Source organism: Pongo abelii, chromosome 8 (genome assembly GCF_028885655.2).
Source record: "Pongo abelii isolate AG06213 chromosome 8, NHGRI_mPonAbe1-v2.0_pri, whole genome shotgun sequence".
Classification (NCBI taxonomy): Eukaryota; Metazoa; Chordata; class Mammalia; order Primates; family Hominidae; genus Pongo; species Pongo abelii.
The window spans coordinates 103,795,124-104,371,839 of NC_071993.2; the positions used below are offsets into that span (position 1 = coordinate 103,795,124).

At 46.1% G+C, this 576,716-nt stretch overlaps 7 protein-coding genes and 3 long non-coding RNA genes across 37 annotated transcripts; 6 read left to right on the plus strand and 4 right to left on the minus strand.

Moving 5' to 3' along the window:
- The first annotated feature begins 7,412 nt into the window (after positions 1-7,412).
- On the plus strand, positions 7,413-162,605 carry LCOR (ligand dependent nuclear receptor corepressor). 15 transcript variants are annotated; one of them, XM_054521697.2, is made up of 9 exons: positions 7,449-7,561; positions 8,584-8,657; positions 8,955-9,019; positions 81,840-81,905; positions 82,243-82,322; positions 116,341-116,473; positions 121,275-121,562; positions 124,378-124,471; positions 152,392-162,605. In XM_054521697.2, the coding sequence occupies exons 3-9, from the start codon at positions 8,974-8,976 to the stop codon at positions 156,731-156,733; spliced, it is 5,049 nt and encodes a 1,682-aa protein (XP_054377672.1). In that variant the 5' UTR covers positions 7,449-7,561; positions 8,584-8,657; positions 8,955-8,973; the 3' UTR covers positions 156,734-162,605. The 15 variants fall into 15 exon arrangements, with proteins under 15 accessions (XP_024108912.2, XP_054377675.1, XP_024108915.2 ...); XM_054521696.2 differs by having other exon boundaries at positions 7,495-7,565; XM_054521698.2 differs by lacking the exon at positions 7,449-7,561 and adding an exon at positions 8,103-8,291.
- Positions 162,606-170,963: 8,358 nt separating this feature from the next.
- Positions 170,964-357,260, minus strand: SLIT1 (slit guidance ligand 1). Of its 4 annotated transcripts, none has more exons than XM_024253714.3 (37): positions 356,666-357,259; positions 336,081-336,152; positions 334,643-334,714; positions 329,113-329,184; positions 237,150-237,221; positions 235,944-236,015; positions 235,306-235,377; positions 234,593-234,756; positions 231,844-231,991; positions 231,289-231,360; positions 230,662-230,733; positions 228,417-228,488; positions 227,530-227,673; positions 220,227-220,390; positions 219,345-219,368; positions 219,062-219,206; positions 218,362-218,436; positions 218,024-218,167; positions 214,719-214,862; positions 214,248-214,414; positions 211,320-211,452; positions 209,037-209,105; positions 205,822-205,893; positions 202,947-203,018; positions 202,099-202,170; positions 192,595-192,758; positions 190,327-190,451; positions 189,938-190,035; positions 185,332-185,471; positions 185,054-185,147; positions 182,508-182,645; positions 177,999-178,236; positions 176,211-176,341; positions 175,586-175,740; positions 174,222-174,510; positions 173,695-173,906; positions 170,964-172,883 (listed from the first exon to the last, which is right to left on the minus strand). In XM_024253714.3, the coding sequence occupies exons 1-37, from the start codon at positions 357,232-357,234 to the stop codon at positions 172,645-172,647; spliced, it is 4,977 nt and encodes a 1,658-aa protein (XP_024109482.3). In that variant the 5' UTR covers positions 357,235-357,259; the 3' UTR covers positions 170,964-172,644. The 4 variants fall into 4 exon arrangements, with proteins under 4 accessions (XP_024109482.3, XP_054378689.1, XP_054378690.2 ...); XM_054522714.2 differs by lacking the exon at positions 356,666-357,259 and adding an exon at positions 336,238-337,181; XM_054522715.2 differs by lacking the exons at positions 189,938-190,035; positions 190,327-190,451; positions 192,595-192,758 and having other exon boundaries at positions 356,666-357,260.
- LOC100936394 (uncharacterized) lies at positions 273,922-282,133 on the plus strand. Of its 3 annotated transcripts, none has more exons than XR_008510577.2 (6): positions 273,922-274,316; positions 274,530-274,701; positions 274,796-274,965; positions 276,765-277,133; positions 277,260-277,497; positions 278,305-282,133. It is a non-coding gene; the product is annotated as an uncharacterized LOC100936394 (long non-coding RNA). The 3 variants fall into 3 exon arrangements; XR_008510576.2 differs by having other exon boundaries at positions 273,941-274,316; positions 277,260-278,563; positions 278,836-280,150; XR_002916469.3 differs by having other exon boundaries at positions 273,942-274,316; positions 278,308-282,133.
- Positions 357,261-357,845: 585 nt separating the features above from the next.
- ARHGAP19 (Rho GTPase activating protein 19) lies at positions 357,846-463,997 on the minus strand. Of its 8 annotated transcripts, XM_054522720.2 has the most exons (13): positions 463,901-463,997; positions 442,962-443,227; positions 441,923-442,003; positions 440,528-440,737; positions 436,514-436,740; positions 433,450-433,536; positions 423,397-423,462; positions 421,094-421,285; positions 412,411-412,509; positions 403,175-403,285; positions 402,558-402,636; positions 358,979-359,090; positions 357,846-358,709 (listed from the first exon to the last, which is right to left on the minus strand). In XM_054522720.2, the coding sequence occupies exons 1-13, from the start codon at positions 463,954-463,956 to the stop codon at positions 358,700-358,702; spliced, it is 1,596 nt and encodes a 531-aa protein (XP_054378695.1). In that variant the 5' UTR covers positions 463,957-463,997; the 3' UTR covers positions 357,846-358,699. The 8 variants fall into 8 exon arrangements, with proteins under 8 accessions (XP_054378695.1, XP_054378692.1, XP_054378693.1 ...); XM_054522717.2 differs by lacking the exons at positions 357,846-358,709; positions 358,979-359,090 and adding an exon at positions 393,240-394,030; XM_054522718.1 differs by lacking the exons at positions 357,846-358,709; positions 358,979-359,090 and adding an exon at positions 394,987-395,153.
- LOC129048332 (uncharacterized) lies at positions 366,981-379,659 on the plus strand. Its single transcript, XR_008510578.2, has 3 exons — positions 366,981-367,178; positions 370,350-370,535; positions 374,372-379,659. It is a non-coding gene; the product is annotated as an uncharacterized LOC129048332 (long non-coding RNA).
- On the plus strand, positions 450,947-452,378 carry LOC100936439 (large ribosomal subunit protein uL13-like). Its single transcript, XM_054522723.2, has one exon. It carries the CDS (start codon positions 451,040-451,042, stop codon positions 451,706-451,708), a length of 669 nt encoding a protein of 222 aa, XP_054378698.2. The 5' UTR covers positions 450,947-451,039; the 3' UTR covers positions 451,709-452,378.
- Positions 463,998-489,245: 25,248 nt separating the features above from the next.
- Positions 489,246-491,649, plus strand: FRAT1 (FRAT regulator of WNT signaling pathway 1). The gene is made up of 2 exons (XM_024253870.3): positions 489,246-491,058; positions 491,509-491,649. The coding sequence occupies exon 1, from the start codon at positions 489,266-489,268 to the stop codon at positions 490,103-490,105; it is 840 nt and encodes a 279-aa protein (XP_024109638.2). The 5' UTR covers positions 489,246-489,265; the 3' UTR covers positions 490,106-491,058; positions 491,509-491,649.
- Positions 491,650-502,350: 10,701 nt separating this feature from the next.
- Positions 502,351-504,902, minus strand: FRAT2 (FRAT regulator of WNT signaling pathway 2). The gene has a single exon (XM_003780701.5). It carries the CDS (start codon positions 504,425-504,427, stop codon positions 503,747-503,749), a length of 681 nt encoding a protein of 226 aa, XP_003780749.3. The 5' UTR covers positions 504,428-504,902; the 3' UTR covers positions 502,351-503,746.
- Positions 504,903-510,222: 5,320 nt separating this feature from the next.
- On the plus strand, positions 510,223-512,628 carry LOC129048334 (uncharacterized). Its single transcript, XR_008510580.2, has 3 exons — positions 510,223-510,755; positions 511,097-511,298; positions 512,158-512,628. It is a non-coding gene; the product is annotated as an uncharacterized LOC129048334 (long non-coding RNA).
- A 13,527-nt stretch (positions 512,629-526,155) lies between these two features.
- On the minus strand, positions 526,156-570,376 carry RRP12 (ribosomal RNA processing 12 homolog). Of its 2 annotated transcripts, none has more exons than XM_024253428.3 (34): positions 569,923-570,376; positions 569,135-569,364; positions 565,450-565,533; positions 562,901-562,977; positions 559,981-560,086; positions 559,664-559,780; positions 557,716-557,854; positions 557,478-557,605; positions 555,121-555,219; positions 554,386-554,477; positions 551,202-551,313; positions 550,873-550,970; positions 550,287-550,401; positions 549,119-549,261; positions 548,784-548,905; positions 543,356-543,420; positions 543,103-543,265; positions 542,472-542,626; positions 542,159-542,226; positions 541,496-541,589; positions 540,344-540,502; positions 540,137-540,217; positions 539,876-539,981; positions 539,588-539,695; positions 538,847-539,004; positions 536,488-536,579; positions 536,183-536,350; positions 535,886-536,061; positions 535,548-535,673; positions 533,295-533,344; positions 529,991-530,063; positions 528,394-528,461; positions 527,988-528,070; positions 526,156-526,651 (listed from the first exon to the last, which is right to left on the minus strand). In XM_024253428.3, exons 1-34 carry the CDS (start codon positions 570,059-570,061, stop codon positions 526,549-526,551), a joined length of 3,897 nt encoding a protein of 1,298 aa, XP_024109196.3. In that variant the 5' UTR covers positions 570,062-570,376; the 3' UTR covers positions 526,156-526,548. The 2 variants fall into 2 exon arrangements, with proteins under 2 accessions (XP_024109196.3, XP_063583457.1); XM_063727387.1 differs by having other exon boundaries at positions 540,344-540,589.
- Between the last annotated feature and the right edge of the window lie 6,340 nt (positions 570,377-576,716).

Sequence of the window (576,716 nt, forward strand, 5' to 3'; positions counted from 1 at the left end):
AGGTTGCAGTGAGCCAAGATAGTGCCACTGCACTCCAGCCTGGGCGACAGAGTAAAACTTCATCTCAAATAATAAAAATAAAAAGTAAATACAGATACATACTACAACATAGATCAACTTTGCTTAACAGGTTGCTATGAAAAAACTATATAGATGAACCTTAAAAACATGCTAAGTGAAAGCAGTCAGTCACAAAATCCCGCATATTGGCTGGGCACAGTGGCTAATGCCTATAATACCAGCACTTTGGGAGGAGGCTGAGGCGGGCAGAGCACTTGAGCCCAGGAATTCAAGACCAGCCTGGGCAACATGGCGAAACCTGTCTTTGCAAAAAAAAAAAAAAAAAAAAAAAAATCCCCCCAAAATTAGCCGGGCTTGGTGGCACATGCCTGTAGTCCCAGCTACTCTGGAGGCTGAGGTGGGAGGATTACTTAAGCTCAGGAGGCAGAGGCTGCAGTGAGCCGAGATTGCACCACTGCACTCCAGCCTCGGCACCAGAGCGAGACTGTGTCAGAAAAAAAAAAATCACATATTGTATGATTTTATTTATGTGAAATGTCCAGAATAAGAAAACTCACAGAGAAAAAACTAGATTTGGCCGGGCACGGTGGCTCACACCTGTCCCAGCACTTTGGAATGCAGAGGCGGGCGGATCATGAGGTCAGGAGATCGAGACCATCCTGGCTAACACAGTGAAACCCCACCTCTACTAAAAATACAAAAAATTAGCCGAGCGTGGTGGTGGGCGCCTGTAGTCCCAGCTACTCGGGAGGCTGAGGCAGGAGAATGGCGTGAACCCGGGAAGCGGAGCTTGCAGTGAGCCGAGATGGAGCCACTGCACTCCAGCCTGGGCGACAGAGTGAGACTCTGTCTCAGAAAAAAAAAGAAAAGAAAAAACTAGATTTGTTGTTGCCAGTGGGTGAGGAGATGGGGAATGATGAATAACTGCTGATGTTTCAGGGTTTCTTTCTGGGGTGATGAAATGTTCTAAAAGTGATTGTGGTGATGGTTGCACAACTTTGTGAATATACTAAAACCCCCTGAAGTGTACATTTTATTCTTTTATTATTTTGTAATGGTACTAAGTTCACTAAAGATAGTAGAAAAGCTAATATCATCAAGTTCCTTAAATGATAGTAAGAAAACCTTCTGGGCTGGGTGTGGTGGTGGGTGCCTGTAATCCCAGGTACTTGGGAGGCTGAGGCAAGAGAATTGCTTGAACCCGGGAGGTGGAGGTTGCAGAAAGCTGAGATCGTGCCACTGCACTCCAGCCTGTGTGACAGAGCCAGACTCTGTCTCAAAAAAGAGAAAGAAAAGAAAAGAAAAGAAAGAAAGAAAGAAAGAAAAGAAGGAAAGAAGAAAGAAAGAAGAAAAGGAAAGAAGAAAGAAAGAAGAAAAGGAAAGAAGGAAAGAAAGAAAGAAAGAAAAAGAAAGAAGGAAGGAAAGAAAGACTTCCGATGCCAGAAGCCCCCTCCATCAACAATCTGTCGAGCAATGTTCTTCACTCAGAGGCTCCCATCTGACACTACGTAGGGAAGGCGTTGGTGCCCTTTACCCATAACTAGCCCATGACAGAATGCTGCCTTGGACAGAGCCCTCACTCACTCCAAAGAGGCCAGGAATGCTAGGTGGGGAGGAATTTACATGCCTCGGCCAGCTCTGGACCAGCCCCAGTCCTATAGTACAGAGAAGGACAGTGGCAGCTAAAGAGCTTGGAAGAGTCCAAAGGCAGCCTTGTTTTACACCAGTAACAATTTTACCTCTACACTGAGGGCTAACATGCATCCAATTCCAGTTCCTCTTTCTCCACCTAAGTAACTCCAGAGGTGGCACTAAGCCTGGCCCACTCACACAATCTAGGACACAGCAATAGTCAGACATCTCAATGGGCTCAGCTTCCCAGTAATAGGAGTTACTGAGAACAGCACTGAGGGAGCCTCTGTCCACATCAAAAAGGAGCACCTAAGAGGAGTTACTGCCATAACTCCATCCTTCTTGCTGTGCTTTGAGAAACAGAAGCCAAATCCTACCTCCCTTCAAAGAGCTCTAGTTGCTATGAGAACCAATCCCACCCCCAACTTGAGTCCCGAGACTTAAGAGGGTATGGGGCCAGAAGCAGGCTCCAGGGTGTCTCAAGAGCAGCCACACTTCTCTGTCAAGGATGCGTTCACACAGTGAACGCTCATCTTATGTTTGTCATTCTGGACTGTTAGGGAGAAGAGAATGACCTTGGTGGGACTACAGGTCTGAAAGAGCCAGGAACAGGTCAATAGGCACTCCCCTCTTATAGTGCAAACTTTGAGTGCAAAGTTGGATTGATGAAGCTCACTGTTGAGGGTCAGGCAGGTCCCCTGAGAGTAAGGGAAGCTGGAAGTCTTGGGTGCAACAATACACTCACCGCAGGCAGCTCTGTGAAGGTTCACCTTGCAATCCTGCAGATGACAGAGCTGCTCTCCTGCAAATATATCCTGGCCATGTTCTATCTCCGCATGATTCTGGCACGGGATCCCCAGAGTCAGCTGCTCCACACTAGGGATAAAGCACTCTGGACGTAAGGCAGGTAAAACAGAGGTGGCTGTGTCGGGGACAAGGTCATGAACAGCAACACTATGTCTCACTTGCCTTTGATACTAAAACACTGGTTCAGGCTGGTGTCAGATGCATTAGTAGCGGTAATCTTTTCCTCTGCCAAGAGGGTGGGCACCACCTCCATCCAATATATTAGTAAACAGTAGATCTCCAATAATGATCCTCCTTTCTGACTGGCAGGATGAAAAGATAATGGGGAAAGAGCCCAAGAGGAATCTTTTGCAGTTGGTGGTGGTTGGGGGGCAGGGGTTGATGGTTCTTGAACTCTGGAACAAGCTTAGTGGCATGGGGATAGTGGACACCCAGACCCATAGCTGTATCAAGGAAACCTCCAAGAAGGGAACTGCCTCAAAACAGACAAGCCAGTAGCTGTGTAGGAACTAGGAGCTTTTGGATGTGAGGGTAAAACCATGTTGCCAGGCAGAAAAGATCTCATTTATGTGGAAAGGCAGCACCCGGCTGGGACAGTCAAACATTTCTACCACGCTAAAACATGCGCCAAAGACCCAGAGCCAAGAGCCCAGGAAAAAGCCAAGAGATGCCACTCTTCCCACTGCCTGCTTTCAGATGAAGTGCACACTTTAAATGGGCAAATTTTATGGTATGTGAAATATATCTCAATAAAACTACAGAAAAAAAATAAATGTCACACATACAACAAAAAGTAAAATCATAAATGTTTTCTAGGCCAGTGGCATAGAGGTATACAGGTTGAAAAGAGAGAAACTCTGAAAGTTATTTATTTATTGAAACAGGGTCTTGCTTTGTTGCCCAGGTTGGAGTGCAGTGGCATGATATCAGCTCACTGCAACCTCCGCCTCCTGGCTTCAAGTGATTCTCCTGCTTCAGCCTCCACAGAAGCTGGGATTACAGGTACGCCCCATACCCAGCTAATTTTTTGTGTGTTTTTGGTAGAGACAGTGTTTCACCATGTTGTCCAGGCTGGTCTCGAACTCCTGACCTCAAGTGATCCTCCTGGCTTGGTCCCCCAAAGTGCTGAAATTACAGGCGTGAGCCACCGCGCCCGGCCTGAAAGTCTTTTATTAAGCAAAAAACCCCACTACATGAGTAATTTCTCAAAAAGACCAAAAGCCGTGTGACCAAGTGACATGGCTTCCTTTCTGTCTGGCTAGGTCTCGTCTCTGACCTTAGGTCTCATTTCTCCGAAATAGCACTGGAGGCAAAAAATAGTGTGATGGTTAAAGAGCCGGCTTTAAGTAACTTGCCCAAAGTCACACAGGTTATAGATCTGGATTGGAACCCAGGGAGCCAGACTGCCTGGGTTCGAATCCAGATCTATAACCTGTGTGACTTTAGGCAAGTTACTTAACCTCTCTGTGCTCTGTTATAAAATGGGGATACACGATTGGGTTGTTGTGAAGAATAAATAACATAATATTTGAAACGTGCTTCAAAAAGCATCTGTTGCTTGTTGGAATTTATTCGAAGTTGACTATGTTTTTTTAAAAAAGCCTCCCATTAGGACATGCTTTTTTTAGAAGGCCCCAATCATTTCATCTTCCCATTTGTCAATGATCATTTCTATGTTGCAAGCCATCTGTAATCAGACACCAGGTAGTAGTTGATCTAATGCTGACAAGCCAAGTCCTACTCCCCCTTCCCTGACATTCCTTTTCTGCCATTGTGAGAACTACAGAACATGGCTCAGAGAAGGTTGTTTTCAAAGGCTGAGGTCATTGCTATCATTCCTTCATACTCTCATAGATTAACTCCAAACTGCAGAAGCATCTTGGTTTCCCATCATCCTGCAGACTGGGCAAACAGATAGGAGCTTAGGAAGGCCTAATCAGAGAACAGATGCTCATTTCATGCTAAGAATGTGCTAGCACTGTATGTGAATAGTTTCATTTCACTTTCACGCAAACCCCATCTTGTAGACTATTATTATCCTCTTTTTCACATGAGGAAATTAATGACCAGAAAAGTTAATTTGTCAAGGTCACACAGCCACTGAGAAATGGAGCCAGAATTCCAACCCAGCTGTCTTCAGATCCTATTAACTGCCATGTTATATTACCTGCCCCTTCCTAGAATGTAAAAGAGTTTACAGCTAAGGCCCTTTTAACGGTAGCCCAAAGCAACAGAGGTCAGAAATTCTGTCTTATCTATCTATGTCCTCGGTGCCTGGGACGCCGCCTGCCATGTGATAGGAACTCAGAATGTTTGTCCAACTGCTTAACTGTGCACGGAACATGTCATGTAGAATTAAGTGAATCCCCCAGTTGCAGAGTCTATTTTCTACTTGTAAGACTATTTATTTATTTATTTACTTATTATTTACTTATCAAGATGGAGTCTCAGCTCTGTCACCCAGGCTGGAGTGCACTGGCACGATCTCGGCTCACTGCAACCTCCACTTCCTGGGTTCAACGGATTCTCCTGCCTCAGCCTCTCGAGTAGCTGGCATTACAGGTGCCCACCACCACGCCTAGCTAATTTTTGTATTTTTAGTAGAGCCAGGGTTTCACCATGTTGGCCAGGCTGGTCTTGAACTCCTGACCTCAAGTGATCTGCCCACCTCAGCCTCCGAAAGTGCAGAGATTACAGGCGTGAGCCACCGCGCCGAGCCAATTTTCTACTTGTAAGACAATTTAGAGGGGTTTAGAGTCTCAGAGATCTTAGTTAGAATTTGGTAGCTATGTGATCTTGACAAACGTATTTAACTCATCTGAGTCTTGTGTCCCTAACTTGGAAATTGTGGTAAATATATACTCATAGCATTATTATTTGGATGGAATGAAACAATGATAAACATATAGTAGGTGCTCAATGAATATCAGCTGTTACTATTGCCTCCCTATCCTTTCTTCCAAATAGGTCTTTGTGACAGGTCAACCATGAGTTAGTTCCCAACTCAAAATAAGTGAAGCAGAAATTGGAACTCAGAGTAGAGTAGTAAAACTAGCATTAAATTGGAAATTGGGAAACTTGTCTCCTGGCTTTTGTTGCCCTTTCTCTACCCAGCAACTATGTAATCTTGGTCAAGTCACCTTACTTGTCTGGCCTTCCGATTTCATGTCTTAAGTTACAGAATTGATCTCTGAAGCCTCTAGGATTTTCTGAATCCATATGTCTGGGACTAAGAGATTATGTTGAGGAATTATTACCCTTGACTTGATTGTTTTTTAAACAAATTAACTTGGGGTGGTTGGAAAATACATTCATTATTTACTCATCTTAGAGTTACACGTTGTTCATTTATTTGAAACTGAAACGTATTTCCTCCAAACACCGTAGAAACTTGGTTAAAGGCTGCAAAAGACTCACACCCACCACCTAGCGGCGAAAAAAGGAAGTTTCAGGTGCTACAAGATGTCCTGCCATCACACCTGAAGGATGGTTGTCCATAGCCATTTTTTTAAATCTCGTATTAGTCCTCTTCCTTCAACACTTAGGACAGTATTATGTACCCAGAAACTCAATACTTCCTGGCGTCTTCATTTGACAATACTCTTAAGCCAATGAAATACTGTGGACGTTTGAGAATTTTATAAAGATCAATGTTTTAAGGTTTTAAGATTGGCGGGGTGGGGTGGGAGTGGGGGGGGGGAAGGTGCCTTCCTACCCTTGCATTTGCATCTCAAGCCACCCGTACCCGAGGCCCACCCAGTCCATCTGTTTATTGGTAGATACACCATTCCGCCATTCCGCCAGTGGCTGGCGCAGAGAACCAGGACCACCACCTTTGAAAAGACCTAAATCAATACTCCAATGGGACCCTGATGTCAAGTATTTAACGACTTTGCTTTACCTACTACAGTAATTAAAATTAAGTCTTCAAACTTAAATTTAAATTTCTAAAAGCAGGAATGCACTGTCCTTAATCTTAAACACCAAAGGTGGGAGAAAGAGGCCAGAATCCTAGGGTACTAGGCCTACTGGTATAGGGCGATCTCGTCTGCTTTTTTCTTTCCACCCCATTTCTTTTCCCTTTCTCCTTTCGTTTCCCATCTTCTCTTCTCGCTCTCTTTGAAGTAACAGTGACAAAATTAAGGTGATTCAATTATTCCAAGAGGCTTGCTCATATAAAATATTTCTCTTCAAGCCCTTTCCTGAAATCCCAAATTAAAGCATTTCCAATAGTCTCTGCTTTAAGTATTCCTAGTTAAGTCTATTTTTGGAAATATTAAATATTCTTACTTTAGCACAATAGTCCGAAATTCCTTGAGAAGTTCGCGTTATGATCAGTCTTGCTAGTAGAAACCTTTTTTTTTTTTAATTTAAAACGCTCGATTTCCACTTCTTACTAGGTTTCCCAATGTTGGCGAAGTCTCCCAATGACTTAATAACGTGTATCCACTTCACCTTTGAAAATCTTGGAGCTCAGTGCATCCACGGGCATCCGGGCATTTATTCTTATTTCTGCTTCTTAAACAGGCTCTGGGGAGGAGCAGTTTCGACCGAGAAGTTCATAGCAGCAGTTATTACGGAACTTGCAACAGTTGGTGCCGGGCGATAGGCAGGTTGGAAGTGATAAATGGGGCTGGCGTAAAAAACAAAAAGCCCCGGGGAGGGCGGGGGCAGCCGTGGCCTTCGGGGACACTGCGAAGGCGGCGCGGGGCCGGCGGGACTGAGCTCCGGCTGTGGGAAGGCGCCGTCCCGGGCGACCAAAGGCGGCGGCAGCCGCGGAGAAGGACGGCGGGATCGCAGCCCGGCGGGCGGCGCGCGGGGCGGGCGAGCGGGCCCAGGCCGCCCCCGGGCCACGCCGGGGCCACGGTAAGGTGAGGCCGGCCCTGCCCCCGCACCGCCCCCGGCGGGAGGTGCGACGCCCGGGCCGCGGGTGCGTGCGCGGCCCCGGGCGACGCGGCTGGGCGTGCGCGGGGCCGCGGCGGAGGCTGGGCCGGTCGGGCGGCAGAAGATGGCGAGGGTGTGTAGGCGGCAGCAATGCTCCGTTGAGAGACGCGGCTTTCGGCAAGAACTGGATTCGTGGCGCCACAAGCTCATTCACTGTGTAGGTGAGACCCTCCGCCGACCGCCGCCGCCCCTCCGGCAGCCCCGCCGCCAGCCGCCCCGGACCAGGGAGGAAGCTGGGGAAGTGGCAATTGCTGCCCCTGCCCGCCCGCCCTCTTTGGCTCGAGCGTCCCCCCTTCCCCCACCCCCCGGAGTGCGAGCGCGCGCGACCTCCAGGCGGGCTCCCCCGCTCGGCCGAGCGCGCGCCGGCCCCTCCCCTCCGCGCGCCTCCCCGGGGCTGGCTCTCGGCGGGAGCGCGTGTTCCTCCCCCTCCCGCTCTCCATCCCCGCCCGCTCGCTCCCCTCCCTCCCCGCTCCCCACCCGCTCCCGCTCCTGCTCCCGCTCCGGGCCCGGCGCCCCGGCGCCGCCGTCGGCTTATTGTGGCGACTCGCCCCGCGGCGCTGCCGCTGTACTGGGGGTGGCGCGAGGGGCGCGGGCGTGCTCGGCCCCCACCCGCGCTGTGGCCGCCGCCGTCCTCCTCCTGCGCCACCCCTCCCCCACACGCGGGGCGCGCCCCCGGCCCTGCGTTCACGCGCGGCGGGCTGCGAGCGGGCGCCCGGCGCTCGGGCGTGTGCGAAGCGTGAGGTGGAGATGGGGGCGGAGGGAGCCGGAGCTGTCACAGTCCCCGGGTGCGCCTGACCGAGCCAAGTGGGGTGTCATGGCCGCGGGGGGCAGCGGCTGCACTTCCTCAGCGGGCGGCGGCGGCCGGGGAGCTAATCCTCGACGCACGGGTCGGTGTGTGCGTATTTGTGTTCGGTGTCGTGCTGCGGGGAGGAGGGGGTGGGACCGGGTCCGACCGAAGAGCCCCGGCGGGGGTCGCTCTCGTCCCCTCCCGGGGATTGGCCGGAGCCGCAGCCTCGCCCGAATGCCCCGTCCGCCCCCCGCCTCCCGGACCTGGGGCCGCCCTCGGGTGGCTTTTTCCCTGCGGGCCGGAGGGATCGCGGACGGGGGCGCCCCGGGAGGGGCCGGGCGGCCGAGCTGCGCCTCTCACACTGTGTGTTTTGTCTGTTTTTCTCTCCCAAGGTCCCGTTTCCCTCTGTGCGGCGGCCGGCGGGACCATAAGGGCTTAACTCATATATTTAACCCCCCTCCAAAAAGTAAGTGGCCCGTGTGGTGTCTCCGCTCCGCCCGCCGCCCCCTAGCCCCAGTCCATCCTTGTGTCTGACTCTCCTGTCCTCCAGCATTGTTACTTCCCCGTCTTTGCTTCGGTGCTGCTGGTGTGTGGGGAGATGCCCTCTCGTCGTCCGCTATCCCCCACGCCCAGTCCTCGGGGAGGCCCAGAATTCCAGCCCCTTCTCCCCCAGGGGAATATTTTTGGGAACCAGGTCTTCCCCGGCAGAATCTAGGAGAGTCTATGCGTTCGCTTGGGCCCCTCATCCCCTCCTTCCCGACAGGGTTTCATTGGAAGGAATTATGCAAATCCTGCTTTCTGGTGTCCATTCAGCGGCAATTTCATGCGGTGAGAAGTTCTCTTTGTTGTGCGAGGGGGAGAACAGACACTGATTTAATAGACATATCTGTTGGGGGGAAGGGTGGGGGGGTGTGGAGAGGCTCAGTTTGGAAGAATTACAGCACTTGGTTAGCTCGGTGTCTTTGTGTTTGAGCCTTCTGGCTTGACAGGAGGGTCTGCCCTTTACAATGTCCCACAAGGGATGTTTTCGATAATAGATTAAAAAGCAAAACTGAAACTTTAAACAAGTGAAAAATCAGGTAACCTTTACTTAAAGAATATACGCCTTTCCATTTCTACAGGGTTTCATTACGAAAATATATAGCATGAGTTTCGTTAAGGATTTAGACTGTAACACCGAAATTAATATAGGCAACAATGCTTTAAGGTATCTGATACCACTTTGGTTGTCCAAAGGTTAAAAGTGCATTTTCAAACATATGCTTGTGCAAATAATAAAGGCATGAGTCAGTTTTTTGGTATAATTCGTCTCATGAATATATTTTAAAATTCCCCTCCTGCCAATCCAAGACCAGTGCTGCCCTCCAGGAAACAGCCTTTTGCCTATCAGTTATCCTGTACTCTGCTCTGTCTCTGCTTGTTTTATTTCAGATCTATTATGCATGTACTAAAATGTTACGTCGGTTTAAGTACTTTTTGAATTACTTGTTATTTCGGACTGTCATAGAAGAGAGCATATAGCAGGTTTTGAGAAGCATGAAATTAATGCGTTTTCAGAATTGTGGGGTAGTATCAAATGCTGGAATTGTTTTGAAGAATTTTTAGTTCTTGTATGTTTCACATTTGTTAGTGATTGGTTTTTTCAGCAGGGCTTTTTAGTCTTTGGAAGATTTTTAAATTTATAATGTAGTCCTGTCCTGTAGATTTTCTAAGTTCCATGTTGCTTTAATTTAGATGGTTTTAATTAGTCTATCTTATTCTAATTCTCTTTGCATTTAATCCTGGGCTCCTGCCTCAGGACCTCATTTTTTCAGTTATTGCTAGTTAGTGATTAGTTACTGCTGCTTGACAAGGTGTGTTTTTGTTTTTGTTGTTGTTGTTTTTTCTTTTTTTGAGATGGCGTTTCGCTCTATTGCCCGGGCTGGAGTGCAGTGGCGCCATCTCGGCTCACTGCAATCTCCGCCTTCCAGGTTCAAGCGGTTCTTCTGCGTCAGCCTCCCGAGTAGCTGGGACTACAGGCGTGCGCCACCACGCCCAGCTAATTTTTCTATTTTTAGTAGAGACGGGTTTTCACCATATTGGCCAGGCTGGTCTCGAACTCTTGACCTCATGATCCGCCCACCTCGGCTTCCCAAAGTGCTGAGATTTACAGGCGTGAGAGCCACTGCGCCCGGCCGTGTTTTTGGTTTTTAAAATTATGACTGATAAATTATTTCTGTAAGTATCTCAATGGAGTGTCAAAATTTTGATTCACTTTTTGAAGGCAAATTTTAATCTGGTGATCAAATTTCTTAAAGCATACTTTTAACTCCAGATTTCCACTTTAAAGGTAGTAAAGTTCAGAAGATTATAGAGTCCAGAGTGTAGAGCAATATTTTAATCTGAGCAGTAACATATATTCATAGTCTCCCAACGAAAATCAGTGGGGCCTCATATTTTCTCTTATATGTAATTTTGTTTTTTAAGAGGAGAGTTCTAAGTAAATTAATTGTAGTGTTAAGAACTTCCTACATTTAAAAGGACTGGCAGTGATCCTTATACAATTCAAAAGATAACTTGTTTACTTCCAGATGTAATAATTCCTCTTTTAGTGGGATTGGTTCTAAACAGTCAACCTATTTGTTTCTCTTGACTGATTATCTTAATACTTTAGGGTCATTTGGTTTCTGAAAGGTATTTAATTTACAGAAGTTTGGATTATAAATTAATTCTCATTTCTAAAATCGAATTCTCCCTTCTATTAGTACTTTTTTGGAGGGTGTGGGGGCAGGTGGTGGTGGTGATGTTGGTGATTAAATGATTAGGTTCAGTTGAATTGGAGTTAGTCCTGGGTTCAGACAGTGATTATGATCAAGATGGATATTTGGTTACCAGGTGATTATTAAGGACTCCTCTGAGACTAGGATGATCAGTTTAGATTCCAGGAAGATCTAGGCTCTCTCTGCGCCTGATATGATGTAACCTTTTGCTTTCCTGCACCTTGCCCTTGCCATATTTTGAAGAAGCTCTTCCTAATGTGGGGAAAGTTGTGGTGATTTCAGCTTAGCTCTAGCTTGGCTAAAAATAGGACAGCAGATGAGTCTCTTTGACTTTCAGAAAGTTATTTCAGATTGCCCTAATTTCCTCAAATGTTCTTGTAGCTGGAGCAATTCTAGGAAGTATTTGAATAATGCCATTTTTTAGCCTTATGGGGCTACACAGGGGGGCCTGGAATTTCTTACATAGTGAGAATTGGTTATTTGATGCCACTTCTATTTTTATTTAGAATTTTTTTTAGAGACAGGGTTTGGCTATGTTGTCCAGGCTGGTCTCGAACTCCTCCCTTCTCAGCCTCCCAAAGTCACTTGCCTGATAGAACTTGCCACTTTAGAGTACCTGCCTGATCACTTAGCTGTTTGTATTGATGCTGTTTTTAGGATGAAGGGCAGTTAGGTGTTTACTTCATTTAAATAAGCATCTGTCTTTCACCAGGCACTGTGGGCAAACAAAGTCTGGGAAAGCTGCCTCAACCTTCAGGGACTTTTAAACCTTAGAGAAAGTGTAATGTAATCAGTTATTGTACAAGGCATAGTGTGTCATATGATGGTGCAAGCAAATGCCGGGGGTGTTTAGAAGTGAAGTAAATTTCTCCCGAGATGATGAAGGACGATTTCATGAAGAAAGTGGTGGATTTTTGCTTGGTTCTGATGAATATGGAAAAGGCATTCCATTCATGAGAAATGGCATGAGCAGAAGTGGAGAAGGACAGCAATGACTTGTCAATTTAAACTGCAGTTTATGATTAGTGTAAGAGATATACACATGATAGGTTTACAAAGGTAGGTTGTAGGATTTTCTAATGCAGGTTAGAAAGTGGAGACTTTCTGTTAGGCAACTTGCAGTTTGCAACACGTTTCTTTCCTTAGCTCAGGGGAGGAATGTTACCTTTAGTTAAGGATTTCATTGTGGAGCTCTACAAAAATGACACAAATGACACAGATTCTTTTTTTTTTTTTTTTTTTTTTTTTTTGAGACGGAGTCTCGCTCTGTTGCCTAGGCTGGAGTGCAGTGGCGCCATCTCAACTCACTGCAAGTTCCGCCTCCTGAGTTCAAGCCATTCTCCTGCCTCAGCCTCCGAGTAGCTGGGACTACAGGCGCCTGCCACCATGCTCGGCTAATTTTTTGTCTTTTTAGTAGAGACGGGGTTTCACCGTGTTAGCCAGGATGGTCTTGATCTCCTGACCTCGTGATCCTCCCGCCTTGGCCTCCCAAAGTGCTGGGATTACAGGCGTGAGCCACTGCGTCACTCTATGCCCAGGCTGGAGTGCAGTGACGTGATCTCGGCTCACTGCCACCTCCACCTCCACCTCCCAGGTTTAAGAAATTCTGTGCCCCTCAGCCTCCCAAATAGCTGGGATTACAGGTTCGTGCCACCACGCCCAGCTAATTTTTTTGTATTTTTAGTAGAGATGAGGTTTCAGCATCTTGGCCAGGCTGTTCTTGAACTCCTGACCTCGTGATCCACCACCTCGGCCTCCCAAAGTGCTGGGATTACAGGCGTGAGCCACCGCGCTCGGCCGACAGATTGTTTTTTAAACCACCTTTACAGGGACAATATTATCATCCACAAGAGTATTATCTTCTAAGCAAGCTCATTTGGAGGTTATGCCTTCCATTGCTATTACAAACCTATTTTTAGAATACCTTTAGGATTGACAGATTTTCATCCTTGGAAGTTGGAGTTGGTATTTGAAAAGAGTCAAAAAGTATTTGCTGTGAAATGTGGCAGTTAAAGGTATATATTAAATAATGGGATTGGCTTTCTTCCCTGGCTTGCAGTCTAGCTCGGAAAACTCAGCAGAGGGGTTTGATTTCTTTCGATGTGCCTCTCAACCTCTCTCTTGATTCATATTTCCTGTATGTCTGTCCATCTGTTGTGTGGAATCTCAGTTTGTGATATTGGATAGATGCAAATAAGCAAAGCTGTTACTTTTCATAGTTTCAAATGAAAAACTCAACATCACTACTGTATAAATTATTTTCTAGTCTATCTGTGTTTATTTTTAAATTCCTTTTACTATTCTATACACTTGCACATTGCTCTGGGGATAAAAATCCAATATAAACCATTAGCTCATTTTATTGACCATTCTTGTATTTAGCAAGTATCCCAAGTACAGTGGTCCATACCTTGAATTTTTTTTCACTTTTTAAGTGAGATATAATTCACATACTATAACAACTTAGCGGGTTTTAGTTGATTCACATACAAAGTTGTGCATATGCCATCACTGTCTAATTCCAGAACATTTTATTTTTATTTTTTTTCAGCAGTGGGGTCCTGCCATGTTGCCCAGGCTGGTCTTGAACTCCTGGGCTCAAGTGATCCTCCTGCCTCAGTCTCCCAGAGTCCTGGGATTACAGGTGTGTGCCACCACACCCACCATCAGAACATTTTTATTTCCTAAAAAAGAAACCCCACATCCATAGGCAGTTCCACATTCCATTCCTCCTATGATCCAGCTCTTGGCAGCTACTATAATTTGCTTTCTGTTTCTGTGGATTTGTCTATTCTGGACATAGCATGTAATCGGAGTCATACAATATATGGCTTTTTGTGTCTGGCTTCTTTCACTTAGCATAATGTTTTTAAGATTCATTCATGTTGTAGCATTATCAGCACTTTGTTTCTTTTATGGCTAAATAACACTGCATTGTGTGGACGTACCACATTTTGTTTATCCGTTAATCAGTTGATGGACATTTGGGTGGTTTCCACTTCGGGGCTATTATGGATGATGCTTCTCTGAATATTTGTGTACAAGTTTTTGTGCGGACATTGTTTTTAGTTCTCTTGAGTATGTACCTAGGATGGAATTACTGGGTCATGTGGTAACTGTTTTAATTTCGTAGGAACTGCCAAATTGTTTCCTAAAGTGGCTACGGTATTTTACATTCCCATCGGTGCTGTATGAGAGTTCCATTTATCCACATCTACTCCAACACTTGTTATTGTCTGTTGTGATTATATAATAGCTATTTTAGTGGGTATGAAGTCGTATTTCAAAAAAACAAGAAATAAATACAAAAAAATAAAAAAGACAAGTTATATTTAATTGTGGTTTTGATTTGCATTTTCCTAACAATGTGTCAAGCATCTTTTCATGTGCTTGTTGGCCATTTGCATACCTTTGGAGATATATTTATTCAGATCCCTTGCCCATTTTTAAAATTGGGTTATTATTTATTAATTGTAAGAGTTGTGTATATATTCTGGATATACCTACAGTGTATGCTTTGCAAATATTTTTTCTCATTATACTCCCCATTTAAGAACAAATACAGATCAACACATGACCAGATACACTGTAACAAAAGCTAAACTGCAGGATACCTTATGAAGAGAATAAGGAGCATAGTAATAGAATGAAATAGAATTCTCAAGAAAAGTCGGGTGCGGTGTCTCACGCCTCTAATCCCAGCACTTTGGGAGGCTGAGGCGGGTGGATCACCTGAGGTCGGGAGTTCGAGACCAGCCTGACCAACATGGAGAAACCCCATCTCTACTAAAAATACAAAAAAAAATTAGCCAGGCATGGTGGCGCATGCCTGTAATCTCAGCTACTCGGGAGGCTGAGGCAGGAGAATCGCTTGAATCTGGGAGGCAGAGGTTGTGGTGAGCCAAGATTGCGCCATTGCACTCCAGCCTGGGCAACGAGAGCGAAACTCAGTCTCAAAAAACAAACAAAAACACACAAACAAACAAAAAAGAATTCTCAAGAAAAGCTTTCTTTCTTTTTTTTTTTTGAAATGAAGTCTCACTCTGTCGCCCAGGCTGGAGTGCAGTGGTGCAATCTTGGCTCAACTCGCTGCAAACTCCGCTTCCCGGGTTCAAGTGGTTCTCCTGCTTCAGCTTCACAAGTAGCTGAGATTACAGGCACACACCAACATGCCCAGCTAATTTTTGTATTTTTAGTAGAGACGGGGTTTCACCACATTGGCCAGGCTGGTCTCTAATTCCTGACCTCAGGTGATCCGCCTGCCTCGGCCTCCCAAAGGGCTGGGATTACAGGCACGAGCCACCGCTCCCGGAGAAGAAAAGCTTTCTTAAACATCGTTTCTATGAGTTATTAAAATTGTTAGTTATTTGATGGGGTTATGTAATGGCACGGATTTACCTTGCTATCCAGGTTTAAATTTCTGCCTCTTTATGGTGAGGGTTCAAATATCAAGTTCAGATAATGTGGTATACCATATTATTTAAATCTATTTTATGCCTGAATTTTGGGTAGTGAATGGCAAGAGTTTGGATAGAGAAGGACACCTTTGCTCTATATTGCCCTGTCACAAATGTTTTGAATGAATCTGTTCCATTTCTGAGTTTAAATAGTGAGAATTTGGGTAGTGAGAGGAATCTCACTAGCAGTATTTTTGAAATTTAAGATTACATTTTTTGTTTGCATTTTATAAAACCCAGACATCTGACAAGTTATACAATTTATGGCAAATGTTTTATTTTTTTCTTTCTTTCTTTCTTTTTTTTTTGAGACGAAGTCTGGCTCTGTTGCCCAGGCTGGATGCAGTGGCGTGATCACGGCTTATTGCAATGTCTGTCTTCCAGGTTCAAGTGATTCTTCTGCCTCAACCTCCCTAGTAGCTGGTATTACAGGCGGGCACCACCATACCCAGCTAAATTTTTTGTAGTTTTAGGAAAGACAGGGTTTCACTCTTTTGGCTAGGCTGGCCTCAAACTCCTGACCTTCCGCCTGCCTTGGCCTCCCAAAGTGCTGGGATTACAGATGTGAGCCACCACCCCTGGTTTATGTTTTGTTTCCTGGTGCTAAGTTAAATATACTGTTTTTAAAGTGTTTGTTTGAATTTCGTTGACTCTTGGTTTCTCTGATTTTTTAATTGGTTAGGTTTGGTCTATTACAAAGTGTCAGGTATAATGATGTCTGAAGGATGAAACTAAGTATCTTATGGGGTAGATGGCCGAATTTAAGAATCTTTTGCTTAATGTATTGTGAGGAGCAAGTTAGGAAAGCTGTGTAGTAATGATTGGCATCTTGTAATGATTTTTGGTCTTGTTTTTATTCCTTTGTTTCATGTTTTAATCTACTTTTTGTTAAAGAGAGTTGTAGATTCTTTTAGCATATCACTTAATCATTTTTCTGAATTCATTATTGTGCAAGCCAGTGAATTTTACATAGTAAAAACTAGTATTTGTTGTGTCTTTACTATAATGAAATTCTTGTAATTGAGGGTAATAGAAGGATCCTGTCGTGTGTAATGTGCATTTGTTAGTATAAGAGTAGGATAAGTCAGGGTTTGCTAAAAGAAAAAAATGATGGCTGTAGCTAGGGTTTAGACTAACATTTCAAATTTGGTATTGGGAGACTAGAAATTAACATGCTTCAGACATGTCTATTTTAACATTTCCTCTCTATATATTTTTTAAAATTTAGATTAAAGAAAAATAGAGATGGGGTCTGGGATTACAGGCATGAGCCACTGCTCCTGGTCTAGACCTGTCTAAAGGGACTTTTCTTTAGACTTTAAATGTTTTCTAGAGCTTAAAGACAAAAAATAAATTTTACTCAGTTGTGCCTTACAATTGTATTAAAAACTATTATAACAATACCATTTGAAGTAAAGCAGCGTTTGTTATAACTTCTGAATCATTGAAAATTAGTCCATCACAGGCCAGGTGGCTCACGCCTGTAATTCCAGCACACTGGAAGGCTGAGGCAGGCAAATCGCTTGAGCCCAGGAGTTGGAGACAAGCCTGGGCAACATGGTGAAACCTTGTCTCCACACAAAATACAAAAATTAGCTTTAGCTGTGTGTGGTTTTGTGTACCTGTAGTCCCAGCTGCTCGGAAGGCTGAGGTGGGAGGATCGCTTGAGCCCAGGAGGTCGAGGATGCAGTGAGTCATGATTGCATCACTGCACTCTAGCCTGAGGGACAGAGTGAGACCCTGTCTCAGGAAAAAAAAAGAAGTTCATCACAGTTGTTTGCAGAATTTGAAGGGGATTACTTAGAAACATATAGTCGTCTCACAAGAATTTTTTAAATGGGCAATAATCTAGATGAATAATTAACTCTTTAAAATGATGTAGAAAGCAGAAAGTATCAGAAAATCTATTAAAGGTATCACCATCTTATATATCTGCGTGATACATTTAATACTTTCTAGAAAACTTACACTTTTTTTGTGTGTGTGAGACAGTCTTGCTGTGTCGGCCAGGCTGGAGTGCAGTGGCACAATCTCGGCCCACTGCAACCTCCGTCTCCCAGGCTGAAGCAATTATCTTGCCTTAGCCTCCTGAGTAGCTGGGATTAGAGGTATGTGCCACCATGCCCGGCCAATTTTTGTATTTTTAGTAGAGACGGGGTTTCACCATGTTGGCCAGGCTGGTCTTGAACTCCTGACCTCAAGTGATCTGCCCGCCTAGGCCTCCCAAAGTGCTGGGATTACAGGCATGAGCCACTGCGCCTGGCCAAGACTTTCTTTTTGGATTAGAAGATGTTGTGAACACCAGTATTATTTCCCATGATAATTGCTATTATTGGAAAGCCTGTTGTTTTTTAAAAAAATAATAATAATAAATAAAAAATAAAAAAAATATAGAGATGAGGTCTCATTATGCTGCCCAGGCTGGTCTCGAGCTCTTGGACTCAAGTAGTCCTCCCACCTCAACCTCCCAAAGTGCTGGGATTACAGGCATGAGCCACTCCACCCGGCCAGAGCATTATTATTTTTACTCATAATACTAGATAGTCTGTGACTGTTGTTTGATCTCATGATTAGCTTATTTTTCATAAAATCTGAATCATTTTATTTTATCATTATCAAAAAATGATTATTGTGTATAGTTCTCTTAGTAGGTGATTTTTTAGAGCTTTGCAGAAGGTAAAAGCATGCTTTACCTTTCCTAAACTCACTGTATAAAGGGAAAGAGAGGCCGGGCACAGTGACTCATGCCTGTAATCCTAGCACTTTGGGAGGCCGAGGCGGGTGGATCACGAGGTCAAGAGATCGAGACCGTCCTGGCCAACATGGTGAAACCCCCATCTTTACTAAAAATACAAAAATTAGCTGGGTGTGGTGCCATGCACCTGTAGTCCCAGCTGCTTGGGAGGCTGAGGCAGGAGAATCTCTTGAACCCGGGAGGTGGAAGTTGCAGTGAGCCGAGATCGCGCCTCTGCACTCCAGCCTGGTGACAGATCAAGGCTCGATCTCAAAATAAATACATACATACATACATAAATAGGAAAGAGAAACTAAAGGGATCTATAGAATGTATCCTACTTGATAAAAGAAAATTCCACATGTGAAAATGTGAAATTACCACAAAGACATCTGTTTCACTTTACAACGTAATTCATATCTGATTTAATATAGTAACAGGCTTCTCTGGTACATTTAGAATTATCAGTTGATTCAAAAATTTTCTAAACGGCTTTCTTTTTTTTCTTTTTCTTTTTTTTTTTTTGAGACTGAGTCTGGCTCCGTCGCCCAGGCTGGAGTGCAGTGGTGCGATCTCGGCTCACTGCATCCTCTGCCTCCCAGGTTCAAGTGATTCTCCTGCCTCAGCCTTCCGAGTAGCTGGGATTACAGGCACGTGCCACCACAGCCCACTAGTTCTTGTTTTTTTGGTAGAGAGGGGTTTCACCGTGTTGGCCAGGCTGGTCTTGAACTCCTGACTATGAGTGATCCACCCACCTTGGCCCACCAAATTGCTGGGATTACAGGTGTGAGTCATCATAGCCCACCCATAGTTTATACAGATTTTTGAAATAAGTATACATTGTATATAGAGGAAGCAAATGTTGAATTTGTTAAATCGAGTCATGCACAGATTCAGTTTGATGATCTCTTGTTTTTCACGTTTTTTTATTGTTGCCATTGCATGGATATTTGTGAACTTTTACCTGGCTACTCCTCTTTCTTCCAGTCAATGCAAGCATGTTTTCTTTGTTTTTTTGGAGACAAGGTCGGGTTCTGTCTCCCTGGCTGGAATGCAGCGGCATGATCATAGCTCACTGTAAACTCAAACTCCTGGGGTCAAAGTGATCCTCCTGCCTCAGCCCCTGGAGTATCTGGGACTACAGCATGTTTCATCATGCCTGGCTAGTTTTTGTTTTGTTTTGTTTTTGGTAGAGATGAGGTCTTGCTATATAGCCCAGGCTGGTCTTGATCCCCTGGCCTCAAGTGGTCCTCCTGCCTCAGCCTCCCAAAGTGCTGGGATTACAGGCATAAATGTCTTTGGCCCAATGCAAGCGTATTTTCTAGGTTGTTTGTAGGTATTTACCCTTATATCTGCCCACTGGATATTATCCTGTTTTCTTTTACCTTTTTTTCCATTTTTTAGATTCAGTATTTATCAAAGCTATAAAGGATGCTGTAACTTGTTTTCTTGTCCAGCCATATCATTTAAAGGGAAAGGAATTTAAAATAAATCTTTTAGTTTGGAAAACTTCAAACATACAGAAAAGTAGAAAGAATAGTACAGTGAACAAACACCCAGCTACATCAACTAATCGCTATTCTTGTTTCATCCCTAACTGAATTATTTTGGAGCAAATTCCAGACACCATATTTAATATTGAATCTTGGTTGTATCCTTTTGTATGGCACCATCTTCCTTTTCCCACCTCCCATCCCCATCAAGTGGTTCATAAGTTTAAAGAAATAAATAAGACATTTAAATATGGAGAAGTTTTTGCTTCTGTTTTGTTTACTTGTAATGTTTCTTAAAAGCTCCCATATATTGAGCATTTACTGTGTGACAGACAAGAGACCTTTGATGTTAACATCTGTTTTACAGGCGGGGAAACAGATTTAGGGGAGATTACAGATTTCATTCGTAATCACTCAGCTAAAATGTGGTAGACCTGGGATTGGAAATCAAAATTTTACGCTCTTGAACCTACCTACCTTCCCTCCCTCCGTCCCTCCCTCCCTTCCTTCCTTCCTTCCTTCCTTCCCTCCCTCCCCCCCACACACACCCCCCAAGACAGGGTGTCACTGTGTCACCCAGACTTGGAGTGCAGTGGCATGATCCTAACTCACTGCAGCCTCCAACTCCTGGACTCAAGTGATCCTCCTGCCTTAGCCTCCCAAGTAGCTGGGACTACAGGTATACTCCATAGTGCCTGGCTAATATTTTTATTTTTTGTAAAGACGGGGTCTTGCTTTGTTACCCAGTTTTCTTCAATCTTCAGCATTATGCATATGCCCTTCTTTTAGAATTTCCATTAAGTTGCCCGTCTTTGTTTCTAATTACTGATTACTTATGTGCTTTATGTTACATTAAGGTATTTTGGTTTCTCTACCCATAATCTTACCATAAACAGGAGTTTATTCTATTCATTTTCTGTTCTCTGGCCTTGACTAGAATACCTTGCCTCCTTCTCTTCAGCTGTTACAGTCCTATTTGTGTTTCCTTTTTTATTTTGTATTTTTTAGTTTTGTTAGCTAAATGAGTTTCTGAGCTGAATGTTTCCACTGGCTTAATTTTCCTTCTTATCTTTCTCAACTGGCCATTCTTCACCATTAACTGAGATTGGATCGTAGGCTTAGGAGAGGGAAAGGCAGCAGAGGGTATCTGAGTGATACTGATTCTACGCCTGGTGAGTCTTCTGTGTAGACCAGCCTAATTCATAGGAGTTTGTAACAAAGGCCTTTTAACAGTGTAGCTGCTTGGCCTTTTCTTCTATTGATATTCTTCCTGGAGACCTCAAGGAAGTGTGGGATGGTGGTGGAGGGGCAAACAGGTTAAAGCAGATTGAGGTCAGGATTCAGGATTCCTGAATCTAGCCAAATGCCTTTTCTTCGCTTCTAACCTTCTAACTGTGACTTAAATTTAGTTCAGCTGGCAATATTTTAAATTGTGTGACAGAAAAGGAAGTTGCTGAGTAGTGTGTAATTACTGAGAAGGAGAAGAAGAAATTGGGTAAATTTAAAAAATGAATAAAAACTTAAAAATCAACTTAAAAAAGATGATAACTCATACATCATTGGTCTTAGACAAAATGCTTACTAGCAGGCACAGGAAGATGTTGTGACAGAGGTAATAAGGAGAAATTCCCATCAAAATAAAATGTGAAGGTTCTTGCCTTCGTAAGAAAAAATGAGGGGAACGTCGGTGTTTATGAGTATTTTACATTTCAAATGTGGCTCTTTTGTTGCACCATAAATGATATAAACACTAATTTCCTGTGTGTTAGATTATATGAATTTTTATTCAGCTAGTAAAGAAGCTGACAAAGTTTACCTCTTATAAATGGGCTTATCTTTTTTTTTTTTTTTTTTTTTTTTTTTTGGAGACAGAGTCTCGCTGTTGCCCAGGTTGGAGTGCAGTGGCGCGATCTCTGCTCACTGCAGGCTCCGCCCCCCGGGGTTCACACCATTCTCCTTCCTCAGCCTCCTGAGCAGCTGGGACTACAGGCGCCCGCCACCTCGCCCGGCTAATTTTTTGTATTTTTAGTAGAGACGGGGTTTCACCGTGTTAGCCAGAATGGTCTCGATCTCCTGACCTCGTGATCCGCCCGCCTCGGCCTCCCAAAGTGCTGGGATTACAGGCGTGAGCCACCGCACCCGGCTAAAATGGGCTTATCTGATTACAGTAAAATACTGTAATTATGGATAAGCATCAAGAAGTCCATAATCTTTGGTCATTGTTACTGAGAAAAACCTTTACACTGGTCATTTTTCTATGAATGTTTAATAGAGCTAATACGTCTTTTAAAAATGATTCGATTGGCCGGGGATTGTGGCTCATGCCTGTAATAGTAGCACTTTGGGAGACCAAGGCAGGCAGATTATTTGAGGTCAGGAGTTTGAGACCAGCCTGGCCAACATGGTAAAACCCCATCTCTACTGAAAATACAAAAACTAGCTGGGCATGGTGGTGTACAGCTGTAATAATCTTGGCTACTCGGGAGGCTGAGGCAGGAGAATTGCTTGAATGTGGGAGGTGGAGGTTGCAGTGAGCCGAGATTGCACCACTGCACTCCAGCCTGGACTACAGAGTGAGACTCATCTCAAAACAAACAAACAAAAAACTGGAATTTTGTTGTACTGGCTTTACATTTTTTTTTCTTTTTTAAAATTAAGACAGGGTCACTCAGGCTGGAGTACAGTTGTGCATTCTAGGCTCACTGCAGTTTTAGCCTCCCAGGCTCAAGCAATCCTTCCACCTGAGCCTCCTGAGGCTGGGACCACAGATGTGTACCACCATGCCTGGCTAATTTTTTTTTTTTTTTTTTCTAGAGATGGGGTCTCCCTATGTTGCCCAGGCTAGCCTTGAACTCTTGGGCTCAAGTGATCCTCCCATCCCAGCCTTCCCGAAATGCTGTGATTACAGGCATGAGCCACTGTGCCTGTCTGTACTGGCTTCTTAAAACAAATCAAAATAAAAGAAACAGGTATGAGTAAAGTGATAAAGCTATTTCCTTTGTGAGACTTGTGTAATCAGTTTTTATTTGTGGATATATTTACTGTGTATAGCTTTTCACTGTATAGTTTTTATTAAAATAGATTCTGGCATGTTAAAATAAATAGACATATACTGAGAAATCCCCATACATCTACTGAAAACAGTTTCAAAAAGACCCATGGCTTATGGCTACAAATGTACAATCTTATCTAAAAGAGAACCTTCCCTTTGGTCCCCTTCTCCTTAGGAGAAGAACTTCTGCTTAACTTTATGTAACATATCCAAATCAAAGATTAGTACATTTTATTGGTGAAAGGTAAAGGTATGTAAGTGGATAAATGGAGTAAAGATAGAAAAAAGAAATCAGGCTGGGGGCAGTGGCTCCAGCACTTTGGGAGACCGAGGTGGGAGGATTGCTGGAGCCCAGGTGTTCAAGATCAGCCTGGGCTACATGGTGAAACCCCATCTCTACAAAAAATACAAAAATTAGTCATGTGTGGTGTTGCGAGCCTGTTGGTCCCAGCTACCTGGGAGGCTGACATGAGAGGATTGCTGGAGCCTGGGAGGTCAAGCCTGCAGTGAGCCATGATCATGCCGCAGCACTCCAGTCTGGGTGACTGAGCCAGTCCGTCTTAAAAAAATGAAAAGAGAAGCTAGAATTTTCCACATTTGCTGAGAAGACTTTTAGGAAGGAGTTACCAGAAGCTATAATAGAAATTTATGTGCGACTTAATTTTTCAAAAAAAAAAAAAAAAAAAAAAAAACACCCAAAAAGCACACTGGTAACAGTTCTGAATGAGTTGTTTGGTCAAGAGTTTTTTGTTTTTTTTTTTTTTTTGAGACAGAGTTTTGCTCTTGTTGCCCAGGCTGGAGTGCAATGGCACAATCTCGGCTCACTGCAACCTCCGCCTCCCAGGTTCAAGCATTTCTCCTGCCTCAGCCTCCCGAGTAGCTGGGATTACAAGCATGTGCCACCACGCCTGGCTAATTTTTGTATTTTTAGTAGAGACAGGGTTTCTCCATGTTGGTCAGGCTGGTCTCCACTGACCTCAGGTGATCCGCCTGCCTTGGCCTCCCAAAGTGCTGGGATTACAGGCATGAGCCACCCTGCCCAGCCTGGTCAAAAGTACTAAAACTATTAAAAAGATTGAATTACCTACAAACTTTGATCTTTTCAAAGCAAGAGAATGTAAATTAATGGAGAAGAGTGTTCTGTAGTTAACATAAAAAGAAAGAAACTGACATTGTGGCATGGGCAAGATAGCAGAGGATTGAAGACCCAGTTTTTGCCTTTTTTCCCCCTTTTCCTGAGGACTTAAACTTTATTTTGGAAAAAGTGGCAGTTTTGTTTTTGTTAAATGGTTGAAAAGTGTTTGTATGTTACCTCTCAGATATTACTCAGTATAAATTATTTCTTAAAAACATATGAAGTTGTTTGGGTAAGAATGCCCTTAGTAATTACTGTGCCTAAGTGAGCCAGCCCATATTTTGTCAGATATTTTTTAAGAAATGATCCAGATCAAATCAACTATTTTGAGGAATGCGAATATATATCCAGTTACAACTGGAAAAGAATGTTAAGAATATAAGCTGTGTTAAGAAACAGGAAGATTCTCTTGTTATATCATGCTGCTACCAATCTGTAGTTTCTGTGACTCAGGAACAGGAGTATAAGCAATGACATAGTGATAACTGTTACTGTTATATTTTGATTTTTGATTTTAAAATAACCACACTTTAAAAACTGGATGCTGGGCCGGGCATGGTGGCTCATGCCTGTAATCCCAGCACTTTGGGAGGCTGAGGCATGTGGATCACTTGAGGTCAGGAGTTGGAGACCAGCCTGACCAACATGGTGAAACTCTGTCTCTACTAAAAGTACAAAAATTAGCCGGTTGTGGTGGCAGACATCTGTAATCCCAGCTACTCAGGAGGCTGAGGCGGGAGAATCGCTTGAACCTGGGAGGTGGAGGTTGCAGTGAGCTGAGATTGCACCATTGCACTCCAGTCTGGGCAACAAGAGTGAAACTCCATCTCAAAAACAAAACAAAACAACAAAAAAAACTGGATGCTGAAAGGATGTTCTCAGATGGCAGAATCTGAGGATCTTCAGATTATTGGATCTGAAGATTATTATACAGGATCTTCAGTTATTTTGTTCAAAAACACAGGCTAGGATTCTGCCAGGAATATTCTTTCAGGAATGGTTAGCTTTTTTGGATAACAGTTTTTCATTCACATTTCTTCCCCATTTAATATATTTCTATCTTTTCTTTATACTTTTTCCTTGTTTTTGTGCATATAAAATAAATAGATCTATGTTTTTGAAACTATATCAAATTAAGAAACTGAATTAATTTTTAAAAATCTTTTTTTTTTTTTTTTTTTTTTGAGATGGAGTCTCCCTCTGTAGCCCAGGCTGGAGTGCAGTGGCACGATCTCAGTTTACTGCAACCTCCGTTTCCTGGGTTCAAGTGATTCTCCTGCCTCAGCCTCCTTAGCAGCTGGGACTTACAGGCGTGCATCACCATGCCTGGCTAATTTTTGTATTTTTAGTAGAGACAGGTTTTCAGTGTGTTAGCCAGGATGGTCTTGATCTCCTGATCTCGTGATCCACCCACCTTGGCTTCCCAAAATGCTGGGATTACAGGTGTGAGCCACTGCGCCTGGCCTAATTTTTGTATTTTTACTAGAGACACGGTTTTGCCGTGTCGGCCAGGCTGGTCTCGAACTCCTGACCGTAGGTGATTGGCCCGCCTCAGCCTCCTGAAGTGCTGTGATTGCAGCCGCGAGCCACTACACCCAGCCAGGTTGAGCGTCTTTAATCTGAAAATCCCAAATTGGAAACGCTCCAAAATCTGAAACTGTTTGAACACCTAAGTAACACCATAAGTGGATAATTGTACCTGACTTCATGTGATGGGTTGCAGTCAAAACGCAGGTGCACAACATACAGTTTATTCAGTGTCCCCAAAGAGAAAAAACATCCTCCCGGTGCTTTTCAGCTGAGATACATCTTTTCTATATATGCCCAGATTGCCCCATGCAAGTGTGCCCTCAAAGCGTAATAAGATGGTATGTGTGCAGACCAGATGTGTCAGTGGCAGGATCCCCATGATGCCCCCATGATGGGACCAAGACCTCTGTGTATCACTCACTTTTTTTTTTTTTTTTTTTTTTTTTTTGCTTATTCTCTGCTCTCTGACATGAAGATATTGTTGGAATTGTCAGAAAGTCCTACAGATATCCTTGTGGGTAAAACAAATAAGAAAAAGGGAAAGCATTACTAGCAAAGAAAGTCAAGCTGTTGGAAAAACTGAGTGATGTCTGAAATGTCTTACAGAAGAGTATGTTGTTGGAATGACCACTGTATATATGACCTGAAAAATACAGTAGGATAAATTATTAAAGTTCTAGGTTGAAAGTGATGGGCAGAAGTTAATGAAAAATAGAAAAGCACTGCATAAAGCTGAAAATGACCTTGATTAGATCTTGAAAGAGTAGATCATCAGCATCACAGTGAACACATGCCACTTATTGGTATGCTAGTCATGAAGCAGAAAGATCAAGGCTGGGCGCAGTGGCTCACGCCTGTAATCTTCGCACTTTGGGAGGCTGAGGTGGGAGGATCATGTGAGCCCAAGAGTTCAGTACTGGTCTGGACAACATAGTGAGACCCCATATCTAAAAAAAAAGATCAAGCATGATGAACTGAAAATTGAAGAGAACTGTGAATATTCAACAGGCTGGTTGCAGAAATTTAAGAAGAGACATGGCATTAAATTATTATTATTTATTTTTTTTTTTTTTGAGACAGCATCTCACTCTGTCACCCAGGCTGGAGTGCATGGCGTGATGATAGGTCACTGCAGCCTTCATCTCCTGAGCTCAAGTGAGCCTCTCACCTCAGCCTCCTGAGTAAGGGACTACAGGTACATGCCACCATGCCCGGCTGATTTTTTTTTTTTTTTTTAGTTTTTTAGTAGAGACCAGGCCTTGCTATGTTGCCCAGGCTGTTCTCAAACCCTTGAGCTCAAGCAGTCCTCTCACCTGTCTCCCAAAGTGCTGTGATTACAGGCATGAACGACTGTGCTGGGCTTACTAAATTTTAACAGATTTGTGTTGAACCATCTGCTGATCATGAAGCAGCAGAGAAATTTATTGACAAGTTTTCTAGGGTCGTCACTGATGACAATCTGATGCCAGAACAAGCCTGTAATGCTGATGAAACATCACTGTTTTGGCGTTATTGCTCCAGAAGGATACTGACTACAGCTGATGCAAGGGCTCCTGTAGGAAGTAAGGATGCTAAGGACAGAATAACTGTTCTGGAATGTGCTAATAATGCAGCAGGCATGCATAAGAGTAAACTTGATGTAATGGGCAAAAGCTTGTATCTTTGCTGTTTTCAAGGAGTGAATTTCTTACCAGTCCATTATTATGCTAACAGAAAGGCGTGGATCACGAGGGACATCTTTTCTGATTGGTTTCACAAGCATTCTGTACTACTGTTCATGCTCACTGCAGGGAAGCTGGACTGGATGATGACTGCAGGATTCTTTATTCCTTGATAACTGTTGTCATCCTGCAGCTGAAATTCTCATCAGAAATGTTTATGCCATGTACTTTTCCCCAAATGTGACTTAATTCAGCCATGTGACCAGGGTATCCTTAGATGAGTATCCTTAGATGAATGAAGAGTAAATGTAAAAACACCTTCAGCAGCACACTAGCAGCAGTGAACAGAGGTGTGGGTGTGGAAGCTTTTCAAACGAAATTTTAGCATGAAGGATGCCATGAATCAAGATGATTGTGATTATAGTGATGATGAAGATTGTGATGTTAACACTGCCGAAAAAGTGCCTGTGGATGACGTGGTAAAATCGTGTCAGTGTTTAAAATCAGAGAGAGAACATGGTGAAATCATGCCAGTTTATAAAATTGAAGAAAGACTTCTAAGACAGAAAATGTTGTTAATGAGGCAGATAACTCTGGAGCAAACATTTTAAAAAAGCCATCCAGAAGAATGCCTCCACATTCTTAGAGGATCCACTTCTGGGTCTCTCAACTGCTTCTGTTGTTTCTTTTCACCCCCCAAAATAAATACAGTGTTCAGTAATTTTTTAGTGAGAACATAGCATTGTAGATGGAGACTGAAAGCCTGACGTTGTTGTTAACAGTTGATTCAGATATTCTGGTGATGCTCCTGTGCTCTTAGTTACCCCAAACACATTATTTTTTCACTTATTAATGGTATGTCATATTTTTTAATGTTAAGTCCTTATGTGTGAATAAGTGTAAGAATAAGGTTGCTTATTGGTAGCATATAAATTGAGAGTCAGGAATGATGCTAATGCCACACAATCATACATTATCCACATGGGTGGCTGAGAAGGTGACACCTTGGTTTCTGATGCTTCAATGTATACAAACTTTGTTTCATTCACAAAATTTAAAAAATATTGTATAAAATTACCTTTAGGCTAGGCCAGCCACATTGGCTCATGCCTGTAATCCCAACACTTTGGGAGGCTCAGGTGGGAGGATGGCTTGAGCCCAGGAATTTGAGACCAGTGTGGGAAATATAGTGAGACTTCGTCTCTACAGAAAATTTTTAAAAGAAATTAGCCCAGTCTGGTGGCACATGCCTGTAGTCCCAGCTATTTGGGAGACTGAGGTGGGAGGATTGCTTGAGCCCAGGAGGCGGAGGTTGCAGTGAGCTGAGATGCACCACTGCTCTCCAGCCTGGGTGGCAGAGTGAGACCCTATCTCAAAAACAACAACAAAAACCCACAAATTATCTTTAGGCTATGTGTGTAAGGCACATATGAAATGTAAATGAATCTTGTGTTTAGACTTGTGTGCCATCCCCAAGATGTCTCATTATGTATATGCAAATATTACAAAATCTGAACAAAATCCTAAACCTGAAACACTTCTGGTCTGAAGTATTTTGGATAAGGGATACTCAGCCTGTTGAGATGGAGTCTCACTCTGTTGCTCAGGCTGGAGTGTAGTGTCGTGCTCTCAGCTCACTGCAACCTCCGCCTCCTTGTTTCAAGTGATTCTCCTGCCTCGGCCTCCTGAGTAGCTGGGATTATAGGCGCCCGCCACCACACCCAGCTAATTTTTGTATTTTTAGTAGAGATGGGGTTTCACCATGTTGGCCAGGCTGGTCTCGAACTCCTGACCTCAAGTGATCCACTGACCTCGGCCTCCCAAAGTGCTGGGATTACAGGCGTGAGCCACCGTGCCCGGCCCATTTCTTCATTTTCATGACAGTAGGTATTCTTCAAGCACTTAATAGGTGCTAAGCAGATATTTTTCCCATTTAATATGTACAGTCAATTTGAAAAGAGAGTGATATTCTTTTGCATAGAAACAGACTAGAATAATTAAATAATTCACAGATGTACTAGAATTGGTGATGTTAATCTAAGATTTTCTGACTTCAGAGTGTAATTGCATTCATATGATTGTAATCATTTAAATGGTGTCTTTAATTTTCTCCCTAAGTTATTCCCCCATTATTTTGGGGAAAAATTACATGTGTGTTTTATCATATCTTTCCTACTGAGTATCTTGTTTTAGCCCTCCCAGGATCTTTTCTCTCCTCCTCTTAACGGCAGTAACATCTTGATTTTCTTGTAGGGAATCACCTTTTCTGCCATTCTTGAGTTCCATATGATTTGGATGAGGCTGACTTACCCCTGGGACTGATGTCTGGCCATTGGTCACAGTGAGTGAGTGGTTCAGGGATCCCTCTGAGATTTGGTTGGTTGAGTTCTTGGGAAAGAGATTTCTTTTCTCTAGGGTAGCTAAGCTAATAGCCTAAAGTGGGAAGCAGCTACCATATGGGGAGAGCTTGCCTGTGAGTGATCGTATATGCATTTGTGTGAGACATACAGAGTGATGGATGAGAATTATTTGTTTACTTGGATCCAGCTGTGCATGCTCTAAAAAAACCTACTTGAGCCGAAAAGTACCCTTTTTTGCTCAAGCCCATTTAAGTTGGATTTTTATTACCTGGAACCAAAAGCTTTGACTAACGCTGTTTTTTTTGTTTGCTTTTTTATTTGTTTGTTTGTTTTTGAGATGGAGTTTCACTCTTGTTGCCCAGGCTGGAGTGCAATGACGCGATCTTGGCTCACTGCAACCTCCGCCTCCCAGGTTCAAGCAATTCTCCTGCCTCAGCCTCCCTAGTAACTGGGATTACAGGCGCCCGCCACCATACCTGGCTAATGTTTTATATTTTTAGTAGAGACGGGGTTTCACCATGTTGGCCAGGCTGGTCTCCGACTCCTGACCTTAGGTAATCCACCTGCCTCGGCCTCCCAAAGTGCTGGGATTACAGGCATGAGCCACCGTGCCCGGCCTGTCTAACGCTTTTGTATTGTTTTGAGACGGAGTCTCACTCCATTGCCTAGGCTGGAGTGCAATGGTGCGATGTTGCCTCACCGCAACCTCTGCCTCCCAGGTTCAAGCGATTCTCCTGCCTCAGCCTCCCGAGTAGCTGGGATTACAGGCATGCACCACCATGCCCAGCTAATTTTGTATTTGTTTTAGTAGATACGGAGTTTCTCCATGTTGGTTAGGCTGGTCTTGAACTCCCGACTTCAGGTGATCCGCCCGCCTCGGCCTTCCAAAGTGCTGGGATCACAGGCATGAGACATAGCCCCTGGCCATCTAATGCTGTTTTTATTTTATTTTAATTTATTTATTTACTTTTTTTTGAGATAGAGTCTCGCTCTGTTGCCCAGGCTGGAGTGAAGTGGCGCAATCTCAGCTCACTGCAACCTTCGCCTCCCGGGTTCAAGCAGTTCTCCTGCCTCAGCCTCCTGAGTAGCTGGGATTACAGGCATGCGCCACCAAGCCCGGTTAATTTTTTTGTATTTTTAGTAGAGACAGGATTTCACCATATTGGCCAGGCTGATCTCGAAATCTTGACCTTGGGATCCGCCCACCTTGGCCTCCCAAAGTGATGGGATTATAGGCATGAGCCATGCCGCCAGGCCCTAATGCGCATTTTAGTCCTCTTTCCCTCCCTTCTTTTCTTTCCCTTCCTTCCCTTCCTCTCTTCCCTCCCTTCCTTTCTTTCCTTCTACCCTACCTCCCCCCCTCCCCCTTCCTCCCTGCCATCCTTCCTTTATTTCTCTCTCTCTTTCAGTCTCCACTGTCTTACCCTGTCCCTGTACCCCTCCACTCTGACGGGGTCTTGCTCTGTCGCCCATGCTGGAGTGCAGTGGTGTGATCAGTGAGTAGCTGACACCACAGGCATGTGCCATCATGTCCAGCTAATCTTTTATTATTTTTGTGGAGATAGGGTTTTCCTATGTTGCCCTGGCTGGTCTCTAACTCCTGAGATCAGGTGATTCTCCCGCCTTGGCCTCCCAAAGTGCTGGAATTACAGGTGTGAGCCACTGTGCCCAGCTAATACTGTTTTTTCTCTAGAAAGATACCTCTGTAAGGGCAGCAGAAAAGAAATAGCTCACTACAGGTAGAAAATGCAAAAAAAAAAACAAACAAAAAAATTATCTGGCCTTATGGAAATGGAGAAGGTTTGTTTACCTGGGATGATACTGTACTAGAAAGGAATAGTAGGGAACAGTATGGGGGAAGATCTACTTAATTTCAGGAAGTAGAAAAAATAGACTTAACCACTTCAAGCCATTCTCTTATTCTTTTTTAGTGAATTCTTCAGTCACCTGTGAATACTAAGATGTTAGTATAGATATATATATGTGTGTATATATGTGTATATATAGTACATATTTGAATCTTGCAGAGTTAATTGTAGTTATTTCTATCTCACAAGACATTTTAGACAAAGAAATAGTGTTGTAATTGTTGGTTATGATACTACAACCCACAGACATGATTTAAGTAAGTAGAAGAGTTTAATTAGTGTATTATTGAAATAAAAAGAACAGACATCCATTCCCAAAGCCATCCCCTGTACTTTTTTATTACTTGGAAATGTTAAAGTCTTAAATTCCAGTATGCCATTATCCCATGTGTTTTGATAGATGTTAATTTTATATGTGGGTAAACAGTTGTGTGAATTGATGCTGCTATAAATTTATCGTGTCCAGCTTCAGCTGGACTCTCAGTGCTGGGAATTCCTTTGTGTATTCCTGGTTGACCCCTGCAGTTTTACCACAGTGGCTCTTTAGCCTCTATGTACTCCTACTTCTCTCTCAGCTGATGATCTTGTCACCTGCAGAACAGTGAAAATTTAGGCTATTGAAAGTGAATATTCCACAGCATCCTCCCTTTTACCCAGGACTACTTAGAAAATTTTAGAAAAATACTGCCTAAAGCATTGTTTCAAAGTATCGATCGCTTGAACAAAACCACTACCCTAGATGATCTTGGGCAGGGTAGGGGAATCTGTATTTTTAACAAGTGTCTCAAATGATGCTTGGACACACTGAAGTTTGGAAACCACAGGCATGTGAATAAGATTACTTAATCAGCATGCAAGATTCTCCAAGATATCTGATCCCAGGCTATTTCTTCAGTCTCACCTCTCTCTGTATATCCTGCCCAGTCCCTATTCCCTAACCCCTGAAGTCTTCTTACCGTAAAATAGCTCACTCTTTTTCTAGTGTATCAGGCTAAAATTGAGTAAGAGGTAGTGTTCTGTTTGTTGTGATTCAAGTTATTTAAGGAAAAATAAAAACTAAGATGAGAAAGAGGGAGTGTTAATTTTTGGACACAGTTTGGTGTACCCTTAATGACTTTAACACAGTGATTTTTAAAAGAGGTTAGGTGGGAGGAATTGTGCATTTGAGAACCACTCTATGAGAAGTATTAGAGACAGTAAGGACTGTAATTTTTCTATTTGTGTGAATTGTGATGAGACACGTGAAACGTGACCTTTAGCAGGTGAAACATTTTATCTAGTTTTACTTCAAAATGTAGTGCTTTCCTTTTTGTTCAGAACATGTTACTCTGAGGTTTCTGAAGCACCAGCAAATGGATTAAGTAAAGGGCTGGGGATTTTCGACAGACAAATTGGTAAAAGTTGGAGGTGGGGCAGCAGGCAGAAAAAGAAGACCTTTTAGATTGTATGTGAGTATAAAATGTTCATGTTCCTTCCAGAACTACAGGGATACTTACTGACATACTATGTGTGTGACACAGTTTGCTAGAGAAACAAACCAGCCATAAATAATTATAGGCATAATAAAGGGTGAGACTATCATGAATTTCCTCACAGTGGTGCTGCGGTCAGAAAGAGATATTCAATATGATTGTCACCATTCTGGCTAGCATTTAGTAATTAGACTTGTCATTACTTTTGGGGATGATCATAATGTGGAGTATCATTAGGGAGGGGAAAATTTTATGAATGTTTGGATACTTAGCGTTTTTTGGTTTTTTTTTTTTTAATAACTCTGGGAGTTTCTAATATTGTTTATATTTTGCTATCAGGACCTCACAGATTCGTACTTTTAGCAAGCATGAATGAATTTGTAACTTAGATTCCAGAACCCTGCCTGGCAGATGGCCTGGTGGATAGGGCCATCTGTGTCCATTACACAGATACAAATTATTCTTTTTCTACTGGCTCTCCCTGTCCTTTGCTAAATTTGAGAAAATAACCTTAAAAAAGTGTGGTTCTTTTCTCAGCCATACGGCACATTGCAGTATTGTGCTTGTGGCAGCACATTGCAGTATTGTGCTTGTATCAGGACACTTTGTATTGCAAATGATAGAAACCCAACTCAGGTTAGTTTAAGTCAAAAAGGTCATCTTGTGGGTTTATGAACTCGGAAGTTCAGAGCATAAAATGAGGTTCTGACATGACAGGATCCAGGAGTTTTAACTGATATCATCAGGAATGTTTCCTTATTTCCATCGGTAAGCATTTCGTTGTACTTTTGGCTTTGTTCTTTGGCAAGTATGATGGTAAAGATGGTCAGTGGCATCTGTTGCCCGGCTGGAGTGCAATGGCACAATCTTGGCTCACTGCAACCTCAGCGTCCTGGGTTCAAGCAATTCTCCTGCCTCAGCCTCCCAAGTAGCTGGGATTACAGGCGCCTGCCACCACATCTGGCTAATTTTTTTGTATTTTTAGTAGAGATGGAGTTTCACCATGTTGGCCAGGCTGGTCTCGAACTCCTGACCTCAGGTGATCCACTTGCCTCAGCCTCCCAAAGTGCTAGGATTATAGGTGTGAGCCACCGCGCCCAGCCTAGACTTGTATCATTCTTAAAGTCCACAATCCCAGAAGGAGACGTGTCTCTTTCCTTTTTTTGAGACCGAGTCTCGCTCTGTCGCCCAGGCTGGAGTGCAGTGGTGTGATCTTGGCTTACTTCAAATTCTGGCTTCTAGGTTAAAGTGATTCTCATGCCTCAGCCTCTTGAGTAGCTGGCACCACAGGCATGTGCTACCAAACCTGGCTAATTTTTTGTATTTTTAGTAGAGAAGGGGTTTCGCCATATTGCCCAGGCTGATCTCAAACTCCTGAGCTCAAGCAGTCCACTCTTGGCTTCCCAAAGTGGTGGGATTACTGGTGTGAGCCGCCGCACCTGGCCTGATGTGTCTCTTTCTGTATAGTACCAGCCAAACTGAGTGGATGGAAGGACATTGGCCAGGCTTGGGTCATGTGGCCCATCCCCGAGCCAGTCAGTATGGCCAATGGAGTGTGGTTCTCTGACTTGACCAGGGACAAGTGCCTACATTTGGAGAGGGGCTTAAGATCAGCCTTCCCTTAGGGCTTGAAGGAGAAGAGTGGTTCTTCAAATGAAAATTGGATGCTGTTACCTAAGAGAAATGGATATAGGTTAGGCAAAAATTGATAAATATTCTAACCATGAATCTAGATCTAATTTTGAAGAAATTGACTGACTTGGGCCATGTGGTGGGTTGAATTGTGTCCCCCAAAAAGATACATTGAAGTCTTAACCTCCAGTGCCTGTGAATTTTAGCTTATTTATATATAGGGTCTTTGCAGTTAAAATTAAGATTAAGTCATACTATATTAGGGTGGCCCCTAATCCAACAAGTGATAACTCCAGAAGAAGTGGGAAATGAGGATACAGACACGGAAGATGGAGGCAGGGATTAGAGTTACACTGCCACAAGCCAAGGAATGCCAAGGATTGCTGGCAACCACCGGAAGCTAGGAAGAAACAAGGAAGGATTATTTTCTAGAGCCTTTGGCGGGAGCGTGGCCCTGTCAATACCTTGGTTTCTGACTTCTAGCCTCTAGAATCACAATGTTGTTTTCAGCCAGTTACCCAGTTTGTGGTAATATGTTCCAGCAGTCCTAGAAAGTTAGTACAGACTATATTTGGCACATGCTGAAATTTACTTTTGGGTAAGTCCATCGTTTTGAAATAAAATGCTGACTGTAAGTTTTCCTGGTGCATATCTTCAGAAAATGTGATGTTAATTTGTGGTTGGTTATATTTATGGAACTTTACATTTTAGTCTATAGTTACAATTTAGCTGAACCCGTGTTCCTAGTTGATGGACAGCTAAACATTTCTTAGTGTGTCCTACTCAGCAGTTATGTGTGAAAACAAATAGAAGAAATAAAGTGAAACGGCTACAGTAAATACATGCCAATATCCTGAGTATAAAAGAAAGAGTATGTTTGGGGCAATTAGCTGTTGAGGTAGGGGCAGTTAGTATTTTGGTGAGTCTAAACAAAAACTTAATAACTTGAATGATATTTCCGGGTTCTAGTTCATTTTCAGCAAACAGAGTTGGATAACACCTTTAAGGTTGGCTGGACTTTGAAAAAAACATGTTATGAATATTCTTTTGGTTTCTAATTTATAGAAAGTGGGTATCTTCTTGTCTGTAATTCTTGTTCAGAACCTTTGTGGTGTGACAAATTCATTTTTGAGGAACCTCAGACTACTGGAAAAACAGATTTTAGGAGACCTATGCAAGTACTTTTAAATACATATGCTTTCCCTCACAGCCCCACTAAAATTCACTAAAATGAAATAGCAGTAAGTAAAGAAAATGTCACAAGTTCGTAGTGATGAATGCGGTAAGCTTTTAACACTTATAAATATTTTTGACAGTGGTAGTGTGAGTGTGGGAAAACAAAATCTGTTTTTCCTCTGCTCACACCATATTACAATAATCACAGTCTTCAACACAGAACAGTTCTGTGACCAAATGTGGGTTTTTTCCCCCACCAACAAGCAGGCAGTCAGTTCTGCAGTGGACACCAGGTAGGTCTCTTCTCTTCTCTTCTCTTCTCTTTTCTCTTTTCTCTTTTTTCTTTTCTTTGAGACAGGGTGTCTCACTCCGTCACCCACGCTGGAGTTCAGTGGTGCGATCACAGCTCACTGTATCCTCCACCTCCTGGGTTCAAGTGATTCTCCTGCCTCAGCCGCCTGAGTAGCTGGGGTTACAGATGTGTGCCATCACACCCGGCTAATTTTTGTATTTTTAGTACAGATAGGGTTTTGCCATGTTGGCCAGGCTGGTCTTGAGTGATCTGCCCACTTCGGCCTCCCAAAGTGCTGCGATTGCAGGTGTGAGCCACTGCGCCCAACCAAGGTGGGTGTCTTCTAACTCAATTCCAACACTTATCTACCTGGAGATACCATCAGATCCCACATGTAAGGTCTCCATCTCTAAGACTGACCCTCGTCCTTCAGACAGCAGTCTTAAGTCTGGGCCTCTGGAACTTCTTACTGACTGTCTTCAAGTTGGGGTTCCCATAACTCCCTCTTTGCATTTGATTACTTTGCTAGAGTAGCCCACAAAACTCAGGGAAGCACTTATTTACAGTTACTGGTTTATTATAAATGATATTACAAAGATACAGGTGAAGAGATGCATAGGGCAAGGCATGGAGGAAGGGGCACAGAGCTTTCATGCTCTCCCTGGGCACACTACTCTCCAGGAGCCTCCACATGTTCAGGTATTTGGAAGCTCTCCAAACCCAGTCCTTTTACGTTTTTATGGGAGGTTTCATTACACAGACATGATATTTTTTTCTTTTCTTTTTTTTTTGAGATAGCGTCTCACTTTGTTGCCCAGGCTGGAGTGCTGTGGCATTACCTTGGCTCACTGCAGCCTCGACCTGAAGCAGTCCTCCCACCTCAGCCTCCTTTGTAGCTGGGACTGTAGGTATGCACCACCATCCTCAGCTAATTTTTCTATTTTTTGAAGAGATGGGGTTTCACCATATTACCCAGGCTGGTCTCAAACTCCTGACCTCAAGTGATCCGCCCGCCTCTGCCTCCCAAAGTGCTGGGATTACAGGCATGCACCACCAAGTCCGGCCACGTAGGAATGATTGGTAAACTATTGGCCATTGGTGATCAACTTAACCTTCAGCCCTTTTCCCTTCTCCAGAGTTTCGAAGGTGGGTTGCAAGTCTCAACCCTCTAATCCTGTCTTGGTCTTCCTGGTGACCAGCTCCCATCCTGAAGCTACCTAGGAATTGCCAGCCCCTGTCAACTCATTAGTGTACAAAAAGACAACACTTTGTAGTCTCTAAGGATTTTAGGAGTTAAAGAAGGTCCAAGACCAAATATATATTTCAGAATATCACAAGTATCTTTTTTAAAGTTTAGTAATATGTTTTCTTTCTTTTTTTGAAACAGAGTTTTGCTCTTGTGGCCCAGGCTGGAGTGCAATGGCGTGATCTCAGCTCACTGCAACCTCTGCCTCCTGGGTTCAAGCAATTCTCCTGCCTCAGCCTCCCAGGTAGCTGAGATTACAGGCACCCACCACCACATGCCCAGCTAATTTTTGTACTTTTAGGAGAGATGGGGTTTCACCATGTTGGCCAGGCTGGTCTCATACTCCTGACCTCAAGTGATCTGCCCGCCTCAGCCTCCCAGAGTGCTGGGATTAGAGATGTGAGCCACCACACCCAGCCGAAGTAATATGTTTTCTTTCTTTCTTTTTTTTTTTGAGATGGAGTCTCACTCTGTTGCTCAGGCTGGAGTGCAGTGGCGTGCTCTCAGCTCACTGCAACCTCCGCCTCCTTGTTTCAAGTGATTCTCCTGCCTCAGCCTCCTGAGTAGCTGGGATTACAGGCACGCGCCACCACACTTGGCTAATTTTTGTAGTTTTAGTAGAGACGGGGTTTCACCATGTTGGCCAGGCTGGTCTCGAACTCCTGACCTCAAGTGATCTACCCACCTCGGCCTCCCAAAGTGCTGGGATTACAGGTGTGAGCTACCACGCCTGGTCCATCTTATGAATTTTCTGATTTTTTCACATTCAGAATTCATTTTCTGGGAATTGATTCTAAAAGTTTGATTGCATTGTTAGTGCTGTGGAAACGTGAAGTGTGTGGATTGGGATGGCATGATCAGGTTTTTCTGAGGTCGACCTTTTTCAAGAAAGCATAGACTGGTGTTGTGCAGTCTTTAAACTGCTTTAAAGGAGTTTAGAAAAATTGCTCAAATTTTGCCCAAAGGCTTGGTCTTGTATTTACCTTAGGCGTTTGCTAAAATAGTTTTTCTCTAGTAAGTTTAAGTTGAGATTTTTGGTTTGATTTAGTATGTTCTACAGAATGCTAGTTGCCTTCTTTCATGATGCTATCTTTTGTCTCTAACCTGCCTATTTTATCTTTTGTTTTTGGCACTTTATTCTTTCTGTATCAGTTAGCATTATGTTTACTGAATGTTGGAGGAACTGTTTTGAGCTTTTTGGTAGGAATGTCACTTTGTATGTTTACGTTCTGATGTGAAACACCTGTCCCTGAGCAGTTATGTTTCTACAGCTAATGATGCCATTAAATATTAACTTGGCAGTAGTTTATGAACCTTATTGCCTAATTTCTCAAGGTCCAATATCTTAGAAACTCCGGAAGCACATCATAAAATACACAACAGAGATTAAAGGTTATAAGAATAAATGTGCCCAACTAAGAAGGGACCAATAGGTAGAAGAATAAGGATAGGAAATAATGACACAGAGGACAGTCCAATATTCTGAGAGCCAAGTTGAAAAGGAGGTAGATACTTGAGTAATGACTCATAGATGGTAATCCAAAATGTTCTCTGTCAAATAAAGGTGTATTGACTTTCAGTTGATTTTTCAAACAAGGAAAAATCCTTATTTGCTTTGGGGACAGTCTTTGTTTAGATGGTGTGGTTGGATTGTATTTCTATTCACTGAGCCAAATGTTCTGTGAACATCTTTACTAGCTACCAAGCACTATGCGGGGATACGGTGATGTGCAAAGCAGACTGTTCCTGCTCGCATGGCACTTAGAATATAATGGGAAAAATAGGGACATCAGTTACACAAGGAACCAGATAAAAGCTCTGAAAAGAGACATTGTTCTCTGCGTGTATGTATGGTCATGCGCCTCATAACAATGTTTCAGTCAACAACAGACCGCATATATGACAGTAATCTTGTAAGATTATAATACTGTATATTTACCATACCTTTTCTGTGTTTAGGTATGTTTAGATATACACATACTTACCATTGTGTTACCATTGCCGACAGCATTCGGTACAGTGACATGCTGTAGGTTTGTAGCCTGTGAGCAATAGTCTAGGTGTGTAGTAGGCTATACCATCTAGGTTTGTGTAAGTACACCCTATGATGTTCACACAACAACACACTTATTGGCGTATTTCTCAGACCATCTCCCTGTTGTTAAGCAGCTCAAGACTATAATTGTGTGTGAGTTGTGGGGTTGGATTGGAGTAATAGAAACTCAGAAGAATTTCTGAGAAAAGAAAATTTAATTTGAGAGACGAGAGATTAGTAGGTGTTAATTAACTACGGGAAGGAAGTAGGGGAAATGTGGTTGGTAGAAAGGACTGTAGGATATCAACATATATTTTCAGAAGACAGAAAAAGGAAAGTTAGATCTTAATTTCCCTCTTAAGACTCATTCTGGTTTATATAAAAATTTATATTTTCATCTCACCATTTGATGTACTTAAACATGCCTTTATAAGGTTCAGTTTTGACTGTGGACTGTTAGGCTGTTTTAAAAAAAAATAGGGAAACTGAAAATTGGAAGGGGGCACTGGATGAGTATATTGTTAAAATTTTATGGGAAGAAAAGATACAATTATACCTAGGCACTAGATATTTCTGTAAATGCATAGCTGTACAATTGCTCCCATTGGAGAAGCATGAAGGCATTCTTAGGCAGACATTCTGTCAGTTTCTCTCTCTTTCCAAAATCAAATAGGAGTGATTTTTTTATCGCGTTTAATTGAGATACAATTAAAATGTACAGTAGTCATGACAGTTGTATACACCCCTATGGCCATCACCCAAAACAAGAAATAGAACACTTCTGAGCCAGGCGCAGTGGCTCACGCCTGTAATCCCAGCACTTTGGGAGGCTGAGGTGGGCGGATCACCTGAGGTCAGGAGTTTGAGACCAGCCTGGCCAACATGGGGAACCCTGTCTCTATTAAAAATACAAAAATTAGTTGGGCGTGGTGGCGGGCGCCTGTAATCCTAGCTACTTGGGAAGCTGAGGCAGGAGAATTGTTTGAATCTGGGAGGCAGAAGTTGCAGTGAGCCGAGATCGCGCCATTGCACTCCAGCCTGGGTGACAAGAGCGAGACTCCATCTCAAAAAAAAAAAAGGAAAAAGAAATAGAACACTGCCAGCCTCCTTGAAGGTTTGCTAATATCCTTTTCCGGCCAGTCTCTTACTGCCACAGTAACTGATTCCTATCATTATAAATTAGTTTGCCTGCATCTGGAGTTCATATAAAAGGAACTACACAGTATGTTTCTTTCTTTGTCAGGCTTTTGCTTAAACCTAATGTTTGTATGTGTTGCTCTGTTTATTAACAGTGCATTCCTTTTTTAGCGGATTTACTGAAATATAATTCATATAGCATATATTTCACCCATTTAAAGCGTTGTACAATTATATTTTTACTGTATTCACAGAGTTGTACAACCGTTACATGATCAAATTTTAGAATAGCCACTCCTCATTCTGTCTCCTTCCCTTACCCCAGCCATAGGCAATTATTAGTATGCTTTGTCTCTATACATTTGCTTGTTCTGGACATTAGTTCATTTTTTTCTATTTCTGGATAGTATCCTTGTATGGCTATACCACAGTTTGTTTATCCATTCTGTTGCTGATGAGCATTTCGGTTGTTTGGAGGCTATTGTAAATAATGCTGCTATAAACATTTTTGTACAAGTCTTTTTGTGGACCATTATTCATTTCTCTTGGGTACATACCTAGAAGTGGAATTGCTGGGTCTTAGGTTGGAGATAGATGTATGTTTAATTTTATAAGAAATTGCCAAATAACTCTTTTTTTTTTGGAGATGGTGTTTTGCTCTTGTTGCCCAGGCTGGAGTGCAATGGCATGATTTCGGCTCACTGCAACCTCCCAGGTTCAAGCAATTCTCCTGCCTCAGCCTTCCTAGTAGCTGGGATTACAGGCACGCACCACCACACCCAGCTAATTATTTGTATTTTTAGTAGAGACGGGGTTTTACTGTGTTGGCCAGGCTGGTCTCGAACACCTGACCGCAGGTGATCCACCTGCCTCGGCCTCCCAAAGTGTTGTGATTACAGACTTGAGCCACCGCGCCCAGCCCCAAACAATTCTTGAAAGAGGTTATGCCACCAATTTACATTCCCACCAACAATGTATGAGAGATTGTTTTTTCCACGTTCTCCCAGATTTTTCGTATTTGTCAGTCTTTTCTATTACTATTATTATTATTTTTTGAGATGGAGTTTCACTCGTTGCCCAGGCTGGGGTGCAATGGCTCAATCTCGGCTCACCGCAACTTCTGTCTCCCAGGTTCAAGCGATTCATCTGCCTCAGCCTCCGGAGTAGCTGGGATTACAGGTGTGCTCACCTCGGTCTCCCAAAGTGCTGGGATTGTATTTTGAGTAGAAATGGGGTTTCTCCATGTTGGTCAGGCTGATCTCGAACTCCCGACCTCAGGTGATCCGCCCGTCTCCGCATCCCAAAGTGCTGGGATTCTGGGCGTGAGCCACTGCGCCCGGACAGTCTTTTCTGTTTTAAATATTGGCCAGGTGTGATGGGCTTCACCTGTAACCCCAGTACTTTGTCAGGCTGAGGTAGGAGGATCATTTGAGTCCAGGAGTTTGAGACCAGCCTGGGCAACCTATGGAGATCTTGTCTCCCCAAAGCATTTAAAAATTAGTTGGGTGTGGTGGCACGTACCTATAGTCCCAGCTACTCAGAACGCTGAGGTGGGAGGATCACTTGAGCTGAGGAGATGAAGGCTGCAGTGAGCTGTGATCATACCACTACATTCCAGCCTAGTTGACAGAGTGAAATTCTGTCTCAAAAATATATTTATAAGCTGAATGTGGTGGCTCACATCTGTAATCCCTTTGGGAGGCCAAGGCGGGAAGGCAGGAGGATGACTTGAGCCCAGGAGTTCAAGACTAGCCTGGATAACATAGCAAAACCTCATCTCTATTTTATATGTATAGATATATATTTAATCTACTTAATATGTAAAAATAATACAATATGTTTGTGTATAGATATATATAAATTTTAGAATATTTTGTCCGTTTTTTCAAGATAGCCTACTGGAATTTTAACAAGGATGATGTTGAGTATATTAATTTTTTTTTTATTTTTTTGAGAGGGAGTCTCGCTCTTGTTGCTCAGGCTGGAGTACAATGGCACGATCTTGGCTCACTGCAACCTCCGCCTCCCGGGTTCAGGCGGTTCTCCTGCCTCAGCCTCCCGAGTAGCTGGGATTACAGGCATGCACCACTGTGCCTGGCTAATTTTGCATTTTTAGTAGAGACGGAGTTTCTCCATGTTTGTCAGGCTGGTCTCGAACTCCCGACCTCAGGTGATCCACCCACCTCGGCCTGCCAAAGTGCTGGGTGCAGTAGGCGTGAGCCACTGCACCTGGCTGAATATATCAATTTAATGGGGATGGATGTCCTAATAATATTGAGTTTTCCAGTATGCCATAAGGAGTGATTACTTTTTTCTTTTCTTTTGAGATGGAGTCTTGCACTGTTGTTCAGGCTGGAGTGCAGTGGCACGATCTTGGCTCATTGCGACCTCCACCTCCCAGGTTCAAGTGATTCTCCTGCCTCAGCTTCCCGAGTAGCTGGGATTACAGGCGCATGCCACCACCCCCGGCTAATTTTTTGTATTTTTAGTAGAGACAGGGTTTCACTATGTTAGCCAGGCTGGTCTCAAACTCCTGACCTCGTGATCCACCTGCCTCTGCCAAAGTGCTGGGATTACAGGCGTGAGCCACTGTTACCGGTCGGAGTGGTTACTTTTTAAAAAGTCATCAAATTCTTAAAATAAAGGACTGAAATTACAGTGCAGTTTTAGGTAACTGTCAGAAAAAACCCAGTCTAATGTTTCATATCAGATCAGATTCCCCCACCAGTATACTATTCTTTCATAGCACTTTTCATGATTTTTAATTTTGTATTTATAACCATTTCATTATTGTACATCTCCTCCAAGTTTTAAGCCTCTTGATGATAGGGACCGTCATCTGTCTTGTTCAGCATTGTATCCTAGCAAATGGGTTAATCTGACACACAGTGGGTGTCCAGTAAGTTGCTGGATAAATGAATTAATTGTTGGTTTTTGTTGTTGTTGTTGTTTTTTGAGAGAGTCTCACTCTTATCACCCGGGCTGGAGTACAGTGGTACAATCTTGGCTTACTGCATCCTCTGCCTCCCAGGTTCAAATGAGTCTCCCACCTCAGCCTCCAGAGTAGCTGGGATTACAGGCAACCGCCATCATGCCCAGATAATTTTTATATTTTTAGTAGAGACGGGGTTTCACCATGTTGGCTAGGCTGGTCTCAAAGCTCCTGACCTCAAGTGATCCCCCTGCTTCGGCCTCCCAAAGTGCTGGGATTATAGGAGTGAGCTACTGTGCCTGGTCTGTTTGTTTGTTTGGTTTGGCGCGGGGGTCAGAATCGTGCTCTGTCACCCAGGGTGGAGTGCAGTGGCGTGATCTCGGCCCATTGCAGCCTCCACCTTCTGGGTTCAAGTGATTCTTGTGCCTCAGCCTCCTGAGTAGCTGGGATTACAGGCATGTGCTACCACGGCCAGCTAATTTTTTTGTATTTTTAGTAGAGATGGGGTTTCACTGTGTCAGCCAGGCTGGTCTCAAAATCCTAGCCTCAAGTAATCTGCCTACCTTGGCCTCCCAAAGTGTTAGGATTACAGGTATGAGCCATCGTACCTGGCCTAAGTTTTGAATGAACAGAAATTAGTATCTCAGTAGTTCTTTCGTTCGTTCTTTTTTTTTTTTTTTTTCTTTTTTTAGACAGAGTCTTGCTCTGTTGCCCAAGCTGGAGTGCCAGGGGCATGATCTTGGCTCACTTCAACCTCAGCCTCCCTGGTTCAAGCGATTCTCCTGCCTCAGCCTTCCAAGTAGCTGGGATTACAGGTGCACACCACCACGTTCAGCTATTTTTTGTATTTTTAGTAGAGACAGGGTTTCTCCATGTTGGTCAGGTTGGTTTTGAACTCCTGATCTGCCCACCTTGGCCTCCCAGAGTGCTGGGATTACAGGCATAAGCTGCTGTGCCCACCAGGATCTCAGTTCTTCTTAAGGAAATATTTAGGTACGCTGAACTATAAGCTTCATGAGGATGTATAGACTTACCTGTGGTGCTTATCATTAAGCCTAAACTAGTAAATGATGGGGCTCATAGGCAGGATCTGACTTCAAAGCCTAAACTTCTAACCATAAGTTCTTTGGTTTTTTTTTTTATTTGTTTTTGAGATGGAGTCTCACTTGTCGCCCAGGCTGGAGTGCAGTGGTGCGTTCTTGGCTCACTGCAAGCTCTGCCTCCTGAGTTCGGGCCATTCTCGTGCCTCAGCCTCCTGAGTAGCTGGGACTACAGGCGCCCGCCACCACACCTGGCTAATTTTTTGTTTTTAGTAGAGACGGGGTTTCACCAGGATGGTCTCGATCTCCTCACCTCATGATCTGCCCGCCTCGGCCTCCCGAAGTGCTGGGATTACAGGCATGAGCCACCGCACCCGGCCCTAAACCATAAGTTTTGACTTCTACTGTAAGAAGGAAAGATTTAAACAAACGAACAAACAAAAAAACATTAAATTACAACCATAATAAACAAAAAAACACTAAACTAAATTACAACCATAATAAAATCTCCCAAAGTCCGTAGGCACTGACATATTACAGCCTTGCCAAATCAGAACAGATTTCTCATATGTTGTCAATTTACCAGACATAAAGAGTAGCTCAGATCTCATAGACTCTTCAGATCTCATAGACTAATTTCAAGTCTTTTTAAAGTTTTGAAAAATATGTGCTATTTGGAATTATATCATCCTCGAATATTAAACCTGAGCTCAAAAACCTATTGTTTGATATTGGAAATAGTTAACTCCAGTTTTCTTCTATTAAGATAAAATTCTTTCATCATGTCTGTGATGAAATAATACTCCTGTTGCTAAAATAATATACTCCTATTGCTTTGTCTTCCCCTTCTCCCCTCCTAGTCAGTCTTTAGTCATTCTATTTAGAACCAAGTCGCTCATGAGTTTAAGAATTAGAGCAGCAAGAAATTGGGCTAGAGATGTACAAAAGCTTTGGACAATAGTAGTTTTGCTTGTCCTCATTCATATTAGAAGTGCTGTTAATTTACTGATAAATTCTAGGACGGAAGACAAATCTTTGCAACTGGTACCATATCAGTCGGTAATAATTTGTTTTCCTTAGACAATATTGAGCTCCCGAAGTACAGAACAATGAGTAGATGTGAACCAAGATGCTGGGATTTTTTAAGTTTCAAATATGTGTGTGTATATATAAGAGACAGGATCTTGTTCTGTTGTCCAGGCAGGAGTGCAGTGGCATGATCATAGCTCACTGCAGCCTTGAACTCTCAGGCTCAAGAGATCCTCCTGCCTTAGCCTCTCAAGTAGCTAGGCCTATAGGCATGTGCCACACCTGGCTTTTTTTTTTTTTTTTTCCCTCTTATAGAGACAAGGTTTCCCTGTGTTGCCCAGGCTAGTCTCAAACTCCTGGCCACTAGTGATCCTCCTGCGTTGGCCTCCTGAAATGCTGGGATTACAGTGTGAGCCACCACTCCCAGGCTCAATTTTTTTTTTCCTAAAGAATCAGAATAGGAAAAAGTCACTTTATTTAGACCTTTACTTTCTTCTTTTTTTGAATCAGGGTCTCACTCTGTCGCCCAGGCTGGAGTGCAGTGTCACGATCTCGGCTCAGTGCAACCTCTGCTTCCTGGACTCAAGTGATTCTCCAGCCTTAGCCTTGAGAGTAGCTGGGACTACAGGCGTGAGCCACCACACCTGGCTAATTTTTTTTTTTTTTTTTTGGTAGTTTTTGTAGAAACGGAGGTTTCGCCATGTTGCTCAGGCTGGTCTTGAACTCTTGAGCTCAAAGCAAACCGGCATGCCTTGGCCTCCCAAAGTCCTGGGATTACAGGTGTGAGCCACAAGCCTGGCCTATTTAGACCTTTTCTAAGGAGATTAAAAAATTAGTTGATAAAATTATTTTTAAAAAGTAGCTGCAGTAGTTTATCAGTTATTGTTGAACCATGATATTGTAGGCAGAAAGGAGGAGGAGCATTTTGGGAGGTATATCTTACAAAACAACAACAGTAAACAAACTGATTTAATAACCTTCTGAAGTCACAATATCTGCCACTCTATAGAGTCAAGGTAGAATCACGGTCCTCAGTTCATCTTCTCCCCGGGAAGTTTTGTAACTTTTGGTGGAGTCCCAAATAGATTGACATAGTCCATGCCACATAGAAGCAGTTCTTCTAACCAGAAACACCTGAGATGAGTACTGCTCCTAAAATACTAGCCCTGTAGCTTGCCCCACAGCTGTAGCTAACTCACATGCTACTGTCTCTACATAGGTAGCCATGTCTGATAGTCTATATAGCTGGAGTTAGGTGTGAACTCTGTTGTGAGGGCACATGTGGCTTATGCCATTACCGCAGTGTCAGTAAAAAGTATTGCTGAACCTGTGGAAATTTCGGATATACCATCGGTATCAACAGCCACACAGTTTAGACTTTGTTACTATGAGATTTTAAGTGTCCAAAGAATCAGGGTGACCTGAACTGAGTGAGGATTTCAGCAAGATACAGAGGCAGTGCTGTTTACAAATAAAGGAGTAGGCTGGGTGTGGTGGCTCGCACCTGTAGTCCTGGCGCTTTGGGAGGCCGAGGTGGGCGGATCGCTTGAGATCAGAAGTTCGACGCCAGCCTGGGCAACATGGTGGAACCCTCTCTCTACAAAAAATCAGCTGGGCGTGGTGGTACGCACCTGTAGTCCCAGCTACTTGGGGGACTGAGGCAGGAGGATTGCTTAAGCCTGGGAGGTCTAGGCTGCAGTGAGTCGAGATCACACTCCAGCATGAGACTCTGTCTTAAAACAAAACAAAACAAAAACAGGAAAATTACTCTAAGGAGGAAGCTAAATTAACATTAAGACCATAACTGACAAAATTATAATGAAGATAAAGACTACCAGTTAATTCTTCTTATAATAATAATAGCCTTAGTGTTTCAGAATCACAATAGAGGAAGATGTTCGTATTGTATAAGCTGTTTGGGGTTAGGCAGATATTTATGTGATTTCAAATGAGATTTGTATTTAAAAGGTTATTTTTTATTATAATAGTAGCTGTTTTTTTAAAAAACCAAATACTATAGTATTAGATGACAGCAGGGTTACCCCAAATCCCGTATGCAGAAATAACTGCCATTATTAACACTGTAGACAACTTTTATTGCATAGATACAGATAGAAGGGTGAGCAAAGGGCTAAAAGGGGTGAGTGGAAGGATGGGTGAGTGGAAGGATGGATGGTTGGAAGGATAGACATGATTTTAATAAAAATGGGGTTACATTATATATGCTGCTTGTATTTTTAAATACTTTGATTCTATTTGAATTTAGCAGAAAGGGAAATTGAAGCCATTGGTACCATGAAGTAAATGTTAATTCACAGCAGGAAGTACTGTAATTAGTTTCTAAAAGCTGCTTCTAAGTTTTTGGGGAAAAACATTATGAGGGGAAAAAAACTAAGTCATTGGGATTTTTTTAACTTTCCATTTTAGACAGTGGTTGTGCTTTGAAAGGTGAGGAAATTAGTATTCTAACATTTCATCACTTTTTCCCTGAATTGCTGAGTTAGTAAATTATTTTAGTTTTATTCTCTCCAGGTTTATGAAATTTACATTCTTTTCTTTAATCCTAATTCCGGTGGTTGTGTTAAATTGATTCTTTATTTGAATAGATTCAGTGCTAAGTAAGTTGTTTTGTTTTTGGATATGTATATATACACACATACACACACACACACACACACACACACATATATATATATATATATATATTTTTTTTTTTTTTTCTTTTTTTTGAAACAGGGTCTCCCTCTGTGGCCCAGGCTGGAGTGCAGTGGTGCAATCTCGGCTCACTGTAACCTCCGCCTCCCTGGTTCAAGCGATTCTCCTGCCTCAGCCTCTTGAGTAGCTGGGATTACAGGAGCCTACCACCACAGTCCAGATGATTTTTATAGTTTTAGTAGAGATGGGGTTTCACCATATTGGTCAGGCCGTAAATAAGTTGTTTTGATGTTAATTCTGTGGTGAACAATGATTAAAATATTATATTATATTAAATTAAAATATTAAAGGGTGTGGGGGAAGGGATAGCATCATGGAGTTTTTAGAAAACCAGCTGTTGGGTTGACTGAGGGACATTCATGAGCTTACGCCAACCTCTCTTGCTTGTGGAAAAGAGGACAATGGGGCACTTCATGACCCAGAAAGAATTTTCTTGAAAATGATTTGCTTTACTGAATGGAAATTCCATTTTACTAAAATAGAAAACATTAGATATAGTCCAAAAATATTTATTGTTAAGCATATATATCGTGTGCTATAAAACTCTATTAGATATTTTGTAGCTTTAGTAGAGATCAATATGCTTGTAAGATGTCTTGCACAATATTTGCAGGTTTTTGCTATTTTATAAGTTTTTATCACTTCCATGTGCGCCATCATTAAAGATTCTTCTGATTCTTGCGTAACTGTATTCCATCCAATCTTTGACGTATATTGCCAGTGTAGTTTTTCTAAAACATGCCATTATCCTGTCAGTAATACTTCAATGACTCCTCATAATCTTCAGGATAAAATCCAGACTCTAACATGGCTTTCCATGCATATTTTAGTTTACTGCTTACTATTTTACCCAATTTATCTCCATGTCCCAGTAATCAGCATAATAATAGCTAACATTTATGTAGTATTTTTTATGCCAATAACTGACCGAGCAGTCATAATAAACTGCTGGTAATTCTGCAAATCATGAACTCTCAGTACTCTGCAAATAGACCATGTACTCTACGTCTACATGTAGAGTACCCTATGACTAGAGTACTTTTTTTTTTTTTTTTTGAGACAGAGTTTCGCTCTTGTTGCCCAGGCTGGAGTGCAATGGTGTGATCTTGGCTCACTGCAACCTTTGCCTCGCGGGCTCAAGTGATTCTCCTCGCCTCAGCCTCCTGAGTAGCTGGGATTACAGGCATGCACCACCACGCCCAGCTAATTTTTGTATTTTTAGTAGGGACAGGGTTTCACTGTGTTGGCCAGGATGCTATCAATCTCCTGACCTCGTGATCCACCTACCTCAGCCTCTCAAAGTGCTGGGATTACAGATATGAGCCACCACACCCGGCCTGTCAATCTCTTTAATTATGTAATACTTGCTTATTCTTTGAGATTCCATCCAGACATCATTTCTTGGAAGCAGAATTCCCATACTCATTTTCTGCACCCGCACCCCCACCCCTTAAAATTTTTGTGAGCTGTAAGGGCAATACATTATATAATATCTAGTCTAAAATGGCCGGGTGCAGTGGCTCACACCTGTAATCCCAGCACTTTGGGAGGCCGAGGCAGGCGGACCACAAGGTTAGGAGATCGAGACCATCCTGGTTAACATGGTGAAACCCCGTCTCTACTAAAAATACAAAAAATTAGCCGAGCGTGGTGGCGGGCGCCTATAGTCCCAGCTACTCGGGAGGCTGAGGCAGGAGAATGGCGTGAACCCAGGAGGCAGAGCTTGCAGTGAGCCAAGATCGCGCCACTATACTCCAGCCTGGGCGACAGAGCGAGACTCCATCTCAAATAAAAAAAAAAAAAAAATAATAATAATAATAATATCTAGTATAAAACAGAACACAGTTTTTTCTCCCTTACTCTCATCCTGTGTTGCCCGTTTTTCTGCAGTGGTTAAAGTTCAGTAGGATTCAGCTGCCCTAGTTTAAGAGCAGAGGAAATAGGATTTTTGATTGTTCATCATCACCACTTGCCTTCTTCAAACCACGTGTTTGAAAACACATGGGCCAGGTTTGGTGGCCCACGCCTGTAATCCCAGCTCTTGGGAGGCTGAGGTGGGCCAGTCATTTGAGCTCAGGAGTTAGAGGCCAACCTGGGCAACATGGTGAAACCCTGTCTCTACAAAAAATATAAGAGTTAGCTGGATGTGGTGGGGTGCTGTAATAGTCCCAGCTACTTGGGAGGCTGAGGTGGGAGAATTGCTTGAGCACAGGAGGTTCATCAAGGCTGCAGTGAGCTGTGTTTGCACCACTGCACTCCAGCCTGGGCAACAGAGCGAGACCCTGTCTCAGAAAAAAACAACAAAAAACACACATGGTCCACTGGTAGGAGACACAAAATTAGTAAGATCTTGCTTTTGAAGATCCCAGATTCTACTGGTAAAAGACTGACTTATAAATAGCTAATTATATCTAGCTGGGTCAGAGACTTAAACATTAAAAATAAATAAATAAATAAAAGAAGTAGAAGCAACTTAGACAATTTTTAACCCTATCATATTGTCTTAGTTCATTTTCTGTTGCTATGACAGAATACCTGAGACTGGGTAATATATAAAGAAAAGACATTGATTTCTTAATAGCTATGAAGTCTGGGAAGTCCAAGGTTCAGGAGCCATATCTGATGAGGGCCTTCTTGCCTATAATGATGGAGGGTACCTCATGGGAGAGAGCAAGAGTGCCAGCTCAGGTCTCTCTTCCCCTTCTTAAAAGCCACTATTCCCATCATGGGGACCCCAACCTGATGACCTTACTTAATCCTAATTACTTTCCAAAGGCCCTACTTCCAAATACCATAAACATATGAATTTGGGGATTAATTTCTCAACACATGAAATTTGGGGATACATTCAAACTGTAGCACATATTGAAATGGGAAAGGCCTTTAAATTATAAAGGAAATGGTTGTTTATATAAAAATTAAATACTTTATATGACAAAAGCCATATAATCAAAAAGCAAATAGAGAAAAAAGATTGCAGCGTTTGTTAATACATAACTTTCTACCATATATTAGAATGAACTCTTAATATTCAGAAAGTAAAAAAGATTAATGACTCATTAGAAAATATGGACAAGGCAATGAATAAGCAGTTCACAAAGAATTAAAAAGCTCAATAGGCTTTTTTTTTTTTTTCATTTGAGACGGAGTTTTGCTCTTGTTGCCTGGGCTAGAGTGCAGTGGTGCGATCTCAGTTCACTGCAATCTCCACCTCCCGGGTTCAGTGATTCTCCTGCCTCAGGCCTCCCGAGTAGCTGGGATTGATTACAGGTGCCTGTCACCACACCCGGCTAATTTCTTGTATTTTTATTAGAGACAGGGTTTCATTATGTTGGCCAGGTTGGTCTCGAACTCTTGACCTCAGGTGATCCACCTGCCTCGGCCTCCTAAAGTGCAGGGATTACAGGCGTGAGCCACTGCACCTGGCCAACAGACATATAAAAATTGTTCAGTCATTATTATAATCAAGGAATTGCAAATTTAAACATCAAGGTAAAATCTTTTGCCTATTGTGTATTGGCTAAGTTGAGGCATCCAAAGGACCCAGGGGTCATCTTGTGTGCTCTCACTGGCCTAAGATGGAAAATAAACTGTCTTTAAAAAATGGCTACAATGGATTTAACTATATCAAATCAACGAAAATCCAGGAGTTCATAATGATACTTTAAAAATAGGCCAGGTGCAGTGGCTCATGCCTGTAATCTAAGCACTTTGCGAGGCAGAGGTAGACAAATTGCTTGAGCTCAGGAGTTAAAGACCAGACTGGGCAACATGGTGAAAACCCTGTCTCTACAAAACATTCAAAAATTAGCTGAATGTGGTGTTACATATCTGTAGCCCCAGTATTTGGGAGGCTGAGGTGGGAGGATCACTTGAGCCTGGGAGGTTGTGGCTGCAGTGAGCTGTGATCATGACACTGCACTCCAGCCTGGGTGAGTGAGTGAGATCCTGTCTCAAAAAAATAAGTAAAATAAAAATAACTTATTGATCATGTTTGGAGATTGCAAGGGTGTCAACTCATTTTTCTGAATTTTTTTTTTTTTTTTTTGAGACGGAGTCTCGCTCTGTCACCCACACTGGAGTGCAGTAGTACAGTCTCGGCTCACTGCAAGCTCTGCCTGCCGGGTTCACGCCATTCTCCTGCCTCAGCCTCCTGAGTAGCTGGGACTATAGGCGCCCGCCACCAGGCCCAGCTAATTTTTTGTATTTTTAGTAGAGATGGGGTTTCACCGCGTTAGCCAGGATGGTCTTGATCTCCTGACCTGGTGATCCGCCTGCCTCGGCCTCCCAAAGTGCTGGGATTACAGGCATGAGCCACCGCGCCCGACCTGAAAATTTATAATAGGAGAAGAATGAAGCATTTATCATATCACCTACAAAATATATTACAAGGTAATCAAATAGTTAACAGTGGAAAGCTTTTCATTGAATAATTTAGTTAAGAAAAATGAGAGAGAGTACTGTTTTGCATCCATGTACAGTAATTGTTCCAGGCAGATTATCAGTATATGCTAGTATATTGAAAAGTGTAGAAAAGTAACAATGCAGACCACGTAAGGTGTATAGGTCATTGTGACAACTTCCACTTTTACTCTTAGCAAAATCAGCAGCATTGTAGGCGTTTGAGCAGGAGAGTTGACAGGATGAAATATGGCTTAGTTTTAGCAAACTAACTGGTTGCTATGTTGACAATTGGCCAGGAGTGCTGGGAGCAGAATTGACACATACACCAAGCTGGAAGCTATTGCATCAATCCAGGTGAGAGATGAAGGTTGCTCGTACCAGATACTAGTAGAGGACAGAAGTGATTAGGACTGTAAATATATTAGATTGGTAGATCTAACAGACTTTGCTGATAGATTAATGTGGAAAGTGAGAAGAGAGAAAAGGAGGATTAAAGAGAGGAGATTAGGAGGACTCTAAAGTTTTTGGTTTAAGCAACTGAAAGTTTAGAGTTGCCATTAACCAAGGAGGAGACTGGGTGGCACAGGTTTGGAGACAATAAAGAATTCAGTTTTGACTACCTTCCACGTAGTAGGTACTCTGTGTGAGCATAGTATTGCTGAATATTAAGTTCCAAGGGTATAAGAAAGCTGTCATGAGGTGGCCTTTCATTGTCAGCCTCATATTGTTCATTAACCATGATTTCTCATTTCATCAACTTGATGTTTTTGTATTGTGTTTTGTTTTGTTTTTCCTTCTCTCTTCTCCCCTCCCCTCCCCTCCCCTCTTCCAACAGTGTCTGGCTCTGTTGCAAGCTGTAGTGCAGCGATGCAGTCACAGCTCACTGCAATGGTGACCTCCCAGGCTCAAGCGATCTTCCCATTCTCTTCAGCCTCCCAAGTAGCTGGGACTACAGGCTCACACCACCACACCCAGCTAATGTTGTATTTGTTGTAGAGACAAGGTTTTGCCATGTTGCCCAGGCTGGTCTCGAACTCCTGAGCTCAAGCGATTCGCCTGCCTTGACCTCCCAAAGTGCTGGGATTACAGTCTTGAGCCACCACACCTGGCCTTTATTTTGCTTTTCCATTTAAGATGTGTATATAGCACCCATTATATGCTGAATACTATTTAATTTTTCAAATATCAATTTATTTAGTCCTCATAAAAACGGTGAAATATATTGTCATACATGATTCACAGATGAAGCACAAAGAAATTAAGGAACTTGCCCAAGACCACACAACTAGAAAAGGTAGAACTAGGACTTGAACCCACCCCTTGAACCCCAGTGCTTCAAGAGTTCACATTCTAAACCACTGTGCAGTGCTGCTTTCCTTTTTATTATTTCCTGTTATTTTATTGTAGTCATGAATGGAGAGTGAGGATTCAAGCAAAAGCCAGAAGCTTATTCCAAGCCATCTCCACACAGAGTTTATGGCTAATGAGTACTTCTGTAGCTTTAAAAATCATAGTTACTTTCATAATATAAAAAACAATAAGACTGCTAGTGCTGGTAGAAGAGTCGTAGAAATTATATCTCATGGTGCTCTTAGGCAAGATTTTATGAGGCTTTCTGAAATGTAATGGTTATCTAAGTTGGAGACTATATATCAATACTGCATCTTTTTTTTTTTTTTTTTGAGACAGTCTCTCATCTCACTCTGTCGCCGAGGCTGGAGTGCAGTGTGAGATGTTGGCGCACTGCAACCTCTGCTTCCTGGGTTCAGGCTTTTCTCATGCCTCAGCCTCCTGAGTGTGCTAGGATTACAGGCTTGCGCCACCACGCCCAGCTAATTTTTGTGTATTTAGTAGAGGCGGGGTTTCGCTATATTGGCCAGGCTGGTCTTGAACTCCTATCCTAGCCTCAAGTAATCTGCCCACCTTGGCCTCCCAGAGTGCTGGGATTACAGGTGTGAGCCACCGCGCCCGGCCAGTACTGTCTTTATGATTCTGTTTGCATGTCTGGCATGTTACAAGAAGTATTGGTTTGAGATTTGTGGATTAACGGTGTTTCATATATTCCCCTATTTAATGTTGCTTCAATTGCTTCACTGTTAATACTGAAAATCCTTAAGGATCTGGCTGGTCTTTTGCATTCAGGTATTGGTTTTGCTCTATTTGGTTTAAACTGACATTGCCCCAAAAGGCAGTGTAGCTTTTTAGTACACACTCCTCTTTAATAATGTCAGTGACCTTTAGAGCTGTCAGTTTGAAATAATGTAACTTTGCAAAGTGTTTTATATCATTGGTTTTCCCTGGAGGGCATAGTGAGACTACAAACGTGATGATAATGGTAACCTTCTAGCATTGAGAAAATATATTTTAAGGCCATCTTGTTTAGGTTATCTATATTCCTTGTTGTTGTTGTTTTTTTTTTGGAGGAGTCTCACTCTGTCATCCAGGCTGGAGTGCAGTAGTGCAGTCTTGGCTCACTGCAACCTCCACCTTCCGAGTTCAAGCAGTTCTCGTGCCTTACCCTCCTGAGTAGCTGGGATTACAGGCACATGCCACCATGCCTGGCTAATTGTTGTATTTGTAGTAGAGACGGGGTTTTGCCATGTTGGCCAGACTGGTCAGAAACTCCTGACCTCAGGTAATCCTCCTCCTACCTCGGTCTCCCAAATTATTGACAATACAGGCATGAGCCACCGCACCTGGCCGGTTATCTATCTTCTTAATGGAGACCACATAAATATAGAGCAACACTATATGATTTAATTCTGCTTCTCTTTGTTGGCATTAATGAGTCACCAGTACAATTTTAGAAAAAATATACAATCATATTTTTCCAGATAGCCAAGATGTAACAGTTGATATTTGTTTCTTATGTTGAACATAGGTGAATCACTGAACACAGTTTGAGTGACTGTCAAATCTTTCAAGAATCAAATATAACTAATATTTAAGATGCATAAGAAAAATAAATTCATTACATACAGTGGATGTCTTAGTGCATTTGAACTTAATTCTCTCAGACAGCCTGGTCAGGCTCATCTTGACTGGTCTCTTTTTGTAAGTCTCAAGAGCTAAGGGTGGTTTTTCGTGAAGTGGGGACAGAGATTGTATATGGTCTGCAACACCTGAAATATTTATTATCTGGCCTTTTCCAGAAAAGGTTTGTCTAACTCTCCTGGAGAAGAGAGTACGTAGATTTGAATCCCAGCCTCTCTCCTTGGGTAGCTGTTTGGCCTCATTATCTGACTCTAAATGGGAGATAGTAATAGTACCTATCTCAGAATTGTTGTGAAGATTACACAAAGTAATGAATGTCAAGTTTTAGAATACAGTTTAATGATGGTTAACTGGTATTTTAACATACTTAATATGTAATATAAAATGGTAATATATGCTGTTGCTCTGTGACTGTGGCAGATATCAAGTCCCGGCTTTGTGATATAAAGCGATGTTTTTTTTGTTGTTTTTTGTTTTCTTTTGAGATGGAGTTTTGCTCTTGTAGCCCAGGCTGGAGTGCAGTGGCACAATCTCAGCTCACTGCAACCTCCACCTCCTGGGTTCAAGCAATTCTCCTGCCTCAACCTCCCAAGTAACTGGGATTGCAGGTGCCCGCCACCACGCCCAGCTAAATTTTGTATTTTTAGTGGAGACGGGTTTTCACCATGTTGGCCAGGCTGGTCTCAAACTCCTGCCCTCTGGTGATCCACCCATCTCAGCCTACCAAAGTGTTGGTATTACAGGCGTGAGCCACCATGCCCAGCCAAAGCAATGTTATTTTAATTGAGAATATTAGCCAATATTTGTGGTACCATGATATTTTATAGATTGTTGTGGTGGAAATATCCTCTTAAAAGCCATGTAATCTGTCTTCCATTGTTTTACCACTTTTCAGTGTTTGATAATTCACTATTTCTCATAGTCTGTCTCTTCTTTGGATAACATTGATTTATTTATTTTTAGTTGATTTACTGGCTCTGTCTTCTTCTAACTTCCTCTAATTGCTATTCATTTGAGTTTTGTTGTCCTAGATAAGCAGCTCTCAAACTTTTTGGTCTCAGGACCCCTTAAAAATTATTGAGCTCTTTGAAGAGTTATTGTATTAATTATTCGAACTAATAATCTCTTAACATGTTAAACAACATATTAATGAAAAATTGTTGTTTCCCAAAACAAAAAATAAGTGGGAAAAGGGGCATTGCTTTTACCTTTTTTGCACATTTCTTTAATGTATGGGTTAACAGAAGGTAACTGAATTCTTGTATCTGCTTTTTCATTCAACTGTTGCATATGTTATGTTGGTTGAAGTATGTCACGAAAATCCAGCCTGATACAGAAAGGTTGTTGGAAAATGTTAAAATAGCCTTTCAGATAATTGTAGATATTTTTCTTTGATACAACACTAAACCTTGAGTAGTGGTGGGATTTTTTAGTTAATAAACTTTATTTCTAGAGTAATTTTAGTTTCACAGCAAAAGTGAGCAGAAAGTAGTATTCCTATATACCCCTTGCTCCCACACATGTACAGCTCTCCTCCTCTGTTGACTTCTCCATACTACAGTGGTACATTTATTATAGTTGATGAACCTATGATGACACGTCATTATCATCCAAAGTCCATAATTTATATTAGGGTTCACTATTGGTGTTGTATATTCTATGGGTTTTGACACGTGTTGACCATTGTAGTGTTGTACAGAATAGTTTAACTGCTCTAAAAATCCTCTGTGCTCTGCCTGTTTATCCCTCCTCTTGCCTAACTCTGGCAACCACTGGTCTTTCTACTGTCTCCATGGTTTTGTCTTTTCCAGAATTTTCTATAGTTGGAATCCTATAGTATGTAGCCTTTTCAGCTTGGCTTCTTTCACTTAGTAATACACTTCTTTAATGCGTATTACTCCATGTCTCTTTATGGCTTGATAGTTCATTTCTTTTTAGCAGTGTCTAGATGTACCATGTACCATAGTTTATCCGTTCACTTACTACAAGACATCTTAGTTGCTTCAAGTTTTGACAGTTATAAATAAAGCTGCTATAAAATTTGTGTGCAGGTTGGTTTTTCTTTTTTATGTTGTTGAGACAGAGTCTCATGTTGTTGTTCAGGCTGGAGTGCAGTGGCATGGTCTTGGCTCACTGAAACCTCCGCCTTCCAGGTTCAAGCAATTCTGCCTCAGCCTCCCGAGTAGCTGGGATTACAGGCGCGTGCCAGCACCCCCAGCTAATTTTTGTATTTTTAGTAGAGATGGGGTTTCACCATGTTGGTCAGGCTGGTCTTGAACTCCAACCTCAGGTGATCTGCCTGCCTCGGCCTCCCAAAGTGCTGGGATTACAGGCATGAGCCACCGCTCCCAGCCTGTGTGCAGGTTTTTATGTGGACGTGTTTTCATTTTATTTGAGTAATTACCAAGAAGTGCAATTGCTGTATCATATGGTAAGAGTATGTTTAATTTTGTAAGAAACTAACAGTCTTCCAAAGTGGTTGTACAATTTCGCATTTCTGAGAGTTCTGTTGCCCCTTGTCTTCACCAGCATTTGGTGGTGTCTGTGTTCTGGATTTTGGCCATCTGATAGTTGCATGGTTGTATCTCATTGTTGTTTCAACTTGCAGTTCCCTGCTGACATATAATGTTGAACTTTCATATGCTTACTTCCCTTCTGTATGTCTTTGATGAGGTATTTGTAGAGGTCTTTTGCCCATTTTCAGTCAGATTGTTTGTCTTCCTATTGTTGAATTTTAAGAATCTTGTGTATATTTTGAATAACAGGCGTTTATCAGATGTCTTTTACAGATATTTTTTTCCCAGTCTGTGGTTTACCTTCTCATTCTCTTGAATGGTAGTTTCTTTTTAATTAATGAATTATTTTAATTGACAAAAATTGTATATATTTGTGGTGTCCGACATGTTTTGATACGTGTGTACATTGTGTAATGGCTAAATCAAGAGTGGAAGTTTAAGAAATAATGGATTTTTTAAAACAGTGATATAAATAGCTCACAGATACAATAATATATGGTTATTATATATACCATATAACATTTCAAATGTTTATACTGTTAAATATATAATAATTCACCTCATTTGTAATAATTTTGCATAAATTATACAAGTTCAGGGACTTCTGAAGATTCAGGAGGTCAAAACTATTTTCATAATAATTATACTAAGCTGTTATCTGCCTTTCACTCTTCATTCTCTCACTAGTGAAGTTTTCCAGAGGTTATGGTATGTAATTATACCATCACTCTGACAGCTAATGGAATGTGAGTCCATTTTCTGTTTTAATTTCAAATAGAGCAAATAGCAATAGATATAATTTACATAAACAAAAGGTCTTTAGCGGTTTCAGTAATTTTTAAGAGTGTAAAGTGATCCTGGGAGCAACATACTTGAAAACTGCTAAAGTAGTATATTTGGATACTTATGCAGGGCATAAGCAAGGGGTTCACTTTGTCCAGCGAGACTGTCGTCCTTTCTCTGTACCTCGGAAGAGAAGAACTTCCTTTGCCAGTGTTTGGATTTCCCCCCCTCCCCAGTCAATCCTTTCTGCACCTGGGGGTGCAGTGGCTCTGGGACAGCACTTCTCAAACTTCAGTAAACATAAGAATCACCTGGAAAGCTTGTTAAAACTAAGATTCTTGAATACCATTTCCAGATATTCTGATTGATTAGGTCTGGGTTGAGGTACAAGAATTTACATTTCTGTGGAACAAGCTGCCCAATGCTGATATGGCAGGTTAGAGGACCACACTTTTGAGTAAGGTCTAGGGTCTTAGCCTTTATGGGAGAGTCTCAGTTTCATTTCTTAAGGCCCTTCTGCCCCTGCATATGTATTAAAACCCAAGTTGCTGTGTTACCCATATTAATCAGTGCACTCTCAGCTCTGTCCTCCAGATTCTTCATTTCTGGTACGTGAGGCATTTCCTACCTACCTTTTCAGCTTAGCTTGATGTGTGTGTTTGTTGGGGGGAGGGGAGTGGGTATATGTGTGCACTTATCACATATTTTATCCATTATATGTAGTAATAGGACTATTAAGTTGTCTTCACATACTTCTCTGAATAGTTTGGTCCTACCAATAAACCTATCACTGTTCAACTGGAATTTTCCTGTAAATCTATTTATAGACCTTTTGGGAAAATGCCGTTAAATAAATACCACATTATTTTGGCTTTAATATATACTTAATTTACGGAAATGCAGTGCTTTACAGTTGTTTGGAACATCACTTCTCATTTGAAAATAGTAAAGCTTTCAGATTTGTACCCAATGTGTTTTGAGCTTAGAATGTAACAGTGCATGTTTTTAAAAATTGCATTCTTAATAGTTTGTTGACTTGTCATTTGTTTCTCTTTTAGCATTAGAATGTTAATTAGATTTTTTTTGTTTGTTTGTTTGTTTTCTTTTTTTTGAGACAGGGTTTCACTCTGTTTCCCAGGCTAGAGTGCAGTGGCATGATCACGACTCACTGTACCCTCGACCTCCCAGGCCCTAGTGACCCTCCTGCCTCAGCCTCCCAAGTAGTTGGGATCACAGGCCAGTGCTACTGCTCCTGGCTAATTGAATTTTTTTTTTTTTTTTTTTTAAGTAGAGACAAGGTCTCCCTGTGTTGCCCAAGCTGATCTCAAACTCCTGGGCTCAAGTGATCCCTGCCTCTGCCTCCCAAGGTGCTGAGATTACAGGTGTGAGCCACCTCGCATGGCTAAATGTGTTTTTAAAAAGGATTTCAGTTAAGAATGTGGGTTGTTCAGGATGAACCGAAAAGAAAGAAAAAAGATAATTTGGGTTGGTCAGGTTTTACTTAAAGTTCTAATTATGGGATACTTTAGATTTGATTTTATATTTTTGTTAAAAAGGATGCCCTGTTTTAATATTTCTTGATATGTTTCCCTTAATGATTTTAAAGATTGTGTTTGTTTTTTGAGACAGAGTCTGGAGTGCAGTGGTGCAATCTCAGCTCACTGCAACCTCCACCTCCCAGGTTCAAGCGATTCTTGTGCCTCAGCCTCCCGAGTAGCTGAGACTATGGGCATGCGCCACCATGCCCTGCTAATTTTTTTATTTCTAGTAGAGACGAGGTTTCACCATGTTGGCCAGGCTGGTCTTGAGCTCCTCGCTTCAAGTGATCTGCCCCACTTGGCCTCTCAAAGTGCTGGGATTACAGGTATGAGCCACTGTGCCTGGCTAAAGACTTTGTCATACATCATTCTAGTCCTTTATATTTGCTTTGTTGAACTGCACTCAGAACTTTAGTAATCAGTTCATCACCACGTAAGAGGTATACAGGTTGAGTGTCTCTTATCCCAAATGCTTGGAACCAGAATTGTTTTGGATTTTGGAATATTTGAGTTATGCTTACCAGTTTGGCATTTCTAATCCGAAATCCTCCAATGAACATTTCCTTTGAGGATCATGATGATGCTAAAAAAGTTTCAGATTTTGGAATATTTTGGATTTCAGATTTTCCGATTAGGGATTCTTAACTCATACTATTTAGTTTATAATATTATTCCCAAAAACGTTCAACAACTTATAGTATTCTCTTTTAGCTGTAATGACATTCTTTGTAATAATTGTAGATTCAGAGAAGAATATACAACAACACCTAGGACTTACTGATTGCTTAGGGTCCTTTTATAAATCTAATTTGGGTGGTTTTTTCCTTAAATGGCATGACCTTGTACTTACTCAACCTTAAGAGATTTTACTGGATTGTTTGTCTAGTCTTTAATGCCATCTGTAAACTCTACATCTTTTCCTGAGCACTTGCAATAATTAGACTAGATACTGAGGTATCCTTCTGCTTACACATCTCCAGTCAAAAGTACCCATTTATTCCTATCTTTAAACCAGTATTCTAATCATATAACTTTATATTCTTTTACTCAGCAAATTGGGACCTAAGGATATGCTACCGTATTCTGAAAATGTAACTATTAGTTGTAACTTTAATAAATAGAGCAAGAAAACTGTGACAAAATGGATTGATTTGATCCTTCAGAGTCTCCAAGGTGTGGTCCCTGGGCCCCTGGTGGTTCCTGAGACTCTTTTAGGAATCAGAAAGGTCAGAATTCTTTTCATGATGATATTAAGCTGTCATTTCCCCTTTGCACTGTGTTGACAGTTGTACTGATATGGAAGGAGTGATGATGGGTAAAATTGCTCTGGTCCACAAATTAAGACAGTGGCACCAAACTCTTATAGTAGATATTGTAGTCTTTCACTGCCTTGCACTCAGAGCATGTGCCAGTTTTACGTAAGAAATGCCCACAGTGAAACAGTAAAAATATACTACTTTGGCCGGGCGCGGTGGTTCACGCTTGTAATCCCAGCACTTTGGGAGGCTGAGGCGGGTGGATCACGAGGTCAGGAAATCGAGACCATCCTAACACGGTGAAACCCCGTCTCTACTAAAAATACAAAAAATTAGCCGGGCATCGTGGTGGGCGCCTGTAGTCCCAGCTACTTGGGAGGCTGAGGCAGGAGAATGGCGTGAACCCGGGAGGCAGAGGTTGCAGTGAGCCAAGATCGTGCCACTGCACTCCAGCCTGGGCAACCAAGCGAGACTCCGTCTCAAAAAAAAAAAAAAAATACTACTTTTACTAAATCATGAGCCTTGGGTCTCCTTAATATTCTATGCAATGCAATGGAAAATATGCATAAAAGCACTTACGTGATTGAGTTGCAAGCTAAACTAGCTACTTTTTTTTTTTTTAATTGGGACAGAGTTTTACTCTCACCCAGGCTGTAGTGCAATGGCGCCATCTCAGCTCACTGCAACCTCTGCCTCCTGGGTTCAAGCAATTCTTCTGCCTCAGCCTCCCGAGTAGCTGTGATTACAGGCATTCACCACCACACCCAGCTAATTTTTGTATTTTCAGTAGAGACAGCGTTTCACCATATTGGCCAGGCTCGTCTCGAACTCCTGAACCCAGGTGATCCACCCGCCTCAACCTCCCAAAGTGCTGGGATTACAGGCATGAACCGCCACACTTGACCTACTTTTTCATAGAATACCATTTTACTTGGAAGAATATCTGACAAACTGTGATTATTCATATTTCAGTATTTAGCAAACATTGTCTTAAAAATGAATGTAGTGGGCCAGGTGTGGTGGCTCACGCCTATAATCCCAGCACTTTGGGAGGCCGAGGTTGGCCGATCATGAGGTTAGGAGTTCGAGACCAGCCTGGCCAACGAAACCCCGTCTCTATTAAAAATACAAAAATTCGCCAGGCCTGGTGGTGGCCACCTGTAATCCCAGCTACTCAGGAGGCTGAGGCAGGAGAATCGCTTGAACCCGGGAGGTGGAGGTTGCAGTCAGCCAGATCATGCCACTGCACTCTAGCCTGGGTGACAGAGCAAGACTCCATCTCAAAAAAAAAAACAAAACAGTATATGTTGTCAATTTCAGCTTCCAAGAAAAAAATTAGAATGTTGGAAAACTTAAATCCACTACTACGGGCATGAGAACTTCCCTTAAAAAACCTTTCTGATAGGATCAATAGTGATATTAACAAATGTAATTTTTTTTTGGTGTTATATTGTGTGATGAAATATGTCAACATGTGGAAAATGCACATACCTCAGTGAATTAACGCTTTCCAAATGACCAGTAATGATGTTACAAATAAACATTGGTCAAGTGCAAAATAGACTGATGGATTTTTTTTGTAGGAGAAATTTTATTTTTTAAATTAAGTTGTAGTAAAACTGACCATTTTTGTGTACAGTTGTATGAATTTTACCACATGTATAAATTTATATACCCAACACCACAACTAAGAAACAGAATAGTTTCATGACCTCAAAAAGTTCCCTGTGCTGTGTTTTCTAATTGCCCCACCCAAAACCTCTGGCAGCCTCTGATCTATTCATTTGCTATAGTTATCTTTTTTAGAGAATGTCATATAAATGGAATCATACACTATGTAACCATTTGAGACTGGCTTCATTCACTCAACGTGTATTTGAGAGTAATCCAAGTTATATCTTCCGATATTTCACTCCCTTTTAAAAAACTAAAATTCACCATTTGAGCCATTTTAAGGTGTGTATAATTCAGTAGCTTTTAGTATATTCACAGTGTTATACAACCATTACCACTATCTAATTGTATAGCATTTTGATCACCCCCCCAAAAGATAGACCATACCTATTACATAGTCACTTCTATTTCCATATTTCCTCCATAATATCCTTTATGTCTGTGAATTTTCCTGTTCTGGACATTTCATATAGATGGAATCATACAATATACAGCCTATTGTGTCTGGCTTTCATTTAGCATATTTTTGAAGTTCATCCATGTTGTATGTATCAGTATTCATTCATGTTGTCAGCTCAGGTTGCCATAACCAAAATACCACAGGCTTAGTGGCTTAAACTACAGATAGTTATTTCTTACATTTCTGAAGGCCGGAAGTACAGATCAAGGTCCGGCAGTATTGGTTTCTGCTGAGGCCTCTCCTCCTGGCTTGTAGGTAGCTACCTTCTCACTTTAACCTCACACAGCCTTTCCTCTGTGCTCATGCAGGGAGGCAGCACAAGTGATCTTGAGCATGTGTGCACCTTCTCTGGTTTCTGTCCTAACAAGGACACTAATTCTGTCAGATCAGGGACCCACTCTTCTGACCTCATTTCATCTTTGTTGCTTCCTTAGAGACCTCATCTCCAAATATAGCCACACTGGGGTTAGGGCGTTAACATGAATTTTGGGAGTGACATAAACTTTGAGTCCTTAACAGTTCTTTTTTATGGTGGAATAATATTCCATTGGATGGTTATACTCCATTTTGTTTATCCATTCTTTAGTTGGTGGACATTTGAGTGTTTCCACAGTCAGGTTATTATGAATAATGCTACTGTTCAATACTGCTGTGAACATTCATGTATGACTTTTTGTTTGAACACCTGTTTTCATTTCTCTTGAGTATATACTTAGGAGTGGAATGCTGGGTCATTTGGTAATTCTATTTTTAACTTTTTGAGAAACACCTAACTTGTTTTCCAGAGCATCTGCACCATTTTGCATTCCCACCAGCAATGGGTGAGGGTTCCCATTTCTTCACTTCCTTTACCAACACTCATTATTTTCTTTGTATGCGTGTGGTTTTTTTGTTTTGTTTTGTTTGAGATGGAGTCTCGCTGTGTCGCCCAAGCTGGAGTGCAGTGGCGTGATCCTAGTTCAGTGTAACTTTGAACTCCTGGAGTGAAGTGATCCTCTCACCTCAGTCTAGGACTACATACCACATCTGGCTAACCTTTAAGATATTTTGTAGAGAAGGGGTCTGGCTGTGTTGTGCAGGCTGATTTCAAACTCCTGGCCTCAAGCAATCTTCTCACTCTACTTCCCCAAAGCACTAGGACTGTAAGTGTGAGTCACCCCTGCCCAGCCTAAAACTGATTTTTTTATGCTAATCTTGTATTCTACAACCTTGCTGAACCTGTTTATTAGGTTAATGGTGGTGTTTTGAAAGATTCTTTAGAATTATGTATATATAAAATCATGTCATCTATAAAAGTAGTTTTACTTCTTCTTTCCAATTTGGATGCCTTTTATTTCTTTTTCTTTTTTCTAACCACCCTTGCTAGAACTTCTAGACAATCCTTGCCTTATTTTTTGATATTAGGAGACATCCTTGCCTTATTTTTGATATTAGGGGAGCTTTCAGTATTTTGCTATTGAGTATGTTAGCTGTTTCATAACCAGGGTTATGAAAAAGCTCCTTTCTATTCCTAGATGGTTGAGCGTTTTTATCATGAAAAGGTGTTGGACTTTGTCCAGTGCTTTTCCTATGTCAACTGAGATGATCAGGTTTCTCTTTTCCCCGCTTTATTCTGTTAATATGGTGACTTTTTTTCAGCTGATTGATTTTTGTGTGTTGAACCAGCCTTGCATCTCTGGGATAATTCCATGATGGATGGTCATATGCTGCTAAATTTGGTTTGCTAGTATTTTGTTGAGGATTCTTGCATCTCTATTCGTGAGGGAGATTGGTCTGTAGTTTTCTTATGATGTTGTCTGTCTTTGCTATCAGGGTAATACTAGATTTATGGGATGAGTTTGGAAGTATTCATCCCTCTTCTCTTTTTTTGGAAGAGTTGGAGGAAGGATTGGTGTTCTTCTTTAAATGTTTGGTAGGATTCACCAATGAAGCCATATGGTCCTGGGGTTTTTTTTGTTGGAAGGTTTTTTTTTTTTTTTTTGAGACCGAGTCTTGCTCTGTCGCCCAGGCTAGAGTGCAGTGGCGTGATCTCGGCTCACTGCAAGCTCCACCTCCTGCCTCCCGGGTTCACGCCATTCTCCTGTCTCAGCTTCCTGAGTAGCTGGGACTACAGGCACCCGCCACCACGCCCGGCTAATTTTTTGTATTTTTAGTAGAGACAGGGTTTCACCGTGTTAGCCAGGATGGTCTCGATCTCCTGACCTCGTGATCCGCCCGCCTTGGCCTCCCAAAGTGCTGGGATTACAGGTGTGAGCCACTGCGCCCGGCCTTTTGTTGGAAGTTTTATTACAGTTTTCATACTTGTTATAGGTCTTTTCAGTTTTTTAGTTGAGTCAGTTTTGGTAGTTTCTAGAGGTTTATCCATTCATCTAGATTATCTAATTTGTTGGCATACAATAGTTCATAATATTCTCTTGTAATCCTTTTTATTTCTATAAGATTGTAAAGATGTTCCCAGTTTTATTCCTGATTTTAGTAAATTGAATCTTCTCTCTTCTTTTTTCTTGGTCTGTCTAGTTAAAGGTTTGTCAGTATTGATTTTTTTCAAGAAATTTTGGGTTCATTGATACTGATTTTTCTCTTGACTCTTTTTTTTTTTTTTTTTTTTTTTTTGGAGGCAGGGTCTCACTGTGTCGCCCACACTGGAGTGCCGTGGTGTCATTTCTGTTCACTGCAACTTCTGCCTCCCAGGTTCAAGCAATTCTCCTGCCTCAGCCTCCTGAGTAGCTGGGATTACAGGTGCACGCCACCACGTCCAACTAATTTTTGTATTTTTAGTAGAGACAGGTTTTTACCGTGTTGGCCAGGCTAGTTGCGAACGCCTAACCTCAGGTGATCCACCCGCCTCGGCCTCCTACAGTGCTGGGATTACAGGCGTGAGCCACCGCACCCAGCCTGTAGTTACTTTTTTGAATAACTGTTTAAGAATGTATTGTTTAATTTCCACATATTTGTAAATTTTTCAGTTTTCCTGTTACTGATTTCTAACTTCATTGCTTCGTGGTTGGAAAAGATACTTAGTGTGATTTCAGTCTTTTGAAATTTACGGCAAGTTTTTTTGTGGTCTAACATATGTATTGCCTTAGAGGATGTTCCAGTGCACTTGAAAAGAATGTGTATTCTGCTGTTGTTGGTTGGAGTGGTCTGCATATGTCTTTTAGGGCTAGTTGCCTAACAGTGTTGTTTAAGTCTTCTTTTTCCTTACGTATCTTTTGCTTAGTTGTACCACCCATTATTGAAAGTAGGGTGTTGGAGTCTCTAGCTATTATTGTTGAGCCATTTCTTCCTTCAAGTCTGTCAATTTTTGCTTCATAGAATTTGGGCTGTGTTGTTAGGGGCGTATATGTTTTTAATTCTTAAATGTTCTTGATTTACTCTTATCATTATATAATGTCCTTTGTCTTTTTAAGTAGTTTTGTCTTAGTGCCTTTCTTAGTCCACTTGGGCTGCCTAAGTGGCTTATAAAAAAAAATTATTTCTCACAGTTCTGGAGGCTGGGAAGTTCAAGATCAAGACACAAACAGATTTGGTATGGTGAGGTGCCACTTTCTGGTTCATGGATGACTGTCTTTTTGCTATGTTCTCACATGACAAAAGGATGAGGGATCTCTCTTGGTGCGTCTTTTATAAGGGCACTAATCCCGTTTATGAGGGCACTGCCTTTATTTTCCTAATCACCTTCCAAAGGCCCCACTTCTTAATCCTATCACCTTGGAGGTGATAGGATTTCAACATATGAATTTTTGGGGGAACGCCAACATTTAGACCATCACAGTGCCTATTTTGTCTGATACTAGTATAGCCACTCCATTTCTTTTTTGGTTGCTGTTTGCATGGGCTTTTTCTTTTCTTTCACCTTCAGCCTCTTTGTGTCTTCGGATCTAAAGCAAATGTCTTGTGTACAGAATATTGTTGGATAATGCTTTTTAAATTAATCTGCCCATCTCTGCCTACTAATTGGAGGCTTTACTCCATTTACATGTAACATAATTGCTGATAAGGAGGAACATTTGCCATTTTATATTTCTGTCTGTCTTATATCAGTTTTGTTCAAGCCCTCTATGACTGATTTTTGTGTTACATAGATATTTTCTAGTGTACCATTTTGATTCCCTTCTGATTTATTTTACTACATAATAGTTATTTTCTTAGTGTTTGTCCTGGGGATTATAATTAACATCTTCATTTGTAGCAGTCTATTTTGAATTAATAACAACTTGGTTTCAATAGTATATAAAATACTTTGCTGCTACATAGCTCTCCCCCCTCCAATAAATCTTTATGCATTGTTTGTCCATCAACACAGAGTTATAATTATTGTTGTATGTAGTCTTTTAAATCATATAGGGAACAAAAGAGGCATTAACAAACTGAAAACATAACCTCTCTGCCTTCTTTGCTTCCTAACACTTTATAATATAATGCCTCTAATATGCTTTCAGATACTATTTTAAATAATTTACAAATACTTGTCTAATCACGTTACAAATTTATAGCCAAGGAAAGTGAGGTGTGAAGAAGACAAATAAATTGTCCAAGGTCTGACCAGGCGCAGTGGCTCACACCTGTAATCCCAGCACTTTGGGAGGCCGACGCAGGCAGATCACAAGGTCAGGAGTTCTAGACCAGCCTGGCCAATATGGCGAAACCCCATCTCTACTAAAAATACAAAAACTAGCTGGGCATAGTGGTGGGCGTCTTTAGTCCCAGCTACTCGGGAGGCTGAGGCAGGAGAATCACTTGAACCCTGGAGGTGGAGGTCGCAGTAAGCCAAGGTTGCGCCACTACACTCCAGCCTGGGTGACAGAGCAAGACTCCATTTCAAAAAAAAAAAAAAAAACTGTCCAAGGTTATAGTTTTAAAAGACAGAATCAGATATTTGAACCCAGGTGACCTGGCTTCGTAATTTATATTCTTAACCACTACATCTCTTACTTCCTAGAGTTGTAGTACTCCTTCTATTACACTACAACGGTGAATGTAAAATTCAATTGGATACATAAAACGTGTATTCATGTTGAAAATGAAGGAAAAATAAAGTGAAAGATACTGGGAATCATTTGGGAGGAAAGATAACAGTTGGAAGGGACTTTTGAACCATGGCCTTGAAGACCACATAGGATCAAGACTATTAATATTGGAGAGAACTTTTTTTTTTTTATAATGGAGTCTCGCTCTGTCACCCAGGCTGGGGTGCAGTGGCATGATCTCAGCTCACTGCAACCTCCGCCTCCTGGGTCCACGCCATTCTCCTGCATCAGCCTCCCGAGCAGCTGGGACTACAGGCACATGCCACCACGCCCAGCTAATTTTTGCATTTTTAGTAGAGGTGGGGTCTCACCATGTCTCAATTTCTTGACCACGTGATCTGACCACCTTGGCCTCCCAAAGTGCTGCGATTATAGGCATGAGCCACCGCATCCGGCCTGAGAATACATTTTAGAAGGAATAAGGTGAAGAGAGGGATCAAGACAAAGAAAATCAAGGTCTACTTGAGAAGCAGATTGTTATTGAAAGGCATTGAAAAGGAGTGTTGAAAAGGTTCACTTTTGGAAGGATTTGAAAGCCAGACTAAGCAGTTTGACTTTTATTATGCAGGCAGTAGCTAATCATTGAACCTTTTTGAGCAGGGGAGAACTATTAAGAATTTTGTATATAAATCTGAAAGCTGACTCAAACTTTGGTACAGTTGAAAATTTTCTAATATATCCTTCAATTGGGGCCAGACTGAGGGTTTATCTTTTGTACTGCCATATATTATGGTGTGTTATAAGTGTGGTAAAAAGTAGTGATTTTTAAAATATATAAATTAGATATATTTAGATGTGTTTGATCATATTAAAAGGAATCTGTTTCCTTTCAGAATCCTCGGATGACATTTGGGGTGGGGTAAGATATGTCTTTATTTCAATAACAGTGGCATATATAATAGTTCAGATCAGCTAGTATTTTTTGAGTACTTACCATCAAGTTGTTTGCTAGATGGTAAAGATAGAACAGTAAAAAAGACCTGATCTTAATTTTCAGTCTCTTTTTCTTTCTAATCTTTAAACATTGGAATGCTCCAGTATTTGGTCCTGTTCCTTCCTTTCTTTAACTTAATATGATCTTATCTAGTTCTAAAGCTTTAAATTCTATCTGTACTTTACTGATTCCCAATTTTACATTGCCCCATCTCAGTGTCTCCCTTTTAACTTCGAAGTCACCTATCCAATTGCCTTCTTCATAGATCTACTTTGATTTCTAAGTAGCATCTCAGACTTACCCCAAAAGTGAACTAGATCTCTGTCTGCCAAACATTTATCCTCCAGTCTTCTCCATCCTAGAAAGTTACACTACCATTTACTCAGTTCACAGACCAAAAGCCTAAGTGTCATTTTCCCTCACATTCCACATCGGCACATCATCAAGCAAGTTGGTCTTATGTTTGATGTATACCCTCTATGGAGTCACTACCCTCTACCTCCATTGCTACCACTGTCTCTTGCCAAGGCTGTTGTCATAATGGTCTCCTAATGCTTTATCCAGTAATCTGTTCTCTACAGCTACCTGGTAATCTTGAACAATATATATCTAATTATTTTATCTCTACCACTACCCAAATATAAAACTTAAGTGGATTTCTATTAAAATTCAAAATCCAGTCTCCTCACCGTGGACTGTTTGATCATACCTCTAAATCTCTTACCTCATCTTGTACTTCCCATCTTAAATCACCTTGCTGACCATGCCTGCTTTCTTGCTAATTCTCAATATACCATACTTCATACCTTAACTACCTCAGTGCTGTTCACTCTGCCTAGAACATTCATATGTCTCCATATGGCTTGTTCCCTCACTTCATTGAGTGCTCAGAAATGTTACCTCCTTTGCCTGTAATCCCAGTGTTTTGGGAGGCCAAGGCAGAAGGATCGCTTGAGACCAGCCTGGGCAACATAGCAAGACCGTCTCTGAAGAAAAATTTAAAAATTAACTAGCTGTTGTGATGCATGCCTGTAGTCCAAGCTGCTCAGGAGGCTGAGGCAGGAGGATTGCTTGACCCCAGGAGTTTGAGGTTACAGTGAGCTATGATTGTGCCATTACAACCCAGCCTGGGCAACAGAAAGAGACTCTGTCTCTAAAAACTAAAAAGAAAAAACTTGCCTCCTAGATAATTTTTTTCTCAGCTCTCTAAATGCTGTCTTCACTGCTTTGTATAGTAGCACTTATATGGATGTTACTGACATTTCTGGTATTTAGAGGCGTGTGGGATGAGGAGGGATCTCACTATTACCGTATAGTCATACCTTACTTATGTCATTGACTTTTTTTATTCACAAATGTATTAGACTGAAATACTTACCTCAAATAGAGTTGACTGCTTGTGAGGAATGGGGGGAAACATGAGAAATTTTAATTTCTTTTCTTTTCAGTAAATTACTTGCAAAGTAATTTTATTAGTTTTATTTATTATTATTATTACCATTTGTTTTTTTGAGACAGATTATCGCTCTGTTGCCCAGACTAAAGTGCAGTGGCATCATCTTGGCTCAGTGCAACCTCCGCCACCCAGGCTCAAGCGATTCTCCCGCCTCAGCCTCCCGAGTAGCTGGGACTACAGGCACACGCCATGAAGCCTAGCTAATTTTTGTATTTTTAATAGAGACCATGTTGGCCAGGCTGGTCTTGAACTCCTGACCTCAGGTGATCCACCCGCCTTGACCTTCCAAAGTGCTGGGATTATAGACGTGAGCCATGATACTCGGCCCAAAGTAATTTTAAAACAATCTAGAGTTATTGAGATCCACACACTGAAGTTAATAAATGAATCTCCTAATAGTATAAAGCTCCCACAAGCATGCTAGGTCTAGGTTGAGGCTAACTCTGGAAAGAAGAGAGTAAATGGACAAAGGAATAGGGAGAGGATGGGAAGGGATAGAAAAGGAACTCCCACCTTTCCAACCCTAAGAACTTTCAAAGTTTAGTTTTTATCTCTGTTCTTTCAACTATAGAAATTTCCATTTTACCTAAAGTGAACGAAATCATTCAGCTTATAATTTTGTTTTTACTTAGTTAACTCCATTATTCCCAAGGAATATGAGAGAGAGAGAGAGAGAAAGAAAGAAAAGCAAAAAAACCCAAAAGAATGCTTACCTGTAATTTGTAGTTTTGGTATCTTTGAGAAAAAATGTGATGTAAAAAAGATATTACGAATTCAGTAATGCTTTTTAAATGAATACGTATTTTATAGTTTGTAGCAGGATGTGTTAAAAAAGAGTAGTTAGTGGCTGTATATGCAAGCACATTTTTATTTGATTTACAAACAGTGCTCATATGAATTTACTGACCTTGTAATGACAGAGGTCTTCAAAGGGATTGTGGCATATGGATTGTGAACTGATGTAATTGACTCATTCCTGATCAACCTCAGATTTGCATTTAAATGGTTTCTTTCTAAGCATAATTAAGCTAGACAGTTTGATATACTAGAAAAAATGAAACACAACTGCCCCTGGATTTCCAAAGACTTAATCTGACCTAGCTACTCACTACCTCTGTGATTTTGGTAACTTATTTAATACCTTTGAATCTCGTTTATGGCATTATGTATGTAAATACTGTATTCTGATAATGTTCTGACTACTCAGTATATCTTTCTTTTCCCTCCTTAATGTATTAATACCGTTGTTTTTCAGGACTTTATCTTTTTTATTTTATTTCTATGTTCACTATGATTACAGCTTTCCACAAAAAAAGTTTGCTGCCCTCTGTTTGTGGGCCAGCAAAGAGAGCCCTTAATTATGTTCTGGTTTTAGTCCATAGATACAGAGAACTTAGTTGAGCTGGAGCAGAAAGCCATCTTTTTTTTTTTTTTTTTTTTTTTGGTCAGATACCTATTACCCTTCTGTTTTGTTTATTTCTATTTTTTCAAGTCTTTAGTGTGCCTGACACATATAACAGAGTCCTTGTAAAATCTCCAATCTCTCAGTTAATTATAATGATGTAGGAATTAAAAAGAGTGTGTTTGCAGTCATCCAACAAATATTTATTGAGTACTTACTTTAGGATGGTAGTTTAAAGTATAGGATGATGTTAAAAGATGAATAAACTCCAATTCTTTGCTGAAAATCTAGCGGATTAAATACCAAAAAAAGGTATATAAGTAGTACAACTTGAGTACTGATGAGGATGTTCCTAACTTTGCCTGGGGCTTATGGGGTGAGATGGGGGATACCTTAGAATTAGATTGAGGGTTGCAGGAAGAACATTGTAGGCTGAGGACATATTGTGCTCAAGTGGCATGGAAGCATTGACAGTATGTGTTGTGACTGATCAGTATGGCCAGAGCATAGTGTATGTATACAGAATATGGTAGCAGGAGAGACTGAAAAGATAATTTGGGATCAGATCCTGTAATGATCATGTGTGGCATCCAGAAATTGAAATCTTCACTGTTGTCAGTGGAAAGCTATCAAATGTTTTTAAAACCTAGAAAGGATGATGTTTAGCAGCAGCATGAAGGGTGGATTCTGGTGGTAGAGATGGTGGTGTGGGAGAATACTAAGATAAATTAAAAATTAAGAGATGTTATTAACAGGTGGTGTGATGAAATGAAAAGAGCCTGGGCTTTAGAATTCACAGGAATGGTTTTAAATCTAGGTATTGGCTTTTGCAGTTTGGAACGAATTAGCTGCTTTGATTTGCAGGGTTGTTTTGTTTTGTTTTACACATTCTAGGTAGTAATAGTACTTGTTTTACAGTATTCCTTTGAAGATTTTGTTACGGGCATGAAGCACCTGCTATAGTGCTTGCCTGATACCAAATAAGGGTGCAGTTAATGATAACTGTGATTATTATCAACATGAGTGACATTTATTATAATTGTTAAGATAAAAAATAGTGAAAACCTGAATTTAGGGATGGAAAAGAGAGAACAGATTGGGAGGAATCTTTCTGAAGTAAAATGAATAGGACTCAATGACCGGAATACTTGGTGATTTATGGAAAGAATGGAATTGGGACTAACCGAGGTCTCTATTTAACCTGAATAACTTGGGGGGAAGGTGTTCGTGATGCCATTTTCTTAGTAATGAATACAGAATATAGAAGGAATCTGTGATTGAGATGAAGGAAAGGAGTAAAATGATTTTGATTTGGTGGGCATTTTTAGGTATTTAGGAGATTTTGGTGATAATATGAAGTAGGAAATTAGAAATTTGGTCTTAGGGCAAGAAATAAAGGATTGGAGAGTTTTAAGTATCTGCGTAGTAGTGGGAAAGCATGTTAATTTTGACTCCTTGACTAGAATTATAAATGTCTTAATGGCAGGGCATATTTTTAAACATAACCCCTGTATCCCCACACTGCTGAGCTCTATGTAAACACTTGATTAATTCTTATTAAATGTGAGATTTAAAAAATAATATTCTTGATGGCTTTGTGAATAGAAAAGGTAATGCATAGTTACTTTGATTTTTGATTTTTAAATGTTCACTTTATTTAAATTTATAAACTTAAAACCTTGTTCTCTCTAAATACAGATCTTATTCTGTAACTAATTTTAACAAACTTTTGATAAATATCTTAATTTAACTTCTTAAAACATTTAAATCTGTAAGTATAAATTAAATTTATTTTCTCTAAATATTGATTTAATAAAACCTTAGATACTTAAATAAATCTTGTAAATCTAATAATTTAAAATTGTAAATATAAACATTCTTAAGTTTTGTGAGTATTCTTATACAGGATGCAAATTTAGTAAAATTTCAGCTTAAAATCATAAGTCTAAATCAGCTGTTCAATTATACATTTTAAATTGGAATTACAAGGCTGGCTCTAATAGGCCAGATATTCTTAAAACATTACAAATTTTTACCAAACAGGCATAGAGTACCTATTTTGTAAACAGCTTTATTGAGACATAATTTACATACCTTACAATTCACCTATTTTAAGTGTGCAGTTCACCGATTTTTATTATAGTCACAGAATTATGCAACCATCACCACAATCTAATTTTAGAATATTTCCCTTAATACAAAAAGAAACGTGTTGCCCATTTGCAATTATTTTTTCATTTTCACTCAGCCATAGGAAACCACTAATGTACTTTCTTCTATCTATAGATTTGCCTTTTCAGTACATTTATATCAGTGGACTCATAATATGTGGTCTTTTGTTTCTGTCCTTTTTTCACCTAACACGATGTGTTTTGAGGCTTATTCATCCATATTATAATTTTATTCCATTGTATGGATATACCACATTTTGTTTATCACACATTACCTCTTAATATACAATAATTAAAATTTTAGTTCTTTTAAATCATCCTATACTTGATTCTTTTTTTAAAAAAAGAAACCTGAAAATAAGTAAATGAATCTTTTGTAAGTTAAACAAAAATGCAATAGAATAAACGCAAAGAAATGGATAATTGAAAAAAATTAGAGCAAAATTTAATGAAATCATTGATATAATAGAGAAGAACAAAAAAGTCGAAGTAGGTTTTTCAAAGAAAAAAACTAAAAAAAAAAAACTGATAGGATCGATCAAGGAATAAAAGAAACAAAAATAGTATGAAAATGAAGACTGACCACATATTAGAGATCAAAAGACAAGGTATTTATAGCAGCCTGCCATTAGTTTTTATATAAACAGTCTTTTCCCTTTTCAGGAGATCTTTATTCCCAATCATATTTTTCTTAATGGAACTACTTTGAGTAACCCTTACCCCCCAGAGTGAATGGCTGTTCTACTTCCCAAATCAGAGAATATCTATAAATGTCTTTTATCAATATTCATAAGCAACACATTGTCTTCATTTTTCCTCTAGAATTTTGTAAACACTGCTTCGTAGGCTTTTTTTTTTTTTTTTTCTTTTTTCTGTTTTTAGAGATGGGGTCGGCTGGGCGCAGTGGCTCACACCTGTAATCCCAGCACTTTGGGAGGCCAAGGCGGGCAGATCACGAGTTCAGGAGATCGAGACCATCCTGGCTAACACAGTGAAACCCCATCTCCACTAAAAATACAAAAAATTAGTCAGGCATGGTGGTGGGCGCCTGTAGTCCCAGCTACTCGGGAGGCTGAGGTAGCAGAATGACATGAACCCGGGAGGCGGAGCTTGCAGTGAGCCGAGATCACGCCACTGCACTCCAGCCTGGGCGACAGAGCGAGACTCCATCTCAAAAAAATAAAATAAAATAAAAAGAGATGGGGTCTCCCCATGTTGCCCAGGTCGAACCCCTGGACTCAAGCAGTCCTTCACTTAAGCTTCCCAAGTAACTGGGACTACAGGTGTGTGTCACCACATACCACACCCAGCTCTCCATAGATGTTTAGCATTTACATTTACCAGTGAAATGACTGGTAGTCTAAATCTCTTTTCTCTTATTTTAAGTAAAATTAAGTGAAATATTTTCCATATTTGGAGCTTGTAAATTTTTATTGTTGAAATTCAGATATTTTACCAGGAGAGTCTCTACATGTGTAGCTTCCCCTCCAACCCCTAGTGCTGCCCCAGTATTTCATGGAGCCCATTAGATAAGAAGACTCAAGTCAGTAATCAACATTAGGAAGTTTTTGTTTCCTTTTCCTTCTTTAAATTTTCTTTTAATTTAAATTTTTAAAATGTTCATTCTTTGCCTTTTCTTGTTCTAAAAATCCTGTTTTACAGATATTGCACGTCTGGCCACCTCATCTCTAATCTTTTTCTCATTATGTATGTGTCTTTGACACTTCACTATACAATATTAGGCCATTTCTTCCTTCCTTCCTTCCTTCCATCCGTTCCTCCGTCCATCCGTCGGTCCACCTTCTTTCAATGGTCTCGCTCTGTTGCCCTGGCTGGAGTGTGGTGGTGCAATCTCGGCTCACTGCACCTTACACCTCCTGGGTTCAAGTGATCTTACCACGTCAGCTTCCCGGGTAGTTGGGACTACAGGTGTGTGCCACCACCCTGGGCTAATTTTTTGTACTTTTTTGTAGAGACGGAGTTTTACCATGTTGTCCAGACTGTTAGTAGGACATTTCTTAAGTTGGTTTTCTGAATCACTACTTTGCTGTGTATTTCTCTACTTAATTCTATTTGGTAATTTTAGTAGTTTTTCTCCTCCCCTCAAGCATTTGTTCTCTGCTCTTTTATTCAGAGCTCTTTGCTCTTTAAAAAAAAAAATACTATTCCTCCCTGGCCTCAATAAAAATACTATTTATAATTTGTCTTCAAGTGCTACTGTTTTGTCTTCATTAATTCTGTTTCAGTTTGGGCCATTAGTCGTGATTAAAGTATATCAGGCTTTGGTATATCAGGCTAGGTTTTGTCATCAGTTCTTGTGCTGGGTAATTCTGAGAGTGGTAAGTGAGCCAACAAATAGGGTTCATCATAGTGCATCATCTGGGAGAATGTGCTCAGGAGGAGAGGAAGAATTATTAATGAATGTAGTCCTCTAATAATGAAATGAATCACCAGGGATAGGAAGGGGAAGAGAAGCCTGAATGGTCACTGTTCATTATCTATAGAAGTTCATCTGGTCTTTGATTTAATAACATACTGAGATAGTTGGAGTGTCAATTAAAAAGAATTGATTACCTTAATTACCTGGGATAGAATATAAAAGATTGTATAATCTAGTGCTTTAAAATTATTGCCATAATTACTATTGCACCAACCCAATACTTTCACTTTGTGACTGACTTGGTATGAAGCTCAGTGTGGTGGTGGCATCAAGTCACACATCCTGAGTTTTAAGCAAACAACTCCAGATAATATCATTCCCCTCTTTCTTTATTAGGACACTAGTTGATTATTATTGCCAGCAAGCACCTTTGAACTGATACTTTGTAAAATATAATACAGTCATGTGTTGCTTAACAATGGGGATACATTATGAGAAACACATCCTTAGGCAGTTTCATCATTTTTCAAACATCATAAAGTATACTTACACAAACCTAGATAATATAGCCTACTACATATCTAGGCTATTTGGTATAGCCTGTTGCTGCTAGCCTGCAAACCTGTACAACATATTACTATACTGAATACTGTAGGAAATACCACCATTGTCACACAATATCATTGTCACACAGTGGTAAGTATTTGTGTATCTAAACATAGAAAAGGTACAGTAAAAATTGTCACACGTGGATAGGGCACTTACCATAAATGGAGAGTGCAGGACTGGAAGTTGCTCTGAGTGAGTCAGTGCATAAGTGCTAAGTGAACAAGAAGGCCTAGAATGTTGCTGTACACTACTGTAGACTTATACGTACTGTACACTTAGGCTACACTAAATTTATTTAGGAATAATTGCAGTCCAACATTACAATGGCTATAATCACCAAGCAGTAGGAATTTTTCAGCTCCGTTATAATTTTATGGGACTACCGTGGTATATGCAGTCCATGCTTGACTAAAACATCGTTGTGTGGCACATGATTGTACTTTATTGAAGATTGAGCACCAAGCTCAGTACAAGCTTGAATACAAGATCCAGGGGACCTTGATGTAAAAATTGCTCATTTTCTGATATATTCCTACATTTCCTTCAGCACCTCTCTGAAACTACTAGTCTCTATACTGGTTATCTCAGAGGAGAGGTTCCCAAGACCCAAGAACCATTTTTTCATTCTGTTAATTTTTTTCCAAAAGAACAAGCTATATTGCTGACCTTAGTTAGCTTTGTATTTGATATATTCCTATTCTGTTACTTTTTATAAACTGTTTTCCCCCTTTTCGTTGGAAATGGATTGTGATTTAGATTGAAGGGGGAAATTTGTGGGAGATTTTAGTCTTCTGTCTTCTGTTTTTGAGAGCTGTGTGATTAAATCAGAAGCTAATCAGGCATGTGAAGCCTTCCTATGAGAGAAACGTTGTTCCTATAAGAGAAACATTGCTTCCTAGCCTTCCTGGAGCATTAATTCTCCTTGAGGAGATAAGACATAAATGAATAAAAGAAAAATGAGAACATAGTGTTTAGATAGCCTGTGACAAATTTTATTTTATGAAATACTTGAAAAGACAGTGTTTTGTAAATAGCAGAAAGCAGGGAAGACATTAGGCAACTGACTTTTATTTAAAATCAAGCAACAGTCTGAGAATTCTGAGGATGAGAAAACTGGAAACTGAAGATTCATGAGGATAGGTAACATGTCAGCTCAACACTGCCTGTTGAACAGTCCCTGGCAGATGATAGACTCTCAGTTAGTGTATGTCGAATAAATGAATATGTATTTGTTGAACAATTTGAAGAGTTATCTTGAAGGAGAGAGATACTATATTTTAGCAAAGGTGAGATGCAAAGGCTTCAGAAAATATTAGGAGGTAGGAATGATCACTGAACACAGCGGAAGACCATCCTGACCAGAGCTGTAGGAATGAGCAGGAAAGGTCTGGTAAGTAAGCCAGTTAACAGTAGGTAGGGTCAAATTATAAGCAGTTTTGATTGCTGAATTTGGAATTTGGGGTTTGTTCTTTAACCAGTGTGAACTTTGAAGAGGTGGTGGCATCATTGAAGCAGTGTTTTAGGAATAGCCTGAAGACATGGTGCAGGTTGCAGTGAAGAAGAAACTGCAGCTCAACCTTGAGACTAGTTGTGATGTTGGATAGGAATTCTTTCAAAAGTAGTCAACTTCGATAAAATAAATAATTTTTCTTTATGTGATATGTAAAGGTAGTTTTTAAGCCTTAGTGATTGAACTTAACGGCATGGCTGTCTTTTTCAGTATTTAGTTTTCCATGGCATTTTGTTATTGATCTTTCTGGCTTTTCTGTGATATCATGGTATACATTTTGAATATGTTTGTTCTTCCCTTATTTGCCTTTTGTTAATGTCAAGCATAGCACATCAGACATTCCCTGTTGCTATGCAACTGCTAAATTCAATATTTAGTATTAATAAAACTGAGTGGCATTAACATCCAGTGAACAGAGGGTAGCAAAATATGACTTTACAGTATCTAATCAATAATATTTGTCAGGTTTAATGTATTGTTGCAGATATGAGCAAAAGAGGAGTGACTTGTTTACAGTTGCTATTTTGAGCAAAATTAGTTGTGATTAAATCTTTGTGTTTATGACCAGATTTTTTTTGTTTGCTTTTGTTCTTTGTCATTGCTTTTTCATTTATGACTCAAATTCTTGTTAGTATTATTGATCTTCTGCCCAATTTTCTGATGTCAGATTCTGTTCTTTAAAATTTTTATCTCCCAAAGCTTTTATTTGCATTTTTCTTTCCTGGCATTATTTCTTGCTATATTTACTTTTTTCCTTTTCAGGAATTTATGCTCAGCCTGAAAATTTGGAATTTGTTACAATTTTATATAAACCCAGGTGAAAGAATATTAGATTTGCTCTTCAGGATAAGACCTACTTAATAATTTCCTTTAGCTATTTGCGGTGTGTATTTGATGCTTGCAAGGTGTTGAAATACTTTATTATTTGTGAAATCAGATTTTCTTTTGGGAGGGCAGGTAGGGGGGCTTTAAGAATTGGAGATAGGCTGTGGGATTTATTTATTTTTTTAAGTCAGATCGTTCTGAAAATATCTGATCTCCAGGGCCAAAATAGGCAGTATCTAGCAGTTTCTTCTCTTCTCTTACCACTACCTCCCCACCCCCACAGCCCTACTCCAACCTTTTTTCGTCCCTAGTGTGGAAGAGAGGGGACCATAGCAATTTAGTGGAGTATATTTTAATTTTAGTAGGTAAATAATAAGCAGACATAGATACCTCCCATTTGTTTGAGTGGGTAGTTTGATTTTTTTAATGTCCTTGGAATAATTTTGATGAGAATTAAAGAGAGTTGAAAAACAATTGCTCCCTAACAATAAATGAAAAATCTGGAATCTAGGATATATCATATAGTATAGAAAAACCAGCTCTCTAATTACAGTGCAAATAACACAAACTAGAGATTACTGAAAATTATGGCTTAATACCAAGGCAAAGAAATCCCTTACATTACCATCTTCTTCTTATAGCCAGATAAACAAAATTACCATTTTCAGAGGCCATCATTTCTACCCCCTTACCTTCTGAATCCTTTTCTGTGGTTGTATTTGAGGTCAAGAATTGATACATGTGAGAGGGCCTTATGTGTCCAGCAGGATATAGTATTTTAAATTACGGGGTACCTTATCTTTTAAGCATGGGAGTGCTTTTTAACAATTAAATCACAAGCCTCTAGGTGACAGATTATGTTGCAAAATACACAGTGCCCCTAGCTACTAGGAATTCAGTAACACTTTTTATATTTACTTTATTGCAGTAATATTCCTATGCATTTGAAAAGTAGTGTGTATACTGAATGCACAAGACATTAATTTCTTCCCAGAGGCCACACTGAGAGTGCATATGGAGTCATAGACTCCTTGTTTGTAATAACCATTTGAGTTCCCAGTGAGGTCCATGGCAAACATTTTGGGAACTACTGCTTTAATCTATTATTTCTGGTATGTTGTATAAAGATACAGTCTGATTCCTGCTCTTGTCTTCCTTCTTACTCTCTTGACCCATAAAAAATTGCAAGATGGCAAAGATATTTTTAAATTATTCAGTAGATCATCAGTATTTGAGATAATAAGCCAGAAAAAAAGTTTTTGATTTTTTCATTTTCTACTTCTTTCACACTGGTAGAAGGACATAATAATTTAAACATTTGTGTACAAGTATATTTTTTTCTCTTTTTTTTGTATGTACAATCAGTGGGGTTTACGTTTATAAAGGAACCAGTGCATAGTTATTGTGGCGATGTTAAATACTTACAAAAGTCTTTTAAAAGTCTTATATCTTCTTTACAAAAGTCTTGTACCTTGTGTTTGTGTGATGTAGTTTTTCTCGGTAAAGATTTCATAAACTGTTAACTCAAAATCTGTTGTCTCAATTGGTATTTTGAAAAATGCTGTTTAGATTATTTTAGAAAGTTGTGGAAATTTTGAAGCAGTTTTTGACTCATTCATTGAGAAAAGTACCTTTTAAAATGGAGCCTGAGAGTTCGTACAAAGAGGTGTTTGGGATTTTGTAAAATGGTGAGAGAACCTGTGAATTTCCATTCCTTCATTGGTCTTGTTCTTGGATGTGCTCAGAATTTGTGTTGAATGTTAATCATTGACAGAAATGCAAATGCTCCTTTTAGATTTGTCATTGACACTCTTTTTCTAAGCATCCCTTCAATAGTAATCCAGGGTCCTTGAGAACTGGAAAAAAACACCATCTTTTTTTTTTATGCAAAGATTATTCAATACTAGAATGAATATTATTGTGGTAATGGATTTTGTTTTTATCCTTTCAGGGTTTGAAAGTATTCTTGAAGGGCTGTTTGGACCTGCATTATTAAAAGATCTCAGTTTATTTAAAGGTATTCAAAATATTTTTGGTATTTCAAATTCTTCCTGGTGCCATACATGATACCTTGGTGATTTAAGCCTCAGTCTCCTTTTTATTCACAGTTTCATGTGGGTTAAAGCTATATTAATGTAAGCATCTTTTTGTGTTAAGTTGATATTGTTAATATATGTATGAATAATGTATTAACTAGTGAGCAGTTAAGACTTCATAATTTAAGAGTTAAAAATTTTAAGACAAATATGGCCTAACTACTTAGGTTTTTGTTAAACAATATTTTTGAAATTAATTCTAATTTATTTTCCAAAAAAATCTCTTTTATGACTATTAATTTGTTACTATTTTTGCAGACTGTGAACCTGAAAGCATTTCTGATTGGACTTTTGATGAAAACTGTTTATTCTGTTGCTTGAGAAGAGATAAAGTAAAGGTAACTAAGAAGCCTGTGAAACTTTTATTTAGTGTAGTATTTTAAAGTTTTCATTTTTTAAAATATTGTGTTACTTTGTTGGAGGATTTGTAGGAAAAGGAAGGTATGGTTTTATACTTACTTATGAAGAGTTTGATAGTAATCCTGGGTTTTGCAGTTTAAATTATTTCCATCCTGTTGATTAGCCTATTAAGAAACCTATATCCTACCATGCATTTATTGTTGTTGTTGTTGTTTTGTTTTTTTGCTTTGTTTTTTTTATTTTGAGACGAAGTCTCGCTGTGATGCCCAGGCTGGAGTGAAATGGCACGATCTCGGCTCACTGCAGCCGCTGCCTCCTGGGTTCAAGCGATTCTCCTCCCTCAGTCCCGAGCAGCTGGTATTACAGGCGCCTGCCACCACACCAGCTAATTTTTGTATTTGTAGTAGAGATAGGGTTTTATCATATTGGCTAGGCTGGTCTTGAACTCCTAACCTCAAGTGATCTGCCTGCCTCAGCCTCCCAAAGTGCTGAAATTAGAGGCATGAGCCACCGCGCCCAGCCCATGCGTTGTTTTATTTATATAGTTCACTAGGCAGAATAATTAATTAAGTCTCAAACTGTTGTGTTTATTTAAAAAATGAAATGCGTGGTAATTCAAGTAATGGGAGTTATTTTTAGTACAAAAAGAACAGTAATGTAGATCTGGATCAAGCAGTTATTAATTCATGTAGATTTATGATATACTATGGTTTCTACTTTAAGATACTTATTCATAATATCTGGGCATGACTATTTTTAATTGTATAAACTGGCTGAACCTTTGTGTATTTGTTGTTTTATTGCTTTGTTTTAAACATAAACAGAATTTTGTTAGAAAACATTTCACTTGTTGGAAACATTTATTAATAGTGGTTTACTACCATTTTTTTTTTCATGGTACATCCATTCCCTGTTTTAAAGCCTTGGAAATGCTTTCTTCTGCCCTATACACTCTTTTTTTTTTTTTTGAGACAGAATCTCGCTCTGTCACCCAGGCTGGAGTGTGCAGTGGCGCGATCTCTGCTCACTGCAGGCTCCGCCCCCCGGGTTTACGCCATTCTCCTGCCTCAGCTTTCCAAGTAGCTGGGACTACAGGCGCCCGCCACCTTGCCTGGCTAATTTTTTGTATTTTTAGTAGAGACGGGGTTTCACCGTGTTAGCCAGGATGGTCTCGATCTCCTGACCTTGTGATCCACCTGCCTCGGCCTCCCAAAGTGCTGGGATTACAGGCGTGAGCCACTGCGCCCGGCCTTCTTCTGCCCTATACACTCTTAACTTAAATCATTGACCAGATTTTATCAGTTTTTCCCTCATAATGAATTTCATTTTTTTTTTCATTTCCACAATCATTACTATAGTTCTCTCTTAGTTTCTTCAGTCTCTTAAATATTCCTACAAGGTTAAACTCCTCCCAACCCTTACCCCTCAAATGGTGTAGAGGTGTTACCTTATACTTAGCCTTTGATGACTTTCTCATTGTCTTCTGGATTCATTAGCCTAACAGTGCTTCAGTACCCTCCACATTTTAATCCACTTTTCTTTCTAATGATATCCCACTAGTCTTCTATACAGTTTTCTTTCAACTAAGCTATTTCTCTATAGCTAGAAATTCCTTTGCTTTTACTCTTAAGCCCCATCCTTCCTCTGCTTCTATTGCTGTTTCAGCCTTTCACACTGTTGTCAATATTATCTGTGCCAATTACTTGTCAGTTAATATTCTGCCTTATTTTGTTCATCCTTTTTCGTATTTGAATCTTTTGTTCCTGACTACATTGTCAACTGCTAAAAACTAGACAGACCATGCTGTATGCTTCCTTGTACCCCTGCATATAACCATTGTATCACTATTTATCTGTGTTGGCAAGTTGCTTTAAAATTTGAAAGCCAACGTATAGCCAACTTAAGTGCTTCTTAATGTTCTTCTTTTATGGCTTCTTTTTCTTGTTTTCTACATGAAAAAGTTGTTGCTCTATTTGGAATGGTCTGTTTTTGTTGAATTGAGGAAGAAGGTGTTTTAAAATTTAATCTGGCTCCGAAAAGAGAGACTAGAAAAGAAAGCAACATTGTTTTGAGTTAAACTTCCAGTGAAATTGAAGTTCATAATTTTAAACTCTGTGTGTGTGTGTGTATGTGTGTGTGTGTGTGTGTGTCTGGTGGCTCTTTATTGAGCAAGCCATTTAATAGGAATTTTTGAAGAATAAAAAGAAGAAACAGTTACGAATTTTTTTTTTTTCAGGTTAGGATGAGGAAGAGAGCCATTCTATGCTTGGTAGTTGTATATAGTATATTCTTGTAATATGATTGAGAGTTTTCCTTTGCTGTATGAGGGTAAAATATTATATGAATTTTTTTTAAGAGACAGGGTCTCACTGTGTTGCCCAGGCTGGACTTAAGTGATCCTGCTTCTTCAGCCTTCCAAGTAGCTAGGACTCCAGGTACATGCCACCACACCCGGCTTGTGTGAATATTTTTAGAAGAACATACAGATAGAGAAAGTCATGAAATGGTGAAGCACTTAAAACTACTTGTTTTACTGTTTGTAGTTCTACAGTTTTTAGTTGGTTTTCTAAATAGAAATAATTTTTCCATTTGACAGCTCAGCTGGTTCTGGGAAAGCTGTTTTTCTCCGTTAGATACTATATCCTGTCTTTGGCATTTATTATTTTCGGAGACAGTCATACATCTGTAATGGAAAATAGGAAAAGAGAAAGCCTATATCATGTGAATTGTCAGATTTACAGTATTTCTTTAGTTGTGTTAGACTTAAAGTGTTTATATTGGAACTCTTTGCAGTCACTTGGAGCATCTTGTCTGAGAAGGACTAGAGTCTGGAAATTAAATCTTTTTTTGTTTTTGTTTTTTGGAAATGTATTATATCTGTTGGACTGAGGCTTGCATTTTAAGGCTGGCTTAAGATTCTAAAATAGAAAGAACTATCTGGAGAATATGGTAATAGCCAATAGGTGGCAGCATAGAGCATGGTATTGGAATCTTGAGTTTGAGATTGGCGTGGTGAGATAATCTAGGTAGTATTTGGAAAAGCACTTAGAAATATTGACCTGATATTTGGGAAACAGCAGTTACGCATACTTTTAGCTAGTTGGATTTTCAGTAAATACTAAATCTGTAGAATGGATAAAACAAATACATTATTTATATTTACCTTTAAAAATACATAGGTGAAAAATATGAAGTAGCCTCTTTGGGAAGTAGAACAGGGATTCACCTAGAGATTAGTAAAAATTTTTGAACTACACTTCAGGATCGTGCAGAAGTTAGAGAATGTAATTGTAAGGGAAAGGCAACTAACATGTTCTGAGCATCTACTATGTGCCAGTTATTTTTACATGTTCCCTTTTTTTTTTTTTTTTTTGAGACAGGGTCTTGCTCTGTTGCCCAGGCTGGAGTGCAGTGGCATGATCTTGGCTCACTGCAGCCTCTGCCTCCTGGGTTCAAGCGATTCTCATGCCTTAGGCTCCCGAGTAGCTGGAACTACAGGCGTGCACCAACATGCCCAGCTAAGTTTTGTATTTTTAGTAGAGACAGGGTTTCACCATGTTGGCCAGGCTAGTCTTGAACCCCTGACCTCAAGTGATCCACTCGCCTCAGCCTCCCAGAGTGCTGGGATTACAGCGTGAGCCACCACGCCCTGCCGCTCCTGTTTAATCTTCAAAACAATCCTATAAAGTTGATTAAAGGCATCCTAGTTTTATAAAGAAAGAAAAGGAAAGGGTCAGAGATGTTCAGTTATGGGCAAAATTACATAGCTGGGATTTGATCCATGTTTTTAGAATATATGCATTTTGATAACAGGAGCAGGAACATGGAAAGTGGAGAGCAAGAATTAAGTAGGTCTTGGAATTCAGTTGGAAAGAGGGAGGGAATCCTCAGTTGGAAATTTCTCAGTTGGAAAGACGGAAAGTGTATTTGAAATGACCAATTCTAGCTGTGTTAGGAATCTGTGAGTGAATGACTGACTGACTGCCTCAGTTACCTGCTTACTTCTTTTCTTCCTCCCATTTTCTGTTTTATGGGCATAAAGTAGGCACTCTAAAATACTTACTAAATGAGTGACTAAGAAGTCAGGAGGCTTAATAAACTTGGAAAATTATAATAGCTGTTTTGAGTGTTTACATATATACACAATTCTCTGTGTACTGCTTATTCATGAGGCTTTTCTTTTTTTTTTTTTTTTTTTTTTTTTTTTTTTTTTTGAGATAAAGTCTCACTCTGTTGTGCAGACTGCAGTACAGAGGCATGATCTCGGCTCACCGCACCCTCCACCTCCCTGGTTCAAGCAATTCCCCTACCTCAGCCTCCCGAATAGCTGTTATTACAGCACATGCCACCACGCCCGGCTAATTTTTTTGTATTTTTAGTAGAGACGGGGTTTCACCATGTTGGTCAGGATGGTCTCAAACTCCTGACCTCAGGCAGTCCACCTGCTTCGGCCTCCCAAAGTGTGATAACAGGCGTGAGCCACTGCACCGGGCCTTCTTTAACCTTTCTTTAAGCTTCAAATTTTTAAATTAATTTTAGCCTTATAAAGCAACTGCAAAAAGAATTCCTGTATATTCTTTAACCAGATTCTCCAAATGTTAGCATGTTATGTAACCACAGTACAATTATAAATTCAGGAAATTAACAATGATACAATAGTATAATCTGCAAACCTTTGCGAATTTGCCAGTTATCCCTCTAGTGTCCTTTATCTGGTCCAAGATCCAGTCCAGGATTACAGTCTGACTGATGTTGTATCATTCTTTGTGTATCATGTCAGAAAGCACATGGTGATGTTTACTTCGATCACTTAGTTAAGGTGCTGTCTGCCTCTTTTCTCTAAGGTTTCTTTTTCTTTCTTTCTCTTTCTTTCTTTCTTTATTTCTTTCTGTCTGTCTGTCTCCTTTTTGTAGTTAATGGGTACATTGTTGGGGGGAGGTACTTTGAGGTTTTGTAAATATCCTCTTTTTTTTAATTATACTAGTTTTTCATACACTGATTTTAGCATCCATTGATGAACATTGCCTGAAAAAAATATTACTGTGGTGTTGACTAAATGGTTTTCTACTTCCATTATTTCTTCTACATTTATGAGTTGGAATTCTACTGTAAGGAAGAACTTCTCTTTTCTCCCCGTTTATGTTGTTGTTTTAATATATCAGTACGAACTCATGGATTCTTATTTCATTCTGTGGATTATAATTCATTGCAGTCCTTGTAAACTTCGCAGTTCAAATTATCCTAGGCCATTTAGAGCCCTTTGAAGTTGGCTTTTGTGTCCTTTTGACATCTTTCTTTTTTTTAAAGCACTTTTTTTTTTACTTTTTGGCATTAAAAGATGTTCCAGTCTTAACATGTACTTTCCCTGTCCCGGCCCTGGATTTCTCCAAAATACTCTAGTTCCTTTTAATCAGAGAACTGTGTAAGAATTCAAGGTGTGGGTACTAGGTGTATGTACTCTTGGTACTAGAGTGTCATTGCTTTGAAACATGTATGTTTACTAAAATACATGTGTAGCTATGTTATTTTATATATCAATGAAAAACCATCCACTGAGATTTTTTGATTACAGATATGTGTGATAGTATGAAGAGCTAATCCAGTAGTAGTGAGAGGGTGGGGGAGAGATGAGAAATTACTTTTAGTAGTTAATTCTTAAAAACAGACTGCTTCAGTGATCAGTCTGTTCTTGTGTATGGCTGGGATAGAGATAGCTGTTGTAAAGTACAGGTAACATGGGTGATTCACTAAGGATGATGGGAGAGTAGGATGTTATACCAAAATATAAAATTAGTTTATGCACTTAGGTTTAAGACTAAAGTAAGTTTAGTATTTGATTGGCATATTAGGAGAATGTTTTAAGAAGTTAGAACTTGAGGCTGGGTGCAGTGGCTTACGCCTGTAATCCCAGCACTTTGGAAGGCCTCAGGCAGGCAGATCACTTGGGGCCAGGAGTTTGAGACCAGCCTGGCCAACATGGCAAAACCCCATCTCTACTGAAAATACAAAAAATTTAGCTGACTGTGGTGGCCCATGCCTGTAATTCCAGCTACTTGAGAGGCACAAGAATCGTTTGAACCTAGGAGCTGGAGGTTGCAGTGAGCTGAGATCATGCCTGGGCGACACAGAAAGACTGTCTGGAAAAAAAAAAGAAGTTAGAACTTGATCTGTGTTTTTGAAGAATATATAAGTCTGGATGAGCAGAGATGAAAGGGCACATCCTGGTTGGAACAGGGCATTTATTTTTGGAAGTAACCAGTGATATGGTTGGAGCCAGATGATAGATACCTTTCAGTGCCCAGCTAGCTCAGGAGTCATGTAACTAGATCTTTTTCATTGTATCAGCATATTTTGCTGAATGTTTCTTAATTTCTTCCAGTTTGTGAATATGCATTAAGTTTGGTTATATCCCTTTAACATTTTAGTTTTTATTGCTATTTTATTTTATTTTATTTTATTTTGAGACGGAGTCTTGCTCTTGTTGCCCAGGCTAGAGTATAGTGGCGCCATCTTGGCTCACTGCAACCTCCACCTCCCAGATTCAAGCGATTCTCCTGCCTTAGCCCGCCGAGTAGCTGGGATTACAGGTGTCCACCACCATGCCTGGCTAATTTTGTATTTTTAGTAGAGATGGGGTTTCACCATGTTGGTCAGGCTGGTCTCGAACTCCTGACCTCAGGTGATCCACCTGCCTCGGCCTCCCAAAGTGCTGGGATTACAGGCGTGAGCCACCGTGCCTAGCCTTTATTGCTATTTTAATACATTGAAAGTTGTTTTTTTCCCAAGCCAAACTGTATCCATCTTTATTAAAGATACTTTTGATAAACAATTGTAGTATTTCAGGTAGGACATGGGGAGACAGTCGTTAACAGTACAGAAGAACTTTCAAACTCCCTTCTTCAGTGGACTACCAAAAATCAGGAAGCCACTATAAAACCGAATGAAGCCTTCATCTAATGCTCTGAACGGGGAAAGTTTAGAGTGAGGGTTGACAACTTTTCAAGGGCTGACACTGACTTTAAGGAGGTGAAATGAAAATGGCAGTATTTATCTGAAGATCCACAATCTAGAAATGGAACCACTGCTCTTTTGAGGGGTGCCATCTCAGTGGCATCACTGGGAAGTCCAGGTTGCTTGACACACTGGTAACCAATTATTGGGGGTCAGGTCCCAACAGATGTCTGGATTTAAGGGAGTTAAGTCTGTGTTGAAAGGTGGAAAGGGAGAAGACGACATAAAAATGCATTTGTTTTTCTATACCACAAGGCTTTTGTGCCACGGTGCCCACGTGTATCAAAGTCAGGGAATCCCACCTCCTGGGAGCCAAGAGGAAGTCTCTCAAAACTAGAAGGGAAAGGTGTTTTCCCCGCAGCAGCCTGGCTTCGGAGACATTCTGTTAGTGAACTATGCCCCTTCCCCCAAAAACGACAATGAAGTATTCTGTGTGCTCACAGCATAGCTTTAAAAAATATGTAAGTGAATAAGCCGGGCGCGGACGCTCATGCCAGCACTTTGGGAGGCCGAGGCAGACGGATCACAAGGTGAAGAGATCGAGACCATCCTGGCCAACGTGGTGAAACCTTGTCTCTACTAAAAATACAAAAAAATTAGCCGGGTGTGGTGACATGCGCCTGTAGTCCCAGCTACTTGGGAGGCTGAGGCAGGAGAATCACTTGAACCCAGGAGGCGGAGGTTGCAGTGAGCCGAGATTGCGCCACTGCATTCCAGCCTGGGGAGAGAGCAAGACTCCGTCTCCTAAATAAATAAATAAATAAATAATTAAAACAAAACAAATTTCTGCATTTTTATGAAACTTGGTAAAAAATAGAATTTCAAACTATACAGTCACCAGAAGTACACAGTTATCAAAAATGCACACACTTCTCTCGGCATCTGCAGCACCTTCAGCTTTCTGTGCCTGGTCTGATTTGGCATTTCCCGTTTTCTACAGGGTTATTCACCTCTTTGCCAGCTTCAGCTTTTTCCTTTTTCCCTTTGGGTACCTTCTCTTCCTCCTCTGCAGGGCCCTTTTGAAGCTTGGGCTCTGGCTTTGGAGGAGCAAGGTTAGCAGACAACCTTGCATATCTTCTCTGTGGTTCATCCTTTACCTTGGCATTATCTCCTTTAGCATCCCCTTCAGCCTTTCTTTAGGCATATTGGCAGCGACGGCAGCAGGATGTAGGTGCTAGGCGCAGGATGCAGTGGTGCGTGGCCTTTGGTAGTCTAAGGGTCATTCTCACCTCTTCTTCACACTGTTCCCATTGAAAGTTTTTATTTATTTATTTATTTATTTAGAGACGGAGTCTCGTTCTGTTGCACTCAGGCTGGAGTGCAGTGGCGCAGTCTGGGCTCACTGCAAGTTCTGCTTCCCGGGTTCACCCAATTCTCCTGCCTCAGCCTCCTGAGTAGGTGGGACTACAGGTGCCCGCCACCACTCCCGGCTAACTTTTTGTATTTTTAGTGGAGATGGGGTTTCACCTTGTTAGCCAGGATGGTCTCGATCTCCGGACCTCGTGATCCACCTGCCTCAGCCTCCCAAAGTGCTGGGATTACAGGTGTGAGCCACTGCACCCGGCCCCTTGAAAGTTTATATTAAGAGCAAGCAGATGATCAATCTAGTTGTTACTTTTATATTGTATTCTTCAACATGTATTTATGTTGAATATGTTACTTTGGGCATATTCAAACCTGCTCAATGTGACTTGCCTGTCATCTTACACCAGAATGCTACAAATCAATAAGTATTTACCTGTGATATAAAAGGAACTATGGAAGAAAAAATTTCAATATAGTTTCTATCAGGAGTGAGAAAGAAACACATATGAGATATTTAAAGGATATATATATTTATTTTTTTTTTTGAGACGGAGTCTTGCTGTGTCTCCCAAGCTGGAGTACGGTGGCACAATCTTAGCTTGCTGCAACCCTCACCTCCTGGGTTCAAGCAATTCTCGTGCCTCAACCTCCTGAGTAGCTGGGACTACAGGCGCACGCCACCTCACCCAACTAATTTTTGTATTTTTAGTAGAGATGGGGTTTCACCACGTTGGCCAGGCTGGTCTTGAACTCCTGACCTCAAGTGATCTGCCTGCCTTGGCTTCCCAAAGTGCTGGGATTACAGGCGTGAGCCACTGTGCTCAGCCTCTATGTGAGATTTAAATAGAATGCAGAGTTAAATTGATATCACAAATTAATATGTGTTAATTAGGTGCTCAGTTAATTGTATAAATCTAAATTGCTGGGTCTAACCTTGCTAAATTTCCAGAGATGTTTGGTATAGATTATTTAGGATTAAAGAAAACTGCTTGATATGAATCAGTGCTCAGTAAGAGATTCCATGAAATATCAAAGAGTTTATTTTTTCTCTCCCAATTTGTAGAGTTGTTTGCAAAAAACACAGGCAAGGAGAAATCATTAATTGGTGACTGCTCTGTTCAGTTTTATGTGGTCAGAGTCAATGAATAGACTAATCATTTGGCAGGTTTATTAAATATGTGGTTCTGTGTTTGGCCAGAGAGGATAACAGAAAAGTAAAAGACCTGGTCCCCTCTTGGCTTGTGGAATATTGGGGAAACTGTGAGTGGCAAAAGCAATTAGACTTGTAATCTATAAGGAGATTTAAATCATCCATCCTGTGCATCCAGAACCAGAGTTCTCATATATGCAGGGAACATTAAAAGTAAAATCCCATGCTCATTCCCATATGTAATATTTTAGAGATAGTGGCTAATACAAGAAAATATAAGTACTGTAGCAGTTTGAGAGGTGCAGTAGATGACACTGGAGTTGCTTAATCTAAAAGATAGAACTCAAACTGAACTTTAAAAGGATCTGTGTGTGTTTTAGAGTGGTTGGTTTGGTACTTGTTTTTAGGATGTAGTACAGAAGGATTTACGTCGAGAAAATTATGGGAGGGTCTTACAATAATTCAGAAAATGAAACTGTTCTAGAGTCATGGCTGTGAAGATGCATAAGGAAGAGATGTGCATAGAGAATCTGGAATAAAGAGTTGTCGAAGCTTAGTGATTACGTAAATATATAAATAAGGGAGAGGAAAGTGATACTGACGTTAGGCTTCCACCCCAGATGGCTTGGCATGATGAATTAAAAGTCAATTAGAAGTCAAGAAGAGAGAAGGGAAAGTTTTGGTGCAGTGGCCAGTTTTATGAGGAGAGAATGGAGATAGCTCAAAGCATTCTGAGGTGAGAGTGAACATTTAATTGGAAGTGTCCAGTAGACAGGGTTGTGGGAAATGAGTTGAAATAAAAGGTCTGGGGTGAAGATATATTGGAGAGGGTTTCTGAAAACATTATTGGATTATTTGAGCAAACGAAGTTTCTGAGGAGTAAAGCACAAAATACTGAGTTTTATAGAAGACCTTCATTTTAGGAAGTAAGAATCAGATTAAAAATAAGATAGAGTCATAAAATAAATGAGTTACCCATTTTGTATCAGTTGTCTTCCTGGCCCCATATTCTATAATGACTGGGGGGATGGGTTGTCATGTTTGTCAAACTAACGTGGACTCCTGTACCATTTCCCAGAATGGACCTCAGATGGGTTGAGCAAGTACCCTCAAAACATACTACAATGGGCTTTGAGAGAATAGGTTCTCAAGAATTCTGGTTGTGAGGGACAGACTATAAGTCTGACAGCATTGATGAATATGTGGGTGTTGGTGGGAGTTAAGAAATGAGTATACGCTACTAGCTTGAAAAGTTGTCAGTGAAAGGAATGATGAAAACAGCACCATAGAAGAATAGGCAAAGGATTTAAGTAAAGATTTTGGGAGCTAAAGGGAGAAGCTTAAGTACTGTACTCATAGAAGAAGCTGAGATGAAGAAATTGAAACTTAAAAGGAGGGAACAGTTGGAAAAGGCAAGATTGTAAGAGAACCAACAAGATATTAGTTACTGAACATTGGTAGGAGATTCCTACTGGAATTAGAATACAGTCAGTGTAACTTCAGGAGTTACAGTTGGTAGGAATTAAATGAGGCATGAATGCCTGAATATAAGAACCGTGGCCAACTGACTTTGCCCTCACAGTGAGAGCAGTGACTGGTGAGAAACTCTCAGATATGAAGGCATTGTTTAACACAATAGTAAGGTGGAATAGGCTGTAATAACTGTACTTCTCTCATCTGCAGCACTGCTCAAAGTTTTCTAGTTACACCAGCAACAAAAAAGGGTAAAGTTTCAGGAAAAATAATAAGATTTCCTTATCTCTAGCAGTGCGTTAAGTATAAAAAACTACTGAAGTCTAGATATTAAACAAAATCTTATTTTTGTATTTTATATTTTGTCGGTGTAAAAACCATGAGGCAGTTGGAATGTATACACATTGCGGTACCTTTCAACTCTAAAATTATGTGATTCTCTGAAAATCTGTTTTCGATAGCTTGCTTAAGGAGATTCTTAGAATTAATCAGTGATCTGAGTAAGTTTAGAATATGCCTACTTATATAAAAATTAGGGTTAGAGTTACATAGAGCCTTAGTGTTTCATTTGAATGTCTTAATAGAGTCAGTATTTTCTTTCTTTCTGCCCATGAGTGTAGGTCTCACTTTTTTCTTTCCTTTCTTACGAACTGGTATTTGCACATTAGACTTTCTTTGTTCTTTCCCCTCGATTATGAAAGCTTGTATTTATTCTGCTTCTCTTCCCCTCTTCCTCTTTTATTAGGTCTCCATCTTTTTTGAAATTATTTGCATTTTCTTCATGGATTGTACCTTTTTATTTTATTTTTTTAAGTTACAGTAAAATATACATAACATTTACTATCAACCATATTTAGGTGTACAAGATGAGTAGTTAAGTACTTGCATTGTTGTGCAACCAGTCTCCAGAACTCTTCATCTTGTAAAATGGAAACTCTGTCCATTAAACAGTAACTCTCCCATTTCCTCCTCTCTTTAGCCCCTGGCAACCGCTATTCTACTTTTTGTCTCAATGAGTTTGCTTATTCCAGATATATAAGTAGAATCATACAGTATTTGTCATTTTGTGACTGACTTGTTTTGCCTAAGATAGTGTCCTTATATTTTTCTATATTGTTGTATGTGTCAGAATTCCTTCATTTTTAAAGCAGAACAATATTCCACTTACGTATGTATCCCATTTTGTTCATCCATCCATCAGTGGACCGTTGGGTTGCTTTCACCTCTTAGCTGTTATAAATAATTCTGCTATGAACATATGGGTATATAGATACCTCTTTGAGATCCTGCTTTCAGTTCTTTTTTGTGTATACCTAGAAATGGAATTGTTGGATCATATGGTAATCCTGTTTTTAAGTTTTTGAGGAATTACCAGACTTTGCCGCATCAGCTGCACCATTTTACGGTGCTACCAGCAGGGCTAAAGGGTTCCAATTTTTCCGCATTGTTGCCCTCATTTGTTTTCTTCTGTGGGTGTATTTTTTTTTTAATAGTAGCCATGCTAATGAACGTGAAGTAGTATCTCATTGAGGTTTTGGTTTGCAGTTCCCTAGTGATTCCTAGTGTTGAACAGCCTTTCGTGTGATTGTTGGTCATTTGTATATCATGTTTAAAGAAATGTCTTGTTCAAGTTCTTTGCCCATTTTCGAATTGGGTTGTTTCTTGTTAAATTGTAGTTCTTCATTCATATATATATATATATATATATATATATATATATATATATATACACACACACACACACATACGGGGGTGGCGGGCGGGAGACAGGATGTTACTCTGTTGCCCAGGCTGGAGTACAGTGGTGCAAACACTGCTTGCTGCAGCCGTGACCTCCCGGGCACATGTAATCCTCCTGCCTCAGCCTCCCAAGCAGCTGAGACCACAGGCACTTGCCACCACACCTGGCTAATTTTTAATTTTTTGTGGAGATGGGGCCTTGTCATGTTGCCCAGGCTGGTCTTGAACTCCTAGACTCAAGAACTCCTAGAATCCTAGAACTCCTAGGCTCATGCTGTCCTTCCTCCTTGGCCTCCCAAAGTGCTGGGATTACAGGTGTGAGCCACCACCCCAGCCTATATGTTCTTAATATTAACCCCATATCAGATATATAATTTGCAGATTATCTCCCATTTATAATTTATTTTTTCACTCTGTTGTGTCCTTTGATGCACAAAATTTAAAATTTTGATTTAATTCAATTTATCTATTTTTACTTTTGTTGTCTGTTCTTTTGGAGTTGTATACAGAAAATCATTGCCAGATCCAGTGTCGTGAAGCTTTCCGCCTGTTTTCTTCTAAAAGTTTTATAGTTTTAGCTCTTTAAGGTCTTCAATCTATTTTGAGTAAATTTTTATATACGGTGTACGGCAAGGATCCAGCTTCATTCTTTATTTAATTTTAATTTTAATATTAATTTTAATTTTTTGGAGACAGAGTTTCGCTCTATCTCCCAGGCTGGAGTGCAGTGGCACAATCTTGGCTCACCACAACCTCTGCATCCTGGATCCAAGCGATTCTTGTGCCTCAGCCATAAGGGTAGCTGGGATTACAGGTTCACGCCATCACACCTGGCTAATTTTTTTGTATTTTCAGTAGAGATGGGGTTTTACCATGTTGACCAGGCTGGTCTCAAACTCCTGGCCTCAAGTGATCCACCTGCCTTGGCCTCCCAAAGAGTGGGGATTACTGGTGTAAGCCACGGCCCCCAGCCCAGCTTCATTAGCAGCATGTGGATGCCCACATTTCCCAACACCAGTTGTTGAGAAGAATTGTTTCTCCCATTGAATGGTGTTGGTACCCTTGTAGGAAATCATCTGACCACATCTGAGCGTTTATTTCTGGACTATCTATTTCTGCTTCGTTAGTCTATGTGTCTGTCTGAATGTCTACTAGCACTACATTCTGGGAGGGATTACTGTAGCTTTGTAGTAAGTTTTGAAATCAGGAGGCGTCAAACCCAGAATGTTTTTCTTTTTCAATATTGTTTTGGCAATTTGGGATCTCTTGAAACTTCAGGGTGGATTTTTTTTCTGCCAGAAACGCCATTGGGATTTTGATAAGGATTGCATTAAATGTGTAGATCATTTTGGATTGTAGCAGCTAGTAATATTAAGTCTTTGCCTTTTTATTTCTTCTATATTTTTAAAAATAAAATTTCCTAAGTTTTTTTTTTCTAAATTTAAAATCAACAACTATATATTTCATTCTTACTACATCAAAAGCACCAGCCACTGTGGGATCAGTAAAGATGCTATAAGTGAAAGAAAGAAATTTTAGCCACAGATACTATTTTCAAGGAATTTACAGTCTGGTGGAGGAGATTAAAAATAGAAGTAAATACACACGTTAACGACTATTGCTGTCAGAATAGTAGAAAGTCGTATAGGAATTTAGAAAATGGCAAAATTACTCTCAGCCAGGCTTTATAATGCGATTGCCTCAAATATGCAGTTGGATATTCTTGCATTTGTAATAGTCTTAGCCAAAGTCATTATGAAGAGCAGATTGAAATTCAGGGAACCTTCTGACTGAGATTGGGCTGAGCATGAATATTGGGAGTAGTATAAACTTTGAATTTCCAACCAATAGAGGCATAAAGAAATGCTTGCTATTGTCTGTGGGGGTGGTTTGCTTTTTTCGTTTAATGTTGTTAAAAACTATACATATATAATGGATAAAACTATCAACAGCAAATGCTGATTGTAGATACTGGTCAATTAACTAGTGTAATGGTAATAATAGCCATTTGCTGCTTACCCTTTAGGCTTAATTTCTATGAGCAGTAATAATAATTATATATATTGACAAGAGTCATTTGTGGTAGGTTTGTACATTTTGAATGCAATATTTAACTCTTCAAGTGTGTCTAGTGTCAAACTTTTTGGTTGTCTATTCATTAACTTGATAGTCTGCTTAACAGTCAGTGGTAACGTTGACATATGGCAAAGATTATATTAAGCACAATTCATACTTTGTTTATGTAAAAAGCAATAATTTAAGCAAAGTAAGGTTTTCTGTTAGATAATTGACCTTAAAGTGTATGGACATTTAAATGGTGGAGACATTTCCCCTAAGACTTGTTGGCATTTAAAGTAACAAGATGTAGGAAAGTGGCATTTAAATCAATGAGTTGCATCATGTCAGCTCTTTTTAGCTCATGGCTTGAAATGTCAGTAGCAGATGTGGCTGTAGCTATAGGCCCATGGTCTGTCTGTTTGGGGAGTCTTTGCTAACATAATTATTAGAAAACCTGCATGTGTACACATGCTTTTAATTCCCAAATTTTCTATATCCTATAGTATGAATTTAAAACAATATTACCTAAATTTGGAGAATCCAAGCACTGAGTTTAGATAGGGGTGGCATTAAAATGTCATCCTATTGTCACACTTCTGCAGTCTAGGCCATCCTACCCTTTCCTATTGAAACTGCATTCTATCCTCTGTTTCCTTTCTTGAGGTCTTACCTCTCAAATAGAGAATAAGTAACACTATGTAAGTAAGCGTCCTCCTCCTTTAATCTTATCACCCAAAACACATCTAAACTCACAAGGTGACAGATATTAGAGCTACAAAAGAAACTTTCAGAAATATTCATCTTTATTGTTAAAAATTTAACCATATTAACTATTTATTGCCCTAAGGACTAGAGTCCATGCTGACATAATTTTGTAGTTTTGTTTATTCAGTGATATCTTTGCTATTTCAGGGACCATTGGAGCTATTTCTGTTACAGTTCTTGGAGGAATCTAACAGTTCTCTTTATCAGGGGTCAGCAAACTAAGGCTTGTCACTAAATCTAGCCCACAGGCTGTTTTTATAATACCCACAAGCTAAAGAGTTGTAAGCAACTCAGAGTAAGCAACAGAGACTCTATCTGGCCTGTAAAACCTAAAATATTTACTCTCCGGCCCTTGAGATAAAATTGTGTACTCTGTTTTTAATATCTTCACCAGGTTCTCGAGATATTAAGAGAAGCCTGAAAGTCATTAACTTCCATATGCTGCTTTTATTCTCTTTCTCTTCATCCTCAAATCAGGTACCAGTACCTGTACCACAAACAAATATAAGTTAATGGCAGGACAGCTGGGATTATGGAGGAGAAGGTGGAGGAGAAACAAAGGGAACTGGCTTGTGGGAGAAAAGTAGGGCTCAGTCTTTGTCCACCTTACTTTTATTTTGAGACAGTTTCACTTTGTTACCCAGGCTGGAGTGCAATGACGCGATCTTGGCTCTCTGCAGCTTCAACCTCCTGGGCTCAAGTCATCCTCCAGCCTCAGCCCCACAAGTAGCTGGGACTGCAGGCGCATGCCTCTACGCCCAGCTAATTTGTTTTGTTTGTTTGTTTGTTTTTTGTGTTTTTTGTAGAGATGGGGTTTTGCCATGTTGCCCAGGCTGGTCTCAAAGTCCTGAGTTCAAGCGATCCACCCGCCTCAGCCTCCCAAAGTGCTGGGATTATAGGTGTGAGCTACTGCACCCAGCCACTTTAAAAAATTTTTTATTTTGAAGTAATTTCACACTTACAGAAAAGTTGCAGGAATAGTACAAAAATACCTATATACCCTTCACCGAGATTCACCAGTTGTTATTTTGCCATGTTTGCCTTATTATTTAATCATTTTTGTTCTTTGTCGTAATTACTGCTTACAACGCAGGCATTTTCTTGAGCCATATGAAAGTAAGTTGTGGCCATCACACCCCTCAGACCTCTTTACTCTTAAATATTTCAGTGTGTATTTCCCTTTTTCCTAAGAACAAGGATATCTGCTTACTGAACCACACTGTATAGTTTCCAAAGTCAGGAAAGTTAACCCTGATATAATATTTCCTAATATATGAATCTTACTCAAATTTTACCGATTATCCCAGTGACTTTTATATTCTCCCTTCTTAGTTTAAAATCCAATTTAGCATCACTCATTGAATTTGATTTCCACTACTCTTTAGTCTCCTTTAGTCTAGAATGGTTCCTCAACCATTTTATTTATTTATTTATTTTCATTTTTATTTATTTATTTATTTATTTTTTGAGATGGAGCTTCACTGTTGCCCAGGCTGAAGTACGGTGGTGCAATCTCGGCTCACAGCAACCTCCGCATCCCGGGTTCAAGTGGTTCTCCTGCCTCAGCCTCCTGAGTAGCTGGGACTACAGGTGTGCACCACCATGCTCGGCTAATTTTTGTATTTTTAGTAGAGACGGGGTTTCACCATGTTGGCCAGGCTGGTCTTTTTTTTTTTTTTTTTTTTTTGAGACAGAGTTTTACTCCTGTTGCCCAGGCTGGAGTGCAATGGCACAATCTCGGCTCACAGCAACCTCCGCCTCCCGGGTTCAAGCGATTCTCCTGCCTCTGCCTCCCGAGTAGCTGGGATTACAGGCATGCGCCACCACGCCCTGCTAATTTTGTATTTTTAGTAAAGACAGGGTTTCTCCATGTTGGTCAGGCTGGTCTCGAACTCCCGACCTCAGGTGATCCACCCGCCTCGGCCTCCCAAAGTGCTGGGATTACAGGCATGAGCCACTGGGCCCAGCCTTTTTATTTATTTTTAATGACAATGACATTTTTTAATAGGCTAGAACATTTATTTTGTAAAATTTCTCTTAATTTAGATTTTTCTGATGTTTCTTTATGATTAAGTTCATAATATTAAATAAGTGATAAATTATTAATTAAATAAGTGATATATCCTCCTTTATGCATCATATCATGAAGCATACAATGTCAGTTTAATCAGGTGATGTTAGCTTTGTTTTTACTTTATTTTATTTTATTTTTGTGTGTATGTGTGATGTTAACTTTGATCACTTGGTGAGTTGATGTCTGCCAGGTTTCTCCACTGAAATATTACTATTTTCCCCTTTATAATAAATAAGTTATTTGTGGGGAGATACTTTGAGGCTGTGTAAACATCTTATCTCATCAAACTTTGATCCATTTTAGTTTTAGTATCAGTGATAGTTTCTTGCCTAAATCAGTTGCTCTGATAGATGGAAAATGGTAATTTCTTAACCCCTTTTTTCTTGTATATTTTTTAGTTGGCTTTATACTTTGAGGAGGACCCGTCCCTTTCCTGTATCAGTTTGAAGTCAAGATTCTTATTCTGTGCAATAAGTTATCTGTTAATGTTTCGTATTTGGTCAGTGGAAGCCCCTTTCAGGCCACCTCCTGTGTCCTTTTGACATGTCCCAGGCTTTTTATGAGCACCTCTTACATTCTGTTACAAGATGTTCTAAGTTCATCTTGTCCTTTTCCTGCTCTAACAATGGAATCCATTTTTCTAAAGAGATCTGGTTCCTTTGGTGAGGACTTGTTGATACACATACCCCCTTTTTTTGCCCATCTGCATACAGCTTTATTCACAAACATCAGCCATTGGGCAGTAGCCTCCTTATCTTGATTTGTATTTTTTGGTGGTAGCAAAAATACTGAAATGTCATTAACTCATAGCCACTAACAGCATATCCTTTCAGAATACTGTGCAAAGAAATTTATGGAAAGTAAAATACATAGGTTTTCAACTTAAAAGTATGCTTGCTTTTTAGGGGAAAGATAAGTGAAGTTTTGAAAATAATCACATATCTTTGTGACACTAAAATTACAAGCAAAAATCATTTCTTTGATTTCAAGTGATTAGTTCAAGAGTTGAAAGTCAGTGATATATTCAGTATCTTTAACACCCTGAACCTATTTTTAATGATATTTAGGCATTGAGATAGTATTTATGTACAATAAAATTTATCCAAAGAGTACAATTGGATGAATTTTGGTAAATGTATACAGTTGTCTAACCAGCATAGTGAGAGACACAGGACATTTCCCTCACCCTAAGAAGTTTGTATGTGCCCTTTATAGTCAGTCCCCTTCCCAGACTCTCAGACCCGTACAATCATGAGTTTTACCTTTTCTAGAATTTTATATAATAGGAATCATAAAGTATATAGTTTTTTTATGTTTGACTTCTGTTAGCATAATTTTTTGGGATTTATTTTTGTTTTTGTATATAAGCTTTTGTTCCTTTTTATTGCTGAGTAGTTCTCCATAGCATGGATATGCTACAGTTTATCATTTCACTTTTTTAATGGACTTTTGAGTTGTTTCCAGATGTTGATTATTATGACTTAATTGTGTACATCTTTTTGTGAACATATTGTTTCATTTCTTTGGGATCAATACCTAGAGTTGGAATTACTGAGTGGTATTGTAAGTCTGTGTTTAATGTTATATTACGATACAGTTTACCAAAGTGACTGAACCATTTTGTGTTTCCATCGGCAGTGTATGAGAGTTCCAGTGTTCCTCATCTTGCCAACATTTGGTATCATCAGTCTTTTTAACATAAGCCATTCTAGTGGATGTGTGTAGTGGTATCTCATTTTGGTTTTAATTTTTATTTCCCTGATAACTGGTGAGGTTGAGCATCCTGTCCATCTATATATTTTATGTGATGTGTTTGTTTGAATCTTTTACCAATTTTAAAAAACATTATTATAAGTTATAATAATTCTTTATATATTTTGTATAAACCCTTTGGTCAGGTATGTTATACAAATATTTTCTCTGAGGCTTGTCTTTTTCTTTGCGTCATTTGAAAAGCAGTTCTCTTAAAATTTATGTTTTTTAATGTCCTGTTCAAAAAATCTTTGCCTATGTCAAATGCAAAAGAAAATCTCCTGTTTTCTTCTAAAAGTTTAGTAGTAACTGTTATATTTTGATCTCTGATCCATTTGTATTTAATTTTTCTATATGGTGTGAGGTAGGAGTTGAGGTTTTATATTCCAAGAGAAAACCCATTTGTTCTAGCACCATTTGTTGAAGAGACTGTCTTTTGCCACACTGAATTACCTTGACATCTTTGTTTAGTCATTTGACCATATACATGTTGGTATATTTCTGGACCCTACAGACGTACCTTAGAGATAATGTGGATTGGGTTCCAGACCATCATAATAAAGCGAATGTCACAATAAAGCAAGTCACATGATTTTTTTGGTTTCCCAGTGCATATAAAAGTTATGTTTATATTGTAGTCTGTTAAGTGTGCAATAGCATTATATATAAAGAAACAATGTATATAACTTAAGAAATGCTTTATTGTTGAAAATTGCTAACAATTATGTGAGCCTTCAGTGAATTGGAATCTTTTTGCTGGTGAAAGGTCTTGTCTTGATGTTGACTGCTGCCAACTGATCAAGTTGGTGGTTGCTGAAAGTTGGGGTGGCTGTGGCAATTTCTTAAAAGAAGATGACAATGAAGTTTGCTGCATGGATTAACTTCTTTTCAGGAAAGATTTCTCTGTAGCATGTGAGGCTGTTTGCATTTTACCCGCAGTAGAACTTCTTTCAAAATTGGAGCCAGTTCTCTCAAACCCTGTTGCTGCTGTATCAACTAAGTTTGCTTAATATTCTATATCCTTTGTTGTTCTTTCAACAATGTTGACAGCATCTTCACCAGGAGTAGATTCCATAGTAAGAAACCACTTTCTTCAAAACATGATGTAGACTCATTTAAAAAAAAAATAAACCACTTTTTTGTTTTCTCATCCATAACAAGCAACTCTTCACCCTTTCAAGTTTTGTCACGAGATTGCTGCAATTAAGTTACATCTTAAGGCTCCACTTCAAGTTCTCTTGCCGTTTCCACCATATCTGCAGGTCCTTCCTCCACTGACGTCTTGAACTTCTTCAAGTCATCTTGAACTTTTTCAAGTCATCTGTGAGGGTTTGAATCAGCTTCTTCAAAACTCCTGTTAATATTTATATTTTGTTCTCCTCTCTTGAATCACGAATGTTCTTAATGGCATCTAGAATGGCAAATCTTTTCCAGAAAGCTTTTAATTTACTTAGAAAGTTTTTAGTTTACTTTGCCCAGATCTTTCAGAGGAATCACTAGCTATGGCAGCTATAACCTTGCAAAATGTATTTCTTAAGTAACAAGACTTGAAAGTCAGTATTACTCTTGGATACATGGGCTGCAGAATGGGTATTGTGTTAGTAGGCATGAAAACAACATTATAATCTCCTTGTACATCTCCATCAGAGCTCTTGAATGACCAGGTGGATTGTCAGTGAGCAGTAATATTTTTAAAGGAATCTTTTTTTTTTTTTTTTTTCTGAGCAGTAGGTCTTAACTGTGGACTTAAAATATTCAGTAAACCATAATATAAACACATGTGCTGTCATCCAGGCTTTGTTGTTCTGTTTATAGAGTACAGGCAATGTAGAGTTAGCATAATTCTTAAGGGCCCTCGAATTTGGGGAATCATAAATGAGCATTGGCTTCAACTTTGGTCACCACTGCATTAGACTCTAACAGTCTTGTGAACCTGTTCTTGAAGCTTTGAAGCCAGGTATTGACTTGTCCTCTCTAACTATGAAAGTCCTGGCTGGCATCTTCTTCCAGTATGAGGCCTTTTTGTCTACATTGAAAATCTGTTGTTTTGTGTAGCCACCTTCATCAGTGATCTTAAGAGTGATCTTCTGGATAACTTGGTGCAGCTTCTGTATCAGCACCTGCCACTTCACCTTGCACTTTTGTTGTTACAGAGATGACTTCTTTTCCTTAAATTTACCTCATAAGCCAACCTCGGCTAGCTTCCAGCTTTTCTTCTGCAGCTTCCTCACCTCTCAGCCTTCATAGAATTGAAGAGAGTTAGAGCCTTGCTCTGGATTAGGCTTTGGCTTAAGATAATGTTGTGGCTGATTTGATCTATCCAGACCACTCAGACTTTCTCCATATAAGCAATAAAGCTGTTTTACTTTGTCATTTTTGTGTTCACTGGAGTAGCACGTCTAATTTTCCTTAAGAACTTTTTCCTTTACATCCACAAGTTGGCTAACTGACATTAGAGACCTATGTTTTGACCTATCAGCTTTCAGCATGCCTTCCTCACTAAGCTCAATCATTTCTAGCTTCTGATTTAAAGTGAGAGACATGCAACTCTTCCTTTCACTTGAACACCAGAGGTCATTGTAAAGTATATTAACTGGCCTAATTTCTATATTGTTGTGTCTCAGGGAATAGGAGGTCGGAAGAGAGGGAGAAAGACAAGGGAACAGGTGTTCAGTGGATCAGAACACACCTAACATTTATCAATTTAGTTCACTGTCTTATACAGGTGCAGTGTGTGGGACCTCAAAATAATTAACTACAGTAACATAAAAAAATCACTGATTAGGAATCACCACCATGAATAGTAACTATTAAAAAGTTTGAAATATTGCAAATATTACAAAAATGTGACACAAAGTGACCATATGCTCTTGGGAAAATGGCACCACTAGACTTGGTCGACACAGGGTTGCCCCAAACCTTTAATTTGTGAAAGACACAGTATCTGCCAAGTGCAATAAAGTGAGGTGTGCCTGTGTTGTGTGCCATTGATCTATATGTCTATCCTTACACCAATACCACAGCGTCTTTATTATATCTTTATATGTAGAAATCTAGTAGTGAGTCTTCCAATTTTTTAGTTTTTCAAACTTGTTTTGCTAATCTAGGTCTTTGATCTTTCTTTATAAAGTTTATAAAGATTATAATCATCTTACCAATTCTTGAAAAAGCCTTTTAGGATTTTGATTAGGATTGTATTGAAACTTAGATTAATTTGGAAAGAATTGCCACGTCAGTAGTAGTATTTCAGTTTACATAGTTTATCTCACCTGTATTCGTTTTTAATTTCTCTCAGCAGTGTTTTTATACTGTCATTTCCCTTCAACCCGAATAACTTCCTAAAGCATTTCTAGTGGCTTTGAGAGAGAGCTACTTTAAATTGTGGAGAAAAGAATAAACTGTTGTGCTTTGAATGGGTCCTCTCCAAAATTCAGGTGTTGCCAATGTGATAGTATTAAGAGGTGGGGCCTTTTAAGAGGTGATTAGGCCATAAGGACTCCTTCCTTCTTAATGGAATTTAAAAAGGGGCTTGGTGTAGGGTTAGGCTAGCTTACTTGCCCTTCTCTGCCTTCTGCCATGTGAGAGCGCAGCAAGAAGGCCTTCACCAGACACCGAATGCTGTTGCCATGATCGTGGAATTCCAGGTTCCAGGCTGTGAGAAAATAAGCTTCTTATAAATGACTTACTCTCAGGAATTTTATTATAGCAGCCCAAAATGGACTAGACATACTCCATATTTGAAAATGTATTTTAGATATTTTATAGCCCTTCCTAGAAAACATAATAAAGGCTCCTGTTAGATAATAGAAGTGTATATTTGTAAAGCTTTTACTATTATTACAAATTACAACAAATATTATTTATAATATTATTATTAAAGCTTTTCCTGTTGGAAAATATCTCAGCCCATTTAGTATTGTATCTCCTCCCCTGTTTTGGGTGATGGATGGTGATGCCACAAAGCACTGGTAGTTTTTTGTTTTTTTTTTCTTTGAGGTGGAGTCTTGCTCTGTTTCCCAGGCTAGAGTTCAGTGGTGTCATCTTGGTTCACTGCAACTTCCGCCTCCCAGGTTCAAGCGATTCTTCTGCATCAGCTTCCTGAGTAGCTGGGACTACAGGTGCACACCACCATGCCTGGGTAGTTTTTTTGTATTTTTGATAGAGATGGGGTTTCACCATGTCGGCCAGGCTGGTCTCAAACTCCTGACCTCATGTGATCCACCGCCTCGGCCTCCCAGAGTGCTGGGATTAGCAGCATGAGCCACTGCGCCTGGCAGCATTGGTAGTTTCTATAGCTCTTTTTCTCTCTGCTTCTCCCTACCACCTTCCACAACTCCTTTAAAAGAAATTACTTAAAGGATATTGGGAAGTGGACACAAAGTAGTGAGTCTACCAGAGAACATAACAACCTGAAGATAGATGACCTACACTTTACCCTGAAAGCTGTATACAAAATTAAATTTTATATACAAACATATGTAAATACATTCTTCATTTGTTTCAGCAGCAGCAGTTAGGAAGTAAAAGAAAAATCCTTTTCATAGTGACAAGAAAAAAGTAAGATAATAAGTACATGGGAACTATGTGAATAAACTTTGAAATCCATTAAAGTCCACTTGGTTAAATTTAAAGCAGTTCCTCAAAGAGAAGACTGAATATTTTAAGGATATTACTCTTTCTGAATTACTTTCTAGGTATAATGCTATTGTGATCAAAAACACATTGTATGTCTTTGGGGAGCTTTTGCTGGGGGGATAGCAGAATTCACTAATCTAGGTCTTTGATCTTTCTTTATAAGTGATTTTAAATATAATCTGAAGAATAAAGCTAGAATGGCCAGGATATCTTAAAGATATAAATAATGAGAGGGGATTTTCCTTCCTAAATACTAAGACTTACGTAATTTTAAAAATATGCTACTGATGATAGATTTGAAAAATAAATCAATAAAAATGAAATTAATGTTTATAGAACTATTATGATGATTTTATAAAAAGTACCCTCAAACATTGCTTGGAAAATTAAGTGGTGTTCAGTAGATGGTGCTAGAATTATTGGTTAATCATTATATTGCTTCCAGTAAACTCATAGGAAAGGAAAAATACTGTATAAGAACAATAAACTATTAAAACATATTGATCCTTACCAGTAATCAGAGAAGTGCAAGTTGAAACAGGGAACCTATTTTATGTTATGTTATGTTATGTTTTTATTTTTTGAGACAGAGTCTCGCTCTGTTCCCAGGCTGGAGTGCAGTGGTGCGATCTCGGTTCACTGCAACCTCCACCTCCTGGGTTCAAGCAATTCTCCTGCCTCAGCCTCCCGAGTAGCTGGGACTACAGGCGCACGCCACCACGCCTGGCTAATTTTTGTATTTTTAGTAGAGATGGGGTTTCACCATATTGGCCAGGATGGTCTCGATCTCCTGACCTCGTGATCCACCCGTCTCAGCCTCCCAAAGTGCTGGGATTACAGGCATGAGCCACCGTGCCTGGGCCAAAGAATCATTTTATACCAGTGAAATCTGATGTCTACAAGTGTGGCAACATAGTACCGCCAACACTGCAAGTGGGAATACAAATTGGTATAACTTTTTCTTAGAAAAAAGTTTGCGAATATGTTTCAAGAAAGGAAGAAATTGTTTCTTTTGATTCATGGTTTCTCTTATAGTAATCTGTCCCAAGGAAATAATGAGAATCTGGAACAAATTCATTAAAATGCACAGTTACAGTAACAAAACAAAAAACTGGTCTAATTGCAAATTATGGTACATTTATTAAGATAAGTGTTTTTGAAGAATATGTAACGATGTAAGAAAGAAAATCCTAACATTAATTGAGAATAGGTAAAATGATCTTCAGTGTGAATCTCATTTAATTTTTTTAAGTTAATATGTCTGCGTATGTGTTTTTTAGGGGAATATATCAAATGATTGGCAGTTCATAGCTAAGATTGTTGAGAATACTAGTTGTTTTTACTTTTTCTTTATAGCTTTGTGTACAAGGTAGCTTTTTTCAGGATCTTCCAGAGAATGAGAAAAACAAGCATTATTTATAAAAGCATAAGCCTTGTAGGATTTCTGTGCAATATATTTGCTTTAAGAAAAAAGGAAACTATAGATGATTGTGGCTTATAAATTTTTATTGATAAGTGGTGAAACCTTTATTTGTATAGAGGAATAAAAGACAAAAGGATACAAGTCCCTGGTTAAGTTAATATAAAGTTAGTAGCTTAAATGGAATTGGTTTCAATTTACAGATGGAAAGACTCTTTTTGAGATGGAGTCTCGCTCTGTTGCCCAGGCTGGAGTGCAGTGGCACAATCTGGGCTCACTCAACCTCCGTCTCCTGGGTCCAAGCAATTCTCCTGCCTCAGCCTCCTGAGTAGCTGGGATTACAGGTGCATGCCACCACGCCTGGCTAATTTTTGTATTTTTAGTAGAGATGGGATTTCACTGTGTTGATCAGGCTGGTTTCGAACTCCTGACCTCGTGATACACCCGCCTCAGTTTCCCGAAGGGCTGGGATTGCAGGCATGTGTCACCATGCCCGGCTGAAAGACTCTTAATAGATTAAAACACAAATAAAAAGATACACTTGGATTTTTCAATATTGATTTCTCTTATGTAGTTCACGAAATAATTCACTTTGAAAAGACTTTTGACTCAACAATTTACAGCTCTCTAGTTTCTTGAAGTTCCATAGATTGAAGAGTTTTATAGCATTTGTTTAGCATATTTTTCCGCCAAGTGTTTTGTCAGGAAAAAAGTTGTGATATTCACCTTAGCAAATTTCACAGCTTTGGCAAGACTTAATTCTAAATACGACAACTCTTATTTAATGTAGGAAAATAATAAAGTTATCTTTAAAATAATCCAGATTCAGAGGATTAAAATAAGATGGTAATAAGCTTTATAATCTTTAAATTGATTCTCTAGGTAAGATTACCTATATTGTTTTTGTGTAACTGAATTTAAGCCAAAAGTCCATTAAGTAAACAGTATAGGACTATGAGAGATGGAGGAAACCCTTTGGGTTAATGGTGGTGTCACTGTAACAAATGCCTTAATTCTTCTACTCTCATCCCTCCCTCATTTTTTCAGTTGTTTATTAAGGAGAGAGTTTTTAAAAATCTTAAGGACTACTTTCTACCCTAGAGCTATAGAGTCATAAGCTCTGGGGACTTCTAGGCATATATGCTTCTAAGAAGCTCACAGTAGATTATGTAACAGAGCCACTTCTGCCTATGAGCCAGCCAATCTAGGGGGACCAGTCTCTGCATCCTGAAGGAAGCAGCTCGTCCTAGGAGATAGAAATTGCAGTTGAAATCTGCAAATTTATTTTTATATATTTTTTTAAGACAGAGTGTCACTCTGTCACCCAGGCTAGAATGCAGTGGTGCAGTCTTGGCTCACTGCAACCTCCGCCTCCTGGGTTCAGGAGATTCTCTTGCCTCAGCCTCCTAAGTAGCTGGGATTACAGGCATGCGCCACCATGCCTGGCTAATTTTTGTATTTTCAGTAGAGACAGGGTTTTGCCATGTTGGCCAGACTGGTGTGAAACTCCTGCCATCAAATGATCTGCTCGCCTCGGCCTCCAAAAGTGCTGGGTTTACAGGCGTGAGCCACTGCACCTGGTCTGGATCTCCAACTTTACTCCTATTTAGTTTTATGCCAACAATTTGTTCTTTAATAATAAATATTCCTAAATTTATTAGGAATAATAAATGCAAAGAAAATGGTTTTTGAGTTACAGAAGATTTCGCATCTTTTTGTTATTTGCCATACTATACATAATGTATTATTTTAGAATTCAGCTGAGGGGAGATGACATGAATTGGTTTCTTTAACTTTTCCTTATCTCCTGGCTATTTTACTTTTTTTTTTATCTTTTTTGAGACAGAGTGTCACTCTGTCACCCAGTCTGGAGTGCAGTGGTACGATCTTGGTGCATTGCAACCTCCACCTCCCGGGTTCAAGTGTTTCTCCTGCCTCAGCCTCTTGAGTAGCTAGAATTACAGGTATGTGCCACCACCCCCAGCTAATGTTTATATTTTTAGCAGAGATGGGGTTTCACCATGTTAGCCAGGCTGATCTCAAACTCCTGACCTCAGGTGATCTGCCTGCCTTGGCCTCCCAAAGTACTGGAATTACAGGCTTAAGCCACTGCGCCTGGTCATCTCCTGGCTATTTTATTAGCTCTGTTAGTTGTATGTCATACAAACTTTTTTATTCTTATTGGTCCATTTTATTGGAAGGGTTGACATTACAAACAGAATTCCAGCAGGATGTGGTGGCTCACTCCTGTAATCCAGCACTTTGGGAGGCCAAGGCAGGAGTATTGCTTGAGGCCAGTAGTTCTGCAACAACCTGGGCAATAGAGTGAGACTCCTTCTCTACAAAATATTTTAAAAATTGGCGTGATGTGGTGGCACACACCCATAATCCCAGCCACTTGGGAGGCTGAGGCAAGAGGATGGCCTTAGCCCAGGAAGTCAAGGCTTGCAGTGAGCCGTGATTGTGCCACTGCACTCAAGCCTGGGCAGCAGAGCAAGATCCTGTCTTTAAACAAACAAACAACAATGACAAAAAGAAACAGAGAACTCCAGAACTCTCTGGCTTAGAAAATCTCACACCTAAAGGTGTTGAAAATGATGAAGATCTGTGTGAATAGTTAAGAGACACCTGGAAGGGCCATCATATTCGTAGCAACAGGTGAAATGACAGACCTGTTAAATGTTTGTTTATTTGATTCATGAATCGGGCAGCCTCCCGAGCCAGAGTAGGCTCTGAGATTCCCGTGTTAGACGTTTAACAGATAATCAGAATAAGAGACAGCTAAGAGCCCTCCTGGGGTTGGAGCAAACCTCAAACGCTGGCAACAACATGCCCCTGCAAAGGGGCCCAGCTTTTATTGGATCAGGCAGAGGAAATTAGAAACTAGTTTCAGATGAATTTTTAAAACTTACCAAAACGAATGAGATGTAGTTAGCAGTACTTAGAGGATGTGTATTTAAAAAGCAGATCTCAAGTCAATACCCTAATCATCCACATTAGGAAACTAGAAAAAGAAGAGCAAACTAAACCCAAAGCAGGCAGAAAGAAATAATAAAGATGCGAGAGCAGAAAGAAATGAAGTAATGTAAAAAATGATAGAGAAAATCAACAAAACCAAAAACTGTTTTTTTTAAATATCAAATTAGGTAAACTTTAGCACTGATCAAGAAAAATAGAAGACTCAAGTTACTAATCACAAATGAAATACAGGAAGTCAGAAGTAAAAAGAATTGGGGAATACAGTGAACAATGTGTATGCCAGCAGTTTAGAGAATTTGATGAAATAGGCAATTCCTGGAAAGTTACAAACTTACCAATACTGATGTAAGGCGAAACAGAAAATCTGAGTAAACCTATGATGCAGTTTGAATTGTGTCCCCTTAAAACATGAATCCACCCCTGGTACCTGTGAATGTGACCTTATTTGGAAATACAGTAGTCTTCCCCCTTATAACGGGATGCCTGAAACTACAGATCATACCAAACTCTAATATATACTATGTTTTTTCCTGTACCCACATACCTATGATAAAGCTTAATTTGTAAATTAGTCACAATAAGAGATTAACAACTAATAATAAAATTGAACAATTATAACAATATACTATAACAAAAGTTATGTGAATATTCTCTCTCTTTTCTCAAAATATTTTATTGTACTATACCATGGGTAACTGTGGAAAGCAAAACTGCAGATAAGAGGGGACCACCGTAAGGTCTTTGCAGGTGTAATCAATTTATGATGAAGTCGTGTTGGATTAGAGTGGACCCCAAATCCAATGACTGGTTGCCTTATAAGGAGAAAGAGACTTGGAGACACAGACACACACAGAGGGAAGAGGACCATGTAAAGATGGAGACAGAGATTGGAGTTACACTGCCACAAGGCAAGGAATGCCAAGGATTGTCAGCAACCACCAGAAGCTAGGAAGAGGCAAGGAAGAACTCTTCTCTAGAGCTTTCAAAGGGAAAATGACCCTGCTGACACCCTAATTTTGGGTGCCTGGACTCCAGAGCTGTGAGAGAATAAATCTCTGCTGTTTTAAGCCACCCAGTTTGTGATAAAATATAACACCCCTAGGGAACTAATACTTAGAACAAGTATTGAGATTAAATCAGTAATTTATAAACTTCCATCAAAGAAAAGCCCATGGCCGGGTATCTTCACTGGTATATATGTTTTTTCTTTCTTTTTTTAAATAGAGATGGGGTCTCATGATATTGCCCAGGCTGGTCTTGAACTCCTGGGCTCAAGCAATCTGCCCGCCTCGGCCTCCCAAAGTGCGGGGATTACAGGTGTGAGCCACCACGCTCTGCCTTCACTGGCATATTCTATCAGACATTTAAAGACGAATTAATACCATTTCTTCACAAACTTTTTCAAAGTATGGGAGAAGAGAGAAGACGTCCTTATTCTGGGAGGCCAGTATTATTTAACGAAAACCAAAGATATCACAAGAAAACTACAGACAAATACCATTTATGAGTACCAGCACAAAAAAATCCTCAACAAAACATTAGCAAACCAAATTTTGCAACATATAAAAAGTGTTATACACCACAACCAAGTGGAATTTATCCCAGGAGTGCTAAGTTGGTTTAACACTTTATTTATTTATTTATTTATTTATTTATTATTTGAGGGTCTCGCCCTGTTGTCCAGGCTGGAGCACAGTGGCACAATCATGGCTCACTGCAGCCTTGACCTTCCAGGCTCAGGAAATACTCCTGCCTCAGCCCCCAAGTAGGTGGGACCACAGATGTGCACCACCATGCCCAGCTGTTAATAATTTTTTAACTGATTTGTAGAAACGGGGGTCTCCCTATGTTGCCCAGGCTGGTCTCGAACTCCTGGGCTCAAGTGATCCTCCCCAAAGAGCTGGAATTACAAGCATGAGCCACTGTACCTGGCTGGTTTAACACTCTTAAGTCAATTACTGTAATACAATGTGTTAATAGAGTAAGTGACACAGACCACATGATCATCTCTGTAGACACCCTCCAAAATGGCATTTGGCCAAATCCAACACGTTTTCTTGACGTAAAAACAAACCCAACAAACTAGGAATAGAAGGGAACTTTCTCAACCTAAACTACAAAAACACTCAGCTAAAAGATGGAACAGCTTCCCACAAGATCAGGAACAAGGCAGGATGTCCACTCTCACCATGTACATCCACAGTTGTACATGAGGTTCTAGCCAGGGAAATTAGACAATAAAAAGAAACCAAAGTCATTCAGATTGCAAAAGAAGAGGTAAAACTGTCTCGGTTTACAGATGACATGATGATGTATATAGAAAATCCCAAGAAATTTACAAAACACTATTAGAATTTAACAAGTTCAGCAAGGTTCAGAATACCACGTCATTAAAAAAATAATTGTATTGCTATACACTAGCAGTGAACAATATGAACATGAAAGTTTGAAACCAGTTCTGTTTACAGTAGCATCAAAAATAATACAACACTTAGGAATAAATATAAAAGAAATATAAGACTTGTATGTTGTAAATTAAAAAATGTTCCTGAAAGAAATTACATGGAAAGACATGTTCATGGGTCAGAAGACTTAAAATTGTTACTATGGTATTACTTCCCAAATTGATATGCTGACTCAGTGCATTTTCTACCAGAATCCCAACTGACTTATTTGCAGAGATTCACAAGCTGGTCCTAAAATTCATATGAAAATTTAAGAGACTTCAAATAGTCTAAACAATCTTGTAAAAAGAACAAATTGAGAGGATTTACACTTTACCAGTTTCAAAACTCAACTACAAAGCTACGTTGGTCAGCTTAATGTGATGCTGGCTTGAGGATAGATATATAAATAGTGGAATAGAATCGAGTGTCCAGAAGTAAAATGTATGGCCAGTGACTTTTGGCAAGAGTTCCAAAACAGTTCTTTGGGGGAAAGAATTGTTTTTTCACTAAAAGGTGCTGGAACCAACTGAGTATCTACATGCAAGAGAATGAGATTGGACCCCTTCCTTATGCCATACCCAAAATTAACTTGACGTGCATTATAGACCTAAAAGTAAGCCCTAAAAGTATAAAATTCTTAGAAGAAAGCATAGGATTAAATCCTCATGACCAAGTTTTTAAAGTATAACATCAAAAGCACAAGTGACCAAAAATATATAGATTGGAATTCATTAAAATTAAAGCTTTCATGCTGCTAACAATACCATCAATACTATCAAGTAATAAGAAAACTCAAAGAATGGGAGAAAATATTTGCAAATCATATATCTAATAATGGACTTGTTTCAAAATATGTCAAGAATTCTTACAATGCAACAATAAAATGGTAAATGACTCAATGAAAAATGAGCAAGGATCTAGGCCGGGCGCGGGGCTCACGCCTGTAATGCCAACACTTGGGGAGGCAGAGGCGGGCGGATCACAAGGTCAGGAGATCGAGACCATCCTGGCCAACATGGTGAAACCCCGTCTCTACTAAAAATACAAAAAATCAACCGGGCCTGATGTCACGCGCCTGTAGTCTCAGCTACTCAGGAGGCTGAGGCAGGAGAATCATTTGAACCCGGGAGGCGGAGGTTGCAGTGAGCCAAGACCACGCCACTGCGCTCCAGCCTAGGCAATAGAGTGAGACTCTGTCTCAAAAAAAAAAAAGATCAAGGATCTGAATGGACGTTTTTCCAAAGAAGGTATAATGTGCCAATAAGCACATGAAAAGATGCTCAACATCATTAGTCAATTAGAAAAATACAAACCTTAAACCATGCGATGATATCACTTCTCATCTACTAAAATGGGTATAATAAAAAAGATAACAAGTGTTCATGAGTATGTGGAGAAGTCAGAACCCTTATACGTAGTTTTTGCGAATATAAATGGTGTAGCTGCTTTGGAAAATGGTTCAGCTTTCCTTAAAATAGTTAACGTGTGATACAGAAATTTATAAAAGAGAATGTTGGCAAATACAACTATAATAAAGGTGGTCATGATTTATAAGACAAAATATTTCACTTAAATTTTTTAATACATTATATAGCAAACTACTGTGCCTTGTATAGCAGTGTTTAAGGATCATTATTTTAATTTGAATATGCCAGTGAGTTCTTCATATTAAGCTTTTTACAATATGTAATCCATGCTAAATACATATTTTGGTTGTGCTTTTAACATAAATCTTAGAATGGGAAATCATAGAAAGCTGGTTGCAAATATCAGTGGGTATTTTTTAAATATTTGAAGGAATCATTTGTGCATTATAACATGTCTTCAATGTGTTGTTTAATCCCTTTTCATTGTGCCAAGATATGTCCCATTTTCTTATTTAGAGCACTTTTATATGGAAATAAAGACATTAATTCATACATTAAAGTGATTTCAAATAAATGATATGCACTAGAACTTAACACTTAAATATACACTTAGCTTTTTAAAAATACTTTTATTTTCTGTTACTGTAAGATACAAGAGTGGAGGTAGGTGCAAAGTATTGCCAACTTGGTCCAGTGCTCCTGCAGTCTGGGATTAGAGGCTGGGAATGTCGGGGATGATTATAATGCAGCATATTGGAACTTTTTGGTCAGAGAAACTTTCTGACCTACTTTTTTTCTTTTTTTTTTTTTGTTTTTGAGACAAAGTCTTGCTCTGTCACCCAAGCTGGAGTGCAGTGACATAATCTCAAGTGCAACCTCCACCTCCTGGGTTCAAGCGATTCTCATGCCTCAGCCTCCTGAGTAGCTAGGATCACAGGCACGCGCCACCACGCCCAGCTAATTTTTGTATTTTTAGTAGAAACTGGGTTTCACCATGTTGGCCAGGCTGGTCTCGAACTCCTGACCTCAAGTGATCCGCCCACCTTGGCCTCCCTAACTGCTGGGATTACAGGCATGAGCCACCTCGCCTGGTCAGATTCACTGTGTATATTTTAAAGCTGTTCAAACATAGATATATTGTAACAAAAGATAATGCAGTGCTTATGCTTAGAACATGCAGTGCATTCTGTTTTTCAGTTCATTTTGCTAGTGCTACTTTTGACCAGTTAATCAATTTTACAACCCATTAAAGGTTTGAGAACCACAGTTTTTAAAATAGTAATCTAGAGACAGAATTGTGAATTCAGATGTATTCTGAGTTTTTCTTCCTAATGGCCTTTTTAAAGTGTTTGTGTTTTGTGTCTGGTGAAAAACAGATCTCATACTAGGAAAGCAAACATGATCCTCAAATGAGATTTGGAATTCAAAAAAAATTTTTTTGGGGGGTAAATTAAATAAAAAAAAAAAGCATTTTTCTGAATTGAGTTGCCTGTGAAAAATAAGTATAGTATAATAGAACCACTATATTTGAGTGCTTTCAAGGAAATTATCTCTCTGGCAGTTAAAGTTTAGTTAGAGTAAATTTTGAACAAAACTCATAGTCAAAAAAAAAGTAGAAAAAAATCCAGCTGAAGAATATGTTTACATTTATTTTGCTTGTATACTTTTTCATAAAATTTATACTGAAGTTTTAAAATATTTTAATTGCATCAAATTAATTTGTCTTATTTGCTACTAACTTTGTCTTTGATTTTGTCTATGCTTTTGATATTGAATGGGGAAAGACTTGTGTGCAACTATTTCACCGAGTATTTTTGCAGGGACACTTAGTCGGTCTGGATGAACCAGCTTCGGGAGCTGGGCAAGAAGCTCTGCTTAAACAAGAGCAAGCAAAAATCATTCGATTCGAGAGACAAGCAGAAGAATTCCTCAATGCAGTCTTTTATAGAAAAGGTTGGTTTCAGTGAAGATGATATTTAGCATCTGCTTGTCTTGTATTATTGATCTCCTTAATTTCAATGTCATTTTTAAAGTTACTCTTAAAAACATTTTTCTTTATTGATATAATTTATATTGTTCTATATCCCTTGGGTCAAGTTCAAATTGGAATTAAGATTAAGGTAAACCCTGTTCCCCACATTTAGGCTCTGATATGATGGTGAGTTTTAATTAAATATTTTAGAAAATTATTATGAAATTCTAAAAATTTTAAGCTCTCAATAGTACTATATTTTGTTAGACAACTTTTCTTAATGGAGACAGTTACTGTTTTAATCACCGATAACTAAATCCAACTGTGTGATTTTTTTTTTTTTTTTTTTTAGTAATTTCAACCTGAAATTTCATTTGGAGAGAAAATGTAGTTATATCATAAAATTAGATTTGTAAGCATTTTTTTCCTTGATACAGTCTTGTTTCACTAAAATTTTTTATATTAATTAAAATTAGGGAAATTATTATTATGTAGTAAAACTTTTCCCCCTGCATTTGAGGTGGCATTTAATAGCTCAACCTCTTGCATTTTTAAAATTTAGCTTTTTCCTTGAAACTTTTGTAGGCTTGTTTTACATTTCTTTCGAAATACAGAAAAGTTCTTCAGTCATGGAGTCTTGAGGCTTATAAATCCTTCATAGAGGCATTCAGGTTTATTGTTTATTCACAAAGCATAATTGCCATCAGTCAGAACCTTCAGGAAAGTTCCCTTCATGTTCCTTTCTAGTGAGGAGTCTTTACTTTTAAGAAATTCTAAATGGATTTATACTTCTTAGTTACACTTTTCCTCCATTTCCAAGATGGTGGTTACTATGATGGGTTCTAAAAATGTTTCATACAAACTCTTGATAATCTTAAATATTCTTATTTAATCTTCAGCAGACTCAGTGATTCCATTTCTTTAATAATTCTTCATATGTTCTAGTTTACACCTCTCATTTCTCTGGAAATTCCCTCCTTCCCTTTGACATTGGTTAAAAGTGCTGGTTTTAAGTGCTGGTTCTGTTGGGTTTCTTTATAGTTGGACACTATCAGGGCTTCTGCTTAATGTGATCAGTATTTCCAAAAGGTGGTGTGAAGTGTAGTGTCATATAAAATTAAGAAATGCACAGAGATTATTTTCTGTGGCACTTTTTTTTCCCATTTTCTTCCGTTAGATCCCTAGGCAGAATTAAATCGTTTAGTGCATCCTTAATTCTCTGTAAACACCCACTAGCACCTCCTGACTTGAATCTCCCAGCTGAGTCTCCTATGTCTTATTATCCCTGCACATTGCTCAGAATTCTAAAATTATGGTCAAAATGATCGTTTTCTTAGTTTTATGAACATCTGATTGTTAAAAGCAAATTTAATTATAAACAACTTATAGAGCAGTTCTATCAGTTTGCTTACCAAATAGAATATCTTTACAGCTCCTCTCCTGAAGGATGTACACAGAGTCATTGATCTGTTGTGTTGTTATAGCAAACTTCATTATCTGAAAAGAGGACTTCCTCTCCCTAATTTACATGGAGGAACAGAACCACTTTTCATCCACTCTTTGCTTAGGGGACATTAATAAGGTCAATCATAAGACTCCTACAGAAAAATTCTGTCGCACTCTTCTGCTAGTACTATCCCTTTGTCATAGAGGAATAACTTTCAAGTTTTTATAAAGTTTTTCTTTTCTTTTTTTTTTAAGAAATTAAACTTTTGGGTTATAACCTTTAGGGGAGGAATTCTTACCTTGGAATCGGTCTCAGGATAGATTTCAAGAGATGAGAATGCTCTGAAATTGTAAGTTGAGTTTATTTGTTTATGTACAAGCATGTGATGCTCAGAGAAAGAACTCTTGCTTTGGAATTTGGACATTTTCTTCTTCCCCTTTATGTATTAATATTGCTGTGTTTAGATACAATCCTCTTGTAACCATCTCCAAGATAGCCATTAGTACTCTTTAAATTAATACCAAAAATGTTTAGTATCCAGGGATATGATGGACATTTTAGTCTGAAGAGAATCTTTTGTTTTAATAATTCAGATGCTTAGATTTGGTCCCTTGTTTCAAAGTATTGTAAATTATATGTTTTAAATAATTTGTGTAAAGATTATGTATAGTTCAGTAGAATCAGAGATGGAATAAAAGTAGGTTTTTATGGTACGGAATCCATAATAAATTTCAGTTTAAGAACAATATACCTTCTACAAATGTCATAATGACATTTCTTTTTAGCTTGCTTTGTCACTTGTATTAAAAAAGTTAGATTTGCATTTTAAGATATACAGGTGGCTGTGATGTAACATGTTTTTCTGCAGTTTTATTTTTCATCTGATTTGTTGCTTTTATTTGACTCAGTTATGCTGTGTTCACCTGGGTGTGGATATGTTCGTAGATGTGTATTTTAAGTATGTCAAAGAATGAAATCTGTTCAATAAACTTTCACAAGATAGAGAAATTCAAATGGCAGAGATGTAATTCATAAACACTGTCTTGTCTCATGACTGTGTTTTCATTCAGTAAAGAGACAAGATATACTGCAGACATTGAGTGCTCAAAGATAGTGGTCTATGGTCCTTGTCCTAATATGTTTGACTCTTCACAGAGCTCTTTATGTTTATTAATACTACTTAAACACAGAGGCATCGCATAAATTCATAAATTTTATTTTACTTTTTATATGGAAATTTCCTTTATGTATTACATATTCTCCCAACTATATTCAGGGGTGGAAAGGTAACCTAATGTACTAAAACTTGAAATTTATACAATAGTTCATATGGAGATTTATGTAGGGAGAAAAATGGGTCTTAACTGGAAAGTTAAATGACTGTTTGGAAAATTCAATGGATGGAGATATTTAAAAAGCAGTGTATGGATAAAATGTTTATTAAAACAACTGAGGAACCATTTTCAGTAACTGTAGCAACTTCTGAACCTTACCTAGTTCCATACCTTTATTTTTAAACCACTGGAAATACTTACAGTCTCTATTTATAGAGAGGAAAGTTAGAGTTATAAATATTCCTTAGTGTGACAGAGGCATTATTACTAGTAGAGTGAGCCTCATTAAACTCCAGAAGATGAAATAAATAGCACAACTTTGTGACCATCTTCTGGTATTTAATATCATCCTTTGGGGGAAAAAAGTGCCTGTTCTTAGGAGTCCTGTGAGGTTTTGATGATGTATTTGTTTGTTTGTTTGTTTATTATGGAGATTTTAGATTTTAGTAATTAGAGTCAGTTTTTCTTTAACTTTATAAATTAAACTCTTAAGTTCCTTACAGCCCCAAAATACTGTGGGTAAAGTTATTTGCCTTCTATAGCTAATCTTTAAAAGACTAAAGAAACCTTGGTTTTATGAGAACTGTCTTGTAAAACCTCAAAAGTGTGGTGGGAAGCAAAGGTCATGGGTAAAACAGTAAGGTCAGGGGAAGAGTTTTAATCGAGAGTCTATCACTAATCACCTCTATAAATTTGTAGTGGCCACTTACTCTTTTGATCACATTTCCCTTTTTTTTTTTTTTTAAAGGACTATTTCATGTTGATTGACCTATTTAGTATTCAACTAAATTGAATACACACTTTAGACCAGGCAAGATTAGGTATTTAGAGGTACACAGAGGTAAATAAACACATTTCCCTCATTTTATTTTTTTTAAAAGGACTATTTCATGGTGATTGATTTGATTGACCTATTTAGTATTCTGCTAAATCGAATACACTTTAAATCAGGCAAGATTAGGTATTTAGAGGTACAGAGGTAAACAAACACAGTCTCAGCTCTTGAGAAGCTTAGTCTTCCTGATTGACTATTGTAGTGTGGTAATTATAGAGGCATGATGATAATATATTTATACAAGTTATTTTCCCTTTCATCTTAATCTCTTTTGCCTTTCAAAGTCTCTTCCAGTGCTAAAAGTTCTTTGAGTTAATGAGTTCTTATGGTCTAAACTTAACATTGACTAGAAATTGATAATTTAGATGTTTATTTCATTATTTTATTTTTTTTACTAGTTGGCAGAGTTTATTTAAAGTACTCTTGGAAAATATGTGATTTTTCTTAGGCTTTTGAGATTTGACATTTAAACACCTAGCCCAGAGGTTCTACAGTTGTGGTCCCCAGACCAGCAGCATCTAAGAACTTGTTAGAATGCCAGTTCTTGAGACCACCCTAGAACTACTGAATCAGAAACTTTGGGGAGAGAACCCAACAAGCTGTTTTTGCAAAGCTGTCAGGGTGATTCTGATGAACATTAAAGTGTGAGAATGATTGCCCTAGCCTAAAATGGATCTTAAAATTAAGTATCTCCTTTTATAATCTTGGTATGCCTTCTGTCTTTAATATAAAGTAAATTAAGCACTGATGAACTCAGTAATGCATTCTTCAAATATTTAGAAGAAGGTGGCTGAGGAAAAAATCTAGGGAAACTTGATGTGACCTATAGGTGTGTTAACATGAGAATATTTCCTAAGAGAAGGGTTTTGGGATTTCTGTATCAGGTAAGTGATTCTTGCCTATAAGATATTCTAGTTGTTATCCTTTATTTAATTTCATAATATTCAGTTATTATATGGGGGCAGATGTTTAGAATTATTTTAATGAAAATTTTATTTTTAAAAATCGACAACTCAAAAGCTTAGAAAATATAAGTCAAAGGGGAGATACTATTTTTAAGATAACTGCATTTTAAGAATAATAAGATGAAATTTTATGTTTACTTGAAAGCTGTCTTTTTTTAGTACATTGTCCCACTTTAAAAGTAAATAAATCTTTATTTACAGACAGTCCCTGGGTCTCCGACCCCAATATTCCCCTAGTGGCCCGTGAGATCATGCAGCGAATGATCCAACAATTTGCTGCTGAATATACCTCAAAAAATAGCTCTACTCAGGACCCCAGCCAGCCCAATAGCACAAAGAACCAAAGCCTGCCGAAAGCATCTCCAGTCACCACCTCTCCCACGGCTGCAACTGCTCAGAACCCTGTGCTCAGCAAACTTCTCATGGCTGACCAAGACTCACCTCTGGACCTTACTGTCAGAAAGTCTCAGTCAGAACCTAGCGAACAAGGTATGGTTTGATGTCAAGGTCTCCTCTATCTTATCAGAATACTTTACTTTGGGGAGAAAAAAAAAAAAAAAAGCATTGGCAAGTAGAGCATCAGCAGCAATAATAGCATAAAAACTAATGTGATTCTTAAATTATTTCTTACTATGCAGTGATGGAGAAGTACAGCTAAAGTTGTTACAGCCTTATCTGTCAGCAGTTCGTAGTAATGATTGATATACCACTCAGGAAAGTCAGGTGGTTAACAGTTGTCACTAATCTTTCAGTTACTTGATATTTATATAGCATTTTATATTTTCCATAGTATTTTTATGTTTTTTAAAACTCCTATGAAAAAGTAAGTTTTCTTCTTAACTATAAATTTTCTAGGACTAGCACCTGTCTGAAAAATATGCCTCTACTTGTAGGTATAAGTTATATACTCTGCAAATGAGATCATAAGGAAAAACATGTATTCAAATTTTGAAAAAGAAACTACTAGGGTTACAAATAGAGAAAGCAGCAGAACATACTTTAGGTTGTTAAATATATTCAGTGTTTTATAAATACAGAAACACATACATAAACACACACATCCACTGACTAACTTGAAAGTATTTCCAAAAGGGAATTTGTTGATGAGGACACTAATTAAGTGATGAAGTTAAGAGGTTATTAGTTTTGTTTAGCAAATGTTTCTTGAGTCTCTGAAGTTTATTTTCTTCAGTAGATATTCCTGTTGCCTTGTGGTCTCATTTTACCTTTAATTTCACAAAAATTGAAGCAAGCATTTCAACTCAGCCACTGTTTGAACCACTACAAATTGTAAATTGGTGATGTCTGTACTAATGAGATTTTATTGTCATAGAAATTTTGAGTATACAGAAAGGTTACGAGATTATGTGGATTTATTGGTGAGAAATACATGTTTATTTTGGAAAATTTAATTCTTAAAGAACCTCTTTGAAATGAACTTTCTTTTGAGTAGTTTTCCTTTGCTTTTTATCCTTTTCTTGTGTGGTGAACAGCAAACAAAACATCTGAGTTCTGAGAGATTTCTTGACAGGAGACCTCCTACTTGTTCATATTGCTCATGTACCTTTGGTTACCATATTTACGAAGTTGTATCTTTTATTGATGACTGTTTTCCACAAATTGGTAGTTTTCATTAAAGATCTCCTCACTGTAAATATTGCATCAGAAGTTTCAGGTTTATATTAGGAGAATGACAACATAGAATTATATTTAAAGTATTAATGGAGGTTGACATAAAATGATACCACTTAACCTAATTTAACTTGTTATAACTAATGTTACACTTAAGAGATCAATACATTGTATTGACAGCATGCTCTTACAAAGAGGAATTTGAACTACATGATAGCATTATAGTATGTAGACTTGAAATGAAGTAAAAAAATTTTAAATTGTATTTCCTTAATGAATGTGTTTTGAACCAAAAACCACAATATTTTTAGTGGTAGATTTAAAATATGTTGCCTGTTTGATTAGACAAATTGTCTATTTGACTTGTCTTTAAATAATAGTGTCTTTGGTTGGAAAAGTTGTAAGCAGTACATTTGCTTCTTAGATGTATAATTGGGTTTAGATGTCTAATAGGATAATTGGTTCTATAAGCTTATAATTATATTTTTAGAAATACTAGTGACTGTAAAGGACAAAACTCTTTCTTATGAGTGTGGAGGTTGTTTTTTTTATGAGTGTAGGGGTTTTTTATTTACAAACTCAGTTGCCTGTTTATTTCTAATAGCCTGAAATAAAATGTCCTCTGATACAAGTTGTAAGTAGCTTCTACTCTGGGGTGATTTTTAACATAACTAGATAGCAAGACTCCTCTGCTGGCCAACTGAAAATTTAAGACATTGTGTATTACTTTGTTCTGTTAATTTTGGACAGAGTGGTAGCTTTAAAAGACTTCTTTTCCAGGTATTTCAACAAGGAGAAAAATGTCTTTGAGGGAAAAGAACATCTTCTAATTTTATATATTAATAACATGAATTTGTGATTTGGTCTAGTTGCAGTAAAAAATGGTTGTACTTCCAGGCTGTCATCAATATCAAGACGGTTTCATTCTTCTTTCTTTAAACTTCCTTCACCAATTTTTAATGTCTTCTTAATCAAAAAATTCTTGCATTCATAAAATTCAGCAATTGAATTTTGAATCTCTGCAAAGTTTTTTTAAAAGATTGAATATAAGTATACATTTTTTATAGATGATCTAGAAAACTATTAGGACACACCCAAATCATAAATCATTAACTGATTCATCTTACAGACCATCTTGTTTAGTATATACATGTACTTTAATGACATAAACTTACATTTAAAAACAATTTTTATATCTTATTTAAAATTTTCTACATCGAACTTGTATGTAGTTTTGGAGTTTCAGATAGATTTAGCTCTTGAGGGTTTTGGTTCTATAGTTTGTATGCCACTGTGGGACATTAGAAACTTGTATGCTTTGATCAAGGAAAATTTAGAAAATGGAGTCTTAAAAAATCTGATAACAGAGGACCTCATGCTATGTAAACTGCTATTTCTAGTATTTCATTGTATCCTAACATCTTCAGTAACATGTTTTACCTTTTCTTTTGCCCCATTAATAATATATTTAGCCCTTGAGGATATTAAGTATAACATGCCTTGTTAAATTTGTGTTGCTTCAGGATTTAATTGATTTTATAACTCAAATATATGACTAGCGTATCTGCTTAGTTGAATAAGCCTACTTACTGCTTTTTCATTTTCAGCCTATTTAGTTTACATTTGCTCCTAGCTTTTAATATCCTCAAGGTGTTTCTTTGTGTCTCTGCAGACGGTGTACTTGATCTGTCCACTAAGAAAAGTCCATGTGCTGGCAGCACTTCCCTGAGCCACTCTCCAGGCTGCTCCAGTACTCAAGGGAACGGGTAAGGGAGAATATTTGTAGCCTTACACAGTTTCATATAGATAATTCATCAAAGGTTGATGCCAGTCTCCCTTTTACATTTTTAAAAAATAACCCTTCTAAGTAAGTCATTTATAAATATGGACCATAGATCAAATAAAAATATAATTTGTGCAATGTAAAATTGGCTAGTACAGATGAGTTTTTGTCAGTTTAGTACAAGTAGTAAATAACCATGAATATGGCAATTATTTCTTTGGACTTTTTGTTGTGGCATGTTTTGGAGTGTGAAACTCATGTTAAATAATTCTAAAGTTTAGATGTAAAGACAGTATTATGTGTGCCGAAGCTGTTTAATGAAAATTGAACTCCAATACTTGGTATCTCTAGTGGGGTTTGTGTGTATGTGTGTTCATTTTTGTTTCTTTTGGGTTTGGTTTTGGTGGTTGATAACTGTACTTTGGCAGTTCAGAAAATGTAGTTTTCTGAAAGACTGATTGTAGATGTTGATGCATAACCATCTTAGGCTGCCAAGGCATTATTACTTGCTTAGTTTTGGTAACTCTTAGGAGACTAAAGTAAATTCTCTTGACACCCTAATTTTATAGTATAAGAACTGTCTTCTCCCTATGTGTATCTGATAACCAACTAGAAAAGTCAGGTATTAATAAAGACATTTAGATACCATGTTGAAAAAGCATTTCTATAAAACTGTGTGACAAAAAATCAACTTTAGATATGAAAAATAACTTGGTAAGTTTAAATTAGTTAATACTTAGGCTTATTGAACTTTCAGATTATCAATGTGGGGAAGTTACTTAGATATTAAAGGAACAAGTAGATGCTAAGTGGACTAACCTTTTCCAACTTACTGTTAACTACCTTCAAATAGAAGGATTCCTTTACAGACTTCTAAAATCTCCCTTTATTTTCTCTAAAATTCCAAAACTTTTCATTTCCAGAAAGTATTAATTTAATCCATTATGTGTACTAGTCTTTTTCTTAACCCTTTCCTTTTCACTATGGTTTATACTAGATATAAGTCAGCATGTTCCCAAATCTTTGGGTTCTATTTATATATCAAAAAATACTTGAGCCGGGCGTGGTGGCTCATGCCTGTAATCCCAGCACTTTGGGCGGCTGAAACGGGCAGATCACCTGAGGTCAGGAGTTCGAGACAAGCCTGGGCAACATGGCAAAACCCCGTCTCTACTAAAAATACAAAAATTGGCCAGGCGTGGTGCGCACCTGTAGTCCAGCTACTAAGGAGGCTGAGGTGGAAGGATCGCTTGAGCCCAGAAGGTCACAGCTGCAGTGAGCCATGATCACAACACTGCACTCAAGCCTGGGTGACAGAGTGAGACGTTGTCTCCAAAAAAAAAAAAAAAAAAAAACACTTGAGTTGTGTAATTAAGGACACATGTAGAAGTCCATGTGCAGTTTGCATAAACAAATCCTTTGCTTAAGATTCTCTGTAAACTTGGCTACCAGGTTCATGTATTATATGGCTGAAGTTGCTGTGTTTATCCCTCTGAATGGAAAGTGTTTTCTACTGGTTTTGTTTTATGGAAGAAAAATGCACCAATAGGATTGCCCATCTTTTAGTTGAATATTCAGTGTTATCCTTATTGTGTTACTGATGATAGTAGTCCCCATAGAGTTTTGTAGAACATAACTGGTTTATCATTTCTGCAAAGCTCTATTTTGTGCCTAATTAACGTAATCATCCCCTTGGGCATGTTTTGCCACATGTCAGTCTCAATATTGATAATCTTTCTCTATTGTGAAAGTCAAAACCTTACGAATTAACTTTGTCTAAGTAGTTGACTTTTTAAACATTATTTGAAAGCCATCCATTTGAAATTTCAAAATAGGTGTTTGGTATTTCAAGAAGGGAAGTTTTTTTTAAGCCAGAGAAAACTGCTAAAAAATTGTTTATATCTCTCTGACAGTAATTACTTTGAGTAGAACTTAAGGGGTAAATAAAGAGTAATTTCTTTTAAGCTTGGATTATTTCAAATGGAAAATCATGATACTCATGTATCTGCAACTAGTAGTGTTTTAAAATGAAGACGTGTGGTAAGTTATAATGCAATGGGTCTTTTGGTTTGGTTTATTTGGGAATTTTTTTTTTTTTCTCCCTTGGGGCTGTTAGCTATATATACGTATTCCCCCCCACCCAAGCAAAATAAGAAATGTTACTTGGAATTGTTTGATTTTTGATGATGAATATCAACTTGTTTGTGGGATAAATGAGCAATTATCTATGGGTTCCAGTAATGTATATGGTTTCAGTTTTAAAACTAGTTGTCATGAATGTTGAATACATTGAATTAAAATAAATAATTTGGCTTACTCTTTTATTACTGTACTTGTTTAGTGGTAACGTCACATTGGCAACACAATTCTGTGTAGATCTATGGAGACTGATGATTACTTTGTAATTAATAATTAAGATGCTATTTTCAGACAGTTGCGCGAAACTTTTTCTCCGAAAATTTGTGAACCCAACCAGAGACCAGCTGACAGGTTTAATTTTTCTTTGCCCAAAAAGCTCCTGATTTTTTTTCTTTTTCCTTTTTCCTTTTTTTGTGAACAAGTTTTAAAACTAACTGCTGAGACCATTTTTTTTTTAATTTTAGAGAAAAATAAATAAATAACACAAAGTGATGTTACCCAAGCAAGGCCTTCTAATAAAGGAGTGGTCCCCTCACCCATCCCTCCCTACCTGTGCAAGTCCTGCTCACATCAGTTTCCTTCCATCCAATTAGGCGACCTGGGAGACCCAGCCAGTACCGCCCAGACGGACTTCGGAGTGGTGATGGGGTACCTCCAAGAAGCTTACAGGATGGAACCAGGGAAGGTTTTGGACACTCCACATCACTCAAAGTTCCACTGGCTCGATCCCTGCAGATTAGTGAAGAACTACTGAGCAGAAACCAATTGTCCACAGCTGCCAGCCTTGGGCCATCTGGATTACAGAATCATGGACAACACTTAATATTATCCAGGGAAGCCTCTTGGGCAAAACCACATTACGAGTTCAACCTCAGCCGTATGAAGTTCAGGGGAAATGGTGCACTCAGCAACATCAGTGACCTTCCTTTTCTTGCAGAAAACTCTGCCTTTCCAAAAATGGCACTTCAAGCAAAACAAGATGGAAAAAAGGATGTGAGCCATTCATCTCCTGTAGATTTAAAGATACCACAAGTTCGAGGAATGGATCTTTCTTGGGAGTCTCGCACTGGTGATCAGTACAGCTATAGCTCTTTGGTAATGGGTTCACAAACGGAGAGCGCGCTTAGTAAAAAATTAAGGGCTATTCTTCCAAAACAAAATAGAAAAAGCATGTTAGATGCTGGACCCGATTCTTGGGGCTCAGATGCTGAGCAGTCTACCTCTGGACAGCCATATCCCACATCGGATCAAGAAGGAGATCCTGGCTCCAAGCAGCCTCGGAAGAAAAGAGGGCGTTACAGACAGTACAACAGTGAGATACTGGAGGAAGCAATCTCAGTGGTTATGAGTGGAAAAATGAGTGTTTCCAAAGCTCAGAGTATTTATGGGATTCCCCACAGTACACTGGAGTACAAAGTAAAGGAGAGGCTGGGCACTTTGAAAAACCCTCCAAAGAAAAAGATGAAATTAATGAGGTCGGAGGGGCCAGATGTTTCTGTAAAGATTGAATTAGATCCCCAGGGAGAGGCAGCACAAAGTGCAAATGAATCAAAAAACGAGTAGGAATACTGTAGAGTGCCAATTACTGTACAAACTGGGTGAGCACTACTGCATCATTGTTCAGCTATCATTGCTTGCACGTAATTTCATTTACTGTGACACTTGCTTCTTTGCAGATTTTGCATTGACTTGTGTGTACAGAGATGAAATGTGCATTCTGAATGTTGCATATTTTAAATTTTTCATGTGCAGTATGGCTCAGAATATGTTTGGCCTTTTGCATGTTTCTCTACAAAAGAGAATTGAGTTACCTCACAGAGAACAGATACATGGAAGTGGACTCCTTGCCTGTAGAGCCTGCATGCTTTTTTGTTTTGTTTTGTTTTTTTGTTTTTTCTTAAGTTATATTTGTTTTTACTTTTTAAAAAAGAAGAGGAAACAAAGCCCCCTTTTAGAAACTACGTCTTTCATACTGGGAGCTTTATCACTGCAAATTGGAAAGCCATCTTATAATACAAAATTATTCATATTTTTCATCTACGATTCAACTAATTGAAGGATTAAACTAAAGAAAAAACTAAGAAGAACAATGAACCTTTGACTTTGAGAAATTTGGTTATTCACTGACATAATTATTGGGTCATTTATAGTTACATTTTATAATTTTCTTCTCACTATTAAATTTGCTTAAATTAGCAAGCTATTAGTGCTCACCCAGAGGGGAAGGCGGTGGAAAATGTGCACACACTACCTTCAGAAATGCTTCAGTTAATTACTTTGAACACTACCTTTGCTGTAATTTCATTTGAGATTTTCTAAGGGTAGAATTTGGTCTCACCAACAAGTGAGGATATAGCCTTATCTCATGGAGGACGAGCTCCGTATTTACTCAGGAGCAGTCAGGGTACATTGCATAAAACAATGGAGGATGCCTCATTTTAGCAAACTGGGTTTCTTTGTATTCTTTAGTCCTTTTACAGAATTGATGTGCTAACTGAATATCATTGCAGCAACTAGATTAAGATATTCAATATCTCTTTATTGGGGATGGGAGAAATAGGGAAAGAAATGTGTATAAGTAATTATGATATTGCAAAAGTGATACTTAGATTTTACAGCCTCCATAGTCTGCCCAGTGTCCACATTAATGAAGGATCCATGTTTGTAGTGAGAGAAAAAAAACCCAAGGTAACCTGATATGATTTAGGATGCATATCAGTTCTAACAATAATTCAATCAGAAGTCAAGCTCATTGGAATTCCTTTTTTAACTGATCCAAATACTAGTAGAAGGGTGGGAGAGGTGTGTTTTTTGTTTTTGTTTAGTTTTTATTTAATTTTGTTGGTTAGAATTTTTTTCTTTTTTTGGCATCCTACATAATACCCCCTTCTTGACTTTTTCTGATAATTAGTTGATATTCATGGTTGTTTAGCACACAGTTCAGGACCTTTGAGATCATGTTTGTATAAGCACTCCTTGAAGAATAGCTAAGCTTTTTTTGAGATGGGCTTTTAAAATTATAATAAGGAAAGTTTATTTTCTGCAGTTTTTGCAAGAATAAGCAAAGCCCATGGAATTTAATTTTTCATTGTGATCAGATTAAAATTACTATTTGTGCAAAACAAAATCCACACCACATATACTGTATATTCTAATCTGCTGAGAAAGGTGGTCAGGCCCTTCTAAATGCTTAACCAAAAACAAACATTATTGGAGTTTCAGTGTAAAATAAAATTAAAATTGGAGAGTTGGTTAGATTGATTTCAGATGGATACTAACAGTTTGAGGGGAGGTCCAGATATTTCCAAGGCATAAATTCTTGCCTGGAAACTTTGGAGCAATTAATTAAATTAGGTTAAGTTTTCCCTCAGCAACCTGTGTGTTCAAAGGTTAGGCACACCATTGCTGTTACTAAAATATATGCACTGCTCATTCTTGACATAGTTTGGGTGTGGGTTCCTCTTGTTTTGGTTATTTTGTGTAGCAGTTTAATCAGTGGATAACTGAGCCTGTTTACTCTTAGCTTTCTAGACTTCTTAACAGAAAAAACAGTTTGGGTTCAATAGCATTTTATGATTCTACAATATTTTGTCACCTAGCTGGAAGTTGCAATAAAAATTCCTTATGAAATATATGGTTTTCATCTGTAATTGAAGGAAATCATAGAAAGTTTGCTGAAAGCAAAGGGCTAAGCTTATGAAGGAATGCCTCCTTTGTTACTCAAGAATTTGTCAGCACACAATTAATTGCAGCCATAGTACCTTTTTGCGTAATGTTTGGGATATTCAGTAGCCCAGGATTGCTGCAAAAAGGTCCTTTGAGAAAATTAATTTGTGCTTGCTTTTATCCCCTCTCAGAAAGACATCACTAAAGGCCCATTAAAAATCTGGCCCTAAAAGTTCAACTTTTGTAGAGTTTATTGTTCAGAGAGGTTTAATCCTATGTGGTAGTCTATATAAGTGATGTATGAGTTGAGTTATGTAAATTTTGTCATTGTAGTGTACATGGAGTGATCATTTTACTAACATAAATATTTTCTATGTGTGTTTCAGTGGATGACAATCGAGCAGCAGAAGAATGGTGTGCCTACCCTTTAATGCTGCAGTTTAAATAAGAGAACTTGTATTGTGTCATTTCAGATTGTAGGCTGAGAGTTGTAAATAGTGAAAATTTGAGTACTTCTATTATTTGTTTTGGTTAGAAAGTGAATTTAAAAAACAAACCAAACTCTAAACTTTCTCAGATTAAAAGTCCTGAGACCTGAAGATTGTAATATTCATGTCTGTGAAGCTTTTAAACATTACACTTGAGATCAGTCATGACTTGATATTCAGGTAAATTTTCTTTTCCAAGAAGCTTTTGAATAAGCATATTTCCTCCAAAGGTCTCTTTCTCTTTTTTTGAGTGTAGATTATTTTAAAGCACTAATTGCATTACATTGGTAACTGCAATATAAAATAGCCATTATTGTTTTGTGAAGCATGGTTGAAATTAGCTAGTGGTCCCTTTTAAATTTCATGAGCCTCTCAAAAAAGAAAAACTTAAAAAAAAAAAAAAACAAAAAGCTGCTGGAATATTTCAAAAGATATATATTTTACCTTATAGGTTTTGTAAAGTTAGTTTGTAATATTCAGGTGCACTTTTAATGTTAAATTTTGTGTTCAGAGTTCCATTATACCATGTATTTCTCGGAGGTGGCTCATCACACGGCTGGCTGGCAGTCTTGGTGCCGCAGTGATTCCTTAATATTTGATTTCTCTCTTGATTTGCCACTATTCTGTATTGGCACTTTCAGTGTAGATATTCTAGTTTGGGGATGTCCTCACAAATGTGTAATAGAGATTGGTCTATTAGCATGCTTAATTTCTGCTAATCAGAGTTTTGCATGGCCCAAACAACAGTTGACCATTTTTATGGTATGGGAAAGTGTAGTTCACAACTGTCTTTGTCACAAAAGCTGTTTTTCCTCACATTTTCCAGTAGGCAGATAACATTACTTAAATTATTAATATATAACACTGTTGGAACTATTGATAGGAAATAATGTATTTAAAATAATTTTTTGCATTTTCAGAGACCTTGATGTTATAGGGTAGATAAGCTATGGCACTATAAAATCAAAAACACTAATTCTGTGGAAGGATATCTAGTTGGTATTTTTATCTTTAGCTTTCTCATTTCTGAGACAGCATAGTCATTCAGCTTGATGGTAATGTAGTATATTACTTTGTTCGGTGGGCTTATAAGTGACTCTGAATTATGTTTGTGATGAGCTATACACTTTTTTTCTATTCCCCAAATACCATGAAGGACAAGGTCACTCTTTCAGGAAAAATAATTTATATTTGTGTATAATACTTTTTAATATTAAGTTTGTTGTTCTGAAGTTTAGATGTTGCTTGATAAACCTTTGCTGCAGCAGATCATGAATATGAGTAAGGCTTTGTGTGATAATAGGGGTCCTTATGTGAAGTTAATTACTGTTCAGTTCTGGTGAGCAAGCTCAACAAGTGTGAAGTGTGTATTAGCTTTATTTGGTACACTTTTACTTTACAATATTGAAGTGCTTTTAGAACTCTGGTTATCTTATATAAACCATTACCTCAACCAATTGGCATTTCTTTTCCCCAACATTTACCTTAGCTATAATATGAGCTATGTGGGATCAGATGGTAAAACTATAAAAGGCACAATGAGAAGTTTAGTTCCCAAGTTTTGGAGAGAACTCTAAATTAGACTAAAAACAACTACCTGTTAACACCAATATCATAACTACCTTCTGTCATTAGGCAGTACATAGCAACCTTTGAGCTGCTAGTGAGCTATCTGTTCTCCCCCTACCCCCAAGTAAGCACACAGTGCCAGGCCTGGTTCTAAGCCTTTGTGATTCTCTTACATCTCATTGACCCATAATAGTGAAGCATGGATTCATTTATTTTCATAAGACAAATTGAGTCAGCTCGATGTCAGAAGCTGAAAATATTTTGAGTAGTTTTAGCCGTTATATGACAGATAGGCATCATTTTCTTCAACAGCTTTTATCTTTGTAGATTTCCTTTTGAGACCATGTATTTTTGCTTTTATAATTCTTTCATTAAATGCCAGAAGTTGTTTTCATATTAACCACTCTTTTCTGTATATTCAGGTTGCTGTCATTGGTGATAGAATATGGCAATAGACAGAATTGTGCTCCACTTTATGTTTCATAGGAGATATTGAAAGTTATAGGTTAAATTTTGGCCTTCTTGAAGATATCAAAGATTGTTTTCCTTGTTACCTTTACTTAGAATTTGGTCTTCATTAATGCTTTGGTCAGGCTAGCATCACTAAAAACTTGATGGCTTCAGCAGAACAGCCCATTTAGGAGACTATTAAGCTATCTAGGGATTTTTTTTTTTTAATTAATTGCTTTCAAAATCTGAAAAGGAAAAAAGTATAATTGTGGTACAAAGAAGACAGAACTCCAGGCTCTTTCTTCTTAGTTTATTTTGGTTTAATTCTGTACTGGAGACTTGAATAGGATTTGTGAACATGGTGAATGGAAAGAAAAATAGAGGACATTATTTGTGTATCCTCATTCCTGAATAATCTTGCAGTCACCTTTTAAAGAAGCAGACATTAGCCCTGTAACACAACACTGTAGCTATAAACCCTAAGTGTTAGGAAGGAGATTGGGGTGGGGAGGGTGGAGTAGGATGGAAAAAGCATGTAGACTTCTGAGAAGAGGCTAAAAATTCTGCCCTATAATACTAAAAATGAGTCACAAGATAATGTGGTGAAGTTAGGCCATCTTGATTTGATAGAAAAATCTTTTACATTGTTTAAAAATGAGAATCGAGGCTAATTAATGTTGATTTGACAACAGAACATGAGCTAATTCTGCAATCATTTGGGGGGTAATTTTATGGTTTCCAGTTCATTTAGAGCTGTATTAAGAAAAGCTAAAAAGCAAGCACTTTTAGTTAATCATAGATTTATTGGATGTAGCAAATATTATTATAATATTTAATCTCTATTATTTGAATGTGGAAATGAACTCTTTTGCCCCATCTTGAACTGTCATTGAACATGCTCAAGATGATCAACACTGGAAATGACCCTACACACATACCAAAAAAATCTAAAGCAGTAAGACATATTTGAAGATCCATACCTCTTAAACTTTTTAGATTTGTCTTGGGAAAGAATTTATGAACCTGTAACCAGTATTAGTGCAGTCTTGGGTTCCTTGTTCTGCATAATTGCACCCTTTCTCAGGTATGTCCTGACAACATAAATCTTAAAATAATCTCATTAGAGATTAGATTCTCAGTGGATAGTGTGTAAGGGGACTAGGGGTGGGGGGTTGGGGGTAGTTGGACACAGGACACTGACACAGTAGAGCAGGGATTTTTAACAGTCAACAGCCAAATAGAATTTCAATCTAGAATATTTTTACCCCCTCAGAATGAGTGAAACAACTTCTATTATTTGGTATACCCGGTGCTACACTCCTAAAAGTCTTTTTTTTCATCCAGGTGACTTTTTTTTTATTTTCCCTGCTTGGTGGTGGAAGGTTATATAGTAAACTTCACTGTCATTAGGAAAGCACTTGTCCAAAATGTTTAAAGTACTAGAAAAGGGATAATTCAGCACTTTTTCTGTTACAACACTAAAGTCTTAATTTATCTTCAGAGTCTTAGGTACTGTAAGTTTTAGGATGATTATTTAAAAATATAAAACATACTACATAATATGGGGTCAGATCACATTTATATAAATAATTCTTATTTTAAAAAAAGACGATAACATTTTGTACCTTTCTAGCAATTCCAAGTGATTGCCTCATTTTCTCTTATTAAGCATTTCAAGCTTAAGATTTGGAATTTGAGAGAAAGTGAGGGGGAAAATTCCCCAAAATAAAAATTTGTTTCAGACCATTTTAGAAAAATAAATCACTAGGAAAATGGGTAGGGATTCTCTCCCCCTTTAAGTCTTCAGGGAATGAGCAGTATTTAGAATCTTTGGCTGAAATTCAAGCCTTTTTACTTTGTAAATTTTTAATATTAATTCACTGACATGCTTTTTACACCAGAGGACTGAAAATGGATCTTAATGTTTTTAAGTTGTGGAAGGGTATATTTCTAAAATGAGGGGGGGATGATTAACTAGGTTAGTATTACCAGCATTAGTAAGTTTAAGGAATTTTAGTATCTAATAGCAAAGTGTTTGATTAAAAGTCTAATCCTATATTGCTAGTCAAAATTAGTTACATTCTGATCTAGGAAAGATAATAGTCATTGGATATTGATATGCTGTGCTGTCAGAAAACCAGACTAAGATAGAAACCTTTATCTGACTCCCACATGTTGCTTGTTCTGATGGGATGTATACTTTACAGCAGTTTATTGCTGCTTTGAAAAAAAAATGTATAAACTATACATTTGGAGTGTTTGCATATAATTCTTTATAACCTCCACTTAAAGCTGTCAGACATTGGTATTTTATCAGTCCACATTGTTTAATAAAACTAATGTTCTTAGGAATCCAGCTTGTACACACTGTTTAAAAACCCTCAGGGACAGTTTACACACTCTTCTCACTCAATTCAGGTACTTTGATGCTATTCTTAAACCTAACAGTGACTTGTATTTTTCTGTTTTGCTTTTATTTCAACGTGCTGGTAGCACATCTGATGAATGTCAACTTAAAAAACTCAGTTCAGGTATCCAGGTATAACTCAGCCAAACAGATTTTAAAGCTGCATATAACTCTCCAGCACATGGTGCCTCACACTCTTATAGTGGCATTCTATATATTCAGTTATTACTACTGAGCAGATAATATGGGGGTTCCTGTTAACAGTGTATTTTAAAAAAAAAAAAAAGTGCATAAATGTATAGCCAGCACACTACACACATAGACATACACACACAAACATGCACAGTTAAACTATATATTTTTAAATGCCACTAATAGCCAGCACAACTAAAACAAAACACATTCCTAACTGCTCTGTAAGCTGTTAACAGATGCAGTTCCTTCTTGATGTGGCTCTTGCTTCTTCACGATAACTACTACTAAATTCAAGCACTGGTCCTTGGGTGTCTGACCTCTACATTCTAGTTTATGCAATGTCTTTAGAGAATTTTGTGCACTGGCCACTGTGATGGAACCATTGGGCCAGGAGTGCTTTGAGTTTATCAGTAGTGATTCTGCCAAAGTTGGTGTTGTAACATGAGTATGTAAAATATCAAAAAAATTAGCAGAGGTCTAGGTCTGCATATCAGCAGACAGTTTTGTCAGTGTATTTTGTAGCCTTGAAGTTCTCAGTGACAAGTTTTTTCTGATGCGAAGTTCTAATTCCAGTGTTTTAGTCCTTTGCATCTTGAATGTTAAGACTTGTCTCTTTAAAATTGCTTTTGTTTTCTGCAGTACTATCTGTGGTTAACAAAATAGATTATTCCTCTGCTTTAATATTTGATATCTTACATCTAAAATAAATTCTCTCCACATAAAAAACCCATAGCCTTTGGAGATATGGAAAATGGTATCTTTCAGATTTCTAGAAGTTCAAGTGTCATACAACAAAACAGGAACCCCCTTTACTCTTATGGACCTCATTTCAATATACTGTTTACAGTTTGATGGAATTGTATAATTTAATATTTCTCTTGTACTGTAGTTTATATTTATTTACAGATTTTTTTTGTACTGTGTGATTTGAACTTTTTGTTCCCTTGCTATGATCAATGTTTATGTAGTAGAGCACTTATGATCACAAATTAAGTTTTTTGGTTTGATTGCACTACATTAAATTTTTTAATGCAGTTCTGATTTTTGACTGGACTAAAACTGTGTCTTAATGTATGTGATGAGTACTTAAAATTTTAATCCATGTGGTCCCCCCCCCCTTTTTTTTTTTGCATTGTATGTCAAAAGCGCTAGTTCTTTCGTGCATGTGTAAGATTTAATGGTTCCATTGTATTATTTGACCATGACATTTTGGAGAAACATTCCCAGCTGTAATGTTGTGTATGGTAGTTCTCACTGGATGCTAGACTTTTCAAAACCACTATTCTTCTAATAAATTTTGTTGTGAAAAACTGTTTTTAAAGCTTGGTTTCTGCTTCATAAGATTTTAATGCTTTTTGAAAAATTCACAAAATGGGTAAAAGTTGGATTGTACTCCAACTGTAAATACATATGGTAATCAAAGTTAGTGATTTTTTTTATGATAAATTCTTTCTAGATGAAATCTCTTAGATAAAGTTGCTGCTGTGAGATTCTGCTTTCATATTCAGGTGCAGTATTGCCTTGTAACTCAGTGTCTTTACTAATTTGATACCTCGGCGCTCAGATTACCTCAGTTTTCTTCATTGGATTATTCATTTTAAAAAATGTATTCAGCTAAACAAGATACAGTAATGTTTTCATAATACCGTCTTCTGTCTTGACTTAGTTTTGTATAATTTTCTTAAGAATATAAAACTTAATGCCGGGATTCCTTGTCAGAAAATAGTAGTGACTATTTTTTGTTTGCTCTTTTCTTGAGGCATAAGTATAAAAGCAACATTGTCAATCAGTTAAGGTTATGATAGTAGTTCTCATTCTTGGCAGGACACTGATAATTCCTTTTACCAGAACCCATAAAGAACAGAGTATATTTTGCGCAACATTTAAATTTTTTTTTTTTTTTTTTTTTGAGATGGAGTCTCGCTCTGTCGCCCAGGCTGGAATGCAGTGGCACGATCTCGGCTCACTGCAAGCTCTGCTTCCTGGGTTCACGCCATTCTCCTGCCTCAGCCTCCCGAGTAGCTGGGACTACAGTTGCCCGCCACCACGCCTGGCTAATTTTTTTGTATTTTTAGTAGAGAGGGAGTTTCACAATGTTAGCCAGGATGGTCTCGATCGCCTGACCTCGTGATCCACCCACCTCAGCCTCCCAAAGTGAGCTGAGATCGCGCCACTGCACTCCAGCCTGGGCAACAGAGCGAGACTCTGTCTCAAAAAAAAAAAAAAAAAAAGACTGGCTATCTAGCTGCTTCTGCCTTTGGTCTGATGTTTATAAAACAGGAATTTATGTTAGTACTACAGACTTGTTCTGTTGGCTTTATTTGTTCCCCTTAATTATGCCACATACTTAATCAAATTTTTTTTAGAAAGCTAATTATTATTTCGCTGTAAGTTCCAAAGCCATAACTTACTTGTTTATGGTCGTTTCCTGCCGTTACTCATTATAAACTGGCGGCCAGGTCAGTAGTAAGATTACAGTTTAGCATCTCATAAATGAATTTGCTGTATTTTAGTGATCCTATCTTCAAATTGATATTCAGCTCTTCAGTTGTTATAAAGGCCCTATTTAAAGAAAGGACTTTTTCTTTTAAACTGGAATTTTCTCTGATTCTGCTGATATTTTGGAAATTAATTCAGGGGGCCCTATGTCTTAACAGGTGTGGAAATTAGAGAGATTGCATAAGAGAAGTAAAATGGAGAAAATGGAAACTTTTTTTTTTTTTTTTTTGCCATATCCTGAGTTGTGGATCCCCCCCGGCCAAGGACTCTAAACAAACACTATTCGAATATAACACTATTCGCATATGCTCGGGACGTGTGGTATTAGGTTTTGTAGCTGAAATGAATGAATAATTTTTTTAATAGTGTTAAGTAATATAGTAGATAAGCCAGTAGTTCTTGTTACATTGTGTTCACTTTATTTGCTTCTAAAAGGTAAGCATTTTAACACAGAATTTTATTTAACAGATTCTTAACAGATTGTTGAGCTTCCGTTGTTTGACAGGATCTCATTCTTATCTCCCAGGTTGGAGTGCAGTGGCATGATCATGGTTCACTGCAGCCTCGACCTGCTGGGCTTACATGATCCTCCCACCTCAGCCTCCTGAGTAGCTGGAACTGCAGGCACATGCTGCCATGCCTGGCTAATTTTACAATTTTTTGTGGAGACAAGGTTTCAGTATGTTGCCCTGGCTGGTCTCGAACTCCTGAGCACAAGTGATTCTCCCACTTTGGCTTTCCTAAGTGCTAGGATTATAGGCATGAGCCATCATGCCTGGCCGACTGTAGAGGTTTTGTAGGCGTGTAAGAATACTACTGTTTCTTGTCTAGTCATTTTTTAATGTTCGTTGTTCATCAGCAGTAGGGAGTGATAATGGTTTGATATTTTTTTGAAATAGAGTCTGCCTCTGTCTCCTAGGCTGGAATGCAGCGGTGCAATCTCGGCTCACTGTAACCTCCACCTCCCAGGTTCACAAGCGATTCTCGTGCCTCAGCCACTCGAGTAGCTGGGATTATAGGTGTGTGCCACCATGCCCAGCTAATTTTGTATTTTCATTAGCGTCGGGGTTTCACCATGGTTGGCCTGCCTGTTTTGGAACTCCTGGCTTCAAGTGATCCGCCCACCTTGGCCTCCCAAAGTGCTGGGATTACAAGTATGAGCCACCGCACTTTGCCTGAATTGTTATTTTAAAGTTATCTTTCAACTTGGTACACTAGAAAGATCACTTATTTTTCCTTCTGTAAAGTGAGGGTGTTACAGACTGAATGGTTTTTAGACCTTATTTCAACTCTGAGTTGAAATATTTAAAATGATAGAAAATGTCATTTTCTATTAAATGTGAGACAAATACACAAATCGTATCTGTATGAACATTGGGAAATACAGTAGAAACTCTATTGAATAAGGTTTCGTAAACCCAGGTCTCACCTTTGCATTGAAACATTTTCTAAAAAGATCTGGATATAATGTTCAGATGCCTTTTGTTTAAAACAAAGTCTATTTTAAGTTTTTGTTATGAAGTGTGTATGAATGTGGTGATACTTTTGCAAATATTAACTTGAAAAGTCACTTTATGTTATTCATAATTTTTATTTCTGTTGTGTGCAGGGTAGGTTTTCCTTGAATATTAGAGCGCTCAGGGTCTTGGGAATCATCAGATACAATCAGTCATAAGCAGAATCAACCTTTTAAAAATATAGATGCTTGGGTCCTACACTAGGCTAGATCCACTGAATCAGTTTGTAGGAATGAGGCTTAGACATGTTCAGTATTTTCAAAATGTTCCACAGGAAGTTTTTTGGGTTTTTTATTGTTAAAAGAAAGCATTAAAATTTACCATCTTAGTCATTTTCAAGTATACAGCTCAGCATTGTTAAGTACATTCATGTTGTGACCACAGGAAGTTTTTATTAACCCACTGATTAAATACTGTTGATCCCATTCTACTTTTTCATTTTTTTAGGTGAAAAACATGGAACTTGGAACCTTGAGGGACTTGTCCCATCTCACACAATGAGTTGCCCATAATACTCATGATTTCATACCATCTTACTTATCTCCATACCACTTTGGCATTCTTGACTCAAGCTAGAATTAGAATTAGGGATTGTACCTACTAATAATTTTCCATTAGATTCAGTTTTAACTAAATTTTAACTATTAATTGAGTTTGGCTCTTCAGCAAACTTACACTGCTTTTTAGGAAGAGAATGAAATCTCTTTTGTGAAGTTAGCCATAAAAATATTGAAAGCATATAAAACCTCAGTGTTAAAAATCAGCATTAATAGATGACTTTCAGAAAGCCCTCATAAAGGAGGTGAGTTGAAGAATAGGTAGGGCATGGATAGGAGAGGAGAGAATACCCCAAGTTTGAGAGAGAGGATTTGATGGGCCCAGGTTTAAATGCCATGGCTCACTTCTGTAATCCCAGTGTTTTGGGAGGCCGAAATGAGATGATCACTTGAGCCCAGGAGTTTGAGACCAGCCTGGACAAGATGGTGAGACCCCGTCTCTACAAGAAATACAAAAATTAGCTGGCTTGTTGGCTCAATGCCTGTAGTCCCAGCTATTTGGTGGTGAGGTGAGAGGATCACTTGGGCCCGAGAGATAGAGGCTGCAGTCAGCCCTGATCACACCACTGCACTCCAGCCTGGGTGACTAAGTAAGAGATCCTGTCTCCAACAACAACAACAAAAAATTCAGCCTTTTCAGTTGCTTACTACATGATCTTGAACAAGTTATTGAACCTTCCTGAGTTTCAGTTTTCTTATCTGTAAAAGAGGGTCATAGATTTGCTATAAGGTTTAAATGAGATTCTGTTGTGTAAAGTACTTAGCACTGTGGCAGGTTCTTTGCAAGTGTTGTATAAATGAAAGGCATTGACAGCACCTGATGGGCATGAATTTAGTGTGAGGGATAGAAAAGTGAGAAAGTCAGATTGACATCATGCAAGAAACTATTGATTAGAACACTGAGAGTGAGGTTGTTGTGTTCATATTAGACTGAAGCAAAGGGCAGCCAGTCTTGTTCAAGAACATAAAAATATTGGAATTGTGACTGAAACCTGGAATGCTGCTTTCCTGCATTTCATGGTACTGTTTTAGGGGAATGTAATCAAACCATTAATTATTGTTTCTTTTCACAGACTAAAATGGAATGAAAGTTGTTTGGAAGTAGAAGATGCTTAAGATTAGAAATTTAAAAGTCATAGAGTTAACTATGTGCATTTCCATTGTATACAAGATTTTTTGTATAAGGTTGAAGTTTTACATGCTTTGTAGACTTTTCTTTTTGCATGGGTAGTAGAGTTTGAACAACGATCTAAGAGCTGAGGGTGGGAATGTGAATGTTTAATCATCAAAACTTTTCCAGTGGAAGAAGTTGGGGACAATTCTGCCTATTTAATGTGGTTTTATCAATTAGGGGTTCTGTGGATTTCAAACCAACAAATCAGATCACAGCTAACATAGTTTAGAGGTGTTCATTTCAACAATTTTTTTTCTTTTTCTTTTTCTTTTCTTTTTTTTTTTTTTTTTTTTTTTTGAGACAGAGTCTCGCTCTGTCGCCCAGGCTGGAGTGTAGTGATGTGATCTCAGCTCACTGCAAGCTCCGAGTCTCGGGTTCACACCATTCTTCTGCCTCAGCCTCCCGAGAAGCTGGAACTACAGGCACCCACCACCACCACACCTGGCTAATTTTTTTTTTTTTTTTTTTTTTTTAGTAGAGATGGGGTTTCACCATGTTAGCCAGGATGGTCTCGATCTCCTGACCTCATGATCCGCCCGCCTCAGCCTCCCAAAGTGCTGGGATTACAGGTGTGAGCCACCATGCCCAGCCTTCAACAACTATTAAATTGACTTGAAGCTGGGTGCAGTGGGTCATGCCTGTAATCCTAGCACTTTGGGAGGCTGAGGCAGGCGGATCACCTGAGCTCAGGAGTTCGAGACCACCCTGGGCAACATGGTGAAATCCTGTCTCTACTAAAATACAAAAAAATAACTGGGTGTGGTGGCGCTTGCCTGTAGTCCAGCTACTCTGGAGGCTGAGGCACAAGAATCGCTTGAGCCCGGGAGGCGGAGGTTGAAGTGCAACCACTTCACTTCAGCTTGGGCTACAGACTGAGACGCCGTCTCAAAAAATAAATAAATAAGTAAAAAATAAATGGACTTGAGGTATTTTTGCCAGGAAGACCTGGCAGTGTAATTTTGACTAGATAGAGATGGATTAAGAAAAAAAATCCATCTTCTTGGATTTCTTCTCTACCTACCAGGTAGTTTTTCAAATTGGGTTGACCAGTTACAGCCTATTAATGGATCATAAGATCCTAACCAGCATTTCATTTTATGTTATGTTATGTTATGTTATTTTGGAGACAGAGTCTCACTCTGTTGCCTGGGCTGGAGTGAAGTGGCATGATCTCGGCTCACCACAGCCTCTGCCTCCCGAGTTCAAGTGATTCTTGTGTCTCAGCTTCCCGAATAGCTGGGACTAGTAGAGATGGGGTTTTGCCATGTTGCCCAGGCTGGTCTCGAACTCCTGAGCTCAGGCAATCCTCCTGCCTCGGCCTCCCAAAGTATTAGGATTACAGGCGTGAGCCACCACGCGCAGCTCTAGCCAGCATTTTAAAAAAGAAACAGAATCAGAGTATATAGGATTATAGTAAGGATAATGTTTCATCAAAACTTACATCATTATACATATATACATACAAATTGGAATGTGTGTACTGGGTCACTTTGTAAAAAGTATTTCTTGTTCTGGATTGCTGTTGAAAACCTAGTGGCGTTTTAAAGCCATTATGTAAACCATTTCATCCCAGTTTTCCTGGTACCTTAGAGAGCACACTTGGACTGCCTGTATGCTTAGTCAAAACCTGCATACTTACTGTCTGCCCTTCAAAATTCCCTTCTTTCCCTGCCTCGTTGAACTCATTTTTTTGAAAGGTTATTCTTTTCCCTTCTGATTATATGTAAAAATGTTTCCTCTACCCCTTTCAATTCCCTTGAAAAATGCATTTGGGAGAATTATTTTCACTACATAATAATTTATTTGAATAGTCCATTTGTGACTGACTTAATGCCTGCCATGAGTTGAGCCCCAAGCTTTAGGCACTGAGGCTACCAAGTTGAAAAGGACAAAGTCCTTGACCTAGAAGAGGTTCACAGTCCATGAAGAAGACGGTTAGGTCAATAAGTACTAAGTATAAGTACTTAGCAGCATAAGTACTGTTTAACAAAAGATACAAGCAGACTGTGAGAGTAGAGGAAAAACTACCTAATGCAGCACCAGGGACAGGGTGCTGAGGAGGGTTGTGTAAGCAGTGGGGATCTTATAGGGGTTTCATGCAGGAAAGTAACCAGATGAGATTTGGGCTTTAGGAAGATGGCAATTCTGGATAATGTGACGCTGACTCTAAAATGAGTAGAAACTAGGGGCAGAGATATACAATATAGCATTTTCCAAAGAAAGTCAACCCTTGTAGTTAAACTGGATGGTGTATTGGATGCAAGGGAAGTGATGAAACTAATAATAAAAATTGAGGTAGAATAAATATCTAAATTGAGATAGAATATCTAGCATAGAATATCCAAATAACAGGCCTTATAACTCTTACGTCTGCATGTTTGCCTACACGTTCAGTTACATTTTGTCTTCCAAGATTCCTGAGTAAAAACTTGAACATACAGATGATTTTATTAATACTTAGTTCAGTCCTACCCCTAGAACATCTCCAGCTGTAGCCTTGAGTGTGTCTAGAGAAGGGTGGGGTGGGGAATAGTTATAAAGGACTATTAATTCTTATAGCACCCCAGAGAGGATGATAAATATAAAATACCTTGCTTATCCTCACACTTTAAAAATACTTTAAAAAATAAAAATTTAGTGTTATTGCTCACCTTATGAATATCAATGAGGTAAAGGGGTAAAATATTAAAAATATTTTTAAAATATTTTTAAATGTGTGTCATCCAGTCCAAAATCTCACGTCTCTCACTGCCTCTGAACCCTCCCTTTTTTTTTAAATTAACACCATATATACATTAGATTTTGCATAGTCTTACCAAGGATGATGAAGTTAGAAACAAAAATCAATTTGGTAGGGGAAAAAAACCATAGAAGTAGTTTTTCAGAGATGTCTGTTTTCTGAGGCCGTTACATTTCCATAGAGCAAATGGAGGCATTGACCTGTTGTGCTTAATGACCCTTGCTCTGACTTCCTGCTCTTCAGGTAACTTCCTGATCATATTTTGGCATCCTGGGTACATCTGTCTGTAGGGTAAACATATGTTAAAGAATGAACATGAGAATCTTCTTGATAGTTATATTTTTTATTGTAATTTAATAAATTTGACAATCTAGTTAAAATGAAGAAAAATAGGAGATACAATATATAAGCCTTAAAGTGCTTCTGTGACATTTAGGAGATCTACTGTGTCACTTATCTAGGGATATTAAGCCTTAAGATGCAGAAAGCTAGCAAACTGGCTTCATGCCCAGTAAGCTCCCTCTGAAACACCTATTTTTCCCCCAGTTTCGATTATTAGTTCATAATTTTTGAATCTTTATTCTGTTCTTTTAGTGAACGTGGTTAAGAACATGGTAAACTTAGCTATTACAAAGGGATTGCATGCCCTTTGTTTTACATCAGTACCTCCACACACTTGAACAAATACCATGTTGCCATTAGCAATGGTGTCACTGAGGCTGGGACTTTAGAGGGGTGAAGAGATACATCCTGGTTTCAACCCCTCACCATTCTCCATGATTCTGATCTCTGGGAAAGGGGATAACTTAACCCCAATTTTGAAAATTGCTTTTTCTGTATCTAGGTTGTATCTACATCCAAATTGAGATAACTTGGATTTCAACCACCTGGAAATCACATATTTAACAGCCTGTGATTTTTATGAACTTCATTTCTCACTTTCCTGTATTCACTTTTGCCTACCCTTTCACTGCTTCTCCTAAGCCAGTTCTGTGGAAAGAAAAGTTTGTCCAGGGGTTTTAAAGTACACCTATGGCTTTCTAAAGAGTGGAAAAATAAAATTTCCACACTCCATGCCAACCTTCTCCATTATGTCTGCACAACTTTGTCATAACCTTGGAATATCCTTATATTCAGATGTGGAGGATACAACAGATGTGAAATAGCCAAAAGCAGATAAATTTCTCCGTGTAGAGCAAGGACTTGTCAGCAGATTTTTTCAGGCCCTCCTGACTATACTTATACTTTCTTTGCTTAAAGGAGAAGAAGTGAGTAAACTAGGGGACACAATTTCAGATTATTGTCTGGCAAAAAATATAACTTGTTATGCCTTGAAGAGGGGGTGAGGAAGCATTTTTATGTTTTATTTAAAGAGTCAAGCCATAGTAATTTATAACTCTTGACTATAGTCAGCTCTCTCAAGCTTGCTTTCCCCTTCTGTTTTCCTGGGACTCCCTGTTTCTGCTATTAAGATTAACTCCTATCCAAACATCATTCTCTGTGGCTATTGATTTTTTTTCAGTCAAGAAGAATGTATTTTGGTCATCAGTGATATTGCCTTTGCCCATCAAGCAGTTATTGGTAGTTAGAGAGTAAATACCTAAATTCATCACTCCTAAATTCTAGACTCTCAGACTTGTCACTTCACCTCCATGCCAAATCTCTTCTCCACTTGATCTTTTACTCTAAGATAACATGAGTATTGCCCACCCACCAGTATTCACCACAGGAATGCTTTCCATCAGGAATTAAATGTTGTGTTATTGACTTGGTTGGCAAGTTAAGCTGTGTCTAACCTGTGATGTAGATAAATATTGAGTAAATCATTAAAGATGGGGTTATGAAACAACAATCATTCTTAAACTGTAGCTTTTGAAGGGTTTATGAATATTATCTTATCCTTTTACCACACCCTTAACAATTAGGCATGGAACTGAAGATAGGAAGACAGTGGTCAAGGCCATGCACACCATTTCTCACCAAGGAGATAAACTGAAAACTAATTCAAGTATTGGAAATCCAGTTTTTTCTTTTCCTTTATGAGAAGTGGGAGTACTTCCTTCCATTAACCAATCCCTAGGATCTTACTGTGCTTTAGTGGTGGTTTTCAGGTATTTCTGATTAACGAATAATTCACTTGACTATTACAGAGTCCTCTTGGTGAGCAGAAGCAGCATGAACTAGCATGAGCTCAAGTCATTTCAACATCTGTTATGAATTACTGTTCTTATAAAGACCTTATTTAGTCAGATGTGAAGGACATCGTATGATACAGACTATAATCTGCACCAAACTAAAACAGTGCTTCCTGGACCTTAGGCCAAGTTGAGGAAATGGTTTGCAGGACAGAAAATCGCCTCTCTCTGGTTTCCCTACTAGCTGCCCAACAATATTCTAAGTTAATGCAAGTGCTATATTTAGGGTTTGTTACAAATCTAAGGTCTCGGAAAAATTGAATAACTAGAAGTAAAAGCAAAGACAAGCTGTTTAAAACAGGAAAAACTGGCTAACACCTATTTTTTAACATAAAAAGTAGTAATAGAATTAAATATCAGGAAGTTGAGATTCATTTTTAAAATATTCAAATGATAAAGTGAAATTCATCTAAACTTAGGTGCTATTGGCCGGGTGCCGTGGCTCACACCTGTAATCCCAGCACTTTGGGAAGCCGAGGCTGGTGGATCACCTGAGGTCAGGAGGTCAAGACAAGCCTGGCCAACATGGTAAAACCCCATCGCTAGTAAAAATACAAAAATTAGCTGGGTGTGGTGGCACCTGCCTGTAATCCCAGCTACTTCGGGGGCTGAGACCCAAGAATTGCTTGAACCCGGGAGGCGGCGGTTGCCGTGAGCCAAGATTGCGTCACTGCACTCCAGCCTGGGCGACAGAGGGAGACTCTATCTCAAAATAAAATAATAAAATAAATTCTTATGTGCTATTAAGAAAAATTCCAGAAAAAAAACTAGGAAGCTGGATAACTTTGAGGCACAGCCAAAACTGATTTTATTGCTATATTGTAAAGTTAGCTGTTATAACAGGGCCTTTTAATGACACCTGGACAAAGTTTAGTATTAATGTGAAGGCCCCTCAGATCGAAGGGAAGCTGTTGGTGGGCTCATCATGCCTATATGTCTAGTTGCCTACCAGACATCTCAGATTCAGAATCATGTAATTATCTTAATACATATAGTACAGAGCTCTTCAGAAACATACACACCCTAACAACCACCAGCCACTACCTTTGTTACCTTTATTCCTATCTCAGTAAATGGTGCTGCCCAGGAAGAAAACTCAGGAAGCATCCTAGATGTCCCTTTTCCCTCTCCTCTTTTTTGCTAAGAGAAAACAGGAAAACATGAAACATGGTCCCTGCACTCAAGTAGCTTACATCTGCTTGGGAAGCTAAGACAAAAACAAGGCAAAGTCAATACAAGATAAAAATTATAAATATACAAGACCCTGGCCAGGCGCGGTGGCCCACACCTGTAATCCCAGCACTTTGGGAGTCCGAGGCGGGTGGATCACCTGAGGTCAGGAGTTCGAGACCAGCCTGACCAACATGGCAAAAACCTGTCTCAACTAAAAATACAAAAGTTAGCCAGATGTGGTGGTGGGCGCCTGTAATCCCAGCTACTTGGGAGTCTGAGCCAGGAGAGTTGCTTGAACCCTGGAGGTGAAGGTTGCAGTGAGCCAAGATCACGCCATTGCACTCCAACCTAGGCAACAACAGTGAAACTCATAAGTCCCCATGTAATTGAGTTTTACCAAGCACAGTGGCTTAGGATTTTCAGGAAAGAATGCAATCAAACCAGGTCGGGTGTTTTTGAGCTGGTCAGTGACAGGCTGACAAGAATACCCTGGTGCCTGCTCTTACATGTTGTCCTTGATCCTTTTTATGAGGAAAACATACAAATGGTCTTTTTTGTTGATGCCATTTTCTTTGGAGGTTGCCATTTGCAGTTGTGTGGAAAGAAAAGTTTATTTTCATTCTCCTGAGCTTCCACAAACTACTGCTCTAAGTGTCTCTTAAGGTTGGTGTAGCCTGTGTCAGTCTCTCTGATGCTACTGTTTTTTAGTATCCAATGCTATATTACATTGTTCCAGGTTAGAGTTCAGTGGATCCTGAACATATTTCTTTAGCATGCCTTAGTGGTGGCATGGAAGACACCACCGCCTCTTGCCATGAGGTTGTGAAATACATTCCTACCTACCTGTGGCTAATGGGGACTAGCTTGAGCCATATGGCCACAGTTGTTGCTTCAGGGCTGGCTGCATGGCCCTTTGGAAGACCTTACATTAGTTAAGGGTAATGAAGATGTTGGGGTGCTATTAAGTTATTGAAACATGGGACAGCAGCAGATTAGAGTCTCACAATCATAAAGGAAGTTAGATAATACCTGTGAACTAAATTATTACTCATTTATTCTGTGTGAGCATCACTTTAGAGAAAAGTGCTTCTTCAGCTTTCTTCATAGCACTCTGTCTTCTTACTGCATGCATACCTCGATGTCATTCAACCCCAGGCATCTCGTTAATTCCAAGCACTAAAGCTTGCTTCCAGAACCCAGCTATAGGCATGAAGCGGTACCTAGAAAATTTTTGCGAAGAGTTAGGTAATGATTGTGCTTCTTGAATTAGGAAGAACCGTTTATCTCTTCAGTTTTTCTACAGTTAGATGCCATAATATTTCTTCACCCTCTTCACAGACCTTTGTCAACCTTTTTTGTGTATTGCTAAAACGCACTTGGAGTATGTTCTTTGATGCATTGAAAAGGCATCCCACTTATTTATAGTCACCTACCTTGGAAACATCAGGAACATATCCAAGAACCAGGAACTAAGGAATAAAGGCTTTTGAGCAGCAGAAGTTGTGGTTAGAAAATTCATGTACTTACCCCTAAAACTATTCCTCGAGCTTTCATTCAGAGCCTATTTATTTTTACTTAAAGTACCATTTTGGCACTTGGGATATGGCTTCTCAGCTAGTGAGTAAAATTCTCTTCTAAAGGTAGAAGTAGCACTGCTAAGATCAGCCACTGTTTGGAAGCCAGTAAGAAAGAAGATTTAATACAATACAGGCCACCACTGTAGCTTTTCAGGAAGTCAGACTTAGTTAATTGAGTTGTCCCTCAAACTATTAATCTAATTCAGTCTAGTATAATAAAAATAATAGCCAAACTTCAGTAATAGTCCATATGGTAATGATCCTAAGTATCAGGAAGAATAAATTACGTTCCAAGATAATATGATTTTTTAAGACTTCCATCAGAAAAAAATTTGAATCTTTCAATATTTGCTTTAAAATGTTTGGTACTTGAAGGTTAAACTTTATCCAGAAAATGTACCCTTTTTAGGTTATAAGAAAGCATTAATGCATGTTTTTGATCTCCAAGTTTGTTTGTTTGTTTGTTTTTTGATGTGGGGTCTCACTCTGTCACCCAGGCTGTAGTGCAGTGGCATGATCATAGCTCCCTGCAGCCTCAACCCCCTTGGCTCAAACGATCCTCCTACCTTAAGTCTCCCGGGTAGCTGGGACTGCAGGCTTATGTTAGCAAGCACAGCTAGCCCAGTGATTTTTTACTGAAGCACTTTTAATTTGATTCACTGACAGTAGTGGTAGCTGATATTTGTATAAACTTTGTAGGTTTTTCCTTGGAGAATTTCCAAGTGGTAGATGGGGCAGGTACTCTACTAAGACCCAAAGTGGTTGTGTTTTGGACAAGGTCACGTAACTAGTAAGCAGCAGAACTACTTACTGGTTCTCTACCTCCTCACTGGTACTATAGCCTATAACACATATTGTGCTGTGTTGCTTTCATCTGATAGACATAGTGACAAAGTTCTTCCTAAAGGGGTCTGGGGTCCTTCAGCAGGGGCCTCCTCCTGCCTGTTCCATGAGCAGAAAAGTCTGCAGCTGCATGAGGATTCTGTTGAGCTCCTTTGTACATCTCATTGAGTCGGGAAGTTGGAAATGTCCTAACAATCACTCATCCAAAGGTGTCACTGATGTCTTGCCTGTTCCAAAGGAGGAAGATAATATTTGCCATTCTTGCAAAGCAGGAGGAGCTTATTCCATATGTTGCCTTTTTAAAACTTTTACTAAGTCCACTTTACAGATAGAAAAGTACTCAATAGCTTTTTTCTAGCTGCTTTCGTCTTTTCTTTCCTTTGGTACATTTTGTCCCCATTGCCAATATGTACTTCAGAGTTCACCGTACTTGTGTACCTTTTGTAATACTTCTATAATAATCTTTTTTCCTAGAGTATTCGCAATTCAGTTATCATTGGAAAGTTTGAGGTAGGCATTTTCTAAGACATTTCTAGTCTTTCAAATCCATGGTCTAATATAGGCCCTTTCAGAAACCCATGGCACTACCGACTAAAACTGCTTTCTTGCTAGTTGTGAAAACAAAAACAGTGTAACCTTTTCTCTGGTAAAGCAGTTTAGGTTAAGCAACAGATTCGACTAATTTCTTGGTTTTGTATTTAGACATGTTCAGCAACCTTTTCACCACTTGATCTTAAAAATCTCCGTAAGTCCTGAACAGAAACTGAAATTGTCTGAGCACCTGCCCTTTTGTGCTTTGTTCTTTATGTTTTATGTATGTTATCTAATATCTCACAACAATCCTTTGAGATACTGACATTCAGTCCCAACTTACAGATGAGGAAACCGAGGTTCAGAGAGATGAAGTAACTTGCCTAAGATCCTGTAGATAGTAAATGTCAGAGCCAAAGGTGGAATCTCGGGTCTCCATGTTCCACAGCCTGTGCTCTTTTCCACTGTGACCCCACTGCTCAGAAGCCAGTGGAGGGTGGGAAGGTAGGAGGTGACGTGGGTTGTCTAGGGTCAGCCTTCCTGTAAAGGTGCCTCATGACTGAGACAGAAAAATCAAAGACTGAAGAAAAGAATTAGCCAGAAGATATTATCAAACATCTGTTCACACATTTAAGCTGCCTCTGTGCGCTGCTGTATTTCGTGGCAAGTCACATAATAGTCTCCTGAGGAATTATAATCCATACAGAGAGAGAGGGAGTTTAAGAAATTATATAAAACTCCAGGAAATTGGAGCACACCAACTGCATGGGTTCAGTACGACCCAGACATCCAGAAGCACAAAGCAGCTAGTGAAAGGCCTGGCTGAATAAGCAGGTATTGCCTGTGGCATGTCTTGAGTCTAGAATCACCCTTTCACACAGTCCCCACTGTCTGCGCTAAGCTCTAAGGATTTGTCCTGGGTGACTGACTTAGATGGTGGAAAGGGGTTTTTAACATAGAATGATTTCTTGTGGATGATTGTGAAAGGAGTATTGAAGATCTCGGAGAATGTAGCAAGTGGACCTTGAGTAAAGATACATTACTACTACCTTGCACGGAGAGGCCTGTACAGTTTAGTGCAACTTCATAGCTATCTTCTCCTCACTTAAGAGACTGCGAACTGGGACTTGCTTGTCATCTCACCATTTAAAGTATGTGAAGTTATTGATTTCTATTCCTTTATACTCCCAGGAAAGGGTAGAAGGATTCCTGCATTAGCATGACCAGTTGATCATGCTGAGAAACTATCTTAAAACTGTAAGTTCTCAGCCGAGTGCGGCGGCTCACGCCTGTAATCCTAGCACTTTGGGAGGTCAAGGCAGGCGAATTGCCTGAGCTCAGGAGTTGGAGACCAGCCTGGGCGACATGGTGAAACCCTGTCTCTACTAAAATACAAAAAATTAGCCAGGCGTGGCGGCGTACACCTGTAGTCCCAGCTACTTGGGAGGCTGAGGTAGGAGAATTGCTTGAACCCAGGAGGCAGAGGTTGCAGTGAGCCAAGCTCGCACCGCTGCATTCCAGCCTGGGTGCCAGAGCGAGACTCTCTCCATAAAAACAAACAAACAAACAAAACCTGTAAGTACTTCTAAACCAAGATTTGTACTGTAGTGCACCTCAATTCTTGTCAGTGTTGTGGACTTATAAACCAACGATTATTTAACAGGAATACCCAGACCTAAAATAAAGTGTATGTTGATCAACTAGAGTTAATAGTGTGGTCAAAATTTTAGTTTTTTGAAAAAAATGTATTTGCAGTATTTCTTCTCTTTAAGATAAAAATGATTTTTGAATGATTACTTTTAACATATGAAGAATATTGTCACTAAAATTTGAGGCTATAACAGGCTGACCTTATAATTAGGTAAATAATTCATATTTATTGAATCAAAAGTATATGAGCACATTTAGAAGCAGTTTTGGCCAAAGTACCGACCTCTTTATAATACAGATAGCCAGGCAAGGTGGCTTACACCTGTAATCCCAGCACTTTGGGAGGCTGAGGCAGGAGGATGTCTTTAGGCCAGGAGTTCAAGATCAGCCTGGCCAACATAGTGAGACCCTATATCTACAAAAAATAAAATAAATAAATAATAAAATGAATAACATCAGGAGAATTTTATAATGTAAAAATGGTTCTTTGGTAAATGACCATACTAATTCCTTCTTTCTCTTTCTCTGTCTAGTGAGAACTCAACAGAGGCAAAAGCAGTAGATTCTAACAATCAGTCGAAGTCCCCACTGGAGAAATTTATGGTCAAACTGTGTACTCATCATCAAAAGCAATTCATTCGTGTTCTGAACGACCTGTACACTGAATCTCAACCAGGCACTGAGGACCTGCAGCCTTCTGATTCTGGAGCAATGGATGTATCCACTTGCAATGCTGGCTGTGCCCAGCTCAGCACCAAACATAAGGAAAAAGATGCTCTGTGTCTTGATATGAAGTCTTCTGCTTCTGTAGATTTGTTCGTAGACTCGTCAGACTCTCGCAGCCCTCTACACTTGACGGAACAGACCCCGAAGGAGCCTCCTCCTGAGATAAACCCTGTAGATGGAAGAGAGAATGCCTTGACTGTTGTCCAGAAAGATTCCTCTGAACTTCCAACCACTAAACTGAATTCTATTAATAGCAGTTCAGTGGATAGTTTCACTCCGGGATACCTCACTGCATCTAATTGTTCCTCAGTGAACTTCCACCACATCCCTAAAAGCTTGGAGGGGCAAACCACTGGACAAGAGCAAGACATAAATGTGAACATATGTGAGGATGGTAAAGACCATATGCAGAGTTCAGCTTTAGTAGAAAGTCTAATTACAGTAAAAATGGCAGCTGAGAATAGTGAGGAGGGCAATACCTGTATTATTCCTCAAAGAAATTCGTTCAAAGCTTTATCAGAAGAGGCTTGGAACTCAGGGTTTATGGGGAACTCATCTAGAACTGCTGACAAAGAGAATACTTTACAGTGTCCAAAAACACCTTTGCGCCAGGATTTAGAGGCAAATGAACAAGATGCAAGGCCAAAGCAAGAGAACCATCTTCACTCTCTGGGAAGAAATAAGGTGGGTTACCATTTACATCCCAGTGATAAGGGCCAGTTTGATCATTCCAAAGATGGTTGGTTAGGCCCCGGCCCTATGCCAGCTGTACACAAAGCGGCAAATGGACACTCAAGAACCAAGATGATATCAACCTCCATTAAGACAGCTCGGAAAAGTAAAAGGGCATCAGGGCTGAGGATAAATGATTATGATAACCAGTGTGATGTTGTTTATATCAGTCAACCAATAACAGAATGCCACTTTGAGAATCAAAAATCAATATTATCTTCTCGGAAAACAGCCAGAAAGAGTACTCGAGGATACTTTTTCAATGGTGACTGTTGTGAGCTGCCAACTGTTCGTACACTGGCCAGAAATTTACACTCCCAGGAAAAAGCAAGCTGCTCAGCATTGGCATCAGAGGCAGTTTTCACTCCTAAGCAGACCCTTACAGTTCCAGCCCCTAGACATACAGTAGATGTGCAGCTTCCCAGAGAAGACAACCCTGAAGAATCTAGCAAGGAAATAACCTCTCACGAGGAAGGAGGTGGAGATGTTTCACCTGGAAAAGAACCTCAAGAGCCTGAGGTTTGCCCCACAAAGATTAAGCCGAATCTGAGCAGCTCCCCTAGGTCAGAGGAAACGACAGCCTCCAGCCTGGTGTGGCCTCTCCCCGCTCACCTTCCTGAAGAGGACTTGCCAGAAGGTGGCTCCACAGTCTCAGCTCCCACAGCAAGTGGGATGTCTTCTCCTGAACACGACCAACCACCACTTGCACTGTTGGATACGGAGGAGATGAGTGTACCCCAGGACTGTCACCTGCTTCCCTCCACTGAAAGCTTTTCCGGGGGAGGCAGTGAAGATGTCATTTCTAGGCCTCATTCTCCTCCTGAAACAGTCAGTAGAGAAGAAAGTCCTCAGTGCTCAGAAAATCAGAGTTCCCCAATGGGCTTGGAGCCCCCCATGAGTCTGGGAAAGGCTGAGGACAACCAAAGCATCAGTGCTGAGGTTGAGTCTGGAGACACCCAGGAGCTAAATGTCAACCCACTCTTGAAGGAAAGCAGCACTTTTACTGATGAAAACCCCAGTGAAACTGAGGCAAGTGAGGCAGCAGGTGGTACAGGAAAATTAGAGGGAGAGGACGATGATGTAAAATGCCTGTCAGAAAAAGACACGTGTAATACAAGCATTGACTTACTCGAAGAGAATTTGGACAAGAAGAAAAAAGGTAAAAAATTCCCTGAGGCCTCTGATAGGTGCCTAAGAAGTCAACTTTCGGATTCTTCCTCTGCTGACAGATGCCTAAGAAATCAGAGTTCAGATTCTTCCTCAGCTTGTCTTGAAATCAAAGTTCCTAAAAATCCTAGTGCAAAACGTTCAAAAAAAGAAGGGCACCCTGGTGGGACAACACCTAAGGGCCTTCCACCTGACAGTTTCCACACGGAAACTCTGGAGGACACAGAAAAGCCAAGTGTCAGTGAACGCCCCTCTGAGAAAGATGCCGAGCAGGAGGGCGAAGGCAGGGGGATCATCACCAGGCAGACTTTGAAAAACATGCTGGACAAAGAAGTCAAGGAGTTAGGAGGAGAGATTTTCCCCAGCAGGGACCCCATAACCGCAGCTGGACAGCCACTGCCTGGAGAGAGATTGGAAATCTATGTTCAGTCTAAAATGGATGAGAAGAATGCTCATATCCCCTCAGAAAGTATTGCTTGTAAGAGGGACCCAGAACAGGCAAAAGAAGAGCCAGGGCATATTCCCACACAGCATGTGGAGGAGGCTGTGAATGAGGTAGACAACGAAAACACCCAGCAGAAAGATAATGACAGTGATGCCCCATGCAGCTCTCCTGGGTTGTCGAGTAGTGGAAGTGGTGATGCTGCTAGGCCACCAAAATCGGTGCCAAGGCCTAAAAGATTGACCTCTTCAACTTACAACCTAAGACACGCTCATTCTCTGGGTTCCTTGGATGCTTCAAAAGTGACTTCAGAAAAGGAAGCTGCACAAGTAAACCCCATAATGCCAAAGGAAAATGGAGCTTCAGAGAGTGGAGACCCCCTAGATGAGGACGATGTTGACACTGTGGTAGATGAACAGCCAAAGTTTATGGAATGGTGTGCTGAGGAGGAGAACCAAGAGCTCATCGCCAACTTCAATGCCCAGTACATGAAAGTTCAGAAGGGCTGGATCCAGTTGGAGAAAGAAGGACAGCCAACACCAAGAGCAAGGAACAAATCAGATAAACTGAAAGAGATTTGGAAAAGCAAGAAAAGGTCACGGAAATGTAGGAATTCATTGGAGGGTCAGAAGTTTTCTCCTGTTCAGATGCTCTTTATGACAAACTTTAAATTATCTAATGTTTGTAAATGGTTCTTAGAGACAACTGAAACCCGGTCTCTAGTCATTGTGAAGAAGCTCAATACTCGCCTTCCAGGAGACGTTCCCCCTGTCAAGCATCCTCTTCAGAAATACGCTCCTTCCAGCCTATATCCCAGTTCACTACAGGCTGAGCGCTTGAAAAAGCACTTGAAGAAATTTCCTGGAGCTACCCCTGCTAAGAATAATTGGAAAATGCAGAAGCTCTGGGCTAAATTTCGAGAGAATCCTGATCAAGTGGAGCCAGAAGATGGCAGTGATGTCAGCCCCAGTCCTAATTCTGAAGACAGCATAGAGGAAGTCAAGGAAGATAGAAACAGCCATCCTCCAGCAAACCTGCCCACTCCAGCCAGTACCCGGATTCTTAGAAAATATTCCAATATTCGAGGAAAGCTCAGAGCCCAGCAACGTTTAATCAAGAATGAAAAAATGGAATGCCCAGATGCTCTGGCTGTGGAAAGTAAGCCAAGTCGTAAGAGTGTATGCATCAACCCTCTGATGTCCCCCAAGCTTGCCCTGCAAGTGGATGCAGATGGGTTTCCTGTTAAGCCCAAGAGTACTGAAGGAATGAAGGGAAGGAAAGGGAAGCAGGTGTCTGAAATCTTGCCTAAAGCAGAAGTTCAGAGTAAACGCAAGAGAACAGAAGGCAGCAGCCCTCCAGATAGTAAGAACAAGGGGCCTGCGGTGAAAGCCAGCAAAGAAAAGCATGCTGATGGAGCCACCAAAACCCCTGCTGCCAAGAGGCCAGCTGCAAGGGACAGAAGCAGCCAACCCCCCAAAAAGACATCTTTGAAAGAGAATAAAGTGAAGATCCCTAAAAAGTCCACTGGGAAGAGCTGCCCTCCCTCCAGGAAAGAAAAAGAGAATACAAACAAAAGGCCTTCCCAGTCTGTTGTCTCAGAAACACTGACAAAACCTGCAAAACAGAAGGGGGCCAGTGAATCCTCTTCAAGGCCTCAGAAAGCCACGAATAGGAAGCAGAGTAGTGGAAAGACTCGGGCCAGACCCTCAACGAAAACCCCAGAGAGCAGTGTAGCTCAGAGAAAGCGAAAGCTGAAGGCAAAGCTGGACTCTTCCCACAGCAAACGGAGGCGGCTGGATGCAAAGTGATTGGAAAGATGGTAGCCAAGAGTAAAACTGTTCTATAGAAGTAACCTTTTATTTTGCATTAACTAAATCTGCTTTTATAAGCTTATCAAGCCTTTCAAATTTACAGTTAATGGAGAACACCGTAATTTGAGATGTCAGAAAATGCATCTCAGATGGAGAAGGGAACTTGCAGAGTCCTTCTCTGAGGCTAAGGGAAGTTATATATTATATTCTGGTTGTTCCTTGGGTTTTAAACTTGGAACCAAGCAGTTTTCGTTTTTAAAAGTACAGTGCCTTATTTATCCTTTTTGTTTTTAAATTTACAAAAGCTAAAAAGCTGATCTATGTGATTAAAGGCTTGTATTTTATACTTGATGCACAAGCACTTGTACTGTAGCCGAGAAGACCACCATCATGCACATAAAAGGAGCTTTTCAGCAGCCACCCTGCAGCATCTGCCCACGAACAGATGCCCCTCTTTGCAAACCGCAGCAGTGAACTTCCCTCTCTGTCTTGTTTGTTTGTTTAGATGATGTTTGAAAGCTAAACCAAATCATTTTATGGTATGCAGAGGATTTATAATTATAAAAGATTACTATTTCTGTTACCCCCTTTTTAAAAAGATCATGTTCATTGTTGGTCCCTCCTCTCACCTTTGATGTTTTGTCATTTGAGAGCATGTATTCTAAATTATGTGCCCATGGGACAAGAGATATGTCACAAGTGTTAATTTTTGTTTACAACCTCTAAAAAATCATTTGCGTCCCCAAACTGTATTACTAATTCTCACCATCTTCTTCATTTCTGGTCTTGCTAGCACTCCTGCAAGGCTTCCATCCTACTTTGGGAGGAAAAAGCCTAGGATTTTTTTTTTTTCCATCTTGTAGCTGTAATTTGATGATCAGGATGAAAATGACTCATTTTCTTTCTTACCCAGAGTACTTCCATATTCAAAGAAAGCCGAACTATTATTTCCAGTAATAGAAAGGTTTAAGAATGTGTATGTCCATGTGTGTTTGGGTGCGTTTGCATGTGGTTATCAGCCACAAATGTCTCCCAATCCCAATTTTACAGTAAAATTTTTTCTTCCCCATGCAGTGTGCTTGGGTGTCCCTGAGTTGAGTAATTAGCAAAGGACAGGTGGTTTAAAAGTAGCCCAGTGTCTCTGTGAGCATCCCCAATACCACTTTGGTACCAGACTCAGAAAGATCTAAAACAGCACGGAGTTATGTAAAGGTTAGAGCAGCCTTGCAGTTAGAGGAAGCAGCTCCAGCATCTGTGAAGAGCCCACACACCCCCTACACCCAGAGCTGACGTTCAGCTGTATGCTTCAATGTGAATGTACTTGTTGGAGTAGATATTCATTCTGATTGATTAACACCATCCTGGTAGTTAAATGCTTGTAGTATCACTCCTGCCATGTCATGTCAGGCTCTATTCCGTGTCTCAGAAGTGAGAGCCACAATAGTTTAATGACTTTGTTTGCCTTTCCCAGGTGAAGCCTGAGACGGGCGCATTGGCTTCAACCTAGTGCCTGTGACCTTGCTCCATTATTATAGCGCGGCGTGTACTTGACTTTTCCATTGGGCCACTCTACAGAAAAAGGCTTGGTTGTTGAAGCCTCAGTCAGCTTCCTTAACCGGTTCTGTCACCAAAATTGGCTTGTATGAACAGCTGCTGCCCTGTCCTTTTTATTTAAAAATTTTCCATTTAGGTTGTTTCAGATCTCTTTAGATAAGCCCAGATGGACTTTTTTCATGCAAATCATGATAATACAGGCTTTCTACCCATTCTGTTAAAGGTTTGCTGTATATCATGGGAACTTCTGATGATCGGATAAGACTGGAGAAAAGTATTTGATTTGTGAGAAATTTAGAATTGTGTTGAATTTCATAGCTAGAGAAGCTTGCTGTCTTATGAAGCCCTGCTTTTTTTTCATGTCTTCTCTATCTGATGAGTCTTTTTTTTTTTCTTTCTAGTATCTTTGACTTTGGCCATTCAAGAGCTACCTACATTAATAAAACTGCTGAGTGTGTATGTTGGCAACCCTTTCTCAGCATTAAGTTGCACAGAGGCATTAATGTGTTTTGAATAGGTTCATTTAATCTTAAAAAATGGTTTTAAGGTTTTAAAAATATCTTTTCTTATAGTTGTCACTGGATATTGTGTTTGTGGTGACTTAAACAGCTGATGTTTGCCAATGTCAGGCATGCTGATTCCTGTACAGAAGAGGTGCTCCCTTGGCTGCATACAGACTACCTTGTAAGGTGCTTGGATTAGGTTAGGGAGAGGTGTAAGGTAGTAAGTAGGTGGAACTTTTCCAGTTCCAAGTTTGTAATTCATTCCATTCCTTTTCTAAGTTCTTTTTCATTTTTAAAAGCTCACTTAAAGATAATAGCCTTCTTTCCCATTCTAGGCTGTGTGTGAGAAAAGGTGTTAATGTGTATGTATGTATTTTATATACCTAACAATGCAATGGATCATCTTTAAAATCAACTTATACTTTATAATAAGGACATTTAAATAGACCAAGAGTCTACATAATTATGACACTTAAAAGTTTAGAATTTTTTATATTTGTTGAATCTCATTTTTGCTGATTCAGTTAATTTTGTTAATAGAAGAAAAAAAACAGCAAAACTTGAGGGCCAGTCCTGCAAGGCCCTTTGATACCTACAGCAGGTACTGGCAAAGCAGTTTCCCAGACACCTCCAAGCTCAGGTGTGGTATTGACTCATCTGTTATTGTTTTCCCTACCTTGCAAAAACCTTCTTCCCAGAGCCATCTTCAAGAATGGCTTACCACACCAGATGCAAAAGCAGTCCATCCCACATTCCGATTCCAAATCAGAAAGGAATTCTCCTGGGTGTACACTCGGTGAAGTGACTGTCCCAGTCTTGGGGCTGAAGTTGATGACCAAAGGACACTGGTGTTCTCTGAGTTTCTGGAGAAGCTGTAAGATGCCTGGGAAGCAATCACTGAAGCTCTGCCATAGCTCCCCTAGAGGAGGGCCCTCTTCAGGACACCCATCTTCTATCCCACGAGACTCCCTGCTATAGATGGACATGCAGGAGACCACTCCCTCACTTGGAGTCCTGAGCTCACCCCTAGCACTTCCTCAGACAGGTAACAATCTTGCAGCACAGCAGGAAGGTTGCGAACCTTTATTCTGCTCCTGAGGCTTCCTTCATGGGAATGCTATTAGTGTCTGTAAGTCACCAGTCGCTAGCCCCTTGGATTCCTTGTTAAAGACTTCTGTGCAGCCTTATCTAAAATGATAATCTTAGGCTATGAGTCTCCTGCTGTATTGTTCCTAAAATCGTATGGATAGAAGAGGTGCCCTTAGTCATCCCTTTACATATGTGGTGCTTTCTAATGGGATCTCTATGCATCACATACTATGCAGGTGAATTTCTCACTGTTCAGCTAGGTCATCAGTAAAAGGCATCACTTCAAGATAGTTACTTTGAGTTGAGGTTTGGCCTCTTTTCCTGCTTTGTAATGGGTTCCGTCGTGAGGGTGGGAGCTGTCATTCACATTTATGGGCAGCATTCCTGTTGATGAGTGGACCTAAGAGCCAAGTAGGAAAATATAGCATGCTATGTGATACAAGCTGGAGATGCTGTAGTGTTACTATCAGCAAGTTCTGTGCAGACTGCCTTTTGGATTCCAGATGATCTGTCAAGGGTCTGCCAACTGTGGGCTGGTCGCTTGTTTGTGTAAATAAAATGTGTTTGGAATATAGCCACACCCATTTTCTTAAGTACTGTCTGTGGCTGCTTTCGCACTGCAAGAGCAGAGTTGAGTAGCTGCGGCAGAGACCCGTGTGGCCCTTACAGCCTAAGATACTATCTGGACCTTCAGAAAACATCTGCTGATCCCTGCTTGAGAAAGTCATCCTTTTCGGGAACAAATATTCTTGATTTTCCTTCTCTCTTCTGCCCTTTTCTCTCTGTTCTTCTTTGTTTCCCATTTTCCTTGTCTCAATTTTGTTTGCTTTTCAAAGGAGACATGTTATATCGATATGTACTACTATCCCCTTAAACTTGAGCAACCTTAGCATTCCATCTTCTTTAAAAAAAAAAAAATCACAGTAGCCAAAATAAGGCCACCTTACCCTATGGAGCCAGAACCCATGAGCAAATAGGGATTCAGAGTTCTAAAATTATGTGGCCTGGGCCTCTCATTTCACTCACACGAAACTGACTCTGGCTTTATTTCTTGTTTATTAAAGTAAGCCAAGATTTTGTTTCTGGTAAAATTAGTTGAGACTACTTTAGTTGGACTTTTAGTCCTCTGAATGTCACATTTAGATATGGAAAATGTTTTTTCACAGAGTAGAAACAAAGTCTGATCACAGACCTAAAGCATTGTTTATTCTTATATAATATTTTGGCACTGATACCTTTTCAGCCACATACTTTCAAAATAATTTTATTCAAGGTAAGCCAACAAATAAAACATAGAGGCTTATGAAGTGCTTTAATAATGATTTAAAAAATTGGAGTTATAACCAGAGTATGACTGAAAAGCTATTATAGTCTTCCTCCTTTTCCAAAAACTCAAGGATAAGGATATATATATATATATATATATATATTTTTTTTTTTTTTTTTTTTTTTTTTAATAGAGACGAGGTTACGCTATGTTGCCGAGGCTGGTCTGAAACTCCTGGCCTCAAGCAGTGCTCCCACCTCAGCCTCCCAAAGTGCTGGGATTACAAGTGAGCCACCGCACCAACACAAGTATGAGTTTCTATGCTTTTTTTTTTTAAATGTGATTCAATGTCCTGTCAGTGAAAAATTTTTGTCAGTGGCCCCAAATCACTGATCGTTTTAGTTGTTTTGAAACAATTATCATTTTGAATTCTTAGTATTACTTTGATGTCTTATTATGACTTGATATCCACTGAAATACTGGAATTTTTTTAAAGTATAAAATCAGTCTGTGTAAGGCAGTCTTCATATCCTAGCAGTAAGTGCTATTCCCCATGCTTGCTCTCAAATCCTTTTGAGGGGAAAAATAACAAGATTATTGTATTTAAAATGAGCAGAATTGTGGGAGGGCCTTCCCCCGCTCTGCCCCCAGACAGGGTCTCACTCCGTCGCCCCAGGCTGGAGTGCAATGGGCATGTAGTCTTATCTATTAGGGTATGTAGTTTAAAAGTGCAGTTTTTTAAAAGTATAGTCTTCATTTTTATGACGCCCACTGCAGGCTCAAAGAGATTTTCACACCTCAGCCTCCTGAGCAGCTGGGACTACAGGTGCATGCCACCACACCCAGTTAATTTTTTTTTTTTTTTTCCATTTTAGCAGAAATGAGGTCTCGCTGTGTTGCCTAGACTGGGAAGTCTTTTGAGGCAGCCTTCAATATAATTCATCCTTTGAAACATCAGAACAGAGTCCTGTATTCTACAATGGATGGATTGGAAGACTTGAGGGTCCAGTCTCTTTCCTTTTTAGGTAATTAGACTCAGGCAGAAACTCAGAGCTCTCAGGGCTTTGCTGTGCTGTGCTGTGTCATGCCATCCTGGGGCCCGGGGAACCACCCTGAGCACTTTGTGGAGTGTGTCCTTGCTCAGGCTTTTGCCTTAGGATTGAACCGAAGCTGCTCAGTTCCTTCCACTTACCTCCTCTCTGTCTGATCTTCCTTTTCCCAGAGCCTCAGTGCTCAGGAGATGTCCTTTGCTCCATCCTTCAGAGGGGCAGTTGTGTGATTATGCTGCCGGGTGAGCACAGACACATATACTTTCTCCCCTAGCTGGGGCCATCCCACACGGGGTGCTCAGTATGCATGCCTCATGAAAGCATAGACTGTCCATTTAAAAAAAAAAAAAAATCAGGTACTCATGGTATTACAATATGCCAGGGGTTGGACAAATGGATTTTTTTACCCTTTTTTAAAGGGTTATGTAAAAAAAAAAAAAAAAAAAAAGCGACTATATGTGGCCCACATAGCCTGAAATATTTACTTCCTGACCTTTTTGTAGAAAAGCTCTACTGATCCTTATAGTAGTCATTAAAGATCAAATTGTGTAGACAGGCACAACTTTTTTTTTCATATACTCCAACATTTTTTCATATAGTCCAGCAATTCTTTTAGATTTTAGAGTATCTTGCCTGTTCATCTCAGTACACAGCTGCTGTTACAGATTATTCCTGAATAATGCTTTTGCGTTAAGAAAAATTATCCCCCTTTGCCGATTGTCTACTTATTAATAAATTGTGGGCATGTGATCATATCTATTAGGGTATGTAGTAAAAACTAAAAGTGCAGTCTTTACAGTCTTCATTTTATGAATCAGAGTGAACTTGACTGTGGTAGACATTCCATTAACAGCAGTTCAGCGCAAACAAATTACTCATGAACTTAAAGCCAAGAATAGTGCCTCTCCCTGAAAGTATGCGATGTGTTGGTTTTACCCCTAGAACCCTTCATTTCTCTTTTGTATCATATACTTGAAGGTTTCTCACTTTTCAAGCTCTGGTCGTGATATGAGAACATAAATGCCTGGTGTTTGCCTGTTTGACTTTCGAGTGCAGACCACACATTCTCTTAAAAATACCAGCATGTCTGTGGCATCTTGTCAGGACACTGGCAGCTTTAGACAGAACAAGTTCAGGGCTCTCCAGCCCAGCCCGAGTCACCTGCTCGTTCTGAGGAGCCACCCTTGGCACCTTGCCCTTCCTTCTCTTGCCTCTGCTTATGCCGCCAGCACCCTTCCAGGAGGCATATTCTCTGGGACAGTCCCCCACTTCCCCAGTGTGGCCCTGAACACAAATTTGTCACATTAGAAGCATTTTTCTCTCAAAACTCTATTTTCCTCTAGTATTTAGTTGTTGGGTTTAAATGCTATTCAATATATCCACTTTTTTTTTAACCCCAGTTTTCTGTGATCTGCACCTCATAGTTGTCTTGTAGCTAAAGCAGAGGTATTTGGGAGCTAATTTTTGGGAAAGAGAGTATACCAACAAGATTTGCATAATTTTGTATATTTATACCACAGGTAGGGATTATTTTTAGAGTCACTATAGCTTAAGGTTATTGATTTCACTAGTGTGGTTTCTGCATTCTAAATAGTTGTCGGAGACTGTGTTAGTAACTGGTTTCAAATACATATATATAATATTTATACACACCACTGTGGAATTTATTTCACTGTGTAAATAGTGATATTTTCCTGTTCAGATACTTCTATAGAAAGTATTTATTTTAACAAAAAAATTAACTGTCAAAAGGGCTTTCCAAAAATTGTTCTTTCTAGCCACCCATCCTCCCCAGCTACCATGCTCAACCATTGAGCCCCCAAACAACAGTGAGAGCAGAAAGGTGTGGCCTTGAAACCTTCACTGTATTTGGATAGATGCAACAGAAGTGCATCTCCCCCACTGTAACCCCGTCCCACAACAAAGTGGGACTCCCATCGTGGGTATGGCTGTGCCAGGCATGGCATCTGGTGTGCCCCACACAGCCTACTTCTTGCATGCACAGTTGGTACATTCAGCTGTACACTTAACAGCCTGTACAGGAAAATGAGCCTTAGTTGTAGCCCCAAGGAAATCCAAACCCATGCTTGTGAGATATGGAGAAACCACTGGTTGCCTAGAGAAAGCATTAAGGTGTATTTCCAGTTCCCCTTTCATGTTGGTGAAAGACACCTATTCACACTCTAATTAATCATGGGAGATAAGCATGTTACCTTCTGCACCTTGACTTTGCTTGTGAGCACCTGGCTCCTCCTCCTCCTCCTCCCCTCTCTCCCAGTCTCAGTGTGCATCTGTGCAGATGTGGGCCAGTCCCCCTGTAACCGGTGGTTACAGAATGATACCATCTGTTCTAAGATGTGGTCAGCTTTACTTCTCAGGAGTCCTGTCCTACAATTCAGAGCACCCCTAGATGGGATGGAACCAGTGCTTTATGATCATGTTCCTCTTCCCTGTGCCCTGTCCTTGGGCACCCCCGTGTTAGTGATGATCCTCATTGTGCAGGGCTGGCTGGACTGAGAATTGCAACTCCAGGACAGCAGGGAGCTTTGGGACTAGGCACGCAGGGGTTTTGTCATCCATTTGAACCATAATTTGCATATTTTCTTACGGCCTCCCTTTGTCTTTTCTAAACGAATGAGGCAGACACTTGAACAGTAATGCTGGAGAATGTTTTTTCTAGGAGACTTTGTAAGCAAATCTGATTTTAAGATGAAATGTGAATGAGAAACTAGGTGCCAGGGAATTTAGCACTGAACTAGACAGAACTTTTTTAACTTTGCAGGAAGAAATAAATTTTGCTCTCGTCTAAATGTTCACAAGAAGTAATGTTGTAAATAGTTTTCTAAAAATATTTATTACCTGTGCTGTATACAAATTCATGTTCTGAGTGATGTTGGTTTGCATTGTAGTATTATAGAATATATTTTGAGCAGTGGACTTCCTTTCATAACACAGTTCACACATGGAGAAAGAACAAAAACCAGCAGGTTGAGAGCTGTTTGGGGCCTTTGATCTGTAATGTTACATCAAATCTAAGCTTTAACTGCCCCCTCTTCTCATCTGGTTATGTTATATTATATATATATTTTATATATATATAGGTGTATGATAAACTGGTCAGTGGTCAGTACCCAGATCTGCAGAGCAGATTTCCAGGTGTTCTTTCTGATGTGTTGCCCATAAGCAATAAGATCCTAGGTAATAACATTTATTCCAGGGCCCACATTGGCCCTTGTCTCAGAGGATAGGGTGGGGGTAGAACAGCTCTTGCTAAGACCTCTTGCCTTTGCCGGAGAGGTTGCTGTACTTGAATTTTTGCTTCTGTTTGTCTGCACGCTCCTTCATGTCATGGAACTCTAGCAATGGATGAGAAATCTGCCAGCACCAGACACATCAAAATTGGGCACGTAGAGGAAAATTTTGCAATTTTTCATGAATTTGTAGGGTTTCCAGAATCTAGTTGAGGCAAAGCTCATTTGGCTATAGAGTAAATGTAAGACTTGTTACAATAGAAATTTAAGTGGCCAGTTCAATGTCCTTTGACTATATTTGACCTACCTTTAAAACCTAGCCCATTTCATATCAGCCTTTTCTGTGCCTGGGCTTGAAATGTCTAAAGCTGCCTTCGTGTCTGGGATTACACCATGTAGGTCAGTATAAAGAGGGCAGTCACTCCTCCATTTCTCCCAGCGTGTCCAGTTCAGCAGATTTCTAAAGCTGTTAAGCAGCCTCTCTTTTTGACCGTCCTAAACTTTGTGAAAATAAATACCCCACACCCAGATAACCATTAATAGAAGTAATGTAGTTTTTTAGGCTTTTGGAATATGTCTTCTCTTTTGTATTTATGATGGTGTTTGGAATTTTTCACTAGTGTTTTTTTAGACTGAAGTGGGTGCATTAGGATAAAACTTTCCCTTGCTGAGCCTGAAGGCAAGCAAGAGGGAAGAAACTGACCTGTATTGTATCATTGGGGAGGTGACTACTTCTTGTGGTGGTAGGGGGTGGGGGGAATGGGGCATTGTAGATTATGTGGGGGTACAATAGAATTCTGGCCTGAGGCTCCCCAAGTCTTATTACCTTGTATGAAAAATCCCCATATTAGCCTCACTTAATCTTAATAGAAGCCTGCTGTTTACCCTCAGGGAACAAGTAGTTTTCAAAATTGAGCTCCTCCAAGGTCATTGGCCAATGCTGTGTGCAAGCATTGGTCATTTTTGTAAACTCATGGCATTATTTCCTCATATGCATTATGATACTAAGAAATTCAACCCCAACCTGTATGAAAAGCACAGCCCAGGGCCCTAATTGAGGCTAGCATGAATGCCTTTGAGGGGCCAGGGGGCCATAGGAGGCCCATGCAATTTAACTGAAGCTCAGGTGCCACGTTGGATTTTTATTCTTATTAGGCTGCAACCTTTCTGAATGAGTTTAGGGCAGGGGCTGCTGATCCGGCTGTGGATTCAGGGAGCTCTAAAATGAATCTCTACCGTTCCTTTAAAGGTCTTTCTGGTTCCTCCCAGTGTTGTCATTGCTGAGGTCGATCTCGTAGTTGTTCAGTTGTGCTCTTTTTGCTGTCTTGTGAGTCTTAGCCAGTGATCCAGCTGCCCAAGGACAGGGCCTCCAGAGGGCCTAGCACCCTGCTGGTACCAAGCGTGTGCTCCTGGCCTGTGTGACAGTGTCTTTCCAGAAGCAGTGAAATGAGAAATTCTGCAAGTGGCCACCCGGAAGATCAGTCTGTATCTCTTGGGCCTGGATTTCTACTATGTTAGTGAGTGTAGGAATATACTGTGTCTTTAATGGATGAAAATTCAATGTATGCTGTGAATTTGTTGGTTTGAAACATTGAAATTTTTCATTAGACAATGTTTACATACCTCACCTGAAGAACCTTTGAGAGTGTATATATAAAATTTTAAAATATATTAAGTTGCTTTAAAACAATATGTATAGCTATAAAAGTTGGAGTTATTTTAACTTTGAATATGTACCAAGTCTCTTAAATATTGAAATCTTGTAGACTTCTTGTGCTTCTGTGTTTTGCTTTCCTATCAGGCCATGTAGGAAACTGTGTTCTTGTTATTGGTAGAGGGGCCCTCACTGAAATCCAAGCTTGGAAGGATTTCCTGTGTTCTTTCAGATTCTCTTGTTTGGTTTTGAAGGATGGGGTGTGGAGCCAGAGGATGTGTGGGAGGGGTTTCTCTAACATTGACTTCTATTCCATGAGCTTTTTCAAGGCGCTTATTTTATGGCAGCGTATTAAACTTCTTTGATATTCAAGCGTGTCTGTGTAGTCACTGAAGAGGGCACAGAACGCCTTGGAGCCAGGCATTCAACTTGCAGCCTAAGGCAAAATTGATGAGTTGCCAGAAGGAACCACAAAGCAATGCTTCCACCAAGTGTCAGGGCTTAGAGAAACCTTGTTTGCTAATGTAAGTAATAAATCATTTTGTGAGTTCTGCCTAACTTCAGGGAAAAGAAAAGGCAGTGGAGGAATCCTTGAGATTCCCATGGCAGGGTTGGAAAGGTGCCAGCATTTCATCCTGAGGGGCAGGGAGCAATGGAGGGCAAACTCCTGACCTCAGGCTAGCCACTGGGAGTGTGCAGGCCACAGGCCAGGGCTGCCCCAGCTCTCAATGCCCTTGTTGGAGTATGACAGTAAAAGTCCTTCCATTTGCTAGCCTCATGAGTTTTTCATTATATTCTTTCAACTCTGCTTGAAGTGGGTCAGCGTAAGGGCCCACAAGCAGCCCATCTTGACTGTGCCATCACTGTGCAGAACCACATCCAGCAAAAATAACCCCACAGCTGACTGCCAGGCCACCCCTCTGAATCTGAATTTGAAAGATTACTTCATTCCAGATTAGTTGTTTTCATTGTTAAGATAGACCTCTTTTCCTCCAGTAGTCATCCTGTAGTGGAATAATGAAAATACTGACCCAAGAGGTGCAGACTGGCTGCCTTGGGGTGAGGGGACATCTCAAAAATTAACTCTGAGGGCTTTGGGCTTAGGGATGATAGAGATGTGTCATCACCAATCTCAGGAAAACTTGGCAGCTCTAGTAATCAGGATGTCGCCTGTTGGAAGTCTGGGCACTGCTTTTTGGCCTCCACCCTCCCAACCAAGCCCGGCTGTGCCCATTCCCTTGGCTGGGGATTTCCCTTTAGCAGTGAAATTTGCCACTGATTTTACTTTAACTCAGAAATAGCAAACTGGTGGCCTACAGATGTGTTTTCTTTAGCCTAGTGTTTAAAAAAATACTTCATGAGCTTTTTTTAAACATAAAGATTGAGAGTTCTGACTTAAAAAAAAAAATAAAAAGATGAAGATTTGACAGAATTAACTCACGGTAAGAGTCAGCTGGCATGAGATTGGAAAACGTGCCTTTCAGGTCACCACAGCTCCTGACTGTCAGTTCCCATTTGTCACCGTTTCTTCACGGCAGGGGAATGGGTCTGTGTACGCGCTGCCTTATCAGAAGTGACAGCCAGGTGACTGACAGGTAACCAACTGGCCTTGTGAGACAGGAGCATCCAACCCCATTGGAACACATTTTCTCTCCTGCACACTGTTCATTACATTTCCTCCAAAGTCCCAGATTTTTTTGAAGGCACTGAAGTTATATCAACTGGCCACTTTCAAGATGATCCATGTGCTGTTAAGGTGTGGCTTGTGTGACCATTGCCCTGGCCCAATTTTCCACAGAAACCTGTCCATGGTCCTGGCTCAGGCTTCCAGTTAGTGTCAGTGACCCTGCCCAGCCTGCCTGCCCGGGCCTGGCCTTACCCAGACATCCATCCTGAGTCCTATAAAATTGTGCTTGCACTGTTCTCGTCTGAATGGTGACAGAGCCACTGCAGACCTATGTGTGCCTGCTTTCTCCACCAATTTCTAAGAGCCACTGCAGACCTATGTGTGCCTGCTTTCTCCACCAATTTCTAAGAGCCACTGTGCTAGGGACAGGAAAGTGAACTTCACAGGGCATCTGAGAAGTCACACTATTGATTGCCCTGATGGCTCCGAAACCCTTAGAGCCAGATTAAAGATGGGTGTGGCTCTGTGCTCAAACTTAAAGAATGTCCATGTCACGGCAATTACTTGAAGGGCAATGAGGATGAGCAGCCTCCCCAGCTCGGCCGTGCACTGACAGACCCCGGGGGGTGTCCCCCAGCCCTCTCCCAGGAACCCCCTCCTTCAGGAGGAATGGACTTCAGGAAGAGCAGGGAGTTCCAGGGACAGACATCCTACGTGTGTAGCCCCTTGGAGACATCCCTGGATGGTGGCCCGTATGTGATCAGCCCAGAAGCCCTAGGAGAGAATGCCAGCAGCACCCGGCCCGCCCTCGGTGGAGAAAAGGAGACCAACAAGGCAGAGTGAATCAATGTCATGTTCACATGGAAGACAATAGACAATATCGACATAGCCTAAAACAATACTTCCAGGGCAGGTGCAGCTCCCTCATGGGCCTGTTCTAAACCAGCCTCTAGGAGTCGATCCAAACAAGACTACAGAAACCCCCAACAAAACGTGCCACGACCACATAGCATCTGAAAGGCAAAACAAGACGCTGGATGTTGACTTTAACATATAAAAATACTATAACAAAATGAAATACAAATATATATTAGAATCTGTAAGTATTCTGTATAAAGAGATACTTTTGCGGTTAGGCTACCAGCAGGCAAAGAGGAGACAAAGTCCAGCCTTTTCCACTTCCTGACACCTTCACCGGGAGCCCCAGCCCTGTTGCCAGTGGTGTTGCAAGGCCACAGCTCCCTCGGGACGCACCCTGCTGTATCTCTTCATGCCTAAAATGCAGAGCGAACTAGGGGTCTTCACAAAGGGGGACAAGATGTGGAGAGAGGACTTCTCAGAGGGGTGATTTTGCTGTAGCCGCCTTCCGGACTTTCAAGCGGAGTGTGACCAGGCAACGTGAGTGCTGACTCAGGTCCTTAGCAACTCGCTGGTTGATGGCCAAGTTGGAGAAAAAGTTGATCCTGGGGCACACAGCTCTCACATCATCTCATGTGGATTCCAATCCTCAGACTGCACCAAGGTCAGCGCTGCTGTGCTAGGAGGCTGGGCCTTGTGGTGGGGCCGGTCAGGGGAGCCTTAAGCTCACATGGTGCTCCCTGGGAACAAACATGCCAGCCGCTCACCTCCCAGCCCCATGGCGCTGGGTGAGGGGTGAGCATCACCTGTCTACAGGTGCCCTTTCCACCTCCTGCAGAATGAAGAGGCCTCCTGCCAGCCAGTGCCCTTCAAGCCTGGGAATTGGTTTCTCCAGGGTGGTGGGGAATGGTGGTGGCCAGGGAAGCTATCTTTCTCAGGGTTGGTGAGTCCCAGAGCACCTTTCTTCCAGGGAAGTGGCAAGCTAGCTGCCCTTGAGCTTTTCTGCCCTATCCAGCCCGGTGCAGATGCTCTGCAGGGTCCCACGGTGGCCTGGAAACTCAAAGTAAGAGAGGGATGCCATGTGGGCCTGGGAGAAGCCCCATGAGGCCCAGGCTGCGGTCTACTTGGGGGTGGGGGCAGGCATTGTGGCCTTGCTCAGAGCTCCAAGCAAGTAGATCCCAGCCCCCTGGTGAGGGGCAGATCCTGCCATGAGGACACCTCCCACATTGGGCAGGGCACTGCCCTCTTCCCATCACAGGGACCCCAGGACTCAGTTGCTAGATTGAGTCCCCGTGGCATGGGACATACCAGGCACCCTCTACCCCAGCTCTAGCCTTCTAATCAGCATCAAGGGCTCCCCTCACTGCCCTGGACGGGGGACATGGGCAGGGGACACGGACACAATGCCACTCTGAGCCTCACCTGAACATACACCCAGCCATGCCTCCTGGTCACAGGTGGAGGGAGCCAGGGCAGGGACATGCTCACCCCCCGTTGCCCACCAGAACCCCCCCCCCCAGGGGTGTGCCCTCTTGGTGAGCCCTCTGGGGAAGGAGAGTGCAACTTTGCCTCCCTTTAGCCCATTCACAGTTTGGCCTCACAAACCATCTTTCTACATTTTCACTGTGTATGGAAGAGAAGACAACACAGTCAGGCAATCATATATTCAGCGCCTCTTCCACCACTGGCTCCTTCGTTGCCAGCAACCCCCTGGCCTGGGCTGCTGTCTGTGGCTGGAGCCCCCACTCAGCTCAACTCTTCCCGGGCATCCTGGTCATTCCTGCGATGCTCTGGGATGAGTTCACATCTGTCCATTAGGCCAGAACGTCCACAGTCCCCAGCCCCGGGTTAGGCACATAAATACTTATTGATGATGTGATCAATGAAGATAGGTCTTCTAACTCCTCTGGCCTCCCAAGACCACAGTGGGGGAGTCTACACTGTTCCTTTAGTCATCCCGCTCCCCACCTCTGGCCATTTTACAGCTGAGGAACCCGCGGCCCAGGCGGGGAGAAGTTTGCCCCGAGTGATAGAGCCAGCGGGGACTTCCCAATACCTGGAGCACTATCCCTTCCACTGCTCCCTACTGGCCTGCGGTGTGAAGGACTCTGAACCAGCTGCTCCCTGGTCAAGCACCCTGGCCCAGACCCTCACACCCAGTCCCTCTGCCAATAGGTCACCAACAGCTTGTGCCTGACTAGTGGCTGGAGAAGCCCAGGACCAGTGCTCCTTCTGTGGCCAGTGTCTGGAGGCAGATGATGTTTGTTTACCTAGAGCAAAGAACCCTCTGCCCTCTTTAGTGGGGTCTGCCACCCTGAGCAGCCCCTGTGGCTGTTTCCTCCACATAAGCCCTCCTTGCAGCTACAGTAGTCATCCTAGAACTTTAGGATTCAGCGGCCTGGTCCTAAGAACCACCTCCACCCACAGCCTCATTCCCAAGCAGTGGCTGCAGAGCTGCCAGTCAGCCCAGGGGGGAAGCGTCCGACCCTCCCTGGACAGCAGGAGGCGGCCACCCCCGCTCCAGAACTTGGCCTACCACCAGCAGATTCTGTAGCAGCAGAATGAACCAGGCTGGCTTCCCGGGGAGGCTGGAGTACTTCATGGTTGCCCGCAGAGGGGTAAGAGGCTTCCGGGGCCACAGACCCAGCTCCAAGCCAGCCTGGGCCACAGGCCAAAGGGAAGGGTTGGTTTGGAAGGCTGTCATTTTTCTTCTCCAGACTCAGGTAGCAGGTAAAGAGGGGTGTCATCGTTCTGCACTTCTTGGCCTGACCTCACGCACACATTCATTCAACAAATATTTATTAAGCGCCTATTTGTGCAAGGCACTTCCGGAGAGGGCAGCCCGCAGCTCAGGCCTTGCCCATCCCCGCTGCCCCCAGCTATGGCGCAATTTGCTTTTAAAAGGCTGCTCTGGCACCACCCCACCCAGGAGGGCCCAGCTGCCCAGGAGCCGTCCTGTGATGACCTGCACCCCAGCCCAGCTGCTGGCGACTGTCTCTGCTGCTGTGGCGGCTGGGGCCCCTTGCCCGCCCTCACCCGCCTGTCCACGCCCAGCGCTATGCGCAGAGGGCACAGCCACACTTGGTGGGCTTTTCCACCTCCTCGGCAAAAGAGGTCCCATCGCTGCACTCAAAGGTGAACTTCCTCCGCTTCAGCCGAAGGCCCTGGCAGCAGCCCTGGCCTGGGCACGAGCCCCGGCACTCCACCCATGACAGGGGACGCGTGGTCTGGCAGATGGCATAGCCCCTCTGGACCTGGTGAAAGTCCCGGACAGGGTCCCCCCGGCACTCGGACTCTGGATGGGACAGACACCAAGAGAAAGCCTCAGGGCACACCCATGGGCGAGCTGCTGCCTCCAGGGAGGCAGGAGGAAGAGGAGGAGGAGGGCAGCATCTGTGGGGTGGATCCTTTGGCTCTCAGACCCCACCTCTGTCCCCAGGATACTTCCGCCTCCCACTGACACGCACAAGCTTCCTCCCAGGGCCTACAGTCTGGTCCTAGCGTCAGGGCTCTCCAGGACAGATTGAACTGCTGGAGGGAGTGGGGGTCCCCATTGCTAGAGGTGTGCAAGAGAGGCTGGAGGCCCTGGGGGCAATAACATTATGAAAAGGATTCGTGCTGGGGAGGGGATAGCCTAGGGGACCCTTAAGGTGCCTGAGTTCTGGGTTTCTCCGGCTTCCCCCTGCCCAGCCTTAGCAGTCCGGATTCCAGCAGAAGCCATCTTGGTCAAGCAGGCCAGGGAGGGCCTGGGAAGGAGTCCCCAACCCTCGGACTTCCTGCTGCTGCTCCCAGGTCATGAGGTGATGGGGCCAAGATGCAGAGGCTGGGCCAGGAGCTGTTACCCCGGGTGGTCTCTTCTGCAAGGAGAGACCCCAGCCAGAAGAGGCGCATACCCTGGATAAGGGAGCTGCAGGGCCAACCGGGCCAGGGCAGATTGGGAGCAGTGCCCAGAGGGTGGAGGGACTCTGAAAGCCCCATAGTAGCCCATGGTACAGGGCTGGGGGAGGACAGAAGGGCTGCCGAGGCTGGGAGGAAGAAAGAGTCAAATTGCTAAAGCAATTTGTGGGGGACCCTGGGGAGGGCACGTCAGGAGGGGGGCCCCTGACCTTGCTCACACAGCTCGCCCGAAAAGCCGGGGTCACACACACAGTGTGCCCCCTTGGTGCCTGAGGCCTGGCAGTGGCCATGCAGGCACTGCAGGCCTCTGCAGGGCTCTGCCAGGGCCCCGGCCTGGTTGCACAGCGCCCCCGAGTACCCATCCTGGCACTGGCAGCTGTAGGAAAGAGCGTCGAGGGGCACGCATTGCCCATGGACACACCTGGAGGAGACAGAGAAAAGGCGCTGTGAGGACAAACCCAGCCAAGCCCCACCCGACACAGCCCACCCCGCCCAGCCCTGACTTCACAGGTCTTTAATCTGTTCCTAAGACTGAAACAAAGGGAGTTGCATGCGACTACGTGTGTGTCCCTATAGGCCTTGTCCTATTAATAAAAAGTGAAAGCCAGATAAAAATAATAAAACCCTGGCTTAGGCCACACGTTCTAATATGGGTTGGAAAACTGTGAGGCAGCCCTTCCCATGGGGAAGGAACAGGTAGGCAGGGGCAAGGGCTCCCCCAGTGCCCCAGGCTCACTTGTGGCCATGGCAGGGGCCGTCAGCGGGCTGGTCACAGTGCAGGCCCACCCAGCCGGCCTCGCAGTGGCACATGGGCCCCGGGGTGGCATTGGGCTGGCAGATGCCATGCAGGCAGTAGAGCTTGCGGCAGGGTTCGCAGCCTGGCACCACGCCCGGCTTCATCTGCGTCTTGGTGAAGTCCTGCAGCTCGTTGTTGATGTACAGGTTTCGGATGCAACCGTGGAAGCCGGTGCCATTGAGGATCTGCCACAGGCGGAAGGCAGCTGAGTTGACATCCACGGGCATCCCTGGGGTAGGGGAGGGAGCAGAGCTGGGCTGAGTCAGGCTCGGGCTATGCCGGGCACCCACCTCTGAGGTCTGGGCAGCTCCATGGCCTTCCCTCTTGCCTGCGGCCTCTGTCCTTCATCTCTGCAACCCTGATCCAAGGTCCTTTGCCACCTTGGAGGGCCCAGGCTCTTTTCCCAGAAGAAAGGGAAAAGCTGCTTCCTCTGTGATTGGAGCTGGGGCATCAGGCCTGGTGGTGGCCAGCTGCTGCGTGCGGCTCTGAGGTGCCTGTTCCTAAAGTCTGGCTTCCCTTGCCAAGGCGCCTTCTCTCCCTGGGACGCTAGCTTTTACCTCCCAGAGACCCCAGCCGTAGCAAAGGGGAAGGACCGAGACATCATGTGTGGCGCTAGGTCGCTGCTTTTGTGGCTGTCCCTTCTCAGCAGCCCTCTGAAGTAGGGCTTGCTGAGCCCCATTTGACAGATGCTCATGACTGGCCTGAAGCTGCACAAGGAGTAAGCTGCGGAGCTGGGCTGAGGCCCAGGGCCATCCCTCACCTCTTCCCCAGCCTTAGCACGCCTCCCACAGGGTGGAGATGGCCCCACTGCATCCAGCAGCCTGATCATCAATACCTATAAATGCTTGCAGGTGGTAGATGGGGTCATCTAGCCCGCAAAGCCTCTAAGGCCAGCCGAAGCAGTCCCCGGTTGATGCAGGGACTCTGTGCCTGAGTCTCTTGCAGTGGCTCTGGGCCTCTGAGGGCCCCAAGACTGGGAATGGACCTTAAGCCATTGAAAAGCCCCTTCTAGCCCAAAACCAAGAGGAAAGGTGCCCAAGGTGTCGCAGATCGCCTGGACAGTCCCAGGACCTCCCCTAAGCCAGACCTTGCACTCAACTCAAGCATCCATCCTTCTTGGTCAGTCTGGGCCAGGCAGAGAGCAGCTAGGCTCCAGGCAGCGAGGCCAGTCCACCTGCAGCTTGGCCACCACCAGGATCATCTTCCCACTTGGCATTTCCCACAGTGCAGTCCCTAGGCACCAGCTCTCCTGGCTGGCCTCAGGCCAGACAGCAAAAGAGGCCCCGCCAGGGCCAGGTCCTCACCTCCTACATAGAGTGGCGCCTCGCTGTTGAGCGTGTAATGTTTGCCAAAGTTGTCCATGGTCATGGGGCTCCCACCATCAATGGAGAGATTCATCATCTGGTCAAAGGCAACCAGCTCAACAGTGTGGAATTGCCCGTCATTGATCGTCTCAGCACTGGAAGAAGAGGGGGTTCCCCATTCCAGGGAGTGGGCATTAGTCTGGACCATCCTTGCCTGGGCACTTCCCCAGAAACACCAGCAGCTGCTTCCCAGGAGACCAAATATCTAAGGAAAAGGACTGTGGGGGCTCAAGGGTCTATCGCCCGATCCCTTTCACTCCCCTTCTTGGACTCCCTGGGGAAGGCTGAAAGGTTTGAGGCAGGGCTCTCAAACTTACGAGTCTCCCCCTCCCCATTAAGGAGCCTCCTCTAAGGTGGTGGTGGGATGGGGAAGGATGGGGCCACTGCACAGGCCTCAGAGACCTCAGCTCCAAGCTGGGGCTAACCCAGATGGTTCAAGTGTCCTTCAAACTCAGGCAGCCCAGGTTTCTAGAGGTCTAGATAACCACCTGCTTTTGGCCCAGGAGACCTCGCCCTGGCAGTCCGGTACCCCTGAGGGCAGCTGGGGGGCATGAGGAAGCCCTACCTGTAGATGGCAGAGCTGGGGTAGCTGCCTGGGTCGTAGCTGACACGCACATGGCCCTGGTACAGCTCAACTGCAATGTGGTCGTTGTCCCCGTTGTACAGAAGGATCCCATTGTCCTCTGCCGTGGAGACCTGATGGGCAGTGGCACTTTCTCTCCTACCCCACCCCATGCAGCAGCGGCACAGGCTAGCAGGTGGGGCAGAGAGGGCACCCAAGATTGGAAGAGAGATGCTCTATGCAGAGCTCTCTTCCCCCACCTGGCCAGCCTCCCCAAGGCCATTCCTCCAGGGGGCACCAATAGGGGCTGCAGCCTCTGGTTCAAGCCCCATCCACTGCCAGCCTGGCCAGGTCCAGGCAGGGGAGGGTGATGGGTCCCTGAGGCCTGGAAACTCTGTGCCAGGAAGAGCAGCCAGGAGACCTCAGGACAATCTTCCCAGAGAGGAAAATTAGACTGGGACCCCTGTCTGCTGGGTGTGGGTAGCCTTGTCCTGTGGGCCTTGGGGAGCTAGCTGCTCAGGGTGGGAACTACAGAGAGAACAAGTTCAGGAAGGCTCTCTGACAGCCAGAGTCATCCAAGCCTAGTGGAAGGAGCCACTCAGAAGGTAGTGTCTGTTGCTGGAACCGTGCAAGCAAAAGTGAGATCTTTGCCTCAGGAGGGAGATCCCTCTAAGATGCTGCAGGAGCCATGATCATTTTTCCCTGCCTTGTCCTGCTCCCTCCGTTTCTTCTGGTAAAGACCCTGAGCCCCCTGGTCTGTGGAGCTGGGCATATGACCCAGGCTGTTCAGTCACACTGCTCCATCTCCTTGGACTCAGCGGCTGGTTCAGAGATGGGCATGTGACTAACGCCAGGCCAATCAGAGATCTTCCTTGAGCTGACCGAATTAGAGCTGGCAAGGAAGAGCCTTTGTAAATCAATGTCTGGTAAAATATGAGGATAAACCAAGGACGTGCCCGAGGCAATGGCTGGTTAGAGTTTTGGTGAATTTTATTTCTGGCGGTTAGGCTAGCTGTTGTCTTGCCATGTAGACTATGTAAGTGGATAGGATGTTGGAGAGGTGACGTAGGGGAAGAGAGCAGAATGCGCATGTTTGAGAGGCTGAAGAGTTCTGAGAAAAAAGGAAAAGAGGACAAAAGAGAGGGAAGAAAGATGTGGCATTTGTGACAGGGAATGGAATTTGGGGGAAAGAGAAAGATGACTAAAGAGGAGTTTAACATTCTTTATCATGTGCTGTGCAATATAAACCACTCTCCTCTCCATCCCCCAAAAATGTTTAGCAAAAATATTGATATATTTCATCAATGCTGTTGAAGTGGGAATTGCTTTATTTTCCCCTCAATATGAAGATGTCCTGAGATGGAACTGAAGGCACGAAAAGGACGAGTTAAGGGACCCTAGGGACATTTGGTTAAAGGTATAAGCTCAAAGTTAACTCTGGCCACATTCCAGGCACACGTAGAAAGCCTGTCTGCAGCACTGGAGGCAGACACTGAGGAGTAGCTGAGACAAGAAATGGTGGGAGGGGATGACGGCAAGCCTGGTTTTCTGGATTCAGTTACCCATGAGACCATGTCCACCCCTGCCCTGGTTTTGTGACACTATAACCTTTCTAATTGTGCTTAAACTAGTTCAAGCTGAGATTTTGATACCCATATGCAAAAGGTTTTGATTACACAGAGTCCTTCCAGTTCCCCAGGCACCATGCAGGGATGTATCTTGATGCTCTGGCCTAAGCCAGGGTCGCCTGCTCCCTGACTCCCCTCTGTGACCAAGCCCCCTGGCACGCACCTGCAACGTGATGTTGGCCCGTGGCCAGTTTTGCAGGTCAGTAAACTGCAGGTAAGTGTCCCGATCCACAAAGTTGACACTGAGCAACTTCTCACACTCAGGGCCACCGAAGCCTGGGAGGCACTGGCACACAGGCCTGTTGCCCTGGTCCACACAGTTGGCCCCATTCTGGCACTCAGTCCCCTCACAGGGGCTCTTGGGGGCAGGCAGATGGGGAGGGATCTCACAGAGCTGTCCACTGAGAGGAAAGGACACAAGTCAGAGAGGGCCAAGGAGGAAGGGAGTATCTTCCTCTCCCACAACCCTGGAGAGAAATTCACTAAACATCTTGGGAAAATGGATTATTAAAGCGACAGAAGATGCTCCTAATAAACACTTTTCATGAGAGAGCTGAGAGCCAGAAGGATACCAGGATACAAGTATGGTCCCTGGTCCAGCAGCGTCAACATTACCTGGACACTTGATAGAAATGGCAAACCCACTGAATCTGCTTTTTAACAAGATCCAAGGTGATTACTGACAATGTCAATAACTCTGCAAGGCAGATTTTACTATACCCATTTTACAGAAAAGAAAACTGAGACTTAAGACACAGGCATAAAGAGGGAAGAGTCAAGTTACTAAAATAAGAAATAAAAGAAGGGACATTACTACCAACCTCACAGAAATACAATGAATCATAAAGGAATACTATGAACAACAATATACCAACAAACTAGAAAACATAGACAAAATGCACAAATTCTTAGAAATATGCAAACTACCAAAACTGAACCAAGAAAAAAATAGAAAATATGAATAGACCTATAACTAGTAAAGGAATTAGTAATCAGAAAACTTCCCAGGCCCAGATGGTTTAACTGGTGAATTCTACCAAACATTTAAAAACAATAAATACCAATTCTTCACAAACTTGTCCAAAAAATAAAAAATGAGGGAACACTTTCTAACTCATTCTATGAGACCAGCATTACCCTGATACCAAAACCAAAGACATCACAACAAAAGATATCACAAAAAACAACAGACCAATATCTATTATAAATATTGTCACCAAAATCCTCAACAAATTACTAGCAAATCAAGTACAGCATAAAAAGGATTATATACAATGACCAAGTAAGATTTACACCAGGAATGCAAGGCTGGTTTGACCTCTGAAATTCAATTAATGCAATACATGATATTGATAGATGAAAAAGCAAAAAAAAAAAGTTCATCTCAATAGATGCAGAAAAAGCTTTTGACAAACTTCAACATTCCTTCATGACAAAAACACTCCACAAACTAGGAATAGAAGTGAACTGCATCAACCTGATAAAGGGCACCTACAAAAAACACACAACTGATATCATACTTAATAATGAGAGACTGAATTTTTTCCTCCTAAGATTAGGAAAAACACAAGGATATTTGCTCTCACAATTTCTATTCAATATTTTACTGGAGGTTCTAGCCAAGGCAGTTAGGAAAAAGGGAAAGGAAAGAAAAGGAATGAAGGAAGGAGGGAGGGAGGGAGGGAGGGAGGGAGGGAGGGAGAGGGGGAAGGCAGGAAGGAAGGCAGGCAGGCAGGCAGGAAGGAAGGCAAGCAAGGGAAGGAAGAAAGGAAGGAGAAATAAAATGCATCCAGATGACATGATCTTGTATAAGAAAATCCTACAGATTCCAGTAAAATGCTATTAGAATTAATGAAATAATTCAGCAAGATTGTAGAATACCAGATTAATGCACAAAAATCAACAAAAATGAAATTAAGAAAACAATTCCTTTACAATAGCATCAAACAGAATAAAATACTTAAGAATAAATGTTTTAAGTGCAAAACTTATACTTTGAAAACTACAAAATGTTGAAAGAAATTAAAGAAGATCTAAATAAATGGAAAGGCATTCATGTTCATGGATCAGTATGCTTAATATTGTTAAAATGGCAATACTGGGCCGGGCATGGTGGCTCACACCTGTAATCCCAGCACTTTGGGAGGCTGAGGTGGGTGGATCACCTGAGGTCAGGAGTTCAAGACCAGCCTGGCTAACATGGTGAAAACCAGTTTCTACTAAAAATAGAAAAAATTAGCCAGGTGGGGTGGCACATGCCTATAATCCCAGCTACTCGGGAGGCTGAGGCAGGAGAATTGCTTGAACCCGGGAGGTGGAGGTTGCAGTGAGCCAAGATTGTGCCATTGCACTCCAGCTTGGGAAACAAGAGCAAAACTCTGTCTCAAAAAAAAAAAAAGGCAATACTAGCTAAATTGATCTACAGACTCAACAGAATCTTTATCAAAATCCCAGTTGACTTCTTTGCAGAAGTCAACATGCTGATCCTAAAATTCATACAGAAATTCAAGGGGCCCAGAATAGCCAAAACAATCTTTTTTTATTTATTATTTATTATTTATTTATTTATTTTTTGAGACGGAGTCTCACTCTGTCACCCAGGCTGGAGTGCAGTGGCGCGATCTCGGCTCACTGCAAGCTCCACCTCCTGGTTCACGCCATTCTCCTGCCTCAGCCTCCCCAACAGCTGGGACTACAGGCGCCCGCCACCATGCCTGGCTAATTTTTGTATTTTAATAGAGACGGGGTTTCACTGTGTTAGCCAGCATGGTCTCGATCTTCTGACCTTGTGATCTGCCTGCCTCAGCCTCCCAAAGTGCTGGGATTACAGGTGTGAGCCACCACGCCCAGCCAGCCAAAACAATCTTTAAAAAGAAAAACAAACTGAGAGGACTCACACTTCCCAATTTCAAAATATATTACAAAAACTACAGTAATCAAGAAAGTGTGGTACTGGCATCCAGATAGTCATACAGATTAATGGAATAGAACTTGGAGTCCAGAAATATCCTTACATTTAAAGTTAGTTGATTTTGACAAGAGTGCCATGACCATTCAATTGGAAAGAATTATCTTTTTGACAAACAGTGCTAGTACAACTGTATATCTTCATGCAAAAGAATGAAGTTGGGCCCTCTACCTCACATCCTATATAAAAATTAACTCAAAATGGATCAATGACCTAAATATAAGAGCTAAAACTATGAAAGTCTTAGAAGACAACATAGGTATAAATCTTCATAACCTTGGATTAGGCAACGTTTTCGTAGGATATCCACAGCACAAGCAACAAAATAAAAAATAAACTAGATGTGCCCAAATTATTAAACTAGATGTACCCAAATTAAACATTTTTGTGCATTATCAAGAAAAGACAACCAACAAAATGGGAGAAAATACTTGCCAACATATATCTGATAAGGGACTTGTCTAGAATATATAAAAAGCCTTTACAACTCAATAACAAAAAGACAAATACCTTAATTTGAAAATGAGCAAAGAACTTGAATAAAAATTTTTTCCAAAGAAGATATTTTTAAATGGCTAATAAGCACATGAAAAGATGCTCAACATCATTGGCCACTGAGGAACTGCAAATCAAAACCACAATGAGCTACCACTTCACACCCTCATACAGTGGTGGTGGGAATGGTGCAGCCATTAGGAAAAACAGTTTGGTAGTTCCTCAAATAGTTAAACATACAGTTAACATATGACTCAGAAAATCCACTCCTAGGCATATACCCAAGAATATGAAAAATGTATGTCTACACAAAAACCTGTACACAAATGTTGATAAGATCATTCTTCATTATAGCCAAAAAGTGGCAACAACCTAAATGCCTATCAACTGATGAGTGGGTAAACAAAATGTGGTATGTCCATAAGACAGAACACTGTTTAGCCATAAGAAGGAATGAAGTGCTGACACATGTTACCACACGGATGAACCTCAAAACATGACGCTGAGTGAAAGCAGCTGGTCACAAAGGACAACAGATTGTACGATTCGACTTATAGGAAATCCCCAGAACAGGCAAATTTATAGACACAAATATTAGTAGATTAGTAGTTGCCTGGAGCTTGGATAGAAGAGGGGCTGGTGTGACAGATAAAGGATATGGGGTTTTTTTTAGGGGAAATGAACATGTTCAAAATTGATTGTGGTGATGGATGCACAACTCTGGGAATAAACTAAAAGTCATGAAATTTTACATGTAACTGTAAACTGTATGGTACATGAGTTATATCTCAATAAAGCTATTTTTTAATAAATGAGTGAGCGGAGCATGGGACATGGGTGGCCAGAGGGAGGGTGGGCCCTCCAGCCTCTCAGGGGAGCCCAGTGGGCTGGTAGATAATCTTTGGGGCAAGACATATCTTCAGAGGCTCAGCTAGGCAGGTAAGTGACAGCACACTGCCCTGTCATCTGCACCTACCTCTCACCCCCTCCACCAAACAGGTTAGGGGTCCTCTGCCTAGGCCCTGGGCAGTTACATGACTTTCCCAAGGCTGCACAGCTGGTGACTGGCAGAGCCATGGTTAAAACCCCAGCATCCAACTCCCAGGCTCTGACCCATACCTCTTTCCTTCGCCATGGCTGGAGGCTCCTGCCAGCCCAGGGGCCGACAGCCACAAGGAGTCACTCCTAGTGGGTCCAGGGGCTGCTCACCTGTAGCCCTCAGCACAGAGGCAGGAGTAGCTGTTGACTTCATCTATACACTGGGCCCCATTCTGGCAGCGGTGGTCCCTGCAGTCATCCTGGTTCTCGCTGCAGTTGTCACCTGCGTAACCTGGCATGCACTCACACCTGGTGGGTGGGGGGCAGGGGTAGTTGGGGGGTCAGCTACACAGAGCCTGGGAGGCCAGGGGAGCGCACGAGGGATCCCCCACACAGTCTGTACATGTGAGGGAGAACCTCAAGTTCCATTGAGGCTGTGGGGATCTCCAGGAGGTCACACAGAGCTCTGGATCTAAAAGGGCCCCTAGCCCATCCTGGGACCCTTTCCTAGTAGGAGAAGAGAGCTCATGTGGATGTGAGGTAGGGGCCTGGGGCTGGAAGAGTGGACCCCAGTAGCAGGGGCAGATGGAGTCTTGTCATGGAGGACCCACCCTCACCAGCAACAGCACATCCAAGGCCAACTGTCAGCCCCTTCCCGACCTCCCCAGCAGCTCAGCTGCACCCTCCCTGTTCTCCCAGGACCTGCTACCACGTGGCTGAGTTCCACAGGCTCCCCCACTCCTCTTTCCCCAGCTTCCCAGTCCTCAGCAAGGCTAGTGCCCCCTGCTCAGTGGATGCCTTGACCTCAGGTCAGCCCCCAGCTTCCCAGCTCCCACCATGCTTCACTGCTGGCCCAAAACACTCCCTTTGGGCTACCATCTGCCTATCAAATAAAGGACGCATTCCTATAGCCCTTTCTAGTAATGGCCTTGCTCTCTGTCCTACAGGCCTCCTGCTCCCCCGACACCAAGCCCACCTCACCAAGCACTTGCCTGCCTTCACACCTGTGGATTCCAGAATACTGTCTCCTGTCTCCCTGCATGGTCTAGCCAGCCCAATACCTCACCTCCTCTAAGAAGCCTCCGGAGAGCACTCCAGCCCTCGCTGAGCAGTCCCCTTTTCTGATCCCTTCTCAACTCCTAACTCTGAAGCTCAACCACGCAACCTGACAGATGGGTGCTCTTGCCTGGGTTTTTTACTCATTTCCTTGTCCAGTGTTTTTTGGGCTATAAGAAATACTTTCAAGCCCAGTACACACACACACACACACACACACACACACACACTCGAAACCAGATTCATACAACAATACTGATTATCCTTATTATATAAGATGGCATGTTGCTCTCTGATACTTTGTTTTATCTTTTAATGTTAATCTTAACATTAATATTAAACAGGGGCTATGGCTCCCTTTATATCCAATTGATCACAATCTACTAATGAGTCTGGAGTTACAGTCTGAAAAATGTTACAGTAGCTAAGCCACCACTTATTCATTCATTTAATGACTATATATTGGATATACATCTTGGGTTCCAGGTAATGCCAGGCACAGCTGAACATGTCAGTTCCATCTTTCCACCAGGACAGGCAGTTGAGAGAACACACACTCAACACTCCACTATGTGCGGAGCCCCCGCAGGAGTACAGCATCTGTCCACCGTTTGGATGGAGGCTCTTGTGGGACCATCGACTATGGAACCAGGCCTCAACAATCCTGGACTCTTGCTTCCTGTCATGAGCCTCAGGCTGCTCCAGCTAGACAGGGGGCTCCTGGGAGACTCCATCCGAGTTCCTGGGCTTGGGTCCCTCAGCCACAAGCCCCAGGAAACTCTGCCCTGACCACCCCTTGCTGGCCTGTCTGGTGGAATGGGGAGGTCCCAGAAATGAGACTACATTTGCACAACTGCAGTTGGAAGCATTATTTTAAAACTGCGTGACCTTCATAAAGCAGTCTTCAAGTAACAAACATTTTCACATGTGCCAATAACAACCATGGTGAAAATACAGACCAACAACTTTTACCCAAACTTCCTGGGACCAGATAGGTTTTGGAATTCAACACTTTTTAGATTTTGGTAAGGTCAGACAATGCATATTATAAAACCTGCTGGTAGGAGCTGAGGCAGCCCCATAATCAGACTTATTCACATTTCTGCCACAAAATCTACACATATTCACATTACGTGGGATGAATAACAACAAAAAGCAATCTCACACTAGTGCAGGGCAGCTTTTATTACCAAATACGTCCAGGTCAGATCAGATTTGGCCATGAGATGGGGGGCTTTCCCAAGTTTTGTGGATTTTGTAATTGGAGATAAGAAATGGTGGATCTGGAATAATAGCCTGGAGCACTTAACAGATGCCAGACCTGGAGCTAAGTGCTTTCCATTCATTTTCTCATCTTACCCTGGCAATCACCCCAGGAGGAAGCTACTGTTGCGCCCAGTTTACAGATGAGAAAACAAGCTCAGAGCAGGCAAGTGACACATTCAGGGTAATGCTGCAAACCCAGGTCTCTGTGGCCACAAAGCTGTGCACGTCACCCCTCCACCCACAACCCCGCATGGATTCTTAGGAACCCTGTAGAGCTGAGACCAAACCCATTGGACAAATGAGGGGATGAGGGTGGGGCATGGAGCCCAGACTGGAATCCAGTCTGACCCAGGGGCCTGAGCTCCTCCCTGGCCCTGGAAAGGGGCAACACTGACCTGGGCCCATCCGGGGTGCCCACACACTGGGCCTCATGTTGACATGGGTTGAGATCCGGAGAGCACAAGTCCACCAGCTGCTCACAGGCCTTTCCTGGGGAAAGAACGAGCAAGGGGCAGGAGAGAAGCTGCTCTCCTGTGCTCTGCCGGGCAGCCAGACCCACAGAAATCCTCCTGCAATCACTGAGGCAGGGACCCCCTTCCACTCCCGGGCATGGGGGCTCAGGGCTGTCTCTGTCCCCCACCTCCCCCAGACACTGCTGCCCTGACGTGCTTACCCTCATACTGCAGGGGGCACTGGCAGGTGTAGTTGCCCACACCATCCACACAGACGCCCCCATTGGCACAGGCGTGATCCACACAGTCATCCATGTTCACCCCACAGGTTGGTCCTTCAAAGCCAGTGGGACAGGAGCACCTGTGCGGGGAAGGGGAGGATGGAGAGACGGCCCTCCTGGAACACTGGTGGAAGCCTGTGGCTGCTGGTCAATATCACCATTCCACAGAGTTAGGGTCCCTACTCCTGGCCAGGCCCTTGCCAGGTGCTGGGTAGGGTTAGAGGTGACCAAGACTGACCCTGCCCCCTCATGGGATTTACTCACAGTCTAGTGGGGAGGCTAAGAGGAGATGGATGGCAAGGGGAGAGGTAGTGAGGACCAGGATGGTGTAAGCACTGAAGCCAGGGAGCGGGCAAGGAGGGGCAGAAGACACCTGGCTCCTCCTTGGCATGGAGTGATGAGGGCAGGCTTCCTGGAGGAGGTGATGAATTAACCAAGGACCTTGACAAGGGAGAGCGGGAATGGGAGGAAGGTGACTGGGGCAGAGGTGTGCGTAAAAGCCTGGAGTGGCCGGGCGCAGTGGCTCATGCCTGTAATCCCAGCACTTTGGGAGGCCAAGGCAGGTGGATCACCTGAGGTCAGGAGTTGGAGACCAGCCTGGCCAACATGGGGAAACACTGTCTCTATTAAAATACAAAAATTAGCTGGGCATGGTGGCTTGTGCCTGTAATCCCAACTACTCGGGAGGCTGAGGCAGGAGAATCGCTTGAACCTGTGAGGTGGAGGTTATAGTGAGCCAAGATCATGCCACTGCACTCCAGCCTGGGTGACACAGCAAGACTCTGTCTCAAAAAAAAAAAAAAAAAAAAAAAAAGCCTGGAGTGGAAGGGAACCCCACAGCCAGCCTTCAGTAGGGGCCTTGCCCATCCACACAGTCCAATACTTCAGGAGCACAGACGTCAGGCACGGTGAGCAAAGGGCTACGGTGAGCAAATGGCTGCGGTGAGCAGGAGCCTGGTCATGAGGGGCCCTGGGGATCAGTGACTTTCAAAACAAGATACACCTTCCCCTGGGGCACCCAAGGTTTTCCAAGGGGTGTGTGGATCAGAGAGAGGTCCAAGAAATTAATTTCCAGATCTTCAAATATCTGCATGAGCTCTTCCCTAAATTGACCCAGCTCAGAACTTTAAAAAGGTGGCATCTGTCCCAGCCCCAGCCCTTACAGACTGGGGGGTGATGGGACAAGCCCTCCAGGTAGAAAGGTGGGCATGCTTCCAGGTGCCAAATAAACGGGCAGTTAGGAATCCTGATGTTTAGAAAGTGAATGAATAAATGCAATCTAAGTCAAGAGGTTTCCAGTTCTGTGCACTGGAAGTAATTGAAGGAAGGCCTCATAGAACTGTCAGCTGACAGAACATTAAAAATAATCTTGATGACAGGTCACTGTGGAGATTTGGCATATAAACTGGGAGGGCTTTCAAAGAATTAAGTGACATGGCTATAATAAAACTCCTAATCTCACCAGTTTATTTATATGAACAAACTTCCCAGCATTTATATCTATAAAAACAAAACAGGAAAATATCAACCGCTGTGTCCTCTCTCATTCTGCAACATTCACCCATAAACCAACTGAGAGAAGAAAAGAACAGAAAAGCACCCATCCATCTCATTAAGAGAGATATAGTCTAATAAAATTTTCCTTCTACACGTAATAATTTTCAATCCAATTCTATAATACAGTTACGTTGTTTCGAATTATTGTAGGGATAACTCGCTTTAAAAGAAACTTTAAATCAGAGGCTTATGGTGATGAGAAATAAGAAAAAAACTTTAAGTTTTAACTTACATGTACCCATGTTGGGGACAGAGACATATGGCAGAGTACTCAAGAAAAGAGTCTAGCATAAAAATATATTTGGTTAGAAAAAAAAGACAGGAGGGTAAGAAGTAAAATGGAAATACTAGTTAGAGGAGAAAAAAGAACAAGGTAAAATGTTTGACTGTTAAAGAACTTGTTCGTGTCATTTTAAAATGGTGTCCAATTGGCCACGTGGGGTGGCACATGCCTGTAATCCCAGCACTTTGGGAGGCCAAGATGGGTGGATCCCTTGAGGTCAGGAGTTTGAGACCAGCCTGGCCAACATGGTGAAACCCCATCTCTACTAAAAATACAAAAATTAGCCAGGTGTGGTGGTGCATGCCTGTAGTCCCAGCTACTCGGGAGGCTGAGGCAGGAGAATTGCTTGAACCCAGGAGGCAGAAGTTGCAGTGAGCTGAGATCTCGCCACTGCACTCCAGCCTGGGTGACAGAGCGAGACTCTGTCTCAAAAAAAAAAAGTGTCAAAATGATATGCTGCTTAGATTGCATTGGAGAATAAAAGAGTGATTTAATGTCATATTTTTAAAGCTTAATTTATTTTTTTATTTTAGAGACAGTTTCACTGTTGCCCAGACTGGAGTGCAGTGGTGTGATCACAGCTCACTGCAGCCTCAACTTCCTGAGCTCAAGTGATCCTCCCTCTTTAGTCTTCTGAGAAGCTGGGACTACAGGCATTCACCATTACACCTGGTTAATTTTTAATTGTCTGTAGAGATGGGTTTTGCCATGGGGATTTTGCCATGTTGCCCAGGCTGGTCTCCAACTACTGGTCTTAAGGCCCTTCCACCTTAGCCTCCCAAATAAAGCGATAGTTTTATTCTTAAATGTTAATAATATTTACAGTATCTGGAAAATTATCTCCTTTGCAATGAAAAACTTACAATGAAAATTTTAGCTATCAATCTAAGGATGTGTGAGGGAGTGTATAGTTTTTAGAATATATCTGGGGAGTCTGTGAGTAAAAAGAATTCAAATCACCATTGCAGGAAATGGTCTGTGGTTAAATGTTTTCCCTGAAGGCTGGAGGGGGCCAGCAGCAGGGTTTTAAGCTGGGGTGACAGGGTCAGCTTCGCATTTCAGAAAGTGGCCTGTGGTACGAGCTGGGGCCTGTAGTGGGAGCAGACACAGGTCAGGGGATAACAGGCGCCCCAGAGAGCCTTGGGGTTGAGGGGTAACTCGTGGAGGCACCCCCTTTCCACCTGGAGAGCCCACTCCCCAAGCCCCCAGTCTGTAAGGCAGTGAGGTGAGGGGGCTGCCCCATCTCCCCATCTCAGGGTGAAGGGGGTGTCCTTTTAGCCCCCAGCTGAGGTGTCTCAGGAATGAGGAGGGCGCGCCCAGGGAGCTGCTCACTGAAGCCCCGAGGAGGCTGGGTGCAGAGTGTAAGGACGCCGTTTCCAAGGCAACCAGGGGAAGAGAGGCCATTTAGTGATTCATTTTTACATCTGGTAATTTGGGCATGCAGAGGCAGGCTCAGTCATTTCTGCCCCCAGATTCAACATCATTTTCTGAAGAGCCAATGTATTGCATCAGCAATTTATTTTCAGCAACTAAATACTATGTATTCCTCAGAAAAGCTCTGGGAGGGTGGGGCTCATTGGCGGTCCTCGGGGGAGCAGCCAGTGGGAGGGCGCTTGCGTTGTGATGTCAGCTCTGGAAGGACTTAAGAGATGGGGTCATTAGGGCTGGCCCCTTCATTGAATAGCAGAAAATGGGCTGCTCAGGGCAGGGCTGGAGGGCTATCCCCTCCCACAGTGCCCAGTGTGACTCATGAGATGGGGGGACCCCAGAGAAAGCAAACAGGCCTTGGCTCCCACCTCTGGGCAGGCCTCACCCACCCAGTGGCAGCCCCAGCTGTGTCTCAGGGGCTCAGGGGGCAGCTTGAGGGGGCTGGCCAGGGCCCTGCCTGCAGGCAGCACTGTCAGGAGCAGGCTGTTCGAGTGAGATTGGAGGCTTTGGGATGAATGGAAATTTTCTTTCCTTTTCTTTTTTTTTTTTTTTTTGAGACAGAGTTTCGCTCTTGTTGCTAAGGCTGGAGTGCAGTGGAATGATCTCGGCTCACTGCAATCTCCGCCTTCTGGTTTCAAGCGATTCTCCTGCCTCAGCCTCCCGAGTAGCTGGGATTACAGGCGCCCACAACCATACCCAGCTACTTTTTGTATTTTTATTAGAGATTGGGTTTCACTATGTTGGCCAGGCTGGTCTCAAACTCCTGACCTCATGATCTGCCCACCTCGGCCTCCCAAAGTGTTGGGATTACAGGCGTGAGCCACCGCGCCCGGCCTGAATGGAAATTTATAGGAATTTCAAACACCCCTGCTATGGTCCTTGGCACTGCACTGTATATGCTTTGGCCATGGATTCCCAGTGCCTTCAAAAAGGCCCCCATGGCACCTGGCAGGAGCAGGAAGAAGGCCTGGAGCAGGAGGCAGCAGAGCCTACTCCAAGCCCTACTCAACCCTGGAGCTGGGGAGCTGTGCGGCTCAGGTATCCACTGGTCTCTCTGCATCCACTGCTCCCACTGCATCTGGGCAAGGAAGGGCTTGGCCTGGTGGGCTTGGAGAGCCCTCTGGCTATGATTTGGAGTACATACCTGCCCCCCACAGTGCGCCTCCACCTCCCCACAGGGCACAGGAGGCCTGGGCCATCCCTGATGGAGAGGGCCCTGAGGCACAGGTGCTGGGCCCATCAGCACTCACCAGGCTCCTGCCCGTCCAGGTAACTCACGTGAACGGGGCATCCTCGCCCTCCTGTGCATGGCAGGTGCCCCCGTTTTCACAGGGGCCACTGGAACAGCTGTCCAGGGACACCTCACAGTCTCGGCCCTGGGGGGAAAGTCAGTGATGGGGACCCCAGGGAGACCCAGGAGTTAGTATGAGCCAACAGCCAGCCAGACCCTCAGCAGCTCAGCCTCTCCCTGTCCCAGGAGTTACTTGTTTTCTTTCATTCATTCGTCTACTTCATTCATTCATTCATTCATTCATTCATATGTTAAGTCATTGATTACAGCTTCACTCAAGCATCTGCTCTGAGTCAGGCAGTGCTCTGGGCCCTGGGGACAGCCCTGCAGTGCACACGAAGAGCCCTCCTCCTCCCCGGCCTCTGCCTCCACTCACCTTATAGCTGCTGGGGCAGGCGCACCTGTACACCTCAAGGGGGTCGTTGTGGCAGGTGCCCTGGTTCTGGCACGGACTAGACAAGCAGGGATCACACTTGGCCTGGACAGCCAGCGTTGGGGGACCTGCAGCAAGGTGGGGGTGCTAGTGCAGGGGGAGGGGTGGGCAGCACAGGGCTGGGCACAGAGCACCTCAACCCCGAGGAGCCCACGTCCAAGGAGCCATCTCCCCTCCTGATTTTTCCCGAGATCGTGCTCACACTCCCCTTGCACTGTCCACCTTTCCAGCCTCCAGACCCTTTTCTGTAAAATGGGGTTAATGACAGCCCCTCCCTCCGGGCTGGAAGGGCTAAAGCAGTGAATTCCAGTGTGCAAAGTACGCTTGGCAGGCAGGCGGGTGGGCACTGTGCACAGTGGCCATTAGGGCCACACGATCCACGTAAGAAGGGCACAGTTGCTACCACCGAAGTTGGCCAACCCTTCCTCTTTCCCCTCATGCCCTTCTGAGGCAATGACCCCAGCCTGACACCTGCTGACTAGGAGGACAGAAGGTGGTCACCTCGGCAGAGAGGAGACGGTGGCTTTGTGAGCATCGTGCCCAAGCTTGGCTCTGCAGGTTGGCCACACCAGGGAGCAGGGGTTGTTCCCCTCCATGCCTGAGGCAGGGAAGACCATTTTCCCCCACCTCCCTGCTATAGCAGGCCCCTCCAGCATCTTCAGGATGCACTGGTTGTAGAAGTAACTAGAGGAGCCGACAGCCAGGCCAACTGGGGCACCATCCGTAAGGGGCAGCAGGATCTCAGGAGACTAAATAGGAAGACCAGTGAACTCAGGCTTCCCCAGAAAATGCCTTCTAGAAGGGGTGGAATATTGCTCCTGCTGAAGAGGCATGAGCATGAATAGAAACAAAAACACTTTTCAGCAACGACTAGCACACATGACGGACTTCTGGGGTAGAGATGGGGTTCTGTTTCCTTTTTTTTTCCTTTATTTTCCTTTATTATTTTTTTTTTAGACAGGGTCTTACTCTGTCACCCAGGCTGCAATGCACTGGCACAAACATGGCTCACTGCAGTTTCAACTTCCTGGGCTCAAGCAATCTTTCCATCTCCACCCAGTAGCTGGGACTACTGGCACACACCACCATGCCCAGCTAATTTTTAAAATTTTTTTGTAGTGACAGGGTCTCTCCATGTTGCCCAGGCTGGTCTCGAACTCCTGGGCTCAAGCAACCCTCCCACCTCAACCTCCTAGAGTGCTAGGATTACAGGTGTGGGCCACCACGTGCAGCTGGGGTTCTGTTTCTTGATCCAGGTGCAGGTTACCTGGGTGAGTTCAGTTTGTGAAACTTCAGCAACCCATTCACTCATGATCTGTGTGCTTTAATGTGTGTGTTCTCTTTCAATAAAAATAATAAAACAAAACAAAACCGCTTCTCACCAGCACCAATCCCACCCCATTAAATAAACACAGAGCAAAGGTTTCAGCATAAATTGACTTGCCCCCAACAGCCAAGCCGCAGATCAGGCCCCCCTGAGCCGTTACGGCTGTGACAGCATCCTGCATGCAGGGTGGCCCAGGGCCTCCTCATTAACCTACAGCTGTCAGCTTCATTTCCGACGGTGGCCTCTGAGCTTGCAGAGGGCAGGAGCCGTGCTCCACGGCCTCCAGTGTCCTCCCCCCGCTGTACCCCTGCACATAAAGCCCGGCCCTGGCGGCCACTCAGCCACCTGTCTGTGCTCAGCAGGGCTTCTGGGGCTTGAGCTGTCAGTCACTCAATCCCTGAATGAGTATCTACAAATGCCCACAGTGGAGGGTCCCGGGGCAAAGCTGGAACCAGCCTCCAGTGACACTCCAGCTCTGTATTTCTGTAAATGTCGGGAGAGTGGCTGCTGGGTCCCCTGTTCCATCAGGGACTGAGAGAGGTCTAAGTTAACTACTGAACACAATTCCTACCAAAGGGAGGTCTGAGCGCATGCTCTGCTGCGAGGCTTGGAGCTTCCAGAAACACTGCTGCTATTTTTATTTTCCTTATGTAACCACAGGGAGGGATTACAGCCCTGACGGCCTGAGATTTTTCTGCCTGGCTCTTTTTGTCCATGATATGTCAGGATTGGAAGGCAGCCATCAAGCTGCAGGTGCCTTGTTCCTGTCCCCTGATCCCCTGCCTAGCGGTCACCACAGGGACGCAGGCATGTTAGGAAGGCCCTGCAGTGTTGGGCAAGTTCTGTGGGGCCCCAGCAGCAGGAGGCCGCGCTCCTAGGCTCACCTTGGCATTCAAACTTCTTGGCAGGTGTGGTGAGGAGCAGCTTGCCCTCCATGTCCTGGGGCCCAGCACAGCGAGCAATGCCCGGTTCCTTGTAGCCAGTCTTCACCCAGCTGGACAGCCAGCGGAGGTGGCAGTCACAGTATAGGGGGTTGGCACCAATGGCCCTGAGCAGAAAGCAGAGAGAAGCAGGCATTACAGCTTCATGGGGTCCCTCGCCCACTGGGAACCTAGAATCCCAGGCACTGCGCCAGGGGCTGGCAAAAATCTTAGCCTCCATTTCATGAGCATTTACTGTGTAGTCAGTGCTGCTTTTTTTTTTTTTTTCTTTTTTTGAGATGGAGTGTCACTCTGTCGCCCAGGCTGGAGTGCAGTGGCGCAATATCAGCTCACTGCAACCTCTGCCTCCCAGGTTTAAGCAATTCTCCTGTCTCAGCCTCCCAAGTATCTGCGATTACAGACACACGCCGCCATGCACAGCTAATTTTTGTATTTTTAGTAGAGACGGGGTTTCACCATATTGATCAGGCTGGTCTCGAACTCCTAAACTCAGGTTATCCACTCACCTCAGCCTCCCAAAGTGCTGGGATTACAGGCGTGAGCCACTGTGCCTGGCTGCCAGTGCTGTTTTAACCAATGCACATGCATTGTCTCACTTAGTCATCACCACACGCTACTATTCTCATTTTACATGTGCAGAAACCGAGGCTCAAAAAAGCTGAGGAATTTGCCTAAGATCACACAGAGAAACCGGAAACTGTTGGGGCCGTGCTGTGGGGGCTTAAGAGCCTATGAATGCACTGCCTCCAGTGTGCATGGCGAGAAAGCAACCCACACTGACCGCTGCAATGAGACAGCTACTTTTCCTGTGTTTGTGCACCGAATCATCTCATCAGCCCCACTGTGCAAGTTTTCTCCTCTCCATCTCAAAGATGTGGGCACCGAGCCTCCCATGGAATAAGTAATTTCCCTGGGGTCACACAACTAGCGAAGGGCAGCCCCTGGATCCAGATGCGCCGCTGCCTGCCTCCAAAGCCCATGCTCTTTTATTTGTCTTTGCATTTTTAATTAAACAGAACACATGAATGCATTGTCATTGTCAGCCACTTTCAAGCATTGCAGACAAAGCAAGTGTCTGCCCTGCACAACACTGTGAATGATTAAATGCCACCGAGTTGCGCACTTTTTAAAAAACGGTTAATTTGGTATTATGTGAATTTCACCTCAATTTTTTTGAAGGCACATTCCTGTGTTACTGATGGGGGTGCAAAATAGTAGAGCGCCTGTGGAGGGGAATTGCGTGACACTTATCATATGACTTATGCAATTGCCTTCTGATCCAGCCATTGTTTCTGGGCGTTTACCTATAGGCACACATCAAGATATCTGTGCAATGGCCCTATTTGTAATGGAAAGACTGGAAACCCCATGTTCATCAATGGGGAGTGGTTATATAAATTGTGATGCATTCACATTACAAAAAACAAAAGTCTACACCCCACTGTTACTGCCCTCCACAAAGGGGCACAGTCACAGGGTCACCATTCTCGGGTGTGCAGCCTTCCAGGCCTTTCCCACACGTACACACGTGGTTCCTCCTTACAAATTACATCACTACTGAGCAGCTTGCTCCTTGTCGCTAAACAGCACGTCTTGGGAATCTTCCTGGTCAGCATATAAGCATCTATCTCATTGTGTCCAACTGTTCCGCAATATCCCAGAGTGGATATCCCATGGCACAGTGGACAGCGTCCCTGTTGCTGGACATTCTGGTTCTTTCCAATGGCAGTGAATACTCACTCATACGTGCTTTTTTTTTTTTTTTTTTTTTTTGAGACAGGGTCTTACTCTGTGGCCCAGGCTGCAGTGCAGTGGTACGATCTCAGCTCACCGCAACCTCTGCTTCCCAGGTTCCAGTGATTCTTGTACCTTAGCCTCCTGAGTAGCTGGGATTACAGGCGTGCACTACCACGCCCACCTAATTCTTTTTTTTTTTTTTTTTTTTGTATTTTTAGTACAGACGGAGGTGTTGCCAAGTTGGCCAGGCTGGTCTCAAACTCCTGGCCTCAAGTGATCTGTCCACCTCAGCCTCCAAAAGTGCTGAGATTACAGATTTGAGCCACTGCGCCTGGCTCCTCTGTGTGGTGTGAGTATTTCCCCAGAACAGATGCCTAGAAGTAGGATTTGGGGGTCAGAGGAAGCACGTGTAATATGCTAATAGCCCGCCCCCACCTGCAAAGGTTGTATCCACTTATACTGGCCATCAGTACAAGGCTGGGTCTGCTCTCACGCCTGCACCAACATACTGCCAACCCCTTTGTTTCTTACCAATCTGATGGGCAAGCTCAGAATCTCTCCACTAAACCACATGAGAGACTTAGAGATGGACAAGACAGGGATTTTCGGGTAAGAAAGAGCCAGAATTCTGGCCGGGTGAGGTAGCTCATTCCTGTAATCACAGCACTATGGGAGGCCGAGGCAGGCAGATCACCGCAGGTCAGGAGTTTGAGACCAGCCTGGCCAAAATGGTGAAACCCCATCTCTACTAAAAGTACAAAAATTAGCTGGGCGTGGTGGCACATGCCTGTAGTCCCAGCTACTCGGAAGGCTGAGGCAGGAGAATCACTTGAACCCAGGAGGGGGAGGTTGCAGTGAGCTGAGATCATGCTATGACACTCCAGCCTGGGCGACAAAACCGAAACTCAGTGGAAAAAGAAAAAGAAAAGAAAGAGAGAGAGAGAGGAAGGAAGGAAGGGAGGGAGGGAGGGAGCGAGGGAAGGAAAGGTGGGCCAGAGTTCTCTGACTCAGCAAATATGAACGCCTATGCCTAAAGTTCATTGATATCAACATTATTTTGAAAATATAAGGCTAAATAACGTGAATGAGAATGGGCACATTTACTAAGCAACCAATGGATGCCCTGCCATTTTCCACCTGTTTCTGGGCAGGACAGAGGAAGCAGTTCCCCTTGAGACCTGTACAACCTGATTAAAGCAGCAGTGGCTCTGAACAGGAATTCCCCAAAATAGCTCAGCTGATGATTCACAATCTTATAAAGCAGGCTGAACAAGACCTGGACTCCGGCCCCCACGCAGCTGCCCCGTGCCTGGGCGACCTTGAGTGGCTCCCTTAATATATCTGGGGGTCACTTCATGTTTCAGTAAAGAGCCTGCAACCTAGAGGGAGAAGACCGACAAGCATGCATGACCTAAAGGAGGTGCCCAGGGAACAACACAGCTCAGAAAAGAGAGCAGGTTCGACCTCGGCATGTGTTTCATTTTTTTCTTTCCTTATTTGCTGACAGCATCCATCCTGGCTAATGGGATGGGTGATTTTTTTCTGAAGTTCCGGTGTGTTTAGAAAAACAAAGACTTTTTAAGATAACAGGAATTAAAAAATGGTGGTATATTTAAAATGTTTACACTCACCAGATTAGTATTTTTATACTAACAAGAAGTGTGATGTCACATAAGTATGTTATTCAAAAGATCAATACACAATGTATTTAAAAGTATTTTTTATAGCACATGATAAGGAGTGTGGCCTGGCAATGAGCCACAAGTTGAAAGATGATTGGGAATGCCTTATTTCAGTCCTGTAGCTCATTTAGAGAAAAATGCCAAAAAGATGAAATCTGAGGCCCTGTGAATGAGAGGCCCACAGCGTGGCTTATGGTCGCTCCATAAATGTCAGCAAAGTGACACCTAAGATGTAAGTGCTCCTTGCCCTCTCTCCATCATAAAAAAAATATGGGTGCAGGCCAGGGGCGATAGCTCACGCCTGTAATCCCAGCACTTTGGGAGGCTGAGGCAGGCGGATCACCTGAGGTCAGGAGTTTGAGACCAGCCTGGCCAACATGGTGAAACCTTGTCTCTACTAAAAATACAAAAATTAGTTGGGTGTGGTGGCAGGCGCCTGAATCCCAGCTACTCCACTCGGGAGGCTGAGGCAGGAGAATCACTTGAACCCAGGAGGCGGAGGTTGCAGTGAGCCGAGATCGGGCCACTGCTCTGCAGCCTGGGCAACTTGTGGCTCATGCCACTCCAGCCGTCTCAAAAAACAAAACAAAAAACAAAAAACAACAAAAAATATGGGTGCAAAGTCACATCTAAAGCTATTCAAAAATATAAATTCTGGATTGGCCCACACTTGCTTTTCCTTGTTTTTATACTGAATAGACTCTGAGCCACACCTGAATTCAACATTACAAGCTTTCATTTATCCAAAGGCTGGATTTTTGTGGCTGAGGACTGCCTTGCCCTCTCTTCGGTAGTACTTGTAGTTTGCATTCATCTGGGGACTATTTCTCCTGAAGAAAACTCCTGTGAACTCAGTGGGGACTGCAGAGCCAAGGCCCGACTGAGATGTATTTGGTGGTCAGGAGTTGGGGAGGCAGACACTGCAGCCAGGCCACGTCAATCCAAAAGGACTGTGGATTCAGGTTTATACCCCAGCCAAAGTATAAATAACCCTATGTTGTTGATCTCTGGCATAATATGGAAACAGTTGAAACAGTAGCTATTTGATCTGTTCATGCCGAGGCCCTACCCAGCTCCTATTTGTGTAACCTGGACTGAAATAGCCTCCCCTGGCTGTCTCACAAGTCGCAGAACCATCCATCCCACTCCTAGGCGATCTATCTGTGCGCATTACTGTCTCCTGCTGCATTTGAGGGCAGAAACCACTAAATCCCCAGCTGTGTCAGGCACTAGCAGGCACCAGTCAATGTTTGGTGAATGAATGAATGCCTGTCTAAAAGCATGAGAAAAGCACAACATCTCAGTGCAAAGGAAATTCAAAAAGAAAAGAACCATCTGTCATCCCATAAATGCAACTGATTTGATTTTAGTGTATTCCCTTCCATTTCCTGTGTATATGTTTGTACATTAGAGTGTAAAGTCTACTTTATTCTAGGTTTTCATCAAATAATAAGGTATAGTGTTGGCCGGGCACAGTGGCTTATGCCTGTAATCTCAACACTTTGGGAGGCTGAGGTGGGTGGATCACCTGAGGTCAGGAGTTTGAGACCAGCCTGGCCAACATGGCGAAACCCCATCTCTACTAAAAATACAAAACTTAGCCAGGCATAGTGGCAGGTGCCTATAATCCCAGCTACTCAGCAGGCTGAGGCAGGAGAATTGGTTGAACCTGGGAGGCAGAGGTTGCAGTGAGCCGAGATCGCACCACTGCACTCCAGCCTGGGCAACAAGAGCGAAACTCCGTCTCTAAATAAATAAATAAATAAATAAATAAATAAATGTGTTGTCATTATCGTCATTATTAAGTACTTGCTATTCTGTCATATGGGCATGCCATAATTTACTTAATCCTTCCATATTTCCTTTCATGCCAAATTCTTAATGAATTTGGACATCTAGCTTTCCAGCTTACAGCAAATTAGAGGCAACAAAATGCCAGATTATAGCAATGAAGACAGACATTGGGGAACCCTAGCCTGGGACCAGGTGCATAGCAGATATTTGCTGATGGCTGGCTGGATGGATGGAAGATGAGTTAACTGCAAAGTAAATAGCAGCAGAGGATTGTGCAGGGCATTGAAGTCCAGCACAATGAAGAGTGCTCACAATCATTACAGCATGTGTGAACCATGTGAGACCTTAGAAATCATCTTTGTGTAGGTGAGAAAAGAGGCCTCAAGAGAAGAATAAATTGTCTGAAAGCCCATTGCAAGTTGATGGCAGAACAAGAACCTAAAGCCCTAAGTCCTGATTAGTCTAGAGTTCAAGGGTTTTAAATATGAAGACTTCCCCTCTTCCACACGCCACTCCTCCACACTGCGAGTGGACAGGAGAGGCCCTGGCCAGAGTCAGATCAGGAGCAGGGCTTCTCAGTAACATCAGCACCTTCGGGAACCAGGAACACTGGGTGGTAACTCCTGGCTAACCCTCAATTGTCACTTGTCATAGAGCCATGTGCAAGGGCCTCCCTTCAAATTGCATACAGCTTTCACGAAGCCCGGAGTGAATGTAGTGGGTCTATGTCATCCTTTTACCATTCTTCAACTCCTTATAGGTGCTCAATATTCTTTCTGGAAGAGTTGCAGGTCTTAAGCGCAGAGGCGACAACCGATGTATGTGTGTACATGACATATATCTCATCAATACTGCATGTGCATATGTGCACACACATGAATATAAGTATACACACATCTTCCAGGCTGCTGCCTGTTGCCATCTTAAACCCTGGGTATAAAGGGCAGAGTTTATCCACAAGCTTTCTTGATAACAACTGAAGATTTCTTTCACACAGATGCTGTTTTGTAGAGAAATTAAGCTTAGGTGCAATTAATAAACACATCTAATCAGTAAAACTGATGCCATTTTCTTCAAGTACTGCTAACCTGATCTTTACTTATTGGTTTATTTCTTATAAACTAGATCTGGCTTCTGGCCTGATATCACTGTTCTCCTAAAGAAAGTCTTAATTTATAGATGGGTATAGGCTCAAAATTTGTTTTTGCAGCTTTGGTTTTTTTGGTTTGCTTAAATCATATGTTGTTTGTTCACTTCTCATTTGAAAAGCAAAACCTCTAGATTTTGAGCTGGAGACAAGATGTTCTCGGGTGTTATTCGGTTCTCATGAGGAAGGAGAAAAGGTAGCCAACTGCACATCTGCACAGTTAAACCCCGAGTAGAAGAGATACATTAAGCGGGGGATGCAAAGGTGTAAAATGTAGACTAGATGCTGAAAAGGCTAAGGTGGACAGTGAAAGTGGACACTCGGCTATGCCCAGGTGTATGCAATAAAAGCTATGTGTTGCCAGGGTAGCAGCAGCCCTTGGTGCCCAGCAGAGACAAGCACAAATGCACTCTGGAGAGGAGCATCTCCAACTTAGCTCTTCAGAGTTCCTAAAGACATGTCAGCAAAAATGAGCATGCAACCAAAAATTACCCAACACAGAAGGAAACAAGCCCCTGTGAATTCAAGTCAGTAGGAACAACAAACAACACTGTCCCAACCTAGCCTATGTCCAGAGGCACCACCTCCAGCAGGGCTCACCCCTGCCTCCTCCCACCCCACTCACCCTCTGTATGTCACCATGGGCTTTCCAGGAGTTTCCTGAAACTCAGTTCCCCACAATTCCCTTTCTTTATACAATGAAGTGCAAACTCCTTAGCAGACACAAATGGTCCTTCACAACAGAATTCCAATGTCCCTTTCCAGATTAATCTCCTCCCACCCCACATTCCTTCCCCAACCAAGCACCCTTTATCCTATGCTGGACAACACAGCATCCTTGAACACCCCATTTTTTCATGTTCATGCCTTTGCACATGCTGTTCCCTCTTCCTAGAATGCCCTTCCTCACTTTCTCCAACTGGCCAACTCCTAGTTCCTTTCCAATGACAGCATAAATGGTACCTCCTCTGTGAAGCCCCTTGGACTTGCCCAGAGTTAGTCACTGCTTCCTTTGAATTCTCTTTATAAGATCCCAAATGGTCACAGTGGGCAGAAACCTTGTGTTAGTAAATTCTTCAGCACTAGAGTCACTCTGGTTACCCAGGATGTATTTATTAAGGCAATAGAGTAAAGAATAAATAGCAAGCTTTGGAATCAGACACACCTAAATTCAAATCCTAGGGAAGCTGCCTAACTTTTTAGAACCTAGGACTGTAAAATGGAAATAATAAATCAAATCCTACCACCTGAGGCAGAGCCCCTTACCCCTCCCACTTCCATGGCAGACATTACAAATCAATCACAGCACCCCTCCCACTGAGTCCAGGCCCAGCCCTGGAATCTTCAGTGCGGTCCTCAAGACAGTTCCTGCCAATCATGTGGAGCTGGCGCATAACATAAAAAGCACTTCCCAGTTCAATCATGGGGTAATCAAGACCTTGTAGATGAGGCACAGAGTATAGTATTTGACTCAGGCAGACCCTCAAAGAGCAACACCTGTTACTATTTTAGCTCCTGAAGTCTAAGATTATTTGATGCACTGCTGATTTAACATGCTTTCTGAAGGGTGGGGAACATTACCATATTAAATATACACTCTGGTTTTAGAGTTTAAAATGTAGAAAAGGTGAATCTTAGAGAAAATCTAGCGAGACTGATGAGTGAATGAACTGCAAGAAGAGTGGCTGGGGGCCCCAAAAGGCTCTCCAACCTGGGTATGCCTGCCCACCAGGCCCTTTTGGTGTTTGAGGATGGGGCTGAGAGCAAAAGGAGACAGTTGCACCTGAGGTGATGGCAGAGTCCACGTGGCCACAGTTCTCCTATCCTGCCTCGGCCAGTAATGCCAAGAGATGCCAGGAGAGAATGTGCCTGCTCAGTGCCCAGCCTAACCTCCAGAATTAGGATGGCCCTGTCACAGCCCAGTGCTTCTTGATTTCGTCTGTTTTTTATATGGCAAAATACATATATCACATGAAATTTGCCACTTTCAACATTTTAAGTGTACAATTCAGTAACATTGATTGTATTCACGGTGTTGTACAATATCACCACTACCTATTTCCAAAACATTCTCATCACCCCAAAAGAACTCTGTGCTCATTAAACACCAACTCCCCATGGCCCCTGCCTCCAGCTCCTGGCATCCACCATTCTACTTTTTGTCTCTATGAATGTGACTGTTCTAGGTACCTCATATATATGGAATCATACAATATTCGTCCTCTTGTGTCTGGCTTATTTCACCTAACATAATGCCTTCAAGATTCATCCATGTTGTAGCATGCATTGGAACTTCATCATTTTTATGGCCAATACCCCATTGTATGTATGTAGTATGTTTTGTTTATCATCTGTGGACATAGGCTGTTTCCAGTTCGGGGTTATTGTATATAATGCTGCAGTGAACACTGGTATACACACATCTGTTTGAGTCCCTGCTTTCCATTCTTTTGGATATACCTCTTAGAGTGGATTGCTGGGTTATATGGTAATCCTATGTTGAGATTTTTGAGGAATCAAGCCCACTGCTTTTAAGGAATTCTCATAGCACTGCTAGCTAAATGGTTTTGGAAGTAATTCTACATTGAATTACAGCACCTATTGGAGGCAGTAAATTTCCAGAGCTTATCCCCCACTGTGTGAAGTCAGAGGCACAGTACTAGTGAGGCGCTTAAGAGCACTGACCTAGGAGTCAGAAACCCCACCGCCCCGCAGCTGTGCAGCTTCGGGCAAGCATCCCACTTTTTCTCCATCCATTTCCCGGTGTGAAAGATGAGAACCACAGTACCTATGTTGTAGGATAACTGTGAGGCGCACATTAGCTGAGGCAGGCGAAGTGCACGGCAATCGATCAATGGTCATGACAACCTTCACTACTGTTTGCAAGGAACTGTTCTTCTACTCTATTGCTGTGGCTGATGAACCACTGGACATATAAGAGTCCCAGAAGGTGCACATGGGAAGTTCACAAGCTTAATTTCAGGGTAAAAGCAACAAATTCTGACAATCTCAGGAGGTGGGGTTTTCTCAGAAACCAAGTCCTGCTGAAATCCAAAGAGGCCTAGAGAAAGGGGCTAGAGTACTCACAGGTGAGACAGGGAGGTCACGTCTGCAAAGATGCCCTCTTGGAGGGTGGAGATGTCATTGCCGTGGAGAGACCTGAGAAGAGAAGAGGCTGCTGGTGCCTTATCCAGGGACAGAGATGGGAGACCTGCTGGAGGGAGAGGCCTAGCCCTCTGCAGGGAAGGGACATGCCGTGCCTTCCCTCTAGGCTTCTCAGTCAGTGACCCAAAGGAGATGGCCCCCAGCTCAGCTGGCCACAGGGAAGAAACCCTCCAGGCAGACTGCCCTGTCCCCAAGCCCTTCGGAGGACTGAAATACTGTGTTTATATTACAAACAGGACCCGTGCACCCAGAGCCCTCCCTCTTTTAGCGGAGGAGCCTAAGGGGGAGGTGCTTCTTCTGAGGAAGTTAAGAAGGCCAGCCACAGGTTAGGGCTGGGAGAATGTCACCTTGCCCCTGGTGGGCTGACTGAGGCCATCATAAAGGACAGACTGAGGGCTTTGATCCCAGGGCAAAAACCTCACCATGAGAACTTGTAGAAGAGGTTCACAAATCTCTTGCAAACAAACATTTTTTAATCTGAACAGAAGTCTCACATGCAAATGAAGGGCTACCTTATTTTGGATATTCCCCCGCTACCACCACAAACTCATCTTGGGGGTGACAGCAACCCCCATTTCTCAGATCATTTCCCGTGCACGCCCCAGCTTCTTGGGAATGAGAGTATCCACAGGGGCTTAAGTGACAGCGCTCTGGACTCCACCATGGCACAGCATGGGCCCTAGACATGGGAACATTTCTGCCCACCAGGTGGGTGTCAGGACCCTCAATGGGGTGGATTTCCTGGCGGGATGGCGAGTGGGGAGACTTACAGCAGGCGCAGGGAGCGGAGTCCCTGGAAGGCCAGAGGTGGGATGCACTGCAGGGCATTGTAGCTGAGGATCCTGCGGAGGAAGGAGACGGAGGAAGGGTACTATGTTAGCACCTGGCCCCTGTGGGCACAGCCACTGCCCAGGACGTGGAGGTCCCTCTCACCCAGCAGCCTCCTCGGGCTCTGTGATGGGAAGCAGAGCAGCCGGCAATTGCATGGGCTGGGCTGTGTCCTAAGAAGCTGGTGGTCTTGGGCATGCACCCTAATCCCCTTCTGCCTCGATCAGTTCCCTCGACTGTAAAATAGGGACAAAAATAATGCCAACTCCATAGGGCTGTCCTGGGGGCGAAATCCAGGTGAAGCACTTAACACCATGCCTGGCTCCAATAAATCCTCAACAAAGGAGAGTTGCTGTTGTTATGATTGAGAACATTCCCTAAGGGGCTGCCCCAGCAAGGTGCGTAGGCGAGTTCCCTATGAAGGTGACACCTGACCAGGACCTGCCTGCGGAGAGCTTACTGTCTCAGCCAACCACTTCCAGGGTGGACAGGCAAAGTCATCTACAATAATTTACTATTGAAAAGCTGCGACAGTGAGGAAGGTGCTGTCACTACTCCCATCTTATAGATGAGGAGACTGAGGCCTTGAGAGGTGAAAAAACTTCTCCAGGTCACATTATTAAGTCATTAAGAAGGGGCTGGATGCGGTGGCTCACTCCTGTAATCCCAGCACTTTGGGAGGCTGAGGTGGGCGGATCACCTGAGGTCAGGAGTTTGAGAACAGCCTGACCAACATGGCAAAACCCCGTCTCTCCTTAAAATACAAATATTAGCCAGGCATGGTGGTAGACGCCTATAATCCCAGCTACTCGAGAGGCTGAGGCAGGGGAATCACTTGAATCTGGGAGGCAGAGGTTGCAGTGAGCCAAAATTGCACCACTGCACTCCAGCCTGGGTGACAGAGTGAGACTCCATCTCAAAAAAAAAAAAAAAAAAAAAGTTATTAAGAAGGGATTTTCATTACAGCTTTCAGTTTCCAGAGCCCACAGGCTAAACCACTGTCCCAAAATGCTTCCAAGTAATTGAATCCATCCAGGGCAGACAGGCAGATTAACAAGGGAAATCACACTTGCAATAGCGCCATGCTGGAAACAGCCCCCGTGTCCCCCAATGGATGAATGGATGAGCAAACTGTGGCATATCCACGCCTGTACAGTGGAACACAGCTCAGCAATGAAAAAGAGCTACCGGCACATGCAACACCACACCATGGGTGAATCTCAAAATAATCATGCTGGGCGCAGAAGCCAAGCAAAAATGACCTTCTCCATTTGTATGTAAAACCCTAGAAAATGCAAACTAACCTACAGTGACAGAAAGCAGACCAGTGGTTGCCTGGGTCTCGGAGCTGGGAGAGGCAGGAGCAGGGGATTATCAAGAATAGCACTCTTTTTCTTTCTTTCTTTTTTTTTTTTTTTGAGACAAGGTCTAGCTCTGTCACCCAGGATGGGGTGCAGGGGTGTGATCTTGGCTCACTGCAACCTCTGCCTCCCAGGCTCAAACCATCCTCCCACCTCAGCCTCCCAAGTAGCTGGGACCACAGATGTGCACCACCACACCTGACTAATTTTTTGTATTTTGTATTTTGGCTTGGGCCCACATCCAGCTCCTGGAGAATGGCTGGGTCAGGGCCCCTTCCTTTTTTGGGTACTGGCTCTACTGTTCTATCTGTAAAATGAGGTGTTGGAAGGTGAATGAGATAGTTTTACACACCAGGCAAATATAAGGGACACTTGGTAATATGTTCTGATCAATTGCTTGGAATATAATTAAAGCCAGCATTTAAATATCTTAGAATATGGCCACAAAAAATGTTCAGAGGGTCACCGCTCACAACAATCCAAACTAGAAACAACCCCAATATCCATCAAGACTAGAATAGATGAGGAAAGTGTGGCCTGTTCCTCCAAAGGAACATTACCTAGCAATGGGAATGAACAGACCACAGCTGCCACGGTGGCATGAATGGATCTCACAGACAATGCTAAGCAAGAGAAGCCAGATACAAAAGACTATCACCCATATGATTCCACTTGAACAAGGTTAAAAATCGACAAAATTCGACTATATTATTTAGAAATGCATACGTAAATGGTAATGCTGTAAAGAAAATAAAAGAAGTGATCCTCATAAAGTCAGGACAGCAGCTGTCTCGGGTAGGGGAGGAGACAGCAATAAGGATTAGGAAGGGACAAGGTGCTAGCACTGTTCTTTTTTTTTTTTTTTTTTTTTTCTGAGACAATCTTGCTCTGTCACCCAGGCTGGAGTGCAATGGCACGATCTTGGCTCACTGTAACCTCCGCCTCCCGGGTTCACGCGATTCTCCTGCCTCAGCCTCCCAAGTAGGTGGGACTACAGGCACCCGCCACCCAGCCCGACTAATTTTTGTATTTTTGGTAGAGATGCGGTTTCACCATGTTGGTCAGGGTGGTCTTGAATTCCTGACCTCAAGTGATTCACCTGCCTCTGCCTCCCAAAGTGCTGGGATTACAAGCGTGAGCCACCGCGCCTGGCCGAGTATCCTTAATTTTTGACTTGGTATCTACATGTGTGCTAGCTTTATGATTATTTGTGAAACTGTACTTTTTTTTGCACTATTTACTTTTTGCATTATTATTTTCCATATATACCATATGTTGTATTTCACAATGAAAGATGTTTTTTGAAAGTCTTTTAGGCTCTCAGGCCCGGCACCCTCTCCAGAGGGCAAGGCGTCTGCAGGCGAGGGATCTGGGAGCAACAAGCACAGGCTGGGGCTTAGAAATGACTCACAGCTGTGGCCCCGGGGCCCCCCACCCCAGCCCTGCTGGGACTCACAGAGTGGTCAGCTGGCTCATGTTGGTGAAGGAGGAATTGCTTAAGGAACTGATCTTGTTGTTGCTCAGGTCCCTGGAAAAGGCAAAGGCATCATGGTTTAGAAAGAACTCACTCAGCCCTGGCTCACATTCACGGGCTTCTTCCTCTCCCTCACTCTGCCCAGGGCCATTCCCCAGCCAGGTTGGCCGGGGGTGGAGAGGAGCCCTGGTGCACAGCCCCGGGTCTCAGCGCTCGCTTAGCTACAGCCCTGCGCTGCTCCCTCAACTCCCTCAGGTACCAGGGCCTGGTGCCTCCATTTCCTGACCCTCACCCCCATCCCTCTGCAAGCAGAACCTGGCTCTGCCCCTTTCTACCATGGGAACACTCCCACCAGGGTGTTGGTGGCCTCCCGACCAGAGCCAGCACTCTCTCCTTCCTCTTCCAGCACCTTAGGTGGGCTGGTTCAGAAGCCCTCCCTACGAGGCAGGCCTATGAGGGAGAGGGCAGCCCCATTTGACAAAGACCCAGAGTCTCAGAGGGATCCGTGACTCTTGAAGGGTCACCAGCTGGTCGGAGGCAGAGCCAGATTCAAAGCCGGTCCACTGGCCACAAGCCCAGGTTCCTGCTGTGGCCTCTCTGAGTCACCTGTCGCATCTGACACAACTGACCGCTCTTCTCCTCGTCTCAAAACTCCCGCCACCCGCTTTCCTCCACTCCCGACTGTCTTTGGGGGCCTTTGGCTGTGCCTCCTCAGTCTCTGGTAGAAGCTTCCTTTGTACTCAGCCCAGAGGCATGGGGATTGCTAAACCCCATCTGTGCCCTGTTTAGTCCAATCTGGGTGTCTTCGGGGACGCCCCTGTGCTGACAGCGCCCCCCTCCCCACGGCCCCAGCGTGTCCTCTCATGAACTCCTCCTCCTGATGCCCACAGATACTCAAACTCCATCCTCATCTTGTGCTCCCTACCACACCCCGTCCCCCAGGCTCCAGCTCCATGATGCTGCCTGCCCATACACCTGCCCTCTCATCCCACCCATCTGATCCGCCCCTGGCTGGTGGCCCTGGTCACCTCTCGTGCCATGCCCTCCTCCTGAGCCAGCGTCCTCTCTCTCTGGCTCCTGCCTGGGATTCTGACCCAGGCACTCTCTCACCCACTGCTTTGCCCCTTTTGATCCATCTGCCATGAGGGAGGCACCAGAGCAATCTCTCTATGACACAAAGCTGACGAAACCCCACAGTGGCACCCATGTGCCTAGCATGTGGACTCCAGGCCCTCTAGCTGGCCACCTGTCGGCACTCCTGGGCCTGGCCCCTGCCCCTCCCTCCCTCTGCTTCCTGCTCCGAAGGCTTCCCAGGCTTAGGATTCACTAAGCTTCTTGAAGTTCTCTGAGCAGACTACACTCTGTGGCCCCAGACAGCTTATTCCCTCTGCCCACCAATGAACTCCAACTCGTGTTCCAAGATGCCCTCCCCGCAAGCTGCCTCCCTGAGTTGATCACATCCTCCTTGAGCTACAGCCCTAATCAGCATTGACCTCTGTTGGAACCCTTATCACCCACACGACCTTATGCGCCCCCTCCCCTCCCCTGCATCCTCCCTAAACCGTGACAGTCTGGAGAGGGGGCCATGACTTTGGGGCCTTCACATCTGCCTACTTCATGTGCTCTCAGCTCAGGAAACATTTAGAAAATGCAACGATGTACCCTGCCTTCATCTTCTCCTCCTGAACGTTCCTCTAATCTAATTCCAAATCATTCCACTGTCTTTGGAGATATATTTAAGTGCTCTACTGAATGTTCAACACACTTTGTGGTCCTCCCCTGTGATGAGGAGGTGGTGGTACTTCATCCCCCAAGAGGCAGTTTCACCGGCTCAAAGCACTCTGACACCAGCCACTGAATCCCACTACTCCATCCCCTTTCCACCCCTCCCATTGGAACATTCAACACACATGGGCCAGGTCATTAAGCAAAGACAGATAAATTGGAGCTTCAAAATCCTGTAAGCCAGAGCCACCCAAAGTAGCCAGTCCTTGAACTAAATTTCACCAACCCACAATAAGAAACTTGGGCCAAGATCCGGTCACCACACCTAGCTTAGTTTAGCGAACATTGTCTCCATAGCAAGACTTTCTCCACAAAGGAAGCAATACATTGATTTAGATTCTGGTGTAAGCGCCATATCTAATTACAAACCCATGACAAACAGTTCTGGGACTGATGATGTGGGCCCGTAGATTGCACTTGGAGTGGCACTGCTCCAAATCACACTAAGATGGAATGTTCTCTGGACTTCCTTTTGGTAGAATCTGGCCAAGGAGCAGATAAAGACAATTGAAGTGAGGAGCTAGGTAGGCTAGAAAACTAAAAGGAGCTGAACTTATTATCCTGAGGCTTATTTTGTATATTTTCATGGAGTAGAAAGGTTCAAAGGTGGAAATAATAGAAAAGCAGAGGCGTAGCCTGAAGAAAAACTTAGTTACAGGTATGTATTTGTAGCTGCCATAGTTCATACTTGGTTTGAGAGCTGAGCTGGACGGAGAAGCTTTCCATCACCCTCCACTTCTCCTGGCTCCTTGGCTCCTAACCTTGCAAGAATAACCTCTTTGTGTGTGTGTGTGTGTGTGTGTGTGTGTGTGTGTGTGTGTGAGACGGAGTTTCACTCTTGTTGCCCAGGCTGGAGTGCAATGGTGTGATCTCAGCTCACTGCAGCCTCCACCTCCCGGGTTCAAGCGATTCTCCTGCCTCAGCCTCCCGAGTAGCTGGGATTACAGGCATGTGCCACCATGCCCAGCTAATTTTGTATTTTTAGTAAAGATGGGGTTTCTCCATGTTGATCAGGCTGGTCTCGAACTCTCCAACGTGAGTTCGAGAGGTTATCCGTCCGCCTCAGCCTCCCAAAGTGCTGGGATTACAGGTGTGAGCCACCGTGCCCGCCCGGCCAGGATAACCCCTCTTAACAGTCACAACCAGCCTCATGGGATCTTTGTTTGGGGAGATAGCGTGGGCAGGAGGAGGAGGCAGGTCCAACCCAACATGGCCTGGAACTATGTAATTGCCAATCGTGGCCACTAGGTGGCAAAACAGCTCTAGGCACAGCTGTTCCCAGAAGGGAGTGGGGAAAGGAAAAAAAGCGGGATCTGCCCAGAAGTGAGGTCCTTAGGAAATTCCAGGAAAGCCGGAGTCCTGATGGTTAGATGCCAAAGGCCCTCCTGTCCTCAAGCGGCCTGGATACTTACACGAGCTGCAGGTACTTGAAGGTAGACAGCTGTCCCGGAACCAGCGTGAACTGGTTCCCGTCCAAATAGCTGCAGAGAGAACACAGCGGCGTTAGTGCCCATCTCCACCTCTAGTGGTGCCCCACGCTGGGGACAGCCTTCCCTGCAGCCAGGGACTTCTCTCTCATTTCCTCTCCTCCACATACGCCACACGATGGGCCCAGAATCGCTTATGGGAGGAGAAAATGTGTACGTTGTTGAAGCCATCTGGGGAGGTGCCACCCAGAGGACTTGGTAAAAAGCCAAGAGTCACGTGGCCTCTCTCGGTTCCCTTCTCACTTCCCTTCTCACCTTCCCAGCCTCCTCCTTGTCCATGGACACTCCCCGGGCCCCTGCCTTCCCCTCCCTGCTCTGCTCTTTCCTGGCCAAATAGATCTGATTTGCATGTTACCGGGCACTGCCAGCTCCCAGGGCCCCCTGTCTGCCTGCTGGCATGGGCTGTGAAGCTGACTCACAGCCAGACTGCCCAACCAGTTTCCCCTCATTCCATCAGCACCCCTCTGCCTTCCTGCCTTCCAGGCTCCACGCCCTGATGTCACTTCTCCACCTCCCTCTGCAGCCAGTGCCACCGCTGCTCTCTCACGGCTTGCTTTCCTTGCACTCTCATGCCACCTGCCGACTGTGCACCACCACCCATGCCCGGGCTCCTGCTGCAGCCTCTTCTGTCTGTTCTCTGCACCTTGGACCTCCCTTCTGGCCTCCACTCTATTCACTGCTATCCAAGTCACTGTCCTTAAAACCAAGCCCACAGAAATCCTCCTAAGCCCAAAGCTTCCCAAGGTTCCCATTTCTACAGGATAGAGCTTGGGATTCAATATGCTCTGAACCTTCCCCTCTTTCCTTCATCATTGACCATTCATGCCTCCAGCCTGAAGGTTGCTAAGCAGTGGCCCAATGCCAGGAGCTGAGCCAAGTTGGGCTCCAGCACAGGATCCCCACCCCCCAACTTACTACAGCCTGCAGGACAGCTCTCCCCCACTTCCCAAAGCCCCAGAGAGGAGCAAAAGGAGGGCTGTGCTCATCCTTACCCCTCGCTCTGCATCACACAAACTGACTTCCCACCCATCTCGTTTGATCCTCGAAGCAGCCCTCGTCCATATACCCAAGTAGTCCCATTTCACAGATGACAAAACTGAGGTTTAGAGAAGTTAAAAGATTTTCGCAGGCTCTGAACTTCAGCACCTTCAGTCAAAGAATGTAGGCTGCCCCACCCAACCCATTATTCTCAGGGCTGCTAGGAGACTCCAAGGAGAAAACAAGGACTCATGAGGTTGTAGGACACTAACTCTGCAGTAGAAAACAGGGTGAAGACGGGGCAGGCCAGGCCCAGAAAAAGGCCCGCAGTGGTTGATGTGCTTGTGAAGAAAAGGCCAGCCTTGCTGGTAATGCAAGGAATAACAAATGGAAGCTTCATTGCTGGTCCTGGGGGTGGGGGGAGAAAAGTTCAGCTTTGGAGGCCTGGAGGGATCAACACCAGAGCACAGGAAGAGGTCAGAGGTCAGGAGCTGGCCAGGACCTTTCATCGGGAGGTGTCTGCTGAAGAGGTCCCAGCTCTCCATCCCTGTTTGTCAAATCCATCTATGTCCAATCCTCCACATGTGCTCAGATACCAAATACCAATCGGCCAGGATTTCAGCACCATACTCAGTGCTGACCCAGGGACGCAAGAAAGCCACCTTCTCACATGGTCAATGGGAGTGCAAAGGAAGCAGATTTTCTTGGAAGACCATCAGGCAAAAGGCAGCAAGAGTCCTAAAAACGCACCGTTCTCTGACCGGCGATTTCAGTGAAGGGGTGTTAGCACTGGTGCTATTTATGACAGTGAAAAAAAAATTGGAAACAACTTAAATATCCAACAAAAGGGGTTTTGTTATCTGGATCATAGTAGATTCATGTGAAGAACATTACACTGCTGGTACTAAAATCACATTTGTGTCTTCATGACGCAGAAGCCTCAGACAATGATAGGTGGGAAAGCAATGTTTTCCTTATTTTAAAGGCAGAGCTTAGTTTAAAGGGAGGAAGCACTCGCTGCCATGCGGTCATCAGGTGACCGCAGAGGGGGAATCAGAGAGAAGCTCAAAGCATTCCTGGAGGCAGTGTTTTCTGCAAAGCCCGAACTCCAGCTCCTAGTCAGTTAATGCCTGCTCTTGGTCATCTCCTCCTCCCAGCCCCTCAGGAAATGCCCCCACTGTCCCGGTCCGGTAGACCCACGTGAAGGGGGCAAGGCCTTGAGCTACTCACAGTTCTGTGACATTCTTGGGAATGCCCTTGGGCAGGGCCCGCAGGTGCTTGTTGCTGCATCGGACCACGGTGTCCAGGCAGGCACACTCCTGTGGGCACTGTGGGCGGGGCAGGCAGCCCCCCTCCTCCTGGCCTAGGGAAGAAGGCACAAAGCCCCTGTCAGGGAGGGGGACGGGCCGCTGTAGGGCCTCCTACAGTCAGGGCCATGCTCTGGGGCCTCTCAGAACAGAAGACCCCTCTGACACTACCTTGGCCATCAGTAAGTCTCTGCACCACACCTCCCCACAAGCCACCACCACCACCAGGGATGAAGCCCCCTGGAGCAGTTTTGAGGTTAAAATAGGTCTTGAGTTGATCTCTTTCTCCTCAAACTCAAAGTGGACCTGGTCAAAATAGAACAGGAGGATGGCCGCACACCATCCCATCCCCGGAGTGCCTGCTACTCCGGGCACTGGATCGACATTGTCTCCTTAACAGCACAGTCAGGGGTGCAGCATCGTCCCCTAGAATGCAGGCATGAGGAGGACGGAGACCTGGGCCTCTTTTCTCCTGTTTTTTCACTGATAGAGCCCAGTGCCTAGTGCAGTGCCTGGCATGCAGCAGCCCTCAAAACAGATGAGTTGAGTGAATGAATGAACAAGTGGATGAATTTCCATTTTACTGAGCTCTGGAGATGTTAGGCAACTTGCTTGAATCATAAAGTGGGTCCAAGGCAATGCAGAGTCTGAGGCCAGGTCTGGCTGAAGCAAAATCTGAGCCCTCGATACCACACCATCCCTTCATTGATTCATTCGTCTATTCAATAAATCTGTGCCTTCCTTTCTGCTGATTGGGTGTCAGAGAGATGATAATATCACCACGGTCAGAGTTCTTGAGGACACTGGGATGTTGGTAGCACATGCTTCCGGGTGACAGACACCATCGGTTATGCAGGTCGCCTGTGTGCAGGCCCCATATGATAAGGGTGAACTCACTGAATCCTCAGAACAGCTCTCTAGTGAATGTGTTACTATTAGCCCATTGGAGCAATGAGGAACCTAAGGGCAGAGTGGTTCAGAAACTTGCCCCAGCCTGGAGCAAGCAGCCTGCCTCCAGAACCTGCTCCATTGGCCACCAGGCTCTCAGCAGCAACATCTTAGAAATATTCACATCCTTTCACCTCTAGGAAGCTGTTCTAAGGGGGAGTGGAATATATACGTAGGGAGCATCTACACAGGTGCTCCTGGCAGCACGATGCATTGGAGCGGGACTTGGGAGGTTGTCTGAATGCCCAGCAGCAGGGGGCTGCTTACATCAATTGTGGTGCCTTCCAGATAGTGGTCCATCCTGTTGAAAGGTTTTCACAGGTGGCCCTGCAAGATCCTCTGTGTGCCACACTTGTGCACATGAGCACACAGCAAAGATCTGGAAAGCCACATAGCAAATGTCGACAGGAGTTATCCAGAGTTGGGGCATGGGGGCCGGGTGGTAGTGGACAAATCGGTAATTTTTTTTTTTTTTTTTTTTTTTGTGAGACAGATTCTCATTCTGTTGCCCAGGCTGGAGTGCAACGGTGTGATCTCGGCTCACTGCAACCTCCACCTCCCAAATTCTAAAGATTCTTCTGCCTCAGCCTCCCAAGTAGCTGGGACTACAGGCGTGCACCACCATGCCTGGCTAATTTTTGTATTTTTAGTAAAGAGAGGGTTTCAGCATGTTGGCCAAGCTAGTCTTGAACTCCTGACCTCAGGGATCTGCCCACCTCGGCCTCCCAAAGTGCTGAGATTACAGGCATGAGCCTCTGCACCTGGCCTGTCAGTAACTTTTTTTAATCTTCCTTCTGGTTGTCCTTGGTTGTTGTTGTTTTAAGGAATGAGGATGCATTTCTTTTGTAAAAAGAAGGATAAAAGGAAACCGTATCTTGGAAAAAATAATGCTTCCAAAGGATAGTTAATGGCATGAGAAAATGCCCAAAATATATAGTTAGGTTGTAAATGAATCAGAAATTTTTTAAAAGACTTGCAAGCTATTATTATATAAATTAATAAAATATATATGTAAATAGTATAGACTCTTTTTTTAATTTTAGAAGTCGGAAGCAAAAGTATTCTTAGAGAATTCATTAATTTTGTTTAGAAAATACCCTGATGGTGTTTCTTGGGGTGAAAGTCAAAGCTCCCCATTGCCACGTGGCCTGGCCAGGCCAGCTGAGGGTGGAGCTGCCACCGGGAGCAGGCTGCAGGGGGTAGAAGGCAAGAAAGTGAGAGACCAGGGAGAAGGGAGGCACCTTAGCACCCAGAAGCGGAGAAGGGGGCTGGAAGCTGAGGTCAGCCAGGGAGAAATTCCCCGCAGCAGGGTGCTGAGAGACACTAAGGATGGGATGGCTGCACTGAGAAAAATCTGCTTCCTACAGTGACCTTCCGTGCTCGGTGCTGTGGGGAAAAATGAGGGACGGGACTACCCTGAGAAGTCCCAGGAAACAGGGCATTGGAGCAAAGAGTGACCAGGGTTTCCTACATATGGGGGAGGGGACTCAAAAGGGTTCCATTGCATATTAAGATAAGGTGACCCCATGAGTCTAGAGCACTTAGGGACAGCCAAAAGGCAGGTCTGAGTTCACCAAACCTACAGAAAGAAACTACACTAAAATGGGAACTGTTTTCTGTGAGCCATGGAATAACAGGTAAAGTTTACTTCCTTCTTTTATCCATATTTTCCCATTTTTTAAGGATAGGAACTTTATTGCTCTTCTAACCACACAAAGACACCACCAGGCAGGGGCTTCTCCTCGCCTCTCCTGGAAACAGGGCCTCCCCTCCCCACCTAACCTCTCCTCTCAGGGGCATGCCAGGGGGTGCTGCCTGTCCACTCCCATCTTCCTCACCTGCCCCACCCCGCTGGTTGGACCCAGGGCGCCCTCTCCCTTGCCACTGGGGGGCCACGAGTTACCTTCCTCACACCTGAAGTCAGGGAAGGCCACATCCTGCAGGGGAATCTGCCGCAAAAAGTCAGGGTTCTGGCATCGCGGGTTCCCCGTCACGATCTTGCGCTTCCGTAGCCAGCCTCCTAGCCAGGCCAGCTGGCAGTTGCAGTTGAAAGGGTTGGCCAGGAGATTCCTGGAAGAGGCAGGCCAGGCGGCCATGGAGACACTCTGCCCCTCTCAGCGGTCCCAGCAAACCTCTCCTGTCCACCACGGACACACAGCCACATGGCCACACGGCACTGTCTCCCAGACTACCACCCATCACCAAGAGGATCGGCTCTCAGGACCGGAGGGAGACTTCGAAATGTGGAACCCACGTTTCAGCAAACCACGAAGACCCAGCACCCCCAGGGTGAGCTCTTTCAAAGTGGCTGCCCGAGACGGTTGGGACGGTTGCTCCAGAGCCCCCGCCCGCCTGTCCTGGAGGCTGGACTCACAGTGTGGAGAGGGACTGGAGGGTGTCGAAGGCCCCTGGGGATACGGTGGTGATCTGGTTGTCGTAGAGCGAGAGGAGCCGGACGTTGCGCAGGCCCGTGAAGCTGTCGTTGTGGATGCAGCTGATGCGGTTGTTCCGCAGCATTCTGGGGAGGAGCCGGGGAGAGAGGAGGGGACCCTTGCTGCCCTGCCAGCCATCCACCGGGGCCACGCAGCTTCGGCCACCATGGCTCGTTCATAGTTCTCCTCTATAGGCCGCAAGCCGCAGAGCCAGGAACACGCACCAGCCAGGCCCCGGCCAGGTGAGGCGAGTTTTACACACCTGTGCCCACTCCAGACCCGCCCCCGCCTCTGAGAAGCCTCGAGGCTCTGTCTCCCTCTCTCCCTGCCACTGCCCCGGCCCCCATGCTGGCCTCGCCTCCATGCCCTGGGTGCCCAGAGTTCCTGCCCGTCTTTAGGCCACGCTCCACATCAGTGCCCAGGAGACTTCCTGAAACCTAATCCATCATGTCACTCTCCAGCTTTAAGTCCACTAACAGCCTCCAAATTGCCCACCGAGTCATGCTCGAACTCCTTACTGTGACCTGAGACCATGTCTACCCAGACCCGGATCATCTCAGCCCTGGCACTTGCCTGCCTCCCTAGAGATGGACCAGTCCTCAGCCTGCTACACTGCTGTGACAGTTTTCTGGAATACTCTTTTTCCTCATCTACATCTGGAAAAGCTGCTGTTCATCTTCAAAAACCCAGCCCAAGCCTGATGCAGTGGCTAATGCCCGTAAAAACAGCACTTTGGGAGGCCAAGGATTACTTGAAACCAGGGGTTTGAGACCAGCCTGGGCAATATAGCGATACCTCGTCTCTACAAAAAAATTTAAAACTTAGCCAGGCATGGTGGTGTGCACTTGTAGTCCCAGCTGCTTGGGAGGCTGAGGCGGGAGGATCTCTTGAGCCCAGGAGTTCAAGGTTACAGTAAGCTATGATGGCACTACTGCACCCCAGCTGCCTGGGAGATAGAGTGAGACCCTGTCTCCCTAAACAGCAACAACAATAACAACAAAAACCCAGCTCAATTTCACTTGCCAACCAAAAGTAAAAACAAAAACCAAGTCAACACAGAATAGCCAACTCACAAAAGAAATTAAAATGGTTTACCAACATTCACAAAAATGTTCAATGTTACTACTAATCAAAGACACGCAATATTGATTTTTTGCCTGCCAAATTAAAAAAGAATGAAAAATATAATAATAATAATAATGACATCCAGGATCTGTGAGAGTGTGAGTGACTGGGCACTTCCACACACTGGCAGGAGATGCCTTTATACCTCCCTGGAAGTGCATTTGGTGAGATGTAGCAAAATCCCCAAAATGACACTTTGTGTTTTCACCCAACTACTCCATCTTTAGGAATTCCTAACAAGAATATCATCATGCATGATACATGAACTTCACAATAAAGATATTGTCACAGAATGAATGTGTTCCCCTCCAATCCCTATGTTGAAGTTCTAATCCCTAGTATGATGGGATCAGGATGGGGGGTCTTTGGGAGGTGATGAGGTCATAAGGGTGGAGCCCTCACGAATGGAGTTAGTGCCCTTATCAAGGAGATCCCAGAGAGCTCTCTCGCCCTCTTCTACCATGTGAAGACACAATGAGAAGTCAGAAGTCTGCAACCCAGAAGAGGGCCCTCACCAGAACCCGTCCATGCTGGCACCCTGGTCTCAGACTTCCAGCCTCCAGAACTTCTGTTGTCTATAAACCTCCAGTCTGTGGTGCTTTGTTATAGCATCCTGAACCCACTAAGGCAGGTATCAATACAACATTGCTTATAAAAAAAAATAGAAACAGCCTACATTGCCAATAATTATGTAATACCTACTCATTCAAACTGATGCAGAGCACTTTTTTTGTATTAGGAATTAAATGTGGAATGGAAAAAAATTTTAATATGTAATGGTGCTCATATTAAGTTTAAGGAAAAAGCAGGTTACTAAATAAAATGTACTATTCCATTAGAATATTTCTGTATGCGTGCATGTATGTATGTATGTATGTATGTATGTGTGTATATGTATGTGTATGCAGGTTTAGAGATATGTAAAAGACTGGAAAGACAGTTGTTTATACCAACAATTAACAGTGGTCATTTCTGGATAGTGATGGGGTATGGGCCCTTGTCTTCTCCTCTGTCCCTATCTAAGTCTTCCTTGGAAAGAATGCAGCTGACTGGACAGCCCCCACGCCCACATTTAAGGACTACTACGTAAGCATAAAGAAAAATGAGGCAGCCTATAGGAATAGCCTGGAAAGATGGCAATGCTCTATTCACAGGTGAAAACAGCAAGCTGCAAAACATAGTGCATAATAAAATTTGCTTTTTGTAAAATAAAGGAACAAAAATCCACAGGGAGTCCGGTCACACATTCATTTACTTCTAAAAATTCCATGAGACGTGCTCAGAGACAAATCTACATCCTGCTGCACGTTTGGGACTTATACCCAGGCAAGTGGCTTTCTAGAGCTGTGGTGTCCAATATAGTAGCCACTAGCCACATGTAGCTGTTTAGATTTAAATGCATTAAAATAAAATGAAATTCAAAATTCAGTCCCTCAGTAGCACTAGCCACATTTCAACTGCTCCACAGCCACACGAGGTGACTGGTCTGGACAGCGTAGACATGAAACATTTCCATCTCTGTGGGAGATCTGACGGACTGCCTGTCTATGGGACACAAGACACACCCTCAGGATCATCTGAAGAGCCAGCCCTGCTGGGGCAGACGGAGGGGGTGTCCTGCATCATGGAGGAACGGATGACCCCAGGATCCCACTGAGCTCCAGATTCTGGTCAGCTCAGGCTGGGCTGTGGGTTATGGGATCCTAGCATCTCAGGGACAGTGCAGCATCCCTGCTTCCCCTATCTACACCCACTGAGTCACCTTGGCAAGGTCATCCAGCCCCTCCTGACTGCAGCAGTGCCAGCCACTCCTGAACTCATGCTGTGCTCTTGCAGCCTGACCAGAGGGCAATGGGAAGGGACCCCTAGGAGGGTCCACATGTCTCCATCCCTTGAGGCCAACCGGGCATCGGCCCCATGTCCCAGGGTACAAGAGAACAGGTCTCACCATAGAGTTGCCAACTTGATTACCTGTCCCAACACAGTCAGGATCCTCAGTTCTCCTCACCCTCCTGCTAGCTGGGCCCAGGGGAGGGGCTCCTCCAGCCTCTCTCTTCCTTTCCCTTGGCTTTGCCTACCTCCTGCAGCTGGCCCACCCTGCTCCCCAGCCCTGCACACTCACAGGGTCCTCAAGCCATCCAGACCCCGGAACATGCCGCTCCGGATGGACTCCAGCTGGTTGGCAGTCAGGTGCAGCTCGCTCACAGAGCCTGCGCCCTCGAAGGCCCCATCTTCAATTTCTGACACCTTGTTGTTGCTCAGATTGCTGGGAGAAGAGGAAGTGGGGAGGATTACATATGGCCAGCGGCCAGGAGCTCAGGCCCCTCCCTTCCTGCAGGCAACACCCCCACACACAGAGTCCTGGCCCCCCCCAGTGGGAGCTGCCCCCACCCTGGCATTTCCCTTCTCCATCCCTGGCCAGCATCCCAACAGACACCTTTGTGCCGACGGGTAACTCACATTTTCTTCAGATGTGTAAGTTTTTTAAACATCCCAGTGGCCTCCAGGATGGAAATCTCATTGTTATTCAATCGCCTGTAAGAGGCAAGAATGAACTTGCACATTCACAAATGATGGACATTTCAAATCCCTTCCAAACTGAGAATATTTGGGACTCAAACAGAGAAGACTCCCGGAAGAATTTATCTGGCAAAGCAAATTGATCCTATTTCAAAGGAAGGCTGGGCCTAGTACTGGGAGAGGATATGAATGGGGATATTGTTAACATTAAAAATGCCATGAAAAATTTACAGACGTAAATGACAGATGCTTGCAGGCATCTATGCACATAGACATATGTGTACACAAATTCATATTTTTAGGTAGAGGAATAAAAATAACAAAGAGTTTTGGAATCATGTCCCACAGAATAAGACAAATGCATCGTTGAGAAAAGCCATCCCTGATTCAGGCTGGTGACCTGCCCTGAGTGCCAGAGACTGGCATCTGCTTTTGATGGGTGAGGGGGGCTGTGAATGAAGCAGAGGGCAGCAGGGGTGGGGTTTCTTCCTGCCCAAGCCAGCAGCTGGCATGTCCTGAGCCAGAGGCTCCAATGGTTCAGCCCCAGACAGGGCTGGACCAAGAAAATCCTGGAGTAGGCCAAGGAGGGTTAGTGGCAGTTAGGGACAAGGGAGGGCTGGGGGGGGCCAGGGACCCTCACAGTTCGGCCGTGGACTGGGGGATGCGCTCAGGGATCTTGGTGAGCTTCAGGCTGGAGCACTCCACCACGCTGGCCTCACAGCGGCACTTGTGGGGACAGACCACGTCGCTGTTGCACTCGCTGTTCAGCTGGTAATCCTCCGTGCCTGCCATGAGAGGGTGGGGGCAGGGGCTGAGGAGCCCAGGGCAGGCTCCCAGCAGTTTGGGTCAACCAAGGCCCCCAGCCTGCCCACCCACTGCCACCATTCCCGCCAGGCTGGCCTTGGTTCCCCCCACTCTCCTACCTGGAATGAAGTACTGCTCTTTGGCTGGGGAGAGAAGCAGAAATACCATAATGCAGGAATCAGCCAGGACCTGCAGTAACAGCCCAGGCCCCAGCCCCACTGCTCAGCTGAAGGCACCCCAGACAGGGCTGAGGAGCCCATCTGCCCAGTCCCTGTGTGCAGAAGGGCGAGCTACAGAGCACGCATGTTCCTTGCCCAGGCTGACACTGGGGGTGTCGCATCCAGTTAAACCTCTTGCAAGGAGTGCCAAAACCATCGAGCTCTCACTTGCAATGGCACAAGGTGGGGACTGTGCTAACTTTACAGGTGGGGACAGGGTACAGGTGGCGTCAGGACCTTGACCAGGATCTAGGCTCAGAAGCTGCCCCACACTGTCCCCAGCCAGATGCCATGTGGACTACAATTGCTAAGGCTGTTTCTGCATCCCAAAGCCTGGAGGAGGCTCCTATCTCACTAGGGTTCCCAGGCCTCCTGAGTGTCTTAAAAGGCTCGACAACAAAGGCATAAAGGAGAACTGGCTGAAAGTGGAGGGACCTGAGTCCTCCCTCTGGGACCTTCGGCAAGCCTTGCTTCTTCCCTAGGCCTCAATAAAATGAGGTGGGACTGAACTACCATTCAGATCAAGTCTAGAATTTTGGGCCCACACCCTCCAGCCTGGGTTCACAGTAATGAAAGACACCTTTGTGGGAGCCATCCAGGAAACATCAGGGGGTCCCTGAGCAGGCTGAATACAGACAGACAAGCAGACAGGTAGGCAGGCAGGCTGGTAGGGAGGCAGGTAGGTGAACAGGTGGGTAGGCGGGCAGGTATGCAGGTGGACAGGTAGGCAGGCAGGCAAGTGGGCAGGAGGGTAGGTGGACAGGTGGGCAGGCGGGCAGGTACCTGAGCACCGGAACTTCTTGCTCTTGATCTGCCCAATGCGCTTGTTGGCGAGGCGCCGGGGACTGGCACAGCGGGCACCACTTGTCTCGATGGGATTGGTGCGCAGGAAGTCTGCCAGCCACTTGAGGTTACAGTCGCAAATGAAAGGGTTCTGGGCCAGGTGCCTGTCCAAAGCAGGCAGATCAGCTATGAGAAACAAGGGCTGCAAACCCGCGCTGACTTCCACCGGGACAGGGCCTCATTGTGGCTGGGGCCAAGGAGGCTGCCTGTGGCCTGGAGCCTAGGGTCAGCCACGAGGGGAAAGGGAGAGTGGGGTGAACCCCCAGGGTGCAGCCCACCACCTCTGGAGAGGTCCTGCCAGCGCACTACAGGTGAAGGGTCTCTGTCACCCGGAGCTTCCTGCTGTCCCTGTCCTACTCCCCATCAAGCCTCATTCTGCCCCCTCTTTTTCCACTCACCTTTCCCTCCCTCTGCCCTGGGACATTTCACAAGCATGAGCGGAGACAGGAAGGACCCAGAGGCTGGCCAGAGCACCCCTGGCCTTTCACAGGCAAGGGAGCCAAGGCCCGGAGAGGGTAACAAAACCCAGGACTGCAGGTGCCCAGGCCACAGCCTCTGACCCTCCCCAGTGGCCATGGGCCCTGGTTTGTCCCCTTCCCTTCAGACTCAGATAGCAGCCTGTCTCCTATAGAGAGGGATGGGGCCAGGATGGCAAGACCTGCTGGAGTCCCTGGGCTTCACAGGGAGTCACCATCTCCACCCTAAGACACAGGAGTGACCTCTCCTTGACCATTTTACAGCTGTCTCTCAACACAAAGAAAACTCAGAAACCACGACTGAGTAGCCCCTTGCTGGGGAATCACTCAGATTCTCTTGCAGGCTGCCTGTGTTGTCAGCAGGATAAATGGGGAGATGGTGGCGGGGAGCCGATGGCCGTGATGGGTTGCTGTGTGCAACCCCATGCTGGCATGCCCACGGGTGGGCTCTGACAAACAGCGGGTTCAGACCAGCCACCTCTGAGCCACCACGGCACTGGGCATGCCCTGCTCATGGCTGTACAAACCCAGCAGCCTGGGAAGAGCGTTCCTACACCTGTCCTGGCTCTGGAGAATCGCTTGAACCCGGGGAGCAGAGGTTGCGATAAGCTGAGATTGCGCCACTGCACTCCAGCCTGGGCAACAAGAGCGAAACTCCGTCTCAAAAAGGAAAAAAAAAGAAGTACGGGGAGATGGAGCAGCAGGCCAACTCAAAGAGACTTGCCCTGCCATGGCCACTTTTCTTCCAACTAAGTGCCATCAGTTCAGGCCATCTGACTTACTGGTCTCAGCCCAGGCCCCTGCAAGGGGCTGCAGAACTCTCCAAGCAGAAGAGTAAACCCTTGCCCAGGGTCTGTGCCTAGCTCAGCTCAGACCTTGGCGATGCTCTCTGCTGTCCATCACCTCCTGGGCTCTGCGCTCCGGCCCCCGGTTGGGACCTGGGTCCCTGCCACGTCTCCTTTGCAGTGTCCTTCCCTATTTCCCACCTGAGTTCTTGCTCCTCTCAGCTCCACCAGGTGGACCAGGCCCCTCCCATCTCTTCTGCATCAAGCTCAACATTTATTTCCCCTTTTAAACTTTCAGTTTGCACAGAGAGGATGTGTTTGCTGATATCCTGGGGGCAGAGTTTGTAGCTAATTTAAAACATACCAGGATTTAAGGACTGCTTATGACTCCTCCCCAGCTGCCCATCCACATCTGGCTGTGCCTCAGTGCCCCAGCCCCTGCCTGAACCAATTGCTTCCCTTTATTACCATCTTGGCAGAAAACTGTGTAAAGTCAATCCAATTGTGTTGTTTAGGCATGTATTAAAATACTCAAGGTATGTGGTGTAGAATATCTCCTTTCTAAAAACAGGCTGTGCCAAAAACAACCTATAAAACTTGAACCACCCACAGAGACAGGTGGCTTGTGTATAAACTTTAGTATTTTATACAAATTAGAATTTTTAACAGTTTCAAAGAGCAGGAAGCTGGAAAGGGAAAACACTCAGGAGGAAGAAAAAAAATTCGTTTGGGAAAAAATAATCGTGTTAAAGGAACACCCAAAACCGTGCTGCATATGTGGCCACGCAGCTGCCTCCCTGAACAGTTCTGGCAGTGGAAGGAAAGGAAGAGAGGACTAGTTCTCAGTGTCTTTCTAGATATATGCATTAAGGAGTCACAGCTAAAAATCTTTGGAGGCAGAGGCTCAAAAGCATTAGTCATTAGGGAAATGCAAATTAAAACCACAATGAGATACCACTTCACACCCACTAGGATGGCTAGAATCAAAATGCAAAAAAAAAAAAAAAGACAAATAATACCAAGTGTTGGTGAGGATGAGAATGGGAGAAATTTGGAGCCCTCATAATACATCACTGGTGGGAATGTAAAATAGTACAGCCACTTTGGAAAACACTGGCAGTTTCTTTAAAAAAGTTAAACATGAATTTACCATATGAACCAGAAATTCCAAAAGAAATGAAAATGTTGGCTGGGCACGGTGGCTCACGCCTGTAATCCCAGCACTTTGTGAGGCCGAGGTGGGTGGATCACGAGGTCAGGAGTTCAAGATCAGCCTGACCAAGATGGTGAAACCCCGTCTCTACTAAAAATACAAAAGAATTAGCCGGGCATGGTGGTGGGCACCTGTAATCCCAGCTACTTAGGAGGCTGAGGCAGAGAATTGCTTAAACCTGGGAGGTGGAGGATGCAGTGAGCTGAGATCGTGCCACTGCACTCCAGCCTGGGTGACAGAGCGAAACTCCATCTCAAAAAAAAAAAAAAGAAATGAAAGTGTTGGTCCACACAAAGATTTGTGAGTGAATATTCATAGCAGCATTGTTCCTAATGCCCCCAAAGTAGAAACCACCCCAAATGTCCATCACCTGGAATGGACAAGCAAATTGTGGTCTATTTACACAATGGAAAAATTATTTGGTGATCAAAAGGAACAAAGTACTGATACATGCTACAATATGAATGAGCCTCAAAAACATTATGCTAAAGAAATAAGTCAGTCACAAAAGATAGCATATTGTATGATTCCAGTTTTTTTTGTTTTGTTTTGTTTTGGAGTCAGGGTCTCAGGCTGTCACCCAGCCTAAGTGCAGTGGTGCAATCAGCTCATTGCACCCTTGAACTCCTGGGCTCAGGGAATCCTCCCACCTCAGCCTCTTGAGTACTTGGGACCCACAGGCATGCACCACCACACCTGGCTAATTTTTAAGAATTTTGTGTAGAGATGTGGATCTCACTATGTTGCCCAGGCTAGTCTCAAACTCCTGGCCTCAGGTGATCTGCCCACCTCAGCCTCCCAAAGCACTGGGATTACAGGTGTGAGCCACTGCACCTGGCCTGTATGATTCCATTTTTACGAAATGTTCAGAAAAGGCAATCTACAGAGAAAGAAAATAGATCAGTGATGGCCAGCAGCTGAGTCTGGAAATGGGGACAAGGGATTTGGAAGGGAAGGTGTTGGAAATGTTCTAAAGTTGAATCGTAGTGATAGTTGAATTCTGGAAATTTACTAAAAATCATTGAATTGTATACTTCGAACAGGTGAACTTCATGGCATGTAAGTTATACCTCAGTAGAGCTGTTTCTTTTTTTTTAAATGTTAAATCTCTTGGGGCAAGTAAAACTGCAGCAAAATCAATACTGTTACACAGGCACTTCGCCACAGATCTTGGAGCTACGGACAAATCAAACACGATTTGGTAAATTTAAATCTGCTCAGGTTTAATAAAATAAGACTCAGTCAAGAAACTGAACCGCTTGAGGTTGTAATAATAGTACCTGATAGTACCTTGGATTTATATTTCTTTTATTCTTGTTCTAAATTGTAGTTCAGTTGTTAACATCTAATAGATGTGCATGAAAGTTCAGTGTTGCTTTACAGCCTTCAATAATGAGTTCTGTTCTTACAGAAAAAGCACAATTAAAGGGGCAGCTAAGTAATTTCTTGGTGATGGTGAAGAGATGCCTGAGATCAAATTCCTGTTTTACTGGATGTTCTGCAACATTAGGTGTGTCACATAACCTCTCTCAGTCTCTGTTTTAGGTAAAATCGGGATGATAGCACCTACCTTCATAGCATCGCTGTAAGTATTATTAAGATAATACATGCAAAGAACAGTGGCTCACATGAGTCTCTCATTCCCATTCCCCATCCCCAAGGTTTTCCTGTGTGTGAGTCCCTGGCCAGTAAATCTCCTTAGCATGTTTCTCTCAGACATTCCGCCAGCTGCTTAAAATAGTCTACCTTGCCAGTGTCTCACTGTACCCTCTAATTTCACATACTTGGCAAGGTTTCCCTATGGGGCTTCCTCTTCGTCTCCCTGGCTATAAGTAAATTAATTGGGAGGAGTTGGGCTGCAGGCAAATTTGTGGGCTTTAATGAGTTTGTCTTTGTGGCTGACATCTCTGGTGATGTGCAGAGTCCCCAGGGGTCACGAGCTGTACCTTTTACTCAGCCTGTTTGGAACCTATCCCAATACCCCATGTAGATGTTATCTGATGAAGAGCACTGCCTGGCATAGACAGGGGCAGGGATTACAGCGACAACAATGGACACAATAATATTAATAACTAATGCTCATTAAATGCACACCACAGAACTCACAAGTCAGCATATCCCATCTAACGGCAGGCTCAGAATTAAAGATGTAGAATGAAGGGGACCATTTAATTGCCTAAGTTTAACCACATAGCAGATGAGAATTTTCCTTACGCGGAAACATTCCAGTTAAATATAAGGATTCTGTTTTAAAGCATAGTCACAACTGCATTCGAAATGAAAAAAGAATGTTAGAATTCTGATATGGTTTGGATGTTCGTCCCCACCAAATCTCATGTTGAAATGTAATCCCCAGTGTTGGAGGCAGGGCCTGATGGGAGGTGTTCGGATCAGTGTTCGGTGTTCAGTTGAATTTGTGTCAGTCTGCTTTTGTGTTTCTATAAAGGAATACCTGAGACTAGGTAATTTATAAAGAAAAGAGGTTTACTGGGCTGAGAGTTCTGTGGGCTGGACGAGTATGGCACCAGCATCCGCTCGGCCTCTGGTGAGCCTCAGGAAGCTTACAATCATGGCAGAAGGCAAAGCAAAAGGCTAGGCATGAGAGTGGATCCCTCATGAATGGCTTGGTGCTGCCCTCGTGATAATGAGTGAGTTCTTACTCCGAGCTCATGCAAGATCTGGTTATTTAAAAGAGCATGGCACTCCCCTCCCTCTCTTGCTCCTTCCCTTGTCACGTGATGTGCCTACCCTTGCTTTGCCTTCTGCCATGATTGTAAGCTTCCTGGGCCTCACCAGAAGCCAAGCAGATGTTGGTGCCGTATGTGTACACCCCACAAAACTGTCAGCCAAGTAAACCTCTTTTCTTTATAAATTACCTAGTCTCTGGTATTCCTTTATAGTAACACAAAAACAGACTGATACAAATTCAAAATCACCATTTCAGGATTGCTAATGAATTAATAGATTCAAGCACTGAGACCAATGGCTGTTTTTATTACAAAAGGGAGACAGCCAGACATCTGTCTGCCTTCTGATGGGAAGTCCACAATCCCATCTATAAAATCATCTTGCCAAATAAGTCAATCAAAACTGAACCTGACCAAGCTCCTAGATCCAATTTTCAATCTGCAGGACACAGAGAGGGCAGAGGAACACGTGAAACTACACCACAGGGATGCAATCAACAAAGTCCAGACCCTACAGAACCAATGACGCAGTGTCTTCAACAAATCAATTACAAGGAAAAGAGAAATGGAGAGGACACATAGATTAAAAGCAATTTAAGAGGTACATCAACCAACATAAACCAACATCAGCCAATTATATTGCACAGGCTTTATTTAAATCCTGATTCAAATTATTAAAAAATTGCATAAGATTCCAGGTGTGGTGGCTAACATCTGTAATCCTAGCACTTTGGGAGGCCAAGGCGGGTGGATCACGAGGTCAGGAGTTTGAGACCAGCCTGGCCAACTTGGTGAAACCCCATCTCTATTAAAGATACAAAAAATTAGCCAGGAGTGGTGGCAGGCACCTGTAATCCCAGCTACTTCAGAGGCTGAGGCAGGAGAATCACTTGAACCTGGGAGGTGGAGGTTGCAGTGAGCTGAGATTGTGCCATTGCACTCCAGCCTAGGTGACAGAGGGAGACCCTGGCTCAAAAAAAAAAAACAAAAACAAAAACAAAAAAATTGCATAACATGTAAGAGACACTTGGAAATTTGAACACTAATTAGATACTTGATGACATTAAGGAATTAATTGTACAGGACTGGAAACTGGGTGATGAAAACCTGGGGGTTCACCATAGTACTCTTTGTTTTTTTTTTGAAACAGGGTCTCTCTGTTGCCCGGGTGGGAGTGCAGGGGGTGTGACCACAGCTCACTGCAGCCTGAACCTCCTGGGCTCAAACAATCATCCTACTTTAGCCTCCCAGGTAGCTGGGATTACAGGTGTGTGCCATCACACCTGGCTACTTTTTTAAAAAGAAATTTCTTGTGGAGATGGGGTGCCCAGCCCTGTTACCCAAGCTGGTATTGAACTCCTGGGCTCAAGCAATCCTCCTGCCTCAGCCTCCTAGACTGTTGGGATTACAGGCATGAGCCACCATGCCTGGCCCACAGTACTACTCTTAATCTGCTTATAATTTTCCACAATAAAATATTACAACAAATTACCAGATTTATTGCTCTCTAATTTTTTATTCACAGTCACATTGTCATTACTGTATTTCATCTGATTTGACATTATGAATTGTAAGAGGCACTACTATTTTTTGTACTATCAATAAAGAACAAAATGCTGCCAACTAAGTGATGTACCACTGATTATAACATGCATCCCAATTTCAGAGCTGTTAATGTGGAAACAACATGTGTCTTAGAATCAGTGTGATATATTACCATCATCATCACCATCAATATTATTGTTAGCTAAAGCCAGCATTTATCAAGCACTTGTGATGAGCTAAGCTTCGTACAAACATCCTCTTTAATCTCATAACAACCCTATGGGAAGGCGTCCCCGTCTTATGGATAAATAAAAATGAGGCCCAGAGAAGCTGCCCAGAATCACACAGCCAATAAGAGGTCTAGGTGGACTTTGAACCTAGGACGGTCTAATCCAGGTCTGTGTCCTTCCTCTGTAAGGGGCCACCTCCAGTGAGCACAGCAGCCCAGAGCCGGACAGCTGCCTGTCCCTGGGGGCTGCAATCTTCCCCAGGCCCGCCTGCTGGGAGGGGAGAAGAAGAAGGCATCAGGGCACTCACAGAGTCTGGATGGCCCGCAGGGAGGTGAAAGTGCCCTTGGCGAGGCTCTGGATCTTGTTGTCATACAGGGAGAGCAGTGAGAGGTTCTGCAGGTCCTGGAAGGCATCGGGCCGGATGCAGTTGATCTTGTTGGCATTCAGGAGCCTGTGGGCAGAGCCAGGACCAAGTGGTGAGGAGAGAGGCTCGACACGAGACCCATCTCAGGTCCTGGGCACCTTCTTCGGTCCCGGCCTGCGTTATTACAGGGAGGAGCCCACCGGAGCAGGCCCAGGGAATCTGCCCTCTGGATGTGTGCCCCACGGAGAGGGGCCCGGAACTCCGACTGCCTTCTCCATGCACAGGGACATCTCGGTCAACTCACTCTTCTCTCTTTCCAAGAACTGCTAGAGATGCCCTGTGGGATTCCGGGAAAGCATAGAGCCACCTTGTGAAGGCATTTTTGGGGGGGTTCCTCCTCCTTCCCAGAAGTCCACTGGGTTCCCCAGGCAGCTGAGTTGGAGCATTTGTGTCCTATGCCTCTTGAGCCCTGGGAGACAATCCTTGCCTGAAAGTTCATGGTTCAAGGAGGCCGAGCTGGCCTGGGTGTCCCCCTGCAGGAGAAAGCTCTGTCCCCAGCCACACCAAGCTCCTCATGAGCACGGACCGAGTCTCAGGAGCCTCTCTGCTTTGGCATCCTGTGAGCAGCTCTGAAGCTGCCTCTACCTCCCTCTCTAGCCTCTGCAGAGCCCTGGAGACTTTCTCAGCCCTAGTGGGTCTGCCTGTCTTCCAAGCTCATTGTCTCAATTGAGTCCCATACCCCAGAGAGGCCTAAAGGGACAGTCTAGCAGGCCAGAGGAATGCTGGCCCTTCCCTGGGTCCCACCCAAGACACCCAGGATTCATTCTTACAGGAGCTGTAGGGTGTATAAGCCTCCAAACACACCACGGGGGAGGTCTGTGATCTTGTTTCCATAGAGGACCCTGGAGAAAAGGCAGCAGAGAGGAGGGTTAGAGGACAGCCCACCAGGGCAATAGCACAGCTCTGCAGACGGCCCCAGCTCAACAGCCCTGCCCCTAAGCCATTTACATGGAGCACATCCTAATGGTGCATATTTGTTATAGCAACTTGTCCACAGATGACAGTAAAGTGTCTTAAGAAAGGGTTGCCTGCTTCTGGGCATAAAGTGCCCTATGGGCTCGAGATGCCCCTGACTCCAATCACTAACAAAGCAGCTCCTGCTCCACCATCCTCACACGTGGACCCCACAGAAGGCTGCAAAGGGGCGCTTCCTGGGAAATTCATCTGGTCCAGAATCCAAAAGGAGATTGTTGAGAGAAGAGAAAATCCCATGGGCAGGAATAATTAACATATTTTCAGAGAGTTACAGGAAAAAATAGAATGCCAGACGGCACATGCAGTGTGAGATCCGGATGGTGGGACTTCAAGCATTTTTTTTTTTATATACTTTAGCATTTTCAAAGTTTTCTGCATTGAGCATGAATTCCATGTATAGGTTTTTTAAAAAAACAAAAGTTCAAAAAAACACATGTAGACATGGGTGGGTTCAGGAGGACAGTGAAAACATCCAGGAGGTTTGGGGAGGGGGGTTGTATGCCATTCCCAATATCATAATCGGACCCCACAAGCTACCCTCGTAAACGTTCAAGCTGAGTAAAAAATCCTGGGTACTCCCTCCTCAAACACGGCTTCAAGGTCATTCCTGGAGTGGGGCACAGCAACAGCAAAGGCCCTGCAGTGGGAGCTGTGTGCGCCTGTCCTGTGTGGACAGCTGACAGGGCCAGTGTGGCTGGAATGGAGGGAACAAATGGGACGGGAACTTGGTCTTTACCCAGCCAGCATCAGGAAGCCATTGAGACAGCATCAGATTCCCGTTTCAGAAACACCCCTCAGGCTGCTGGGTGGGAAATGGAGCAGAGGGGGCAGGAACTGAAGCAGGGTGGCAAGGTCAGGGCTGGCCGAGATAGACACTGTTGATGGGGTGTACTGGAATCATCCACGTTCCTATATGCAGGGAGGTGGCTGTGACCAGGTACCCATGAACAACAGAAACCCACTTGGTTGGGTTATTCACTTTTACCTTTTTAGACTGCCATGTTCCAACTTAGGAGAGCTTTATTCACTTCTCAGAGGAAGGGCCCTGCATTTTGGCAGGCCACCTTCAGAAGCTGATCTCCTCAGCCAATGACAACGATCCCTCACCAGGCTGTTATGTACAGCTGTGTAGGATGTACACTGCACAACTTCAGGGGTGCCATTCATAATTGGCCCCACCCTCTACTTGGACTCTGCTCCAAGAAAAGATGGCATGCACAGAAGGCACTGAGCTGGCAGGCTCCTGCACTCCCCGGAGGAGTTCCATTCTGTTGTACTTGCCAGGCCCCTAGTCTATGCCAAGCATGAGTCCTGTGCTGCCAAAGAGCAGGTGAAAACACTCATCCCCTAGAGTAACAAATGGCCCCTCCTACAGGGAGCTCGCCCAACTCCAGGGCTGTGCTCTCTGTACAGACAAAGCGCTGTAGGACCTCGGGGAGTGAGGTGCTTGGTGAGTGGGAGAGGGGGTGCTTCACTACCTTTTGTATATTCTATTGACAGACTTCCCCAGTAGAGCCTGAAGGAAGGGAAATACTGGAAGGAGGAGCGGGCAAACACTGTCCTAGTAGCACCCACCACATCTTGGGATTCATCACATTTGGGATAAAAGATAGCAAGTTGTGGCAGATGTCACAAATGGAGCTGGTGCTCACTGGCCCTGCAGTGACTGCAGAGGCCTCAGGAGCACAGCACGCTGGGCTTCGGTGGGGGGACGGGGCAAAGATGGTTGTGCAAAGAATGCTGGGAAAATCCTCACTATGGCAGGGAGTGCATCCCAGTTGCCAGGGGCAACAGCTCTGCCTAGCTCCTCCACACTTCTCCCGCTCCCAGAGTCGGAGGGTCCACCAGTGAGGAAGAGGGAGCTAGAACAGCAAACCCTTTGCAGCCAAAGGATGGCCCACTAAGGCTGGGGTGGGCAGGGGCTGTGTGGAGGGGGGCATACCCCTTTTCCTCCTCCTGCATCCACCAGGGCCCTGGGCCCTGCCAGCCTCCTCAGGGGATGCCCTGGGCCACTGAGAAAGCCTTGGCACTGCTACTCACAGCGAGTTCAGGGAGCGGAGGCCCTGGAAGGCGTCAGGTGCAATCTCAGCGATCTGATTGTTGCTCAGGTCTCTGCAAGGTGAGCAGAAGGAGAGGGGGCATCTGAATCCCTCAACAGCCACTGAGCCCTGCCCAGTCCCCTCCACCTCCTAGATGTCACGGGAGCAGGGTGGAGTGCTTTGAAATGAGAATAGTGAGAGGCCAGATCTCTCCTCCATTCGAAAAGCCCATGGCCACTATTTCCCTGTGCAGTCTGAGGGCTGGGTAGGAGGGGGCACTCCAGCTTGGGAAGTTATGGATAAAGCTTTCCCATGCATCCTGGCAGTCTCCTAGCCCCCTCCCATCCTTAATTGCTCCTATTGGTACCCAAACTGAAATGGGAAGATGACAAGCAGCTCCCGTCACAGGCCAGGCTCAGGCTCAGCACCCCCTTCGGGCCTCACGATAGCCCTGCAAGGAGGTCCCCGCATCACAGCCAAGCAGCCTGAAGGGCAGGAAGGCCAGGTGGCTGGCCAAGGCCACTCAGCTGTGGGGGGCTGAGTTAGGGCCTGCCCCAGGGCTGTGGGACCACCCAGGATCTCCGTCAGCCCTGTACCAGCCCCCCAGGAAGCAGCGGGAGGCACTCACATCCTCCGTAGCTTTCTGTAGGGTGAGAAGGCTCCAGGAGGGATGGACTTGATGCCATTGAGCTCCAGGCGTCTGCGGAGAGAAAACAGAGGGGAAGCACAAGGGCCCAGGTCAGCCCAGCCCTGGGTGTTATCTGCTGGGCTCACCTGCCCTGAATAAGCCTTTGGCCCCTCTTGCCCCTGCTCCCTTCCCACTTCCAGAAGTTGAAGTCTGGGGTAAGGACGCTGGGACAGACAGAGAAAATGCTGACTTGCGCTCCATTATTCCAGGCATTTGTAGCTGAAAGGGGCCCACAAATGATGCTGAGAACCTGATTCTAGCAGACTCACGAAACTGGGTAGGACCACAGAGGGACACTCCCTCCCCAGCCCTCCAGAGTTTCCCAGCCCTGGACACAAAGCTCAGCCCAGCAGAGGCAAACTGTGTCTTCTCCATGGTCACTGAAGGGCCTTGTGGCAAGCCCTGAGGCGGCGCCTACTCCAGCTCTTCACTGGCCCTCCAGAGCCAGGCCCGCTGAGGGGCTGTGCCCCAGCATCTGCCCTGCCCCGTACTCACATCTCCGTCATGGTCTCGGGCAGGTTGGCCGGGATGGCAGTGAGGCCTTTTCCACGACAGTCCACGATGCCATTGCTGCAGGTGCACATGGCCGGGCAGGAGCCGGAGGACAGGGTGCAGGTGGGCACGCGCCCCGCTTCCCCCTGGCCTGCAAAAACAGGGGGGTGTGGCCTCAGGCTGTCGTGCATCAGCACCTCCCTTGAGCCCAGATACAGACTGATGGATGGGATAGGGTGTACACTGGCAGTTTCTCTCGATAAGGATGAACCAGAGGGGATCACTAATGAAATAAGATTCTGGACTTTGATATAACTCTGGGCGCCTGGCACACAGCAGGTTCTTGTCAGATGTTTGCTGAACTTGAATCTGAACTGAACTGCACTGGTGTGTGATTCATACACTAAGAAATCCTGGCCTAGAATTCTGAAGCTCTGGATTCTAGTCCAAGTCACTTAACACTTCTGAGCCTGAGTCCCCTCATCTGTCACATGAGGGTGATAATCACTGTTTCCTAAACACTGAAGCACTTACTGTATGCCACATGCTATAATAAGTGCAGTACATGCAGTATTGTGTTTAAGCCTAAGAGGAGCCTATTATTGTTGCCATTCTACAGCTGAGAAAACAGAGTCCTCGATGTTAATTAATTTGTAGAAATTCTCACAGCTAATAAGTGGTAAAACCAGGATCCAGCCCAGTGTCTGAAATAAGAGCCTTTGAAAAAATGGAGATATAACTTATACAAAGTGCTCTTTCTGAAGCATGTAGCTGGTGGAACCACTACCTAGACACAGAACATTTCCATTACCCAAGAAGATTCCCTCCTGCCCCTTCCCCAAAGTAACCACTATTCTGAGATCTATTGCCAAAGATTTGTTCTGCTCGTTTATGAACTTCATATAAATGAAACAGTAGTTTCTCTTGTGTCTGGCTTTTTTGCTTAATATACAATCTTTGAGATTCACCATGTTGCTGTGTGTATCAGTAGTTTGTTCTTTTTCATTGCTGAGTAGTATTCCATTATATGGATACATCATAATTAGTTGGTGGATATTCAGGTTGTCTCCAATTTAGGGCTATTATAGAAAAAGCTGCCTTTAATATTTTTGGACATTTTTGCAGAAAAAAAATGCACACACCTAGCAGGAGTTGCAGGGTCACAGGGTGGACAGAGGTTGAGCCTTAGTGGATCCTGCTAAACAGTTCTGCAGAGTGGTTGAGCCAATTGATACCCCCACCAGCATTCTAACTTCGAATATATTCCATGGCTGCCCCAAAGGGTGGGCACCAGGACCAAATGAGACAAAGCTACATGGATTCCTGGCATATTGTGACAGTGGCCTTCAAAAGAAAAGCGTTGCCAGGCTGATCAGACTCCAGAGGAGAAACTCATGTCTGAAAATAGAAACCACGGTCTTCCAAATGCAAAGGAAAAGGTTTCATTTCAAAATAAAAATTGTCCAAGTGATTTACCCATTCCAATTCCTAAAAACTCTGGCAGCTGCAATGATGCAGAGGCAGTCCTGGCTCACACATGAGACTTACCCGTGTGTATGCACATACGTTTTTGCACACAGGCACACACACTCATACGCACATCTGCATGCACACACACAGCAGTGCTGAGCACAGCGGTGTTCAAGCCCATCCATTGCACTGGGTGTCTGCCAGAGGAATGGAGGAGGTGACAGCCACAGCCGAGAGCCTCACACTGAGGAGGGGAGGCTATGCCTAGGAGATGCTTTCCTTCAGAGCTCTGTGTGGCTGGCAGGCCCAGTCCACGGGTTTGGGAGAAAAAGTCAGCCTCTAAATCCTCTGTCACAAATCTGAGAACTGTCCATTCATTCAGCAAGCATTTCCTGTGCCAAGCAAAGACAAAGTGCTGAGGATGTGCCAGAAACACAATGCGGGACCTCATGTAGGATCACAGAAGGCTCCCTGGGCCCTGCAAGGTGAGGAGGAGTCGGCAGGCAACAAGGAGGGAAGGGTGTGCCCAGCAGGGGAGCAGCCTGTGAGGCCAGGGCTAGGGGCACCTGCACCAGGAAGGGGCAGAGGCAGGCACAGCTAGGGAAGCTGCAGGCAGCCGGAGGCAGGGGAGGTGGTGCCGGCCCTGGCCAGGCTTGCAGAGCCTGAGGGCAGTTCAGACTCTCGACGCGGTGCTGACGGCCAGGTGAGTACACGAGCAGTGACCGCCCAGACTTGTGGGTTCTTTTTGGTCTTCTAGCTGTAGTACAAGCCAGGGGCCAGGGAGGACATGGGCAACCAGTCAGGAGGCTATCACAGAACCCCAGGGGGAAGGTGAAAGGGCGTGGGCTTTGAGGCCCACCTCTTTTGGAGCCAAGTTTAGAGGGCCTAATTCAACGACTTGTCAAGTCAGCAGAGGTGAGGCGATCGGAGGAGGGAAAAGGGGGTGACAGCAGCAGGAAAGAGCCCAGACGACACTGGAGGAGGCACTGAGTAGACCAGAAAGAGGACGGGGTGGAACAAAGGGGGTGATGAGTGGATGAGGCAGTGAGGGGACAGGAGGGAAAAGGAGAGGAGGCAAGAAGTGACATGCAGAGACAAAGGCCATAGTGAGAACGGGAGGTGATGGATGGGGCAGGAGGGGCAGACAGTGGGGTCAGGAGGTGATGGGCGGGGCCAGGAGGTGATGGGCAGGCCAGGTATTAATGTCGAGATTAGGGGCGGGAACAAGAGGCAGGGCAGGAGGCACCGGACAGTTGAGAGTCCAGCAGGGGTCTGCACCCACCTGAGCAGCTGAACTCACTCTTCTGGACCTCTGCCACATTGAGGCCACGCAGGCTGGCTGGGCCCGAGCACTGGGTGAAGAGCCCGATGGTTGGCCGCTGCCTCAGCCACTGCGAGAGCCAGGCCAGGTGGCAGTCGCAAAACAGGTGATTGGAGTGCAGGCGGCTGCAAGAGGACAGGATGGCTCACAACCCATCTGGATCCCCCAGCCCAGCCAGATTGTGGGAACCCCAACCTCAGGCAGGAGGCTGCCCCCGGTGCTGTGTTCAAGTCAAACACAGTCTACATTTAGTCAAGTAGGCGGCTCAGCTCCAACCTGGGGATTATCCACAGCCCCGTGAAGATACCGCTGCTGCCCCTCCCCTCCCACATGCTCTGGGCACAGCTGGACCGGAATGTACCCAGCAAAGCCCAGGTCATCGCACTGACCTCGCACAGGCTCACTGCCCCAAACCACCTGGCTCATTTTCAAGCACAAAAACAAATCATTTGTTTTCCAAGGAAAAACCAAATTAAGTGGCATTGGATGCCCTGCAGCTGTATAACTCCTTCCGCCTCCGACAGCATGAAGCCCCCAGCCTGGGCTGGCCTCTGGGGGTCTGAGGGAGAATGAGCTCCATGACCTGTCCGCAGAACCTTCACTTCCTGCCCCACCCACCCCCTGGCATCAACCGGGCTTGGTTGCCCCGCTCCCAGCTGCCCCGGCTGACTCACAAGGTCCGTAGCTTGGGCATATGGTTGAAGCTGGACACGGGGATGGTGGTGATATTGTTGTTGTTCAGGGTCCTAAATGGGAAAAACCAGAGTCATTTAGCACCTGCCCGGCAGGAGATGATGTGGGACAGGGCCACCCTGCTAACGAACGGGGAGGCTCTTGACCTTAAAGTGGACCAGCACGGGGCTGGACATGGAGGGGCTAAGCTGAAGAGCGTGAGGCATATCCCACCCCACAGGAAAGCCCTGAGCTGGGATGGTGACTGTGAGCCGACAGCACCGTAGACTCCAAGGCTGGTAGGATGGGGAGATGGAGCAGGGCGGGTGATGGGACGCGTCCCAGGCTTGGATTGGCTTGGAAGAAAGGTGGGGTTTGGATAGGCAGGGGGAAAGGGGGAAGCATTCCAGGCCAAGCACCAGAAACCCTTGGGTTTCATCCTGAGCAGGTTATACGGGGGCACACTGCTTGCTGCAGGCACAACCCCATGAGTGCCTGTCCTCCCCTCCTCCGAGGTGATTCTAAGAGGGCAGGTCTCCCCTTTCCTGTCCCCCTGATGCCCGCTGCCCAGGCCACGACACTTGGCACCTGTGTAGCAGGGCCCTCCACACCCCTCCTTCCTTTTCCATGCTTTACTTACAGCACCTCCAGCCCCCGCAGAGCACGGAAGGCCCCTTCCTCAATGCAGCTGATCTGGTTCTTGTCCAGCTGTCTGTGAAGCAAACGAAGGTTGTAGAGAGAAGGGCACATTGCCTAGTGTAAGGATGTCCAAACATTCTGACCACGTGCTCCATTCATTCAAGAGGTACACCCCTAGCCGTTTGTTATGTGTATATGTGTCAATCCAAATAGCAAACATTAGTAAAAACTTAAGGGTTTTTTTCTGATTTTCAGTTAAAATCACAAATATAAGTAAAAGTTATATTCTTCTACTCAACCTTACATATCCCCTGGGGAGAGGCACCCCCCTACATACACACACACACACACACACACAGACACACACACATTTTGGAGACCACCTAGTGGGTGCTGGCAGCTGAAAAATGGGAGAGTCACAAAGCAGTGGCAGCCAGAGCTGGCAAACAGATTTCAGCCTGAGTGCCAAAGAGGTTGACTAGAGGTGGCTACCTGGAGTGCTGCTGTCAGAGTAAACTGAAGCTGTGAGGTGAGCTCTGTGGGAGAGAATGTGGTGATTGATTATCAATGTGTGCCACAGGCAAGGTTGGGGGTGTGTGTGACAAGCATGCCAGGCATTTGCCATCCCTGCTGTAGTCAGACTTCAAGGAGGTGGTAAGCCTGGACCAGAACAAATTTGAATAATAATAAGCCATTACATTTAAATAGCATTTGACAAAGTGTATTTATTTCCATGTTTCATTTAAACCTCAGAACATGCCTGTGAAGTAGATCTTATTATCCCCACTTTCCAGAACAATATATCGAGGCTCAGCGATGTTCACTGACTTGCAGCAGCTTATGTATGTGTAACTAGAAGAGAAGATTCAAACCCAGCTCTCCCAACCCAAATATGAGGCGGGCACAGACATTGTGCCATCAAAATGGACTGAGAACATTGCCCACACTGATAATACGCTTTATCAGGTCCCCAAGGGCCCCCTCTGTTGGCTCTCATATGGAATCACAACCAAGGGAGAGGCAAGGGCTGCCTGTTTCCTCCAACCCCAGATTATTCCAGAAGACCATGCTGGCACCAGCCTTCTGAGAGCCTAGGTCAGCTCCCTGGCTGCCTGGACGACATGGCTCGCTCGGGGATACCCTGAGGACTCTGCCAGGAGTGGCCCTGGAGCCCCCGCACCCTTCTCCCTCCCAGGCCTGTACTCACAAATTTTTAAGGTCCGTAGCTCCCCGAAAAGCTTTCCTGGGGATGGCCTGGATGGCGTTCTCACTCAAGTCCCTAGGAGGATAAAGTCAGAGGGAGAGAAAACACCGGTCAGAAAAGAGGTTCCTGCAGAGTGCTGTGATGAGTTAGGGAAGCAGGACAGGTGGGCTGGAGGGCACTGAACCAGCCACTGCTGCACCCCAGCACCTAAGACAGTGCCTGGCCCACAGCGGCCACTCAGCAAGCATTTGTTGAATTAATGAATATGGAACTGGAGAGACACACCATGTCCTGGAGGGAGCTCAGTCCCCAGCCACCTCCCCTTCTCTGGGCTCCAGGCTTGCAGCTGGAAGAAGCCTGGGGCAGCTATGACCAGCCCTGCCCGAACCCACCTGATGTAGTTTGGATATTTGTCCCCGCCCAAATCTCCTGTTGAATGGTAATCCCCAGTGCCGGAAGTGGGGCCTGGTGGGAGGTGATCTGGTCATGGGCACTGATCCCTCCTGGCTTGGTGCTGACTTCTCAATGGCATGTGAGTTCTGGGAGCTCTGGTTGTTGAAGGGTGTGGCGCCTCCCCCTCCACTCTCCCTCTCCTTCACTCTCCCATGTGAAGTGCCTGCTTCCCCTCTGGCTTCTGCCATGAGAAAAAGCTCCCGGAGGCCTCCCCAGAAGTAGATGCCTTTGCTTCCTGCACAGCCTGCAGAACCGTGAGCCAAGTCAATCTCTTTTCTTATAAATTACCCAGTCTTGGCACTTCTTTATAGCAATACAAGAATGGCCTAATGCCCACAGAGGTCAGCCCACCGGACCCACAGAGGCCAGTTCAGCCCCCCACGGCATCGTGCAGGGCTGCAAAGGGGCACACAACAGAGGCGCTTCTGGAGGGGGATTGATGACCACTGTCTGGCACCGGGGGGGGAGGGACAGCACCCTGGGCTGGCTATGGTGGGTGCGCCTGGGGCTTACGCTCTGTGTCTTATGCTGAGCAAGCTGACTCAGGAAGAACAGAATTGGCTGCGGTGACCCAGTCGGCCAGTGGCCCACCCAGGTCTTTAACTCCAGGCAGGGCCTGACTCCAAACCCTGTGCTCTTGGGGACTGCAGGCAGCAGGGCACCTCTGAGAGCCTGGGGCACAGGAAGTCAGGAGCACGCAAGGGGCTGGGATCACTGAGGACTTCACACCTCCCCATGAATGCCCTGCTGCGAGGGGAGGGGGCGCTGTTGGGACTACAAATCCTCAGCCTCGGTGACTGCCAGGCCAGCTTTGGGGCCCTTCCTCCACTCCCTGGCAGGACCGGGCCTCTGACCTGTCCACCTGCCTCTCTTCCCTCTCGGCAGCCTCCCTGGCATCCATAGACGTGTGCAAACGCCCCTTTGCAGGTCAGCTTTTCCTACTCACAGCCACATTCCCCCCAGGCCAGCACTGCCTGAGTACTTCCCAGGAGCATGGCGTGGATACTATCACCATCCCCATTATACAAAGGAGAAAAGGGAGGCTCAGAGAAGCTAAGCAACTTCTTCAAGGTAACCGAGCTGGTGGGTGGTGGCTCCAGAATTTGAACCAGGCATTCAGGTCCCAGAGCCCCGGCTTGTGCCGCAGCCCTGGGGATAGGAACTGCCATTGCGCCCATTTCACAGACGAGGGAACTGAGCTCCAAGATGTGAAGTAACTGACCTGGGTTGGACCCAGGCTCCCTGTCCCAAAGCCTTGCCCCAGACACACCGAGGTCCTGAAGGTGAACAACCAGCGGCAGACCGTCCTGACATAGGCCCCAGTGCCAGGCAGTTCCAAAGCCCCACCTCCTCCTCCTGGGCCAGGCCCATGGGCTTTGACAGTGCCCTTCCTTTCAGCCCCTTACCCCACAGAGTCCGAGAACACAGCCCACAGCCCCCTACCCCGCCGCACACTGCCCCTTGAACTGTCAAGGCCGCCACTGCTCTGTCTGGGTTTCCCTGGTGAGAAACCCAACGGTGTGCAGAGAGCCCTGAGTCAGAAAGGTAGGAGGCAGATGGGCTCCTACTGCCTACTAGAACTGTGAGAAGGCACTGGACCAGCTGCTGCTGCACCCCAGCACCTAGGACAATGCCTGGCCCACATCAGCCACTCGCCAAGCATTTGTTGAATGAATGAATGAATGAATGATGGAACTGGAGAGATGCACCCTGTCCTGGAGGGAGCTCAGTCCCCAGCTACCTCCCCTTCTCTGGGCTGGGGACTTGCAGCTGGAGGGAGGAGCCTGGGGTTTGAGGCCTGGCCTTCCGCCTCCTGGCCGTACATCTGCAAGGCACCCTTCCCCTCCCAAGCCCAGTTTCCTCATGTACAAAATGGGAAAAATGAAAGCCTGGCAAGGCAATTGCCTTCCCGTCCCCACAGAGTGGGCACCAACATCTGTGCACTCCCTCCCCTAAACCCAGCCCCTCTGTCCTGTCCCCTCACAGCCTTTAGAAAAGCAGCCAGGCACTGGTGTCCGAAGGGGCCTTGGCACCATCAGCGCCCCTCATTCTTGCTCTCTCTCTCCTGGATGTAGGCCCCGTCTCCTGGAGGGGAGATGGTTCAAGCCTGCAGCACAGACACAGCTGTCCCTCCTCCAGAGCCGCCTACCTGCCATCCCTGAGGTGTCTCCCCTTCCTGCGGGGGAAGCTTCCTCCTCCCGCACTCGCCCGGCCCCACCTTCCCTTCCTGCTCTCCCCATGGCATCTTTCATCTTCGATCTTGGTTACTTGTGCCATATCTCCAGCTCCCCTGTGTAATCTGTCAGTATTCCTGGAGACATTCCCCAAATTCCACCCATTTAGGCTACTCCCCAGAGGGCCCCCAGTGGCCTACTCCCCGATGCCTGTCTTTATGCAGCAACTCCCTCAGCCCCATATGTCTTGAGAGGTGCATTTCAGTCTTTGCCTGCCTAATCCTTGTTATCATCTCATCCTTGCCTAGAGAGCTCCTTGGCTGCCACATCCTCTTCTTAGTGTCTCTGCTTCACACAAGAAATTGCTGCCGTGGTGGTACCTGCCCTAATGGCTTGATGGTTCTCCTGGTCTGTGGACTTGTGGACTTGTTCTCTCCATCTTCCTAAGTGGGATGCTGCCACTGGGCAGAGTGGGCTGGCAGGGAAATTACTGGATTTAGAGCAGGGCTGTACAGGCCACACAGGTAAACAACAGACTGCCCACACTAGAGCTCATGGTCATGCGAGTTCCTCAGTAACCAGGAGCTCAGGCTGACATGGGAGCCCAACATGAAACCAAACTCACCTTGATGGAGTGCCTGCAGGCACCAGTGACCGGGCTGGGTTTGTGGATGCAGAGCTAATCACAGGTGCATGGTCTACCCTAGAGCACTCATGCCCAGAAGAGAGCACAGATGGGAAACCAGTGAGTGGACCTTCAATCCTTCACTCCAGAAATGTGTACTGAAAGCTGATGGTCTGCTGGGGACACCCAAAGACTTGCTTTCATGGTGTGTACATGCCAGCTTTCAACAATGGCTGGAGGAGCAGTACTGCCAAAGAGATGGGAGAGTGCCGAGTAGTGAGTGAGCAAGTCCGCCGGAGGGAGGAGAGGTGATCTCTGACCGGATCTTAAAGAGTTGATGTGTCCCAGACAGAAATAGAAAATGAGGAAAGGGTGTTCTAAGCAGCGGTAACAGCATGTGCAGAAGCCCAGAGACAGGAAGGAACAAGGCAGGCTGGGGGAATCTCATGCAGTTTTGTATGACTGGTGCATGTACATGGAAGGTTGTGGTAGTTAAAAGACGTCCACAAATTCTTTGACATTCCTCCCTTCAAAAGACAGAGGCTCATTCTCTTCCTCCTGAATGTGGGCAGGACTCAGTAACTTACTTCTGAAGAATCACATATGATGGAAGCAGTAATGGATAACCTCTGAGACTAGATCATAAAAGACACTGTAGCTCCCTCCTTGTTCCTTCTGGGATTGCCCTCTCTGGGAGAACCCAGCCCAGGTCATAAGGACACTCAAGCAGCTCTCTGGGGAGGCCCACATGGAGAGGAACCAAGACCTCTCACCAACAGCAGGCACAGGCTTGCCAGCCTGTGAGCCAGCCATCAAGGAAGTGCATTCTCCAGCCCCAGCCAAGCCTTCAGATGACACAACCCCCCAACATTGTGACGCAGTCTCATGAAAAACCCCAAGCCAGAACCACCCAGCCACCTACAGAGACTGTGAGATGTTTATTGTTTGTTCTTGAAAGCCGCAGTGTTTTGAAGTCGTTGGTTACTCATCCAGCGTTGCTTTGAGGCATGACCCTGAGGAAGGGAGGGGCATGCTTAGGCTCGAGTTTAATGGGCTGAAATCGTGTTAGAGACTTGGCTACATCACTTCTCCTTTTTGGGGGCCTCAGTTTCCTCATTTGTCCAATTCATAGGCTGGACCAGAAGATTTCTAAGCTCTTCACCAGTGCAGACCCACCCACATGCCTGCGAGACACATTGCTATGGTCCAAATGATCGTTTCCTCTCAAAAAAGGCATAGGTTGAAACCTAATCTCCAATGTGATGGTATTAGGAGGTGAGGACTTTGGGAGGTGACAGGTCATGGGAGCTCCATCCTTATAACAGGACTAGTACCCTTATGAAAGAGACCACAGAGAGCTGCCTTGCCCCTTCCTCCACGTGAGGACACAGCTAGAAGGCACCGTCTATGAAGCAGGAAGCACCTTCACCACACGCCAAATCTGCCAGTACCTTGATCTTGGACTTCCCACCTCTAGAACTGTGAGAAATACATTTCTGCTGTTTATAAGCCACTCGGTCTATGGCATTTTGTTTTTGTTTTTTTAGAGACGAGGTCTTGCCATCACCCAGGCCAGACTGCAGTGGCACAATCATAGCTCACTGTCACCTTGAATTCCTGGGCTCAAGTGATCCTCCCCACCTCAGCCTTCTAAGTAGCTGGGACTACAGATGCGCTGGGACTACAGATGCTCTACGGGTGGAGACAGGGTCTCACTTTGTTGCTCAGGCTGGTCTCAAACTCCTGGCCTCAAGTGATTCACCCACCTCAGCCTCCCAATACAATATTTTGTTATAGCAGCTGGAACAGACTAAGACACACATCAAGTGAGGTGGTTGCTTCTTTAGGGGATTTGGGGTCCCAGAAAGGAGGTGAGGAAAGTTGCTGGCCATACACCTACTGAAAGAGGGGGTCTTGGGAGAAGACAGACACAGCCTCCCGCCTTTTCTGACCCACAGGGACTCAGGGAGATGAGAGCACGTGCATTAAGAGCCAGATGGGGGCAGGGAGGAGTGGTGGCCTGAGGGACGTCCACAGAGTTAGGAAGGCGGGACCTCCAGTGGGACCCTCATCTCAGCCTGGCTGACCACTCGCCCTTTGGCCAAGCCTGGGAAGGAACGCTGGGCCGGCACTCACATCCATTCATTATTCCATTTAATCCTCACCACAACCCTGCAAGGAAGGTTTTTTTATTCGTATTGATTTGCTTATCGATTTAGACCCAATCTTGTTCTAGAAAGGCTTTAAGGTGGCTTATAGGTATTTTCAAAACAGCAAGAGAGCAAGAGTGAAAAATGAGGCACAGAGAAGAGGAGGAATCAATGGCGGGTACTAAGAATGCATGCACCATGTGACCACATGCCAGGCTGGGCCGAGGGGGGCTCTGAGCTTTCTCACTGAGAGCCGACGTGAAAGGAGAGCCAGTCAGTTCACAGCGCCCACGGGACACGTGTAAGTCTAAAAGGATCAGCTTCTCAGGAGTACAGCTGGTTTGGCCCTCAGACGAGGCAAGAATTTTCCCAGGGGTCTTTATTAAAAATGACAGTGTAGCCTAATCGATAACACTAGATCCTTATAATAAATGGGGTTTGAGTGTCTGTTTCTTATAATAGCATCAAAGTACGATTCAGCAAATGCAGTTCTATAAGGACTCACACCAGGAACTAAGTAGGGAAGAGGGAAAAGGCAGAGGCAGACTCCAGGCAGGCCCAGTGTATGCAAACATGCTGGGGCATGAGAGAGCCTGGTATGACTGGGGAGGAGCAGAGGCTCTGGGAAGCAAGTGTCAGCTGGGAGAAGCCTCACACAGGCCGGGGAGAGTGATGGGATAGAGCAGAGAGGGCTGTGATCTGACCATCTTTTTAATTATTTTATTTATTTATTTAGAGACAGCAACTCACTCTGTCACTCAGGCTGGAGTGCAGTCACTCAATCATAGCTCACTGCACTGTTGAAATCCTGGGCTCAGGTGATCCTCCTCTCTCAGCTTCCTGAGTAGCTGGGACTACAGGCGCATGCTACCATGCCTGGCTAATTTTTTAAAAAATCTTTTTGTAGAGACAGGGTCTCACTATGTTGTCCAGGCTGGTCTCAAACTCCTGGGTTCAAGTGATCCTCCCACCTCAGCCTCCCAAGTAGCTGGGACTACAGGCACGGGCATTGCGCCCGGCTCCGACCATCTTTCAGGCTTTGTTCTGGAGCACCAAAGTTTAAAGAGGAAAGACACAACCCCCAGGCAGGCAGGCAGGCAGCAGGTGATGCCAAGGGCCAGTCAAGAGATGAGAGATGGCCCAAAGCTGGGTGTGGAACTGCCCCACCCTGGCCAGCCAGCCCACAGCCGGAAGCAGCCCACATTGTTTAAATGAAGACAGGAAAGTGAATTTGGGGCCCCAGCAGAGGCCAGAGGAAAACAGGTGCACCTTGGAAGCCTCAGGAAAATGCAGCCTGATGGCAGCAAAGCGGGTGGTAGAAGGAGCCTGCACCTGCAGAGAGAAGGACCAGGTTCAACTCCTGCTTCTGCTATTGACCAACCATGGACCTGGAGAAGTTCTGCACCTGAGAGCTTCAGGTGCCCTATTTGTAAAATAACTACCACGTGGGACTTTGGAGAAGCTTGTGAGTTTATGTACTTAAGCTTCTGAATCACAACCTCCATTTAGCAACATTCAAGAAATGCCGGCTGTTGTCCCTGCCCTAAACACAGCCTAAGCAACCCTAAGGCTCTGTTGTTTCAAGCTTTCCCACGAGGGGGCGCCAGAAGCCTTCCCTGGACCTGGATGCCTCAACCACATCGCAAACTAGTAGAACAAAGCTATTCTCTCTTTTTTTTTTTCCTTTTTGCTCCAATTGACTTCCTACCTTGCCAATACTTGTCTCATCTTTCCCAGATCCCTTTGAAATGAAGTTTATCATGTCTTCTGCCCCTGGTCTGCGTGGAAACCCCCCAAAAGCACCATCTAAGCCTTTCCCCATCAGTTTTCCCGGAGCTCTGGGCCACCTTCATCTGCCTCAGACCCAGTCATTCCTGCCTGTCCTCCTCCCACGTGTCTTGTCAAACGCCCTGAAGTGAGGAGATGGCCGGGATGTGTCTGAGCAGAATGAGACATCCTGAGGAACTGCCGTCCTGGAAGCGGGCGGGATCTGCGACTGGAAGGACAAACAGCCAAGCCCAGGGCAGCCGGGGCCTGTCCCAGCCTGGAGAAGCAGAGCCAGGCAGGGGTCCAGAAGGAGGGCAGGGGCAGGACAGTGACAAGGGCACCATGACAGATCCCCAGAGCCAGACCCGGGACAGCGCTGGGGAGATACAGGGCTGGGGCAGAAGCTGAAGGGCGGGACGAAGTCCCAGACTTCTGACAAGCACCTGGGGGATGCGGGGATGCTGGTCCAGGGAGCACTCACGGAGAGGCCAGGGTGCTGAGGACAAAGCCCACAGCTGGGTGTCACAGGGGAGACTTGGCTCTACTCAGTTAAACTGTGTGGTCTCTGGCAAGTCATGTAACCTCTCTGGCCTCAGTTTTCTCATCTGCAACATGGGGATGGAAAGCGGCACTTATGTTGCAGGATCTGATGGGAGAGGTGCCCCTGCCTACTCCCTCACCTCTGCTGACATTCCTCCAGTTTCCCAGACCCCTCCTGACATCCACAGGACCTGTGTACTTGCTGTGGCTTCTGCCTGGGATACTCTTCCCTCACCTTCACCTAGGAAATGCTATTCATCCTTCACACCTCAGTCTACAAACACCTCCCCTGAGCCTGAGTCAGCTGCTCTGTCTGCAACAGGCTCCCAGCATCCCCACTTTTACTTTTCGGCACAACCCAGGCTTCTAATAAAATACAGGTGCACCGGATGTGATGAAGTACTGACTCTGGTGAACGTCCATCTCCCTCTCCAGACCATAACCTCCCGGCAGACACTCTCCTTCACTTTCCCTTGTACCCTGGCACATTGCAGGGACTCAGTAATTTTTAGCTGAATGAACTAAAATGGATCCTTAGATGAGTCCTCTGCTCTAATCCCTCTCCATTTTCCAAAACAAGTAGTTAGGACTGGCCAAGGGAGCAGCAGGAGCTCAGGGCCAGACAGGCTGGCTGTGCATGGCGAGAGACCACAGCTCCCCACCTATGCTGCGGCTACTTGTACCTGCTCTGCCTAACCAGGCAGCAGACCCAGTGAGATGCGGGCTCAGAAGGGGAAGGCAGGCATGAGCAAGCACTTGTTATTATGGATGATGTATCAATTGCACCTCTTCCCTTCACACATCCTTCAGGATATTAACAACCAAACACCCTCAAGTGGTTCCAAGTTCACACCAGCTCAAGGCAAGGGCCCTGCAGACAAAGCCTGAACCCCATCACCAAGATCAAGCGCCCCAGGAGGCAAGCTCCACCAAGAGCAGCCCCCACTTGGCCTGGAAGCATCAGGCAACCCCAGTCGGCTGCCCGCCCCTGAAGACAAGGGGGCTGCCAGGCCCACACTCTGACTTGGCACCATCCCCAGGCACCCCGCTCTGGCCGCCCCTCCTCCTGCACACTCTGCCAATCCCCCCATCCTCTACCAGGGGTGGAGGAGGCAGGGATTGGGGAAGCCGAGGTCAAGACCCCATGTTCTGGCTGCTAATCTGCCTTCACACTCTAACCTGATTGGTCCCTGCTGGCAGACCAGCCTCTAAGGGGATTAGCAGTGGGGGCAGGGGTGGGAGTACACAGAGGGCTGCTGGGCACCTGCCAAGGCTGGACTGGGTTCTGGGTTCTTGCTGCCCACTTGGGTGCCACTGCAGGGCACAGGCCTTACTTTGTCTGCCTTTCATGCCACATGGAAGCTCTGGGCAGCCTGGCCTGTCCCCTCGGCCCCCTGCAGCCTGAGTGGTTACCTTGAACCAGGGCACCCCAAGGGTTCCAGGGCACCTCATCTGGGGGCTTAGATCCTTGTCAGAAGATGGTTGGATTAAGGACTCAGGCTCTGGCCTCATGCACATCTTCTAACCCCCAAGCCTCAGTCTTCTCATGGTAAAATGGGAATAATTATCATATGGCTTAACCACAGCTGAGTGTGGGACCTCAGCCAGGACTGGCAGAGTTGGCTGCCATTGCCCACACTTTAATAATTGTCTTTTGGGCTCTGTAGGGAGGAAGAGGGAGGGTAAGGGCCTGGGAGTCAGGAGGCCGAGGCTCAAGGCCGCCAACCCACTCCATGACCTCTGGCAGGACCACAGTTAGTTCCCAACATCTGCAACAATACTGACCTCCCAGGGATGCTGGGAGGATGGGATGACATGCTGTGTGTGTCACACACTCAGCGTGCCCACTGGTAGCTGGCGCCAGCATGGGGCAGCCTCACACAGCTGTTATCAATAAGTGGCTGCCTGGGACTCCACTGCAGATAACTCAGCAAGTGAGTCCCTGGCACCCAGTGGATTGGCAGCATCGTCATCACCGAGAAGTTTGATAGGAAAGCAGATTTTCTGGGTCCCACCTCCTGAGTCCGAACTTGCATTTCAGCAGGATCCCTCAGTGTCTCAGGTGCACACTGAAGTCTGAGAAGTGCTGCCTCCAGCAGAGGAAAGGTGTAAAATATTTTAATGTCCCCAGCTGGAACCAAAGCAAACTGGATTATAACCTCTGTTCTGGTTAGCATTTCAAAGCAAGGGTTCGAGGTGCCAACTCCTATTCTTTTGGGGCTGAGGTGGGGAGACTTAGACACAGACACCCCTAGTGAGTGGAGAGAGGGAAGAGCAGCTACCAACCCCTCAGCTGCAGCTCACCAAGGCCCGCCTTCTTGAGGAACAGAAAAGGCACTCACAGGGCTGATGGGGGGCAGGGACCAGCCACTACATTTGTCCCACAGACCCTTCCTGCATTTCTGCCAATTTGCATGGAAGACGCCTGAGGGCACGGGTGAGGAGCAGGTGTGGGGCTCCCTGGTGAATCAGCTCCAGCACTCACAGCAGAGGGAGACTTGGCATCTCCAGCATGGCCAGGAGGTCAGGAGTCCCAGCCCTGGCTCCCTGCTCAGGCCAGGGAATGGGAGACAGACTCCTAAGGGCTGTCTGTGCTCCAGGTCCCTGCTGCAGGATGGCTTGGCAGGAGGGAGGCTATCAGTACCCGTGGGTGGGATGCTGGGATGCACATGCTGCTCGGAGATGCTCCTGGGATCTCGCTGGACCATCCTGCCTTTGTCTCTGCCTGTCCTTCACACCTCCCTTTAGATCCTATGCCTCCCACCTAGAAGGGGAATTAATTCTGCAAGTACCCCTCCCTGCCTGCTCTCTCCAGCCCAAGAAACAACACTCAAGTGCCCCAGATCTATCCTGTGTGCATACTGCATGTGTGCACGCCTGTCTCCAGGTCAGGGACTAGGTCTAATTCACCTTCAAGGTGGGTTCTAGAGAGCATTCGATGATAAGAACCTGAATCGTGCTGCCTTGGGCCTCAACACAGAGGTCAGGGCTTTGTCCACTCACAAACCTCAGGTGCTCCCAGAAGATGCAAGTAGAAAGCTCATCAGTCAGCTAATTCTCAGTGTGAATTGGTTTGTTTCATCTTCTCCAGAAGTTCAAGCTCGGGTAGGGGCCAGGGCCAGGGTGCAAAGCAGACCCAGCAGTGGTGTCAAAGAGACCACACTGGTGCAGTGAAGGGGGAGTGGGTCCCACCCGCCACAAGCCCAGTTTCCTTTAATCTGGTCCTCTACTTCTCCATCTTGTGAAAATACAGGATGGAACAGGGGGCCGTGGCTCACACCTATAATTTCAGCACTTTGGCAGGCTGAGGTGGGAGGACGGCTTGAGGCCAGTTTGAGATCATCATGGGCAACATAGTGAGACCCCGTCTCTCCAAACAGTTAACAAAATCAGCCAGACATGGTGATGCATGCCTGTAGTCCTAGCTACTCGGGAGGCTAAGGCAGGAGGATTGTTTGAGCCCAGGAGTTCAAGGTTACAGTGAGCTATGATCATGACATTGCACTCCAACTTGGGTGACAGAGTGAGACTCCATCTCTTAAAAAAAAATCACACAGGACAGGATAGATCCTGGGAGCTGCCTTTGCCACCTCCTCTGGGCTTGGCTGCAGTCCTTTGAGTGGCAAGTTCCCCTTCCTAATCCTGGGTGCTCTCCTGCCCCCCTTCTCTGCAACCCTGACTGCCCTGAGCCAGACCAGCTGGAGCGGATGGCAGGGTCATCAGATCAGCGAGCTTCCCTAAAGGAAGTCTTAGGGCGCAGTAGCTAGTCTGGGAGCGGAGCCCTGCAGCCTGGATTCAAAACGAAGCTCAGCACCAACTGGTGCCTCTTTGGGCCTCAGTTTCCTTTTCTGTAACATAAGTTTGTAAGAGGAGACTGGCACACAGTGGGTGACCATCAGTTGTAATGTCCATGAGGCTTCCGACTGCCGCTACTAAATCCTGAGTGGTACAGCTCTGTGACTCTGACTGAAGAAATGACTGCTCCTTCTCCTTTACCACCTCTCCCACTCCTAAAAGAATGATAAGATTCACGGAATTAAAGCTCACACATGCTCTGTGAGGTCTGGAGATTTTTTTTCAATTATTGAACTACAGTCCGGGCACAGTGGCTCATGCTTGTAATCCCAGCACTTTGGGAGGCCGAAGCAAGAGGATCACTGGAGCCTAGGAATTTGAGGCAACCTGGGCAATATAGCAAGACCTGGTCTCCACAAAAATGTTTTTAAATAATTAGCCAGGTGTGTTAGTGTGCCTGTGGTCTCAGCTACTCAGGAGGCTGAGTTGGGAGGATTGTTAAGCCAAGGAGGTGGAAGCTGCAGTGAGCTGTGATCATGCCACTTCACTCCAGTCTGGGCAACAGAGTGAGACCCTATCTCAAAAATTTAAAAAATAAATAAATAAAATAAAATGTGGAAGAGCCAGCATGGTTCCAGGGAACTCCTGATGTCCAAGTTCCTGCAGGTGGTTTGGGGGCCTGACACTGTGGATGGTGGGGTCTGAGCTTTGCCCTTATTCATCCCACCCACATTTACTGAGCACCCAGTATGTGCCAGGTCCCATCAGCTGGAGAAGTGCGCCCCTTCCCTGCCCACTGCAAAGCTGCAAACCCTCCTGTGGCAGCACCCTCCTTCTCCCTCCACCACCACCAGAGTTAATGTTGCAGAAACCTCATCAGGCAGAGATATTAAGCAGCCTTGAATGGCCGCAACATAAAAGCACCCAGGGTAACATTTCCTTGAACCAGGCTGTTTGCTATGCAGCTACTGAGCATGCGTTCCCACAACAGAGATATCAGGGGCACATCCCACAAGGTAGCCCTGCTTTGAAGCGAAAGTTCAGCCCTGCCAAGGAAGAGCAGCTCAGAAGCTAGAGTCCCACTAAGCAGTGAGAGGCTCAGGGGCACACAGGAGACACAACCAGCTTCGTCCTTCAACTCTGCCAACAGCAAATGGCAGATATGAGTCCCAGCCACCAAGGCAAGGGCACAGCAGCAGGCAATGGTGGTGAATGAAGCAGGCAGAGGAATGCAGGCCCCTCTGCATGTGAACAACAGGGCAAGGCCTCCAGGCTTACTCAACACCAGGTGCTGGGCGCGGAGACCTTGGAGGCCCCTGGTGACCTGCTAGTCCTGGGCGGGAATGCACCAGGGAGTATGAGAGCCAAGGCTCCTGTCCCAGGCACCTACAAGGAACAGTTAGGACCTGTGACTTCAGAGGTTCCCAGGCCAGACACACAATGGTTGGGGCAGGGGAGGTGGTGCAGGAGGACAAAGAATTGATGTATAGAGAAAAGGACATGAGCTTTGGAGCCAGACAACCCTGGGCTTGACTCCAAGCCCTACCATTTACTGCCTGTGTGACCTTGGGCAAGTTACTTAACCTCTCTGAGTCTGGTTACTCATAGGTAGAGGAGGGTTAATCACATCTCCCTCTTGCTGAGTTGCGAGGATTAAATACCACAAGTACCACTTATATAAAGCTCAAAATAGGCAAAACTAATCTATGCTGTTGGAAGTCAGGATTGTAGTCAGTCGGGATGGGGGGTGCAGGGATTTGTGGCTGGAAGGAGGTACGGGAGGCTTCTAGGAACTCATGATGTTTTACTTTTTGATCTGGTGCTGGTTACATGAATGTGTTCACTTTGTGAAAATGTGGTGAGCTGTACACTCATTGGCACACTTTTCAGAATACATGTTATACTTCAATTAAAAGTCTTAAAAAGTAACATGGGAAGCACTGATTCCAGCACCTGGTGCTTTGTAGGCATTCAACAAATGCCAGTGCCCTCCCTCTCCGGTCCCTGCTGGAGGAGACAAATGCGGAAAAAATCTGCCAAGTGACAAATACTCCAAGAAGCCAGGCTCACAATTTTAAGCAGTGGGGAGATTCCCAGGCTGAGAGGAAACTGCACGCAGGACAGTGTGGCAGAAACAATCCCCAGCCAACAGTAAAGAGGGACTGGGGCCAGCTTCCAACAGTCACGGAGGCGGAAATGGGAAAATGGGCACTACTGTGCAGATATGAGTATCTGACTCTGCCAGGTGAAGATGCTGCATCTTCCAGAGTCTCTAACACAGCAATGCCAGTTCAGATTCTGTGTCTTCCTGGAGAACAGGCACAGCACCCTGCTCTGGGACAAGACTTTCAGGTCACGGGGTAGAACTACAGGAGCAAGGATCTGGGAGAGCCAGGGCTGGAGTGTGGGAAATAGGCCAATGGAATAGCCTTCAGAGTAGGTCCAAATGCCTTCTCTGCCTTGTTGCAGGAAGCAACGAGGGTAGGTTATAAAATAGAGTGAGAAAACAGAAATCAAAGGAGTAAAAAAAATAAAGACAGAAATAGGTAGAAATATCAAACAAAAGAGAGGTGCAGCCTGCAAAGCCCTTTGCATCTGCTACCAATGGGCCCTGGACTTCTCACAGCCTAGGGGTACTGCGGGGAGTGGTATCTTACACAATTTACCAAGACTATGGATAAAACGACTTGGGAGCAGAGTGGCCTTTCCTGGGTCTAAAACCAAGCACAGAGGCCTCCTACAAGTCTCTATAAAGAGATGATCACAGGACGTCGTTTCCTGCAAGGAGCTCCCCGCTACGCCCTGCCAAAAAATAGAGATGACTGTGGGAGAGAAAAGCAATACCCTCACTAGCATCCCCAGTGGGGGCCCAGGAACACTCAGCCACACCTTCCAAGTCACATGAAGCTAAGTCACAGGTCAGCTAATTCTGCAAAGGATCAGTTTGCTAAATTTCTTTGTTTCCTTTAACAGTTTGGTTTTAGTTGGGCAGTTTCCCATTTCCCTTCACAATAGCCTTTTAAGGACAGTCGGATTGCCCCACCCCAGCCTCTTCCTGTAGGAAGACTACAAGCTCCACCATTCCTCTGTAGGAAGAGGCTGGGGCGGGTTCACTATAGTTCAAACACCGGAGCTGGGGCAGAAACAAATGGAACAGTTCTTAAACTGCTGTAATAAAGACAAAATGCAAACCAGTCGACTCACACCAAATAGTTAAAAGAAGTAAATCAATTTGACGTATTGGTCATTTGACAAATTGGCCATTCTATGAATTGACTTTTGGGCAAATTGGCTTTTAGCAAAAATGGCATTTGGCAAATTGGTCTGCTTCTGTCACAGCAATGCATTTCACAGAGCAATTACTCACACGCTCCCAGCCCGGGCTTATGGCCTGGTACCCGATCTCAGGAGAAGTCGTTCTGCAGGGTCAGTGCTACCACCTACTACACTGCTCTTTGCTGGACTGGCTCAAGCCAGGTGGGTTTTAGGGTATTTTGAAGAATGCACAGGCTATGCAGCAGGCAGGCCACCCTTCACACGCATCACTTTTCTCAGGAAAGCTCATCCAGACTCTGAGGGGCAGACTCTTTGGGTTCTCCCGGTTGAGGGCCGGGGTGGGCCTGGGGCTGGGAAAGGCAGGATTTAATGTGGTTTGAAAAGAGAGAGAACTGAGGAGATGAGTGACAGGGCTGGGCAAGTATAACCCAGGCTGTGCTGGGGGAAGGGGCTCTGCTGAGAGAAGTGACCAGGGCAGAGGGGCTGCGAATCTGAGCTTCTCCAGGGAGAAGCTGGAAGCCCCACCAACGTGGCAGGACAGCTAATGTCAAGACTGACATCTGACTTGAAGTCATATCTGGAGCAGCCCACCAATGAGGCCAGCAGAGCACCACTGGGTCCCTGGGGCATTTTCATTCCCTCTTCCTCAGGGGAAATGGGGTCTATTTCTCTACCAAAAAGACCATGCCCCATTCTTCCACACCTCAGTCTTCTACAGGGCTGTCACACCCTGTCAGTCTTGGCTTCAGGAGTTTCTCAGAAGAAAGAAGGGGCTTGAGGGATTGGAATAGCAAGAGGTCAGCTTCCCCAGGACATCTGCAGCCCCTGAGGCCCCCTCCACATGCACAGACAGGGATGCTCAAAGGGAATAAGACCCTAACTACTTTCCAGGCAGGCAGAAACACAGAGCCCTGACTGTTAGAGGAGCAAGGAAGGTTTCCAGTTGGCTGAGGGTGATCTGCAGGTGGCCACAACAAAAGCCCAGAGGAGCTACGAGGAACCACAAGGAGTCGCTGTCTGGGGAGCTGTCCGTGGTCCTGAATCCATCCGGCGGCTCTTCCTCTGCTCAGGGCTAAAGACTCACCTTGGATCCCAGCCACCTTCAACCTGCTGGCCCATCTGGCCCACACATCAAACCTTGTCTACTCAGCTCTTCTTTCTCCAAAGCCTACAGAGAGTCTGATCCATAACACACACCCAGAAAGACAGGATAGCTTCTCTATGAGCCTCAAGGGACCCACCCTTAGACTCCTAGGAGAGGCATGTGCTGAGTGCAGTGCACATCACTAAGCTACTTCTATATGGGGTGAAGCTGAATCCTTCCCCAGTTTCCACTTCTCCAGAAGTCAGACCTCCCCGGTGCCTGCCTGGACACATGCAAGCACAGAGAGGTGCTGAGAGGGCATTTGGACACAATCCAAATCCTTGCACAAAAACTGTTCACTTTACTCCTAAGACATGAATGATTGTGACTGGCTCTTGTGTAACACACAATTGTTATTAGTGGTGGTGGTGGTGGTGATGATAGTGGTGGTGGCAACATTTATCGTGCATTTATTATGTGTCTGGCACTGTGCTAGGAATTTTATATGTTTTATATACATGATCTCATTTAATTCTTTTATTTTTTATTTTATTTATTTATTTATTTATTGAGACGGAGTCTTGCTCTGTCGCACAGGCTGGAGCGCAGTGGCATGATCTCGGCTCACTGCAAGCTCCGCCTTCCAGGTTCACGCCATTCTCCTGCCTCAGCCTCCCAAGTAGCTGGGACTACAGGCGTCCGCCACCACGCCTGGCTAATTTTTTGTATTTGTAGTAGAGACGAGGTTTCACCGTGTTAGCCAGGATGGTCTCAGTCTCCTGACCTTGTGCTCCGCCCTCCTCGGCCTCCCAAAGTGCTGGGATTACAGGCGTGAGCCACTGCGCCCGGCCTCATTTAGTTCTTAAAACAACCTCATGAGACACATGCTCTCATCACTCTGGTGTGAGATGTTAATAGTCAGAGAGAATGCGTGTGGGAGGGGGCAGGGAGTAAATGAGAACTCTCTGGGCTTTCTGCTGAATTTTGCTGTGAACCTGAAACTGCTCTAAAAAAGAAAGTCTACTGTTTGTTTGTTTGTTGTTTGTAGAGACAAGGTCTTACTCTGTCACCCTGGCTGGAGTCCAGTGGCATAATTGTAGCTCACTGCAGCCTGGGCTCAGGCAATCCTGGGCTCAAACAATTCTCCTGCCTCAGCCTGCAGAGTAGCTAGGACTCTGGGCACACCCCCACCATGCTCAGCTAATTATTTTTATTTATTTATTTATTTATCGTAGCAAAGGGGTCTCACTATGTTGCCCAGGCTGGTCTTGAACTCCTGGCCTCAAGCGATGCTCCCACCTCAGCCTCCCAAAGTGCTGGGATTACAGGCATGAGATACTGCACCTGGCCAGTCTATTTTATTAAAAGTACTCTGATCATGCCTATTTTCCAGATAATGTAACTGAAGCATAGTAACTTTCTCAAGCTGCCTAACTGCAGAACCCACAAGCTAACCCATTATGCTACACAGGCACAACACATTAGAATCTTCAAACTGATGGGCAAGTGTATGGGGGTGCTTCTGGAAGCGTATGTATGTCGGCAGTGACACTTGATGGAGGAGCTTGGAGGGAGGAGGTGAAAGCCTGGAAAGCAGAGTACGATCGTGAACATTCATAATGTTGACATGGAGTCATCAGGGGAAGGTGAAATTCTGTTCAGGGCCCTCTGTTTTAGAACTTAGATGCTTGTATAATAAATTCTAGACATATTCTCATAAAAAATGGCATACGGTTCACATGTTTTCCCTGAGCGGCCGTGCTGCAGAGAGTGTGGAGTGTCAGCCCCTGTCTGCGATGAGCATTGCCTGGGGACTTCTCCTTGCCTCCCAGGATTCCTGTAAGTGTCTCAGGAACTGTCACTCCTTCCAAACCCCTGCAGGTTTGAAAGGCAAAGAGGCAGGCATTGGAATCTTGTGGTGGGAGGCTTCGATCAGATGTCCCTTACAGACATGCAGCTGCATTTGACACTGCTTCCTCGAGGCCTCCGAGAATGAAGAGTGTGGTGGGAGCAGCTTGGAGGGAGGATCTGAGGCCATCAACCCCTGACTTCTCACAGTCTTTGGCACACCTCTGGGCCACCACCCAGGAGCCCTCAGCAGGAGTGACACCAGGGCTCCTGGCCCCAGTCTTCACCTAGTTGTGGAAGTGATGGCCAGCTCTGCAAAACCTGAACACAGAGGGCACCTACACCTCCTGGTGTGGTGGCTGCAGCCAAATTCTGGGGGAGACAGGCAGAGGGTGGGTGGCTCTGACCACCATTGTGAATATCAGAAACTGTTCAGGGCTCAGGAGCCTTCATCTTAGCATCCAATTTGGCCCAGCTCCTGATTCTCTAGAAGGGGTGGAAATTTTCTCCAACTTCTAGAGAATAGCTCTCACAGCCATGCCCTCCCCCAGGGAAGGGTTGGTGCTGCCAGGCACCCTGCTGTCTGCCTCATTCTCTCCATCCCTAAACCAGGGGTCCCCACCTGGGCCGCAGAGCCACAAAGGCCACACAGCTGTTGCAATATCTGGGTATCTTCATGCACCCCTAGCACTGTGTGCAGAGTGAATGAGGGTTAAACACCACGGGCTTTACCTCTGGGAGCCTTATTTTCCATGTCTGTAAAACGGGAGAAAGTAACAGTCATGGCTGGTGGTTTAATAAACAGGAGCTCTTGCTATTTCTTTTCTTTTCTTTTCTTTCTTTTCTTTTCCTTTTCTTTTCTTTTCTTCTTCTCTTTTCCCTTTTCTTTTTTCTTTTCTTTTCTTTTCTTTTCTTGTGAGACAGAGTCTTGCTCTGTCACCCAGGCTGGAGTGCAATGGCTCGATGTCAACTCACTGCAATCTCCACCTCCTGAGTTCAAGCAATTCTCATGCCTCAGCCTCCCGAGTAGCTGGGATTGCAGGTGAGTGCCACCACGCTTGGCTAATTTTTTGTATTTTTAGTAGAGACAGGGTTTTGCTATGTTGGCCATACTGTTCTCAAACTCTTGGCCTCAAGTGATCTGCCTGCCTTGGCCTCCCAAAGTGCTACGATTACAGGCGTGAGCCACTGCACCCGGCCACTGTTACTTTTCTTTCTTTTTTTCTTTTTCTTTTTCTTTTTTTTTTGAAACAGAGTCTCACCCTGTCGCCCAGGCTGGAGTGCAGTAGCGCGATCTTGGCTCGCTGCAAGCTCCGCCTCCCAGGTTCATGCCATTCTCCCGCCTCAGCCTCCCAAGTAGCTGGGACCACAGGCACCTGCTACCACACCCGGCTAATTTTTTGTATTTTTAGTAGAGACGGGTTTTCACCATGTTAGCCAGGATGGTCTCAATCTCCTGACCTCATGATCCACCCTCCTCGGCCTCCCAAAGTGCTGGGATTACGGGTGTGAGCCACCACGCCTAGCGTTACTTTTCTTATACCTCCCATGTGGGTGCAGATGCCCTTGAGGGCAAGTAAGATAGAGATTCAAAGACACTGCTGGACTCCTAAGGTCTTCTTCAAAAACATGATGTATTTCCTCAGTCACTTCCTAACTACTGTACCCATGCTTTTTCTTCTTAGCGTGTACTTTTTTTTTTTTTTTTTGAGATGGAGTCTCGCACTGTCACCCAGGCTGGAGGACAGTGACACGATCTTGGCTCACTGCAACCTCTGCCCCCCAGGTTCAAGTGATTCTCCTGCCTCAGCCTCCTGAGTAGCTGGGATTACAGGCTCATGCCACCACACCCAGATAATTTTTGTATTTTTAGTAGAGATGAGATTTCACCATGTTGGTCAGGCTGGTCTCAAACTTCTGACCTCGTGATCTGCCTGCCTCAGCCTCCCAAAGTGCTGGGATTATGGGTGTGAGCCACCGTGCCCAGCCAGCACTTACCATAGTTTTAATCAATCAATTATTTATGAAATTATGTAATTACTATCTATATCCTTCATTTAATCTTGTGTTCCAGAAGGGCAAGGGCCATGGATGTTTACTTTATGCCTAGCAAAGAGGTGGGATGTAATCAATATTTGATGATTATCTTTGGGTACCAAAAAGGTCAAAACTAGCCCTTGGGAGGGGTCTGCGATGTTTTGACATTAACAAACAGGTCCTTCACCACTCTTAGAGTGGCCAAAAGCCAGAGAACTGACAACGCCAGTGGCAAGAATGTGGGGCAACAGGAACTTTTGTCCCTTGCTGGTGAGGATATGAAATGGTACAGCCACTTCAGAAGATGGTTTGGCAGTTCCTCACAACACTAAGCATACTCTCACCATACGATCCAGTGATCATGCTCCTCGGGGTTACCCAAAGGAATTACAACTTATGTTCACACAAAAATCTGTACATGGGTGTTTATGGCAGCTTTATTCCTAACTGCTAAAACTTGGAAGCAGCCAAAATGGCCTTTAGTAGGTGAATGGATGAGTAAGCTCTGGACCATCCAGACAATGGAATATTATTCAGTGATAAAAAGAAATGAGCTGGCTGGACGAGGTGGCTCAGGCCTGTAATCCCAGCACTTTGGGAGGCTGAAGCAGGTGGATCACCTGAGGTCAGGACTTTTAGACCAGCCTGGCCAACATGGTGAAACCCTGTCTCTACTGAAAAAAAAAAAAAAATACAAAAATTAGCCAGGCGTGGTGGTGCATGGCTGTAGTCCCAGCTACTTGGGAGGCTGAGGCAGGAGAATCGCTTGAATCTGGGAGGCAGAGGTTGCAGTGAGCCGAGATCATGCCACTGCACTCCAGCCTAGGTGACAGAGCAAGACTCCAACTCCAAAAAAAAAAAAAAGGAAAGGAAAGGAAAAGAAAGGACTATCAAGTCAAACTGAAATGCATATGATTAAGTGAAAGAAGCCAGAATGAAAGGCTATACACTGTATGATTCTAACTATACGGCATTCGGGAAGAAGGCAAAATTATGGAGACAGTAGAAAAAATCAGTGGATGCCAGCAGGCGGTGTGAGAGACGGATGAATACGCAGAGCACGGAGGACTTTTAGGGCGGGGGAACCACTCTGTGTGATACTACAACAGTGTATCCATGTCATTAGACATTTGTCCAGACCCATAGAGTCTGCAACACCAAGAGTGAACCCTACTGTAAACTACACACTCTAGGTGATAATGATGTGTCAACATAGAGGTATTGATTATGACAAATGTACGGCTCTGGTGGGGGATGTGATAACAGGGGAGGCTGTGCTTGTGAGGGAATGGGGAGGGGGTAAATTGGGAATCTCTGTGGCTTCTGCGCAGTTTTACTGTGAACCTAAAACTGCTCTAAAAAACAAGGTCTATTAAAACAACCAAAAAAATTAAAATAAAACAGGTACCAATCCCCTTGAAGACTAACTGGACTGGATAAGTGTATGAAGCCCCCTGCCACCACCACCCCCCAGCCCAGCCCCACACACAGCTGTCATTCCTCCAGGGGGCCTGTTCTCCAGCAAATGACAAGAGTCCCCGAACCAGGCCCAGCCTGCCTTTGTGACAGTGTTGGGTGGAAGGTCCACAGCCCCAGAAGGAAATTCTGACCATCCCCTGTAGCCCCCTCTCACCATCCTCTTGTTTGCCTCCCTGTTCCCCCAAACAAACACTTTTCCCCGTGGTCACCAGGGCCCTCCCCCGTCTCCATCCCTGCATTTGTCACATTGCATGGCAGCACAGCTGTGGAGAAGGATGCACCTGCCCTCTGCCAGCCTCCTGGAGGAAGGCACGCTAATGTGAGTGAAGAGCACTCCCCTGGGCCATGACCTACAAGCCAGCACAGCCATGCCATGATCCAATAGTGCACACAAAGGCTCGCCTCAAAGCACAGCTATCTGCCTGAGCCTCCTGATCACGCTCTCGGCTCCTGTCCTGAGCGTCTAGGGGGTACTAACATCCCTAGATCTGATTCCAGCCTGGGGAGCCCGAGGCCTCCACTCTAAGCTTGAGCTCCAACTCAGAGTTACCAGAGCTGGGCGCTGGGGGGATGGAGTCTTGATCAGCCCAGCCAATATTTCCCATTTTCATCTTTCTTCGTTTGAGAACACAGCCAGGTTGGAGAACAAGCCAGGTAAACTAAAGCCTTGCTACCCAAAGTTTGGTGAGAAGATGTGCTGTACCGGCAGTGACAGAAATGCAGAATCTCACCCAGCCCCCGAGACCTGCTGCATCAGAATCTGCTTTTAATAAGGCAATTTGTGCGTGCATTCAAGTGGCACAGCACTGGATAAGAGAGTGGTTCTCAAACTCAGCTGCACACTGGAACTATCCAGGAAACTTAAAAAATACTGTTGCCTGGACCCACCCCAGAGATTCTGATTTTATTGATCAGGGAGGGAGCCTGGGCTTTGGGATTTTTCAAAGCTCCCAGGGGATTCCACAGGGCAGCCATGGTTGAGAGCCCTCATTCTACACGTATGATCTCTAACACTATCTTCTCTGTCCCTCAAACCCCTCATTGTGTCCTTCCCCGCCCAGTGCCCCTCTTACGGTGCCACCTCTTTCTCCAACGCTTTCTCACAGTATTTTCAATGCCCCAGGATGACTGACGCTAACTAGGTGTTGAGGATGTTGGGCCTGGAAGAGTAGTTCATACTAGGTGGTGAATGACTGACAGCCCTAATTTCCATGTGGTATGTCAAGGGGAGTCCTGGCTTAGGCTAGTCCATCACTGGTGACATCTGACCAGTCTGGGAATGTAAATGAAATGCTTTGGGCATAGAGGGCTTTGCTGGTCGCCTGGATTAGCTTTTTTTATACAGCTAAACATACTATACAGGAAACAGTTATGCATAGCATGGGTGAAAGTTTGCTACTAAATTTAGACAGTTGAGCAAAGACACCTGTGTGTCTATCTGTGTGGATGTGCCCAAATCTCTGCATCCTGCTAATATTTTTGGTAGGAAAGAAAACAAAAGAAAGGGGAGTGAGTGAGGGGAGCACCTTCAGAAGCCAGGAACCAGGGCTGTGGGTGACAGGATGGCAGGGGCCCACGTCCATAAAGGAATGAAGCACTGTGTCTGCCACACCTTTTGGTGACTTGATGTCAGCATCCCCACCGAAAACCCTCCCCTCATCCTCATGAGCTGTCTTGGGGAGGATCCAGAGACCAAGGGAAGAAAGAGGCTGGATCACACTTTTTTATCAGATGAGCAGTGGCCAAACAGAAGCCAGAAGCCCCAGCCACTTGCCCAGCCTGCAGGTGCACTCCTGGGCAGCACCCTGCAAGGAGAAACTGCAGGAAAGCAATGGCTGAAGCCCTGCAGGAGCAGCAGCCAGCTCCCAGGTGCCGGTGCCACCATGGTGCAGCCATCTGGGGGAAAGGCAAGGGAATCTGAGACAGAGAGAGAAAGGGAGGCAGTCCAGAGCCGGGAGACCAATAAAGAGAAAAGGGCAAAAACAGAATACAAAGGAAACAGAAGTGAAAGGAGAAAAAAAAGATAAAGAGTCAGACAGGAAGACATAGGGAGAGGCCAAGCCCCCCATGACTGGGGGTGAGGCTCTGAGCTGGGAAGCCTTGGGACTTAGCTTTTTGCAGCAGCGAGGGGTGGCAGTGAGTCCCTGTCGCACCTGACAGCCAGCTAAGGTGCAAATGAAAAGAACGCAGCGTGGGGCTGCTGGGGCCCTCGGCTCCAGGGCTCTGCTACTCCATCTCTCTGGGCTGACCAGGCAGAGAGATAATTTGCCCATGGCTGGAGGTGTCAGACTCTGAAGATGAGTGTGAAGCCTGCAGGTGACCTGCCCACAGGGATGTGTCCTGTGTAACTAATCCCGGGCAGAGGTGGGAATGGAATTCTGGCCGCTGCAGCCCTATCTCCGAATCACATCCCTGTGAGGCAGTGGAAGGTGTCCTGTCCTCACTCACAGCTTGGGGAGGGAGGCTTCAGCTGGGGGAGTAGGCTGAGGGATCAAGGCCAGCAGGGACAGCCTATCATCGTGGAGGGGTGGGGTTCACCGGGGAGGATGGCTCATGTTCTGTCTCGTACATCACAAATCCAACAAGCATTTCACATGTCAGTTAAGGGCAGAAACTCTGGAGCCAGATTGTCTGGGTTGAATCCTGGCTCTGCTTCTCACTAGCTGGGTGACTCTGAGCTTGTCCCCTAACATCTCCGTGCCTTTCTTTCTTCTTGTATAAAATCGGAATAACAAATAGTAACAGTATTTAGCTGTGGTGGGGATTCGATAAGTAAGCATGTGAAGCATTCAGCTCAGTCCCTGCTGGCACATGTGCCTGTCACCAGCATCCTTGCCGCTGCTGTTCATCTGGGCCCTCTCCATTCTCAGGGCCGGACCACGGGCTTAGGCAGAGCAGCAACCAAGGCAAGGGAGCTCCATGCTTCCGTCCCAGTGGGGGAGCCAAAAACCACCCACATGATTTCAGAGATGGAGGAGTGTCATGAAGGAAACAGAACAGGAGCCAGGATGGAGAGAGAGCAGGAAGCAGGGGCCCCTGCAGCCCTCGTGGTTGGTGGGCTTCCCTGTCTGTCAAGGGAGAAACGAAGTGACAAGAAGCAAGGAGCCAAGCAGAGTCCTGGGAAGAGCGTCCCAGGCAGAGGAAGCAGCAGGCTCAAAGGCTGTGAGGTGGGCAAGAGCTGGAAGTGTCAGGGAATAGAAAGAAGGTGGTGGCTAGAGCCATAGGCAGGGACTGGGTCATGGAGAGCCTCGGAGGCACGGCTGGGATGTGAGTTGGACTCGAAGTGAGTTGGAGTGTCTTAGCAGGAGAGCAGCAGGGTCTGGCTGATATTTTATAAAGAGAACTGGCTTCTGGGAGGCAACTTGATTATAGGGGTGTTGGGGGGCAGTGAAAGCAAGAAGCAACCCTCTTGACAGTCTTAAGAGGTAAAATTTTAAGATGAGGACACTGAGCAATGCCACAGGGTGGAAAGGGGCGGAAGAGGGTGCCACCAACAGCTCCCTTCACTGAGTGCTTACACCACACCAGGCTCTGCACCTTGGCACTTTCACAGAAAAGATGAAATTGCAAGCCCCAAGCCATCCAGCCGGTGCTGGGACATGGCAGGCCCCGGCTGCTGCCTCCTAAGCCCACGCCCCATCCATGAAAGTGACCCTCTGCTAGTGCTGAAGGGGGTGACAAGCAAGCCCCTGGGGGAGCCCCGGTTCTGAGTATGGCTGCAGAGCACATCTGCCCCCTGCCTCACTGCCACAGGAGTGGTTTGTTCAATGTCACAGGCAGTGCTGGAGGAAAAACTACTTTGTGATATACCTGAGATCATTCATTGACATCAGCTGAGAAGATAGCTACCTGTCCTAGCAAATGTTCACTCTGGTTTGATATCCTTCTATCACCTATCCCCATACTGAGAATTTGCCTCTTACAAAAGGCAAGTGCTATGGATTCAAAGCACGAATTTGATTTTTTCCATTTCACATGAACTTTGCAGCTGCATCTGAAAACCAATCAGTGTGGATGTGCTCAGACATGCTCCATGCACCATTCCTGCCATCTTCTCCCCTGGAAAGGGGCTTCTCCTCATGTCTTTCCGTGAAGTGAGCCAGGTTCCTTAGGGGACTCCGCTTTGTCTCACTATCCACTAATGATTAGGGTCTATCCTCTGTGCAGTTACACATGAACTTGTAGATTTTTGTGTGGTAGAGTTGCAAATCATTACTGTCTGGTAGAAAAAAAAAACCTCAAGGTTTAGTTTATTAACCCTGTCCAACATTAACCAATTTTGTATTGAACTTTGTAGTTTTATTTCAGTGTTCCCTGCCTTTCACTGATGATAAGCTCTCAGCCCCCCAAATTCTCCTTGAAACAACTTTACCATCCTGCTGGTCCCTTCATTCATGAATTAAATATAAACTTTTGGCACATATCACTTTATATTTGTAGGACAGTCACATTTCTAGCTCGTCTACAGTCATACTTTGAACATGTTTTTATCTTCATTTTGCAAATGAGAACACCGAGGCTAAGAGAAGTCAAGCTGCTGGCTGAAGCGCACAGAGTTCACAGGAGCACAAACAGGGCTTGGACCCCCCTCTGTCCAATGCCAAGCCCATAGGCTAAGTGCCCTTGCAGTTCCCAAGTTGAAAAGAGCCTTAGAAATGATCTAAACAAGCTCCAGTCTTTTACAGGCCAGAACTAACTCTGAGGCCAGGAGTGGCAAGAAGTCTTGCTCACAATTCACTCACTAGTAAAGGACAAAGGGCAACCTTGGGAAAGGAATTTTTTCAGCTAACCATTACCTCATCTTCTTACATTTATCTCAAGTCTTTGCTCCAACCAGGCCACCCACAACGAGCAAGAAAGAGTGACTAGCACGCAGTGACATTTGTGAAGCCTGCCTTCACCTGCTTGCTGTCAAGGCAGCTCTGGCACAGGTCACTGCTGAGATTGTCAAGCAGGGTTCTGAGCTGGGGCCCCTGGAGGCTCTGAGGCCTCAAGAGTGGGCTGCCCAAGGTCTATGCAGCCCCTAAAACCATGTGCAAATTGTGCATATGTGCATGGTGCATCCGATTCCCAAAGATGTCACATACCCTGCTTTGAGAGACTGTCTCTAGAAGGCTCCAGTTAGAAGCAAATGAATTAACTGGGAAGAGACATGCACTCATCTCCAAGCACTTGCATAGGTTAGCCTGCTAAAGCGGGCCCAAGGATTTGTGAATATGAGAACAATGCGATTCAAAAGTCAGCCTTTGGGGTATCTCATAGGTCAAGCACCTGAAAGGCCTTAGAAGCCATAAGAACATGTGTGAGAGGCTAAGGCCCAGAGAACTATATACCTACATGGATGCTATTTCTGGTGGCAAAAGAGCAGCCAAGGGCTAGAGGGTCTCACCCAGCACAATGGGACTCTCCCCATGAAATATCGGCTCCTTGAAGCAGGGATTCTTACCTACTGTGTTGCCAATTATTCCAAGCTTCTGGAAGAGAGACTAGTATATAGTAGATGCTCAATAAATATTTCTTGACTGGATGAGAATTGTCTAAGAGGAAAGAAATATGCCACTAGGTGGTGTTACCTATAAAATCCATGCCAAGGGTAAGACCCAAAAATGATAATAAAAATAGGAGTAACCAACACCTACTGAGTCCTTTGCAATGTGCCAGGCTCCATGCTAAGCGATCTGCGTGCCTCCCCTATTTATTCCTCACAACAACTCCACAAGGCCACTGGACTATTGTTGGCTCCATTTCACATAAGAGGAAAGTGAGGTTCAGAGAGGTTCTGTGATTTGCCTAAGGTTACACAGCTGGGAGTCCAGTCTACAACCTGGACCAGGTCTGCCTTAATCCACATCTTAACCACTGTACAAAAAACTGCCCTCCCTGGATTCGCTGGAGAAGCAACAGAGGGAAAACCAGAGGAAAGAGAAAAAAATTGTAAAGTGGCGTGAGAAGAGGGCAGTGCAGCAGCCAGAAGACATAACCTGTGTTGCAAAGCTTTCCAGAACGGCTTTTTAGAGACCCTGGGAGGGCAGTGGATAGGGGAAGGGGAAAAGCAGCAAGATGTGGCAGAGGTTGCCAGGTGTTCCCAACCAAAATCCATTCTCCCCTTTTTCCTTCTTACAAGAACTGTGATTTGATTTGGCCACCCATGTGCCCAGATAAAAATTACATTTCCTACTTCCCTTGCATCTTGGAGTAGCCAAGGTTTAAGTAGAAGTTGCTGAACAAAAAAACTTTCAGAAAAATCTCTTTGAAGGAGGCTGACTCAGTTGGGAAACGTGCCCTTCCTTCACTACTTTCCTTCTTCTTCCTGCCTAAAGCCCATATGAGATGGCTGGAGCTCCAGCAGCCATCTTGAACCATGAGGTGATCTTGAGGATGGAAGACAAAGCTTAAAAATGTTGCAGCAAAAGATAGAAGGGTCCTGGGACTCTGACTCCCAGCTGACTCTGGAGCTGCCATACTTTAATGTGAGAGAAAAACTCTGATATCTTAGTTTAAGTCATCTTTTTAAAAAGTTTTTCTCTCATGTAGAGCCAAATCCAATTCCAGTGGGCATAGAAGTCACCTTTGAGGAAAGACCAGCAGAGCTAGCAGTACCCAACACTCCATCTGCAGAAACACCGTCTTGCCAAGGCAGGTGGAAGATGTGCAGGCACCTGTGGACCTGACCACAGCAAAGAAGCAAAGCCCTGAGACAAAGAGAATAGGGCCTCCCTCACACCCACACTCTCTCTTAGGCTGGTGACAAGGGAGAATTAGGACACAAACAAAAAATGGCTGAAATGTGAGTGAGTACCAAAGAAACTAGCAACGGCAAAGATGGACATTTTCAGAAGGTGACAAAAACCACCTAGGAAAGGGCTGCCCCAGTGCTAAGACTGTCATTCACCTTCTGGAAAGGCAGCTGGGTCACCCTGCCCCCAGAGGACCCCCTGGGTCCTACGTAGAAGAAAGGCCAAGGCCAAAAAGCATGTTGACCTGTGGGAAGAATTCAAGGCAGCTAGTACCAGAGCTCGTGCTGGGACCAGAAGCTCCAGGGCCACTGCCAGGCCATAGGGGACCTTTGTGGGTATTAGAAAAAGGCATCCCTTCTTCAAGATACTTCTATTTATTTGGAAATTGTCTAAATAAATGTGCAAATCTACATCTATAATGAGAATGGTGTCCTTTAGAGGTGGCACCCTTGGGCAGTGCACATCCTGAGCAACTGAACACAGTGACCCTGCATAGCTGTCTGATCCCACCACGCCTCCACCGACTGTATGGCTCCAAAACTAGCCAAATTCTATGCTCCTAAGGATGTCTCAGCCTTATTGATGATTATGTGAGGACATGTGGCCCCTAATTAGCAAGACAGGAGGAGTTTCCACCCTAAAAAATGATACAATGTCGAGTTTGGGCACCTGGGTTAAATAGTATTCATAAGAAGAATGCAGCTGTGTGGAGCAGGTGACAGTGGCACTAGGACCAGAAATTGCCTGGTCTGACAAGCATCGAGCACAGTGCCTAGGGAGAAATCAGAGTCTAATAAGAAGTCGGGGAATGCATCAATCTATGGCCAAATGAATGAGGGCATGAATATCTTTGAATTTTTTTACAATTAATTAAAACTACTTTATGTCATCTTACCAGCTTTTTCTCCCCTTGGGTGGAAGGAAGAACTTTTACAATTTATGGAATTATTTTAAACAAATAAACGCAAATGAGCACATCTCAATAAATGATTTAATTCTCTGCTTTAGTTCTCAACTTTAATTCTCTACCCTACCCCTATCCCAACTGCCAGAAAGAGAGAGAGAGATAGGCCGGGTGCAGTGGCTCATGCCTATAATCCCAGCACTCTGGGAGGCCGAGACAGGTGGATGATCTGAGGTCAAGAGTTCGAGACCAGCCTTGCCAACAGAGTGAAACCCCGTCTCTACTAAAAATACAAAAGTTAGTCAGGCATGGTAGTGGGCACCTGTAGTCCCAGCTACTAGGGAGACTAAAGCAGGAGAATTAGTTGAACCCGGAAGGCAGAGGTTGCAGTGAGCAGAGATTGCTCCAGTGCACTCCAGCCTGGGCGACAGAGCAAAACTCCTTCTCAAAAACGAAAAAAAGAGAGAGAAAGAAACCCCATTAAACTGCATCCATGCTTTCCAGCCAGAGTCCAGTTGCTGACCTCACTACATCCTAATGCTATTCTTATGGACCAACCACTACTTCCCATAGAAGGTCCCTCTTCTTGGGGCTTACCGGGGACTTCCATGCCCATTTTGCACCTTGCTTCCTTGCACAGCTTCAGATGCCAACTCTGGGACAAGCGGGGAGAAGCTAGCATGTCCCAAATGAAAAAAGGGATAGGACTGAATCCCGTGCCGGGGAGATTCTTAGTGAGAACTGAAGTCCATCCAGATATACCGATTGGTCCCTGAAGCTATTCCCCCGGGTCAGAAAAGCCACCATACTGCAGCGGGAAGAGAAGTAACAGCTGCACTTGTTGAACCTGCATCTGTGCCCGGCCCTATAACGGACATCATGTGGATGGAAAAATGCTCCAGACAGTGGTTCAGAGGCCCTCGTTTCCTGCACCAGGTATGTGACCTTGGGTGCGTCCCTCTGCCACTCTGGAATTCCATGTCCCCATCTGAGGACACAGACGCTATCATCTCTAAAGCAGTGTTTCTCAGCCACTAATGTGCACACAAATCCCCTGGGGACTTGTTCAGATGGGCAGGTCTGGGGTGGGCCTGAGCATCTGTGTTACCCAACCAGCTCTCTGCGGAGGCTGATGCTGCCAGCCACAGGGCACCCTTTGAGTTGAGAGGTGCAAGGTGCCTCCCGGATCTCACCTTGGGCTGTGCCTCCTCCCCAGTGGCCAAGCAGAGAAAGAATCTCTCACCCTGAGTGAGGCTGGCAGCTGTCCCCCTACCCCCTGCCTCTGCCCTGGTATGCCGGGCACTCTGATTTCAGGCATCGTTAGAATTTCAGCCCAGCAAACAAAACAGTCAGCTGCGGCCCAAGCTTAGGGACCCAGACCGCTGCCTTCTGCTTTTTCCTTTCCAAAGGAAATTTGAGATGTCACTTGTTTTTTTAATCACAAAAAAAGGCTGAGAAAAGAAAATAAGTATTTCCTTCGTGTCTGTCTCTGCTTCCTGCCCCCACTCACTACTTGCCAGAAACTAGGCTTGACAGCCTCTCGCTATCACGCCCTCGAGCCCCCCCACCGGTGCCCTGTTCCCCCAACCCCTCCTGCCCTCCCCACCACTCTCTGAGCACACCTCTGGCAGAGCTGCCTTGCCAGGCTTATTTTTAACAGCTCTGATTGAAGCCGGGAGCCCGCTGACATTTACACTCCCTCATCATTATCAGCTCGAAGCTTCCAGCAGCCAAGCTAAAAAGGCTTCACGGAGCCCGAGCAGGAGGGGCCAGGAATGAAATGTCAGCGGCTCCTCACTCCCACCTCTTGCAGGGCTGCTTCGCCACCTGCCCACAGCACAGCCCACCCGCCCCAGCTCGACCCCGAGAGAGGGGAGGCGGAGAGCCCCCTTCCCCCAGCAAACCCAGAAAAACCCAGGGGCCAGCGGTTTTCTCGCTTCTAGTAACCACATTTTCTCTCTCAAGAATCAGGGCACGTGGTGTGATTTAGAAATGCATGGGTGTGAAAAGACTCATAGAGGCAGAAAAATTAAATCCCATTTAGTTTTGTATTTAATGAGAGCCACCAACAAGCCCCTCCTGGGTGGCTTTATCCTCATTTGGACAAATTTAAACCGCCCAACCAGCTGTCTGCCAAACGTACAGCCTTCCTGCTCCTCTCTGGAGTTCTGTACCATCCAAAGCTCCCATTTTTTCTCAGGGATACTAGGAGGGCAAGATGAGAGTGCACAGCGCCTGGCACCCCAAAAGAGGCTGACCTTGCCTCCAGGTTCCTTACCAGCACCCGCCTAGCCTAGGCCAGGCTCCCACCCCAGGGCCTCCACATCCTGCACACACACTCCTGCGTCTAAAACTGCAACCACATCTCATCCTCACAGCTACTACGCTGATGGGCCTGAGAAACAGGATCCCAGAGCATGGAGTGCCTTGATGCTTTGCTGTCTCAGGAGAGATTCACTGTTGTGTTTTATGTCTGCTAAGCAAGGTCAGAGTTCATGGGAATGCATCTGGCTCATTTGGAAACTTCACTTGTAGAAGGTCTCAGAGACCACTAAATAATTTACTCCTGGGTCATGGAGGAAATAATTTTTACAGAGAAAGCATTTCCAACTCAATGCACTAAAAGGTCACTTCATTAAGATGGTGGAGGTGGGGTGGGAGTTTAGAGGTGAGAACGATGCGTCTGTGGGAGGAAAAACTAGCTGTTAAAAGCATAGAAAGGACACTCACAGTTTAGATTTCTTTCTTTATCAAAGACATCTTGCCTTCCCTATGTGGATGCTAATACAAAAGCAAACAATGTAAAACTTTTGGTAGTGGGTGTTTTTTAAGTCTCAAGGAGCCCCATCCAGGAAGTCTTCCCTCACTTACTCCACTCTGATCATTCGTTCAGTTAGCTATCCTGCAGCCCTCTGCTATATGTCCTGGTCTGCAATCTGCAGCCCCATGAAAAATACTGAATTTCTCATTATTTCCACTATTCCAGGAAGGCGTTCCCCAGCTAGACACAATCTGTGGGCCGCCATCGGTCCTCATACTTCTCTGCCATGCCCTACAAAGAGAGATGGCAAGCTGTGTTTGCTTTGTTCAGAGTGCTTCCTTTCACTTCCACATGTACATTTGCAATCACCAGCCTAACAATTTTGTTAATGTTATCATATTGATATTGCCATTTCAAATGAATCAGCAAGCCCAGTTGATAGTTCAATCTGCAAAATTCTGATTGCGCTGCCAGCTACCAGGGTCTGGCAAAACGAATAGCCTTGAACCATCATAGCTGGAAGCACTATTCCCCAAGTGCCTTGCACAGATGGAACAGTGATGGGGTTGTGCAGGGAATGTGAACATGCACACAGGCACAGCCCTGCCCTAAGGAATCCTGAGAAAACAGTGACCGGGATGACCCGGGGGCCTAAGAGTTCTGGGGCTCTTGCTATGGGCCAGACATGTTGCTGAGTACCATTTTCTGTTCACAAAAGCCCTACTGCTGCTCCCAACTCAGAGCTGGGGAAGAGAGGCTGAGGAAGTGGTAACTGGGATGAAGCCAAGGTGCTAGGCAGAGAGGGGCAGGGGCCGGGTTTTCAGTCAGAGAAGACACCCCTTGGCTGGAGGGACCTGGGAGAGGTGAGGGCTCCTAGGGGTACGGTGAGGACTTGGCGAGGCAGAGTGGGTGAGCAGAGGCAGGAAGCCCAGCGTGTGCTGGGGCTAGAGCTGAAGAGCCTGGTGGTCCAAGTGGTGTGCACAGAGAAACAAGTTCGGAGGTGCCTGGGCTGGACAGGTGCCCAAGGCCTTTGAATGCCATGTAAGGGAGGGGAACTTGAATCCACAGCCACGGGACCACTGAAGACTTGAAAACAAGAGTGGATCAGTGTTGTGTCTCAGGAAGACGACACCTAGCACCAAGTAGGATGGCTGAAAGAGGGGAAGGGCAGAGGAGAGTCCCTCGCGAGGCCACAGTAGTCCTTAAAGCACCAGTGATGGGGCTCCCAACTCCCAGATGGAGGGATCTGGCTTCCCCCAGAAAGGGACAATGCCTGGGGACATGGAGGTCAGGAGTATCACGTGGCTGTCAGTAGGAACTCTGGAGTTGGCCTCACCAAGTGGCCCTGGACAGGACACTCAGCCCCTCCTGTCCCCAGTTTCCTGAGCAATAAAGCAGCAGGAAATGAGACGAGGTCCTCAGGCAGGGGTGTCAGGGGACCAAGGGAGCGAGCGTGTGTGACTTGCCCAGCCCAGCACCTGGTTCTCAGTGCCCCTCACCATTGTTAGCTGCCATGATTAACATGAATAGCAACAGGAGGTTGGAGTGGAGGTGCGGGGGGTGTCCAGTTTGGGGGGATGCTGTGACTGCCCCTCCCTCAGGTCATTGGGAACATGAGACAGGACTAAGAGAGGGGCCAGGGCTTGATTTGGGGGTTCCTGGGGAAAAAGGGAAGGCTGAAGTCACAGGAGGGCCTGAGATCTCAGGAAGAGTCCCAAGGAAGAGATGCAGGCAGCACAGGCATCACCGCACCAGGCTGGCCTGCCCCAGGTCGGCCACCCAGAGCAGCAGGCTCAACACAGATGAGCGGGGCTGAAGCCACCTCGGAATTTCTAAAAGTCAAAATTGTACAAAGAGAAAAAGACTCCAGGTTGGTGGGGTGGGGGACGGCAGGCAGTGGACAGGAGGAGAAGCTCCTGGATCTGTTGTACATCTGGGTAAGTGTCCATCTGTCTGTCTCTGGCTGCTGCTGCTGCTGGCTCACCCAGTGTCCATCTCTGCCTGTGGCCCAGCCCTCTTTCTCTGCATGTGTACATATGTGTGTGTCAGGTATGCAGGGAGCGGGATGCTTCCAGTCTTTCCTTTCACTTATCCTTTTCGAGTAAATCCAGCTTGATGGTCCCCTGCCCTGACCTAGGAGCAGGGAAAGGCAGTCCCAGAAGGAGAGGGAAGCTCTGGTACCTTCTTGCCCGGGGGAGGCCAGAGACCCCGGGCAGTGCCCCCGCAGCATCTGGTTACCATGAAATGGAATTTATACATGAAAATCAGGAGAGAAGCCAGCCCAGGGCACACTAGTCACGGCTGTGACAGAACTGACAGCTAATTAGAAAGCTCCATTTGAGCCTCACGTTGAAGAGCCATTTAATAATTAAATGTCTTATCTGTATTTAAAATCTTCTGACAATATATACTTACAGTATGGCCAGAGAACCAATTTTCTCACTTCCATCACCCTAGAAGACACAATATTTGAATCCAGGCATCTCCCCATTGACAATAAGTGACATGATGTCACACGATTTGAGTCAGGAAGTGTTCTAGTGTTGGAGACCTTTCCTGCTGGCTCTTGGGTTGATACAGCACAGAGACTTCGACTCAGAAACGTGTTTGACATGAATACGCCCCTTCCCAAGTCACTGAGCTGGGACCAGGCATGCAGGGAGTGGGTGAGGGGACCATCAGCCCCACAGGGGAGGCACAGCAGGAGTGGTTCACCTGTGTGCAGCCAGCAAGAGGTGCATTGATCGTACAGCAATAATACAATTTTTGGCCGGGTGCAGTGGCCCATGCCTGTAATCTCAACACTTTGGGAGGCCAAGGCAGGAGGATCACTTGAGGCCAGGAGTTCAAGATCAGCCTGGCCAACATGGTGAAACCTGTCTCTACAAAAAATACAAAAAAAAGAAAAAAAAATTAGCCAGGCATGGTGGCGCACACCTGTCATCCCAGCTACTTGGGAGGCTGAAGCAGGAGAATCACTTTAACCCAGGAGGCAGAGGCTGCAGTGAGCCAAGATCGCACCACTGCACTACAGCCTGGGCAACAGCAAGACTCTGTCTCAAAAAAAAAAAAAAAAATTAAAACAATAATTGTTCATTCATTCATTAAAATAATGACCATAACAATAAAACCAATAATAAAAGTCAGTTCACTTTTCATTAGCATCACATACTGGCAATTTTAAGGCATGTCAGTGATACAATACTTCTCCCCACTAGGGAGGGGCTCCCACTGCCACCCCTTGGTATGCCGCTGCCTCAGCCTTAGGTGACCACAAGGGCAAATGCCCTGGAAGCCACAGGGCTCCCTGGCTTGCTCAGGGAGGAGAGGAAAAGTGCTGCTGCGTATTTCTAGGGACGGTGCAGATGCAGGCCGGTTTGGGCCCCATGGGTATAGTCTGCCCACCTACAAGAGCAGAAAACAGTAAGGGAATGGACCTCTCTGTGCATCAATGAAGCTGAACCCCTTCCTGCTGGCACTGAGCCCTTAACGTTGCCAGTGTCCCCAAGGGGACTGTGGAGGCCACGCAGCACTAGGGAGGGAGAGTAAATCCCAAAGGCACATTCAGAAGCCTCGCAAGGAGACCAGATACAGGTGGAAGAGAGTCATAGGCCCCCCGCTGGAGACACAGATGGAGTGTCTGCAGAGAAGAATAGAGAGGGAGTCACCAGAACCAGCTTCCTGGGTCCTCTTCCTATTGGATGGAGCGATCCTCCCCAGACAACCCAGAACACTGCTGCCCTCACACCCAGGACAACCTCTCAGGGAGTAGAAGGCTGTACTTCCATCTCCCCTCCTGGAAGCAAAACTTCTCTAGTTTCTCTTGCCAGCCAAAGAACCCCTAGTGGGAGAGCGCACACACAAAGGAAATCAGACCTGGGGGGAATTTAAACATGACCATGTTCAACCCTCTCTTCTGGCAGATGAAGAGAAAGCCCAGAGAGGTCAAGTGCCTTCTCTGGACTCATGCAGCTTGTTAGCTGGTGCTCTTCCCATCGCCCCTGCCCACCATGCTGCTGGGAGCAATGTCGTGTCACAGAGCCATTGCAGTCAGCAGGTTATGGGTTTAGGGCCTGCCCTCCTCTGATAGCTGGTGCCAGGGAGGATGTGCTGCACATGCCTCCTGGCCTCAGACAGCAGCCTGGACTGGCTATGAGCAACCAAAGCATGGCCCCTGTACCAGGCAGCACCAGCCCTGCTCTGGGGGTGGATATGAGTTTGCACGTCTGGAGTGCTGAGTCACAACGCCTCTTGAGTCACAGTCAGTAAAACTAAATATCTCTCCCATGGTCTGATCACTGTTGGGACTGGCCCGGACTATCATTAAATTCAGGAGTGTCATGGATCTTGGAAAATACTAATTGCTCCTAACCCAGCTGGGATCCTGCCCTCAGGGTGATCCCTATTTTCCTGGAATCAAATGTCACTTCTCAAAGGGTGGTCGTGGACCGGCAGGGTCAGCCTCACCTGGCAGCTTGGACGAGCAGAATCAGGCTCCTCCTGAACCTACTGAATCAGGACCTGCATTGACACAAAATCCCAGGGTGATGTAGATGCACGTTAAAACCTGTGAGGTGGCCAGGCCCAGTGGCTCATGCCTGTAATCCCAGCACTTTGGGAGGCCGAGGCAGGTGGATCACCTGAGGTCAGGAGTTCAAGACCAGCCTGGTCAACGTGGTAAAACCCTGTCTCTACTAAAAATACAAAAATTCCCAAGCATGGCGGTGAGCACCTGTAGTCCCTGCTACTTAGGAGGCTGAAGCAGGAAAGTCGCTTGAATCCAGGAGGTGGAGGTTGCAATGAGCCAGGATCACACCATTGCACTCCAGTCTGGGCGACAGAATGAGTAAGACTCCGTAAAAAAAAAAGAAAAAAGAAAAAAGAAAAAAGGAAAAAGCTTGTGAGGCACTGCGGGGAGGCACTGCAGGGACACGCAAAGGTGACAACCTTAGAGACTGCCAAAGCTCACTCTGGACACCATCAGAGGCCATCGCAGACTGTCCTTCACAGGATGCGTGTGTGACATGCTGCCATGATCACTCTGTAACAGTGGCACAGGGGTGGATGGGGGAGGCCTGGCTCAGCAGCAGCTCAGGGTACTGAGTCGTAGATGACAGCAAGCTCAATGTGCACTGCTGTGTGATGTCACAGTGTAGCCACCAGGTTGGGAGACCTGCTTCTATACAGTGTCCAGGGAGCACAAGCCCTGGGGCCCCACAAACCTGGGTTTGTGTGCCCACTCTTCACTAGCAGCTCCAGGACCAAGTGTGGTCAGGTCTCTGGAACTCATTTCCATATCTCCACTGTGATGTAAGGATGTGCATGGATCCTAAATGTGAGGAGCTGGCAATCACCAGGTCCCTGGCAGGTGCTCAGAGTCTGAGCTACCATCAAAACTGAGGGTGCAGGGGGAGGCCAACTGCTTCTCTGAATACCCTAAGGGAGGCAGATCTAGGCCAGGTGACCAGGGTTTACAAGTCCCAGGACAGCAGGTTGGGCTTGGTACGCGGAAGAACTGATGAGCAGCTTCAGTCATGCAGGTGAGACCGTATGGGCAGCGACCTCTCCAATAGCAAGCGTTCAGCAGGGATAGGTGCAAGTACATCAGGGAGTCCAGGAGAGGGCTGGCTGCATGCCTGGGAGGGGCAATGAGATGGGGAGTCGGGTGCTTCCTCATTTCTGCTGATCTAAGGTAACACCGCCAGCCTTCTCCAAGATCCAAACAGGGTCTCCTGCTTCCCCTCTCTTTGCAGCAGGACAGATCAGGACAAAGCCATGCAGGAGTGGGGGCCACACACCTGACTAAAACCCCCAACACTCTTTTTCCCAGCAGCAGCTTCCAAGCAACTCCTGATGCCCTCCCACCGGCTAACCAGAAAGGAACCCACCATTGGTCTCCTTAGTAACGACTTCCAAGGCCCCTTGGTGAGGATTTTAACAAGCTTCCAGCTCTCTCCCCAAACTGCCTAATTTTTACAACAATCAGACTCCTTTTTTCTCCTCTAAACGTTTATTTTAGCACATCTGAAAAGCGCACAGTGTGATTTCCAGACCCAAGCTAGACAGCGATTCTTCACAAAGTGCAACGCCCTCAATTAATGAACCCTCTGGGAATGAAGTACCTTCTAACAAAAACACTGTTCAAAATAAAGCTGGAAAAAAACCTCACACAGCCCCTAGGACAGAGATGTGAGTGTTGTTGCCCAGTCACGACCATGACAAGGCGGTGTGGTTACATGGTGGGGTCAGAGATGGGCAGTCTCCAGCCATTCCCAGCAGGTGACCTTGCCCAGTTACTTGACCTTCAACTTGGTTTCCTTGTCTGCAAGATGAGGATGATGACAGGCAACTCCCACGGTGGGAGTGCAGACTGCAGAACACTCACTCATGCAGTAACTACCTGCTGAGCACCCCTGTGCACCAGGCCTTGTTCCTGGGGTGGGGATAGAGCAAGGAACACAGCCCTGCCCCGTGGAGCTCATATTCTGTGGGGTAGCTGGTGGAGGTGAGTACTACAGAGAGGAATCAAGCAGTTGAGGGGTAAAAGCACTGGGGGTGCCGAGTGGGAGTTACCTTTTTCTAGGCAGCGGGGAAGGCCTTTGATCAAAGACCTAAAGGAAGAAGGGAGTGAGCCCCATGGGTATCTGGGAGAAAGAGTATTCTAGGCACAGAGAACAGTCAGTGCCAAGGTCCGGAAGCAGGAATATGCTTGGTGTTCATGGAAAAGCAAGGAGTCCAGGGTCACTGGAGTGAGAAAGGGGAAAAGTAGTCAAGGGTAGGGACTTTGGATATCACTGTGATGAAGCAGTAGCCATCAGAGGATTCTGAACAGAAGAGTGACCTACATTTAGAAAATGATGCACGTAAGGCACTAGGAACATGCCTTGCATGTAGTAAGTGTTCAGTTAACATCATCAACTGTTATACACCTCAGTTTCTATCCGGTCAGTCCACACACAAGCAAACGTACGTGCCCACTCAAAACCCTTCAATAACACCCCTCTGCCTACTGAGGCATCCCAGACCCTTCACTCTTGGATGCAAGCCCCTGTAACAAGGCCCAACCCACACCTCCAGCCCCCACCCCACCACATGTGCCCAGCTACAGCCTCCCTCTCCCTGAATCCACACATCTTCCCTCGTCTTTGCTTTCACCTGTGCAAGTTCCTTCCTCCTCTCAGCACCTCCTGAAGTCCTACCCAACGTCACAACCCATCTCAAAGGCCACCTCCTCCATAAATTCATCCCTCATGCATCCCCAGAGGGATGTCATGCCTCCCACGGATGGCCAAGCATGCTGGGTCACTCATGGATATATCTCATCCTTGACGCTGGTCTCATCTCCCCAGGAAACCCCACCTCCCACCCCTGTCACCACCCATGAGATGGTGACCTACCAAGCTTATCTGCGGGGCTTAGCCCCAGTGCTGAATAGACCACTTTCAAATTCAGCTGAATAACACCAATAAATGCACAACTTCTATTTGGCCCCTTCCATGTGACAGAGACCTGGCCGATACTCAGCCAAGATGCTGAGGGGGCAGAGCTGGCTTCTTCCGGTATCCTAGGGACCAGCATAATTATAAATAGAAAGAAGGGGGGCATGCCCCTTCCTTAACATAAAAAAGTCAGCAGGAAAAATAAATCTGATGACCACTCAGTTCCATTCACCACCGTCTCCGAACATAGATGCAGGTAAGTTATTTGACAAGATAAAAACAGGTCATGATAAAGATGAGGAGATTCAAAAACACACACAAAAAGGCTGAGCGGGGCTGCCTGGCCACACTCAAGCTCTTGCGTCTGCAGAAAGGGCACCTTGCCCACATAAATGAGGCCCCAGGAGCAGCAAGAACCAGATGAAAGGGAACCCAAGGCCCTCCTTGCCAAGTCAGTGGCAGGGAGCGCTCTGGCTACATCGCAGGGGCCTCCAGTGACTGTGGTGTAACGAGAGCAGGGAACATAAATCACCATCCCTGTCTTTACAGAAAACATATTAAAGACTGATGAACTCCAGCATGATTTTCTGAAGCGGGCAGAAGAGATGGCAGATCAAACCGGGGTCAGAATCTTCTAGATGACTGCCTAACCAGATGTGGATAAATCACAGGACCACAGGGCATCTCCGGAGGGTCTTAATTAAGGAGCTCGAGGTGAAAATGGGGCCAGGACACATGGACTATTGTTAGCTGTGGCCCCTCTGGAGGCCACAGGTAATAACATTTCAAGCCATTTCACCGGGTTAGCCTCAGCCCAGACTCTGCCCAGGGCCAAGAACAAAAAAGAGAAATTGACCAGTCAGAAAGACAACCACACCCAGGATCTGGTCCGGAGGCCTCCGCCAAGGGCACCATCAGGTGGGTGCCAGCAAAGGCATGCAGGAGGTCAGGATATGGGACAGAACCTCCAGGCGAGAAGGTCCCACAGATGGTACCCACGGTGGGCATCCACCAGTTTTTGTTTTGTTTTGTTTTTGTCTGCAGCTTCTGCTCACCCTACTTCCCAGGGACTTCCCAGTGGTAACCCCAACTTTTGTCTGGAGATCCGCCCCTCCCCAACTCTGGTCTTGTGGTCAGGTGGAGATGACCAGCTCCAGGGCCAGCCCATCATTTGCCTGGCCATGGAGTCTAGTTCCAGATGGAAACAGAATCCCATCAAAGCCATTATGACGGTGTGAGACTTTTGAAGCAGAGGTTAACGTCATTTCTGGGGGACTTGGAGGTAAGGCAAGGTCAGAACTGGAGCTGCTGTAAACATCTTGGGACATGAATGAAGAAGGGGAGAATCAGAAATCAGGTCTATGTGGAAGAGACTACAGGAGAGAGAGAGACAGAGAGAATGAATGAATGAATGAACGAATGAACGAATGAATGAACGAATGAATGAACGAATGAACGAATGAATGAACCTGGGCCCTCATAGCATCATATGAGCCCCTGATTAGGCCTCATCTGACTCAGGTCTGCCAGACTGCAAAGGAAGGAAGCTAATCGGTACTTAGTGTTTGTCGCCCGGTGCGGTGCAAGTGTTATTTCATTTAGTCCCTGCAATAACCCTGGGAGATAGGCTTATTTGGGGGAAATCTTTATTTGTAAATAAGGAAATAAATTAAAGTTTGGTTTTTTTTTTAAACTTGCCCAGTTAGGTCATTCACACATGGTGGAGACAGAATCTAGAGACCAGGGATCAGCCCCAAGGCTATGATATTTGTGCTGTCCCGCTCTACCCCTGAGCAAACAGGCCAGATGTCCAGAGAGGGCTGTGCTGGCAGAGTTCATACTTTGATAACTGAACCCTAGAGTAAGCCTGCCCTGGAAATGTCAGCTCAAGGGACTGACAGGCATAATGCTCTTTGGGAGAGAAATGCCACATCTGCAGTGACATGCATCCTAACACTGTCCAAGGACTGGGGAACCAGCGGAGGAGCAGCTGATAAATGTCAAGGCACACAGTAATCCTGGGTAAAAGGCACACAGTAATCCTGGGTAATCCATTCAGAGCTGGCAGTAATCTAAACTTTCTGTACAGCAGTGACTCTGAGCTGTCAGTCACAACGCAAGAGGGAGCCTTGAGGGTCCTCCAGGATGTTTGCCAAGGGCACAGGCCCAAAGCCAGAAAATGTACCCAACAGGGATACCATCAGGAAGATGTTGGAAACAAAAGATAAAGCACTCTACCTGGGGAAGTACCCCAGCTGCAGGGGCCTCCTGGAGACACGCTCACCTGAGCTGGCTCACGTGCTGCTGAGGCTGGATGGAATGGCACATGGCAACATGCTTTGTCAATGGTAACGTATTGTTATTTTAACTCTGTGCTTAGTTTGTAAAGACTCACTCCGTCTCCTTTGTTAAATAAAACCCCGATCTCTCCCCGGGTAAGGCAGGGCAGCTGGTCAAAGGACGCCGCCTCTATTCCCCAGGCCTCCCCTTCTCCCCAGATACCTCACATCCTAACTGCAACACACGAGCCCCCAAAGCTCTGCTGATTCCCCTTTACACTGGAGCCCTTTTGGTCATGGACCAATTCCTGTTCTCAAAGACCTTTCTCTTTATGCTATAGAGGAATATTTGAAGAATACTAAAGAAAAACATGCCACCATGCCCAGCTAATTTTTGGAAAAGGAAGTTGCAAAGAAATGCACAAGCAGCTTCCCCAACGGTCCGGCTGGGAAAGCTCAGGTCCTGCCTTGCTGAGGCCCTGCCAAGGCTCAAAGACCCTGCCCCACCCCCACGTGCTGCCCTTTGAGCTGTGAGTAGGGTGGAAGACAGGGAGGCAACACATGGGGCCAGCTTCCTGGGGAGCTCAAGCAGGAGCCAGGCTGGGGACAGAGAGGTGCCACCCCCACTGCCCACCAACCACACTCAAGGCCCATGTCACCCACACAAAGGCGGAGAAGACAAATCGAGGGGTTGCTAACCTGTAGGCAGGACCAGCAGTGCTGCACGAAGAGAGATGAAAGGGGTGAGGCTCCAGTCCAGGGGCAAAAAGAATCCTAAGTGACACACACACACGTGCCCAGCTCTTCCCTGCCCCAGGGTGTCTGCCCCAGCGTTCACTGCCTGAGCTGCCCTCCTTTCTTCCCATCTTCCCTCCCTTAGGAAGTCCTGTGACCACTACCATCCTCCTCCTCTGTAGGGCTGGTGGTGCCCTCCCCTGGGGTGGCATCAGCACCCTGTGGGCGCCTCTGTGAGGACTTTCTGGAAGGTGCAGCAGGGGAGGTGGGTAGGAGGGTAGGCTTTCCTTGCTGCCCGGGTTTACATGCCAGCTTTGCCACTTCCTTTGTCACTTTAACTACATCACTTCACCTCTCCGTGCCTCAGTTTCCTCCTCTGTGAAAAAAGGAGAGTAACAGTGCTGAGGAGTGAATAAAATAGTTCCCAGGAAGTGCTTGGCTCATGCAGTAAATGTGAGCTTTCATGCTTTTAACTTGTCCTTTTTCTCCACCAAATCGAAAGTTCCCGAGGGCCCAGGCTCCATATGCCTGCAGCGCCCCCAGCACACACCAACATCCACCTCCCCCATGGCAATGGTGGAGCAGCCACCCAATGGGACCCTCAGGAAAGGCCCAACATGGCATTGGCTGGTGGTTAAGAGCCACACTCGGCCAGGTGTGGTGCCTCATGCCTGTAATCCCAGCACTTTGGGAGGCCGAGGCAGCGGATCACAAGGTCAACAGATCAAGACCATCCTGGCCAACATGATGAAACCCTGTCTTTACTAAAAATACAAAAATTAGCTGGGCATGGTAGCATGTGCCTGTAGTCTCAGCTAGTCGGGAGGCTGAGGCAGGAGAATCGCTTGAACCTGGTAGGCAGAGGTTGCAGTGAGCTAAGATCGCGCCACTGCGCTCCAGCCTGGTGACAGAGTGAGACTCAGTCTCAAAAAAAAAAAAAAAGCCACACTTGGGACTCAGTGGTCCTGATATCACGCACGGGCCCAGGGTCGGAGTGCAGCGACAAAGGACAAGTTCCTTTACTTCTTGAGCTTCGGTTTCCTCATCTGTAAACATGAAATAAACATTACAATATAAAAAAATAAATAAAAAGCCAGGCATGGTGGCTCACACCTATAATCCCAGCACTTTGGGAAGCCAAGGTGGGATGATCTCTTGAGGCCAGGAGTTCAAGACCAGCCTGGGCAACATAAAGAGACCTCATCTCCACCATAAAGAAAAGAAAAGAAAAGAAAAAAGCCAACCTCACAGAGTTACTGTGAGAAATAGATGAAAAGACATTTCAAGAGCTTAACACAGTACCCGACACTTAGTAAGTCACAATAAATACAATGGATTTGTTTTTAGTGATAATGATGCCGGTACTCCTATCTGTAATGAGCAGTGAGTGCTCCGAAACCATCTGCAACCTCAGCTACTCTCTCCAGAGGTGCTTAAAGGAAGAAAGTAGGGCAGAAGGACTGCCTCCAAGATGCTCAGGGAGGAGAGATGATCAGAAGAAGGTTCTGGAAACATCCCGACAGGAAACTTTCCCAGCGAGAAGCTGTGGGTTCCTGCCGCTCCCTGCATCTCTTGCTCTCTCTAACTCTGCCATCTTCCCTCTTCACCCCATTAGTCTTGTCAAACAGAGAGGAAGGGATGAAACGATGGAGTTTGGAAATTAACATTTCAAAGTAAATACTGGAAGAGTGCTGCCTGAGCCTTGGAGTGGCAGGTGCAGAGAGGAGGGGTGAGGGGTGGGTCTGGCATGTGTGCTCTCCACAGCTTTTGTGCCTGATCAGTCATCTCATTTCCCTTCTATAGCACATTAAAGAGAAACATCGCCGACAAACCTCTCAGTCCCCGCCAAGCTGCTGGGTGCAAGCTGAGCCAGCGGGCAGACACAGCCCGGTCCTCCTGGCTCTTCTCTTGCAAACCTCCATCAGATGGGCCAGAATTTGAGGGGGAAAGAACACTGTATTCAGCTCAGCTTACTCATATACCACACCCAGGAAGTAGTTAGGACAGACCCTTAATGCCTTCCCAGAAGGGCCCAAACAGAGCAAAGGATCAATCCCTTATTCATTGGCCCACTGTCCACCCAATAATCACTGTAACTAGATTTTACTTTTAAAATATTTGTTGGCTCCTTCTCTGCCTGTCCTGGAATGAGGACATTCTGTGCCTGGGAAGAAGGCACAGAAACAATTCCATGGCTTGAAACCATATAGTGGTGCCAGCCCTTCACTCAATGCCTAATCAAAACAGTTCCGATGACAGAGCCTCTCCTCATAGGCTTTACATTTGCAAAATGATTTGCTAAGACCCAGTAGAGTTGATGCACGTGCCCATGACCTAGCAATTCCACTCCCAGGCATTCACCGAAGAAGCTCTGCTCTCCCAACTGTGCACCAGGAAGCACCTGCCAGGATGTTCCAAGCATTATTTGCATGGAAAAACCTGAAAACAATCCAAATACACACCAAAAGGAAAGTGGGCAAATCGTGGTAATGCCACATAATAGTGAAAAATGCGTGAAACACAGTCCACATCATCATGGATGAATTTCAGAAATGTAATATTGAGTCCAAAAAATAAAAAAATAAAACCAGCCTCTTACAAAGGAATATACATAGTTTGGTTCCTTTATGAAAAAGTTAGAGAATAAGCAAAAGTTAAGCTAAGGTTTACATATATACATCTATGTAGCAACACGAAGAAGAAAATCAAGAAAGTTATAAACACAGAAGTCAGTACAGAGTTTCCCTCTGGAGCTGAGGCTGAGGTTGGGTTGGAGAGGGCACAGGACCTTCCTGCAGCTTTGCTATGTTCTTTTGCTTAAGTTTGGTGGTGAATTCATGGATACTCATTTTATTATTATGCTTTGCCACTAACATATACATCAAGACATGTTCTAAATTTTCTTTTGTTATCAAAAAATCATTTCTAAAGCATTATTTTCAAAAAGAGGGTTGGCCGGGCACAGTGGCTCATGCCTATAATCCCAGCACTTTGGGGTAAATCACCTGAGGTCAGGAGTTTGAGACCAGCTGGCCAACATGGTGAAACCCCGTCTCTACTAAAAATATAAAAATTAGCCAGGCCTGGTGGCAGGCGCCTGTAATCCCAGCTACGCAGGAGGCTGAGGCAGAAGAATTGCTTGAACCCCGGGAGGTGGAGGTTGCAGTGAGCCAGGATCGCACCACTGCACTCCAGCCTGGGTGTCAGAGCAAGACGCTGTCTCAAAAAAAAAAGAAGAAAAGAAAAGAAAGAGGGCTGACCCTAATATAGGTAAGGACATCTGAAGGCAAAAAGGGACTCCAAATGCTTCAGACGGCCAGCCAAGAGTCCGAGTCATTAAAAACCACGGAGACAAATGAACAACAATAATAGCTGTATTCACTGAGTGTCCATCATAGCATCGACACACGCTAGACTCTACAGAGATTATTCTAATTCTCACAGCCACTATGCAAGATGGGTGTCATTATCACCGTGGAAACTACAGCTCTGATAGGTGAAGTGACAAGGCCAGGGTCATCAAGCTGCTCCCGCCACGGAGAAACCAAACACACCCTGTCTGTCCACGCCTACAAAGACTGCATCTTTCCATGATGCCAAGCAGCCTCTCAAATATTTATAGACATAAATGGTGAATGAACCAAAGCGCAATTCAATCCAACACATATTTATAAATATTTATAACCAAATGTTTTGCTTTGATAATGCCTATTCTCTGAAGTGCCTGGTGTCAGACAAACAGGGCTTTTGCTGCGGGAGCCGGCTGCAGCTCACCTGGGAGCATTCGCTCATTTCCATGAACACACGCTTATGTCTGCGCTCACATCTGTACTCAGATGGCCCACCGTCCTGTTACTCATCGTCATCAATTTAACACACCGTGAAAATAAGACTCGGGTGCCCAGGGACCACAGGATGCTGTTTGTGAGGGAATTTGTGCCTCTCTGCTGCCTAAAATCTGCCAGAGGCTCCCCGTCACTTTCAGGATTAAAGCCAAGCCCCTCAGCAGAATGGCATGTCCTGGCTGAATGTGCCGAGCTTGCCCCTTCCCACTCGCACCCGCACCCTGACCTGACAGCTTGGCTCCATTTGCGGGTTCTCAAACTTATCACGTTCCCTTCGCTGTCCAAGGCTACACAGGCTGTTCCCTCTGTCCTTCGTTTGTCACCTCTCTCTTGGCCTAGCTAAGGTCTCCTGGACCCTCAGAGCCCAGCAATGATGCCTCCTCCTCCAGGGAGCCTCTGCCAAGCTTCACTGCCAAGCTCCACCACTCCCCAACAGAGCGCCCTGTGATACTCACCCCTCAGCATCCACCACTCCCCGACAGAGCACCCTGTGGTACTCACCCCTCAGCACCAGCTCTCTGTTTTCTTCTCCATCCTCCCACGGTTCTGAGCTCCTCTTTCTGCATCCAAAGAAAGAGGCTGGGAGACATGAATTTAGAGCATGCTATAAATAAATATGTGTGTCTCCTGGGCCTCAGGTCCCAGGACCACATAAAGCAATGGGCCAGGACAGATAATCCACACTCATGGGCAGGACCTGTGCTGAGCCTTCACAGCACTATCCAATTTGATCTTCACAACCACACTATGAGGTACTACCACCCCCATTTCACAGATGAGGCAACTGAGATTTAGAAAAGTCCAGTATCAGGAATAAAACCACATAATCTGTAACCCAAAACTGTTTGATTCCAAAGCCCATGATTTGTTATTAATTTGTTTTTTGTTTTGTTTTGTTTTTTTGAGACAGGGTCTCACTCTGTCACCCAGGCTGGAGTACAGTGGCACAATCTCTTCAACCTCTGCCCCTTGGCTCAAGCAATCTTCCCACCTCAGCCTCCCAAGCAGCTGGGACCACAGGAACATGTCACTGCACCCAGCTAATGTTTGTATTTTTTGTAGAGACAGGGTTTCACCATGTTGTTCAGGCTGGTTTCAAACTCCCGGGCTCAAGCAATCCTCCTACCTCGGCCTTTCAAAGCGCTGGGATTACAGGCATGAGCCACCACGTCCAGCCCCATTATTAAATGTTTTAAATAAGCAATTGGATGCCACTAGAATCTTGAAATCAGAGGACTTTAGACCTGAAAGGTATCTTGGAAAGCAATATCAAATTTAGTGGCCATTTTTGTGTCCCTGATCATTTTTTCTAATCATCTACAAAGATGCATTAATTGATTATAATTATATATAATTTGATATACAGCCTCTTGCAACATCAAAGGATTTTCCATCCGAATCAGCTCTTCTGAACATTTTTCTTTCTTTTTTTGGGTTTTGTTTCTGATTTTGTTTTTGAGATGGAGTTTCAATCTTGTTGCCCAGGCTGGAGTGCAGTGGCACTGCAACCTCTGCCTCCCAGGTTCAAGCGACTCTCCTGCCTCAGCCTCCCAAGAAGCTGGGATTACAGGCGTGTACCACCACACCCAGCTAATCTTGTACTTTTAGTAGAGAGGGGGTTTCACTATGCTGGTCAGGCTGGTCTTGAACTCCTGACCTCAGGTGATCCACCCACCTCAGCCTCCCAAAGTGCTGGGATTACAGGCATGAGCCACCGTGCTCAGCCCCGAACATTTTTCTTTTAGGTTTTTTTTTTTTAGACGGAGTTTTGCTCCTGTTGCCCAGGCTGGAGGGCAATGGTACGATCTCAGCTCACCACAACCTCCGCCTCCTGGGTTCAAGAGTTTCTCCTGCCTCAGCCTCCCGAGTAGCTGGGATTACAGGCATGCGCCACCACGCCCGGCTAATTTTGTATGTTTAGTAGAGACAGGGTTTCTCCATGTTGGTCAGGCTGATCTCGAACTCCTGACCTCAGGTGACACGCTCGCCTTGGCCTCCCAAAGCGCTGGGATTACAGGTGTGAGCCCAGCCTCTCTTAGGATTTTTAAGGTGAGTTTTATGGGTCTTCCAAAGGGTGGCCTGACCTGGTATAAAGACATGCCCACGGTCACATGGAGAGTCTCACTACACTCCCAGGCGGGGCAGGGGTGGGAGTGAGGCATTGAGGGGAAGACATCCACCCCCCTGCCAGGTGCCTGAAGCTACTCCAGCTCTCCCAGCCCCTCAGGATACTCAGGGACTGTCCTAGCAAGGCAGAGAGTGAGGACAAGGGACCCAGCAAAGGAGCACCCACCTGCCCAGCTTCTGACCACATCACAGCGTAACTGTCTATGGTGGTAATGTTACAAGCCAGGAGAGAAAAGGACAATTCACCATAACACTTAGGGTCAACATGGAGCAGCCACAGAGGCCCTGAGTCCCCTCAGAAGCACCTATTCCCACTCTGGGGCCTGCCCACGGGAGGCCAGCCAGTGGAAAGGGAACCCAAGAGAACATAGAAACAGCAGAGGGAATTATTATTGCACATTCTGAAGTCTTCCTAGTAAGATCAAAAGTATAGGCTGGGTGCAGCAGATCACACCTATAATCCCAGCACTTTGGGAGGCCAAGGCAGGAGGATCATTTGAGGCCAGGAGTTCAAGACTAGCCTGGGAAACAAGACCAGCCTGGGCAACAAAAATTTTTTAATTAACTGGGTGTGGTGATGCACACTTGTAGTCCCAGAGTCCCAGCTACTCTGGAGGCTGAGGTGGGAGGTTCAGTTGAGCCCAAGAGGTTGAGGCTGCAGGGAGCCATGACTGCACCACTGCACTCCAGCCTGGTGACAAAGTGAGACCTTGTCTCAGAGAGAAAAAAAAAGTACAAAGTAGGTGATGGAGTCATCTACCTGGATACTTAGAGTCATCCCTTAGCTCAAGGAAGAGTCCTAAGGAAGCTCGTCTCCCCAGCCTTCTCAAATCAAAAAATAAAAATAAAAATCCAAGCCCTCACTAGCTGTGTGATGTTGGGCAAATTCTTGGCTACTCTGAATTTCAGTTTCCTCCTCTATGACAATGGGGATAATAATAATTCCAGCCTCCTAAAGCTGTTGAGAGGATTCCATAAGACAATGATGGAAAACCCTTAGCACATGATAAATGGCACCTCATGCTGTTGTGACGGTTCCTGCCATTACCCATGACAGTCTCTGCTGTCTGTCTTGTTCACCATCAGTGCCTGGTGTCAGAGTAGATGCTCAGCAAATAGCAGTGACCTGGCAGAGCACAAAAGGGTCCTTCCCATTGCGACATCAGAGGCCATGTGAGCTTCAAGGAAACATTTGGATCATGTAGTCTGAAGGCTGGCCCAGTGCAGGTGCCCCTTCCTGGCTTCCCCGTAAGGTTGGTTTAGGGATTGCCCACCTGGGCTCTGCTTGACCTCGCCCAGGGCCAGAGAGCTCACTACTGCTTGAGGCTCAACATCCACTCCCAGCCTGCTGTTCCTTGGAATTGCCCTGAGACCTGCCTGCTGGTACTCATCCTGCTTCTTCTGGAGAACAGAGAGTAAGCCCACTCATTCCCATGGCCCACATCCATGCCTTCAAATCCTCTCAGCAGCTCTGGAGGCCTGAAACCTCTCCAGTTTCTTCACTGACCCCTCACAGGTCCAGGGGCCAATTCTGGGTGCCTATAAGTTTGCAAATGTTCTCTGGAGATGAGGAGTATGGAGCCAGGCACCACAGTCTGAGAAAGGTGTTCCCAGCAGCCCTCAGCTCCCTGATGGCTCTCACTGACCAGGTCTTCCAGGCCTGGAAGATCCCTGGGCATCCTGACCCCTGAGTCCCTCCTATCTTTCTGTCACTGGGTCATTGCTGAGGGGAGGCTCAACAGCAACCGCAGCACTGGGCACCTGGGCATCCTGGGTCCTTCTCTAGAAATCCAGTCCCCACTTATGAGCCACCCGGCCTTCTCACTGTACTGTGAAAATGGTGTTTCTCTGCCCTTCCTTCTGAGGAGCCAAGGCTCAGAAAGGAAGCCTGTGTCAGATTCCAAGTCTTTTGAAAACAAAGAAAACATAGACTCCTCCCATGAGGACCGGGGCACCAGGGATAAAGGGAACCTTCCCATAAGATCAAAGTGCTCTGTCCTTGATGGGCAGAGCGTGAGAAGCAGGGGGCCGAGTTGACAGAGCAGTCAAACCTCCATCCAAGCCTTGGTTGTGCCAATTCCCCTGCTGTGTGACCTTGGGCAAGTTGTCTGACCTCTCTGAGCTTTAATGTAAAAGCAAAATCAACAAAATACATTTCACGGGCTGTTGAAAGATGAGAATGAAGCAATATATGGAGAGTCCTGGTGGCAGCCTGGGTCAGACAGGTACTGAGTAAGTCTTCAATTACGATCAGGAAGGAGGAAGAGGAGGAAGAGGCAGCAGTAGGAGAGGAGAAAGAGAAGGAGGAGAGAGAGAAATAATAATTCAAATAATTCATCACCACCCCACTTCACCTCCTCCCTCCAGCTAGAGAAGACCGCCTCCTGAGCTAGCAGAAGCCCACTGCAAGGATTCCAGGTTCTTTCTCCTTAGGGCCTGTCTGGAGCCCTGGGGTCAACACTGCTTTCCCAGCTTCCCCAGAGGAGGGAAGAGTGGAGACTGCTGATGAGGAGCACCTACTACCCACAGGTCTAGCCTGGCATCCTGGGCCTCCTCCCTGAGCTGCTGACCAGGAGCCCATCCTGTCTCCTCTATGCCCGGCGGGCAGTGGGGTTTCTGTCCCTGGTCCAGCTCACTTCAGGAGGCAGTGGGGCTGGGGGCTGGGCGTCCTGCCCAATTAACACTCTCAAGAATGCCAGCGAAGCAGCTGCCGTGCAGTCAGGCTCCCCAGGGAGAGGGGCCCAGGTGTTCCTGCCTCCTCTCTGGTGCAGGCTGGGGGTGGGAGAGCCTGTCACCAGGCCTGGTCCTCACCCCAGAGCATCTGGGCTTCCTCTGTAGGGGTGGGGAGCATCTGGCAGCCCACATCCCCTCCATCTCCAGCCCACCATGGAAACGAGAGAGGACGGGTGGGCTCTGGAGCTCCAAAGACCTGGGATTTACTCCTGCCCGCCCCCTCCCTCCGCTCGTCAGCTTGTTACCTGTCTGTGAAATGACAACACACTCTGCTGCCCACTGTTGTGAGGTAACAGGAAAGCATAAGGCTTGGAACTTGGTCCACAGTCAATACCCAACACTGTTTTCTCTCCCTCCCTCCCCATCCCTAACTACAGTGGGTGGCAGAGACATGCCAATACCTTGCTTCATAGAGAGAGGAGAAAATGAAATCAGAAAAAAAAAAGCAATTTTATCTCTGTTTCTATGAGACAGAGACTTAGAAAAACACTTGACATGAAGAGAAGTTCCAGGGACATGAGTTCCGACATCAAGGAGCCCTACCCTGAAAGATCTGAGAATAAAGCATGTGAAGTGGGTGTGCAAAGGGTAAAGCAGGTAAATTAAAAAAAAAAAAAAAATACAAGGAGATAAAGGATTAAGAACAACATCTATTAAATAATTATAAGGAAAGATAGCTTCCTGTCTCTAATAACTTATTTGCTTGGAAAATTTGCTCTAAACATACTCTCCATGTCGATATTGGCTTGATGTTTGCTTGCATTTAGCTAGCATAATAAAGGTGTTTGTCTTCATGTTAACAACAAAAAAAAGGGATATGACTATTTAAGGTTATAAATCCACAAGGGTGTGGATTTCCAGGAACAAGCCTTGAGGCTCTATAGCATACTACTGCCACCTGGTGGCAGTGTACCTAAATTGCAGGGGTAGAATTTGAGCGTATATAAATAATCTCTTTGGTTGCTGAGTCTGAAAAAGGCCATGAGGCTTGGGCCATGCAAGTGACCCACATGCAAGTCACTCAGTCACCAGCAACTATTTTGAAAACTCAGTGAACTAAGATCCACTTCTGGCTCTTCCTGAGGACAACTCATTTCTGAGTTACAACCTGAGTTCCTTCTCTGTGAATGAAGGAGGGGCCTAAAAGACCTCTGAAGTCACTGCCGGCTCTTACATTTGAATGTAATGTAAATGTGTCTCAGAATGAAAGCTCAATGAATACATTTCAGAAGCCCCAGGGGGAACTGTCAAAATGCAGAGCTCTGGTTCCAGCCTCAGATTCTCAATAAGAAGAAGGTCAAGGGTAAGACTCTGAAATCTACATTTTTTAACAAGCAGGTTCCTCATTCTCTAGTGTTTGAGCATGGCTATTCCAAATCTTTGCATTTACTATTTAAGATTCTGCTTTATTAAATCGAGACGTTCTGAGTTGTCTGGCCCCATCACAGTACCCTCACATTTCCTGAGGGCCTGAATATCACATAATACTCAGTGCAGCTTTACAAGGACTGTATGGTATAAGAAGGTTTTAGGCCCATTTTGCTGATGGGGAAATTGAGGCTCAAAAAGGTGACACGAGCAGCCTGAGGTCACAGGCTGAGTAAGCTGGAGCTGGGTTTGAACCCTCAGCTTTGGGATGCCCATGAACTTCCCAAAGAACGCAGGGCCTTCAGGACTTTGTCTTCCACTTCTTGGTGCAGCAGGACTTGGGGCACTGACCTAGCCATGGAGTCAGAGCCCACTCCCCACTTTTAAGGGCTTTCTGCAGGCTTCGGGCACGCTCCAGACTCCAGCCCATGCATATCTTGGCCTCCCCTAGCATCTCCTGTGCCACCCATCAAAGCGCTCCTCTGTCTCCAAAATGGCCGTCGTAGGTTCTGACCTTCAACAGAAAAGGCGAAGGTATGACCAAACCTGTTCTCATCTCTTCTGCCCAGGAGAACACGCATTCTTAAAGGGAAGGAAACGTGGCTTGTCTTTCCTGTAACTGCTGCTTCCACTTAAAAGACATACCGAATGATTCAAACCCCAGCTGTGTCACACACTAGCCACGTAACCTTGGGCAAGTTACTTAACCTCTATGAACTATACATAATTTCCTCACCAGAAAAAATGGGGATAAAAAAATCCTCTCTTATAGGATTGCTGTGGGGATTAAATGAGACAGTACATATAAAATGTTAGCCATGACAAGTGGGATATAGTAAGTGCCCAATAAATTATAGCTAAAAAGCAAAAGGCATACACACACATGCACAACATATGGCTTGGAGAGAAACGGAAATACATCCCTGTTCTGACGTCTGTTTCACTCAGGCATGCACAACGTGACCCCGAAGCTGGAAGGTTCCACGCAGTCCAGCAGCGATGGGCCATTCAGGCAGGCACTGCCTGGGGTCTCTTGTGTTCCCCTGGAGAGGCAGTGTTCCAGCCTGGGAAACGGGTGTCTGGCTAAAGTCAAAATCAGGAAGAATTCTCCGTCCTCACCACCCCTCTTACCTTCCTGTAAACCCACGGGAAACTCCTCAGGGAACCTCACCCTCACAAGGAGGTCAGAGGTCAACTCATCGCCATCCTATTGGCACAGAAATGGTGGGCAGACCCCCCTTCCCCGATCCTCCCAGGTGGGAAGTGTGTTTATTTCTCTTTTAATAGAAAGGGGCGGGGGAAGCTAGTGGATCTGGCCAGCCTGGCTGCTGCCTCCGTGTTCTTCAATTACAGGGACAAAATGATTTGATGCAGGAACCAAGCCGACATCTGGGTTCCAGTTAGCATCTGACATGGGGCCTTGCTAATTAATCTGGAAACACGAATTCACAATGGCTCAAATCCGAGCGCAGTCAGGGAGAAAGCCGGCTGATGGGCCGTGAACAGAAGGTGGGGTGCGACCGGGCGTCGCGAGGAGGTCATCGGGAGGGTCTGGGAGGACTCAGGAGACGGTGCCTTGGGTTCACCCATCCTCCCTGGCTTTGCATCTGACCCCCAGGGACAGGTGGGAGGTGGCCCAGCAGCGGTGGGGAGGGCCCCGGTGGACACCCACTCTGTGTTGGCAGGCAGCGAGGAAGACAAAGGGACTCAAACGTTTCACCCCATCAGCTAGATCAGTCCCTTCGTTCTCACCTGGAGCAAATATGCCCAATGTTGGCAGATTGGCCCATCTTCCTGGGGCTTCCAATTCTTCCTCACTTAGTCTTGAAAGTTTAGGAGGAAATACATATTTTTTTCCCAAAGGGATATATATATACGTATATGTATATAGATTCAAAAGTACTTATCCATTTAACAAACATTTATCTGTCAGTTACCTTCTAGTTGAGCCTTTATTAGGCACCATCCATGGAGCTAAGAGCTTTACAACATTACGGCATTTAATCCTTATGAATACCCAAAGAAGTTTTATCTCCATTTTACAGTTGAGCAAAACAGGACTCAGAGAGGTTAAACTAGTTGCCTAGGACTGCACAGCTAGTAAGTGCAGGGTCAGATTCAGCCCAGGGTTGGGCAAGAAGACAGTGTGCCAGGCCCGCTCCCCACAACCACTTCCCTGTGACTGTTGAGCTCATCCCCAGCTGCCCCAATGAGTCCCAAATGGCTTTGGGGCTCTGTGAGAAAGGAGGGGCAGCGAGTGAGCAGACCCCACCCTCCTTTCCAATGTCTGCTTTACATCTCCGGTGCCCTGTGAGATTTACTTGAATACACAGGACTGCTGTCTGAAAAGTGTGTGTCCTCCTGATTCAAATCCACTGCTCACATTTTACAGTTAAAGAAACAAAACTCCGGGCAGTCTCAAGGACTTGTGTCAGGGGTACTGGAGCCGAAACGCAGTTTCCTGACTCGCAATCCTGCTTCACACTGTGTGCACGGGCGGCTCTGAGCGGCGGCGCAGTCCTTCCTGGCTCCGCATTTTCACAGGCTTTGCATCCTGCTGAGGGCGCAGGGTAAGTCACCCGCCTTCTCTGTGCCTCCTCCTAGGATGTTGATGATGCTAAGCGGCCAACACCTCCGGAAGAGTTCGGCACAGTGCTTGGCACACAGCAAGTGCTCAGTAAATATTAGCTATTCTCATCACTTTGCCTCATTGCTCCATGGTACTAAGATAAAGGCCCCTATCAGCCACTGGACTCTGACTCTCTCTCCTTACCCTATGGGAGAAGCTGCCTGAAATGAAAGCCGATCCAAATAAAATGCTTACCATGGTTCCTGCCACGTAGAAGGGTTCATTCAAGCTTGGCCAATATTGTCACAACTATTACTATATTACCTGGACTGCCTTCTCTCTCCTGGCTCTGTCCCACCAAAACTATTAGGTGTCAAGACGGTCTCCCTGGCCTGGAAGTGCCAGCATCTCACACCTCTCTCCAGGCTGACAGTTGGCACTACTTTGCATTCCCTCCTTCTGTAGACCTATTCATTGCTCCCCAGTTTCTTTTGCCTTCTGAAAATTAATTATCAGTGATTCGTTAAGTTCATTAGCTCTGCCTCTCAACAGCATGGAAGGCCTGCCATCTGGACCCACATTTTCATTTTTATGCGCGTTGTTCCATAATTACACAATAAGTGGTGTCACCCTGAGAAGCCACGCTGAAGGCAGTCGGCTTACCCCCTCCCTTCTGCAGACTTGGGAAATCTCTCACCAGGATGAGCTGATCTGTCCACTCGGCTCTTGGAGCTGTCATCCCTTCAAACATGTGCAGAGCCCCACCAGCTCTTTCCCTTCTTAAACACGAATGCATCCCGACTATGCACCAGGGCCTGTGGAGGTGCCGTTCATACAGTCTCTTATTTAAGCCTTCAGTAATTCTGTGAGGTCACCATTATTAACCTATTTACAGATTAGGAAACTGAGGCTCAGAGAGATGAAGTAACTCACCCAAAATAATGCATTGTGTCAAGTAGTGGAGCCAAGATCCGAACCCAAGTCCTAATCACACACCAGAAAACCCTCAGGCTAAGTGCCGTGTGATTCTGCAAGCCCACCCCTTGCCTTCTTGCTACATCCAATTTCCCTCCTGCCTTCCTCTGCAGGACCTCTCGGACGTGTAGTTGTTACCTTAGCTCCATTCCATCTGCACATTCCTGCCTCATCAGCTGTAGTCTCGCTCAACCCCATTGCTTTACCGATGCCAGATTCTTGACAGGATGGACACACATGGCTTAACGAGAAGAACAAATTCTACTTATTGAGCACGTACTACCTGATCATTGCTATAATATATTCCTGGATTATCTCATTTAATCCACAAAATCTTACCAGGCAAGTAGCCACAGGAATTAACAAACACAGTTTACAGACGGGAGACCAAGGCGCAGAAAGATTGAGCCATGGCCCACAGTCATCCAGTTAGTAAGTTACAGAACCTTGACTTGAAGCCAGACATTCTGACTCCAGTGTCTACTTCTCCAGCTCCCTCGCAAGGACAGAGCCAACTACATTTCTGAGAGGGAGGCTGCTACAGAGATAAGGATTCCAGCAACATGGAAGATGGGGTCTCCCATATCTTGAGATGAGTACCAACAGGTTCCCACAACTCCATCGTAGGCAGCTGAAACCCTGTTTTCAAGTAAACAATAATCAGAAGGGAAGATGATTCTTGCCTCATTCATTCAACAAACATTTACTGAATATCTAATGGATAGCAAGGGCCATGCTGGGTATTGCAGACACAGAGAACACAGATGTGCACCCCAGCTCTCCAAGGGAAACAGACTCCTGTTATGAAAAGGTGAAGCCACGGTGTCCAGAGCACGTGTCAGAGGAACCCCATCCAGCCCACAAGGTGAGGAGGGAAGCCTTGCTGGGTAAGTGGTGTTTCAGCTGAGACCCGGAGGATGACAGACATGGCCTGGACGATGTGTATGTGAGTGTGTGTGTGAGTGTGTTACATATGTGCATGTACATCTGTCCAGGGAGGTACATACTCCGGGCCAAGAGAACAATGTGTACAAGCCCAGAGTGGAGTGTGAGGAAGGCACATCTGAGAGGAGCTCAGAGAGCATCAGGGGAGCCCTTGTATTCATTCAACAAATGTTTGCCAAATGCCAGTGATGCTTCCTGGGATCACTCCCAGGAAGTCCGTCCTAGAGCTGCTTCTTCTCTGAGTTCTTCAGACAGCCTCCAAGTTTGTGCCTCACCTGCTCAGCAGCTCTATATTTCACCTGTCTATTTCACCTGTCTCTAACTTGAGGCTCATCCCCTCCAGCATCTCCAGGCTCCTCAACTCCAGTCCTCATCAACAGACGTCATTTATCCAGGAAGGAAAAGGGGCTAATGTTTGTGGAGGCCAGCCCTGCACAGGGGGCTTCAAACACCCTTCAAAGAACCCAACCAATATCCCCAAAACAGAGATGCTACTATCATCCCCACTTTACAGATGAAGAAATTGAGGCTTAGGGAACTGCAGTGACAGTTGCCGCATGTCACAGATCTTGTCATGCTCTTCCCAAAGATGTGATCTTCAGAAGTCAATGCCTGGCCTTCCCTAAAGGGATTGCCAAAAAGTCACACATGTCAAGTAGCTTTTCCCTAAAAATCTGACACCTTTTATCAGCACGTCACGGTTCTGCAAAACAATAGATTCCTTCAAAATTCCTGTGGAATGTAAAATTGTAATCCATCTAGCAAGAGAAGAAGTAGAGCAACCTCCCTTCATTTGGCAAAGAATGCTATGCATGGGGAGACTGGGCCATTCCTTTCCTCCAGAATGTCTGAACCATCCTCAAACAATTTCAGAACAAGCCCAGTGCTAGGCAAATTTGGAGACAGGCCGGGCGCAGTGGCTCACGCCTGTAATCCCAGCACTTTGGGAGGCTGAGGCAGGTGGATCACTTGAGGTCAAGATCACTTTGAGACCAGCCTGGCCAACATGGCGAAGCACCGTCTCTACTAAAAATACAAAAATTAGCTGGGCGTGGTGGCAGGCGCCTGTAATCCCAGCTACTCGAGAGGCTGAGGCAGGAGAATCACTTGAACCTGGAAGGCGGAGGTTGCAGTGAGCTCAGATTGCATCACTGCACTCCAGCCTGGGCATCAGGGTGAGACTGTCTGAAAAAAAAAAAAAATTGAAGACAGAGTAGAAACATAGTACAGTGACCCAGTCACAAGATTCAACAGCTGGCAACTGAAACACAAGAACAAGGGTCCACAGCAAAGCCACAAAGCCTCAGCTCTCAAGCAGAGGGACCAGCCATCACGTGGAGTAGGATGTGTTCCAAGGAGTCCTCAAATCCCTCCATCAGACATTGTTGCCTGAATAAACAGTACTCTCTTCACATGTATGTAGGCTCAGGGGATGACTGAAAAACAAACCCACTTAACAGCATTATGCAGTGGAAGCCTCGGGGGTGAGACCACACAGGAGTTCACTTTCTGCATGATACAGCTCTGGGATATTTGAATTTTATCATGAGTATGCATAACCTTATAAATTTTTAAATAATCTAAATATGAAAAATGGTATGAAATTCAAGGTAGCTCTTGTCCCTGCACATTTTCTTAAGTGACACATGCTCAAAATCCAACCAAAACCTGGCAGGGCAGGCGAGAGGAGGACTATGAAGGCTTTCGACATTCAAAAGTGTTCTTTGGCACAGAGAAGGTTGGGCCCCAGGGAGGGGGGTCTGTCAGCCCCATGCTCCTCCTCAGCACGGTGGCTGCCCTCCCTCGAGCTTTGCTATTCCAAGGTTGAGGCCATTTCATGCCTTATCAATAATTCATGGGTACAAACAATAATGCCAGCTGGATCTCCTCTGCGGAGGCTGCAGGGTAAACCTCTAACCACCTAGGAGCAAATGTCCACTGGGGTGCGCACCCGGCTTCCCAGGGGGAGACAAGACTTAGAAGCACTTTAAGAATCAATTCCAGCCTGAGAGGGCTGACCTTTGCAGACAGTCTCGAAGGTACCCCCATGTTCCACTCAGGGCCAATGGGACCCCTGGGAATACACAGCATGGGGTCCCTTCCCCACCCAGGAGCACTAAGTATACCTAGTCCAGCCCTTGGACAGAGAAGCAGCATGGACATTAGAAGAATCACTAAACCAGGAGAGGGAAAATTAGGTTCTAGTCTCAGCTCTGCCACTTACCCGCTGTGTGACCCAACATACATTGCTTAACCTTTCTGAGCTTCAGTGTACTCTTAATAAAATGAAGATGGAATAGAGAAATAGGCAAAGGATTCAAACAGGTGGTTTAACAGAAAAGGAACACAAATGGCCTTGAAAGCATTAAAATGGGATGCTTAACCACACTCATAATTAAATAAATACAAGTTAAAACAAGATGTATTTCAGCCCATCAAACTGGCAAAGTGAAAAATGTCAAGAATGTTCAATACTGGAGGTGTGGAGAAACAGAGCTTCTTGTAAACTGTGAAGATGGAACAGCTTTTCTAAACAGCAACGGGGCAATAGGCATCATAATGTAAAATGCATCTTTTCTTTGACTTAGCACCTCCATTTCTACGAGTTGGTCCTACTGATCTTGCCATATGAGAACACAGAGTCAGACAAACCAGGACGTTTCTTTGTAACAATGTTTATAAGAGCAAAAAGACTGAAAACAATGTAATGTCCCTCCATGAAATACATATAATAAGACTGTGTGAGCCTGGGCAACATGGCAGAAAACCTGTCTCTATAAAAAATACAAAAATTAGCCAGGCCTGGTGGTGCACGCCTGTGGTACCCTACTCAGGAGGCTGATGGGAGAATCACTTGAGCTCAGGAGGAGGAGGTTACAGTGAGCCAAGATCACACCACTGCACTCCAGCCTGGGTGACAAAGTGAGACCCTGTGTCAAAAAAAAAAAAAAAAAGTAGGCCAGGCGCAGTGGCTCATGCCTGTAATCCCAGCACTTTGGGAGGCTGAGGCGGGCGGATCACCTGAGGTCAGGAGTTAGAGACCAGCCTGGCCAACATGGCGAAACCCTGTCTCTACTAAAAATACAAAAATTAGATGGGCTTGATGGTGCATGCCTGTAATCCTAACTACTCGGGAGGCTGAGGAAGGAGAATCGTTTGAACCCAGGAGGCAGAGGTTTTGGTGAGCTGAGATCACACCACTGCACTCCAGCCTGGGCGACAGAGTGAGACTCTGTCTCAAAAAAAAAAAAAACAAAAAACAAGAGTCTGAGTCTGTGGTGCTAAGAACAGGAGCACCAGCTGTAGATGTGCTGATATACAGTGGTCTCTTAGCTCTACAGGAGGAAAATAAACAGGTAAGCTCCCATTCTGAAGAAAGAGAGAGAGAATATCTGTGTTTTCATATGCAGAGAACATTTCAGGAAGCTTCCACATGAAGCTATTTTAGTAGCTGTCTCCGGGAAGGGGACGTCGAGATCTGGAATAGGACAGAGACTTATTTTCATTTTACATGTCTCCGTCTTATTTAATTTTTTAAACTAGGTATTAGATTTTTAATAACTTTCCGATGTGAAGGTTCTGTTTCGCTTACACAGAAAGCACCTTGGTTGTGTGAACATTTGATGTAGCTGATATGAGAGAGGGCTATAAACTGTAATAGATGTGAGCGTGCACATGGGACACGTGGGACATGGGTGTCTCTTAGAGACGAAGACCCCACAGGGTGAACAATGAATCGGATGCAGCACCCATTGCTTTTTAGAGTTCACACCACATTCATCCCCAGAGGAGTTTCAGGAGCCACCAAAAGTGGCAGAGTCCAAACTGGCCTTTACCTGAGAGGTTCAGGATGGTGGAGATGAGGCTTTTAAAGCCTCATCTCCACCACCCTGCTTCCCAGGAACCAAACCTCTTCACTGATACATTTTACCTGATGAACCAACTTCAAAGCTAGAGACTGGCTCTCAAAGAGCAGGTCTGAGGGATGCACAAGGGTTTTCTTGTTGACTGACAGATTCCAACACCAGCCCATAAGCTCCACCTTACAGCTGGGGCAGGAGGCATTCCCCAACCTCACTGATGCCTAGCTGGGCACTCAGCAAACATTTGTGGAATACACGAATGAGTGGCTGGTCTTGGGCAGGTCCTGAGAGCTCACAGGCTGTTAGATCTGGAAGAACTTTCCAGAGGAAGCCCCTCAGTCCCACGTATGGGTGTGACTTGCTCAAGACTCACAGCAACAAGAGACAGAGCCAAGGCTCAAGCCAAGACCTGTGACCCTCGCCTGGCACTTCCTGCCCTTCTCATCTCCCTGAGCATGCACAGAAGTCACCTTTTTCCAGATACAACATACGGCCAAACACTCCTCCCATCTACGCCATTCTCAGGCTTTAAAGGTTTTGAAGGCCGGGCGCGGTGGCTCACGCCTGTAATCCCAGCACTTTGGGAGGCTGAGGCGGGTGGATCACAAGGTCAGGAGATTGAGACCATCCTGGCTAACATGGTGAAACCCCATCTCTGCTAAAAAAAAATACAAAAAAAATTAGCTGGGCATGGTGGCGGGCGCCTGTAATCCCGGCTACTCGGGAGGCTGAGGCAGAAGAATGGCGTGAACCTGGGAGGCAGAGTTTGCAGTGAGCCGAGATCGCGCTGCTGCACTCCAGCCTGGGTGACAGAGCGAGACTCCGTCTCAAAAAAAAAAAAAAGGTTTTGAAGTTGGTTTCCAGTCTGACATTTCTGTAAAGTATCCAGACCAATCAGACTCATCAGCCAAACCTTATAGCTTAAAAGAGAAAAGGGCTCTTCCAGCCTTATGCTGTCCATAAGTTAGGACAATGTCTATGCAGTACCTACCAGATGCAAGGAAGACACAGCTCACTCCCTCCTTAGGAAATGAACTCAGGATCTCTCCTGGACAGTGCCCGGTCACTCAAGATGTGCAGAAGCAGCCTGACCAGCAATGACCTCATCAGGAACCACGTCCTCTGGGCACAGAGATGAGCCAAACAGCCTCCAAGACCTCACCTCTATGTGTGCAAGTTCCACTCTACAAAGAAACACTCACTAGAGCTTCAGGGATCATGCGTAGTCACATGGTGGCTTCAGCACCAACCAGTGTGCAGGGAGGACTCCAGCAAAGTAAGAAAGCACAGCGGAGAAACCAGCAGCCTTGGGGCCGCTCCCAGCTCTGCTCCCACCCAGCTATGACTCCAAGGAACTTCTGCCACCTCTTCGGGCCTCACTGTCCTCATCTGCAAAGACAGGATGTGAATTAGAACCTCTCTCAGGTTCTTTCCAGTTCATATATGATTTAAGCAATGATTCTTTGGGGATGAGAGGTAGAAACCCCAGAGGCAAAGCTTTTTCATGAATTGACAAGCAGCCGCTCAGAACAGACCAGCTCCCACACTGGCCTCCAAGAAGCCCCTGGGAACCCACCATACAGGGTCAGGGAGCAAATGCACCACCGAGCCCCTGCTCTCGGGCCTTGCACTGACGCCTTCTTCCCGGCCTTCCTGCGGTCAGCCCCCTCGGCGCCTCTGCCTCTTGTAAGTGAGGCTGGCCTCAGCCCTGGCCCTCTTCTCCCCTCCTCGGTCCACACTGCTTCCTCTCACCAGAACTCTACAGTCCCAGGGCCCTGTCCCTCCCCTTCCCTGCAAGCCTGAGCCAGAAAGTCCCAGGGAGCTCTTCATCACATTTGAGAAACAAACCTTTTGAACAAATGTGGGTAATCATAAAGATGGGCCCAGCGGGACAAGCAGAAGTGTTCATCTGTCTCCTGGCACGATGCCCCCACCATGGCTAGAAGCGCACGTGTGCATGCACACACTCTCCCCAAATCCCACTCCTCTTCAGCAAAGAGCTGTGAACGTCCACCAGGAGACACCCCACCAGCTCACCCCCACAAAGTTAACTTCCCAGAATGGGTCTTCCCCACCTCCCTTGGGCTCTGGGAGCAGGAGTTTAACAGGCCCCTCCTGCCCTGATGCCCACAACCTGCATTGTGTGTGCAGGATCCACAGAAAGTATTGCAGCAAAGAAAGGCACGCCTGGAGCCCAGAACCCAAAGCCTGGGCTGGCAGTGGTTGCTAAGAGACAGAGGATGCCCAGCTGGAATCGTGACTGAGGTTTCTTGTTTGTGCAAGAGCAAGATGAAGAGGAAAGGAGAGGATGTGTTTGCTGTGATGAATTCTGGCCTCCACCAGATCCTGCCGGAGGGAGAAAAGATCTCACTTAGGATCATACTCAATGATGTTCAGGCCCTCCAGCCTTCTGGCCGCAGAACAAGCAATAAGCCCCATTCCTTCCCTGTTCCTTAAATATCTGCCCTGGAAAACTAAGACAAAAAAAAAATCTTAGGAAAGAAAAGTTAGCGATTTTATTTTGTAAGGTGCAGTGTGGTGGAGGAGCAAATCCAAAGTGAGGCTCAGACTGACTCCATTCAGTCCCAGCTTCTCTGCTTCCTGCTCTGTGTCCCTGGGGAAATTGCACAACCTCCTTGTGCCTCAGTTTTCACTTACATTAAAGAAGCTAATATGGCCGCGTGCGGTGGCTCACATCTGTTATCCCAACACTTTGGGAGACCTAGGTGGGCGGATCACGTGAGGTCAGGAGTTCGAGACCAGCCTGAGCAACATAGCGAAACCCCGTCTCTACTAAAAATACAAAAATTAGTCAGGTGTGGTAATGCGTGCCTGTAATCCCAGCTACTTGGGAGGCTGAGGCAAGAGAATCACTTGAACCTCTGGGGCAGAGGTTGCAGTGAGCTGAGGTCATGCCACTGACAGCAAGACTCCATCTCAAAAAAAAAAAAAAAAGAAGTTAATATAAGTTCCTCATAGTGTGTTGTGAGGCTTAAGTTCAGTAACCCATGTAAAGTACCCATCGCAGTGCCTGATCTCAGTTAGGACCCACGAATGTTCACTGTTACTAGATGTGGACTGTTGCAGGTGGAGCATCTAGCGCAACTCCTCATTCTAAGATGAGGAATCGAAACTGCAGAATGGCCTGAACCAGGGCAGAGGGGTAATTTCCATGCTGCTCCACCATACCTTGCCTCCCCTGCCCTGGGACGACCCGTGGCCCATCTCACCAGCCTTCCAAGCAGGCATCCTGGGCTAATGCTCCACAGCCCCAGCTCTGCTCTCTTCACTCCCTCATCCTGCGCACAGGTCCTGAGCACCTCACCATCGGGTACCGGGCATGGAGTGAAAACAATGTGGACACAGCCCTGCTCCCCCGACCCCACCCATGTTTGCTGCTGATGGAGCCTTCACAGCCAACACACACTCAATCCCCTTCCTGCTCCCAGCCAGACGCTCTCTCAAGAACAAGGCGGTCCCTCTCCACAAAACTCGCAACTACTCACCCAGCTCTCAGGCCCTGGCATCGCCCCTAGATCTCAAGGTGGGTGAAGGCAAAGAGAAGAGGGAAAACAGATGGAAATGACCTCTTCTGGCAGGGCAGCCTCTCCTCTGCCAGGAACAGGAGCCAAGTTCAGGGAAAGGGGAGGTTTCGGACAGCACCCTGAGTGGGCTGATGAACAAAATTTCTAAATCCTAAATCAAGCACGTGCTCAGATGCAGGGATTTACTGGTATTAAAAAATCTGGCTGGTATGGTGATTTCTCAAAAATTAAACATAGAATCGCCACATGATCCAGCAATTCCACTTCTGGGTACATACCGAAGAGGAATGTACAGGGACTCAAACAGATACTTGTACGCCTTCATTCATGGAAGTATTATTCACAACAGCCAAAAGGTGGAAGCAGCCTCAGTGTTCATCCACGGATAAATGGATAACAAACGTGGTATTTAATGTGGAATATTATTCAGCCTTAAAAAGGAAGGACATTCTGACATATGCCACAATGTGGATGAACCTTGATGACATTATGCCTCGTGAAATAAGCCAGTCGCAAAAGGACAAATATTGTATGATCTCACTTATCCAAGGTACCCAGCACGGTCAAATTCACGGAAACAGAAAGTAGAATGATGATTGCCAGGGGCTGGACTCTGGAGCCTGACTGCCTAGGTTCAAGTCCTGGCTCTTCTTCTTTCTAAGTGTGTGATACTGAGCAAGTTATTTAACCTCTCTCTGCCTCAGTTTCCCCATCTGTAAAATAAGGATAGCTGCACTTATACTTCGTAGGGCTACTGGGAGGATTAAATGAGCTAATATGTGTCAAGCATTTAGAACATCATAAGGCTCATAAAAACACCACACCAGCACCGCTATTGTTTTAGATGGGGGAGAGGGTTGCCATTCGGTCCATGGTCTGAATGTCTGCGAACATGTCTGTCCTCCTTTCTTCTTCCCTAGATTTGCTCAGGGAACATGCTCTGTGATCTGGACCCCTAAAGAGTCCACGGTTCCCTGAGTGGGCAGGACCTTGGCCACGTGGACATTCTCAATCTTGGTCATGAAACTGTGGTGGCTGGAACATAGAATGGAGCCTGTGGGGCCCAAGCACACCCTGCCAGGTGAGGCCGACAGCATGGAGCAGGCCAAGCAAGGGCATTGTGGGCAGTGTGATCCCACCCTTCCCTGTCAGTCGGCACCAAAGGAGGGCACTTCCTTCTGCCCTAAAGAGCCACACAGGCCAGAAACAGCCTTCCCCTTCCTGCACAGCTGTCCATCCAGGGCCCATGGGACGCCTCTAATGCTCTTTAAAATTCTGCCAGCATCTCTCACCACACACACTCTCATCAAAAACAGGCCCATTGAAGCAGCTAATTCAAACAAATTCGCCTGAGCGCTCACAGCCTCTGGTGGATGTGAAGCCACAAATGAGGCCTTTCTTCAGGCTGTGCCCACCCAGCCCTGGACCAGGGGTGGGGAGTGACCAGTAGTACTACAGGCACACAGGCCCATGCCTCTGCCAGCCATGCTGGGTATGGCCAACAACACACTCACCGCAGTCACAAGCACTTGTTGACACCCCGCTACCAGCCAGGCCCTGGAGACCCCTGTGAACAGCAGATGTGGGTTCCGCCCTCTGGAGGCTGTGACGTTTCTCAAATGGCTCCACCACCTTAAAGGCAGAGGACCGGAGCCCAGCTGCCCCAAGCACAGAACTTCCTGAAGGTCTCTTGTTTTATCTTAAATGTTCTAGCCAATTCTGCATTTTACTCCTTAATGCCCCATTTGTTTTCCGATAGTCATGATAATAACAGCCACAAACATAAACTGAGACATGCCAAGTTTCAGGCATCGTGCAGAGCTCTTTGTGTGTATCACTGCATTTGCTAAACCCAGCCTATGCGTGGGGACTAAGTATCCGCATGCTGCCAATGAGAACACTAAGGCAGAAGGAGGTTAGGCAACGTGCCCAGGTGGCAGAGCTGGGCTTGGAACCCAGCCCGGCCCCCAAGTCCACTCCTTTAACAGCTGTATAAGTGAAATATGTAGAACTGTTTTTATTCACTTAACTGTCCATCCCCCAAATGTTTAAAGTAGAAATGAAGCTCCAGGACGATGCCCCATTGAAGCCCTGTGGCTGCATGCCCCAGGCTCACTGCCCTGGACCCCTGGGGTGTCCAAACTCCTGCAGAACCCTGCCTTCAAGGTTCAGGTTCTAGGCACTGCAAACTGAGGTGCCCCTCTGCCAGCCACAGCCTCCTCCTTTGTCTTCCCAGACACTGGCCCCTGCAGGCTTCAGTCTGGCCCGTCTGCAGGCTCAAGTAACCCAGGGTCCCAGATAAAGCCAACTTGAGGTTCCCCTTTAATCTCAGTCTCTCCCCTCCCCACCAGGTGACAGATTTTAGGATTGCAGCACTCATTCTTTCCCACTGTGACCCTTCCCAGCTCCAGTGTCTGAGAGTCCTCTTGGTTCCCTGAGCCTCAAACCACCTCCAGAACTGTCCCCATGCAGCAGGTGCCTGTCCACAGTCCAATGGCCAAGACCTGGTACCCAAGTTGTCCAGCTGATTGCCATGTTGGCTCCCATCCCAGGTTGCCAACCCAGTCATCAGCCCATTGCCACCACCCTCTTCTGAGCCCTGGGCCCTGTTCCTAAACTCTGACAGAATCTAAAATGCCAAGGGCCCCAGCATTTCCAGGGGTCAGCCACCCCCATTTTTCATTGTGTATTCCCCCACCTTCGGAGGGTCCAGTTACTACTAGGCCCCGTGCACATGTGCCAGGACGCTGGAGTTTTCTGTGCCTCTGAGATGTTACACCTTGTCGACCTGCCTCAATCTCCAGGGCCGGTGGGGCCAGCACTCCTGGCTCCTAGCCCATCCCCTTCCCTGCCTGGATGGAGGCCTTCTTCACAACAGGGAGCACAGCTACAGCCTACATTGTCAGGCAGAAGGGAACAGCCAAAGATGAGCATCTTTGGAGGGCATGAAATGGATCACTGGCAGCCCCATGTCCGAGGCAGGCCCTCCTGAGGTTTAGATGAAAACAGTCACCAGCTAATGTCCCCCGGTCATAAAGCAAATTCAGGTGAGCCTGGAAATTGGGAAGTTGCATGCTCATGGGCAGCTTTATCACAAGAGCCAGAGAGTGGGAGCCACCCAAGTGTCCATCCACAGTTGAATGGATGAACAAAATGTGTACAGAAAATGGAATATTATTCAGCTTAAAAAAAAGGAAATCCTGACACATGCTACAACAGGGATGAGCCTTGAGGACATTATGCTAAGTGAAATAAGCCAGTCATACAAAGACACACACTGGGCCAGGTGTGGTGGCTCACACCTGGAATCCCAGCCTTTGGGAGGCCAAGGTGGGAAGATGGCTTGAGCCCAGGAGTGTGAAACCAGCCTGGGCAACATAGGGAGACCCCATCTCTAATATTTTTTAAAGAATTTCTTTTTAAGACAAACACTGGATGATTCCACTTCTATGAGGTCCCTGGAGTTGTCAAATTTATAGAGACAGAAAGTAGAATGGTGGCTGCCAGGGACTGGCAGGCGGGGCAATGGGAGTTGTCATTTAATGGTAATAGAGTTTCAGTTTTATAAAGTCAAAATGTTCTGGAGATCGGGTCCACAATGATGCGAACTTAACATTACTGAACAGTACACTGAAAAATCATTATGATGGTAAATTTTATGTTATGTGTATTTCACCACAATTTAAATTTTTTAAATAAAATAAAAGTGAAACAAGGACTATTTTGCACGTAGATTACATGTAATGACATATCATCCATCTCCTTCTATTTGCTTGGAATCACATTCATGAGAAGCTGTGCTGAAGGGTTTGGGGAGGGAAGGATCTCGATATTTCGTGGGCCTGCCAAAAACTCACTCCAGTGCCAACCCCAGGTCCTGTATCCCCTGCTCACCGTCTTGTCCCCTGGGTCACTCTGATTTGCCATCATTTCTGGACAGCTTTATACCCTTGCTGTATTGGATTTGGATTGTTTCTTTGCTATGACTGTGCTGCTGGGCTATCTGGCCATGGAGCAGACACCCCACTAAAGCTGCTGCATGTTTTCTGGGGCGCTATCAGGCCTGAGGGCTGGTGAGCCCCCACCTCCCAGCGGGCAGCCCTGAACCTTGGTCAGATTCCTTGCAGGTCTTCTGCCATCTCAAGAGGCTGGGGCGGCCTCACTTCCTCTCCCCAAAGAGGTGTGTTTGCTCTGCTCTGGGTGAGGGATCATTAGCTCACCTCATTCTGTGCCACGTACCTCCTCCCACAGCCCTTGTGTCCCCACAGTCACAGCCACAGTTGCGTGACAAATGACTGAGGAGGTCTTGGGGACGCCATCTCATTCTGCAGGCGTTATTGTGCCTGACCTAAACCCAAATACCCAGGCCCCAGTCTCCCGGGTGACACCTGAAGGCTGCAGTTTCCTGGCAACCAGGAACAATAGCCCCTGGGAAAAGCACACACAGTTTGAGAAAGGGCGGCCTGTTCTCTCTGCGCCCCTGGGTAGGAGCAGAACACTTATGCTGCCGAGTCTCCATTCAAGCCTGAGGGTGGGGGCCTCAGAGCCCACCTGCCCACCCTAAGCCCGAGCTGCAGATCTCTCCCACCTGAGTGCTGTGAGTGCCTCTTCATAGGACAAAAGCCTCTCTGAGCCCACCCCTGGCTCTCCTCTCCCTCAGCAGGCATCCCTCCATGCCAGGCCCAAGTCTGGACTTTGTTCCCCGAGAGCTGATTCAAGGTGTTCAGACTTCTGTTTGGGGGACTTCCGTTGTCACCTTTGCCTGCAGAAGTGACATTCTGTTTCCCCTTTGATTTTTGGGGGGCCAGCTTCCCAGTTTGATCCCAGTTTGATCCAGTGGTTCTGGAAGAGAGGTGAGGATGCGGGCTTTGCCATCAGGCAGCCCCTTGGATGAACCTCCCTCCCAGCCACTCACCCACTCACTGTGCAATCTGGGCAAGTCACCAAATGAGGGGTCTCCTTTCCTGCAGCTGACATTGACTCACATCCCCAACAGGACCCACCAGCTCTGAAAAGCAGAGACCACAGCCTTTTTTCTCACCACGATACCCCCAGAGGCCAGAATGTGGCAGAAATAGAAATATCTGTTGAGTGTGTTACAAATGAAAAAGTAAAGATCTGACCTAGGAAAAGCCAGAGGCCTACAGGCCCAGCCCGGGGAAAGCCCCGTGCCTGCAGAGTTGAAGGCATGGGCTTCGTGAACGGGACCCAGCAGGCATAGCCAAGCAGGCTGGGGAGCCAGCGGTTCATGCTCCCTTCCCCATTGCCTGACCACGTGCCTGCATCTTCATCTGTCCATAACAGTTCAGCCAGTTAACATGGTTCTAAAATACTTAGGCTCGGTGTCCACTCACTGCGCAACTCCATCAGCGTCTCACTGAAAGGGGAGGGAAGGGACAGGCAATTCTACCCTCCTCCCTAGAATGGAGGCCCCTTCAGGAGAACACAGACCTGAAGAGCCAGGGCAACAGAACAGCATTCCTTTGGGAGGTAGAAAGCAACAAGCAGAAATCCACGAAAACCTGGAATCACAAAGGGAAGTGGGGCAAGCTCAGCGTCCTGGGAACTGGAGGCCGAGCAATAGTGAGGAAGCTGGGGTGGAAGCAGCTTCCCGCTGGGCAGCCTGAGGCCTGGAGAGGTAACCCCAGGGGGCTGCAGTGAGTACCCACAGCTCAGGCGCTCCCCAGCCCTCAAGGCAGCTCTCACTGGATGCTGTACTTGGGTCTCTCCCCAGAGGGGCTACTCAGCCAAGTGGAGGAGGGGCTACAGAAGGGGATTTAAACAGCCACCGATGGTCCCGTTTCTGAAAAGGACAATGACAGAGACCAGGTCAGGGAGTGGGTCCTCTGTTAAAACCACTTCTCTTGGGCATAGGAAGAGATCATTCTATTTTACCTGCTCCATAGAAAAACACCCCAGGAGCTGACACACTGTGCCCTGTGGAGGGATAAAGAAGGGATGGTGGTTGGAAAGGCACCCCGGGCCCCTGGGTGGGCTCCTGGATTCCTGGGGTCCTGGGGGTAATGATGGAATTTAACATTAGGATGGGGTCCTCGGGCTGGCTAACTTGAGATGTCAGCATCTGCATTTGGCATTGGTGATAAATAAAGAATGGCAACACACTCATAAAACCATATTCTAAAGTCACTATAAGTCCTTATAGAATGTACAGTACCAAGAGTGAACGCTTGTGTCAACTCTGGCCTTGGGTGATGCTGTGTCACCTTGTCCCTTCATCCATTGTAATAGGTGCACCACTCTGCTGGGGGAGGCTGTACCCATGGGAGGGCAGGAGGTGTATGGGGAATCTCTGTACCTTCCATTTGGTGTTGCTGTGAACCTGAAACTGTTCTTTAAAAATAAAGTTATTTTTTAAGTAGCTTTACCACGAAGCTAAGGAAACTTATATTTCAAGGCCACTCACTTGCATTGGCCTCTTCTACAGTGTGAGAAGGTCACCAACAATGTGTCCACATGCTATTATAATTTTGTAAATTGTGTCATAGTAATCTTTTTGTATCCTTACTTTTAGAAATCCCCCATCAAAAAACAAAGCAAAGTAAAACACAACAAAAAGCTTCAGGCTCCTGCCCCCAAAACAAAGAAACAACCCATTTCCTTACATGAAAATAAAAAACAAACCATCTCTGCCCGGCGTTTTATAGAGTACTGATGAGCATGACTGGGTCCTCCCCGAAAGCCAGGAAACGGGCAGAAATGAGTGATCCTTCCATGTTTAACAAAGCTCCTAATTACAGAGCTCGCAAGATTTGAAGGCACACTGTTGGTGTGTAGGAGGCAACACTATGTCCTTGTGGCATGATGAGACATTCCTGGGGGCAGTGGCCAGGTCACCGGGAACACCTCTCAACCTAGGTCCCTTCTGGATGTGAGCTGATATTAACAATGGAGACAGGCGATCAGAACAGATTGAACAGGGACAAGTCCTCCCTGTTAGAGTCAAAACGGATAACTGTCAAGGTCTCACCCTCAACAAAGACCAATGCTCTTGGAGTTAAATGAGCTGGAAAAACCAGCAAGCATCCCTCCAACCTGGACTTCACACCAAGCAGGCCTGCAGTGAGGTCAAATAAGAGAAAAAGGAAGCTCTTTGTGGATTTAACCACAATCCTTTTATCAGCATTAAAAACAACCATTTTTATTTTATTTTATTTCTTTAAAAATAATGTTTTCCTCTTCCTAAATAATAAAGGAAATGCTTTATATAGTCTGGAAACATTAGCTATTAACTGAAGCACTTTGGAGAGAGACATCTTCGAGGCACACTCCTCTCTTGCTAGAATGAATTCCATATGCTTGATATCCAGACCAAATTTCCAGAATCTCAGCCACATTTGATTGCCTGATTCTCTTTGTTTGGGGGGAAAAAAATCTACAAATAATCAGAAAACCACATCTGGAAAATTTTGCTCTAACATATTCTAAATACAGGATGAGGATTAAGATGCTGGAAATGTAATTGTTTTGTTTTGTTCCCCGTATTTTCTACTGTTAGAGGGACTCTGACTTAACTATCAAGAAAAATACAAGCTTAATGTTTCTTTTCCTTCCCTCCTTTCTTCCTTCCTTCCTTCCTTTCTTTCTCTCTGTCTTTCTTTCTCTCCTTCTTTCCTTCTTTCTTTCTTTTAGACAAGGTCTCACTCTATGCCCAGGCTGGAGTGCAGGGGCATAATCTCGGCTCACTGCAGCCTCAACCTGCCCAGGCTCAAGTGATCCTCCCACCTCAGCCTCCAAAGTAGCTGGGATTACAGGCGTGCCCCACCATCCCCAGCTAATCTTTGTATTTTCTGTAGAGACGAGGTTTCGTCATGTTGCCCAGGCTGGTTGCTTAACGTTTCTTGATGGTTTACCACATGTTTGGCCCCATTAACAGCATCATCTCATTTAATCTGTGCTCAACAATTTAGATTGGTTCTTGCTATGCCCTTTTTCCACATAAGAAAACTGAGTCTAAACAAGATTAAGCAACTTGCCAGGTCTCCAAGCCGGTAAGTAGAAGAGCTATTGGATTCCAGAGTCTAAACTCAACTTCCCTGTTGTGCCTGATTCCCAATTAAGATTACAGTTGATCCTTGAACAACATGGGTTTGAACTGCCTGGGTCCACTTATATTGGATTTTTTTCAGCCAGAGGCAGATGGGACATACAGTGTTTGCAGGTTATGAAACCTGAGTATACCGAGGGCTGGCATTTTATATACGCGGGTTCTGAAGGGCTGACTGCAGAACCAATCTACCAAGTACACCAGCGGTCAATTATATTTGGGTAGCACCAGAGAATACTACATGTGAAGTCCAGATGGAAGCTGCACAGTGGCCTCCCCACTTACAGGCCTCCGGGTCACCTGTGCCTTCAGCAATGTACAGCTGACACCTGCATTCACCTCCACCATCAACAGATGGCGCTTATCAGCAAGGGATGCACTCTTGCAGGGAGGCCGGGGACAGTCACCACGGCCTGTGGTCAATGTTCAAATGACTAGTTGTCCACAGCCTTCCCTTCGGGATGACTGAAGTCTCATGCCATGTCCAGCTGGCAGGGAAAGATGCTATTAAAAATCATCAATACATGAGTTCCAGGCCTTGCTTATACAAGTTTACCATAAGAATCTGCCCCAAATTATTTCCTGTCCTTTGTTTCCTATAAAAGGAGTGTGACTTGTAGGAAACTGGTTTTTTTTTTTCCAGTTACCTTTAGAAGGACAAGACATTCAGACACCCAGGTGTGGTGACCAAATTTGAATATATCTGAGACAGAGGAAGATGAGGAGGGTGATTATGCTGGAACAGCTGTATAATTGATATGTGTGCATCTGTGCCTGTGAAATACAATGTTTCACTATTTGTTTCCTTTTACATTCCAATGTTTTTTCATTTCATGGATGGGAACCAGGAGGGAAAAAGCCAGGCTGCCAACCAGCCATCAAATTCTCACAGCTTACATCACCCACTTGAGAATCAGCAACCCGCAGCACCACCAGTCGACACTCTGCCTAAGCCCAAGACCATATCTAATCTCTCCTGATATTCCCTGTGCCAGACAAATGACTGCACGCAGAAGGCTTGTAATGAGTTGGTCAGGTGAATGAATGCATCCATGCATCCGGAGAGGGAAGCAGAGCCCAGGGTCCCCACGGCCAAGTCAGGGAGAGTGAGGCTGGAAAGAAGGGCTGCCTCTCAGCCAGGCAGCAGGCTGGGGGCCATCTCGAGAATTCAGTCACCTTCAGGAGGGACACTCATCATGGGAAACTGGAAGTACTCAGGAGTCTAAGACCAGCTGCTACTTTGCAAACATCAACCAGGAATCACATTAAGGATTCACAATCCCAGGGCCAGTAGCCTTGGAGGAGAAAGAGGCTCTCAATGTGCTCCCATCAAAAGGGGCATCCCCATTCTCTTCTTTCCTAAATGTTTTCTAAGCCCTGTGGAGAGGAGAGCTGGTGACACACACAAAGATAGGGAAATACATAAAAAGTGGCTTTGCTTTTTTGTTTTGGTTTCTAAGAAAAGAGTATTATCAACTTGATCAAGAAATAGTTGCTCTGTGACAGACGGGGAACCAAAACCCCTGTCAACAAGCATACTATTCTGAACTCTGGGACACCACTGGTTGTTTGGGGAACCTCATGGAAGCTGTAAAAGTCCAAATTCAAACTGCTAAATGGCTTCCTCCAAAAAACCCCAGGTAATAAATACTGTCCCCTTTGAGAGCTGACATGTCCAAAGGATTCTCCTAGAAATGGCGTGCAGAGTTCCGGGGGCCTGGATGAATAGGAAAACCCTATCTTTGGGTCCCCTACAAGGGTACTGCACGTCGGTGTGCACACAGGGCACTGGGCCCTTGGCTCCAGCTGAACAGCTGGGGACTCCTGAAATCGGCAAAGCCTCTTACAAGGTGGGTGCCCTTGGGGGTCCAACCACGGGGTCTCAGCAAGGTGCCCATTGCCCCTCACTATGAATGGGTAGGCAGCAGCAACGGAAGCCTCTGCTTTATGCTGATTTCTGGCATTTAGCTTGAGGCTCCCCTCTTCCTCTCTGTCTTTCCAGGGGCCTTGCAGGGCGATGAAACCCCAGCATGGCTTTTCCTCTTCCCGCCGTCCCTCACCCTGACCATGTCCCTGGGAGCGGGAACATCTCTGGCTCTGACCATGGGGAGGGTGAAAGAGTGGCCCCTGTCTCCCTGCCAAGGCGGGTGTCTCGCCACCAGAATTTATGTGCCAGCGTTCCTCGTACCAGCTTTTCCCAGGTTACCTCCCTACCCATTACTACCCCATTAGTTGCCATGTGTTTTCCCCTAACTGTCACCAACCCACACTGCCTCTTTGTTACCCTGCAGCTCTCAGGCTGGCCCCTCCCCAACAAGGGGCTAAGCTTCAACTTCGAATTGTGAAATATTTCCTCCCTCTCTCCTGTTCCCCTCCCACCACCCTCCTTGGGCCCCAGAGCCTTTAGTAAAACAAACCCGCCAAAGGGAATTCTCCGCTGTGTTTGCACAGCACGAGTGGGCCCCCGAGTTGCCTGGAGCCCCTCATTCTCCATAAACACACTTCCCCTCCTTATTGGTATTCAGTCGATACCTTCCTTTCTAACCCTTCCCTGCTTGGCCTCCGCGATCGGCCGACAGAAGGGCCTTTGTTGAAGGAGCAGAGGGGTACAAACACCAGGGCCCCAAAGACAACTACGTGGACTTCAAAGGGGGAAATGAGTCATTGCTCAGTGGGCGATGGCTGGGTGGGGGCAGCCCAGGGGAGAAGGGGCTCCTCGGCACCTCTGGTTTTGCCCACGAATAAACCTCCTGTATCTCTTTACAAATCAGACATCACTTCCAAAGCTATTGGTCGATTTTTATTGTTCCAAATTTGACTCTGAAATGTGGGCCAGAATCTGGGGTCTGGTAAATATTTTGTTACACAGCTCACTGGAACCACTTTGCTGGAGGGGATGGCTTCCAACACTGAGGCTCGGGCTAGGGGACTTCCAGGCTCCCACCAGCTGCCAGTTGCGTGTGTCTGTGAGCAGATTAATCATCCGAAACACCGCTTGGATTGGCTTCTCCCCTACTCGCAAGTCCTCCATGGCTCCCTTGTCGGAGGCTCTGCATCTAAAAGCACCCCGAGGCTATCAAGCCCTGGCTCCCCACAACAGCTCCAGCATGCAGTTCTGGCAGATGCGGATTCAGCCCCTCCCTGAACTCTTCCAGGAATGAGGTGACAAGCACAGCAGCCCACCCTTCCGCAGCCAGCTCGTGTCTAGGAAGCCTGCCTCGTGCAGAACAACATCCACTTCCACCCCTGGACCCACCTTCTGGAACAAATCTGCTCCCTTGTCCTCATGACAGCCATTCACATAGATTTGAAAATTACTCTCAGGGTTCCTCTACATTTTCTTTTCTTTGCACCAAACAGCCCCAGGCCCCTTGACTCTATCCCATATGAAATGGTTTCCAGATGGCTCCCAGTGTTAGCCGCCCTCCTCCAAGCATGTTCAGAGACCTCCCCACAAGCACATGCGATAAAACAGATCCTGGTTCTGAATACTGTTCTCTGGATATGCTTGAATCAGCACAGACTAGAACAGGACTGTCCCCTCCCCTGGAGAGGACACCTTGCCTCTATTAATTCAAACTGAGACTATACTCTTGTAGCCACCTTAGTGCACTGTATTGCATTGTATTGCATTGTATTGTATTGTATTGTATTGTATTGTATTGTATTGTACTGTACTGTACTGTATTGTATTATATTGTATTGTATTGTATTGTATTGTATTGCATTGTATTGTATTGCATTGTATTGTATTGCATTGTATTGTACTAGACAGGTTCTCACTAAGTCATGCAGGTTGAAATGCAGTGGCATGCTCGTGGTTCACTGCATCCCCAAACTCCTGGGCTCAAGCAATCCTCCTGTTTCAGTCCCCCAACCTCCTAGTAGTTGGGACTACAGGTGTGTACCACCACACCCAGCTAATTTTTTTGTTTTTATAGAGTAAGGGTCTCACTGATCTCTGGTCCTTGGCTGGTCTCTAACTCCTGGACTCAAGCAATCCTCCCACCTGGGCCTCCCAAAGTGCTGGGATTACAGGCATGAGACACCATGTCTGGCCTCTTAGCATACTCTTGACTTATCCTCAGCTTGAAGTCATCGGCCCTTTCACAATAAATACTGCCAAACCAGATCTCTCTTCTTAAAAAAAAAGTTGGAAGACTCACACCTCCCGATTTCAAAACTTACTACAAAGCTACAGTAATCAAAAGAATGTGGTACTGGCATAAAGACAGACAAATAGACCAATGGAATACAATAGACAGCCCAAAAACAAACCCTTGCATGTATATGTGGACAAGGGTGTCAAGATCATTTAATGAGGAAAAGACAGTCTCTTCAACAAATGATGCTGGGAAAACTGAATATCCCCATGCAAAAGAATGAAGTTGGACCCTTATCTGATACCATATACAAAAATTAATTCAAAATGGATCAAAGACCTAAATGTAAGACCTAAAACTAAAATACCTAGAAGAAAACATAGGGGGAAACCTTCATGACATTGGACTTGGCAGTGCTTTCTTGGATATGACATGAAAAGCATAGAAAACAAAAGCAAAATAGACAAATGAGACTACGTCAAACTTAAAACCATGTTTGTCAAAGGACACAGTCAAAAGAATGGAAAGGCAACTTATGGAATGGAATAAAATATTTGCAAATCATATCTCTGATAAGGGGTTACTATCTAGAATATACAAAGAACTGCTGCAACTTAACAACAAAAAAAATCAAGCAACCCAATTAAATAGTAGGCAAAAGACTTGAATACAAATTTCTCCAAAGATGATATGCAAACAACCAACATAACTAATCATGTTGTGCTCAATACAACTAAGATGCGCAAACTAATCATCAGCGAAATGCAAATCAAAACCATGATGACATATCACCTCATTAGGATGGCTACTGTTAAAAAAAAAAAAGAGAAAATAACAAGTGTTGGCAAGGATGTGGAGAAATTGGAATCCTTATGCACTGATGGTGGGAATGTGAAATGGTACAGCTGCTATGGAAAGCAGTATGACACTTACTCAAAAAATTAAAAATAGAACTACCATATGATCCAGTCATTCCACTCTGGGTGTATATCCAAAAGAATTGAAAGCAGGGTCTCAAAGAGGTACTTGTATACCCATGTTCATAGCAGCACTATTCACAATATCCAAGAGGTAGCAGTAACCCAGCTGTCCATCACAGATGAATGGATAACCAAAATGTGGGGTATACATACAATGGCATACTATCCAGCCTTAAGATGTAAAGAAGTCCTGGCGCATGCTATAGCACGGATGAACCTTGAGGACATGATGTTAAGTGAAATAAGGCAGGCACAAAAAGACAAATGCCATGTGATTCCATTCATATGAGGTATCTAAAGTAGTCAAATTCATAGACACAGAAAATAGAATGGTACCTACCTGAGGCTGTGGGGAGAGGGGAATAGACTTTCAGTTTTGCAAAATGACAAAGTTCTGGAGATCTGTTTAACATGAATGTGAACATACTTAACACTATTAAACTGGACACTTAAAGAGTTAAGACAGTAAGCTTTATGTGTTTTTATCACAATTTTAGAAAAGCCACTGCTGATGAGAGGTAGGACAGCCTAGAACTGGAAAAAAAGGAGGGATGGGGTTTGGGTTTCAGTGGAGCAGAACCGAGTTGCAGATACATCAGGGAATGCTGAAGAGTCTTTGTGAATATGAACATTAACCCTTCATTTACGTACAACAACCTCTGCTGCCTCCACGAACTTCTAATGCCAAGATAACCTGAAGTCCCAAAGTAACGAAACTATATGCATGTTCTAGGAAGGACTTTTGATGCTCAGAGGTTCAATGTTAAAGTTAAGATTAGATTAAACAGGCTGAGCGCAGTGGCTTCACACCTGTAATCCCAGCACTTTGGGAGGCTGAGGCGGGCGGATCACCTGAGGTCAGGAGTTCAAGACCAGCCTGGCCAACATGGCGAAACCCCGTCTCTACTAAAAATCCAAAAATTAGCTGGGTGTGGTTGTGGGTGCCTGTAGTCCCAGGTACTCAGGAGGCCGAGGCACAAGAATCTCCTGAACTCGGGAGGTGGAGGTTGCAGTGAGCTGAGATCGCACCATTGCACTCCAGTCTAGGCGACAGAGTGAGACTCTGTCTCAAAAAAAAAAAAAGATTAGATTAAGCAGAGATCTATTCCAGTTAAGAATTCATGAAAAAGGTAAGGCACTGTATCCAGGGGTTTATTTCTTCAAATCTTGCTCTGTTATAGATCAAGAATTCAAGGGTAGCAAGTTCTAATTCATGTTAATATTCATGCCAAGTTAATCTAATGAAGAACTCTACATTTAAAGCCAACTCTTAGGGAATGCATTCAGAGAAAGAGGCTGTAGCCATTCTTCTTCCAGTGTATGAAGTCACTACCCCGTTTTCAGTCTATAAACCAAAGAAAGGAGAGACTTCAGGAGTAAAGCTCTCAGGCAGCAGGCTAAGCTGCCTGCCAAATCTTGAGTGCACTGAGGCAAGATGCAAAGGGAGCTCTGTCCGCCACAGAGAAGACAGGCAGTGGAACTGAGGGCAGGCCCCGCTAAGTCAGAGACAAGCAGGGAGGTGACCTGCAGGCTCCCAGGCCCAGCCTGCAACCTCCCACCGAAGCCAGGATGAAGCAGGAGCCGGCAACCCCTGAGCCAAAACCAACTTGTGAGAACTTCTAGGACAGCAAATTGTCCTCTGCATCCAAGCAATGCGGCAGGACAGGACATGTCCACCTACCCCTCTATCGCTTGCAATGGTTTGGGTGATGATCATAATCACAATACCTGCATATATGCTCCATACAATCACCCCCAATCTTCATAATATCCCCCAACACTTTACAGATGAGGAAATAGACACAGAGAGGTTAGGTAGCTTGTCCAGACCCCCACAGATAATCAGTACCCAGGATCACTGCAGGAAAAGAGAGGACTCAATGCCAAGGAACCTAACTTCCAACTGGGAGAGCCAGCAGAGCTGCCTCTGGGGTGCTCCTGGGCTGGGGTGGTATGTGGGGGCATGTACAGTATTATTATTAAATGATGTACAGTATTATTGTTATTATTACTATTATTATTATTATTTTGAGACAGTCTCACTCTGTCACCCAGGCTGGAGTGCAATGGTGCGGTCTCAGCTCACTGCAACCTCTGTGTCCCAGGTTCAAGCAATTCTCCCGCCTCAGCCTCCCAAGCAGCTGGGACTACAGGTGCCTGCCACCACACCTGGCTAATTTTTGTATTATTAGTAGAGACAGGGTTTCGCCCTGTTGGCCAGGATGGTCTCGAACTCCTGACCTCGTGACCCACCCTCCTTAGCCTCCCAAAGTGCTGGGATTACAGGCGTGAGCCACTGTGCCTGACCTATTTTTATGCTGTCCACTTTTCCTAAATGGCAAGCGCTTCCTTTCAGACGAGCATCCACCTCAACAGGCTCTGGTCAGGCCCAATTCTGATGTGAGAAGCCTGACCCCTCTCTGCCGGGCTGTAGTCCACTCTTGTATGCAGGATCCATGTGAGGGTCCACTCGTAACAGGCCACTCATCAGCTCCAACAAATGGCCAGATAAAGGTCAGCATGTGGCTGGACCCGAGAAGACTGAGGGAAAAAGAGCCAGAGATTAAGACTTGGGTATGGGGTTATCAGCTCCTTACCTTCCCTTTATCCCCTTCTCCCTACTCCAAAGCTCCTGCAAGAGCAGGAGACACTTAGAGCTCCTCTGAGACAAAGATAAGGCTTCTCCAAGATGCTCCACATAAACACTGGGGCCAAGGCCAGACAGACTGCGGCAGTGAGGAGCCCAGGGCTCCTTGCCCTACAGCATGGGATGGAGGCGGTGGGGCAGGAACAGGCCCAAACACACAAGATAGCAATTCCCGGCCATGTCACCAAAAAGATGCCTTTTGATACTTTTCCCACCCCACCCCAAACCCAACATTTGAAAGATCTGAGCTATTATATGTATTAATAATGTATCTTCCCATATTTGTATTACTCAAGAGATGATTAATCAACCGTGAGCCAGGGTTTCTCATTAGCATCAGAGAGCCAGTGTTGCACCACCAAACTGATTCCAAACTATAGGATTCCAGCCCCAAATCAAAGACTACAGTGGAGTGATCACATTTTGCCTTAGGGCAAGCACTGCAAAGAGCTTGAGGAACCCCATTTCTACTTCTTTGAGCTCCTCAAGATCCACTGATGCCTGGCTAAAAATTACAAGTACAAACCTGGGTCACGGCTTAAGGGAAGGGTCTAACTAGGAGGTGGTGAGTCCTGGCCTATCCTAACCAAAAATTGAGTCGGTCAAACCCTACCATGTACAAGTCATCGCCGCATCCCTGAGTCCAGCCTGGCACCAAGTCATGCCCGTCTCTACCCACTGAAAGGACCATGCTTTCTCTTGGATCTCCTTCTCCTTTGACTCCCCCCTCAAGCTTTCCCTGCCTCCCAGGAAACAGGGGCCTTCTTTAGGGCTCTGTGACTACCCCCACAGAGAGGTACCCCAGCCCCCCTCCACTGAACACCTCCCAGTAGATTTTATTTATCCTGCAAGCCAGCACTAAACCCTAAATAACTGGCTTTGTGTTTCTGGGCCACAAGTCCAGGCCAACCACAGGCTGAGTAAAACAGAAGTCAGCTGGAAAGTTCTGAGTCTACAAAATCCATGAAGCTGGAGCCCAGCACAGACCCATAGAGCCCCAAGCCCTGAAATCAGGCAGCAAGGAATGGGTGGCTCTGGTCACGCCCCTTTTTTCAGCCTTCGGACAGTGTCTGCCACCAGAAAGAAACCACAGTTGCCAGCCTGCTAACCCCACTTGTGCTGGGGAAACAAGAACAACTCCTGCCTGAGCTTCTGTCCAATCTGGTGGAGAAGGTGGGGCAAAGAGCTGTGAGGAGCATTGTGGGGGCTCTGACAGAGGCTCAAGCAACTGCTAAGAGGGCACTGAGAGGTGGAGGTAACCTACTATCCATCAACAGCTGAATGGATCAACAAAATGCAGTCTATCCAAACAGTGGAATATTATCCAGCCATTAAAAAAAATGACATTTTGATATGTGCCGCAACGTGGATGGACCTCAAAGGTGCTATGTTAGTGAAATAAGCCAGTCACAGAAGGGCAAATCCCGTATGATTCCATGTCTGTGATGTACTGAGAACAGGCAAAGTTATAGAATCAGAAGAGAAGTAGCCAGGAGCTGCAGGGAGGGGGATGAGGAGCTATTGCTCAATGGGTACAGAGTTTATATTGGGGATGTTGTAAACATTTTGGGTATAGATAGTGATGATGGTTACACAACATTGTGAATGTACTTAATGCCACTAAATTATGCACTTATAAATAGCTGAAATGATAAATATTATGTGTATTGTACCATGATTTTTAAAAAGTGTTACAAAGGAAAAAAAGAGGGCACTGGGGAGGCAACAACCAATTCTTTCTGGCGGGGGAGGGAGGAACTGAGAAGCTGTGATGGGAAGGTGGCATTTCAGGCAACCAGTGGGAGACCCAGGTGAGGCAGAGGTGGGCCCATCTCTCCCTCTTGTTCATGGCTCAGGTTCAGAGAGCTGGGAGGAGGGGAAGCAGGCCTTTGTGGGGGGTGACTGAGGCTCACTCTCCACTAAGTCACCCCACTCTTCAAGAACACTCCATGGCTTCCTCTTCCTATCACCCATCCAAACTCTTCACTCTAGAACATTTCTAGGTCTAGAGCCCACCTACACTTCCTTCCAGGCTGAGCTCACACAACACTCTAGAACTGTGGGGCCCCTGCTCACAGGGAACTGCATTCCCACCCCTGTGTCTGCACAGCTGCTCCTTCCACTGGAGTCCAATTCTTCCTCTTCACCCTTCTGTGTCTCCCATACCCTTCAATACCTTGAAACCCACCTTCCCAGAAGACTCATGAGCAGTCTCTTTCTTCTTGCTGTTTCTCTATTTTCTCCCATTTTCTACAATGAAAAGGGTGTACAGCATGGTGAAGAAGAAAGAGCACACCCTCTGGGGTGGCACTCCCTGTACTCCAAGCCTGGGTCTGCCAACAACTAGCTATGCAACCAGTTTACTTAACCTGCGCCTCAATTCTCCTGCCTATGAAAATGGGAAAATAATAGCACCCATTGCATAGGACCATGACAATTAAAATGAGAAAATGCACATAAAGTTTTTGGCACACGAGTGCTTAACAAACAGTAACTATCATTATGATAATTACATATTGCTTTGGTACTAAGCTTTTATTTATTTATTTTTTTTTTTTTTTGAGGCAGGGTCTCACTCTGTCACCCAGACTGGAGGGCAGTGGCACAATCATAACTCATTATAACCTCAAACTCCGGGCTCAAGCGATCCTCACACTTCAGGCTCCTGAGTAGCTGGGACTATAGGTGCACGTCACCACGCCTAGCTATTTTTTCTTATTTTTTGTAGAGATGGGGTCTTGCTATGCTGCCCAGGCTGGCCTCGAACTCCTGGCCACAAGCAATTCTCCCAACTCAGCCTCCCAAAGTGTTGGGATTATAAGCGTGAGCCACCATGCCTGGCCTAAAACTTTATTTTTTTAAAATTTTGCATGTTAGCTCAATCACCTTTAAATGCCTTATTTAACTAGAAAACTAAATCCCTTATCTCCTATCATTCTTTGCTTTTCGCTATTTTTCAAATGTTCACTCTCTAGCAAAATTATTTTCATAATTTTTATTTTAAAATCGTATTCTTTCAAAGAAATTTTATTTTTAATATGTTTTAATTGACAAATAATATTTGTATAACTTTTGAAATGATTTTTCTAAAATCCTCACCTCCCTGAAAGTTATTCACAAGAGCCCGCTCCAGCACGCACGCCTCTCTATTCAGAATCTTCTCAATGGTTACGAATTCCGTTTGTCTCACACAGATTTTTGTAATGCTGTAGGAGAGGACCAGTGGCTTTTCATGCTTTGAGGCCCTGTAAGTGCAGGGCACCCCGCGTTTGCCGGGCATTCTCTCGGGATGACCCACTGACCGCTCGCCACCCCCGCCCCCCGTGGACTTCCTTCAGGCCCTGGGCTCCCTTGGCTGTCCAAATTTGTAAAACCCTGTGTGGTTCTTAGCCAGCAGGGGCAGAGCTGGATTCAAAGCCCACAGCCAGGCATCAGGGCTGTGTCTAGGACATTCATCCATGCTGGGCGCATCAGCCCGCTCTGGCGAGCGGATGTCAATCTGAGGCCGGCCGCCCTCTTCCCGGAGACTCCCGTGCCAACCCAGTGGGACGCTCGCCTCTTTCACTTGAGCCTTGACAGCAGGCGCAGATTTAATGATTGGAAAGCACTTCGAGAATCCAGAGTGCTCCATAATTGCCAACTCATAATCCCCAAATTGTTCTCTGTGTGGCTGCAGGAGGTGAAGCGTCTGTGCTTGGGGCCTTCGCTTACTTAGCATGGCTCTCACATGGAACCGGGCGGGGCAGAAGCAAAGAGGAGCTCTACCCAACAGGAAGCCCCTCCTGAGACTCACCATGCCTGATGGGGAGCAAGGCTTCTCAAGCATGAGCCAGATAAAGAGGGGTTGATGATGCAGATTCTTGGGTCCTTCCACACTGACTGACTCAGAATCTCTGAGTGTGACCCTGGGAATCTGAATTTTAATAAACTCCCCACTGAGACAACTCTTAATCATACTCTAGTTCAAGGACTGACAGTTTGAAGGTAAGTATGTGGGTTTGGGGTCAGGTGGGCCTGGGTTGGAATCTCAGCTCTGATTCTTACTGTCTGAGACTTCCGCAAGCTACTTAATACTAGGCTGATGTTAAAAGGTATTCCCTGAAAAAATAAATTTTTTGAGATTCACAGTCAGACATGTTTGGGAGACGCAACATTCCACATCTGCCCTGGGAGCTGTACGGCGCACACGTGTTAAATGGGCTGAATAGTCCTTGACGAAAGACTCTGCTTGGTCCAGCTCTTCCCCAAATTGTCTAACCAAGGAACCTCCTTTTTACCATTAATGCCAGGAACATCTCAATATCTTGAAGGACAAAGCTAGTGAAATTCCTTTCTGGGAAAGGGAAGTCTAAGGAGTGATGGATGGCCATCTTAAGGAGTCCCCAGGGGACTCTGGCAGGAAGGAGGCTCTGGCTGGGGAGGGGCAGCTGGGAGCCCCGTTCTCGTGTGCTGGTGTCTCGGGGCATGGCTGGCTCAGTTCTGCAGCTCTGCTGCCTGGCATGGATGCGTCACAATAGCGAGGTCACCTTCTTGCTTTGGGTAATTTCCCTAAGAGGCAAGACAGATCCATTTTTAACAGCTCTTCATTTCAGCAGAGAATGCCCTCCTGCCTCTGATGGGGGCTGGGGACCGAGACGGGAAGGGAAGCTTTGTTCTTCTGACCAGTGCTGACAGTTTAATTAAACCCAGCTTGAGACAGGGTCGATAGGGTCAGGCATTCTTCAACAGGGCTCCTGTGAATCTCACATCCACGCCTCTCCAACCACCAGGGCCCTGTTAATGAGTTATGGTGGTCCTTACAGCAGGGATATAAATAAGGGGAAATAAATGCCCTGGGCTGCCCTTAATCACCCACCCCCACCCCTTCCAGGCCCAGCAGAGACACAAAAGGTCAATCTTGTTGGGACACATATTGGTTTCAAGGCTAAAAGGAAGCCCAGAGGAACTGGGTTTCCAGAAGCGGCTTCTGGATGACGAGGGGATCAGCAAGAGCAGAACTGCACGGCAGCAGAGATCCTCCCCAGATCGGAGGCCAAGGAGGTGGCATGCGTGGTGGGCGGGCGGACACCCTGCTCCCCACCTGAACCTGGTGAAGACTGAGTTTTGCTGCTGTAAGAAGCAATCAGGTTTCCAGCATATCCCTCTAACCCTCAACTTAACATCTGTATACGTCCATGAAAACAACATCTCCACATCCTCTGAGGGTTCACTGTCAGGTGATGGAGCCAACCTCCAAACCCAGGCAACCCGCCACCAGGGTATACCTGCCCCACCGCTGGCAGGAGATATAGGTCCAGCCAGTGCAGCACCTGCTCCCACCCACTCCAACCTGCTGATAGGTCAGAGGGCGGCAGGCTGCTCTCAAAGAGCACTGATGATAGACCTGTCACCTCCTAAGAGGCAGGGCCACACTCATCCATCTTACATAGACATCACTCCAAGGGTTCACAGTACCCAACACAGAGCCTGGCCCACAGGAGGCCCTCAGGAACTATTGGATCAGTGGGTGGGTGAGTAGCAGATGGAAGGTGAGCAGGAGTGAATACAGGGGTGGAGGAAGGTGGGGAGGAGTTGGGAGATAGAAGGGTGTCTGGGTTTATAGGTGGGTTGGTAGATGCGTACGTGGGGGGGAGGGGGAGGGTTGATGGGTGGGGGTGGGAGAGTGGATGGATAGGCAGGTGGTGAGTGGGTGGGGAGTGCTGGATGGGAGAATGGATGGGAGGGGATGGGGGATGGAGGGATGGGTCAGGAGTAGGGAGAGAGATGGGTGGGTTGACTGATGGGTTGGTAGATGGTGGGAGGGTAGATGGGAGGTGAAGGGCAGTGGTTGATAACTAGGTGGATGGACAGATGGGTGGATGGGTGGAGGAGGTGGGTGGGTGAGGCAGGCGAGGGGTGGTATGTAAGGATGAGCTTTACTGTCAGACAGACTGGGGTTCACATTTGGCTTAGCCCCTTGGGTGTGTCACAAACCTGCTGAGCTTGCATTTCTTTATCTGTAAAATTCGGAAAGTGCTGACCTTGTAGAGATGTTCTGATGATGAAATCAGGTATATTTGTAAGTTTCTCAGCATAAGCCTGGCATACAACAACCTCCCATTCTTTCTAACCGTTACTGTGATTACTGCAGTCCCTGAGACCTTTCATGAGGCCCTGGGAGAGTGAGGCAGTGAAGGATGTCATGGGGCAGGTTCACTTCTGCAGTGGGGTGGGGGAAGGGGGTGTGCTCTCTTCTGAAGAGGTGTGAGTGCTGCTGTGCAGAAACTCCAGCCCACCCTCAATGGGGGCATCCCTGAGGAAGTACAGAATACATCTGTAATTTCAGGGTACCAAGAAATGCCTCCAGGGCAGCATCACCTACTTGCTCCATGTTTGCTCTCCCCAGCCTGCTCAGGAAAGTGCCCAAGAGGACAGAAAGCATATCTCCCACATCCTCAGCCCGAGCACTGACTGTGCCAAGGCCACGGCCCTCCTGCCCACCATACGCCAGCTTCCCTCCACAGCCTCCTCAGAGTGTCTCTGCAGGGGCACCTAAGCTCCTTGAGAAAAAAAAAAAAAAAAAAAAAAAACCCTGTTGGGGAAAGGTCCCTGCAAATTGAGGGGATGGTTGTGAGTTAAGAGTGGTAAGGTTGAGTTGGCACAAGGGACAGGGGAAGCCAACATCAATATGGGACACAGGTCCAGGTGCAGGTCACGCCGGGGCTGCACCCCCCTCCAAAGTAGCCCTGATGTGGACTCATTTGACATTTCCTGGGCACCTCCTGTGTGCCACAGTGTTCATGTCTGACACAAGAGATTGTCACAGCTCTCTTTAATTGTCACATCAGCCCCATGAGGCAGCCAGCCTTTACTATCTATATCTCACAGAAGAGCAAACAGGCTGGGTTAATGGAAGCGCTGCAACATCGTATCACAGGCATTTGCTTCACCTCAGACAACAGAGGCTTTTCACTTCTTATTTAAAAACTGGGAGGTTTCCTACCGTAAACATAACACATGCTTCTTAGAGAACATCTGGGCCACAGGAGAGAAAAAAGCCACCCACAGACAATCCCTGTTGGTATTTTCCAGGTATGTTTTCATGCATTATTTAGAGTGATTTATCGAGTGGTCACATTGTCAATGCAGTTTGGAATCCTGGCTTTTGATATCAAACACATTTATCTGCATTACTTGACATCTTTCACAAAGGCCATTTCTGATGATGGTATAAATATTCCATCAAGTAGATACATCATCATTTACTTCATCATGCCCCCAATGTTGGACATATATGTTATTTCCATATTCTTTTCATTATTCTATATTTCAGTATCCTAAATAATACAGCAATGAACATGTCTGTGCTCATGTTTTATTATTTCTTTAGGGCAGATCCCCAAACATGAGATTCCTAGGTCAAGGTTTAAGACCATTTTCAGGCTCTTCAGGGCCCCTAGAAGGCCTGGTGTCTAATTCCAACCCTATCATCAAGCTGCTCTGTGGTCCAAGGCAAATCACCTCTCTGAGCCACAGATCCTGCGTAGGAAAGAAATGGACAGACTAACCCCACAGCAGGGGAAATATTAGTGCAGAATAACCCCTAACAGGATTTTAACTTCTGGAGGCCACACAGACAAAATCAACTGAAATGTGGGCTGCGCCACCACCTACAGACTTGGTGACCACGCCTTACCCAGCACATTTGGTCTCTCTCAAACCCATTTTCATGCTGATTTAGCATAACAGCCTGTGCATGAAAGTCCATAATTTGCTCCAGATGGGAAGAATTAGTAACAGATCCCTCCAAAGCAAAGGGGAGGTCAACAAGTGAGAGACCAGGAATGCCAGGCACTGCCTTCTAAGGGAATAGGTCCCTTAGAATATCTCCAGCTCCCGAGATAGGGTGGGCACCATAGTGTCACTGCACCAGCGGATCCCACAATCCCTGCCAACAGCTCACTGGCCTGGTGTGACCCCTTGACCTAAGATGGGCCAATCAGATTCTCCCTCCCAGAAACCCGGAATTGGGGCCTGAGACACTGTGTGGATCTGAGCTCCGAGGTCACAGGAAGTAGGAGGCAAATTGGCACCATGGCTGACCTGAGTCGTGATGGAACCGAGATGCTGCTGATGAGCCCAGAACACTGGTTTGCAGGGAAGAGCAGGACAATAAGGCAGATATTCAGAAATAACTAGAAATGGCCCTCACATCTCAGTGCGGGTCCCTGAGAGGGCCAGCTGGATCTCACCTCCTGCTCTGGGAGCCTGGGAGCCTGCCAGCTGTGCCCCTACAAAACCCCACCTCCACCTTTACCATCACCAGCCGGCAGGGTATTCTGTTTCTGGAACCAAGCGTGCCGAGTACTCCTCGGCCAGACCAACTGGGGGAGTTAACAGAGATACTTTAGAATGCCAGGTGCTCAGGTCAATAGAATGGGGCAGGGCGGATGTGTACACAGTAATAGTAGAAGAATATTAACAAGTAGATCTTTGAACACTTGCTCCTCTATCCTTCCCTATAACCATCTCCAAGGTGAAGAACCCGGTAAGCCCAGACACCAGGGACGAACAACCAGATGAATAAGGTTTGTTGAATCATTTCCCCCAGACAGTGCCCGTTTTGAGATGTGACCCGGTGGCCACCAAATGTCGTGGCCTCAGTGCAAACTAAGCAGGGCACACTGCCTGGGAGTCCTCCAAGAGCCCTGCAGGAGTCCTCTCGGTTTGCATGCCTTGCTTACAGATGAGGTTAAGAAATCTCAAGGGGAGAGCTAAAGAAAAGTCTGCCTTCACCCAAATCTTGCTGTGCTCCTGGATGAGAAATGTTTCCTGCTAAGAGTAAAGGACCTGATGCCTGGAAAGAAAAGACAGTAAGTGTTAGGGAGAAGTTCTGGCTCTAGAGCCTAGAAACACCCGCAAAGGGCTACCAAGACTTCCACTGCCCTTCTGGAAGTCCCTCTGTTGGCTGCCAACCAGCCCCTTCCCGAAAGCCGCTGGCCTGGGACCACTGCAATGAGGACACCCAATGTGTCTAGAGGCCTCTGCCTCCCAGCCCCATAGGGTGCCAAGAGCAGGTGTCACACAGACTGCTGTCCTCTGCAATGGCTTTTTGCTCCTTGATTTAATCTTCTTGTGCCAGCCTTTGATTATAGAATCTGGCTATTTAATACTCATTAAAATATAGATGTCCTTTCCTCTAGGACTCCTGTAAAATATGAAACCATGACGAAGGCGGGGCTAGGAGTCAGAGGGCTTCATCCAGACTCTCAGGAAGTCACTTCCTCTTTCCAACCTGTCTTGCTGGCAGTAACACTGGGAGACATTGCTTACCTCACGGCCACATGTGTCAGACAAGACATCAAGCACAGGAGCACCTGCTTCACCGACGGGCTATTTGCTCACCCTGAGTTATCAGGGGCATGACGAATGAACATCCACTGAAGGCAAGCTGCAGGCTTGGTTATGTTACATGCACAGTCCCAGTTCAGACTCCTACTAGCCCTACCATGTATGGGTAAGAGAAATGGGCTCTGAGCAATTAAACCACCCAAAGTTATGCCTTGAAAAGCCCAGGACCACCTGACCCTTGACTTTCTGCTTCCCAGGCCACCTTCCATTCCAGGGGGGATCCAGGTTTCCCAGACACAGGCCAAGGAGGCAACCAAGTTGTCACTTTCCTCAGGAAGGAACACAGGGGTGTGCAAAGCACCAATATCTAAAGAGAAGGGTGGACTCGAGTAAAGGACGGAGGGAGTCCCCGGCAGAGCTAACCTTTACCCCCAAGGGCTGGTGGAAGGTTATGACTAAAGAAGTCAGCGCCCCCCTAAAAATGAATATGGCTGGAGATGATCTCAAGTAAAGGGCTGGAAGCTGGTGGACTCAGATTTACATGATGGGTCTTGGAGATTTTAAAATCAATGAGGGAGAGTGAAAGTGGGCACCCAGAGCTTGACGGCAACTGTACAGTGTACATATGCCTTGATCCCAGCAAGGTGGAGGGCAACGGATCACTATGGGAAGGAGAAGGGACCCAAGTAGGCAAATCATGCCAGGAGAGCAAGGGCAAAAGCTTGAAAGGTTAAGAGGATGTAGGAGGGGAAAAGAATTGCACAATTGAGACCAAGAGAAAAGACATTCAAGAAGAATTTTTGCAGAAAGGCAGAGCTGTGATAACACTTGCAATTCAGCAGAGAAAGAACAGCAGAGAGAAAACAGGAGCTGCTGGGGCCAAAGCAGGGCAAGGCCAGCTGCTTGCATGTGGCCAGCAACAGCATGGACCACACAGACCAGTGCATGGCCCACAGGTTCAACAGACATTACCATGGAGGCACCTGCTGGGAAGAATCTTCTGCCTTTCACAATCAAGTAGGGAAAAATTAAGCACCCACTGTGTATGCCTGGCACAGAATGGATTGGCCAACCTATCAGTTGCAGGAAAACTGGAGGAGAAGGCCTAACTCAAGCCCAAGGGTGGTGGCAAAGACCAGCAAAAGAGATCATCACTAAAGGTCACTGTGGAGTGGTCTCCAGGCCAGGAGGAGGAAGCAACAGGAAGTGACCAGAAAGACCATTCCAACAGACTGAAAATTAGAGTTCCATTGTAAAGACAAAAGCTTGGCCAGGTGCAGTCGTTCACGCCTGTAATCCCAGCACTTTGGAAGGCTGAGGCTGGTGGATCGCTTGAGCCTAGGAGTTTGAAACCAGCCTGGGCAACATGGCAAAACCCCGTCTCTACAAAAAATTTAAAAAGTAGCCAGGCATGGTAGTGCATACCTGTAGTCCCAGCTACTCTGGAGGCTGAGGTGGGAAGATCACTTGAGCCCAGAAGGTTGAGGCTGCAGTGAGCCAAGATCGTGCCACTGTATTCGGCCTGGGTGACAGAGCAACATCTCGTCTCAAAAATAAATAAATAAAAGTTTGAAGGTAAGATCAACAACAAATTCTGGAGATCACTGGGCTTAGAGAGAGGTCTAGAAATCATGGCAGAGGCAGAAAGAACTAGCTGTGTTTAATCAGAGGAGACAAAGTCAAGCCCCAGACTCTAGGAGCCCATGGTCAGACCCCTTAGCACTCAGGTAACCCTAGGGTGCCACTACCACCCAACCCACACCCCTCAGTCTTACCTACATTGCTTATTACCCCTTTCTCTACCTAGGTGCTGACCCATAAGCTCCTTCAGGGACGAACCAGTAGTGCCGTGCCAGGCATGCAGAAGGCCCTGCCGGTGGTTCTTAAGGTTATTAATGACAACAATTAAGGGAAGTAAAAAACATCCCAACTCAAAATTCAAAAACCTGACAGCTCTTCAAAAACTAGGTAGTTACGGAAAGCAAAACTAAGAAATATATAAGTTACTGGAGAGCAGATTTAGGGCCCAAAGTTAAAAATTTTCTAATTTACTTATTTGTCCAGTGATAGAGTTGATTGTCTGCAGAGGTGGTGAGCTCCCCAACACTAGAGGTAGCCAAGCAAAGACTGTGGGACCATATGCTAAGGAGCTGCAGAAGAGATTCCTTAGATAATCTCAAAGGTCTTGTCCAACCCAATTCCCATAAAATGAAATATATGGTAGAAAAATTACAGACACATGTGGCAAATCATGGTGCAGCAGAATTAGCAACTATCCTTCAAACTTGAAAGTACATTGACAGTAAATAAAAATATGATCTTATACCACGGTTAATAACCTTACAGACCTCATGACCCTAAAAGGTAGAAAGAGCTGAAAATAGAAATAGGTTCAAGAAGGGCTTAGTTCAATGAGTAAATATTTAGCTCCAGGCAGGTTACCAAAGGAGCAGTGAGATGGGTAAGAATGAGCCCCTGTAAAGGCTGGCATCACCGTCCACAAGCATGCCTGCCTGCAGAACACCCTTGTACCCACACCGTCGGCGGCAGCTCACAAATCTGGATGAACTGCGGGTTCTTCCAAGTGCTTGCCATGGAGAAATACCCTGCACAGCACCTTCCTACAGAAAGGGCCTGGCCTTTGATGCCCTGGACCATTCCTGCCAGGGGAGGAGCACAGGGTCAGGGTCATGGGAACATCCAGGCCCCACTGAACGAACACTGTGCCTCCCACAGGGTGAGAGACAAAACCACAAGGAGAACTCTCTGGCCACAGAGCGTCACTCACAGTCTTGACAAAGCCTGGTTGTTCTGGAACAGCAGTTCCGGTAACATGTGCAGCTGGTTTCGGTTCAGTCGCCTGTAAGAGAGGAGAAGAATTGGAAATCACCTAGATGGCCAGGAAATCCAAAGGACTTCTCAGAAAGCACAAGATGGATTCAGAGGCAGAAGGTCCAGCGTTCAAATCCTAACAGGGTCCATGTGGCATCCCAGGGAAATTACCTTCTCTGGGCCTCAGTTCTTCATCTGTAAAGTGGAGATTCCACCACCCAGCATGAGGGGAGGATAAGAACAGAGTGTCTGCGGAAGCCCCTCACCAGCACCTCTCCTTCCACTACTTCTTCCCATAGCCATCATCATCATCACTTCACATTTGCAAGCCCTGTGTGGTTTCTAAGGCACTGATTCCAATGCTGTCTCCCTTTGTGAGTTAGAAACCTGACTACACTTGAAATGGGAGACGTACGCTAATGGCCACACAGCCCTGATTTCATCCACATTTGGCTCAACAGAGGTTTCACTTTCTTTTTATTGTTTGCTTTGGGTCTTTTTTCAAAATGAAAATAGCAGCTGGGCACAGTGGCTCACAACTGTAATCCCAGCACTTTGGGAGGCCAAAGCGGGTGGATCATCTGAGGTCAGGAGTTCGAGGCCAGCCTGGCCAACATGGTGAAACCCCCTCTCTACTAAAAATACAAAAATTAGCCAGGCGTGGTGGCAGGCGCCTGTAATCCCAGCTACTCGGGAGGCTGAGGCAGGAGAATCGCTTGAACTCAGGAGACGGAGGTTGCAGTGAGCCAAGATTGCGCCACTGCACTCCAGCCTGGGTGACAGAGCGAAACTCCGTCTCAAAAAAAAAAAAAGAATGAAAATAGTTTTATTGATTATTTTTATCATTAATAAAAATGCATGCACAGCCAGGCATGATGGCATGCACCTGTAATCCCAGCAACTCGGGAGGCTGAGGTGGGAGAATCACTTGAAACGGGGAGGTGGTGCAGTAAGCTGAGATCACGCCACTGCACTCCAGCTTGGGCAACAGAGTGAGACTCTATCTCAGAAAAAAAAAAAGCATGTCAAATGGCTCCTGCCTGTAATCCCAACACTTGGGGAGGCTGAATGAGAGGATTGCTTGAGGCCAGGGGCTTCAGATTTGCCTGGGTAACAAAGAGAAATAACAAAGAGAAACCTCATCTCTATAAAAAATACAAAAAAATTAGCTGGGCATGGTAGCTCAGGCCTGTAGCCCCAGAGGTGTCTGAGGGGTCTTAGAACCAATCCCCCATGGATACCAAGAGACAACTGCATGATAAACCATCTCAGCCAAAAGCTTACTTCCAGAGGGAAGGGGAAAACCTTACTTCCATGTAGCCAATAGTAATTGGTCTGTGTTACCTCCTAGAAGGTCATCTTTCATCTAATATGTGAGAAAGGCCACTGCCACCACATTGGGCACCGCCGTGTTCCCCATGGTACAGACAATTAAGTCAACGTTTGGAGACCCATTGGAAGTTTACTTTTAAGGGCAGGCTCCTAGGGAAACACTTCACTGCCTTGGGGGGGTGGCGGAACATCAATACAATCCTTAAAGCAACAGGAGTAGACATCAGATAGCTCCAAATTCTTTATCCTTGGTCCAGTAAATTAATCCTGTGTTTACACTGCCTGATAACCACTGGTTTTGTTTTGTTTTCCCCCAAGACACTCTCATTTTTTTGGCTTCCGCTTCTGAAAATTATTTAGGAGGAAAAAGGGATTCAATGCCTAGTTTAAAATGGAAAATTAAAGGACACTAAAGAAGGGACTCCACATAGCGAGGGACATGAAGGTTACTGAGAATGTAACAGTAGTCGTGGCCACCGTCATAATCAGCCCTTACTATGTGCCAGGCATGGGGCAAACGCATTAGGGGCATGAGCTCATCACAGGCAGGAAAGCAGAGCGTAAAGGTGGGCCTCTTTCTCTTGGAAATGACAACAGCACTTTGCATTCGTGCACTCACCCTCCCGATTCCCAACAAACACCCCCAACAAAGGTTTCCTGCCACCACCTCGCCACGTGGCTTGGCTCTTCATAGGTGCCTGAGATAGGTTTGCTTACTTTGTTGAGTTGCCCGTCTTTGAAAGATTAGAGAATGGGGTACCAAGAGGTAAGTGACTCGCCCAAGCCATTACTGAATGGTAGATGTGGGATCCTGAAGCTTGCCTTTCTCTACTCCCCATCCTGGCTGCTCCCATGGTACAATCCTGGCCACGGTACGGTGCCAGGCCGGCTCCCAGGGTGACTGGGCACACTCCACTCCTCTCCACCTGCAGACCCGCTGAGGCCACAATGTCTTGATCCCTCTTGGCCAGCTCAACTGCACACTGTTGCATCTACATTGGAGTTTATAACTGCTCACAAGAACCAGTTATGTCTACTCCCAAACCTGTTTATGCCAGAGGCACTTGTCATTCTAACTCTATAATTTAATTACCTATTACATAAATGAATGAAATGCTAGTGAAAAAAGAGTCATCTCTATGAAAACTAAGTGGAATGTTTTAGAAAGATTCGATGAAAGGAAAGCTGCTAATTAAAGGGCTGTTGAATTAAGTAAAAGATGGTGGCAGAGGGGGGTGGGTGTCATTTTAAAAATCAGGAATACTCCCCCAGATTGCTCCCAAAGCCCTTTGGAAAATCTCACTCTACCTTTCAGAAACCAAAACCAAAAATCATAAACAAGGTATATGTGTGTGATTTAGGCGAGGCAAACAACACGGAAAGAACCCCAGCGTTTCACACCAAAGAGAAAAACCTTGGCCAAAAAAAAAGAGAAGGGGTCAGTAAATGCACATTTATATGTTTTAACATAAAATGAAATGTCTAAGGTATGTGTGGGGTTTTGTTGTTGTTGTTGTTTTTGTTGTTTTTGAGACAGAGTCTTGCTCCGTCGCCCAGGCTGGACTGCAGCAACGTGATCTCGGCTCACTGCAACCTCCGCCTCCCGGGTTCAGGTGATTCTCCTGCCTGAGCCTCTGGAGTAGCTGGGATTACAGGCACGTACCACTGTGCCTGGCTAATTTTCATATTTTTAGTAGAGGCAGGGTTTCGCCATGTTGGCCAGGCTGGTCTCGAACTCCTGACCTCAAGTGATCCACCCCCTCTTGGCCTCCCAAAGTGCTGGGATTACAGGCATGAGCCACCGCGCCTGGCTGGTATGTGTGGTTTTTAATGACTCTGCGCTTTAATCACCTTTTACGATTAACTGATGCACCACTGGTCTCCAACAACTCAGGGGGTGGCCATTGAACTGACCATTCAGGAAGGTGCCTGCAGGGCTTAAGTCGCCACTCACCCACTGGGGTCATGTCTCGACCCCCCAGACCCTTTCCCTCTTCCCCTCCTTCCCAGCACCAGAGGTGGAGCCAGGTTGGGTCAGGTCCAAATCAGCCCCTCATAGCCAGGTCATTAACATGTATTTTATTCTAAGTCTTTTAAAGAAAACAAATGCAGCATTCGACATCTGATCTAGCTGTGGGCTTCTTATCATTTCGTTTTAGGCCTGGATGAGGAGCACAAAAGAAAGATTGCCTTGCTTTCTTCCAGGCTGTAGGAGGGCAACGAGGCAATTGGATTCTTTTCCTTTTAATATCCTATTTTCTTTAATATAAAAATGAAAGAGCCGGGCATGGTGGCTCAGGCCTGTAATCCCAGCACTTTGGGAGGCCAAGGCAGGCGGATCACCTGAGGTCAGGAGTTCAAGACCAGCCTGCCCAACATGGTGAAACCCAGTCTCTACTAAAAATACAAAAAATTAGCTGGGCGTGGTGGCTGGCGCCTGTAATCCCAGCTACTCAGGAGGCTGAGGTAGGAGAATTGCTTGAATCCAAGAGGCGGAGATTGCAGTGAGTCAAGATCACGCCATTGCACTCCAGCCTAGGCAAGAGTGAAACTCTGTCTCAGAAAAAGAAAGGTGAGGTACCAAGTCATCTTCATTAAGAGCTCAGACTTTGAAGGCAAAATGATCCGGGTTCTAATCCCCTCTTCTGTACAACTGGGGACAAGTGACTTAATCTCTGTGTACCTCTCTTTCTCATCTGTGAAATACTACTTAGAGCAGTGTTATTTTAAGGATTAAATGAGATAATATAAGGCAAAGAGCTTCCCCAGGTGCCTGGCATAGAGTGGTGGTAGCTATAATCATAATAATAAACTTGTCATAAGAAAATCCATTAAAAGAGAAAAACACAAAGAATAAAAATAAAGTTATCTATAATCCACCACTCACTATAATGAGAGTTAGTGGTTCCAGTTGTCTTCTTCCTCCCGTATTCTATCACAGGCAAATTGTTTTAGTAATACTATTGTCATTTTTTATCTTTTCCATTTAACATTATATTGCGAGCATATTCCCATGGCCTTAACTGTTCTTCAGAAATATGATTTTATTTCCTATGTATCCACTAGAATGGGTTTCCAATTTTTTTCTATTTAAATAATGTGCAATGGCTGGGTGCAGTGGCTCACGCCTGTAATCCTAGCACTTTAGGAGGCCAAGGCAGGTGGATCACCTGAGGTCAGGGGTTCAAGATCAGCCTGGCCAACATGGTGAAACCCCATCTCTACTAAAAATACAAAAACAATTAGCCAGACGTGGTGGCATGAACCTGTAGTCTCAGCTACTCGGGAGGCTAAGGCAGGGGAATCGCTTGAACCCGGGAGGTGGAGGTTGCAGTGAGCCGAGATCATACCACTGCACTCCAGCCTGGTAGACATAGCAAGACTTGGTCTCAAAAATAAATAAATAATAAAGTGCAATTAATATCCTGACATATGATTTTTAGCCATGTCTCTGATTATTTCCTTAAAATAAAACGGACTTTCTGGTTCAAAGAGCATGAACTTTAGGACTCTTAACACCTACAGCCAAACCACTTTCAGAAGGACGAGATCGGCGACCACCATGAATATGAGTGCCCATCCCCCACCTCACCCAACCATGTTTCTTTTTTTTCATCGTTGCCAAACTGAAATGCAAAAATTGATCAAGACCCGCTTTCAAACTTAAAAGCCCTATTCAGCAAGAAACCATGTGAATCAGGACAGGCCTCCACCTTCCCATTTCTGTACTGTGGCCCTGTGCACCTAAGACACCAATCCCCCAGGGCTTCCCTGATGGGTCCCCTTGGCACAGCTTCCTTTAAGGACACACAAATCAATGGACAGCGGTTATGTCAGGATGAGATGACAGGAAGAAATTTCACTTCCTCTGTATTATTATGTAAATTCTTTGCCATCCCGTATCTTCAGGGAAAAACAACAGGGACAGTTGCATGGAGAATGTGGGGTGGGGACCCACTCCAGGTTTCTCTGTGACCATGCCTTGTGACCACTTTCACAGCTGCAGCTGCTCCTGGCTCCATCCACTGGTGGAGGCAGGCTGGGCGTGGGGTCCCCTCCCATGAGTGCCCCTCATCCCTGGCAGCAGCTCGGCCTGCCAGTTCCCTCTCGTGCCAGCCCCCCGCCCTCCTGGCCCGCACCCTGCCAGGACTCACAGCCGCTCCAGCTCCTTCATGTCATCAAAAGCGCCGCGTTCCACTGCTCCAATCTGGTTCTCCATCAGCTGCCTGGGGAAGCAAAGAGACAAGGACAGCTACAGGGTGTGGGACAAGGGCTGCTAGAAACAGCTGGCACGACGGCGGGGCAGAGGCAACCTCTGCCAGGGCAGCATTAGCAAGGGAGTAAGACAGGAGCCATGCCCAAGCCTCACACAGGCCTACGCCTGGCCTGAGCCGACTCAATTTCCTTACACCTTTGCAAATTCCCCAACATGGGCTCCTCAGGGCTCCCAGCATCTTACCTCACCACAGAATGCACTTGCAACCCCCGACCCTCTGAAGCTGCCTGCCAGGGCGGAAGGCCACAGGGCACCCGAGCACCATGTCTCCGCTCCAGTCAGGCTCCAGGGAGCCAGGCCCAGCAGCAGGCAGCACAGGCTGGCTTGAGCTGCTGGCGCACGTGCCCTGGCCTCTTTGGGCCCTGAAGGCACGTGTCCAAGGGACAGAACCGGGGGACCGGCCAGTATCAGGGGGAGGGGAGCCTGTGCCAACTGGGCAGAGCCCACACAGGCAGCAACACACTCTACAATTGGCAGACAACACCCTCTCTCCCTGTACCCCCACCCTGCCTGGCCCCATCTGCTGAAGAAAAGAGTGGGGTGCCCACGCCAACTGAACCACCTGGCTCTGTGGGACTCTGCGTCCCCTCGCCGCCAACGTGCCCTGAAACCCAGAGCATCCGGCTGGTGGGGCAGCATTTTTCACCAACAGATTGACTGTTGCATGATAACTTTTGAGATAGTCAAGTGTGTTTTTCCCCCTGCATCTGTCCCTCTCCACCCGCAAGCAGGTGGCTTGCATGCCCCTGCATGGGCCTCAGATGACGTTGGGGGCAGGGCAGGCGGGGAACCGCCACCAGACACTTCTCTTTCTCTGCTTTGTTTCCAAAAGCCTGAAGTGTGAGAGGCTCCCGCTGGAGGCCTGGGGGCAGAGGGGAGGGGAATCCCGGGAGAGAGCATGGGCTTCCCCAGACTCAGAAGGGACACACCCAGAGCCTGGGAAGCGGCAGAGGTCGGGGGGTTCTGGAGCAGATCCGTGCCCAGCGGCTTGTCAGCTCTGACCTCAGAGACGATTGGTCATGAGGTCCCTGCTCCTCCAAAGCCCCTCAGAACTGCAGAGGTGGGAGTTCTGAAAGAACTGAGGTCCTAGGACCCCTGCACTACCCTGAGAGCACAGGGTGACGGACCTTATGATGAGTTAAGACTCAAGACTCAACATCACCCCACCCAACACCCCTCAGGATGTCTTGCCAAGACTGACTCCATGGTAGAGGGGCCCAGCCAGCCCACCACCCTACCACCCACAGCCAGGGCCCTGCCCAGGATTGCCATGGCATTGCTGGGGGGTGGGGTGGGAGGGAGTACCCCATACTCACAGCACTCGCAGCTGCTTGAGCCCCACAAAGTCATTCTTATGGATCCGAGTGATGTTGTTGCCATTGAGTTCCCTGGAGGAAGAAGGAGAGAAGGAAGCAATGGGGTGAGCAGGGTGAGCCCCCAGGCCAGGGGCCCTGCTCCAGGTGCCCTCCCCACCTGGATCAGCCAGTCATCTCATCAGCGGGGCTGGGGGCTTCTGTGAGTTGAGTCTGTGTCAAGACCCAACAAGCTGGGCCCTCTTCGCAGCTGACATCCAACCCACTGGAACCGCAGGGCACAGGGCGTATCACTGAGAGTGCTGTGGAAACCAAAAACGTGGTTTCTGCCCACTGATGCAGCTCAGTCTAGTTGGAGATGAGACATTCACCCAGGGAAGAATCTGGAAACTAGTCAAGAAGAGAGGCTATTCAGGTAGAATCCTCGCTGAGCCTCAGTTTCCTTATCTATAAAATGGGGATGACAACTGTGTCTACCTTATAGGGTTAGCACAGGGTATAAGCAAGTAAAGGGCATAGCCTACGCTTGCAAAGGGCCCCATGGGGACACCAGTGTTATCATCTGGTGGCACTGGCTCCTGCAAGCTGTCCGTATTCTAAGCAGGAGAGAGCAGGAAGGGCCGTGCAATTTTAAAGGACTGAGGAAGCAGGACTCAAGCTGAGGCCCAAAGACAAGGAAGAACTGCACACGACAGGGAGGGAGCAGACGTGCCCCAAGGACCACACTGCATCAGGCCTAGAGTAGCTGAAGGGTGAAAGGAGCAGCAGACAGCTGGAGAGTTGGAAGCTGTCAGAAGCAGGGCTGAGGGAAGGCAGGCCCAGATCACAAAAGGCCAGAGAGAGCAAACAGAGGAGAAACCAAGGGCCAGCAGAGGCTCTGGGTCAGGGGAATGGGGGGCCTGCCAGGAGGCCAGCCCTGCAGCAGTGAGCAGGAGGGCAGGCCAGGAAGCGAGGCCACCCCACCATCTGGGTCCTGGGGCCAGGCCTACAGCTCCTCCTCTCACCCCATGCTGAGCTGCCTGGCCCCTCCTTCCTTCCAAGGCCACCTCGGACCCACCTGAGGACCCACCCAGCCTCGCTCAGCCTCACCAAGGCAGGCCATTCCAGAAGGGAGGCTCCCCCTACCCCAGAAAGTTCCCCCACTGAGCCCCACACAGCAGAATCTCCCTCAGGCCTCACTCCAGCTGTCCCCTCTGCCATCTGTCTCCTTGGGGCAGCTCCCCGCTTGCCTCCTCCTCTTCCTGAACACTGTCATGCTCACACATGCACATGCGCATGAGCACACACACGCGCACGCGCATGCGCGCGCACACACACGCCCCATGTTCATCTACAGCCCAGTCTTCTCACTTGGCCAGCTTTAGTCAAAAGTTCTGGGTATGGCCAGGAGCTCAACCCAAGTCCAAGCTACTTTGAGAAACAAAGTCCCTGTCCTCCAAGTGTTTAGAAAGTGTTTGGTCTGGCCTGGTGCGGTGGCTCACACCTGTAATCCCAGGACTTTGGGAGGCCGAGGCAGGTGGGTCACCTGAGGTCAGGAGTTCGAGACCAGCCTGGCCAACATGTTGAAATCCCGTCTCTACTAAAAATACAAAAAAATTAGTCAGGCATGGTGGCGGGTGCCTGTAATCCCAGCTACTCGGGAGACTGAGGCAGGAGAACGGCTTGAACCTCGGAGGTGGAGGTTGAAGTGAGCCAGGACCGTGCCATTGCACTCCAGCCTGGGCAACAAGAACGAAACTCTGTTTCAAAAAAAAAAAAAAGAAAGAAAGAAAGAAAGAAAAGAAAAAGAAAGAGAGAGAGAGAGAGAGAGAGAAAGAAAGAAAGAAAGAAAGAAAGAAAGTTTGGTCTGGGTGGTGTTCTCGGGTTGCTTCCACTAAGATCAACAACACATGGATTCCTTTTCTGCATCATCCAGGAACTGGGCATTATGCACACCCTCACACAATGCAAAAATTAGTAACTGTGCTCATCTTACAGATCAGAGTGGCTCTAAGAGGCTAGGTGCCTTCCCAAGGTCACCTGCTGGTAATTGACAGAACAGGAATCTGAACCCGTGGCCATCTGACCCGCGGGCCCAGACTTTTTCTACCAGGTCGGACTGTCTCAACATTCAACGCATCCTCTCGCTGTCTGTCCCGTGAGCCTGGCCCCTGATCCTCAGAAGCAGCCGCAAAAACTCATTCCCTGCTCCTCATCCCTTTCCTAACAGGATCTCTCAGAGGGGCCTGAGGCCTTTCCAAGCTAACACAAGCCATTGGTGAGAGTCCCTGACTGAGCTGCCTCCCCACCCTAAATGCTGCAAGGACACCCTCTCCAAAAGAGATGGCTCTGCTTAATGTAAAGGTCATTTTTCAATGAACTAAATATTATTTCCCGAAACAGCCACTCTGAGCCTCACTGTGTTGCACCCCAACCTGCTCCCTCTGCACCCCGGCCTTTCTTCAAACACTGAGAATGTCATCATGAAGCCCTTTGAAAGTGGTTCTCTTCCCAAGCAGGGCTGGTTTTCTTTGGGCTGAAATGTTTATCCCCAAACCTAAAACCACAAGGCACTTTTGGTTGTTGTTTTTCTATTATAAAAATATGTCAGCATTGATTATAAGAGGAAAAATCTTAAACAAGTTAAATGGACGTTAGTAGAGTATTGCTTGGTTGAATTCAGCACATCTGCGAAACCGAATACCATGCGGCCATTTAAAATGGTACAGATCTGTTTGTCTTGACAACAAAAGTTGTGCATGACACAGAACGTGGGAAAAGGTCACAAGACAACCCTTTTCTAAGAGCCTGCTTGATATGGTTTGGCTGTATACCCACCCAAATCTCATCTTGAATTGTAGCTCCCATGATCCCCATGTGTCATGGGAGGGACCCGGTGGGAGGTAATTGAATCATCTGGGTGGGTCTTTCCCATGCTGTTCTCGTGGTAGTGAATAAGTCTCATGAGATCTGATGGTTTTAAAAAGGGCAGTTCTCCTGCACTTCTTGCTCCCGCCATGTGAAGAAGGATGTGTTTGCTTCCCCTTCTGCCATGATTGTAAGTTTCCCGAGGCCTCCCCAGCCCTGTGGAACTGTAAGTCAATTTAACCTCTTTCCTTTATGAATTACCCAGACTCGGGTATGTCTTTATTAGCAGTGTGAGAACGGACTAATAAACTGCTTATGTAGAAACTCACAAACACACACACATGAATACAGAATGAGCTGGGGGCTGCATGCCACATAATAATGGCTGTCACCGCTAAGTGGTAGGACTCAAGGTGACCTTAGTTTCTTTTTTATACTTTTTTGCAGTGTTTTCATTTTTTAAAAGACATCTATGTTGTTATAAACCAACATAATATCCAACATATAATATCCATAATACCCAACATATAAATAAAAGTTATTGCATTTAAAAATAAGAGTACTATGGACATTACTGAATATTTTTCAATTTCCCAAAAAATAAAGAAAAAAATGAAAGTCATACATAATCCCATCACTAAGAAATAACTCTTATTAATGTTCTGAAATATTTGCCCTCAAACCTGTTTTTGTTGGAAACGATTTTTATATAGTTAATTCAACAAATGTTTACAGAAGACTTACTATGTGCAAAGCATTTTGCAAGGTTCTGAAGATAAGAGGATGAATGAGACATAAATGTTACCCCCTCCTTCCACAACGTCATACACTGTGTGTTCTCCACTTAAGATTCCGATTGGCCATAAAGTGTCCCTTCATTTGGATATATCAAGTTACTGGACCACTCCCTCCCTGATTCCCTGTGACTGGAATCCCTGGGCTGTTTAGATATTGTCCAATTATAAACAATATTGTATAAAGCTTGATGAGCATTTGGGAGGAATACATTTCTGTAAATGGAATTACTTGGTCAAAGTCATGAAAAATCTGATGAATTTTACACATCATTCATAACTCATTCCTTTTCATGGCAACTAAAGCAATTGACTATGATAATTATTCCCATTTCACAGATGGCAAAACTGAGGCAAAGACAAACACTGACTTATCTGAACAAGGCAGGATCCAAAATGGAACTCAAAAATCCCTGAGGATGGAATTCCCACTAAGGCGGGGCAGAGGTGGAGACGACATTCTGATGACACCCCACATTAGCACACCTCTCTTCTCACCCTTTTGTACCAGCCCCCACAGTGCAGGTGCGGAGGTGCATTCCTTAGTCCCACCCCTCCTCCTCACTTCCTACACCCCACTCCACACAAGACCTAAGACAAGCAGGGAGAAAAAGACAATGGCGCAGACAGCAAGGCAGGCACAGCCTCTCCCTTGGGGGCCCTGCTTCTGGACCAGAATGTCAAAAGAGGCCCAAGCTCACCCCAGCCTGCTGCCATCAGCCTTACTCTCTAATGCAGAGGTTGATGCCTCCTCTCAGGGGAGAGCCCCTCACCCCAGCCGGCAGCCTGAGAGCTCTCACTAAGCTCCCAGGTCTGAGGGCTGCTGCCTAAGGAGGTATTATTGCCACTTAGGCTGAGAAAGTGACCTCCTCTGGGTAGCCCACCCTCTCTCCCACCAGGATCAAGTTCACAACCTAAGCTAGCCACTTCCCCTTAGCAGAGGCTGCTAGAATAAGGCAAGGAGGACATTTTTTGCTGCATCTGATTCCTCCAACAGGAGGTCCTCAATGTTGCCACAGAGCCCCCTCCCCCAGCAAGCTGCCGGGGGAGACTGGAAGATGCTGCTAGGACCTTAAGCCCAGGGCAGCCAGGGCAGCTGGTGGAGTAGGCCCACCCGGGCAGGTCCCAGCCTCGAGTGTCAGGAAGATCCCAAGATCCAGAGCCCACCTGGGCTCCCTGAGGTTTTGCCACTAGAGCCCACACCCACCACTTCTTCCTGGGCACCAACTGTGTGCAGGCTCCAGGCCTGACCCTAAGCATGCTTCATCTCATTTTACTCTAATTTCACAACCTATAAGGGGAGTCATATGCTCTCCAACTTGCTGAGGAAGAAACTGAGGCACGGATGCATGAAGCAACTTGCATGGTGCCACACGGCTAATAAGTGGTGGGGTGAGATCAGACCCCAGCCAGTGTGATTCCACGTTCTGTCTCCTATGTCACAAGTCCCCATGTTGCTGGACTCTCCCTTTGTCCTCTCATCCCATGCCCTCACCTCGAGTGGCCATGCCTTGGACAGAACTGAAGAACATAACTTGAGGGCTTTGGAGAGAACACGGCTGCACAGGAGCTCTGTAATAAAACCATGTGCTTTGCCTACACAACAACATCGGGAGCTCCCCTGCCAGGGTGAGTTAAGTGTTCTTAGTCGCCAAGAGTGTGGGCTCTGGAGCCAGACCATCCGGCTTCAAATTCCTGCTCCACCATTACACTGGCTGTGTGATCATGGGCATGTAAGTTAGCTTTTCCGTGCCTCAGTTTCCCCATTTAAAAAATGAGGATGATGGTAAGACCCACCTCTTGGAAATGTGGTGAGGTTTAAATGTCTTGATATTTCTAAAACACCAAGAATAATGCCCGGCACACAATTCGTGCTCTCTACAGCAGTATTACCTGCTGCAATTATCTTTACTACTGCCACTGTTGTGATTTTCCTGTAGGACCATGGCTCTGCCAGGAGGTGGTGTCCTCTGGCTCAGCTCCAGCCGGTGCTGGACTGGCAGGGCCAAGCTGAACTGGGAGGAGTCAGAGACTCACTTCCCTGCAGGACCCAGGAAGCTGAAGACCAGGGAAGACGCCCTAAGAGGGTTCTCCCTCTTCCAAAAGTCATGAGTTTACACCTATTCTTCTCCCCAAGGAGGAAAAATGCTCCAGTGGCAAATGGCCCTGATTTCCCTCCATTCCTGTGTGGTCCTAGCCTGAAAGGAAAACCTCGGTGGCAAAAGATTTTGGAGAAAATCCTCCAAAGCAAAGTTACCAAGGGAAAAACAAAAACACACAAGGATGTCTTGAATCCTCTCGGGAAACAAGAATTTGATCCCCAGTCTCTGGGTGTTTGTGAGGAACCAACAGAAACCCTGGGATTTCCTGGGGCTGCAGGAATAAACTCCCTGGTCCCCCCGCGGGCTGTTCTGGGGGCTCCTGGCGCCAGCTTCGCAATTTCTCACCCTGGAGCTCTAGCCACTCCTGTTCCCTCAGGGACTAGAACGTTCCTTCCTCATCACCGCTTGCAGTGGATGGGGAGGCTCACCCTTCCTGCAGGGTCTCAAAAAAAAAAAGAAAAAGAAAAGAAACCACGCACGCTGTCACCGAATAAGACAAGCCTACTCGGGAAATGTACACCCAGCTCTTTGCTTTGAAATCTTACCCTGGCCAAGGCTGCGGCGCTGAGAGTCTGCAGAGTCAGACAGGGAAAACGGAAGAAAGAAAGAACTTCTGTCCCCAGCCACTGCCCAGACAGCAGTAAAGGGGCCCACAGAGGCCTAACACCCCAATCTGTAGGGTGGCCCGGGTGCATTTCCCCCATCCCACCTGCCAGCTGCAACACCCACCCCATGCCTCTATCCTTGAGCCTGAGCCCTGCAGCGCCACCTCACAGGCTCCCCACGTTCACCTTGGCCCCCCTCCAATCTGCTCTCCAAGCCACAGCCAGAGTGGTCTTTTCAAGATGCAAATCTGATCATGTCACTCGCCGCTTAAAGCCTTCAATGGATTTCCGTTGCTCTTGGAATCAAGACAAAAATCTCCTTACTGACCAGGCATGGTGGCTCATGCTTGTAATCCCAGGACTTTGAGAGGCTGAGGCAAGTGGATCACCTGAGGTCAGGAGTTCGAGACCAGCCTGGCCAACATGGCGAAACCCGTCTGTACTAAAAATACAAAAATTAGCCGGGCGTGGTGGCAGGTGCCTGAAATCCCAGCCACTTGGGAGGCTGAGGCAGGAAAATCGCTTGAACCCAGGAGGCGGAGGTTGCAGTGAGCCAAGATCGTGCCAGTGCACTCCAGCCTGGGTGACAGGGCAAAACCCTATCTCAAAAAAAAAAAAAAATCTCCTTACCATGAACTACAAGTTCCGGAGTGGCCTGCTCTGTGTCCACCAACCCAGCCTGCCCCATGCTCCTTCTGACTTGCTACTCCATCTGCCTGGAATGCTCCTTCCTTCCTCTTTGCCTACAAACTCCAATTGGCAAACCTTCCTATCACAGGCCCACAGAGCGCCCCAACCCTCTCCTCTGTAGCACAAATCAGAGCCAATTTATATTGCTTTTTTTTTTTTTTTTTTTGAGACAGAGTCTTGCTCTGTCACCCAGGCCAGAGTGCAGTGGTGCAATCTCAGCTCACTGCAACCTCCACCTCCCAGGTTCAAGCTATTCTCATGCCTCAGTCTCCCAAGTAGCTGGGATTACAGGCACCCACCACTATACCCAGCTAAATTTTTTTGCATTTTTAGCGGAGGCAGGGTTTCACCATGTTGGCCAGGCTAGTCTCCAACTCCTGACCTCAAGTGATCCAACTGCCTCTGTCTCCCAAAGTGCTGGGATTACAAGCATGAGCCACCTCCCCCAGCCAGAGCCAATTTATATTGATTTGGGGGATTCCCTGACTGATGTCCCAGCCTCCACGTGAGATTAGAAGCTCCCTGGGGACACAGACTATGTTTTCTCACTATTGTACCCCCAGGTTGCAACACAGAACGTGGCACATGATGGATGTTTCAATAAGGACTTCTTGAATGCAGGAAGGAATCTGCATTAAAACTCACAGTTTAAATAGCATTAGTTGAGTGGGTTTTCCATGTTTCTTTGTTTCCCTACTCCAAAAATAAAAACACACACACATTAAGAAATGCTCTCGCCAGCCAAGCGTGGTGGCTCACTCCTATAATCCCAGTGCTTTGGGAGGCCAAGTGGGAAGAATTGCTTGAGATCATCCTGGGCAACATAGCAAGACCCCATCTCAACAAAGAAAATTTTATTTTAATTAACCAGGCGTGGTAATCTCAGCTCCTTGGGAGCCTGAGGTGGGAGGATCACTTGAGCCCAGGAGGTTGAGGTTGCAATGAGCTATGATTGCACCACTGTACTACAGCCTGGGCAAGAGAGCAAGACCCTGTTGAAAGAAAAAGAAAAACAGAAATAAAGAGAGAGAGAGAGAAAGGAGGGAGGGAGAGAGAGAGAGAGAAGTTTAGAAAGAGAGAGAGAGAAAAAGAAATAAACGTTCTCCCCAAATGGACATCACCCCAAAAAAGCTCCACACGCAGAGGATGCTCCTACATTACCAACAACCTCCTTTCTTCCAGGTCCTTCCATTCTCATAAGTGAGCCCAATATGAGCAAGGAAATAGCGTCCTTAGGGTCCAAGCTGCTAAGTGAGAAGCTGGGTGATTCCAGACACCCTCAGCAGGAAAGAGGAAACGATGGGTTGTCTTCCTCCTGCTCAGGGGCGGTCTCAGGCTTCAGGAGAGCCAGGGTAGCCAGTGGAACAGGGCAGGTCCCTTCCACAGGGCAGCACTGGACTGGCTGCTTCATAAACATGAGCTCCACGTACTTCTCACAACATCTCTTGGAAGTAGGCATCTTTCACATCACCTTACAGATGAGGAAATGGAGCCTACAGGTTGAGTGGCAGAGCTGGGAAGCCAATCCAAGTGGCTCAGTGTTTGGGCCAAATAACTCAGGCCTTGCAGGCACAGGCCTGGGCTGGAATCCCAGCTTCATCCTTTTTTTTTTTTTTTTTTTTTTAACACAGGATCTCACTCTGTTGCCCAGGCTAGAGTGCAGGGACATGATCACAGCTCACTGCAGCCGTGACCTCCCAGGCTCAAGTGGGGGTGACGAGGATCTGAGCAAAGCCAGCGTTGGCCTCAAGCAGCGGTGAGGCAGAGGGCCTGAGGCCCCAGCGGGTACAGCCTGGGGTTTCCAGGATGTGAGGTCGATGGGGAAGGAGGGGGTCACAGAGGGATCCCTGAGCGCAGCTGCAAGCCTTGGCAGGTATCGGAGGACTCTGAAGTCCTGGAGACCTGAGCCCAGAAGGGCAGAGTGAGCACAGAATCTGACCCCAAGTAAAGGGTAGCTGGGGCTCCCGAAGGGCGGAGGCCTCTGACCAGCCTGCCTTGGCCCCGGGGGTAGAAGAATAATTATTCCTCAGCCCTTTAATAGGAAAATACCAGCCCCTCAGCCGCAGGGCTTCCACTCTGCTCCTCTGTTCCCTTCAATATCAGCGCTTCCTTCTGGCCTGGAGCAGCCTAGAGCTCAGCAAGCTCTTCCCCCGCCCCCAGCACATGCACCAGGCTCCCTGTCCGAACAGCCTTCAGGCCTCCAGTCAAACGCCCTCCTCTAAACCAGCTTCCCCAGGTGCCCACTTATCTCTTCTGGAGCTCGGACTGCCATCGGAGTTGCGGGTCAATAGGAGGTCCTTTGCCTAAGGCCAGTCTCCCAGCTACCTGTGAGGGGAGAGGCCACAGCTGGTTTGCTCACTGCTGTATCCCCGGCACCTGTGAGGACACCTGGCACATAGTAGGTGCTCACTGAATATAGGCTGCCAGAGCAACCCTGCCCACTGAGCCTAGGGGCTGCTGGCATACCATAGTCAAGGCCTTGAACGCACTCCCATCAGCCAGCTGGGCCTTCCCCACATCCTCAGGCCTTAGTAGGTGAGCAGCCAGGGCTCCCAGCATCCCAGTCCTCCAACCCACCAGGCTGAGCCACAGCCAGACACCAACTCTAGCCTGGGACCACCCTCTGACATGTGACCAGTGGGGAAGCCCCAAGGAGGAGAAGGCAGGGACCCCATGCCAGGGCCCATTTGCTACCGATCCACTCCACCCTTGCGCCTGGGCTCCTGGGGACCCATCTTGTTTCCTTGGCTGGAGAAATAGCCATTGCCACAGTAGTATCCCAACCAAGCCAGCTCATTCAAGCCTCACAGTAGTACCTGGCTCAGAGGTTCCTTGTCAGTCTTGACTAATAGATGAGGGCACTGAGGCCTAAAGAGTTTAAATGACCTGTTTCAGGTCACCCAGCTGGTTGAGGAGCAGGACTTGAGCTCTGGCACATCTGACCCCAGGACCCAGCTCTTTTTAAAAAACAATAATAATAATTAGTTGTTAATTGTGGTAAAAATATACATAATATAAAACGTACAATCTTAATCCTTTTTAAGTGGATAGTTCTGTAGTGCACTGTACTACTTTAAAATGTGTATATTCAGATTGTTGTGCAAACCAATCTCTAGAACTTTTTCACCTGCAAAGTGCAACTCTATGCTACAGAGTTACCCCATTCTCCACCAGTCCCTGGCAACTGCCCTTCTACCTTCTGTCTCTGAATGTGACTCCTCTGGGTACCTCAGATAAGTGAGATCATACAGTGTTTGTCGTCTTATGACTGGCTTTTTCACCCAGCACAATGTCCTCAAGGGTCATCCATATTGTAGCATGCGTCAGAATGTCCTTCGTTTTTAAGGCTGAATCATATTCTATTCTATATATATAGACCACATTTTGTTTATCCCTTCATCTGTTGGTGGACATGTGGCTTGCTTCCACATTTTGGCTATTGTAAATAATGCCGCTTTGAACATAGGTGTACACATATCTCTTTGAGACCCTGCGTTCAGTTCTTTTGGGTATTTACTTGGAAGTGAAATTGCTGGGTCATATGGTGATTCTACTGTTAATTTTTTGAGGAAACGCCATACTGTTTTCCATAGTAGCTGCACCGTTTCACATCCCCACCAACAGTGTGCACATCCTCGTCAACACTTGTTATTTTCTGTTCTTTTGACAGTCGCGATCCCAGTGGGTGTGAGGTAGTCACGGCCCAGCTCTTAATCCCAACTCCATGGGATTCTGTCCTGAGGCCCAAAGTGCACCCCAGTCCCTTCACTTCTGAGGCCCTGCCTTGCTCTTGCCAATTCCCTTCCCAGGTCTGGGACCTACCCCCAAACCACAGCCCTGCAGCCAGGGTCCCACTGACAGCCCCTAGGCCTCCATGCTCTCTATCCATGCAGGACCCTGGGAGGCCACCCGCCACTGACCTCCGCCTGCACCACCACCTCCCTGAATCTGCCCAACTCTGCTCACCATGCTCCACCCCCAGACCAGACACCTCGCTCTCTATACCAGCCTGCAACATGGGTGCACCCAGCAAACATGTGCAGGCAGGAATCAATCACGGCCAATTTGCCTTTACAGCCCCAGTGCTAAGCTGGCAGGTGTTTTATAGATGCTGAATGAATATCCGGCAAATAATGAATGAATGAGTGAATGAAGTCAGGCCTCATTAAGACTATAGAGCAGAAGTCAAATTTAAAAACTAAACACAGGCACATCTCAGAGCCTCAAGACTCAGGGAATCTCAGCTTACCACTTACCAGCCTGCTGTTCAACCCTGGGCAGATGGCTCCATCTCTCTGAACCTTCTCCTCATCTGTAAAGCAGAGGTGAGTAATACCTTCCTCCCAGGAGTGTTATGAGGAGTAAAAGAGGGAACTCAGGTAAAGCAGCTCCTTTGAGGCTGGCAAGAGGGAGGGGCTCTAAGCCATGACCACGACCACAGCCACCATCAAAACTCCCTCTCACCTCTCTCTGCCTCTGTCATTCTCTGGCTCATTGCCAGCCCTCCCCATTTCCGCATTCCCCAAGAGCCCTGGCTCCCTTCTTCCCTCTCCAAGAGACTCCAGTCCACCTGCCTCTATGCTGCAGGCAACTCTCTCCTGAGCCTGCTCCCCCTCCGAGCTCCCATGCCTGTCCTCTCCTCTGCAAACTTCCTTACCACCTACTCGCTGCCGGCCATCTGCCTCCTGCCTTCCGCTTCTCCCAGGAAACTGCTCTGCCCACTTTACCAGTGACCCCTGATCTCGTGTTCCAGAAGCTTTCCTTGGACCTCCTCCTCAGACAGACTGAATGCTGTCCACACTGCTAACCCTCCTCCTCAGACGGACTGAATGCTCTCCACACTGCTAACCCTCCTCCTCTTCACCAAACTCCTCCTTTGGCCTTTGCAATGATTACTCGGCCCAGGTTCAAATCCACAAACGTGTAGCCACTGCTCTCCACTGTCAAACACAGGACAGGAGTTCCTCCCGCCTCTCCACTATCTCTTCCTTCAACGCCTTCCCTTCCTCCTGCCCTCTAATGTGGGTGGGAGCTAATGTGTGTGAGTCTTCGGAGGATGTGCTTTCTTCTCCAGGAAACCCCAGCACCAAGCAGTGTTTCTTAAACTGTGCCCTGGGCACTCCGGAATCCAAATCACCGGAATCGCCTTGCTGAAGATCTACAGAGCCAGCACCTCTAGAATGGGCTGGGAATCTGCATTTTGTGCCAGCCTCCCAGGAGATCCTTATTCCCACCAAAGTTTCTGTTCCACTGCCCTCATAGGTTGAAGCACTTCCCCTGAGGCCCTCCCATCTCTCTCTCCAGCCTGAATACTCTCCAGAGTAACCTTCCCCATCATGACCTCTGGGGCCATTTTTTTCACGTAGATTTTTAGTGGCAATTCAAAGAAAACAGGCAAAAGCCAAATTCACAGCTTCTCCTCCAGAATCAGTCACCCTTTCCAGCTTTATTCCAGTCCCAAGATCACTCTTTCAGGCTCGAGCCTCAGAGTCTGCCATGCCGTTCCCACTTACTCTCTCTGCTCTCTCTGCCTTGGTCCAGACCCACTTCCCCTCGTTTCTTGACCTCTGCAATAGCTTTGAACTCTATGACTGTAGTAGATTCCTATGACAAATTACCATATGCTAGTGGCTGAAAATAACACAAATGTATTATCTTTCAGTTCTGGAAGTCAGAAGTCCAAAATCAGTCTAACCACGTTAAAGTCAAGGTGGTGGCAGGACATTAACGGCGGATTGGATGAAGAAAATGTGGTACATATACACCACAGAGTACTAGGAAACCATAAAAAAGAAGGAAATCAGGCCGGGCGTGGAGGCTCATGCCTGTAATCCCAGAACTTTGGAAAGCTGAGGCGGGTGGATCATCTGAGGTCAGGAGTTCGAGACCAACCTAACCAACATGGTGAAAACTCGTCTCTACTAAAAATACAAAAATTAGCCAGACATGGTGGTGGGTGCCTGTAATCCTAGCTACTCAGGAGGCTGAGGCAGGAGAATCACTTGAACCCGGGAGGTGGAGGTTGCAGTGAGTCAAGATTGTGCCACCGCACTCCAGCCTGGGCAACAGAGCAAAAACTCCATCTCAAAAAAAACAGATGAGGGAGAAGGGAAAGTTCTTTCCTACGGTAGAAAGCCAACTAATAGAGAACAAATGATGGAGTTGCAAAATCATCAGTGAATGCTAAAAGTCGGGGGATGAAAGCTTGATGAGAAACAGAATGTGTACCCAGCTTCAAACAATCCCCCGACAAATTACCTGTTAATACCAAAGAAGAAAACAATGACCTCTCAGCAGAGAAGCCTGGCAGACATCAACTTATCAAGTAATTAAAGACAAAATCACCAATACTGGCACAAACTGACATCATGTGCCTTCTGACATGTTGCACCAGGAAGGACATGGAGTCATTATTTGGCATTCCTGGCAAAAATGCATAACCTGAATGTAATTGTGATGAAAGATCAGACGAAGCCAAACTGAGGAGCATTCTGCAAAATAACCGGCCTGCATACATCAATAATATCAAGATCAAGGAAAACAAAGAAAGGCTGAGAAGCTCTTCCAAATTAAGGGAGACTAGAGACCATGACCGTTAAATGCCATGTGCGATCCTGGCAGGATAGTGGACCTGGGAAAAAAATAGCCATGAAAGACATTATCAGAGCAATTGATGAAAACTGAATGTGAATTCTGGAGTAGAGAATAGTTTTGCACCAATGTTTATTTTTCTGATGTTGATAGCCTTGTGGTTCTTAGAAAACACCCACCAAATATTTACAGGAAAAAAGTTTCGATGTCTGCAAGCTATTCTTAAATGGTTCAGAAAAAAAATTATCTATGAGTGTGTGCGATAGAGAGAGGAGAGAGAGAAAGTGTGTGTGTGTGTGATTATGATAAAGCAAATTGGATTGTGATGTTTGCACCAGTCCATAAGTTTATTAAAAATCATTTATTTGTTTTTTAAAATTTAACAAAAAGTTTTACATACCTCCTCTGGGGGCCCCCATTTCCCTGCCCCATGGCCTGGTGCCCACCCATTTCTTTAATCTCCTCTCCCAGAACTCACCAACACAAATCTTCGCCCCTCAGGGGGGTTTTGCTTCTCACTCTCCTTCCCAAATACATGGCGCATACCTTCTGAATGCTCCCAAACTCCCTTACCCTCGCTTCGCCTCGCTACTCAACCTAAGTCTTGCCCAGCCTTTAAGCCCCAGTTCAAACCCTACCTCCACAACACAACAACAATTCAATCCCTCCTCCCCATCTCACTCCCATCTAGCGACTCTCATCAGCCTCATCTCCATGCTGATGGGGCATTGACTATGTGCCAGGCATTACTCTATTCTAATTATTAATCTTTATTCTTGCTGCCTTCAGCCAGCTTTCCCTAGCATTAACCTCTTTCATAACCATGGACAGTTATCAAAACTAGGAAATTAGCTGAGCATGGTGATGCATGCCTGTAGTTCCAGCTACTTGGGAGGCTGAGTAGGAGGATCACTTGAGCCCAGGACTTTGAGACCAGCCTGGAGAACATAGTGAGATCCCGTCTCAAAAAAATCATCTCATCTTAACTTCACAGCCCTACGAGGTAAATGCTGTCACTGGTCCCATTTCACAGATGAGGAAGTTGAGTCACTAGTGAATTGTCTAAGATCTCTCGGTAGGTGATGAAGCCAGGATTCAAACTGGGCCATTCTCGTACTGAAGCCTGGGCTGGTAGCCACTGTGCTCCTCGTCTCTACGGACATCCTTACACATTTGTTCTTTCTCCCTCACCAGGCCGAAAGCTCCTCAGGCCTCTCTCAACGATGCTATGCACCCTGCAGGTGCCCAACAGCTGTCTGTCCGCCACAGGCTGGGTTCCAGAAAGGAGAGGAGGGGGTCATGAGCTCCGTCAAAAAGACGAGCCAATTCTCCACACCCTCCCCACCCCCCAGCACAGCCCAGCTCCCTGGCTACTGCCCAAGGCCCGGCCATCATCTGCTCTGGGTAATAAGTATTTGTATGGCGATAATTACAGCATTTGGGAAGAAAATCCCATTAAGCAAGAGCCCCGCCGAGCTGCTAATGCCGGCACAGAACTGGAGGCGGCAACTCCGCCAAGCACCCGTCTGCTCCCAATAATGCAGGAGCCGCCCAGCCCCAAAAGAGCACGGCCGCCCCTGCTGGCAGCCTCCGGCAGCCTGGGCCACCGACAGCCCGCCCCTCCCAAGAAGGGGCACCGAGGAAGATCAGCCCCTCCCCTTGTGCTCCAGGGTTCCCAGCGGCTGCCTGATGGGGAAGAGGAGGGCCACCCTGGGATCCAGCGTGACGCCCAAATTTCCTTCACATCCCTGCAATTCTGTGTCACCTTAATAACAATAATAACACTACCATTTATTGAGCAGTCGCTGTCTGCCAGGCCCTGTGCAAAGCGCCCCTGCGAGCATTACCGCATTTAATCCTCATGACACCCTTTGAAGCAGGCCCTATCATCATCCCCACTTTATGGGCAAGGAAATGGGGTTCTGAGAAGTCGCCCTTTCCTCCAGAGCACTTATCCCAGTTTGCAGTTATGTGCTTATTCTTATACTATGTCATTCATCTCTATCTCCCCTGCTGGACTAAAACTCGGGTTTCTGTTTCTGTCCAGCACTATTCACCGAGCACAATGCAGACGTTCAATAGATAGCTATCTGTTGAATGAGGGAATTAAACCCCATCACTTGCCCAAGGCCCTCCCCCAGCTGCTGAGTGGCACAGTGGGGCTAAAAACCTGGGCAATCTGGCTTCACAGCCCTGCCATCACGACCACCCGCCCTGCATACAGTCCCCACTCTGTCTCCACATCCCAAGGGAAAGGGGCAGAGATGCCTAGGAAAGGTAAATGAGTGCTCTAAACAGACAGACTATGCTCTAAGCAGACAGACTGCAAGAGAGGCAACGCTCAAACCCTTACCTCCCGAGCTCTCTTCTGCCCCACCCAAACCCTCGAGCCTCTAGCTTGAGCTTCCCAAATAATAACAATAATATCCTAATGATTGAATCACAAAGCATTTTCACAACCGTAGCATGAGTGAGTGCACAGGCCCTTTGAGGTAGTAGGTGTTATCAGCCCCAGAGGCCGAGAGAAGGGCGAACACCAGCCATATGCCAAGCGTGGCACGTTGCCTCACTTACTCGTCACTATCAACCTGCACAGCTGTCGTCAACCCCTTTTACAGATGGGGAAACTGGGTCTCAGAGCAAGGAGAGGCACAGCATGGGGGTCCTAACACCAGTCATTCAGAGCCCAGCAATAAGCCAGTGGGCCGGTGACCACACCAAAGCCTAAGCAAGCAGGAGACCCTTGCCCTGCCAAGAGGCACCTCCCCTACACGGCGCAGGCCTCTGCTGCAGGAGACCATGGTGGCCTGCTCAGATCCAATCGGGCCCTGATGGCAGATGTGGCTGCAGTGGCCCCTGACCTCATTTACCAAGGTCACCATCCAATTATTATTTGGAATTTCAAACAGGCTCCCCAGAGGATCAGCCTCAGATGCCCTGGGCAGCCTTCCTTATGCGTGACCACTCAGCCCTGTTAAATAGGACCTCTAGCTCAGGGAGCTGAATCTAGAGAGGGCCTCCCAGGCCTCTACAGCGGGCATGGAGATAGGGCAGGGTGGACGAACTGGCAAGGAGGGAAGGACATATAAAGAGGATGGCAAGGCTGGGCATGGTGGCTCATGCCTGTAATCCCAGCACTTTGGGAGACTGAGGCAAGAGGATTGCTTGAGCCCAGAAGTTTGAGACCAGCCTGGGCAACATAGCTAGATCCCCATCTCTACAAAAAAGGGGAAAAAAAGGGCCTGACAAGCAGCAGGATGTGCTGGGCCTGGAAGCGAAGAGAGAACAGTAGGCCTTCCCAGAGGCCCTGCCTGCCTGTCTCCATCCTCGGACAACTTCCCCTCTCTGCACCTACAAGTGGAATCTTCCGCAAGCCTCAAATACCCAGGGTGTCCAGGGTTGGGGGAACCAGCGATGTCCACACATACTGCACTCTCCTGTCACACTCTCCTGGACACTGTAGTTAAAAGATTTTTTTAATTAAAAATCAACTCCAGCTGAAAGTCAAGGTCGTTGTGGAAGAAAAAAAAATAACTGAATGGTGACCATGGCTGGGTCCCTCTGCGCCTGGGCAGTACAAAGACAGGAAGCTTCCCGGGCCGCCTCCGCCGCCTCTCCCAGCCCTGGCTCTGTATTTTAATTGTTCTTTACAGTGAATTATTTAGCATCCCTTCCCTGCCCAGCTGACCAGTCCCACAGCCTCTCTGGCTGAACCAATTTCCTCAGCAGCTCTGGGGCCTACCCAACCTCTTTCCAGAAGTCCCCACAGCAAACCGATGACCATTTCTTTCCATTTCGGGGGACAGGCCTGGACCCAGAGTTATAGAATATATGATCATAAAGTTGCTGGGCCTCACAGGCTGCCGCAGAAACTGCCCAAAGGACAAAAGGCAAATGCACAGCTGCAGTCCATAAAAATTTCACAGCCTCAGAAGAAGCTGCTGTTTCAGGCTCTGATACTGCACGACACTCATATTGATTAGAGAGAGCATTTGCCACAGTTATTTTGAGACTGCCTGGGCTCTCACCAAGGCCTCTTTCAAGATGTTCTTTTCCTCTTTGAGCAGCTCTTTCACGGGCTGCCTGGAGAACAGGCGGGCTCCCTGCGCTTTCCCAGTCCAGGAAGCTTTGCCCACATGGCAAAGATCAGACCTGCTCCACTTCTCCAGGATAACTCACCCCTAGATTCCAACTAGGAAGTTCCCAGAGGAAAAGTTCACATATAGAAAGTCTTCCTGACCCTTCCCAACATCTCTTTCCAGCCTCAAGTCCCATCCCACCCACTGGCCACTGGCCACAGCATGTTTCAGCCCCAGGGACAAGCTGGTCCATCTGCCCATATCGGGCCAGGCATGCTCACACCTGCAGGTTTTTGGCCATACTCACACCTGCTGGCTTTTTGCTTATGCTCACGCCTGTAATCCCAGCACTTTGGGAGGCAGAGGCAGGAGGATTGCTTGAGCCCAGAAGTTTGAGACCAGCCTGGGCAACATAGCTAGATCCTCATCTCTACAAAAAAGGAAAAAAAAAAAAAAAGAGGTCTGCAAGAAAGCAGGCCCCATGACCTGACAAGCAGCAGAATGTGCTGGGCCTGGAGCCCAGCTGTTCCCTCTGCCTAGATTGCCTGCCCTCTGTGCTTGGCAAAATCCAAACCAACCTTGATAAAGTGGCCCATCCTCTGAGAAACCCCTTCGCCCTGGAAAAGGGCTTCTCACCCCAGTGTTCCCACAGCCCGTTCCCTGAGGCTGCCTGGCCCTCTCCTGAGAGCTCACCATTAGAGGTCCTCTGCCCAGTTCTCTAGAACATGTGCCCCTTGAGGACAGGGATGGGCTCACTCCCTGCTGACGCCTCAGCACCCAGGGCAGTTCCTGGCTCAGAAACATTTGCTGAATTAAAATAATGAGATTCCCCTCCCTATCCTATCGTAATTATGGCTCTCGCTTAGCGAGGATCTGCCATCCTCACAAGAACCAGAGATCTTATGTAGCCTCAGCCCCATTTTCCTGATGGAAAGCAACTAAGGTTCAGAGAAGTTAAGTAACTTGCCCGAGGTCACACAGCTAATAGGTGACAGAGCTGGGGAACCCAGGCGGTATAGCTCCCAGAACGCCACGTCTTTCCTCTGTACTAGGAAATTTCATTTTCATCTCACTCTGATCACAAAAGAGCTAAAGAGTTCATGGAAGTCTTAAACACTAAAGGTGGTGAGAGAGTAAAGATGGAGGAGATGACCTTAAGACTCAAGATTCAAAAGCAAAGAAGAGGGGCTAATGTGTCTTAGATCTAGGCTGCAACCAGGGTAGCAGCTTCAGGAGAAACTCTGGTGGACAAGGCAAGGGGAGCAGGGAGCAGGTACAGAGGGGACAGGCATGGAGGGTGACCAGGCCACCGCAGGAGTCCCCTGGACAGATTTCTGACCCTCAGTTCCTCTCTGGGTCCACACAGGATAATGCACACGCTGCCCACAGAAACTCAGTTTGGTACCACCTCTCCCCAGCCCTGTAACACACAAGCATTCACACACACATACACATGCAACACACACACACACACACTTCCCATCTAGATTGCATCTAGATTGCAAATTCTCTAAAACCTCCACAGGAATTTTTCAGATGCAGCCAAGAAGAGTCTGGGGCAAATGTGTGCTCACTAATTGCTGGCCTTGGTACAGAGTCTGATTCAGGAGACAGCTCTCCTCAGGGTCAGATTTCTGTGTCTGACCAGCTGGGGCCATGAAAATGTGCTTGAAAGTTATCAAAATATGCACACCTTTCCTGAGAGTCACTGCAGTCACCGAGGAGTGTGGGAAGGAGTAGGTAGGTTTCAAAGGAGCCAGCAGCCTTCTCCAAAGCCCTGTTCAAAAGTCTCCTGGTGTAGTCACCTCTGCGAGCAGTACAAAGGCCCCGCATGTGACCAAAATCTACACACACACAGCCCATTACGGGGACTCTCATGGCCTCACGCTATTAAGGTGGCCCCTTAATACTAGGAATTCACACAGAAACACATTCTGCAGGAGAGTCACAGAAAACAAAGTATAAAGGTCTGTAAATACACACACTCAAACACACCCAAACACACACACACATTCTACTAGCTTAGTGGGTCTAGAAAAAAAAGGGTCAAGTTTCCTCAAGAATTCACAAGTGAGAGAGAACAGGGGAAGAGAAATACGGTTTTTTTATGACTTGTCATGGTCAGTATCTTTAACCTTAGGCCCCCCTCTCCAAGCTCCTGACTTCTTCGCATTATCCACCCGGTTCTCCATCCAAGACACACCTACCCCTTTCCGGGTGCTGAATGTTACATACCCCAAGCCCCATACCCAAAGCCCTCAGGTCCCATTGTCTGCCTGTGTTGGGGATGGCTGGGTGTGGAGGGAGCCGGGTGAGTAGGGGACCAATGCGTGGCACCTGCAGGGGAAGAATTCTCAAGGCTCTGGGGCAAACAATGGAGAAGAAGAGGCAGACCAGAAACTTAGCCTCCATCCCACCCTGCTGCCCTTCGTCAGGAGCAAGCTCTGGGAGCGGGAATCTGCGCAGCTGGCTCAGAACGCGGCCGTAGCCCCATGTGCCCAAAAGGAGACACTGTGCCTGGCGAGTGTGGGAAGTGTCCCTCCTGGGTGCAAGGAAGGCTTTCTGGCACCAGTTCGCAGGCACCCTGGAGGAATAAAGCGCTGGCGCAGTGGGGAAGGCCCGAGGGTGCGGAGTGCAGGGTGCAGGTGTGAGGACGGAAGCTGACAACCCCGCCGAGGGCCCTTTGAATCCCAGGGATGGGGAAACCACGGCGCTCCTGGCTCCTGGCTCGGGAAAGACCCCGGCAGGCACTGACCCGTCTGTGGGCTGCGCAGCCCGGACGGGCCCCAATGGTCCTGCCCCCATCCCCAAGTCCGGAATTGCGTCTGGGTAGGAGGGCAACCTCGGAGCCAGGGAGCCAGGGGCGGGGGCCATACTCACAGGCGCTCGGTGTTCCGCGGTATGTTCTTGGGAATGGCCTGCAGCCCCGTGCCGTGACAGTCCACCGTGGTTCCGGTGCAGGTGCAGAGGGCGGGGCACGCTGAGGCACCCAGACGCCACGCGGCTGCCCACAGCAGCAGCCAGAGCTCCGGCCGGACCGGCCCGGCCGAGGACCCCCACCTGGGCGTCAGCGCCATGGTGCCCTCACCGCGTCCCGCTCGCGAGCCAGAGGGCAGCAGCCGCTGACCATCCCCGTCCGGGGCCGCCTCCAGGTGCAGTCCCGGGGCAGAGCCACCGAAGAGCCCGCGGGCTTGCGCGCGGCGCCCCTGCGGGCTGGGAGGCACCTTGCTCCTCCAAGCGACGGCGCCTGTGCGCGGACGGAGGGAGGGCGCCTTGGGCGGAGGGCGCTCGGCTCCTCTGCGTTTCGCCGCCTGCGTCTCCCTCTCCCTCCCTCCAGCTCCCAACTGACTGCTGCGAGGAGGAAAATGGGCAGGCCCCGCGCGCGCACGCACCCTGCGCACACACCACACACACACACACCCGCGCGCTCGCTCCCACCCGGCAGTCATCCATCAATCGAAAAGCACACATCCAGGGCCAGGCTCCTCCCCGCCCTCCCCCCCGCAGCCCCCCTCTCCCGACGACCACTCGGCGGCTGCAAGCCGCCTACAGTTTCAAAGGTGGAACCTCCGAGGCGCCGTCAGCGGGCAGGCGGCTGCGGTGGATGGGAGAGGAGGGAAGGAGGGTGTGGCTCGACCCGCCAAGTCCTGGCTCTACACACACACACACACACACACACGGACACACACACACAGCGAGGATGCGCACATTTAGATGCACGCACCCCGGCACCCGCGGCCCCAGCTGCTAGTCCAGGGTGGGAGGGAGATCTTATTTTCCCTCTTGGACGCCTTCCCGGGGGGTCAGACCCGTTTCCCCCCATCCCCCGACGGCAGCAGCGGCCTCTAGGCCCCACCCGACTCGCTATGTCAATTCTTGGTTAAGGGAAACCCTGTGCCTGTGCCCCAGGTGGCATCCTCAAACCACCAACCTTACTTAGCCTGGACTTTGAGGATGGAGCTTTGTAGGGGGAGGGTCCACGAAAGCGCTAGGCCGAGTATAGTCTCCTTCCTACCTCAATGCACCCACTTCTCAGAGGGGAACAAGCCAGCACCATGCCCAGGATGAGAATGGCTCTGATTGGGACATTTGCTCAGCAGGGCACATGTGTACCATACAGTTACACGGGCTTCTTCCCCCGTTGTAGAAGAGAGGGACAGACATTAAGGGGACTTGGAAATCTGGCAAACGTCTTCCTCCACTCACATCAGCGTTCCTCCATTTCTGACAGGTGGAAACAGATGAAAATGAATATTCCATTTGTCATCAAAGGAGACAGAGAGGGCTGGCATAGCTCTGGGCGGCCTGCTTGGGAGAGAACCCCACAGGCCAGCTCCGTCAGACCCAGGCCTCACACCCGGCTGGGTAGGGACCTTCGTCACTGTAAGGCATGTGTGGACGTGGGTGTGAACGGGACATCCAGGTGGGGAGAGAATTCTCCTCAACCCCAGAAAAGACGAAAGATCTTCTCAAAGCCAAGGACAGCTGTGGCTCGCTGGGGCAGTGTCCAGCAGTCGGGGCCCTGATGTGAGGCTGCTTGGCAAGAGGACACAGCTGGGTAGCCCGAGAAGCACCTCCCATCTCAGGAGCTGCCGGGGTCCAGACACAGCATGGATGCATTTGGTGGGGAGAGTGTCCGCCGCGGTGGGGATAGGGGAAGTTGATAGACTCCACAAGGTTGAAGCCTTATCACCCACCAGGTACCCAAGGCTCAGGCGTTTTCTTTTTCTTTTCCATGTTGATGAAAATTTTGCAGTCTCTCTACTGTCATAGCACAGTATGTTACAATTTATGCAGCTGATTTTATGGGCTTTTGACAGTTCTTTTAAAGTTTTCACACATCCCTGTCCATGACCTCCATCCAGTAAGTGGGTTCTTGAGCATAAGTTCAGTTTCTCAGGGGGCAGGGCTTTCTCAGGGGTGCCTGTGTGGTGGGATATTAGGGAAGCTTCCCACAAACCAGGCCGGAGTCTGAGAGGGCTGCCCGTGCCCTGCAGCTCACCAGCTCCTGCTCCATGGGGCCCCAGCCCCTCTATCTATGCCCTCCCCGCAGCCTCAGACAGAGTGACATTCCTCCATGCCTGCTGCTTTGTTTATCCCCTCTTAGTACCTGCAGCTGCTTCTCCACACCCCTCCACACCCCATACCCCTGCCCACCCCCTGGCATCCTCACTCGCTCACCCAGACACGCACCCCAGCACCTGGCGCTTAGTAGGCCTGTCACGGACGGCACTCAGGCTGTTGAAGATGTCTCCAGCCTTCTGCTCCAGCAGTAGCTCCCTGGTCCCAGGACCTTGGAGGGCCCCTTCGAAGCCAAGACCCATGTGGAGAAGAGAGAGAGTGTTGATTAGCTGGGCGACACGCCCCTTGGTCCTCAGAGTGACAGAGTGAAGGGGTGTAAGGAGAGGTGGGAGTGAGCAGGGGTGCAAGATCAGCCCTGCCTATGGCTCCTGAGAACCAGCCCCTACCCTAGAAGCTTCCAGACCAGCCTGGACAGTGAATCCCAAGCAGGCCCTGGGCTGAGTTGCTGCTGCCTGGCAAAGCCTGGCTTTCCCTCTGAAGGGAGGGAAGGAAGGAGCCCCCCAGACCCAGGACAAAGACTCCCCCGACAGCCCATCACAGGAGGCCCTGCCCAAGCAGTGGGCAGCTCCCCAGCTTGGCTCCCGTCCCTGGTTCCTCCACCCCAGAACCTGGCCAGCTCCCCAATTCAGGAGGCAGCTCGCCATGAATGGGCACAGCTCATTAGCGTGCCCGGCACATTTACTTGTTAAACAACTGCCTGGCCAGCCGCACACCCCCAAGACCCCCTCTGTTTTTTCAATTTCCTCTCCCATGCCCCTCCCTCTCTTGGGTCTCCGTACCGCCTCCCTACAGCCGGACCACCTGCTCCCGCTGCACGGGTGGGGAGGAGGCAGGCCTGGCACATTGCTTCTGCCAGGAATACTCCACCAAGCCCGGCCCTGCTCATCTGCCATCAGCAGGGCAACCCCCTGGAAGGGAAATTTGAGGCTGAGTCTCCCCAGCCCAGTGACGTGAGTCCCATCTGAGTCCTCTCAGCCACGTGTACCAGGAGTTGAGGGCCACTTCCCACGTGTGACTCAAGGAGAGAGCGCTCTCTTTATGGCTTCTGTACAGAGTCCTCTCTCCCACCTCCACCAGCCCCTTCTGGAGCACCAAGAAGCAGAAGAACCTGGATGAGGCTGAGGAGCATTGTGGGATGGATTTCCAAACCGCAAAAAGCAAAAGTGAGACAGAATGCTTGCTAAGTAGACATCCGATAAACACCACTTACGGAGTATCTGTGTATTACATGTGCTGTACTGGAACTCAGCAATTCAACAGGTGACAAGAATGGCCCTGGCCCTCAGTGGGCTCACTGTCCAGTGGGGGCACAGAAACAGGAAGCAGGAAAGCATATTCATTTGGGTGTCAGCGAATGTGGAATTGTGGAGAACCCAGAATGAGGGCACAGAGTGGGGCTGGAAGACTCCCTGGAAGAGGAGGCACTTGAACTAGGTCTTGAAGGATAAATAGGCATTCTCTGGGCAACAAAACAGGAAGAAAGGCTCTCTCAGCAAAGAGAAGCACATGAGGCAAGTCACACAGACTGGGAGCAGCATTCTCAATGGCTGAGCTGGGGCACATCCAGCAAGGCTGGAGTGTGGCAGGGGGTTCAGGTGGGGAGCACAGATGGAGGTTACAGAGGTAATGAGAACACACCCCAGAGGCCCTGGTGCAGCCTTTCTCTGGCTTCACTGGGCTTTCAGCATCACCTGGCCTGGCCCTGTCCTCAAACACATGTCTATATACGCATGTGCTTGGAAATGCACTACCTCTGGAACCAGTGTCTCTGGAACCTGGTGCTTCCAGGGAGGTGACTTGGGAGGTAGCAAGGAGAAAGTTGCAGCAGATGTTTCTTTTCTACTGTTTGGGAGGTTTTTTGCTTGTTTTTTGAGATAGAGTCATGTTGTGTTGCCCAGGCTGGAGTCCAGTGGCACAATCATAGCTCACTGCAGCCTCCAACTCCTGGGCTCAAGTGATCCTCTCACCTCAGCCTCCCAAAGTGCTGGGATTACAGGCGTGAGCCACCACACCCAGCCTTTGTTCAGATATTTTACCCTGTGTGGTATGAGCTAATTTCCCCATACCAATACATTTTAACCCCCCTGGGGTGCTTATCATACACGCTGATTCCTGTGACCCACCCCCGATCTTCCCAATCAGAATCTTCACTATTAGCAAGCTGGGAATGGGGGGTAGAGGCGGTGCTAATTCTGATGCAGGTGATTCCAGAGACCACGCTCTAAGAATCAAGGCCTGGTGTGCTGAGTTATGAGTTTGGAATTAGATTGAAAACTCTGGGGAGCCGTTGAAGGAAGGAGCCTGGCAGGGACAATGGATCTGAGGCCCACCTGCCTTCCTCATCTCCAGGTTCCACACACCATTAGCAAGGATGAGGCACATCAAAGAGAAAGATGGTTAAGGGAGAGTGGCAGGGGAGTACAAGACGTCAGAGCTGGAAGGGGATTAAAAAATGATCAAATCCAAGCGCCAGTAAACAGTTAGAAGCCCAGAAACAACCAGCCTGACCTCACAAGGCAAAGGAGATGCAGAGGTGGGCCATGAATGAGGCCACACACCCAGGCAGAACACAGCATCCAGTCCATCCTGGGCACTCCTCCTGGCCCTGCCACCACAGGGGAACTACGAAAACAGGAGTCTCTGGGAAGTCTGTGCCAGCAGGACTCACGATATTTTAGCTTTAATCTCTAAACCCCTGGCTATGCTCAAATTTGGAGGAGGCTGAATTGTTGGAGGCTCTTAGTGGCAAAGCCTACAGCAAGGACAAGCTCCTAGACTAAAGGTCAAGTGGCGTTTATAGCCCAGAGGCCACCATAGGCATCCAAGATAACTCTGGTAAATAGAAACACTGGAAGCAAGAGAGAAGCAAAGTGGGTGCTGGGGTGGGAGAAGGGGAGGAAAAGAAAGGGAGAAAGCAGGGAGACAGCCTTCACTGACAGCAACCATTCATCTATTCATCAGACATTGATTGCATGCCAGCTGAGAGCCACGCACTGGAAATAGAAGAGATCTGTGCTTTGGGTTCATTGGGTTTCTTGTATCTTGTTCACAGTTTTCATCAAATTTAAAAAGTTTTCAACCATTATTTCTTCACTTTTTTTTATGTTCCCTCCTCTCTTTCTTCATTTTTGGGGGCTCCATTTATACATAATTAGGCCATTTGGAGTTGTCTCATAGTCCATGGATGATGCCCTGTTCCTTTTCTTAGTCTTGTTTCTCTCTCTGTTTCATTTTGGTGAGTTTCTCCTGGTATGTTGTCGTGTTCATTATCTTTTCTTCTACAGTATCTAATCTGCTGTTAATCCCATCTGGTAATTTTTTTTTGAAGTGGAGTCTCACTGTCACCCAGGCTGGAGTGCAGTGGCACAATCTCAGCTCACAGCAACCTCCGCCTCCCGGGTTCAAGCTATTCTCCTGCCTCAGCCTCCCAAGTAGCTGGGACTACAGGCGTGTGCCATCATGCCTAACCAATGTTTGTATTTTTAGTAGAGATTGGGTTTCACCATGTTAGCCAGACTGGTCTTGAACCCCTGATCTCAAGAGATCTGCCCACCTCAGCCCCCCAAAGAGCTGGGATTACAGGCATGAGTCACCGTACCGGCTCCATCTGGTACAATTTTTATCTCAGACATTGCACTTTTCATCTCTAGAAAATCTACTTTTTTTTTAATCTTCCATGTATCTTGTTAACTTGCTTATATTTTCCTCTACCTTAGTGTACATATGGAATATAGTTGTAATAACTACATTACCAATTCTGTTATATGTATCACTTCTGGGTTTGAAATGATTGATTGCTTTTCTTCTTCATTATGGATCATACTTTCCTACTATGTAGTCCCCCCTTATCTACATAGGGATACATTCCAAGACCCCAGGTGGATGCCTAAACCAAGGATAGTACCAAACCCTATTATATTATGTTTTTCCTATACCTACATACCTTTGATAAAGTTTAATTTATATATTAGGCACAGTAAGAGATTAACAATAACTAATAGGAAAAATAGAATAATTATAGCAATATACGATAATAAAAATTATGTGAATGAGGTCTCTCTAACTCCTTCTCTCTCAAAATATCTTGTTGTACTATACCACAGATAACTGAAACCACAGAAGTGAAAACATGGATAAAGGGGAGCTACGGTACTTTGTACCCTGGTAATTATAGATTTCATGCCAGACATTGTGGATTTTGCCTTGTTGGGTGCTGGATATTCTTGTATTTTGAAAAAATATTCTTGAGCTTTGTCCTGGAACAGAGTCAAGTTACTTGGAGCCGGTTGGATCCTTTTGAGGCTTGCTTTTAAGCTTTTTGGGCAGGACCAGGACTAGGCTGTAGTCGAGGGCCGATTTCCCTACCCTTCTGAATGGTCTCCCCAGTGCCCTGTGAATTAGGAGGTTTCTGCTCTGGCTGGTGGAAATGCCAGCTAATCCCAACCCTGTGGGAACTCCAAGGATTGTTCTGCCTGCTCCTTTTGGGTGGAACTTTCCCACCTTCAGATAGTTTACACACAGGCACTGATCAGTTCTCAGCTGAAGACTAGGGGAGGAGAGGATGGCACAGCAGGGAAGAACCATCTGCAGATCTCTAGCTGCTCATTCTCTCTGTGCAGCAATTTCCTCTCCCGTCTTCCGTGGGAACCCAAGCCACCTTGGCCTCCCTGGAGTCTCAGCTCTGATTCCTCAATTCAGACTGATGCCGGGTTCCAGCTGGGTCCCCCTCTTGCTCTGTGGCCTGGAAACTCTCTCCAGGCTGTAAGCCAGGCAATTACAGGGCTCATCCCATTTGTTTCCTCTCTCTCAGCAATCACTGCCCCACGCTATCCGTTGTTTAGTGTCTCATAAGAGTTATTTCCATTTTTCCCTGGCTTTTCAGTTGTTTAAGCCAGGAGGGGTAAAACTGTCCCATTGTATCTTCCTGGCCAGAAACAGAAATGTGGAAGAAATTTTTCACAATACTTCAAGCCCTCAAAACATGCTCTGTGTGCTGGGGAAAGACAGTCAAACAAACAGACAATTACATGACCCTGAGAAGTGCCCTGAAGCTGGCCAGAGAGGAAGGGGCCTCAGCCACACAGGCTTCTCGCAGTCTATTAAGCACATAATGCTTGGTGCAGGCCAGTCCCTATGCTAGAATGGTCTTCCCATCATAACGGCTGGTGTGGCTCTCTGCACCCTTCAGGTCTCAGCTTAAGCAACAACTCCTCATGCAGGATTAGGTCAGCACTCCCATCCCACCGAAGGGGAATAGGAAGTCATCCGGGGATTTAAGCTGAGGCATGAGATAGGATCTATGTTCTCTCCTCTGTCTTCTGCCTCAGCCCCTTCTGCCTCCCATGGCAGGTAGGAAGGAAGAGATCCTGTTTGGAAGCCCATCATAGAGCCAAACCCTTCTCTATCATATACCCTTCTCCATCACATCCCCTTTTCCATCACACCCCCTTCTCCATCACACCCCCTTCTCCATCACATCCCCTTCTCTATCACATCCCCTTCTCCATCACACGCCCTTCCCCATCACACCCCCTTCTCCACCACATCCCCTCCTCCATCACATCCCCTTCTCCACCGCATCGCCTTCTCCATCGGAGTCAGCCTTCAGTCCTCCAAAGTCCAAGAAGATGACAAAAATGCAGCATCAGGGAACTCATTAATCCATCTGCATCTTGGGGGCCTTGTCTGTAAAGAATAATCCTACCAACTAACAAACACTTCCATTGCACCTATAAATTCCAGGGGCTCATACTGTTCCAAGACCTTTACCTATTAAATCATTTAATACTCCCAAGAAACTTAGAAGGAGCTGGAAGCACAATGACGTTTGGGAGCTCACCCAAGGTCACACAGCACGTAGGTGGCAGAGCTGAGATGTAAAACATGCATTTACTTAAGATCTACCTCCTGGGGCCAGTGTGGGGATTGAATGGGTAGTACATATGAGAGTGCCTTATGGGCTAAGCGCAGTGGCTCACGCCTGTAATCCCAGCACTTTGGGAGGCAAAGGCAGGCAGATCACTTGAGCTCAGGAGTTTAAGACCAGCCTGAGCAACATGGCAAAACACTGTCTCTACAAAAAATACAAAAATTAGCCGGGCACAGTGGCTTGCGCCTGTAGTCCCAGCTACTCAGGAAGCTGAGGTGGGAGAATTGCTTGAACCCATGAAGTCAAAGCTGCAGTGAGCCGTGATCACACCACTGCATTCCAGCCTGGGCAACAGAGCAAGACCTTGTCTCAAAAAAGTAAATATATAAATAATAATAAATTTGGTCAGGTGCAGTGGCTCATGCCTGTAATCCCAACACTTTGGGAGGCCGAGGCAGGTGGATAACCTGAGGTCAGGAGTTCAAGACCAGCCTGGTCAACATGGTAAAACCTCGTCTCTACTAAAAATACAAAATCAGCCCGGCGTGGTGGTGCATGCTTGTAATCCCAGCTACTTGGGAGGCTGAGGCAGAAGAATCACTTGAACCTGGGAGGCAGAGGTTGCAGTGAGCTGAGATCACGCAATTGCACTCCAGCCTGGGGAACAAGAGAGAAACTCCATCTCAATTTAAAAACTGAAAAAAGAAAGTGCCTTATGCTGCATGTACAGGCATGTGGTTTGTGTGTTCATTTTTTTAAAAAGCCAAAATTGGTAATAGGGATAACTTAGGGAACAGGTCTGTCTAAAGAAAGTTCCGTTTGACAAACTTTATGTACAAGTAATTTTAGAGGATTCCTTCTTATTCTTTTTCCTTAGCTCCTTCTGCAAATGTGTGTGTTCTGGGTCTGCTTGTGTAACTGACACGAAACCCAGATATTCTTAGACCTTTCCTTTCCCTCACAGACTGTGGGTGGCCTTCTCATCGCAAATGTAGTTGTCCTTCTCAAAATGGCAAAAACCCAGATTCAGCAGCTCCTAGCCTAAAAACATTCAATGAACTTAAAAGTAAATCTAATCTAATTAAAAGAGAATACACCCAAATGTTAACATCATTGGAATTATCAGTGATTTTTAGTCTCTTATTTTATACCCTTCTGTATTTTCCATATTTTCTACAATAAGCTACAAAAAATTTTTAGAAATAAAAATGTAATTACCAAGTTATAGTTTGAATAAAATTACCACTAAATTTCGTATACCAAATTTAATGATTTTATGTGAACACACTAAATACTAAATAACACATTTTATATTCCTGCACTGAGGGAGCTGCTATAAATCTGCAAAGGGTGCTTAAAAAATAAGCGACGAGCTGGGCGCGGTGGCTCATGCCTGTAATCCTAGCACTTTGGGAGGCCAAGGCAGGTGGATCACCTGAGGTAGGAGTTCAAGACCAGCCTGGCCAAGATGGCAAAACCCCGTCTTTACTAAAAATAGAAAAATTAGCGGGGTGTGGTGGCAGGCACCTGTAATCCCAGCTACTCAGGAGGCTGAGGCAAGAGAATTGCTTGAACCCAGAGGGGGGCAGAGGTGGCAGTGACCCAAGATTGTACCACTGCACTCCAGCCTGAGCAACAGAGAGAGACTCTGTCTCAGAAAAATAAAATAAAAAATAAGTGACGGTTTGTATGAAAATATCTAGAACAGACAAATTTATCTAGACAAGGAGTAGATTAGACGTTGCTAGGGGCTGGAGGGGGATGGGAATGGAAAGTTATTGTTTAATGGGTACAAAGTTTCTGTTAGGTGTGAGGAAAAAATTTTGGAAATAAATGGTGATGATTGCACAACACTATGAATGCAATTAATGCCACTAATTGTACACTTAGAATGGTTAAATGGTAAATTTTGTCATATGTATATAATTAGCACAGTAAAAAATAATAAGTGACGGCTCAGCTAAGGGAGAAAATGTGGTCCAGAACGCGGGGCCTCCACTGGTCTTTGTGTCCTGCTGCCAGTGATCGCTAGCATTGAGCAACTGCTGCCCAGGGAGTTAAGAAACTTGTTCATCATGCCCCACTGACAGGGACAGGGGATCTTACCCTAGACAGTTCGAAGCCAGATGTCACATCCTGAACCTTTTTACTGCACTCCACAATGACAAAACTGCCTGCTGTTGATGTCACATCTGGAGTGATGTCACACAGGAATGATCTGCAGGTAACGCTGTAAGGGAGTTGCTGTTAGCTCTGTTTACAGAGGAGAAACCACAGCCTTGGAGGAGTTGTCGACTGCTGCTCGGTTATGAAGCCAGTGGGTGGCAAAAGCCCCCTGTTCACGCCCAGGCCTGGCACCTGCAAAGGCCAGACAGCGGTGTCAACACTGCTGGCAGATTTAAAATCACCATCGCAGTACTGAAGCTGGGTCAGGGAGCTGAGGTAGGCCAGGCTGGAAAGGCTTGGAGAGGTTTCCAGGGAGGGCAGGATGAGTTTTTTAAATCCACCGTTTGGTGGCTGCTTTGGGCTTCCGCTGCCAAGCCAGTTTGGGTCCTTGGAGGATCTCTCATCCTCCTCCATAAACATTCACCAGCCCCGGCCCGCGGCGTCGGGGCAGCGGCGCGGAACCCGGAGTGCCGGCTGGGTTCGCGGACACTGGCTCCCCGGCGCGGAGGCGCGGCTCTGCACGACGGGACTCCCGGGGGAGGGAGTGCGAGGGGGCCGCGAGGACGCGCGGGGGCGGGGCGGGGCCATCTGGACGGCCGCTTGGGGGTGGGTGCGTTTGCTAAGAGGGGCGCCAAGCAAACGGAAACCGCGCACCTCTACTGGATCAATCAAAACAGAGCCTCCGGACAAACGGGAATGGGGGCGGCGCAGAGGCCCTTCGGGAGGTTTCAGGCACCATCTGTGAGGGGCGCACCCAGGGAAGCTCTGGGTTTGTCCACTCTGAGGCCTGTCCAGTTGTACAACCACCCTGTCCTCAGCGTCGTTTGGAGGGGACAGATGCATAGCCCCCCGGCCCAGTACAGCTAGAAGCGACTTCGGAAAGAAAACCTTGCAATCCGCCTATCTTACAGATAAGGAAATAGCGCCCCTAGAGGAGAAGTAGCTGCCCCAAGGTCACAGAACTGCTGGGGGCAGAGCCGAATGCCTTCCCTCCATCACCCAGCTTACATATTGAGATGAAGCCTTTGTGGTTTTATCTGCCCACCTATCTGTCAGCTTCTGTGCAACTCATGTGTGCAGTCTAGTCCCCAGCGCAGTCCCTGGAACCTAGTAGGTGCTCAGTAAATGCTTGTGAAACGCAAACGAACGGAAATGGGACTAGAAAACCCAGGTCCTTAATCTTTGAGGAAAGACATAATCTAGAAATCCAAGAGTACTGACCGTTGTTTAGAGTCAGAGTAGCTGGAGGCTGGATGAATACACCCAACCCAGGGACCCCCGACCGCTGCCCAAGCAGCTCCACTCCTGTCTACAGTGAAAAAAAGAGCCACTTCCTCCCTCCCTTCTTCATCTCCCCACTCCTTCCCAAGGCTGAGGATGAAGATATCCTCTGAGGGCTTCGCCTTAAAACCTTAGAGCTGGAAGGAAATTTCCATCGCCTCTAGTTACAGTCTACGTAATGTTTTCTTAAATGATTTTCATTAAGTTCATTCAATATTTATTGTGCATCCACCATGAACAAGGCCCTACATTGCTCAAACAAGACATGTGATCCTTGTTAAAATCAAAAGCAAATTTACAAGTCAGGAGTCTTCTACAGCCAGAAGTATTTAGTGGCCAAACATAAGTATTCAATACAGACTATAAATACTGCAGCTGTTATTTCAAAAAGCAAAAGCCCATGTTAAAAGAGGTCATTCTTGGAGAAGTTTTTTTCTTCTTGATTGGAAAAAAAAATTTCCAGGCATAGGGAACTGATCACTGGACTGGGGATGTGTCCCCAACCCTTTTCCTAGCCAATACAGATAAGATCTGCTCTGGGACAACCAAAGAAAGCTAAAGAAGATGTGATATCTGGCAAAACAAGCCTAAACAAACCTCTGGAAAGTCAAGAAAGAATTGGGGGGAATGCAAGATTTATTAGAGCCTGCAGGAAACCAAAGTTCAATTAAGTAATTGAAAATATAGAGGCCGGGCATGGTGGCTCATGTCAGTAATCCCAGCACCTTGGAAGGCTGAGACAGGTGGATCACTTGAGTCCAGGAGTTCTAGACCAGCCTGGGCAACATGGTGAAACCCCATCTCTACAAAAAATGCAAAAATTAGCTGGGTATAGTGGCACACAACTGTGGTCCCAGCTACTCGGGAAGCTGAGGTGGGAGAATTACCTGAGCCCAGGAGGTCAAGGCTTCAGTGAGCTGAGATCTCGCCACTGCACTCCAGCCTGGGCAAAAAAGACCCTGGATTAAAAAAAGAGGAAGAAAAAAATATGAAGTACTATAAAATATGAAAATAGGGAAAGGTTAGAGAATGAGCTGCCTGGTTGTATTAGGTGTTTGCTTTTCTTCAAGACTTGCTCTAAGTTGATATCATATCTCAGAGTCAGAGTCTCAGTTTAACTGATATGTGTATACCTGGAGCCCAGCATGCTGTTTGACATGCAATGGAAGCCGTTCACGTTCGATGCAATTCAGGGCTTGGTGAGTCAAACTCAGTTACTCCACGAGCTAAACATTTACCTACCCTGTGACTCTGTACTTTTTCTCCTGGATAGATATATATATATATATATGTACACATATATATTTGTACATATATATATATTTGTACATGTATATATAAATATAGATGTATGGATATAGATATATATATACACACAACAGAAATGAGCGGTTAGGTCCACCAATAGACATGTAGAAGAATATTTATGACAGCCTCATTCAGAATAGCTCAGACTGGAAGCAGCTCAAATGTTCATCAACAGGAGAATGGATAAACAAATTGTGGCGTAGCTATACAGTGGAATAATGAGCAAGAACAAGCTGCTCAACAACATTAACGAATTACACAGGCGTTATGCTGAGTGAAAGAAGACAGACACAAGAATATATATTGTTTAATCCAATGTATAGGAAATAGAACACAAGCGAATCTAATTTATAGTGACAGAAGTCAAAATAATTGTTGCCTTTGAGACAGCAATAACTGAAAGCTGGCACAAGGGGACATTTTGGGCCTCTGGAAATGGTCTGTATTTTGATCTAGGTGGTGGTAATGTGTGCGTGTGTGTATAAATATATACATATATACACATTTAAGCATAAGTATGTAAACATACATCAAGTTATACTCTTAAAATCAGTGCACTTTATGAAGGTTACGCCTCAATAGAAAACAGGAAGAAATCGTTTCGGCCAGGATGACAAGTGCATAGTGGGCAAGCTACCACTCTCCCCTCCCCGGCCAGCGGCAGATGTCGCTAATTAATCACCACGCTCCTTTCCTTTGAGCTCGGCTTCAGAACCATCTCAATCCAGTGCTCCAGCCAGCTGTGCTTTGAGGCAAAACTCTCAGCTTTCCCTCATGTATACACAAGTATGTTGATTAAGATAGTTAATTAATCATCTTACCATCTTAATTATTAATTATCATCTTCAATTTGTTAAGCCACACTCTGAGGAAGCCTGACTCCCACTATGGACTGGTGGCAGCTTCTCCAAAGTCTGGGTTCAGTTCCCAGAAGGAGGTGGCTTCTGAAGAGCACATTTGGATGCTGGAGAGTGATAGCGGGAGGGGCACGCGACAGGAAGGAAGCCCCTTGACAGAGGGCTGGCGGATTAACGCAGCACACAGGTAAGCATGGGACCCAGAAAAGGCTCAAGTTTGGGCACATTTTCTACCAAGTGGAACTAACTGGTTTTTCTTGACTGAGGAAAGGGACGAGGAGAGAAGTTGAGGCTGGACTGCAGGGACTAGTACCTCTTGATTTGCCCGAGGTTCTCTGGCACCTGAAGCACAGCCTGCCCCTCAACAGTCACCAAGGCAGTGTCTTATCGGGGATGATAACGCTTCCTGTGGGGTTCATCCTGCACAGCATACAAAATCTTCCACTTCACTATCACGCCATCATGAGATCTGGATAGGGTGGGAATTAGCCTCCCCACCCCAAACCCCCGCCTCATTTTAAAATAAGAAAACTGGCCGAGCACAGTGGCTCACACCTGTAATCCCAGCACTTTGGGAGGCCGAGGCGGGTTGTTCACTTGAGGTCAGGAGTTCAAGACTAGCCTAGCCAACATGGTGAAACCCATCTCTACTAAAAATACAAAAATTAGCTGGGCATGTTGGTGCATCTGTAATCCCAGCTACTCAGGAGGCTGAGACATGAGAATCATTTGAACCTGGGAGGCGGAGGTTGCAGTGAGCCAGGATCGCGCCACTGCACTCCAGCCTGGGCAACAGAGCCAGACTCTGTTTCAAAAAAAATAAAATATGCTGGGTGTGGTGGCTCACGCCTGTAATCCTAGCACCTTGGGAGGCTGAGGCGGGCAAATCATTTGAGGTCAGAAGTTCGAGACCAGCCTGGGCAACATGGCGAAGCTCCATCTCTACTAAAAATGCAGAAATTAGCCAGCCATGGTGGCGCGTGCCAGTAATCCCCAGCTACTCAGGAGGCTGAGGCAGGAGAATCGCTTGAACCCGGGAGATGGAGGTTGCAGTGAGCCAAGATCATGCCATTGCACTCCAGCCTGGGTGACAAGAGCAAAACTCTGTCTCAAAAAAAAAGTAAAATAAAATAAGAAAACCAAGGTTCAAAGAGGTCGTGTGACTCATAAACACCCTGCTAACGAAGTAAGGGATTCCAGACTCAAACGCAGGTCTGTGTCATACAAAGCCCATGCTCCTTCTTTGCCTTATCCTTTCATTTTAGTTTTTATTTTTCATCAAAGTTATACATGCACATAAATGGACAACTTGTTCTGCAAGATTTTTTATGAAAATGGCAGTTCCTCGTCCCCATTTCCTTCTCCTGAAAGTAACAACTTTCACCACTTTATTTTTTATTATTTATTTTACTTTTTTTTGAGATGGGGTCTTGCTGTGTCACCCAGGCTGGAGTGCAGTGGCACAATCACAGCTCACTGTAGCCTCGACTTCCTGGACCCAAGTGATCCTCTCACCTCAGCTTCCTGAGTAGCTGTGACTACCGGTGCATGTCACCACACCTGGCTAATTTTTGTATTTTGAGGGAGATTTGGGGTTTTGCCATGTTGCCCAGGTTCGTCTCAAACTCCTAGGCTCAAGTGATCTGCCCGCTTCGAGGCTGCAGTGAGCTATGATCATGCCACTGCATGCCAGCCTGGGCAACAGAGAAAGCCCTTGTCTCAAAAAATAAATAAAATAAGATACAAAAAAGCGGTATTGCCCTGGTTATAGTTTAGTTTCTCTCTACTGGCTGACTGCTAAGAAGGATGTTGCAGCTAATTAATGAAAAAGGAATGATCAAATTAGAGTAATACCATTTTGTACCCACCAATTAATGAATGAATCTAGGCATTGTGTATCAGCAGCTGTTAACGTCACTCCCTTTACACATACACACACACACACACACAAATAATACATTATGTGCACCTCTTGAGGAAAGAACACACCATCGCCTATAGTTGTCAAAAAATCAAAACCTGAATTTGATCAAGCCTCTAGATTTACCAGTTTACTGGAAATACAGACATATTCCAGAGATATTGTAGATTCAGTTCCAGACAACCACAATAAAGAGAATATTGCAATGAAGTGAGTTACATGAATTTGTTGGTTTCCCAGTGCATTTAAAAGTTATGTTTACCCTACACTGTAGTATCTTAAGCGTGCAATTACTATTATGTTTTAAAAGGCAATGTATATACTTTAAAAATACTTGGCCGGGCAAAGTGGCTCACGTCTGTAATCCCAGCACTTTGGGAGGCCAAAAGTGGATTACCGTAGTCACAATTTAAATTTACTTTTAGAATTATTTGATTCATATCTGCCTCACTCACTAGGCTTTAATCTCCAAGAGGGCAGGAGTCATGCCTGTATTAGCTCGTCATTTTATCTCCTGGTTTAGCACATGCCTGGCGCATTGCAGGTGCTCCGTGAAGAGACACTGGATGAACTAAATATTAGATTGACAAGAGAGTTTGGTCCTCCCATCCCAGCTGCCACCATTTGCATGCTATTGCCCAAGGAAACCTGCCACCTTCTGCAGCCCTTAGACTCCTCCTAGAGGAGCCACCTCACCTCCCTCCACCTGCTCCCTCCTCTTCACCCTCCTTGCCTGCTGCTCAGAAGCTCTAGGCAACTGGCTGGGTACAGTGGCTCACACCTGTAATCCCAGCACTTTGGGAGGCTGAGGCCGGCAGATCACCTCAGGTCAGGAGTTCGAGACCAGCCTGGTCAACATGGTGAAATTCCGCCTCTACTAAAAATGCAAAAACTAGCCAGGCACGGTGGTGCCTATAATCCCAGCTACTTGAGAGGCTGAGGCACGAGACTTGCTTGAACCTGGGTGGCGGAGGTTGCGGTAAGCTGAGATAGCACCACTGCACTCCAGCCTGGGTGACAGAGTGAGACTCTGTCTCAAAAAAAAAAAAAGCTCCAAGCAACTAGAATAGACCTAGAAGAACTGAGGCGGCCATGCAAACCTGGCCCCTCTGGCCCCACTGAGAGCCAAAACCTCCTCCGTTGGTCCCTAACAAGCTGGTGAGTCTGGGTCCTAGGTCCTGGGTACTTCCCCTAAGGCCTGGAACTTCATTTTTTTGAGACAGAGTCTCACTCTCGTCCAGGCTGGAGTACAGTGGCAAGATCATGGCTCACCGCAGCCTCAACCTCCTGGGCACAGGTGATCCTCCCACCTCAGCCGAGTGGTTGAACTACAGGTACGCGCCACCAGGCCCAGCTAATTTTTTGCAGAGATGGGGTTTCGCCATGTTGCCCAGGCTGGTCTCAAACTCCTAGGTTCAAGCAATCTGCCCGCCTTGCCCTCCCAAAGTGCTGGGATTTACAGGCATGAGCCGTCGTGCCCAGTCTGGCCTGGAAGATTCTTAAAGACACATCACCACGGTCATCTGAAGAATTCCCTCCACCTAAGAACCTGCTCGCCCGACTCTACCCTGCTGGATGGAAAGAAGGCCTGGGCACATATTTGATTATCCAGTGAGGACTTGTTGAGTGCTTGCTATGGCCAGGCTATGTGTGAGATGGTTGGGGAACGTCAGTGAACAAACACGGCAGACACAGCCACGCTCCCCTTGCTCCTTGCTCACCAAACAAAGTTCATTCCATCGCTCACCCTGGCCCCTTGGGGTCTTTGTTGTTTAAGCCAATCATGGTGTTATATACCCTTATAAATGCTAGCATTGTTTTGTAGAGATGGGGTTTCACCATGTTGCCCAGGCTGCAAGATGAAAAAGTACTTGGCACTACTACACTATACATTTTAAATGGTTAAGATGGTAAATTTTGTGTTGTGTTTCTTACTACAATTAAAATTTATTTTAAAAGTTTGCGCATGAGTAAGACTAAATTGTAGAGTTTAAGAAGGCATTCTTGGGTGAAATTATAAAGAAATGCAAGGAAGTTTTACTATAAAGTAGCTGAGTTTCTCTTTGAGTACTTCACTCTAAGTACTGCCACTGTCTGTCCAGTCAGACAAGAGGACTCATGCTGTCACACCCTGAGTGCCCAGTGAAGCTGGAGCTGAACCCCAGGCCATCCTGTTTCCACTACACCGATGCTAGCATTCACAAGGGAATAGAGCACCATGACCGGCTCAGACGAATGACAATCCCAGCCAATAAAACTTGAGGAGGCGTCCGCTGGGAGCTGCTGGGAAGGTTTTCCTCACCCTTACAAAGGGACATGAAGAAGAAACACCTCCTCCTCAGGCCAACATTGTGTGATGCCTGGAGCTGGGACAGCAATTTTGCAACCTTGAGGCAAATGACTGCCACTGTGAGAATGGCAAGGCTGAAAGAAAGAACCTGGGTTATTGGTGACAACGGTGAGCTTCTGAATTCACCACCCTGGACGTGCCCTTCCCCTGATCTTCTCGTGGCCTATGAGGATGAAAGCCCTCATTGTTTGCACTGGTCCTGGATGAGTTTTCTATTACATGTAACCAAAAGCCACCTACAAGGGGCAGCTCACACTTCCTGAGCAACTGCTGGCTAGCAGGCACCGAGCCACAGACCTTAGTACTCTCTCATTATTCCCACTCCCCCCTTAGGAGCTGAAAGTCATGACCCCATTTTATAGCTGAGGAAGCTGAGACCCAGAGATCAACAAGGACTCGCTGTGTCACACACTGAGTGCCCAGTGGAGCTGGAGCTGAAGCCCAGGGCATTGTCTTTCCACTACACCAATGGTGGTGATGGATTTCATCACTATGCCCATTGGAACTCTCCACTACAAGTGCATAGAAGGGGAACCAGGCCAGCCCAAGCCACAGGGTATCCAGGAACTCAGAATCAGTCTCTCTCTCTCTCTCTCTCGCCACCTCTCTGTCTCCATCTCTGTCTCTCTCCCATCATTGCATGCTCCATACTCTCAGGCCAGCTGCCCCACTACGCCAGAAGTATGGCCACCAGCAACCCTAGTCTCACAACCCAATAGCCAACGGACAAAAAGGACAGCAGTCTCACTTGCCCCAGCTCGAGTTTTATTGGCCAACCTTGGGCCACACACCCCCGCCTTGGGCTAATCATGTGAGTCTGAATTCTGGGTGCTACGTCCTGGTCTGTGTCTTGGACTATTCAAGCTCTCTAAGACTCAGTTTGCCCATCCTTAAACAAGGATAATAATAATTGTACTTACTTCATTGGGTTTTTGGGGGGATCATTCATTGATTTAATGAATACTTATTGCAGCCAACTCTGTGCCAGGCAGTGTGTTAGGTGTTGAAGCTACAGTACAGGACAGAGACCCAATCCCTGCCCTCATGGAGTTAATAGTCTAGCGAGAAAGACAGATGTTACATAAACACATGAACGATTCTCTCTATTACAACTGTGAGAAGTGTTTTAAAAGTACAGAGTTCCACTGGAGAGAGGGAAAGGAGACCTAACTCAGGTCAAATGAGTAACATTTAAAGAGCCCAACACTGGGCTTGGCATGAGTTAGCTTTCAGTCTTTGTAGCTATCATATAGTTTTTACTTGGCATCTTCCCAACCCTCTGGCCTCCCCACAGCCACTTCCCACAAGGAGAGGAGCTGAGTGACTTGGCTGCCCTGCAGCCAATTACAAGCTTCCTAGGGGACAGAGAGCAAGTGTGACACATGCGTTGGGACAGCAGCGAAACAGCAGGTCCCAGGGAAGCGCAATGCTGGTGGGCGGCATACACCCAGCTCACAACATCACCACTTATTGGAAGCAGCCTTTTCTGGGCTTCAGCTGAAGCCCCAACCAGGAGGCCTGCAGAGGCCCCAGTGGCTTCTCAGGTTCCAGGGTCTCCCAAGCTCCTTCAGCTGGCTTTGCATCGAGCCCTGAAATGCACTGCCGAACAAGTGACTTGCCTTTCACCATTGCCAGGCTCTGCCATCATGAGCCTCATCTCCCTGGCCTCAGGGACAAGGGTCCTGCCCCTACCCCTGCCCCAAGGCACCGTGCTGTATAATCACTTCCTAGTGACCGTTTGCAAAGCTCTTTGTGATCCAGGAATGTGTCTGCGGAACATACTCTGTCCCCAGCAGGGCCCTATACAGCTCCTTCCCATCTCTCTTGTGCAGAGGCACTGTTTCTTCAGGGAAGAAGGGCCAAGAAGCTGCCGCATCGGATCACTGCCACAAACACTGGCTCCGTTCCCATCCTCATCACCACTGCCCTGGCCTGAGCTCAAGCCCTCATGGGACCCCAGTGCTAGCCCATCTGGCCACCCGGCCTCCAGGGTCTCCCTTCCAACATGAGGCAGCCAGAGGGGCTGCCTGGAGCACATGCCACTCCTCCATTTGAGCACCCTCAATGGCTCCCTGGATCTGCACCATCCGGCCAGTCCCCTAATGTTGCCACAAGGCCCTTGTGATGTGGCCCTTGCCTAACATTTCCAACTGTATGTTCTCAGCCAGCCAACTATATGCACAGAGTTTGCCTGGAACATGATACATGTTTGTCAAACACGTGTCCCCTTCTGCATTAATTTACTATATGCCAGGCTCTGTGTGTGGCTCTGGGATGCAGTGGTGAGCCACACGGACATAGTCTCTGCCCTCAGAGAGTTCACAGTCTAGTATGGGAGGCAGACAGCAATGAAACAAAAGCAATCACAAGGGTTTATCGGAGCAGGGTGTGGTGGCTCATTCCTATAATCCCAGCACTTTGGGAGGCCGAGGCAATCGGATCACTTAAGCCCAGGATTCAAGACCAGCCTGGGAAACATAATGAAACACCCTCTCTACTAAAAATACAAAAGTTAGCTGGGCGTGGTGTCATGTGCCTGTAGTCCCAGCTACTTGGGAGGCTGAGGTGGGAGGATCGCTTGAGCCTGGGAGGCCGAGCTGCAGTAAGCTGTGTTCATGCCACTGCACTCCAGCCTCAACAGAGTGAGACCCTGTCTCAAAAAAATAATTAATTAAAAAAAGAGTTTATCATTACAAATTATAGTGAGAGCTATGAAGGACCCATCCATGAAGGATGGAGAGTATTAGAGAAGTGTGACTTTGCCTGGGAGTCAGCAGCTCCCCTGAGATGACACCCACCTGACATCAGGTGAATGAGCAGTCACCATCCAGGTGAGGGGTTTGAGGGTGGAGGGAGAGTGTCCCTGATGCTGAGGCCAGAGAGCACCCACAGGCTCTGGGATCTGGAAGCCTGGGAGCAGGTGGGCCCTAGGGATCCCAGGGCTGTGAGTGGGGATGCAGATGGGGCATGATCCCCCTGAACCGAGGAGGGCTGGGAATGAAAACAGGGAAGCCTGGTAAGTGACGCTGGGGGTTTGGACTGATGTCATCACAGTAGAAATGCCAAGTCAAAGGGGACTTTATAATTGAACTTTTTTATTATGGAATTTTAAAAAATAAATAAATGTAGAGAGAACAGTACCATGAATTCCTGAACCCCTCATCCAGCAGCATCCACAACAGCCGACCCACAGCCAAGCTTTTCTCAGCTATACCCCACCCACACTCCTTACCCCAAATGTATGATGCCCAAACAAATCCCAGGTTTGTTTGCTGTGTAGTTCACCCATAGATATTTCAGTATGTATCTCTACAACAAAAGGACTGTTTTTAACATAACCACATTATCACACCTAAAAAATAAATGATAACACAAGGGGAAATGTCTGAGGCTTGATATTTATTGCCAAACTACCCAGAAAAGCCCCCCGCCGACCCCAAGCAGGTGAGAGGGCCCCCATCTCACTACACACTTGCCAACACTGGGAGTTACAAGAGATGGATTTCTACAAGAGGCTCACCCCAAACCTAGGAGCTAACCCTTAAATTCCAAGTTCACTTAATTAAAAGAGGCAGCCACAGAGACACTTTCTGTGGAAATCTCTCTCACACATCCAACAGCCACTTGTGAGCGGCCAGCGATTGGGGGTTGTAGAGACCGGAGGTGGTGAGCCCAGCAACCCCTGCCAGCTCCCCAGGGTGGGCCCAGTACGGGTTCATGGAGCACCCTGCCGGCTCCCCAGGGTGGGCCAAGTGAGGGTTCACAGAGCACCCTGCTGGCTCCCCAGGGCGGCCACGTGTAGGTTCATGGAGCAGGGCCCCTGACCATCCTTCATCTCCCACATCTGCCCTCAGCCAATGGGGCAGACTGAGACAGGGTTTCCTTAGGACCCAAGGGTTTCCAGAAACAACCCACCAGAGCCAGAGAGGGAAGGACCAGCAGGCGCTCCCTCCTATGGCAAGCACATCCCCCTTCAGAGCTCAAAGGGTTTCTGTTTGAGCTGAAACCTAGGGACTCACTGCCTTGCCTCTCCTCAGACCTGTGCCCCCCACACAGTGACTCATGGGCATCCCGTTCAGTCAGGAACCTAGAATATTAAAAGATCTACAAGCCAGATAGGTGAGTTTTCAGGTTCAGAGAGCAGTTTCATCTTTCTAGTAAGATGGAGGCAGCCACAGTTCCAGAACTCTCTGCGCAGTTCCCTAACCTTTCTGAGCCCTGGTCTTTACCTAATCAGGTTTGACTTCCTGCTACACCCTCCTACTCTCAGTCAGAATAGAGGCGGCAACCAGGCATGGTGGCACACGCCTGTGGTCCCAGCTACTCGGAAGGCTGAGGTGGGAGGATCACCTGAGCCCTGGGAGTTCAAGGTTGTAGTGAGCTGTCATCGCACCACTGCACTCCAGCCCGGGTGAGACCCTATCTCTAAAAAAATTAAAAATAGAGACAGCTGTCCTTCCTGCAAGCCAGCCAGCCAGACACTGAGTCTTTGCTGTGTTCCAGGCACCCTGCTAAGCCAGAGAGATGCATGGGTGAATAGGACCTGATCCCTTCCTTGCAGGAGGTCACCATCTCTAAGAAAAGCAGTCACATAAACACTGTGCAACGTGACCAGGGCTCCAGAAGAGATGCGTTCACAATGCTGTGGGAATTCAGCTAGTGGAGCCAAGAGCTCTGCCTGGAGAGAGAAGGCTTCTAGGGGGTGGGATCTTAAAAGCTGGGGCTTGAATGACACTGGGGAAAGTCAAGGTGGGGGAAATCGTCTCCTGGACAGGACATGAACTAACACTCTTTGGATTCAAGCAGCAGAATATCTTTTCGTACACTTACTGGACATTTGTACATCATATTTGAAGTAATGTCTATTCAGATCCTTGCCCATTTTTTAATTGGGTTATTTGTTTTTTTTATTGTTGAGTTGTAAGAATTCTTGGCCAAGCTCAGTGGCTCATGCCTGTAATCCCAACACTTTGGGAGGCTGAGGCAGGAGGATGGCTTGAGCCCAGGGGCTTGAGACCAGCCTGGATAAGACAGCGAGATCCCATCTCTACAAAAAATTAGCTAGGCATGGTGGTACACATCTGTAGTGCCAGCTAATGGTGAGGCTGAGGTAGGAGGATTGCTTGAGCCCAGGAGGTTGAGGCTGCAGTGAGCTGTGATCACATCACTGCACACCAGCCTGGGAAACAGAGCAAGACCTTGTCTCAAAAAAAAAAAAAAAAAATTCTTTATATATCCTAGACACTACTCCCTTGTCAGATATATAAGTTGCAAATATTTTCTTCCATTTCGTGAGTCTCAATATCCTGAACCTGTCTCAGGTTCAGGGTTTAGAGACGTGAGGAACAGAAACGGCTGCCATGGCCACCACTGCTGAAACAGAATACCTTTTGAATCTGGTGCCATATACATATACTACCTATTAAAATAGCATAGATAATTCAACATTTTCTGGAGCCACAATAAGAAAGTAAAAAGAGGTCCGGGAGCGGTGGCTCAGGCCTGTAATCCCAGCACTTTGGGAGGCCAAGGCAGGAGGCTCACTTGAGGTCAAAAGTTCGAGACCAGCCTGGCCAACATGGTGAATCCCCATCTCTACTAAAAATACAAAATTAGCCGGGTGTGGTGGTGGGTGCCTGTAATCCCAGTTACTCGGGAGGCTGAGGCAAGAGAATCTCTTGAACCTGGGAGGTGGAAGTTGTTGCAGTGAGCTGAGATTGTGCCATTGCACTCCAGCCTGGGCGACAGAGCAAGACAGAAGCTATATTATGTAGAATTCCATGACAGTGAATGAGGTATTCCATGAACACAGATGGTTGCACTGGCAGAAGTATTTTGGGAAGAGATGGCAAATCCATATCTAGAATAAGAGTCTGTTCCAATGAGGACAAAATTGATGTCCCCTCTATGGTGGAAGGGGTCCAGTGTAGTTAGTCTGCCACCATATGGCTGGCTGAGGTCCCCCCACCTCCAGGAATGATGAGCTTCTGAAATGTCTGGAGGGCATTTTCTTTCCTTCCTTTCAACATTCACTCAACAATTTGCTGGGGGCCTCCTCTGGTCGCAGCCCTATGCTCAGACTATAAATGACATAGCAGGGGTTGGGCCCTTGGTCACTGTCTCAGGTTCAGGGTTTAGAGACACGAGAAACAGAAATGGCTGCCACGGCCACCACTGCTGAAACAGAATGACCCAGCGAAAAGAGCACTGGGCAGGGAGTCTGGGGTACCTGACTTCTAGTCCGGGTCTGCCACTAGCACCCATGTGACAGGAGTGGGGACACTGTGCTTCTCTAGGCTCAGATTCCTCATCCTTGAAACAGAATGGAAGCTCCAGGATGGTGAAGACCAATGGTGAACCAAGGCTAGGGAGCAATGAGGGAGTACGTTGTGGAATCAGTTCCCCTTGGGTGCAGAACACGAGTCATTTGTCAGCCAGGTGCAGTGGCTCATACGTGTAATCCCAGCACTTTGGGAGGCCAAGGCGGGCAGATCACCTGAAGTCAGGAGTTCGAGACCAGCCTGGCCAACATGGTAAAACTCCGTCTCTACTAAAAATACAAAAATTAGCCAGGCATGGTGGTGTGCGCCTGTAGTCCCAGCCACTCGGGAGGCTGAGGCAGGAGAATCACTTGAAACCAGGAGACGGAGGTTGCAGTGAGCCAAGATCACGCCACTGCACTCCAGCCTGGGCGATAGAGCCAAGCTCTGTCTCAAAAAAAAAAAAAGAGTCATTTGTCTCTGAAGAAGTTTTTAAATAATTAACTAATAGTTGGTCTCCTTTTTGTTATCACAATACACCTGCTATTCTAAACAATGCCAGTGAGAAAATACTCATCAAAAAAAAATCCTTGTTTTGCCTGAGTTCTAAATAATTACTACAGTTAATATTAAGTTTTAATAATGTATGTGTAAGCTTTAAATTAGCAATTTTAAAATTATTTATCTTTTAATAAACATTGTATTCTACATGGACGTTAACTTGGAGTACTCCGTTCTACAGTTGTACCCAGACACACACGGACCCAACTACCTGTGATTTTTCTAGGGTAAGTATGTAGTGGCTTGGAATCTTTCAAGCTCACTTCTGGCAGAAAGTGATTAAAATTTAAACAAATAGGCTGTTAGAAGAAGCCCTCTCCCCTCTCCCCTCTCCCCTCTCCCCTCTCCCCTCTCCCCTCTCCCCTCTCTCCTCTCCCCCTCTCCCCCTCTCCCCCTCTCCCCCTCTCCCCCTCTCCCCTTTCTTCAGTCTCCCTCTACTTCTTTTTTTGGTCTCCCTCTGTTGCCGAAGCTGGACTGTACTGCCGTGATCTCGGCTCACTGCAACCTCCCTGCCTCGGGCTCCTATGATTCTCCTGCCTCGGCCTGCCCAGTGCCTGGGATTGCAGGCGCGCGCCGCCACGCCTGAGTGGTTTTTGTGTTTTGGGTGGAGACGGGGTTTCGCCGTGTTGACCCGGCTGGTCTCCAGCTCCTGGCCTGGAGTGATCTGCCCACCTCAGCCTCCCGAGGTGCTGGGATTGCAGACGGAGTCTCGCTCACTCAATGCTCAATGTTGCTCAGGCTGGAGTGCAGTGGCGTGATCTCGGCTCGCTACAACCTCCACCTCCCAGCCGCCTGCCTTGGCCTCCTAAAGTGCTAAGATTACAGCCTCTGCCCCGCTGCCACCCTGTCTAGGAAGTGAGGAGCATCTCTGCCTGGCCACCCATTGTCTGGGATGTGAGGAGCCCCTCTGCCCGGCTGCCCCGTCTGGGAAGTGAGGAGCGCCTCTGCCCGGCCGCCCATCATCTGGGATGTGAGGAGTGCCTCTGCCCGGTCACCCCGTCTGAGAGGTGAGGAGCGCCTCTACCCGGCCGCCACCCCGTCTGGGAGGAAGTGAGTAGCGCCTCTGCCCGGCGGCCCCGTCTGGGAAGTGAGGAGCGCCTCTACCTGGCCGCCCCGTCTGGAAAGTGAGGAGCGCCTCTGCCCGGCCGCCCCGTCTGGGAGATGAGGAGCATCTCTGTCCGGCCGCCCCGTCTGGGAGGTGAGGAGCGCCTCTGCCTGGCCACCACCTCGTCTGGGAGGAAGTGAGGAGCGCCTCTGCCCGGCCGCCCAGTCTGGGAGGTGAGGAGCGCCTCTGCCCGGCAGCCCCGTCTGGGAAGTGAGGAGTGCCTCTGCCCGGCCGCCCTGTCTGGGAGGTGAGGAGCGCCTCTGCCTGGCTGCCACCCCGTCTGGGAGGAAGTGAGGAGCGCCTCTGCCCGGCCGCCCCGTCTGGGAGGTGAGGAGCGCCTCTGCCCGGCCGCCCCGTCTGGGAGGTCAGGAGGGTCCCTGCCCGGCCGCCGCATCTGGGAAGTGAGGAGCGCCTCTGCCTGGCTGCCACCCTGTCTGGGATGAAGTGAGGAGAGCCTCTGCCCGGCCGCCCCGTCTGGGAGGAAGTGAGGAGCGCATCTGCCCGGCCGCCCCGTCTGGGAAGTGAGGAGCACCTCTGCCTGGCTGCCACCCCGTCTGGGAGGAAGTGAGGAGCGCCTCTGCCTGGCCGCCCCGTCTGGGAGGTGAGGAGCGCCTCTGCCTGGCCGCCCCGTCTGGGAAGTGAGGAGCGCCTCTGCCCGGCCGCCCCGTCTGGGAGGTGAGGAGGGTCTCTGCCCGGCCGCCCCATCTGGGAGGAAGTGAGGAGCGCCTCTGCCCGGCCGCCCCGTCTGGGAAGTGAGGAGCACCTCTGCCCGGCCGCCCCGTCTGGGAAGTGAGGAGCACCTCTGCCCGGCCGCCCCATCTGGGAGGTGAGGAGCGCCTCTATTTGGCCACCCATCGTCTGGGATGTGAGGAGCGCCTCTGCCCGGCCGCCCTGTCTGGGAGGTGAGGAGCGCCTCTACCCGGCCACCCATCGTCTGGGATGTGAGGAGCGCCTCTGCCTGGCCGCCCTGTCTGGGAAGTGAGGAGTGCCTCTGCCCGGGCCGCCCCGTCTGGGAAGTGAGGAGCGCCTCTGCCCGGCCTCCCCGTCTGGGAAGTGAGGAGCGCCTCTGCCCGGCCGCCCTGTCTGGGAGGTGAGGAGCGCCTCTGCCCAGCCGCCCTGTCTGGGAGGTGTACCCAACAGCTCCAAAGAGACAGCAACCATCGGGAGCGGGCCATGAGGACGATGGCGGTTTTGTTGAAAAGAAGGGGCGGAAGTGTGGGGAAAGGAAGGAGAGATCAGATTGTTGCTGTGTCTGTGTAGAAAGAGGTGGGCATAGGAGACTCTATTTTGTTCTGTACTAGGAGAAATTCTTCTGCCTTGGGATGCTGTTGTTCTATGGCCTTTCTCCCAGCCCCCTGCTCTCTAAAACATGTGCTGTGTCAACTCAGGGTTAAATGGATTAAGGGCGGTGCAAGATGTGCTTTGTTAAACAGATGCTTGAAGGCAGCATGCTCTTTAAGAGTCATCACCACTCCCTAATCTCAAGTACCCAGGGGCACAAACACTGCAGAAGGCCGCAGGGTCCTCTGCCTAGGAAAACCAGAGACCTTTGTTCATGTGTTTATCTCCTGACCTTCTCTCCACTATTATCCTATGACCCTGCCATATCCCCCTCTCCGAGAAACACCCAAGAATGATCAATAAATACTTAATTAAAAAAATTTAAACAAATAAATCAAAAACAGGGAAATTTAAGTCCCCACCCACCCCATCTCTTAACACCTGATGCATTGAACCAGGGAAGCTCACCTGCGCCATCTAGTGGTAGAAATGGTGATTACAGGCACGTGTGGCTGGACATTCTCATCCCTGCCGGGCAGCTCTTGTCCCACAGGGGTAGCGGACACAGGGCTATGGAGCGCTTGAAATGCGACTCATCCGAATTGAGATGGGTTGTAGGTGTAACATGCATACTGAATCTCTAAGACTTAGTATGAAAAAATAATGTAAAGTAGCTCTTTAACAATGGATTATACTGATTACATACTGATTTTCTATTGATTACGCATTCAAATGATAATATTGGGGGTGAGGGAAGCCTCAGGAAGGTTTAATCAGACAAGTCAGCCCCAAAACTGATTGCATCCTAGGTCCACCTAGATAACAACGAGCAAGTTCCTTCACTTCTCAGGGCCTTAGTTCCCTCATCCTTAAAAATGGATGGGTGATACCGACATCACGAGACTATGATGATTAAATGCGATAAGGCACGTAAATGCCTAAGACATTTAAGCTCGGGAAAAGTTGGTTTCCTTTCTCTCAGAGCTAATCAAAATGGCAGAAAAACTAGAGTAGGCAGCCTCCTGGGGGCACTCTCGGAGGGTCTGGATTTATTTCCCTTTTTCCCCTTTAGCACTATGCTGCAGGTGTGTGGCCCAGGCAATCAGCCCCCCTAATTGTGGAGGACCAGCTCCAGCTGCCGCCCTCCTGGACCCCTGCCCACCTCGGCGTCCACTGTGTGCACAGCACCAGGCGCCAGCTCGTGAGCTTGCTCACATCCTGTGGGGCAAGGCCCAATCCCACCTTTCTGCCTGGGTGTCTTCCCAGCCACACCGGCCCCTCCGCTTCCCGCAGTGGGCGGCCTGCCTGTATCCACACCCACCACAGGGCACAAACCGCGCACCCACTGCCACCTCTGCATCAGCGGTTCTGTGTCATACTGGACCAACAGTATCAGCATCAGCTGGGAACCAATGAGAAATGCAAGTTCCTGGGCCTCAGACCTGCATCAGAGACTCCAGGGGTAAGGCCCGCCCATTCTTCAAAAAGTCCTCTAGGTGACTCGGCTGCCCGGTCAGTTTGAGAACCAGTGCCCTATAAGCCCTCACAGCGGCCGGGCACGGTGGCTCACGCCTGTAATCCCAGCACTTTGGGAGGCTGAGGAGGGCGGAAGAGGTCAGAAGATCGAGACCATCCTGGCCAACATGGTGAAACCCCGTCTCTACTAAAAATACAAAAAAAATAGCCGGGGGTGGCGGCGGGTGCCTGTAGTCCCAGCTACTCGGGAGGCTGAGGCAGGAGAATGGCATGAACCCGGGAGGCGGAGCTTGCAGTGAGTCGAGATCGCGCCACTGCACTCCAGCCTGGGCGACAGAGCGAGACTCCATCTCAAAAAGAAAAACACAAAACAAAAAAAAACACAGCTTCCTTTGCTCTCCCCTCTGCTCCCCTCCCACCCCCTCCATCAGTGGAGCCCCTATTCGGGTGTAGAGGAACTCCTGTGCCTAAAACTACCCTGTCATCTTCCCCTTCACCATTTTGCCCATGGTAATCTTCACCAAACTTTAGCAAACTTTCGTAATTTTATCACATATGCAGGACACTTTTCTATTTCTTCCTCAACATTTTAAATTTGATACAAATTCAAATACACACTTTAGGTGGGCACAGTGGCTTATGCCTGTAATCCCAGCATTTTGGGAGAGCGAGGCAAGAGGATTACTTGAAGCCAGGAATATGAGACCAGCCTGGGCAACATACCAAGACCCCATTTCTACAAAAAAATTTTTAAAATTAGCTGTGCACTGTGGCGTGTGCCTGTAATCGCGGCTACTGGGAAGGCTGAGGCAGGAGGATTGCTTGAGCCCAGGAGTTAGGGGCTGCAGTGAGCTATGATGGCACAACTGCACTCTAGCCTGGATGGATGACAGAGACTTTGTCTCTAAAAAACAAAACAAAACAACCCCAAATATACACTTTAGACTGGTTCTAAAGAATCTAGAAATTCAGACTAAACATACAAGTTATATTTTTCTATCACATATTAAACACTATTAAAGACTGTTTATCACCAGGCATGGTGGCTCACACCTGTAATCCCAGCACTTTGGGAGGCTGAGGTGGGCGGATCACCTGAGGTCAGGAGTTTGAGAACAGTCTGACCAACATGGAGAAACCCGTCTCTACTAAAATACAAAATTAGCCTGGCGTGGTGGCACATGCCTGTAATCCCAGCTACTCGGGAGCTGAGGCAGGAGAATCGCTTGAACCCAGGAGGCGGAAGTTGCGGTGAGCCAAGATAGTGCCATTGCACTCCAGCCTGGACAACAAGTTGTGCCTATAATCTCAGCTACTTGGGAGGCTGAGGCATGAGAATCACTTGAACCCAGGAGGCAGAGGTTGCAGTGAGCCAAGACCGTGCCACTGCACTCCAACCTGGGGGATAGAGTGAGACTCTGTCTTAAAAAACAAACAAACAAACAAACAAATAAAAAAACCTGTTTATCCAAAGTACTGCCTACAAGTCATTTTGGGGAAACGATGCCTGCAGTGTAGCCTGACTCTCTCACAACACACTCTATCCTACGCTTTCCTGTCTACCCCACAGGGCTTCCATTTCCCTCCTCCTCTCATCTGCAGCCCCAACTCTTGACAGCCCTACCTTCCTGGACCATCCAGGACCTCCCTTCCATCAACCCCCCACCCAAGACTCTGACATCCCTGAGGACTCCCTGTGAAACATTACCAGCTCAATAAATACACATGGAATGAATGAACTCTGGGTCCTCAAAACATCCGCCTCTGCCCCACAGTGCCCCAAGCCCCCGTCCTTATGTAACTCTTCTCTAAGTAGCAGCTCCAGGAAGTGTCCCTGGACCTCCCATACACATCTTTCCAGGCCTCCACCCACCCACCCTTCCTCCTTACTTTCCCACCCTCACCAAAGGCCTCGTATGTGCCAGGCGTTGCACTAGGTAGTGTGGAAACAGAATATAAAGAACAGCTCTGGCCTTCAAGGAACTCAGATTCCCATAAGCCAGAACCAGTCTTCTCATTCCTGCTATTGCTCCCAGAAACATGTCACAAGCATCCTTCTTTGTCCACATCAGAACACCTGGAAACATAGGGTCAGCCAGAGAGTGGGAGGCACGGTCAGCACATCAACTGTGAGTTAGCGGGGGTTTAATAACAAAAGCCATCTCCAGTGATAGAAATGAAATCACTGGCAGCCTGGGGCAGGGGCATGGGGAACTGACTGCAAAGTGGCATGAGAGAACTTTCTGGAGCGACGGAAATGTACATCTTAATTGGGGTGGTGGTTACAGAGACGTATATGTTTGTCAAAACTTATCGAACTGGCCGGGCGCGATGGCTTATACCTGTAATCCCAGCACTTTGGGAGGCCAAGGCGGGCAGATCACTAGAGGTCAGGAGTTCGAGACCAGCCTTGCCAACATGGTGAAACCCCCATCTCTACTAAAAATGCAAAAATTAGCTGGGCATGGTGGCGCTTGCCTGTAATCCCACCTACTTGGGAGCCTGAGGTACAAGAATCACTTGAAACCAGGAGGCGAGGAGGCTGCAGTGAGCCAAGATTGCGCCACTGCACTCCAGCTTGGGCGGCAGAGTGAGACTCAGTCTCAAAAAAAAAAATGTATCAAACTATATGCTTAATACAGTTAATTTAAAAAGAGATAGACTCAAGTCCCCCACACTGCCACTCACTAATGCATCAACTGGGCCTAAGTCGCCATATTTCTCAAACTGTTTCTCTAACACATGGTTGGTTTATGGGCTAGTTCAATGATTTTCAAGCCACTTATTTAAACAAAATCTTACTCTAAACCAGGTAAAAGGGAGCTCCCTGGCTGAAGAGGATGCGGAGAATCAGGTGCTGTCCTTCTGACCCCCTTCCCCTCCTCACAGTAACCCTGGTGGCAGTGCATAAACCTATCTGAAACCATTGGGATGCATTGTCTCTAAGGTCCCAAACAGCAATGACTGTCTTTGATTCTATGTCTCTGCTAAAGATTTGCTTCAGACTAAATATATCCCCTTTTCCTCCACACCAGATGGTTCTATATTCCTCCCTATGTGGAAAGAGTAGGTTTTCATGCTCCCATGGAAGAGGGAAGCAGAGACAAGAATGAAGGCCATGTTTCTCCTCTCCATTCTCCTCTTCCTGGGTCATGTCACAAAGCACATACGGCGGGTGTTTAAGAAGGGGCTACAATATAAGACCTCTCATTAATGGCCAATGTTGGTTACATCAAAGTACTTATTAAAGCCTGGATTACTGGGTCATTAGATGTCCATTAAATCCCCATGGCTCTTCATCAGAGAGGCAGAAGGCCCTGGCCCAAGGCCTCTAACCTGAGCAGAAAGACTTAGTGGGTCTGTATGCACAGGGTAGTAGCTCATGGGGGTGGGGTGACATTTTTAGTGTTTGTCCTGTCCTCTGACCAGCTCTCCCTGCTTCTCCTCCCCAGAGTGGACTAAGGACTAACTAAAGGAAAAAAGATGTGGCCACAGGTTCTGGTGGAGTAGGTTGTTGGGGAGAAAGGACAGCATAGGATTAGAGGCCCAGAGGTTCTGGGACAATCACGATATAACATGAGCCACATGTGTAATTTTATATTTTCTAGTTAGTAGCCACATTAAAAAGGTTAAAAGAAACAGAATTCATTTTAATGATATTTTATTAACCCAACATATTCAAAATCTCATTTCAACATGTCGTCAATGTAAAAAATTTCGAGATATTTTTATATTCCTTTTTTCTTCCTACATCTTTGAATTCTGGTATTTCGCACAGCACATCTCAGTTCAGACGGGCCACATTTCCAGTGCTTAATATCCACCTGTGGCCAGAGATGAACGCATTGGGCAGGGCATGCAGAAGAGCAGAGAAATGAGGACAGACCCTCCCTAAGCAGTTCCTGCAGGGAGTGGGGAGTGTTGGCGGAGGTAAGTGAGTGGATGCCCTCCTGCGTCCAAATGCCATTTATCCTCTTCCCGGAAGGTGCGCTTCTTGCTGTCCTCTGGGAGCCAGCACCGAGAGGCTCTGGGAGTGTCCTGTACAGATCAGGAAGCAGTCAGGAGCCGAGCAGCCCAGCGCCATGCAGAGGATGCCAGCTGGGCTCCTGGGCCAAATGCAGGCCGCAGAGGGGTCGGGTTTTGGCTTCCATGGCGTTTTTAAATATCTTGAAGCGCTTGTGGTTCTCATTACCTTACATGACCTTCCTGGCTCCTATAGATATTGGGTTTTGTAACCCCTGCCTAAGACCATAGTCCTGAGAGTCCAGCAGCCCTGGATGTTAGCTTGGCCACTTTGTCAGCTACGTTTCTTTGTAACTGACAACATACGTTATCAAACTATTCATGTGTCTTCTATACAACTGGAGATTAACAGTACCTGATATGGTTTGGCTTTGTGTCCCCACCCAAATCTCACATCGAATTGTAATCCCCACAGGTCGGGGCGGGACATGGTGGGAGGTGATTGGATCTTGGGGGTGGTTTCTCCCATGCTGTTCTCCTGATAGTGAGGGAGTTCTCACAAGATCTGATAATTTTTTTTTTTTTTTTTTTTGAGATAGAGTGTCACTCTGTCACCCAGGCTGGGGTGCAGCAGCGTGATCTCAGCTCACTGCAACCTCCACCTCCCAAGTTCAAGTGATTCTCGTGCCTCAGCCTCCCGAGTAGCTGGGATTACAGGCATGTGCCACCACACCCGAATAATTTTTGTATTTTTAGTAGAGACAGAGTTTCACCAAGTTGGCCCAGCTGGTCTCAAACTCTGACCTCACGTGATCCACCCGCCTTAGCCTCCCAGAGTGCTGGGATTATAGGCATAAGCCACCGCACCCAGCCAAGATCTGATGGTTTAAAAGTGTGTGGCAGTCCCCTGGCCCCCTTCTGCCGCCATGTAAGACTTGCCTTGCTTCCCCTTCGCCTTCCACCATAATCGTGTTTCCTGAGGTCTCCCCAGCCATGCAGAACTGAGATTCAATTAAACCTCCTTTCCTTATAAATTACCCAGTCTCAGGTAGTTCTTTATAGCAGTGTGAAAACAGACTAATACAATACCTCACAGAGATGTATGAGTTTAATGAAACAAGGAATTAATTGGCTAGCACAGAGCTCAGTAGATAGTAAGTACTCAATAAATTAGTTTTTCATTCACAAGAAATTTGAACTCCTTAGAGGCCCTGCTGGAAAAAGGGAAGTATGGGGGCAGAAGGGGCTCCCATCAGCGATCCCCACTTCTGAACATGAGTGCTGAGGAATGGCTTCTGGGCTCACAATTTTCATTAATTTTTTAGTGTCAAGAAATGTCTTTTCATTCAGGCTGGACACACAATAGACTCTAGGATGTTAACAACTTCAAATGGGGTAAAAAGCTATACTGGTTTTTGAGAACTTTCTTAGGTTATTTGCCACATGTACACATGTACACATTCCACAGGGATTTACAATTTATAAAGCTCTTTTTAATACGTGATCTCATCTGGATTTCAGAGTACATTATATGGAGAAGTAGAGTGGTTGTTAATATCTGTATTTTACAGATACGTTGAAACTTAGCAAGATTATATAATAGGTCGGTGCAAAAGTAATTGTGGCTTTTGCCATTAAAATGCCACAATTACTTTTGCACCAACCTAATACTTACAGTTCTCATACATTCACATGTAAACAGAGTAACTGAATCCAGACTCCACGGGTGTGGTTCCTGGTGTGGTTTCCTTCCTCTGGCACCAACCATCAAACCCATTTTTACCATCCACTGTGAATGTCATGTGGGTCTGAATTATTATGTTCAGCCCTTCAAGTGAACCAATGGAACTTAGCTGAATGAGACCACAGCCTCTTATTTCTAGAAGCTTCTACTGTGAGACTAAGAAATGTGATTATGTAGAGAATGACTAGTAAATAATTCTTAGTTTTTTTAAATTGAGCTGAGAGCAAATAAAACACAAATGAAATTTTTTTAATGGAACTGATGTTTGCTTTTAGGTTGAAACTTCCTAGCTCATCAAATACAACACAACCCCAACGGGAGAGATTGAGGTTGGATATATCTTCCAAAGAATGCCACTTTCTAAAAAGGATAGTGTTTCCACTGCAACAGTTTCAGTCCCCTGGATAGAATCTTCTGCTCATATAAAGACCTTCCTTAACACAGCTATAAAAATGAACAGAATATTGCTGGGCATGGTGGTGTGTGCCTGTAGTCCCAGCTACTCAGGGGACTAAGGGAGGATCACTCGAGCCCAGAAGTGGCTATTCACGGGTGTGATCACAGAACCTGAACTAGCCACCGAATAACCACTGAACTCCTATCTCCAGCCTGGGTAACATATTGAGACCCAGAATGAAAGAATGAAAGAAAAAAGAATGAAAAAAAAGAATGAAAGAAAAAAAAAGAATGAAAGAAAGGAGGGAAGGAAGGAAATGAGAAATATCACTGCATCAGAGGAATAACCTCTGCTTCTCTCATGCTTAGTATGCTAACTTGCTTTTCTTGGTTCTCAAATGATGCAATCTGACAGAGCTGCAGCTTCCTGGTTGAGGGTTATTTTTTCATGCCTATATTTAAGATGCTTAATTTTGTGATTCATTCTTTATAATTAGATATAATGTTTAGAATATATCCATGTATATATATCACATTCACATTTTTCCTTTGAGGGCTATTATTTTCCCCTCTGAGCTGATCTCAACTGCAACCTTTTTTTTTTAAGACAAGGTCTCACTCTGTCACCCAGGCTGGAGTGCAGTGGCATGATCTTGGCTCACTGCAGCCTCCACCTGCTGGGCCCAAGTGATCCTTCCACCTCAGCCTCCCGGGTAGCTGTCACCACAGGCACACACCACCATGCCCAGCTATTTTGTGTGTGTGTGCGTGTGTGTGTGTGTGTGTGTGTGTATTTTTAGTAGAGACAGGGTTTCACCTAGTTGCCCAGGTTGGTCTCGAACTCCTGAGCTCAAGTGATCTGCCTGCCTCAGCCTCCCAAAGTGCTGGGTTTACAGGTGTGAGCCACGGTGCCTAGCCTCAACTGCAACCTTAAATTTGCAATTGCCATGAGTCAAGAGAGCCCCAGCTGTGTCCATGTGGAAAACTGACATTTCCCCCAAGGTTGCTGTGTGTGTGTGTATGTATGTATATATATATATGCCCTGGACCATGTACAGTTGAAAAACATGGGTTTGAACTCCACAGGTCCACTTACAAGCAGATTTTCTTCCATCTTTGCCACTCATGTGATAGCAAGACCAACCCCTCCTCTTCCTCCTCAACCTACTCAATGTGAAGATGATGAGGATGAAGGCCTTTACGATGATCCACTTCCACTTAATGAATAGTAGATTTATTTTTCCCTTCCTTTGGATTTTAACACTTTCTTTTCTCTTACTTTTTTATAAGAATACTATATGAAATACATGTAACATACAAAGCATGTGTTAACTGACTTTATGCTATCCATAGGGCTATTAGTAGTTACGTTTTGGGGAAGCCAAAAGTTATATGTGGATTTTTCACTGCATGGGAGCTGGCACCTCTAACCCCTGCACTGTTTGAGGGTCAATTGTGTACCTTGTTAGCTTGAATTACAGCTCTTTTCTAGCCCACTGGCCCCACTTTTTTGGTTTCTTTGTCCCTTGGGCTCATGATTTTTAGACAGCTTGTTTCTTTTCTCTTTTGCTCACAGATATGGTTCAATTGAATTAAGCATTCCTCAATACCAAGGCATTGAAAATAAAAACAACGTATTTCTGAGAATAAAAGAGGAGAGCCAGCATGACACCAGTGGCCCCAGCTACTCACCCTAATCCCGATTCTAGGATAGAACACTCAGGTTCTGGGCACTGGATGCTGATGATAAAGGATTCGATATTAATGATCAACTTGAACCAAGACTTGGTCATTGCTCAACTTCAATTTTTTTTTCTTTTTTTTTTTTTAATGGTGAAAATCAAGAAGCTGGGCCTTGAAGCATCTCAGCAAGCATGAAGTCCTGTACACCATACCCTCTGGCGTGGGGTTCAGCAGTCTTCACCATTCCCATTCCCTGAACCCCTCAAAATCAGGAATACAGGTAGGAACAAAAAGTGGGCAGCCCACATAGCAGGCAAAGCTAATGGAACTAGCCCGCCAGGAAGGGGGACTGAGAGGAAAACTCTTTACATGTTTCTGTTTTTCTATCTTCCCTTTTCACTTTTTTTTTTTTTTTGAGACAGTCTTCACCCAGGCTGGAGTGCAGTGGCGCAATCTCGGCTCACTGCAACCTCCGCCTCCTGGGTTCAAGCGACTCTCCTGCCTCAGCCTCCCAAGTAGCTGGGATTACAGGTGCATGCCATCACGTCCGGCTAATTTTTGTATTTTTAGTAGAAATGGGATTTCACCATGTTGGTCAGGCTGGTCTCGAACTCCTGACCTCAGATGAGCCACCCGCCTCAGCCTCCCAAAGTGCTGGGATTACAGTTGTGAGCCACTGTGCCCGGCCCCTTTCCACTATTTAATGCATGTGTACCTCTTCAGTCTTTTCTACAATTCAGTGATTAATGATTATGTGCTCACTACCGTACTCAGCATTTTGGTCCTCTTCCTGTTTTTCAAAATGTCCGTCTTGCCCCTGCCACTCCCTTTTCTTGGCATCACCCAGTTTCCCACATGTAACTTTAAGAGTCTCTCCATGTTTCATTTTCAAGGACCTGGTTCCTTTCTTCACAGTGAGTAATACAAGCTGGTCCTTAGGAGCTGGGGAGAGAGGGACAAGTAGTTCTGAATAGCGCCTCAGAAGCTAACATGGCAAAAGAGGAGTGTGTGGGTAGGTAACAGAGTAAAGACAACTGTAGAGTGTTTATTTCTATTCAGGATTTAAACAACACCTTTGTCATCAAAGTAGCTATGTCAGCATCAATAACCTGCTGATTATAAAATTTATCCTTGGCAGAGAGAGAGAGAATTAACCTTTAATGAATAATTGCCATCTGCCAGCACTGTGTAAAGCTAGTGATTCTCAGTATTTTAATCATCAAGGATTCCTCTGAGATTCTTGTAGAAGCTATGAAATCTCTCCCCTAGAAAAACACAAATGTACACAAAATTTTACATAGAATTACAGGGGTAAACCATTGTCCTGAAGCATAACCACAGACCTTAGATTAAAATCCTCCGTGTGAAGTCCTTGTTATTGAGATGTATACCATTCTCCCCACCTTATGGATAAGGGGACAGGAGATTCAGGGACACACCCAAAGTCACATACCTAATAAATTGCAACCATAGGCTGGGCACAGTGGCTCATGCCTGTAATCCCAGCACTTTGGGAGGCTGAGGCGGGCATATCACTTGAGTCCAGGAGTTCAAGACGAGCCTGGCCAAGATGGCAAAACCCCGTCTCTACAAAAAAATGCAAAAATTAGCTGGGTGTGGTGGCACACACCTGTAGCCCCAGCCACTTGGGAGGCTGAGGTGGGAGGATCACTGGAGCCTGGGAGGTGGAGGCTGCAGTGAGCCAAGATCACACCACTACACTCCAGCCTGGGTGACAGAGTAAGATGCTGTCTCAAAAAAAAAAAAAAAAAAAATACTTGCTATAGACTGAATGTTCGTATTCCCACAAATTAACTTTGAAACCTAATCTCCAATGTGATGATATTAGGATGTAGGGTCTTTGGGAGAAGGGGTCTTTGGGAGCGTCTTTGGCAGGGCCCTCATAAATAGGATTAGTGCTCCTCTAAAAGAGGCCCCAGAGATCCCTCGTCCCTTCCACCATGTGAGGTTACAGTGAAGACGGCTGTCTGTGAACCAAGGAGTGCACCCTCAGCAGACACCCAATCTGCTGGCGCCATGCTCTTGGACTCCCCAGACTGCAGAACTGTAAGAAGCACATTTTTCATGTTGAGAAGCCACCTAGTCTATGTTGTTCTGTTAAAGCAGCCCAAGCCCACTAAGACAGCAGCAGGAACATTTCAACCTGAGCTGTCTAAACACACCTTCCTGCCTCAAGTGAAAACCTCATCTAGGTTTTCCTGTTATTGTAACCATCACTCCTTATTTTTAAATGAAGAAATAAAAATTATGTGAGAAACTGAAATCTATGTGAAGCATTCTAGACTCAGCCATGGGAAATTAGGAAGCTCAGGATCCCGGAGGCTCCAAATCATACTTCTTATTAGCCAAAAGCCCCACTCCTCCTGAACCCACCCACCCAGCTAAAAACAAGCCAAAGAGGAGCCTTTCTAGAGGCTTCACTTTCCTCAGAACAAGAGAAAAACTCTCTCTTCAACATCAACAGTCAAAATGTGAACTAACAGACCAGTCAAAGCCTCTGGATATGAAACAAAACAATTTTAATTTCAGAATATTACAAGAATATAAAAGAAAGACAATGCATAGGATCGTTTCTTTACAATTACATACATATAGTCAAATAAGAATGAAAACTTCAAACAAAACAGTTAAGAAACCTTGCTTCTCTTGTTGAGCAAGCTCAGGGATAGGACAAAGGCAACTCTTGCTCTGCAGAAAGAACCCTGGGGTGAGGGAATATTTCCCCCATCAGGTTCTATCTGTCCCCAGACATGGCCGGGGAGGGCTCCACGGCTCTTTAGCACAGGCTGTGGCCTCACACACTCCAGTCTCCATGGTAACCCAAGCACTCAGGCTATTATGTCCCACACCTCCTCGCTGGCCTGCTTCTGTCAACTCTATGCTGGCAGAAGTTCTCGGCATTAGCTGTCTAGGGAAGCTAACTTCCTGCAGTGACTTTTAGTTGAGTTAATCACCACTGGTGTAAAAAGCTTGTGCATCTTAGGAACCCAAATCTTCCCCAAATTCTAGACAATCCCACAAAATGCTAGTAGATAGGTTTAGATCTAGGTCCTGTCTTCCGTTTGAAGGCTTCAGGGTAAAGGAGAGCAGAGATAAGGCTCTCTCTCTCCTGGGGAAAGGAGTTCTACACAAAAATGACCTCAGAATCGGGGCCATTAGCCTCAAGCATCTGTGTGAGGCCTTGTAGGAAAGGAGACAGAGTCTAGAGACATCTATTCCTAAAAATCACCCGGTTGCATGGCCAGTCACTGTGGGGCACGTTTCCAATGACCACAGGTTCTCCTAGAAGGCAGTATTTTCAACTGCATGCTAACACAGGCTCCTGTGAGGGAAGCTGAACAGAAACGTTCCTACTCAGGAGGAGAGAATGGCTCTGTTCTGACACTCTAGGATCGACTGCTTCCTTACAGGTCAACACAACAGATACCTCCGGAGCACCCAGGTGTCACTGCAGTCAACAGCCCTCCACTAGCCCATTTCCCAAGGGTGTTCCCTTGTCCTTCCTGAATGACTCTGGAAGGACATTCTGGGTAAAGAGCTTTCCTTTTCAGAGGATCAACTGTAGTTTTGGTTACGATTCATTACCTGCTCCTTTTTTTACGGTTCGTTACCTGCTCCTATTTTGGCCCTCAGGTACAGCCAGTATCTCCTGATGCTCTTTCACTGCTGCAGCAGGGTTTTTCACACCAGATTCATTGGTCCCAATGCAAAAGTCTATCATTGTAAAAGGTGAGAAACTCCAACGCCTATGGTTCTCACTAATTTAGTCAGTGGGGTTCACACAGTACAGTCTGGACCAGGAAGGTGGCCTACAGTTTAATATGTGTATCCCTCTGGCACAAACACAAGGCCCCAAATTGACAACACATCAAAGTCCATCACAGGTGACCCCAGAAAGAAATGAAGTTGTAAAAGCCACAGGAGGCACTTCCAGAGAGATTGTTCCAACATGAAAAACAAACACAATGAAATAGATTCAAAAAAAATCTTACAGATTAAAAAACTCTGTTAAATACTGGCTCAAAAACAATACCTGCCCACCAAATCAGAAGGGAGACAGCAGCCTTCTGTGGCAAATGATAAAAGGGGTTTTCTCTGTGTTTTCCATAAGATTCCACAGGATTAGAATAGTTACATATTACAAGGTAGAAGGTTATGCTGCTTACTCCTCAAATTTGGATTCTAAGTCGATCACAGCTTCTATTAAGAAAAATGACCTATAAAACCCCTAAAGCAAGGGAAAACATATTCAATAAATAAACAAAACACACATAAACTACCCAAGGAGACCAGCTATATAAAGGCATGTGCATGTGATAGATATCTCTCTCATGATCCTCACCCCAGAACACAACCCTTGCTTATGACTCCATTCACCCAAAGAGCGTCTACATCCGTCTAAATCTCAGCTACTTCCCTTAAATAGAATCAAAAACTAACACGATGACAGGAGCTATCAGGTCACCACCCTGCTCCCTCTACCTGATGCCAGCCCTGTTTAACAGACCATAGCACCACTTCAGGATGAAGCACGTCTAAACAAATAAAGGAAAGAAGGAAGAGTTAAGGAAGAATACCATTTCAATTTGGTGATACCAAAAGGGTTTTCTGTTCTAATTAACTGATGTCTGGTATAAGGAATTTCATTTTCTTAAAAAGAAAAAAAAAAGTCAAATATTTAATAGAAACCTACGCAAACGAATTTGCTAATATGTAATGACATAAAACTGCTCTAGAGAAAGGGGCTTCTAAGCAGTTTTGTTTTCCTAACCATCTATTGTTCACACTGTATTAAGCTGGAAGACCAAATTTTACATTTTTCTCCACTATTGCTGTTACAGCAGCAAAAGCAGCAGAAAGGCTGGCAGAGAGGGCTGCCAGCTGGGCACAAGGCCAAACTCTGCTCCCCCAGAGTCATCTTTCATTTCAGCAATGGCGCAGCATATTCAACAGTTTAGAAATAGGTCAGCAGACCACATTTTGTGGGGCAACTGCTTCCCCATAGTGGCCTGACTAGGCTCCAACCCACAGGGTGAGAAGGGTGGTACAGCTTCACAGAGCCAGGCACAAACCTGAGCATTCCCCCCTGCCACATGCTGCTCTCTGGGCAGACACCAGTTCATACTAGGTCAAAGCCATGCCACTGCTCCATCCAACACAAGTGAACACACCAAATCCAAAAGCCAGAAGCTCTGGCCCCATCTCCAACTTACTACCTGTGTCCCTTCTGACAAAGAGAGGGCGGAACAGTAACACTCCTTGAACACTGGTGACAAGCCACAGCTGCTTCCAAATAAGAACATTCTCTCCTTTAAATCCTGTTAGCCCTACAGAGGCTGCTGCTTGCTTCTTTTTTCTGATTCTAACTTCCTCTCAGGAGACGGTCTAGCCTGCACCCTCAGAGGGTGCAATGTAATCACACCCATAAAGAGTCATCCTGGGACATAAAGGCAGCCAGCCCCCTCCTAGGCACACTCCAGAGCTTCCCCCACATACAAATATTTTAGCAAACTTCTATTATGCTGTCAGTGACTTTCCTTGAGTCACAGTGATTTGGTTCAGAAGTATTACGTTGGCACCAGAGATGTTTTAGTCAAGAGGAAATTGAATGAAGGTAACAATCTCAGCAAAACACAATTATTTTCACATCACTGAGGAAAGGGAAAGAGGGAGAGAGATGGACAAGGGAGGGAGAAATGGAAGGAAGGAAAAGAGTTTAATAATTAAGATTTGTTAAAATATTGTATCATTCTGAATTCTCCTTTTTCAATACTGCAGGTCAAATACTCTGATGTCAGACCCAAGAAATAATAAAAAATGTCCAGAAAAGCTATAAATTCTTTGGACACAAATTAGGTATTGAGGAATACAGCCTCATAAGATAAAGAGTTTTCCCAAAGCTCAAAGTGAAAAAGAAGGAAAGGCATCTAGCTTAGGGCCCATCCAAAAACATGGCTTTTAAAACAAAGAAATAAACAAACAAAAACAACAAAATACCCAACACTATCAAAACAGAGAAAAACCCAAAATATCCATTAAAAACAACATCAATCCACTGGGACAGTGCTTTTTAAAAAATTACTGGCAGTTGAGCACACATTTCATATTTTTTTTCAAAAGTGGAATCTGCCTAAACACATTGAACGAGCACTGAAGCCCACCTCACTGTGCTGTATAAGCTGGTTGGATAGTTAGTGGTTTCCCCGTAATATTAAAAAAGAGAGACAGAGCCTAAGCACTCTCTCAGAAGGCACAGCTTGCAAACATCAAGTGAGTGGGATTAGAGGTATCAGTCGGGTCATGGTATTAGTTGGCTTTGACAATTCAAAATGCAGCAAGCAAGCTGCAAGTCCAAGCTTTGCTGTGGGCAGGAATAACACCTGCCCACTAAAGAGAAAATTCTGCATGGACCATAGGAGACACCTCTGGATCCTTCAGAGAAATCCTAGGTTGAAGGAAAAACAAGAGCATTAGACATGTTCTTAAATATTTCTTTTTGCAAACATCCCACTCAAAAGCTACAGGGTCTACACTTAATATTTTCTCCAAACTGAGGGCTAATGAGTTTAATTAAGAATTTGTGACTCTACCACATAAACATCTGCCTGATATAATCTCTCGTTCATTAAATCATCTTAATGGCCATAACAGCTAACAGTAAGTACATATTTTGTGCTGCTCTAAGTTATTTATGTACATTATTTATCCTCACAATAACCACTATATGAGGTTAACTACTCCTACCATTTTACAGAGTAAGAATCCGCAGCCTACACAGTTCATTTGCCCAAGGGCTAATATATAAGCTATTAAGCAGCAAAACTGGGAATGGAACCCAAGCCCAGCTGAATGCAGAACTCATGCTCCTACCACCACTGCCCCTCTCAACACTCAATGTTTACTAAAAGCTGACTTAGCACAAGGCACTGTCATTTTTCGGAGGAAGAGAAGAACAGGAGACAGAAGGCCACAAATACACTAAGTCTGACCTTTGTCTTCTAGAAGAGAAACTAGTTACAGAGATAAGACAACACATGTGAAGTAAATACAGTAAATCATACTAAGTGTCAATATTTTTGTAGCATTAATAAGTTCAAAGGAAAAAGTATTATATCTGGCTGTGTTAGCCAGAGAAAATTTCAAAGAGGAGGTGAGATTTAGGCTAGACTTTGAAGAATGGGTAAGATTTTGACTACTGAAAATAATGGCCATAATAAGTAGGTGCTAAATCAGTGGTTCTCATGTGGAGATGACTTTGCCTCCTCACCCACCATGGGGCATGTGGCAGTGTCTAGAAGCACTTTTACTTATCACAGCTGGAGGAAGGAAGCTCCCAGCATCTACGGGGTAGAGGCCAGGAAGTCTGCTCATCATACAATGCACATGGCAGCTCCTACAACAAAGCACCGTCTGAACCAACATGTCAGTAGTGTGCCAAGGTTGAGAAATCCTGTACTAAATAAAAGTCTTTTTGGATTATGTTGTTGATCACAGTAATAAAATTACATGATCTTCTTCAAAGAATATGTTACTTTTATTATAAACATCACTATCAAAAAATCTGAGGTTGTGTATTCATTGTTGTATAAAAGAAATACATGGCAGGCACCTGGATCTGTGGGCTTGGAGACTGCCAATGTCTGAAGAGAGTTCAGACCTGGAGTTGCCAGGCTGGAAGTAGTTATCATACAGAGAGCAGAGCTGAGCAGTGGAAGGAGACCAAGCTGCAAAGAGGCAGGAGAAGCAAGAGCAGAAATGAGCAGAACTTAAGATAGAGCATTGAAAAAAATAAAGATGTAGTGGAATAGGCAAACAACAGTAAGCCACTGCAGATAAGGAAAAGAATTAAAGAGGAAGAACAAGAATAATGTAGCATCATAACACCAGGAAGGCATTTCCAGATAGAGGAAGTGACCAGGAGAGAGTAAGGTGAAAATGTCATTGCCTGATCCAATTGAGGGTCATTCATTATCTCGACTTCTCTGAACTACTAACATTTTTGAGAATCTAATTAGAACCATATATTCTCTCCCCCAGAAAAATACACATATGTACCTACATAAAAGATTGCATCAACAATACCAGGAACTTTATTAGACCATTTAGGAAGTCCACAGATGACAAGGTCAAGAATCCCTGCTCTAAAGCTTATTGGTGAAATAGTAAACTGGTTTTTAAAAAATGTCTTTCTTTCTTTCCAAGGTAGAGCTGTCAATACAGAAAGATATTATTTCCGGATGTCTTTCAAAAATGAAAGCAACAAAAGTTGTACTGATACAAAACAATGTAGCCTTCAAAAATAACTTATGCTTGATTTTGATTCATGGACATACAGAAATATCTAGACACAAAAAACTCAAACCCCCATCTTGTCTCAATTAGACAGCCCAGCCTGGAAGACAGAAGCAACAAGGAAAGAAAAGAGAGTTTAGATAATTCATTCAAGAATAAGTAAGAAGAATATACTGAAATCTAATTTTCCAGAGAAGAATTTATCCATAAGGATTAGGCTTTTGATCTCTTTCTATTGCTGATGTCTCAAATAGTAATTATGCTCATATCCCAGTGATAAAACGATCATGTCAAACCAGATTCACTTCAGCTGCCACATGAGCCTTATATAACAAGACCAGGTTTCAGCCCGTTTTCTACAGTAACAACTGTAACCACTTGTTAATGATTTAACAATGACAATGTGCTGCCAGAACATTATTTCAATTGAGCCTCATAATAAATTAATAAATCTGTGAAGTAGATGTAACTTTTATCCTCATTTTCAGAGGAGAAAACTTGAATTCATAGAGAATGGGCGGTTTTCCTGGGTCAGAGGAATGATAACTCCCATCAGGACTAACTACAAATCTCATGGCCTTTCCATTGACCCACTTGGCTCCTTCAGAGGAAGGCACAGCAGGCTTTTACCAGAAGAGCCTGGGACAATCAGCAGTCTCAGCATTAAATAGTCCTCTTTGTCCCAAATAGCCCCCAAAATATGCTGTATGATATGACTGCCAGGATCCTTAGGCACGAGCTGTTGATCTAGAAAGCTTCACTAATTAGGGCTGGCCTACACAGAAAAGGAACCTAACTATTCCATAAGCATACTCCCAGCACTGTTGAACTTGGTTCCACAAATTCATTTACACTTGTTTTTAATTTGCTTCGCAAATATTCTTAAGGTATTTTCCCCCATGTGTCCTGTCTGTCCAAGAACACAGGGACCATGTGGGTCTGTGTTCACAGCTCTACCCTTAGCACCCAAGACAATGCTGAGTAAATGGTTCAATAACCATCTGGTGAATGAACTCAAGGGCAAAGACCTGGCCTTGTAATTTTTATGTCACTTCTGACTACAAATGTACTATCCTGGGAATTCAAACAAATGCTACTGACTAGATGCAGAAAGGAATTACATTTAGTAAGAACAGAGAGTAAGTACAATTAGTACCTTTTTTCCCCTCTTTCTTCCCTTCAGACCACTTCAATCTTGTTGGTGTCATCGTGACAGCCGGAGAGCCAGAAAATAACTGTAATAAGAAAATTGTACAGTGGTTTCAATGTTCTAATGGCATTCCTATAGACAGACTTTACTAACAAATGAATGATTTGTTCAATTTCACTGTGAAGAGTTTTTCTGAGACTGATGTATTTATATCTCATTAATCTTAACTGATTTACTGCTGGCTTAATGAAGTAGGCATGCCTAGGATATCTTGAAGCACCACCCCACAGGTAATATAGAGCCTAGGAGGCCTGGCTCAAATGTCACCTGTGGAAACTTCCAGTAAGAACTAATTGCTTCCTCCAGCACTTGTTTAAGGAGCTACTGTACTGTACTACTCATCTGCTTGTGACTAGTGATATCATTCTTGAATTCAAAATGTGTGTGTTTGTTGAATGAGTCAATGAAAACCAACAGAAAGAAGGTAGCATAAATGAAAGGATTGAGAAAAAGCCATTTGAATGGCCCAAAGAAACACAGTAAAACATATGACAGTACATCAATTTTCCTCTTTTCTACAAATATAGACAGACAGACAGACAGTCCAAAGAACAGTGTCTTACTAAGTTCCTATTTTCTTTGCTGGTTCCCTTCAATTCACCAATGGCCACAGATTCTGGAGTAGGGTTCTTCTTTTTCTTTTCTGACATCATCTGATTTCCCAGGACCTTCCGCTGATTTAAGAACAGAAAACATTTGATTTATAAACACCTACTGCATCTACAGTGGAGCTATACTAGCCTTCAAAACTGTAATGTCCTTGGGTTAAAAAAATCTCAGCATTCTGATAATCCTGTATGGACCCTCTCAGGCCATCTTATACAAGAGAGGCCAAAGCATGTTACCAAGAAAACCCAAAATCATTACTTTTGTTTAAGTGATCACTTTTCCTCCACATTTAAAAGGGCTGAAAGGTTAGAAGCAACTTTATAGTTGATTTAAACAAGCTAATATAGGTCAATTACAGTGTGCCTCTGAGACCAGTTACTCACAATATAGAAACACCAGTTACTCATCATATAATTTTTTCCCCAAAGATGTGCTGTCTCTGGCAACTATTTAAGAAGTCCCTCCCCGCTACTCACCACTGAGGGATACTTAGGCTGGCTCTTCTCTAAGGCACTTCTTCCTCCCTGTCATTTACTCACGCAGGACTGGAACATTTGGAGACATTCTATAAGAGTTCCTAATATAGCCACAAGAAGGTAGAGGCCTTCTTAAGGGAGTCACATGACTGTGCTGACATTCAGAGCAAGACTAAAAGCCCTTTCATCTCTGAACAGCTTAGAAGATGATGTAGTTTAGGTAACCGCCAACAGTGACAATTCCCTACCATCTTTGGAGAAATTTTTTTTTCCCTTAAAGAATAAATTTGAATTCTAAAAAACGAACATATCAAAACTAGAACATTTACCCTGCATTATAAATATCAGCAGCAATATTCAGAACATTCTGATTTAATAAATAATTTACATGAGAAGAGTTCTGGAGGAAAAAACTGTAGCCAAAAAAGGGATTGAGACAGGCTAGATGGTCAATTATACCTTGATAAGGCTGAGGGAAAACACAAAAATTATATTTTAGGCTGGGAGCGGTGGCTCACGCCTGTAATCTCAGCACTTTGGGACGCTGAGGTGGGTGAATCACTTGAGGCCAGGAGTTTGAGACCAGCCTGGCCAACATGGTGAAATACTGTCTCTACTGAAAATACAAAAATTAAATGAGCGTGGTGGTGCATGCCTGTAATCCCAGTTACTCGGGAGGCCGAGGCATGAGAATCACTTGAACCCGGGAAGTGGAAGTTGCAGTGAGCTGAGATCATGCCACTGCACTCCAGTCTGCACAACACAGTGAGACTCTGTCTCACAAAAAAAAAAAAAGACTAACACATAGAGAAACATTTATCTGACTATAACTTTTCTGATTATCAATCATCTCTATGACAGGGAAGTCAGAGGGAATGACAGATTCTTCCAAATGAGAAGAAAAAAACAAGAGTAAACTAAGGATGTTCATTTTACTAGCCCTGTCTAAGCAGGTAAATGTACTTTTAGGATTCTAGCTAAGGGATTTTTTTTTTAACAATGATAAACATAACATAAAATTTACTATTTTAACTATTTTTAAGTATATTAATAGTGTTGTGCAACCATCACCATTATCTATCTTCAGAACTTTCTCATCCTCCCAAACAGAAATACTGTACCCATTAAATAATATCTCCCCATTCCCCTCATACTCTTGGCTCCCCTGACAACCAACCACCTTCTCTACTTTCTGTCTCTGAACTTGACTCACAGGTACCTCAGTGGAATCATACAGTATTTTTCCTTTTATGACTGGATTATTTCTCTTAGCATAATATCTTCAAGATTCACGCATGTTGTAGGATATGTCAGAATTTCCTTCCTTTTTAAGGACAAATAATGTTCCATTATCTGTATATCCAAGTACGGTCATCCATTCATCAGTCAATAGACAGCTGGGTTGCTTCTGCCTTTTGGCTTTTGTGAATAATGCTGCTATGAATACGGGTGTACGAATATTGCCTCAAGACCCTGCTTTCAATTCTTTTGGGTATATACCGGGAGTAGCATTGCTGGATCATAAGGTCATTCTATTTAAATTTTTTAGGAACTGCCATACTGTTTTCCATAGTGGCTGCTCCATTTTACATTCCTATCAACGGTGCATAGGGGTTCCAAATTCTCCACATCCTCATCAACATTTGTTATTTTCTGTTGTTGTTTTCTTTTTTTATAATAGTCATCCTAGTGGGTGTGAAGTGGTATCTAATTGTGGTTTTGATTTACATTTCCCTAATGATTAGTGATGTTGAACATCTTTTCATGTGTTTCTTGGCCATCTGTACATCTTCTCTGGAGAAATTTCTATTTAAGTCCTTTGCTATTTTTTTTTTTTTTTTTTGAGACAGAGTTTCGCTCTGTCACCCAGGCTGGAGTACAGTGGCTCAATCTCGGCTCACTGCAACCTCTGCCTCCTGGGTTCAAACGATTCTCCTGCCTCAGCCTCCTGAGTAGCTGGGACTACAGGCACGTGCCAACATGCCCGGCTAATTTTTTGTATTTTTAATAGAGATGGAGTTTCACCGTGTTACCCAGAATGGTCTTAATCTCCTGACCCCGTGATCCGCCCACCTCAGTCTCCCAAAATACTGGTATTACAGGCGTGAGCCACCGTGCCTGGCCTTTGCCCACTTTTTAATGAGGTTGTTTTTGCTGTGTTGAGTTATAGGAGTTCTTTAGATTATTATGGATATTAATCCCTAATCATACATATGATTTGCAAATATTTTCTCCCAATCCAGGGGTTGCCTTTTCACTCTGTAGATGGCAAAGGAAATTTTGATGTCAAGTAAGCCTAATGTCCTAGAAGCTACTGGCCCCAGGAGGTCAGGATTGAGAGTGAATTCTAGATATCTATAAATTATAACTAGGACCAAAATTACAGTAAGATGAATTTGTAAATGCTAACAGCTGTACCTTAAAAAAAAATTACAGACACAGTGGGTCACATCTGTAATCCCAGCACTTCAGGGGGCCAAAGCAGGAGGATCGCTTGAGCCCAGAAATTCAAGACCAGAAACACAGGCTGGGCATGGTGGCTCACGCCTGTAATCTCAGCACTTTGGGAGGCCGAAGCGGGCAGATTACTTGAGGCCAGGAGTTCAAGACCAGGCTGGCCAACATGGTGAAACCCCATCTCTACTAAAAATACAAAAAATTAGCCGGGCATGGTGGTGGGCGCCTGTAATCCCAGCTACTAGGGAGGCTGAGGTGGAAGAATCACTTGAACCCCAGAGATGGAGGTTGCAGTGAGCTGAGATCACGCCACTGCACTCCAGCCTGAGGCACAGAGCGAGACTGTCTCAAAAAAAAAAGACCAGCAACACAGCAAGACCCCATCTCTACAAACATTTAAAAATCAGCCAGGTATGATGGCATGCACTTGTGGTCCCAGCTACTTGGGAGGCTGAAGTAGGAGGATCACTGAGCGCCCAGGAGATCAAGGCTGCAATAAGCCATGATGGTGCCACTTGTACTTCAGCCTGAGCAGCAGAGCAAGACCCTGTCTCAAAAATAAATAAATAAATAAATATTACAAGTTATTTATTTTTAGGGCAAAAATTTTAAATTTTAAGCAAAGAGCTCCCTATGTTGCTGGAATTATATATCTTAATAACAAAGTAATTTCTAAAAGAAAAGCAGGGCAAAACACCAAAAATAAAAATAAAAGGAAGCCATTATCCTCAGCAAACTAACACAGGAACAGAAAACCAAACACCACATGTTCTCACTTATGAGTAGGAGCTGGCCGGGTGCAGTGGCTCATGCCTATAATCCCAGCACTTTGGAAGGCCAAGGCGGGTGGATCACTTGAGGTCAAGAGTTCGAGACCAGCCTGGCCAACATGATGAAACCTCGTCGCTACTAAAAATGCAAAAATGAGCCAGGCATGGTGGCCCACGCCTGTAGTCCCAGCTACTTGGGAGGCTGAGGCAGGAAAATGGCTTGAAACCAGGAGGCGGAGGCTGCAGTGAGCTGAGATCAAGCCACTGAATTCCAGCCTGGGTGACAGAGAGACTCCATCTAAAAAAAAAAAGTGGGAGCTAAACAATGAGAACACATGGACACAGGGAGGGGAACAACACACACTGGGGCCTGTTGGCGGGGTGGAGTTGGGGGAAGGAGAGTATTAAGAAAAGTAGCCGGACAGATGCAATGGCTTATGCCTGTAATCCCAGCAATTTGGGAGGCTGAGGCGGGCGAATCACCTGAGGTCAGGAGTTCCAGACCAGCCTGGCCGACATGGTGAAACCCCCTCTCTACTAAAAAGGCAAAAATTAGCTGGGCATGGTGGCAGGCACTTGTAATCCTACCTACTTGGGAAGCTGAGGCAAGAAAATCGCTTGAACCCAAGAGGGGGAGGTTGCAGTGAGCCGAGACCGTGTTATTGCACTCCAGCCTAGGCGACAACAGCGAGACTCTGTCTCAAAACAAATTAAAAAAATAAAAATAGCTAATGCATGCTGGGCTTCATACCTAGGTGATGGGTTTACAGGTGCAGCAAACTACCATGGCACACATTTACCTGTATAACAAACCTGTACATCCTGCACATGTAACCAGAAATAAAAATTAAAAAAAAAAAAAAGATACTCAGTGCTTTTGGAGCAGCAATCTCTTCCAAAAAGGAAAAATAGAAAAGAAAAGCAGTGTATAGTACTCATCTCTCTCCAAGTTAACCAAAACCTTGCCTTAGTTCATGCATGGAAATTTGAACCCCATGATCAAGTTATCTACTGCCACCTGATGGCAATATTCCTTCACTACAAGTTCCGATAGTTTGAAGACTTATAAATTTAATCTGCAAACATGGTGATAGCAGCAATAACATAGAAGCATATTTTGTATTTGTTTTAAAAACAAGATTTTTACTGAATTTGATACATGGAAGAAAGTACAACTGTTAAAAATATTAAGCTCACGCTCCCTCTCCCTCTCCCTCTCCCTCTCCCTCTCCCTCTCCCCTTTCTTCGGTCTCCCTCTCCTTCTTTTTTCGGTCTCCCGCTGTTACCGAAGCTGGACTGTACTGCCATGATCCGGCTCGCTGCAACCTCCCTGCCTCGGGCTCCGGTGACTCTCCTGCCTCGGCCTGCCGAGTGCCTGGGATTGCAGGCGCACGCCGCCACGCCTGAATGGTTTTTGTATTTTTGGTGGAGACGGGGTTTCGCCGTGTTGACCGGGCTGGTCTCCAGCTCCTGGCCTCGAGTGATCTGCCTGCCTCGGCCTCCCGAGGTGCTGGGATTGCAGACGGAGTCTCGCTAACTCAATGCTCAATGGTGCTCAGGCTGGAGTGCAGTGGTGTGATCTCGGCTCGCTGCAACCTCCACCTACCAGCCTCCTGCCTTGGCTTCTTAAAGTGCTAAGATTACAGCCTCTGCCCCGCCGCCACCCCGTCTAGAAAGTGAGGAGCATCTCTGCCTGGCCGCCCATCGTCTGGGATGTGAGGAACCCCTCTGCCCGGCCGCCCTATCTGGGAAGTGAGGAGCGCCTCTGCCCGGCCGCCCATCGTCTGGGATGTGAGGAGCGCCTCTGCCCGGCTGCCACCCCGTCTGGGAGGAAGGGAGGAGCGCCTCTGCCCGGCTGCCCCATCTGGGAGATGAGGAGCACCTCTGCCCGGCCGCCCCGTCTGGGAGGTGAGGAGCGCCTCTGCCTGGCCACCCCTTCTGGGAGGTGAGGAGCGCCTCTGCCCGGCCGCCACCCCGTCTGGGAGGAAGTGAGGAGCGCCTCTGCCCGGCCGCCCCGTCTGGGAGGTGAGGAGTGCCTCTGCCCGGCCGCCACCCCGTCTGGGAGGAAGTGAGGAGCGCCTCTGCCCGGCTGCCTCGTCTGGGAGATGAGGAGCACCTCTGCCCGGCCGCCCCGTCTGGGAGGTGAGGAGCGCCTCTGCCTGGCCGCCACCCCGTCTGGGAGGAAGTGAGGAGCGCCTCTGCCCGGTTGCCCCATCGGGGAGGTGAGGAGCGCCTCTGCCTGGCCGCCACCCTGTCTGGGAAGTGAGGAGCGCCTCTGCCCGGCTGCCACCCCATATGGGAAGTGAGGAGCGCCTCTGCCCAGCCGCCCCTTCTGGGAGGTGAGGAGCGCCTCTGCCCAGCCGCCCCGTCTGGGAGGTGAGGAGCGCCTCTGCCTGGCCGCCACCCCGTCTGGGAGGAAGTGAGGAGCACCTCTGCCCAGCTGCCCCATCTGGGAAGTGAGGAGCGCCTCTGCCTGGCTGCCACTCCCTATGGGAAGTGAGGAGCGCCTCTGCCCGGCCGCCCACTCTGGGAAGTGAGGAGCGCCTCTGCCTGGCCGCCCACTCTGGGAGGTGAGGAGCGCCTCTGCCTGGCCACTCCGTCTGGGAAGGGAGGAGCGCCTCTGCCCGGCCACCCCGTCTGGGAGGTGAGGAGCGCCTCTGCCCGGCCGCCACCCCGTCTGGGAGGAAGTGAGGAGCACCTCTGCCCGGCCGCCCCGTCTGGGAAGTGAGGAGCGCCTCTGCCCGGCCGCCACCCCATCTGGGAGGAAGTGAGGAGCGCCTCTGCCCGGCTGCCCCATCTGGGAAGTGAGGAGCGCCTCTGCCCGGCTGCCACCCCGTATGGGAAGTGAGGAGCGCCTCTGTCCGGCCGCCCCGTCTGGGAGGTGAGGAGTGCCTCTGCCCGGCCGTCACCCCGTCTGGGGGGAAGTGAGGAGCACCTCTGCCCGGCCGCCCTGTCTGGGAGATGAGGAGCACCTCTGCCCGGCCGCCCCGTCTGGGAGGTGAGGAGCGCCTCTGCCCAGCCGCCACCCCGTCTGGGAGGAAGTGAGGAGCACCTCTGCCCGGCCGCCCCCTCTGGGAAGTGAGGAGCGCCTCTGCCTGGCCGCCACCCCGTCTGGGGGGAAGTGAGGAGCGCCTCTGCCTGGCTGCCCCATCTGGGAAGGGAGGAGCGCCTCTGCCCAGCCGCCACACCGTCTGGGAAGTGAGGAGCGCCTCTGCCTGGCCACCCCGTCTAGGAGGTGAGGAGCGCCTCTGCCCGGCCGCCCAGTCTGGGAAGTGAGGAGCGCCTCTGCCCGGCCGCCCAGTCTGGGAAGTGAGGAGCGCCTCTGCCCGGCCGCCCAGTCTGGGACGTGAGGAGCGCCTCTGCCTGGCCGCCACCCCGTCTGGGAGGAAGTGAGGAGCACCTCTGCCCAGCTGCCCCATCTGGGAAGTGAGGAGCACCTCTGCCCGGCTGCCACCCTGTATGGGAAGTGAGGAGCGCCTCTGTCCGGCCGCCCCATCTGGGAGGTGAGGAGTGCCTCTGCCCGGCCGTCACCCCGTCTGGGGGGAAGTGAGGAGCACCTCTGCCCGGCCGCCCCGTCTGGGAGATGAGGAGCACCTCTGCCCGGCCGCCCCGTCTGGGAGGTGAGGAGTGCCTCTGCCCAGCCACCACCCCGTCTGGGAGGAAGTGAGGAGCACCTCTGCCCGGCCGCCCCCTCTGGGAAGTGAGGAGCGCCTCTGCCTGGCCGCCACCCCGTCTGGGAGGAAGTGAGGAGCGCCTCTGCCTGGCTGCCCCATCTGGGAAGGGAGGAGCGCCTCTGCCCAGCCGCCACACCGTCTGGGAAGTGAGGAGCGCCTCTGCCTGGCCACCCCGTCTAGGAGGTGAGGAGCGCCTCTGCCCAGCCGCCCAGTCTGGGAAGTGAGGAGCGCCTCTGCCCGGCCGCCCAGTCTGGGAAGTGAGGAGCGCCTCTGCCCGGCCGCCCAGTCTGGGAAGTGAGGAGCGCCTCTGCCCGGCCGCCCTGTCTGGGAGGTGAGGAGCGCCTCTGCCCGGCCGCCACCCCGTCTGGGAGGAAGTGAGGAGCGTCTCTGCCCGGCCGCCCCATCTGGGAAGTGAGGAGCGCCTCTGCCCGGCCGCCCGGTCTGGGAAGTGAGGAGCGCCTCTGCCCGGCCGCCCCCTCTGGGAAGTGAGGAGCACCTCTGCCCGGCCGCCCCGTCTGGGAGGTGAGGAGCGCCTCTGCCCGGCTGCCACCCGGTCTGGGAGGAAGTGAGGAGCGCCTCTGCCCGGGCGGCCCGGTCTGAGAAGCGAGGAGCGCCTCTGCCTGGGCGGCCCCGTCTGGGAAGCGAGGAGCGCCTCTGCCCGGCCGCCCCGTCTGGGAGGAGAGGAGCGTCTCTGCCCGGGCGGCCCCGTCTGGGAAGTGAGGAGCGCCTCTGCCCGGGCGGCCCCGTCTGGGAAGCGAGGAGCGCCTCTGCCCGGCCGCCCTGTCTGGGAGGTGTACCCAACAGCTCCGAAGAGACAGCGACCATCGGGAGCGGGCCATGAGGACGATGGCGGTTTTGTTGAAAGGAAGAGGGGGGGAAGTGTGGGGAAAGGAAGGAGAGATCAGATTGTTGCTGTGTCTGTGTAGAAAGGGGTGGGCATAGGAGATTCCATTTTGTTCTGACTAGGAGAAATTCTTCTGCCTTGGGATGCTGTTGATCTATGGCCTTTCCCCCAGCCCCATGCTCTCTGAAACATATGCTGTGTCAACTCAGGGTTAAATGGATTAAGGGCGGTGCAAGATGTACTTTGTTAAACAGATGCTTGAAGGCAGCATGCTCTTTAAGAGTCATCACCACTCCCTAATCTCCAGTACCCAGGGGCACAAACACTGCAGAAGGCCGCAGGGTCCTCTGCCTAGGAAAACCAGAGACCTTTGTTCATGTGTTTATCTCCTGACCTTCTCTCCACTATTATCCTATGACCCTCCCATATCCCCCTCTCCGAGAAACACCCAAGAATCATCAATAAATACTTCATAAATTAAAAAAAAAAAAAAAAAGAAAAAAAAAAAAAAAAAATATTAAGCTCACAAAAATTTGGGGTATCAAAACTCACTAACCTATTGGAAAATTCAGTTTTCTAACAGTTTCCCTAGTCTGTCTCAACTTCCTCACTTCTCCACAGGTTTACCAAATTGCATAAAGAAGTGTGTAACTCGAAGCAGATCAGAAAACAAAAGAGGCCTCTTACACTGCTCAGGAATGCAGACTCTGTCCTTAGCCCCTTAGCCCCAGAAGAAAAGGAAGGACCCTTACTTCTACTCCTCCTCATGTCACAGAGCCCCTTCTCTGATGTGCAACACGGCAAAGCACTTTGCAATATAAAAGCTTTTCAACATTTTGTCTTTACCCCCTTATAAACTAGCCCTTTATAGGGTCCCCAAAAAACAGAAGAAAATTTTATGCATAAGAAAAATCACATTGTTACATTTCCTAAAAATCAATGCTGAAAACGACAGCCCAGCATACCTACCTTAATAAGCCCACTGAAGGAGCGCGAACGAGCCCTCTTCTGTACCTGGGAAGTAGAAGGTTCTCGCCCTGGTGTGTGGGTCAATGATTGCTTATTAAACTAAAAGAAAACATACAGAACATTTTATAAATATTTTCCCATCAAGACACAGCATTCTGTGACAACTAATAGCTAAGTGTAAATAAAAGTCCAGGAAAAACTGAGTCTGCACATAGATGGATTAGGAGGTCAAAAAGCCAATCACAAAGTCAGAAATGATGATGCCAAAAGAAGTGGATTCGAGGTGCTCTGAGGGGCTCTGCACACCACATTCCTTGAATGTGGAATTACTGTCCCCATTTTACAGACAAAAAAACTGAGACCTGGAGAGCTTATGAAATTTATCCACGATCCCCAGCTGCTAACCAAGACTTTTTTGCAACAAAGCATCTTGGAACCACACAGTTACTGGCACAATCTAAAACAGTCCCTAGTTTAACATAAATTGCACACAGAATTTTTTTAAGTTACTAAAACTCTTTAAATGGACATCTATCATGACTGCCTGCCAACAATACCATCAGAAGAAATACATCAGAATGCAGACTTGTCAATGCTATCAACATCAGCTCTCTGGAGGTATCTAAATTGGAAAACGAGAAGACCCAATGCATTGAATAATCTTATTCAATGCTTTGATTAGCCATTCATTTCCCACTTAAAAAGTAATAATAATATAGCATTTAATTCTTCTACTCTTCTGCCTTTTCTGGTTGTTGATGATGTTGCTGTTGTTGCTGGAGACAGAGTCTCACTCTGTTGCCAGGCTGGAGTGCAGTGGCACAATCTCTGCTCACTGCAACCTCCGCCTCCCAGGTTCAAGCAATTCTCATGCCTCAGCCTGGCGAGTAGCTGGGATTACAGGCATGCACCACCACACCTAGCTAATTTTTTCTATTTTTAGTAGAGATGGGGCTTCACTGTGTTGGCCAGGCTGATCTCGAACTCCTGACCTCAAGTGATCCGCCCACCTTGGCCTACCAAAGTGCTAGGATTACAGGCGTGAGCCACCACACCCAGCTTCTTCTGCCTTTTCTAACTATACTTTTAAAATTTCGGAACTGTAAAAATTTGGAAATTTTATCAGTTCAAGTTCTGGAGGTTAAAAAATTACTTTTACATAAAAGTACCAAGAGGTTCTCAAAGTTAATTGTCTCAGCAGGCAGAAAAATTAGCCACGTCTGAAGAGCTTAGCTAGTAAGTATCCCTCCTGAATAAACTGGGACAAGTAAAAATGCATCGTTCCTGATGTTGGCAAGGGTACAATAAGGTAAACTCTCTCATATCCAACTCAGGGGAGTGTTAACTGGCAAAATGTTCTGGGAAGGTATTTAGCAAGGTGTATCCAGAGCCTTTTTAAAATGCATATTAAAAAGTACATGCCACTAAAAATACAAAAAATTAGCCGGGCATGGTGGTGTACATCTGTAGTCTCAGCTACTTGGGAGGCTGCAGTGGGAGGATCATGATCACCTGAGCCCAGGGAGGTCGAGGCTGCAGTGAGCCATGATTGTGCCACTGCACTCCAGCCTGGGCAACAGACTCAGAAAAAATAAAAATAAAAATACACCACATATAAAGTGTTCTTAGCCTGAAAAACTGAATTAGAATCAGATCAAGCCTCTAGAAATAGATCTAACTACCAGTTTATAGCATGAACAGAGGACTGTGAAACATGTTGAATAACATTACAGGAATGCAATCATTAAAATCCAGAATATAGGCCAAGCATGGTGGCTCATGCCTGCAATCTCAGCACTTTGGGAGGCCAAAGCCAGCGGATCACTTGAGCTCAAGAGTTCATGACCAGCCTGGGCAACATGGCGAAACCCTGTCTCTACAAAAAATACAAAAATTAGCCAGGCATGGTGGCACATGCCTGTAGTCCTGGCTACTCAGGAGGCTGAAGTGGGAGGATGGCTTGAACCCAGGAGGCAGAGGTTGCAGTGAGCTGAGATCACGTCATTCCAGTCTAGGCAACAGAGCTAGACTTTGTCTCAAAAGAAAAAAAAAAAAAAAAAAAACTCAGTCTATGGAAAACAATATAGTTTCTTCCACAAATAAGGTTCAAATAAAATCATGCACCACATAATGACATTTTGGTCAATGACAGACCACGTATATGACAGTAGGTCCCATCAGATTATAATGGAGGTGAAAAATTCCTATCACCTCATGACATCACTGCTGTCCTAACATCACAGCGCAATGTGTTACTCAAATGACTGCAGTGATGCTGGAATAAACAAACCTACTGTGCTGCTAGCTGTATAAAAGTCTAGTACATACCATTATATATAGTATATAATTCTTGATAATGATAATAAATGGGCTAGACGTGGCAGCTCACACCTATAATCCCAACACTTTAGGAGGCCGAGACAGGTGGGTCACTTGAGACCAAGAGTTCAAGACCAGCCTGGCCAACAGGGTGAAACCTCATCTGTACTAAAAATACAAAAATTAGCTGGGCGTGGTGGTGGGCGCCTGTAATCCCAGCTACTCGGGAGGCTGAGGCAGGAGAATCGCTTGAACCCAGGAGGCAGAAGTTGCAGTGAGCCAAGTTCGCGTCATTGCACTCCAGCCTGGGCAACAGAGCGAGACTCTATCTCCAAAAAAAAAAAAAACAATAGTTTATGTATTTACCATACTATACTTTTATCATCATTTATACCTTTTACCATTATTTTACAGTGCACTCCTACTTATTTTTTTTAAAGTTAACTATAAAACAGCCTCGGGCAGGTCTTTCAGGAGGTATTCTAGAAAAAGGCATTGTTATCATAGGAGATGACAGCTCCATGAGTGATATTGCCTCTGAAGACCTTCTAGTGGAGTAAGATGTAGAGGCAAAAGACAGTGTGATATTAATGATCCTGTGTAGGCCTAGGTTAATGTGTATATTTGTGTCTTCAGTTTTGGGGTTTTTTTATTTTTTAGAGACGGGGTCTTGCTCTGTTGCCCAGGCTGGAGTGCAGTGGTGGGGATCATAGCTCACTGCAGCCCCAAACTCCTGGGCTCAAGTGATTCTTCCTGCTGAGGCTGAGGCTGAGGCCTCCTGAGTAGCTAGGACTACAGGCACACACTAACAAGACCAGTTAATTTTTTAAAATATTTTGTGGATATAAGGTCAATGCTGCCCAGGGTGGTCTCGAACCCCTGGCCTAAAGCATTCCTCCCACTTTGGCCTCCCAAAGTGCTGGGATTACAGGAGTGAGCTACCACACCCAGCCTGTGTCTTAATTTTTAATTAAAAAGTATTAAAATTTACAAAAAAATTAAAAGTTTTTACAATAGAAAGAAGCTTATAGCATAAAGATATTCAGAAAATATTTTGTACAGATGCACAGTGTTTTTGTGTTTTAAGCTAAGTGTTATTACAAGAGTCAGAAAGTTAAAAAAGTTTTAAGTCTGTAAGGTAAAAAATTTACAGTAAGCTAAAGGTAATTAATTATTGAAGAAAAAAATTTTATAAATTTAGTCTAGCCTAAGTGTACAGTGATTATAAAGTCTACAGTCGTGTCAGCAATGTCCTAGGTCTTCACATTCACTCACCACTCACTTACTGACACACCTAGAGTAACTTCCAATCCTGCAAGCTCCATTCATGCTAACTGCCCTATACAGGTGTACTATTTTTTATCTTTTATACTGTATTTTTACTGTACCTTTCCTTTGTTTAGATACACAAATACTTACCATTGTTACAATTGCCTACAGTACTTAGTACAGTAACATCCTGTACAGGTTTGTAGCCCAGAAGCAACAGGCTACACCATACAGCCTAGGTGTGTACTAAGCTACGCCATCTAGGTTTATGTAAGTACACTCTATGATGTTCACACAACAATGAAATCACCTAAAAACACATTTCTTAGAACATATTCCAATCATCAAGTGACACATGACTATAAAGAAAAAGGGAGTGGGCCGGGAGTGGTGGCTCACGCCTGTAATCCCAACACTTTGGGAGGCCAAGGTGGGGGGATCACAAGGTTAGGAGAACGAGACCATCCTGGCCAACATGGTGAAACCCCATCTCTACTAAAATACAAAAAAAAAAGCCAGGCATGGTGGCATACGCCTGTAGTCCCAGCTACTCTGGAGGCTGAGGCAGGGGAATCGCTTGAACCCAGGAGGCGGAGATTGCAGTGAGCCGAGATCGGAGATCGTGCCACTGCACTCCAGCCTGATGACAGAGCGAGACTCCATCTCAAAAAAAAAAAAAAAGAAAAAAAAGAAAAAGGGAGTGAGAGAGAGAGAGAGAGATTGTGTGTGTGTGTGTGCGTGTGTGTGTGTGTCTAAATGTAGTGTGGCACCCTGGATTGGATCCTGGAGCAAAAAAAAAAGATATTAGGGAAAAAAAAAAGTAAAATCTGTAATGTTAATAAGTAATACACTAATTTTTTTTTTTTGACATGAGTTTCACTCTTGTTGCCCAGGCTGGAGTGCAATGGCATGACCTCGGCTCACGGCAACCTCTGCCTCCCTGGTTCAAGTGATTCTCCCGCCTCAGCCTCCTGAGTAGCTGGGATTACAGGCCTGAGCCACCATGCCTGGCTAATTTTGTATTTTTAGTAGAGACGGGGTTTCTCCATGTTGGTCAGGCTGGTCTCAAACTCCCAACCTCAGGTGATCGGCCTGCCTCAGCCTCCCAAAGTACTGGGATTACAGGCATGAGCCACCCTGCCTGGCCCTGTACTAATGTTAATTTCTTAGTTTTTATAATGTTAATATTAGGGGGAATTGGGTAAAGAGTACTTACCCAGTTTTTATTTTAAAGTTTATTCAAACAAACTGGCAATGTTTTAAGGGGGAAAAAAAAGAAGAAAGGGAGAAAAAGAGGCACTTATCTATTAAAAGGGACCTAGTACATGTAGCAGCCAAAAAAATAATGTATATTCGTTTATCATGCCACTTCTAGAAAATAATCTACAATGAAAATACTTATGAACAAAAATTTATAAACTAAAAACCTAATTCCCAAATATGCCCAGTAGTAGGCAAATTATGTATAAATTTGGTTACACAGAATAGAATATTATATAAACATTTAAGGTTGGGCATGGTGATCCATGCCTGTAATCCCAGCACTTTGGGAGCCCAAGGCAGGCAGATCACCTGAGGCGAGGAGCTCAAGACCAGCCTGGCCAACACGGTATAATCCCGTCTCTACTAAAAATACAAAAATTAGCCAGGCATGGTGATGCTCCACTATAATCTCAGTTACTCAGGAGGCTGAGGCAGGAGAATTGCTCGAGCCCAGGAGGTGGAGGCTGCAGTCAGGCGAGATCACGCCACTGCACTCCAGCCTAGGCAACAGAGCGGAACTCTATCTCAAAAAAAGAATATTATATAAACATTTAAAATGTTCATAGCCTTTTAATAACATGAGAAATGTTTGTAATATAAAGTTAAATGAAAAGCATAGAATATAAAACAATACACATTATGATTTTTTCTTTTGGCCCAGATGTAAGGGCTCAAATATGATCTTAAGTAAAAGAAAACAATGCGAAACATATTCATGGAGAGAAACGCTAGGAGGAAATGCTCTAAAATGTTATCAGTGGTTACCTCTGGATGTGTATAGGTGATTTTTATGTTCTTCTTTACACACTTCTGCGGGTTTCAATGTTTCTATAGTGAGCATGTATAATTTTTATAATCATGGAGAAAAAATTAGAAAACAATAAAATTATAGTTTCTTCAAAAAGATACAGCAGGCTGGGTGCGGTGGCTCACACCTGTAATCCCAGCACTTTGGGAGGCCAAGGCAGGTGGATCATTTGAGGTCAGGAGTTCAAGAACAGCCTGACCAACATGGTAAAACCCCATTTCTACTAAAAATACAAAAACATTAGCCGGGCATGGTGGCGCATGCCTGTAATCCCAGCTACTCAGGAGGCTGAAGCAGAATTGCTTGAACCCTGGAGGCGGAGGTTGCAGTGAGCTGAGATCGAGCCACTATACTCAAATATGATCTTTTACTTAAGATCATATTTACTTAAGATCATATTTGAGCCCTTACATCTACACTCCAGCCTGGGCAACAGAGCGAGACTCTGTCTTTAAAAAAAAGAAAGATACAGTATTTAAAACGTATGGAAGGATGGCCAGGTGCGGTGGCTCACACCTGTAATCCCAGCACTTTGGGAGGCCGAGGTGGGTGATCACTTGAGGTCAGGAGTTCAAGACCAGCCTGGCCAACATGGTGAAACTCCATCTCTACTAAAAATGCAAAATTAGTCAAGCGTGGTGGCGCATGCATGTAGTCCTAGCTATTCAGCAGGCTGAGGCAGGAGAATTCTTTGAACCTGGGAGGCAGAGGTGGCAGTGAGCCGAGATCACACCACTGCACTCCAGCCTGGGCAACAGAGTGAGACTCTGTCTCAAAAAAATAAAAATAGGCCAGGCGTGGTGGCTCAAGCCTGTAATCCCAGCACTTTGGGAGGCTGAGGCGGGCAGATCACGAGGTCAGGAGATCAAGACCATCCTGGCTAACACGGTGAAACCCCGTTTCTACTAAAAATACAAAAAAATTAGCCGGGCATGGTGGCGGGCACGGTGGCGGGCACCTGTAGTCCCAGCTACTCGGGAGGCTGAGGCAGGAGAATCGCTTTGAACTCGGGAGGCGGAGCTTGCAGTGAGTGGAGATCGCGCCACTGCACTCCAGCCTGGGTGACAGAGTGAGACTCCGCCTCAAAACAAAATAATAATAATAATAAATAAATAAAAAATAAAAATAAAAATAAATAAACTGTATGGAAGGAGTCTGCATGCATGCATAAGAAATGCTTAGACTGTCATGTTTAGTGAAAAAAGGAAAAAACTGTAAAGTATATGATACGATCATAACTATGTAAAAAGATAACCAGAGGAAAAAGACCAAAAGAAACAACGTAAACACTGGCAGGAAGAGTGATTTGCTTTCTTCTTATCCTTCTCTATAATTTTCTATTTTTCTAAAAAGTGCAAAATGTTTTTTTCTTTTTTATCTTTAAGTATCAGTGTTCTTTTTTTTTTTTTTTTTTTGAGACGGGGTTTCGCTCTTGTTGCCCAGGCTGGAGTGCAATGGCACGATCTCGGCTCACCGCAACCTCCGCCTCCTGGGCTCAAGCAATTCTCCTGCCTCAGCCTCCAGAATAACTGGGATTACAGGCATGTGCCACCACACCCGGCTAATTTTTTCGTTTTGTTTTGTTTTGTTTTTGGAGACGGAGTTTCACTCTTGTTGCCCAGGCTGGAGTGCAATGGCATGATATTGGCTCACCACAACCTTTACCTCCTGGGTTCAAGCAATTCTCCTGCCTCAGCCTCCCGAGTAGCTGGGATTACAAGCATGTGCCACCACACTCAGCTGATTTTTTTGTATTTTTAGTAGAGACCAGGTTTCTCCATGTTAGTCAGGCTGGTCTCAAACTCCCGACCTCAGGTGATCTGCCTGCCTCATCCTCCCAAAGTGCTGGGATTACAGGCATAAGCCACCGTGCCCGGCCCTAATTTTGTATTTTTAGTAGAGACGGGGTTTCTCCATGTTGGTCAGGCTGGTCTCGAACTCCCGATCTCAGGTGATCCACTCGCCTAGGCCTCCCAAAGTGCAGGGATTACAGGTGTGAGCCACCGCGCCCAGCCGGTATCAGTGTTCTTGTTGAAAGAAGTCATTATACCTGTCCTACATGAAACTACTTAGTTTCTATCAAGAATTAAATCACTAGACTGGTTTGAATCTGCAGCAATACTCAGCCAACACCCTGTAAAATTCCAGTTGTAACACAATTTGCTAGATCTCAAAGCAACTTCAAAGAGATGGCAGAAACTTCTCTTAAATGACTTTGTACAGCTCAGTTCACCATTATCTGAGTACTTGTTTATACCTGGCCTTATGCTGAAAGTAGGTATAAAATAAGTAAAAACAGACTCTTCCCCCAAGAAAGTCCCAGTTGAATAAAAGCCAAGAGGCTGACCCTGCCTGCTCAGGTAAAATTCAAGAGGGATAGAGACAAAATTAATCTTGAGAAAGAAACTACCCAAAGTCACAGGACTTACTTAAACCACACTTTGAGTCCCAAAATAGCAAATTTGTTCCCATAGCTCCAGCATAAACAAACTTAGCCACCAGAATTCCTACTTTCTAGTGTCAGACTAGGGTCCTGATTTATTGTGTTCTCTTACTGCAAACAACTCTGTTAGTAAAAAGTTACCACTTAGACTTTGCTATGCCAGCCACTCTACACAGATTATCTCTAATTTTTAGAACTTTGAAACATCAATGTTACTATTACCATTTTACAAACAAGAAAACTGAAATTCAGAAAAGTTATTTGCTAAGAAAATCTGGAGGGTTTAAACTTTGGAACAATATGTTTTAACTGCTGGTCCTCTCTCAGCAAACTGGGGACATGACCAAAATGAGAGACTCTCTAACCACACTTGGATCCTCCTGCTTAACTAGAAATCAAGAGACTCCACTCCTTTCTCTAGTGGAGCGACGGCACAGAGATCGCTGTGGAGATTCCATAGACAAGCCTGCTTTCTCAGCTGAACCAAAAATTAAATGAGATTCTTAACAATATGACCTACTGATTCTACAACCACGATTACACTCCTAAAGCCCCATCACGACTTCCCTGCCTTTAGGCACCTGTCTAATAAGTTGTTTCTTCTTTGCTGACTCTGGCATATTGTGAACGTGTTGAAACAGCTCTCTCAGTGCCTCTTCCGTATGGTGCTGGGTCTCCTCCTGGTGAGGGCAGGAATCTACCCGGTTCCGTTTCTGAGACTTTGCCAGCTGAAAGGACTTAGTATGACATGAAGCTATCAGGTCAAGGTCATCCTAAGGAAAATTTAAAAGAAGAGTAAATTAATATATCCTGCCAACTTTGTTTTGGGGTTCTTACAAATCCTGAAACAAAACAAGGGAGAGTGAGGACATGGTATACTCCTATACTCAGGAACAAGAAAAATCTTAACACTATTATCAGATAACAAGGAACCTATTAATATAGGTTATATTAATAGCCCACTCCCATGACCTGCCCAGAGAACCTAAGTGCATTTAGAATACTGCCACCAAGAGTTATATTTGTATAAGAGTTTAGTTTTTAAAGCATCTTTTAATTTCATTAATTTATTCAACAATTCAACAAGGTAAGCATGGAAAGTATTATGATTCCCATCTGACAGAGGAAAAAAACTGAGGTTAAACTGTAAGTTTAAAGTCATCTGGATACTAAAGTGACAGACCCACCTGGGAGCCCAAGGGCTCTGACTCTTGGCTAATACTCCTTCCCACACATGGCAACTTAATACGACAACTAGACAGCAGTGCTAGAGGAACAAAAACAGCTCTCTAACAAAAACCACACTCCAGTTAAACTAGTTGAAACCAAATACTGTTTTCCTGGTAACACTGAATATTTGCTGAATAAGAGGGAAAAACAAATAGGAGCAGAAAAAATAGCGCAAACGGACAGCTTAAGTTTCTAACCAAGACAGGATGAATAGAACTTGAAAATTTTAAGCACTCAAAAAGTGCTTGTAAAATTTTTAACTTCTCACTTTTTTTTTTTTTTTTTCAGAGCAGGAGTGGAAGTTTATTTAAAAAGGCTTAGAACAGGAAAGAAAGGAAAGCATGCTTGGAAGAGACCCAAGCAGGCACATAAAGGTCAAGTGCCTAACTTCTTTTTTAATTTTTTTGAGATGGGGTCTCACTCTGTCACCCAGACTGGAGTACAGTGTCACCATCTTGGCTCACTGCAACCTCCGCCTCCTGAGCTCAAGTGATCCGCCCACCTCAGCCTCCCGAGTAGCTGAGACTACAGGTACGTGCCACCACATCTGGCTAATTTTTTGCATTTTTGGTAGAGACTGGGTTTGGCCATGTTGCCCAAGCTGGTCTCAAACTCCTGATCTCAAGTGATCCGCCTGCCTTGGCCTCTGAAAGTGCTAGGATTACAGGCATGAGCCACCACACCCGGCCATAACTTCTTACTTTTAAAACTCAATGCTCATATCTAGGCTGGATGCAGTGGATCACGCCTGTAATCCCAGCACTTTGGGAGGCTGAGGCAGCCGGACTACTTGAGCCCAGGAGTTTGAGACCTGGGCAACATGGTGAAACCCCATCTCTACCAAAAATACAAAAATTAGCGGGCATGGTGGTGCATGCCTGTAGTCCCAGCTACTCAGGAGGCTGAGGTGAGAGGACCAGGGAGCCAAGATCATGCCACTGCACTCCAGCCTACCCAACAGAGCGAAACCCTATCTCAAAAAAAAAAAAAAAAAAAAATCATCATTATCATATCTAATCTTGTGAATAAGCATTATACATTTCCCTATCTATCTACGCTCATGTGGTCTCAAGTCTTTTAGCCATTTGATAGAGTTTTACCATACCAATGAACCTAAAATAGGAATGAATTACATAAAATTGTCCTTTCGTTCCTATAAAATATGTAACACATTTGCTATTCACAGATTATTTCTATCAGAAGGACTTTATGAAAAACCTTGAAACACAGGGTCTGTGTCATCACTCTTACGCAGAGGACACCATCTATCAGTGGAGAACCTCTGAAAGCAAATAAAAATAGTGTGGCGGGGGGCACTTATTTTTTCCAGAGACAGGGTCTCGCTGTGTTACCCAGGCTGGAGTGCAGTGGCACAATCAGCTCACTGTAGACTTGAATTCTCCCATCTCAACCTCCAGAGTCACTGGGATTACAGGCCTGAGCTACCACACCTCACATATGGAGCATTTGTATTCTAATACATAACTTACTTCTTAGTCTTCTTCATTATGGCAAAATGACTAAGTAATTTTGAGCTATAATACTAAAAACTTTTTATTTTCCATGGTTTTACTTTGACTTCATACTTTGTTTTAAAACTCCACAAATCTTAACGCTCTCCTTGTTTGGGTTAAGAGCAGATTCCTATTCTTACCTTTGATGCCTGAGTTCTGGATCCCAAATAGTGCAATCTGGCACACTCCCGAATGTAAGCAGGAGCCTGGGCAGGACATAAAAGAAAACAAAAACCCAGTGATTAGTAGGATATAACATTCTTTCAGGCCACAAGGACAGTGGTTCTCAAAACCATTTGACCAGCAGATTACTTTAGAAAAGCCAAAGATCCTCAAAATTCATAGCCCCTCCATGGCTTCCTTTCTCTTGCCACCAAATAGATACCTCAACAAATCTGATGGAAAAACTGTGAGAAGACACCAATGTAGTTGTTGCCGCTTTAAAAATCAAACATGGCATGTATATACTCAAATAAGCCAAAGACAAAAATATAGACATTTGTAGGAATGTTTCTATCTGACAAAAACCACCCCCTCAAATCCTTACAAATTACAAGTGGTCTCCAGATCACATTTTAAAATCACAGTGTAGAAAATATCATTTAACGTCTGTAATCTCAGCACTTTGGGAGGCAGAAGCAGGAGGATGGCTTCACCCCAGGAGTTTGAGACCAGCCTGGGCAACACAGGGAGACCCCCATCTCTACAAAAAATTACTAAAAAATGGCCAGCACGGTGGCTCATGCCTGTAATCCCAGCACTATGGGAGGCCAAGGTGGGTGGATCACCTGAGGTCAGGAGTTCGAGACCAGCCTGACCAGCATGGTGAAACCCCATCTCTACTAAAAATACAAAATTAGCCGGGTGTGGTGGCATATGCCTGTAATCCCAGGTACTCAGGAGACTGAGGCAGGAGAATCGCTTGAACCCAGGAGACAGAGGTTGCAGTGTGCCAAGATCGCACCATTGCACTCCAGCCTGGGCAACAAGAGCGAAACTCCGTCTCAAAAAAAAAAAATTACAAAAAAATTAGCCGGGCATGGTGGTGCATGCCTGTGGTCCCAGCTACTCAGAAGGCTAAGGGGGAGAATCACTTGAGCCCAGAAGTTCAAGGCTGCAGTGAGCCATGTTCATACCACTGCATTCCAGCCTAGGCAACAGAGCAAGACCCTGTCTCAAAAAAGAAAGAAAGAAATACCATTTAGAATTACTATGGAGTAGAACCCTGTGACAACTACCCTGATACTGTCTTAGCAGATGTGCAAAATAATACAACTACCACAGAGGAAAACTGGGTTGGTAACATCTAATAAAATTACATTTGCACTTACCCTTTTACCCAGAAACCTCACTACTGGTAACATATCCTGAGTATGTAACTCCAGAAATGCAAAACACACTTGTATAAGATTAATCAAAAAATTGGATACAACTCAAATGTTCTTTAACAGAGAACTGGTTGAATCAACTTTCATACATCCACACAATACAGTACTATGAAGAAAGGAAGGGAGAGGAGGCAGGGAGGGAAAGAAAAGAAAGGAAGGGAGGAAGAGAAAAAGAAAGGACGGAGAGAAGGAAGAAACACTTAATGAATTGATATGGAAGGATTTCTAGGATCCACTGTTGAGTGAGAAAAGTGAAGTAAATGTATATTTGTGTAAGAAAAAAACGGGAAATAGGAATATACACACAAATGTACATTTACTTGTTTTTATAAAAAGAAACACTAACAGGATAACCCAGAAAACAATGAAAATAATTAGAAAGGATTGAGATTTCTCTAAGTATATCTTTTAATGTGGTTTTGACCTTTTTTTTTTTTTTTTTTTGAGATGGAGTCTCACTCTCTCGCCCAGGTTGGAGTGCAACGGCCTGATCTCGGCTCACTGCAACCTCCGCCTCCCAGGTTCAAGTGATTCTTCCGCCTCAGCCTCCCAAGTAGCTGGGATTACAGGCACCCACAATCATGCTCGGCTAATTTTTGTACTTTTGTAGAGACGGAGTTTCACCCCGTCTTTGGGAGGCCAAAGCGGGTAGATCACTTGAGCCCAGGAGTTTGAGACCAGCCTGGGCAACATGGTGAGACCCATCCCTACAAAAAATACAAAAACTAGCCGGGTGTGGTGGCGCTCACCTGTAGACCCAGCTACTCGAGAGGCTGAGGTGGGAGGATCGACTGGTCCCAGGAGGCAGAGGCTGCTGTGAGCCCAGATCGTGCTACTGCACTCCAGCCTGGGTGACAGAGCAAAAATCTCCAAAAAAAGAAAAAAAAAAATCTGAAATTTGTAATATAAGAAAAAAAGAAATACAAATACAAAATAAAAGAAGCCAAGAAAAAGTTCCATAGTATTAAATCTGAATTGGTGGTATTAATATGAACTTACAATTGCTTTAAAAAAATGTTTTAATCTATTTCTTTGCCCTCAAGCAGCCTAGAAGCAATGACACACCAGAAACAATGAGTATACCTAGTATCATTCAGAAGCCAAGGTTCCCTGGAGAAATAATTACTCCAGATCTAGGCCAGCACAAGTACAAAGTGAGCTGGGAACATTTTATACCAGAAAGGAAACACTCAAAGACAATACAGTCCTGTCAAAAAGATGTAGAAGCCGGTTAACAAGGGCTATCACTGGCCAAATCTGGGATAATTTAAATATCAATTTTGTTTGTTTGTTTGTTTGTTTGTGACAGGGTCTCACTCTGTCACCCAGGCTGGAGTGCAGTGGCATAATCTCGGCTCAGTGCAACCTCCACCTCCCGGGCTCAAGCCATCCTACCACCTTAGCCTCTGAGTAGCTGGGATCACAGAAGCGTGCCATCACGCCCGGCTAATTTTTTGTATTTTTCATAGAGATGGGGTTTTGCCACATTGCCCAGGAGAACATCAACATTATAAGTAAAATTGACTAACACTTTGGAAAAATAAAAATCCATGAGTTTATATTAATATTCATTTTTAAAGGGAGAGAGAATGAGACAAAGAAAAGCTATTCTCCAAAGAAGAAATTCATCTTACAAAGGCTAAATGACAAAATTAGAAAATCTTTATTTTTAATACCCAATGTAATCATAGATTCCAGCAGGATTATCAATGGATGCTAAAACCATTATTAGGTAATCACTCTACAGGTTATTTACTAATTGCAAAGGGAAAAAAAATTTACCTTTATAACTGAAAGATCTGGCAGTTAGCAAAACTAACATCATGAAGAGAGAAAATCAAACAATCTGTATCTCCTCATGTGAGGCAATGTGACGCACACAAACATCACCTGTGAAGTATCTTTGCCAAAAATGCTTAATCTGAATCTGATTAAGACTCTAGACCTAGCTTCTACTTTACAGGAACTGCATGGAAGGTGATAGAGGAACAAGTTAAATAACTTAAGAAAACAATAAGACAAATTTAGAATGTGAGACATTCTACAACACAGTTAACTTGATGCTTCAACAAATGACATGAAGAAAAGGCATGAGTGTGTAGATTAAAAGTGTCATAATAATTAAAACCAGTACAGAAACTTTGATTGGCCTATACTGAAAAAAAGTATGAAATACATTCTTAGGACAGCTGGGGAATTTGAATATGTACTGAAAGTTAGATGATAAGAAATTCTTGTTAGTTTCTTAGATGTAATAATAGTAGTGTGATTCTTTTTTTTTTTTTTTTGAGACGGAGTCTGGCTCTGTCGCCCAGGCTGGAGTGCAGCGGCGCAATCTCAGCTCACTGAAAGCTCCACCTCCTGGGTTCACGCCATTCTCCTGCCTCAGCCTCCCGAGTAGCTAGGACTACAGGTGCCTGCCACTGCGCCTGGCTAATTTTTTGTATTTTTAGTAGAGATGGGGTTTCACCGTGTTAGCCAGGATGGTCTCGATCTCCTGACCTCATGATCCGCCCACCTCGGCCTCCCAAAGTGCTGGGATTACAGGCGTGAGCCACCGCACCCGGCCAGTAGTGTGATTCTTAAGAGAATATTTTTATTATTGGGAGATGCATACTTAAGCACTTAGGAATGAAGTATCATGGTGTCTGCAATTACTTTTAGTGATTCAGCCAAAAAAGTGTATGAACATATATATAGAGAGATAAAGCTAATATGTAATATGGCAAAACGATAACATTTGTTGACACTGGGGGAGAGTTATATGAGTATTCACTGTTTTACTCTTTTAACTTTTCTCTATATTTGCAATTTTTCAAAATAAAGGTTTTCAAAGAGTCTCATGACAAAAACATTATGATATGTATAGTTTCTTTTTTTTTTTTCTTTTTTTTTTTTTGAGATGGAGCCTCGCTCTGTTGCCAGGCTGGAGTGCAGTGGCGCAATCTTGGCTTACCACAACCTTTGCCTCCCGGGTTCAAGTGATTCTCCTGCCTCAGCCTCTAAGTAGCTGAGACTACAGGTGCCCGCCACCACGCCCGGCTAATTTTTGTAGTAGAGACGGGGTTTCACCATGTTGACTAGGCTAGTCTTGAACTCCTGACCTCAGGTGATCCACCTGCCTTGGACTCTCGAAGTGCTGGGATTACAAGTGTGAGCCACCACACTCTGCCAATTTAATTTCTAAATTGAAAAACTATAAAACGGAGCTTAAGACCAACAGAAATTTTCTCCAAACAAGAATATATTATATCTATTCTGTAAACTTCATTTAAAAAAAAGAAAGAAGGCCAAGAGCGGTGGCTCATGCGTGTAATCCCAACACTTTGGGAGGCCAAGGCAGGAGAAATGCTTGAGCCCAGGAGTTCAATACCAGCCTGGGCAACATGGTAGTACCCTGTCACCACAAATAACAGAAAAATTAGCCAGGCATGGTGGCACACACCTGTCCCGGCTACTTGGGAAGCTGAGGTGGGAGGATCGCTTGAGCCTGGGAAGTCAAAGCTGCAGTTAGCAGACAGCACTACTGCACTCCAGCCTGGGGGGCAGAGTGAGACCCTGTCAAAAGAAAGAAAATAAAGAAGGAAGGAAGGGAAAGGGGAAGGGGAAGGGGAAAAGGAAGGGGAAGGGGAAGGGGAAGAGAAAGGGGAAGGGAAGGGAAGAGAAGGGGAAAGGCAAGGGGAAGGGAAGGGGAAGTGGAAGGGGAAGGGAAAGGGAAAAGAAGGGAAGGGGAAAGGGAAGGGGAAGGGGAATGGAAGGGGAAGGGAAGGGGAAGGGGAAGGAAGGGGAAGGGGAAGGAAGGGGAAGGGGAATGGAAAGGAAGGGGAAGGGAAGGGAAAGGGAAGGGGAGGGGAAGGGGAAAGGGAAAGGAAGGGGAAGGGAAGGGAAGGGGAAGGGAAAGGAAGGGGGAGGGAAAGGAAAGGGGAAGGGAAGGGGAATGGAAGGGAAGGGGAAGGGAAGGGAAAGGAAGGGGAGGGGGAGAAGAAGGGGAAGGGGAAGGGAAAAGGAAGGAGAAGAGGAGGGGTAGGGGAGGAGAAGGGAAGGGGAAAGGAAGGGAGGGGGAGGGGGAGGGAAGGGGAAGGGAAGGGAGGGGGAGGGGAAGGGAAGGGGAAGGGAAGGGGAAGGGAAGGGGAAGGGAAGGGGAAGGGAAGGGAAGGGGAAGGGGAAGGGAAGGGAAAAGGGAAGACAGGGAGGGAGGGAGGAAGGAAGGACGGATGGACGGACAAGACAAAAAGAGGAGAGGGGAGGGGAAGAGGGGAGGGGAGGGAAGAGAAGAAAAAGGGAAGGAAGGAAGGAAGCGAGAGAGGGAAAGAAAAGGAAAGAAACAACAAAAACCACCATCCCCAAAGATGCTATAAGCTGAAAAAATATCCAGAAAGGGTGCCAGGCTTAGACAAATAGGCTTACATGAAAGTCTGAGGTCTTAAGTATTTTACAATTCATAGAGAAACAACAAAAGGACTGCTCAAGTATTGGAAATTGGCCTTAACTGTATATACGTTGTAAATCCCTAGGAAGAGATGTGGTGTTGGGAAGAGTTAAACCAGACTGAGAGAGATGGACTGATAACAGTAGAGGACAGAACTAGTAATAGTTAAGAAGAATTTTAGGAAAAATGATAAAGCAGGAACATAGCAAGACCTCATCGCTACAAAAAATTAAAAACTAGCCAGGTGTGGTGGCATGAGCCTGTGGTCCCAGCTAACCAGGAGGCTGAAGTAGGAGGATCACTTGAGCCCAGTGAGCTGTGATCATGCCACCACACTCCAGCCTGGGTGACAGAGTGAGACTATCTCAAAAAAAAAAAAAAAATAGCCCGGGTGCGGTGGCTCACGCCTGTAATCCCAGCAGTTTGGGAGGCCGAGGCGGGTGGATCAGGAGGTCAGGAGATCGAGACCATCCTGGCTAATATGGTGAAACCCCGTCTCTACTAAAAATACAAAAAAAATTAGCCGGGCGTGGTGGCAGGCGCCTGTGGTCCCAGCTACTCGGGAGGCTGAGGCAGGAGAATGGTGTGAACCCGGGAGGCAGAGCTTGCAGTGAGCCGAGATCACGCCACTGCACTCCAGCCTGGCGACAGAGTGAGACTCCATCTCAAAAATATAAATAAATAAAAATAAAAAATAACAGATGCTGATGAGGATGTGAAGAAAAGGGAACTCTTATACACTGTTGGTGGGAATGCAAATTAGTATAGCCATTATGGAAAGCAGGATGAAGATTTCTCAAAAAACTAAAAATAGAACTACCATATAATACATCAATCCCACTACTGGGTATTTATTCAAAGGGAAGAAAATCAGTTTTCAAAGGAATATCTGCATCCCCATGTTTATTGCAGCACTATTCACAATAGCAAAGATATGGAATCAACGTAAGTGTCCATCAATGGATGAATGATAAAGAATATGTGGCGTATAGACACAACGGAATACTATTCCGCCATAAAAAAAGAACGAAATCCTGTCAGTTTGCAGCAACATGGATGGAACTGGAGGCTATTAAGTGAAATTAACCAGGCACAGAAAGACAGATATCACATGTTCTCATTCATATGTAGGAGCTAAAAAGTGGATCTCAGGTTGGCTGCGGTGGCTCACACCTGTAATCCCAGCACTTTGGGAGGCTGAGGCAGGCGGTCAGGAGTTAGAGACCACCCTGGCCAATATGGTGAAAACCTGTCTCTACCAAAAATACAAAAATTAGTCCAGTGTAGTGGGCTGCGCCTGTAATCCCAGCTACTCGAGAGGCTGAGGCAGGAGAATCGCTTGAACCCGGGAGACGGAGGCTGCAGTGAGCTGAGATTGCACCACTGCACTTCAGCATGGGTAACCAGAGTGAAAACTCCATCTCAAAAAAAAAAAAAAAAAAAAAAAAAAAAGTGCATCTCATGGTGAGGGAGAAAAAGAAAAGAAAAGAAAAAAAAAATTGATCTCATGGAGGTAGGGAGTAGAATAATAGTTACCAGATGCTGGGATAGGTGTTAGGGGTGAGGGTAAAGAGCGGTTGGTCAATAGGTACAAACATGTAGTGAGATAGAAGAAATACATTCTAACACTTAATAGCAAAGCAGGATGACTATAGTTAACAATAACGTATGGTATATTTCAAAATAACTAGAAGAGGGGACTTGAAATGTTCCCAACACATAGAAATGACAACTATTCAATGTGATGGATACTTTACATACCCTGACTTGATCATAGCACATTCAATCCAAGTAACAAAATATCATATGTACCCCATAAATATGTACAAATATTATGTGCCAACAAAAAGTTTACCAAAAAAATCATATGCTAAGGTTGCTAAGATCCACTATAAGAATAAATCTATCTGTGAAACTGTGAAGAAGAAAAAAGAAATTCGTGCATAGTATACATAAGGGTTTGGTACTAGCCACCGTTTCAGGCATGTACTCGGGGCTTTGGAACATATCTCCCATGGATAAGAGGGAACTACTGTATAATGAAAACTATAAAATACTGCTGAAAGGAATTAGAGAAAACATAAATAAAAGGAAAAATATCCAATGTTCATATTATTGGATAAGATTGCTAAGATGTCAATACTACTCAAGGCAATCTACAGGTTCAATACAATCCCTATCAACCTTAGAAACATCAAAATACCAATGAGGTTTTTTGCAGCAAAGATAGAAAATCCATCCTAAAATTCATATGGAATCTCAAGGCATCTTGAACAGCCAAAACAATGTTAAAAGTGAAGAACCAACCTGGAGGACTCGAGCTTCCTGATTTCAAAATTTACTGCAACACCTTTACAACATTTACTAATCACACCACCATGGTACTGGTATAAAGTCAGATAAGTAGACCAATGGAATAGACTAGAAAGCCAGAAATAAACTCTTACATATATATTCAAATGCTTTTCAATAAGAGGATGAAGACCAATGGAGAAAGGACAGTTTCTTCAACAAATGGTGCTGGGAAAACCATATAACCACATGCAAAAGAATGAGGTTGGACCCTTACCTAACACCAGAAACAAAAATTAACTCAAAATGGGTCAAAGACATAAATATAAGACCTAAAACTATAAAAACTTTTAGAAGAAAACATAGGGCAAAAGCTTCATGACAATGGATTTGGCAGTGATTTCTTGGATATGATAGCAAAGGCATAGGCAACAAGAGAAAAAATAAACAAATCAGACTTTATAAAATCTTTTAAAATTTGCACATCAAAACACACTATCAACAAAGTAAAAAGGCAACCCACAGAATAGGAGAAAATATTTGTCCATATAGCTGATAAAGGATGATATCTGGAATATAAAGGGATGTCCATTAACTGATGAACAGATAAGCAAAATGTGGTATATACACACAGTGGAATACTACACACCCTTAAAAAGGAAGGAAATCCTGTCACATGCTACTGCGTGGATGAACCTTGAGCACACTATGCTAGTATAAATAAGGCAGTCACAGAAAGACAAATACTGTATAAGTCCACTTGCATGAGGTACTCAGAGTAGTCAAATTCATAGAGATGGAAAGTAGAATGGTGGTTGCCAAGGATGGGAGGAAGGTTATGCAGAGTTACTGTTTAATGGGTACAGAGTTTCAATTTTGCAAGATGAAGAGTTCTGGAAATGGATGGCGATGATGGCTACACAACAATGTGAATGTACTTAATGCCACAGAACTGTACACTTAAAAATGGTTAAGATGGCAAATTTTATAAGTATTTTACTGCAAGAAAAAAAGAAACCAGAACTGGATGATCTTGGAAACTTTCCGCCTCTCCAGATGGCAAAAGATGCTAAAATTGGCACACGCCTGTAATCCCAGCACTTTGGGAGGCTGTGGCAGGAGGATTGAACCCAGGAGTTCAACACTAGCCTGGGCAACATGTTGAAACCCTGTCTCTACAAAAAATACAAAAATCAGCCAGGTGTGGCAGTGTATGCCTGTGGTCCCAGCTACTGGGGAGGCTGAGGTGGGAGCATCACTCGAGCCCAGAAGGTTGAGGCTGCAGTGAGCCAAGACTGTACCAATGCACTCCAGCCTGGGCGACAGAGTGAGACCTTGTCTCAAAAAAAAAGATGCTAAAATTAAGAGATTCACTATCAAGGAAGTATACACTAAAGAAAAGGTCAAGGATGTGACTGTGCTACCTTTTGATAAAACCTTAGAAACATCAAAAGATCAGAGTATTCAATCATACGAAGGGCCCTTTCAAGAGAGTAAGAGTGTACCTCACAGATCCTCTCAATTAAACCAGAAAGCCTTTAGGAAGCTTAAAGGTACTGTCCCTTAGGTTTCTCAGCAGGTGACCAAGGTAGGAAAAGATTTATCTTCAAAAGATTTGTATATGTGGCCTTTGTCTAATGGAATGAATCCCAATGAAATCCACAGAAGACCTACAAAAAAGTTCTTAGAAAATTGTCAGCAGAAACACAGCCTGTTTGGATTGAAAGGGCCAAAGAATACAAAATGACCCCCAAAACTCTACTGGCAGACCCCCAAAACTCTACTGGCAGTAAGCAGGCAGGATAAAACTACCCAGCTGCCACATGTGCTGCCTTTGTGAAAAAGGAAGAATGGCTCAGAGGGTGGAGCCAGTTACCCAGAGGACACAGCCCTACTCAGCCTCCTATTCCTATTCCTTTCCACCATAGTGGTTGTTACCCGCTGGGTTTTGCCACTGTCCATTCTGGTTTGCAGTCCCATTCAGGACCTTTTTCTCATTTAGTCATCTTTATAGCCCCACTTAGGATCCCACCTTGCTCCATTTTCTTTGTCCTGTTACCAACCAAATGCTATCCCTTACCTACCTTAAAAAGTTTCTGGGAGTGTTTAATCATAAAAGCCATCCCACTGTTTAACTTTGTGATATTCTCCTGAAGGTCATTTGCAGTGACCTATTCAGAGGAAAAGAAACCAAACAATGGACATTAAGAGCTAGAAAGTAGTACTTACCAATAAGCTTGTTCTTTCAAATGTATGAAGTTTCTATCCCTAGCCTAGGTGCGTCTAATACAATGTTTAATTCTGGGAAGACTTTTTGGTTCATCAGGATATGACATAATCTAGAAAAACAATGTGTCCCTGAAGTGACGAGGAAATCCTTGAAAACCAATTTTCATTTCCTAATTCTGCTTGAAAATTAGACATGTAAACAAAATTGGCAAGGAAAATCTAGTCTAGGATTCAAAATGGGCAGAAAAAACAGAATCTGTTCCAGCTATCAAGGACACCACTGCCTCTTTAGAAAACTAGAGTTTCTCCAAAGACAAAAAAGAATGGTCACTACTGATACCAAAGGTGACATCTGTTTCTTAAAAACACAGTAAAATTACTGGGCGCGGTGGCTCATGCCTGTAATCCCAGCACTTTGGGAGGCCGAGGCGGGCAGATCACGAGGTCAGGAGATCGAGATCATCCTGGCTAACACAGTGAAACACCGTCTCTACCAAAAATACAAAAAATTAGCCGGGCGTGGTGGCGGGCGCCTATAGTCCCAGCTACTCTGGAGGCTGAGGCAGGAGAATGGCGTGAACCCGGGAGGCAGAGCTTGCAGTGAGCTGAGACCCCACCACTGCACTCCAGCCTGGGCGACAAAGCAAGACTCTGTCTCAAAAAAACAAACAAACAAACAAAAAACACAGCAAAATTGTCATTGATTCCCTTCCCTTGCTTCTCCTGTCTTTTTTAAGTACTTCAGTAACTCTACTATCCCAAAGCCCTCATTTTCAACATGTATCTTTGTTACTTTATCTGTTTGCTTTTAAATACTTTTTTTTTTTTTTTTTTTTTTTAGAGATAGGGTCTCGCTTTGTTACCCAGATTGGAGTACAGTGGTGCAATCATAACTCACTGCAGCTGCAAACTTCTTGGCTCAAGCGATCCTCCCGCCTCAGCCTCCCAAGTAGCTGGGAGTATAGGCATCTGCCACCATGTCCAGCTTTTCTTTTCCTTTTGTAGAGACAAGGTCTCAAGGTTTCACTGTGTTGCCCAGGCTGGTCTCAACCTCCTGTCCTCAAGCAATCCTCCTACCTCAGCCTCCCAAAGTGCTGTGATTACAGGCATAAGCCACCACTTCTTTTTATAACCACAGTTTTCTCACTGCTTTTCTATAGTCTTGGTTAGCTGGTTCTAAAATTCCTTCATTATAAGGCTTGATCTCCTTAATATGGACAAATGTTGATGTGTCTTCTGCTCCCCCTACTCACCCCCAGAGGCTCCTCCTGACCCAGAACTTTATTATTTTTTCACTAGTTATTTGTTAAGTAAAATGTTTCACACAATCTCTCTCCTTTACCTTCCTTTTCTCATTTCTTATAATCTCAAAAATTTTTTATAAATTACTATAACCTATTTCTATTATCTTCCCAACAGCCTTGTGGAGTACGTAGTAAAGCTATTACAGTAAGTCCTCACTTAAGGCATCAATAGGTTCTTGGAAATTATGACGTTAAGTGAACTGACATACAGCAGGTCCTCGAATAACATCATTTTCTTCAACATCTTTTCATTATAACATTGATGAGAAAAATAATTTGTTTTGTTATAGGTTATTTTGATTTAAGTTTCAGTTTCCAAGAACCTATCAACGATGTTAATAGGTTGAGGACTGACTGTATTATGCCCAGTTACAGAGGAAAAGCCTATGCATAGAAAAGGTAAAAGACTAAACAAACAAAAAATGGCTTGTAGACAGCTGTTTAAAAAATAAAAGGTAAAAGGCCAGGCGCGGTGGCTCAAGCCTGTAATCCCAGCACTTCGAGAGGCAGCAGCGGGTGGATCACCTGAGGTCAGCAATTCGAGACCTGCCTGGCCAACATGGCAAAACCCCATCTCTACTAAAAATACAAAAATACAAATATTAGCCAGGAATAGTGGCGCACGCCTGTAGTCCCAGCTGCTCAGGAGGCTGAGGCAGGAGAATTGCTTGAACCTGGGAGGCAGAGATTGCAGTGAGCTGAGATTGCACCACTGCACTCCAGCCTGGGCAATAGAGCAAGACTCCGTCTCAAAAAAAAAGGTAAAAGACATAGGTAACATCGCTGCTGTGTGGCTTCCAACCCACCTATCCTGGCTCACAACCCCATCACATAGTAAAGCCATATTATAAGTGGGCAGGAATACGAGCTATGTACCTCCAGGTCAACAAGTTGTTTAAAAGACTTTAGATGAGGCTACAGTGAGCAGTGATTGTGTTACTCTCCTCCAGCGTGGGCAACAGAACGAGACCCTGTCTCAAAAAAATAGAAAAAATGACTTCAGAGAATTTATTTCTCTGTGTTTTTATCCCTCAGGCATTTAAAAAAAAAAAGAGAGTGAGTTTATTTCTCATGTAAGTCACTGAGAAGACCATCGTCTCCATAATAAGAAGCAAGTTCAGCTTTATCCAAGGAGACTATATATCTACAGGAAATAGAAAAGTCAGGACAAGGCAGGCTTGCTCCAAGTGTCATCTCATCTATAAATCCATAAGCTTGGTGACATTATCCCATAAGATCACACAACTCTATTCTAATTTTATAACATTTGATCTTCAGAAACTAATTTGATTTCCCAAGAAGGCTTTCCTGTTAAGGATTCCACGCTGACCAGCCAAAATAAGTATTCTAGTTGATTCAGTAGTTATAATTTCCCACTAAGAGTTTCCACTAATACAATGCCATGATAGGTTTACCAGAGATTGATTTATAAGTCAGGTTAGCAGGAATTGGCCCTCTCAGGTCTGATGACTCTTCAATGAACTAATAAAGTTCCCAACCTCATAAAGCTGAAGGCTAGACCTTGGACCCCTGATAATCTCACCAATGTACAGCCATAGAATGAGGCCCAGCCCAAGAAAACCAAGCAATCTTTACTCTTCCCATCAACACTCACATTTTTTGGCCACAGGACGTGGGGTGCAAACATAAGGGCAAGGTTATGGGCTGACATCTTGTTCTTGTCTTGTTTCTTTGCTGTCTGGTATAGGAGATCAAGCAATAACTTCAGCAAATTACGATTAGGAGGAGGGAGAATGAGGAAGAGCAACTGGAGAGCCTCAATTTGCCGGTCCTTGTCTGGTATATTGGTCTTGTTTCCTTTATCATCAAACTGCATCAAATCTTGAGGACAAAAGAGAATTTGCAAAGTGGGGAGAAAATATCAGCAAGAAAAATCAGTGCTATCACCATTATCCTCCCCTCAACTCCCATCAAAGAAAGGGGGAAAAAAGATTCAGGCAGAAACACAATTCAAAGATTACAGCAAAACATAATAACAAAATAATGTCAATGCAATTCAACAATAAAAAGATCAAAAAACATGGTTTTTGTTTTGTTTTGTTTTGTTTTGAGAGAGAGTCTCACTCAGTCACCCAGGCTAGGGTGCAGTGACACAATCTCAGCTCATTGCAACCTCCGCCTCCCAGGTTCAAGCGATTCTTCTGCCTCAGCCTCCTGAGTAGCTGGGACTACAGGCGCCCGCCACCACGCCCGGCTAATTTTTTGTATTTTTAGTAGAGGCGGGGTTTCACCGTGTTAGCCAGGATGGTCTCAATCTCCTGACCTTGTGATCCGCCTGCCTCAGCCTCCCAAAGTGCTGGGATTACAGGCATGAGCCATCACACCTGGCCAAAATTTTTTTTAATGTGTACAGGATTTGAATAGACATTCCTTCAGAAGGTATACGAGTGGCCAAGAAGGCTTTGTATGTTCAGTATCATTAGCCATCAAGAAACTATAAATCAGGCCGGGCACAGTGGCTCACACTTGTAATCCCAGCACTTTGAGAGGCCGAGGCGGGCAGATCACAAGGTCAGAAGATGGAGACCATCCCAGCTAACACAGTGAAACCCATCTCTACTAAAAATACAAAAAAATTTGCCCGGCATGGTGGTGCACGCCTGTAGTCCCAGCTACTCAGGAGGCAGAGGCAGGAGAATGGCGTGAACCCGGGAGGCGGAGCTTGCAGTGAGCCGAGATCATGCCCCTGCACTCCAGCCTGGGCAACAGAGCAAGACTCCATCTCAAAAAAAAAAAAAAAACACAACAATAAAAACAAACTATAAATCAAAACCACAATGACATACCACTTCATACCCACTACAATGGCTATAACTACAAACAGATTGACAATAAAAAATGTTGGCAAAGATGCAGAGAAAATTAAACCCTCCTACATTGCTGGTGGGAATATAAAATGATATAACCACTTAGAAAACATTTTGGCAGTTCCTCAAAAAGTGAGAGTTACCATTTGACCAAGAAATTCCATTCCTAGGTATATACCCAAGAGAAATAAACACATATCCAAGTCAGGCGCAGTGGCACATGCCTGTAACCCCAGCGCTTTGGGAGGCCAAGGTGGGCAGATCGCTTGAGCCCAGGAGTTCAAGCCCATTCTGGGCAACATGGTGAAACCCCATCTCTATATTAAAAAAAAAAAAAAAAAAAAAGATCCACACATGCCTTTGATAATGCTACTCACTCCACTTTTCCCCACTCAGATATTTTACAGCTAAAAGAAAAATGAAAATGAAAAATGAGAATGAATATGTCCTTATTCACAAGCTGCTCCTTATAACAGGCAGCTCCTAATAGAGTCAGAATTATTGGTTCTTCCCTAACAGACTAAAAAGGTTATCAATGAAAACAGTCCCTTGGATAATGAGAATTTCAAAGGACACTAATAACCATTTGAGTACAACTCACATAGATGTAAAAATGATTACAGTGTGTTATTTAAGCTATTTAACCTCAATAATTCCAGGTTTAGGAAGGGCAGGTAACATTTCTAGAAAATGTTCCCTGTTAATATGAAACTGAAAACAAAAATTATTTCCAGTTATCAGCAAGGCATATGAAAGGCTACAACTGTGCCACACCTCAGTATGTTCTCAAAGAACAGTCAATCACAGGGTAGTGGAAGGGAGGATTTCAAATATTGCACTAAATGAATGAACTGAACTGGAAAGCAAACAAAACAAGCATCCTTCGTGTTAACACTTGTAAAAAGAATATTTTCCAAATCTTTTTCAAAGGTCTAACATCTTTATTTCTCCCCAAAATAACTGTAAAATTGTATAACATTCTAGTAATATTTACTCATTGCATCATTTGGATTGCTACTAAAAGTGCTAAAAAAAAAACTAATCATATTAGATTTTTTAAATTCAACACTTGTTTCTTTAAGTAGTAAAAATTATTCAAAAGGAAAAAATATTCTATTTCTTTTCTATATAATTAGAAGAAACAGGAAAAATACTCAGGGGCAGGAAACTAAGCAACTGCAGTAATGGATATTGATGCTGTGAACACTTAGAGCCCATAGCAGCATAACAGACGTGCAATTTAAGAATGAATTCCCTACCACATGGGTATAAAGCAGTATGAAGAAACTATTTATGAGCTGAAAATGGATCATTCTCCAAGATACAGTAAGTGAAAAAAGCAAACCACAGAACCATGTGTGTAACCTATTACATAAAAATAGGAGAAAAGGAATATATGTATTTGTTTGGAAGTACACAAAATATCTCTGGAAGGATACTTTAGAAATCAGTAACGCTGGTCTGGGGGCTGCGGCTCATGCCTGCAATCCTAGCACTTTGGGAGACTGAGGAGGGAGGATCACCTGAAGCCAGGAGTTTGAGACCAGCCTGGGCAACAGGCTTTCTTTTTAAAAAAAAAAAAAAAATTTTTTTTAAATCAGTAACACTAACCAGTGTTACTGGTGTTGGGGACTGGGTGAACTGGGTGTTGGGGAACAAGTGTAGGAGAGGTTTTTACTGTATATTATTTGAATCATCTGAATTTTGAACTATGTGTTTCTAAGAAAACAAATAATAATTTTTTTAAAAAATAAATTTTCTTGGCTGGGCGTGGTGGCTCACATCTGTAATCCCAGCACTTTGGGAGGCCGAGGTGGGCAGATCACGAGATCAGAAGTTCGAGACCAGCCTGGCCAACATGGTGAAATCCCGTCTCTACTAAAAATACAAAAATGAGCTGGGCGTGGTAGCGCATGCCTGTAGTCCCAGCTACTCGGGAGGCTAAGGCAGGAGAATCACTTGAACCCGGGAGGCGGAGGTTGCAGTGAGCCGAGATCGCACCATTGCGCTCCAGCCTAGTGGTGACACAGCAAGACTCAGTCTCAAAAAAACAAACAAACAAACAAAATTTCCAAGAGTAGAGATGTCCTCAACTAAGGCATAGAAATACTGAGCAAAAACCCCAAACCAAGGCAAAAATACCGAACCTATAAACATCTGAAATATATGAATCAATCCAATGAAAAGCATACATTTATTAAGCAACTAAAACGGGTTGGGCACAGTGGCTCACGCCTATAATCCCAGCACTTCAGGAGGCCAAGGTGGGCAGATCACTTGGGCCCAGGAGTCTGAGTCTGGGCAAACATGGCGAAACCCCATGTCTACAAAAACTACAAAAAAAATTTGCCAGGCGTGGTGCCGCACGCCTATAGTCCCAGCTACTTGGGAGGCTAAGGTGGGAGGCTCACCTGAGCCCGGGAGAGCAAGGCTGCAGTGAGCCAAGGTTGCACCACTGCACTCCAGCCTAAGTGACAGAGTGAGATCATGTCTCCAACTAAAATGTTCAACACACTACTCGAGGATCTATCAGAGATTCAAAAATAAATAAAACTCGGACAACATCTTACTACCAGCTCCTTATCTCAATACAAAGCTTATTTATCAAGAAAGCCATTCAATTAAAATTAACTTTAACTAGCCAATACCTATGAGTACCCAGAGAAGTCCAGCAACATCACGAAATCTTAACCAATATTAATAGAAGTATTTCTGTGGGTCACAAGCAACAGAAATTTCCTAGGAACTTTACTAAATTGAAAGAAATGTATTTACATCTCCTTCTTACTTCCTATACTCACCAGCGATTTTGAGGTGTGCATTGAAGTGTTTATGTGTCAGCAGAGGCTCCGGCAACTCTCCTAGAAACATCTTCAGCAAAGTGGCAACATCATTTGAGTGAAATTCCCCTGATTCCAAGTCAATGTCAGTTCCATTATTGAGAGCATCCCTTAAAATCTGCTGTCGGACACTATTACCCGGTACTCTAAACAAACCCTCTACTCGCAAGTCTGTTTAGCATAAAACAAAGCAGAAGACAGGCAAAAAGGAAGCAGAAAGATTATGATTAAAATACATGGTCTAAAGACTACTTTACACTTAAAAGACCCTTCACAAAGCCTTTCAAGTAAGTTTTTGTCTTTTTTCACCAGGGTAGTTTAGAACCTACTGACCTCCTGAGGAGACGTATCTGAATGTCCCTGAGCATTTGGAGATCTTCCAAACTAAAAGGCAGTTCTCCTGGGAGTCATTCAATCTCCTGAGGTATGGATAGACCATCTGAATTTAACCCAATCAACGGTCAGGAATAGCTTGAAAAATAAACTTTAGAAAAGCCAAATCTCCCTAAAGGCCTCTTCTTGTTTATCCCAGACTTCGTTTGGAGGCGCTACATACATCTGTGGATGTTTGTGGCTCTTGTAAACTGTTTTCCCAGCCCAGAATAAATCCAGAGTCTCTGCATTGCTCCAGGAATTAGAACTCTAAAGTGTCAAATTCCTAAGAGATTCCCAGAAGCTTTAGGGTCATCCCAACTAAACTATTCGTCCCTAGGCCAGGCGCAATGGCTCATGCCTATAATATCAGCACTTTGGGAGGCCTAGGCGGGTGAATCACTTGAGCACAGTAGTTCAAGACAAGCCTAGGCAATATGGCAAAACCCCATCTCTACAAAAAACTACAAAAAGTAGCTGGGTGTGGTGGTGCAAGCTTGTGATCCCAGTTACTAGGGAGGCCAAGGTGGGAGAATCACCTGAGCCCGAGAGGTCAAGGCTATAGTGAGCGTGGGTGCACCCCAGGCCTGGGTGACAGAATGAGACCTTGTCTCAAAAAAAAAAAAGTAAAGAGTGTGTTTTAATCATAGAATTCTGGAGAAAAAGGGTACCATGCTCTCTTAAATAAATGCAACAATTCTTTAGGGACAATGTATTTTTCCAGAAGTGTCTCTCTGAGGCAAGAGGTAAATGTGACTTCATAGACACGGTCTAATTTATATACACTTTGAGAGTATAAAACAAATGAATATATGAGATGAAGTTTAAAAGGAAATATATTTAAAAACATGCCACCCGAAATTAACACTGGTTAGTTCCTTTGTTGATGGTTAATTGGCACCTACTAACTCAAGGCAGTTAGCTCTCAACAGAAAACAGAATTTTTCATTAAACAAAGAATGATAAAATTTCAAGTAGTCTTACTTTTGTGTAGATACTCAATCAGTTGGTATATCTGGGCAATGCCTTCCTCCGTCAGTGGAGACCCAAATATCACTCCTTTTTCTGAAAAACCATATGATATGACAGGGCTATATTTCACACAAATAGTACAAAATCATCATACCTAAAACCACTCAAGCATCCTATTTTACAATTCAGCAAGCGTTTTCACATGGTCAGTAAACAAAAACCTTAGAACTGGAAGTGCACCAGAAAACGCAAGCAGGACAACTCTCAATCAGCTCTCTCTAAGTTCAATATTAGACTGTAGGTTCCCTGAAGGGAAAGACCATCTTCTTATTTAAGTAAGAAGTATATATCTAGTAAGTAAGAAGGAGATATCTAGCATGTTAGTATTTAATTTAACAAACAAACAGAAGGCCAGGCATGGTGGCTCACACCTGTAATCCCAGCGCTTTGGGAGGCTGAGGTGGGAGGACTGCTTGAGGCCAGGAGTTTGAGACCAGCCTGGGCAACATAGTGAGACCCCATCTCTACAAAAAATAGAAAACAGTCAGGCATGGTGTCATGCACCTGTAGTCCCAGCTAGTGGTAGGCTGAGACAGAAGGATAGTTTGAGCCCAGGAATTCAAGGCTGTAGTGAGCTATGATGACACCACTGCACTCCAGCATCAGCAACAGAGTGAGACCCCATCCCTTAAAAAAAAGAAAATTCAAGCATTCTGTTCTATAGTCTCTAGCTATGTAACTTTGGTTTTTAAAGATTATTTTCACATATTAATAGGGCATGAAAATCAAGACGCCCCTGATAACTACCTAAGTTAATCATGTCATCTCTCAGGGACTAAAAATATTTGCTTTAGTTTAATTATTTATTTATCTAGACAGTTTTTATAGTTTGTATTACTATTACTTAAGGTGTTACTACTTATAAAAACTGAAAAAATGGCCAAAAAAATGCTTTCAGTTAATAGCAACTCTTCAGTGAATGTGTAGATGTTGAGAGAGAAGCCCAGGGAGCAGCTAAGGCCTGCCCACCCTTCACAGACACATCTCCTACCCTTTCGCTTGAGAGACATGAGAGACCGGAAGAATCCTGATGCTGGGCCGGCCCCGCCAGGCAACTTAAGGTCCACTTCCCCCATCAGCTGAGCCAACTCGGTTCCAGGTAAATCGATGAGCCTTGTGATATTGCTGACCACCAACTCAGTGAAAACCTCAGGTTTCTCATGTCGGAGTTTCTCCACAAAAAAGTCAGGATTAAAGATAATGGGCTGACCTCGAAGGGAAGAATCATTGCAGATCACAAAACTGCAGATGGCATCACTGAAAAACACAGAAGAAAATATTTCGGGACATCATTTTTGTATGTTTCTTATGCACTACTCATTGGGTTATTTGGTCCTGACTCCACGCAAAGGCAGAGGTTTCCTTATAGTCAGCTTCCTTTAACTGAGCCAGATGCCCTTGAACACCGTTCCTTATAACCACAAAGCCTCACAGAAGGGAAGGCATTTACAGGTACATAAAACAGTAATTAATTCAGCTTTTCCCATGTCCACAAATAGGTTTTACTTTAAAATCCTTCAATTCTAGATGCCTCTGACCCATCCATCATCATCTAAGTCCAACCTCTGCTCAGAGAGGTTCTTCTCTCCAGGGCTCCTGATCTTAGCTGGTTCTCCACTCTTACATTACATCGGGCCATACTCCTGGCAAAGCTCCTTTGAATCTCAGAAATATTTTCTTCCCTGTTCTTTGTTTCCCAATGCCTACTATACCCCTGTATTAGTCCATTTTCATACTGCTATGAAGAAATACTCAAGACTGGGTAATTTATAAAGAAAAAGAGCTTTAATGGACTCACAGTTCCACATGACTGGGGAGGCCTCACAATCATGGCAGAAGGCGAAAGAGGAACAAAGGCACATCTTACATGGCAGCAGGCAAGAGAGTGTGTGCAGGGTAACTGCCCTTTATAAAACCATCAGATCTCATAAGACTTATTCACGTGGGGAAAAAACCACCTCATGATTCAATTACCTTCCACCGAGTTCCTCTCATGACATGTGGGGATTATGGGAGCTACAATTCAAAATGAGATTTGGGTGGGGACACAGTCAAACCATATCATTCTGCCCCAGCCCCTCCCAAATCTCACGTCCTCACATTTCAAAACCAATTATGCCTCCCCAACAGTCCCCCAAAGTCTTAACTTATTTCAGCATTAACTCGAAAGTCCACAGTCCAAAGTCTCATCTGGGACAAGCCAAGTCCCTTCTGCCTATGAGCCTGTAAAATCAAAAGCAAGTTAGTTACTTCCTAGGTACAATGAGGGTACAGGCATTGGGTAAATACACCCATTCCAAATGGGAGAAATTGGCCAAAACAAAGGGCTACAGGCCCCATGCAAGTCTGAAACCCAACAAGGCAGTAATTAAATCTTACAGCTCTGAAATAATCTCCTTTGACTCCACGTCTCACATCTAGGTCACGATGATGCAAGAGGTGGGTTCTCATGGTCTTGGGCAGCTCTGCCCCTGTGGCTTTGCTGGGTACATCCCCACTCCTGGTTGCTTTCAAGGCTGGCATTGAGTGTTTGCAGCTTTTCCACTGCAGTGCAAGCTGTCAGTGGATCTACAGTTCTGGGATCTGGAGGATGGTGGCCCTCTTCTCACAACCCCACTAGGCAGTGCCCCAGTGGGGACTCTGTATGGGGGCTCCCATCCCACATTTCTCTTCTTCTGAACTGCCCTAGCAGAGGTTCTCCATGAGGGCTCCATCCCTGCAGCACACCTCTGCCTTGAGGCATTTCCATACATCCTCTGAAATCTAGGCTGAGGTTCCCAAACCTCAATTCTTGACTTCTGTGCACCCACAGGCCCAAAATCACATGTAAGCTGCCAAGGCTTGGAGCTTGCACCCTGTGAAGCAATAGCCTGAGCTGTACACTGGCCCCTTTTAGCCATAGCTGGGACCCAGGGCACCAACTCCAGGGACTGCGCAAAGCAGCAAGGCCCTGGGCCCAGCCCACAATATCATTTTTCCTTGTAGGCCTCCAGGCCTGTGATGGGAGGTGCTGCTACAAAGGTCTCTGGCATGCCCTGGAGACATTTTCCCCATTGTCTTGGAAATTAGCATTTGGCTCCTCCTTATCTATGCAAATTTCTGCTGTCAGCTTGAATTTCTCTGCAGAAAATGAGTCTTTCTTTTCTACTGCAAATTTTTCAAACTTTTATGCTCTGCTTCCTCTTGAACACTTTGCCACTTAGAAATTTCTTCCACCTAAATCATCTCTCTCAAGTTCAAAGTTCCACAGATCTCTAGGGCAGGGGCAAAATGCCACCAGTCTCTTTGCATAGCAAGAGTGACCTTTATTAAGTTTCCAACAAGTTCCTCATCTCCATCTGAGACCACCTCAGTCTGGACTTCACTGTCCATATCACTATCAGCATTTTGGTCAAAGCTATTCAACAAGTCTCTAGGAAGTTCAAAACTTTCCCACATCTTCCTGTATTCTGAGCCCTACATAATCTCTAGGAAGTTCCAAACTTTCCCACATTTCCCTGTCTTCTGAGTCCTCTAAACTGTTCCAACCTCTGCCTGTTACTCAGTTCAAAAGTCGCTTCCACATTTTCAGGTATCCTTACAGTAGTACCCAACTCTACTGGTACCAATTTACTGTATTAGTCTGTTCTCACGCTGTTAATAAAGACATACCAGAGACTTGGTAATTTACAAAGGAAAGAGAGGTTTAATGGACTCACAGTTCCACATGGCTAGGGAGGCCTCACAATCATGGTGGAAGGTGAAGGGGGAACAAAGGTATGTCTTACATGGCAGCAGGCAAGAGAGCGTGTGCAGGGGAACTGCCCTTTATAAAAACATCAGCTCTTGTGAGACTTATTCACTGTCAAGAGAACAGCACAGGAAAAACCCACCCCCATGATTCAATTACCTCCCACTGGGCTCCTCCCACAACCGTGGGGATTATGGGAGCTAGAATTCAAGAAGAGATTTGTGTGGGGACATAGCCAAACCATATCAACCCCTTTTTACTTCTAATATGTTGTTATATTTAAGAACTGTATAATTGAAAACTCTTAGAGCAGACACATAGTTTGTATCCATTAACAATAAATTCTAATGGCTTGTTCTAATCTTTATTATATAAACAGTCATCTATTATACAACCAACAAATGGTCATAACACAAGCTAGAAAGGACAAGTTATCATATCTCAGTCAGGCAGAACTGAAATTCACCTGACTCATACAAATATACCCACAGTAAAAGCAATCACAACTTAAAAGTGGTCCATTATACCCTAGGTACCAAAGCCCTGTTCCAGGAAAAATGATGGCACTTCTAAATATTAAATATAACTAATCTACAAAGAACATTGTCAATACTACATGGATAATTGTTAGTAACAGTATAGTGAAAACAAGGCATGGGTAAACTTCAAAATTCGTCTCTATTTCCTTGAAAAATTATTACATGATTTAATCAATGGCCCACATCTTCAGTTGGTGGCTAGGAGATTCCTTCTTTTCTCTGAAATGACAATGTATTATCAGAAATAGCATAAAAATTAAAAACTAGGAATGTATGTCCTCAAGCCAAGAAGTAACTAAAAAAACTAGAATTTAAAATGCTTCTCTCTTCAACCTTTTTACACACTAGGTTATTTTTCCTGTTCAAATGCCAATGATGATAAATAAAACCAATTAGAATTAGAAGCAACTTCATCTTAAATCATTGACAAGAGCCTCTTTTTTTTAACATCAGCTTATTTCAGTCAAGAAGCAAGGGTCAATATAAGACTATTGTTTATAATCACTGCCAATGAGAAATTACTACCCTATCAGGAGGGCCAGAAAAATCATAAAATGTGTAGCACCAAAAAGAGTCTTATAATTTATTGAGTCTAAACTAATCATTTTCTGGAATTCACATCCCTTTTAATTCTCAATAACTGATTCAGATCAAATTAGCATTAACATAAAAATGTGTATCAATAGCAACCATTATATTCCTGAAACAGAAACACATACATACCTAAAACTTACAGACTTTTATTAATGTCCAGAGCAAAACTCAGGATTCTAACACTTTCAACACAGTTGACCCTTCCAGCACTAAACTGGATCAAATATTGTACACAAGTGAGAAAGAAACTAGAAGCAACATGTATCGTTTTCCAATAGAATCCTTCCTACTTGGCCATCATCCCCAAAACTACTCCCTCCTAAACAGCACAAACAGGTAGAAGAATAAACAGGTTCAAGACTGCTCCTACTATTTATAAGGAATACAAGAAAAAAAAAGATACCTTGGATCTCCTAACACATAAGTAACATGTAAACAATCTCAGTTTCTTTTCCCCTCTGTTTTTTCTCCCCTTTCTTCCCATGTTCATTCTTTCTTGTTATGTCACACTTTAATTTCCTTAAGCTAGTTCTTTTCTTTTCCCCTACTTTTCTTTTCTCGCTTTTTCTGTGTGGACCATCTGGTAAAACAATATCTAAGAGATGGAAATAGTTAAAAGAGAAATCAAATGGAAGGTGAAAGATGGAAAAGAGTTACAGCAGGTTATTTTTCTTAAAGTTATTCCCATATCACAAAGCCCACTAATCCCTTTCCAAAGAATACACAATACCACAATATAAAGCTAAAAATATCAAGAAACATATTTAAGAACTAAGAAATTTATAGGACTAAAGAAAAAACTACTATATTTAAGCAAAAACAACTTTCTACTCTACAATATTGTAAAACAAACTAAATATACTAAAGTTCAAGAAAATAAATACATTTCTTACATAAGTGCTGAAAGCTTCTGATGAGGCATTGGTAAATCGAAGAGACAGGAAGAGAGCTTTCCCCTTGTTTGTTGTCACAAAGAAACTCTCCTTTCCCTGCCCCAGCACAGCCTACGCAAATTCCAGACATGTTAGAGGATACAAGGGCACATTATGGGGCCTGAAAGGCAGTACTTAGGACTCTGAGCACTCATCTGCAAGTAGGAAAATAGAGATAAAAAACTAGACCAGTTAATTAACTGTATTTGCCAATGCATAGAAGAAGCTCAAAAGCAGACTCCCATCACCACTTAAGTTATACTAGATGAAACAGTTACAAATGTAAAAGCATAGAACAGGTAGTTTTACAATATGGGGGAGGGGTGATCCCTACCTCACATCACAGACAAAAAATAAATTCCAAACAAAGTAAAGATCTAAATATGAAAAGCCAAATTTAAAAACATTAAAAAACAATATAGAATAAATTAATGCAACAGAGGAAGAGTTTCTCAAACAAGACATAAAAAGCACAATCCCCAAAGAATCATAAATTTAACTACATTAAATTTTTCTGTATAACAAATGACATTACACACTAAATTTCTTAAAAATGAAGTCACAATGCCTCTAAAGAGAAATGGATAAAAGGGGAAGAAGAGTGGGAGAGAAAGTTTTCACTGTATGCTCTTTTGTATTTTCTAGATTTTATATTCATTTGAACATACTAGCCATTCATAATAAATAAATAAATAAATAGATAAATAAATCTAAAACTTTAAAAGTAATAATACAAGACAAGCCACAGACTGAAAAAAAGATGTTTGCTATGCATATAACCAAGGATCAGTATTCAGAATTTATCAGTAAGCCTAAAAATTAATAAGGAAAAGATACTTGACTCAACAGAAAATTAGTCAAATGACACGCTCAGTAATGCAGAGGAGGGGACCTAATGACTAATAAACATAAAAAGAATCTCAACTTCACAAGTTATCAGAATAAAGCAAATTTAAAAATAGTATCTTTCCCTACTCATCACTTAGCAAAATCAAATTCAGGTGGTATATTTTTATTCTCAGTTTGCTATGTTATTTATTTATTTATTTATTTTAGATGGAGTCTCACTCTTGTCACCCAGACTGGAGTGCAATGGCACAATCTTGGCTCACTGCAGCCTCTGCCTTCCAGAGGAGATATATATATATTTATTTATATATTTACTTATTTATTTAAAATTGTGTATTGGTGTTTAATTTTATCAAATACTTATCAAAAATTTTTTGTGCCTCTATTGATGATCATATAATTTTTCTCCTTTATGGTAAATAATACAGATTTTCTATTGTTAAACCAACCTTGCATTTCTCAAATAACTCCTTTGTTATAATGTATTATCATTTTTACATGTTGCTGAATTTGGTTTGCTAATAGTCTAGATTTCTCATTCATTCATAAGTGAGATTGGTCTTGAATTTCTTGTAATGTCTTCATTAGGTTTTATATCAAGGTTGTTCTAGCCTTATACACTTAGATGGGAAATGTCTTTTTTTTTTTTTTTTTCAGAGTCTCACTCTGTCGCCCAAACTGGAGTGCATTGCAGTGGCACGATCTCAGCTAACTGCAACCTCCACCTCCCAGGTTCAAGCAATTCTCCTGCCTCAGCCTCCTGAGTAGATGGGACTAGGCACACGCCACCCCACCCATCTAATTTTTTTGTATTTTAGTAGAGACGGGATTTCATCGTGTTGCCCAGGCTGGTCTCCAACTCCTGAGCTCAGGCAATCTGCCCGCCTCGGCCTCCCACAAGCATGAGCCACCGCGCCCGGCCAATATGTCTTATTTTTCTATTTTCTGAAAAAATTTATGTGAGATTAGTGTTATTTCTTCTTTAAATACGTGACAGAATTGGCAGATGAAGCCATCTGAACTTAGAATTTTCTTTGTGAAAAAGTTTTTCATTAGACATTCCACTTATTTTGTGCTATGGGACTACTCACATTTTCCTTTACTTCTTGTGTTAATTTTGTTAAGTTGTAGATTTCAAGGAATTTGTCTATTTCATATAAACCTGCAAACTTTATTGGTGTAAATTTGTATATAATATCCTCTTATCTTTTTTAATGTCTCTACGTTCCATAGTAATGTCCTCCTCTTTGTTCCTCTTATTGGTAATTTTTTTTCAATGTAATTAGCTTTGTCAAGGTTCCAACTTCTAGCTTTGTTGAACCTCTCTATTGTATATGTTTGTTGTTTTTTTTTTTTTGAGATGGAGTCTCGCTCTGTCGCCCAGGCTGGAGTGCAGTGGCACGATCTCGGCTCACTGCAAGCTCTGCCTCCTGGGTTCACGCCATTCTCCTGCCTCAGCCTCCCAAGTAGCTGGGACTACAGGTGTCGGCCACCACGCCCGGCTAATTTTTTGTATTTTTAGTGGAGACAGGGTTTCACCATGTTAGCCAGGATGGTCTCGATCTCCTGACCTTGTGATCTGCCCACCTTGGCCTCCCAAAGTGCTGGGATTACAGGCGTGAGCCACCGCACCCAGCCTGTTTGTTGTTTATTTCATTAGTTTCTTTTTTTTTCTCTGAGATGAAGTCTTGCTCTGTCTTCCAGGCCGGAGTGCAATGGCACAGTCTTGGCTCACTGCAACCTCCACCTCCCGGATTCAAGCAATTCTCATGCCTCAGCCTCCCCAGTAGCTGGAATTACAGGCACACACCACCACACCCAGCTAATTTTTGTATTTTTAGTAAAGGCAGGGTTTTATCATGTTGGCCAGACTGGTCTCAAACTCCTGACCTCAGGTGATCCACCCACCTCAGCCTCCCAAAATGCTGGAATTATAGGCATGAGCCACCACACCCAGCCTATTTCATTAATTTCTGCTTTTTTTTTTTTTTTTTTTTTTGAGACAGAGACTCACTCTGTCGCCCAGGCTGGAGTACAGTGGCACTATCCTGGCTCACTGCAACTTCTGCCTCCTTGGTTCAAGCAATTCTCATGCCTCAGACTCCTGAGTAGTTAGGATTACAGGTGAGTGCCATCATGCCCGGCTAATTTCTGTATTTTTAGTAGAGACAGGTTTTCACCATGTTGAGCAGGCTGGTCTCGAACTCCTGGGCTCAAGCAATCCACCCACCTCAGCCTCTCAAAGTGCTGGGATTACAGGCATGAGCCACCACACCCGACCCACAACATTATTTTCTAAACAGCCAAAACTGAAAAAGCAAAATGTCCAGCAGAATTTTAATGGCTTTATTTGCAATGGAATATTACACAGTAATGAAAATGGACAGACTCTAGCTATATGTACAATCATAGCTAAATCTCACAAATGAAAAGCAAAAGAACCTTTCCCAAGCGGCTGCCGAAGATGGCGGAGGTGCAGGTCCTGGTGCTTGATGGTCGAGGCCATCTCCTGGGCCTCCTGGCGGCCATCGTGGCTAAACAGGTACTGCTGGGCCGGAAGGTGGTGGTCGTACGCTGCGAAGGCATCAACATTTCTGGCAATTTCTACAGAAACAAGTTGAAGTACCTGGCTTTCCTCCGCAAGCGGATGAACACCAACCCTTCCCGAGGCCCCTACCACCTCCGGGCCCCCAGCTGCATCTTCTGGCTGACCGTGCGAGGTATGCTGCCCCACAAGACCAAGCGAGGCCAGGCCGCTCTGGACCCTCTCAAGGTGTTCGAGGGCATCCCACCACCCTACCACAAGAAAAAGCGGATGGTGGTTCCTGCTGCCCTCAAGGTTGTGCGTCTGAAGCCTACAAGAAAGTTTGCCTATCTGGGGCGCCTGGCTCATGAGGTTGGCTGGAAGTACCAGGCAGTGACAGCCACCCTGGAGGAGAAGAGGAAAGAGAAAGCCAATATCCACTACCAGAAGAAGAAACAGCTCATGAGGCTACGGAAACAGGCCGAGAAGAACGTGGAGAAGAAAACTGACAAATACACAGACGTCCTCAAGACCCACGACTCCTGGTCTGAGCCCAATAAAGACTGTTAATTCCTAAAAAAAAAAAAACAAAGAAAAGCAAAAGAATCCACACATACACACACACACACACACACACAACTACATACTATATGATGACATTTGTATCAAATTTTAAAAATAAATGAAACTAGTATTTAGAGATACTTGCTTAAATGGTAAACTGTAAAGAGAAGCAGAAATGTATTTACCATAATATTCAGGATAATGGTTACCTTTTGTGGACAGTGATTAAGAGGCATGAAGGCATGAAAGAGTTCCTGAGGCCAGGTGCGGTGGCTCATGCCTATAATCCCAGCACTTTGGGAGGCCAAAGTGGGTGGATCACAAGGTCAGGAGTTCGAGACCAGCCTGGCCAACATGATGAAACCCCGTCTCTACTAAAAAATACAAAAATTAGCTGGGCATGGTGGCGGGCGCCTGTAATCCCAGCTACGTGGGAGGCTGAGGCAGGAGAACTGCTTGAACCCGGGAGGTGGAGGTTGCAGTGAGCTGAGATTGCGCCACTGTACTCTAGCCTGGGCAACAGAGCAAGACTCCATCTTAAAAAAAAAAAAAAAGTTCCTGAAGTGCTAATAATGTTCTTGTGGATAAATCACTGAGCTGTGGGAAAAGGGGAGCATTTGAAGCAAATATGGCAAAATGTTAAGATTTGCTACAGCTGGGTAATGGGAAGAATACTGATTATATTATTCTATAAACTTGTATGTATAATTGACGTTTCATGACAAATTTTTTTTAAAGAAATCAAGTAGTTTTGGCTTAAATCTCACTTCAATTTGATACAAATATTATAGAAAATCAAAGTATATACTGAAGACTAATTTCCTCATCATAAAAGTTTTTACGCTCTCCCTCTCCAGATTCCCTGTCCCTCTCCCTCTCTGGATTCCCTCTCTCTCTACCTCTCCAGATTCCCTGTCCCTCTCCCTCTCCGGATTCCCTCTCCCTCTCTGGATTCCCTCTGTTGCCGAGCCTGGACCGTACTGCCCTGATCTCAACTCGCTGCAACCTCCCTGCCTCGGGCTCCCATGATTCTCCTGCCTCGGCCTGCCGAGTGCCTGGGATCGCAGGCACGCACCGCCACGCCTGACTGGTTTTTGTATTTTTGGTGGAGATGGGGTTTCGCCATGTTGACCGGGCTGGTCTCCAGCTCCTGACCTCGAGTGATCTGCCAGCCTCGGCCTCCCGAGGTGCTGGGACTGCAGACGGAGTCTCGCTCACTTAATGCTCAATGTTGCCCAGGCTGGAGTGCAGTGGCGTGATCTCGGCTCACTACAACCTCCACCTCCCAGTCGCCTGCCTTGGCCTCCCAAAGTGCTAAAATTACAGCCTCTGCCCCGCCGCCACCCCGTCGAGGAAGTGAGGAGCGCCTCTGCCTGGCAGCCGCCCCATCTGGGAAGTGAGGAGCGTCCCTGCCCGGCCGCCCCGTCTGGGAAGTGGGGAGCGCCTCTGCCTGACCGCCCCGTCTGGGAGGCGAGGAGCGCCTATGCCCGGCTGCCCATCGTCTGGGAGGTGAGGAGCGCCTCTGCCCGGCCGCCCCGTCTGGGAAGTGAGGAGCGCCTCTGCCCGGCCGCCCCGTCTAGGAAGTGAGCACCTCTGCCTGGCCGCCCCGTCTGGGAGGTGAGGAGCGTCACTGCCCGGCCACCACGTCTGGGAAGTGAGGAGCACCTCTGCCCGGCCGCCCATCGTCTGGGAAGTGAGGAGCGCCTCTGCCCAGCCGCCCCTCATCTGGGATCTGAGGAGCGCCTCTGCCCGGCCACCCCGTCTGGGAAGTGAGGAGTACCTCTGCCCGGCCGCCCCATCTGGGATGTGTACCCAACAGCTCTGAAGAGACAGCGACCATCAAGAACGGGCCATGATGATGATGGCGGTTTTGTCAAAAAGAAAAGGGGGAAATGTGGGGAAAAGAAAGAGAGATCAGATTGTTACTGTGTCTGTGCAGAAAGAAGTAGACATAGGAGACTCCATTTTGTTCTGTACTATGGAAAAATTCTTCTGCCTTAGGACGCTGTTAATCTATAACCTTACCCCCAACCCCGTGCTCTCTGAAACATGTGCTGTGTCAACTCAGGGTTAAATGGATTAAGGGCGGTGCAAGATGTGCTTTGTTAAACAGATGCTTGAAGGCAGCATGCTGGTTAAGAGTCATCACCACTCCCTAATCTCAAGTACCCAGGGACACAAACACTGTGGAAGGCCGCAGGGACCTCTGCCTAGGAAAACCAGAGACCTTTGTTCACGTGTTTATCTGCTGACCTTCTCTCCACTATTATCCTATGACCCTGCCACATCCCCCTCTCCGAGAAACACCCAAGAATGATCAATAAATACTTAAAAAAAAAAAAAAAAAAGTTTTTACATAGATGGCCAGAACCAGGAAAATTAGTAGCTAGATATGTAGGCATACAGAAATAACAAGGGCTCTGGGCAACTATCCCAAAGAATGATAGACCCCTCAAAAAAGAACAATTTCGGGGAGGTGGCCTGCAGGAGACAGAGGGATTGACAGGATGTTGTGTGTAGCAGCTTTCCTCTGGATACCAATGCTGAGGACACCACATCAGGGTTCTCCTGCCCACTGCTGTGGGTCGCCACCTCCAAGGTAACCCCAATGCCAGTGACATCCTTCCCATCAGTCACCACTCCAGCACCAGAAACCTATGAAGGCTGCAACAGCTGTGTTTCCTGTTTTAAAGCACTGTTAATAATACCTGCTTTTGGATAGAATGTAAAGAAGATGAGAGCTACCGTTCACATAATTCAACAGTTAGAGACTGTGGTGTGGTGAATAGGACAGACTTCTGTTCTGTGCCAACTGCCACTCTGGTGCCAGTCAATTCCACAGTGACACATAGATCCAGTGTTTCACACTCAGTGAATCTGAGCAGATTTGCTGAGGCTTTGTATGTTGAGTTCACAATGACTTTTTATGGATTTTGTGGAAATCTTGGGAAACACAGAAGCCTAAAGGAAATTACAATTCCCATTTTCCAGAGTTAAAACCACAACTCTGCCTTTCTCTTCTACAACTTCCACCACAGTTACTACATCAGGTACAACAAATACCACTGTTCTTGCCTTCGGTGTACAGCTATAATTTTCTTTCTTTATAAATTCTACACATCTAAGAAACAAACTTATACTCTGTAAGCAGACCCATTACACTGATAAGGACTGGAGATTCATTCACCTAACTCACTGAAACCAAAATACTATCTTTCAAGATGTCCCACATGGAAGACGCTATTCCAGGATCTTTCGATTTCCAAAAGATGCATAGAAGCTATTTGAGAGCATCATCCCTGAAGGAAAAATCAGTTAAATCATTTTGTTCAACAGGAAAATTTTAAATATTCTGCACGAATCCTTGTGGCAGTCTTATTTTAAATGGTTGCTGCTTTGGGATTATGTTTCTTTTTTTCTTGACATGCCAAATGTAACTTTCTGTAAGTGACAGAAAATGCTGTCTTGTGCAGACAATGTCAGGACTCTTAGCAGTTTAGTCACTTTAAAGCCTGAAAGCTGCATTATTTTCATCCTAACTCAAGATATAACTCAGTGAACAGAATTTAGAAGAGTGTGCCAAATGAGTATCAATCAGGTGGATTGTGGCCTATCATGTCAAAGTGGCATAAATTTATCAATCTAGTAATACTAAAAAAATAATAATTTGTATAACCTACTTATAGTATACAATTACCACTTTTACCACTAGATGGAACCCTACATGTAAGGTGATATGCTCAGTGAAAGGACTGGAAACAATCCACAGCTGAAAAATCAATTACAGAAAAATGAAATGCAAGTGCTTCTGAGGCATGTTGAAGCCATGAATCTGCAAAATTCAAGGCAGTTAAAAAAAAAAAAAACTGCATCCTGCAGATGTATCTTTTGGCTGACTATACCAAAACTGCATACCCACAAAACTAAATGTTTCCTCCCTGGTGAACTGCCTAACTTGATTTGTTTTCCAAGAACCACAACCTTGGCAAGATTTATCAAAATATGAACTATATTTAAAGTTGTCTAAATCTGATTTACCACCCTGAGAGAAGAATGCACTCTCTCATACTGCTTTTTCAACTCTAAAAGGCTCTGAAACACAGCTTTAAATGTGTCACTTTGTTGGAAAGCTGTTAGATAAGAAATACAACTATCAAAGAAAAGACTGTATTCTTCCCTCTTTCTACATATCAAATTTAAGCCAGTATCATGAAAGTTGTACATAAAAAGAGAAGAGAAAACTAAACAGGCCCTATATGTCCAAGCTGGTGGTGCTTTTTAATACCAGAGACAGTTCAACATTAATAAATAGTACCACAATTCAGGGAACGATATCCAATTTCTTAGATAAAATTTTTGAAACATTTATACCCTAAGGTCTGCCCTTAAGAGTAGCTGTGCAATGTTTTATAGTATGGACTACAAAATTATCTCTAAGACTCCAAAAGTCTGCAAATATATCCCCTGCAAAAAAAATCCCCTATATTTGATCTCAACCTGAACAAATTTCTTGCTTGCTTGCTTTTGTGTGTGTTTTTGTTTTTGTTTGTTTGTTTGTTTGAGACTGGGTCTTCCCTTGTTGCCCAGGCTAGAGTTCAATGGCGCAATCATGACTCACTGTAGCCTCAATTGCCTGAGCTCAAACAATTCCCCCACCTCGTCCTCCCAAGTAGCTGGGACCACAGACATGCACCACCACACCTGGCTAATTTTTATTATTATTATTTGTAGACACAAGTCTTTCTACGTTGCCCAGGTCTCAAATTCCTGGGCCCAAGTGATCCTCGTACCTCGGCCTCCCAAAGTGCTGGGATCACAGGCATGAGCCACCACGCCCAGCCCAAATTTCAAACTAATAATACGACTTAACCAAAATTAAATTGGCAAACTATTCTGAGATGAAAAAACTTGATTGCCTACCTTCTTAACCTAAACATTTTTGGAATCCTAATCTAAGATTCTGCCCTATGGAATGACAATGTAATATTCTCAGTCAAGAATGATGAGTATCAAAAATGCCAATTTACTGACTTATTTATTTGCTTGGTAATTTTTATCTTTTTGGGTGTCATATGAATAAGCATTAATTATGCTGCTGACACCTTCCTTAATTTTTCTCCCTCACGCTAGTGTACAATGGGAAGAAAGTTATTTGTATTAAGAAAGTAACATCAGGCTGGGTGCAGTGGTTCACATCTGTGATCCCAGCACTTTAGGAGGCCGAGGTGGGCAGATCATTTGAGGTCAGGAGTTCAAGACCAGCCTAGCCAACATAGTGAAACCCTATCTCTACTAAAAATACAAAAGAATTAGCTGGGTGTGGTGGGATTACAGGTGTGAGCCATCGCACCAGGCTATTACTATGTAGTTTCTATGGCCTAGCTGAACTTAGTTTATATCAGGTAACAGTAGCAAAACATCAGCACAAAATAAATAGGCTCCAGCATCTGTAGAAACAACCCATCCTAAAAGATGGTTAATAAAAGTGTAGGTGAGAGTGTTTACAGAAGGTGACCAGAGGGCATCTTCGGGAGGCTGAGGTGGGTGGATCATGAGGTCAAGAGTTCGAGACCAACCTGGCCAACATAGTGATACCCCGTCTTTACTAAAAATACAAAAATTAGCCAGCACAGTGGCTCATGCCTGTAGTCCCAGCTACTCGGGAGGCTGAGGCAGGAGAATTGCTTGAACCCAGGAGGCCGAGGCTGCAGCGAGCTGAGATCATGCCACTGCACTCCAGCCTGGGCAACAGAGTGAGACTCTGTCTCAAAAAAAAAAAAAAAAAATTGTATTTCAATCACTCTTTTGCTATACTGTTTCCAACCAGAAATGATGCACTTATTGGGAGGAAACTGGGAAACCAAGATAGAAATCAGATCTTGGATGGATCATATTTTAGATAAGAGACATTAAAGTTTAAGACTCAGAAGGAAGCAGCCATGGTGGCTCACACCTGTAATCCCAGCACTTTGGGGTGCCAAGGTGGGAGGAGTACATGAGCCCAAGAGTTTGAGACCACCTGGACAACAGAGTGAAACTTCATCTCTATTGAAAAAACAAACAAACAAACAAACAAAACTGTCTCAATATTAATAATGGTTGTATCTATCTGGTAAATTGGAGTGGCTAGTTTACCTTTTTTCTACATATTTTTCTTTCCTTTTTTTTCTTTTTTTTAGAGACAGGGTCTCACTCTGGCATCCAGGCTGGAGCACAGTGGTGTCATCATAGCTCACTGCAGCCTTAAGCTCCTGGGTTCAAGCAATCTTCCCACCTCAGCCTCCCCAGTAGCTGGGACTACAGGTGCGCACCACCACACCTGGCTTTTTTCTCATATTTTTATTTGTATTTTTTGCTTTTTGTTTTTGAGACATTGTCTCACTCTGTTGCCCAAGCTGGAGTATAGTGGTGCAATCTCGGCTCACTGCAACTTCCGCCTCCCAGGTTCAAGCGATTCTCCTGCCTCAGCCTCTTGAGTAGCTAGGATTACAGATGTGCGACACCATGCCCGGCTAATTTTTGTCTTTTTAGTAGAGACAGGGTTTCACCATGTTGGCCAGGCTGGTCTTCAACTACTGACCTCAAGTGTTCTGCCCACCTTGGCCTCCCAAAGTGCTGGGATTACAGGCGTGAGACACTGAGACCAGCCCCCCTTTTTTTCTACATATTTTTCTAGCCTTCTGTAGTAAATATTATATAAGTTTATTTCATAGTGGGGAAAGAGGGGAAAAAGTATATACTGGGAGTTTTTTGAGGCAGGGTCTTGTTCTGTTGCCCATGCTAGAATGGCGGCATAATCACGGCTCACTGCATCCTTGACCTCCCAGGCTCAAGAAATCCTCCTGCCTCAGCCTTCCTAGTAGCTGAGACCACAGGCATGTGCCACCACGCCTGGCTAATTATTTTTATTTTTAGTAGAGACAATGTCTTGCTAGGTTGCCCAGGCTGGTCTCAAACTCTTGGGCTCAAGTGATCCTACCACCTCAGCCTCCCAAAGTGGTAGGATTACAGGTGTGAGCCACCACTCTTAGCCAAACTATATACTCTTAACAAGAAAGAAAGAAAAAAAAAAGTATATACTTTTTTTTTTTTTTTCTGTGAGACTGAGTCTCACTCTGTCGCCCAGGCTGGAGTGCAATGGTATGATCTCAGCTCACCACAACCTCCGCCTCCTGGGTTCAAGCGATTCTCCTACCTCAGCCTCCCAAGTAGCTGCGATTACAGGCGCACGCCACTGCACCCAGCTAATTTTTTGTATTTTTAGTAGAGACGGGGTTTCACCATGCTGGCCAGGCTGGTCTTAAACTCCTGACCTCAGGTGATCCACCCACCTCCGCCTCCCAAAGTGCTGGGATTACAGGCATGAGACACTGTGCAAGGCCGAAAGCATATACTCTTAAAACTTCAATGGATTTGTAGGTTGTAGATATTCCATATAAAAAATGGCTGGACACAGAAAGAACAACGCGAATGTAGTTAACATTAATTAACTATACACTTAATAGGTAAGATGATAAATTGTTATGTTTTTTAATACAATTTTTTTAAAACAAATTTATTTTTATTTATTTATTTTTTTTTTAACCACAGGGTCTCAGTCACCCAGGGCCAGAGTGTAGTGGTGGCATTCTAGCTTACTGCAGCCTCAAACTCTTGAGCTCAAGTGATCCTCCTGCTTCAGCCTCCCAAGTAGCTAGGACTGCGGGTATGTGCCTCCATACCTAGATAATTTTCTTTCTTTCTTTCTTTTTTTTTTTTGAGACAGAGTCTCTCTGTCGCCGAGGCTGGAGTATAGTGGCACAATCTCGGCTCACTGCAACCTCCAGCTCCCGGGTTCAAGAATTCTCATGCCTCAGCCTCCCTAGTAGCTGGGATTACAGGCACCCACCACACACCCAGCTAATTTTATATTTTTAGTAGAGACAGGGTTTCACCATGTTGGCCAGGCTGGTTTCGAACTCCTCACCTCAAGTGATCTGCCCACCTCGGCCTCCCAAAGTGCTGCGATTATAGGCGTGAGCCACCACGCTTGGCCTAAGCCAAATGTAATGTTTACACAAAAAGTGTACAGATTTCCTATATCACTCTTTATAATACTACCGACCCACTTGTTCTGACCAAAGTAAACTTGTGCAACAGTATCTGCTTTGCTTTATGCTGTGGTTTCATGCCACTTACCAGTTTATGCAGATTAATTTTAAAATTCTATTTTCTTCCTTCCCCTCCTTCCAAGACAGGCCTTATTTACAAATATGATCAAACTCTCTAAACCTGATCATTGATAAAATGTAAAATAAAACCAGATTCAAGAAAATCCCCTGAAGAAATCTACTCCTCATTACCCTTCAGATAGAATTTAACAGCACAAATACAAAACTAGATTCAGATATTTAAACCAGGTTTTCTCACTTAACTTGTGCATGTAAGAACAGACAAGTCTTCCTGGGATCAATAAAGGTTTAAACATTTTTCTCAAAGGAACACATTACTGTCTTATTACAGAAAAAGCAATTTAATGAAAAGGCTCAGGCCAGGCACGGTGGCTCACGCCTGTAATCCCAACACTTTGGGAGGCCAAGGCGGGTGGATCACCTGAGGTCAGGAGTTTAAGACCAGCCTGGCCAACATGATGAAACCCCGTCTCTACTAAAAATACAAAAATTAGCTGGACGTGGTAGCACATGCCTGTAGTCCCAGCTACTCAGGAGGCTAAGGCAGGAGAATTGTTTAAACCCAGAAGGCGGAGGTTGCAGTGAGCCATGATTGCACCACTGCACTCCAGCCTGTGCCACAGAGCGAGACTCCGTGTCAAAAAAACAAGGCTCAGAAGTCATGTTTACTAACCAATATTCCATACCTAAGGTATATGTAAATTAACAGGATATAGAACCATTTCCACATCTTTAGGCACCTCCCCTGTCCTCCAGAAACATTTCCAGGCATTCTACTGTCTGTTCCTAAGCTGGCTCTTCATGTATTAATAGTTAGCACTTTCTTCTTAGTCTCTTTTTAATTAAAAAATACTAAGCTGTGTGTATTTCCCTGTTGCCAATTATGAGGAGAAGTAGCTTTATTTCATTTCCTGCTTTTGCCTTTTCTCTTTGACCCTTAAAGGTCTCTATTATGTTTATACTATTATTGGTAAAGTGGATAGTTTTTTTTCTGTTTTTGTTGTTGTTTTGTTGTTGTTTTGTTTGTACAGGGTCTCACTCTATCACCCAGGCTACAGTGCAATGGCAGGATGATGGCTGTTTGCAGCCTCCACCTCCCGAGCTCAAGTGATCCTCCCACCTTAGCCTCCCAAGTAGCTGGGACCACAGGCGTGCATCACCACACCTGGCTATGTGTTTTTATTTTTTTATAGGATCTCCCTATATTGCCCAGGCTAGTCTCAAACTCCTGGCCTCAGGCGATCCTCCTGTCTCTGCCTCCCCCTCCCAAAATACTGGGATTACAGGCGTAAGCCACCATGCCTGGCAGTGGATATTTTCTATTTGTGATTCCCCTTTAGTATTGTCTGCTTAAGAGTAACTTGAAGGTATAAGAAATGAAATGTGTTAAATTTTAAAGGACCATTCTACTTAATAAAAACCAGAAATGGAAGGGAGGGGGTGTTCCTCATCAACAGGTCAAAAACATAACATGGGAATCTTTATAGGTAGAGCAATTTTTCCTTGTTTAAATCTTTGGCCAGGTGCAGTGGCTCACACCTATATTCCCAACACTTTGGGGGGCCAAGGCAAGAGGAATGCTTGAGCCCAGGAGTTTGAGGCCCACCTGGGCAACACAGGAGACTCAGTCTCTAGAATAAATTTTAAAAATTAGCCGAGTGTGGTGGCGCATGCCTGTAGTCCCAGCTACTTGAGAGGCTAAGGTGGAAGGACTGCTTGAGCCCAGGAGGTCGTGGCTATAGTAAGCCATCATCATGCCACTACACTCCAGCCTGGACCACAAAGTGAGATCCTGTCTCAAAAAAAAAATCATAATAAGTTTTTAAAAATAAATCTTTTGGCCGGGTGCAGTGGCTCATGCCTATAATCCCAGCACTTTGGGAGGCCAAGGCAGGCGGATCGCCTGAGGTCGGGAGTTCGAGACCAGCCTGACCAACATGGAGAAATCCTGTCTCTACTAAAAACACAAAATTAGCCAGGCATGGTGGCACATGCCTGTAATCCCAGCTACTCGGGACGCTGAGGCAGGAGAATCTCTTGAATCCAGGAGGTGGAGGTTGCAGTGAGCCAAGACTGTGCTACTGCATTCCAGCCAGGGCAACAAGAGCGAAATTCTGTCTCAAAAATAAATAAATAAATATTTTATTAAAAGAAGTTAAAGCATTTGTAATTATTAGGAGCAGTGTTAAAATAACGATGAAAAAACAAAAAGCTGGGCAGTTCTAAATGATCACATATTCTGCATTCAATATTTACATATGTATTCATCTGTGCAAATCAGACCATTTTTCCTCTTTATGGAATACAAGGGGCCACAGTATCAACAGAACATTAGAAAGATTAATCCCTGCAGCCGGGCATGGTGGCTCACGCCTGTAATCCCAGCACTTTGGGAGGCTGAGGCGGGTGGATCATGAGGTCACGAGATGGAGACCATCCTGGCCAACATGGTGAAACCCCGTCTCTACTAAAAATACACAAATTAGCTGAGCGTGGTGGCACGCGCCTGTAGTCCCAGCTACTTGGGAGGCTGAGGCAGGAGAATCGCTTGAATCCGGGGCACAGAGGTTGCAGTGAGCTGAGATCGTGCCACTACACTCCAGCCTGGTGACACAGCAAGACTCCATCTAAAATAAATAAATAAATAAATAAATAAGAAAGATTAATCCCTGCAGAGCAAGAAAGAATCTGTAAAGTATTTATCACCACGAGAAAATATTTCTCTTAGAAATGACAGACTATTATTCACTAATTATTGACCACCTACACAAAGCTAAGCACTGGGAATATGTGATAAATACATATGTGTGTCCTGCCCTCAAAATGCCTTACAGAAACCCCAAACTTCTCTTTTTTTTTTTTTTTTTTTTTTTGAGATGGAGTCTCACTCTTGCCCAGGCTGGAGTGCAGTGGTGTGATCTCAGCTAACTGCAACCTCTGCCTCCCGAGTTCAAGCGATTCTCCTGCCTCAGCCTCCCGAGTAGCTGAGACTACAGGCGTGTGCCACCACACCCGGCTCATTTTTGTATTTTTAGTAGAGACAGGATTTCACCATGTTGCCCAGACTGGTATTGAACTCCTGACCTCAGGTGATCCGCCCGCCTCGGCCTCCCAAAATGCTGGGATTACAGGTGTGAGCCACTGTGCCCAGCTGTATGCCTTACTTCTATAGTGTGTTTAGTGTGTCTTTCCCACTGGAGGGTAGGGACCATTTGGTTCTTGGTTGTATCCCTAATTTGAATTACACCAAAAACAAAATTGTAATCAATTAAGACAACTTAGGTCTCAAGGCTAAGGCAACACCACCTCGAAATTCTCTCCTGAAAACGCTAAATCTCGATGTGGCTGTTTAGGAAAGAACATCCTGTGGAAATAAAATCATGATGTCCTGGACTACAGGTCCCTCTCCCATCTGCTCCTTAGCTGTTCTAGGAAGAAGAAAATCTATTGCGTAGAGTTGTCATTATCGGCTAAGCTCAGTACTAGCTTTAAATGGATTGTCTTATTCAATCTTGACGCTTGGAAATAGACATCCTCATGTCCCTTTGCAGATGAAGAAACTAAAGTCCAGAGAGGTTTAAAAACTGGCCCAAGGACTCAACACCGTTTCTAATTGATACTCAAATCCTTGCTCGAACCTGAACGCACTAAGTGCCTCTAAGAAGATGTGAAGCGCTGTGTGTAACGGTGAGGAATTCGCTAACCAGCCCTGGACTTCCGTTTCCTCGCCATCAAGAGGTGTCTCGGCGCCAAAGCGATCAGCGCTGCCACCCCCAGCTGGACGTCTGCAGCCAGCGCAGCGGGAGGAGCCCCCTCGGGCACCGGCAAGACAGAGCGGGGGGCTTGGCTGGAGCCCAGCGCCCAGGCCCGACCCCCGCGCCTCAGCCCCCGCAGGCGCGACGATGAGAAACGCCGTGGGAGAAAGAAACAAAGCCCGAACCGTGCGTCTCCGTGACCCAAGGCAAAGGCGGCAGGACTACCAGCCCAAGGCCGCGTTTCCCAGGAAACTGGACCAAACTCAGCTCACCTCCGCCCGGATTCGCGGGCTAGCACCTCCCCTTCGCTCTGTGCCTCAGTCGCCATCTTCGTCAGCAAACGACTTTCACCGCCCCACCTTAGGTCCCGCCCCCACATATTTGGATTGGCTAATATGTTTTCACCTCTTCCGTGCGATTGGATGACTCGACCGCCCCTCCTCAACCTGAACCGTTTACTATATTATTGGTCTATTCAAATGACTAACCGTCATTGGTCGTTCCCGGCCCTGGCGGAAAAAAGGGAGAGGCGGGGAAGACGACCCAGCCCTGAGGCCTGCCGGGAGTTGTAGTTTCTCATTTTGATGAACCCTTCCGATACCACAGACCTTTAGGTTCAAGTCAGAAATCACCAGCCTATGCTCAAATTTTGTCCTGATATGTAAATCACGGAATTATAGAACTGTCGACTTTGAAAGTGACTCATCACTTTCTAAAATGCAAGACTCTGTACCCTATATCTCAGCATCACACAATATACCCAGATAACAAACCTACTCATGTACCCCCTAAATTTAAAATAAAAGTTGAAAATAAATAACTTTTTTTTACAATTTTTTTAATTTTTTTGTTTTCTGTTGAGACAGGGTTTCACCATGTTTCCCAGGCTGGTCTCGAACCCCTGAGCTCAAGCAATCCTCCCATGTCAGCCTCCCAAAGTGCTGGGATTACAGGCATGAGGCACCGCACCCAGCTATAAATTAATTAATTAATTTAATATAATTTAATTTAATGCAAGACTCGTTCTCTGTCTTGACCCAGAGATATATCCCTCAAGCCCAGGCAGGGAGTGGCAACCTTGCTTTTAAACATATAGTTTAAAAGCTATACTTGCTTTTAAACGTATAGTTCAAAGCCTTCTTTCTTCAGATACTCAGCATAGCCCTAGCCATAGGTCATTTCTTTCTTCCTTTATTTCTTTCCTTTTTTTTTTTTTTTTTTTTTTTTTTTGAGATAGGGTCTCCCTCTGTCTCCCAGGCTGGAGCGCAGTACAATATTACAGCATACCAGCACACAGGGCAAATTTTTGTACTTTTTGTAGAGATGGGGTTTCACCCTGTTGGCCAGGCTGGAGTCGGTCATTTCTGCTTCAATACATCCACTCCCTTCCAGCTTCCCAGAGAACCCACAGAGTTTGCCTTGTGATATGAACCATGGAACCAAAAGCTGCATAACTTTGTCCCAGACTAAACTTTAATCCTCAATGGTAGGAATAACCATAATTATCCTTGTCCTCCCTGCGGCACACACTTCTCCTAGGGATTAACTGAGGCAACATATGTGAGAACATTGTAAATTTTGAGCATTGTTGTTTTTTGTTTTTCCATATTGTTTTCCTATGCTGGACTTTTCTAGGGAATTTCTGTATTGATCCTTCTGATATCCTGCCACCTGGGGCTCTCCCTGCATTCTGTGCATTCTGCCTCCTTTTTACTAAACTGTACTGCACATGCTTCACTTTCTCAACTGTCTCAGGGCTTTTGCACATGTTGCTTTTTCCGGCTAGTCCACTTTTTTGGCTTTCAGGTCAAAGCTTAAATGTCACTGGCTCAAAGACTTCCATGACCCCCATTGTATAAGTCAATTCCCTCAGTAAACTTTCACAAAGAACTCTGTACTATTCTTTCACAGTTCATATCACAACTCACAATTACATAGTCGTTTGTGTGACTATTTGTTTCATGTGAGGGTTCCCAGCTAGGCTTCCTGCCACAGGTGGGCAGAGACTATATTTATTTTGCTCCCCACAGTGTCTGGCACATAATGGCTGTCCAATAAATATATTTGAAAAATATAAGCAAGTCCTCAAACTATTATATCCAAAGAAAAAATCAAACCATATATTCTAATAGATTTTTTTCAATTGATGAATTAATACTAAAAGTTTGATAAGGGCTAGGCACAGTGGCCTACACCCGTAATCCCATCGCTTTTGGAGGCTGAGGCAGGAGGATCACCTGGGCCCAGGAGTTCAAGGTTAAACTGAGCTATGATTGTGCCACTGAACTCCAGGCTGGGCGACAGAATGAGACCCTTTCTCTAAAAAAGAAAATAAAAGTTTGATAAATGTGTCCAAATAAAATTGCATTTAGTTTGATGTTTTTTATGTTTTTTGTTTGAAACAGAGTCTCACTCTGTTGCCCAGGATGGAGTGTAGTGGCATGGTCTCCACTCACTGCAACCTCTGCCTCCCGAGTTCAAGCAATTCTCCTGCCTCAGACACTCAAGTAGCTGGGATTACAGGTGTGTGCCACCACGTCCGGCTAAGTTTTGTGTTTTAGTAGAGATGGGTTTTGCCATGTTGGCCAGACTGGTCTCGAACTCCTGAACTCAAGTGATCTACCCACCTAGGCTTCCCAAAGTGCTGGGACTACAGGTGTGAGCCACCACGCCCGGTCTTATTTAGTTTGATGTTTAACAAATCATATTTATTGAGCAAATACATGAAAAGAAACATAAAATTTAGCAAACGTATCAGTGAAATTTTTCATTGAACCTCAGACAGCCTTAGAAAATCCAGGCTGGGATCACTTGAACCCAGGAGATTTAGACTACAGCGAGCCATGTTCATGCCACTGCACTCCACCCTGACAGAGTGAGACCCTGTCTCAAAAAAAAAAAAAAAAAGAAAAAGAGGCCAAGTGTGGTGGCTCACGCCTGTAATCCCAGCACTTTGGGAGGTCGAGGCAGGTAGATCACTTGAGGTCAGGAGTTCAAGACCAGCCTGACCAAAATGGTGAAACCCCATCTCTACTAAAAATACAAACATTAGCCAGGCATGGCGGCACACACCTGTAATCCCAGCTACTCGGGAGGCTGAGGCAGGAGAATCGCTTGAAGCCAGGAAGCGGAGGTTACAGTGAGCCAAAATCACGTGCCACTGCACTCCAGCCTGGGCAACAGAGTGAGACTCTGTCTCAAAAAAAAGAAAAAAAAAAAAAGGCCAGGCGTGGTGGCTCACACCTGTAATCTCAGCACTTTGGGAGGCCAAGGCAGGTGGATCACCTGAGGTCAGGAGTTCCAGGCTAGCCTGGCAACATGGTGAAACCCTGTCTCTACTAAAAATACAAAAATTAGCCGGGCGTGTTGCCACACACCTATAATCCCAGCTACTTGGGAGGCTGAGGCAGGAGAATCACTTGAACCCAGGAGGTGGAGATTGCAGCAAGCCGAGATCCTGCTGCTACACTCCAGCCTGGGCAATAGGTTGAGGCTACGTCTCAAAAAAAAAAAAAAGAAGAAAGAAAAAGAAAATCCAGGTTGTGTTAATTGCTATATATACAAAGCAAGAAACCCAAGGCTCAAATTCTGCCCTTCCCTCAAAATAGGAACTAGTTTTGTTTCTAGCTCCATGACACCCAGCACATGGACTGATTGACTGAATGAAATTGATGCTTTCACAAAAGAAAAACTGTTCAAAATTTTAAAGTACTACCACTGCAACTAGGAGGAACGCCATAAAACTGTATTTCTGGCTCATTTTTTTTAATGAAGGATCGCACCTTTTTTTTTTTTTTTTTGAGACAGAGTCTCACTGTCGCTCAGGCAGGAGGGCAGTGGCATGATCTTGGATCCCTGCAACCTCCGCCTCCCAGGTTCAAGCAATTCTCCTGCCTCAGCCTCCCGAGTAGCTGGGACTACAAGCACCCACCACCACACCCAGCTAATTTTTGTATTTTTAGTAGAGACAGCGTTTTGCCATATTGGCCAGTCTGCTCTCGAACTCCTGACCTCAGGTGATCCGCCCACCTCGGCCTCCCAAAGTTCTGGGATTACAGGCATGAGCCACCACACCTGGCCGAATCATATGTTTATATAATGTTTGGGAAAACACAGCACAGTAGTTAAAAGCATGGGCTCTGGAGTTAATAAACCCAAGTTCAAATCCTGGCTCCAGAGCTTCTAGCTATGTGACCCTGGACAAGTTACTTAGCTTTCTGATTCCATTTCCTCTTCTGTAAAATGAGAATAATAAGTCTCACAAGGGTATGGTGAAGAGTAAATAAGATAATTTCTGAGGCCGGGCGCAGTGGCTCATGCCTGTAATCCCAGCACTTTGGAAGGCCGAGGCGGGCGGATCACCTGAGGTCGGGAGTTAGAGACCAGCCTGATTAACATGGAGAAACCCCGTCTCTACTAAAAATACAAAATTAGCCAGGCATGGTGGCACATGCCTCTAATCCCAGCTACTTGGGAGGCGGAGGCAGGAGAATCACTTGAACCCAGAAGGCAGAGGTTGTGGTGAGCCGAGATCGCACCATTGCACTCCAGCCTGGGCAACAAGAGCGAAACTCCATCTCAAAAAAAAAAAAAAAAAAAGATAATTTCTGAAAAGCTGCTTAGTAGCACAGTGTCTAGAACATACTAAGATTAGATCAATGTTGGAGACGACATGATGAATATTAAGAATGCTAAACTCGGCCAGGCGCGGTAGCTCACGCCGGTAATCTCAGCACTTTGAGAGGCTGAGGCAGGTGGATCACAAGGTCAGGAGTTCGAGACCAGCCTGGCCAACATGGTGAAACCCCTGTCTCTACTAAAGATACAAAAAAGTTAGCCAGACATGGTGTCATGCACCTGTAATCCCAGCTACTCAGGAGGCTGAGGCAGGAGAATCACTTGAACCCGGGAGGCGGAAGTTGCAGTGAGTTGAGAATTGCACTCCAACCTGGGCAACAGGGCAAGACTCTGTCTCAAAAAAAAAAAAAAGAATGCTAAAAGAACGCTAAACTTGCTGGGCATGCACCTGTAGTCCCAGCTACTGCTGAGGTGGGAGGATTGCTTGAGCCCAGGAGTTCTGTACTAAAATGCACTATGCCTATGGGGTGTCTGCACTAAGTGTGGCATCAACGTGGTGACCTCCCAGGAGTGGGGGCCACCAGGTTGACTAAGGAGGGGTGATACAGCCTAGGTTGGAAGCAGAGTATATCAAAAACCCCATGCTGGCTGGGCACAGTAGCTCACGAGACCAGCCTGACCAACATGGCAAAACCCTGTCTCTACTAAAAATACAAAAAATTAGCCTGGCGTGGTGGCGGGCACCTGTAATCCCAGCTACTCGGGAGGCTGAGGCAGGAGAACCGCTTGAACCTGGGAGGTGGAGGTTGCAGTGAGCTGAGATTGCGCCACTGCACTCCAGCCTGGCCGACACAGTGAGACTGTGTCTCAAAACAAACAAAAACAAAAAGAAAAACCTTATGCTGATCAGTAGCAGAATTGTGCCTGTGAATAGCCACTGCACTCCAGCCCGGGCAACATAATAAGACCGTCTCTAAAACAAATAAAGAAATAAAAGAATGCTAAACTCCCTTCTCTCCCTTCTCAGATAACACATTTATCTCCATGGCTGTGTGATAAGGACCACACATTACATCACGGTTAGAGTTTAATCAGTTACTCTGGAGAGAGAAGTGTTTCTCCTCAAAACCAACTGTTCTGCTGTGACTTCTGATTAAAAGCAAATATCATTGCTGAGTGCTGTAAAAACACAAACTCAGCTGACAAGCCTGCACACCTTTATTTCTGCAGGGGTATCATGACTTCCCTGAAGTCATCCTTACTCTATCTAGGTACAGATTGTCAGCCTGGTGATAAGTGTGTACAGCGGGAATTCAAGACAGTTCAGAAAGTTATCTTGTTTTCAACAGTCTAGGTGAACAAAAGGTCACAGAAAGCTGGCCCCAGCCCTCAAGCAGTTTACAGTAGACTCAGGGAGACAAAATGAACACGTATAAGTAACACACCACAGAAGATAGTTTAGAATTACGGGGGCTGGGTGGGGGCTAAATATCAAAGTAGGGAACAGAATCCTAGGAATTCAGAAGTGTGGAGAAGGGAAGAGGCCAAGACTGTCAGGAGGGTTTAGGAGCAAGCCCATGGACTTGAGTCTGCCATGAATGTCACTACAGATCCATCTACCTACCCCACAAGACTGCGAGCTTTGGGGGCAGAAGTGGTGTTCTAATCATCTTTCTTTTTCCAGGCCCTAGCCTCTATGGCAGGGAAAAAGGGAGGAAGGAAAGCTGGGAAGGAAGTCAACAAAGGAACTTGTTGGAAAGGAAGAAAATGAAGATCTGCCCCCAACCCCACCTCTAACTTCACCCTTCAACAGTGCAGATGACTCGCAGTCGTTGATGCATCTTTGTTTTATACTTTTGCTCTAGCTCTGCCCTCTGTTTAAATTAAAGCAAGACTTTTTTTTTTTTTTTTTTTTTTTGAGATGAAGTCTTGCTCTGTTGCCCTGGCTGGACTACAGTGGTGCGATCTCAGGTCACTGCACTGCAACCTCTGCCTTTCAGGTTCAGACGATTCTCCTGCCTCAGCCTCCCTAGTAGCTGGGACTATGAGTGCGCACCACCACGCCTGGCTAATTTTTGTATTTTTAGTAGAGACAGGGTTTTACCATGTTGGCCAGGCTGGTCTTGAACTCCTGACCTCAAGTGATCCGCCCACCTTGGTTTCCCAAAGTGCTGGGATTACTGGCATGAGCCACCGAGCTGGGCCTAAAGCAGGACATTTTGATGCCCACATCAAAATACAAAAGCATCATGTGCACAATAAGCATTTCTGAGCCTTGCATCGGTTTCTAATCTTGTTAGGGATGGGGTGAGGGTGCCTACTGAATATCTTTTAAAAAATGAAAATCTAGGCTGGGCATGGTGGCTCACGCCGGTAATCCCAGCACTTTGGGAGGCCGAGGTGGGCAGGTCACTAGGTGAGGAGATCGAGACCATCCTGGCTAACACGATGAAACCCCGTCTCTACTAAAACACAAAAAAATTAGCCGGGCGTAGTGGCGGGCACCTGTAGTCCCAGCTACTCGGGAGGCTGAGGCAGGAGAATGGCGTGAACCCGGGAGGTGGAGCTTGCAGTGAGCCGAGATCGTGCCACTGCACTCCAGCCTGGGTGACAGAGCAAGACTCCGTCTCAAAAAAAAAAGAAAAGAAAATCTAGGCTGGGCACGGTGGCTCATGCCAGCCCTTTGGGAGGCCGAGGCAGGTGGATCATGAAGTCAGGAGTTCAAGACCAGCCTGGCCAATATGGTGAAACCCTGTCTCTACTAAAAAAAAAAATACAAAAATTAGCTGGGCATGATGGCAGGCGTCTGTAATCCCAGCTACTTGGGAGGCTGAGGCAGGAGAATCACTTGAACCCGGGTGGCGGAGGTTGCAGTGAGCTGAGATCGCGCCATTGCACTCCAGCCTGGGCAACAGAGCGAGACTCCATCTCAAAAATAAATAAATAAAAGAAACAAAATCTAAAATGTGATTGTGTTTGTTCTTTTGTCAAAATAGCCAACACTCCCACCAAAATATCACGTAGTTACCTGGAATACCAATTGCCTCCTTTCTTTTCTCCCTAACTTGTATTCATTATAAAACCATCTTTGAAATTACCATTTTAATGGCTTTCTTTTCACCTGTTAATATTTCTTTTTTTTTTTTTTCTACAGACAGGGTCTCACTATGTTGCCCAGGCTGGTCTCAAACTCCTGTCTTCAAGTGATCCTCCCACCTCGACCTCCCAAAGTGTTAGGATTACAGGCATGAGCCACCACATCCAGCCACCTGTTAATATTTAGTGCTGTTCTTTTTTTATTGTTTAATTACACAAGTAATATGGAAAGATATTTTCATTATTAAAAAAACTCAAGTAATATGAATAAAAATTTACCCTTGTCTACATTCTTTTTTTTTTTTTTTGAGATGGAGTCTTGCTCTGTCGTCCAGGCTGGAGTGCAGTGGCAGGATCTCAGCTCACTGCAACCTCTGCCTCCCAGGTTCAAGGGATTCTCATGCTTCAGCCTCCCCGAGTAGCTGGGATTACAGGCACCCGCCACCATGCCTGGCTAATTTTTGTATTTTTAGTAGAGACAGAGTTTCACCATATTGGCCAGGCTGGTCTCGAACTCTCGATTTTGTGATCCGCTGGCCTCCGACTCCCAAAGTGATGGGATTACAGGTTTGAGCCACCGTGCCCGGCTTTACCCTTGTCTACATTCTAGTCCCTCTAAGAAACCATTATTTTCAGTTTTATATGTGTCTTTCCAGATCTTTCTCTATATAATATTTTAATTCAACAAATTCTTATTGAGTGTCTACTATGTGCCACACACTGTTCTAGGCCTGGGAATACAGGTATGAACAAATAAAGTCCTTCTTTGTTAGCATTTCACTATAATGGTAGCACACACATGCACAGAGAAATACATAATTTTGGCTGGGTACGGTGGCTCATGCCTGTAATACCAGCACTTTGGGAGGCTGAGGCGGACAGATCACCTTAGGTCAGGAGTTCCAGACCAGCCTGACCAACATGGCGAAACCCCATCTCTACTAAAAATACAAAAATTAACCAGGCGTGGTGGCACATATCTGTAATCCCACCTACTTGGGAAGCTGAGGCAGGGAGAATCGCTTGAACCCAGGAGGCAGAGGTTGCAGTGAGCAGAGATCACGCCATTTCACTCCAGCCTGGGCGACAGAGCGACACTCCATCTCAAAAACAAAAACAAAAACAAAAACAAAAAAAAGACATACATAACTTTTTTTAATTTTTAAATAAAGAGTGATATACTGTACTGTCCTTAGACATGTATTATGGAGATCTTTCCACATCTATGTGCATAGTTCTGCCATTACTTTTTTGAACTGCTGCATGGTATTCCACATTGTAGATGTTTCTGCATTTATTTAAACCATCCCCTCTAATTGAACATTTATGTATATGCCAGGCAAAGTTGCAAGCACTGAAAATGGACTTGCCTAACAGAAACAGAAATTGGATTTGTTGGAAGGAAACTAGACTAAAGAACTGCCTGGAAGAAAAGGGGCTAGAGAGCAGGAAACCCAGCTAAGTTCACGCCATCCAGACCTGTCCACTGCAGCAGGCTCCCCTCCACCGAGTGCCCATTTATCCTTGTGGGCTTGTCACTCCCTGGAAAGACAGAGTCTTGAGTGAGAATGTCTGGCAGGCCGAGCCTAAGTCTCATGCCTCCACTGTCTGCTGGGAGAAGAGCCTTGCCTCCCACTAGAATTCTCCCTGTGGAGAAAACTCCCAAAGGGGAGAATAATTAAGGGACACACATTTCCTACAAATCATTCTCAATTTTTTGCCTCCCAGGTCTCTTTGTGTACACAACCACATGTTTATTCAGGGCTGGGGCAAAACTTAATGCCCCATAGGTGGACCACCTGAGGTCGGGAGTTCGAGACCAGCCTGGCAAACATGGTGAAACACCATCTCTACTAAAAATACAAAAAATTAGCCGGAAGTGGTGGCGGGGGCCTGTAATCCCAGCTACTTTGGAGGCTGAGGCAAGAGAATCATTTGAACCTGGGAGGCAGAGGTTGCAGTGAGTCGAGTCGAGATTGTGCCACTGCACTCCAGCCTGGGCAACAAGAGCAAAACTCTGCCTCAAAAAAACAAAAACAAAAACAAAAAACTTAATGCCTCAGTCTTCTTCGGACACACCAAAGACTCTAGCATCTACATCATTCCATATGCAGAAAAAAAGAAAACCGTCTTCAGCTTTGCTGTGGAATGCTCTTCAAGACTGACCACAGGACCAGAGAGTGGGAAAGGGGACTCAGTGAGGTAAGGGAAGAAGAACCAACTCTGTGCTGCTAAAAACATTCAGTGCTGGAACTCCAGGATAAAAACTCTGGAGGTCACTTTCCCCAGCCAGGAGAACTACAAGCTGGGAAAGGTCACTGGCAGGAAGCTGGCAGAGAGGGCTGAAAGCACAGGCAGTCACAGAGCATTGTGATGGGGACTCGGCCATCTCAGGCACTGAGCTCAGTGTCAGGGCTATGGAGAAGGAGTCCTGGATCCTACGCTCACAAGGCTTGCAGACTGGGGCCCGAGGGCAAGGGTGCTATGCCATCTGGGCCACAATAGAGCAAAGGACTGAACTTTCCAAAAGCAAGAAGATACTCCCAGAAGACAGGCCTGGCATGGGGACCAGGTCTGAGGGCCTGGGTGACATGGGTGGCATGGGTGACCCTGAGCCTGACAGGGTGAGCGGGAAAGCCTGCAAACACACCAAACATTTGAAATCTCTCTGGCTGCTGTGGTTTGAATGTCCAATTTAAAACTCATGTTGGCCGGATGCAGTGTCTCACTCCTGTAATCCTTGCCCTCTGGGAAGCCAAAAGGGCGGATCACCTGAGGTCAGGAGTTCAAGAACACCCTGGCCAAAAGAGTGAAACCCCGCCTCTACTAAAAATACAACAACAAAAAATTAGCTGGGCATGGTGGTGCACGCCTGTAGTCCCAACTAGCTGGGAGTCTGAGGCAGGAGAATTGCTTCAACCCGGGAGGTGAAGGTTGCACTGAGCCAAGATCACGCCACTGCCCTCCAGCCTGGGTGACAGAGCGAGTCTCCATCTCAAAAGAAAAAAACTAATGTTGAAACTTAATCCCCAATGTGGCAATATGGAGAGGGAGAGGTGGGTCCTTCATGAATGTATTAATCCATTCACAGATTAATGAATGAATGGGTTAATAGATTAGTGGGTTGTCACGGGAGGGGAACTGGTGGCTTTATTTATTTATTTTTATTTAGTTATTTATTTATTTTGAGATGGAATCCCATTCTGTCACCCAGGCTGGAGTGCAATGGTGCAATTATGGCTCACTACACCCTCAACCTGGGCTCAAGCAACTCTCCCACTTCAGCCTCCCAAGTAGCTGGGACTACAGGCACGCACCACCATGCCCAGCTAATTTTTTTTTTTTTTTGGTAGAGACATGTCTTGCTTTCTTGCCCAGGCTGGTCTTGAACTCCTGTCCTCAAATGATCCTCCCACCTTGGCTTCCCAAAGTGCTGGGATTACAGGCATGAAGCCACCGTACCAGACCAAGCTGGTGGCTTTACAAGAAGAGGAAGAGAGGCTGGGCGTGGTGGCTCACGCCTGTAATCCCAGCACTTTGGGAGGTGGAGGCGGGTTGATCACCTGAGGTCAGGAGTTTGAGACCAGCCTGGCCAATATGGTGAAACCCTGTCTCTGCTAAAAATACAAAAATTAGCCAGGTGTACTGGTGGGTGCCTGTAATCCCAGCTACCCAGGAGGCTGAGGCAGGAGAATTGCTTGAACCTGGGAGGCAGAGGTTGCAGTGAGCTGAGATCATGCCATTCCACTCTAGCCTGGGCAACAAGAGCAAAACTCTGTCTAAAAAAAAAAAAAGTCCAGGCGTGGTGGCTCACGCCTGTAATCCCAGCACTTTGGGAGGCCGAGGCGGGCAGATCACGAGGTCAGGAGATCGAGACCATCCTGGCTAACAGGTGAAACCCCATCTCTACTAAAAATACAAAAAATTAGCTGGGTGTGGTGGCGGACACCTGTAGTCCCAGCTACTCGGGAGGCTGAGACAGGAGAATGGCGTGAACCCAGGAGGTGGAGCTTGCAGTGAGCCGAGATCGTGCCACTGCACTCCAGCCTGGACAACAGAGCAAGACTTCGTCTCAAAAAAAAAAAAAGAGATGGGGTTTCACTACATGGCCCAGGCTGGTTTTGAACTCCTGACCTCAGGCAATCTGCCCGCCTCAGGCAATCAGTCATGAGCTATTGCGCTGGGCCTAATTTATGTGGAGTTTTTTTTTTTGAGACGGAGTCTTGCTCTGTTGCCCAGGCTAGAGTGCAGTGGCGAGATCTCAGCTCACTGCAACCTCCACCTCCTGAGTTCAAAGAGATTCTCCTGCCTCAGCCTCCCAAGTAGCTGGGACTACAGGCGCCCACCACCACACTGGCTAATGTTTTGTATTTTTAGTAGAGACGGGGTTTCACCATGTTAGCCAGGATGGTCTCGATCTCCTGACTCCGTGATCTGCCAGCCTCGGCCTCCCAAAGTGTTGGGATTACAGGCGTGAGCCACTGCGCCTGGCCTAATTTTTGTATTTTTAATGGAGATGGGGTTTCACCATGTTGGCCAGGCTGGTTTCGAACTCCTGAGCTCAGGTGATCTGCCCACCTCGGCCTCCCAAAGTTCTGGGATTACAGGCAGGAGCCACTACGTCCAGCCAAAAAAAATACAAAAACTAGCTGGGTGCTATGGCTTGCGCCTGTAGTACCAGCTACTCTCAAGGCTGAGGCAGGAGAATTGCTTGAGCCGCGGAGGCGGAGGTTTTAGTGAGCTGAGATCACACCATTGCACTCCAGCCTGGGTGACAGGAGTGAAACTCTGTCTAAAAAAAAAAAAAAAAATCAGAAATAAAGGAAATTGTCCTTCAGCTCCTCAGGCTTACACATCCCCATCCAGGGATCTACAGTCATTCCCATCCATAGGACTTACCTTCTTTCAGAGTTATCAAAAGAGCTGCTTTTGTTCATTCGTTTACACTTTAATGTGAATTAAATACAAAACTACCTCTTCCGAAATATGTGAATTTATTTGTTTATTTATTTATTTATTTATTTTGAGATGGAGTCTCACTCTGTCCCCAAGGCTGGAGTACAGTGGCACAATCTTGGCTCACTGCAACCTCCACCTCCCAGGCTCAAGGGATCCTCCTGCCTCAGCCTCCCAAGTAGCTGAGATTACAGGTGCTTGCCACCATGCCTGGCTAATTTTTATATTTTTAGTAGAGATGGGGTTTCACCATGTTGGTCAGGCTGGTCTCAAACTCCTGACCTCAGGTGATCCACCAGCCTCAGCCTCCCAAAGTGTTGGGATTACAGGCGTGAGCTACCACCCCCGGCCTGGAATAAGGACCACTTCCAATTATGAAAGAAAATGCTTGTTGCCCAGTTAACGTAATTCCACATAATCATTTTGATTAGGAAACCTAAACAACTTCTGGAGAACTCAAGAACTCTGTCCCAGGCTGCCATTTCACATTTGCTGCATTTCTAGATGTGTTTATATTGATTGCTTGAGTGGTGTTGTCTTCTACTGGAGTGTAGCTTCATGACTTAAGAATCTTTCAGCCAGGCACAGTGGCTCCCACCTGTAATCCCAGGACTTTGGGGGGCCGAGGTGGGCAGATCACCTGAGGTCAGGAGTTTGAAACCAGCCTGACCAATATGCTGTCTCTACTAAATATACAAAAATTAGCCAGGCGTGGTGGCATGCGCCTGGAATCCCAGCTACTTGAGAAGCTGAGACAGGAGAATTGCTTGAACCCGGGAGGCAGAGGTTGTGGTGAGCCAAGATCACGCCATTGTACTCCAGCCTGGGCAACAAGAGCAAAATTTCATCTCAAAAAAAAAAGGATCTTTTTTATTTTAAGGCTAGTCAAGTGACACATTTGGCTTTACTTAGCCAACTATTTGTTGAATGAATAAAGGAACAAATGAATCAAACCAAAGATTCCCGGCCGGGCGCGGTGGTTCATGCCTGTAATCCCAGCACTTTGGGAGGCTGATGCGGGCAGATCACAAGGTCAGGAGTTCAAGACCAGCCTGGCCAATATGGTGAAACCCCATCTCTACTAAAAATACAACAATTTGCCAGGCGTAGTGGCAGGCGCCTGTAGTTCCAGCTACTTGGGAGGCTGAGGCAGGAGAATTGCTTGAACCCAGGAGGCAGAGGTTGCAGTGAGCCGAGATCACACCACTGCACTCCAGCCTGGGCTACAGAACCAGATTCTGTCTCAAAAAAAAAATTGCATAGAAACAATGAGATTATTTAGAGCTTATGGAAAAAACACATCCTGCCTATACTGGACATAGGATTTTGTTCTGATGCATGCAGCATCTCTGTAGAGGTTCTCTGCTCCCCTATCCTCAGTCCATGTGTTTTAGGTGGCATTGATCCCATTTCTGGCTACAGGAATGGGCAAGTGACACAGGCCTGGAAAATCAGAGGAACCTAACCTCTAGATTCATGGATCTGACAGTCTAGACCAGCCCAAGTCACTATAGAAAGGAGGTATGTGGTAAGGGCTCACTTGGAGGAACCAAAGAGAGTGGGAAGAAGGAGAGTGGGAGGAACCACTGACTCTTGGTGAGAGCAGAGATAGCTGCATGGAGGAGGTTTGTAGCTGGACTAAGATTTAGATGGGTGGAATTGAGGGAGGGCATTCTCTACACAAAGAGCAGACCAACCATGGGGTGATAGGAACATGTAAGATGCTTTTGAAAGCTGGCAAGGGCCCAGTTGACAGGAGCAGAAGGTTTATGTAGAGGTGGAGGACAAGATAAAGTTGGAGGAGTGGACCAGGGCCAGCCCCCTGAGAGTTGTGGACACTGTGTTAAGGAGTGGAAGAGTTTACTCCAGAGGCCACGTAGACCTGTTCAGAGGGGAGGCCGTGGGTAACCTGAGCAGGGTTGGGCATTAGGAAGTTGATCTGTCAGAAGAGTGGATTAAAGGGAAAGAGGCTGGGGCTCCGACCCAAGATGCATGAGCCTGGCCAAAAAAACATTAAAGGCATCGGGCAGTAGGACCGAAATAGAACCACCAGCTGAGGCACTGAAGAAAGAATCAGTGCGCCTTGAGGAACATAATAAGGCAGAGCTAAAAGACCAGATTCCAGAGGCTGGGTTATGGCATCTGGGTAGCGGTTTGAGAAGGGCAGGCTTTGGCATCTATCAAAACTGAGTTTGAATCCTGGGTCTGGCACTAGAAGTATGTGTAATTCTGGGCAAGTTTACTTATTTCTGGGCCTTGGTTTTCTTATCCATGAAAAGGAATAATAATACCAAATTCAGAGGTTTTTGGAAGACTAAATGAAATAATAACCTTAAAGCAATTTTCAGGGTACCAGGAATAAAATAAATATCCACTGTAGCTAGTGGGTACAAAGTTTCTTCTGGGAGTGATGCAAATGTTCTAAAATTAGATTATGGTTACACAACTCTGTAAATATCTAAAAACCATTCAGTTGTATACTTTTTTCTGTGTGTGAGATGGTGTCTCGCTCTGTTGCCCATGCTGGAGTGCAGTGGCACAATCTCGGCTCACTGCAACCTCCGCCTCCCAGGTTCAAGTGATTCTCCTGTCTCACCCTCCCGAGTAGCTGGGACTACAGGCATGCACCACCATGCCTGGCTAATTTTTGTATTTTTAAAAATATTTGTTTTTTTTTGTGTGTGTTTTTTTGAGACAGAGTCTCACTCTGTCACCCAAACTGGAGTGCAGGGGTGCGATCTCAGCTCACTACAACCTCTGCCTCCCGGGTTCAAGCAATTCTCCTGCCTCAGCCTACTGAGTAGCTGGGATTACAGGTGCACACAACCACGCCCGGCTAATTTTTGCATCTTTAGTACAGATGGGGTTTCACCATGTGGGTCAGGCTGGTCTCGAACTCCTGACCTCGTGATCCACCTGCCTCGGCCTCCCAAAGTGCTGGGATTACAGGCGTGAGTCACCACGCCCAGCCAAAAAAAGTTTGTTTTTTTTGTTCAAATGATCCTTTATTGAAATATTTTGTTTTGTGCTTCTTCACTAGCTGGGCATATTCCACAACACCACTGTTGATGTCATCTATGATGTCATGAGGGTGGCGGCCATCAACATTATGGCCCACAGACTAGGGAGTCCCCAGGATTTTTTTTATTTTTTTGAGACGGAGTCTTGCACTGTCACCCACGCTGGAGTGCAGTGGCACGATCTGGGCTCACTGCAAGCTCCGCCTCCCTGGGTTCACACCATTCTCCTGCCTCAGCCTCCCCAGCAGCTGGGACTACAGACGCACGCCGCCACGTCCGGCTAATTTTTTTGTATTTTTAGTAGAGACGGAGTTTCACCATGTTAGCCAGGATGGTCTCGATCTCCTGACCTCGTGATCCACCCCGCCTCGGCCTCCCAAAGTGCTGGGATTGCAGGCGTGAGTCACCGTGCCCGTCCCCCAGGATTTCTTTAATGGTTCCAGAGAGTTCTCTGGCTAAAGATTGGTGATGCCTCTGTCAAGCAATGTTGACAATCTCATCAAAAGTGATATTCCCACTGTGTTTAATGTGTTTCTGTTTCTTCTGTCTCTTGGTGGTTCCTTGAGAACTTTGATGATCGCGGCAGAGGCAGAAGGCACCACCTCAATCTGGGCCCATCTGTTCTAAATGTTCAGTTTCACTGTAATCCCCAGGCCTTTCCAGTCACCCATTGCCTTGGCAATGTTATCACCAACCTTTTTTAGAGACAGACCCAGGGGGCCGATCTGGGGGGCCAGTGAAGAAGTGGCACCAACTGCATCCCCGGTGCACCTCAGGTATACGACTTTAATCTTGGGGTCGAACTTCAGCAGTATGGTGGAGGCAGCTGGTGTTGGATGAACCTGGATTCAGGATGACCAAAGAAAGTTGCACCTTGGCCCCTTCCGAGCCAAAAGCTGAAAGCAAAAAATGTGTTTTTAAAAACAAACAAACAGGGCCAGGCACGGTGGCTCATGCCTGTAATCCCAGCACTTTGGGAGGCCAAGGCAGGCAGATCGCCTGAGGTCAGGAGTTCAAGACCAGACTGGCCAATATGATGAAACCTCGTCTCTACTAAAAATACAAAAAGTTAGCTGGGTGTGGTGGTGCACCTGTGGAAGAATGGCTGGAACCTGGGAGGCAGAGATTGCAGTGAGCCGAGATTGGGCCACTGAACTCCAGACTGGGCAATGAGAGCAAAAACTCCATCTCAAAAAAAAAAGATCCAGAGGTAGGCAGTCCAGGACCATGTTTGGGGCCTTCAAAAGACCCAGGCAACAAAATAAAAGAAAAAGAGACAGGCTTGCCCCCTTCCTCACAGGGTGACTTTCCAAAGTTATCACATAATATGGCCCATTTGGCCAGGCGCGGTGGCTCACGCTTGTAATCCCAGCACTTTGGGAGGCCGAGGCAGGCAGATCACCTGAGGTCAGGAGTTAGAGACCAGCCTGACCAACATGGAGAAACCCCGTCTCTATTAAAAATACAAAATCAGCCGCGCATGGTGGCAGCATGCCTATAATCCCAGCTACTTGGGAAGCTGAGGCAGGAGAATCGCTTGAACCCGGGAGGCAGAGGTTGTGGAGAGCCGAGATTGAGCCATTGCACTCCAGCCTGGGCAACAAGAGCGAAACTCTGTCTCAAAAAAATATATATTTATTTTTATATATATATAGCCCACTTATATTTCATTGACCAGAACTTAATCACATGGCCCCATTTGGCTGCAAGAAAAGATGACAAATGACCCCTTGTCTTCCCATCTCTTCGTTCTCTTGCGGGGGATAGAGATGGGATCTTATGGCTCTGGTACAGCTACAATTTGGGGTTTATTAAAGAGGAGAACGGTTATTGGGAGGCAAACAGCAGCCTCTGCTATAGCTACTACTTGTGTAACAATGGAGGCAGACTATAAATAAATAAACTATCTTTGAAAAGACCACAACACATGTAGTATAGTTTGCCTTTTGACTTTTGAACCATGTGGCTGCAGTGTCTACTCAAATCAGTAACACTAGAATTTAAAAAAAATACTGCAGCCTAGCAACATGGTGAGACTTTGTCTCTACAAAAAATACAAAAGTTATCCAGGCATGGTGGTGAGTGCCTATAGTCCCAGCTACTGGAGTCCCACCCCAGTCTCCCTAGTAAGGGGGACTGAGGTGGGAGGATCACTGGAGCCTGGGAGGTTGAGGCTGCAGTGAGCCATGACTTAGCCACTGCATTCCAGCCTGGGTGACAGAGTGAGACCGGTCTTAAAAAAAAAATACTGAATGATGATACCCAACCATGTGTCTCCTGACTTACAGCTCTGTCGATACCACAGCTGTCCCAGGCATCCATATGGACACCATGCTTCTGCGGGTCTAAGACTGCCTCCTCTGCAGTGAGCCAAGATTGCACCATTGCACTCTAGTCTGGGTGACAGAGCAAGACTCCGTCTCAAAAAAAAAAAAAAGAAAAAAAGACTGCCTCCTCCAGACACCTACAAGCAATCATGCATCAAGTTTGAGCATCTACTTTTCCATTCCCATTGCCACCCAGGTAGCAAGGATGGCACAGTCCCAGAAATGGGAGCACTTACTGCTTCAGCCTACATGGAGTCATCATCATGGTCCCTGAGACTTGGTCCTAACATGGCCATCTTTTACCTATGATCAACATACCATGAGGGGGCCGGGCACGGTGGTTCATGCCTATTATCCCAGTGCTGTGGGAAGATGGGCCGAGCAGAACACTTGAGCCCAGGACTTCAAGACCAGACTGGACAACATGATGAAACCCTGTCTCTACAAAAAAAATCACAAAAATTAGCCAGATGTGGTGTTGCACACCTGTGGTTACAGCTACTTGGGAGGCTAAGGTGGGAGAATTGTTTGAGCACAGGCGGTGGAGGCTACAGTGAGCCATGATTGTGCCGTTGCACTCCAGCCTAAGCAACAGAGTGAGACCCTGTCTCAAAAAAAGTATATATATGCATACACACACACACACCCCATGAGAGATTTATTGACCCCTTGTCTTCCCATCTCTTCGTTCTTTTGCAGGGGATAGAGATGGGGTCTTGCTATGTTGGCTGGTCTCCAACTCTTGGGCTCAAGTGATACGCTGGCCTCAGCCTCCCAAAGTGTTAGGATTACAGGCATGAGCCCCGCGCTTGGCCTATTCACATTTGATTCCTGTTCTAATGGTAGATCTTGCTGGGTCTGTCATGATCCAACATCCACCACAGAGGCTCTCAATCACTGAGCTGCCAGCCTGAGCTGTAACCATAAAAAAAAAATCTCATACTTCTCCGTCCTTGGTGTTTCTTGGTTTGTGGCAACATGCTTGACATATTGCCACATGGTGTTCTCCTCATGTGTCTGTGTCCAAATTTCCTTCTTTTTATAAGGATACCAGTCCCCTCATTAGGTCCCACCCTAATCCAATATGACCTCATTTTAGTTTGATTACATCTGCACAGATGCTATTTCCACATAAAGTTACACTCACAGGTTCTGGGTAGATAGAAATTTAGGGGAAACTACTCAACCCGGTACACTATTCCAGCCTCCAACCTGAGGGGTGCATCCCTCTGAACTATCTCCCTAACCTAGAGACCTTTCTCCTTTTATAAATGACAAAATATCCTCAGGCAATGCTGTGTTAAAAATACTTTAAAAAGGCCAGGTACAGTGGCTCACGCCTGTAATCCCTGCACTTTGAGAGGCCAAGGCGGGTGGGTCACTTGAGGTTAAGAGTTTGAGAACAGCCTGGGCAACATGGTGAAACCCCGTCTCTACTAAAAATACAAAAATGAGCCAGGCATGGTGGCGGGTGCCTATAATCCCTCAGGAGGCTGAGGCAGGAGAATCACTTGGAGTCCGGAGGCGGAGGCTGCAGTGAGCGGAGATTGTACCAGATAGCAAAACATTCTACACTGCTCCATCAGTGTTAGCTCTGAAGCCATCTAGTCATTTTAACTACTGGCTTCTAGACCCAACTGTTCTAACTCCCACCCCCACTCCCCACTGTTTAACCAGTGGTTTATCTTTCCTGCCCAGTCAGCAGCTTCAAGACGTTTTTAACTTTTGCCTTCCATGGCTTCCTCGCTGCTAATCTACTGAGATACGTTTATTTTATTTTTTGAGGTGGAGTGTCACTCTGTCACCCAGGCTAGAGTGCCGTGGCACAGTCTCAGCTCACTGCAACCTCTACCTCCTGGGTTCAAGTGATTCTCCTGCCTCAGCCTCCCAAGTAGCTGAGAATACAGTGGCCTGCCACCACGCCCAGCTAATGTTTTTTTCTTTTTTTTTTTTTTTTAGTAGAGACGGGATTTCACCATGTTGGCCAGGCTGGTCTCGAACTCCTGACCTCAGGTGATCCGCCCACCTCAGCCTCCCAAACTGCTGTGATTACAGATGTAAGCCACCGCACCTGGCCTACTGAGAGGTGTTTAATATCTCATCCTCATCTCTTAGCATCTCAGTTTGAGTCCTGTAACCTCTCTCTTTTTTTTTTTTTTTTTTTTTTTTTTTGAGATGGGGTTTCTCTCTTGTTGCCCAGGCTGGCGCCCAAGGGCATGATCTCGGCTCACTGCAACCTCCACCTCCCGGGTTCAAGCGATTCTCCTGCCTCAGCCTCCCAAGTAGCTGGGATTACAGGCACCCACCACCATGTCCGGCTAATTTTTGTTTTTTTGTTTGTGTGTGTGTGTTTTTAATTTGAGACAGAGTCTCACTCTGTTGCCAGGCTGGAGTGCAGTGGCACGATCTCAGCTCACTGCAACCTCCGCCTTCCTCCCAGGTTCAAGCGATTCTCCTGCCTCAGCCTCCCGAATAGCTAGGACTACAGGCATGCGCCACCACACCCAGCTAATTTTTGTATTTTTAGTAGATATGGGATTTCACTATGTTGGCCAGGATCGTCTCGATCTCTTGACCTCATGATCCACCCACCTCGGCCTACCAAAGTGCTGGGATTACAGGCCTGAGCCACTGCACCCAGCCAATTTCCCCTTTTCTATGGCTTATTGTTTCTAACACTTTATTGTAAAATTTTTCAAACAGCCAACAAAATTGAAAGAATACCCTGTTACCCAACACCTAGATCCTAGTATTTTAAAAATTGAGATATATTTCACATAACATAAAATTCAACATTTTAAAGTGTACATTTCAATAGTTTTCAGTACTGTATATTCATCATGTTGTACAAACATCACCACTAATTTCAAAACATTTTTATAACCCCAAAAAGAAAACTCTTACCCATTAGCTGTTAGTCATAATTCCCCCCTTCTCCCATCCCCTGGCAACCACTAATCTACCTTCTGTTTCTATGGATTTGTCTATTCTGGACGTTTCATATAAATAGAATTACACAATATGTTGCCTTTCCTGTCTGATTTGTTCACTCAGCATAATGTTTTCAACATTCATTCCTTTTGTAGCATGTATCAGTACTTCATTCCTTTTTATGGCGAATAATACTCCATCGTATGAGTACACGACATTTGATTCATCCATTTATCAGCTGATGAACATTTGAGTTCTCTGCACCTTTTGACTATCATGAATAATGCTGCTATCAACATTTGTGTACACGTTTTTATGTGAACATATGTTTTCAATTTTCTCTGGTATATAGCTAAAAGTAGAATTGATGGGTCATATGGTAACATTAACATGTTACTATGCATGTTTTATCACATATCTACCTGTCTAACCATCCTTCTAATCCATCTATATTAATCCTTCTCACATTTTAGTGTACTTTGGAATAAATTGCAAACATCAGTACACCTCACACCAAACTCATCAGCATGTCTATTACTAGAATTCAAGCTTTCTTTACAATTTATTCTCTTCATGTAAAATCTACAATTTTTTTTCTCTGTTGTTTTTTTGTTTTGTTTTGTTTTTGTTTTTGTTTTTTGTTTTTTGTTTTTTTGAGACAGGGTCTTGCTCTACTGCCCAGGCTGGAGTGCAGTGGCACAGTCTTGGCTTACTGCAACCTCTGCCTCTTGGGCTCAAGCAATTCTCCTGCCTCAATCTCCTGAGTAGCTGGGACTACAGGCGTGAGCCACCATGCCCTGCTACTTTTTGTATTTTTAGTAGAGACGGGGTTTCACCATGTTGGCCAGACTGGTCTCAAACTCCTGACCTCAGCTGATCTGCCCACCTCAGCCTCTCAAAGTGTTGGGATTACAGGCGTGAACCACCGCGCCCAGCCCACTCAATGAGTTTTAACACATGCCTAAACCTGTGAAACCCAAATCAAGATATCAAGATTTAGAACACGTCCACCCTCCTGCAAGTTCCCTCTGTCTGTTCTGTGTCAGAGTGTCAGTCCTGCCCCTGCTCTACCTTTTCCAAAGGCAACCAGTCTTCTGATGTTTTCCCCACCGTAAGTTACTTTCCCTGCTCTAGAACTTCATATAAACAGAAACATATGACGTATATCCGTTTTTATCTGGCTTCTTTCACTTAGCATACTGTTTTTAAGCTTTATTCATGTTACCGCATGCAGCAATATTCAGTCCTTTCTGTTGCTGAACTGTTTTCTGTCATCATCCTGTGTGAATGTACAATAGGTTGTTTGTCCATTCACCTGTTGATGAACACTTGGGCCATTTCACTTTTGGCTTTTATGAATAAAACTCCTTTGATGTGAGCCAACATCATGCCACTGCACTACAGCCTGAGTGAAAGAGGGAGACCCTTTCTCAATTAAAAAGAAAAAAAAAATCTGCTATGATCACCTCCCTGTAGGCCTTGATGTGGGCCCATGTGTTTATTTCTCTTAGCTAAGTATCCAGGATTGAAACTGTGTTCCAGGACAGGCATATGTTTCATTTTATAAGAAACTGTCAGGCCTTTTTCCAAGGTGGTTGTACCATTTTTCATGCCCACAACAATGTATGAGGCTTATAAGTTGTGAGCCAAAGATAAAAAAGCACAAATTGTAAACTGCTACTAATTATTTTCATTTGAACATTTTAAGTAGGCTGGGTCTGGTGGCTCATGCCTGTAAATCCCAGCACTTTGGAAGGTTGAGGCAGGCGGATCACCTGAGGTCAGGAGTTCGAGACCAGCCTGGCCAACATGGTGAAACCCCGTATCTACTAAAAATACAAAAATTAGCCGGGCATGGTGGCACACGCCTGTAGTGTCAGCTACTCAGCAGGCTGAGGCAGGAGAATTGCTTGAACCCGGGAGGCAGAGGTTGCAGTGAGCAAAGATTGTGCCACTGCACTCCAGCCTGGACAACAGAGCAAGACTCCATCACAACAACAATAACAACAACAACAACAACAAATGCCCAACAAACCAGGAACAGAAGGGAACATTCTTAACCTAATAAAGGCTATCTATGAAAAATCCACAGCTAACATCCTACCTAATGCTGTGAAAGACTGAATGTTTTCATCTAAGATCAGGAATAAGACAGGGCCAGGTGCTGTGGCTCATGCCTGTAATCTCAGCACTTTAGGAAGCTGGGGTGGGCGGATCACTTGAGCCCAGGAGTTCAAGACCAGCTGGAGCAACATGGTGAGACCCCCCGGGTCTACAAAAAATACAAAAATTAGCCAGGCATGGTGGCTTGCCCCTGTAGTCCCAGCTACTCAGGAGGCTGAGATAGGAGGATCAACTGAGCCTGGGGAGGTCAAGGCTGCAGTGAGCAGAGATCATACCACTGCACTCCAGCCTGGGCCACAGAATGAGACCCTGTCTCAAAAAAAAAAAAAAAAGAAAATGAAAAGAAGCAAAACTATCTCTATTTGTAGATGACATGATCTTGTATATAGAAAATCCTAAGGAATCCACAAAAACAAGGTGATGAACCTTATGACACCCTGTAGAAATCCAGATTTCGTAGATTAGAAATCCAATGGCTTTGTTTAAACTGTCTCTTCCTCTGTTTTTACATTTTTTTCCTCCACACTTGACAAAAACAAACCCAACTCTTTTTAAACCAACTTCCCTACCTCTTTCCTGCACTCATCCCTTCCTAAAAGTTTGCTCCTATAATTATTATCCTTGGAACTGCCCAACAAGACCCTCGTTTTCTATTTATCTGGATCCCCAGGCTCATTTCTTTCTTTGCATTCTATTTTCTATATCATGCTCAGAATTTTAAAGTTGCTTCCAGGCTGGGCGCAGTGGCTCATGTCTGTAACCCCAGCATTTCGGGAGGAGGGATTGCTTGAGCCCAGGAGTTCGAGACCAGACGGGCCAACATGGCGAAACCCTGTATCCACTAAAAATACAAAAATTAGCCAGGTGTAGTGGCGCGTACCTGTTGTCCCAGCTACTCGGGAGGCTGAGGTGGGAAGATCACCTGAGCCTGGGAAGTCAAGGCTGCAGTCAGCCAGATCACGCCACTGCACTCCAGCCTGGGTGACAGAGTGAAATTCTGTCAAAAAAAGAAAAGAAAGAGAAAGAAAAGGAAGAAAGGAAGGAAGGAAGCAAGGAAGGAAGGAACCATATCTCCATTTTCATCCAAACAGCTATTTTTCTCTGCTACTACCTACCTCCTCAGAGCCCATCCACCCTACTGGTCTGAGGCATTTTTTTAAACAACTTTCTGGACATAGCCCCTCTTAAGACTAACAACCTATAGCCAGGCGTGGTGGCTCACGCTTGTAATCCCAGCATTTTGGGAGGCCGAGGCAGGTGGATCACCTGATGTCGGGAGTACCAGACCAGCCTGACCAACATGGAGAAACCCCGTCTCTACTAAAAATACAAAATTAGGCCGGGCATGGTGGCGCATGCCTGTAATCCCAGCAACTCGGGAGGCTGAGGCAGGAGAATTGCTTGAACCCAGGAGGCGGAAGTTGTGGTGAGCAGAGATTGCGCCATTGCACTCCAGCCTGGGCAACAAGAGCGAAACTCTGTCTCAAAAAAACAAAACAAAACAAAAGAGTAGCAACCTAGGCCGGGCGCAGTGGCTCACGTCTGTAATCCCAACACTTTGGAAGGCTGAGGAGGGTGGATCACCTGAGGTCAGGAGTTCGAGACCAGCCTGGCCAACATGGTGAAACCCCGTCTCTACTAAAAATACAAAAATTAGCCGGGCGTGGTGGTGGGCGCCTGTAATCCCAGCTACTTGGAAGGCTGAGGCAGGAGAATTGCTTGAACGCAGGAGGCGGAGGTTGCAGTGAATGTAGATCGAGCCACTGCACTCCAGCCTGGGCGATAGAGCGAGACTCCGTCTCAAACAAATAAACAAAAAGACTAGCAACCTCCTCTCCAGCAATGCCAACCCCAGTCCAGGCCCCCATCCGCCCAGGATCTCGATCAAAAAACATTAATCTGTGGCCTTTCTTTGCCATTTCCAACTCTGCCACCTCCATCAAACGACAAGGTCCCCTTCTTCCTTTCCATTCCCGTCAGCTTCATTTCCCTAATCTCCGTACAAATCCCTAGCCTGACTCCCTTTCCTTTCCATCCTCACCAGAAGCCCGCATGCCGGACCTCAAAAGCGCAAACGCTAAAAACCGGTTGAGTTGACGCACGGAGAGAAGGGGTGTGTGGGTGGGTGTGTGTGTGTTAGTGTGTGTGCTTGTGTGTGGAAGAAACCAACAGGGTTCACGCTGGTGTCCATTTCTGGAAATGCCAATCGCGCCCAACTGCGGGAGCCAGGATCAGGTCCCCAGGGCGCCCTTGCAGACAGCACCCTGAGCGAAGGAGCTCAGAAGGCAGTCCGGCTTCACCCAGACCCCCAATCCCACAGAAGCCCCGTACCCCAGCGGCACAGCAGCCCCTCCCCGGCGCGGTGGTAGGGCCCGACGCGACGTCACCCATTGTTTACAAATCAACCCGAGCCGGCAGGATTCCGGCTCCCGCGGCTACAGGCGCGCGGCTCGAGTGCCTGGCGGGCTCCGGCTTCCGCGTCCGCCCGGCCCCGGTCCGGACTTAGTCTTCAGCTCCGCGCCCGCTCCGCCGCGGCCCACCGCGCCCGCCGGTAGCCGAGCCCCCAGCGACGCCCGCACAGCTCCAGGTGCCCAGACAGGGGGCCATGCCGTGCCGGAGGGAGGAGGAAGAGGAAGCCGGCGAGGAGGCGGAGGGGGAGGAAGAGGAGGAGGACAGCTTCCTCCTACTGCAGCAGTCAGTGCCGCTGGGCAGCTCGGGCGAGGTGGACCGGCTGGTGGCCCAGATCGGCGAGACGCTGCAGCTGGACGCGGCGCAGCACAGCCCGGCCTCGCCGTGCGGGCCCCCGGGGGCGCCGCTGCGGGCCCCGGGGCCCCTGGCTGCGGCGGTGCCGGCGGACAAGGCCAGGCCCCCGGCGGTGCCGCTGCTGCTGCCGCCCGTGTCGGCGGAGACTGTGGGCCCGGCGCCCCCTGGGGTCCTGCGCTGCGCCCTGGGGGACCGCGGCCGCGTGCGGGGCCGCGCTGCGCCCTACTGCGTGGCCGAGCTCGCCACAGGCCCCAGCGCGCTGTCCCCACTGCCCCCTCAGGCCGACCTTGATGGGCCTCCGGGAGCTGGCAAGCAGGGCATCCCGCAGCCGCTGTCGGGTCCGTGCCGGCGAGGATGGCTCCGGGGCGCCGCCGCCTCCCGCCGCTTGCAGCAGCGACGCGGGTCCCAACCAGAAACCCGCACAGGCGACGACGACCCGCACCGGCTTCTGCAGCAGCTAGTGCTCTCTGGAAACCTCATCAAGGAGGCCGTGCGAAGGCTTCATTCGCGACGGCTGCAGTTACGTGCAAAGCTTCCCCAACGCCCGCTCTTGGGACCTCTGTCGGCCCCGGTGCATGAACCCCCTTCGCCTCGCAGCCCTCGCGCGGCCTGCAGTGACCCTGGCGCCTCCGGGAGGGCGCAGCTCAGAACTGGCGACGGCGTTCTTGTGCCTGGCAGCTAACACGCCCGGGGTGGCCACAGCGCCAGCCTCAGACTGGAGGGCAAGGGGTTCCCTTGAGGGCTGCAGTTCTGCTCAGGCTGGTGGAGAACTCTGGCTTTTGGAAGCGAGAGTAAAAAGCTAATGACGAGGAACCGAAAAATCGCGAATGTTTCGCGGGTAACGGGTTGAGGGCCAAAATATTTGAAATGAAGGACTTGGCCCTATTTAAGGCTGATTTTACAGAGCGCACCCCAAACGTACAAGTCAGTAGGACTCCTTATTTGGCGAGACCCGACCTGGCCGCGGAGCCTGCATTTCCTCGCAGCTCTCAGTGCCCTCCAGCCCCGCGACCATGTGGCCACAATCCACGCTTCTCCGGATCGCGGTGCGCCGGAACCACGGAGGATGATGCTAGTTACTTGCTTTACCTTTTCAGGGCTGGCTCCTGATCCACTTTGGGGGAGGAGAACATGAGTAGATAATTTCAGGGTGCAGCCCAATCTGCCAGACTTGAATGTTTTCGACACTTAAAAAAAACATCTTGTGTCTTTGGAGGTGCTGCTTAATATCAAACACGCGGTGCCATGAAGGGACCCTTTGGGGTTGAATAGGAGTTAACCCCTGCGCTCTCTTTGCAACTGTCTGCCTTCTCAGAGTGGTGGGGGAAGGCTGTACGACACGGGTGGGGACAGGAGGTGGGGGCGGGGGGTATTGAATGGTGGCGGAAGGGTAGAGAGGCGCGGAGTGAACCCCACGCCCTGTCTAAAGTGTATTTTCACAGCCGGCCCGCCTCTCCTCGGTTCAAGGTCACTGTTTCCTGGGCACGCACCGGGTTGCGGGACAGAGTCGCCGGGTTCTGCCCATGCTCGGAGAAGAGCGCAGTGTTTTCCAAGTGCTGGAGTCTCCTGAGGACACGCGCGCCGCCGCCACCGCGGGTGTGGGAAAGCGCGGACGTGCTGGGCGTCTGTGCTTCGGTAGGCGACCACCGCCCCTGGCCGCGCTCCGGGCTTTCACGGAAACTCCCGAGACCAGGCCCTGGGTTCCTCCTCTCCCACTCGGCTCTGCAGTCCTACTCAAGCGGGTGGCTCTGGGATCCTGGGGGCCTGGGTTGGGGGCTAGGGAGACGCCATGTGATGGACACTCCAGGGACACACAGCCTAGCACAGCAGCTTATAATGGGCTCTCCGGGGCCATTTGCAATAACAGCTGCAATTCCCTGGATAGACGAGTTGATTTCCTCCCTCTGCCCCTCCCCCAGCCATGCCAGCTGGCCTTTGTAAGTGCAGGAAACCGAGTAGAAAATGTGACCCTCCAAATGGAGAAGCTGCAGGCTTTGCCATTGTGAACCATGGTGAAGTGCTTGGAACATACTGTTCACTCACTCTAAAGGCGCTGAGACTGTGCTGTTGTTCTCGTTTTTATAGTCAATGGCTTGTTCATCATCCAGATGTGGCTACTGACATATCTACACTTCGCACCGGAGTGTCTGGAATTGTGGCTATCCTGATTATAGGATTTTAACTTAACTGAAATGCCTGCTTTGAATAAATGTGTTGGGTTTTTTGTTTGGTTTTATTTTATACTTGCCATCGGTGAAAAAGATGTACAGAACACATTCCTCTGATCTCCATAAACATGAAAACACTTGAAATCTCTGTCAGCCTGGCTTGCGGATGGTAATTAGAGCGCCTTTGTGTCTGAGCAGCTCACTAGCTAGACAAGGTCTCCGCAGCTGGGTGTGTATTGGAGCTGGCATGAAATTAAATGAAAGTGAGATCAGGTTTTGGACCAATCCCATTCGTTAAAACCTCAGAGCCTTTTGGATTACTAGTCAGTGATGGAGATGTGTTATAAAGCTGCCTCTATTAGCAAAGGACATCAGATCAGCCAGTCACTGCAAACTGGGAGGCTTATCTTTTTTTTTTTTTTCTTTCTTTTTTTCTTTCTACTGTGGCCATTAAGTGCACTTGTTCCACAAGGTGGGCCTTAAGGCTGGGGCAGCTCTTGATTAGGGGACTGCTCACAGTGTGAACCTGGTGGTAGGAAAGCTGGGTGGAAACTTACAAAAGACTCCTGTCTTTGCCCCTGGCACATTTATACCATTCTGTCCCTAAGCAGTGACATAACAGCCCATGTCTATCCTTATGGTTCTGACTTACTTCAGTCTGTTCCCTCATGGAAGGAGCTAATCTCCTCCCTCTGAGGAAAGAGTACCCAGAGTTTAAGTCCACTTCTGAAGTGGGAAGGGAACCTTGGACAAGTTGCTCTACCTCTGTGGCTTCAGTTTCCTCATCCGTACAACAGGGATAATGAAATAAAAGGTGGGCCAGGCTCAGTAGCTTACACCTGTAATCCTAGTAGCACTTTGGGAGGCTAAAGAGGATTGCTGGAGCCCAGAAGTTCAAGACCAGCCAGGGCAACATAGTGAGACCTCATCTCTCCAGAAATAAATAAATAAATGGCCGGGCACAGTGGCTCACGCCTGTAATCCCAGCACTTTGGGAGGCCAAGGAGGGCTGATCATGAGGTCAGGAGTTCAAGACCAGCCTGACCAACATGGTAAAACCCCATCTCTACTAAAAATACAAAAATTAACTGGGCATAGAGGTGCACGCCCACAATCCCAGGTACTCAGGAGGCTGAGGCAGGAGAATCGCTTGAACCTGGGAGGCAGAGGTTGCAGTGAGCCGACATCGTGCCACTGCACTCCAGCCTGGGCGACAGAGCGAGACTCTGTCTCAAATAAGATAAAATAAAATAAAATAAATAAATAAATGAGGCAAGAGGATTGCTTGATCCTAGGAGTTTGAGGCTGTAGTGAGCCATGATTGAGCCACTGTGCTTCCACCTGGGTGGCACAGCAAGACCCTGCCTCAAAAAAATTAATTAATAAAAGGCATATGGTGACTGGCACATGCTGGAGATGAACAGTATCTAGTCCCTACCCCTTCCTTCCCAGGTGACTGTGTCCCACGTGTCCTCATTTTCCCACAAAACAAGAGCATGCCATGATCCCAAATCTGCTTTCTGGAGTGTTCTATGACTTCGAGTCCTGATTTTCTAACTTCCTTTTTGGTTCAATGCCCCATTTTCTCAAATTCACACACAGACGCTGATGGTCTCTGAGGAGTACCTTCAGAACACACCAAGCCTGCCATTTCCCACAACATGCCCAGAAAGGGCTGTGGGGGCCTCAGTCCAGTGTTCTCCAGCATGGGACGGGTAACTATGGAGGCTCTAATATAAACTGAGGAAAAAGAGCCCCCAATAGTGCAGTGGGCACCACCTCTGGGCGCTGAGCATGAGGGGAAAGTGGCCAGGTGCTGACGTCCCCTGGCATGGGAGTGGCCCTGAAGTCCCCAGTTCACATTCTTAGTTGATGTACGATTTATCCAAGGTCAAGGGGTTATGAGCAATCCAGGGCTTTCCATCCTGAAATAGACTATGATTTGATGTCACTGCACCGACTGTGCATAGCTTCTTGTAATAAGAATGACTGGTTAAGGTCAGACTCAACCTTAGGGCCCATGCAGTACAACCCACTCCTAAAAAAGGAAAATTGGGAAAAACTAAAGCCTCTCTACATAACGCACGTTAGCACTCTAAACACATTATAATCCAGTGACCGTTCATCTGTGTTTTTATTTTTTATCTTATTTACTTATTTATTTTTGAGACGGAGTCTTGCTCTGTCACCCAGGCTGGAGTGTAATGGCATGATCTTGGCTCACTGCAAGCTCCACCTCCTGGGTTCAAGTGATTCTCCCACCTCAGTCTCCTGAGTAGCTAGGATTACAGGCACCCGCCATCACGTCCAGCTAATTTTTGTATATTTGTAGAGGCAGGGTTTCCCCATGTTACCCAGGCTGGTCTGGAACTCCTAACCTCAGGTGATCCACCTGCCTCGGCCTCCCAAAGTGCTGGGATTATAGGCGTGAGCCACCGCATCCGGCCTGTTTTTTTTTTTTTTAAATCCTGCCAAGTTTTTTTTTTTTTTAGATGAAGTCTCGCTCTGTCACCCAGGCTGGAGTGCAGTGGCATGATCTCGGCTCACTGCAAGCTCCGCCTCCTGGGTTCACACCATTCTCCTGCCTCAGCCTCTGGAGTAGCTGGGACTACAGGTGCCCGCCACCACGCCCGGCTAATTTTTTGTATTTTTAGTAGAGACGGGGTTTCACCACATTAGCCAGGATGGTCTCGATCTCCTGACCTCCTGATCCGCCTGCCTCCGCCTCCCAAAGTACTGGGATTACAGGTGTGAGCCACCACACCCAGTCAAATCCTGCCAAGTTTTACTATTCACCCCAAAATACTTTTTTTGGGATAAGTCAGGGTGTACATAAAGTGTGGGGTTTGTTTGTTTGTGACGGGGTCTCAGTCAGTCACCCAGGAGTGCAACGGTGAGATCTCAGCTCACTGCAACCTCCACCTCCTGGACTCAAGTGATTCTCCCACCTCTTGAGTAATTGGACTACAGGTGCGTGCCACCATACCCAGTTAATTTTAAAATTTTTTATAAAGACAAGGTTTTGCCATGTTGCCCAGGCTGTTCTCAAACTCCTGGGCTCAAGCAATCCACCTGCCTCAGCCTCCCAAAGTGCTGGGATTACAAGTGTTAGCCACCTCGCCCAGCCAGGATTTACATAAAGTATTTTAAAAGTCATATTGGGGCAGACGCGGTGGCTCATGCCTGTAATCGTAGCACTTTGGGAGGTCGAGGCTGGTGGATAACCTGAGGTCAAGAGTTCAAGACCAGCCTGGCCAAAATGGGGAACCCTCGTCTCTACTAAAAATACAAAAGTTAGCTGGACGTGGTGGTGGGCACCTGTAATCCCAGCTACTAGGAGGCTGAGCCAGGAAAATCGCTTGAACCCAGGAGGCGGAGCGTGCAGTGAGCTGAGATCTCGCCATTGCACTCCAGCCTGGGCAATAGAGCAAAACCTCTGTCTCAAAAAAAAAAAAAAAAAAAGTCATATTAGACCATTTTATAGGTGGAAAAATAGTCCAAGGAAGTGAGCAGGGAAGAACGACCTACCAAAGTTGTTTATGAAGCCAGAGGCCTAGCAGAGTCTAGAACCTAGGTCTCCCAGCTCCCAACTCAGGGCTCTTTCCAGTGGCTCCATATCATCAAACATGGTCCAATATTGTTCACTGCACAACTCTGCACATAGGCTACCATGGGAATGACATCCCTACAGTTGCCCAAATTTGTGACCCTGCCATTGGAACCCCGGAAAATTGTGCTCCAAGTTCCTAGGCTGAGTTAGGGAATGCCATTTCCTTACAAAATGTTCAGCATCCTATGAAGACAGCTGGCCACAGAAAATGGCCTGGGTGAGATAAGAGAACAAAGCTACAAATGGAATGAAACAAAGTGACACATACATTGGCAAATGAGTGATTTAGAGAAAAGAATGCCCCACCTCACAGAGAACCCCAGAGTCTGCCACCCCAAGATTTCATTCTAAATTAGGCATACATCCGACAATATTTGGATTCAATTTTTACCCTTTTTTGCTCTTTCTTTTTCCAGCTCAGATGCAGAAACCTGGAGCGAAGATCAGACACCACTTTCCTATCTAGCAAAGTCTGTGTTGAAACCTGTGATCCCTTCCTTCCAATCAGGAAAGAGTTACCTTGGCAACGAAATTACTAACTCACTCAATTAGCCCCCACTTCTACCAATGCTCAGTAATCACAGACCGTCGGCCCCCGGAGAGCTCAGCTTTCAGCAGTCTGGTGCTACCGCCTCATGTAGAGATGGAAGCTCAGAGAGGTTTCCACTCCGAGGTGCACTCCATTTGAACACTGTGAAAGCTGGTGCAGGCAAAGGGGCAAAACTCTTCTGAGTAGTGTTTCCTCCTGATTTTCCATCATAACTGAAGGGACAGCAATTGACCTGCCCCTACCAGTGTTACCCAAAAGATATAACAGGTAAGAGTGGGGGCTCTGCAGGCAGCCCTCCACTGTCGGCTGTGTGATATGGGACAGGGTCAGTAAGCTCAATGAACTCATTTGCAAAATGTGGGTAAGAGTAGAGCACCTTGAAGAGCTGTGTGAAAATTAAATTAGAACCAAAGAGCAAATAGTATGGGAACCAAAGAGCAAATAATAAACAAAACAGAACATTGTTCCTGAGAGATGTTGCATTAAGGCCACTTCTTTGAGTCTTCTGCAGAAAACCCTGCCTCTTACTGACTTCTTCAATATTTCTTAACAGGCACAAACCTGTTTCTTCTGAAGGTCAGACCAGTTTCCCGATCATGCACCCCAGTTGCATAGGTGGGTGTTAAGGGAAGTGTAGAAGAAGGGAATAAGGGTGGAGGCGGCCGGGTGTGGTGGCTCACACCTGTAAGCTCAACAATTTGGTAAACCCAGCCAGGCGGATCATGTGAGGTCAGGAGTTCGCAACCAGCCTGGCCAAAATGGTGAAACCTCGTCTCTACTAAAAATACAAAAATTAGCTGGGCGTGGTGGTGCATGCTACTCGGGAGGCTGAGGCAGAATTGCTTGAACTCAGGAGGCGGAGGTTACAGTGAGCCGAGATCACGCCACCACACTCCAGCATGGGCATCTAAAAAGAGAGAGAGAAAAATAGGGTGGAGCCAAGCTAAGCCTGCAAAGCAGCTCAGGGTTGGAACTGGTGGAATAGAGGCAACAGGAATATCACAAAGGATAGGGTTGGCAATTGGCAGTGAACACAGCCTGGGGCCACAGCTCTTAACTCCCCCATTTCCTATCAGAAAACCTATCCTTTTCCAAAATTCGAATGCTCAAGTTCTACTTGCTGTCCTGCCCAGTCCTGGCTATAATCTGCACTGAGAAAACCATACAATAGGCCGGGTGCGGTGGATCACACCTGTAATCCCAACACTTTGGGAGGCTGAGGCGGGTGGATCACCTGAGGTCAAGAGTTCAAGACTAGCCTGGCCAACATGGTGAAACCCTGTCTCTACTGAAAATACAAAAATTAGCCAGGCATGGTGGCATGCGCCTGTAGTCCCAGCTACTCGGAGGGCTGAGGTAGGAGAATCACTTGAACCCATGAGGCGGAGGTTGCAGTGAGCTGAGATGGTGCCATTGCACTCCAGCCTAGGTGACAGAGTGAGACTATTTCCAAAAAAAAAAAAAAAAAAGAAAGAAAAAGAAAGAGAAAACCACCATGCAATTTCTTCACAGGAAGTGGCCTTTGAGTTCATTTCATTCTCACTCTCACATTTTATTTACTGTCATTATAGAGTTATCTCAGGGACTCATATGTGAATGTGTTCTCTTCCCCAATAGATTATATATTTTGTGATGGCAGAGGAGTGACAAGATGATGAGGATGTTTTAGGCAGATTGTCAGGCTGCATGGCATGGGGAGTGTTCTGGAGCTGAGGAAAACACTGATGGTCAGCCAGATCGGCTGAATGGCTGTTACAGCTCCCAGGCACCCAGGCGATTAAGGGAGAGGAAAACAGGAGAGACATTTCCAAAAGAAAACTGGTAGGCCTCAGTTAACAGTACCGTGCAGCTGTAAAATCGTGGCTCTGGAGCCAGACTGCCTGGCTCCTTCCTTGAAAGCTCCTTCCTGTGACCTTGGGCAGGTAACTTCACCTCTCTAACCTTACGTTCAGTTGCAAAGTCCGATGATAGAAAAAAAGTCCCCCCCTTATAGGGTTGTTGTGAGGATTAATTGAGCTAATGCTAGTAAAAATGCTTAGGCCACTGCCTGCAACATAGCTGCATTTAGCAACAGCACCAAGGTACTGGTATTTAGTAAATATTTGCAGAGCAAACAATGGGCAATTTCAACAGACTGGCAGAGGCTAAGGGAGTGGGGTGCTTAGGACGTAGATGATGCGTTGTGGTGCCTACAAGTCTGAAGATGGGAAAAGAGGGACTACAGCTAAAAAGGGAAAATGGCCAAGGGAAGGATTCACTCAGCCAGGAGAGAACTATGCTCATCTGGGTGTGGATGGAGGATACAAAAGGGTGAAATTGCCGGGCACAGTGGCTCATGCCTGTAATCCCAGTACTTTGGGAGGCCAAGGCGGGTGGATCACTTGAAGTCAGGAGTTTGAGACCAACCTGGCCAACATGGTGAAACCCCGTCTCTACTAAAAATACAAAAATTAGCTGGGCGTGGTGGCACATGCCTGTAGTCCCAGCTACTCAGGTGGCTAAGGCATGAGAATCGCTTGAACCCAGGAGGCTGAGGTTGCACGCCACTACACTCCAGCCTGGGTGACAGAGTGAGATGCCATCTCAAGAAAAAAAAAAAAGGGTGAAATCAAAGGGAAGATGCTATAAAGGTCTAAGTTCCTGGAGGAGTGGGACAGTATGGGGTCCTCAGCCTGGGCAGGTTTGAAGGGCAGGGCTTAGGGGGACTGTGGTTGTGGATGCCCCACATGACAGCTCCCACTGTCCTGCCACAGTGTGGCTGCAACCTGACAGATTGGCTGCTGAAACCATCCTTCATGCCTGGGATGGCTGGATATGTTTCTGCTGTTTTTGTGTGAATGAATTATCTGTAGCTGATGCTATAATGGAATGAAAACGAAAACTGATACCAAAGAGTTTAAGTGCTCCCTCTTATCAACTGTTAACTGACTCATTGCAAGTAAAATCACAACCCCCAACTGATAGGCTGCCCAGGCAGTTTGTTTGACTTATTGATTTGGGTGGGTTAAAAAAAGCAAGAGCTGATTATCATCCTGTTACCTTTGCCCTGCCTTTTGCCTGTTTCTGTAACTGTCTAAATTAAATTCCACAGCCTAAGATCGGTGAAAAATGGTTTCCTATAGGTTTTCCTGAAAATCTTTCCTAGACACTGAAGTCACAAACCCCTTTCTGCTGATGCACCATAAATAGTACTTTTCTTCAGCTGGGCTAAGGAGGGGAGGAATCCAGTGCAGATGTTCAAAACATGCTACTTAAGGGTGCTGACAAAGGCAACTTGAGAATTAACTTCAGGATTCAAAAAAGACAGTGAAAGTCATTGAATAAGATCTGATTCCATATGCCCCGGACCTCTGTGGCCTGACTACAGAGGATATACATAGAGATAATAGATACAGCTGTGTTTGTGTTATGTGCACATGTGGACCCACATACATTCCACGCTTCTACTGTTCACCCTACAGTCTCCCTTGGCTTCTCTTGGTTCTACTTTTATTTTCTGTCTGTTCCTTTTGTGTAGTCTTCTTCTTCCCACAGAGATTTGATGAGTTGGGTATTTGTAAGTGCTTAGAAGACCGGGCACACACAGGCTGGGTGCGGTGGCTCACGCCTATAATCCCAGCACTTTGGGAGGCCGAGGCGGGTGGATCACTTGAAGTCAAAAGTTCGAGACCAGCCTGGACAACATGGCAAAACCCGTCTATACCAAAAAAAAAAAAAAAAAAATTAGCCAGATGTGGTGGTGCCCGCCTGTAGCTACAGCTCCTTGGGAGGCTGAGGCAGGAGAATCACTTCAACCTGGGAGGCAGAGGCTGTAGTGAGCCAAGATCATGCCACTGCACTCCAGCCTGGGCGACAGAGTGAGACTGTCTCAAAAAAAAAAAAAAAAAAGAAAAGTGCTTAGAACACAGCCTGGCACATGGCAGGTACTATTGCACATTAGCTAGTGTTATTACTGCCCATCTCCCAGGCCCCATTCTGCGCTCCACCCCATCCCACCCCCTTAGCCTTAACTGCCAAATCTTTATCTTAAGCCCTGAACCCTCTCCAACTCCTAGTCATTTACAAGGCACCAGGCTTCTGGCCTCGTAACTTCCCATGTGAAACTCCTAATTCTCCAAACACCACACACACACACACACACACACACACACACACACACACACACCATTTCTCCTTATCATTTCCCTATTGCTCCGGTCCTTCTAGGCTAGAGACTTGCAGAATGTTATCAGGGAGACATGGGCAATGGCCCCTTCAGAAGACGAAGTTATCTCAACTCTGTGCCCATCCACTACAAGGGGCTAGGGATATCCTAGCCAAAATCATTCCTGAGCTAAGAGTACTAGGAATGGGCTATCCCAAGCTGCAACACCTTGGAAATGGCCATTGCCTCCTAGACAGAGATACTTCCCCAGGCCCAAGCCCAGGCCCAGGCTCTCCACAGGCTTTGCAAATGACTGGATCATTTCAAGAGTTGGGGTAAGAAGAGCATACTGTGTGTAGGCTCAGACAGGGGGCAGGGTGTGTGAGAAGAGCGTTGTGTGTAGGCTCAGACAGGGGGAAAGAGGACCAACTTAAGTGCCCTGAGTTCTGATTCTGCTCTACCACCAATAATTCCTTTCACCATTGTAAAAATCGAAGTAGGGCCAGGCACGGTGGCTCACGCCTGTAATTCCAGCACTTTGGGAGGCCAAGATCAAGGTGGATCACTTGAGGTCAGCAGTTTGAGACCAGCCAGGGCAACACGGTGAAACCTCATCTCTGCTAAAAATACAAAAGTTAGCTGGGAGTGGTGGTGGGCACCTTTAATCCCAGCTACTTGGGAGGCTGAGGAAGGAGAATTGCTTGAACCCAGGAGGTGGAGGCTGCAGTGAGCCAAGATTGTGCCACTGCACTCCAGCCTGGGGACAGAGCAAGACCATGTCTTAAAAAAAAGAAAAAAAAAAAAAAAAGCCAGGTGCTGTGGCTCATGCCTGTAATTCCAGCACTTTGGGAGGTCAAGGTGGGCGGATCACAAGGTCAGGAGATCGAGACCATCCTGGCCAACATGGTAAAACCCCGTCTCTACTAAATATACAGAAATTAGCTGGGTGTGGTGGCACGCTCCTGTAGTCCCAGTTACTCGGGAGGCTGAGGCAGGAGAATCGCTTGAACCCAGGAGAGGGAGGTTGCAGTGAGCCGAGATCACACCACTGCACTCTAGCCAGGCGACAGAGCGAGACTTCATCTCAAAAAAAAAAAAAAAAAAGTCTTGTAAAAGGTGCCAACCAGGGTGCCTGCCCTAACGGGGATCAGCTCCATCTCTACCTAGACAAGTAGAGAAACACTCAGATCTTGTAGGTCTTTTCCCATTGTCTGTAGTCCTTATCTATAAGATGGAAAAATAGTGCCCACCTCGTGGCACATAAAGCCATGTGGTAATACCAAGAATGAGTAGCTATCACTTTTTGAGCAATGAAGTCTCCCCTTCAAGTCTTCATTTAACCCTTCCAACTCCCCTATTAAGTACTATCGTTTTCCAAATCACAAGGGAAAAACTCAGAGTCGTGACTTGCCCACCATGACACAGCTGGTGAGCAGAAAGGGCTGAGTCAACTGAGCATTAGCCTTCCTCTGCAGCCCCAGCCTTGGGAGTGTGCTGAGCAGGAGAGGTTCCCCGGGGGCTGGTTAGTAGAGCTGGGCAAGGAAGGGGCAAGGCAGGGGCCAGGTGTGGTGGCTCACGCCTTTAATTCCAGCACTTTGGGAGGCCGAGGAGGGCAGATCACTTGAGCTCAAGAGTTCAAGACCAGCCTGGGCAACACAGTGAGACCCCATCTCTACTAAAAATGTAAAAAATTAGCCTGGCATGGTGGTATGAGCCTGTAGTCCCAGCTACTCAGGAGGTTGAGGTGGGAGGACTGTTTGAGCCCAGGGGGTTGAGGCTGCAGTGAGCCAAGATTGTGCCACTGCACTCCAACCTGGGTTACAGAGTAAGACACCATCTCAAAATAATAAAATTAAATTCCAAAGAGAAAAGGGCAAGGCAGGAACTAGGAAGGGATTCAGCAAGGGCTCTATGCCTGGGAAGACAGGGCAGAGAGAGAATGAGGAGAGGAGGAGGGCTACTTCAGCCAAATCTAACCCCTGAGTGCTCAAACCAAGCCATTTTACAACTACCAAATACACTGCTGTAAAACCCTGTTTTTCTCTCCCAAGGCCATTAACTCAAGACTAGGTCAGTCTCAAAGGGGAAAGCAGGCTGGCTTCGCCTGTGCCCTCCCCATTTTGCACAAAAATGTCCAGATGAAAACCCACCTCCCTCCACCACAGCACCTCTTTGCTCTCCAGCCCAGAAAGCATTTCTAGAATACAATGTCTTTCCACAAAGGGAGTGGAAGCCCATCTTGCAGCTTCTAAAAACCTGGACTTAATTTTCTGATCTTGTGGAACAAAAACTTAGAAGCACTTAAGTACTGTGTACGATTCTGTGCCCATCAGCATTGGCCCAAACCATTTGTCCGGGTCCCCCTGTTTAACCCAAGTGCCCTCTTTATTATTAAGGACATCCCCATATGCTTTTCTGCCCCCCTCCCACCTTCCACCAAAATGCCAAACCGTGCTCCAAAACAAAAGCCAAATTTATTCAGCAGACATTTTAATTATGAAATCCTATAAATCAGGACCACCACAATTTCAGACACTCCGTTGCGAAGTGTACATCAATAGCTACATCTGGAGGATGAACAAGCCATTGAATCTTTAAAAAATTGGTTTAGCTACCTTAAAGTTTGGGGGTGGCACCTTACAAAAGCACCGTCAAGTTTCATACAGCCAGCGGCTTCTCCTCTGGGAGAGTCACATTTTAAAACCGGTTTCAGACACAAAAGAAGGGCTGGCACGGGAGGAGGAAATAAATTGTGCGGGTGAGGAACCGCCGAGGCCGAGGCCCATGGCTCCATGGAGGGCCAGAAGAGAGCAGAAAAACGTCCAGGGTCTCTCATGCATTCCTATAGACACCAGAAAGGGTGGAATAAGAAAGCTCAGCTGGGAGGACAGGAAAGAGTCTCAAGAGATTGTTTATGACTGTTTCTGAGAAAGCTCCTGGCTTGGCCATGAGTGGCCTTCCGGGAGTCCTGTAAAAAGGAAAGCACAGAAAACAGGAAAGAACTCTCCCTACACGTCCCTCTCTGCCTGTTTGTGTCCTCGGGAGACTCCAAGCGGTGGTAAAGCACCAACAGGGCTCTTCTTGGAGCAAGAGAAAGAAAAGACTCCGGGGTGAGTAAGCTCTCCCAGGAACCCCACAGCAAACCGTGACCTTGACCACAGGTGGCAAGGTCAAGTCATTTACAAGTCCACATTCAAATCCAACTCTCCCACCTGCAAAATTCTTCACCTCTCTCCAGTCCCTTAACTGGAGTTCACATCTCCCACCTTCACCAGCCACCGAATCGGTGGGAGAAAGGGGCAATGCCAACCCACCCACCACCAAACTTTTACATTCTTCTCCCCTCTGGAATTTCTTTACACAGCAATTGTAGCACCACCTTCACTAAGCTCCTCCACCGGAAAATAAGAAAATGTATGCGTGTCGTTAGTTTTCAAGTATTGTTATAAAGCCATCGCGATTCCTGCCCCTGAGCCCTCCTTAAACAATCCAAGCTCACGACGCCCCCAAGGGCTAAGTGAGGTACAAGTCGATGCAAGTAGCTGCCGTAGTTCTCCAGTTTATCCCAGGTCCTTGGGCTTGGATGGCCCGGGAAATTCTCATGCCCCACGGATGCACCCTGGCGCATACATTTCTCCACGCTTATGTTTTCTCCGACGGCCTCGCCGCGGCTGGTAACTTCTCTGGTTGAGATCTCTCCCCACGCGCCTCCCCGCAGCCAAAGTGGTCGCTCCCAGGCTGGGGACGTCGGCTTCAGCTCAGAGTTAGTAGGAACTGGACGCTGTTGGGTCTACGCAGCGGCCTCCACTTCCTCCTCCAGGAGGCCTGGGTCAAAGCAAGGAGCCTGAGGGCTACAGGGCAATGGGGTCAGGTCCGCTGCAGCCTCCCCCGGGCCCAGGGGCGCTTGCGGGGCCCGTGGCTGCAACCGCGGCGACAGCTCGTTGGAGTCTCCGCACGGCTTCCTTGATGAGGTTTCCCGAGAGCACGAGCTGCTGGAGGAGCCGATGCGGGTCGTCGTCGCCGACGCGTGCCCCGGCTTGGGTCCATCGGCGCTGCTGCAGGCGGCGGGAGGTGACCGCGTCCCTGAGCCATCCTCGCCGGCACGGCCCCGGCAGCGCGCTGGGGCCTGCGGCGAGCTCGGCCACGCAGTAGGGCGCAGCGCGTCCGCGCACGCGGCCGCGGTCCCCTGGGGCGTAGCGCAGGGCCCCAGAGGGCGCCGGGCCCACCGTCTCAGCCGACGCGGGCGGCAGCAGCAGCGGCACCGCCGGGGGCCGGGCCTTGTCCACCGGCACCGCCGCAGCCAGGGGCCCCGGGGCCCGCAGCGGCACCCCCGGGGGCGCGCACGGCGAGGCCGGGCTGTCCTGCGCCGCGTCCAGCTGCAGCGTCTCGCCGATCTGGGCCACCAGCCGGTCCACCTCGCCCGAGCTACCCAGCGTCACCGACTGCTGCAGCAGGAGGAAGCTGTCCTCCTCCTCTTCCTCCCCCTCCGCCTCCTCGCCAGCTTCCTTTTCCTCCTCCCTCCGGCACGGCATGGCCCCCAGTCCTGGCACCCGGAGCTGTGCGGGCGTCGCTGGGGGCTTGGTTGCCCGCGGGCGCGGAGCTGCGGGCGAAGCCGGAGCAGGGGCGGACGCGGAAGCCGGAGCCCGCCAGGCACTCGAGCCGCGCGCCTGCAGCCGCGGAAGCCGGAATCCTGCCGGCTCGGGTTGATTTGTAAACAATGGGTGACGTCGCGCCCGGCCCTACCACCGCGCCGGGGCGGGGGTGACGCGCGAGCAGGCACGGGGGCGCCGGGCGGCGCGGGCGGCGACCGAAGCCGTCCCGCGCCTGTGTTCGTTGTCCCTCCAGGAGGGGGTCCGGGGCGTGGGGACTGATTTCCGACCACCCAGGCCCAACGAGCCGTGCGGAAACGTGGCGCCTCGGAGGAGGTTAGGGTTGGTTTCTCCCACGCACGGACACACCCACACCCACTCCGGGCCCGCCTCCTGGGCCGCGGCCTCCCTCCCCACGTGTCGGCCGCGCCTAAGCCCGCCCGACTCCCGCCCTGCGCACCCGCAGTTCCCGGCCCCGGTCGTGGGGGAGGGGCGGGCCGCCGCGGGTCCGGCTTCGAGGAGGCGGGGCGGGGAAAGGCGGAGGGAATTGGGAGTGAAGAGGCGGCACTTATTTACTTATTAGAAAAGGTCTCAGTTGTCCAGGCTGAAGTATAGTGGCGCGAACACGGCTTACTGCAGCCTCGAACTCTGGCTTAAGCAATCATCCCACTTTAAGCCTCCCGAGCAGCTGGGACCACAGGCGCGGCCACCACGCCTGGCTAATTAAAAAAAAAATGTTTTTGTAGAGACGGTGGGTGGGGGGTGGGTCTCGAACTCTTGGGCTCAAGGAGTCCTCGCTCCTCGGCTTCCGAAAGTGTTGGGGTTACTGGCGTCAGCCGCCGCGCCCGGCCTAAGAGGGGACGCTTTGAAGCAGAGCAGAATCGCTCTGAGGTGAGGTCCCAAAGGCTTTCCTTTCCTTAGTCTTCAAGCCCCCGGACACATCATGAGAATAGGACTCACCGCCGCTCGGCTAAAGAAGGGTCTTTTTTTTTTTTTTTTTAAGGTTCAAATAGAAATATAGGGGATTGGCCAGGAGCGGTGGGTGGCTCATGCCTGTGATCCCAACACTTTGGGAGGCCGAGGCGGGCGGATCACCTGAGGTCAGGAGTTCGAGACCAGTCTGGCCAACATGGTGAAACCCCATCTCTGCTAAAAATACAAAAATTAGCCGGGCGTGGTGGCGGGCGCCTGTAATCCCAGCTACTCGGGAGACTGAGGCAGGAGAATGGTTTGAACCCTGGAGGCGGAGGTTGCAGTGAGCCGAGATCACGCCACTGCACTCCAGCCTGGGCAACAGAGCAAGACTCCGTCTCAAAAAAAAAAAAAAAAGAAAAAAATATAAGGGATGGAAAAAATCTCTCATGGTTCACATTTAATTTTTTTCCTTTTTAGCCTTTGTTCTATGAAAGTGTAGTATACAAACACATGCATACAATGTTACACACTTTTCCACTTTGCCTTACATCATAAACGTTTTTCGTGTTACTGCATGCACTTTGAAAACATTTTAATGATTACATAAGTTTCCATCAAGTGCCTATGCTTTTAACACTTGCCTAATTTCACCATCGTTAAGTGTGTGACTAACATTTTTGTGCGTGACACTTTAAGATATTGATGATTCTTTCCTTAGAGCATATTCCCAGGAGTGGAATTTTAAGTCACAGGAGTTGGGTATTTTAAGGTTTACTGATAAATGTTCAGGAAATCTCTTTCCAAGAGTTAGGTAAATGTACTCTACCATCATTAATGCTTGAGCATACATCATTACACCTTTACTAGTATTTGAGTATTATTGAATTTTTTTTTTTTTTTTTTGCGGATTATATAGGGAAATTTTCTCCCTTCAGTTTGCATATCTTTGATTTCAGTTAGGTAGAGCAGTTTTCTAAATGTTTGTTGACAAACTGTACTTCCTTTCTTATGAATTGTCTATTTCCTAATAAGATTTTCCTAGGGAGTGTTTCTTACGTATTTGCATGACTCCTTTACATACCAAATGTTAACCCTTTTCTTTCATATTTTGCTGCAAATACGTCTCCAGGCTTTTGTTGGCTCTGTACAGTCATTTTTTCCCCCAGTAAAACCAAATTTTCATGTAGGCAAATTTTAAAATCCCTTTGAAATTTCTAACACGATGCTAAATTTGGAGTCTCCTTGCTGCCAGAAAGTTATTAAATATTCCATTCTATTTTCTTTAGATTTTTCAAATGCCTTTTTTTTTTTTTTTCAAATCCATCTGGGATTAATGTTCTTTGGTTCAAGGAGATGACATGAAATTAATTTTTTCCTGGAGAGCTTGCCAGCCAAAGGTGTATTTTCTTCACTAGGACAGAGGTGTGAGGGTAGCATAAACACAAGCTGTCTGGTGAGTTTCCAGTTGCTGGTTAAGCTGGTGGTTGTGAGGAGTGGGTGGGGCTGGGAATGTTTTGATAAGTCTGTTGTGTGAAGTCAAAAGAACCCAGAACAGGTTGTACAAAGACCTAGATCCAAGTCTCATTCCTGCCACATCCTGGGTGTGGGACTCCAGGCAAATCAGTTTACAAGTGTTTTCACTTGTAAATGGAAGAAATAATCCCTGCCCGGCCTCCCTCTGAGGATTGTTTTCAGGATCAAATGAGATAATGGGAACGGGTTTTGTCAGGCATTACACAAATGTAGGATTAGGTCCAGCGGTTTACTAACAGAGGTCTGGCTCAATTCCAGCGAGTCCCCCCTGGGGAGCATCTAACATAATAATGTTGAAGATCCCCCCCATGCAGCCCACTAGGTGAAACGTACCCTGAAGGTTATTACTTCCCTGCGCTTGCCAGGTTTCTTAAATTCTGCCTCAGGTCTACCCTGACCTGGGATTGTGTAGGGCTTTACTGAAGTCAGCCCGGAGGCTCCCAAGCCCCACAGTGAGTCTCCACAACTAGTTCTGCAGGCTTGAGTGATGGAGACTTTCCCAGTGGGCAGCCTCCCACCTCCATCTCCCGAGGGCTGTTCACACACTTTACTGATGAGGACTGGAAGCCATTCCCCCCGGAGACACTGATTCTTATTTTCATTCCGATGGTACTTACTGGAGAATTTCGAGAGGAATGAAAATTAGGGGAGGGCTTGTGGATTTCAGTAGAGTTAAAATGGTAATTTTTTCCTCCTTTTTGTGTGATGATGCCTGGCTGTAAGTAGAGAAAAGCAGTTTTATGCTCCATTGACTTTAAACATTAATGGGTCTGGTTTAACTATTGTCTCTCACCCAGCATCCCTGGAAGTTGTTTTTGTCTTCCTGTCAGGGTAATTCCAATAGTGTTCTTCGTACTATAGGAAATGGAGCTTTGAGATGGTATTCTTTAAAATAAAAAAATCTTCCCTTTGTAATGTTGCTTTTGTGTGAAGATTGCTACGTAAATATGCTGGGACTTGGATATTATACTATTCATTACAGAGATGAATTCATTACAGAAGACCAGCTCCATTTTCTGGGGGCACCTCTCTGGAGAGCTCTGAGAGAGAGAAGAGCTGTGCTGGACCAGTGGGAGGCAGAGAAATGCCCTGGATTAGGAAGCAAAATACAAGATGCTAGAAAGGCTCAGATGCAATTAAAAGTAATGAGACGGTATCAAAAAGGGAAGCGATGAGAACTTGTGTGCCCAGCACACTGGCTCCCTGCCAGGAAAGACACACTCTCGGACAGCATTCACAATCGCCCAGGGAAGAACAGAATTCAAGGGTTTTCTGCATTCACCTAGATTGCATTGAAATTCTCTGCAAGTTTGCTTTCCACATAGACCTTGTTTCAAGTTACCTGCCCTCAGAGACATTAGCTATAGTACAGTGGGATGAACACTAGGCTTGGGAATACCACCTGGATGGGTTCACTTTATCCTTCTGTGCCTCTGATTCCTCATCTGTAAAATGGGGGACGGTCCCTTCTTTATGAAATGGTTATATTACATGAGAATAGTATGTATGGGAAGACTCATCATGTGGACCCTGAGGGTGGTGTTGGCATAGGTTCTAGGGAGCAGAAATAGTCTTAGGGATGTTCGAGTTTTGTTTTTTGAGACGGAGTTTTGCTCTTGTTGCCCAGGTTGGAGTGCAATGGCGTGATCTCAGCTCACTGCAAACTCTGCCTCCCAGGTTCAAGCAATTCTCCTGCCTCAGCCTCTCGAGTAGCTGGGATTACAGGCATGCGCCACCATGCCCAGCTAATTTTGTATTTTCAGTAGAGACGGGATTTCTCCATGTTGCTCAGGCTGGTCTCGAACTCCTGACCTCAGGTGATCTGCCCACCTTGGCCTCCCAAAGTGCTAGGATTACAGGTGTGAGCCACCGTGCCAGCCTGATGTTCAAGTTTTTTGGGGTTTTTTTTGTTTTTTGTTTTTTTGAGATGGAGTTTTGTTCTTGCTGCCCAGGCTGGAGTGCAAGGCCGCAATCTCTACCGTGCCTGGTCAATACAACAAAATTTTATTCAGCCATGAAAAGGAATGAACTATTGATATATGCTATAACATTTTGCTCAAAAACATGCTGAGTGAAGCCAGACCCAATATAGGGCGGGCGCGGTGGCTCATGCCTGTAATCCCAGCACTTTGGGAGGCCGAAGTGGGCAGATCATGAAGTCAAGAGATCGAGAACATCTTGGTCAACATGGTGAAACCCCATCTCTACTAAAAAAAATACAAAAATTAGCTGGGCATGGTGGCACATGCCTGTAGTCCCGGCTGCTCGGGAGGCTGAGGCAGGAGAATCCCTTGAACCCAGGAGGTGGGGTTGCAGTGAGCCGGGATCTTGCCATTGCACTCCAGCCTGGGCGACAGAGCGAGACTCCATCTTAAAAAAAAAAGAAAAAAAAACAAAAAACAAAAAACCCGTCTCTACTAAAAATACAAAAAATTAGCCGGGCGTGGTGGCAGGCACCTGTAATCCCAGCTACTTGGGAGGCTGAGGCAGGAGAATGGCTTGAACCTGGGAGGCGGAGGTTGCAGTGAGCTGAGATCACGCTGTTGCGCTCCAGCCCAGGCAACAGTGCAAGACTCTGTCTCAAAAAAAAAAGCTCATATATTGTATGGTACCAATTACATGAAATATCCACAACAGGTAAATCTATAGAGTTAGAAGCAGATTGATAGTTGATTAGAGCTGGGGAGAGGTGACTGAGGTAGGGGGTGACTGCTAACAGGCAAGGGGTATTCCTTTGGGGTAATGGAAAAATTTTGGAACTTGTTAGAAGTGGTGGTTGCACAACATTGCAGGTGTACTAAATGCCACTGAAATGGCCACCCTTTGAAATCTCTAATTTTTTTTTTCTGAGTCTTGCTCTGTTGCCCAGGATAGAGTGGAGTGGCATGATCTTGGCTCACTGCAACCTCCACCTCCTGGGTTCAAATGACTCTCCTGCCTCAGCCTCCAAAGTAGCTGGAACTACAGGCGCTTGCCACCATGCCCAGCCTTGAAATCGCTAATTTTAAGCAGGGCACTGGACTGCAAGCTTGTAGTCTCAGCTACTTAGGAGGCTGAGGAAGAAGCATGGCTTCAGCCCAGGAGTTCAAGACCAGCCTGAGCACAAAGAGAGACCACCTCCCTGCCCCACAGACTCTGAAAAAATAAATACATAAATAAAATAATAAAATGGCAAATTTTATGTTATGTGAATTTTGCCTCAATAAAAATAATTATATACTTTATGCAGTATTTGATCCACTTCTTTCTTGCTTTGTAGTTGGAACTGCAATCTATTTGCTGATGTAAAACAATCACATCTGGCTGAGCACGGTGGCTCACACCTGTAATCCCAGAGCTTTGGTAGGCTGAGGTGGGAGGATCCCTTGAGCCCAGGAGTTCAAGACCAGCCTGGACAACATGGCAAAACCCCGTCTCTACCAAAAAGAAAAAAAAAATCTGTGCTCGTGGTCCCAGCTACTCGGGAGGCTGAGGCAGGAGAATTGCTTGAGCCCTAGAAGTTGATCTATTGAGCTGTGATCATATCACTGTACTCAAGCCTGGGTGACAGAGTGAGAGACCCTGTCTCAAAAAAGAGAAAGAACAAACCTTCTTCATATTAGTGTGGGAGATAGCAACTCCACAATACCACTAGCACCACACAACCTGGAATAGCTATATAGATTGTTTTGAGAATTTTATTATTACAATTTTTTTTTTTAAGACAGGATCTCACTCTCTCCCCATCTGGAGTCCAGTGGCATGATCTTGGCTCACTGCAACCTCCGCCTCCCAAGCTCAAGTGATCCTCCCACCTCAGCCTCCTGAGAAGCTGGGACTACAGGTGCACACCACCACACCCAGCTAATTTGTAGATTTTGTATAGAGATGGGGTTTTGCCACATTTTCCAGGCTGGTCTTGAACTTCCAGGCTCAAGCAATCCACCCATCTCAGCTCCCCAGAGTGCTAAGATTACAGGCATGAACCACCACACCCAGCCTATTTATTTATTTTTAGAGACAGGATCTCACTCTGCTGCCCAGGCTGAAGTGCAGTGGTGTAATCACGACTCACAGTGGCCTCAACCTCCTGGGCTCAAGCAATCCTTCCACCTCAGCCTCCCAAGTAGCTAGGACTACAAATGCGTGCCACCACGCCTGGCTAATATTTTTCATTTTTTGTAGAAATGAAGTCTCACTATGTTGACTAGGCTGGTCTCCAACTCCTAGGCTCCAGCCATACTCCCTTCTCAGCCTCCCAAAGTGCAATTCTCCGTCCTCAGCCACCGAAAGCCCTGGGATCAAAGGTGTGAGCCACTGCACCTGGCTCACACACGTTTTGAGAATTTGAAAACAACTCTATTGTGTTAAACGCTGAAATTCTGAGGTTTGTTACAGCATCTAGCATAACCCTGACTAATGCAGAGGGATAAAGGTTATCAGGGAAAAGAGAAGTGGGGAAGAGAGCAGCACATCTAAGTACCATGAAAAAGTTCATGAGTGCAGGTGGGCAAAGAGACCTGATTTGCATTTGAAGAGGAGCTCTACCCACAGAAGTGCCAGGCTTAGGGGACTGACAGAGGAGGCAAATCCCAAAGATGTGAACAGAGAAGGCAAACGCCAGTTTAGGACTGATGGAAAAATCGCAGGCTCTGATCAGACACAGCCCAATGCCTTCCCTCTTCTGCCACAGCCCAGTTGAGTTACTATTGGCCTCCATTCCAGACAGCTGCCACATTGTTTTCCAGCTCTCACAGGCCCCCTATTTCACAGAATCCCAGTGAGTTTCTCCTACACAGGGTGGCTTGCTTCATTGACGCAATTCTGGGTTTCCCTCCCTGGGTAGTTTGGTTTCTTGGGGAAAAGAAAGGGCAGATGACTCCACCCATCTGTAGACCCCAACATGCAAGTACACTTTTTTTTTTTTTTGAGTTGGAGTCATGCTCTGTCACCCAGGCTAGAGTGAAGTGGCATGATCTCAGCTCATTGCAACCCTGCCTCCCGGGCTCAAGCGATTCTCCTGCCTCAGCCTCCCAAGTAGATGTGATTACAGGCAGGCACCACCACTCCCAGCTAATTTTTGTATTTTTAGTAGAGACAGGATATCACCATGTTAGCCAGGCTGGTCTCCAACTCCTGACCTCAAGTGATCCACCTGCCTCAGCCTCCCAAGGTGCTGGGATTACAGGCATGAGTCACTGCATCCAGCCGCAAGTACACCTGATGCCTTCTCTTTACCATTTCAGATTCCTGCAGGTGGACACCAAGGATCTCCTCAGAGCCAGCGCTAATCTCATCCACAGAGGGATCACACGACCTCATCTGGGAAAATATAAACCCTACCCACCTGCCTGCCCATTTGGAAATGCAGACTGGAGTACGCTAAGTTCATTCTTACCTACGTACTAACAAGTACACAAGAAGATGCTCCATATCATTAGTCCTTGGGGAAATGCAAATTAGATTATAATGAGATTCCAGTGTACACCCACTAGAAGGCTATTAAAAAAGACAATACCAACTGTTGGCAACAATGTGGAGAAATGGAACCCCTCCTATGTTGCTGATGAGAATGTAAAATGGTGCAGATACTTTGGAAAACAGTTAGGCAATTTATTGAAAGGTTAAATAAGCATAAACTTACTGTATGACCCAGTAATTCCACTCCTAGGACTCTGCTCAAGGGAAATGAAAATAAATGTCTACACAAAGACTGACACGAGAGTGTTCACAGCAGCATTAGATATAGTTCAAAACTGGAAACAATCCAGATGTCCAACTAGCGAATGGATTTAAAAATGTGGGGCTGGGGCTGGGCGCGGTGGCTCACACCTGTAATCCCAGCACTTTGGGAGGCTGAGGCAAGTGGATCATGAGGTGAGGAGATTGAGACCATCCTGGCCAACATGGTGAAACCCCATCTCTACTAAAAATACAAAAATTAGCTGGGCGTTGTGGCGCGTGCCTGTAATCCCAGCTACTCAGGAGGCTGAGGCAGGAGAATCGCTTGAACCAGGGAGTTGGAGGTTGTGGTGAGCCAAGATCACACCACTGCACTCCAGCCTGGTGACAGAGTGAGACTCTGTCTCAAAAAAAAAAAAAAAAAAAAGTAAAGAAAGGAAAAGAAAGAAAATGTGGGGCTGGGTGCAGTGGCTCATGTCTGTAATCCCAGCATTTTGGGAGGCTGAGGTGGGTGGATCACCTGAGGTCAGGAGTTGGAGACCAGCCTGGCCAACATGGTGAAACCTCATCTCTACTAAAAATACAGAAATTAGCTGGGCATGGTGGCAGGTGCCTGTAGTCCCAGGTACTCGGGAGACTGAGAATGCCTTGAACTTGGGAGGCGGAGGTTGTAGTGAGTGGAGATCGCACCACTGCACTCCAGCCTGGGCAACAAAGTGAGACTCCTGTATTCACAGCACTTTGGGAGTCCGAAGTGGGCAGATTACTTGAGTCCAGGCCTTCGAGACCAGCCTGGGCAATATGGCAAAACCCTATCTCCACTAAAAATACCAAAATTAGGTGGGGCACGGTGGCTCACACCTGTAATCTAGCACTTTGGGAGGCCAAGTTGGGCGGATCTCCTGAGGTCAGGAGTTCGAGACCAGCTTGGCCAACATGGCGAAACCCCATCTCCACTAAAAAAAAAAAAAAAAAAAAAAAATTGCCACGTGTGGTGGCATGTGCCTGTAATCCCAGCTACTCAGGAGGCTGAGGCAGGAGGATCGCTTGAGGAGGCGGAGGTTGCAGTGAGCCGAGATTGTGCCACTGCACCCCAGCCTGGATGACAGAGCTAGATTCTGTCTCAGAAAAAAAAAAAAAAATTAAGACCAGGTGTGGTGGCTCACGCCTGTAATCCCATGAGACTCCTGAGACTCTGTCTCAACAAACAAACAAATAAGTGTGTATCTGCAGACAATGGGATACTTTTCAGCAATTTTTTCTTTTTTGAGGCAGAGTCTCACTCTGTGGCCCAGGCTGGAGTGCAGTGCTGTGATCTTGGCTCACTGCAACCTCTGCTTCCTGGGTTCAAGCGATTCTCCTGCCTCAGCCTCCCAAGTAGCTGGGACTACAGGCACCGGCCACCACACCAGATAATTTTTGTATTTTTAGTAGAGATGGGGTTTCACCATGTTGGCCAGGCTGGTCTCAAACTCCTGACCTCAAGTGATGCTTCCTCGGCCTCCCAAAGTGCTGGGATTACCGGTGTGAGGCACTGCACCCGGCCTGATTTGTCTTTTCTACCTCACCAATTAGTCCTCCTCTGTCTGCTCTTAATGTTGGAGAATCCCAAGCTTAGGCGTTGTGTTCTCTTATCTGTCTACACTCATCCACTTGTCAATCTCCCAATATATTTGCATGAAACACACACACATACACACACACACACAAACACACACACGCCTCCCTCATGTACTCGCCCCTGCCTGGAGCTCTCCCCAGCCACTCTGGCGGCTCCATCTCCACTGGGATGCCTAACAGCCATCTCCACCTCAACATGTCTGCAGCTGAACCCCTGACTTTCTTGCCTCTAAATGCTCCATCTGCAGTCTTCCCCATCTCAATTAATGACCAGTCCATGAATCTAGTAGCTCGGGTTTAGAGTCATCCTTGATTCCTCCCTTCCTCTTATACTCCACAGCCAATCAATCTTTCAGCAAATCCCACGGTCACTACCTTCAAGATATATCCAGAATCCAACCACCTGCCAGCACCCCACTGCGAGCCTCGTGGCTCGAGCCCCCACTCATCTCTCCCTTGGATGATTGCACTACTAATCTTCTAACTGGTCTCCCTGCTTCTTTCTTTGGCCCTCAGCAGACTATTTTCCACACAGCAACCCAGTGACTTTAGAAAAACCCAAGTCAGATAATGTGACCCCATGTTCACAACCTTCCAGAGGCTTCTTTTTTTTTGAGGAGTCTTGCTTTGTCGCCTAGGCTGGAGTGCAGTGCTGTGATCTCGGCTCACTGCAACCTCTGCCTTCCGGGTTCAAGCAATTCTCCTGCCTCAGCCTCCCGGGTAGCTGGGAATACAGGCGCCCGCCACCAGGCCTGGCTAATTTTTGTATTTTAGTAGAGACAGGGTTTCACCATCTTGGCCAGGCTGGTCTTGAACTTCTGACCTCGTGATCCACCCACCTCAGCCTCCCAAAGTTCTGGGATTATAGGCATGAGCCACTGCACCTAGCCGGTCAGAGGCTTCTTTTTCTTTTCTTTTTTTTTTTTTTTGAGATGGAGTCTCGCTCTGTTGCCCAGGCTGGAGTGCAGTGGCACGATCTAGGCTCACTGCAACCTCTGCCTCCCGGGTTCAAGCGATTCTCCTGCCTCAGCTTCCCGAGTAGCTGGGATTATAGGCGCTCGCCACCACGCCCAGCTAATTTTTGTAATTTTAATAGAGACAGGGTTTTACCACGTTGGTCAGGCTGGTCTTGAACTCCTAACCTCAGGTGATCCACCTGCCTCGGCCTCCCAAAGTGCTGGGATTACAGGCATTAGCCACCGCGTCTGGCCTCAGAGGATTCTTTTTCTACTGGGAGGAAAAGGCAAAGTCCTTAGACCCCCAGCATCTGGCCCCTACCCTCATCCTAAACCCATGTCCTACCACACCCCTCCCACTCACTCAACTCCAGCTGCTTTTCCTTGAACACTTCAAGCACAGGCCTGCCTCAGGGCTTTTGCACTTACTGCTTCCTCCATCCAACGAGTTATCTAAGGGCTGTATTCCTCACCTCTTTCAAGTCTTTAACCACTTTCTCAGGTCACCCAATTTAAAGTTGAAACCTTCCTGGCCAGGAGTGGTGGCTCACACCTGTAATCCCAGCACTTTGGGAGGTCAAGGCAGGTGGATCACTTGAGGTCTGGAGTTTGAGACCAGCCTGACCAACATAGTGAAACCCCATCTCTACTAAAATACAAAATAGCTGGGTGTAGTGGCGGGCATCTGTAACCCCAGCTACTGGGGAGGCTGAGACAGGAGAATCACTTGAACCTGGGAGGTGGAGGTTGCAGTGAGCTGAGATTGCACCACTGCACTCCAGCTTGGGCAATAGCAAGACTCCATATCAAAAAAAAAAAAAAAAAAATTGAAACCTTCCCTCTCTCTCATCCAGCACCCCAAGCCCCTTTACTGCTATGTCTCTTTAACACACATCACCATCTAATATCCTACAATTAAGGTACTGATTTTGTTTGATCCCACCATGAAAGCTTGGGATTTGCTTGTTTTGTTTGGTGCCTAGGACAGTGCCTGACACATAGGAGGCAACAATAAAAATGTGTTGATGATTGAATGAATGGTGTCCAGCCTTGGTGTTCCAGTAAATAAGGGGTAGTCTTCCCTCTGCAGAAGATGAGGATCCCTGCACCAACAGCACTGAATTCAGGTTTCAGTTTACATACCACTTACAGCCATTTTTAAATTTTTAAATTTATTTTATTTTTTTTTTGAGACAGAGTCTTGCTCTGTCGCCAGTCTAGAGTGCTGTGGCATGATCTCAGCTCACTGCAACCTCCAACTCCCTGGTTCAAGGGATTCTCCTGCCTCCGCCTTCCGAGTAGCTGGGATTATAGGCATGCGCCACCATGCCTGGCTAATTTTTGTATTTTTAGTAGAGATGGGGTTTCACTATGCTGGCCAGGATGGTCTCGATCTCCTGACCTCGTGATCCACCTGCCGCAGCCTTCCAAAGTGCTGGGATTACAGGTGTGAGCCACCACGCCCGGCCCACTTTTTTATTTTTTATTTTTATTTTTTGGGACGGAGTCTCGCTCTGTTGCCAGGCTGGAGTGCAGTGGCACGATCTCGGCTCACTGCAACCTCCACCTCCAGGTTCAAGCGATTTTCCTGCCTCAGCCTCCCAAGTAGCTGGGATCACAGGCGCCCACCAACACACCTGGCTAAATTTTATATTTTTAGTAGAGACGGGTTTCACCATGTTGGCCAGGATGGTCTCGATCTCTTGACCTCGTGATCCGCCTGCCTCGGGCTCCAAAACTGCTGGGATTATAGGCGTGAGCCACCGCACCTGGCTTTTTTTTAATATTTAATTTTTTTGAGACAGTGTCTCACTCTGTTGCCCAAGCAGCTGGAGTGCAGTGGCAGGATCACAGCTCACTGCAGCCTCAACCTCCCTGGGCTCAGGTGATCCTCCCACCTCAGCCACCCCAGTAGCTGGGAATACAGGTGGGTGCCGTCATGCCCGGCTAATTTTGGTATATTTTGTAAATAAGGGATTTTGCCATATTGCCCAAGCTGGTCTCCAACTCCTGGGCTCAAGATATTGGCCTGCCTCGGCCTCCTAAAATGTTGGGATTACAGGTGCAAGCCACCCGTCCAGCCAACAGCCACTTCTTATCTCCCTGTCCAGCACTGCCCCCACCCCAGCCTAATGCACCAGCCCCTCTTGTCTGGATCATAACAGCAGCTTCTCAGCAGGTTACCTCATTTCCTCTTGCCCTGTTCTAATCCATCATCCATACATACAACAGCCAGTGATCTTAAAAAAAAAAAAAATTGGATCAGGTCAGTGTCCTGTGTGCTCCCTCCCCTCTAATTTGAGTGAGGATAATTCCAGTCCCAGTGAGAACCGCCTCCGCCACCAGCCTCTCAGCCCTGTCTGCCAGCATTCTCCTCCTTGCACCCCTGGTTGGGTAACCTTGGCCTTCTGTCAGTTCTTTGAAGAAGCCAAACTCTTCGCTCCAGGGTCTCTGCTACTGAACATTATTTTTCCCCTTCTTGGCCTGTAGCAGCACAGCCCCAAAGTGAGGCACTTTTTGTTTTGTTTTGTTTTGTTTTTTTGAGATGGAGTTTCGCTCTTGTCGCCCAGGCTGGAGGGTAATGGCACAATCTCGGCTCACTGCAACCTCTGCCTCCCAGGTTCAACCAATTCTCCTGCCTCAGCCTCCCAAGTAGCTGGCATTACAGGTGCCCGCCACTACACCCAGCTAATTTTTGTATTTGTAGTAGAGATGGGTTTTCACTGTTGGCCAGGCTTGTCTTGAACTCCTGACCTCAGGTGATCTGCCTGCCTCAGCCTCCCAAAGTGCTGGGATTACAGGCGTGAGTCACCATTCCCAGCCAAAGTGAGGCACTTGAACAGCACTGCTCCCAGCCCCAACCGCATACACACATAAACACAGTCTAAGTAGAAACAGTAAGCCTGGTATGCAAACAAAGTTTCCACAGGAGTCCAGCCCCAGCCCACCTTGCAAGTTGCAAGTGACTGTTGCCCTTGGTCCCGGGTTTCTGGAAATGTAGGAGCCTTGGTTGTTTGCCAACCTAAAGCCTACTCATCCTCCAGGTCTTAGCTAAATGCCACTCCAAGAGGCCCTCCTGCTATGGCTCCCTCCCCTTGCCCAAACCAGGGCCCAGCATAATAACCATGCCGAACCTTCATAGCACTGTCCTAATCATGTGTTTTATTAAATTATTTATTTATTTATTCTGTCTCCTCATAAACTTAGTGAAAGCAAGGATCCTGCCTGCATTGCTTACTACTCTATCTCCCACCCCTCACCAAATGTCTTTTTGGAAGTCCTTTGCTCAGAATAAATGCCCAATGAGAGAGAGAGAGAGAGAGTGAGTGTGTGTGTGTGTGTGTGTGTGTAAGGGAGAGAGAGAGAGAATAAGAAATGTGCAAGAAGAGGCCGGGCGCGGTGGCTCACGCCTGTAATCCCAGCACTTTGGGAGGCCGAGGTGGGCGGATCACAAGGTCAGGAGATCGAGACCATCCTGGCTAACACGGTGAAACCCCGTCTCTATTAAAAATACAAAAAATTAGCCGGGCGTGGTGGTGGGTGCCTGTAGTCCCAGCTACTTGGGAGGCTGAGGCAGGAGAACGGCATGCACCCGGGAGGTGGAGCTTGCAGTGAGCCAAGGTCGCGCCACTGCACTCCGGCCTGGGTGACAGAGCAAGACTCCGTCTCAAAAAAAAAAAAAAAAAGAAATGTGCAAGAAGAAGATCATGGAAAGAGACTTGCAGGCCAGCTGCATCCCCCTCCTTGAAGGAGACAGGAAGGAATGCCCAGCCCAGCCTAGCCCTTCCCTTCATGTCGAGTTCATGCTGGCACACTCACCCGCCTCTCACTGAGTATGAAGAGACCTGTTTTGTAATTGGTCTTTATCCCAGAGTAGCAGAGCTTTGGGAGCAAACAGCCTGCAGGGTAATGAATGGGAGGGAGAACAGACGCTGGTGTCCAACTTCACATGGCATTTGGAAATTCACAGCCAAGCCTCTTTGCAACACTGTGCCCTCCCCGGGGGCTAATTTCAGCAGGCTGCAGCAGCATAGGCTTTAACTCCAGAGACCTGGGTGCTACCTTCTGCTACCTGCATAAGTCTGCCCAAACCATGCATCCTTTCTGCCTTTCAGTTCTCAGCTGCGAAGTGGGAATCATGATAAAGATAACCATAATCACAATGCAAACAGGACAACTGTTGCAAGGATCAAAAGAGATGGTGGGTGTGAATGTGTTTGGTAAGCTGGAGAGCTCCGTACAAGCTCCAGTTGTAACTGCCACTGTACCTGTGCAGGAGATTCAAATCTGGCAGGTGTGACTGTGCATGTAACAGATGCTAGGCCCCTTTGTGAAATCCCGAGGAACCCCTACAGGACCGATGTGATAGTCCTCTTGTGAGCAGGGAGGAATTTTCTCAGAATACTAGATGTCAGCTTTGCTAGTTGATAATTACCAGTGTTTGCTTTGGAGCACCCCATCTTCTTCGAGAAGTTGAACTAGCTGCTGGAATGATGAAGGAAGGCGTTTTTAGATAAGTATTATCACACAATGATCCAGTCGATACACATAAAATCTGCTCAGGGCAATACTGTGCCTTGTCATTTTTATGAGCATATTTACAACTGAGGGTTGGTCTCAGGTTATCTACTGTGTATGTAATTCAGGCTCAGTGGCCTCAAGTCCAAGAACTATGGCATAGCAACTGTTCTGGTTAAAAACAAGACTTCTGGCCGGGCGTGGTGGCTAACACCTGTAATCCCAGCACTTTGGGAGGCCAAGGCGGGCGGATCACTTGAAGTCAGGAGTTCAAGACCAGCTTGGCCAACATGGTGAAACCCCATCTCTACTAAAAGTACAGAAATTAGTCGGGCGTGGCAGCATGCACCTGTAATTCCGGCTACTCAGGAGGCTGAGGTAGGAGAACTGCTTGAACCCAGAGGTTGTAGTGAGCTGAGATCATGCCTCTGCTCTCCAGCCTGGGTGACGGATTGAGACTCTGTCTCAAAAAAACGAACAAAAAACCAAGACTTCCAAGAGCTTGCAGAACCTTCACTGGTGGAGGACCATGAGGGCTATACAGGTTATTCCTGGCACCAGTTGCAAATCCATCTGCCTGTCATCAGTGCCTCACATCCTCTTTGAAATTCTGACTTAAAATCATCAGCTCTGTAATGGGTGATGGGTGACATCCCTGGAATTTGGAAATCAGGCTGCCCTCTGGAAGTTAAATCCTTCAAGTCTACACATGAGGGACAGGATTAGTTATCTGAACAAGGCCCCAGAAGAAACAGGATGTCTCTCTGGTGAAAGCCAGAACTGGCCTTGGAAATTCAATCCAGGCATGCCTGCCTGTGAAGGAAGCCTTATTAAATCTCAGAACAGGCTGGGCATGGTGGCTCACGCCTCTAATCCCAGCACTTTGGGAGGCCGAGGCGGGGGTGAATCACCTGAGGTCAGGAGTTGGAGACCAGCCTGGCCAACATGCTGAAACCTCGTCTCTACTAAAAATACAAAAAATTAGCCGGGAGTGGTGGTAGGCACCTGTAATCCCAGCTACTTGGGAGGCTGAGACAGGAGAATCGCTTGAACCTGGGAGGCGGAGGTTGCAGTGAGCCGAGATTGTGCCACCGCACTTCAGCCTAGGCAAAAAGAGCGAAACTCTGTCTCAAAAAAAAAAAAAAAAAAATCTCAGAACAGCTTCTGAACAGCAGGTAAATGGCTGCAAAGGCCCTACAAGACACTAGAGAGGAAGGATCTGTTCCATTCTGCAGCCAACCAAAATAGAGGGGCAGGGCCCCAACAGGCTGCTAGGAGAATGGGCCCCTATAGGCAGATATATCCCCAGAGATGAAACTGTCCCACCCCAATGACAATATTATTCACATATCACTTGCATGATTCCATTTGCCCTGTTTTATGCCCCCAGTACAGAAAAACCACTGGTTTCGGCTTCCTATGGGAGCATGTGCTGAGCAGTCACCTTGAGTATCTTGGGCAGTTACAGTTCTCATTATAAATTAATATATTATAATTTCGACTAGGTCTCATGTGAATCTGCATCTTCTTCTCTGAATCTGATCAATCCTGATTTTCTCCTTATTTATTTATTTAGAGTTCCAGGCTGGAGTGCAGTGACTATAACAGGCTGGACCAGAGTGCATTGCAGCCTCAACCTCCTGGCCTCAAGTGATCCTCCCACCTCAGCCTTCCAAGTAGCTGGGTCTAGAGGCACATGCCACTGCACCCAGCATCAATCCCGATTTTAGACTTGTAAAGCTGATCTCCAGACCTCAGCCCTGGAATGAGTATGCAGCAGCAAGCCACTACACCATCTACTACGTTCTTAGTATTTACTGATGATTGACCACCGCCTCAAAACCCAAATCCAGGCATTTCCGTGACGAATCATTGAGATTTGGAATGGGAGGAGGAAATGTGCCACCACATCCCTGGCCTTGGATAACCCAGTTGGCCTCTAACAGCTTGGTGTTTCTAATGGCAGCAGCTACGTCAAGCATAATTTCAGGAAATGGCAAACCAGCTTACATTGTCCCAAATCAGGGTTATTTTCTGGAGTACAGTCATCTATCTACTCACAATAATGTATATCAAAAATAGAACAAAGAGTAGTCATCACGGCATTTTCTAAATATTCCTTTGCACACGGTCTGGCATCTAGTGATGGCATTAAATTCCTGCATACAGCAAAGAACAACATACTTATGGACTCAAAGATGCTTTGTAAACTGAGCTATGTCCACTGGGCAGATGTTTAAAGCTGAGCCATTGAAAATGATGTTTATAGCCGGGTGCAGTGGCTCATGCCTATAATCCCAGCACTTGGGGAGGCTGAGGTGGGTGGATCACCTGAGGTTGAGAGTTCAAGACCAGACTGACCAACATGGAGAAACCCCATCTCTACTAAAAATACAAAAATTAGCCGGGCGTGGTGGCACATACCTGTAATCCCAGCTACTCAGGAGGCTGAGGCAGGAGAATCACTTGAACCCGGGAGGCAGAGATTGCAGTGAGCCAAGATCGCGCCATTGCACTCCAGCCTGGGCAAAAAGAGTGATACTCCGTCTCAAAAAAGAGAAGAAAAGGAAATGATATTTATGAAGCATTTACGTTAGTATATGGTAAGAACTTTAGTCAAGTGCAAATTTAGAACACAAATTGTCCAGGCATAGTGGCTCATGCCTATAATCCTAATACTTTAGGAGGCTGAAGCAGAAGGATTGTTTGTGTTCAGGGAATTTGAGGCTGCAATGAGCTGTAACTGTGCCACTGCACTCCAGCCTGGATGACAGAGCAAGACCTTGTATCAAAACATATATATATATATAAAATGTAAACTTGCATTTTAAAACTACATTTTTTTTTTTGAGATGTAGTCCTGCTCTGTTGCCCAGGCTGGAGTGCAGTGCCGTGATCTTGGCTCACTGCGATCTCTGCCTCTCAAATTCAAGCAATTCTCTTGCCTCAGGCTCTCAAGTAGCTGGGATTACAGGCACGCACCACCATGCCCAGCTAATTTTTTTGTATTTTTAGTAGAGACGGTGTTTCACCAAGTTGGTCAGGCTGGTCTCAAACTCCTGACCTCAGATGATCCACCTGCCTTGGCCTCCGAAAATGCTGGGATTACAGGCATGAGCCACCGTGCCCGGCCCCATTTTTCCTTTTTTTGAAACAGGGTCTTACTCTATTGCCCAGGCTGGAGTATAGTGACATGATATCGGCTCACTGCAACCTCTGCTTCCCAGGCCCAAGCTCTTCTCCCACCTCAGCCTCCGGAGGAGCTGGAACTACAGGTGTACTCCATCACGCTTGGCTAATTTTTTGTAGAGACAAGGACTCACTATATTACCCAGGCCAGTCTCAAACTCCTGGGCATCAACGATCCTCCCGCCTCAGCCTCCCAAAGTGTTGGGATTACAGGTGTGAGCCATTGTGCCTGGCCTTACATTTTTTCCTTAATTAAAAAAAAAAAAAAAAAGCCCTATGTATATTTAAAAAAAAACAGAATGAAATGCACTAGTAATAACTGAGAATTTGGTGGAAGGATTGTAGCCCCTACTTTTACTTTTGTTTTTTCCAAATGTTCTGGGAATCTTTATCACTTTTATAGTGAAATATATATGATTTTAATTTTTAAAATTACCCTTTGAGGAAACATAAGCAACCAAGAAAAAAAAAATGGGGAAAGGACTCTGAGGACTGAAAACAGGCTACCTGAACTTCATAAGCAATTTTGTTACATGTTGCAAACAGTACAGAAAAAACACCTGTACAGGACTGATCAGGCTGTAAGTAAGACTAGCTCTAAAGATGGCCACTGGCAGGAATGAACTGCCAGGACAGTCCCCACCAAGCCTTCTGCCACAATCACGAGAAGGGAAATAGTGAAGGGGCAAGGTCGGTTTAACCTGACTCACCCATGGCCAGAAGTGTCACAATGTGGACATGACTAGACGGCCTTTGCAAATCCCCAAAGCTTGACCACTCCCTTGGCCAACTGCAGGGTTGCAGTTTTCGTAGTCAAGCAGGGTAGGATCTGTTTTCCATTTCTGAGAATGAGTGGAGGATGGACCCCAGAAAAGCAAGCCTCAGACTGACATTCCCAAAAGCATAAATTGAAAATCTGGAGAGTGAGAGCTCTCAACTTTCCTGTTCACCCTAAAATTGGATGAATCTTTTGTTGATGAACACTCCTAAGATTCTCTTTCGCCCCCACTGTTGAAACAACACTGACTTTGTTTTTTTTTTTGAGACAGAGTTTCACTCTTGTCACCCAGGCTAGAGTGCAAAAGCGCAATCTCAGCTCACTGCAACCTCTGCCTCCCGGGTTCAAGCAATTCCCCTGCCTCAGCCTCCCGAGTAGCTGGGACTAGTGTGTGCCACCACACCCAGCTAATTTTGTATTTTTAGTAGAGACGGGGTTTCACCATGTTGGCCAGGCTGGTCTTGAACTCCTGACCTCAGGTGATCCACCTGCCTCGGCCTCCCAAAGTGCTGGATTACAGGTGTGAGCGATAGCGCCCGGCCTCAAGAACACTGACTTTCAAAATACATGTTTTAAGCACCTGAAGTTTCGGGGTGAAGACTAATTCTTGCCTCTGCATCAAGATCACTTGCATTTGAAGTCTACTTCCAAAAGAATATGGCATTCAGCACATCACTAACGCCAACCTTTCTAGGTCACCTGCCTTTCCCATCTTTAAAAGAAAACAAAGTTCCTTGGAAGATGTGCTATATATAACAAGGAGGTTGGCTTCACGCTTTTTTTTTTTTTTTTTTTTTGAGATGGAGTTTCACTCTTGTTGCCCAGGCTGGAGTGCAATGATGCGATCTCAGCTCACCCCAACCCCTGCCTCCCAGGTTCAAGTGATTCTCCTGCCTCAGCCTCCCGAGTAGCTGGGATTACAGGCATGCACCACCATGCCCGGCTAATTTTGTATTTTTAGTAGAGATGGGGTTTCTCCATGTTGGTCAGGTGATCCACCTGTCTCGGCCTCCCAAAGTGCTGGGATTGCAGGTGTGAGCCGTGCTTGGCCTTTTTTTAAAAAACAAACGAACAACACCAATAAGCTGGGCGCAGTGGCTCACGCCTGTAATCCCAGCACTTTGGGAGGCCAAGGCGGGCGGATCACAAGGTCAGGAGTTCGAGACCAGCCTGGCCAACATGGTGAAACCCTGTCTCTACTAAAAATACAAAAATTAGCTGGGCATGGTGGCGGGCGACTGTAATCCCAGCTACTCAGGCGGTTGAGGCAGAATTGTTTGAACCTGGGAGGCAGAGGTTGCAGTAAGCTGAGATCGCGCCATTGCATTCCAGCCTGGGTGACAGGGCAAGACTCTGTCAAAACAAACAAACAAACAAACAAAAGACAAAACACCAATGCTGGGCAATTGGCTCATACCCCTATCTACTTTACACAAAGCTTCCCAGTGCACGTGGTCACATTTCCTGAGAAAGGAAATAGGAAAGGACTGGGCTTGGCTTACTTCGACCCAACTTGTGTCCAGAAGTGTAACAGTGGGGAGTATGGTTAGATCCCCTCTGCAAATCTCTCGTAGCCACTCCTAACCACCTTTCTTGCTTGCTCTCCAATTCTAGATTTCTGTGAACAAGGCATGTAAACAGTGCCACCTCTGGGCCAAGTGTGGTTCCTCTCAGCTTTTCCTAGCCCCAAATCATTGGGAGGAAATGCCCTAATTTGGGGAGCACTGGATCCGGTTAAGACTTGGGTCCCCTTAGATAATGAGTGGAAGAGTGTGGTGGGACAGGCTGCCAGGAGGTGCACAGGGCCTCCTGGGACCATTATCAGAGCCAAGTGCCTTAAACTAGAATGGAAACGAGGAATGTGTGTGTGCGCTCGCCTCACATTGGGAGGATCTGAGATGGGAAGAATGTATCGGTGAGGTGCTAGGGCACAAAGCACACTCATATTGGGGTGTGGGAACAGTGCTGGGGTTCTTTGCTTCTGGCTGCCTGTGGGATCGTATCCACACAAGGGAACCTGGGCTGACAGAACACTGACCTCAGGACCTCTGTGCCATGCCCTTCTCTGCTCCAGACCAACAAAGCTGGACAAGTGAATCACATCACACAAACAGATCCCCTTGTCTGGGAAAAAAAGAATGTGGGAAGACAGGGAGGTGAATGAACCAGGCTATGCTGGGCACTTGGAGGGGCTCAGCAAACACTTTGTTCAATCAGTGAACAAAGATGCTGGAGAGACTTGTGCCCAGGGCAGCTGGGGCAGTCCCTGGTGCTGAACTGCAGCTCCTGACACCAGCCCTGGGGCATTCGCTGCCCCTCCTGACACAGGTGGGTGCTCCCGGGCAAGTTCCAAAGCCTGTCCTATGGGCAAAGCATTATGATATGCCCTGGACTGGATGTAAGGAGTTAGACAGGAAGAGGTCAGGCCACTGCTGCCAACAACTGGACACTGTTCTTACCCCTGGAGGGGGCAGATTATGAAACAGTTTCTAGAAAAAAAATGCAGGATGAGACACATTTATTCTACATCTGGTCACAATAAATCTCACCCAGACCACAGCCAGGATGCCACGTGGCTACAAGCAGCTGGCGGAAACGGAGATCATCTGTTCTGGTGCTCATGGCCACTCTGGGCAGAAAGCAAAGGTGCCTCATGGCACCTACTCAGAGGCACTGAGGCCACATTCCCATCTCCAGGCACCAGGGATGTCTCTGAAGGGTGATTCCATTTGGAGTTTCCAAAATCCAGGACTTCTGAGAGCCAAGCCCCAGTTCCAAGTCATCCTGAGTCCAGGCTCTGCCAGAATCTTGAGCACCTGGAGCTGGTGGCAAGGCAGCCTGGGGACTAAAAGGGCCTCAGACTGGACCACAGGGCAGCCCAGGGGCCCTGGGCCTCAGGGCCGACGATCCTTTCTGCGGTTTTTGTGTCCCACCTGGGAACCTCGCCGGGCAGCCTTCACCAGGCCTTTGAACTGTCCCTGCAGCTTCATCTTCTTCCTGCAGGGCCAAGGAACAGAAAGGTCACATCTGGCTGAGAATAGGAGGCCCCCTCCCGATGCCAAATGATGGCTCACCCCCAGCGCCAGCAGGGATGAGAAGGGGGCCTCCAGGTGGTGACCAGCACATGGACTGGGCAGACCACACGTGGCTGCAGCTTCCACATGGCTCATGTCCTGACCTGGACATTCCACTTTGGCACAATTATCCCCCTGGAAACAGGCCTCCCTTCCATTCTTCCTCTAATGTAAGTCCAGAGAAGGTCAAAGCTCCCTCTGCCCACCCATCCCTCCACTGAAAGGTAACTTACAATCCACAGAAGCTAGAACTTTAGAACACCATTTCCCTAGTAACATTAGTTTCCAAAGCAGTCCTACACATAACCCAATTTAAGGGCCAAAGTCGGAAACAACTCTAATTTCCTACCAATAAAGGGATTAGAAAAGCAAATTATACAAAGCTATTAAAAATGATGACTATGGTCGGGCGCAGTGGCTCACGCCTGTAATCCCAGCACTTTGGGAAGCTGAGGTGGGCAGATCACGAGGTCAGGAGATCAAGACCATCCTGGCTAACACAGTGAAACCCTGTCTCTACTAAAAATACAAAAAAATTAGCCGGGTGTGGTGGCGGGTGCCTGTAGTCCCAGCTACTCTGGAGGCTGAGGCAGGAGAATGGCGTGAACCCAGGAGGCGGAGCTTGCAGTAAGCCGAGATGGTGCCACTGCACTCCAGCCTGGGCAACAGAGCGAGACTCTGTCTCAAAAAAAAAAAAAAAAAAAAGATTACTATGTAGAGTATGTATATACCAGAAAACATCTGTACGACATAATATCATGTTTAAAGAAGCAGTTCAGGGCCGGGCACGGTGGCTCATGCCTGTAATCCCAGCACTTTGGGAGGCTGAGGCATGCAGATCACGAGGTCAAGAGATCGAGACCATCCCAGCCAATGTGGTGAAACCCCATCTCTACTAAAAATACAAAAATTAGCTGGGCATGGTGGCACACGCCTGTAGTCCCAGCTACTCGGGAGGCTGAGGCAGAAGACTAGCTTGAACCCGGGAGGCAGAGGTTGCAGTGAGCCAAGATCACACCACTGCACTCCAGCCTGGCGACAGAGCAAGACTCTGTCTCAAAAAAATAAAAAAATAAAGAAGCAGTTCAACTCAGTAATATAGGTAGGTACCAGCTACATGATATAGGTGCATGTTTAAAAAAAAAGCTGGAAGAGACTCAAATTGAGTTGACAGTTTAATGAGGCCCTCCCTTCTTTAGAGCACTCTGCTCCCTCATCCCCACCCATCCTCCAGCCCCCAGCCTGGCACAGCGTCATACCTGCGGTTGAGCTTGCTTCTGTTGAGGGGGATGTAGGCATAGGGATCCGGCCGGCCTTTCTTCTTCACATCACCTTTTGCTTTCTGCTCGCCCAGAGAAACAGAGTCAGCTAGGAGGGTGGGGTTCCCCTTCTGTCCCTGCCCTAGACTTGACAGGCCCCATAACCTCCCTTCATCCTCTGCCTTAGGTGGTGCCAAAGAGCTCCTGTATCCTTGGAAGGCCATTCAACAAGGTCCCCCATTTCAGATGCCACAAGGTCTTGGCATCTGAACCCCTTCTTCTTTCCTGGCCTCAGTTGAGTTCCAGGAAGGTGCCTCTCAGGACAGTGATGGGCACAGCTCCTCCTTGCCCCTCCCTGGCACCTGTCCAGTGCCAGGAGACCCCATGCCCTACATGCAGTGCTTACCTTGGCCTTGTATTCGGCCCCAGGCATAGCCTTCTTGGCCACAGGGCGATGAATGCCAGAGCCTCCAGCTATAGGGAGAACACAGGACCATGAGTCAGGCAAAGCCAGGGCAGCCTCCTCCAGAAAGGCAATGGGCACCCTCTCTGAGAGCTGCCAGGGAGCAGATGAGTGAAGGCCAGGAACTTGGCTCCGTCCCCTATCAAACCAGGACAAAGACCTTCCTCGAGGAGGGACTGTCTGGTGATTTGACAGTTAGATCACTGGGCTCCTCAGACTGACCCAGAATCCTTACAGCTTACCAGAGACCTCTGGGAACACATAGATTCTCCACTAACACACTAACAAAAAATAACCCATATTCTCCAAAGTCAGACAGAATTCAGCCAGCCAGCCAGGTTCAACTCCCAGCTCTGCCACTTACAGCTCCAACCTCAGGCAAGCCTCTTAACCTCATCTGTTAGAGAAGGCATTTTAGGCTTTCCCGTCTTATCTCATTTGGGTTTCACACAAACACTGAGATAGAAGGCAGCTATTTAACCCATTGTAACAGATGTGAACACTGTAGCTTAGAGAGGTCAGGATCCTTGCCCAAGGTCAGCTGGCTTCTCCAGCCTGGACTTCAACATTCAACGACAAGTTGTGGATGGAATCCTACCATGCCAGCTCAGGAGGACTCTCTGAGATGACCAGCACGAACCACCCCCATTCCTCATGTTGTTGCAGATGAGAAACTAGAAGCTCAGAGGCAGACAGTGTAACCAGGCCAAGGTCACACAGCTAAGCAGAGGTTGGGAAAGCAGCCCTGACCCCAGGTCTCTGCCTCATCAACTGGCAGGTACTCCTGCCTCAGCATCACTCCATCCCAGGGCACAGTAGGTGAGCTGGCCCTGGCTCACGGGTGCCACAGGCGGAAGAGCCATGAGGTTGTGCAGCTGCGTTATGATGCTCTAGGGCTGAGGACACACCAGCTACTGGAATCAGAGGTTTCCCACAGGAGCCCCTGGACCTCCAGATGCAAAGCAAGGGCTCTGCTGCAAGGGCTTGGGGACAGAGGTCCTGCACGGCTACCCTGGGAGGAAGGAAGCAGAGGTGAAGCCACCTTGGCACTTCCAGCAGCTGCTCTAGGAGGGCAACAGCTGGTGGGCCCAGAGATAGAAATAGAGGGGAACCCTCTGACCAGACCCAATACCAACCTTCCCAGTTTCCAGCCCCGGCACCGGCCAAGTGGCTTCTCTAAACCCAGCCTGACTCGGTTGGTGCTCTTAGGGTGACCAAGAGAGGCAAGCAGCTCGCAGAAGGGACAGACTCAAGCCTCTTGGAAGGCCTGGGTGGGTGGGAAGGAGCTGCAGCTCAGGGCTCCTCAGAAGGCTGGTGGTTGCATGCACAGATCTACTAACCCCCGGGCTCTCCCACACCCCCAGGGCCCCTTAGACTCCAGGCCCATCATGAGTGTCATATCAGCCAACCTCTGTTGGTGCCAAGTGAGTGCAACCAGGCTGTGCAACCTCATGGCCCTGCCACCCCTTCCTGTGACTCCCCTCCCTAATGCAGGTGACAGGGATCCATGTGTCCCAGGACAGAGGAGTGGAAGCCTCACCTTGGTACTGAGGGGGTATCTCCAGCTCCTCCTCCTCAGCCTCTTTCTGGTGCTTGAGCTTCTGGTGCTTTTTCTACAGAGAGGGAATAGGTGGGGAGTGAGTGAACCAGGGGATGTGCCCACCCTCGGGAATGCCAACCGTAACAGCAGAGTACCCTGCATCAAGCAGGAGAGGCCCTCTGCTAAGCACCCCACCTCTTACAGATGGGGAAACTAAGGCCCAGAGAGGGCAAGGAACTGTCCAAGATCACAAAGCCAGGCAGTGCAGAAGAGAAGCTCTGGCCACGTCCTGACTGCCGGGCTGGTGGCGGCCGCTCCTGCTCTGCCTTTCCACTGTGGGCCCCACCCAGGCCTGCAATTGCCCAGAGGGCTTCTGACATCAGCTTACCCAGCCTTCCTAATGGGGAAAATGAGGTCCCTGGCCTCTTCAGAGAGCATAGCTTTACCAATTCTTTGCTTCACACAAACCCCACCCCACTCTCCCTATTAATCACTCACTTACTGATCCCCTACTAAGTGCCAGGCCCTGGGGACACAGGGCACAAGATCTAGTTCCTGTGCTCCAGGGGCTCTCAGGTAGGTGGGAGACCCCTGCTCAAGCCGGTCATCACTGAACCTCAACAATGCTACCAACCCAGCAGGTATGAGCATGGACAGTGAGACACGTCAGCTCGTCAATTATATTCAACAGGAAGTGACAGAGCACCTACTGTGTGCCTGGCGCTGTGTTAGGCAGTCCAAGGGAAGGAGGGAGAGCCTGACAGCAGCCCCAGCCCACCAGATGTGAGCCTAGAACCAACATCCAGGCCAGGCAGAGGCATGCTGTGCAGGGAGGGGAGGCAAACAGAGGCGGCCCCAGCTGGCAAGGCTAGTCCCTGCACCGTGGTCTGTGCCACTGTGCCCCAGAAACCTCTAGAAACTGCAGATTCCCAGGGTTCCAGCTACCCAGGGGATCCAGAGGCCAACCAGGGGAAAGGTGTGCCAGGCAAAGGGATCAGCCTGGGCAGAGCGAACAAGCTGCAGCACACACAGGGTGTGCCTGGGGAACAGGGGACTCCAGGTCCACTGGCCGAAGCCCAGCTGAGTGGGCTCCTAGTGGAGAAACAGGAACTGGGAGGAAGCTGACTCCGACTGCAATGTAGGGGACGATGGCTGAGCTGGCTCTTGGTTCAGCTGGTGCCTGGCCAACAGCCCAGCCCGCTGGCCTTGAATGGAGGCAGCTATTTGAACCCCAACATTTCATGCTCCCACAATGGTTGGCCGAAGAGTTAGAACTTGGTCGGGCGCGGTGGCTCACGCCTGTAATCCTGGCACTTTGGGAGGCTGAGGCAGGTGGATCACGAGGTCAGGAGTTCGAGACCAGCCTGACCAACATGATGAAACCCCATCTCCACTAAAAATACAAAAATTAGCCGGGCGTGGTGGCACGCACCTGTAATCCCAGCTACTCAGGAGGCTGAGGCAGGACAATCACTTGCACCCGGGAGGGGGAGGTTGCAGTGAGTCGAGATTGCGCCACTACACTCCAGCCTGGCGAAAGAGCGAGACTTCATCTCAAAAAAAAAAAAAAAATAGTTAGAACTAAGTGCCATGCAAGAAGCCGTCTAGGGGTCTCAGTGGCAGGAGCCAGCCACAGAGTGCAGCCGCCCTGGGGCCCTCTCAGTGCCTGGAGACAAGGCATCTGCTCAGTCCCGCTCTGCCCGGTGCAGTGGGGGACATCCTTAGAAAGCCATGGTCAGTTCTCCCCAGCCAGGAAGAGGAGTAGGCTGCTGAGGATCTGCAAAGCCACATGTGAAGATTCGCTTAAGGAACCCAGGAGGCTTTGAGTGGAAAAAGATTTCCAGGAAAAGTGAATAATCAAGTCACCATAGCTTACTTTGCATCACTAAGTGGCAAGCACTGTACACAGAAACCAAGACTTGAGCCCAGGCAGTCTGGGCCCAGAGACACACGTTTGACAGACGACTGCCATCACCTGGAAAGGGAGACTAGACTGGCCTGAGGGTGGCCTCTCGGAGAGGCCCATGTCAGACCAAGCAGAGGAAGGACTCCCAGTAGGTGAAGCTGTCCCACAGGAGTGGCCGCCTGGGCGCAGAGAGGGGCAGGAGGGTTTTCAGCAGAAGCCCCACTGCTTTTCCTCAAGGGCATCCCAGATGGGCTTCCCACATCAGAGGCTGCTCAGGTCCTCAGCTACTCTCTGACCCAGGACTCTGGATATGTACTCAGCTCTTCAAACAGAATTCTGCGCTGTCACAATGCTCTAATAACAAAGCTCCTCCTCGGGCCATGCTGGGCAGATGGACACTTGGCAAGGCATATGGGCAGTCATTCACAAATATGACGCCAATGAAAACGGGGATGTGGGGGAAGTCTGTAACACGTCAGGCACTATGCTAATGCACTTTACACGCCCAATCTTACCAAACTGTCCCAATGACTCCACCAGGTGGTCTATTTATAACCCCACTTTACAGATCAGGAATTGAGGCTTTAAAAGGTTAGGCTGAAGCCAAGATGGGACCCCAGAGTCTGCCGCTTCCCCACCGATATCACTATACCCCTGATATAGGCTCCTGTCACCTACGGGTGGTGCCTAGGAAGGCTGGATGGGCTGGGGCACAGTCTGGAAGGACAGAGAGGGAAGAAACTGCTCCAGAATGGAAATGTTCCACTGAGCTTGAGACTGACAGGTGTTGGGTGACTGGTTGGGCCCACTTCGCCCTTGTTGGTTCAGGTGGGGCAGCTGAGGCTGTTTCCATCCTGGGAGGCAGCACTGCCAGGTCAACAGGGGTAATGGTGGCAAAGAGGTTGAATTTCTGGGCTTAGGAGACTGGAAAACCAGGGTTCAAATTCCTGGTTTGCACAGACTGAGCCCTGTGACCCTGGGCAGGCTACTTACCTCTGTACACTCCTCTGGTCACTGGGACAACGGAGTCCCTATCTTCGTGAGGCTATGTGGGGCCCTCAGCACAGTGCCGGGCGCACAGCCATGCTCCCCCACGGTGGATGCCCCCACCCCATGCAGGAGCACACAGGGAAGCTGCTGCCCTTGCCCCTGCGTAGCACATGCCCTCGCTAGAGAGACAAGTGTCTCTGCCTTCTTTTTCCTTTAACTAGACAACCATCACTCTGTCCTGCATGGCACCCACAGCCTTCTGGACCGCCTGCTATGCACACCTGTGAGGATACACTGAGCATTCCAGAAACAGGGCAGTTCCAATGTCTACGTGTGGTGGGGGTGAGAAGCTGTGGGGCCCAGGCTTAGGTCTGAAGCCCTAGCACCCCGTCCACAGGAACTACTCACACTCCTGACGATCACATCTTCCATTAGGTCAGCCATCTCTTCATCTTCACCTGGAGCCAAAAAAGAGAGGCCCATGAGCACTGGTGGGAGCTCCTCAAAACCTACCCTTTCCTTCTGCCCCCTCCTGGCTCACCAGGCTGAGGGGCCACCAACTCCAGCCCCAGAAAATTGCCTTCCTCAGACCAATATCATCCTTCTGTTAGAAGAGATGAGACCCCTGAGCACTGCCCCTTTCTCCTTGCCACCCTAGGCCCTAGGGATAACGGCCCCTCAAAGAAGTGGTGATCCTACTTTTGAGGTGAATATGGCTTTGTTTGAAACTTCTTTTTTCCCACTCACCCACCCTTCATCTGTTTGAGATTTGAAGAAAGCCCCAGGTTTCCGGGGGAGTCAGGCGCTCCCGCAGCCCCATACACGCCCCCACTGTGCCAGGAAGGCTTCATTCTCCTGTTTGAAATCTCTGCCCTATGCAGTATGTGCTGGGCTCCATGTGGGAATATAAAGTATGAAACTGACCAGTTGGAGGGAAGAGAAACTCAGGCAAAGTCAATCAACAACCAAAAGACAATAGAGAGCACGTGATCGGCCATGTATGGTGGCTCACACCTGTAATCCCAGCACTCTGGGAGGCCGAGGTGAGGTGGGAGGATCACCTGAGGTCAGGAGTTCGAGACCAGTCTGCAACATGGCAAAACCCCATCACTACTAAAAATACAACAATTAGCTGCGCATGGTGGTGCGTGCCTGTAGTCCCCAATACTTGGGAGACTGAGGCAGGAGAATCGCATAAACTCAGGACATGGAGATTGCAGTGAGTCGAGATCAAGCCACTGCACTCCAGCCTGAGTGACACAGCGAGACTCTATCTCCAAAGAAAGCACATGACCAAGGGCTGAAGACTGGGTTTCCTCTGGGCTGGGCAGGAGTTCTGGGGGAATCAGGCCTAAAGGCTGAGGTACCCAGGAAGGGCTACAAAAGGAGCTTTGAGCTGAATCCTGAAGAGCACGGGGGTTTGGAAAGGCAGAGAGAGAGAGGAGGGGTCCTGACAGCCTCAGGAATGCCTGGGCACCAAGGAGGACAGGAGATGGAAAAGTATACAGGGGCGAGAGAGGAGCAGAGAAGACACTAGACACGGAAATATAACAGGCACATGTACACCAAGTACATATGCTGTACCCGTTACACCGATTCATCTTCATTCCAACCCGGAAAAGTGGGTATTAGGATTGTATGATATCCACTCTGAAGCAAGGAAATGGAGCTAAGGAGAGGCTGACTGAGTGGCTGCAGTCGTGTGGCTGGTGAGTTGGGTGCATGTGGAGCGTTGAGGCTCCAGTTAGGAGGTGCAGTGAGACAAGGGCCCAGAGCTCGCAGCACTGGGAACCGAACAAAGGGATGACAGGTGTGTTCTTGAAGACCTAGGTGTTTCTTTTTTTTGAGACAGTTTCGCTCTGTCACCCAGGCTGGAGTGCAGTGGCACAATCTTGGCTCACTGCAAGCTCTGCCTCCCGGGTTCACGCCATTCTCCTGCCTCGACCTCCTGAGTAGCTGGGACTACAGGCGCCCGCGACCACGCCCAGCTAATTTTTTGTCTTTTCAGTAGAGATGGGTTTTAACCTTGTTATCCAGAATGGTCTCGATCTGCTGACCTTGTGATCCGCGCGCTTCGGCCTCCCAAAGTGCTAGGATTACAGGCGTGAGCCATCACGCCTGGCGAAGACCTAGGTGTTTCTTAGCTAATGGCTGGATATGTGGAGAGGGGCCAGGAAAGACTAAAGAGAGCTCCGAGATGCCACACCGGAGGGACTCCCGGGCAATGTCAGACATCGGGATTGGGAAGTTGGGAGGGTTTCAGCCTCTGGTTCTTTCTGCCTCTAAATCATCTTCAGGGCCTTAGCCAAGTTTGCATTTAAAAAAAAAAAAAGAGGAAGGAAGAAAAGGAGAAAGGAAGAGGAGGGGGAGGAGGAGGAGAAAAACAGAAGAGACTAACAGCGTATCACACACAGTAAGGGGAAGTACCATTTCTGATAGTTTCCTTTGAGTTAAATATGTATTGTATAAATGGCTCGGTTACAACATAAAAAGATTTCTTAATGTTTCTCAAAAAAAGTTTGAGAAACTCAAAAAGTTTGAGGAAGCTGCCAAGAGAAGAGCTTCTCCGGTCTGTTTTTACCCACGCTTCCTCAGCAAGTGATCACCAAAGGAATAAGTGAACACGGTGAATAAATGAATGGACAAGCACGTTGGGCCTACCTTTGGCGCCTTCCTCTTCCTCCATCTTGTTGCCGTCTGCCTCCTCCCTTATGATCAGCCGGCCATCGGCGCTCACCTTGAAGCCGTGGTCCTTCTTCCTGCCCCGGCCTGGCCCTGGCTGTGTGGCTGGGGTGGAGAGTTTGGCATGAGGAGATGGAAGGCCAGTCCCATGCTACTCACCCTCATCATGACCAACAAGCCTGGCTCAGGGACCCCAAACGGGCGCCACTCAGCCCTGTCCATGGGCCTGCCATGGATGCCACCCCCTACGCACCACCTGAGAACCTGGCACCATGGCAAGTCTGTTTTCTGAGTGCACTCGCCAGCCCTATGCTTACCCAGGACTCGCTGGGCCACCTTGGGATCCAGGAAGTTGAGGGGCTCGTCCCCACCACCCTCTTTCAGCCATGCCCGGCTCCTCTGTCGTGCCAGCTTCCGCTGCTCCTTGCCTCGGCTTCTTTCCTCCTCCTCATTGTCCTCCTCATCCTCTGAGTCAGCTAAAATCTCCTCAATGCTAAGGACAGAGAAGCCCCCAGTCAGAGTGCTCCCAGGAGAGGCAGGGATCAGCGGGCACTGCCTGGGCAGGCCCTTGGGTTGGGGGGACACCAGGTCCCATGGCCCTAACATGGTCTCACCTGTCGCCTTTGCCCTGGGCGGGCTCCTCCTCCTCCTCCTCCTCTTCATCCTCCTCCATGGCAGCCTGGCTCAGGGCTCGATGCCTCTTGGCCCGGGCCTCAGCTTTCCGGATGTTGACCAGGACTTTGTGGTACTCCTCGGGCAACAGCCTTTTCACCAGCTCAAATCTGGGAATGGCAAGGAAGGGCTGGTGAGAGGCACTGGCCAGACAGCATGACCCAGAGGTAGTGTCCCTGGTAGGACTGGAAATCCTCGGCCCCTCGCCTGCCCTACCGCACCCTGGCTCCCCGCTCAGTGCACAGACCCAAACTTGCGGATGAACTTGGTGAACAGGTTCCGAAGCTTCATGCGGAAGTGCCGCCGCATGTCATCTGAAAGCTTCCCAATGGCTTCCATCTGCCGGACAGAGCACCAGGCTTTCAGGGAGGCGAGCCTTCCACGCTGCGCCCCCTTTACTGCTGTCCAGCCCAGGGACACAGCATGATCAAGCCCAGCTGAGGGGAGGGTTAGCGCGGCCCTGCTCCTGGCCCACACCCTGGCCCAGTCATGCTTCCCTCGGGTGGACAGGCCCCATCTTTCCCCTGCACCCTCCTTCAGGACACAGGCCTGAGCACCCTTGAAGGATGAGAGCTTTAATCTTCTCAACAGCACTTGGTACTTGACATATATCCTCTCGTTGAATCCTTGGACTACCCCTGAGATACATGCTATCACCCCCTATTTATAGAAGAGGACACGGCAGCACAGAGGGTAAAGTGTTTGCTAAATGGCCATAGAGGTGGGAGTTCAGCCCAGACTCATCTAATGCTGTGGCTCCTGCTTTGCCCCTAGCACCCCAAGACTTCTCTTGGTTCCCTATGTCCCTTCCATCTCACTGCATTCTGCTCTGGCTGGATTCCTCTTAAGCCTTCATCTGGCCCAGTTTGGGTTACATGTGCAGGTGGCAGATCTTCTTATCTCCAGTGACTCCCAAACCGGCCAGGGGATAGGGTCCGCGTTTACTCTTTTTTTTTTGAGACAGAGTCTCGCTCTGTTGCCCAGGCGGGGGTGCAATGGCACGATCTCAGCTCACTGCAACCTCCACCTCCCGGGTTCAAGCAATTCTCCTGCCTCAGCTTCCTGAATAGCTGGGATTACAGGTGGCTGCTATCATGCCTGGCTAATTTTTGTATTTTTAGTACAGACAGGGTTTTACCATGCTGGCCAGACTGGTCTCGAACTCCCAACCTCAGGCGATCCGCCCACCTTGGCCTCCCAAAGTACTGGGATTTTTTTTTTTTTTTTTTTTTGAGACAGAGTCTTGCCCTGTCACCCTGGCTGGAGTGCAATGGCATGGTCTCGGCTCACTGCAACCTCCGCCTCCCAGGTTCAAGCAATTCTCACACCTCAGCCACATGAATAGCTGGGACTACAGGTGCGCACCACCATGCCTGGCTAATTTTTGTATTTTTTAGTAAAAATGGGGCTTCACCATGTTGGCCAGGCTGGTCTCAAACTCCTGACCTCAAGTGATCCACCCACCTTGGCGTCCCAAAGTGCTAGGATTATAGGTGAGCCACCGCTCCTGGCCTCCCCAGCCACTCTTTGAAGGGCTTCTATAAATCCTTTTTTTTTGAGGCAGATCTTGCTCTGTCACCCAGGCTGGAGTGCAGTGGTGCAATCGTGGCTCACTGCTACCTCCGCCTCCCAGGTTCAAGTGATTCTCCTGCCTCAGCCTCCTGAGTAGCTGGGATTACAGGCACCTGCCACCATGCCCAGCTAATTTTTGTATTTTTAGTAGAGACGGGGTTTCATCATGTTGGCCAGGCTAGTCTCAAACTCCTGAACTCAAGTGATCTGCCTGCCTTGGCCTCCCAAAGTGGTGGGATTACAGGTGTGAACCACTGCACTCGGCCAGGGCTTCTATAAATTCTAATAACTCCATGATGGATCACTGCTCTAGCTGTTCTCCCCACCTTTGGTCCCTAGTTAGGCTGCAGGCTCCGAGGACAGCGGTAGGGCTGCCGATTCTCATCTGTCCCTTCCTATCTTGAACCCAAGGCCAGACCCAAAGAAAATATGCAAGAGGGACCCAGAGGTCTGATGTGACTCAAGCCAGTCACACATGGGAAATTGAGGCAGCAGGTACAGTGCACAGCTTGGCTGGAAGCCTGTCCCAGCCTAGGCAAGGCTTCTCTTGGGCAGGAGAGGGCCAGGGACCCTATACCAAGGGGCTCTTCAGATCCTTCTGCAGCCCAGCAGGGGACCCAAAGGAATGGCCTCTAACCAGCAAGGTCAAAATGCAAGATGGGGAAAAAAAAAAGGCAAGATGAGGGGGTCCTGTGGAGGGAGAGCCCAGCGTCTGAGTCCCATGATCTGGAAAATCTCTGGCCTCAGTTTCCCCATCTGTAATATGAGGAGTGGCCCTGCCCGTGGGCCTTTGCCCTGAAAAGCCCCTGTTGCCTTCCATGTGGGGTTCTGGGATGAAGAAAGCCACCTGGGCAGTGTGCCCCCTCCTCGCCTCCACCTGATAGGCATTCCCCTATGGTCCCTTTTAGGGCTCCTTAATGACCTCTGGCTACAAAAAAAAAAGTTTGAAACTTGCTGGCCTCGAGGCTTGCCGGGTCCGTGCCAACAGCTCAGAGGCCACCCTGCTACCTGCTAAGGGGAACGGGGACACTCACCACCAGCTGCACATGCTTGGCCAGGTGTGCCACGTCCATGACAGTCACCGCCACCTTGATGAAGCCCAGTGCAGACTTGACCACGTCACGGGTGCGGGAGGCCAGAAGCAGGCACACATTCTCCAGCAGCTGCTCCACTGTGCTGGTCCCCATCAGACCTGTGGCAGTGAGGGGGTCACTGTCTAAGACACCCAGGACCCACCCAGACCCAAACCCTCCCCATTGGAAAACAGCCACTCAAGCGTCAGTAGAAGCTGACATTGAGAGCCTTTCCGTATGCCCGGGATGGTTCCAATCACGCTCCATGGAGTGGTCTTGAGTCCTTTCGTCACCCTGAGGTGGGTGCTATTTCTTGCTTCCATTTTAGAGATAAGAAACTGAGGTGCTAAGAGGCTAATCAAGCTGTTCTAGGTCTCATGTGGTTGCCAAGAGGCAGGACTAGGACTAAAATCCAGGCATCAGCCCTAACCACCTCCTAATCACTCTGACAGTGGGATGCAGGGCCGCTGGACTGCACAGTCACACGCGGGGACAGTCCTGAGGAAGGTGCCTTGGTATAGCCGCAAGGGCAGGAGGCAGTGACCCGCAGGAAGGGAGACAGGGAGGCAAACTGGGCTGGGTGTGGCTTTTCTTACTTCCTCCAGGCACCTTTTCCCAGTTCCAGGAGCCACCTTATCCTGACCTTTTGGGCATCTTCCTAACCTGAGGGCTTCTCAGGCCTTCTAAGAAATAAGCATTTACCTTTAAACTCGAAAAGGAGGTGGGTCAGGGCCAGGATGCTGCAGCTGACCATGGTCACCGCGCCCACCAGGCCAGGGTAGATCAGTATGAGGTAGCGCTGCAGGGCCTCTGGGGACAGAGACCAAGGTGGGTCAAGCAGGAAGGACCCACCAGGTAGGCGGACTGAGGGCCAGAGAGGAGCAGCCTGCCCAGGGCCAGGGCACGGAGCTCTCTCCACCTTTTTTGAGGGGTGCTTCCCCCCACCCAGTCTATGAGCAGAGTGTCCACCCCCAGACCCCTGGGCCTTACCTTCCTGGTTCGAGCCAAACCTTAGGAAAGCATGGCCCATCTCCACGAGCAGTGCAAAAGCGTTCTTCCGTGCACCCACCGACACCTCTTTGGTGCACAGGATCACCTGGCCAAGACAACTCCATCAGTATCTGCTCCCTGAGCCATCCGCCCAGGCAGCGAATCGAGTCCTCCCGCCCCCATCACTGCCCTTCCTGGATCCTGAGGCCCTTAAGAGCCACATTCCAGGGACCCCCCTCTAAAACACACCCGCACACTCACCTCTGGGACAAGGGCAGTGATGAACTCCTCGTGTTCAGCTGAGAGTTTCCTCACGATGTGTAGGAGGCACTTCAAACGGGGCTGCGGGCAAGGGGCTACCAGTCAGGACCCCACAATGCTACCTCCACCCAACAAGCCTCAACAATGGCTCCTTTCCTGGTGTTGCCCAGCCTCCCTCAGCAGAGCGAGTGGCCCTAGAGCTCTTACCCTCTTGGCGGGTGAGGAGGTGCTCCGCAGCGAGTCCAGCAGTGTCTTCTTCAGGTCCTCCAGGTGGCTCTGCACGAAGAGGGCCCCGGGGCCCTGAGGACTGGCACACACCTCCTCCAGCACTCGGTAGGCCTTCTTCTGCACCCCATGGGCCTTGCTCTGGCAGACAGGAACCGGTGAGGGAGGCCTGGGGCTCACCCCCTGTCCAATGCCATCCATGGAGCATCCTCCAGCACTGGAGGGATTCTGAACAGGGGCCCGTGGGGGTTCATGTGGCTTGACAGAGGACCAGTGGAATGTGGACAGCAAGTGGCTAACTCCTGGGCGAGGCACAGGGGTTGGGGGTGTGTGCCGTGGGGCCCACCAATCCACTCCACTCACCCAACTCTGGACACTGCTCACTCCAGTGGCCTGAGCTCCTGGTACCTGGCACGTGCCAAGGCCTGCACATCTGCTGCTCTTTCTAGCCAGAGCACTCTTCTCTCTCCTTCCAAGACTGACAACTCCTTGCTCCTCCAAACCAGCTCTCTGTCACACTCCCCCAACCCCCAACCCCAGACACCTTTCCTGAGGTGACGTGGCCTGGCCCTGGATTTCCATGTCCACCTGCAGTGCTGACCCAGAGCACTTCTCACACTGTTAGGTAACTGCTACTAAACTGTGGCAATGGGGGCAGCTTTCAGGGGGTCACTGCTGGGCTGAGATCTGCAGGGTTGCTGGCCACAGCAGAGGGCATTTCAAGCTGAGGACCCAAACCCTGCAAAGGCACAGACAGGGCCTGTTATATCAGGGAGGCTTAAGGCAGCTGAAGGAGGCTGCAGCAGGAGTAGAGGAAAGTGGACTGGGTGGATAAAGCTCAGGCCGGTCTGGGATGGGCCTGGTGGGTGAGCCAGGCAAAGGAGCATGGCCTTGGTTCTACAAGAGTCACTCAGCAGGCAAGGCCTAAGCACAGCTGTGCATTTCAGTCCCTTTGGGACCTGCAAGACAGATGGGCTACACAGGACACAAAGGGAAGCCACTGCAGGAGAAAGCAGACAGGGACCTGATCTTGGGAAGCAGCAAGGGACAAAGACGTGAAGACAGGCCCCACCTTCCCACAGCCCATCTGCCCCGAAGCGTGGCTGTGTGGGGCTCCTGGCTGCTGAGGCTCACCTCTAGGTAGGGCTGGATGGTGAAGTATAGCTTGCTGATGGCAGCTTCGTCAGCACACGGAGCCAAGGCCACGACCAGGTCCAGGACAGACAATCTGCTCGGGGCAGGAGAACAAGGAGAGGTATGGGGAGCTGGAGAAGGGCGCAGACTACCAGTGTTCTTACGTCTACTGGGTACGGGGAGGTGGGAGAAGTCAGGGTGAGGACAAGGGGCTTGAAGGAGCTCATGAACAATAATAATAGCTAGCACCTAATTGAGCATTCATGATGTACCAGTCACCGTTCCTGGTGTTTTACACCTGCTAACTCCTTCAATCCTCATAGCAACCTTGTTGCAAGAACTATTATCGTGCCCATTTTACAGATGAGGCCTTAGAGGCAGAATGGATAAGTACTTTGTCCAAGGTCACACAGCCCGTAAGTGACGGAGCTGGGATCAGAACCTGGGCAGTGTATCTCCTGGGTCCTTGTTCCTCCTTACCAGACTAAATGGCCTCTCCAGGAAGAAGGAACTAGTCAGCACAGCCTCTCAGCACAACCTGGACAATTAATACTTCAAGGCTTCCTTAAATAATGCAAGAGGGAACCCACAGTGCTTCTGCCAGATGCACCCTCCAGCTCCCTGGGCTGCTCCAGCTCAAGTGGGAGGCCCTGAGCACGTTACCTGGTAAAGTCAGAGCTGGCAGGGTCGAGCACCTTCTCACTGGCTTTTTCCAGGAGACTGTTCACCAACTTGTGGCCCCGAGGGAATGAGGAGGAGAGAGTCATTGGGGAGGAGCGAAAGAAAGCAGCAATGGCAGCAGTCCCAGAGCGGCCTCCCCACCATCAGCCCCCAGCCCTGCCCAAGCCATGACTGCTGGTATGTGCTCCAGAACGCAGAGATCCACGTGAGCCCTGGTGGGTAGGGTCTCGGCCTCTCCGACCCTGCCCACCTGAGAGCTCCCCTCCTCCCTCTTTCCCTCCCTGCCGTGGCTCACCTGAGTGTCAGTGATGGTGAGGTAAGTTCTGATGGTTTCCAGCACAGCCCGGCGAGGGGCTGGAGTGTCCCCGGCTGCCACGGGCTGCCCATACAGGTTGAAGAGGATCGGCAGAAAGTTCTTGGCAAAGCGACTCACTTCAGCACGGTCGGCCTCTGGCAAAAGGATCAAAGTTTGCACTAAAGGCACAGGAGTTGACTGTGCCTCAGTGGCTGCTGGGGCTGTGGCCCAGAGGCCCTCTCTTGCGGGAGCTGGCAGGACTTGGAATCCATAGGTTTGGGGCTCTCTGTGGCAGGAGCTGAGCCAGGGCATGGAGAGCCTGGTGCCCCAGTGGCCTGTGGTCCTCGATGGCTCCAACCCCAGGGAGCCAGCGAAGTGCCAGCCACAGAGTAAAGCCTTCGACACTGACTGACTTTACTTCCAGCTGTCAGCACACTGGAAGTAAAGGTAGGAGATAAGGGTGGTTTCCAGCCTCCTACTATCCCCTGGGGTCTGCAGCAGAAGCAGCAAAGGATGAGCTCCAGAGGTGAGTTTCTGTAGCTCTGCCTGGCAAGGAGCGTAGCAAGCCAGGGGATGGGGCCAGGGACCTGTGTCATCCTCCCCAGCCCCGACTCCCACAGCCCACACGTACCTGCCTGGCAGCCCTTGGTGATGAGGGTGCGCAGGGCCTGGCACACGGTGACCCTCAAGTCTGGACGCTCGCTGATGGCTGTGCCCAGGGTCCGTGCCAGCCCTTTGAAGGAGATGGCCACATCTGTGGGCCTCGTGCAGAACCCAGGCAGGAGTGTCCAGATCTGGAGAAGGAGGGAACAATAAAGGAAGCTGATACGCAGCCACCTGTGCCCGTGTGCTTCTCCCCACACCCTCCCCCAGCTGACCCTTACCTGCCACTGGAGTGTGTCGTAGATCTTAGATTCCACTGTGCTGCCTGCCTGAGCCAGGTCCATGGCTGCAGTGTGACAGAGGGACAGAGTGTGAGCCCAGCACCCTCCTGGCCAACGGCCTTATTTACCAAACCAAACCAAAAGCCCAATGATGAGGACAGGAATATGGGTGACTTCCCCCCATCCCCATAAATTAAATCATACTTGTTCATTCTAAAACACTAAAATGAACCTATAATAAACAGAAAGCAAATGTCTCTCCATACTCTTACTCCCCCAGAGATTATCGCCTCTATTTCTTGTTACTTTTTTATACTTCTTTAAACACATGCCCTTTTTTTTTTTTTTTTTTGAGACAGGGTCTCACTTTGTGGTCTAGGCTGGAATACAGTGGCGCAATCTGGGCTCACTGCAGCCTTGACCTCCCAGGCTCACGCGATCCTCCTACCTCAGCCTCCCAAGTAGCAGGGACTACAGGCGTGCCTGCCACCACACCCAGCTAACTTTTTGTAGACGTAGGGTTTCACCATGTTGCCCAGATTGGTCTCGAATTCCTAAGTTCAAGCGATCCATGTGCCTCGGCCTCCCAAAGTGCTGGGATTACAGGTGTGCAACACTGCGCCCAGCCACATGCCCACTTTGAAAAACATAAACGGGGCCGAGTGCAGTGGCTCACACCTGTAATCCCAGCACTTTGGGAGGCTGAGGCAGGCAGATCATGAGGTCAGGAGATTGAGACCATCCTGGCTAACATGGTGAAACCCCCTCTCTACAAAAATACAAAAAATTAGCCGGGAGTGGTGGTGGGCACCTGTAGTCCCAGCTATTCGGGAGGCTGAGGCAGGAGAATGGCGTGAACCCGGGAGGTGGAGCTTGCAGTGAGCTGAGATCGTGCTATTGCACTCCAGCCTGGGTGACAGAGCGAGACTCCGTCTCAAAAAAAAAAAAAAAAACCAAAAAAACATAAACAGGACTATACTATACATACAGCATTCTGTAATCTTGTTTACTTGACAATAAAGCTGATAACATTTACTGAGCAAGTACTATGTAGTAGTCTGTGTAATGAGCACTTCACGTGACTTTTTCATTTAATCCTCACAAAACTTGCCCATTTTAAGATGAGGAGCAGACCCTGGGAAATTAAACAAAACCTGCCCCAAGCCACAAACTGTGGAGTGGCGGAGTTGAGATATAAACCGTGTCTGTTCGACTCACCATCTGCTAAACTTGTCTGTCCCTACCTAGTGGTTTCTTTCTTTCTTTATAATGCCTACATCATATCCCAAAGTGGGACTTAAAAAATATTTTTGTAGAGACGGAGGTCTCACTCTGTTGCCCAGGCTGGCCTTGAACTTCTGGGCTCAAGCAATCCTCTTTCCTCAGCCTCCCAAGTAGCTGGAACTACAGGTGGGCCTACCACACCTGGCTAACTAAAAAAAAAAAAAAAAATTTTATAGAGTCAGGGTCTTGCTGTGTTGCCCAGGCTGTTCTTGAACTCTTGGCCTCACACAATCCTTCTGCCTCAGACTCTCAGAGTGTTGGGATTACAGGCGTAAGCCACTGCATCTGGCCAAAAGTAGGGCTTTACCATAACTAATTTAACTGGAACCCTAATGAGAAAGATACAGGATGTGTTAGAGTTTTTGCCAGTATAAGCCAATACTGTCAGGCACATCTTTGCTAGGGACATAAATCAGTGTGCACTTGTCTATCTTCTCAGGACAGATACCTGCATGTAGTATTACCAGGACAAAGGGAATACATAACATCAGCCTTAAGAATAATGCCAGGGTTTATAGGTAACATTAATGATGGTAATGACCCTCATTTTGGGGGTTCATCTGTATTTTCTTTGATGGGCATCTATTTCTATTGAAAACAGAACAAATTTTTCTTTTTTAATAACAGGAAAAATTTTAAGTTACTAATATGTGCACATTAATTCCAACATAGTAGAAATACAATACTATTTTTACACAGAAAAAAAATACAGCCAGACATGGTGGCTCACACCTGTAATCCCAGCACTTTGGGAGGCCAAGGCAGGTGGATCACTTGAGGCCAGGAGTCCGAGACCTGCCTGGCCAACATGGCGAAAACTTGTCTCTACTAAAAATAAAACAATTAGCGAGGGGTGATGATACACGCCTGTAGACCAAGCTACTCAGGAGGCTGAGGCAGAATTGCTTGAAAACCTGGGAGGTGGAGGTTGCAGTGAGCCAAGATCGCACCACTGCACTCCAGCCTGGGCAACAGAGCAAGACCCTGTCTCAAAACAAACAAACAAACAAACTGACCCAAACAAAGCAAAGGAAAATACATTAAAAACTTGAGTAGTAACAATTTCTGGGTGGGAGGACTGAATGGCTTTTACTTTTTTTTTTTTTTTTGAGATGAAGTCTTGCTCTGTCGCCCAGGCTGGAGTGCAGTGGTGCCATCTCAGCTCACTGCAACCTTCCCTTCCTGGTGCAAACGATTGTCCTGCCTCGGCCTCCCAAGTAGCTGGGATTACAGGCACGTGCCACCATGCCCAGCTAATTTTTGTATTTTTAGTAGACACAGGGTTTCTCCACGTTGTTTAGGCTGGTCTCGAACTCCTGACTTCATGATCCGCCCACTTCAGCCTCCCAAAGTGCTGGGATTACAGGCATGAGCCACTGCGCTTGGCTTTACTTTCTTCTTTAAGCACTTTCTGTATATTCTACAAGATCATGTGTGAAATCAGGAAACCGTGCCCTAGAGCAGGGTTTCTCAATCTTGACAATGTGGACATTTTGGGCCTGGTACTCTTTGTTGTGTGAAGTTGTCCTGTGCATTGCAGGGTGCTTAGCAGCATCCTGGCCTCTACCCACTAGATGCCAGAGCACCCTTCCCCCAAAGGTAACAACCAAAAATGTCTCCAGGCATTGCTGAATGTCCTACGGGCAGCAAAATCACCCTCCTTGTTGAGAACCACTGCCCTAGACCAGGAGTCAGCCACCTTTTGTGCAAAAGGGCCAGTACTTTAAGCTTGGCAGGCCATATGATTTCTTTTTTTCTTTTCTTCTCTTTTCTTTTTTTTTTCAGACAGTCTCGCTCTGTTGCCCAGGCTGGAGTAAAGTGCCACAATCTTGGCTCACTGCAACCTCTGCCCCCCGGGGTTCAAGTGTTCTCCTGCCTCAGCCTCCCGAGTAGGTGGGATTATAGGCACCCACCACCACGCCTGGCTAATTTTTGTACTTTTAGTAGAGATGGGGTTTCACCATGTTGGCCAGGCTGGTCTCAAGCTCCTGACTTCAGGTTATCCACCCGCCTTGGCCTCACCAAGTGCTAGGATTACAGGCGTGAGCCACTGTGGCCAGCCCACAGTACATATGATTTCTATCACAATAACTCTGTCATTAAAAAGTAGTGTGACAGGCTGGGCATGGTGGCTCACGCCTGTACTCCCAGCACTTTGGGAGGCCGAGAAAGGCAGATTATCTGAGGTCAGGAGTTTGAGACCAGCCTGGCCAACATGGTGAAACCCCATCTGTACTGAAAATACAAAAAATTTTTAAAAAGTGAGCCAGGTGTGGTGGCGCGCACCTGCAGTCCTAGCTACTTGGGAGGCTAAGGCAGGAGAATCGCTTGAATCCGGGAGGCAGAGATTGCACTGAGCTGAGATTGCACCACTGCACTCCAGCCTGGGTGACAGAGCAAGAATAAATATGTATGTGTCTGTGTTCCAATAAAATTTTATTTACAGGCTGGGCACAGTGGCTCACGCCTGTAATCCCAACACTTTGGGAGGCCAAGGCAGGTGGACTGCCTGAGGTCAGGAGTTCGAGACCAGCTTGGCCAACATGGTGAAACCCCTTCTCTACTAAAAATACAAAATTAGCTGGGCATGGTGGCAGGTGCTTGTAATCCCAGCTCCTCAGGAGGTTGAGGCAGGAGAATCTCTTGAACCAGGAGGCAGAGATGGCAGTGAGCTGAGATTGTGCCACTGCACTCCAGCCTGGGTGACAAGAGCGAGACTTCGTCTCAAAAAAAAAAAAAAAAAAAAATTTATTTACAAAAACAGACAGTGGATGAAATAGTTTAGCAATGCTGCCCTAGATCCTCAAAATCCACAAAATCCAATGAAAACGAAAAGCGCCTGAAGCCATCACTAGGCCAAGCAATGTAACCCCATGCTCTGCCTATCCTCACGTAGGCCTGAGTCTGCCTAACACAGGTCAGGAGTAAACTAGAGCATACATGGAGAGAGGAGACCATGATCACGAAGGATAAGAAACTATGCCTGAAAGGAGAGGGGCAGGGGACTGGGGATGTGCAGCCTGAAGAAAGAACACCTTTGGGGTAATCATCATTTTCAAATACATACATATGATCTACAGTCAGGCATTGCTTGACAGGGTGCATTCTGAGAAATGCATTGGTAGGTGATTTTATTGTGTTAACAGCATAGAGTGTATTTACGCAAACCTAGATGGCACAGCCCCTACACACCTGGGCTATGTGGTGTAGTCTATTGCTCCTAGGCTACAAACCTGGACAGCATGTTGCTGTACTGAGTGCTGCACCTGTAATACAATGCTAAGTATGTGTACATCTAAACACACGTAAACATTGAAAAAGTACAGTAAAATACGGTATTATCATCTTATGAGACCACCATCATTGAAACGTCATGTGGCATGTGACTGTGTATGTGTACATACATATATACTCATATATATAAATACACCTGGCTGGGTGCGGTGGCTCACATCTGTAATCCCAGCACTTTGGGAGGCGGAGGCAGGCAGATCACCTGAGGTCAGAAGTTTGAGACCAGTCTGGCTGCCATGGCAAAACCCTGTCACTACTAAAAATACAAAAAGTAGCCAGGTGCAGTGGTGGGTGCCTGTACTCCCAGCTACTTGGGAGGCTGAGGCAGGAGAATCACTTGAACCCGGAAGGTGGAGGTTGCAGTGAACCGAGATCGTGCCACTGCACTCCAGCCTGGGCAACAAGAGCAAAACTCTGTCTCAAAAAATAATAATAATAAAATAAATAAATAAACACACCTAGAAGTATATAAAAGTATATATACATATAAACAAACATATCACAAATTTTTACAAAATCGATTTCAAGGGCTTGCATGAGGAAGAAGGGGCACAGCTGTTCTCTGTGATCCAAAGGGGAAGAACAAGGCCCAGTTGGGGCAGCTCCCTGTGGAGGCAGCTCCTGTCTCACAGGGCAAGCTCTGCCACAGGGAGGGCCACCTGGCCTCGCCTTGGAGCAGAAGGGAGGGAGATAGGCACTAGAGCACTGGCTGGCCACCTGCTCGGCAGAGGGATATTGCCAAATGTCTTGAAGGCTGGGTGTGTGGGACTCAGCACCCTTCCCAATCCCTTCTGTGGAGGCTCCAGGACTGTGGGGAGCCTCAGGTCACACACAGACAAGGGTCTCCTACCTTTGCTCTTCAGGGTGTTAGCCAGGGGCAAGAAGTAGGTGGTGAAAAAACCAAGTCGCGTTTCCTGAACATGGTCTCGGATGACAGGCAGCAGCCAGCTCCGTGGGAAATCCAGAGTCTCCCTGGGAGGAGAATGGGAAGAACCCAATGAGGATGAGGGGACATCCCTGAGGGCAGTGCATAGCGTACTGAGCCCAGGACAGAGAGAGACCTCCTGTGGCCCCTCCTGCTGAGCCCTGCACTGACACAGACTTTAGCCCACAGCAGCAGACATCCTTTCCAGGGGACAGAACAAGCCTGGGGCTTGTCAGGAAGCCAGCCAGGGCCACACTTACTCAGAGCCATCAATTTCCAAAGGCACAGCCTGCAGCACCACCTCAGGTCCCATACTGGTCACCGCAGCCCCCACTGCCTGGTCAAGAGCTGCCGTGTGGGGGAAATGAGGGGAGAGGCGCAGATCACACAGGGACTGGAGGCACTAGAGCAGAGATGAGTGACCACACATCAAGACATGCTCGAAAGCAGAGACCCATGACAAGACCCCGCTGAAGGATGAGGCTGGAATTCTGGGCCTGGGTTCAACGCTACACCAGAGGGTACAGACTGAGAACCCAATTAACCACTGGTGACTGTAAAATCCCATGCCTAGGATTTTACAAAATTCTGTTACATTTAACAACATGTAAAAATTAGGAAATTTCACACACAAATGTAGATTTCCAATTTACCTTTGAAAATGGGACAAATGTATCTGTCTGCATGCAACAATTAGCAAATCAGCAGGCGCTGAGGAGACAGAGGTGCACCTTTGGGTTCACCATGGCCACAGCCCTCCCCCAGCCACACTTTCAAGGCCCTGCCTGGCCTCTTATATAAAGCCAAATTGGTCAACCCAATCTATCAGGGCTCAGGCCACGCCTCTTGACGGAGACCCTGTCCTCCCACCAGGGTTCCTTTTTTCCAGCAACGGGAGGGAGTCAGTGAGGAAGCCCCCACGAGGCCAGGAGCTGCTGTCTCTGCTGATGCGGGACCAGTCTGGGGGCTGTCCTCAGGCCCCCAGTCTCTCCTGGACTAGGGTCTGCTCAGGATCCCTGAGTGATCCCTGATCCTTAAATGGTTAACCCTGGACTGGAAGAACCTCCTTGGGACCTAGGGCTGTTTAGAACATCAATGCTATACTCACTGGTTATAGGAAACTTAGATAATTAAAATTTAAAAGATAAGGGGTGGGGGTAAGGGAAAGCAAACAGACTCCCTAAGTTTTAAAACCAGCAACTCCAGCAAAGACTAGTGAGCAGGTGGGGGACTCCCACCCTTTTTCCTGCCCCTCCCTTGTTGGCCCAGTCACTTTCCAGGGGATACTGCATGGGGCACCTGCTATGGCCCTGTCAGGGTGGGGTGGGGAGCAGAGTGCAGAGATAACAGAGACACGTGCCCTCCAGGAACCCACAGTCCAAGGGCCAGCACCACTTCCTGCCCTGGCCCCAGCTGCTCCCCACTCACCTTCCTCATCACAGGGTGGGCCTGTCTCCCACACGCCTCGAAGAAGACACACAGCAGCTGCAACACGGAGCTCCAGGCCGCATGGAATTTGTACGTCAGGCCCTCCTCCACTGCCCTGCCAAGGGGGCGGCACAGTCAGGGCCACGGTCACGCCACCCTGTGCCCCCCACCAGAGAAAGTCAACGGCCAGCACCCTGAGCTACAGACGCTAGCTGGCCAGCAAGAATGGGGCCCCAGGAGAGACAACAGAAGAGAACTAACATTTGTGACATGCCCACACTCCCTATGCTAAGAGTTTAATTTAGATAATGCTAGTGCTTAAAGAAAAACCGATGAGGTAGTTATCTGACCCAACTTCAGATGGGAAACCTCTAGGAAACCAAGAGGTGAGGTGTGGCTAAAACGTGGCAGGTGCTTAAGTCCACGGTAGCTGCTCTAGCAGATGTTCAGTAAGCAGCCTGCAATCCTGTAAAGCACTGCCACTGCATGCCTGGCCCACAGTAGGTGGACAGTGGAGCATTAGTATTATATAGAATTTGCCTCAAGGTACCACCATCCCTTCCTAACATGGACCCCATATCCTCACCTGAACATCTTGGCAACAGATTGGGCAGGGCCTGAGGCCGAGGAGGTCACGGAGCCAATGTCAGCCATGTGGGGAGCCACGCATTCCTTCAGGATCTCCTGCAAAGAGAGGCCACAGGCTTTCTGGGCCCAAGGCAGCCCCCCAGGACCACTCTCGCCTCCCAGGCAACAGCTTCCTGGGAGTCTAAGAAAGCTTCAAAGAAACCTATCTCCCATTTTGAGAGTGCCCTCTCTGGGCCCGAGCTGGTAGCCTGGGGCCAGTGCTGGGAAACACAGGGCAGCCCACAGAACCCCCTGTGCCCTCTGCTTCCTCAGCTAAAGTTGCAGTACCTTGAGGCTCTGCGTAGCAGCGGTCACCACTTGCGAGTGTGGGGAAAGGAGGCAGGTCACCGCAGTTCCAAAAAAGCGAGGGAGGTGGCCTAGCCCCAGGTCCCACTGCAACCTGTCAAGACAAAAGGTTTCTGTGGGGCCTGGCCTGAGCCCTGGGGACCCGGGCAACCAGGGCTCAGGGCTGAGATGGCCCAGCTCTGAAAATAGTCACAAACCCACTGATCTGCAGGGCTCCATAGGGCCCTTCTGGTGGGTGGTTTTTAAAAAGGTACTATCGTTCAGGTAATAACTACATGTGGTAAAAAATTCAAACAGGTCTTCAAGGTGTAAAATGAAGGGCATGCCTTCCCTAACTCACCCTTCTGGCCTGACCCTTATATGCACTTCCCGGGGGAAAATCAAGGTTAAGTTTCTTAAATACCCTTCCAGAAGTTCTAAAATGCACAAACATAAAAACAGTAACTTCTGCTACATTTTTTTTTTGCAGTAGTACAATCATAGCTCATGGAGTCTCAAACTCCTGGGCTAAAGCGATCCTCCCACCTCAGCCTCCTGAGTAGCTGGGGCTACAAGCACATGCCACCATGCTCAGCTAATCTTTTTATTTTTTGTAGAGACAGGATCTCACTGTGTTTCCCAGGCTAGTCTCGATCTTCTGGCCTCAAGTGATCCTCCTGCCTTGGCCTCCCAAAGCCCTGTGATTACAGGTGTGAGCCACTGCACCTGGCCTGGTAGCATTTATGTAACTCTTATCATATACCAACCACTGATATAACATACATTCATTTAAACCTTGTAACAACTAATGAGATAAATCCTATTATTTTTCCATTTTATAGATGAGGAAAGACAGAGAGAAGTCAAATAACTTGCCTAAGGCCACCCAGCTTGGTAATGGGGTCAGGATTCACACCCTTAGCAATGTGGTTCCAGAGTACACATACAGAAACAATCACATCATACCTGCTATTCTATGTCTTGCTTTTTCCCAATATATCTTCGAGTTCTTTCCATATAAGTGCACATACAACCACTTTGATTGTTTCTATTTTTTTTTTTTTTTTTTGAGATAGGGTCTCACCCTGTCACCCAGGCTGGAGTGCAGTGGTGCGATCTCAGTTCACTGCAACCTCCACCTCACAGGTTCAAGCGATTCTCGTGCCTCAGCCTCCCAAGTAGCTGGGATTACAGGTGTGTACCACCACACCCGGATAATTTTTGTATTTTTAGTAAAGATGGGGTTTCGCCATTTTGGCCAGGCTAGTCTCAAACTCCTGGCCTCAAGTGATCTGCCCATCTCAGTCTCCTAAAGTGCTGGGATTATAAGCATGAGCCACTGTGCCAGGCCCACTTTGATTGTTTCTAATGGCTGCACAGTACTTCATTGTTTATATTTCACCCCTCTGTGGGACATTTAGCTTGCTTCCAGTTTTTATGTGTTACCTAGAGTACGATGATAAACATCCTGGGACGCACACTGGGGCCTAATTGTGGGTGTGCTCCTGCAGGATGAAGCCTGAGAAGTGGTGAATGGGGTGATTTTGCCATTTTTGGACACCTCCCAGTAAAGGCAGTTTGGTGCAGGAAAAAGAACGTGGGCTGGGCAGACCTGGCCTTACTCATCAGGGCTGTGTGACTAGCTCACTCACAGAGCCTTTGTTTCTGGCTTATAAATTGAGGCTAAACCCTTCCTCATGGGGTTGCTGTGATTAGTGAAAGGAAGCACAGATGAACAGTGTTTGGCACACGCCTGGGTGAGACCAAGCTGCCTGGGTGAGGGCAGGCCGTGGGAACCCTTCAGTTGCGAAGACAAACCCAGCAAAACAGGGCCACAAGGCCTAAGAGACCCTTGCCTCCCTCCATGCAGGTCACCAACTGGTTACTGTATACTCAGTTTCTTCTCAGCCTTATTCCAGAAAAGTGGAATTACTATTAAGTGGCCAAGCCTGAGCCCTGAAAGTATGCAGACACAAAGCAGAAAGTCGGTTCACGGGACTACGGAACCTGGAGAAAGGAGCCGCCAGTCCAGGCAAGAGTGGAGTGGAGCCGCAGAAAGGATATCCCACGGCCAGGAAACCGAGTGCACAGGAAGACACAACCAGGCAGCGGCAAGAGGCAGGGTGAAACTCAGGCCTCAACCTGGCACGCAGGGCTCGCAGCCCACCTTGCTGCTCCTCCCGGCCGGCTGGCAAATGCTCTGGCAGGAATCAGACCCTGTTAGAACGAGCTGCACTGTCCTACCCCGTGCCTCAAAAAAAACAAGAGCTGCTCTGTAGCTCACTTGACATGAAGATGCCGTCAGGCCCCAGGAGGCTGAAGCCTCTCCAGCCTCCGGCTCACGTCCCCTCCACCTCCGGCAACCAGGACGGATGCCCTGAGCACCCCCAACCTCAGCAGCCAGGACGGAGGCCCTGAGCACCCCCAACCTCAGCAGCCAGGACGGAGGCCCTGAGCACCCCCAACCTCAGCAGCTAGGACGGAGGCCCTGAGCACCCCCAACCTCAGCAGCCAGGACGGAGGCCCTGAGCACCCCGAACCTCGGCAGCCAGGACAGAGGCCCTGAGGACCCCCAACCTCTGCAGCCTAGAGGGAGGCCCTGAGGACCCCCCACCTCGGCAGCCTGGGCAGAGGTCCTAAAGACCCCCCCAACCTTGGCAGCCAGGATGGTGGCCCTGAGGACCCCCAATTTCGGCAGCCTGGACGGAGACCCTAAGGATCCCCCAACCTCGGCAGCCTGGACAGAGGCCCTGAGAACTCCGCAACCTCAGCAGCCAGGACGGAGGCCCTAAGTACCCCCAACCTCGGCAGCCTGGACGGAGACCCTGAGGACCCCAAACCTCGGCAGCCAGGATGGAGGCCCTAAGGAGCCCCCACCTCGGCAGCCAGGACGGAGACCCTGAGGACCCCCAGTCTCGGCAGCCTGGACAGAGGCTCTGAGAACTCTGCAACCTTAGCAGCCAGGACGGAGACCCTAAGGACCCCGCAACCTCAGCAGCCGGGACGGAGGCCCAGAGGACCCCCAATCTCAGCATCCTGGACACAGGCTCTAAGGACACCCCCCAACCTTGGCAGCCAGGATGAAGGCCCTGAGGACCCCCCACCTCGGCAGCCTGGACAGAGGCCCTGAGCACCCCCACCTCGACAGCCTGGACAGAGGCCCTAAGCACCCCTCTTTCATCCGTACCTCACCAGGTTGATGTGGGCTTTCTCCATGACCTTAAGCCAGGCTAGCAGGGGCTGTAAATCATTCTCACTGGGAACATAGTCGTACAGGGCCTAAAGGTGGGAGTAAGCAGGTGACTGAGCATGCAGGGTCTGCAATAGCCCAGTGATGATGACCCCTTCCCATCTTGGCACCAGCAATGTCCTGGGGACAGTGCTTGTGACCCTGGCACTCACAGCCCCCTTGGCTTTCCCAGCTCCTGCCTTTCCCTTCTCCACGAAGCCCTCCCACCTCTAATTCTTTGGGAGAACAGCCTCTAGGAGCAGAGGAGTATCATGGGTCACACACACCTTTGTGAGTCTGACAAAAGCCAGAGGCCTTCTTTGAAAAAAAAAACAAAAAACGTACATTTTGCTAACAATTTGGGGGATCTGATCCCCCCTCCCAAAATCCATCCACAGACCTCTAAGGCTGAGAGCCCTGCTCAAGGTATCTATGAGCACCACGAGACCATGCTGAAACAGTTCATTAAAGTTAACTAGGTCAAGGGTCAAGGTCCCAGCTCCTGGGGACACTGATGTGAATTTGATGGCTGGACTCCAATCTTCATTCCCCTTCTACTGGCCTCTTCCACTAGGACAACCCAGCCCAGCCAACCTCACTCTGTAGATAAGGCGCAGGGCAAGCGCCCCCAGCACAGCCTCCCAAGGCACCACCCCCCACCTAATGCCCCCACATCCCACCAATAGGCCTCACCGTGATGATCTGGGCGTTGAGCTCTGCTGACAGGGTGCTCAGGCCAGGCCTGGCGTGGAAGAGGCTGTGAAAGGCCTGCATGGCACAAGCTGTCACCAGCTGGAGGGGGACACACAGGCTTAGAAAGGAACTACAAAGCCCACGGCTGGCCCTGGACCCCTCAACATTCCACTCCACCCATGGCTAGAGAGTTGAGGACCCCCTGAACCTCACACATGCCCCCCACACAGAGACACCCTGAGGACTGCCACCTTAGTAAGACATGGAAGCCACTGAAAAAGCTTTAAATGTCTTAAACAAAGATAGAAACATTAACAAAATGGTTTTAACATAACAGCCAAAAAAGCAGGCTATAAACGGTCTACTACAGCTGTTATTTTTTTTTTTTTTGAGACAGAATCTTGCTCCGTTGCCAGATACAGGGGTGAGACCAATACAGGTGCATGCCACTGTGCCTGGCCAATTTTTTAATTTTTATAAAGACAGAGTCTCGTCTCACTGTGTTGCCCAAGCTGGTCTCAAATTCCTTGCCTCCTGCCTTAGCCTCCCAAGTGCTAAGGTCACAGGTGATAAAACATGTAACTTTACATGTTTTATCATGTATGTTTGTTTATCCAAAGAGAAAATGTCTGAAAGGATACCCAGAAAGTTATTTGCATTGTCTACCTTAGGAAACAGGATTTGGAGGGAAGGAGATTTTTACTTTACACACTTCTGAATTGTTTTTCCCTTTTAAACAATGATCATATTATTTATATTTTACAATTTAAAAAATATGTATGTAAATAAACACTACAAGAGAATACACAAGGCCGGGTGCAGAGGCTCATGTCTGTAATCCCAGCACTTTGGGAGGCCAAGGTGAGCGGATCACGAGGTCAGGAGATCGAGACCATCCTGGCTAACACGGTGAAACTCCGTGTCTACTAAAAATACAAAAAACTAGTCAGGCGTGGTGGCGGGTGCCTGTAGTCCCAGCTACTCGAGAGGCTGAGGCAGGAGAATGGCGTGAACCCAGGAGGCGGAGTTTGCAGTGAGCCGAGATCGCACCACTGCACTCCAGCCTGGGCGACAGAGCGAGACTCCATCACAAAAAAAAAAAAAAAAAGAGAGAAAACACACAGTGAGTTGGTGGGGGTATCTGTGGGGGATTGGTTCCAGGACCCCCCATGGACATAAAAATCTACCAATGCTCAAGTCTCTATATTAAATGGTGTAGTATTTGCATATAACCTACACGCATCCTCCCATACACTTTAAATCACCTGGATTACTTATAATACGTAATACAATATAAATGCTATGTAAATAGTTGCTACACTCTGTTGTCTAAGGAATAATGACAAGGAAAAAAAACTGTACATGTTCAGTACAGAAGCAACCAACCGTTTTCTTTTTCCTGAATATTTTCTTTTCTTTTTCTTTCCTTTTTTTCCTTTTCTTTTTTTTTTTTTTTTTTGACACAGGGTTCTTGCTCTGTTGCCCAAGCTGGAGTGCAGTGGCATGACCACGGCTCACTACAGCCTCAACCTCCTGGGCTCAAGCAATCCTCCCACTTCCACCTCCCAAGCATCTGGGATTATAGGCACGTGCAGCCATGCCCAGTTTCCAAATATTTTCAATCCAAGGTTGGTTGAATTTATGGCTGTGGGAACCACACATACAAAGAGCTGACTGTATAAAGATTTACAGAATTGTGCTAGAAATGGTAGAAATAAGGAAATCATTTTTCATGTGTCATTAAAGCTGCTAAAAAAAAAAACTGGGCCGGGCGCAGTGGCTCATGCCTGTAATCCCAGACCTTTGGGGGGTTGAGGCAGGCGGATCACCTGAGGTTGGGAGTTCAAGACCAGCCTGATCAACATGGAGAAACCCCATTTCTACTAAAAATACAAAAAATTAGCTGGGCGTGGTGGTGCATGCCTGTAATCCCAGCTACTTGGGAGGCTGAGGCAGAAGAATCGCTTGAACGCAGGAGCCAGAGGTTGCAGTGAGCCAAGATCGCGCCATTGCACTCCAGCCTGGACAACAAGAGCAAAATTCGGTCTCAAAAAAAAAAAAAAAAAAAAAAAAATTGGTATAGGGTACATAGAGCTGGTGCAGAAGGAGGCTTTACCAGCCCACTATAGATCCACCCTGACTCTGACCTGATCTCTGAGGTCAGCTTCCATCTGGAAGGGGACTCTGATATGGCCTGGCCTAGCCAAGCACCACAGATTAACGTAGTGCTGTTGGTTTTAGCTTAAGAACACAGTCAGGGAGGGAGACCCCAGGCCCTGCATTTTGACTGACCAGTAAGTTCCCCAAATGCCACCACTGCAGACCCCCCTTTCTCCAGCTTTTGGGCCTGAGCTCACCACATGGCTCAAGGTCATGACCCTGAGGAGAGTCTCACTGCAGCTCTTCACCAGGCCTTCCGGGAAGCAGGGCAGCAGGTCCTTCAGCAGCGTCAGCATGTGCAGCGTGGTGGTGGCCTCCTTGGAGCCTGGTATACAGAAGGGGAACTGAGACACCAGCCCCCGCCCTGCAGCAGGCCCTGTCCTGCTCTACCAGCCACTGCCTCCCATCCACCTGCCCTCCATTTGGCTTCCCCACCTCCAGACTTCTCAATCTCCTGGATGCAGAACTTGGCAGTGGAAATGGCAGCAGGATGATGGGCAGGGGCCTTTTCACCAAACATGAATTCACTGCCCTTGAGGACTGAGCATACTCCATGCTGGGCAGCCTTCCGGATCTGAGGGGCAAGGAGAGCAGGGGACAAGGCCAGATCAGCGTTCCACCAGCATCTTGGGTGTCCGGCACAAGCACCAACCGATTAGCTTTGGCTGAAATATAGATCCAATGATGATCTGACTACTATAGATCCAGTGCTACACCAGGGCATTCATGTGTACAGAATCCTGAGCTGTGAAGCAAGACAAACCTCGGTTCAAATCCCTGCTCTACAACTAACTCACCAAATGGCCTTAAGTAAGCCCAACTACTTAATTTCTGAGTTTCAATATCATCTTTGAAACAGGGGTTTCTTCATTCACTTAATCATCTGGCAAACACTGTGCGTCCAGCAAGCCAGGCACTGTTCTAGGTCCTGGCAAACTGTCAGTGAACAGCAGGCAACTCACCTTCCAGCAGGGAGGCAGAAAACAAACAAATACATAACAGAAGGTTAAAAAGTACTTTGCAGCTAACCAAGCAGGGGCTGCTACTTTTTTTGTTGTTGTTGTTGTTTGTTTGAGACACCGTCTTGCTCTGTAGCCCAGGCTGCAGTGCAGTGGCGGATCTTGGCTCACTGCAAGCTCTGCCTCCCAGGTTCACGCCATTCTTCTGCCTCAGCCTCCCAAGTAGCTGGGACTACAGGCACCCGCCACCACGTCCGGCTAATTTTTTGTATTTTTAGTAGAGACGGGGTTTCACTGTGTTAGCCAGGATGGTCTCGATCTCCTGACCTCATGATCCGCCCGCCTCGGCCTCCCAAAGTGCTGGGATTACAGGCATGAGCCACCGAGCCTGGCCAAGGGGCTGCTTTTTATACAGTGGTCAGGAAAGTGTCACCGCAGTGAAGTGCCACTGCAGCGAGAGCTGAAGAAGGTGAGGAAAAGATCATGTGAGCACCGAGGGAAGGGAGCATGAGACCATCTGGGCTGGCGGTGCTTAGCACTGGGAGTGATTACATGACTGTTATTGTTACCACCTCCTGCCCTAAATTTCCAGAGGAAACAGTGGGGAACCATCACTTACCAAGCACCTGCCGTGAGCCAGGAGGTGCACCAGGCCTGTGGGGAACACTGGAGTCTCCCCACAACTCTGTAGCAAAGTTGGTGTGATTATCTCTATTTCTTTTTTTTTCTTTTGAGATGGAGTCTCGTTCTGCTGCCCAGGCTGGAGTGCAATGGTGCAATCTTGGCTCACTGCAACCTCTGCCTCCTGGGTTCAAGCGATTCTCCTGCCTCAGCCTCTCGAGTAGCTGGGATTACAAGCACCCACCACCACGCCTGGCTACTTTTTATATTTTTAGTAGAGTCGAGGTTTCACTATGTTGGCCAGGCTGGTTTCAAACTCCTGACCTCAAATGATCCTCCCACTTTGGCCTCCCAAAGTGCTGGGATTACAGGCGTGAGCCACCACACTCAGTCAATTATCTCTATTTCATAGTCAGGAAGTTGAGGCTCAGAGAGATTAAGTAACTTGCCCAAGGTCACACCTCGAGCAGTGAATTCAGGATCCAACTCAGGTCTGTGTGACTCCCCCAACTATGCCACCCTCCCTGCCGAGGTAAACAGACATACGGGGAGAGTCTATGTCAACAGGGCAATGGCTGACGAGGCACCAGAGACTCAGATAGGGCTGACAGGGAACAGCCTCCTGGAGGAGGAAGAGCCGCCCTGCCTTCTGCATCTAAATGCATGGTGCCTCAGAGGCAGAAAGCAGAAGCCAGTACTCAGGGCAAGCTCCCCAGTGCCACTCAGCTAGCCAAGTCTGGGCTGCACTGGGCCGAGTGGTGGCTGTCCCCTTGCCCCATTTTCTAGGGATCTAGTAGTCTCACCTTGGGCTTGGGATGCACCGTGAAGCTCAGCAGCCCATGGTACACCTGAAGGGTCATGGGGTAGCCCCAGGCCTCCAGGTCTTGCTTCCGCAGAAGGGTGGCCAGGCAGGAAAGGACCTGGAAGAAAGTCAGAGTCCCTCAGTGCCACCAGCCTCGGCCAGGAGGGAAAAGAGCCCAGGTTCTCACTGACTCCAGAAAATCCCATCTGTCTGAGGTCCCCAGGGTGCCTAAACCCCTCTCCAGGGAACATCCAAGCATCACCAAATCAGACAGGCTCTGGGAGTCGCCAGATGAGAAACTAAGCCCCAGACACTAACCCATCGGAGGACAGAGGTGGAGCCGCTGCTGGCCTGAGCTGACATGATATCCATGAAGGCTTTGGAGGTATCAGAGAACTTCTTAATAAGCACAGGGCTGGGAACACTGTGGGAAAGAACAGAGACGGTCACCCCAGAGGGTCCCTGAAGAGCAGCTGGCGCAGCCCCTCGTGGTACTAAGGAGGACAGGGCAAGGGGCGCTGGTGGCACAGTCACTCAGAAAGTGAGCAACAAAGTCAGAACAGGCGCCCACCTTATCAGCCAGCTCAGTGTGCTTTCCACTCGGGATCCCTGCCTCCCTCACCTTCCCACTCCTAAACTCACACCAATCCTCTCTCCACCTCCCCTGGCAGTTCACATCTCCAGAAAGCCCAGGGCCAACTACTCCTTCCCTCCCTTCTGCCACTCACTGCTCCAGGAATGCCCCTTCTGGGGGCCAACACTCACACTCCCTGGTATAATGACCCAAGTCACCCAGGACCCTATGTTGTAGAATGCCACCTGATACACAAGTATCTTTTAAATTGTATTTTAAAATTTCTGGCCAGGCACGGTGGCTCACGCCTGTAATCCCAGCACTATGGGAGGCCGAGGTGGGCAGATCACCTGAGGTCGGGAGTTTGAGACCAGCCTGACAAACACGGAGAAACCCTGTATCTATTAAAAATACAAAATTAGCTGGGCGTGATGGCACACGCCTGTAATCCCAGCTACTTGGGAGGCCGAGGCAGGAGAATCACTTGAACCCGGGAGTTGGAGGGTGCGGTGAGCTGAGATTGCGCCATTGCACTCCAGCCTGGGCAACAAGAGCAAAACTGTCTCAAAAATAAATAAATAAATAAATAAATAAGTTTCTAATTGTGGTAAAATACACGTAAGATAAAACATCATTTCGGCTGGACGCAGTGGCTCACGCCTGTAATCCCAGCAGTTTGGGAGGCCAAGGCGGGTGGATCATGAGGTCAGGAGATCGAGACCATTCTGGCTAACACAGTGAAACTCCGTCTCTACTAAAAATATAGAAAATTAGCCAGACGTGGTGGCGGGCACCTGTAGTTCCATCTACTTGAGACGCTGAGGCATGAGAATGGCGTGAACCCAGGAGGTGGAGCTGCAGTGAGAGGAGGTGGCGCCACTGCACTCCAGCCTGGGCAACAGAGCGAGACTCCGTCTCAAAAAAAAAAAAAAAAAAAAAAAAAAAACACATCATTTCAACAATATTTTTAGGTATATCATTCAGTACTGTTAAGTATATTCATGTTGTGGGGTTTTTTTTTTTTTTGGAGACAGGGTCTCACTCGTCACCCAAGCTGGAGTGTAGTGGCACAATTAGGCTCATTGCAACCTCTACCTCCCAAGTAGTTGGGACTACAGGTGCATGCCACCATGCCTAGCTCATTTTTGTATTTTTCTGTAGAGACAAGGTTTTGCCATGTTGCCCAGGCTGGTTTCAAACTCCTGGGCTCAACAGTCCACCTGCCTCAGCCTCCCAAAGTGCTGGGATTATAGGTGTGTGTCACCACACCCAGCCAAGTATACTCACATTGTTGTGCAACCAACCTCAAGAACTTTTTCATCTTAAAGAATCAAGGTTTTTTATTTTTTACTTTATTATTTATTGATTGAGATGGAGTCTCACTCTATTGCCCAGGCTGGACTGCAGTGGCTTGATCTTGGCTCACTGCAACCTCCACATCCTGTGTTCAAGTGATTCTCCTGCCTCAGCCTCCCAAGTAGCTGGGATTACAGGCATGTACCACCACACCTGGCTAATTTTGTATTTTTAGTAGAGATTGGGTTTCACCATGTTGGCCAGGCTGGTCTCCAACTCCTGGCCGCAAGCAATCCTCCTGCCTCAGCCTCCAAAAGTGCTGGGATTACAGGTATGAGCCACTGCGTCAGCCATGACTTTTAATTTTTATTACTCAAAACAAGTTTCATTTTCTTTCTTTTTTTTTTTTTTGAGACAGAGTCTTGCACTGTTGACAGGGCTGTAGTGCAATGGTGCGATCTCAGCTCACTGCAACCTCCGCCTACTGGGTTCAAGCAATTCTCCTGCCTCAGCCTCCTGAGTAGCTGAATTACAGGCGCCTGCCACCATGCCCAGCTAATTTTTGTGTTTTTAGTAGGGACGGGGTTTCACCATGTTGGACAGGTTGGTCTCGAACTCCTGACCTCAGGTGATCTGCCCACCTCAGCCTCCCAAAGTGCTGGGATTACAGGCGTGAGCCACAGCATGTAGCCTACCCAGCTAATTTTTACATTTTTAGTAGAGACGGGGTTTTACCATGTTGGCCAGGATGGTCTCGACCTCCTGACCTCTTGATCTGCCTGCCTCAGCCACCCAAAGTGCTGGGATTATAGGTGTGAACCACCGCACCAGGCCAAAAAAGTTTCATTTTCAACAGAGCTTTCTGATTCTGCTTTTGCCTTCAACACTTTCACAATGATTTTCTGCTCCTCAATAAGGAAAGCATTGATTCTTATTGCTTTCAGAATCAAACTTGATTCTGTCATGAACACACTGAGCACACATGGAACCAGGGAAGCACTGGAGGTCCTACGGACGTGCCTTTTGTTTTGGACAATCAAATAAGAACTTTAGATCTCACAGCACGAGCTCCTGAAAGTCTGCCTGGACACACACCACGTGAAGATTTTGGTGCCTTCCCAACCTTCTTGGCATAAAGGTAAACGATTCTATTACCAGGGGTTCAGGACAGCCTACTTTTGTTAGAGGTTTCTCACTAGAGGCCTACGATGGTATGTCACACGCTGGCCCATTCTGCATGCCTCTAGACAATGTTCATGAAGAGCAAGTATCTTTTTAAAAAACAATTCCCTGATCCTGTTTCTCCTGTCCACATTCCCTTCTCCCCTCCACAAAAGCCTTGGGGTTCAAAAAGGAGGCAGAACTCACCGCTTCAGGACAAGGTTCAGCAGGTAAGCAACGGCGGCCAGGGACTCCGGGGACTCCACTGCTTCTATTGTTGTCATCTGAGGGCCAGATTGAGGGGGTGTGAATGGATAAAAACTTACACTGAGCAAACAGGAAAGAGAGTGGGGGAACATGTGCCCAGCAGAACAGTTGTGACTGAGAACCACAGTATCAGAGCTTCAAATCCTGACTCTGGCATTGTGCGGTTTTGGGCTAGTAATTTAACCTATCTGTGACTCAATTTCTTCATTTGTAAAATAGGGATACTAATGCTACATACCTTATAAGTTGTTGTGAGGTTTAATTGAATTAATATATATAAAAAACTGCCTGACACATAATTAAAACTATATATATGTGGCTGGGCGTGGTGGCTCACGCCTGTAATCGAGCACTTTGGGAGGCCGAGGAGGGCAGATCACGAGGTCAGGAGATCAAGACCATCCTGGCTAACACAGTGAAACACCGTCTCTACTAAAAAATACAAAAAATTAGCCAGGCGTGGTGGCAGGTGCCTGTAGTCCCAGCTACTCGGGAGGCTGAGGCAGGAGAATGGCGTGAACCCGGGAGGCGGAGCTTGCAGTGAGCCGAGATTGCACCACTGCACTCCAGCCTGGGCGACAGAGTGAGACTCTGTCTCAAAAAAAATAAATAAATAAACTACATATATGTTTATGTGCATATATATACAGAGATAGATAGATAGTTTTTTTGAGAGACAGGGTCTCCCAGGTTGGAGTGCAGTGGTATAATCATAGCTCACTGTAACCTTGAACTTCAAAGCTCAAGAGATCCTCCCACATCAGCTTCCCAAGCACCTAGAACTACAGGCATGCGCCACAAAGCTTGGCTAATTATTTTATTTTTTTGTAGAGACAGGGTCTCACCATATTGCCCAGGCTGGTGTCGAACTCCTAGCCTCAAGCACTCCTCCGACCTTGGCCTCCCAAAGTCCTAGGATTAAAGGCGTGAGCCACCACACCCAGCCAAACACCATATACTGCCATCTAATTTATTTCATTATTCTAGAGCAGAGGTTGGCAAACTTTTTCTACGAAGGACCAGATAGTAAATATTTTCGGCTTTGCATGCACATTTGGTCTCTGGTGCATGCTCTTTTTGTGTGTGTTTTAACAATTCTTTAAAAATGTAATAACCGGGCTGGGCATGGTGGCTCATGCCTGTAATCCCAGCACTTTGGGAGGCCAAAGTGGGAGAACTCATTCAGCCCAGGAGCTCAAGACAAGCCTAGGCTACATGACGAAACTCTGTCTCTACTAAAAATACAAAAATTAGCTGGGCATGGTGGCGGGCGCCTGTAATCCCAACTACTCAGGAGGCCAAGGCACGATCATCACTTGAATGCAGGAGGTGGAGGTTGCAGTGAGCCATGATCACACCACTGTACTCCAGCCTGGGCAACAAAGTGAGACCCTGTCTCCAAAACAAAATAAAAACAACAACAACAACAAAAAAACCCAAAAACAAAATAAAAAGTATATATACACACATATATATACACACACACACACACACACACATACATACACAAATATATTTATTTATTTAATGTAATAAGTAGGCCAGCCATGGTGGCTCACACCTGTAATCCCAGCACTTTGGGAGGCTGAGGTGGGGGGATCACCTGAGGTCAGGAGTTCGAGACCAGCCAGGCCAACATGGTGAAACCCTATTTCTACTAAGAATACAAAAATCAGCCAGGTGTGGTGGCGCATGCCTGTAATCCCAGGTACTCAGGAGTCTGAGGCATGAGAATTGCTTGATACCATGAGACAAAGGTTGCAGTGAACTGGGATCGTGCCACTGCAGTCCAACTTGGGCAACAGAGTGAGACTCTGTTTCAAAAAAAAAAAAAGTAGGCCAGGCCTGGTGGCTCACGCCTATAATCCCAGCACTTTGGGAGGCTGAGGCAGGCAGATCACGAGGTCAGGAGTTTGAGACAAGTCCGGCCAACATAGTAAAACCTCTTCTCTACTAAAAAATACAAAAAATTAGCCAGGTGTGGTGGTGTGCACCTGTAATCCCAGCTACTTGGGAGGCTGAGGCAGGAGAATCACATGAACCCAGGAGGCGGAGGTTGCAATAAGTTGAGACCATGCCATTGCACTCCAGCCTGGGTGACAGTGCGAGACTCCGTCTCAAAAAAAAAAAAAAAAAGTAATAAGTAGCCAGTTGCAGTGGCTCAGGCCTGTAATCCCAATAATTTGGGAGGCCAAGGCAAGATGACAAGACGGTTTGAGCCCAGGAATTTGAAACCAGCCTGGACAACATAGTGAGACCCTGTCTCTTTAAAAAAAAAGAAACAAAGAAAGAAAGAAAGAAAAGAAAAGAGAAAATAAAAATGTAGCAAATACCACCAGCCTTCCTAAGCCACCTGAGAATAACTAAAGCACTTTCACCTGGTCAAGGCTGTCCTTCTCTACCCCCACATGCCAGGGGCACTCATCTTCTCACTAAATCTTGCATAATCTGCTGCTCTGAGCACCCACCCTCCAGCGGCACCCACTCACCAGAGCAGCGAAGTACTCAGTCTCCGTCTCCTTCCCTCCCTGGGAGCGAATCACCTCAGTGACAGCAGCCAGAACAGCACAGATCTGCACAGGCGGGAGAAAGCACTGTGACTATTTGAGGCCTAATCCCACCCCAGGGGAACCTCCTTTCCTTGCTCCTTTACAGATTAATCTCTGGTTAAAGCCCAGAGACAGACAAGACAGGCAACATTCAGGGCTTGGGTCCATACCAGGGGGCCCAGCAAATAACAAGACTCAGAAAATGCTTGCTAAAATTCCACCATGAGGTACTAACCTTGTAGAAATACCTGCGTGAGATAAGTGTGCAAATATTTATGTACAAGGATGTTCATGGCAGCAACAAATTGGAATGGTCAAGAAGCCATCAACAGGAGATTAATAATGTACTGTAGTTGTCTCTAATGTACTGCAGTTATGGGGGGGGGATTGGTTCCAGGACCCCTAAAGATACCAAAATCCGAGGACACTCAGGTCCCTTATATAAAATGGTGTAGTATTTGTGTATAACCTATATACATCTTCTCATATACTTTATTTATTTTTTTTGAGACAGAGTCTCACTATTACCTAGGCAAGAGTGCAGTGGCATGATCTCAGCTCACTGCAACCTCTGCCTCTGGGTTTAAGCAATTCTCCTGCCTCAGCCTCCCAAGTAGCTGAGATTACAGGTGTGCACCACCATGCCCAGCTAATTTCTGTATTTTTAGTAGATATGGGGTTTCACCATGTTGACCAAGCTGGTTTTGAACTCCTGGCCTCAAGTGATCTGCCCTCCTTAGCCTCCCAAAGTGCTGACATTACAGGCATAAGCCACCATGCCTGGCCTCCCATATACTTTAAATCATCTCTAGATTACTTGTAACACCTAACACAATGTAAATGCTATATAAATAGTTGTTATACTGTATTTTTGTTGTTGTTGTTGTTGTTTTTGAGACAGAGTCTCACTCTGTCACCCAGGGTGGAATGCGGTGGCGCACTCTCTGCTAACCACAGCTTCCACCTCCCAGGTTCAAGCGATTCTCCTGCCTCAGCCTCCTGAGTAGCTGGGATTACAGGCATGTGCCACTACGCCAGGCTAATTTTTTGTACTTTTAGTAGGGATGGGGTTTCACCATGCTGGCCAGGCTGGTTTTGAACTTCTGACCTCAAGTGATCTGCCCGCCTTGGCTTCCCAAAGTGCTAGGATTACAGGCGTGAGCTACCTCGCCCGGTATATTATTATTATTTTAAAAAGATTTTTCAATCCATGCTTGGTTGAATCTGCAGGGGCAGAACCCGCAAATATGGAGACCTGACTGTATCGTTATACAATAATGAAAGATTTAAATAGTGCATTATTCAAAAGAATGAGAACAACTATATATTAACTTATAAATATCGTTCAGTAGGGAAAAAGTTGCAGAACAGTGGATAGAAAATAAACTAATCAAGCAGGGCACAATGGCTCACACCTGTAATCCCAACACTTTGGGAGGCTGAGGTGGGCAGATCCCTTGAGCCCAAGAGTTCGAGACCAATCTGGGCAATATGGCAAACCCCATCTCTACAAAAAATACAAAAATTAGCTGGGTATGGTAGCACTCCCCTGTAGTCCCAGCTACTTGGCAGTTGGAAGGCTGATCAGCTACTGCACTCCAACCTGGGTGACAAAGTGAGACTCTGTCTAAAAAAAAAGAAAAGAAACTAATCACATTTTGGTAAACCTAAATAACAAAATTGGGTAAAAAATATATATATATATATATATATATATATATTTTTTTTTTTTTTTTTTTGAGACAGAGTCTCGTTCTGTCACCCAGGCTGAAGCGCAGTGGTGCGATCTCGGGTCGCTGCAACCTCCGCCTCCAGGGTTCAAGTGATTCTCGTGCCTCAGCTTCCCAAGTAGCTGTGATTACAGGCGCATGCCACCATGCCAGGCTAATTTTTTAGTAGAGATGGGTTTTCACCATGTTGACCAGGCTGGTCTCAAACTCTTGACCTCAAATGATGTGCCCACCTCAGCCTCCCAAAGTGCTAGGATTACAGGTGTGAGCCACTATGTCCGGCCTGAAAATTTAATTTTTAAATTTTAACTACTCATAATTTAAAATACTTGATCCATTTACTAGAAAACATATATTTGTAACAACCTGGCAAATAGGTTTGTAGTAATTCATAGTAGGCAAATCTACTTGTACAACTATAAATGTTATGAACTCTAAATACACACAAATCAAGTATTTCCAATGAAAATTTAGCATCTAAGTAGGGGTATATGGGTAAATTATACACTAGATTTTGAAGAGTTGGTATCATAAAAATAACGCTGTAGTAAAATACACTGATTATACATTGAAGTGATAATATTTTAAAGATACTGAGTTAAATAAAGTACATTATTAAGATTAATTTGGGCCCGGCGCAGTGGCTCACACCTGTAATCCCAGCACTTTAGGAGGCCGAGGCGGATGGATCACCTGAGGTCAGGAGTTTGAGACCAGCCTGACCAACATGGAGAAACCCTGTCTCTATTAAAAATAGAAAATTAGCCAGGCATGGTGGCGCATGCCTGTAATCCCAGCTACTCGGGAGGCTGAGGCAGGAGAATCACCTGAACCCAGGAGGCGGAGGTTGCAGTGAGCTGAGATCGCACCATTGCACTCTAGCCTGGGCAACAAGAGGGATACTCAGTCTCCAGAAAAAAAAAAAAAAAAAGAAAAGATGAATTTATTTTACCTGTTTCTTTCAGTTTTTAATATGGCTACTAAAAATTTTTAAATTACATATGTGGCTTGAATTTAGATTACTATTGGACAGAGCTGGTCCAGGAAGACAGACAATGACCCATTAACAGGAACTCTGTGAATGACTCAAGTTGGGGGATCTACCATCACATTATATTCTTCTTATATCATTTTGATATCATTTAGAATTTTGACATTTTTTATTTCAATAACAAAAAATATATATAACTTTAAAGTATAGATAAAATAACAAAAGTAAGGCCAGGCACGGTGGCTCATGCCTGTAATCCCAGCATTTTAGGAGGCCAAGGCGGGAGGATTACCTGAGTTCAGGAGTTTGAGACCAGCCTGGCTAACATGGTGAAACCCCGTTTCTACTAAAAAAAAAAACAAAAATTAGCTGGGCGTGGTGGCACATGCCTGTAATGGCAGCTACTTGGGAGGCTGAGGCAGGAGGATTGCTTGGGCCCGGGAGATGGAGGTTGCAGTGAGTGAAGATTGCGCCACTGCACTCCAGCCTGGCCAACAGAACGAGACTCTGTCTCAAAATAAATACATGAATTAAGTTAAATTAAATTAAAGTAAATAAATTTAGTTCTTGCTAGACAAAACGTTTCCTAATCACTGTTACTCAGCATTTATTTACTCAACATATGTTTATTGAAAATACTCTGTGTAAAAGTGCTGTTAGGTATAGCTGAGGAGAGAAATGTTTGCAAAATATTTCTACCCTCAAGTACTTCAGCAGAGGAGATGTTCTTATAAAAAGCAGAAAGTGGAACCTGCCCTAGGAGGAGACATAAAGGGGAGGAGCGATGACGCATCATCCAGAAATACCAGCTGTTGTCATCGAAGACCTGTCGGCCAGAGCTGAAGAAAAGGCATGAGTTGGCCTCTCCTCACTATCCTATGGCCCTCCTGACCCTCACCCCTACCTCCTTGTGGGCAGCCGAGTTAGACTCCCAGAAGCGCTGTACTTTGCTGAAGGTGACGTTTGTGCAGTCGGAAAGGCCACTCAGGAAGGTGCCCGAGGACTTCTCGGTGAGAACCAGCTCCGCCTCTTCTTCCATGGGCGTCTCAGGGGCTTCGCTTTTGTCCAAGCGCAAGGACCCTGACTGCAGCTCATTATGTAACTTCACAGCATCGACCGTCAGGTCACTCCTTCCTGAGAGCCAGAGGCACAAGATAAGGCCCAAGCCTCCTTTTGGTCAAGAGAACAGAACAACCCCTGGGAAACAAACCAGCCCAGGCCAAATCTCCAACCCGAGAGGCTGAATTCTGAACACAGCCAGTCTCATAAAACCACTGTATGCCTAAAAACTTGAAAAACCAAGGAGAAAGGGAATCCTCCATGTAAAAGCTTCTGCTTCCCTGTAGCAGTGGAATAAACGCCACTGGGAATCGGCTGGGAGCTAGATTCAGAGGGCCTGCAAAATAAATGAAGGTGAACGCGCTCTGTAAAGAGCTACCCAAGGTCCAAGCCATCTGTCTCAACTCTGACACCCGCGGTACCTTACACAAGACATTTCCCTACTGAGGACCTCAGTTTCCGCATCTGCTAAATTGGAAGGACTGCCCTTCAGAGAGGGCTCCAGATCCGACATCCTAAGAGATGAAAGGTCCAATACCTGGCCCCGGACTCTCCCAGAGGCCCCAGACTCATCTAGACCCAGGTCTGCCCGGAACCCCGCCTCCGGCTGCGCTCGGGTCCCAACCCAGCTACCTGACGGCCGGCTGAAGAAGCGGCTGCGGGCGGTCTGGCGGTGGCGGCAGATGGCGGGGTTGCTGTCGCTGCTGTGGCCTTTCTTCCAGCGCTTCAACTTAGCTGAGACACCAGAGGGCAACTTTCCCGAGCGACCCATGTTGACTAAGCCGTGGCGGGGAATGAGCTTAAATGACCGGCTTCCAGGGACGTAGAAACACGCTCAGAACCCACGTGGATACCCTGTAGCCTTCACTTCCTCTTCTTCTGGCGTCACTTCCGGATTCGTGTGCATTACTATGGTAAAACAGTCAACATCCGGTTTTACACCTCCTCCTGGCTTCGGATGGGGAGGAGCTCCAAGGAGATCCGTTGCTAGGGAGGAAGTTAGGTTGCTAAGGGTTCTATGGGGTTCTTACTCCAGCCAGGACCAGGTTTCAGGGCCACAGGCGTGAGCCTTATAAAACTGGAGTTTGGCTGAGTGTGGTGGCTCGTGCCTGTAATCACAGCACTTTGGGAGGCTGAGGCCGGTGGATCATTTGAGGTCAGGAGTTTGAGACCAGCCTGATCACCAGGGTGAAACCCCGTCTCCACTAAAATACAAAAATTAGCTGGGCTTGGTGGCGCGCGCCTGTAATCCCAACTACTCGGGAGGATGAGGCACAAGAATCACTTGAACTTGGGAGGCGGAGGTTGCAGTAAGCCGAGATCACGCCTCGGCACTCCAGCCTGGACAACAGAGTAAGACTGTCTCAAAAAAACAAAACAAAGCAAACAAAAACTGGAGTTCTTTTGCAGTTAAACAACAACAAAAAGTACATTTATATTACATTTGAAAATCTATTTTCAAAATTAAGCATAGAAACACATTTATATGAAAGTCATATACTTTCATATAAAAGTATATATGTAATCCCAGCACTCTGGGAGGCCGAGGCGGGCAGATCACCTGAGGTCACGATGTTCGAGACCAGTCTGACCAACATGGAGAAACCCTGTCTCTACTAAAAATACAAAATAAGCCGGGCGTGGTCGCGCATGCCTGTAATCCCAGCTACTGGGGAGGCTGAGGCCGGAGAATCGCTTGAACCCGGGAAGCAGAGGTTGCGGTGAGCCGAGATCGCGCCATTGCACTCCAGCCTGGGCAACAAGAGTGAAACTCCATCTCAAAAAAAGAAAAAAAGAAAGAAAAAAGGAAAAGTCAAAACTTATGGAGACTTGAAAGGGTGAAAATTAGTTTGACTGGAAAAGAGAAAAAAGCTGTCAGTGGTGTTCTAGACAAGCTTTGCTATTTTCATTTATTACTGGAGATATTCAGTTGCTAAGCCACCCTTGCCTTATGACAGCATTCCATCCCTAATTAATCCCTGGTTCTCCAATCTCTCTCTTTTTTTTTTTTTTTTTTTTTTTTGAGAGAGAGTCTTGCTCTGGTGCCCAGGCTGGAGTGCAGTGGCACGATCTCGGCTCACTGCAACTTCCACCTTTCAGGTTCAAGCAATTCTCCTGCCTCAGCCTCCCAAGTAGCTGGAATTACAAGCATGCACCACCGCGCCCGGCTAATTTTTTTTTGTATTTTCAGTACAGACAGAGTTTCACCATGTTGGCCAGGCTGGTCTCGAACTCCTTTCCTCAGGTGATCTGCCCACCTCCCAAAGTGCTGGGATTACAGGCATGAGCCACTGCACCCGGCATCCGGCCAATTCCCAGTTCTCCTAATTCCACCTCAGAACCAGCAACCAATCCAGTTTATCCCCACTCCCCTGAGACCCTCCTTAAAATCCTTCAACCAGATCCCAAACCTTACAAAAGACGCATTTCTCTTCCCTCTTGCCCAGCAGCTTTATTCTAAACCTTTAGCAGCATTCTTTGGAAGAAGACATATAGAACTAACAAAGTACATCTATAATATATAAAGAATTCCTACCAATCAATAAGAACAAGGCAGACAATCCAATAAAAAGAACGGGCAAAAGGGACAGGTGGATGCAGTGGCTCATGCTTGGCCTGGAATTCCAACACCCACCGTAGGAGGCCGGGGGGCAGGGAGTAGAGGGGAGGGAGGATTGCTCCAGTCCAGGAGTTCAAGACCAGCTTGAGCAACATCATGAGACCCCATCTCTACAAAACATACAAAAATTAGCTGAGCATGGTGGTGTAAGCCTGTAGTCCAGCTACTCAGGAAGCTGAGGTGGGAGCCCAAAGAAGGTCAAGGCTGCAGTGAGCCGTGATTGCACCACTGCACCCCAGCTTGGGTGACAGAGTGAGACCCTGTCTCAAAAAAGAAAGAAAAAAAAAAAACAATGGGCGGCCGGGTGCGGTGGCTCACGCCTGTAATCCCAGCACTTTGGGAGGCCAAGGTGGGCAGATCACGAGGTCAGGAGTTCAAGACCTGGCCAACATAGTGAAAAACCCCATCTCTACTAAAATACAAAAAAAAATTAAGCTGGGCGTGGTGGCGGGCACCTGTAGTCCCAGCTATTTATGAGGCTGAGGCAGGAGAATTACTTGAACCCTGGAGGCGGAGGTTACAGTGAGCCGAGATCATGCCACTGCACTCCAGCCTGGGCGTCACAGCAAGACTCTGTCTCAAAAAAAAAAAGAAGAATGGCAAAAGACACAAACAGCTGAACATCATGATGTATTGTACAAAAAATAAAAAAGTCATGAACAGGCACATCACAAAAATTAATATCCAAATGGCCAATAAATATATGAAAAACAGGCCAGGCATGGTAGCTCACGCCTGTAATACCAGCACTTTAGGAGGCTGAGGCAGGAGGATCCCTTGAGCCCAGGAGTTGGAGACCAGCCTGGCCAACACAGCAAGACCTGTCTCCTCAAAAACTAAGAAAAATAGTGGGGTGCAGTGGCGTGCGCCCATGGTCCCAGCTACCTGGGAAGCTGTGACAGGAGAATCTCTTAAGCCCAGGAGTTTGAGGTTATAGTAAGCTATGATAGCACCACTGCACTCTAGCCTGGGTGACACAGTGAGACTTTGTCTCAAGAAAAAAATAAAGAAAAAGAACAGACCAGAACAGAAAAGATACTCCGTTTCATTATCAACATGGGAATACAAATTAAAATCACAATGAAATGCCACTACACACCCACCAGAATGGCTAAAATTAAAAAGACTAGCAATACTAATGTTGGTAAGGATGCGGAGAAACTGGCAACATATGCTGCCGTTGGAGTATAAGGTGATACAACCATTTTGGAAAACTGTGTGGTAGTATCTACTAAAACTGAATACAGGCTTGCTCCATAACCCAGCAATACCTTCCTGCATATTTACTCAACAGTGATGTTTACTTATATGCAAAAAAGAGATATAGGAGGATATTCACAATGGAAATAATAAAATGTCCATCAACAGTAGAATGAGGCTGGATGCACTGGTTCACACCTGTAATCTTAGTGCATTGGGAGGCTGAGGCAGGAGGATTGCTTGAGGCCAACAGTTCAAGACCAATCTGGGCAAAATAGTGAGACCCCATCTCTAAAAAAAATATTAAAAATTAGCCACATGTGGTGGCGTGCACCCGTAGTCCTAACTACTCGGGAAACTAAGGCAGGAGGATCACTTGAGCCCAAGAATTCAAGGTTAGAGTGAGCTATAATCATGCCACTGCACTGCAGCCTGGGCAACACAGTGAGACTCTGTGTCTAAAATAGATAGATAGATAGATAAACAGATAGATAGATAGACAGATAGATAGATAAGACAGACAGGCAGACAGACAGACAGACAGAGTAGAATGGATAAATTGTGACATATTGATATATAATGGAATACTATAGTATTTGACTCTGTATAGCAATGAGAAGGAACTACTGCTACATATAACATCATGCATGACCTAAGTTGAGTAAAAGACTCCAGACACAAAAGAGTACATAGTTATAATCCCATGTATTTATTATTTATTTATTTTGAGATAGAGTCTTCCTCTGTCACTCAGGTTGAAATGCAGTGGCACAATCATGGCTCACTGCAGCCTTGACCTCCAGGCTCAAGCAATCCTCCCACTTCTGCCTCCCGAGTAGCTGGGACCACAGGCATGCATTGCCATGCCTGGCTAATTTTTTTTTTTTTAAAGATAGGGCCTCACTCTGTCACCCAGGCTGGAGTCCAGTGGCATGATCATGGCTCACTATAACCTTAAACTCCTGAATTCAAGTCATCCTCCTGCTTCGGCCTCCCAAATAGCTGGGGCTACAGACACATATCCACCACACCAAGCTAATTTTTTTTTAAGAGACAGAGTCTTGGCCGGGCGCAGTGGCTCATGCCTGTAATCTCAGCACTCTGGGAGGCCAAGGTGGGCAGATCACAAGGTCAGGAGATCGAGACCATCCTGGCTAACACAATGAAACCCTGTCTCTACTAAAAATATAAAAAATTAGCTGGGTGTGGTGGTGGGCACCTGTAGTCCCAGCTACTCGGGAGGCTGAGGCAGGAGAATGGCATGAACCCAGGAGGTGGAAGTTGCAATGAGCTGAGATCGTGCCACTGCACTCCAGCCTAGGCAACAGAACGTGACTCCTTCTCAAAAAAAAAAAAAAAGAGAGAGACAGAGTCTTGCTATGTTGACCAGACAAATCTCGATCTCCTGGCTCCAAGTGATCTGCTCGCCTTGGCCTCCCAAAGTGCTGGGATTATAGGTGTGAGCCACCATGCCCTGCTTACATGTATATTACACTCCATGGGCTTACTGAAAATACAAAGTGGGCCGGGGGCGATAGCTCACGCCTGTAATGCCAGCACTCTGGGAGGCTGAGGCAGGCAGATAACTTGAGCCCAGGAGTTCAAGACCAGCCTGGGCAATATGATGAAACCCTGTCTCTACAAAAAATATGACAATTAGCCAGGCATGATGGCAGGCACCTGTAGTCCCAGCTACTCGGAGGCTGAAGTGGGAGGATCGCTTGAACCTGGGAGGCGGAGGTTGCAGTGACTCGAGATTAAGCCACTGCACTCTAGCCTGGGTGACAGAGTGAGACTCTGTCTCAAAAAACAACAAAAAGGCCGGGCGCGGTGGCTCACACCTGTAATCCCAGCACTTTGGGAGGCCGAGGCGGGAGGATCACAAGGTCAAGAGATGGAGACCATCCTGGCTAACACAGTGAAACCCCGTCTCTACTAAAAATACAAAAATTAGCCGGGCGTGGTGGCAGGCACCTGTAGTCCCAGCTACCTGGGAGGCTGAGGCAGGAGAATGGTGTGAACCCGAGAGGCGGAGCTTGCAGTGAGCCGAGATTGTGCCACTGCACTCCATCCAGCCTGGGCAACAGAGCAAGACTCCGTCTCAAAAAAAAACAAACAAACAAACAAAAAACAAAAAACAGAAAAAAGTGGTCCTCTCACCTAGAGCAGAGAGAGCATAAAGTGTGTTAATGTGAGAAAGCGTCGCTGCAGAGAAGACTGAAGTCAGTTCAGACTCTGGGCCCCAGCCCTTCCAAGTCTCTGGAGACATTATCACCCTCCAGTGGGGCCCTGTCAGGTCACAGGCTGAGACCTCAGTGGGAAGGCTGAGAAAAGGGAACTGGTGGCTGGGGGAGGAAAAGGAAGCAGAATGTGGAAACTGTTATAAGCAAGCTGTGCTCACAACCAGAGGTCTAGACTTGGGATAATTGCTGAAAGAAGGCAGGTAAAGCCGTGGGTTCAAGATGGGACATACTTTACCCATAAACCAAGCAAGGGATTTAACCTCTCTAAGTCTCTGATTCTTGTTCTTTTTTTCCCTTTATTTATTTATTTATACTTTTTTTTACACATTCTAATGTGTCATATTATTCAAAGTTACGATAATAATTACTTTTTTTTTTTTTTTCTGAGATGGAGTCTCACTCTATTGCTCAGGCTGGAGTGTGGAGGCGTGATCTTGACTCACTGCAACCTCCACCTCCTGGGTTCAAGTGATTCTCCTGCCTCAGCCTCCCAAGTAGCTGGGATTACAGGCACATGCCACCACACCCAGCTGACTTTTTGTAATTTTAGTAGAGATGGGGTTTCACCATGTTGGCCAGGCTGTTCTCAAACTCCTGACCTCAAGTGATCCACCCACCTTGGCCTCCCAAAGTGCTGGGATTACAGGTGTGAACCACTGTGCCTGGCTGAAAGTTGTGATAATAATTCTGAACCCACTGGGCTGCTGTGAGGATTCAGTATGAAATTGTGTATCTGTGGCTGGGCATGGTAGCTTACACCTGTAATCCCAGTACTTTGGGAGGCCGAGGCAGGTGGATCACCTGAGGTCAGGAGTTCGAGACCAGCCTGGCCAACATAGGGAAACCCCGTCTCTACTAAAAATACAAAAATTAACCAGGCATTGTGGTGCATGCCTGTAATCCCAGCTACTCGGGGGGCTGAGGCAGGAGAATCGCTTGAACCCGGGAGGCAGAAGTTGCAGTGAGCCAAAATCATGCCACTGCACTCCAGCCTGGGCAACAGAGTGGGACTTTGTCTCAAAAATAAATAAATAAATAAATAAATAAATAAATAAATAAATAAAAATAAAAGAAACTGTGTATCTGTGTCAAATTATGGACAACTCCAAAACGTGTAGTATTGTGCTTTACAGAGGGGTCAGTGGTGTATCTTTGCCACCAGAGGGAGTGCTACCAACAACCTGTTAGGGCTAAAACCCTATAGAGAGCCTGCAATACCAATTAGTAGGCTGGGATTTTGCAAATCAGATGGGGAGATGCAGAGGCCAAGGGTAGTGGCAGACGTCCCATCCTTTCCCTGGGCTACAGAAACCTGCTGGCCTCCAAACCGAGTCTGCGTCGTAACTGAATACGACCCCTGGCTA

Bases quoted from the DNA above. Each gene is read 5' to 3' on its own strand.
- LCOR (XM_024253143.3), top strand. From the start codon at position 8,219: ATGGCCGCGGGGGGCAGCGGCTGCACTTCCTCAGCGGGCGGCGGCGGC. The intron at 8,658-81,839 runs GTAAGTGGCCCG...TTATCCTTTCAG, and splicing joins ATTTAACCCCCCTCCAAAAA to GGTTTGAAAGTATTCTTGAA. The intron at 116,474-121,274 runs GTTGGTTTCAGT...CTTTATTTACAG, and splicing joins TGCAGTCTTTTATAGAAAAG to ACAGTCCCTGGGTCTCCGAC.
- SLIT1 (XM_024253714.3), bottom strand. From the start codon at position 357,234: ATGACTGCCGGGTGGGAGCGAGCGCGCGGGTGTGTGTGTGTGTGGTGT. The intron at 236,016-237,149 runs GTGAGTACAGGC...TTTGCTTCACAG, and splicing joins GCTACGGACCTTAAAAATTT to ACAGCTGGACAAGAACCAGA. The intron at 211,453-214,247 runs GTAACTCGTGGC...CTTCTTCCCTAG, and splicing joins TGACTTCAGGTGTGAGGAAG to GCCAGGAGGAGGGGGGCTGC.
- LOC100936439 (XM_054522723.2), top strand. From the start codon at position 451,040: ATGAAAAGCAAAAGAACCTTTCCCAAGCGGCTGCCGAAGATGGCGGAG.
- ARHGAP19 (XM_054522717.2), bottom strand. From the start codon at position 463,956: ATGGCGACTGAGGCACAGAGCGAAGGGGAGGTGCTAGCCCGCGAATCC. The intron at 442,004-442,961 runs GTAGGAGATGTG...ATGGTTTTTCAG, and splicing joins CATGTCTCTCAAGCGAAAGG to AAAAAGGAGTGATATTTGGG. The intron at 423,463-433,449 runs GTAGGTAAGGGA...TGTCCTGCCCAG, and splicing joins ACTCCCAGAAACTTTTTAAG to GCTCCTGCTTACATTCGGGA.
- FRAT1 (XM_024253870.3), top strand. From the start codon at position 489,266: ATGCCGTGCCGGAGGGAGGAGGAAGAGGAAGCCGGCGAGGAGGCGGAG.
- FRAT2 (XM_003780701.5), bottom strand. From the start codon at position 504,427: ATGCCGTGCCGGAGGGAGGAGGAAAAGGAAGCTGGCGAGGAGGCGGAG.
- RRP12 (XM_063727387.1), bottom strand. From the start codon at position 570,061: ATGGGTCGCTCGGGAAAGTTGCCCTCTGGTGTCTCAGCTAAGTTGAAG. The intron at 548,906-549,118 runs GTAAGTGTGGCC...TTCTCCTCCCAG, and splicing joins TTGGAAATTGATGGCTCTGA to GGAGACTCTGGATTTCCCAC. The intron at 540,590-541,495 runs GTGAGCCTCAGC...GCCCCTGTTCAG, and splicing joins CCATCCAGCCCTACCTAGAG to AATCCCTCCAGTGCTGGAGG.